Genomic DNA, 576716 nt, shown 5'->3' with positions numbered 1-576716 from the left:
CACACTCAGGATTACCCCGCAATGTTACTCACCTTCCCTGCAATCCCCCCCCCCTCGCTGTCCTCCTCTGCGTCCTCACTGTCTCTCCCTGCTCTGTGCATGGCCAATTGCCGGCACTTGCATTCCAGTTCCCTCCCTGCACGCATTGCGACCCAGGGGGCTGGAACCAGCAGCAAATTCAAAAGTGTAAATACACTAAATGTCATTATACAAAGCTGTGATCCTAACGGATCACACTGTATCATGCCATTTCAGCACAGGATTGCACCTGGATACTTTTCCAGTGCCCTGCCTGTGCTTTTGCAATGCTTTGAGCCTGGAAAATTTTGAACGACCATGGCATCCAAAAAGCATTTTTTTTTTTAGCAAAAGCACTTTTAGACGAACTGGAAAACAGCGACAGTGAAACAGAGTTGCTTGAACTGGGAGATTTCTTCAAGTAACTCAGTTTCACTGTCCCTGTTTTCCAGTTCGTCTAAAAGCGCTTTTGTGCAAAAAGAACCCTTTTTGGATGCCATGGTCGTTCTCAATTTTCCAGGCACAAAGAACTGGAAAAGCACAGACAGGGCACTGGAAAAGTCACCAGATGCAATCCTGTGGTGAAATGGCATGGTACAGTGTAATCCGTTAGGATCACAACTTAGTATCATGTCATTTAGTGTATTTACATTTTTAAAATTGTCGCCGATTCCATCCCCCTGCGTCGCAACGCTCGCAGGGAAGGGAACCAGAAAAGACAGCTGTAGGCATCGGCCGAGCACACAGCAGGAGGACAGCTGGGGATCGCAGGGGAAGGTGAGTTTTAAAATGTAAAACAACAGATTTCCGATTAAAACAATGTATCGCTTTTAGCACAGAAATCTGGACATAATCATACCGCCAGGGAGGTTAATAAAGAGTTTACAGAGAGCACTAGATGATTACCTTTTGTTTTTATACACTGCTGATGGTAATCATGCGGAGAGTGAGCTGAGTGTATACCTGGTGTCATTCCTATCAGAGAACTGCTGGTAACACAGGTCTAAACGTAAGATGAGCAGCCATCTTATCACCGGTGGAGGATTTTATGAGCACTTTCGTATACAATTACTCTATATACACAGAGGTGGAAGCTATATTGAAGGTTTAAACACTATATGTTGAAAGGAGCTGTTGCTCTGAAGCAGCCCATGTTTGTTTAACATTGTTTCATTTATTATTTTTTGGACACTGACTTACTTTTCAGCATTTATTGGACATATTGTTTGTTGTTTAGTCTTTCTTTTTGACACATGTCAATTTTTCTAGGTATCACTTATAATATTGTATTATATAGTTACCAGTTGCGATGCACCATCTATTTAGTTTTGTTGTATTAATAATTGTGAACAGAAACCACTCACCCATTCCCCTCAAACTACTGTTCACACCTATGTGATAATGACTCTAAGTCCACCCTGCGCTAGGCAACAAATAATCAAAAAGAAAATACAATACTGCCGCTGCTGCTCATCACTCAGTGAAAATATTATAACAGAAAAACTCAGCGCTAAAGACAGTGCATAATCTCACAACATGTAACCAAAAATGAACTTAATCCAGTGAATTCCAAACACTGTGCCTCACTTCTCATGAATGAGTGCCATAAAACCCAGTGTGGGCAATGGCGAATAAATTATATTACAATCCCAGTGCTAATAAATAAGTTAATATGAATATATATTACACTAATAAACCAGTGACAGAAAAATATATATAAAATTAAATGAGTATAAATAGATATTCCAGTAAATCAAAAATAGATATATATAAGAGTCTAGTGATCATCCAGTCATTAAACGTGGCTGGTGCTCAAAAAATGGGAACACCCAAGTGACTTCTTGTGGATCGTGGATCCCTTATTCACTCCTCCCCCAACAGGGAATCCACTTACCAGAAGGCGTGGACCTCTAGGCCGTACAGCATAGGGGTGTAAAAGGCTTGGTACTGGTAAGCAATTGTAGGTAGGGACCCCCTTTAAGTATTCTCTCCTCGATATGGGATGACAGATAAAAAAAACTCCAAATAGTGTAATACGTTCCAATATGGTTTTATTGATAAAAACATACAGATGTACACTTACAATGTTGTCAATATTCAGGAGCTCATCATGTATAGCACGGCTAACCTCCAAGGTGTCCGTGAAGCGGTCACAGCATACTGCTCTCGCGGTCTGTGCAGTGACAAGTGGTGTGCGTTCCACCGCGCTTCCGCTTGCGTTCCAACTTACCGGAAGTGACGTATGACATTGCTGACAAGACCGGAATTACGTCAATTACGTAATAAGTAATTTTTTTCATGGTGAAAAAAAATGGGTTCTTGAAATCCGTTGCTAGGAAGCGAAGTATAACGTTGCACAGGTTCTCCAAGGCCATAGGGCTGAGTGAGGGCCATCTTGCCCTCTCTCGACTTCCTGCCTAAGGGGACAGCAGATCGGGAAGCGGCGAGAGGGGGGGCACCTCTCCCGCCGCCCATAAAGGTGATCCCGTGGCGAATCCACCGCTGCGACCACCCTTATGTTAAAGCGGACTGCCCGCAGTTTAAAAAAATATCCGCTGCCATAACACCAGTATTTAACGTCAAAGTACCGACGTAAAACTGTGGCTGGCCGTCCGTAAGTGGTTAAAATGCTGTTTATTCAACTCCCTTCTTTTTTGACAGCTACTTGCTCCTACTTACTTAATTCTTACCTAGGCAAGAATGACATGCGCTTAGCCATACCCCCACCCATGCCTGGAGCTTCCAGGGACAAGTCCCATGCCCCAGAAAACTGCAGGTCCAGTCGTGCAGCATCGTGTGTATGTGCGGTGGGGAGTTGTCCGGGATTCCTCAAATGTCACAGTCAGCTACCATATTTACCATGACAGCTGAAACAAAAACAGAAAAGACTCTTTTAAGTCTAACTCCAAATAACAATTTAGGCAGTTATATCAGTATTTTTTCTTTGGGATAAATGTTTTACAGAAATGAATAAAAGCTGAGCACGTTAAGTACCCCTGTCAGTGTTGAATTGTTTATTTTAACCCTCTAACTTCCACTTTTCACTGACATACTGTGAGCACCTTGGAAGTTACTAATCAGCACATTGGCACTTTTGTCACGGGAGGATTGCAATATTGACTTTACTCAATGAACTTTATTTACATAATTATTCGATATTGGATTATTAATTGTGGTGATTTTTTTATTTATGCATTGCACTTTAATAGCATTTTTTGCTTGATTTTTTTTTTCTTTTTTGCACTTGCACTTTTGTGTATAGAAGATATCTTTGGGATATATACCTGTATATTTATTTTGATCATTTTTTTTTTTTCTTTTCACCGTATCAGATTAACCGTTCACTAGCAAACAGCAAGTTGTGGACTTATGAATGTTTGATATTTATGAATTACTATTTATAGACATATATTATTGCACTGGAATATCGGCACTTTAAGCTAGCACATATTTGCACCAGCACTTTTTTCACATGCTTCACATGAGATTTAAGTTCATAATCACTTAACATCCACGATTTGAAATATTTTTCTTGTATATTATCCGCAAAAATAATTTTAGAAACAGATATTGAGCTTAATTTATTTTCTCACTTTCCACATAGCCTTGCTATGGTTTAGTGGCTGCATCTCTGGTCATTTATTCTTACTTTCACACTTTGTACACAAGTTTCCTAGGCGCTGGTTCCTTCATTAATTCATAACTTCCACTTTTGCTGGACAGCTTGGTCTGTTAAAGGAAGTTGAAAAAAAATTGCAAACTTACTTGCTGGATTACCAGGATAAAATAAAAGGAAATAAAGACTTAAAGTGAATACAGCCACTGCATGTAAAAAATTGGTGGGCAGCAATATAATATGTTTTTGTTTTCGGGTTTATTCCTACTCTAATATCCTTATATTGCAGCTTATGAGTCCTTAGATGTTTTGACAGAATTTTTTTTTGAATCGGTGATCCTGCCAGCAACACTTCCTCTCTTAGATTAAAAGCCTTACTCACTGTACTGTATCCATGGAAGAGCAGGATGTTTTTAGGAGTACAGAACACCTCCATGACAGAGTGGGAGGTGTTTTGTTGTCCCAGACAGTGAACTGTGCAGGGGTGATAAGGTAACTGTTTGCTGTTATGAAATGGACATATTAAGTCGCTTATATAGAGAAACAATAAAGCTGGCTCCTTCAACAAATTGATCTGATTTTTGGCAAACTTTACATAGTTACATAGTTACATAGTAGGTGAGGTTGAATAAAGACAACAGTCCATCCAGTTCAACCTGTGTAGGTGTGTGTGGCTGTAATCATCTCACATACCCCTGAATGTTCTGATCCTTGAGATGTACGTCTAAGAGTCTTTTGAAAGCCACCATACTACCCGCAGAAACCACCTCTTGTGGTAGAGAATTCCACAATCTTGTAGCCCTAACAGTAAAGAACCCTCCACGTTGCCTGAGGTTAAAACGCTTCTCCTCTAATCGCATTGTATGCCCTCTAGTCCTCATGCAATCCCTTCGACTGAACAGCTTTTTTTCTAAGCCGAGATCCCCATTGAGATATTTAAAAATTGCTATAATGTCCCCCCTCAGGCGTCTCTTCTCCAGGGAGAATAAATCAAGCGATTGCAGACGCTCTTCATAATTAAGGTCCTCCAATCCCCTAATCAGTTTAGTTGCCCTTCTCTGGACTCTCCCCAGCTCCAACACATCCCTCCTGAGGACTGGTGACCAGAACTGGACAGAATACTCCAGATGCGGTCGGACCACAGTTTTATAAAGTGGAAGGATTATAGACTTATCTCTGGAATACATCCCTTTCTTTATGCATGCTAATATTCTGCTGGCTTTGGCAGCTGCCGCTTGACATTGCATGCTGTTGCCTAATCTATCATCAACCAAGACTCTCAGATCTTTCTCCATTTTTGATTCCCCCAAGGGTTCCCCTCCTAATGTGTAAAAGCCACCCAGTTAACAAATTTCAGCTGTTTTTTTATGCCCAACTTAAGTTGGGAGGTAGAGATACAGCGATCCACTTTACCCCTCTTACCCCAGAACAGGCCGATGTTTCCCCATCCAGTGTACTTCGATCTAGAACTACGCTAAGACACAAAGGCAATGAGCAGGGGATGGGCATTGGTATGTACAGGGTGACATTCCCAAGCATTTTCTGACTTTCTATGCCCCTTTATCTGATTGACAGCTCCATTCTCCTAGATAGATGAATGTAATCTGTCACTGGTGAAGCCTAGCCTATCCAGCTCTAACAAGTGAAGAGCAGTAAACGGTCTTTAAGATGCAGCAAACTGGTAGTGCAACTGAGCTGTATACATATACAGTGGATAAAATTGTCGGATGTTTTTTTTTTACCATCTGTGTCCCATTGCTGAGATTTTTCTTCACTTCCTGTCCCATAGCCAAACAGGAAATGAGAGGAAATCCCTGCAAATTAAAGGAATCCCTTGGGGCCCCCCCAAGGTCATCAGAACTAGTGTCCTCATTGAAAGATTTCCACTCTTTTACATTTTCTGGGGACAACCCAAAATTTTGGATTTTCTTTTACTTTCAATGATAATGGACCAATAGAGAGGGTGAATCTCCTTAACGGGGCACAGACAGCTTTAAAAACTGACAAGCTTTCTAATCCCTCTCCACTCTATCCAAAATGTTTTGCCTTTAGTTATACTTTAACTCCAATCTTTTTTCTCTGTTTTGGATAGTGTGTCAAAGGTTTAGAACCAGGATTTTCTAGCTGTCAACGTCCCTTATTAGAGAAAGTTCCCCTCACTTCTTAGTTGGGTGAGCAGGAACATCCTCTATGGGGGCCCAAAAACATTTTGGCTGGGTTCACATATATGTGGCCGCAGTTTGCAGTCCGGGGACCGGTGCGTTTCTGTTCACCGGTTTAGGTATGAGTTTTTACTTGAATTTGCAGCCGAACCAGACCCAAAAACACACAAGACCCTTTTCAAATGCAGCCAAACCGCACATGTGTGAACCAGCCCAATTGAAAGCCGGTCACATTTACATGTTATGCGAATTGGTTGTAGTTAAAAATGCATCCAATTTGCATATGTGAACCTAGCCATACAATTGCAGCATCCCACTCAGGACACGTGGGAACTGCAAATGTATTATTTCTTTGTCATTGCTGTATTGCATGTGCATTGCTATACCTGTGGTATCCCTGTTCATAGGCTGGTCAAGTGTGCTTCATACTTCCCACCACAAGATGGGGATAGCACCACTCTGGGATATCTATCCCAGCTCAGGTTTTTCTGTGGTCTGTTGTTCAGTTCAGGAAGTCAGTGTGTGGAGAAAAGCTCCATGTGGAGGTGACAGAAGGTCAGACCAGAGAAGGGACAAATTGGAACTGCTTAAATCAAAGGGTAAAAGCCACCAAACGGCAGCAACTGACCTTTGAGAATAAAGGTGAAGGATTCCTTAGCCACTGGCAACCTCACCAAATTTTCACTGGATTCAAAAGGTACCAGAAGCCAGATCACAAACAAGTAAGCATTATACTGAACCACAGCCTGAGTCCAGCATTACTAAAGCCTATTAACAGTGGATCAGCAGAATTCCTCTATTTACCCAGAGACTGTATTCTATCAGGATGTTTATGCTGCAATCAAAACCAGTCACAGTAAAAGTTGTGAGTTGTATCCTACCACTGTCTACCTCATTCTTCACTATTGCTATCACAACTGGTTGTACCACCATTAACGGTACTGGCGTCACGACAAATACCATCAAGGGACCCAGCCACCACAAGCACTCTAAACACCCCTGTCATCATGGGCACCTCAACCACCATCTTGGCTGGCATTTCCCTATCACAGAGCGTGCCCCGGAGGATTTCGTGCTGTCTTCCTCTTCACTGTGCGACCAGCCCAGGGAGGCTTTCTGCTAACCGTGAGTAAACCGATGAACTGTATTATTGCTGTCTCTCATCGGCCCACCGTGCACCTCACGTGTCGCCCCTGTGGTTCTGGCTCGTCGCATAAAAATTTGGCGTCACAAACAGGATATTAACCCCTGCGCCTTATCTAAAAGACTGTCGCATCAGAATAAGCCCCTTTGCTTTATTGAGAGACTGTTTACTTATTGCACGCTGTGTGGGGCCACAGAACTGTTTAAACTGTTTCAAAGTCGCATGGAATTGTTATCCCAGTTATCAGCATAAAAATCGCAGCATCCAAAGTGAGAAAATCAGACATTTGTGTGTCAACAAAACTGCTTGCTGTATTTGAATTGACTGTTTCTATTCACTTAAAATGGCTGCTGGAGACCTTCTTGTTTAAAAATCTCTGCGCCATCACTGTGGATAAGTTAGTGACACCCCCTGGAGAGCGGAAAATTTTGGTGCCACCCATTTATGCAAAATTGTCCAGCCCGCCTGCCTTACCTTTGCTGTGTCAATCGTCAGAGGAGAGTGTGACAAGCGCACGCCCCAGAAGTCAGGAGACTTCGCATGCGAGCAAAAGAAGAGAAAATAATCGCATTGCTTGCCGTCCGAGCAGTAATCGCAACCTGTCAGCTGCCTCTACTAACTATAGGTAGCACTAATAGCAGGAACACTGCCAGAGACCCAAAATCAACATTGCTGCAGCATTGTATTCAGCTGGAATAAAATTCTTAAAGGGACATACACCTGCAAGACAGCGGTTGCCCATAGCAACACCGCACAAAAAGTGTCTAAAAACGCATTTGACTTACCTAACTAGAATTCACCTGCTGTTACCATGTCTGTGCATGAAGATGACGTGCAACCTGACCTCAGCGGACCCCCTGCATCAGCCGCAGTCAGTACCAGTGCAGCACCAACCACTGCAGCATCAAGCTTAATGCCTTTAACCATGCCTTATTATTTTGGGGCCCCCTGGTTCCCACGATATTCTGGAGAAATTCATACTTTAAGGGACTTTAAAGAAAAAATTATTGCTGTGTTCAGATTGTACCCTGTATCCTCAGAGCAACAGATGGAGATTCTTCTTGCGCAATTGGAAGGAGCTGCACTTAGAGAAGTGAAATCTTGGCCGAGCTCAGAGAGAAAGACCATGGAGCAGATTTTTGCACGTCTCTACACCACCTTTGAACCCAGGACCGTGTCAGAGGTCAAGATGAGGTTCTTCAGCAAGAAACAGCAATCTGGTGAGTCACTCAGAGACTTTGCATTATCTTTGCAGGAAGCCCTTAGAGCTGTTGTCCAAGTAGACCCCCGTGAGGCAGAGAATCAGGACAAAACCCTGAAAGAACAATTTATTGAAGGCATCCATACAGACAATCTAAAGAGCCAACTAAGAATGTTAGCCGCCCAACATCCAGGAGCTACCTTCTTAGATTTTAAAGAATTAGCTATCAACATACTGGGAAAAAGCCCACCAACAGAACCTGTTAGATCTGTTGAAGTGCCTGTATCACAGCTGGTTACCCCTGTAAAGTGTTTACCTATAGTCAGCCAGGCAACCCAAGCTCCAGTTCCTGATGCAGTTGCTGCCTTGACTGAGCAAGTCCATTTAATGACTAAAAGTCTGGAGAAAGTCCATCAAAAGTTGGAACAATGGGAGAAACCATTAATGCTAGAGGATGAGAAACCTGTGTCCAGAAGACTCTTCCCCTCTAATTATAGAGAGACTTATTCCAGAAATTCTGGTGGACGCCCCCCTGACCGCACTAGTACCCCTAAGCGGCCAATCTGCACGTACTGTCACAAACCAGGCCATACAGAAGCAACCTGCTGGCAGTTAAACAGAGAAACCCCCGAGGCCAAGGACCACCCCTCGGGAGGTAAACCAATAGGTCCAGAAGATCCCCACTGGATGCCAAGATACGTTGGATCCCGTCCTGAAGTGGCACTTCAAATAAATGGAGTTCCTTTTGTTGCCCTAGTTGACACCGGATCCCAAGTCACCACTATCCAACAAGCAGCCTTTGAAAAATACTGGGATCAAAATCAGCTTACCCAGCCTCCAGAATCCTGGCTGAGTCTCATAGCCAGTAACGGCAAACCCGTACCAGTCCATGGTTATTGGGAACCTACCATTCAAGTAGGAGGAACTACACTACCTCGACAAGGCCTTATTGTGGTACGAGTCAGAGACAATAACCCTAACCCTCCAATAGTCCTAGGAATGAATGTCCTCAGGAACTGTTATGTTGAGATGCTAGAAGCCTTGCACCAGTTAGTGCCTACTGCCTCTCCTGATTCTAAGAAGGTGATCCAACAAACCATCCGTGTACTAAATGCGCAACAGAGATTCACCAACGAAAAAGGAGAAATTTTCTGTGCCCGTATCCGGGATAAGCAACCTGTGATCCTCAAACCCAACACCAAAACTCTCTTGTGGTGCCGAGCTGTAATCGGAATTCAAGGTCAAGACTACCAAGCCCTGGTAGAGCCTGTTGTTTTGGAAGACTATCCTCTAGTTAGAGCTGCAAGGAGCCTAGTAACCGTCTCTGAAGGTAAAGTGCCTATACGACTCCTAAACTTGAGTGATAGCAGTGTAACACTAACAAAACACCGTCCTATCGCACAACTAATCCAAGTCACTTTTCAAGATGTCATCAGTGTGGCTACAGCTACCACAGAAGAAATTACCAAGAGACAGAACCCACAGGACCATAATGTAAACACATCCTGGTGGAAAGAACTTCATGTGGGAGATGCTTCCACACCAGCAAACCAAATTGAGGGCGTACTAAAAATTGTGAAGGAGCTTTACCGTGCCTTCAGTAAGCATTTCACAGACTATGGAGAAGTGGATATCATCAAGCACTCCATCCCTACAGGTTCACACCCACCGATCAAGGAAAGATATCGGCCTATACCACCAACTATGTACCAATCCGTAAAGCAAATGATCCAAGAGATGAAGGACTCCAATGTCATTAGAGACAGCCATAGTCCATGGGCTGCACCTCTAGTCCTTGTCCGTAAAAAGGATGGTAACATCAGATTCTGTGTGGATTACAGAAAAATTAACCAAATCACCCACAAGGATGCTTACCCTTTACCACGCATAGAGGAATCTTTGACAGCTTTAGGATCTTCAGCCTACTTCTCTACCCTTGATTTAACCAGTGGATACTGGCAAGTACCAATGGCACCTGAAGATCGTGAGAAGACTGCATTTACCACCCCTATGGGCCTATTTGAGTTCAACTGCATGCCTTTTGGACTTTGCAATGCGCCCGGAACTTTTCAAAGATTAATGGAACGTTGTTTAGGACACAAACATTTTGAAACCGTCCTGTTGTACTTAGACGATGTCATCATCTACTCCAAATCTTATGAAGATCACTTGAAACATTTGGCCGAAGTTTTTCAAGTCCTCATTAAACATGGACTCAAAGTCAAACCATCTAAGTGATATCTACTGAAGTCAGAAGTCAAATACTTAGGGCATATTGTAAGCTCTAAAGGTGTTAAACCGGATCCAGAAAAGATAGCCGCAGTCCGAAATTGGCCTACTCCTACTACAGTGAAAGAAGTGAGGAGTTTTCTCAGTTTCGCAGGATACTACAGACGCTTTATTCCTCATTTTGCCCAAATTGCGGGGCCAATATTAGAACTTCTGAGAGGACATCCTAAGAGGTACCAAAAGTCTCCAATACCAGTTGAATGGAACACAGAAAGAGAAATTGCCTTCCAGCTCCTAAAGAAGAAGTTAACAGAACCACCAATCCTAGGCTATCCAGATTACCAGCAGCCATTTCATCTTTACACAGATGCTAGTAAGAAAGGTCTGGGAGCTGTCCTGTCGCAAGTACAAGAAGGAAAAGAAAGAGTTATTTCCTACGCTAGTAGATCTCTTAGAGGTACTGAAAGAAACGACCAAAACTATAGTTCCTTCAAATTGGAATTCCTCGCACTCGTGTGGGCTGTTACAGAAAAATTTAAAGATTACCTTGCAGCAACACCATTTGTGGCCTTCACAGATAACAACCCGCTAGCACATCTTAATACCGCCAAGTTGGGAGCATTGGAACAAAGATGGGCCTCACGCCTAGCTAACTACGATTTCACCATAAAATACAGAACAGGAAAAGCAAATGAAAATGCGGATGCATTATCCCATCTGCCTACCCAAGAAGACCCTACTACACAGGAAGATGTTTGGGAAGAGGTAGAAATGCCAGCTTTTTACAAAAATTTTGCCCAACAAGACATTATCACCATCAAAGGAAGAAAAGTTCTTAACCTTCAACAACAAGTGGATCCAAGATCCCAAGTGGACAAAGAAAAGTGGATCAAGCTGCAAAATGAAAGCAGAGTGTTGGGAGAACTGCAAGATTTCTTCACCAGCGGAAGAACACCTGAAAGAATTCGCAGAAGAAATGCTGATCCAGAATTGTCAAAACTTTGGAGACACAGAAAACATCTCTTCCTACAGAAGGGCCTACTATTAAGAAGAACTTTAGACCCAATTACCTGGGATCGTCTATACCAAATCTTAATACCACGCCGAGATGCAAGAATCATTCTTGAGATGTATCATGATCAATCGGGACACTTTGGCGTGCAGAAGACAGAAGCTACCATCCGTAGAAGATTCTATTGGATTGGGATGAGAGGAGACATTGAACAGTGGTGTCGAGAATGTTCCACCTGTGCTGTTGGAAGAAATGAAAAACATGACCAAAAAGCACCCTTACATCCCATTGTAAGCAGAACACCGCTAGAAATAGTTGCAATTGACCATGTGAAGCTGGAACCAAGTCGCTCAGGTTACACATATGCCATCACCATTATTGATCATTATACCAAATTTGTTGTAGCCATACCTGTCAAGGACTTGACTGCTAAAACAACTGCAGATGCTTTCTGGAAACATTTCCTATTGCCATATGGATGCCCAGAAAGAATCCTTACAGATCAGGGATCTGCCTTTGAGTCGCAACTCTTCAAAGAACTGTGTACACTTCACAATTGCCAAAAAATCAGGACCACAGCCTACCACCCCCAAGGGAATGGACTTTGTGAGAAAATGAACCAAACTTTAATTGAGATGTTAAGAGCAGTACCACCTGCTACAAGAAGTGATTGGCCTACTCTATTGCCTCAATTGATGTACACCTACAATAACACCATTCACTGTTCTACTGGATATACACCTTACTATCTCATGTTTGGCCGACAAAGTAAACTACCTGCTGACCATACTTTGGGCGTACAAGTGCCTGATGCAATCAACCCTCTACCAAAGACTGATTGGGTGAGTGAACACCAAAGACGTCTAATTGATGCACAAGAAATTGTTCAACATCGCATGGAACATGCTCATGAAAAGCAACAAAAAGATTATAACCAATCTGCCAAAGCAGAACCTCTCAAAATTGGTGACCATGTATGGTTAAAAAACGACCATCGCACCAGCAAGTTAGATAGCAAATGGGAGAGAGAACCTTACACCATTACAGCTATTCTCAATCCAGAGACTCATACTTATGAGATCACTAAAGAAAACAAATCACGTGTAGTACATCGCAATCGCCTTAAGTTATGTCTCAAGGAAAGTACTCAAGAAGAAACTCTTCAAGAAGAAGCTGTTCAAGAGGAAACTCAATCTATAGAACCAGAGCCTACAAAATCATCTGTTTCAGAGAATCCACTACAGTCTTTTGGAAAAGCATTATTAGACTCTGATCCTTTACAATGGTTCCTTACACCATGGCTCAATATCTTAGTGCCTGCCAAGACCAATACAACCACACTTCAATCAGAAGAGCTATCTCAAGAAGTGTCTACTACAGATCAAGAGACACCAAGTTCCCTTGAAACAAGACCTGTAGAAACTCAGCCACTACGAAGATCCGACAGGACTACAAGAGGACAACCACCTGTCCGTTTTAAGGATTTCCTACACCAGCAGTCGAGAAGACAACTACCAGCCCTGCCATCTCATTGTTAAATGCATCCTTACATCTTCTGAAGTTCCAGAGTGAGAAGACTGACTTTGTGATGTCATGTTCATTTCCTTTGAAGGACTTTTTAAAAGGACTACCTACCTACTGTTTTGCAACGTTCAAGCCTGCACCCGGAGATAGACTTTCACGTACCTGAGCCTCCGTGATATTCTTCTGTTGACATTTTCCTGTGCCTAGGGAACGGACTCCTACCCTGTGAGCCTCCTGAGATGTTATTTTTGTTTTGTTTTTCCTTTCTCTATCTCATCATGGACTATTCTGGTTTTGCCATACATCACCAGTCTTCAGAGGAAAAACTACACCCCTTTTTGACACATTTCGTTGTTGCCTGAGATATGTTTGCCTAACCCATTTTACTTGCAGATACAAGAAGTACAAGAATGGGGTTATGTTGTTATTTCCTATGCATGCATGCTTTTCCCTTTCTCTTATATCTTACAGGAAGACACAACATCGAGTCAAAAGTGTGTCGAGGTCGACACGCGTTTTACCATGGGGGTATGCAGCATCCCACTCAGGACACGTGGGAACTGCAAATGTATTATTTCTTTGTCATTGCTGTATTGCATGTGCATTGCTATACCTGTGGTATCCCTGTTCATAGGCTGGTCAAGTGTGCTTCATACTTCCCACCACAAGATGGGGATAGCACCACTCTGGGATATCTATCCCAGCTCAGGTTTTTCTGTGGTCTGTTGTTCAGTTCAGGAAGTCAGTGTGTGGAGAAAAGCTCCATGTGGAGGTGACAGAAGGTCAGACCAGAGAAGGGACAAATTGGAACTGCTTAAATCAAAGGGTAAAAGCCACCAAACGGCAGCAACTGACCTTTGAGAATAAAGGTGAAGGATTCCTTAGCCACTAGCAACCTCACCAAATTTTCACTGGATTCAAAAGGTACCAGAAGCCAGATCACAAACAAGTAAGCATTATACTGAACCACAGCCTGAGTCCAGCATTACTAAAGCCTATTAACAGTGGATCAGCAGAATTCCTCTATTTACCCAGAGACTGTATTCTATCAGGATGTTTATGCTGCAATCAAAACCAGTCACAGTAAAAGTTGTGAGTTGTATCCTACCACTGTCTACCTCATTCTTCACTATTGCTATCACAACTGGTTGTACCACCATTAACGGTACTGGCGTCACGACAAATACCATCAAGGGACCCAGCCACCACAAGCACTCTAAACACCCCTGTCATCACGGGCACCTCAACCACCATCTTGGCTGGCGTTTCCCTATCACAGAGCGTGCCCCGGAGGATTTCGTGCTGTCTTCCTCTTCACTGTGCGACCAGCCCAGGGAGGCTTTCTGCTAACCGTGAGTAAACCGATGAACTGTATTATTGCTGTCTCTCATCGGCCCACCGTGCACCTCACGTGTCGCCCCTGTGGTTCTGGCTCGTCGCACAATCTCTCAGAAGGATTTCAACAGGGAGAAAGACCACATTTCCAACCTCAAGAAGTTTCAGTCTTTCCCTGCTAATAAAAACTAAATACAAATAAAACGTTTTACCTTTATTACACTGTAGTAGCCTTTATCACCCAGGTTTCTATGGAATCCCAGAGTTCCTTCAGAGATTGCTAAGGGTTATTTGATGATTGAGCAATTTGTACCTCTCTGAAATGTCATCACTGACACCAATGATATTTTTAGCAATCTATAAGCTGTTCATTCTTGCCACTGACCACAAATGTAAAAAGCTCTTCCCACTGACTGCTAGACTAATGTACTGTGAGTTTTAGTCGATATAGTAACTATTGGCATGAAGTTCCCACGAGACCTAAAAATTATTTCATGTGTTCCACTATGTTAAAAAAAAAAAGAAAAAAAGAAAGAGGAAATGTCAGACTTTACTGGTACCAAAAGAGGAATGGCCGCATTCAGTTTATAGTAAAATATCAATGTTTATTACAAAATTTATATAAAATTGGATCCTTTTTCCTGAAGTTCATTGACGGATGCAGTTTCTGTTCTTCATAACAGCAGGGTTATACTTCTCTCACTAGGCAGAAAAAATGTTCTGGCTATGTCTATGGGCAATCCCAGGGGGTATACCCTCTCTCCCTGCTATAGGATGTCGGTTTTGTATCAAAGCAGAGTCAGAGAAAACAATACCAACCCAACTCAAAATAGAGGGGCGGGTACTGCATCCATCAATAAACTTCAGAGAAACAGTAGGGATGTCCCAAAGCAGTGCCTTAAAGATGAGGGGTGGGAAAAGCAGAAAATTATTCCCCAAGGCTGAAACATAGCCAACCAGGCAACATAGGACTTGTCAGAACAACAAGATGAAACCCACCTGAAAAAAACATTAAACACCCTCAAGGGAGACTAAAAACACCCTTAACCACTTCAATACAGGGCACTTTCACCCCCTTCCTGCCCAGGCCAATTTTTAGCTTTTAGCGCTGTTGCATTTTGAATGACAATTGCGCAGTCATGCAACACTTTACCTAAACCAAATTTATGTAATTTTCCCCCCACAAATAGAGCTTTCTTTTGGTGGTATTTGATCACCGCAAGGTTTTTTCTTTTTTGCTAAACAAATAAAAAAAAGACTGAAAAGTTTGAAAAAAAAAAAAAAAAAAGGTTTTTGTTTATGTTATACGATTTTGTAAATAAATACGTTTTTTCCTGCACTGATGAGCACTGATGAGACTGCACTGATGAGGAGGCACTGATAGGTAGCACTGATATGCAGCATTGGTGGGCACTGATAGGCGGCACTGATGGGCACTAATGGGCACTGATAGGCAGCACTGATGGGCACTAATGGGCTCTGATAGGCGGCACTGGGGGGCAATAATAGGCACTGGTGGGCAGCACTGATAGATGACAATGATGGGCACTGGTGGGCAGCACTGATGGGGAGGGCACTGGCGGGCAACACTGATGGGGAGGGCAATGGGGGGCTTACCAGTGCCGACCCCCCCCCCTGTCAGAGGAGCCGCCGATCGGCACTCCTTTGCTCGTGCCTGTCAGGCACGTACTGAGGAAAACGGAACAATGGCTCTTCCTGTTTACTATGTGACCAGCCGTGATTGGACATGGCTGGTCACATGGTAAAGAGCCTACGTCAGTAGGCTCTTTACCGAGATCGGAGATGCAGGGAGTCAGTGTGACTCCCTGGGGGGGCGCGCAGAGCGCATTATCCTGCCGCCGTCATATGACGTCCGGTCAGGATAATGCAACCACATTCCCGCCGTCATTCTGCTATAGGGCGGGCGGGATGTGGTTAAACGGCAGCCTGCAAAACTTTGCGGCCAAAGAAGGCATCTGCAGATGCCAGCACATCCAACTAATAAACTTTGTAAAGGTCATAGGCGTGCGCACAGGGTGTGCCAGCCTGGGCACACCCTAATCACCTAGTGCCCATTAGCATTATCGCTCTGTGTGGCAGCGGGGAGATGGGAAAGATTTCCCTTTTACCAGCTCTGCCACTTCTCTTTCATTGTGCCAGGGCCATATACTGTTGATATAGACACACACACGCAAGTGTGTTTGAGCTTTGGGGTGCACACGCTAATGCAATAGGCTGCGCACACCTATGGTAAAGGTATGAAAATGACCAGGTAGCCGCTTTACAAACCTGAACCGCAGATGCCTGATGGTGAAAGGCCCAGGAAGCACTAAGCACTCGAGTAGAATTCGCCTTAACAAGGAAAGGTGGAACCTGACCCTTGACAGAATAAGCCTGCATAACTATCTGTCTGATCCATCTGGATATAGTCGCAACAGACGCAGGTAGCCATTTTCTTGGTCCATCTGCGAGTACAAAAAGCGAATCCAACTTCCAAAAAGATTCAGTAGTCGCCAAGTACACGCTGATTGCCCAAACCACATCCAAAGTATATAGTGCAAATTCCTTGGGATGTTGAGGCTTAGGACACAAGGAGGGCTTCACAATGTCCCAATTTAAGTGGAAACTGGAAACGACCTTCAGAAGGAAGGTGAACCACCAGATAGGGAGAACGACAGGACAATGCCGCCAGTTCCGACACCCTGCACGCAGAAGTAATAGCCACCAAGAAGGCCACCTTCTGGGATAAGGTAAGCAGGGGAATCTCCCAAATATTTTCAAACTGGTGCCAATTTTCGCACCCCCTGGATAAAGTTACGCCCCAGGGAATGGGTGGCTAGCAGCCTCTAACAGAAAGAAAATTGCTAAGGCGGAGACCTGACCCTTGATAGTACTCAAGGCCAATTTTTGATCAATTCCCCATTGAAGGAAGGCCAAGATCCGAGCGACCGAGTAAGAGCGAGGGGGAACCTCACTAGACTCACACCACGCAATATACGACTTCCACGTACGATGATAGATCTTTCTAGAAGTTGTTTTTCTCGCTTTAAGCAGAGTGGGAATCACTGAAGCAGACAATCCCCTGTCCTTCAGCACCTGGCTTTCAACAGCCAAGCCATCAAAGCCAGTGACTGTAAAGTAGGATGGAAGGTCGGCCCTTGAGACAGTAGATCCTCCCTGAGAGGAAGTCTCCAAGGAATGTCTGCGACTAGCCTGACCAGGTCGGTGTACCAAGTTCGCGAGGCCAGTCCGGAGCTACAAGGATGACCAGAATCCCTTCCGCCTCGATCCTGCGAAGAAGTCTTGGCAGCAACTTGAGAGGGGGAAAAGCATAAATCAGCTGATACTAACCCCATGGAGCCACCAGTGCATCTGTGGCGTCTGCCAGAGGGTCCCGAGATCGAGCCAAAAACGTCTGTACTTTCCTGTTGATCCAAGACGCCAATAGATCTACTTCTGGAGTGCCCCAACGAAGGCACAACTGCTGGAACACCTCCGGGTGGAGAGACCATTCCCCTGGATCCAAGATCTGCCGACTCCTGGAATGTGAACGGCGGAAAGAGCTGGAACCGAGTGTTCCGCCCATCAAAGGATGCTTGCCCCCTCTAAGGCTGCAAGGACACTCTTGGTGATTGACATAAGCCACAGCCATGGCATTGTCTGATTGAATGCGCACTGGACAGCCTTGAAGGTACTCCGTCCAGTGGACTAGGCTAAGCCTGATCGCTCTCAGCTCCAGAACATTGATCAGTAACCTGGATTCCTTCAGAGACCAGGCCTCATGAGCAGAAAGCTTGCCTAGAACACCTCCCCACCCAGACAGACTGGCATCCGTGGTGATCACTGTCCAATGTAGGGGGAGGAAGGATTTTCCTAGATTGACCAACGGGGACCAAAGCCACCATATCAGGGACCCCTGGTCCCCTGACTCAGCTGGATCTGGTTGTCCAGGGAAGTTGGATCTTTGTTCCATTTGAGGAGGATTTCCTTTTGGAGGATTTTCGTGTTGAATTGAGTGAAAGGGACCACCTCGAAGGACGACACCATCAGTCCCAGAACTCTCATACAAGCCCGGAGGAAGAAACACCCTGGCTGAGGACGAATCCAAAGTCAGGCCCAGATAGTCCAGTCTCATGGAAGGAACCACCTGAATTCACCCGAATTCCTCTAGAGTTCCCATGGTGATCTCTTTGTCACCAGCACCGTGGGAGACTCTGCACGGAGAAGCAGATCGTCCAGGTAACCCAAGACCGATATCCACCGCTGGCATAACAATGCCAGGACTGGAGTCAACACCTTTGTGCAGACCTGAGGAGCAGAGGCGAGACCAAAGGGTAAGGCCATAAACTGATAGTGATCCTCTCCCACAGCAAAACGGAAAAACCATTGATGTCCTGCACATAGGCATTTTTGATATCTATGGAGGCCAGGAAATCCCCCTGATGTAGGGATGCCACCACCGTGCAAATGGATTCCATCTTGAATTTTTGAACTTGCACAAAGCAATTCAGTCCCTTTAGGTCCAGAATTAGACGCACCTTGCCTTCCTTCCTGGAGACCGTAAACAGTTTTGAGTAAAAGCCCTGAAAACGTTCCGAAGACAGAACCAAAACTATTACTCCTTGTTGTAACAGGTCCTGTCCCGCCCTAAAGAGAGCCTGTAAGCGATCCGGGGACAGTCATACCTTGGATGGATAAAACCTTACCGGCGGGACAGATAAAAACTCAGTCTTGTAACCAGACCGTATCACCTCGTGAACCCACTTGTCTTGTATACGGGATAGCCACAGGTCCAGATACGGGTGAGGGTACACCTTCAGGCCGTAGGGGTTTTATCCGCAGGTCTGGAGAAACCAGATTTCTGTTTGCCAGACCAGGGTCGCTTGGAGCCACCCAAGGAGGCCTTGAAGGACTTTGATCCTTTATCACTTGTCCCTGATGGATGAAAAAACATTTTGTGTGCTGAAAAGGAGGGACCCCATGTACGACGAGTCCTCACCCTTGTTAGCCTGTGGGAGAAAGGTACTCTTACCCCCTGTAAGACGTTTGATAATGTCATCAAGGGTAGCCCAAAACAGGCGATCACCTTGAAAAGGTAGATCAGTCAAGGCCTTCTTTGAGATCTGATACGCAGACCAGCATTTCAGCCAAAGTATGCGCCAGAGGACCACTGCCAAAACCCTCAGTCGTGCCAATATTGGAGCCACATCCAGCGAGGCATCGCAAACTAATTGCAGCCCCTGCACCAACTGGTCCGTCATCTCCGCAAATGCAGGGGGGAGTTGTACCCCCTCCAGGTCACGGCGTAGTAACTTAGCCCATTCAGTCAAGGTTTGTGACACAAGGGCAATAGTAAATACCGGTCTTAGTGTAGACCCCGCCAGGGAGTACATATTGTGGGCCACAGACTCCGCCTTTCTATCCGCCAGATCCTTAAAGGACGGGGTATCCATCACTAGGATCATGGTAGCTTTATTCAGTCTGGAGACCGGAGGCACAGTCCACAGTACACTTTTTTAATAAAGGACTCCTCAAAGGGGTAGCATCTAACAATTCGTTTAGGCGTCCCAGGGGGGGGGCGCTTTTGACCATGTTGTCAAAATACGCGGGAAGGGGGAAAGCCTTTGCCACTCTGGATGGCTTGTGAGTGCCAAATGTAACCTGCGCCTCAGTCGCAGTCACAGCTGCGTCCTCCATTTTTAGGGTCCCACGCATGCAAACAACCTGTGCGTCCACGAGCGTCTTTTCTTGCATGGTAGCGGAGGGAGAGGTGTCATCCTCACTATCAGAGGAGACAGGGCAGGAGGTAGTAGACCCGGCAGGGAGATCCACATCTGCGATGGCTGAATCAGATTCAGAATCTGATACATCAGATGAGGCAGGGGTAGGCGGGGGGCGTTTTTTGGCACCTCGCCTCTTACAGGCAACCTCCTCCCGGGACACAAAGGATTCTAAGACCGCTGACAGTGCATCTATGGATAGCTGGGACCCGGAGGGGGTCAAGTGGGGAAGAAAGTTCCACAGGGTCCATGTTGCACCAGGGGAACCCCTCAGCAATAAGAAACATTTTTTTTTTAAGAATGCCCCAACGTGCTATAGCGCCCCCAAGAGGTCAGGCAGAATGCACTGAAGACCCCCAGCAAAGAGAGAGAGAGACCCCCCCAGACTCACCACCCACACCAGAGATGCACCAGGAAGGCCCAGAACGTCTGTACAGCACGTGTCTGCAGCGATCTCCATCTGCAAAGAAAAACCTGAGTGTCAGCACCAGGGTATAGGGAGGGGCTCCCCCACCAAAAAAAAACACACCTCTAGGGACTCCAAGAACATGGCTGCCAGTGATTTTCAAAGGGAATCCACCGCAAAATGGTCACCGGGTGTACCAACATGGCCGCTGATCTTTCTCAGCACATGGGCTACAAGAAAATGCAGAGCTTCTGGGGGCCCTCGAGGGGACCCCCCCAGCCTCCTGGACGGGATCGACAGGAAGGGGGGCCCTGGAAGTGTCAGGTGAATCCCCCCCGCATGATCGATCTTCCAGTCGCCGGTGGCACATACCCCCACCGTCAGCCTTACACCCAGTCCCAGTCCCCAGGGAGTAACTTCAAGCATCCCATTGCCCCAGTAGTGGGGGGAGAGGGGGGGAGTGCGTGACAGGACAGAGGGGAACCCAAGGGTCCGACCATCCTAAGGAGGGGCCCGTGTTCACCCCAAAACCCGCCAGGGGGAGAGGGGGGAATATGTTATTTACCATACCTGGAACAGGTGGGCGCCATCTCCTGACAGAACCCCTCTCCGCTGAAATGGGGGGGCTTTCGGCCAATAGCAACGCTGTGACTAGGACCTAGACCTGGTCGTATGCAACCTGGAGAGACCTTTATATCGCAGGGCCAATCCCAGTCCGGTGGGACTATGTCGCGGCCGACCTAATGTGGAACTGGGGTCTGCACACGCTGGCTGGCCAGCTGGGGTGACCACTGGTTCTATATATCCAGCCCGTCGCCCAGACCCAGCTTAGATGCTTGTAGATCACACAGGAAAAAAAATCTGGTGAAAACTATCTAGAAAAAAAACTTTTGCATGGACCAGAGATCCCAGCAAAGGAACTAGGTCCTCACTCCTGACTAGGCAGATTAAAACTGACATCCTATAGCAGGGAGAGAGGGTATACCCCCTGGGACTGCCCATAGGCGTAGCTAAAACTTTTTTTCTGCCTAGTGTCCTACTCCTGTAGGGGGCAGTATAACTCTACTGTTATGAAGAACAGAAACTGTGTCCGTCAATGAACGATAGAGAAAAAAGTTTTTTCACATTTATAAAAAGAGAGAAAAAAGCTCTCATTAGGTAACATTCACCATGCGATGCAACAATCAATATATCTTTCCTAACTATTTCAAGAGGTCAATGCGTTTCGCATTTATTCGCTTCATCAGGACCTTGATAGCTTGGCAGCAAAGAAATATATTCTGTATGACAGAAAAGTATAATATTCAATATATTTATACATTTAAAAATAGGCAACAGGCTGTATCACTGCATTGACATACATAATACCCTGAGAGCCCCAGCAATGATGGTGGAATGACTGTGGTATAAAGATAGATGCAGAACAATAGTATATCTCTTATGGCAGAGGTAGCAGCATAACAACCCTATATAGAGTCAAAAGAAACGTAGCGTAGTAGGAAAAGAGTCGCACGTGCACATAGCAATGTACACGCTTGCGCAATGGCTAAGGCCACCACATACAGGGGCCAACACCCGCATAAGCTTCAGACTCGAATGGAGCCCAAGACGCATAAACACAACACAGCAACCATGCCCCAACAAATATAGGGCCCAACAAACACCGTATAGAGAACAACTAATAACAATAACCATAGCAATAAAGATGCATTATAAATTTGACACATCACAGAGTACCGCATAAACAGTTGCCCCCACATTTCACCACTGCAACTTCACCACCCTATACCATAAATAAGTTGCGGTGGTGGAACGTGGGGGCCACTATTTATGCGGTACTCTGGGATGAGTCCAATTTATAATGAATCTTTATTGCTATGGTTGTTGTTATGGGGGTGTTGGGCCCTATGTTTGTGGCGGCCTTAGCCATTGCGCATGCGCATCTCTTTCTCTACTACGCATGTGCGCACGGTGGATGGTGATTGGTGCTTGATGCCTGGGCACCGATTGGCTGGGCGGATGCCGGCAGGGGCACCGTTTACAGAGGTGTTTTTGTGTCTTTGCAGGCTCGGCACCTATGGCGGCTCCAGGTGCTGACTGGCAACTTTCGGCCCAGGGGGCAAGTACATTTCAGAGGCCCATGGTACAGCGACTTGGCCCCCTCCTACTCTACCTCTTCCCAGCCTCCTTCTGACCCCCATTCCAGGCTGAAGCTCGGCTCCAGGTACTCTCTACCCACCAGCCGAATCCGGGTTCCCAACCTGGCCAGTAGGGGGTGGTTGGGGGGAGCTGGGACAGCTCAGTTAAGGCTGGCTGAGGGAGAGTCTCCAGTGGGGCATGGAATGGAATTGGCCTCTGCTCAGACACAGTTTACACCAGGGATCCTCAAACTACGGCCCTCCAGCTGTTGCAGAACTACACATCCCATGAGGCATTGTAAAACTCTGACATCCACAGACATGACTAGGCATGATGGGAATTGTAGTTCCTGAACAACTGGAGGGCCATAGTTTGAAGACCCCTGGTTTACACCATCTATACTGGGGGGGGGGGGGTCTGCGCTTTGTCCTTGTCTTCATCCTGCACTCAGTAGGTCAGCAGCCGGGACTTCTTACTTCTCTACACCAGGGATAATTTTTGCATGTCTGTGGCAGAAGCTGTGCAGTCTATTTACAGGGCATCAGAGTGGCCCAGGGGGCACTTGCCCCCCTGCCCCCTGGCCCAGTCCTCCCCTGGGCGGCTCCTTTAGAATGGGCCGTTCATTGCCATGGGCACATAATGGTGAGGTCATACTTTTTTGGCACCAACATGTACATAAAACCGCATACCCAGCATCTGCTAGTTTGCTGATAGTGGAGAACTATTGCTGGTTGAGATCTGGTATGTTTTAGATTTGCTTACTTGCTTTGGACACGGATTGTTGTATATATCAGACATGGGAGTAAGTCACACATGTGCAAGTCACAAGCAAGTCTCAAGTCTTAACCTTCAAGTCTCAAGCAAGTCCCAAGTTACTGTGGCGAAAAGCAAGCAAGTCAAGTCGAGTCCCTGCTAGAAGTCAAGCAAGTCAAGTCATTTATTTTGGTCAAGTCACAAATCAAGTCAAAATACTGATCTACCCCAATTTTCACCTTTAAATCAGTTAAAAAAGTCAGTGGTCGTTAAAGGTTTTGCTTTATTTTCAACATTAACAAAACTGCTTAGTGCTTTTTTCTAGGCATATTAAAGAAACACTTTGAATGGCCAAACAGCTCAAAATCCTTCGTCCGGTCATGTTTCAACACCACAGTCACAAAAAACATGTTAAGTATTTCCATTGTTAAACAGCCAGTGTCCTAAAAATCAGAACACACTGAGGTGTTTTAAGTGACTGTGGTGTCAGAAACATAACAGGCACATTAATTTTGCTTTAACACATCTTGAGAAAATGCAAATATTTAATAACTTAAAAAAGTAAAGTCATTTCGAGTCATATGTCTCAAGTCAAAGTCAAAGTCTCAAGTCATGAATACCAAATCAAAGTCGAATCTTTTATTCATTTTAGTCAAGCAAGTCTCAAGTCCTCAAACTGGTGACTTAAGTCTGGCTTAAGTCAAGTCATGTGACTCGTCCCCCACCTCTGGTATATATACTTTCCTCTTACTTCAGAGGATGTTAATGATTACCCTTTGGTGCTTTTTAGGTGTATTTGGTAATTCTTATGTTGGCAGATGAAGATGTTGCTGCTATCCTAAAATCCTTTTAACTTGATTAATTGATGTTTTCTTGTAGAGTTGGAATGCAATGTCTACAGCCAAGGGTAAATATCCCCTGTTCTGGGGACTATCTATACTTGCTGCATGTATTTATTGATTTTCTGTTTAATGGCCCCCATATTAAGTAAGTAGACAATATTTTGGAGAATTTTCTATATTTATTTTTTTCATTTTGTCGTGTTGCATTTGTATTGGATAACACAACAATCAAACCAAGTGTATAAATTATGTTTCTTTTGACTCTATATAGAGTTGTTATGCTGCTACCTCTGCCATAAGAGATATATGAATGTTCTGCATCTACCTTAATACTGCAGTCATTCTGCCATCGTTGCTGGGGCTCTCAGGGTATTATGGAAGTCAATGCAGTGATAGAGCATATATATATATATATATATATATATATATATATATATATATAGTAAAATGTTTAAATATACTGAATATTTTACTTTTCTGTCATACAGGATACATTTCTTTGCTGTCAAGCTATCAAGGTCCTGATTAAATGCAAAACACATTGACCTCTAAGAATAATTAGCAAAGATATATTAATTGTTGCATCGCATGGTGAATGTTACCTAATGAGAGCTTTTTCTTTTTGAATTTATGAATGTGAAAAACTTTTTAAAATACATTTCGTAATAAACATTGATATTTTTCTATAAACCAAATACGGACATTCCTCTTTACCAGTAAAGTGGGACATTTCCTCTTTCTTTTTTTTCTCTGTTATATATGGATGAGGTACCTTCTGATAGCCTTTCCCCCTTTTTTTTTTTTTTTTTTTTGTAAATAGGTTAAAAAAAAAAAAGTTAAGAAATGCTGCTCTAGTTTTAATAAAGTCCCTTGTGCAGACTAAATTAACATACTAGCTCCCTTGTCACCTCCTGCCATGCTTGACTCCAGGACTTCTCCCATCCTATGGAACACCCTACCCCAATCTGTCTAACTATCTCCTACTCTGTCTATTTTTAGGCGATCCCTGAAAATCCCTCACTTCAGAGAAGCCTCTCCTGCCCATACCCAACAACTGTACTTTTATCTTTTCCAGCAGCTCATACCCCACAGTTATTAACTTTTGTATCACTTGCCCCTTGCTTATAGTTTGTAAGCTCTAAGGAGCAGGGCCCTCTGATTTTGCCTGAATTGGATTGTAACTGTACTGGCAGCCCTCAAGTTGTAAAGAGCTGCACAAACTGTTGGCCCTATATTAATCCTGTATAATAATAATTGCCATAATGACCTCCTACATTGTCAGTTCAGATCAATATATCAAGGTTAGGTTTGCACTTACAAGGAGTAAAATGTCAGTATCCTCCAAAAAAAAAATAAATATATATCTAATGCGACAATCCAGAACATCTGATAACTATGTCCCATTCTACTTATCCCTACCCTTTCCATGTTGTAAAACTGAAAAATGTATATTCTTTTATTTAACAAAGAGCACAAGTGTATATTATAGAGAAGGAAATGTCATGTTCGTTGCTGGATATATAGGGGCTCATGCGTTAAACCCAGATATTTCCATTTAAACACACCAAAAACTCAAATGCATGCATTTGAAAGAAAAATACAAGATTTTACAACAAAAGGTGGTGTTTGACCTGTTTTATCTGTAATCCAAATGCACCCTGATACAAGCTGCTGTGTCCTAAAAAGCACAACACAAAGCAGGTCAAACAAAGCCTCTGAATAGTCAAGATGTCCACCATTCCATTTAATTCAATTAAAATCTGCTGACCTGCATTTGATGTTTTAGGACAACAATGCCTTTGTACACAACTCGTAGTTGTATTTGATACAATTCAGTTCATATGTCATTTTACAGTATCTAAAAAAAAAAAGTAAGTACACCCCTCACATTTTTGTAAATAATTATATCTTTTCATGTGATAACACTGAAGAAATGACACTTTGCTACAATGTAGTGAGTGTACAGCTTGTATAACAGTGTAAAATTGCTGTCCCCTCAAAATAACTCAACACACAGTCATTAATGTCTAAACCACTGGCAACAAAAGTGAGTACACCCCTAAGTGAAAATGTCTAAATTGGGCCAAATTAGCTATTTTCCCTCCACTGTGTCACGTGACTCATTAGTGTTACAAGGTCTCAGGTGTGAATGGGGAGCAGGTGTGGTAAATTTGGTGTTATTGCTCTCACTCTCTCATACTGGTCACTGTAAGTTCAACATGGCACCTCATGGCAAAGATCTCTCTGAGGAGCTGAAAAAAGAACTGTTGCTCTACATAAAGATGGCATAGGCTATAAGAAGATTGCCAAGACCCTGAAACTGAGCTGCTCCATGGTGGCTAACACCATACAGCAGTTTAACAGGACAGGTTCCACTCAGAACAGGCCTCGTCATTGTCAACCAAAGAAATTGAGCGCACATGCTCAGCGTCATATCCAGAGGATGTCTTTGAGAAATAGACGTATGAATGCTGCCAGCATTGATGTAGAGGTAAAAGGGGTGGGGGTCACCTTGTCAGTGCTCAGACCATACACCGCACACTGCATCAAATTGGTATGCATGGCTGTTGTCCCAGAAGGGCGCCTCTTCTAAAGATGATGCACAAGAAAGCCCGCAAACAGTTTGCTGAAGACAAGCAGACTAAGGACATGGATTACTGGAACAATGTCCTGTGACGGGAGTCACTTTGGTTGGGGGGCCTGTGAAACACAGCTTACCTTAGAGAGGTTGGGAAATACCTCTCTCAGCCCCCTAGGCCCCTCTTATGTCTTATTCACCGGTGGCTATGAGAGCTGCATGCGCCCTGCTGGGACAAACTTACAGACTATATGGAACTTTTTTTAAAGGAAGCTGCCATGATGGATTGACTCTTTGGGACTTGTTACCTGACTAACTCAGGCACAGACCTATTGGAGGTCTGGTACCTGGTCCTCTACCTTTGGGGGGGGGGGGGGGATTTGTCGTCACTGGGAGTTAAAGACAGATACTTAATGGTTTGGATTGCTTCAAATGGGTTCCGTGTTTACACTTATGATAATTTGTATTGTACTTCAGTGTCAGAAACAGGCTCTCCCTATTGTTTGTGTATTGAGGTGGGATGTGGATTCTGCTAAGCCTGTCTGTCCCATTGTTGTTAATGAACTCACATATTGTTTCTGTCCTGATGGCTAGATAATTTGTTCAGGTTTATTCTATTTCTGTATACAATTTCATCTGCATATGATAATGTAATCAGTCAACCTCTGACCTGATGGGATAATTTGATCAGGAGGAGGATGACCATGCTGTATATAAACTGTGTGAGAATGTTCAATAAAATGAGAAGGTTCCAAAACTTATACAAGCTAAGTTGTCAGCTAGCTTTGTATGGGGGGCGGCTGGAAAATCTGATATCTATGTTTAAGACTGAAGAAAGCCATATACTGACAGAAGCCCACAAGCACAGTGTGTCGCGGTTCCGTTACATGTCCTATGGTCTGATGAGAAAAACAAACTTATTTGGCTCAGATGGTGTCAAGCGTGTGTAGCAGCAACCAGGTGAGTACAAAGACAAGTGTGTCTTGCCTACAGTCAAGCATGGTGGTGGGAATGTCATGGTCTGGGGCTGCATGAGTGCTGCTGGCAATGGGGAGCTACAGTTTATTGAAAGGAAACATGAATGCCAACATGTACTGTGATATAGATATATTGAAGCAGAGCATAATTCCCCCTCCCTTCGGAGACTGGGCCGCAGGGCAGTATTCCAACATGATAGCGACCCCAAACACACCTCCCAGACAACCACTGCCTTGCTAAAGAAGCTGAGGGTAAAGGTGATGGACTGGCCAAGCATGGCTCCAGACCCAAACCCTATTGAGCCTCTGTGGGGCATCCTCAAACGGAAGATGGAGGAGCACAAGGTCTCTAACATCCACCAGCTCTGTAATGTCGTCATGGAGAAGTAAAGGGGACTCCAGTGGCAACCTGTGAAGCTCTGGTGATTTCCATGCCCAAGAGGGTTAAGGCAGTAATGGAAAATAATGGTGGCCACACAAAACATTGACATTTTGCACTCAATTTAGACATTTTTCACTAAGGGGTATACTCACTTTTGTTGCCAGAGGATTAGACAATAATGGCTGCATGTTGAGTTATTTTGAGGGGACAGCAAATTTACACTGTTATACAAGCTGTACACTCACTAGTTTACATTGTAGCAAAGTGTAATTTCTTCAGTTTTGTCACATAAAAAGATATAATAAAATATTTATAAAAATGTGAGGGGTGTACTCACTTTTGTGAGATACCGTAGGTATCCTTAAAGGCCAGCTCCAGCATGTCAGTAGAACAGAACATGAGGGAAATTCCTCTGTGGGAAAATGAAGCAATAAAATCTTGATATATATATATATATATATATATAATAAATATATACAAAATACACAATATCCAACAAGGTAAACAGGAGCTCAACAAAAAAACAACTGGAGCCCAACCTGAACAACAGACCCTCTAAAACAGGAGCATGCAAAACTTTGCAGCCAAAGAAAGCATCCGCAGATGCCAAAACATCCACTTTATTGAACTTAGTGAAAGAGTGCACCAACGACTAGGTAACCGCCTTGCAAACCTGTGCCACTGACACCGGATTACGGAAGGCCCAAAAAGCACTAAGCACCCGAGTAGAGTGCACCGTTACAGGGAAAGGAGGAACCTGACCCTCTGATCGAATAGGCCTGAGTCACAGTCTGCTTTTTCTGTGACCATTTCCAGATGGATCAGACAGACAGACCTTTTCTTGGCCTGCCCGTGTTTACAGTTAGCCTGACCTCAGAAAAGACCTTGTGGCTGCCAAATACACCCAAATTGCCCTAACCACATCAAAGGCATGCAGAGCAAACTCTTCTTGGGCATGGGACACAGGGAAGGCAACACAATGTCTTCACTCAAATGGAAATCTGAGACTACCTCGGGAAGGAACGGACATGGGCGAAGAACCCCCTAAGCTTTGTGGATCACTTGGCCAAGGGTCAATGAAGAAATACGGCCAAGGCCGACACCTGGCCCTTGATGGTACTCCAGGCCAATTTCTGCTCGACACCCTGTTGAAGGAAGGTCAAAATCCGAGCCACCGAAAAATAAAGAGGGTGAACAACACTCGACTTACACCACAAAATGTACGCTTTCCACATAGGATGGTAGATCTTCCTAGGAGGTAGACTTTCTAGTGCTCAGTAGTGTCGGAATCACCGAGCCAGGCAAACCTCTATCCTTCAGCACCTGGCCCTCAACAGCCAGGCCGTCAAATCCAAAGACTGAAAAGCAGGATGGAAGATTGGCCCTTGGGACAAGAGATCCTCTCTGAGAGGCAGTCTCCAAGGGACGTTGGCAACCAGCCGCACCAGGTCGGCATACCAACAGGGGCGTGGCCAGTCCGGGACCACTAGAATGACCATATTCCCCTCGGCCCTGTGCAAGGGCTGCAGCAGAAATAGAGGGAAAGCATAGATCAGACAATACTGGCCCCACGGGGCCACCAGAGCATCTGTGGCATCCGACAGAGGATCACGTAACTGAGCCACAAACTTTGGTACCTTTCTGCTGAGCCAGGATGCCAACAGATCCACCTCGGGGGTGCCCCACCAGAGAAATATCTGATGAAACCCGTCCAGATGAAGGGACCACTCTCCTTGGGCCAGCGCCTTCCTACTGAGATAGTCCACCTGCCAGTTTTCCACTCATGGAATTTGTACGGCGGAGAGGGCTGGAATGAGTTCTGCCCACCTGAGAATTCTGGCTACTCCTGGGGCTGCCAATACACTCCTTGTTCCACCCTGGTGATTGAATTAAGCCACTGCTGTGGCATTGTCAGACTGAATCTGCACCAGACACCCCCAGGGTCGATCCATCCAGTAATCCAGGCACATCCAGCCTGATCGCCCAGAGTTCCATGACATTGATCAGCAGTCTGGACTCTTCCAGTGTCCAAATACCCTGAGCAGAGCTCAGACCTAGGACACCACCCTACCCAGACAGACTGGCATCCATGGTGACCACTGTTCAATACAAGGGGAGAAAGGATTTGCCCTGCCGAAGAGCCGGAGAGCAAAGCCAGCAGACCAGAGACCTCTTGGTTTCCCAGGTCAGCTGGATCTGATTGTCCAAAGACTTTGGATACTGGTCCCATTTTACCAGGATCTCCCTTGGAAGGGACCTCATATGGAACTGTGCAAATGGAACCACCTCGAAGTTAAATGTCATCAGGCCCAGCACCCGCATGCAAGCCGGGGGGATGACCATTTGCTGGACAGCAGGAGATGCATTGCAGCATGCAACTTCTGGAATTTGTCCAGAAGAAGGAACACTGGCTAGAGCTGGATCCAGGGTCAGACCCAGATAATCCAATCTTCTGTATGGAATAAGAGCAGGATTCTGGTACTTTAGAAGCCAACCAAACTCCTTCTGGGTCTGTATAGTGATCTCCACGTCGTTCATCAGGGCAGCTGAGGACTCCGCTCGCAAGAGGAGATCGTCCAGATAGCCCAGTACCGCAATCCCCAGCTGACGTAGCAAGGCCAGAACCGGGGCTGACACTTTTGTGAAGACCCAAGTAGCAGAGGCACCACAAACTGATAGTGCTCTTCTCCTACAGCAAACTGGAGGAAGCGCTGGTGTCGGGCACATATTGGAATGTGCAGATAAGCATCCTTGATGTTGATAGAGGCAAGAAAATCCCCTTGGTGTAGGGATGCCTCCACCGTTCAAATTTACTCCATTCTGAACTTCTGTACCCGCACAAAGCAGTTCAAGGTCTTTTGGTCCAGAATTGGATGTACCTTGCCCTCTTTCTTTGGGACCATGAACAGGTTTGAATAAAAACCTTGAAACCGTTTGGAGGCTGGAAACAGGACAATCACACCCTGAAGCAGCAGGTCTTGTACCACCCCAAAAAGAGCTTGCAATCGGTCCAGGGAAAAATGCACATTGGAAGGGATGAACCTTTCCAGAGGGCAAGAACGAAACTTGACCTTGTAACCGGACAGTATCAATTCATGGACCCATTTGTCATTTACTAAAGAGGTCCACGAGCCCAGAAACCAGTGAAGATGCCCCCCCCCCTCCCTTTTGAAAACGTCACAGGAAGTGACGAAACACGTCAAGGTTGTGGAACGCACGTCAGCACACTACTCACCACGTGGAACGCAAGCCAGAACACTCCGCTCGCCACTCTGCTAGGAGGTGTTTGTAAGCGGTTTCTTTGCCTGCAAACTTGGAGTTTGAGTCTTTCTTCGCTACGATTTTTATGAATATTTGATGAATAAACATTTAAAACGATAATACACTATCTGGAGCCTCTCTTTTAACCCCATATCCTGAGGATCGAGATCGGGTAAGGAGGAACCTAACCTGTATCCCACCAGGATCATCCACAAAGGGGATCCCCAATCCGGCCTGAACGGCCTCCAAGCGCTGTTGGTCCTAGTGCTATACAGCACATAGGACCCAACAATTTTGGTAAGTCATTTATTTCTACCACAAGCCACAGGAAAAGAGGAATCCATGTCATGGAAGTCACAAACTTTTATTTATTGAGCATGAAGCACTTTGCACCTGATCACCACTTGAAAAGACTTTATTGAATTTTACATTTATTTTATTCACATATATTGATCACCACTGGAAAAAACGTATTTATCTATTTATCAATTCCTTGGAACTTTTTATTAATTATATATTAATTTTCATGTGTTTAATTGATTTGTATTTTCACTTATACTGTAAAGATAAGTTTTCAACATTGTTCACATACATTAAGTTAATTGTTTTTCTGCGGCAAGCGCTGTGTATAGCCTAGGCTATTTTTCTATCAGCCATTTTAAATCTACAGCTGCTGCCACACAATATATATTTTTATATTTTTATCTCACTAATTACACACATTTTTATATTTTTATCTTACACACATTTTTATATTTTTATCTTATATTTAAACAAAACCTTTTCCGAGGCACGAGGAGATACACTAGTATAGTGTTCTCTTTTTTCTATCTTTATATTTGAAGCCTGAAATGTGGCAAAAGGTCGAAAAGTTCAAGGCGGCCGAATACTTTGCAAGGCACTGTACATCCCCTTCTGCAGGAGTAGTACTAAGCAGAAGAAAAAAAAAAAAAAACTTGGCTACGCCCATGGGCCGTCCTTTACCTATAGCAGAGAGGGGGTTATATATTCGTTTTCAGTTTAGTAGCGAGCAGTATTATAAGTATCAAAAACTACTGTGTCCAGTGCTGTGTCCGTCAAAGAGAAATGGATTTTACGGTGAGTAATAAATCAAATTTTCTTTCATTCCTCGACGGGCACAGCGTTCCATAAATCATAACTACAGGGATGTCCAAAAGCAGTGCCAAAAGTAAAATGAGGGGTGGGGAAAACAAAGGCTAAACACAAGAGCCCTAACCAGCTCACAGGAGTCCCATCTGAAATAAAAATTTAAAGAAAAACATCCCTCAAGTGGAAACAGCCCCTCTTAAACAGCAGCCTGCAAAACCTTGCGGCCAAAAGAAGCATCCAGAGATGCCAAAATATCAACTTTGTAGAATTTGGTGAAAGTATGCAAGCGGCCATCTTGCAAACCTGAGATATTGATGCTTGATGACAGAAGGCCCAGGAAGTACTCAGTGCCCGAGTAGAATGCATCATGACAGGGAAAGAAGGAACCTGACCTTTATTGGAATATGCCTGAGTCACCATCTGTCTGATCCATCTAGAGATTGTAGAAGCACCCAGTCCTTTCCATTCGTAACCACAAAAAGCGAGTCTGACCTCTAAAAGGACTCCGTAGCTGCCAGATACACCCAAATCACAACCAAGGTATGCAATGCAAAATCCTTGGGATGAGCCGGCTTGGGACACATGGAAGTCAAAAATGTCCTCATTCATATGGAAATCAGAGACAACTTTGGGCAGGATTGACAGACAGGGACGAAGAACCACTTTATCTCTATGGACCACTAAATATGGAGTATGACAGGATAGTGCCGCCAACTACAATACATTGCAGGCAGAGGTAATAGCCGCGAAGAATGCTACCTTCTGGGACAACGTAGGCAAGGGAACCTCCTGAAAATTCTCAAATGGAGGTTTCTGAAGGATCGGGAACACCATGTTTAATTACCACCGCGGCAAAAGAGACTGTACGGGTGGAGCCACATGTCGAACCCCCTGAATGAAGGTATGAAGAGTGCATGGCTAGGAGTCGCTGAAAGAAGATTGCCAAGGCAGACACCTGGCCCTTGATGGTACTCCAGGCCAACTTCTGCTCCACATCCCGTTGAAGAAAAGCCAAGATCCTAGCCACAGAAAAGGAGCGAGGATGAGCACCAATCGACTCACACCAAGAAATGTACACTTTCTATGTACAACATTATATCTTGCTAGAAGTTGACTTCCTTGCCTTTAACATAGTAGGGATCATTGATCCAGACAAACCTCTATTCCTCAGTACCTGTCTTTCAATAGCCAAGCTATTAAAACCAGTGAATGAAAAGCAGGATGGTAGATCAGAGCTTGGGCCAACTGGTCCTCTCTGAGAGGTAGACCCCAAGGGACGTTTATGGCCACCAGAATGATTGGAAGGCCCTACCCCATGATCCTTTGCAGGAACTGCGGAAGAAGCTGGAGTCAAGGATGATACTGGCCTTACAGTGCCCCTAGGACGTCTGCGGTGTCTACCAGAGAAACCCAAACCTGCTGAAGGAGCTGCATAAAGGACTGTGCAAACAGAACTGTTTTGAAGGTGGACACCACCAGACCCAGAACCTGTATGCAAATCGGGAGAGAAGACTGTCTGTGTGACAGCAGCCGGGGGAATCACGGCCCGTGGTTCCCGAAGTTTGACCAAAAGCAGGACCACCCTGGTCAATATAAAATCCAGAGTCAGACCCAGGTGATTCAATTTCTTGGAAGGGGATAGGGGGGACCTTGGGTAGTTCTGATGTCACCCGAACCTTTGTAGGAATTCTATCCACACAAGGAAAATCAGAGTCTAAAAAACCCGGAACAGACGAACTATGCCCCCCTACTTTGGCATCCCCGAAAGGATCATTTTGTGGATCCGCTTGAACACTCCCAAAGAAGGTCCACAGGGCCGGAAACCAGTGAAGATCTCCCCACCACTCCAGTCATGGGTGAAGGCAAACCTTCATGCTGAAGGTGTCTTGTCTGTGGGTCCGTTGAAGCCAGGTCTAGACTTACCAGACCAAGGTTGCTTGGATCCTTACGGGAAGACTTAAAAGATTTCTCTCTCTTGTCTGTGGCCCCGTAACCACAAAATAATGAGCTGAGAAGGAGGTGCCCATGTTTTCGACGAGGCTTCTCCCCTTTTTCTAGACTGTGGCAGAAAGGTACTCTTCCCCCCCTGTGAGACCCTTAATGCTGTCATCCAGATAGGCCCCAAACAGAGGATTGCCTTGAAAGGGCAGAATGATGGGAGTTTTCTTGGAGGCTTGGTCCGCAGACCAATTCTTAAGCCACAGCACACGCCTAATCACCAGCACTGAAACTGAGAGCTTGGACAGCACAGGAGCTGCATCCAAAGCTGCATAACAGATAAACTGCAGCCCCTGGACAACTGGTCCGCTAAATCAACATAAGCAGCAGGAACCCCAGTCTCTGGCGCAAAAGCTTGGCCCATTCAGTTAGGGTCTGAGAAACCAGGGCCGAGGCCAAGACTGGTTACAATGCTGAACCAGTCATAGTAAACATGCTGCGTGCCACATCCTCCGCTTTCCTGTCAGCCGGGTCTTTAAACGATGGGGATTCCTCTACTGGGATCATGGTTGCTTTATTCAAACCTGGAAACAGGAGGGTCCACCACTGGTGGACTAGTCCCATTTTTAAAAGGGATTCATCAAAGGGGTAAGGCACTGAGAAACGTTTGGGGACCACAGAGTTGCTTTGGTTGCCCCTATTGCTTATGGAAAAATCTGTCAAAATAAGGAAGATAAGGAAACACCTTAGCTGTACGAGGTGACTTGTGTGTACCACAAGGGACGGCCACGTCCGTGGCCACATCCTCCATTTTTAAAGTCTCACGCACCACTGTAATAAGAGTGTCCACCAGTGATTTCTCATTCACTGCTGCAAGGAGTCATCCTCACTATTGGATGGATTGGGGAGTGATATCAAGCCCCATTGGACGGGCCATGTCCACAGTGACACCAGGCTCAGAATCAGATGAGAGAGACTGAGCAGGAGAAGGCGAGGGACACTTCGTCATGGGTCTTTGCACACATGCCACTTCCACCCGGGATATCAAGGACTGTAGGAACGCCGTCAGTGCAACCATGGGGAGCTGGGGTTCCCAAGGGACCTGCCACCTCCATGAGGGGGTCAGTGGGGGGAGATTTGACCCTGAGGCTCCAAAGGATAAGGGAGACCTCACAGCACTATGGATCCCTCTATACTTAGGGCACCTATTAGCAGAGAGAGAATAGGGACCCTCAAGGACTCACCAACTACCAGCCAGAGGAGTGCCGCAATTCAGACCTAGTAACCGCCATAAGTGCCATCCAGCTCATATATCCCAGGAAGAGGAGGAGCCCTGGCATCACCACATAGCTCCAGCGTCACACCGGACTAAGGGAAAATGACCACTGTGACGTCCCGGATTACACAATCCTGGCCGCTGGCTGGAGACCAAGCCAAATCAAGGGAAAATGGCCCCGTGAGGTCACCGGCTTCTCAATCATGGCCCCTGGCCACACTGGACCCTAAGAACAGGCTGTCAGGATCCTCCCTGTGCCCTCTGCACTGGGACCCCCATCTGCACTGTTCTCCATACTGCACATGGCAGGACATACACATAGGGTTCTCTGCTGTGCCCTCTGCACTGGGACCCCCACCAGACCAAAGTACTGCACACCATACTGCCAGGGCAGGACACACACCACCCCAAGGACTGTACAGTGGGGGGATGGAGGGGGAGACACCCAGGGGTCTCCGCTGTGTCCTCTGCCCTGGGACCCCCACCAAACTCCAGGACATACACGGGGGGGGGACAGCTCAACTGAGGAATTTTTAGGATGGGGTGAGGGAACCCGCAAGCAGGCCCGACCATCCCCGGATGGTACCAGAGTCCACCCCAAGCTGCACAAAAGGGGGAGAGGTGGGACGGTACTTACCCCTTCATGATGCGGGTGACGCTCCAGACAGAACTTCTCACCACTGAGGTGGGGGAGCTGTCGGCCAAGGGGGCACTGTGACTTGGACCAGCGCCCACTCGTATATGTTCCTGCGAGCCATTCAACTCGCCGGCCAGCCTCTGTCCATGAGGCTATGTCATGGCTGACCTAGCGCATAGCTGCGGTCTGCACGCACTCGCTGGCTGGAGGGGGGGGGGGAACCACTGGATCTAGATTACAGAGCCTGTCATCCAGCCCGGAAGTTGATTGTAGATCCCCCAGTAGAAAAAGATGTATGGAAGGAGAAAAAAAAAAAGCAAACCTTGCTAGGACCAAAAGATCCCAGCAGGGAGCCTAGGTCTTTACTCCTGACTAGACAGAATAAAACTGAATACCTATTGCAGAGAGGGGGGTTATATACCAACTGAGGATGGCCCATGTTCTGAATAGTACTACTCCTGCAGAAGGGGATATAACCCTGTAGTTACGATTTATGGAGTGCTGTGTCCGTCGATGAAAAAAAAACTTCTTGTAAGCCGAGAAATACGGACCACGCCTGCGACAAGGTTCTTTACCCTTTCCAGCCTGTGGAAGAAAGGTGCTCTTCCCCCGTTAAGATTCTTAATGATGTCATCCAGGGTAGCCCCAACCGGATTCATGGTTTACTTATTCAACCTGGAAACCGGGGGGGTCCACCACCGGTGGAATGGTCCACTTCTTGAGGAGGGACTCCTTAAGGGGGTACCTCACTGCAAAACGTTTAGGAACCACAAAAATAGGAAGGATAAGGAAACACTTTTGCCACGTGACATGGCTTGTAAGTGCCAATGGGGACAGCCACTTCCGCCGCAGCTTCATCCTCCATTTTTAAAGTTTCACACATAAATACAATCAGTGCGTCCACCAGCGCCTTCTCATGCGCAGCCACAGGTGTGGAGGAATCATCCTCACTATCTGATAATTTAGGGAGCATGGCCACAGACCCTACAGGGTGAGCCACGAGTCCGATTAGACAGATAAGGCCCCCCGAACCCAAAAGCCACCTCCACCCCGGGACACAAAGGCTCCAGGACTGCTGTCAGTGCATGAATGGATGGCTGGGACCCCGAGGGACTTTGAGAGTGGGTAAGGTGGGGAAACATGCTCCAGAGGCTCCATCAATAAAGAGGGGGAACCCCAGAAAAAGTATCTAGCACTACAAAGGGACACTGCCACCACCCTGGTAGCACCACCAGTCAAACAGAGGAAAGCCGCTCAAGGTGTAGTGAGGAGCCCGATGCAGGTCAGATCCATTATCTGCAATAGTAAAACATGCAAGATGTAGGACCGCACTCAAGGCAAAATTGAAATCAATGGTATCCTTTATTCCTCATAGATAAATTCGTACAGACAGTGCATGACAGACATGTCTGTCATGCACTGTTTGTACGAATTTATCTATGAGGAATAAAGGATACCATTGATTTCAATTTTGCCTTGAGTGAGGTCCTGCTTCTTGGATGTTTTACTTTTGGTAGCACCACCAGGTTGCTAGCAAACAGAGCACCCCACAACCTGCAGCAGAGAGAGGGAGGGACCCCACCAGACTCACTACCCCACCAGAGTAGCATCGAATGCACCAGGATGCACTTACTCTGCATGCAGCGTCCAAAGGGAAAGAGAAGAACCCAGCACCAGGGGAAAAGGAGAGTTCCCACAGCCTAGATCTCCGCTGTTCTATTAGCATGCCGGACCAATGAAAAATGGCCGCCGGCCATTGAAACACACAGGCTACAACAAAATGGCCACCGATTGCGGCTCCACGAAGTTCCCAGAAGGAATCCCAGTAGCCCAAGCGGTAATCACAAGGAAAAGGGGGAGCGGGCACAAGACCCGCAGAGCAGGCAGAGTCCATCCCCAGCGGATAGCCCAGTTGCCGCTCCCCACCACCAGCACAATACACCAGCTCCAGAAACATCCAAAGCCACCACACTGCCCCAGGGGGAGGGTGTTGGGCCAGATGACCCACGGGGACCATCATACAGGGGGTCTGATTGGAAGGAGTGGAACCCACCGATCCGACTGCCCAGGGACGGGCACGCGTCCACCCCAAAATCCTCCAGGGGGAGAGGGGGGGGACAGCTACTCACCACACCAGGAACTAGGCAGGCACCGCTACAGACAGAACCTCCTCCCCATGGAAATGGGGGGCTGTTTGCCAGGAGGAACGCTGTGACTCAGGCTAAGATTTGGTCGTATGTGACCTCGCAAGGCGTTTAACTCGAATGCCAGCACCCGTCCAGTGGGGTTATGTCACGGCTGACCTAGTGCGAGCTGTGGTCTGCGCGCGCTCATTGGCCAGTCTGGGGTGACCCCTGGATCTAGATTATCCAGCCTGTCGCCCAGTCCGGCAGTTTATTGTCGATCTCGCAGGAAAAAAACCCAGAGAAAAAAAGCCATTTTAAAAAGGGGAAAAAAAAAAATCACCAAAACCAAAGATCCCGGTAGGAAACTCGGTCCTTACTCCTGACTAGGCAGAAAAAGAAAAACTAAAGACCTATAGCAGAGAGGGGGGGGGTATACCATGTAGGACTGCCCATAGGCATAGCCAAGTTCTTTTTTCTGCCTAGTGTCCTACTCCTGTTGGGGGAAATTTATCCCAATGGTTCAGAATACTGGAGAGCTGTGTCCATCAATGAACGAAAGAGCAAATTAGATTTTCGCTGCAAAACTGTAAAATTACTAGAGGTTTGTAGAATTAACAACTTTTCATTTTTTTAACAAATTCAGGTTACATTTTAGGGCACATCTCATTGACTGCTATGGGCAACAAACAGGGGAGCACTGGTGACCTTTTGGGGCCAAATAAAACCAAGTGGCCTTTTTTTGGTAGGAGAGTTGCATGGGGCTAAGGAAAGCTTACTACACAAAGGGGTTGATTTACTAAAAGGCAAATAGACTCTGAAAGTGCAGTTGCTCCAAAGCTTCGTAAATGAGGTAATGCTTAACTTTACAAAGAATACCCAATCACATGCATGGAAAATAAAAACTGCATTTTTGCTTGTCCATAATTGGATGATGGAAGTCAGCAAACCTTCATTTACTAAGCTCTGGAGCAACTGCACTCACAATGTGCACAGTCTAATTGCCTTTACTAAATCAACCCCAAAGTGTGCCGTGCTGCCATACAGATTAGTGGTCATAGTGAAAAGGGTTTCTAAAGGGCATAACTTGTGACACATCCTTACACATCTTTCAAGTTCCTTGGCTGCATTAGTGATGGCCCATGAAGCCAATGCCCCCTGTGCTCCAACCAGATTCTCCTGTGGCATCAAGAAAGTTTCTTCTTCCAAAAGCTTTCACAAATAAAGCTCAGTCATTTGACAAATTATTACACTAAATTTCTTAAATTGTGCCGTTTAGCAAACTACCACAGTTTTAAATAAAACACAATAGACCTTGTAATTGTCAGTTGAAAGATTTATTAGCAAACTATTCTGAAATATGTAAAGGTCCTTTAAATATATAATATATATATACTGCCTATGTACATTGTACCTTCTAGTATACAAATTTACAATATTAAACACATTTAAATAAACTTATAGTCAGAATTGGTAGTTGAACGTACATACAAATGAGAGCACTGACAAACTGTCAGACACCAAATAATGCTGTACATCCTGCCCCTGAGTATCTGCTTTCATATAAAGTTCATGAATGAGACCAGGACAGGAAGAAAAAACTCTGACCTCTAGGTTTTACTTTAACTGGAGGATTAAAAAAAGAAAAAAATAAGCATAGTGTATTCACCATCCTTCTCATTTAAACTACGCAAGAGGATATTTTTCTGATCACACTTGCTAAGCATTACATATTGCATGCTCAAGTCATTGCTTTGGCAACATATCTAAAGCACTAAATGGTCTCAGTCAAGCAATGAGAATGATCTGCCTATATTTAAAAGTATTGTATGGAAAATCTGCAGCTCTGAGCCAAAGGGCTCCAGATCACATGGATGAGGTTATAGATACTTTGTAGCAGGGTTTTACATTTTCACTAATCAAGGACCAATAAGGCTCCATCCAAGAAACATGAATGCTTGGATCACACATTCATGGATGACCCAAATGATGCCTATTTAGTCCTGTTGGGTAAGAAGAGGAACAGTAGGAAGAAATCTCCAACATTGATAATTTTGAGGTAAGCAATTAGCCAGGAAAATCCAACCTAGCCAATATATTTTTCCCTACAAGATGTACTGGCCATTGGACTCTGTAGAAGTCACAGAATCCCTCAGCAAAGATAATTGCTCAATTCTACCATAACCAGTAGATTTGTGACAATGATATGCCTATTTGCACATTAAGTTCAAATGGCTTAAAGTGCCTGAGGTCTGCAACATTATGACTATGCATAGCAGAACTGCGTAGAAGCCACTTCCATTAACACTCGACACTAGCTCATCTATGCTTCAGCTGGACTTAAAACAGGGTTGCCATTAAAAACCTCATCAAAATTCTATTTGCCTTTGTCAGACTGCAGTATTTTCTGAGACAATGACCTGGAACAAGCATGCAGATCAGACAAGTCAAAAAGTCTGAAATCCTGAACCACATGTCTATTCCAGGACATTGATTAGGAAAGTACTGAAACCAGAGACTGGCCTGCAGCTAGTATTTTCAGAAGTCGATAGTGGCAGCCCCCCCATTTTTTCTCTTGACACGTTTTCTTTAAGGGACCGCAGGTAGTCCCAATATACATTCATCTTTTAGACCTGTGTACAATAACTGTAAAAACAGAAAAAAAGATGTAACAAAAATCCCAAGTGACCATCTACAGAGTCAAAAATACTTTGTTAATTACAAAGGACAACAGGAAAGCAAATACTGCCAATGCATTTTGCAGGTCAAAAATTCCCTTTCATTAGGGCTTGGACCATGTGGCAAAATGACATCTACTGGACTCGGAGCAAAAACTCCTGGATAGATCGGACTAGAGAAAGACTTGAGCTATGTTCAGGAGCATTTGCTTTGAGTTCAGGAGATACCTTTTTCTACATTGTGGAAGTCCTGATGACAACAAATGAGTTTTGACTCTGAGAAAATCATTTGGAACCCTCTTTTTTTATTTTCATGTGGCCGTCTCAACTTAGGGGATAGCGGTTTTTTGGGGGACCTCTTGTAGTCAAGCTATTTGGCATTACTCATGATTCCTTGTTACAGGTTAAAAAAAAATCTGTTTCTAGCACCTCACATCCATCTTACTGTGAACTATAACAGTCTGTCAGAGTGAATGTTGGAAGTGCTCATTAACACTCTGTATTACAGATAAAGGATCAGTCTCCTTTCTTCAAAGAAAGGGGAGATCTATTACCACACAAGTCTGCCATATGTTGATTTTATGAATAGGCAAATGCTCCTGCAGTTGCAACAGCACAGGTATTGCTTTTAACCCCTAATACTCCACGATAGATCTGCTCATCTGTGGGTCTAAGGGATGACTAGATCTTTTCAAAATTCCAGGTAGATGCACAGGTCTAGGATTTATAACAATAAAAAAAAAAAAGTAAACTTTCCCTGAATCATGATTTTTGCGACCCTGTAGACTGCATTAATAATGCTTTATATGTCAACGTAATGATCTTGTTTTCCAGTGAGTCTTTGACCTTTTTTGGTAGAAGAAACATGTCTATTTTGTTATTATATCTATAGTCAGAAAGCAGCAATCAGACATAAGGCAACAAGTAAGTCGGAGGAGAAGAGTTTCCTAGGTTGGTCAGTCACCCTTCTCTTCAAATAAAGCAGTGTTAAATATTTGTATTTTCTAAGAAGAAAAAAAATCTACTACTCCAATGGAGTCACTTTATAAAACACGAATGGCGTCAGCCCAGTTTTAGGAGGATGCTAGAATATTTTTTTTTTCTAATTGGCCACTTTTTACTAGTTTGCAAGAATAAGACTCCAAATGCTTAAGTGTACCATAAGTATAAGTCAAGTAAGGCAAAGCATATACAGAAGTCTGGATCAGCACCCTTACAAAAGCACCATAAATGTCCTAGAATCCCATAGTGGTTATAAGAAGATTTATGACTGGCCAAAAGCAATTTCAGGTACTAAAGAGATCTTCAAACATCTTCTCAACCTAGGTAAGGATTTGGTCCTTTGGACAATTCGCACATTGTGCTACATAATTACCATGCCATAAATAATTAAAAAAGCAATATGCAAATTGTATGCAACCCTTTGCAACCAATTTGGAACAGTCTGAGCCATCTGTTGAGACTTCTATTTTATATATTATATATTAAAGTACAAACTTTAGCCAAAACTGTCTTTTTTGTTTTATTTCTATTAACGTTTTGAATGGGGTAGGGAAGGGTTAGAACCTGGTTTCTATTGCTGTCTGACACCGCTGGAGACATTTACTTTGGCTTTATATCACTATGTTAACAGCACAAAAAATGGAACAGAGGTCATGGGGTCAGGCGCACACACAATAAATTAGACCTCACAGAGGTTCTGTCCTTTCACTACTACTATAAAAATGGATGAGTTGTTCTTTCCTTGTGGAGAGATTTCCCTTCACTTCCTGTCCCTCTGACTCCCTGTCACTCGAACGGAAAGTAACGTAATCTCTTCCCAGCAGACATACAAATAAAGCAATAAAAATTCAAGTGTCTAACCCTTGAACGTTAGAGAAAAAATACTGTCTGGCGATGGGCATTAAACCTTACAGGTTGCTGAGAATCAGACTTTTTACATTCATTTTACCAACTTTGTAAATATTTTTTATAATAAGAAGATGTACACGAATGATAAACAAAAACTCTGTACAGTTCCGAGAGTAGCACTTGCTACAAAGACCTTTCATCTACAAAAAAGGAGTTATGACATGTGTAAACATATCTGGGCTGGCTTACACTGAGTGCAGTTGCAGAATTCTAGGAAAAAATTATTATTCATACACGTGAGCTCCACTGTGTTTGGCCAACAGTAAGAGAAATACAAAGAACAGAGTTTTTTTTTCCCTCCGATCAAAGCTTACAGGACAGAAGCCTAGCAGCAGGATTCATGTTAATAAAACAAAAAACAACCACAAAGGACAACAAGGAATAGTTGAAGTGCTCTCAAATAAGATTTAGCATTTAAATATAGTACAGTAACACCTTTCAAATGCAAAATAAATACATGGCACTTTTGTACACTTGTAACTGGATAGCATTGTATGTGAATGCAACATTGTCGTCAATGATTCATCCTCTTGTGTGCTTCCTTGAGAGGTTGTGCCAGTCATTTTATCATCCAGTAAAGCAAGAGACTCCACCCAGCAGAGTCTTTGGAGAATATCCATGCCAGTGGCAGTATGATCAAGTATACTATTAGCTTTAAGCAGCCAACCGTACAATGTCCATGAATAATTTGTACCTTTGGAGGTCAAACACTAACCAGAGTTCCGTTTTACAGCTGAGCAATCATCTTTGAAAGTAGTGCTTTCCAATTACTGCAACCTGTAAAAAGTATCCATCAAGTGGCGTTCCACGAATATCAGATTACACCCAACACAAATTCCTTTATGAGGCTGTATAATTTGTTTGCCACAAAGAGTACCTGGCTATACCAACATTTACCATATTGTTCTTAATATAAAAATTGCTACGACTAATGTGCGCAGCTCGTCAAAATGGGGAACTGAAAAATGTCTTTACCAACTCTCCCAGATGGGGTTGTCATGTTAGTAATGGGAACTTTAAACTAAATTAATCATCTACTTTAGCAGAGGTTTAAGTATTTTACCAAGGGTAGCTTTGCCTGTATCTTTAAGTTTCACAGATGACTTTTCAACAATGCCCTTCTCTTTTTGAATTGTCTCAGGTGTGCCATTTCTAACAGCATCCATGCCTTTCCCAGATGTTCGCATACTACCGGTCCTATTAAATGTAGTCACTCTTCCATTTTCCCTTGTGTTTGCATCCCTAGTTAACGGTTCAGATTTCCCTTTAGACTGACGTATTGATGATGATCTAGTTATTGTTGAAGTCTTTCCTTGGGTTGGAGATGGCTGTTCTGGTTTTGTACGTCTTGAGGATGAAGCAACAGTGTTTCTAGCAAAGTTTGGTGTAGAGGGCAAGGTTTTGGGGCTGGGTATAGGTGTGGTTGGTTGTGGTTTGCTGGTTTCAGTGGATATAGATTCTTTTGGAGATGTCCTGCATATCTTGGTTTCATCAGGCTTTGGTTTAGCAATATTCCTAACTGGTTTTGCTGCTGGTTTTTTTACAGAACTTTTGCGCTGGATTTGGTCCCTTTGAAAACGTGAACTGTTAGCTATAAAACTTGAACCTCTTTGTAGCTTAGGTTCTTCAGCAGATGGACTGGTTATTGGGGAGCTCCTTGGTACATTATCATTTTTGGCTCTTAGGGAGTGTCGAAAAGTCTGTTTTAGTTCATCAGATTTCCCTTCATCTCGCAATGAGCTTCTGAGTTCTGTACGTTTTATACTTCCCGACTTGGGAGTCTTAGAAATGGGGACAACCTTCCGCATTGTCTCATGCTCAGACGCATTCAACATGCGCACAGGTTTTGTTGTAGCAGTATTTGAACGAGCTGTATTTGATTTTAAGAAGCTTGAGGAACTCTCTTTCACAGAATTATTAGGTCTTTTGGGATCTTTACTTTTTTTTGTATTTTCCTTAGTACTGCCAGCATCTCCAGTGCTACGGTCCACATTTTTGTGCTGATCAGGAGATATGTTTACTATTTCACTTTTACTTTGCATTGCAAATGTGTCTCCCTTTTTACTTTTTGCACTTTGTGCTTCAGAATGATCCAAAGATAAGGAGTCTTCAGTAGTATCTTCAACATAGAAAATTGGTTCATGCTCTTTTTCAGAAGTACATGTATTTTGCGACACAGGAGTGCTCGTACTGTTTGAATGTCCTTCAGTCATACTGATGTCCTCATCATATATACTCAAGGTTGCATTGTTGGTACTTTTGCATGACGTAAGAAGTTTGTCTGCAAGGCTAAGGGAATGAATACTTAATTCTTCAAAAGTCTCAAAATCTGTAATGCAAATATCTTCTGTATTTTCATGCACAGATCCATGAAGTTCAAATTTGTGTAACTTTTTAACCAGTTCACGTTCCTGAACAGTGACTGCTAATGGGCTTAAAGGGGCCTTTTTGACTGAAGCATCTCCATTGTCTTGGCAGTTTTGTGAATGGTTGTTGTTGCGATCTATATTGTTCTGATTGTTTTGTTTATTTGCTATGGCAGTGTGGTCATCTCCAAAACTACTAATGTGAACTTTAGGCAAAGGTGAGGAACTTTGAATCGCTTCATTTTTACTTAAGTGCATATTGTCCTCTTCATTTTTGTCTTTTGAATTTATCCATGCAATTGTTGGTCTTGACTGTCGAGTGTGAGTTCTGGGAAGACTATTACATTTGTTTAACTGATCGTCCTGAGGGGCTTCCAAGTACATCAGAAGTTCTCTGTCTGCTGTTACACCCAATGAGTGCCGAGAACGCCTTGTGCTAGAGGTCCTACTCAGTGGACTTTGGGGCCGTTGAAGTAAAAACTCCTCCAGTCCCTTCTTTGTCAGTAGCTCCACATCATTTTCACTGCTACTCCTTCCAAAACCTCCAGCCTCTACGCAGACCCAAGACTGACGTTTTAGCTCTACTTCCTTCAGTCTCTGCTTCTGGCGAATGTCTTGTAATTCTCTCTCCTTATTCTCCTAAGTGAAATAGAAAACAAACAAAATAGATTAGAATACATATGCAACTATGCAGGGTTTATAAAGATTATATTTATTGGAACATTGGCAATACCCTACACAATAAAATCACGAGCATATACAATGGCCATAGCAGCTGAAGGAACTAGCACCAAAACTCTGTGACTGGTCAACCGTTCATTCAAGAAAATCCCAACCCTGAGACCCTCACACAAAAATCCAACAGCTAATTAATGTTGGCCAATTATATTAAAATGCAAAACTGATGGATTCCAATAGAATCTCCAGCTAAAATACATATAAAGAAATTACCCAAGAAATTGGGTAACCAAATCCTGCCACAAGAAACAAAAAATATATAAATTTACATAAAGAAACATTACAAAATATCTGGGAGAACAGTTTATTTCCAGCGCATGTTCCCACTGGACCTAGGACAGGGGATACTCTTTGTACCCTTGGAATTTGGTTAGTAAATTAAGTTACTCTCAAGAATACAACTTATTTTCCTCTACTTTTATAATAGAACTGTTCACTTCTAGGTTCAACCCTACCTTCTATTAAGGTGCATATCATTATAGAGGGGGATCTCTAGCTTATAGGTTTGATTCTGGATGCTCCTGTTTGGGGCTGTTTCCTAGATTTCATTTACCCCTTGTTTATGGTGTGTATTTTCTTATTTTGGGTAAGTCTTATTTTGATTATTTGATTGTTTATATAGATGGTTGGTGTTGGCTCTATATCAGTGTTTCCCAAACTTTTTTCCGTCAAAGCACCCTTTAAAAACTTTGGACAATCTCGAGGCACCCTTTAAAAATTATGGACAGTCTAGAGGCGCCCCATTCTAAAATGTAAAAGCTTTTCTAATCGTTTTACATAATGCAGCAACATCCACAAGTCCAAGTAGGACACCCAACATTAGAGCCAATTACTTCTTTCAAAGCAAATATACTTTTGCAAAATGGTACTGACTAGTATGCCAATGTTTCTGTTCTCCCTCAGTTTTTCTTCATCACTCAGCTAATGTGATGCCATCGCTAATGGAGAGGGGCAGAGGAGGCTCAAACAAGGATGCTATGCAGGCGACTGACATCCTCCTTATCAACTGATGATGCAAACCTTTGACTTAGTGTAACTAAAAGGGCAGACTTCATTCAAACGCTGGCTCATATACAAATTATGGGCAATTTTTAGGCATTTTGCCAAGGCACCCCAGAAGGAACCTCAAGGCACACCAGGATGCCTGGGCACCCTGGTTGAAAAATGCTGCTCTATATATTTTTTATACACAGATATTTACCCTTCTTTTATATATTTTTTCTCTTGGTATATTCTATTTTTGTACATTCAGTCACATATACTCGCATGTTTTTTTAAATTAAATAGCAGCGAATTTGTGGTTGTATATTGTGGTTTCGAGAGACAGAGAGAGAGACAGAGAGAGAGACAGAGACTCATGCCAACTGGCCGGTTTACAAAGAATTGTCCAATTGCATGTAAGTAATTCATTTTTTTCTATTTTCAGGTTTTAGCCGCTGTCTTGCCATGGCCCCATATATGGAGGGCGGGTACATTTCAGGACCCGCCCTCCATTTTCATTCCTTTGGAAATATGTTTTATTAGAAAGGTAAGCCTCACATGATCCCTCCCTTTCCATTTGGCCTGCTGTCCCCCCAATATGCTGACTAAGGGTGGTCCCCCACATTTTTATTTTATTTTTTCATTTGTTTTTTTTTCTCTTCCCGGTTTCTTTTTATTTCCCTTAACTTTGGTATATTAATAATGTCAATAGTAATTGTATACAACAGTATATGTAATATTTGTTTATTTTGCACATAGTGGAAATGGATATTCTCTCTATAATGTTTACTTATTATAAGGTGTATATATATATATATATATATATATATATATATATATATATATATATATATATATTGAAATATCGGATCCAAAAAAAGCTTGCACTGTGGGCCAAACACATCGATCCGCACCCTATGGGATCATCAATATCCAGAAAATTGTATTGTACGGTGACATTTTAGAATATAAAGTAGTTTTATGGGGAACACATGTTCGTTATTTTAATCCTTATTTGTAACAAATAAAAACTCATTGTTTTTAGTCATAATATTTAGTTTTTAATTTTTGAGCACACTCAAAATCCCAATTTTTCAGTGTCTCCCCTCCCCTTTCCCCACTGCTGACCAGCATTATGGAGATAAGCGTTAAGTGCTCTAGAATTTCCTGGCAGAGGGCTGGACCTAATAAAAACACAGTGGACCACCACCAGCAGATGACAGGCCTACGCAAACCATCAATGACTGTGGAAACTTCACACTGGACCTCATGCAACTTGGATTCTGTGCCTCTCCACTCTTCCTCCAGACTCTGGGGAAAATTCAGCACAGCACTCTACCAGGAAATTCTAGAGCACTTCATGCTTCCTTCTGCTGACCAGCTTTATGGAGATGCGGATTTAATTTTCCAGCAGGACTTTGCACCTGCCCACACTGCCAAAATTACCAATACCTGGTTAATCATCATGGTATCACTGTGCTTGATTGGCCAGCAAACTCGCCTGACCTAAACCCCATAGAGAATCGGTGGGGTATTGTCGAGAGCAAGATGAGACACCAGACCCAACAATGCAGATGAGCTGAAGGCCGTTATCAAAGCAACCTGGGCTTCAGGCTGATCGACTCCATGCGATGCAGTAATTCATGCAAAATGAGCCCCCGACCAAGTATTGAGTGCATACTATACTGTACATAGACATACTTTTCAGCAAGCCAACATTTCAGTATTAAAAATACTTTTTTTTTTTTCTATTGGTCTGATGTAATATCCACATTTTCTGAGATACAGAATTTTGGGTTTTCACTGGCTGTAAGCCACAATCATCAATATTAAAATAAAGAAATGCTTGAAATACTGTATTTTCTGGCGTATAAGACTACTTTTGAACCTCAAAAAAATCCCCCAAAAATTGGGGGTCGTCTTATACTTAGGTTACCTTTGAGATATTATACTCGGCGTATAAGACGACTGGGCGTATTAGACGACCCCCCCTAATTTTCATCTACCGGTAATACTTATACTTAGGTTACCTTTGAGATATTATACTCGGCGTATAAGTATTACCGGTAGATGAAAATTAGGGGGGGTCGTCTAATACGCCCAGTCGTCTTATACACCGGAAAATACGGTATATCACTCTGTGTAATGCATATATATATATATATATATATATATATATATATATATAAAACATATGAGCTTCACTTTTTGAATTGAATTACTAAAATAAAGCAATGTTTTGAAGATATTGCGACTTTTATGAGATGCGCGCGTGTGAGATATATAAATATATCTATCTATCTATCTATCTATCTATCTATCTATCTATCTATCTATCTATCTATCTATCTATCTATCTATCTATCTATCTATCTATCTATCTATCTATCTATCTATCTATCTATCTATCTATCTATCTATCTATCTATCTATCTATCTATCTATCTATCTATCTATCTATCTATCTATCTATCTATCTATCTATCTATCTCCCAAGTAAACACAAAAGATCTGTGTCAACTTTCACCCTACTTAAGCTCCACTCTGGAGAATAAAAGATGGTACACCCGTCAATTTAAATTTTGATAAGGTAAGTTGTCTTACTTTTACTGCTTTGTTGAACTTGTCACAGAAATCCCGGAATATCTGAAAACATTCATCAAGTTTCATCTGTTCTTTGTCTTCACAGAAGAAATCAATAAGGGTGTGACCCTCTTTCTGTAACTCCGCTCTCTGTGTCTCCAGTTCTTTCAGCTCCTTCACTGCAACCTGCAATAGAATGACATATTAATACCACCCAAGCACACTACTAGTGAGGTGTAAAAGCCTACTTTTAAAAATGACACTACTAATGTTGCTTTAAAAAGATTGTTCGCTTTTAACAAGCTGCTGCAAGTGATGCCCACTTGTAAAAACAGCATTCGAGTAGCCTGTATGGGTTTGGATGTAGTGGAAATGATAACATTTAGTGTCGTCATGAAAGCTAGGCTAGGAGATGGAAAATATTCCAATGGGGAAAAATGTTCTGGTGACAACTGTGAAGGGGGAACTCCCCTGACTTTGGGGAGATTACCTCTCACTTCCCAGTTGCGTCTCCAAGAGTGCAAGTGGAAGAAAATCCCTCCTGCACGACGAAGACAGAAGGATGACATTATGGAAGTTTTAACCCTTCACTCCTCTATTCAATGCTTAACCACTTAAGCCCCGGAAGATTTTACCCCCTTCCTGACCAGGGGGTATTTTGCGATTCGGCACTGCGTGACTTTAACGGACAATTGCGCGGTCGTGCGACGCTGTACCTAAACTAATTTGACGTCCTTTTTTTCCCACAAACAGAGCTTTCTTTTGGTGGTATTTGATCACCTGTGCGATTTTTTGATCACGAGCTATAAACAAAAAAAGAGCGTCAATTTTGCAAAAATAACAATATTTTTCACATTTTTTATATGAAATTCCCCCAAAAAAAAAGTAAAAATCAAAATTTTTTAAAATTTTCGGCCAATTTGTTTTATGCTACATATGTTTGGTAAAAAAAAAAAAAAAAAATCGCAAAAAGCGTATTTTGATTGGTTTGTGCAAAAGTTATCGCGTTTACTAACAAAGGGAAAGATTTTTGTCATTTTTGTTGTTTTTTTTTTAATGCGTAATGGCGGCGATCTGCGATTTTTTTTGCGGTACTGCGACATTGGGGCGGACAGATCGGACCCTTGACTGACATTTGTGACACTTTTGGGGTTACCAGTGACATTTCTACAGTAATCAGTGCTATACATATGCACTGTTACTGTAAAAATACACTGGTTGTGAAGGGGTTAACTTTATTTGGAAGGGAGGGGCTGTGTGTATCCCTAGGGGCGTGCTTTCTACTGTGATTGGCTGTGGCTTGAGCTGTAAGGACACTGATCAACGGATCTACATACTAGATCCGTTTTATCAGTGTCTTTACAGCGAGGAGAATGACAGGCAGCTTGTTTACACAAGCTGCCTGACATTCTCCCTCTCCCCCGCCGATCGCCGAGTGACCGGCGGACATCGGGTCCGCTGGTCACACGCGCGGGGGGGGGGGGGTCCGTGACCACGCGGGAGCGCGCGCTCCCTCCCTACACCCTCACAAGCTAGTGACGTAGCCCTACGTCACTTTGCCTGTGAGGGGCTGACTGCCGACGTAGATCGGCGTTAGGCAGTCGGCAAGTGGTTAAGAGAAAAAAAAGTTGTGGATATACATAGGCAGGGTTTCTCAACCAGTGCTCTAGGGTTCCTCCAGGTTGCTAGCAGTTCTTTGAGCAATGAGCAATTTCTGCCCTTTTAGATTGTGAGAACTTAAAATCTAAAAAGGACACTATTGATCTATTTAGCTATATGTAAGGGGGTAATTCTTCCCAATGATGACAAGTATAAGAAGGATTCTTCCCGTTGATCATCATACTAATGTATCTTGAGTTGTAGATATAGTAATTTTTAATAGGGGTTCTCCAAACCTGGAAAGTTATCTCAAGGATTCCTCTGTGTTGAAAATGTGGAAAAAGGTTGCTTAAAGTTCCACCTAAGAGTGGAATGCTTTAATATGCTCCCCCCCCCCCCCCCGCGCCACATTTGGCACCTTTCGGGGGGGGGGGGAATAGGGACCCGTTTATGACGACAAGTACCCTTACCCACTTCCAGGAGACCTCCGAAGTTCCGCCCCTCTCCTCCTTCCTCCGTCGCCGGGCAAATTAAAAAGCGCATTAGAAAGGCTTCACTGCCGAGTTCCCTTACTCATACTAAAATCGGCTTTGGTGCCGACATTGCAGGAATCCTGGACAGGTAAGTTCTAATATTTAAAAGTCAGTAGCTACAGTATTTGTAGCTGCTGAGTTTTAATTTTTTTCCTGGGGGGCGGAACTCCTCTTTAAGGTGTTTAAGGAGTTAGGATTGTAGATATAAATGCTGGTGCGTGTTTCTTACACTCGTTTGAATGGAGCAAGCCATTTGGAAGAATTATTAAACTTCTTAAAGCAGAACAGGCAGTCCCTGGGTTACAAACAAGATAGATTCTGTAGAATTGTTCTTAAGCTGAATTTGTATTCAAGTTGGAACCTAGCCAAAAATATAAATGTATTCTGTTTTTTGGCTAGCATAAGGAAGGGTCAACGCCCCTGTAACATTTGTTTTGCTGTCTGGGCCCAGTTACAGAAGATTCCACCTCACTTTCTGTCCCTATGACAGTTAGATTTTGAAAATTTGGGGTTGTTGTGGAAACAAGGATTGGCAATAAAGCTTTAGTGAAGACACCTTTTTTTCCCCATGATAAACTTATACAGGAGTGAATTTCCCTTCCGATGGGTAGATTTCCTCTCACTTCCTGAGGTCTCCCTCCATTTGTATATGCAGGTCGGATGTTTGTAACTCGAGGACTGCCTGTATTAAACCCAAAGCCAAAAGTGTAATATATTGAAGTTTACTAAACAGATGAGTTGGTTTTCTTTTTGTAGGCTTATCCCCCCCCTGTTTGCATTGTCAGTCTGAGGGGGAATTGGGGAGGGGGGATGGCGATAATAGATGTACTACCAAATTTAAATTCAAAGCTAAACTTCAGCTAATACTTTATAAGCAGTCAAAGCAGACAGTTTTTTTTTTAAAATTTTGGGATAAAGGTTTTACATAAGCAAATAAATATGATCATTGTAAGCATCCCTGCCAGTGTTAGAGGATTTGCCAATCCTTGTAACTGCAAGAGAGCTTGTTCTTTTGAACAAAAAAAAAAAAAAAAAAAAAAAACACAGACTTAGTGGCTGGATCACCAGATGAAAATAGAAGAAAGAAAGCCTAAAAAAAGAAAAACTAATGCAGCCATCACATCTAAGAATTGGTAAGCTGCAATATAATACATGTTTGCTTTGAGTTTAATATTGCCTTAAACCATGGGTGTCCAACCTTTTGGCTTCTCTGGACCACATTGAGTATAGAGAAATTTTCTTGGGCCGCATATAAATAATATACTACGGTTAAGGTATACAAGTAATAACTCGCCGCCGCGCCCTACCCGCATGCCCATCCAATGCAGCTTCACCAGTGCGTGCCCAGCCAATGCAGCCTGATCAGTGCCCATCCAATGCAGCCTCACAAGTGCATGCCCATCCAATGCAGCCTGATCAGTGCCCATCCAATGTAGCCTCACCAGTGCGTGCCCATCCAATGCAGCCTGATCAGTGCCCATCCAATGTTGCCTCACCAGTGCGTGCCCATCCAATGCAGTCTGCAATGAAGAGAGAGGAGAGCCGCTGGATTACACAGAGCAGGGATCTCCCGCTTACCCGGTGACCGCTGTCATATGAAGTCCTACCTCCTGGACCGGCTCCTATGATAGACGTCACCAATGTGCTGTCTATCATTGACAGAGGCTCCAAGGCAGCCTCTGCCTACAGTTAGTTGGAAGCCGCTGTGGCCGTGCCCCCGACTCGACTTCCTTCCTCCCCAGCAATAATGATAGTCAGGGGGCAGTGGGCCGCATTGCCTGTGGTTCTGGGCTGCAGGTTGGACATGCCTGCCTTAAACATTACACTTTCAATTGCAATTGAATGTGACAGCGACCAGCCATTAAAGTGTACGCAATTCATTACCTGCAGAAATTCTTCCATTTGTTGCACCAGTTCAGGGTCCTTTTTGATTTGGTCCTTAATAGTTTTTGTTTTTGTAGAGAGTGAATGAAATTCTGTTTCTATACTTTCTGTAGATAACCTTAAAAAAAAAAAAATATAAAAACATTTTTATATAAAATTATTTTAATTATATATACAAAAATGATATAACAATTGAAAGCACGGTACCTCAGACTAAATTTGTAATATTTGATTACATCACCAAACACCTAAATCTCAAACACAGCCTTGCCTCCTTGTCAAAGCAATAGTAAGATAAAGTTGGGTGGAAGCAAGTAACCTCACAAAGCTTTTCCCCAACAATGCAAAACGTTCAAATGACAAACCTTACAGACAGCAGAGATTAATTGGAACAAAAGCCTAACGTCATCAGATACCCAATCATTTCTGTGTTTGCACAATTTGAAGAGCAGTGATGTTTTCGCTTTTTAACAAAAACTTTCCAAATAATTTATTGCATTATCCGTCTGCTGACCCATCACCTGTTTTTTGCAGTCAAACTTAATGGACCAATGCAGTAAGGACACTAATTGCTTGACATATTTCCATTACTAATAACTAGTGAAATAATGGAACAGGTCTGCTTCCTGTTATAATGATGTTATGTTATTGCAGACAAGGGACACCAGATTCCACTCGGCACATCTGGCTCTAGCAAATAGTAATAGATATAAATGGGTTCTGTATGAAATAGATTCTTAATATCAAACCATGATCAAGAAAGGGGGGGGGATGTCACCAGTGGCCACGGCCTAGACAATGTGGATGCTTGTATACATACAGAACAGATGTGTGGGAGAAATGGGATTGATGCTTTTCACCATGTCATCGTACACTCCCTCACTATTCGAAGGACTCTGGTTTGCTCACTGCCAGCGTACAAGCTGGGCTTTTGTGCAAGAATCAGCCTTTTGACCCTGCTTTGTCTGTCATAGTTACAAGTAAAAGCAGCCCCCAGCAAGCAATGTGGGAAAGCCAAGTGCCTGACACCAGAAGGTTAAATTCTGCTCTTTATCCTACAGGAAAAACTCTACGCAGAGAAATCAAAACTAGACAATGACTCTCCTTTTTCATTGAGAAAAAAAAAAAGCAACAAAATAACTATGAGGCTAGTGAATACATATTAGGTTGCAAAAATAAAAAATTGAAACAATTCATAAAAAAAATTAAAAAACTCAGTGATACCTTTGATTTAAGCACTACTACTAATGCAAGTCTACTTAAGATGCATACAACCGAACTTTTCCGTTGTTGCAGCCAGCTCTGTGCCAGTGCAGCATAGGGCCAGGCACAGAATTGTCAGGTGGGTATTCCCATCTGATGGATGTACCCAGGTAGAGATGAACACAGAGAACAATGGCAGTATTTATCTCTAGCTGAGCATATGCACACAATAAAACCATTATTCTCTATAGATGAACCAGGCACATGTGCAACATTTGGAACAGGCTGGGGCTGCTGCAGGGAGATGAACAATGTACAGTAGAAAGGCTAGGCTAAAGAAACTAAGAGTAAATAAGCATATGGCACTGTAGCCTATGGAATGGGCAGAGAGATCACTTTGAAACAGTTGGCCAGCTTGAAGATTTAATGCAAATTATGCAAACCAAGAATCCCTGTATATATGCAAGAGTTGTCTACATATATGCAAGGATTCATTTAAAATCCTCAGCTAGACACTGTCCAGTCCTTGGCTATTTGTATGCATCCAAGACCTGTACTTATACCTTGAGAATTCATTTAAAGTGTAACGTAGAGGTGAAGTTGTAAGCTTTACAAAACACAAAATGCAGCTAAACACAATTCACTTCCTCACAAGTCGAATGAAAGACTAATGAAAGCTAGCTATTCAAAAGCAAGACAAACCACGTACATATTTTTTTAAGTCCATGTCTTCAACATGTAATAAAATACCTGCCTAGCACATGGACAAAAAGTAAAATGTAATATTCTACACCAGAGCCATCCGATGCCTACAAGCACTTTTTAATAAACAAATTTCTGTATTTGGTAGCCATAGAATGCTCAAAAGACTAATGGAAAATGTGTTCCCCAGGGGTGGTAACAAGTGTTCTTCATTGTGGTGAGTGCTGAAAAATATGCATGTTACTTACTGGGCTTATAGGTCACTTTTCAAATTTAGAAAAAGGGAAAAACATATGGAAACCACATGAGCAATGATCGTTGTCTAAATTGTACATAGCCACCTTTAAAATACATGATATATAAAAAATAAAACGGTGCTTAGTATTTTCAAGGTTACATTTCCTAAAATACAGAAGGGTCCAAACTGCACAAACATAGCCCCTCAATGGGGTTTAATACATGTATACACATCTGCTCATACAACCTAATATTAAATGAATGTGAGAACTGTTTAAGGAAGCTATGCCTGCTCAGAGTTTAGTCTTCAGCAAGGTCTTGTGTACAGTATAAACAAGACAATCACATGAAACAAACCTAGGTCTTCTTAGGTGTCAAAGTCACGGGCACAATCAGCCTGTCCCCGTGTGCCTGGGAAGAACTGTCTCTTGTGCACGTTTTAGCACACAAGGACTACACACTGATTTTATTCCAGCTGACGCCTGTCACCACACATGGTAAACAGGAGACTGGTATTTTGCTCTACCATATGTACAAACAATAGAAATCTCATTTCCTCCAGGGCTATGTTGCCATGCACAGACCATGTGAGAGTAGCTCACAGGATGTATTCAGTGCATAGAAATATCACACACAGAATTTCCCTGGGACTGACATTTGGCCTGTTCTCCTTTATATGGCACAAATAGACACGTCAGATATCCCAGTGCGGTGTACTTAGGTTCTCTACATCAATAAGGGTTCCCAAGATGGCCCCCTAGCCATGCTGGGCCCTGCAAGGACTTTCTGACTTAATACAATTTATTAAATTCAGTTTTCTCTTATTACCTGGCTGCTTCATTAACATGTGGCAGCTTCTCTGAGAAAGTCAACAGAGCTGGGTCTTTTCTCTGGGCTTCCTGGAATACATAGAAAACATATTAAAGGGTATTGTCGAATGCTTTACAGCCACAGATAAAGTAATTTATTAGAATTACTAGAAACAATAATTACAGCAATATCCCATGAATGCCCACAGGTGGCTCAGCGGTAACAATTGCTGCTTTGCAGAATTGGGGTTCTGGGTTTGATTCTGGACATGGTGGTGCATGTAGCAAAACACTACATGCGGTTTGCATTTGCAACCAATCAAAAACCATCTTAAAGTGTATGCCCAGCCAAAGCTTTTTTTTTTTTTCACCCCCAATATGCATAGAGCAGGAAAATTTAGAACCCTCTGCCAGGGTTTTACTGGTCTGTTTAGTGATCCGTTAGAAAGCGTTGCACTTATTCATGTTCTGTAAATGAGTGCACCTCTAACAGCAGTAGTGTTTTTAGTGTTTGTATTGATGTCCGTGTCCATTCCAGATTCTCATTTAAAGTATTACTAAACCCAGGACCCTCCATTCACTATATCTGGTCTCCTACAGTACACAGAACATGGAAATTCAACAGTTTTAGTACATATAAGCTGCTAAATATCTTCTCATCAGCAGGATATAACAGTCTTATGACTTCTATCAGTGTCCAGCTAAGAACTGGTTAAAGCTTGTAGGAGGAGTTTTCATTCTCCTCTGACTATTCTATGAGGCTGCATGGCACCTGACCCTCTGTCTGGACAGTGCTGATTGGCCCTGTGCCGATCACATGCACCCTCCAAAAATAAAAACTCTTTAGCAATACACACCAAACAGAGCATGTGCAGAGTTCCCCCAAGGCTCTGTACTATCAGCAGATGGATTGTGGGCTGTGAAAGAAGGGGAGGATATGAGAAGACAGGATCATAAAGCTTTTTTACACAACGCGCAGGATTAAACCCTTAAAAAAAAACATGCTTTGCTGACTAATCTTACTGTTGTGGGTTTAGTAACACTTTACAAGAGATTTATTTTTTTTCCATTTTTTTTTTTTTTTAAGAATTATACTTACCTCGGTGGATGCAGCATCACTCCAACGCTGCATCTGTCCCCCAGCGCCTCTAACACTGAGAACCGAGCGATCGAACACTGCTGATCGCACGGTTCTCATAGCTCAGTGAAAAACGAGCTGCTCACTGTCGATCAGCAAGCTTTCTGCTGGATTATAAAAATGGACTAATGTTAAAAATGGATTTTTGTAAAATCTTACCGTAAAATCCTTTTCTCTTAGCTCATCGACAGACGTAGTCCTCGGTGATACACCACCTTCGGGTTATGTTACCTCCGCAGGAGCAGGACTAGACAGGAAATTAAAAAGCTCTGGCCACACCCTAGGGGCAGTCCCAGAGGGTATATCCTCTCTCTCTCTGCCTCAGCAAATCAGTTATGTGAAAAAGCAGTGCTTAGAGAATTTAACCCAACCCAACTCCAAAACAGAGGGGCGGGGACTACGTCTGTCGATGAGCTAAGAGAAAAGGATTTTACGGTAAGATTTTACAAAAATCCATTTTTCTCTAGCGCTCATCGACAGACGTAGTCCTCGGTGATACACCACCTTCGGGACGTCCCAGAGCAGTATCACAACTGAGGGGTGGGAAAATGGAAATCAAATCCCAATCTAGAAGGCCCAACCGGTGCCAATTAGAGGTTCACAATGCTCATCCTTAATGATGAGACTCAACAAAAAAATTTTTCAAACAGAAAAAAACCCTCGAGGTAGACCACCGGTCTCCTCAAATTGCGGCCTGCAAAACCTTGCGGCCAAATGAGGCATCCGCCGATGCCGTCACATCAATTTTATAGAATTTAGTAAAGGTATGTACCGACGACCAAGTGGCCGCCTTACATACCTGGACCACTGACGCCTGATGGCGAAAGGCCCAGGAAGTACTGAGCGCTCGAGTGGAGTGCGCCCTAACAGGGAACGGAGGACTCTGACCCTTAATAGAATAAGCCTGTACCACCGTTTGTCTAATCCATTTGGCAATGGTCGCGGCAGATGCAGGCAAACCCTTTCTGGGGCCATCCGTGATCACAAAAAGTGAATCCGTCTTACGGAATGATTCCGTAGCTTTCAGGTATACTCTGATTGCCCGAACCACATCTAAGGAATGCAACGCATGTTCCCGATGATGCTTGGGCTGAGGACACAAGGAAGGTAGTACAATATCTTCATTCAGATGAAAATCTGAAACCACCTTAGGAAGAAAAGATGGCTTAGGATGAAGTACTACCTTATCCCTATGAATCACTAGGTATGGGGACTGGCATGATAATGCAGCCAGTTCTGACACCCTGCGAGCAGAAGTAATAGCCACCAAGAAGACCACCTTCTGGGATAAAGTAAGCAAGGGAATCTCCCTGATGTTTTCAAAGGGAGGTTTCTGTAGAACCGACAAAACCAAATTAAGATCCCAGGGCGGTAAGGGCGCGCGGACTGGAGGAGCCAGGTGCCGCACTCCCTGGATGAAATTCCGCACCAAGGATTTGGTAGCTAAAGGTTTCTGAAAGAAGATTGCTAATGCTGAAACTTGACCCTTGATGGTGCTCAAGGCTAGCTTCTGCTCAACCCCTTGTTGCAAAAAGGCCAATATTCGAGACACCGAATAGGTACGTGGAGGAAATCCTAAAGATTCGCACCACGCAATATAAGTCTTCCATGTGTGATAATAGACTTTGCTGGAAGTCGCTTTCCTTGCTTTAATAAGGGTAGGAATGACAGAAGTAGACAAACCTCTGTCCTTCAGTACTTGGGTCTCAATGGCCAGGCCATTAAAACCAGCGACTGTAAAGCACGAAGGTAAATAGGTCCTTGAGACTACAGACACTCCCTGAGACGAAGTTCCCACGGAACGTCTGCGACTAACCTGTCCAAGTCGGCCAGGCCGGCTTGAAGAGGCCAGCCTAGAATTTCTAGGACCACTGGCGCTGATTGGATCTGAACCAGGCGTCCCTAGAGGTATCTGGCCCCGACCATCCGAGAAAGTCTGGTCGTTTTCTGTTCCCACACATTTATCAGATACCTGATAGTTATCAGGCAAGGTGATCTTTTCTGGTTGAACCTCAGGGACCGAAGTCACCCGACTAGAGGCTACTTGGCCTATCTGGTCAATCAGATCCGATTCCTGTGAGGTATCGGGACTAATCTTAGGAAAAGGTAAAGGAAAAGATCTATACAGGGAACGGTAACTACCGCTTCCTGTACTTAAATGTTGGAAGGGAAGAATCGCACCGGTAGTAGTGGTTGATGCTCGATCTAATGTCCTGAATACCGGTGAAAACGTCCCCCCACCCTGAAATTGGGTGGGGGCGCACCTTCAGGCTGTGTACTCCTTTACTTCGGGTTTGGCTGGGTTGGTCCTCTGCTTGTCCGACCAGCCCTTCTTGAACCCTCCTGGAGGAGTCTTGCCTTTCCCGGAAGTACCAGCCGGGCGTCCTTTATGGGCGGTAAAGAAAGGTCCTCGCTTGTTGCGAGGTTCCTTAGCTTTTGCAGCCTGTGGCAAAAAAGTACTCTTGCCCCCGGTGGCATCCTTAATGATTTCATCTAGGTTGGCTCCAAATAGACGATTCCCCTGGAAAGGGAGATTGGTCAAAGTCTTTTTGGAACCTAGGTCAGCTGACCAGCATTTTAACCACAGCACACGTCTGAGGATCACTGCTAACTTAGATGCATGCCCTAACAAGGGAGTAGTGTCCAAGGCTGCGTCACAGATAAACCGTAGCCCTTGTATGATCTGTTCTATCAAATCAGATGTCTCCTGGGGAATATCTTTTCCCCTAAGATCTTGGCGTACCATCTTCGCCCATTCTGTAAGTGTCTGGGAAACTAGACCAATAACAATTACTGGTCTAAATGCTGACCCTATCAGAGAAAAGATAGTGCGGGACTCCGCTTCTATCTTTCGATCCACCGGATCCTTAAAGGACGAAGTGTCCTCCACTGGAATAACCGTGGCTTTATTCAGCCTGGAAATAGGCGGATCCACGACTGGTGGTACCGTCCATTTCTTAATGATGGATTCCTCAAACGGATAGCGTCTAGCAATACGCTTGGAAATAGTAAAGGTACGTTTAGAATGTTCCCATTCTCCTTTAATCTGATTTCCAAAACATTTAGGTACAGGAAAAGCCTTCGCCGTCTTGATGGGCTTATTAGTCCCAAAAGGCCTCTCTGTTTCAGTTGCCTCTGCCGGTAAAGCCTCAAGTTTTAAGGTTTCTTGCACTGCCACAACTAGTGCGTCCACCAATGCTTCTTCCTGAATTATAGCAGGAGAAGAAGCGTCCTCCTCACTGTCTGAGGGGGCTTTACCTGGGATAGCAGCCCTTGCAGAGGAACCTGCAACTGCAGTGACCATCTCTGAATCAGAGTCAGAGGTATCAGATAGTATAGGGGTAGGCGGGGGTCGCTTCCTTGACCCCCGTCCCTGACAGGCCGCCTCCACCCGAGCCACCATAGACTCCAAAATTGCTGTAAATGACTCTATACTCTGTACACCGGCGGGTCCCGAGGCCCCCTCGAGGGAAACAGGTGGGGGAATCTGTGTGACAGGGTCCATAATAACTCCAGTTACTTCCTGGATGATATAATTCAAAGTAAAGAAAAACTTTTTTTTTTTTTTTTTTTTTTTGACCCTCAGCGCCACAAAAAACCCCTTAGTGTTACCTGCTAGGGATCCCTATCGATCGAGAGAGAGAGAGATAGACCCCCAGGCTCACCACTTGATGTTCAGAGTTGAACTGCAACAGCTTACAGCGCTGTCTTAGACAAACAGGAAGTCTTTTGGCTGGCTGCCCAGGAAGAAAGGAGGCGGCTCCGCCCCTCTGTACGCCTTCCGGCGCCTCCCCCAAGCTCCACGAGGTGTAGAATCACCTAAAACATGGCCGCCCCCATGCTGGAGACACGAGGCTACGCCAAAATGGCGGCTCGTGCGATCCAGCAAAAAAAATGGCGGCGGCCTGTGCTGACTAGCGGTGTGCTGCAGGCACACAACACTCTCTCTGCATGGGGATATGGCGTGTCTGGCGGTACCGGCCCTGGCGGACCGCATGGCCGTTCGGGAGGCCTGCTATTAGCTGGAGATCTGACTTGGAAGGCAGTCTACATGTCCATGGCTTCTGACTGGTAGGTAGCTTATACTTAACCCATAAGATTCCCAGAATGCCACAGATTACATCTTTAAAACATGTATACAATAGATTGTTAGCTCCCAAACCAAGCCTCCTGGCTTTTTGCACACATAAAATCACACTCAAAGTAGGAGGATTTGTGACATGTTATAGGATAGAAAGAAACTCTTTCTTACCATACAGAGAGGGGCCCGCGTTCACCACAAAACCCGTCAGGGAAAACAGGGGGAACATACTACTCACCATACCGGAACCAGGCGGGCACCAACTCCTGACAGTACCCCTCTCCACCGGGGCGGGAGGGCTGTCGACCGATACAGACGCCGTGACTCATGGTCTTTGGCGTTTCAGCGAGACGTTTAACTCGCGGGTTCAGTCCTTTAATGGGACTTTGTCGCGGCCGACTCAGCGCGGAGCTATGGCCTGCACGCGCTCGTAGGCTGAACTGGGGTGACCACCGGATCTCAACATCCAGCCCGTCGCCCAGTTCAGCTTTCTTGCTTGAAGATCTCACAGGAACACTGGAGAAAAAAAGCTGTCCAAAAATCCTTTTAGAAAAAAATTTCTTGCCAGGACCTAAGATCCCAGCAAGGTATCTAGGTCCTTACTCCTAACTAGACAGAAAATAACTGATTTGCTGAGGCAGAGAGAGAGAGGATATACCCTCTGGGACTGCCCCTAGGGTGTGGCCAGAGCTTTTTAATTTCCTGTCTAGTCCTGCTCCTGCGGAGGTAACATAACCCGAAGGTGGTGTATCACCGAGGACTACGTCTGTCGATGAGCGCTAGAGAAAATGTGATTTCTGAGGGTTGCTGAATTCCACAATTTGCCCTCCCCCATCTGCTCAGTAAATTTCCCATGGCTGCCTCCTTGCCTTTAGCCTATGAGTACTTGTGGTATCTGTTTAATATTGTGCACATCAGTAAAGATGCACACTGTGTTGGTAGTAGCAGCCTCTCAGCAAACCATATACAAGAGTTTAGGAAGAAACATGAAGACGATGTATACATACCAAAGCCACAAAATGTAACAGATTCATTCCAGGTTTATTTGCCTTTGTGTCTGCAAGCCTGAGCAACGATGACAGTTTAAAGCCAACAGCATTTCCAGCATAACCCCCCTGCAGAACAAAGAAAATGTAAAAAGTCATTAAACTACATTTAAACAGAAGAGATATACTGTGATGTAAGGTGCAGCAGGAGACTTCACCCTTACCGCATTCATAATGTTCCCAGCTTGCAGCACCAAGTACAAAATGGAATGCAGCTGCGCGCATGACACCAGCTCTGAAAAAAAAAAAAAGACAATTTACTATGGAATGCTCAGAACAAGGTCTAAATGCAAAATCTAATTTTCCACACGTATCCAATTCTCATTTCTTAAAACACGGTGTATGCATGGTGCATTGACCCCAACTGAAATACACCAAAGAACAGCACAACACTGTAGTATTAGAAGTGACCAACACTAGATGCATCTGTACAAGCTTGTGTAAAAGAATACCTCTCACTACCGTGGTAACTGTAATATATCCTCTGCTTATTATTCATGAATGAAAGAGCAATACAATGCTTTTTAAAAAAAAGAAAAAAAAAAAAAAGAAAAGAAGGATGCTCTAAAACTCTGTTTAACAACGCTGTAGCTGCGGATGGCATTATTTTACATGTAATCACCTCCTATCGAGTTTCCAATGACAGTTCTCACTAGCAAAAAAAAAAAAAAAAAAGTGAATCCTTTCACTATTCTGTCAAAAACTTTAAACTATAAATTTTAGGTTCAATTCTTTGGCCTGCTTTGTATTACATTTCTGTGAGATGGGTTGGCATGCAAAAGGCAGAGTTGTGCACCTTTTTATACTTGAGAGCATGCTTGAGCAGCTCTGCACTGAAATGCGAAAGACAGCATTCAGTAACACCCTCATACATAAGCAAGTTTTACATACCGACCTAAACCAGCAGGGTCAGCACGAACGACTCCCATGGACTGGCATGTCAGATCCTAAGCACCCCCAGTGCCCAGAAACCCCTAGTGCAGTGATGGCGAACCTTGGCACCCCAGATGTTTTGGAACTACATTTTCCATGATGTTCAACTACACTACAGAGTGCATGAGCATCATGGGAAATGTAGTTCCAAAACATCTGGGGTGCCAAGGTTCACCATCACTGCCCTAGTGCTACTATATACTTACATCCTAGGAGCATCCCCTAGGAAGAAAGGGAATATCAGACCACGTGTGGGCAGAAGCTTGGTCCTATCTCTTTCCATTTTTAAAGCTTCATTATTGTGCCATTATATGACATTCAGTCGGGCAGCCACACTCATTCACAGTGAAGTTTAGGAGATGGATAGTGGTGGGCGCCATGCTCCAAACTTATGAATTCAAGAAGTAAGTGTATATCAGAGCACCTAGGAATACACGCAACTATGGGTGCTTACATTGCAAATAGGTCCAAATAGTGCCAGTTGTGTGCTGACAGAGCAGGATTAGGCAAGTATGTTACACTTTGCGGTCACAAAAAAAAAAAAATAATAAAATGATTGAGTACTTTCAACTGCAGCTGTAACTGATGAGTCCATCCCACCATTCATTTTTCTCCAGTCATCAAAATTCTTAAGCCTTTAATTTGGCTATAAAAATTCTACAACTTCACTTCTCATAATACTCATGAATGTCAGGTCAAGTTATTACTCATCAGAGCAGTCGTGTATTTAACAACGATTAAACCCGAAGGGAGTCCCCATTTTGGCCTCAAAAAGTCTTAAAAACAGAACTGTACAGCTTTACGCTCATTGAAAATACATATAAAAGATCACTTTAAGACAAATATTATTAATGTATGACAATGTATTAAATAATTCATTTTTTGATTTGTCCATGTACAGTACCATAGGGAGCAGCCTTTTCTATCCTAAATAAAAAAAATGCTGTAGTAAAAAGAGTACCCATAGGTCATGTGCACTTGGCTCAGAACAGCATTTTTTTATTTTTTTTTATTCTCCATCCCATTAGAGCCAGCAGGTGGATACTAAGGCCCCTTTCACGCATACAGTTCAGTCACGTCAAAATGTATCAGTTTTTCATCCGTTTTTTTTACATCCACTACCAATGCAAAAAACAGATGAAAAACGGACCGTTTGTCCGTTTACATCCGTTTTTCGTCCGATCTGTTTTTTTGACGGATGAAAAATAGGGCATTCATCCGTTCCTAAAAACGGACATTGACGGAAGCGGATGAAAACAGATGTTACCGGATGATCATCCGCTGTCATCCGTTTTTACATAGAGATGCATTGATGTCCGTTTTTCATCCGTCAACGGATGGATGAAAAACAGACAAACGGACCGTATGTGTGAAAGGGGCCTTAGGCTGCTTTTCAAGGTGTACAGGCTCTTTGCTTGCTTCTTGGGTGAAAAAAAAAACCTGTTTTAAGAAAATCTAAAGGGATCAAAAAATAGTGATTCACACCTTATTGGAGGGCTTAGTCCAAGGTTTATTCCGATGAAAGTGTGCCTCAAAGATGAAAGCAAGCATCTGTTCCATGTTTTTTTTTACCAACTTATAGCACTCTGGGAATTAATAAATAAATTAAAGCTTTCAACATAACTTACTAATGAAAGGCACACTTTAAAAAGTGATTGTAAAGGCTACTTTTTTTTTTTTTAATTTAAATAACAAGTGTATTATACTTACCTACTTTGTGCAATGGTTTTGTAAAAATAAGCCCCGAGTATCCTCCTCTTGTGTCCCCTGTCGGTACGACTGGATTCTCCCCCCTGCAGAGTGTCCCCATACCAAGCCGCCACTTGCAGGGCTCAGCCAACCCCCCACCCTCCCTTCCTCCGCTCCTTTGTCAATAGCAGGGATTGACAGCAGCAGGAGCCAATAGCTCCCCCCGCTGCTGTATTTGAGCCAATGAGAAGGCTCTGCTCTCCTATGCATCGCTTGGTCTAGGTATGGGGTGGGGGGGGGGGGGGGCGCGCGATAGAGCTGCATGCATAGAATGCAGCAAGGTACAAAAAAAAAACCTTCAACATTCACAAACACTTTAAGTTTCTCTGTAAAATGTTTACACACTGCCTTGTCAGGTTTAAAGAAATATAATATATGCCACACTTATTTATAGCATGTAACCTATATAACCAGACGAATGATTCAGTTTTTGTCTATCCTCCAAAATTACACACCCTAACAAAATATGGGACAGGCCCCTTCAATGATCCTAAGTGATCCCTTCAAACGACATGCAGCACCCAGAGCTGTAATTAATGGACACCTTGTACAAAGGGTGTGCTTTAACATTTACAAACAAGAACTAGATCCTTCTGACTAGCCAGGTATTTAGAAGATACTGCACAAAGTGGAGTTAAAAATACATACTCAGGTAACAGGCACCCAAACATTAAAAGCAATAATTCAGATATAAAGTGCTATAAGTAATGTGGTTATTTTGAGGGTGACAATTAAAAGGGTCTAACCTCTCAAAGCTAAAAATTTAGCTATGGGTAGATACTGATGGGCTGAATCACTGGCTTCTTGGATCTCCTAATCTCTTTATCTCATGAATAAAGATGTAGGTAGGTTGAAGTGCCATCCTATCCTGCAGTCTAAATACCATATTCGCTGTATTAGTAGTAAAACTAATGATAAAGATACCCCAGATACCCGACAGCGGAAAGCCTTTACTGTATGTATAGGGAAAACGGTGATCGTGTACAGGCTGAACTTCTGACCCAACTTGGGCAGCCAAATTTATAACAGATTTGGCTATAAATGCCTGATCTGGGAATTTGGCATCCAAGCCAAATTTCTAGACTGTGACTGGAGAAACACAAGTGGTCATATGGAAAACCACACACACATATGCAGACTAGATCTTCATGCTATCACATCAAACAATAATGTATTGGACAACAGAGCCTGATACGCCAGCATAGTCCTGTCTATGGTCATTTGTTGGCAGATTATTCTCCAATCAGTTAATTTACAAGAAGTAAAAAGTCTCTGCTAAGTTACTCATTCACTCACCATTTGTAGCCAGCCTGATAACCATCATGCTTTTACTCAAGGAGGAATAGGAAGGTGAAAATTCTTTTTTAAGCACCATTGCTTCTATTCGCAGAGAATAACTAGAGGACAACAAAAATTAACAATAAATCATTTTATGCATGACAATCAAATAGTAGTTACAAAACAAGCATTGAAAAGCTAATTAGAAAGGAGGTGCACTAAATACAGCAGTGATATGTTCAAAAAATATGAAGTTTAAGTCGTTTTTCTACATGAGCAAGTTCCTTGCATCCTGTGTGTGGTTAGTAATATTCAATCAATAGGGGCCCATCCTTCTGTAATTGCATTGACTGAGTTATTTAGTTGTGTGCAACTATGAACTTTATTGAAATACTCTCCCTCTCCTTCCTAGATACCTCTGCTCTGATGGGAAGCTCTGGACTCTCATACAGCACATGCTCATAAATATATCCTGGGCAGGAGAACATATTGGAGACTTTGTCTCTGCCATAAGACTCCCATTTATGTTTTTTCTGTGTACACATACGCATGGCAGCGTACCCAATTTATTCAGAAGCTATGAATCTACCAGCATCTGTTTAAAATATGAGAGAACATGCAAGCTCCATGCAGAAAGTGTCCTGGCTGGAATTTAAACAGAAGACCCCAGTGCTGCAAGGAAGAAGTCTTGCCACCAAGCCACTGTGCTGCCCTTTTAATGCCAGCATGCAATATCAGTGTCTAAGACGATGGGTGCAGAGTAGTTGGCAGTTGTCATGGGATCTTGTCAGCGTTGCAGGAGGTCAATCCCAGAGTTATAACTGCTGTCAATGCTCCCCATGCTACAGTTTTTTGTAACCACTATCAAAGGGTTTTGATGATAGAAGTCCTAATGGGCCAACCCCTGGACCTGTGATAAATATCAGGAACACCAGCAGCTTTTATTCCCATAGTTGGTAATGCCATGCCAAGCAGTTCCTGACAACCGTAATCACTATTTGTTTGCAGCTCTCCCAGCCAGTGCTAGCCTACTGAATTAATGAGCAGATATTAGAATTTACATTTCCTTATCTGCCCACTCTGATGTCATGGAATACAGAGCTACTGGGTATCTGCGAGACTTCAGAATGTGATCTGATTAAAAGGATTTAGGCAGACGCTAAACGTCAAATATATTTGTGCTGACACATCCATACAGCAAGTGAATTAGGATTTTAAAAGGGATTTAGTTTAAATGCTCATTGCAGTCATTATCTGAAAGTAAATAAATTTATTTTCTTGTTGCACCACAAGCTCAGATTTGAACTTTTTTTCCATGTGTGATTATCCGTATGTGGAACAGTATTCAAAAATAAATAAAATGTGGCTTCATGCAGCAATATGCTAAACTCTTGTAGCTTTTTGCCTTTAATCTCTTATATACACAGCATGTGCTCCTTTGCCTAAGAAGGGAAATTGTGGAAAAGTACTGATGGTCCAGCAACTTAAGAAAATATGGGCAGATCTCTTACAGCCTGTCATGGGGAGGGTTAGAACCTCTGTTCTAAGAAAACCTTTTTCTTTTTTTTAGCTGCAGGGGCAATGGCCAGGGCTGTACACGAGGTGGTGCTTTGCTTCAGAGCCAGAATTATATCCCCTATCGATATAAAAGAGTAGGGCCGCCCTGCAACTGCATGCAATGCACGCAGTTGTGGAGCACTAGTGTGAGGTTTTAAGGGGTTAAAGCAGGCAGTGAGGAGGTGATACAACTCATCCTTGCTGCCTGTCAAATGCTCTTTGCAGAGTGATCTGCATTCATATTGTCAACCAAAGCAAGTGGAAGCCCAAAGACCCAACAGAAAGAAAGGGGAAAAAAATCTTCCTTGACAGGTGTCACCGAAACAAGAGCAGAAACTTCCTGAACACACACGTAAAAACATGGCAGAGGCTCTAACCTTTCCCCATTCCAAGAAAAAAAAAATATATATATATATTTTTTTTTTTTTTTCTTGGAATGGGGAAAGGTTAGAGCCTCTGCCATGTTTTTACGTGTGTGTTCAGGAAGTTTCTGCTCTTGTTTCGGTGACACCTGTCAAGGAAGATTATAAATATATATATATATATATATATATATATATATATATATATATATATATATATATATATATATATTATATGACAGGACACGAACTTTAACTATATTTTTAAAAAAAACAGCAGAGTATAGAGGTAAAAGAAGAATTTTATTCTTTGTAAACTTACTTTGGCACTTGAATCAACAAGTACATAAAGGAATCTGCCAGAGACAGCTTTGTTATTTCTCCAGTAAATGTTTTTAACTTCTTTACCTAGAAAATAATGATAAAAAAAAAAGATTTTAAATATACTATCTTCGACAAGTAGATATTTTCCTCCTGCATACACATGAATGATGCGGCGCGGTATTATCTGACAATACAAACACAAGTGTGAATGATGTCCAGACATTAAAGCCATCAGCCCAATGATATACCAGACGGTTTATTTTATAAAACGGAAAGAGGATACTAGCATTGTTCACACAATGAAAGAACACGCCCAAACTGTACCGTTCACTAATCCGATAATAGCTTTTCAAAATTCCCCCTTTCCAACAAACTTTGAAAAGATTTTATTTATACTTTAAAAAAAAAAAAAACACAACAGCCTTGTAAGGTTATTTGTAATCTCCATTGTAGCCATCGCTGCATGTTAAAACAAGATAAATTATACAAGCAGCAACTATATATAATTGTACATAATCCCTCCCACAGTATGGAGATCACAATGGATCTCAATAATGGGATTTCTTTCAGTCTATTATTAAAGAATTATCCATATAGATACATGTCATATTTGTCATGCAAACCATCTGACAAATAGATGAACAAATGCGATCTACTGCACGCAATCTGCTAAAGAAAAAACTGAATTAAAAAAAAAAAAAGGAAGGAACGGAAATTCAAACACAAACATGCTTTTATGTCACAAAAAATACCAATATGAAAAAAAAATAAAAAAAATAATAAAAGTCACACTGTTTAGTATCAAAGGTCAAGTCAGGAACATAGATAAGATGCATGGCGTGCAGTATGAAACATGAGCTACTTATCTACCATCTCTAGTATTTGCTTAGGAGGTTATTTACAACACTTTCATTTATTTTCTTTTCCTTCTAAATCAGTCCTGCACTGATTTTACAGGCGCACTGTTCCAAAAAAAGGCATTAAATGACTTGTAGCAACAGATTTAAAGTTGTTCTCCAAAGGTCATTATAAAAACAGAAGTACAAAACAGAGGATGATACAATACAAATTTAATGAATCCTAAGGCTACATTCACACCTGAGCGTAGCGTTTTCACGCGTTTTTACAGCGATTTTACCGCGATTTACAGGCGTTTTTTGTGCAGGCGTTTTTAGATTGAATAGAGACCAATGGAAAACGCCTGTAATCTGCCCAAAAAGAAGCTCATGTACTTTTTTGAGCGTTGGGCGTTTTGCAGACAGCGTCAAAACGCTCAGCTGTGAACAGGGGCCATTGAAATGAATAGGATTTGTCTTGTTGGGCGTTTTGAGAGCTGATCCTAGAGCAGAAAAACTCCCCAAAAACGCCCCAAAACGCCTACATGTGAACGGAGCCTAAAATAAAGCATTGCATTCATAACCAACCAAAGACCTCTGTGGGCTCCAGTGACAGGTACTCTTTCACTATAGAAAGGACAAAGATCGGCAATTTTGTACAGATTTTTCATGGTTCCAAAAATGCTTACTTCTTGAGAACCCTGTGTGGTTTATTTTTTACATTCAATGTTTAAAGTCCAAGTTCACATTTAAAGAAAAAAATAATAAATGCACACATTTCTGCAGATATTAAAAAAAAAAAAGTGCATTTATTATTTTTCCTCCAGGCGCCTGCAAAGCATTGCACCCCGGGGATCAGAGGGGCAAGCTTAGGTTCCTGCACTCTACCTCCAGCTTTCTGCTCCTACCTCTATATGGGCTTTCAGTTAGAAAGCTGAAGAAGGAGTGAATGGACTACGAGGATGATGATCAACACAACTGCTCAGATTTTTAAATGTGAAAAAGGTGAACTATAAAGTGTTTTTTCACTGTGGCAGTCTAATTTGACATTACTATGGGGTTGATTTACTAAAACTGCAGAGTGCAAAATCTGGTGCAGCTCTGCATAGAAACCAATCAGCTTCCATGTTTTTTGGTCAATGCTTAATTGAACATGCTGTAGTTAGAAGCTGATTGGCTACCATGCACAGCTGCACCAGATTTTGCATTCTCCCGTTTTAGTAAATTATTGTTATGCGTTTTGTTATGTGTTCCCATTCAAACAACATGCCTTAAAAAATTTTATTTTCAAAATCACACGACTTTTTAGGTCGCACAAGTGTGAAAGGGGCCTAACACATTTTTCAGATGTTTGAGAAGGCCTTGTGGCAGGTTGCAAACATTTCTGAACAATCGTGGTGTCTCTGCGCCCATACAGACTGGAGGGGGAGGGAGAGACACACATAGCTATCCTCCCCATTGAATGAGAAGTTCACTTTTGTAAAAAAAAAAAAAAAAAAGTTATAAATGCACACCTTTTTGCAGGTAAAGAAAAAAAAAGTGCATTTATTTTTTTCTATGAGCATGCAAAGCCTACAATCAGCAGACTGTCAATGTATCTGTCTACTTGTACTTCATACGCGCAATAAGTTACACCCTGACAGGAAGACTGTTGGTATCTGTAGATTCCCATTCACAAAATACTGTGAATAATTGACGCAGCCAGGGAATTTTTTTTTTTTTTTTTAATTGTGACAGCGAGCGGGGGGGCACCATGGAACCACAGCAGTAAGAAGAAAAAAAATGACAGGGAAGACAGCACTGGACTCCAAGCACTGGTAAGTACAGGATTTTTAAAAGTGAGCAAAGTGAGCAGCTACAGTATTAAGTTTAGCATTTAAATTAAACGCTTAAAGAAACTTTTAAATATTTTTATGTTTTGCTTCGTAATAAGAAGATGTGAAAAAATATAAAGTCTGTTATCTCAACATGCAAAAATGGAAATTGACTTTAAAGCAGCCATAACATCTTTTTCCTTATCTTTTTTTATTAAAATAATAAACATACTTACCTGCTGCATAGAGCGGCCCCCGAACCTCCTCTTCTGGGGTCCCCGTCAGCTCTCTGGGCTCCTCCTTTTCTGTGTCTGCCCCCACAGCAAGCTGTTTGCTATGGGGGGGTAGATGTGTGGGCTCGCTCCCAAGCCAGGCTGTGTGTTATCTATAGACCCACATAGCACAGCTCTGCCCCACTACCCACTCCCTAATCCCTGGATTTAAATGACAGTAGGAGTCAACGGAGTAAAGCCAGTGAGACAAGGAAGAGAAGACTTGCAGCAGGGTACAGCACTGGATCAATACAGACTCAGGTAAGTGTTAGCGAGAAGGACACCCACACACAGTGCAAAGTTTTTTACCTTATTGCATAGAATACATTAGGGAGAAAAACCTTTAGTGTTTAAAACTAGTTTAATATTGAGCTATGTGTTGCCATCCTTAGTGGGAATCACAACCTAAAATGTTTAATGTGTCAGAACATTTGGCTGCATCAAGTTGAAGTGCATCCAAACCCCAAAACAAGCATTTAAAAGGCTAAATTCACATTTAAAAATAAATAAATATAAAAATGAGTGTGTGCCCTAACTTCCAATGTAAGAGGACACTATTCCCCTAGGTACGGTCAATATCCAGTTCAAACTCAGCATAGGAGGTTACACACTGGGCAGAATGGCTTTCACACAGTTTTTCACAGGAGCCTGCAAAGCACTGCACCCTCAGTCAGCGGAGGAGTCAATAGTCTACGACAGTGTTTCTCAACCTTTTTTTCAGTCAAGGCACCCTTTACAATTCCGCACAATCTTGAGGCACCCCATTCTAAAATTTAAAAAAACAAAATGAATAATTTTACATAATGCAGGACACCCATATGTGTAGGACACCCAACATTAGTAGTGATGTATTCTTCCAAAAAAAAACACTTTTGCACACTGGTACTGACCAATATTCCAGTGTTTCTCTTCTCCCTCATTTTCTTACCCTCACTCAGCTAATGTGACCCCAGTGCTGATGGACAGGGGCAGGAGAAGGGCAAATAGGAGTATTGTGCAGGTGCCCAATGTCCTTATCAACTGATGATGATAGGACACCGACGACTAGAAGTTTGTAATGGTGCACAATGAAAACCTGTGGCTTTGTGTAATGAATAGGTAGGCTTGAACCACCCGCTGACTTGTATACAATTTTCTGGGCCGTTTCTAGGCATTTTGCCAAGGCACCCCTGAATACATCTGAAAGCACCCCAGTGTGCCTGGGCACCCTAGTTGAAAAAGGCTGGTCTACGAGTAGACAGATTACCATATTTATATTCCACCAAGAACTAGAAGTCCATCTGCTGCAGTGGAAGTTGGGATTTGTACTTTATTCATTCATAGATCTCTGTGAAAGAATGGTGCTGCAGTTTCAAAAGTGACAGCTGCTGCAGGGGGTTATTGAATCTGCAAATATTTAAACTCAGGAACCCACTAAAGCGGTATTAAATCCAAAAACAAAAATATAAAATATATTGCAACTTACCAGTCCTTGGATGTCAGGGCTGCATTAGTTTTAATTTATCAGGCTAACAATATTTTTAGCAAGCACCGAAAACACTAGAGGTGCACCGAATTGAAATTTTGGTGCCGAAATGAAAACACAGGATGCACTTGGCCGAAAACCAAAAATGACAGTTTTTATATTTTTATATACAGTATAATTGTATTATATTCAACCTTTTAATTAATATCATGAATTTAAAATTTTGTCAGCCATTATTGCCACCTTTAGCGCAAGAAAAATGTATCCCTTTAAATTCTATGTATGTATTCACACTGGCCTGTTGGCTTCCGTTGGGATGTTAAAACTCGTGCTTGCTGCGTTTTTGGTTAGTTATAAAAAAAAAAGCGCACAAAAACACACGCCTCCCTGTTGAAATGCATTGAAAACGCAACAACACATCAATAACGCACCAGTGTTAAGTTTTTGGGGTTTTTGAGAGTCACATGACCTATGAAAAACAAACCATAAGATGGTAAAATCGCAGTAAAATCCCCAGGAATGTGCGGCAAAATGGTTAAAAATTTGCAATAAAATTGTGTGCATTTTTGGTGCATTTATTATCGGCACCTTTTTCTCTTATCGCCAAAATGCTGATAACACCATTTTCGGCCGATATGTTTCGGCACATCTCTAAAAAAACACCTAATCTTGCCAAAAATACAGTGTCCTTGTGACTTATTTGTGAAGGTAACTGAAATCAAATGCAATATAGATGGAGAGGAAGATCTACATCTGGAGAACAGCCTACTAACCGCCAAGGCCTCTTCCATAGATACGGTGGACCAAGTGTGCGTTGTCACCCTAGGGAAGGAAATATTTTATTCCCAAGATTACCAGGTGAAAATAAAGTGGAAAACAGCCGGTCTAAGGATCGGTAAGCTGCAATAATATATATTTTGGCCTTTGGGTTTAGATGCACGATAATGTAGAGAAAGAGTACTCTACATTCTACTGTTCTAGTTAGCTTGTTATTTTAGCCCGTCGCTTTCAGCTTAGAGAATAGAAGAGGAGAGGAGATATAAACATGTAAGCGCTGTAGACAAAACATGTTCCTTCAACTATTACACTTGCGTAAAAGGCCAGTCAGCCCTGGAGAATCATCTCCAACAACTCCTAATGTAAGTCCTAAGATATTTATAACTTATTCTAAGAAAAGCTATAGAAGCGAAGGGAAGGATGTTCTCATAAATCACAAAGGTTCTTATTAAGCACTTGCTCAATTGCCCTACTTTACATATGCTGGCTCATTAGGCTGGGGAGGATGAACACAGTCTGATGAAACCTGAAAATGATAGCAGACAAACCTTTAGGATAATGCTGCAACCTGCGTGTGTAGCAAAACAGAAAAAAGTGGAATGATTAGGCTTAGAGAACACCCTATAGGAGGCTGCATCACAGCCTTCATTCCTTTCAGTGTTTGGCTACTTTCACACGGGCTTTCCACCCGGCAGACTCCGTTTCGCTCAGCGGGGATCGATCTGCCGATCCCCGCTGAGCAGGCGGATGACAGATTTGTCTCTGCTTACTTTGCAGAGACAGAGCTGTCAGAGCCCGTTCTACTCAATGGGAGATTGGATGAAAACGGACCGCCTGTCATTTTCATTCGATCCTCCAGATGGGTGGACACCGCTGACATCCGCTGCACCATAGAGGTACATGGAGCCTCCAATCAGGTCCGCCTGAAAAACTGACAGGCGGACCTGATCGGAAAGCCCGTGTGAAAGGGGCCTTATTGAACATATTAACTTTTACCATCTAGAACTGAGCAACTTGCAAATGTATTCCAATATGAAATATACAATCGTCACAAGAAAGGCTGTATCTATTAAAATGGTTATATCTATCTAGGTGGACACAAGCCGTTCTCCTGAGTCTTCTATAGCAGCTTTAGCATTAGACAATCCCCTGTTTTTTTTTTCTCTCCCCATAAACCAAAGGACCATTTGGGAAAGGCTGGTCCAGTTTCCTTTTAAGTAGAATTCCTATCATTTCTAGTTGGTATTTTATTCTAAACTTCATAATGCAGTCATTCGGCACTGGACATCACACAACTATGAAATGTGAATTGATATTCATAAACATGACATATTTCTAGTAATTTCCCCTATGTTTAATACAAAATTATACCTCATTTACACAGGTTTACTTCAGTGTACACCTGTACAAGAACCGTGTTTTCTGTCTGCACTAGCATGGCTGTGCGTGGGGGAATCCATGCACCTGCTGTGTCACAAATGACATGAATGGGACTGCCAGCACGGGGATGCAAAGAACATGTGTTTGCTGTAGTATGGCTGTGTGAACAAGACAATCACCCTCCTAAAGAAGCAAATGTGAAATGCGTAGAGGAAGTCAAATATATTATTATAGACCAGTGTTTCTCAACCTTTTTTCAGTCAGGGCACCCTTTAAAGATGGACAGTCTCAAGGCGCCCCATTCTAAAATGTAAAAACTATTCAAAAAGTCTTACATAATGCAGAAACATCCACAAGTACAAGTAGGCCACCCAACGTTAGAGGTGATTTATTCTTCCTAAGCAAATCCACTTTTGTAAACTGGTACTGACTAGGATTCCAATGTTTCTCTTCTCCCTCAGCTTTTCACTATCATTCAGCTAATGTGAGGGGCAGGGGAGGGTCAAACAAGGATGCTATACATGCGATTGATATCCTCCTTATCAACAGATAATGCCAATGACCGTTAGGGCGCAGGCAGTTAGAAGGTTCTAATTGTGCACAATGAAAACCTTTTTTCGAAAACAATTTTTGGGCAATTTTTAGCCATTTTGCCAAGGCACCCCTGAAGAAACCTCAAGGCACCCCAGGGTGCCTGGACACACTGGTTGAAAAAGGCTGTTATAGACCATGTAAAAGTGAACACTGGATATAGCAAGTTGACTTGAGAGTTAGATCTAAAATGGTCAATGACTGTTAGTTATGGATCTCTAGGTGATGGAGACATTATAATGACTGTGTGATCCCTTAAGAGCCGGTTCACACTACCACTACTAGAAAGTCGCCCCGTGACTTGAAGCAACGTGGAAGAGACGTGGAAGAGACGTGGAAGAGACGTGGAAGAGACGTGGAAGAGACGTGGAAGAGACGTGGAAGAGACGTGGAAGAGACTTGTGCACTACTTTGAAGAGACAGGCGACTTTGTCTGTGGGGAATGCCTGGCTAATCTCTTTCTTCTTCCTGGAAAGTCTGATACCAAGTCGTGTCAATTAAGATAAGGAGGCGACTCCCATTGAAGTATATGGGACAGTCGGATCACAGGTCCCCTCAAAGTAGTACAGGACCCTTTTCTGAAGTCGGAGCAACTTCAGTAGTGCCAATTAAGACGGCACTGATTGATTAACATTGCTTTGGTTATGTCAAGCTACCTGGGGCAACACAAGTTGCCTCACAAGTCGTGCTAGTGTGAATGGGCACTCAATGTTACTAATATACTCTTTTTTTTTTTTTAGAACACTATAAGATGTAGTCTTTGGGTACCCCAAAAGTCAGACTGTTCCCCTTTTGATAACTCTATAAAAAGGTATATGGGATGTTGTACCTATGTTACGGAGTCCACGCGCTTTGGATCTGCAACATCTACACTAATAAGCACTTTATTCCCTGCATTAAAAAAACTGGTACATTGTTCATTGAATATGTCACTTTATACGGCTTGCTGGATCTGAAACTCACTGGGAAAAAATAAAAAAAAAAGGGAGGTAAAACCCAAGTCCCCAGATCCTCCGGAATAGAAGATGAACACTGAGCGAAAGTAGTACAAAATATCACAGGCATTCTTATGGCTTTATACTTGTAAAAAAAGCATTGTGCCTCATTAACAGACACAGTTATTTTTATGAATTTTATTACTTTGCTGTGACTGTCATCTGAATTATCTAGTTGGAGACAGGAAGGGTGTTGAGCAGTAAGTGGAAACACTAACACTGGAATTCAGTGACCTAACAGGATTTGCCTTTTCCAGCTTAAATATTGATTACAGGTTATTTGATGCTTGGACAAAGTAAATGAGCACAAAACAAAGGGACATACAGATCACTTGGAAAAAAAAGTGAAAAGAGCTACACAATTTGGGTCCAGAATGTTTTGGTAATTGAAACTTTACAGCAAAGCTTCAGGGTTTCAAAAAGCGCCTGTGCTGGGTTAAGGTCTGAATAATGCATGTCTTCTACTGAAGCGCTCTGTAACTGTACATACAACAAGTACATTGAATAAAAGGCACAGCCACAGCACAGGGCTCACCTATCAATGAAACAGAATGACGTAAGTAATGAGATCAGAGGCTTTATCACTAACACCTTCACTGCCAAGAACAACCACCTTTCCGCAAAGTCATTGCACAGCTAAAGCACTAATGTAGAATGTCACCACTACATATCTGATCCATTAAAGCTTATCTCAAGGGAAAGAGGGGGGGGGGGGGAACATCAATGCACTATTATCAATTAATATCACTATTATCAATCAGGGGTCTCCAAACGTGTTAGTACAACAGCCACATTGTATGTTTTACCAATATTCACAGGCTGAGAAAAATCTGTTTTATACATGGATAAGTCCCTCCTTACATCAGGATTCCCATCAGAGTGCCCCATTTACATTGGGGACACATCAGGGCATTTTTACAGAGGGGGGGTCGCCCTTGATGAGGCTCTGATGTATATGGGGCACTCTGATGGGGCTGTCCTTGCAGATCCCTCTGGCTGCTTTCTTTCTTTATTGCCTAATGCTTTAAATGTGTTAACACCTGGAAAAAACATTTTCAGAGGAATTATCCATATGCACATGAAAACTAAAGACTGTATCAGGATCTTTAGTGATCTAATTCTAAATGAAAGTTCTCACTATAGTAACAGCTTTCTGGAACAACAAGAATTTGTGAAAAGGGGGGCTTTTAGCCCCCCTTTTCTTATGGGTTGGCGGAAGGGGAGAATTTATCTTTAATTAATCATATTGATTTAATATAGGTTTAGTATTAACCACTTTACCACCGGAGGATTTTGCTGTCTTATGTCCAGGCCACTTTTTGCGATTCGGCACTGTGCGAATTTAACTGACAATTGTGCGGTCAGGCAACGCCGTACCCAAACTAAATTTAAGTCCTTTTTTTCCCCACACACAGAGCTTTCTTTTGGTGCGATTTTTATTTTTTGCGATATTAAAAAAATGAGCGACAATTTAGAAAAAATAACAATATTTTTCACATTTTTTTTTATATGACATTCCCCAAAAAAAAAAAATGTAAAAATCAAAATTTAACATTTTAGGCCAATTTGTTTTCTGCAACATTTTTTTTTTTTTTACCAAAAATATCGCAATAAGCGTATTTTGATTGGTTTGCGCAAAAGTTATCCCAGCTACCAACTACGGGAAATTTATGTCATTTTTATTGTTTTTTTTTTTTTTAAACTAGTAATGGCGGCAATCTGGCGGTGGTCTGCTATTTTTTTGCGGGACTGCGACATTGCGGCGGACAGATTGGACCCTTGACTGACATTTTTGACACTTTTGGGGGTACCAGTGACATTACTACAGTAATCAGTGCTATAAATATGCACTGTTACTGTAAAAATGACACTGGCAGGGAAGGGGTTAACTTTTATTGGTGATCAAGGGGTTAATGTATGCCTGGTGCTTACTAACGTGTGTGGGGGGAGGGGACTATGTGACACAGGCACAGATGGCAGGTTTAGCTATGCTGAATCCTGTAATCTGACCCTGCCTGTCACATAGGAGATCCGCCCGCTTTGTTTAAACAAGCGGGCGGATCTCCACACTCGATTCCCCGACGATTGGGGAAGAGCGGCTGGGACTGAAAACAGCGGGAGCGCGCTGCCCACAAGGGGAGGAGTCCAGCGACGCAGGTCTACGTCGCTGGACGATATCGAGCCACTTTGCCGCAGTATGGTCAACGTGACCGGTTGGCAAGTGGTTAATATATCTTCTTTGAGGCATAAGGTTAACTTGACCTTTTGACTCCTGGTTCTAGCTAGCCCCTCTTCCCGCTTAAAATTCCCGCTCTTTTTCAGTAGCTAGGGAGTTTAGGCCAGGTATCTGGGGAGTTTAGGTATATCTCTAATTTTAAAAACGATCTTTTTTCCTGCCTGAGAAGCCCGCCTAAACCATCATTTAGCCCCGGGTCACACTTATGCATCCGCAGCCTGTTCCCGCATCGCAAACGCACCCCCGGCAGTTCACACTGCCATATGCGATATGCTGGGGGTGTCAATGTAATCTTAACAACACCCCCAGTTTGATCGCATATCGCAGTGCGATCTTGCAGTTCGCACAGGATCGGATCGCACAAGTGTGAACCACTGTGCGATCCGATCCTGATGCGGCTGCAAAAAAGGGTCCTGTGCGAGTTTGCTGCGGGTGCGGTGCGAATTTACCCATACAAAGTGTATGGCTAAACTCGCACCGCACAGCCGATCGCATGTAATGAAGGAGCAGTGCGCTCCGATATTACATGCGAACGCCGCAGCCGCACAAATGTGAACCGGCTCTTAGGGCTATTTAAGCAGGCATCCGTGTCTTCAGGGCTCAAGCTTTTTAAAAAAAAATTTGATCCCAGTGTTCCCTTCCCTCCCTCCCCTTGGTTTGTCGCTGCCATATTATTATGTGGCAAGGTCACCTCTGCATTGCTGAGGCGGACAATGTTATTATATGTATGTTTTGTTGGATAAAATTGTTAAATATGATATGTGGTTTGTACAACCCAAGTGGTTATGACTGGGTTGTTTGAGATGGAAAAATAGTTTGATATGTTTATTTGTTATTTAAACCAGTAATTAACGGCTGCGCTCATTGTCTGATGTGCCTTCATTAGTTTATTTAGTTAATTATTTATAGTGGTTACAGTAATATTCATTCCTTCCTGCCATTCCATAAACTTGTGATGATTCCACTCTGACCTATGGACAAGTAAGTAATCTAGCCAGGCTCTTTGCAAGGCACATTTTACCTATAGAGCATTATTATTCACATAGTGACCTATTGCCTATATTTTCTATTGTATGTTATAATCAGTAGTTCATATTCTTTAACCCCTCATTGACATACATCGGAGGCAGTGGATCCCTATTGGATTAACTCACATCACCCATATCCTATAGGGCAACAATCTGGATTGTTTTTATTTTCATGTTGCATGTATGCTTTTTTGTACTGTTCATCCTTGGAAGGTGGTGGATTTCCATGATTGTGGTGAACTCCACACTCACTTTTTTAATTAAATGTTTTTCATACTATGCTGCTTGGTTAACTGATGTTGCCTACTGCATTACAGTCTGTATGATACAGCTATAAACTTTTATTTTCTTTGTACCCAATTCGGCATCAGTACTACCCTTTATTTTGGGTGAGTCAGTGAGCATAGTAATCCCTCAACTGCCAATTGGCGTATTCTTTTTCTATTTAAATACTCTTTGATGGGGAGCCTGATGTAAGGGATCCTTACCTCAGGGTCCCTTAAGAGTGACCCCTTACAGTGGGGTCTCCAACAAAGCTCCACCTTACATCAGAGTGCCCCTTGTAGTAGCAGGGTGGGAATTGTGAAGCATAGTATGTCTGGATGGAGGACCTTCCTTAGCGGTTCTAGCAACAAATGATGGGGATGATGACAACGCAGTAAGAGGGAACCAGTACAGAAGGCTGGGGGAAAAGGGGGTGGTAGCAGAGACCATAGGCAGCATCTGCTGAAATGAATCCTCAATCTATGCACATTAAGGATAAGCCAATGATCTTAGCTGCAAGACAGGATAAAATCTTGTAGCGAGCTGGATGTGGCTCTTGGACCGAAGTTTAGAGATCCCTGCAATAATTTAAAAAAATAAATAAAAATCTTTTAGCCAATTGCCTCTGTCAACTCCTTTCCGTTTCTACCAGGATTTTTCTTTTTGCACACTTTTTGCAGCATTTACTACACTCTCGGCAAGAGATTTAGAACAGGAGGCGGGATCACGCAACTCCAGCTTACACGTACAGAAGTTCCATTATCAGCGGCCACCCAATGCTTAAACAATTGTCAGTGGTAAAGAAGAGTATGGAGCAGTCGGTGTTGGAGGAGGGCAGACTAAGAGGCAACTCTGTCATGTGCAGGTATGCATACAATACTACTACTATGTGGAATAATGCATAATATACAGTACAGTATAGAATTGTTTTACCTCCTCTGGCTCTGGAGACAGTTTAAGAAGTTCTTGTAGTGCCTCACAGTCATATAAATCACACTGGCCCTTCAGAATATCATCAATGATATGTTCAGCGGACCTGTCAGGAGAAGCATCAAGAACACAATTCTGAGAAAAATATTTTTAAAGTAAATTTAAAGCCTGTTTAGTTTTGGATAAAGTGGTAAGAGGTCAGAATCCTAGTTAGGTCTCTAAAGCCTCGTTTCCACTGAACGGTACGGTTCGGTACAGTTCAGTACGGTACACGTTGATCAGGCTTGCATTTCCACCACCAACAGTACCTAAGTTCAACAGTACCTCAACAGTATTGCTCCACCCTGTTGGTACGGTACTAATGTGCTTGGTACCCCATCGAAAGGGCACCAAAAAAGTAGTACGGTACGGTTCGGAATAAGGGTACCATTTACAACTTTTGACAATGGAAACGGCAAAAATTGAGTACCGTACTGAACCAAACCCGTACCACTCAGTGGAAACGAGGCATACTTGTCCTGGTAGAAAAATGCAAGAGATGTTGGACCCGGCGCTACCACTTTAAAATAGTATTGTGCAAATATGTGCTGTAAACAGTGCATGTGTTGCAATCAAAATCATTAAAATGTCATATACCATACATTTATACAAAGTGCCAAGTGCTGATAAAACCAAGTGCCACGTGTTGTGATCGGTGCTAAAACAATATACAGCTGTCCAGAAAGCTTCGGGAGAGGCAGTACTGAAATTTGAACCCTTCGTTATGCACGTCCAGTGTCGCACCATAGAGGACGCACAACTTCTGCATAGTGTCGCCATAAACTCGGCATTCCGAAATTCTGGCATTACGGTAGGAAAGAAGGGGAAAATCATAATGTGACCAAGAAGTGTCGAGTCAAAGGCTTAAGAGTGCGGTAAGCAGCGGTGCTTTTTCTGGTGGAAACATCCGCCGGCGCCATATATTGTTTTAGCACCGATCACAACACGTGGCACTTGGTTTTATCAGCACTTGGCACTTTGTATAAATGTATGGTATATGACATTTTAATGTGGCACAATGAGCACAGCCCAGGTTAATACCTATTGTTGGTTTTAAACGGCACGTAGCACTTTTTCACTTTGTTGATTGCAACACATGCACTGTTTACAGCACATATTTGCACAATACTATTTTAAAGTGGTAGCGCCGGGTCCAACATCTCTTGCATTTTTCTAACTCTACTACCTCAGAGGTAGGTTGGAGGCAGCTTACACCACAAAAAAATTTGATTTTGTACTGAAACTCCATAGCGCTGGTATATAACCCCCCTCTTTTATAATTGTCCTGGTGACCCTCGTCACCTGGAATGAAAGTGAAGGAAAGTACAACATTTTAATAGGTAACCAGAACAGGAAATAAATCTTTCAATGGAAATTTTTTTCCCGGTGACAACTGCCTGAGTGGTGCTTTTCCTTATCCCAAAGTGATTTCCTCTCAATTCCTGTCTACAGGACAAGAAAAAAAAAAAAAAGAGAAAACTACTTAAAAGAACAGAGATGTAATTAAAAAAAAAAAAAAAAAACACATGTGAGTATGCATATCTCATGCTTAGATCACTCACTGTGGAATGTGACAATCACTATAGTAGTCAGTGCTACTACAGTGATCTCTCCACAATCTTCTGGGTCCTGTACTGAGCATCTTCACTTCAGCATAGTGACCACAGGGGCCACTTGCCCTGAAATGCTGCCATTCACAGAAAGCCTTGTTTTTTTAATACAAGGCATCCTCTGATTGGACAAAATGGAGAGGAGAGGCAGTGAAGTCCCGATCTCCGTCTTGTTCAGAGAGCATGTTTTGTTCATTTAAAAAATGATGCGTCTGTGCCCCAGGAGGGAAATTCATCCTCTTCTATTGTCCATTTTACTGCTATCACTGGGGTGAAAGATAAAGCCCATAAGAGGAATAGAGGGGAAACTTTCCAATGAGGACTATCGTTCTGGTGGCAACCAGGGATTCTTTTACTTCAGAGGGATTACTTCCTTCTTGTTTTGGACAGGAAGTAAAGGGAAATTTTCTCGATAGGATACAGATGGTTAAAAAAAAAAAAAAAAAAGACAGGGGTTATAACCCTTCCTTACTCTATCCAAAAAGAAAAAAACTTTGCACTTTAATGCTGCATGACAAAATGTGAAAACTTCCAAAGGCTTAAATACTTCTTACAGAAACTATAGGGTTAATTTACTAAAACTGGAGTGTGCAAAATCTGTTGCAGCTCTGCATAAAAACAAATCCACTTCCAGTTTTTTTAGTCTATTTGAACAAGCTGAAGTTAGAAGCCGATTGGCTACCATGCACAGCTGCACCACATTTTGCACTCTACGTAAACCAAACTCTATATACCAGTATGTATAGAAATTGTAACTTACTTTTTAAACTGCTTTAAAAATATTCCGATATTCATACTTCTCTTTGAATCCAAAAGAGAAACCTGTAAATGAATTAAAGAACATTTATAATGTTGATCAAGTATAAAAAAAAAAAAAAAAAAAAAAAAAAAAAACATCCATAAGAGACAAAGAAAATCTGTAATATAACTAGGTTTGATCATTCAGACAGAAATCGGATATTATGAATGGGAAGTAGAATCTATGACAGGTACGATTATTACATTTGTCATCCTGTAAGCGGATACACGTACTAAACCAGAATTCTTCTAAAAGTAAACCATCACTACAAAGAGAAGACCTAATCACAGGTCAGGTGATTATCCAGGATAATAGAAGTGGAAAAGCTACGTTTAGGCCTCTAGGTAGTGCCTATAGAGGGTTCTATCTATATCCCCAATGTGCCTGCAGACAGACAGTAGTCACAGCAGGCAGAGCTCTGAGAAAGTGATGATGTACATAATTGGAATGGTGTTTGTTTTCAAAGTGATCAAATCGCAGAACATCAAAAAAAAAGAAGCCATCGGTCATTTCAGCCGTCACGTCATTGTAAATTGCACCCCTCCCATATTATCTACTTCCTGCAGTGTCATCGCTTTCCAGTGTGTAGACTAAGAAGAGTCCACTGAAAACATGACCTTATCTACTGCAGTGGACAGCAAGTCTGTAGCTGTAATATATATGCAGAGCGCACAGGAAGCACCGCCTAATGAAGGCCAAGGTTAGCAAGCAAGCTAAAAACGCAGAAGAGGTTTCTGAAATGATTCCAGCACTAGTACACATCTGAAATCAGCATTATGTGAGGGGGGGGGGGTGGCATCTGAGATAAAGTTCTTTCAATTTTTTTTTTAGATTATTCAGTATATATAGTACTTTGTTCTATCTTCCTTGGTGCCATGTAACACTAGCTGCAATGTTAGGACAGAGGCTCCACCTTTGGTACACAGCCACCCCACACCACAGCTAGCAAAGAGACTGCTGCTTTGCTAGGGAGCGCTTGTCTCTGGTTCCAAGCACTTGCCAAAAGAAAGCACTGGCAAGAGGAATGCAAAAGGGAGGTGATGTGTGTCCACCTTCCATCCTTCTGCATCCCTCTTCTCGATGCTCGGGCAAGGGCTGGGAGTTGGAGATCGGCATTTGCTTGAATGGCAGCTGCCTCCATTGCTAGTTGCCCTATCTAAAATTGCAGCTAGTGTTACAAGGCACCTAAGAAGAGGGGAGAATGTACTACATGCGCTTTGTTCCACCCTAAACTGAAAAATGTTGAAAAAAAAAAAAAGGGAGGGGGGGGGGGGGTAATTCTTGTTTAAACTAAAAGTCCACTTGTTAAACATATGGAGTCCATACTTGACCATTAAATGTCGAATTTGAAAACTTAATAGCATTATCTTTTTTACTACCTGGATTCTAGAGGAAAAAAAAAAAAAACTAAACATTTTTGCCAAGTGCTGGGTCCAGACTAGTTAACTGGAATTCTTAGTATACCATGTCCAGAAGGTTTCTGGGGATGCTAAAATCTTAATTGCAACATGCTGCATACCACTGTCAGGTGTGATCTTCAGGCTCAGCTACTGTAAGTGCCACTGCTCACTCTAACTCTTCCATACAACAACTTTTATTTTTCTCACCGAGTATAAAGCCGGCCCTTCAGAAAGAACTGGCTGATATTCGAACCATGTATGGGCAGTACCCAAGTTGATCGATCGACCAATCAACTTGGGTGCAACCAGACTGCCAGATTTTACTGTGTTCTTCAAGTGGAGATGGCTTCCCCTCCCCTCACCATGAGAACGAAATAGCTCAGTAGGAGGGATTCCCTGCCAACACTGTCTGTGTTGATGGGGGAATCAAGCGAAATTCGTTTAAGTCTATGGTCGGCAATAGGCTCTCTCTGAATAGATGAGGTGGAAACCCTGATGTTCTTCCCACTCCCCTTGTCCATTCAGAGAAAAGAATACAAGATAGTTTTCTATTAAACTGCATGTATATACTTTTTCTGGGCGATGGGGGTTTGGTCAAATGTTATTAGGCTATTTTCTCTCCAGGTCAGATGTTTTTCTTTCATACAGGATAGAGCGAACCAGGAAAACACAGAATTATGGTTACTACAGGGCTCAAAATGTCAAGTCCTGAGCTGCTAGCCAGCCTTAAGGGTTAAAGATAACATATAAAGCAGTGCTAAAGTGTACTGAATAAACAGCAACAAAGATATAATTAATAATCAAATCCATGCAGACAAATTAAAAAAATATATATATCACTATTATTATTAAATAGTGGAAGTCCAATAAGGTGAAGTAATCTTCTGTAAAGTGCAAATGAAGATCCGAATAAGGATCACTGCCACCAGCACCCTTCAACAAACGCTTCTTACCGGATCAATAGGACCATATGGTCAAATAGACTCAAGCAGGCAAATGTGGTGAGGTCTACCTTCCTCACATTATCTTCTACTACGCCCAGGCCACGGACTGGACCAGCACCTTGCCATTCAGAGAGGGGATTGTTTTCACCTGGAGCGGTGTTGCTCTTTCATTAATGTATGCCAGGAGTAGTTGGACAGCAGGCATCTAAGCAGTCCATTGGGGTCATCTGTTCAAGCAGAGGTCTACTTTCGATAATTGTTCATATGAGATCCATCGCCGGTTTCTAACATCTTCACCTTTGATGATCATCAACATCCATTTGCCTGCTTGAGTCTATTTGACTATTATAATCTATGGTCCCATTGATCTGGTAAGAGGCGTGTGTTTAAAGGTGCTGGTGATCCTTATTCTGATCTTCATTTGCACTTTACGGAAGATTGCTTTACCTTATTGGACTTTTACACACACACACATATACACATATTATATATATATATATATATATATATATATATATATATATATATATATATATATATATATATATATATATATATATATATATATATATATATATATATATATATATATATATATATATATATATATTTTTTGTGTGCATGGATTTGATTATCATTTGTATCTTTGCTGCTGTTTATTCAGTACACTTTGCACTGCTTTATTTGTTATTTATAACTGTTGGACTGGTATCACAGTTTAAGTGGCTCCTTTTTACAATATTATTTTCCTGAGAGCGGATATTTTTTAGTTTATTAGGCCTTATGGGTTGCTCGCCACCAGTTGTCTTATCGAACCCCTACCCTGCCCTGCCCCTAATTCCGCCCCTAAACACGCCCTCATAAATTAGCTCATAAAATGATACTGTAAAATGTTTTTGCATGAATGCAAACGTTACAAAATTAAATAACAACTTTATCAGTGCCCACCAGTGCCGCCTCACCTGTGCCCTTCAGTGAAGCCTCACCTGTGCCCTTCAGTGAAGCCTCACCTGTGCAGGGGGAGAGAGGAGAGGAAAAGGAAAACCGGCCGGAAAGTCACAGAGCAGGGATCGCCCCACTATAACAGCTTTCATTTGAATTGCCGGACACTCGCTATGTCGGCCCTTATGATAGACGTCACATGTCCTGGCATTGGACCGGTGTTCCGTCTATCAAAGGAGGCAGTGCTGTGTGTGATGGCGAGTGCCAGGCAATTCAAATGAAAGCTGTTACAGCGGGGGCCGATCCCCGCTCAGTGATGATCTGGCCGGCTTTCCTCTTCCTCTCCACTCTCTTCCCCTGGGCACACTTGCAAAATGCGAGCAGGCGAGTATAAAATTTGAGGGCTTGTTATTAGAAGAAAAACGATGAACATGGGAAATAAATAGGTATTTTCTATGATTGCTAGCTCTATTTAGTGGCCATAATGCAGTATTTTCTTGATCAACTCTTCTATATGAATGAATAACATTCAACCTGGATATAAAATAGCCTCTAACATTGGGTTTTGTTTCCATTGGCACATGAAGAATGTACAGTGGGTACGGAAAGTATTCAGACCCCCTTCAATTTTTCACTCTTTGTTATATTGCAGCCATTTGCTAAAATCATTTAAGTTCATTCTTCTTCCTCATGAATGTACACATAGCACCCCATACTGACAGAAAAACACAGAATTGTTGACATTGTTGCAGATTTATTAAAAAAGAAAAACTGAAATATCACATGGTTCTAAGTATTCAGACCCTTTGCTGTGACACTCATATATTTAACTCAGGTGCTTTCCATTTCTTCTGATCATCCTTGAGATGGTTCTACACCTTCATTTGAGTCCAGCTGTGTTTGATTATACTGATTGAACTTGATTAGGAAAGCCACACACCTGTCTATATAAGACCTTCCAGATCACAATGCATGTCAGAGCAAATGAGAATCATGAGGTCAAAGGAACTGCCTGAAGAGCTCAGAGACAGAATTGTGGCAAGGCACAGATCTGGCCAAGGTTACAAAAAGATTTCTGCTGCACTTAAGGTTCCTAAGAGCACAGTGGCCTCCATAATCCTCAAATGGAAGACGTTTGGGACGACCAGAACCCTTCCTAGAGCTGGCCGTCCGGCCAAACTGAGCTATCGGGGGAGAAGAGCCTTGGTGAGAGAGGTAAAGAAGAACCCAAAGATCACTGTGGCTGAGCTCCAGAGATGCAGTCAGGAGATGGGAGAAAGTTGTAGAAAGTCAACCATCACTGCAGCCCTCCACCAGTGGCCCGATGGAAGCCTCTCCTCAGTGTAAGACACATGAAAGCCCGCATGGAGTTTGCTAAAAAAACACCCGAAGGACTCCAAGATGGTGAGAAATAAGATTCTCTGGTCTGATGACCAAAATAGAACTTTTTGGCCTTAATTCTAAGCGGTATGTGTGGAGAAAACCAGGCACTGCTCATCACCTGTCCAAAACAGTCCCAACAGTGAAGCATGGTGGTGGCAGCATCATGCTGTGGGGGTGTTTTTCAGATGCAGGGACAGGACGACTGGTTGCAATCGAGGGAAAGATGAATGCGGCCAAGTACAGGGATATCCTGGACAAAAACCTTCTCCAGAGTGCTCTGGACTCTCAGACTGGGCCGAAGGTTTACCTTCCAACAAGACAATGACCCTAAGCACACAGCTAAAATAACGAAGGAGGGGCTTCACAACAACTCCGTGACTGTTCTTGAATGGCCCAGCCAGAGCCCTGAGTTAAACCCAATTGAGCATCTCTGGAGAGACCTAAAAATGGCTGTCCACCAATGTTTACCATCCAACCTGACAGAACTGGAGAGGATCTGCAAGGAGGAATGGCAGAGGATCCCCAAATCCAGGTGTGAAAGACTTGTTGCATCTTTCCCAAAAAGACTCCTGGCTGTATTAGATCAAAAGGGGGCTTCTACTAAATACTGAGCAAAGGGTCTGAATACTTAGGACCATGTGATATTTCAGTTTTTCTTTTTTAATAAATCTGCAACAATGTCAACAATTCTGTGTTTTTCTGTCAGTATGGGGTGCCATGTGTACATTCATGAGGAAGAAGAATGAACTTAAATGATTTTAGCAAATGGCTGCAATATAACAAAGAGTGAAAAATTTAAGGGGGTCTGAATACTTTCCGTACCCACTGTATATGCAGTTTTCCAAAACAAAAATGTAAAATTTACATTAGTTTAAAAATACACTCCTAAGAAACATGTCTTTCAAGCAAAAACATACAGTGCCTTGAAAACGTGTCACATAAAACTGTGAAGAGGAAGGAAAAATGATAAATGGTTTTCAAATTTTTTTTTTACAAATAAAAAATATCTGAAAAGTGTGGTGTCCATTTGGAAAGCCCGTGTGAAAGGGCACATAAGGGGGCTGAATACAATCAGGTCCGCCTGTCAGTTTTTCAGACGGACCGGATCAGATGCTCCATGCACCTCTATGGAGCGGCAGATGTCCACAACATTATGTTTTTTGATAATTTAATAAGGATTTAATAAAAAAAAAAATAATAATTTTTAATACTTTAACGTACATCTATTTGACTTGTACCTGTAGGTCGTTCTAGTCCCACCCTGTGGGGAACTTCTTTTCTTCCTTTCTCGTTTACTAGGGATGAGACCTACTGTATAATCCAAACCTATATTCCCCCATTGCCCTCCTTTTTGTAACATGAAAATTTCAAGGGGTATGAATGCTTTAAGGCACAGTACTCAAAGAACCACAGAAGTAGCTATGATACCTCAAGTCCTCTACTTGATGCCACATTGTTAGGAGATGCCCGTTTTTCTAAAATGCCATGCATACAAGGTGCAATGTGGATGGCAAGAACACTAACTACGAGTCTATAAACGTTGTAAAAATCATTAGAACAAACAGCTGGATATCAACTTCCATCTTAAGAATGTTAAGATGATTTGTTATTGGTTGCTATGGGTCACTACTGAACCTCATGCATTGATCGTCTCACATTAGGCAAAATTCCAAACCGAAAAAAGCCAACAAACCAAAGCCTATTGAATAAGGAGTGCACCTTCTATGTTTTAATTATTAAGCTCTAAAGCCAACAATTACAAAAAATAAACAATCACAAATGTATTCAAGTAAACAATAATTCTGAATAACTTTCACTTATCTTTCAGAGATAGCTCTGGGCAAACCAACACTTCATCATCAAGTCACATGGCAATGAGGGATGCCAACGATAACACAATAAACAGTAAACAAACATATAAGGACAGCCATGTCCTGACACCAGCATCTAAAATACAAACTCCTACCTAGGGAGAGGTACACCATGTACAGTAAGTCTCCAGCCTACTGTATACACATTATTAAAAAGTGAACGTCATTGCCCAGAATCTTTGTTAGGCAATAAGATTCAGCTCTTAGAACAGCAATAGAAGGATAAGATGAACACAAAGAAAGAATTACATTGTGTATCAAATTGTGTTTGTATGTTGAGATAATCCGGTGAACGTAGTGACTTTTCCCAGAGACCGCACTCCATAAGCCTTTATGTAATAGAACATGATCTGCGTAAAGATGCCTTTTATTGTTCAATGCAAACAAATATACTGCGAGAAGTGGCTCTCTAAAGTCATTAAAATACTTCTTCAAATATCACCTACTAAATACTCACAGAGGACTTGTGACTTTATAAAATGTATATTCTGCATTTTCCTGGAATGTTCTAAAAAAAGTTAAACCTGCATAAAGAAGAATTCTCAAACAATTTAACCACTTCCCGACCACCCGCTGCCTATTTACTGCGGCAGAGTGGCTCTCCTGCGCAAACCGAGGTAGGTCTACGTCGGTCGTGCGTGGAAAGCTAGGGGGCGGGCGAGCGTGCACCGCCGGTGGCGCGCTCCCGCCCTCACTCGGCAGTGGGGAAGACAATGCACGGGTCACACAGCTCCGATTGCCGCCTGACACCCCCGATTGCTCCCCGCTGAGGGAGAAAGATGGTCGGCTGTTGTAAACACAGCTGACCGCTCTTCTCCCCGAAATGATCACAGAGCTCTAGATCAGAGCTAGGATCACATGTCTCTTTGGTCATTTCACAAGCCACGCCCCCCCCCACAGTTAGAATCACTCCCCTAGGCTCACATTTAACCCATTGATCACCCATAGGGTTAACCGCTTCCCTGCCAGTGTCATTAGTACAATAACAGTGCATATTTTTAGCAAAGATTACTGTAGTAATGTCACTGGTACCCCCAAAAGTGTCAAAAATGTCAGTTAGGGATCCGATCTGTCGGCCACAATGTCGCAGTCCGACAAAAAAAAAAAAAAAAAACAATAAAAATGACATAAACCTTTCCTGTAGTTATTAGACGCGATAACTTTTGCGCAAACCAAATCAAAATATTCTTATTGCTATTTTTTTACCAAAAATATGTAGCAGAAAACAAATTGGCCTGAAATGTTAAAACATTTTGATTTTTTACTTTTTTTTTTTTGAGAATGTCATATAGCAGAATATGAAAAATAGTTTTTTTTTTTTTTTCAAAATTGTCGCCCTTTTCTGTTTATAGTGCAAAAAAGTAAAATCGCACAGGTGATCAAATACCAACAGAAAAAAGCTCTATTTGTGGGAAAAAAAGGATTTTATTTATTTGGGAACAGCATCGTACGACCGAGCATGTGTCCGTTAAAGTAATGCAGTGCCGAATCGCAAAATAGGGCCTGGTCATTAAGGGGGCAAATCCTTCCGGTCTTAAAGTGGTTAAAACTTTTTTTTTTTTTTTACAGCTTTTTAGGGAACCAAGTGCACGGCTATCCTTCCCTAAGCATCATGATCTGACAACTTACCCCCCCATTTTCCGACAACGCTGCTATGAAGGAGACGGATTTGTGAGTGACAGTTTTGATCTGACAGCAGGGGCCGCTCTAGACCGGCATCGCCATTTATAACCGATCACAAAGCCTGTGGCACTGTCTATTTGCCTATATATACACACAGTCCCAGCAAATAGATCTCACACTACTGCAGCACTAAGAGATATTTTACGGTTATGAATGAACACGTAGCACTGCAAGGCTTAATCATACAAGGTACCAACAGCATTGACTGTTCATTCCTCATAGTACAGATGATGTACCATCCAATGCAGTAGTGGTCCCTGCATCAGTCTTCAGGACATCAGAGGACCTTAGACCACAGGAAAGCAGGGAAAAGAGGTTGTGGGAAACGGTCTAGCAGTGCAAAGGAGCCTGCAGAAGTGGAGGTTTGGATAAGTAAAAGTGCTTTACCAAAGTCCCCTAGACCTAAATAAGCAGTTAAAAGTTGCAATGCAGAAGAGAGGACTATTAGGTTTCCTTGAGTTCAGCTTTAACAAGTGAATGTTCCATCTATAAAAAGAGGAAGCATCATGGCTAGGAAGCACTGGAGAAAGTGACCACACACACACGGTAAGACGGTAAAGCACTAATCGGTAAGACAAAAATCCATTTTTTTGCACTATAAACAAAAAAAAAAAAAAAAAAAAAATTTTTCCCATTCTGCTATACCTCATTACCCAAAAAAATAAATAAATAAAATCTAAATTTTGTTTATCCTTTTAGGCCAATTTGCATTCGGTTACATATTTTTGGTAAAAAAAAATCCCAATAAGCGTATTTTGATTGGTTTGCGCAAAAGTTATCACATCTACAAACTAGGGGAAAGATTGGTGTCATTTTTATTTATTTATTTTTACTAGTAATGGCGGCGATCTGAGATTTTGAGCGGGACTGCGACATTGCAGCGGACAGATCAGACCCCTTGAAATTTTTGACACTTTTGGGGGGACCAGTGACGTTACTACAGTAATCAGTGCTAAAAATATGCACGGTTACTGAAATGACATTGGCAAGGAAGGGGTTAACCTAGGGGTGATGAAAGGGTTAAGTGTAAGCCTAGGGGAGTGTTTTCTAACTGGGGGGGGGGGGGGATTGTGAAATGATCACAGAGACCGGTATTCCTATATAGAAGAATCACAGGCGCTCTGTGATAATTTCAGAGAGAACAAAGGTCAGCTGTGTTTACAACAGCTGACCAGTGTTCTCTCTCAGTTGGAAGCGATCGCGGGTGCCCGGCGGCAATCGGTGCCGCTGGTCCAGTGCATCCCCCGCTGCCTAGTGGGGGGCGGGCGCACGCCGACGCACCCCCTACGTCGGTTTGCACAGCCGAGCCAGCCTGCCGCAGTAAATCTGCGGCGGGGCAGTCGGCAAGTAGTTAATCGGATAATAACTTTAAAAAAAAAAAAAAAAAAAAGTGTGGTCTATAACTTAGCTAATATGTAAAGTTTAAAAAAAAAAATGTATTCCTAAATATTTAATTTGCAGTGGTATAAATAACCAACTATATGGTTAGGGAGCAAAATCTCTAATCCACTCAGAGAATTACAGACAGAGGAGATAAATACAGTATATACTCTATTAGGAGCTTTAATCTGGTAAATATCAGACTCCAAGATCACATTTTTTTATTTAAAAGAAAAAAAAAAAAATGAAACACTGTTTTGTCGATTTTCAGATTTTCAGTATTTATGACAGACTGCTTGTCATAGGCCGGTGGCTTGTTAAATGCTCCCTGTGTCTGCTGTCACTTATTCTGGCCACACAAAAACAATGTCTTCCATCAAAAAAAAAAAAAAAAAAAAAAAAAAAAAAACTTTCATTTTAAGAACGTTCGTTTGATTTTCTAATCGTTAGTGGGGTCAAATTGACGTTCGTTTTTGACCTCAGTGACGGGAAAATTGGAAGAAGCAGAATAGAAAACGTCTTGGTAAGAGGAATTTTCAGACAGTGAATGTAGTTTTCCTTCAGAAATTACATTCATTTTAAAGCTGAATGTTAAAAGTGAAATTTTGAAAACAACATCCTTTCATTCAGTGAATGTACAAAGATTTTTCGTATGAATATTCTCACCCGAAAATTGATATGTGTATTGCTAACATAAGGCTTGGTTCACACCCATGCAGTTTGCTTTTGATCCGTTCATTTTTGCCCACGTGATTTTGCTTCGATTTGCATTTTGCATTCTTTATGCTTTTTTTGGGCAAATTTGTTGTTGGGCAGATTAAAAAACGCGAATCACGGCAAAAATGCACTACACACTTTTCTGCAGCTTCTCCGTTGAAGTCCACTGAACCAAAAAAAGCCCCGTTTTGCATTGAAAAAAGTCCTTGACCCTTTCCAAATACGCAGTGGCTGAAAAAAGCATAGATGTGATATATATATATATATATATATATATATATATATATATATATATATATATATATATATATATATATATATACATACATACATATACACACACACATATTTATATATATATATATATATATATATATATATATATATATATATAATAAAAATACACCCAGAAGGAGGATATATGGGCATTTTAACTAGGAGTCAGACATGAAGCTATGTGAAGGGTGGAAGGGAGATATAATAGTAGAAATACTGTTGAACTGAATGGTCTGGTGACAGGGTGTCCTAAAGCAAGAAAAGCACCGAGGGAATGGAGCCACTCACTCAGCTACAGAACACGCTTTTAGATGCTTTTAGATGAATAGAGATGAAAAGCTACAACAGTGGCACCCAGCCTTCCCAGGCCTCACCACAAGACAAGCACATTGACCAGCAAAGAGTTATCTTATTAGCAGTAGCTCACCACGATTGCCAATTTTCTTTGCCACTTGATGACTTTTGCGTTGTGCAACATCTGACTCACAATACAGTCACTCAGCACTCCCAACACATCCCAGAAAATCAGGAGATGTGTGATAAATAAACTATTTTAGTGCAAGTGACGGCACATACTAGAAAATCTCTGACAACAAAGTATAGAATCTGAGAAGCAGCACTGTGCTGAAATGATCACTTGCTGAGATAAACCCACACACATTCACGGTGTTCCTGGGCATGATTTACTAGGATGTGATGGAGAATCAATTCAGGGCTTATACGTCAGCAGACATCTTTAATGAGGGCATGGTGACATTCCACTAATTTATACTATCCCCTAAAGAAAAGCTAAACTTCTTGGTGTAAATGAAACAAAGAGGATGCTACAAACAACCACAGGACTCCCAAGAAGATCCACATCCACTGCCATTTTACCTTATTTTATTGCTCTTTTATGGCACAGCAATGAACAGGGAAGTCTCATGGGGGAGGGGAGTAAACAACCAAGCTGACAGTGCATGTGTGAGGTTCCCTCATTCAATCACCTTAGTAACATTCACAGTGCAAACAGGCTCCTCTAGACAATACGTTTGTAATTACCATCCCACTAGTGTGAACAGAATTGTGTTTATCAGACCAAGATTCAATAGATATGGGTTACTTTGGCATTGCAATAAAAGTAGTAGAGTATCGTACCGCGCTAGCCATTGATGATGCACAAAGTTTGGAGTTAAAGTGATACCCTTTATTACCTACATTTAAGTTATTGAGGATGCAAGCTTTTGGGATTCCTTGGACGCCTTCATGCATAAAAATATATGGTTTGAGGAATCCTTAACATAGGCTATACACACATACACATATATATATACACACACACACACACACATATATATATATATACATATACATATACATATACATATATATATATATATATATATATATATATATATATATATATATACACACACACACACAGATTGTGATCTCTAATGAGCAGGGCTCTCTGATTCCTAATGTATTAAATTGTATTGTAATTGTACAGTCTGCCCTTAGGTTGTAAAGCACTGTGTAAACTGTCAGCGCTATATAAATCTTGTATATTAATAAAAAAATAAATGAGAAAAATGTATAAATAAATATTTTATTCTGCTTTTCTGCTTCCTTCTCTCTTCTCTACCGCCTTTAGACACTTTCATTTTTTTTAGTGGGGGAGCGGGTATCTTGTTTTGGCAGGTACCCGCTCCCATTTCCACTCGGATCGCCCTCTGGTCCCTCTCTTTGCCTACAGCCTTCTGGGAAATGCCACTGGTACCAGAAGGCTGTGGGACCATTCATAAAAGTGAATTGCATCTCACGCATGCGCAGTGGGAAGCCAACTGTGAGGCTACCAATATGCCGATACCAGGGACCTGAATACTGGAGAAGAAACGGTCCAGATGAGGACACCGCTGGATGCCTGGACAGGCAAGTGTCCTTTTATGTAAGAGTCAGCAGCTGCAGTGATTGTACCTGGTAACTTCCTTTTTTTGGGGGGAGGGAGACTGGAACTCCTTTTTAAGTTGGCCAATATTCGGTATCACTTCAACCTCTTCGTATTGAAAAAAAAAATTAAATAAAAAAATCCAGAATACTCATTAATTTTATAATGCTAATATTGCTTTAGGGAACAAGATACCTACATTGTTGTGTCTGAAAGAATGATATATAAAAGGCTACCGACACACAACACATGAAAAAACAAAAAGTTACCATAGATAAACAATTGTCATTTTGAAAAAAATAAAAACCAACAGAACAGATTTACTTGTCTCTTAGTAAAATACAACATATTGCCAAACTCAAAAAGTCCCTAAAATACAAAAGACTTTCCAACTACAGTTGGGAATGATATAACTAGTCGGATGACAGCATGACTTAAATGATATCATCAATAGCAGCAACAATTTCTTCTTGTTTCCGCATAGTGAAATCAAGAACAGGTACTATATATTTAATAAAGAAAAAAAAACTCAATAGAGTTGGGGTACAAAAATGTGCATCCTTCATTAAATAAATAGTTAAGATATTAATGCATTTCTGAATTTTCTAATCTTGATTCGCATGTGTGTGAGCCAAAAAATAATCACACTGCTCCCTCAATTGAAATGAGAGATCTTTACCTATTGAGCACACTGATTACTATTTATTGCACTTCCATGCAGTGAATGTCAAGGTTTTTTTTATATTGGTCTTTTAGGAAGACACAGGTAATGGGTCAACAATAAAAAAAATTAAAATACGACTAAGGCGTTTGTGGTTAGGAAATCTCAGGACACCTATATAATTTGTAGCGCTGTCCCTGCTGAATAGTGACTTGACAGGCTCCCCTGATTACCTGCACATGGTTACCTTGAGATTAGGTCCATGAATCCCTCCTTGCTCCTGATAGCTCCTCACACAAATAAACAGGGGTGTTGGTTTTTTGGTATTTATTTGGAATTGGGATAGGAGAAGGGAAGAGTGGGATACTCCAACTGAACTATTCACATTGGTTGAGGACTTCTATGTCAATTGGAAAAAGCTAGGCTGTAGAATCTACACTGCCACAAGTGTTGGAATAAGAGTTAAGTCTCTTGCTCCCTTTTACTCACTGACAAGACAACTTGATGGATGATAACTTATCTTCAGGACACTCCCACTAGCATCCCCTTCCAATCAACACCCGTCCACTGACTATCCTAGGATCAGGGGTGGCCCCCCTCAGGTCAGGCCCCTTGACACAAGATTCCGTTCTAATTGTGCTGCCGAGACAGATCCTCCAGTGTCTCCTCTCTCAGTCAGCTTCTCTGGACCTCCAGGTTCAGTTCTTCACTGCTACCCCTCAGGACGACCCCCTAAGGGACGCATGGCGCCTCTACAGAGGAGAAGGCAGTCGCCCTCCTCCCTCCGGGACTCTGCTATTCAGATGAAAGACCTCGAGTACATGTGCTCCTGGCATTTATAAAGTATCCCAGCTTGCGCCGAGGCACTTTCCCTCTGCCAATCATCAGGACTGTATCAAATGCACCCATTCGTCTCGTTTCCTCCCACTGTCCAACATGCCTCCATATTGGGCCAGTGTGAAACACTCTCTAGACTGAATGAGTTGCATGCTGAGTACAATGAGCAGACCTCACTAACCGATCCTGCTCTCTGGTAGGCAGAGAACAATATAGATTTACCGGCAACTCTTCGGTAAGCAGAGCTCAAAATTATACTTTGTCACTAGCACCTACCTAGGAGGGTGCTACGTATTTATGGATCTAGATCCTGGTGCCTGGATAGAGAAAACTGTAGAATATAGATGACACAACACATACGTAAGTGTATTTATCAATGTCGGATCTGCATAGTTTTCTATGCACTTTACACACTCCTGTTACAGCAGAAATGATTACTTGAACCTGACAGGCGTACAAACAACATGAAACAAGTCGTTCTATCCCCTGGTGGCTTTGAACCATCTGTTGATGTAACATGCTTCCCTGGGAAATATAAACCAAACACGTGAGTCACCTTGGAGCGCCACATGCAAGAAGCCAGAATAAAATGTTCTTACACCCTGTGCAACGCCTGTTAAGGTCTCCACCTTCTTAAAGTGAATAAATAGCCAAACTTTTTTTTTTTCTTTTTTGATACAGCGGGGATGAATAACATCCTTTGTAAGAATTTTATTGCTGTCTGTGCCCTGCTGTGGAGATTCACCCCAATTGTCCTGGTGACCTTTGTCACCCAGACAGAAAGTGATGGAAAATCCAGCATTTTGGTTATCACTAGAACAAGATTGGGGGAGGGGGATAATTTAAAGGAGACGACTGTTCTGGTGAAAACCATGCTAAATCGGTAATAAACTGGAAGAAAAAAAATTGCATAAACTTATATTTTATTCACAATATAATATAGATAACATATCAAATGTTGAAAGTGAGACATTTTGAAATGCCATGCCAAATATTGGCTCATTTTGGATTTCATGAGAGCTACACATTCCAAAAAAGTTGGGACAGGTAGCAATAAGGAGTCTGGAAAAGTTAAATGTACATATAAAAGGAACAGCTGGAGAACCAATTTGCAACTTATTCGGTCAATTGGCAACATGATTGGGTATAAAAAAGAGCCTCTCAGAGTGGCAGTGTCACTCAGAAGTCAAGATGGGCAGAGGATCTCCAATTCCCCCAATGCTGCGGCGAAATATAGTGGAGCAACATCAGAAAGGAGCTTCTCAGAGAAAAATTGCAAAGAGTTTGAAGTTATCATCATCTACAGTGCATAATATCATCCAAAGATTCAGAGAATCTGGAACAATCTGGGCCAAAAAAAACATACTGGATGCCCGTGATCTTCAGGCCCTTAGACGGCACTGCATCACATACAGGAATGCTACTGTAATGGAAATCACAACATGGGCTCAGGAATACTTCCAGAAAACATTGTCGGTGAACACAATCCAACGTGCCATTCGCCGTTGCTGGCTAAAACTCTATAGGCCAAAAAAGAAGCCAAATCTAAACATGATCCAGAAGCGCAGGCATTTTCTCTGGATCAAGGCTCATTTAAAATGGTCTGTGGCAAAGTGGAAAACTGTTCTGTGGTCAGACTAATCAAAATTTATAGTTTTTTGGAAAACTGGGACACCATGTCATCCGGACTAAAGAGTACAAGGACAACCCAAGTTGTTATCAGCGCTCAGTTCAGAAGCCTGCATCTCTACTGGTATGGGGTTGCATGAGGCATGAGTGCGTGAGGAATGGGCAGCTTACACATCTGGAAAGGCACCATCAATGCTGAAAGGTATATCCAAGTTCTAGAGCAACATATGCTCCCATCCAGACGTCTTCTCTTTCAGGGAAGACCTTGCATTTTCCAACATGACAATGCCAGACCACATACTGCATCAATTACAACATCATGGCTGCATAGAAGAAGGATCAAGGTACTGAAATGGCCAGCCTGCAGTCCAGATCTTTCACCCATAGAAAACATTTGGCGCATGATAAAAAGGGGAAGATGCAACAAAGACAACCTAAGACAGTTGAGCAACTAGAAGCCTGTATTAGACAAGAATGGAACAACATTCATATTCCTAAACTTGGGCAACTTGTCTCCTTGGTCCTCAGACTGTTATAAAAAGAAGAGGGGATGCCACACAGTGGTAAACATGGCCGTGTCCCAACTTTTTTGAGATGTGTTGATGCCATAAAATTTTAAATCAATTTATTTTCCCTTAAAATGATACATTTTCTCAGTTTAAACATTTGATATGTCATCCATGTTGTATTCTGAATAAAATATTGAAATTTGAAGCGTCCACATCATTGCATTCTGTTTTTATTCACAATTTGTACAGTGTCCCAACTTTTTTGGAATTGGGTTTGTACTAGTATGCATCGCACATTATGAGAGACTTAGGCAAACGACACACAAGAGTAGCGCTCTAAACAAAGGAGACTCCTGACAAATCTGAAGTGGAGTCTTTCTGCTGGGTGCACAGGCTTAAGGCTCCATTCACACCTGAGCGTATTGTTTTCTGGCATTTTTTTCCGGCTTTTTGGAGGCAGGCATTGACATCTAACAAAAATGCTGGTAATCAGCCCAAAAAGAAGCTCCTGTACTTTTTTCAGCTACAGGCGTTTTACTTCAGGAGACAAAACGCTCAGATGTGAACAGGGGCCATTGAAATTAATGTGATTTTGATTGTTGGGCGTTTCGGATTTTCACAGATGAGCGTTTTAGGAGCTGAAAAACGCTCAGGTGTGAACAGGGCCTAAAGGATCTCCATCCGTTGTAACAGGGATTCAGAAGAAAGAGTAGCCTGCAACTCCAGAATCCAGTAAAATGAAAAATCTTTATTTCTACATATAGGCGGATAAAAAACAGCTAACATATTTCGGCACAAAGCCTTGACCGCATATTTTTACATATGAAAGACAAACATATATAGACACTACACACTTCATTTGCAGGTGGATACTACAAAAAAACAATTAAATTACAAAAAATCAAGTCTAATCAGTGGACAGAGAAAAAAGCAGCATTAGATAGTAAATCACATGGTATGTGACCCATTCTGGGGAAAGGAAGTACCAAAAAAAGGTAAATTGTTGTCACCCATCTAGAAAACATATTGTATTGTCATCTATCTAAACAACATTCCTTAGTGATACAAAGATGCCTCAAAGGAAAACATTTAGAAAACTATGGCTATAGAGCACATGTCAAACACAAGGCCCGAGGGTCGAATCCAGCCCGCCAGGCCATTTTATGTGGCTCTCGCACCTCTCCTGCAGCTGTGGCACCCCCTTATCTGTGCCCCCCAAACACCTTGCATTAGCAGATGGCAGCAGAGAGGCGGACAGAACTTGTCCACCAGATGCATCCATTCAAAAGGACAGGAATCAAAGCTTCATCAGCATTATGAGAGAGTTACCTGTACATGGAGCGCTCCAACGCTGAGCTCTCACAGCTCCCTGGAACTGCCATCTTCACCCGGTCTTCCTATTGGATTTGTTGGCTCCAGTTGTATGAACGGTTGGGGCCACGATGACGCATGCCCAGGAGAGCCCTTGGCTCCGGCATGGAGCTCTGAAGGCCCGGCACAGTATGCCATCCCTTCAGAGCGCATGCACTGGGTGACGTCACCGGCTGCATGTTGTGTGAATGTCTTCTTCACAATGCAAGTTATCTACAGGTAAGACTTATAATAGGTTCAAAAGTAGAGTTTAATTCCACTTTAAGCCTACCATGTACTGCTTGAATTTTGGCCGCTGGGTGAAAACCTGTCGTCAGCTAAACCGTGACTGCAAACCACTTTTAGAAAAATATTCCAGCTTGCTCCTTCGCATGTTCACATCACTGCAGTTGACAGCACAACAAATAGAAGATCAAACAAAATGTTCTTTAGGGCCCCCTTTCAGACTTGTGACCTAAAAGTTGAAAGATTTTAGCACAATTGTTTTGTTGCGATTTTGACTGGACTTGAGCAATGCCTATGTCTATGGACCTCTAAACGCATTAAAAATCAGCCCAAAGTAGTGCAGGGACTACTTTGAAGTCACACAGATATGAACGGTACTCATTGGAAATTATGGAGTACGACTTGTCATGCGACTTTGCAGTCCCAAGTCGCACAAGTGTGAAAGGGGCCTAAACAAAACATTTCAGTGGAGATGAGGAAGTAGAAGAGGAGAGGTCTGTGTTCTTTGTAATCCATCAAAAATGAAGCAGGCAGGGCTGACACCACGTGTATAGGAATTCAGAACTGTATTGTCATGTCAAAGAGAAAGGTAGGAGAAAACTTAATGTCTTGCACATCCACAATTCGTTTTCTGGACTTTTTTGCATGTATTCCAGAGATGTACCAAATAGTTTTTTTTATATTTTCCTTCAAATACACTTAAATGCGAAAATAAAAAAAAAAAACAAAAAAAAAAAAAAAAAAACACATATTTTAATAACTTGTGGACGCTATTAAATAATCTTTTAGTCCCGGTTCACATTTGTGCGATGTGGGAACACTGCGAATATGCAGCGTGATCCCGCATCGCATCCGCACCCCTGCCATATGCGATACGCAGGGGTGTCAATTAAAAGTTAACGACACCCCCAGTTGCGATCGCACATCTCAGTGCGATCTGCAAGTTCGCACAGAATCGGATCGCACTAGTGTGAACCACCATGCGATCCGATTCTGCTGCGGATAAAAAAAAAAGCCTCATGTGCGTGTTTATTACGGATGCGGTGCGAATTCAGCCATACAAAGTGTATAGCTGAAATTTGCACCGCACATGAGATCGCATGCAATTTAGGAGCGGTGCGCTCCGAATTACATGCGATCTCCGCAATCACACAAATGTGAACCGGCACTTACATTTCTGACTGCTCTACACTAAAAAAAAAAAAAAAAAAAAAAAACAACAAGATCTGATTGGTTGCTTTGGGTAGTTGCAGATCACTGCTACATGTATTTTTCTATCAGCTAAGAGTTTTACAGTGAAGAACACCATTCATAATCGCAATGTTCCTTTCGGGCCATAAAACTGCATAAACGTGACTTGGATTAAGTGACCTCATCTTTGTGCTTGCAGATATTCTCACGTGGGTTCAAGGACAGGAAACCATTGTTTACACACAAAACTTAACTGCCTCCCATTATCAATAACACAAAACATGTCACAGAGAAAGGGACATTCATTAAAGTTATGTAATAGTTCCACTTTTTAGAAAGTGCTACAAATGGGAAAGATCATCATTAATCTTTTGTAGGTACATGATGGTACAAAAGAAGGTAGGGGCTGCAAATGTTAAAAATGCAAGTTGCCTGGCTGTTGCGCAGATGCTTTGGCATCAGACCTAAGAGATTTGGCAAACTAGGAACCAGGGCCGTCTTTAATACGGATTGGACCCTGGGCAAATTTTTCTTTGCCCCCCCCCCCCCCTCCTTCCAGCTTCCTCCCTTCTCCGAGACATACAATAAACAGCAGCTAGACTCAAAATCAGTTTACTGCAGCTGATCAGGCAGCGATTGAGATTGGTTGCCAGAGATTAAAGCATATTATTACAGCTCACTGACTGGATGCTAGAGGTTACAGCACACATTATGAGTCACCAATTAATCACTATAAGTTACAGAACATCATTTCTGCTTGCTGATTGGTTGCTAGAGGTTACTGCACATCCTTACCACTCACTGTTTGGTTGCTAGGGGTTACATGCTTACCGCTCACTCATTGGTTGCTAGAGGTTACTGCACATCATTACCACTTACAGATTGGATGCTATAGACTGCTGTGCATCATTACCACTTGCTTATTATTTGCTAGAGCTTATAGCACATCAATACAGCTCACTGATTGGTTGCTGAAAGTTAAAGCACATCATCTCCCTACTGCCTGCACACAATGGACTGGAGAAGTGAGGGGACCCACCAATAGACAGAAAACCATTAGAACTTGCTATTAGCAATGAGCAGAGCACACATAGCTATGAAAACTGAGTGCAAGTAGAAACAGAGCCCAATGCAAGCAATATCCCAGAGGACAGGCTGCCAGAAATAAATGATTAGTCATGCTGCCTGCCGTAGAGCAGGGTTGAGGGGCGCGCTGCGCACCGAGTGCAGGGTGGAGGTGCTGTATTGATAAGTGACAGTAGTGAGCAGCTCAGCAGCCAACGAAGGATCCCAGAGGTGGCGGAACTCTGGCTGAAAAAAGCCGTTTGGCAGCATGGGCTGCAGAGGCAGCTGCTTTGGGCCCCCCCTACAATGGCTGGTCCCTGGGCAGCTGCCCCATTTGCCCCGTGTTAAAGACCGCCCTGCTAGCAACAGAAGGCCTCATATTTCTCTCAATATTTGTATGTTTTATTGCAAAGCTGGCAGACCTAAGACCTAAAGCAGCCATTTCTCTAAAATGTTAAAAACAACTTCCCCCACCAGATGCCAACAATTTTAATGAAAAACCTTGAACCCGGCTATTTCCATTAATTCCAAAATATCGTAAATTAAAATCGGTTCAAAAAATGGTGAGCCATTAAAAAACCTGCCAGGAGAAAAATATGGGAGCTGCCTTGTAGACTTGTCATTGAAGATGCAAAACACTTTAAACGGCATGCTATTTCCAGGACACAGACTTCCTGTGTATGAAAGGATAAGGTTGGCGGTCTCAGAGCTTACACCTACAAAGACAAGTCAGCAAACTCAGCTCCCATATTCCTATAATAACAAGATTCCTTTAAACCTTTACTCAAACCGACTTAATAGAACACTGCCATATAACCTCACCACTAAGATACTCCTTTGCCAGGGTTCATTGTGAGCTGCAACTCATTCCGTCATCCATGCAAAAATGATTGAACTAAACGTACACCTCTGATTTGTTTAGAAGCTAGAAAGACCATCGGAAACTACACCCATCACACCAAACAATGCAGCTTGCTATGGTAACTAACCAAATATGCTATTGCCTGAACTTTTTGCTAAGGCAGCAGGTGCCCATTCCAGGATCTTCCAGTCCTCTGGCAGGCCAGACTGAACCTGGCATTACAGTTCTAACATGGCAACTAAGTGTAAAAATGTAATGAAACCACCAAGATGGAAACAGAATAACTGCCCCAAAAAAACCACATGCAGGTCACAATAGCCACTGATAAGGGCAACAATATCCAATGCCAAAAAAAGCTTGGAAGCCGGTACTGCTACTAAGCACTAGATCTCTGAAATAAGAACTGTCTGTATATCCAAATTTTCATTCTAAATCTGACATTTTCCAGAGCAGTTTTGCATCAGACCCGTTGCTGTGAAGAAGAACAAACAATTCTTCCAGACACTTTAAGAAGGCCAAATCTTTCTTTTTTTTTCACAACTCTACAGATAGGCCACCAATACAGCTCAAGATTAAGCTAACCATAGAAAAAAAGAAATTAGAATTATAGAAAATTATACCTCATCCTTTGGCTCTCGGAAAGAAGACCTGTTGCTCCCAGTCCTCCGGAAAACACCAGGCTTGGTATCTTCCTGCTGACCAAATAGTTCCTCAATTGTCTTTGCATCAATTTGGTATTGATGCTGCCTAGCAGCCATTGTCCAGATATTGTTTTTTCCCCTAACCTGCTCCTCGGGGATGGTTTTCCAGAAGAAGCTCCGCATGCGTTTCTTCTTGTGACCATGTCCATGACTTCCATTATGCAGAAATGGAGGAGCCCCAGGAGGGGGAGGAGGTGGTGGCACAGATTGAGGCAAAGGTGGTGGAGGAGGTGGTGGTGGTGGCGGCGGAGGTGCCAATGGGTTATCTAGCATTAAGTCTGTGATGACCACACTGCAGTCACCATTATCTTTATCATTTACCAAAGAGACACAGTTCATAACATGCATCTTGGTGCAGGCCTTTCTTCATATGACGCATCACTGAGAGTGGAAGAGTATTCAGCAAAACAGCATCCTAGTCCAAAGTTCGTCTTAGCATTACGTGCAGGTTTTAGACCTAAAAAAAAAAAAAAAAAAATGATCATTAAAATAAAATATGTAAGTTGGAGTTAAGAAATAGTGATAAGAGAGGGCAGATACACCCACACACATTATATATATATATATATATATATATATATATATATATACACACACACACACATACACATACATACATACACACACACACACACCTTTTTTCGGTAGTAATTAAGAAGTTACTGGGGAGAAACATTATAACACATCATGGTGAGAAGGTGAAGAAAATTTACCTGAATCAGTTAAATTGTTCAAATAGTAAAAAACACAGGAACCAATAAGAAAAAAAAAAAAAAATTACCAAAACTTTAGCCTTGAAAACATCAACTATAACACACATTTGTAAGCATTAGTATCTCAAAACTTGAGCTTAGAAGATTAAAAGAATAATATTTCAAGAAAGGGTAGAAAGTTCACCCCTATAAGATACTATGCCTATATTATGGCACCTTTCCACTGCAAGTACCGGCTCGGCTCTACTCGGCCCTGCTTGGCCCGGTTTGCTTTTCCACTGCTGGTACCGCATGGTACGGTGTTGGAACGGTTCGGTACGGTACGGTTTGCTTTTCCACTAAAGTAGTACTAAAGTTACTAAAGTGGGTGGGATAACAATGGGGTGGGTGGGATTCTCTGACCAATCAGTGGCTAGTAGTGACTGCATGCAAAGGATTGTGGGATATGGTACCGGGTATGGTACCTGTTGGAACCACAATCGAGTAGGTAGTGTTTTTGAGAGCCGTACCGTTCTGTTCCATGCAGTGGAAAAGCGCCGCCGTACCGTACCGTTCCTACACTATTCCATGCGGTACCAGCAGTGGAAAAGCACAAAAGCGAGCCGATTCCATGCAGTGGAAAAGCGTCATTAGAAGATTCCAGGTTCCTTTAGAGGAGGTACTGAAAAGGAAAAAAATAAAAAAAAATCAATGGATAGAGGCCGGTTATGCTCCCTATCATGTAATAAAGTTTGCAAAACTTTTTCCTTTCTCTTAAAATTTTACTATTTTGGTTGCATGCTTTTGGGGAGGGGATTCCTCCTTCTGATGACAGTCAGTGACAATGACGGCATGACTTTTTTTTTTTTTTTTTTGCTGTTGGCGTCTTTCTGTTCCTGTGACACCTAGATCCCTCACTGCTTGTTTTTGAATCACTGGGACAGAAAGGGAGGAGGATTTTGCCCAAAAGGGTCACAGACTGCAACAAAACCTGAGAAGTAGTTTTCACCCTTGTCCACTTTGTCTACAATTAACATCTTGGCTGGATCCAAGTTCTAAAAACTGATCACTTTTAGCAGAATGTTAAGTAAAAATGTTGTTTCCTAGCACAGAAAACACTGTAAAGACCTGCGTCAACGGGTTTTTCTTTCCCATAATAAGTCTATGAAAAAGCAAAAGCCACTTGAAGCGAGTCAAATCTTTCAAAAGCCAACTCTCCAATACTAGTACATTTGCTCTTCCAAAATGAAATACAAGAAGGCATTTATGAATAAACATGAGACCCAGCATCTGAAATTGGGAAATGGAATGGAATATTTAACCCTTTTCCCAACAAAGTTGATAAGGAGCGGGAGGTCAATTTGAACGTCTCCAACACAGTAGGTCAGTAATGACACAACCATTCGATAAAATGAATACAAAGGATTCTGCCTGTCAGGCAAGTCCCAAAGTTTTCTGAATGTAGATTTTCCACTACTAGGAAGCCTACAAAGCAAATAGTTACCTGATATAACCCTTCAGCTGCCTAAAAATCCAAGCATTTGCTGTTTTGTTGGTTCTCTAGCAGCATAAAGAATAAAAGGTGACAGGGACACACAAAAGTTGTTTGAAGCCGTTTCTTTTCCATGATGTCAGTCTTTACATTGTTGGAAACAAGAACTGCCACTCCTAGGTAGCACTTACACATCCTGGAAACATACCCACCTCAGTGTTTCCCTATCACTTGCTACAAGCCTTCTAAATACGCAACTGTGCCAAGGCAACACACAGCTATGGGAATGTATTGCAGGGACTACAACGTTATGCTTTCTGTAATAAAATCATACCCATTGCCAACTACTTTCCCCTGAGGATTCTGGTTATGCGTTTTCTTGGTTGAACTTGGACATATGTCTTTTTTTTCCAACTCATAACGCCTAACTACCGAATCTCTTCAACCCTATTGCTGCCTCAATTGTATGTCTTTCACGTGATGTACAGACTTCAACTGTTATTTCACTACATTTTCCATTATTAAAAACATAGTTAGTGAGGTTGGAAAAAAGACATCAGTCCATCCAGTTCAACCTATGATATGTGTGTGTTTGATGTTAACCGTACATTGTATACCCCTGTATGGTGTGGTCTCTAAGGTGCCCATCTAATAATTTTATGAAACCATCGATGCTCCCCACTGATACCACTGCTTGTGGAAGAGAATTCCTCATCCCCACTGCTCTGATAGTAAAGAACTCCCTATGTATTTTAAGGTTAAACCGTTTTTCCTCTAGTTTTAGTGAGTGGCCATGTGTCTTATTGTATTCCCTTTCTCTGAAAAGTTTGTTCCTTATGCTATGGTCATCACCAGTACAGTATTTGTATATTGATATCATATCCCCTCTCAAGCGTCTCTTCTCCAGAGAGAATAAGTTCAATGCAAAAGGATTTGCAACATATCATTTAGTGAAAAAATCCAGCGCAATCATATAGTGAAAATAATAATAAATCACCAAATGGTTGCTAACACTGATACATTGTTTTTTACTACGCACATCGAAAAATAGTACTCCAAATATAAAATGTTGTGCCAGTGAAAGAAATTCTTTATATTAACACTTCTAAATTAAGTGATAAAAAAAAAAAAAAATAAAAGTCCATGTATCACATGTGCCTTTTGACAAATTCAATCAGTGAAACATTCCACCATGCAGTGCAACTAAATGGACAAAAAGTGCTTGTGCTGGAACTAAATCAGTAAAGTGCTGGTGCTCGCCTTCACCTGTACACACAGGCAGCTCATCTTGTAATCTGACCCATGTTACCAGTGGCTCAGATAAAGCAGTTCCCCTCTCAGGATATATTACAGCCGGGATGCCGCTGTCTCCTTAAACACCCTTCAATCGGCTCAGCCGAGCCTCAGTGATACTCCACAGTATACACAGGGAACAAAAAGTAATACCATTTAGTGCTTTCTGCAGAACTTTGTTTATTTGCCAATAAAGTTAAGGGTAAAACTCACAAACATAGCACTTCAGCAGTGCGGGCTGATCAGGCTACACACAAACAATTCCTTCCTCTAGAGAGGGGCGATGTGACATCAGTGCGCAGGGTCCACCCCAATACGCGTTACGTCTGAGCTTAAACTTTGCCAGTAAGGGTGGAGCCTAAACATCACCAAGTCCTATTTAAATTAATGACCCAGACACAGCCAGCCCCCCCCCCCCCCAGGTGAAGCGATCCTCTGCTCACCGTTGTGAGAAGGAAAAAGACGTCACAAAAAGGAAGGGATCACCTGACCTAAAAGGCATTGGGACACAGATCAATCTCAAAAAACAATCCAAATATCTTAACATATCACAATATAAGATGGTGGATAAAGGAGCCACCTAATACCGCCACTCTCCCAGCCATCTTTACACAGAACCATCCAATAGGACTACATAATAAATGCAAACACATCACATTTCTCAAATTGATAAAATAACGTATACTCCAGAAAAATGGTATAAAAACGTAATAATTAAATAAAATAAATAAACAATCAAAAACAAAAAAAAAAAAAAAAAAAAAGAAGAAAAAAACCTAAAATATGTAATATAAAAAAATCTTTCATAAAAAATATCTAAAAATGGACTAAAAAAAAAAAAATGTACCACTCATTTATCGCTGATGCAACAGTTGAGGTCAAAGTCCACATTCAAACCTCTAGGTTAGAGGACCTTTGCCTCGAAAATCCAATAGGATTCTCTTCTGCTTAATTGCCTAATGTAATTCCCTCCCCTCCAGTGTCTCTCTACTTTTTATATCCCCCAAATTTTAAGTGAATTGTGATTTCTATCATGGGCATCTTTAAAGTGCCTGAAGACATTATGTGTAACAACCCTTCCTTAACGTGTTCTGCCACCCTAATGCTCAAGCATCTGGATGTGCATCCTATATATTGGAGCCCACATCCACATATAGATAACGCCCATAGTAGCACAGGTAATCAGATCTTTAATCTTGTACTTCTTACCCGTGCTCCCAGATACAAAATTCTTTTTTCTTTTTAACATTACCTATGGCATGACAAGCTGGGCATCTGCCACACGCATAAAAATCGGTCAGGAAGTTAAATAATGAACTCTTCTTCTGAATAGGGGGAGAATCAATAACCCCTGGAGCCACAATATCTTTCAGAGTCTGGGCTTTTTTTAATATATAAATTTGAGGTTCATAGGCAATGCGGATCCCAGTATCCTATCCTTTTCCCAATGTTTATTCACAATTGTTTCTACTGTCTAAACTGGACATTAAAGTCCACTATAAGCTTAAATTCGAAATCCTTTCCCTCTTGTCGTTTAGTGTCCCGTAGCAGAGATCCCCTGTCCATTTCTAACACTTCCCTTTTTACCTGAATCATAGTTTCTATAGCATACCCTTTTTCTAGAAAGCTATTCGCTAGAGTCTCAGACTGATTTATATAGTCTGACTCCTTGGACCAGTTTCTACGTATTCTAATAAACTGACCTTTGGGGATATTTATAGAGCCATGTTTTAGGATGGCAGCTATCCAAAGATAAGTAGGAATTCCTATCTGTAGGTTTCAAGAAATTCCTTGTGCTCAACCTTCCTTTTTCTTTAAAGATTTCTAGATCCAGAAAAACAGCCTGTTCATCACTGGCTGGTCAGGTCAATTTAATATTTTTCAAATTGCTATTCATTCTGTCCCTAAACCTATTGAAGGAGCCCCTCCAGACTATTACCATGAATGCCAACATGTACTGTGACATACTAAAGCAGAGCATGATCCCCTCGCTTCGGTGACTGGGCCGCAGGGCAGTATTCAAACACACCTCCAAGACAACCACTGCATTGCTAAAGAAGCTGAGGGTAAAGGTGATGGACTGGCCATGCATGTCTCCAGACCTAAACCCTATTGAGAATCTGTGGGGCATCCTCAAACACAAGGTGGAGGAGCACAAGGTCCCTAACATCTATCAGCTCTGTGATGTCGTCATGGATGAGTGGAAGAGGACTCCAGTGGCAAACTGTAAAGCTTTGGTGAACTCCATGCCCAAGAGGGTTAAGGCAGTTCTGGAAAATAATGATGCCCACACAAAATATGGACACTTTGGGCCCAATTTGGACATTTTCACTCACTTTTGTTGCCAGTGGTTTAGACGTTATTGGCTGTGCGTTGAGTTATTTTGAGAGGACAGCAAATTTACATTGTTATACAAGCTGTACACTCACTACTTTACATTGTAGCAAATTGTAATTTCTTTAGTGTTGTCACATGAATAGATATAAAAACATTTACGAAAATGTGAGGGGTGTACTCACTTTTGTGAGATACTGTATCTATACGTATGTATGTAAACACATATAAATAGCCATCTGTGCCTGGATTTTCTAAGAGAGAATCAGCATCTAATTATGTAAACCTGCAGATCACAATGTTTACTTCCTAGATGTAGAATTTACATTTTACAGTGTTAAAGATATTAACGAATAGCACAGACATGCAAAGCAATATGTCCCAAAGGTGTCTCATTCATGGTTTTAGAAACACTGGTCACCTATATTGTAAAAAAATGATCAAGCTCTTAACTTTCTCACCACATGCATATACTGGAAATGAAAATTATTTTTCCCATATTATAAATGGAATTTTGCTGATTAAAACGAGAACACAAGTTGATAGGTGCAGTAAAAGTGCTCAAACTCTACACAATTTACAATACTGGAAGTAGTAAAAATGTCAGATAATGTTGGTTATTTTTCAAATTAATTTAGAAAATTTAAAAAATAGCAGCCGTAAAAAAGGATTAGTTGCTATAAGCCTAACACGTTTCCTACGTTTGACATAGCGCAGTTATTTGATGGCTAATTTGCTGAGGCAGTAGAGTCTATTCACCTAACAAGGTGTATGTGAATAAATAAGGTAATGAATAACCAATCACGAGAAACAAAGTTTGGCTTGCATATGATTGGTGTATTCAAAGCTTTACTACCAACCTTCTCTTTGCAAAGTGAACAACATCTATACCTTCTAACGCAGACATCCCTGTCGCTCTTTTTTGATCCATGATTACATGGATCAAAAAATGCCAATGTTTTCTTTTGGGTGGCAGGATGAAAGTAGACATGCATCCATTTCTGCCACATCCTGGCCCATTCAAGTTATTTAGACCAAACACAATAAGTTTGCATCCAGGTCCACTTTTACTGACCTGACCAGATGGGGGTGGATACTGGAATATGGACATCTACTTATATCCAGCCACCCATAGCGATTACATGGTACAATCTTCCACAAGATGATGGGGACAAGAAAAAAAAAAAAAACAGAATAGACATAAAGCTCACATATGTGACATCCATTTCCATTCTGATTTGACAAGGCTTGATAAAGGTGGAATGCAGGGTGCCCATGTGACAAATCAACCCCCTTGTATTATATTAATGCCATTTTCATTACACATCTTTGGGGGGGGGGGGGCTTTCTGGAATACAGCTTTGAAAACAGACACCAAGAATGGGTCAGTGACTGTATCTTCCTGATAAAAATGCAGCTGCTCAGACACGCACCTATGATTCAGTTTCAGTAGGTTTAGCACATTTTAGTTCTGCCTTGATCTGTGTCAAGTCGATGATGTATGGTTATTGACTGTCCTGGTATCACAGGTGGGAAATTCCTCTTTCAATGAGCAGTATAAACACATTCAACCAAACATCTGGCCATACACGCTTTTATCCTGCAAGTGAACTGTAAATCATAAGATGTCAATCTTAATCATACTTTCTTTGTAAGCGCTCTTCCACTCCATGTGTGGTCACACATTAGGGACTGGTTTTCTTCAGGGACTGACAAATGGAAGTACTATAGGAAATGTAAAACAAGAGTCTACACCCCTGGTGTTGAACCGGCGGCCCATTGCCACTTATTGTTTGGCCTTTTGAACCCCCTGCAGACAGCTGTCTGTTTTGTTGCTTACTCAAGCCGGTAAGGAAAATGCTGTTAAATGGTTTGGTTTATGTCATTCACAATATCTTTATTTTCTGTGCTCTACACCCCTTTTCCTTTATCAAATTTTTCCCTGCGTCTTTGGAAATGGAACTTGTTTAGAAAAATAAATGTTTTTGAAAAGGGGCTGCAGGAGGCACAAACATGGAAGCATTGCGTTTTAATGGGACGGCAATAGCAGTGATCTCTTGCAGTCTCATATAATGTCTACAGTCTATGACCAGTCTCCGATCATCTGACCATTTACTCGTGCATGTCACCAGTTTTTGTCCTTGACCTTCTCGTTTAGCATATCTGTAGGCACTACCATCTACGGATACATGTCTGCAGCCTCTCCTTTACAGTATTACATTCACTGCATTATGTATGTATGTATGTATATATATCGTGTGATGGAAATGAAAATTATCAACCTACAGAGGGCTAAATTCAAAGAAACCCCAAAAATCTAAGTGAAAAAATGATGCAGCAGACTAGTCCATTTTGCTGAAATTACATTACAACTCAAAATGGTACTCAGTAGTTTATATGGCCCCACGTGCTTCTCTGCATGCCTGACAACTTCAGGACATGCTCCTATTGAGACAACGGATGGTGTCCTGGGGTACTTCCTCCCAGATCTGGACCAGGGCATTGCTGAGCTCCTGAGCGGACTGAGGTGCAACCTGGCGGCCTCTCATGGACCGAAACAATGTCCCAGAGGTGTTCTATTGGATTTAGGTCAGACGAGCGTGGGGGCCATTTATTGGTATAAATTCCTTCATCCTCCAGGAACTGGCTGCATTCTCTCGCCACATGAGGCCGAGCATTGTTGTGCACCAGGAGGAACCCAGGACCCACTGCACCATCGTAGGGTCGGATAAAGGGTCCAAGGAGTTCATCCCAATACCCAATGGCAGTCAGGGTGCCATTGTCTAGCTTATAGAAGTCTGTGCTTCCCTCCATGGATATGCCTCCCCAGACCATCACTGACCCACCACCAAACTGGTCAGGCTGAATGATGTTACAAGCAGCATAACGTTCTCGATGGCTACTCCAGACCCTTTTACGTCTGTCACATGTGCTCAGGGTAAACCTGCTCTCATCTGTGAAAAGCAAAGGGCGCCAGTGGCAGACCTGCCAATTCTGGTGTTTAATGGCAAATGCCAATCAAGCTCCACAGTGCCGGGCAGTGAGAACAGGGCCCACTAAAGGAAATCAGGCTCTCAGGTCACCCTAATGAAGTCTATTTCTGATTGTTTGGTTAGAGACATTCACACCAGTGGCCTGCTGGGGCTCATTTTGTAGGGCTCTGGCAGTGCTCATCCTGTTCCTCCTTGCACGAAGGAGCAGATAGCAGTCCTGCTAATGGGTTAAGGACCTTCTACAGCCCTGTCCAGCTCTCCTAGATTGACTGCCTGTCTCCTGGAATATCCTCCATGCTCTTGAGACTGTGCTGGGAGACTCAGCAAACCTTCCAGCAATGGCACGTATTGATGTGCCATTCTGGAAGAGTTGGACTGCCTGTGCTACCTCTATAGGGTCCAGGTATTGCCTCATGCTACCAGTAGTGACACTGACCCTAGCCAAATGCAAAACTAGTGAAAAACAGCCAGAAAAGATGAGTAGGGAAGAAAATAACAGTGGCCTTCACAAATAAACCATTCTGTTTTGGAGGTCATCTCATTGTTGCCCATCGAATGCACCTGTTAATTTAACACCAAAGCACCTGAAACTGATTAACAACCCCCTCTGCTACTCTAACTGACCAAAACAATATCCCAGGAGTTTAATTGACTTGATGCCACACACTAATATATATATATATATATATATATATATATATAAATTATAGTGTGCGTGTATATCTATATATATATATATATATATATATATATATATATATATATATATATATATATATACATACATACACACACACACACACACACACACACACACACATTCCCCCTCATCCACTGTACCCATCATATTTTGACAACTGTCCACACTGGTTGTTATACTAAACAGGGGCTGCATCTGTAGGGATGTCTAGCCAACAATCTCCTGCCAATCTTACATTTTTTGAATAAGGGATGTAAGGCAGGAGATGGCCGATAGGGCCACCCACTGAGCATATTCGAAGGCCAGCTTGAGCAACGGAGATTTCGGCATGGAAACCCAGATAATAAAGTAAGCCAGCAACGATCCATAAACAAACAACCCATCAAAGTTTATGGCTTCTTTAAACAGATATTATCACCCTCCTAGTAACAGCCTTGATTACTTGTATCCTGTTAAAACCCGATGGTCTGTCCATTGTCTTTTAAACGCCTTAATTGCTGATGGGTATCTCTATTTGCCTAATGATGGAATAATCACCACCAGAAAAAAAAAAAAAAAAACAATTCACCTGTTTTTTGTACAAAGCTACAAACACTTTGGATAAGCAAACAGGTGACGTTTCTCCTACTATAAAGTGCAATCCTTTCCTTAGAAAAAGACCTTCCTTCTTATCAAAACAGACATACAAATGAAATGATACATAATTAGCATTGCCTATGGGTCACCAGAGTACAATAAAAGGAGAGAATTCAAAGAGTCTGGCTGAGAGTGGAAATGGGTGGATGTGGTGCCATAAAAGCTTTCTTTTGTCCACTGTGGGATCCTAGGCTTGTCTATTGAATACTGCATGATCAATAACCTCCATGGCTAGATTCCCAGATATGCAGTCAAATGGCATCATGAACTTTACACGGACTCCTAGAGGATTTTTTTTTTCGGTTTTAAATAAAAGGAAGACTCTCGTAGGGAGAGAACGTTAAGAGACAGATTTTGTTTTCTGCAATAGGCCCCAGTTTTTATGATAAAATTACTTTAATAAAAAAAAAAATCTAAATAAACAAAGGTATTTTTGTTGTTAGGCATGTTAAACTCTAGTGCTGTCAGTTTCTCCCTTAGCCAATGAGCATGCATCAGCAGCCAATAAAGATGATCTCATTGGACATGAGATGGCAGATTCTTGGGCTAAGATGTAAAGACAAGTTAAGGAATGCTGAGTCGCCCAAAAATCAAGCTTTGGGTGGCCCTGTCGGCACCATGATGTGACTAGGTAAAACTTAATTTAAAACTCGGTGTAGGGTAAATAAGAGTTGGCCAGACAGTGACTGCATCCATTCAGATGCAGTTACTAATTGGCTATTCAAGCTGCCATGGATTGTGTAGCTTGGATGGAAGAATCTACGGATTTTCTCTTGGTCATCTTACGGGTTGAATTGAAGAAATCTAGGAATATATGGTGAGCTTTAGACACTATGTGAAAAGAGATCAGAGGAGCACTAAAGAGAGGCTGCTTATGGCCCATACACATGATTCAGAAAACCAGACGAAAAATACAGCTTTGACATCATAGGATAATTTGATTGTTATTACCCAGCTTTTGAGAGATGATCATGACAGTTCATCCAATATCTGATGGGACAAGCACAAAAACTTTTCTTGTACGATACCAGATCGTACCATTTTCATGTAATCAGTACAGTTGCCCTTCGAAAATACAATACAAATACATAACACGACATCACTTCCGAATTTTTTAATTCTGTCGAAATTCTTAACTTTAGTAAACTCTTCATTTGATATGAGATTGGCATTAGCAAACAAACTTAACAGCACATTGTGTTGGGTGTGCTCCTATGTGGGACTTTTACTTTTTACATGGCCAACAAGTTGACTTTATGCTTACCAGAGACAGACAAATCCTAAAAGCCAGGTAACTATCTACCGACTTATGTAAGGCAATATTACAGACTTCAGTCATGTTCTTTAAGGAACTAAGACCATCCAGGGAATAAATAAAAATTCCAAAGTATCTTACCAGTTGTAACAGGTCAATAGTGCTTCCAAGGGGGGTTTCTGCTATTTGTTCTGCTTGAAGTGGGTTTCACCAAGCAAGACAGAGTAATCTGTCACTTAGCAAAGGGTGCATATGCATGTTGATACTTCGCATATTTACTCAGTTACTTCTCATAGAGTCATTACTGAATCCCAATGCTTAACAACCAAAGTATCCTTGCTCATGATAGCAGTTTTGTGCAATCCAGAGGAAAGGGTTCACTAAATGTTCATTTAGATGTTTCCCATTTCTCCCCGGAACTCTTAATATCTTGAAATTCTAAGCGTATCAGTAGAACTGAATGTCCCAACCGATTACTGTAAAATTTAGGCTGCCTGTAAGGATTCAAGCTTGAGAGTGGGTGCCAAAAACGTGTTCTTACAGGTGAATGACATAATCAGATGGATCTGGCAATGACTCCCAAAGCTGGCTGGGGGCAATTGAAGCACTGTGCAATGACCACATGTGTTGGCAGAAGCAGTTATTACATGAATTAATATTCAGGCTCACAAATTTGTTATTCATTGCATTGCAAACAGTCAGGAGATTACTAATAAAAAGTTTTCACTAACATTGTACAAATGCTACATCATAATTTGACACGGTTCACACCAGTTTATTGGTAAAACTGTTAATGCAGCATTATCAGAATTAGCACATCTATAGACACATGCATCACAAAATTAATTCAGTTAATTTATATATTTAAAGCAGATGTACAGTCAAAGCTCATTAGGCTGTACTTGTCCTGTGGACCACAGAAGTGCAGGTAGTTCTGCACTCCTGTGACCCGTTTTTAGGAGACAGCGGGTTGAAGCCTGCTGTCAGCTAAACTTCACAGAGCTGGCTAGGGCAAGATGTCAGGATCTGCCCACCTACCTGGACCACTCAGCAGGTTATCATTGGTGAAATCTCCCCTAGCACCAGGCCAATATTGAACAAAATTGGCAGTTTTGTTTTTCATGCCCTCTGCCTGCCTATATAAAGCTGGATTCTGCTGCACCCGCCAGCCACCTGAAAAGGACTTGACCGCGCTCCCGCCCCCCCCCCCTTTTATTTATTTAAATGTATTGTCACTGTGCTATTTAGTGGGGGGTACGTCTTCCAGAATAAGTCTGGGGGAACATGGTGATTGAGATCTGAAAGCTGGTTTTTGGTTAGTTGATGTGTGGCAACGTTGGGTTACCCCTTAAAAAAAATAAAATAAATAAACACAGCAGCCATAATATGACCATTTAAACATATGATTGGTGTGTGCCAGTCTCATTTATTTCAGTATTTGCTACTTTGTACTGTCCCATATTCATAGAATATGTTTCAGCATTGCAATTTCAGTTTACAGCACGCCTGCATAATAAGTACATGAACATTTTGGCAAGAAGCAAATTCAGAAACCACCTTACCCAAGCATTTGCTTGTTTATGCATATCATCGCATCACATATTTAGAAGTAGCTTCGAGCAGTGTTTAGAACCTTATATTTTAGAATATCAGATTGGTATGATACAGAACAGAATCCATGGAGACCATAGGGTATTTCTGGATGGCTAGTTAAGAACAGTTCTGGGCTGCAGACCTTCACAGTGGTAGTCACAATGGTTTGGATGATGTCTCAGTCATTTTACTGAAGGTCTCTTTACAGAAAATTTGCTGGGGACGTCCCTTTGACTGGTATCCCACACCAAGTTCAGAGAAATTCTTAATAACTGGTCTAAAATAAGACTAGTAGTGCAATAATGGCTTGGACAATTTGCTTTTTAAATGAGAAACCACTTAGGCCTAACTCCAGGTAGGGTTTTTATCGCAGTTACATTGGTCCAACATAAGTATACATACTACACTGACATTCCATACCTGAGGGACCACTGTGAAGTGGACCTCCTGTGCCAAGTTGCTGCCCTTTTGCACAGTGAACCCAGGTGATGGGAGAATGGCGGCCATGCCAAGTAAGCGACTCCCTGTGTCCATTGTGCAGAAGGGCAGCCACTTGGCAGCAATAACTACTAAATCGAATCTCCGCTTCCACATAGGTCCCACAGGTACGCAATATGTTTATTTACATTGGTACAACCTGGATCAATTCAACTTTGAATAAAAATTGTACCTGTAAATTTCAAAGGCTTACTTACGCCCAAGGGTATCAATTAGGAAAAGCAAAAGGCACCTGCATGTATGTGGGTGTTAAGGTGCATTCAGGAAGAATATTGTATGCGATTCATTTGAAGAGAAAATTTTACTTACAAAAGACAGTTTGCATAGGTTTAACAGAGACAATGCGGTGGAAGTTTTGTAAGCACAATCCATTTTTTCCTGAATACACCCAAAATCTATTACCTAGTATAAAAATAAGGCTGGCCATCCAATTTTTTCATACAGCACACTGGTTGGAACAAAGAAAACCAAAATCCACACATTCAATTTTCATGGGAAATCCCTACTGCTGTGCTATCGTGTTCTGACAGTGGGGAGCCTTCCCCGCCATCAGAATACAATGATTAGTGCTATCGGCTAAAGTCAGCAGCGCTGATCATTCAGGAAAAACCTGATAGATCAACTTGTATACAACCAGCCTGCCCATACATTGATTCAGCCGGTCCTTTCTGAATTAGCTGCACTTAACCCATAGCATGCACTCCACTTTCAAATTATTACTACTATTAAATTAGGAGCATGAAAGATGATTGGTTGTTAAAGTTAAAGGCATTTTGCATACTCTTCTTTGCCTCATAAAATAAGTCAGAACTAGAGTTGTAATGGATGTAATCCTGAAATTGATGGTTAAAGTGAAATGCCTATCTCAGTTTGTGATGCATACTCTATGTGTATATATGATAGACCTATGGACCTATGATAGATAGCTAACTTTGTTGAAACTGTACATCACAGGGACCAGTCTTGATTTTATCCCCGAGTTAGCCACTGGTACAATGCGTCACACTGCTGGGTTAAAGTTTGTTCCCTTTTTCCATAAAATGGAAAGGATTATTACTTTCCATTTACTGGACAATTCATGCAAATGTTAGTTCCTGCTACGAATGCTCATTTGTCACTTCAGTATTGACTTTACAAAGCCAAACCATCATAAACAATGCTCAAATCTGCTGTATCTTTAAATGGACTTTGTATGGCTACCTTAAAAGACCTCCAAAAATGATAATAGACTGAGCAAAAATGAAGAAAGAAAACAGATGCAAATCCACTCAAGTTTCCTCAATTCCATTTAAAGAGTTGGGGTATAGCCTCTAGGAATTGCAGGTACGTGCTGAAAATAATCAATTGTTCAGGTAAAAAAAAAAAAAAAAAAAGGAATAGTGAAAACGCTCATTCAGGTCCTAAAAGCCAATTATAACATCCTTCCTACAGATAAGAAACAAGTGCAGAGTTAGGGTGTAGACTGGAGAACAAACAATGGAAAAACCATCAAGACGACACTTCACCATGAATTGAAAACAAAGCTAAATCTTTAAAGCCTTGAGATTACACATGGAATCCTGAGAAGAGAACAATGGCACAATCTCCTTCATAAGAGGAAATGAAAGAAATACACTGGGAAAGCGAGTAGACGCTAATAAAATAAAGCCACATATATTAAAGTTTTCGCCTGAGGGGTTCTGATATTTCAGCACATTTTATTATCTCCCTGCCCTTTTATAACCAAACACTAAAGTGTTAAATAAGCGTGGGTTACATAAGAGTGTTTGTCCTTAGAAAAGTACAAGCAGCATTACCTGGAGAGTAAGCAATGGTGGCATGTTATAGCTAGAAACCCTCCTGGGCACCTTTATCGGATGTTGTGTTCTTCATTAAGAAACTTAGTGAAAACTTTTAGCAGTTATGCAAGTATAGAAAATATCTATATTGTATTAAAACATGGCGTCCTGCAGGCCAAAGCCAAGTTTTTTTTTTTTAATTTTGTAAAAAACACCTGTAAACATTGACACAATTGCGTACTGTTCAATATATTACATTGGTAGTAAGAAAGGCAACTCACGTAATGAAACTCAAGCAGAATTAGGTCTGCTAATGCCAAATATTGAACAAAATGTTTTACTAATGCCCCGTACACACGTGCAGATTATCTGCAGACTTTTGTCTGCAGACTTACCTTTTCTATGTAGTGCAAGGGCCTGCCGGATTGCATACAAATTGAAAGCGTTTAGGTTTGACCTCATATTATATGGTTTTGGTAAGTCTGCAGATAATCTGCACGTGTGTATGGGGCATAAGGCTATCTCACAGAAGGGGAAATAATTTCAGAAGTAAAACTGACGCATCCAACAGATTAATGTCAGTAAAGGGGCAAGGGTTTGCTGACGTCATTCCCAAATAACGCCATTACTTGGTCAATGATGGGATTCTAACCAGCAGCTGAATAAGGGCTTGTCTTAGGCTCCCCATCAGGTCGGCCTTCCTTTTGAATGACAGTAGACGGCAGGGGGCAGACACAACCCCCACTATTGCACTAGCCTAGGAGTGTTGGAATCTCTCCATTGTCAATCAGCTGACTAGAAACCAGTTTCTCAGCTTCTCCACCAGGCTCAGCCCACCCTGGCAGGAGGCAATGCCGAGTCAACGTTACTGAGCCTCTATTATGGACATCTTGACTCCCATCATGCCTCCTACGACAGATTCATGCACCCATTGCCATGAATCGGTCACAAGCACGAACATTTGTCGTTCAGTGGCACAACAATTCTAAAGAGGGTCTACTCTTTATGAGTTCCAGGGTTAGTGTTGTGACCCTCCCAACAAAAGATATATAGGAACAGAGTGAACATCAGCAGATGCAGGTATTCTTCTGTACTTGCAGGGACTTTGAAAGGATACAAAATGGAGAAATAAGCATCTGTTGCATACTTTTTTTTTTGTTGCACCAAGCACTACTCAGCCCACCTCACCTGCTACAGCAATGAAAGCTTTATACTAAAGATACTTTGTGGCTCAGTGGTTAGCTCCTTCTACAATGCATTCAAGGAAGATAAACCTCATCTAGCTCCCACTATCAAACTGTCAACTAGTCATCCTTGTGTTTGCTATAGGAAGAGAAAGGATTTATGAGTTGATCTGAAGTGGACGAGCCCTTTAATCAAGTACAGGTGAACTTATTTAAGTGTCAAGGTTAATAATTATCCAGGGTTATCACAGAGGAATACTTCGAATATGACCTGCTTGAGGCGGCCTAAGGCACCACTATGGAAACTATGGCACAGTTCAATAGGAATTCTTAAAGTTGAGCTCTGGGAAAACTGAAAGTTACCTACCTTGCAGCAGTAAGTATGAAGTCATAGCAGTGCTATTATTGTCAAAAAAGCTTCTGAAGCTTGCTGAAGGCTAAAAGTGTGCTGTACAGTTGTGCTGTGCAGTTAGACATACTGAAGTTAAAATGTGTTGCAGCCCCCTGCCGTACCTGCGAAAAAACAATCTGTGCTTTTCAGAAGCGTCTGACAGGTGCTGGGGAGTTGAAATGTCACCTCCTCACTGCCTATTTTAACTCCATTCATTTTAATGGGTCACATACAGAACCGCCCTCCTAATTTAACATGTCATATTTGTTGCTGCAACCACAAAGCAGAGAACTGCAGCGTATGTAAACCTCTGAGAAGCTGTATGCCTTTGTTTTGTTTACTTGGCCAGCTGGTCTCCAAACTGTGGCCTAGGGGCCGAATGTGGCCCTTTGTTTGCTTTTATCTGGCCCTTGGAGCACTATTCTATCCACTGACACCCAACAACTAGCCATGTGACCTTCCAATGACACCAATGAAGGGGTGCAATTCCTCCCAATGACACCAAAAATGAGGAACAATTCTTCCCACTAATGCCTCGTACACACGCATCGATAGTTGGCCGTGAAATTTCGGCCAACGTCCGATCGGCCGATTTTCCGTCAGTCAGTACAGATTTCGGCAGACAAAAATCTGATGAGCAAGACTGGGCATGCTCAGAGAAGAAAAAACACACGGAAAGTAAACCAGAACATGACATCACTTCTGAAGTTGGTTTTTGCTGGCCGAGAAAATTCGTGTGCAGTCTAGGCACATTTCAACCAACACAACAACACTGGACAAAAGACAGCCGGTCGGCCGATAATCGTTGTGTGTGTACGAGGCATAACACCAACGATGGGGCACTACCCTTTCCACTAACACCACCAGTTGGGCATATGTCCTACCGCTGACACAAATGAAGGGGCACAATTCCTCCTAATGACACCAACAATGGGGCACAATTTTTCCCACTAACACCAACGCTGAGGCGCTATTCCTACCACTGACAACAATGATGGTGCATTGTTTACTCCCACTGGCCTCAGTCTGGCCCCCACAAAGTCTGAAGGACAGTATACTGGCCCTTTGTTTAGAAAGTTTGGAGACCCCTGACCTGGGAAGTCAATCCATGGCTCAACTGTCTGCTTTTGACCACCCATGTGAACAATCCTTTAATGTAATACTGTAATTAGAAAAATACAATGACTGCAATTACTCCTCTACTTCCAAAATTGCTAGCTGCCTGGCTGTTACACTGCCTGACCTGAAACAAGTATGCAGACCAGAAACATCGGAAAAGATTAAGACGACTTGATCTGCATACTTGCTCAGGGTGAGAATAAAGCAAGCGTGTTAGACAGCCAGGCAACAAGCATTTTCAGGAAAAGTAAGAAACGGCAGCCTCAATGATTGTCCCTTAACTGGGTTCCTTTAACTGCTATTTTGCATACCCTTGCAGCAGGAAAAGGTGGCAAACAGGTGAGACGCCAAGCCCCATGTAAAACAGCTGGGCTAACAGCCTTGTGTGTGAAGGCCAATGTGCGTGTCAGAGGCTTTCCCTGAAAACAAACAATGACAACGCGGATGAAAATAACACATACCTTACAGAAAAGCCCCCTCACTGTGAGTGTACACAGATACCACCATGTGCCTGCGTTATATCTATACCCAACTATAAACAATAGGCAGGGAAGAAAAACACTGCATTCCTGATGCAAGAATTTCGCTTTAAAGACCTAGATGGATAGATAGTTGCCAGCGGCTTTACTTTTTATTTATTTTTCTCATACGGCCACATACACACAATGCCAGTATCCTGCAATGAAATAATCCCTGTGTAAAGGCTAAACTTAGCCTGTTTTATTAGCGCAGCCGGGACGCGCGTTTCAAAGCACATTTGCCTAGTAATGTTAACCCCCGAAGAGGTAACTCCATCTGTCTGGGCAATGTGATACGGGAAGGAAGAGCAGTGAAGTCACGCCGTATGTAACTAATACTTATTTCGGCAGTGTACTCTTATTATAAGTGACGGTCATATGGAATCCATTGCACCGCCTCATTTAATAAGACGGTGTGAAGCGCAATCCATACCAAGCAGACCTAAGTACTCACACAACACATTCATTACGACAGACAACTAGAAATTAAATTGCACTGCACACCTCCTTTATAAAAGAATAATGGTTGAACAGTAAGGCTGGCCATACATGTTACATTTTCTTGTACAAGTTTCTTTTAGATTTACCAAAAAACATTTAATAGGTTAAAACTAAACAACTTTCTATTGCATCTACATACTTTAAGGTAAATATAAAGAAAAATTGTACAAGGCAACTGAACACATATGGCTGATGTCAGATGGATGATTCTGACACTAGAGACGAACGCCAGCGGCAGGATCGCCAAAGAGATCGCCTGTCCATCCCTATGGAATCGCTCCTCTGTGCATAGATGCTGCTCTGTTGCTGGAGGGAACTCTGTTGAACCTCGATCGCTATCAACATCTCACTGCCTAGATAAAGAGGGAGCCTTTCTATAAGGGCAAACAAGAAACCCATTAGCAAATCTGCCTCTTGCCACTAGAGATTTAGGCATTTGCGGCAGAGTCGCCCATCTGACATCGGCCGCGATGCTCAAATTCTGAACATCCCCTGGACACGTGTGGATAACTATGGGCAGCACAGTAAAGCTGGACATACACTGAACAGATGATTCTGCAGTGTGGGCTATTGTATTATATATATATATCGTATAGTTCATATTCCTATCGCAACAGCGTTTGTAGGCTCGTGTATTTTGAGTGCTGAAGCGATCACCAGTTGGCAACTGGATTAGTTACAAGTAAATACATATTCGCCAGCACACCAAGGATCTTGCAAAAGCAGTCCAAAACTTTTATTCAAATTACGATCACATCAAAAAATAGTGTAACGTTTCGGAGCCGCACAGGACCCCTTCGTCAGGCATGTGATGATTGTATTATTGGCTATTGTATTCTGACAGCTGGTTCCCAAGGCTGTCAGAACACCCACGCAGCGGACGCATCTGATTGGATGGAGGCTGTTTGGCCATTTTTTGCTGGCTACTTTAAAGGACGTTAGGCAGGAGGACATCAACAGGGTCCACCATGGCTTGCATTTTTGCCAGTTCATCAAGAACTATCTGAAATTTGCTCAGGTGTGTTGCCAGCTTTAGTGGTGAGCGTTTCTGCCTTGCAGCACTGGGGTTCTCAGTTCAAATCCTGGTCAGGACACTAACTGCTTGGGTTTTCACTAGGTATTCAGTTTCCTCCCACACACCAGACATGCTGGTAGGTCAACTGGCTCCTGTCTAAATTGGCCCTAGTATGTGTGCATGAGATGTAGGGACCTTAGATTGTAAGCTCCTTGATGGCACGGACTGATGTGAATGCACAGCATGTAAAAGTGCTGCCTAGATTGTCTGGGTTCCACAAATACCTGTAATAAATTATAGGCTATAACAGACCTGCATTCCAAATGACAAGGGACAACATTTGGAAGCAATATATACTTTAAAGAAAACTTATGAGGGGAGAAACAATACAAGCTGCCAATGCTGGTCTTCTGAAAATTCTAGCTGCTTGGCAGACCTCTACTACAATACAAGCATGCAGCAAACAGACTACTGAATCTGTATACATGTTTTAGGCATGCAAGTCAGGCAGTATTGGAGCCCCTTGATCTGGGAGACAGCCAGAAATTCTGCATTTTTAGAGAGAAAGGGCAGCCTAGAGATTTTTAGATTTAAACCCTATTCAGGTATGAGTGACCATGGGACGTACATTTTATCCATGGTGTAAAGAGGGCCTTACAGGTTTATTGACCACTAGCTGCAACCTTCCAGATGTGAGCAGAGATCCAATTCTAAACATCATCTCTGGAGTAGAGACTACTACACCTCTTATCTCCTATGTGGCATTCTCCCTCTCTGGACATTTTTGGAGATCTCTTACATTTTCCTGTATTGGTCCCCAAAGTTTTTTTTTTCGTATTTTAGTAGATTTCTTCCTGATCGTTAAGAAGTGACCATTCCATCTTCCTTTTTTTTTTTTTTTCTTCCTCAACCCACTGGTTGGTGCTGTGCCCCATAGCCAAAACCGGTAGTGAGCTGAGAGCCCTAGTTGTCACCAGAACAAGCGTCCTCTCTATTCCTGTTCTGGTAACAAGCTGAAATTCTGAATTTTCTTTTGCTGTCAGTGATAATGGTAAATAGAGAGGGAGAATCTCACTAAACAGGAGCTCAGACAGCAATAAAAACTAACACCAGGGATCCAATCCTGCTCTACTCCATCCAAAACTTAGAAAAAAAAAGTTTTTCCTTTAGTTCTATTTGAGGTGATTGGTGTCATATTGCCAGTCCCCCCCATGCTGTCCTGATGAAGGTGGTCTGGGCAGAGTGATGGATGTGGGGTGATGTCACCCCCTTTCCAGTGATCCTTATTAGAAGTCTTTTGCCGTCTTCCCATTGATGATCGCCCGGCCTCCCTCCCCCTCCAAGGAAGGCTGGGAGAGGGCACAGGATGGATGGGAAGCATGAATCCGGGACAATCAGCATCTCCGATCAATCACTGACAGCTCAACCACCGGCTGATCTGCACTACACACAGCCCAGTCTGATCAGTGACATCTCCCAACAATCCTTCCTCTCCTACAAACAATTCATACCATACCATGGAAGGATCAGAGTAATGCATGGAGATGGGGGGGGGGGGAATCATCAGAGTAATGCATGGAGATGGGGGGGGGGGGAATCATCAGAGTAATGCATGGAGATGGGGGGGGGGGGAGATCAGAGTAACGCATTGAAGATGGGGGGGGGGAGAATCAGAGTAACGCATTGAAGATGGGGGGGGGGGAATCAGAGTAACACATGGAGAATGGGGGGGGGGGGGGGAGATCAGAGTAATGCATGGAGATGGGGGGGGGGGGGGGAGATCAGAGTAATGCATGGAGATGGGGGGGGGGGATCACAGTAATGCATGGAGATGGGGGGGGGGGGATCAGAGTAACACATGGAGAATGGGGGGGGGGGAATCAGAGTAACACATGGAGATGGGGGGGGGGGGGAGAGTTCAGAGTAATGCATGGAGATGGGGGGGGGGGGAAGAGATCAGAGTAATGCATGGAGATGGGGGGGGGGGGGGGATCAGAATAATGCATGGAGATACAGGGGAAGACAAGTGTATTGCAGAGATGGGGGGGGTCAGAGTAGTGCACAGTGATGGGGGGGGGGGGGGTCAGAGAAATGCATAGATATGGGGGGGGGGGGTCAGAGTAATGTATAGAGCTTGGGGGGGGGAAGATCCGATTAATTTATAGAGATTTTTTTTGGGGGGGGGATCCGAGTAATGTTCAGAGTTTTTTGGGGGGGGTCAGAGTAATGTATAGAGATCGGGGGGGGTCAGAGGAGCTCTCCATCACTCCTCTCCCCCCGGGGCTCAGGTGCAGTGACCCCGCTCATCACCAATGACAGCTCGCTCACCTGCTGACACTCGTCATTCCCGTGCACAGCATCCACGTCCTCCGGATGAGCGCAGTCAATCCCCGGACAGAGCAACCCAAGCCTCCGTCCGTCTCCAGGGAGCCGCTCCTCTACCAATGCTTGCACACTGCCACTGTATAGCATGTGAACACCAACATTGAGCGAGCCGAAGCCCGCACATGCGCAGAGAGCAGAGGAGGCAGGGCCGGCCAGGTACATAGAGGTGAGGAGAGGAGGCGTTGTCAGTCCGGTACCCAGCTCTTCGGTAGGCGTGGCCGGCGAGGTGTCCTTCCCCCTATCAGTACCTGTGTAGCAGCCTTTGGGAAGCCCCGCTGTATGTTTGCTGTGTGATCCTGACTTACCTTCCCAGTGGTTTCTGTGGAGAAGTTTGCACATGGGACTCTATAGTCGGCTTGTCTATGCAGAAGAGTTTACAATGCGCAATTAGAGGACAAAGGGATTTATAAGCACAAAATGTTAATAAAGCAATCATTTTTCTAAAGCTGCACTATATTACCAAAAGTATTGGGACACCTGGCTGTCTTTACACGCACATGAACTTTAATGGCATCCCAGTCTTAGTCCGTAGGGTTCAATATTGAGTTGGCCCACCCTTTGCAGTTATAACAGCTTCAACTCTTCTGGGAAAGCTGTCCACAAGGTTTAGGAGTGTGTCTATGGGAATGTTAGACCATTCTTCCACAATTGCATTTGTGAGGTCAGGCACTGATGTGGATGAGAAGGCCTGGCTCGCAGTCTCCGCTCTAATTCATCCCAAAAGTGTTCTATCGGGTTCAGGGCAGGACTCTGTGCAGGTCAAGTTCCTCCACCCCAAACTCACTCATCCATGTCTTTATGGACCTTGCTTTGGGCACTGGTGCGCAGTCATGATGGAACAGGAAGGGGCCATCCCCAAACTGTTCCCACAAAGCTGGGACCATGACATTGTCCAAAATGTCTTCGTAAGCAGACGCCTTAAAGTAGAACTATGGGAAAAACTTTTTTTTTCATTTTGGATAGAGCAAAGAAGGGTTATAATCCCTGTCAGATTTTTTATTTTTTTGCCATGTGTCCCATTGTGGAGATTTCCTCTCACTTCCTGTCTCATAGCCAAACAGGAAGTGAGAGGAAATCCCTGCAAATTAAGGGAATTTCTTATAGACCACCAGGTCACTAGAACCAGAACACGTGTCCCCATTGGAAGATTTTCCCGCTATTACTTTTCTGGGGACAACCTTCTTTTACTTCACTTTCAATAATAATGGTAAACAGGACAAATAGAGAGGGTAAATCTCTTTAAAGCGGAGTTCCACCCGTTTTTTGAAAGTCCATTTACTGTCCTGCCCATCCTGAATGCTTTAATAAATGGCAATACATTTTTTTTTCTTTGTAAATACCTTTTTATCACTTTTTTTCTGCAGCACCTCCAGCTGCGGCCGCCTAGACGATTACGTCACTAGGCGATTTGCAAGGGCCCCTGGGATAACTGCGTCATGTATCCCAGAAGTCCTTGCGAGTCGCCTAGTGACAAAATCTCATGTCATTTCCAGAACGGAAATGACGCACATGGGAGGACCGGGATGTCATTATTGACAGGTTGCTATAGCAACGGGTCGGGACCTTCTGCTGATGTTGCTATTGCTATGGCAACCTGTCGGGAAGAGAGAGAGAGAGAGACGCTCAGTGGCTTCACTGCGCAGGTGTGAGTTCGGGAGGTCTGAGGAAGAGGCCAAGCCTCGAAACGCATCAGCCGTCATTCGTCAAGGACAGTGGACTGCTCCTGATGATTGTATTTGATATGCTGGTTTATACCATTGTTTGTGAGAAGTCACTTTTTACTTTCTACTAATAAAGCCTGTATTGAGGATAATGCGCTAGGCGGTGCGCCCTCTTTTTGTCTTTTTGTTTGCAGTACCTTCAGACTACCGTGTTCTTATAGGGCAGCAAGGCCTTAGCCATTTGGGATGCCAAGTGCGAGTTCCGTGGAAGGAGTGGTCGGGGTCTCTGGTTCTGAGTGCAGGAGCAAGGTGCTGTTTTGGGCGCGTTTGGGAGGTGTATGCTGGGTAACCAGCTGCACCGAATCCCAGAAATACACAGGAGCGGGCTTCAGATGCCCACATCCTTGATGGCCACTGCCTGATTCCCAGATCAAGTAAGAGATTACAGATTTACAAGTAACAAGTATGAGGACAGTTATGCTAATATCCAAATAATATAGTACAAGTACTGGGAATCACAGGGGTGCTTTTATCAAAAAATTGCTTAGGAGTCTGGAGCTCCACTTTAACAGGGGGCACAGACAGCAATAAGAACAGAAAAGGTGTTTTAATCCCTCTCCATTCTATTCAAAACTAACATTTTTTGCCTTTAGTTATAGAGTTGCGTTCACTGGAACTAAGGGGCCAAACCCAACCCCTAAAAACAATCCCACACCATAATCCCCCCTCCACCAAATGATTTGGACCAATGCACAAAGCAAGGTCCATAAAGACATGGATTAGCCAGTTTGGGGTGGAGGAACTTGACTGGCCTGCACAGTCCTGACGTAAACCGGCATTGGGATGAATAAGAGCGGAGACTGCGAGGCAGGCCTTCACGTCCAACATCAGTGCCTGACCTCACAAATACAATTCTGGAAGAATAGTCAACATAGGCGTGCGCACAGGGTGTGCCTGGGCACACCCTAATCACCCTGAGTGGTGCAGATTCCCCCTATTTAGACCCCTGATATTTTACCTAAGGCCCCTAATGGGGCTCCAAAAACAAAATTGTAAAAAAATAATAAAAACAATAAAAACTACTGACACCAATCTCTGCCCTACTGACACCGTCCATTGCTCTGCTGACAGTCAGTATATATACACACATGCACACACACACACAAATATGTTTGAGCTTTGGGGTGCACACCCTAATGCAATAGGCTGTGCACACCTATGATAGTCAAACATTCCCATAGACACACTCCTAAACCTTGTGGACGGCCTTCCCAGAAGAGCTGAAGCTGTTATAGCTGCAAAGGGTGGGCCAACTCAATATTGAACCCTACAGACTAAGACTAGGATGTCATTAAAGTTCATGTGTGTGTAAAGGCAGGTGTCCCAATACTTTTGGTAATATAGTGTACCTGTACTGTTGACCACAAGATTCACTGCATTTCCCCACATTGCACTGCTTGGCAATTGCACGACCTCCATGCAATCTGCTGGGGTGTCAATGTTAGATTAAAGACACCTCGAAACAGATTGCAAAAATGCAATGAGACTGCCAGAATCGCATCGCATGGATGTAAACACCCATGAAATGTGATTCAGCTGCAGGGAAAAAAGGGTACTGCACCATTTTGGTGCAAATGCAATGCGATTTAAACCATATAAAATGTATGGCTCAAATTGCACCGCACAGATACGCATTTGATGTGCACAGCAATGCGGTGCCATTCCTGTGCGAATCACATGTGGTGTTGAGTACGCAGTAGTGTGAACGGGTGGAGATCCACTTGAACAAAATGAAAGACATTAAAGATCACAGGGGTTCAACTTTTTTTTTTTTTTTAAAGAAATTAACTAACATGGCACAACTAAATAGTAAGAAAAACGAATAAAACAAATGTCACTGTAAAAATATAAAGTTAGTCTAAAAGTGGACAATGTCAGTCAGTAGAGCAGAGGGTGGTGCCAGTAGAGCAGTGCACACTGTCAGTCAGTAGCGCAGTGGGAGTTGGTCGCTTTATTATTTTTTTTTTTTATATTCTTTTTTACAATTTTTTTCTTTTTATACAATATTTTTTAAAACATTTTTGGAGCCCTATTTGGGGGCTTTAGAAAAAAGGAAAGCACACAGGGAGTCCGAGCAGCAGAAAAAGATATGGACAGGAGGGGCAGTGGGGGAGGCATTTACTGAAACTGCTCCCCTGGATATTCCCCCTGCAGCAGCTGAATGCTGGCAGGTGGGAGAGGAGAAGCTGACTTGCAGCTGCTGCAGGAGGAAAATACAGAAGATCGTTGGTAAACAGGTATTTTAAAAACCTGAATCTCCGGCAAGTAGCTGGGGATTCTGATTTTACCCCCCACCCCATCTTGGTGCCCTAAGGCAGCTGCCAAAGCAGCCTTATGCTGGCGCCAGCCCTGACCATAGCAGTGTCCTCTGCTCCCTTGACATCACCCCCACACAGTAATGACCTCTACCCCCTATTGGCAGTGTCCTCTTCCCCCCTTCCCCCCTTCCCCCCCTATAGCAGTGTCCTCTTCTCTCCCTTATCTCCCATAGCAATGTCCTATCCCCTCCCCTTCCCTCTATAGCAGTGTCTTCTTCCCTCCCCTTTCACCCTATATCAGTATCCTCTGCTCCCCCTTTCCCACTATAGCAGTGTCCTCTGCCCCCCCCCCCCCCCTCCAGAGCAGTGTCCTCTGCCCCCACTTCCTCCCTTTAGCAGTGTCCTCTATCTCCCTCTTTCCCCTATAGCAGTGTCCTCTGCCCCTCCTTCCCTCTTATAGCAGTGTCTTCTGCCCCCCTTACCTCCTATAGCAGTGTCCTTTGCCCCCATTACCTCCTATAGCAATGTCCTCTGCCCCCTTACCTCCTATAGCAGTGTCCTTTGCCCCCATTACCTCCTATAGCAATGTCCTCTGCCCCCTTACCTCCTATAGCAGTGTCCTCTGCCCCCTCCCCCTATAGCAGTGTCATCTGCCCCCCTTCCCCCTATAGCAGTGTCCTCTGCCCCCCTTCCCCCTATAGCAGTGTCCTCTGCCCCCTTCCCCCCCTATAGCAGTGTCCTCTATTTCCCGCTTCCATCTTTTAGCAGTGTCCTCTGCCCCCCTTTCCTCTTATACCAGTGTCCTCTGCCTCCCTTACCCCCTATAGCAGTGTCCTCTGCCCCCTTCCTCCCTATAGCAGTGTCCTCTGCCCCCTTCCCCCCTAAAGCAGTGTCCTCTGCCCTACTTCCCCCTATAGCAGTGTCCTCTACCTCCCCCCTTCCCCCTATAGCATTGTCCTCTATCTCCCCCTTCTCCCCTATAGCAGTGTCCTTGGCCCCCCCTTCCCCCTATAGCAGTGTCCTCTGCCCCCTTTCCCCACTATAAAAGTGTCCTCTGCCCCCCTTCCCCCCTATAGCAGTGTCCTCTGCCTCCCTTCCCCCCTATAGCATTGTCCTCTGCCCCCCTTCCGCCTTATAGCAGTGTCCTCTGCCCCTCCTTCCCCCCTATAGCAGTGTCCTCTATCTCCCCCTTCCCCCCCATAGCAGTGTCCTCTGCCCCCCTTCCCCTTTAGCAGTGTCCTCTGGCCCCCTTGCCCCTATAGCAGTGTCCTCTATCTCCCCCTTCCCTCTTATAGCAGTGTCCTCTGCCCCCCTTCCCTCTTATAGCAGTGTCCTCTGCCCCCCTTCCCCCCTATAGCAGTGTCCTCTATCGCCCCCTTCCCCCCTATAGCAGTGTCCTCTGCCCCCCCTTCCCCCTATAGCAATGTCCTCTGTCCCTCTTCCCCGCTATCGCAGTGTCCTCTGCCCTCCCTCCCTTCCTCCCTATAGCAGTGTCCTCTGCCCCACCTTCCCCCCCTATAATAATGTCATCTGCCCCCCCTTCCCCCCTGTAACAGTGTTCTCTGCTTCCCCCTTCCCCCTATAGCAGTGTCCTCTGCCCCCCTCCCCCTATAACAGTGTTCTCTGCCCCCCCTTCCCCCGTTTAGCAGTGTCCTCTGCCCTCCCTCCCTTCCTCCCTATAGCAGTGTCCTCTGCCCCACCTTCCCCCCCTATAATAATGTCATCTGCCCCCCCTTCCCCCCTGTAACAGTGTTCTCTGCTTCCCCCTTCCCCCTATAGCAGTGTCCTCTGCCCCCCTCCCCCTATAACAGTGTTCTCTGCCCCCCCTTCCCCCGTTTAGCAGTGTCCTCTGCCCCCCCCTTCCCCCGTATAGCAGTGTCCTCTGCCCCCCTCCCCCTATAACAGTGTTCTCTGTCTCTGCCCCCCCCTCCCCCGTATAGCAGTGTCCTCTGCCCCCCTCCTTCCCCCGTATAGCAGTATCCTCTGCCCCCTTCCCCCCTATAGCAGTGTCCTCTGCTCCTTCCTTCCTATAGCAGTGTCCTTTGTCCACCCATTTTCCCCTATAGCAATGTGCTCTGCACAAACTTTTTATTGACAAAACTTTACTAACTGTTGACTAAGTTTACTAACAGAGACAATGTTTTTGACAACACTTAAAAAAACAAAAACAAAAACATAAAATTACTATTTTCAGTGAAAATATCAATAATCAAGTTACAAATATGTAGCTAGCTAGTGTGATTAGCAATGTGTTTAAGGAATAAGAAAAACATATTTCTCCATTTACACGAAGGTCAGGTTACTATAACCCCTTTACATCAGAGTCTGCAGGATTCCCCCTTACAGTGCAAGGGGGAAATCTCTGGACCTTGAAGTAAAGGGGAACTCTAAGATACTGTCAGGTGGTCTCTAGTCTCTAGAGACCCCTTACATCAGAATCCACAGCCCCTTTACATCAGAATTCCCACTTACATCAGGGTCTGCAGAGCCCCCCTTGCACTATAAGGGAGAGTGCTGCAGACTCTGATGTAAAAGGGAATTCTAACACTGATTTAAGGGGGAACATTGGGAACTCTTATGTGGGGGGGGACTCTGGTTACCACAGACCACCTTCCACAGAGTGAATACACTAAGGTAAGGGGAGGTTACTGATATAAGAGTGAACTCTTATATCAGTGTCCCCCTTTACCTTACTGTATTTGCCCCCCCCTTACATCAGTGACCCCCCCCCCCCCACTCAGACTGGCCTGTCAACGCTGTCCCTGACCTCCTCTCAGGTGCACCGTGCAGGGCTCAGTCAGATGCTCCTCTCTAAGCTCCAGCATGGTGGCTCTGGTTTCATCCTATATTCTCCTCTCCACAGTTCACATACGTCTGACTCCTTCTGTGACCCCCGTCCTGGTGGCGCTCTCGGTCTTGACTCCTCTTCAGGTACCACCTCCTAGAGTTCAGACATGATAAAAGAGCTGGTCAGAGCATGCGGACATGATACGGTAGATGGTCACAGCATACGGACATGATACAGGAGATGGTCAGAGCATACAGACATGATACGGGAGATGGTCAGAGCATACGGACATGATACAGGGGATGGTCAGAGCATGGTACAGGAGATGGTCAGAGCATGGTACAGGAGATGGTCAGAGCATGGTACAGGGGATGGTCGGAGTATGATACAGAAGATGGTCAGAGCATGCGGACATGATACAGGAGGTGGTCAGAGCATGCGGACATGATACGTCAGATAGTCAGAGCATACGAACATGATACGGGAGATGGTCAGAGCATGCGGACATGATACGGGAGATGGTCAGAGCATACGGACATGATACGGGAGATGGTCAGAGCATACGGACATGATACGGGAGATGGTCAGAGCATACGAACATGATACGGGAGATGGTCAGAGCATGCGGACATGATACGGGAGATGGTCAGAGCATATGGACATGATACGGGAGATGGTCAGAGCATACGGACATGATACGGCAGATGGTCAGAGCATACGGACATGATACGGGAGATGGTCAGAGCATACGGACATGATACGGGAGATGGTCAGAGCATACGGACATGATACGGGAGATGGTCAGAGCATACGGAAATGATACGGGAGATGGTCAGAGCATGCGGACATGATACCGGAGATGGTCAGAGCATACAGACATGATACGGGAGATGGTCAGAGCATGCAGACATGATACAGGAGATGGTCAGAGCATACGGACATGATACGGGAGATGGTCAGAGCATGCAGACATGATACGGGAGATGGTCAGAGCATGCAGACATGATACAGGAGATGGTCAGAGCACACGGACATGATACATGAGATGGTCAGTAGCATACTACAGGAGATGGTCAGAGCATGGTACAGGAGATGGTCAGAGCATGGTACAGGAGATGGTCAGAGCATGTGGACATGATACAGGAGATGGTCAGAGCATGCGGACATGATACAGGGGATGGTCAGAGCATACGGACATGATACAGGGGATGGTCAGAGCATAGTACAGGAGATGGTCAGATCATGGTACAGGAGATGGTCAGAGCATGGTACAGGAGATGGTCAGAGCATGGTACAGGAGATGGTCAGAGCATGGTACAGGAGATGGTCGGAGCATGATACAGAAGATGGTCAGAGCATGCGGACATGATACAGGAGATGGTCAGAGCATGCGGACATGATACAGGAGGTGGTCAGTGCATGCGGACATGATACAGGAGATGGTCAGAGAATGCGGAAATGATACAGGAGATGGTCAGAGAATGCGGACATGATACAGGAGGTGGTCAGAGCATGCGGACATGATACAGGAGATGGTCAGAGAATGCGGACATGATACAGGAGATGGTCAGAGGCTGCGGACATGATACAGGGGATGGTCAGAGAATGCAGACATGATACAGAAGGTGGTCAGAGCATGCGGACATGATACAGGAGATGGTCAGAGCATACAGACATGATACAGGAGTGAGTGCAACTTACTGTGTTTAATAAAGTGCTTGCTTTTCAGTACTACACTGTGGTGGCCCTTGCGCCTGTTGTTTCTTTCTCCCCTTGTGTGCATCCTAGATGGAGTATCCCCCTCCTGATTTGCGGGCTGCAGCACCCACCTGTCAGTGCAGCATTTATTAGTTTAGTGTGGGCTCCCCACTCAACAGATTCCATTTGTGTATTACCTATACTGTATATTGATTTTTGTTATCACATTTCCTTTTTGAGACTATTAAGTGGTATACTGCTACTATGTATACATCACACATTAACCATTTTACCGCTTTTTTCCTCACCTAACCATTTAGGGTTGCTTTGAAAAATAATTATTAGTGGACACAAACATACAGTAACAGAGAACTTGTGTGAATTATCCATTTTTAACTGTTTTTTACATAAAAATTAAAAAAACTTTTAATGTTAAACATTTTTTACAATTATTTTATTTTACAATTTTTTAAAATGATTTATAACAATGTTTATTTTTTCTTTTTTTTCTTTTCAATGTGTTATTTTTTTACAGGACAGGGAAGCCTGCGGTGCTGTAGGAGGGGGGGGGCACAGTAAAAGGGGGGCACATGGGGAGGGGGGGATTTGGCAGAACAGGGAGGGGAATCAGTGTCGGAGAAGTAATTAGGGGAATGATGCCCCGTGTCTCTCACTGCAGCAGCTGAAAGCTGGCAGGAGGGGGAGAAACCGGCTTTCAGCTGCTGCAGAGAGCAGCACAGGGCTTCCTTCTGTAATTGTCCCTCCCCCCGATTCCCTGTGCTGTTGAGGCCCCCCTGTGTGTCCGGGCCCCCTACAGGAGGACTGGTGGTCCCCCCTATCAGCGGCCCTGAGTGCAGGCACAGCCCCACTACAAGGGAGGGTTTTTAGGTTTCCAGGATTTCAACAGCAGCATTGCACAGAAGGGGAAAGCCAGGTAAGATGTTTCAGCAAGTAAAAAGGTAACAGGCAATATGTAAACTTTATTTTCCATTATGCTATATGAATTAGAACATATACACATAATAAATATAAGGTAAGTGTTGTCCCAGTTTGGCTGCAGAAGTGGAATATACATTAAAGTTTCCAGTCATGGGACTGAATAATTTTTAGCCAACAATGGGAGTTCTATTATATCCTATCAATTACAGAGAAACAACTGCTCCTGATTTAAATCCTTTTCTAATGATTGGTTAATGCCATTGTCCAGGACAGGTAACTGTCAGTGCAGAAGCACTAATTAATGGCAGATTTACATGCTCATGTTCACATGCAGTAATGATGAGCTTACTTATGCTGATAAACGGAAACTTCTCTGAATGAAACGCGATCTATGAATGGAGGGGGTGAACCTTTCAATCATGTGCCTGTTCTCCATTCATAGAAACTGTAGTGCGGCTTCTGTGAATGGAGGAGCTGGGCAAAAAGAGCTGGCATAGTTGGGCACTATTGATGAGTGAAAATGACAGCTCTCTCAGTACTATTAACCCCCATGGCATCGGAAGATTACACCCTTGTGGGGGGGGGGGGGGTTAATGGAGGAAAATTTCAAGGTGACCAGGAGCCAACAGCACATGGGACACAAGTCCCTTGTACAGATTTTTGTGTTTTTTTTTTTTTTATTCCTGACTACACTTAAGCTTCAAATACAGAGACAGGAGGAAATCAATGACAACCTACATTGCCCTTTGTGCATGTTTCCTTTAAGCTCATTCACACCAACATATGTATGTTGCTGCACCCCTAATGCCCATTGGACTTTGCACACATTCATTGTGCATGCATTTTGAGGGCGCATCCATTAATTTCCAGTGGGCCTCCAATGTGAACAATGCACATAATCCTTAGAACCAAACAACACATACTGCTAGTGGCCTGTGCTGCATTGGGTCTTAAAGAAAGTTGCAGAAAGTTGCAGTTGTTAGAGTGTATTTTAGTTCATAAATGAGCATTGAGAGCTCAAAAGAAATGGATGGCCAGCTTGTGTCAATGCATTATGTAAATCGTGACAACGCATGTTGTAATTTGCATGTATAGATGTAAATATGTTTAATGTGCATTAACACTTGTTTTTGTTCTTGCATGATGTAAAGTTAAAAACAGATACTCGCATAAACAGGTGATATATGCATTCTGCACCCTACCCAGAACACAGCACATTCTATTTTTTAAAGACGCACATAGATGTGATCTACTGGAATAAATGTGATCTCCACATGTAATGTATATATATATATATATATAAATATATATATACACAGTGTAGTAATATAGTTATACAATATATACATATATATTTATATTGTAATGTAAGCACAGATGTGAATAACTCTTGATGTTTTTTTTTCCACTGCTTCTAATAGGTAGGTACCATTTATACCCATACACATGTTGTTAGAGTAGTATTAAACCCTCAGTGTTAATTTGCTGTTTAGAATACACTCCGTCCAACTAGCAGCCATCATATTGTTGTTTTCTTTGTAGCGTCTTAAATGTTTACTTTTTTAGTTGCAATTAATTCACTTTTTCTGTATCCCTGGGTCAGGACACAACCGAGATCGAAATCTTTTGGACTACATGTCCCCTGATTCCTTGTGCACTGTCCATACTGCATAATGCAAACACTGCGCCAGAGCACAGTACAAGCAGCAGAACGTAAAGCACATACACCAGCAGAACGCAGCATGGCCTGTACTGTGCATGCATCTTCCATGCAGCACCAAGCAGCGGGTGTAGGTTCAGTCCTGGCTAGGAGAACGCACATAAGGGCGACCCCAGGGAGAACCTGTAAGTCAAAAGAACCACCCTCTAGGCAGAAATCCCCCACACCAAACTTTCAGAATCTCTTTATGCTCTACAGACAGCACAATAAAGGGGACAAGAAACAATGCTTATGTAAGAGATGCAGCTACATTTCCTTCTTTTTTTTTTTTTATGGAGGGTTTTATAGGTTACATGGAGGGTGTAATTAGTTACAGTGTAACTAATGCATGCAAGTCTTTCTATACTGAACAAAATTATAAATGCAACACTTGTTTTTGCCTCCATTTTCATGAGCTGAACTTAAAGATCTAAGAAAACCGGGATTCATCCATGAAGAGAACACCTCTCCAAAGTGCCAGACGCCACCGATGATGTGATGATGAACTGCAGTCAGGTTGAGTCCCTGATGAGGACGATGAGCATGCAGATGAGCTTCCCTCATTGTGCAGAAATCCTTTGGTTATGCAAACCGATTGTTGCAGCAGCTGTCCGGGTGGCTGGTCTCAGACGATCTTGGAGGTGAAGATGCTGGATATGGAGATCCTGGGCTGGTGTGGCTACACGTGGTCTGCGTTTGTGAGGCTGGTTGGATGTACTGCCAATTTCTCTGAAACGCATTTGGAGACGGCTTTTGGTAGAGAAATTAACTTTCAATTCACGGGAAACAGCTCTGGTGGACATTCCTGCAGTCAGCATGCCAATTGCACGCTCCCTCAAAACGTGCGACATCTGTGGCATTGTGCTGTGTGATAAAACTGCACATTTTAGAGTGGCCTTTTATTGTGGCCAGCCTAAGGCACACCTGTGCAATAATCATGCTGTCTAATCAGCATCTGGATATGCCACACCTGTGAGGTGGAAGGATTATCTCGACAAAGGAGAAGCGCTCACTAATGCTGACCATACACTATACGAAACATCAGCCGAAATTCGGTCTTTCGTTTTTTGGCCAGTTAATGGGCACGAATCGGTAATCAGTTGTGACTTTTTTTTTTTTTTTATATATATAATCTTTATTTATTATTATTACATCCAGAAATAAACATTAAAAAAAAGAAACATTCACAGGGAAAAACATTGGTTCCACATTTATCGTGAACCACGAATATTTAAACCGTTTCACTGTCAAACTAGTATCTAATATGCTGAAGAGAATAAAGCTCCAGTTTGCTTTATTGAAAAGGTCTTGACCCAATGGGGGCAGCACAGCCTCGACCCCGCCGCTTGACTGCAGAAGTGGCAGCGAGACCTGTAGCTCCCCAACCATGGCGACTGGCCATAAATTGTGCCCACAAAGTCGCCACGAGGGGGCTGCCCCATTGATGATGCCTTGTCCAAACCACGTAACGTATCAGGAGCATAAATATTGACAATCCTCTCATCCCATAGGAGAGGTTGGGTATACATTCCCCATACTCACAGGATGTGGAGAACAGGGCGACTAATTTTAGCAGATACAATAACACTCGGTGTCCAATGAGGTCAATATTTAGTTCCCATCGTGTCTGTGTCAGGCAACTCGAAGGCTCCCCCAGCAAGGAAACACATAATGCCCGAAAGGAAGGAAGAATATAATAAAGAAAAATGTAACAACAAAAAGGGGGTAAGGATCTATGGTTCTTCTGGACAAGTTGTGGAAACAAGGGGTTTGCGAGCGCAAGCAGTGCGATATCTAGACTGGAAGTAACTGAGTGTATCCCTGCTACAAACTGCTTCCATGGTGCCCATACGAGTTCGAAGTGGTCACTTCGGCTTTTACAGGTGGCTATCCACTCCTCAGTTTCCATGATTGCGGTCACTTTCTTGACCCATTCCCCAAAACTGGGCACCTGCGCTTTCTTCCAGTATATCGGTATAAGACGTCTAGCCGCATTGAGTAAATGAGGAAGGGCGCTGCATTTGTATTTTGACATGGGTATCGTGGGGACATGAAGCAAGAAGTGAGTCGGCAACACTGGAAGGTCAATCCCCAGGACATCTTGTATAGTATCCCTAACCTCTTTCCAAAGGGGTCTAATCAAGGGGCATTCCCACCAAATATGTAGCATAGAGCCTTGTTGGCCACATCCTCGCCAGCAGAGATCAGAGGCCGAGAGGACATCCAAGCCAGATTCACGGGTACTCTGTACCATCTGGTCAGTAGCTTATAGTTGTTTTCTTGTGTTTTAGTCTCTAAAGAGCTGTTATGGGTCAGTTGGTCTAGGTGGGACACCTGCTCCTCTGTAAACTCACACTGTAGGTCTCGTTCCCACTCCCTGATGTATCTGGGCTTGCGTTGAGGTGTGGTAGAGAGCAGCAACTGATACAGGACTGAGATCATATGTGGTGCGGGTTCTTTAGCCACCAATAGGCGTTCCAATGCTGTTAAAGTAGACCTGGTCTGGAGAGATTGTTTTTGTGCGAGAAAGAAGTTGCGGAGTTGGCGATATCCCAAAAAATCAATAGCGTTCCCTCAAGGTGTCCAAGGGTATTAGGTCACCATTGACCATAAATTTGTCTATGCTGACGATCCCATCCGTCACCCAAGTGCCCAGCTCAGTCAGCCTATCTCCGGGGAGAAACCAAGGGAACCCCCTGATTGGTGCCAGGAGCAACAGTGTTGGCGCCAGGGAGAGGGAATCATTCAATTTGTCCCACACCTTGAGGGTATGCACAGTTAGGGGTGAGACCCAGTCTGAAAGGCCCCTGTCTTTTGCACTGACCCAAGTGGCGTAAGGTAGATTACGGCCAGCTACTGTCTCCTCCAAGGGGACCCACAATTTGGAAGAAGTATAGAATCGCCAGTTCAGAATCCTCTGAAGAGCTACTGCTTAGTAGTAATTTTTGATGTCTGGAATACCGATACCTCCCAACCTTTTAGGTCTAGTCAGCATCTTCATGGCTACCCATGGTCTCTTGTCCCCCCAGACATATTGTATAAACAAACTTTGAAGCTCAAGAAAGACGCGGCTAGGTAGAGAAATAGGCACCATCTGCAAGAGAAACAGGATCCTAGGTAAAATGGTCATCTTAAGTACAGTATATTAGTACGTCCCAGCCAAGGAAATGATGCCCTGGACCGTGACTGTAGGTCAGATCGAATTGTGGAGAGTAGGGGGACATAATTGATCACGTAAAGGGATTCATAATGGTTAGAGAGCTGTATCCCTAAGTATGTCAGAAAAGCCGCTGCCCAGGTGAAGGGAAAAGATCCAGGACCGCGAGAGGTCGGGCGGTATGGCGATTGTCAAGATCTCTGACTTCGTGTAATTTATCTTGAAGTTTAATACCGGGCTAAAGGCCTTCAGTTCTTCCATCAGGTTCGGCAGCAAGACTAAAGGGTTCGTAACATGAAACAGAATATCACCCGCGTATGCGGAGAGTTTGTGTGCTACTGAGCCCACCCTGACGCCTCCAATATTCGGATCGGCTCTCACTCTTTGGAGGAAAGGCTCCACAGTGACCCCGAACAGGAGGGGCGACAGGGGCATCCCTGTCTCGTGCCATTTTGGATAGGCAACCTAGTGGATAGAGTGCCATTCACCTTGACCTGAACAGCAGGCGATGAGTATAATGATGCAATCCATTGGCGCATGTGGGGGCCGAGCACCAACCTCTCCAGGACCGCAGAAAGAAAGCGCCAATCTACCCGATCAAACGCCTTCTCTACATCGTTAGAGAGTATCAGGTAAGGAGATTTGTGGTGATGGGTTTGTACCCAATGGATAAGCTGAATAACAGAATTGTCTCTAGCCTCGCTCCCCATTATAAACTAGTCCGGGTGGATCAGCAAGGGGAGCAAGTGTTTTAGTCGATTGGCCAGGATTTTAGAGAATATCTTTAAATCTGTGTAGATTAGGGATATCGGGTGATTGTTTTGGGGCAGGGAGTGGTCCTTTCCCTCTTTCGGGAGGACGGTGATGTGTGCTAAGAGGGCCCCAGGTGGAATCCTTCCTCCGGTAGCCAGAGAGTCAAAGTACCGACACATGTGTGGTTGAAGTATGGTGAAGAATTTCAGATGATAAGCTTTCGTGTAGCCATCAGGCCCTGGACTTTTACTGCTAGGAAGAGATTTCACTGTGGACAGCAATTCCTTGGGTGTGATTGGTGACTCCAGGGTGTCCCTCTGTTTTCCGACGAGAGGTATGGAAGCCTCGAGGAGGCCAAATAGGTATGTATATGGGAAAGCCTAGAGTCTAAGTCAGTGGGAGGACAGACAGAGTCCAGATCATACAACGCAGCATAATAGTCTCAAAATAGCAACGTGATTTTAGAGGTGTGCACCTCCGCAGTCCCCCAAGGGTTTTGAAGTTTATGTACCCAAGAGGAGGCGCGGTGTTTACGCAAGGTCCTAGCTAACATTCTGCCGCATTTGTTGCCGAGCTCATAATACTTATGAGATACATACCGCATCCATCGGTTAATCCGCTGATCAAGGAGCCTTGCGAAAATCCCACAGAGCTCAGTGAGCTTCTGCAGGGCCTCTGGGATTGTGTGGTGTTTATGATGTAATTCCGCTCGCTGTAAGGCGGACAGGACCCTGTTGAAGTCTGCCTGTCTCTCCCTTGAGTTTGGTACCCGACGCGAAAAGCACCCTACGCACCGCAGCCTTATGACTTTCCCAGAGGATACCATCTCCGATCTCCTCTGTAGAGTTCTCTGAGAAGAAATGTGTAAGAGATTCTGTCATCTTTGTAACCACAAGGACCTCGTCTAGGAGGTTCCCATTTAGTCTCCAGGACCTGACCAGGTCCTAGATATCGACCCCCGCAGCAGGAGAGAAACCGTAATGGGAGCATGACCGGAAATTATAATCTGTTCTATAGTGGAGTCTGTCAGGTCATCTAGGGTGTTGTGGTCTACCAATAGCAGGTCAATTCTGGTGTAGGTATCATGTACTTTCGAGTAGTAACTAAAGTCCCTTTCAGAAGCGTGCATAACCCTCCAGCTATCTTTTAGAAGATTTGATTGTAGAGCCTTACGGAAATGTTTCAAGAAAGCATAGGAGTGCGTAGGGCATTTGTGGGAAACATCTAAGGAAGGATCAGGTCTAACATTAAAGTCACCCCCCCAGTATAATTTTACCCTACCAGAAGTCTGCTAGGCGTTCCAGGGTAGAGTCAAGAAAAGTAAGTTGGCATTAATTCGGTGCGTAAAGGGTAGAAAAGGTATATTTTTGTCCTTGGATGGTGCCTATCAGAAAGACATATCTACCTAGGGGTGTTCTTCTGGTTCAAAAGGGCAATTCTTATGGGAGGGGAGTTTAGGGACAGAGGTGTGTGTAAAATGTGTTTCTTGTAGAAATACAACCTGTGCCCCTAGCCGCTTGAGCTCCAACCACAGACCACGTACATTGTATGACACTACCTTAACCGCAACCATGGCATCTAATGCATGGATTGTCCAGACGACCGAACCAGGACCCCCAATTGGGACACAATGGGAAGAAAGCAGGCTGCCTAAAATAATAAAAACAAAATAAGTAACGCCAACAGAACATAGAAAAGTCAACTATCAAACTTTCAAAAAATATATACGGTTCAAGACCCTTGAGAAACTGCATGAGCAGCCCCGAGGACCGATCATGGAAGGTCGGACCACCGGGGGTGAGCAAGGTGCCCATAATAGGGCGGTCCCCTCTATGGGGAAGACCTATGTGGGGAATGCGATCCGGCATGTAGGGCAGGGCCGAGCTCCTACACCGCCTAACATAATAAAGAGCACATTCGTATACGCATATATATATCGGGGGTGCTATAGATTTAGCCCTTCGCAGCATCCGGGATCCCCAGAAAGAAAAAATATATATATAATCAGAATAAATTAAATAAGCAGGTGATCTATCGTGAGTTCAGGGGTATCCAAGACCCGCGTCCAGGCCTATGGGGTCACAAGGCTTTAGGAGGGGGGGAGAGAATGAAGGGGGGGGAAAGGGGGGGGAGGTGAATAAAAGGAAAAGGGCCCCTCTAGATTAAGCTACTGTATATCAAGCGTCTAGTCAATATTGTCCCCAAACATATGAGGCCGATAATACGGACGTCCATAAGCTGTTGTGTGACAAGTTGGAAAGTAGTGTGAATAAGCGTCACCTAGTTGCCTGCCAAAGATGGCGGGGTGGCGGCAGACGATTGCCTATTGTGACCTCTGGAGCGCCTCTTGGATCAAGCTGGCAGCCAAGGAGGAATAGCCGCAGGTAGGTGAACATCCTTCAAAAGGCGCCAGTCCGGAAAATCCACAGGACCAAGGCCTGGCTGTGTAAGAAAATGTGACAAGTCATCCTTAGTGTATAGTGTAATGAACAGTCCATCCTTCTTTGCCTGGAGGCTAAAGGGGAATCCCCACGTGTAGGTAACTCCTGCTTTGGTTAGCTCTTCAAGAAGTGGGCGCAGTGCCCTGCATTGCATTAGCGTGCGTCTAGAAAGATCCTGAAAAAAGAAGAGGTGCGCTCCATCAAATCATAGAAGGGCTTTTTCTGCATAAGCTGCATATTCCTCTCCTTAAGGGTATATTTGTGTAACTTGCAAATTATGTCTCTGGGTCTTGCGATGGAAGGCAAAGCGCTCTGTGAGCTCTATCAATTTCCATCGGGTCTGTGGCGGAAAGTCCCTGTATGTCTCTGAATACGCCTTGCAAGGTTGGGACTATATCTTTGGGTGCAGTGGCTTCTGGTAGCCCCCTAATCCGTATGTTAGCCCTGCGACTGCGATTGTCATAATCATCCAAATGACATAGCAAAGAGTTAATCCTGGTAATCCTGGTGATATGCACTTATCCTTGTGAATGGCCAAGTATAGTATCTTCAAATTTCTGTTCTATGGACTCCAATCTGTTGCCTAATTGGGATCTGTCTGCTTTAAGTTGTCTTGCTGAAAGGCCTTTTCCACTCTGCTAGCAAAATGCTCTAGGTCTTCTTTAGTGGGGAGAGACCATATGTGCTGTTTAAGGTCTCTATCCCCTATAATGTCTGACACATCAGATCCCAAGTCCTGGGAGGTGTGGGATCGGGGGGATTTAGGGGGAGCTGCATCACTCACCAACCTGGGAGAGGGGATCGTGAGGCCACTATCTGCTGTAGAGGCAGGGCTGCCGCCGTGGATGTCTCATCCCTCCCCCGTTTCGGCTCCATCTTGCCGGCTCCTCCACGTGTCCGTCCGACCTCGAGGAAGAAGGAGTCTATGCCACCCCGGGTCGGTGTTGCGGTCCCCCGAGGCTGTGAGGAAGCTCTCCGGTGTTGGGACATGGCAGGGCCTCCGTTCCTGCTGCATTTGGCCCCGATTTAGTGCTGAATGTGGCGGTGTAGGGATGGAGCTCTCATGTCCTGCTGCCTCACTCCTCCATGCCCAGGCCATGCCCGGTTGTGACTTTTTTGTGCCGAAAAAACAAAGGACAAGTTTGGAAATTTTCTGCCGAAAGAACGATAAATTGAAAGGTTAATGTGTTTCTCGTCCAAACTGTTTGCACTAGGTATATGTGAAAAAATTAACAAAAAACTGATTCATTTATGTCCATCACATGATGGCACGATCGTTTACTCTCATGGCCGAGTGTTTCATTTTTCTAAAAATGAGTTTGAACGATTTTTCATATAGTGTATGGCCACCATAACACAGATTTATCCAGATTTGTGAACAACATTTGAGAAAAATAGGCCTTGTGTACATAGAAAAAGTTTTAGCTTTTTAAGTTCAGCTCATAAAAAATAGGGGCAAAAACAATAGTGTTGCGTTTACAATTTTGTTCGGTGTAGTTGTCAGGGCTGCACCTCACCTATTGCAGCAGGTTCACAAAATGACTTGTTGTTGGTGTCTTGCTGACCCAGTAGTATTACTGACAGGAGGTGGGAAGGGATTTTTCCTACTCGAAGGATGAACTTACACTTGCAGGTGGGGGCAGTAAAAACAGGCAATAGAGCTGTGTTTTTACTGTCCCCCTAAAGCCTCGTACACACGCGTCGAAATTCGGCCGGGAATTTTCGTCCGACAACCAATCTGCTGATTTTCGGCTTGTTAGTATGGTGCTCTCAACAACCGACTCCGACTTTTCGGCCGAAAAAATTCTGGTGTGCAGGCTATAAATGTTTTGTCCACCATCAAAACACGTCCGATTTTTGTGCACTCAGTACAGATTTCGACAGGGAAAAAGAGACTAGGCATGCTCAGAGATGAAAGAACACAAAGAAAGCAATCCAACACATGACATCACTTCTGAAGTATAATTCTGTCGGACGACAAAATTTGTGTGCAGTCTAGAGCACATTCCAGCCAACAGACACCACTCTGGACAAAAGACAGACGACCAGTCGGCGGAAATTCGTTGCGTGTGTACGAGGCTTTAAGCTGCAAAGGCAAATAGACAGGGTTGTATACTGCACAAATTATACCCCTGGCCTGTCGCATGCTGCAACTATGTGTAATGGTACAGACTTTTAGGGTTAAAAGAGGCAGTGGGGGGCAACATATTATCAGCCCAACTGTGGATCACACTTCAGACCGCAATGCTAATGTAATTAAGCCCTTAACATGTATGTAGGTTACCCTATTAGTGTCAGTTCACACATGCGCAAATCACATGCAGTTCTGTGCGGTGAAGTTTTAACCTATTCATTTTACAAGGGCTAAAATCAAACTGCACTGCACCAAAGTTGTGCATGCACTACTTTTTAAAATGCACTGTAACCGGATTGCAAGGTACAAAAGTACCATGCGATCTTGTGTGGGTAGGTCCAGACAAACACACTGCATTTGCAACCTGCATTTGAGGTGTCGTTAACTTTCTATTGACACTTGCTGCAGATCGCAAATAGAGTGCATTTTGCATGCAGTCTAAATTGCATAGGAACGCACAGCATGTTCCTGTGCGAGCATGGTTTGAACCGGCCCTTAGACCTGCTATGACAGAGGAGGTGGGTTTTTGTGAATGAAGCAAAGTTTTCTGATGTGACAAGTTTACAATATTTCAGAAATGTTCCCAGATGATTCAGATGTGCTGAACTAGAGCAGTAAAGAGGTAGTGACTCGTACGGTGTGTCTGCATATTGGCAGGCACTCTCTGTACTAAAGGTTAGAGTCATAAGCCTGGAAACTTTCACATGTTAGCACTATAGTAGTCTTACATCTATTCAAAGAGTATCTGTAGGATTTCAAATTGTAGTTTTCTTATGCATTTTCCACATATTTAGGATTCAATAAAGATACAGTAATTGCAGTTTTACAAAGACTTAGGTACCCCAAAGATATGAGATGGTGGTGATCTGATATCTATTGGTTAAAGAAAGGAAATGTCCCAGCAATGACAAACTACTATACTATTTATAAGAGTGCAAGCCAGCAAGGGAGTGTCAAGGGAGGACAGTCATGCTTGGGCACGGCGCAAGATACCCATGCCCAGTGTGAGTTGTCTCTTTACTTAGGAATTATAGCAGCAGTGAGCACTTTAGCTCAGACTATAGTCTTCTCCTGAAATGGCAGTAACCTGAGGTCATCTACTGCCTTTACTGCCATTTTTACATATTGACACTTTTGCCATTCCAATTGTTGCCTGAATCTGACATTGCAGGTATTACACAGAAAGTAAAACTATGAATACTTCTTATAACTTGGTCCAATGGTTTTGGAATCTGTGCCTTATACCATGTTTTTCCCTAGCATTATAGTATGCCACAGCATTCCATTCCTAAAGGGACTCTTTGGCCTGTAAAAAAAAAAGGCCCGTACACACGATAAAAAAATTGGAAGTAAAATTTTGTCCGACAAACGATCTGCTGATTTTCGGATAGTTAGTATGGTGCTTTTGACAGCCGATTACGACTTTTCAGACAACAAAAACAATGTGCAGGTTATACAATTTTTATCGTGATGCCCCATACACACGTGCAGATTATCTGCAGACTTTTGTCTGCAGACTTACCAAAACCATATAATATGAGGTCAAACCTAAACACTTTCAATTTGTATGCAATCCGGCAGGCCCTTGCACTACATAGAAAAGGTAAGTCTGCAGACAAAAGTCTGCAGATAATCTGCACGTGTGTATGGGGCATAAGTGAACACAATGTCCAATTTACGTTTATTTAGTACAGCTTTAATTCGAAAAAAATTGTAGGAGCAAGACTACGCATGCTCGGAAACAAAAGAATACATACAGTACAAAACAATTCAACACATGACATCCCTTCTAAAATGAGTTCTGTCATACGAGAATTTTCTTATGAAAGTTACCTCTTCCCTTGTGGTTGCAACATTGTATTCCTACTGAAAAACCCTTGTCAAGTGTAAAACAAAAAATACAACAGGAATTTAGGAGACAGCACTATCGCCTCCTAAATGCCTGTCCCACTCTCTGCAAAGAGATCCACTGTGGTTTACTTTTCAGACAGCAATACAGGTGAGTTTAGCTACAAATGTTCGGAGGTAATCAAAACGGAAAAACTACTTAAAGCGGAGTTCCAGCCTAACACACTCACCTGTCCAACGGTCCAGCGATGCGGCCGCCCGAAGCCTCGCTCTTCTTTCTCTCTGCTCTCCGGCGCCGGCATCACTGGTGTGGGCACCCGGCTGTGACAGTTTGCGGCTTCACAGCCGGGTACACACTGCGCATGCGCGAGTTGCGCTACGCGCCGTGATTGGCCGGCAATCTTCTGGGACCTCTGACATGTCCCAGAAGATTGCAGGGAGGGGGAGAGGAGAACTTCCGCTCAGGGCGCCGTGGCGCTCCGAGCGGAAGTGGGAGCAGGTACCTGTCAAAACTAGGTACCCGCTCCTCCCCCCCCCCCCCCCCCCCCCAAAAAATGACATGCCAAATGTGGCATGTCAGGGGGTTAGCACTGCCTAAAGCGGAAGTTCCACTTTTGGGTGGAACTGCGCTTTAAATTGCCCCTCTAACCTCGCAGCACTGGGTGAGACATAGGGTGAGATTTACTAAAATGGGAGTACACAGAATCTGGGGCAGCTGTGCATAGTAACTAATCAACTTCTAGGTTTTATTGTCAGAGCTTAATTAAACAAGCTGAAGTTAGACGCTGATTGGCTACTATGTACAGATGCACCAGATTCTGTGTGCACCAGTTTTAGTAAATCGCCCCCATAGAGTACTGCTTTGCAGCTTCTATCCACCAGACTAAAGACTTTAATTTGAAAGTCAGAGAGGTTGATTATACTCTGACATTGAAATATTTCTGGATACGAAAGTAATAATCCATTCTATTTTTGGAAAAGTAGACTCATAACCTGATCTGTAGCTATAGTGTCCGGATCACAGCTGCAATTATAACACACTCACCTAATTGAGTATTTAGAGGAAAGCCCCACCAATAGTATCCAAAGTCTCTGTACTTAATAATGTAATATTCCTATTTTCTAAGCAGTCATAATAAGGACAGGAAAAGTGTCAGAAATGATTCTTAGAAGAACACTACTGAATAGTCAGATTGTTGTTGTTGTTGGTATTGATACTGTAGCTGTTATATGCTGGCTTGTCTAGGTTTTAAGAAGAACTCCAGGAGTTGCAGCACTAGAAAATGTGCTGGCTTTTAAGGGGTTAAGTCCAACGAGGTGTATGCCATTATCGGTTTTATTAACAGTTAACATTTTACTGAGTTCTGGGAGTACAGCTATCACTTTACTTCTGGCACTTCGAGACTGGACTCTCAGGTCTCTAATCCTGCAGCTGCTTTGCCCAATCACGGAAGGCTTTGTACTATGTGTTCCTATTTACAAAATACAAAGTATTCTGTGAATGGACAGTGGAAGGGAGGGGGTTCTTTGCAGCAGAGCACATCTCTCCTATCAGAGCTATTGCTATACTAAACACCAAATGTCAAAAATAGGCCTAGGCAAGTGGCTAGGATGCATAATGGTGCTCCTTGGATGTTGGGCCCCTCTATATGGCTAGGCTGTGAAAAAGTCTCACACATGTGGTATTGCCATGTTTACATTCCTTGTAATAGAAATAAAAATGATCAATTTTTTTTTTTTTAAAAAAACGGTGTAAAAATAAAAAATAGTAAATAAAATAAATAGTAAAAAAAAACAAAAAACAAAATTAAAGCGCCCTGTCCCCGTGAGCTTGCGCGCAGAAGCGAACGCACACGGAAACCCCGCCCACATATGTAAACGGTGTTCAATCCACACATGTGAGGTATCGCCGCGATCGTTAGAGCAAGAGGAATAAGGAGCCCTAGACGTCCTCTGTAACTCTAAGATGGCAACTTGTATAAATTTTTAAAATGTCGCCTATGGGGATTTTTACGTACCAAAGTTTGTCACCATTCCATGAGCGTGCGCAATTTTGAAGCATGACATGTTGGATATATATTTACTCGGCGTAACATTATCTTTCACATTATGGAAAACAATTGGGCTAACTTTACTGGTTTCTTATTTTTTAATTAAAAAAAGTGAATTTTTTCCAAAAAAATTGCGTTTGGAAGACCGCTGCGCAAATACGGTGTGATAAAAAATATTGCAATTATCTCCATTTTATTCTCTAGGGTCTCTGCTAAAAAAATATATATAATGTTTGGGGGTTCTAAGTAGTTTTCTAGCAAAAACAACAGATTTTAGCTTGTAAACACCAAATGTCAAAAATAGGCCTAGGCAAGTGGCTAGGATGCATAATGGTGCTCCTTGGATGTTGGGCCCCTCTATATGGCTAGGCTGTGAAAAAGTCTCACACATGTGGTATTGCCATACTCAGGAGGAGTGCCAGAATGTATTTTGGGGTGTCATTTTTTGCTGTGTACATGCTATGTGTTAGGAATATCCTATAAATTGACAACTTTGTGTAAAAAAAAAAAAAAGTTTTCATTTTTTTCCCACATATTCCAAAAACTTGTGGAAAAAAATGAAATGTTCAAACGACCCATAATTCCTCATAGAATATACGTTGGAGTGTTTACTTTCCAAAATGGGGTTATTTTGTGGACTTTTCCATTGTATTGGTGCTCTAGGGCCTTCAAAAGTGTGATAGGTAGTAAGAAAGTTTTATGTGTATTTATGCTCCTAGAACGCCTGAAGGTGCTACTTGGATGTGGAGTCTCTTTTTGTGGCCAGGCTGTGGTATCACCATACTCAAAAGGAGTAGCAGAATGTATTTTGGGGTGTCATTTTTGCTGTGTACATGCTATGTGTTAGAAATGGCTTATAAATTGACAACTTTGTGGGAAAAAAAAGAAAAAAAATGTATTCTTAATTTTTCCCAAGAATTTGGGGAAAAAATTATAACTTCAAAAAACTCACCACGCCTCTTACTAAATACCTTGGACTGTCTACCTTACAAAAAGGGGTCATTTGGGGGGTATTTGTACTGTCCTGACATTTCAGGGCCGCAAGAAAGGAGATAGGCTGTCAGTACATCTGGTGTGATCAATTTTCAGCAATTGGTACCATAGCTTCTAGACTCAATAACTTTCACACAGACTAAATAATATACACTAATTTGGGTTAATTTTACCAGAGATATGAAGCAGTATAAATTTTGGCCCAAATGTATGAAAAAAAATATTTTTTTGCAAAATTTTATAATAGAAACTAAAAAAAAGTGTTTTTTGTTTTTTTCAAAATTTTTGCTCTTTTTTGCTTATATCACAAAAAGAAAAAACCCCAGTTGTGATCAAATACCACCAAAAGAAAGCTATATTTGTGTGAAAAAATGATAACATTTTTGTTTGGTTACAGTGTAGCATGACTGAGCAATTGTCATTCATTCAAAGCGTGAGAGTGCTGAAAGCTGAAAATTGGTCTGGGCAGGAAGGGGGTTTAACTGCTCTGTATGGAAGTGGTTAAGTACATGAACACTAATATGTGTGCTGAATGGTCAGGACCACCAATAGAGGGGTACAACCAGCCCTCCTATACCAGACCTAGGCCCCAGAAACAAAGTTTTAGATGTCACTGGCAGATTGATATACAGGAAACAAGGAAGCATAACTGGATATTGAAGGTTTTAATGTGTGATGTGGGTGTCTAAGCCTGGGACACAGTCAGTGCTAATGCCGGGGGAAGGTTTTTAGTAAAAACCCTCCCTGAGGTAGCAATAACAATTTCCCCTCAGGAAACAAAAGTAAGTTATTTTTGCTTTCTGGGGGGAATTGAGGGTTGATTATTACTGCTGTCCTCCCTGCATAGACTATATGCATTTCATAGAACTATAGGGATTAATGGGAAATCCCATTGCACCCATGCACTATGCACATCAACACACCTTACCACTACTCTACTCTGTGTTTCTCACTCCTGACACTGCACTATGTACATCACATACTTCTGACCCCTGTATTCTGTGGGTAGGCTCATGTTTTAAGCCTCTCCCACTATTTGCGTACATTTACCATACCTACTGTGCGTGCTGCTCATTCTTCTCCTATGGATGCCTTGGGGTGAGGGCCTTGTCTGATAAGATGTATGAGGCCCCATAATTTATAATGATGGCTGTGAATAGTCATGCGGGGCGTTTATTTACTAAGGCTGGAGAGTACAAAAGGTTTTATGTCAAAGCTTATATCGAAGTTCCACCCAAAAGTGGAAGCTCCGCTTATCTGCTTCGTACCCACTCCCATTTTTGTGTAAGGACGCCACGGCAACCTACGTCATTCGCAACCCCCCCCCCCCCCCGTTGCCTTCTAGAAGACACACACAGGTCCCAGAAGACAGCGGGACCATTCAGAAAGTGCTGTGTGACTCACGCATGCGCAGTAGGAAACAGGCTATGAAGCCACAAGGCTTCACTTCCTGTTTCCCTTAGTAAGGATGTCAACGCCTGCTCCCGGAGCCAATGAACAGGTCAGCTTCGGGTGCCGACATCACAGGTCAATGTCCTTATAATAAAAGTAGAGTACTACAGTATTTGTAGCTGCTGCCTTTTAAGTTTTTTGTTAATACAGGCTGGAATTCCACTTTAAAAGTGAATTTAAAGTCTCGTTATTAAAAAAAACGACAAAAACAAACATGTTATACCCCCCTGCTCCGTGCAGTTGGTTTCCACAGAGAAGCCCCAATCCTCTTCTCGGGTCCCTCTTCTGTGCTCCTGGCCCCTCCCTCCTGTTGAATGCCCCCAAAGCAAGCAGCTTGCTATGGGGGCACCTGAGCCGAGTCACAGCTCCCTGTGTCCATTCAGACACAGAGCTGTGACCCAGCCCTGCCTCCTCTCTCTCCTGATTGGCTGACTGACTTTGATTGACAGCAGCGAAGCCAATTGTGCCACGCTGCTATCTTAGTCAGTGAAGAGGGGGGTCTTGGGCAGCTGAGACACTCCTGCAACATTGCTGGATAAAGAGGGGCTCAGGAAAGTATTAGGGGGGCTGATACACACAGAAGGATTTTTATCCTAATGCATATAATGAATTAAGATTAAAAAAATAAATCTGCCTTTACAATTCCTTTAATTGAACAAGCTGATGTTAGAAGCTGATTGGTTTCTATGCAGAAGTGAGACTTATTTTGCACTCTCTAGCTTTGGTAAATAAACCCCTTAGTGCCGGTCCACACTGTTCCGACTTGTCAGGCGACTTGGTCGCCTGACTAGTCGTGCTCCATTCTGTGCAATTGGAACCATTCTAATAGGAGCGACTCAAGTCGCTCCGACTTAGAAAAAGGTTCCTGCACTACTTTTGGGTGAAGTCGGAGCGATTTGCATTGACTTCCATTATGTGAAGTCGGTGCAAGCCGCGCCGAAGTCGCCGTGCACGGCGACTTTATTAAGTCGCCCCGAAGTCGTGTCACCATAGTGTGAACCGACACTGAGTGACTAGTCCCAGCTGCAGTTCACCCCTTTCTGTGCTTTCTGCAGAAACATTAAACAATTGTTCCTTATGGAACATCACTGAAATATGGAATGAAGGAACAATGACAGCTAGAGAGACGTGGTAATTGATATTTTATAGGCACAATTAGGAATGTTGGAGCACTGTAACACCAATTTAACATTGTAAAGGCTTGTCTTCCAGCTTGTGGATAATAAAATCCAATCCATTACATCTAATCAATAGTTTTTTTAAAGGATTGCGGATGCCCATTAGCAGCGATATCCATAAGATAACCCGTTATCTGCAGATAAGGTACAGTATTGTGAAAGCAGTATTATTCGGTGGCATATGTTGGCTAAAAGGTCTAGTTACTTTTAGCTGTAAGATGACTACTAAATGCAGATTTGATGATGGTCAAGGCAAAGCCTTGTTTCTCCCAGTCCCCAGGTGTATGTTTTTTTTTTGTACCACCACAAAATCTTCCCCCGGAGGCTTAGTGTACCGCGTTTGTTTGTACTGTCAAAAGTCATTTATTTGAAAAACTGTCAAAAAGAATCACCACTTTCATGTAGACTCAAAGTAGCTGTTTCCAATTACCTTCATTTAGAAGCAACCAATCTTAGAACTTTTCTTTGGTATGAAATAAAGTTTGACAGCCAATGCTGTGTTTAATTGTGTGTACGAGATTTGCCCCTGCCAATTTCTGGCTGATTATTGGTTTTTGTTACAAACCTTTGGGATCTCATTCACACCTTTGCAGTTCAGTGAACTAATGTAGAATTAGTGCAATATCACTCTGATGCACACGAATTACAGCGCACCACAATGCATGGTAACAAAATAACGTGTGTTGTGGTGAACTGCATCACAAAAATCCTGCAGCCATTCAGTTATATGTGAGTAAAATAAATAAATACATTTAGTATAAATTGGTGACTATGTTTTGTTCTTATACCTGTGTTTGACTTGATAGAAAATAAGATATGATGGGAAGATATTTAAAAAGCAGAAGTCTTAGTAATCGGTTTGTCTTTATCATACAATTCTAACAATTGCTAACTAAAGGCAAAACTTTTTATTTTTTTATTTTGGGTAGAGGGGAGAGGGATAAGAACGCTTGTTAGTTTTTTTTTGCTGTCTGTGCCCCCGTTATGGAGATTCACCCTCTCTGTTTGTCCTGTTTACCATATCATTGAAAGTGAAAGAAAACCCAAATTTTGGGTTGTCTCCAGAAAAATCTTCCAATGGGGACACTAGTTCTGGTGACCTGGGGGTCCCCAAGGAATTCCCTTACTTTGCAGACATTTCGACTTCTTGTTTGGCTATGGGACATGAAGTGAAGGGAAATCTCCACAATGGGACATAGATGGCAAAAAAAAAAAAAAAAAATCTGAAAAGGGACTATAACGCTCCCCTTGCTATATCCAAAATGAAAAAAAAAAAAAAAAATGTTCCCTTTAAAGTTGAAGAACTGTAAGGTATCTGTCTGTTTATACATATGCAGTGATCTTAAAGAGGAACTATAGTCTGCTCACATAATTTGTAATAAATATTTTATTACATATTTGCCATTCTGAAGCTTTCCTCCAACCACTTTGCATAATATTTTATATATACTCGGATACTGTACTTGCCAAATATGCTGCAGAAATCTTCCTCCACTAAGTCTGGCTGCAGCCATTTTAACTGTGGGCAGCTGAAGCTGCTGCCTGTTCACTTTCTGGATTTACACAGACACACATACACATATATACAGACACAGACACACATATATACAGACACACTGAAACCATTACTTGCCTGCCTATTTCTCCTCTCTTGATGAATACACATGGATCTCAGCAGTCTCCTGTTATCTCCACCCTTATCCAGCCACCTCCAGCTCTGCAGCTCCCCTTTGTTCTCCAGTGATTTATTCCTCCTCCACTTTCCTGCCTCCACCCCCCCTCCCCCCCTGCTGCCAAACTCTCACGAGAGAGAGAGAGAGAGAGAGTGCTGTGCATGATGTCATTCGCCTAGGCTGATTACCAGACAAGAAAGAGGAAGTGGGCTGCATAAAGTATTTAGTGGCAGAAAAAAAATGTTTTACTATCTAAAGTAAAAACAACAGGGGCAGAGGATTTATTAGATGGAAAGATAAAAAAAATGAGACACTTTAACCACTTGCCGACAGCTCCACGCAGATTTACTGCGGGAGGGCGCCTCGGCTGTGCATAATCACGTGCATTGGCAACGCTCACCCGCCGCCGGAGTCACGCTCCCGCTATAAGCAGCGGAAGGCAGACCGCAGGAGGAGTGGGCTTGATCGCCGCCGCCCTCCCGCTATCTTCAGCAAAACTGACAGGAGAGCCGTCTGGAATGTAAACAATGTAAGACGGCTCTCCTGTCAGAGAGGCAGGGAAAGATTGTGTGATTCAGGTAAGCTGAATCACTGATCTCTCTCTGCCTCTGTTCAATCCACCCCCCCACAGTTAGTAAGCACATCTAGGAAACACATTTAGCCCCTTGATTACCCCCAGTGTTAACCCCTTCCGTACCAGGCCAGTGTTGTTTATACAGTAACAGTGCAAATTATTTAGCACTGATCATTGTATTAATGTGTAAGATTCTGGTACCTCCGGTACCCTTAATCACCACTTTCCTCTGTAATGCGTCCCACCTTTCTCTTCAGGTACCTTTAAGAACGATGATGTCCCTGCTGAGCGCCGCAGAGCGGCTATTTCAACCGCCGGCGGTCTCACTCACATTGTTCGTTCAACCTGCCTTGTTACCCACATGCTTTCAAGCCTGTCTCTCGATCGGAACCTCCAGCCATTCCCTTTACCTGGAGCAGACCGGAACCTCGCTACAGATCCCTGTATCTCGCTACCGGATCATTCCTCATCTACTGGACCACCTCTCTAACCTACTAACATTACAAGTGATAAGTACCCCGCAGGGGAACCCTCCATAACCTTATTGCACTATCTACCTATGCACATTAAGGACTGTTACCACCTATCTATACTATCCTATCATCTGCACTGTTACATAGATTGCTAGCTCTTCAGCCTACTACCATCTATCATCTGCACTGCTGCATAGATTGCTGGCTCTCCTGTCTACTACTATCTATCCTTGCACTGGGTTAGTCTATCCTGTATTTGTCATCTGCTGTCCTCACCACCTGTTAGCATACTCGATACTAACCTATCTGCATTCCTAATACCATCTTGAACTCTCCTATACAAACCCTATCAAGTGATTACCATCCTTGTCACTGTTCACACCTGTCCCTTCAGCACATCACCTTCATACTATCATATACATACTATCACTCCAGGAACATCTCATTGAGTGTGTATATATCTGTATGTTGAAGCTGACAGGCCCACGGTGATGAGTCCTGGAGAGTTGGATCTGGTATTCAACACATCTCTACATGACTACTGAGTGGAGATTTTGCAGCTGCAAATCCAGCCTATACTAAAAACGCAGGAGCGTTACATAATGTCGCTGGTCCCCAAAAAGTGTCACTTAGTATCAGATTTGTCTGCCGCAATGTCGCAGTCCTGATAGAAATTGCTGTTCGCCGCCATTACTAATGGAAAAAAAAAAAGTCCATAAATCTCTTCCGTAGTTTGTAAACGCTATAACTTTTGAGCAAACCAATTATTATCTGCTTTTTGGGATTTGTTTTACCAAAAATATGTAGCAAAATACAAATTGGCCTAAACTGATAAAAAAAATTAGATTTTTTTTGTTTATAGCGCAAAAACGAAAAACCGCAGAGGTGATCAAATACAACCAAAAGAAAGCTCTATTTGTGGGAAACAAAGGACATCAATTATATTTTGGTACAGCATTGCACGACCACGCAATTGTCAGTTAAAGCAACGCAGTGCCAAATTGCAATAAATGGCCTGGTCATTAAGAGGGTAAAACCTTCCAGGACTGAAGTGGTTAATTATTTCTGGTATTTTTATGGTTGGTAAGAAATTTCTATAACACACCACATTCCAATGATGACCAATACTTAAACTAAAATTGCATAATAGGGACTTTTAAGATATCAAAATGATTGTTCTTGATAAAATTATTAATGATTACTTTACATACAGTATACAGTATACAGGCCATGGCTAAGTATATGACATGATATATAAGAATCAATGGGATACATGGATTGTAACAGAGGGGGGTCTTTTTGTATAGTTCTTGTATATATTTTTATATATACCACCAACCACTTGTGTAGCAATGTAACAACTGTCAGGGATTGTGTATGCTGTAACAGTGGCTAAGAAGTTAATACAATTTTGGATACCTGTGATGTTGGATCCAGAGGATGAATCTTTATATTTTATCTTCCTCTTTTACTACATGTATAATAATAATTGTTTTATCAAGAATTTACTGTAGTAGTATCTGTACAAAAATGTTGATACCTTAAAGCGGTTGTAAACCCAAAAACACAAACAAAAAAAAAAAAACCTGCAAGACAAAGGCATAATGAGCTAGTATGCATCGCATACTAGCTCATTATGTATTACTTACCTTAGAACGAAGCCCCGACATGGACCCCCGGACGTCGCTGCGGGCGCTGCCATGATCCCTCGGCGTCTCTTCCGGGTTCAGCAGCTCCGGCGCTGTGATTGGCCGGAGCCGCGATGCGCGTGGGAGTGATTTTCCGGCAAGCTCCCGTCAAGCAAAACTGAAGGTCCCCCCGGACCTGCAGAGCGCATGCGCATGCGCCGCTTGCGTGAGCGGCTGCATGCACTGCAAATATCTCCTAAACCGTGCCGTGCTTTAAACATCTCTATTGTGGGATTTGGGTAATGTATTAGTGGAAAATAAAGTACTCATGGGTAAAATAGGTAGCCAGGTGGGCAGCTCAGTGACGTAGTGGTTAACCTATTTTTCTTCCAGCATTAGGGTCCGTGGTTAAAAATCCCAGTCAGTACACTGCATGGCATGGATTTTTTATCTGTGCTTGTGTGGGTTTCCTCTGCGTACCCCAGTTTTCTAAAGCAAAGTCCATAAAGACATGGATGAGCGAGTTTGGGGTGGAGGAACCTGACTGGCCTGCACAGAGTCCTGACCTCAACCCAATAGAACACTTTGGGGATGAATAAGAGCGCAGACTGTGAGCCAGGCCTTTTTGTCCAATATCAATGCCTGACCTCACAAATGCGCTTCTAGAAGAATGGTCAAACATTCCTATATACACCCTCCTAAGCCTTGTGGACAGCCTTCCCAGAAGAGTTGAAGCTGTTACAGCTGCAAAGGGTGGGCAACTCAATATTGAACCCTACAGACTAAGAATGGGATGCCATTAAAGTTCATGTGTGTGTAAAGGCAGGCGTCCCAATACTTTTGGTAATATAGTGTATCTTGTCTAAATTGGCCCTGGTACTGGCATGTATGTATGTGAGACAGGGGCTGTGGATTGTAAGCTCCTTCAGAACACATTCTGGTGTGAATGTACAATATGTAAAATGCTATGTAAATTGTCAGTGCTTTATAAATGCCTGGAATAAAAATAACTACTTTACAGATCACGGCCCTTCTGTCACTTTTCATTTAGGAGTAACCCTTGTAAACATGGTATAGTGGTGTTGTCACCAACTATGATTTATTTGATGTTGCAGCACAGTATTTCCTGGGAATTAGTCTTATACCAGCTTGTCTTTGGGATTTTGGTGTTTGCTCAGCAAACATGGCAGTGGCTGGCCTCTGATGGGTTATAGAGCGGGTTGCACAGATGGAAGAAGGACAATGACAGTCTTCAGCCCTTTTCTTCATTCATGTTTAGACAACTCCTTAAGAAAGCAGAGCAAGCAAAGGACAACAATTCCCCTGATGGCCAAAGAGTACATGTAATACTAGTGAATTGGAGTGATTATGGGCACACATAGTTCCCTGTTTTAGAAGTAAGTAAAAAGTAAAAACTAGATAACATTTAAAGGTACAGTATCTCACAAAAGTGAGTACACCCCTACATTTTTGTAATTTTTTTATTATATCTTTTCATTTGACAACACTGAAGAAATGACACTTTGCTACAATCAACTCAACACACAGTCATTAATGTCTAAACCGCTGGATATAAAAGTGAGTACACCCCTAAGTGAAAATGTCCAAATTGGGCCAAATTAGCCATTTTCCCTCCCTGGTGTCATGTGACTCGTTAGTGTTACAAGGTCTCAGGTGTTAATGGAGAGCAAGTGTGTTAAATTTGGTGTTATCGCTCTCACTCTCTCATACTGGTCACTGGAAGTACAACATGGCAGCTCATGGCAAAGAACTCTCTGAGGATCTGAAAAAAAGAATTGTTGCTCTACATATAGATGGCCTAGGCTATAAGATTGCCAAGACCCTGAAACTGAGCTGCAGCACAGTGGCCAAGACCATACAGCGGTTTAACAGGACAGGTTCCACTCAGAACAGGCCTCGCCATGGTCAACCAAAGAGAGAGAGAGAGCACATGCTCAGTGTCATATCCAGAGGTTTATTTTTGGGAAACAGATGTATGAGTGAAGCCAGCATTGCTGCAGAGGTTGAAGGGCTGGGGGTTCAGCCCGCCAGTGCTCAGACCATACACCGCACACTGCATCAAATTGATCTGCATAGCTGTCACCCCAGAAGGAAGCCTCTTCTAAAGATGATGCACAGAAAAGCCTGCAAATAGTTTGCTGAAGACAAGCAGGCTAAAGACATGGATTACTGGAACCATGTCCTGTGGTCTGATGAGACCAAGATAAACCTATCTGGTTCAGATGGTGTCAAGCGTGGGTGGCGGCAACCAGGTGAGGAGTACAAAGACAAGTGTGTCTTGCCTACAGTCAAGCATGGTTGTGGGAGTGTCATGATCTGGGGCTGCATAAGTGCTGCTGGCACTGGAGAGCTACAAGTCATTGAGGGAACTATGAATGCCAACATGTATTGTGACATACTGAAGCAGAGCATGATCCTCTCCCTTCGGAGACTGGGCCGCAGGGCAGTATTCCAACATGATAACGACCCCAAACACACCTCCAAGATGACCACCGCCTTGCTAAAGAACCTGAGGGTAAAGGTGATGGACTGGCCAAGCATGTCTCCAGACCTAAACCCTATTGAGCATCTGTGGGACATCCTTAAACGGAAGGTTGAGGAGCACAAAGTCTCTAACATCCACCAGCTCCGTGATGTCATCACGGAGGGGGGGAAGAGGACTCCAGTGGCAACATGTGAGGCTATGGTGAACTCCATGTCCAAGAGGGTTAAGGCAGTGCTGGAAAATAATGGTGGCCACACAAAATATTGACACTTTGGGCCCATATTGGACATTTAACTTAGGGGTGTACTCCCTTTTGTTGCCAGAGGTTTAGACATTAATGGCTGTGTGTTGGGTTATTTTGAGGGGACAGCAAATTTACATTGTTATACACGCTGTACACTCACCACTTTACATTGTAACAAAGTGTAATTTCTTCAGTGTGGTCACATGAAAAGATATAATAAAATGTTTACAAAAATGTGAGGGGTGTACTCACTTTCGTGAGATACTGTATATATGAGGAAATATATCATTTATAAAGAGTGCAGTAATTTTTGACAAACAATAGTAGAAAGGATTTCTTTAAACAGGGATATATGTTAATCCATGTGTCCCAAGTCACATTATAATGTACAGTATGTTTCTGAAAGGCATGCTATCACACTGTACATGTGTGTTGCAATGCACAGTTAACTGCATGGCAACTCACCTGCATTATTACGCACTGTAGCGCACAGATTCATTTGCTCTATGAGTTGCCTTGAAATGAAAAAATAATCTTGAATCCAGTTTTTCATCCTTTGACAGCCAATCCATTCTAAACTAGCTCCCTTGCACAATGTGCTTTAACCAGAAAGCAAAGAAAAGCAGTGCTGGTCAAAAAATCCCTCTGTGTCCGACCCCTAAATTCTTTTTCAGAATTGGTGAACTAATAAATCAATTAGCAAATAATATATTGTGTGTATCAAAACACCATGAGTTATGTAAATGTGATGTTACATACAAACAATCCAATATTAAGGCTCCATTCCCACCTGGGCGTTTTTGAGTGTTTTTCAGCTCCAAAAACGCTAAAAAAAAAACGTTCCAAAACGCCCAACAAGTAAAACCCCATTCATTTAAATGGCCCCTGTTCACATCTGAGCGTTTTGCAAAACGCCTGTAGCGGAAAAAAGTACATGAGCTCCTTTTTGGGCTGATTACCAGCGTTTTTGATAGATGTCAATGAAAAACGCCTGAAAAAATCTCGGTAAAAATCGCGGTAAAAATCGCGGGAAATCGCGGTAAAAAACGCTACGCTCAAGTAAGAATGCAGCCTAAAGTGTATCATTGTGCAAATTTGCATCAATGATAAAGTGCAAAGTGCCCAGCAAAATATAGTGCAAAATATATAGACAAATTAATAAGGAAATTAGGTGCAAAAAAGTCCAAAAAGTGAACTGGAAGGAAACCTCAAAATTGCCAGACTTCAAAAGTTGATAATTTCCTTTAAAGGTGATTTTTATGCCTTTAGGTGTGACACCCAATGTGATCTTCCACCATTAATACTAAATTAACTCACCAGAGTTAATGGCTGTTAATGTTATAAACCAGCAAATGCGCCTCTGAACAATCTTTTTGATAGATCTACGAAAATGACTCCACTGTAAATTCTCCCACTAAGCCTCTCAAACCGGTCCCAGTTACACATAGATACAAAATAGGAGAAGAATGACTGCCATATTGTAATACCATTTAAAAAGGCTTTACTTTAAAAATGGATAAAACGCTGGCAATTTCATAGTGTCTGACCCGACACTAGGGAAGCAATGCTCAATCGTATTGCCAATCGTCTTCGGCCGCTGATTCAAACCATGAGTATGATCCTGGCTTCCGTGGATGTCAGCGTCCTTGCCCCCACCCTATGCATTTCGTCATGTGACGTCTTCTCGGAGAGGCAGAGCAAGGATGCGGATGTCACCATGCAAGCCAGGATTGTACTCGCAGCTTGAAACAGCGGCCAGAGACGATACCTTTGGTATAGTGTTCCAGGCACAGTCCCAGGAACAAACATGCTATAGTGTCAGAACTACTTACCCCTATAAGTTAGCAACTGAGACAGCATTAAACTCAAAGCATCAGAATGACCAGGGAAGTAGAATTCACTAAGTTCAGTAATAGCAGCCTCCATTAATCTCTCATCTCTCAATGGAATAAATGGACTGTCCTAATGCACCACACATCAATTTACAAATAAAAAGGGTGTGAGTATGGCTTATAGAGATATTATTCATAAGCCATCTCTGGTTATCATCTATGGCTGTACACATACATAAGGCACACCACAAAAGCTTTCTGCAGACATCAAGTTAATTGATATTAACTTTAGTCTCACTCTCCTCTGATAGTTATAACTGCATATCTGTTTCAAGCTTACCAAAGTATAAATGTTAATTTCACAGCAAGTTTTTTGTTTGCTGATGGGTGAACAACATGTGTGGTTAACATCAAAAGAACTGTAAGGTATGTACGTAAACCCCAAACTAAAAATATAATAAATTGCAACTTTCTATCGTTTTTAGTTTTTTTGCACTTTTACATGGGGATCCCGCCAATAACACACTTCCCAAGGTGATAATGCTCATACACTGCACTGTATCCATGGAAGAGCAGCGCTGTCACCCTTGGACAAGGCTACAGAACACTTCCTCTTCCACTCTACCCTATTTAATACAAGGAAATTGCTTTGTAGTTTAGATGAAAAAGCTGAACACATTGTTGAGTTTTCAGTGCAGTCCACAGTACGTTAAAATGAAATGATTTCTCACAAAATCAACAGGTATTTTTTTGGACTTGCATAAATTGTAAAACTAATGTAGCCACTACAAAACTGGCAAGGCATACATTTCTGAGCTCCGATGCAGATCTTTCTGTTTTGATTTTATAGATCTGAACACAATGCATGTCTTTATGCATTGTGCATGGGCCTACAGAAAACAAAAGAACTGCATTCAGATCTATAAATAGAACAATGCAGTTTTTAGAACTAAATGCATACACCTTTATAAATTGAATGTAAAATGCCATTGCAGTATGGGGTATTCCTATCAAGATTCTGAGGTTTGTGAACACAGAAAACTGCAGCTTGTTTAAAAAGGCCTCTAGGTCATGCAGACTGAATAGATTTTGCATACCTGAAAAATCAAATAATTCTTTATAGGTAATGTACTTTTCTTTGATATGGAAAAGTACTTTACAGCGTCAAGTTGGATGCTTTAAATATCATTACACAACACAGGTTATACCTAATGCAGACTATCTGGAGTCTAATGAATGGGCAGACTTCTTAACTTTGTGTGTGTATTTGAATAGCCCACATCATTTATTTTGAACTTGAACAAACAGCAAATCCAGAAAAGTACACTGCCACTAATGACAATAGGACGCCATGCAATGCTTGCTGTATGACTGTACAAACACACAGTTTGCATTAAGCTAGCTAGCCATGCAGTGCAGACCAGGAGGCACTTATAGATTATATACAGTTCATTTGCTGTGAGACCTTGTATAAAGGGCATACAGAAGCCACCCCCTGGAAGTATTTAACCTCCTTATTTCACAGTTAATCACTTTACACAATTTGATTTAAAAAAATACTTTGAACTGAATGACTGCAGCTTTAAAAATCAGACATTATTGTATTTTAGAGTATATAAACCTAACCGAACACCAGTCTTTTATGCACTTTCACAGTTAGTAAATGTACGGGAGCCCATAGTAGACTGTAGCCACAGCTCCATGTCCTTGCTGGATGCCCTGCAGACCTGGCTAAATAATTAAATCCTGCCCTATCAACGATTACCACTGGTTCAAGGTTATTCAATGTCATTCATTTTTCATTACATGTTGTCTAGTTATTGTGAAAACGTAACAATTAAAGTGTCACTAAACCCACTAAACTATATCTGGTCTCCCACTGAACACAGAACAAAATTTAATTATTTTTGTAACTATAAACTGCTAAATACCTTTTCTCCTGAGCAGTATATAGCAGTCTTGTGACTTCTATAAGTTCCTGTTTAAAGCTTGTAGGAGGAGTTTTCATACTGCACTGAGCTGTCCTATCAGGATCAAGGACCCCTGAACCTTTGGACAGTGCTGATTGGCCCTGTGCTGATCACATGCACCCTCCCATGAAAAAAAACTCTCTAGCATAAGGTGACCAGACGTCCCCAGTTTCCAGGGACAGTCTCCGGACTAAAGACACTGTCCCCGGACCAAGTCTGTCCCCGCTTTTGTCCCTGGATAGGGTTGCCACCTGTCTGGTATTGCCCTAGACAGTCCAAGTTTAGACACTTGTGCCTGGGTTTCTGTCAACCTGTGACCCGGACACAATATACTTTCAGTCCCATCCATCCATCCAGTATATATGTCCTGGGGAATGGAGCTAGTGCCGGACCAAGTTCTGGCACTGCACTATATTCAATGAGATTCCTGTCGACTGCACCTCTCTTCCTCCCCTGCCCGATGCCTCTCTCTCTTTGGTTGCAGTAGCTCTTGGGTCCCGCTGGTAAGGTAATCTGAATGGATCAGTTAAAGAGGGCAGGGGGCACTGATATAAGGGGGGGGGGTCCTCTCTGATCTTTGGGGGTTTCTAAGAAAGGGGGAGGGGGCACTGATATAAGTGTAGCACCCTCCTAGGTAGGTGCTAGTGAGAAAGTATAGTTTTTGAGCTCTTTCTGCTTACCAGAGGGACTGCAGGTAAATCTATATTCTTCTCTGCCTACCACATAGCAGGCTCTATTAGTGAAGTCTGCTCATTGTGCTCAGTATGCAACTCATTCTGTCTAGAGAGTGTTTCACACTGGTTTAATAGGGAGGCATGTTGGACAGTGGGAGGAAACCAGATGAATGGGTGCATGGGCTTTTGATACAGTCCTGACGATTGGCCGGGAAATTGGAGGGAAAGTCACCTCGATAAATGTTGGGATACTCAAGGTCTTTCATTGGGGAGCAGAGTCCCGGAGGGAGGGGGTGGCTGCCTCCTTCACTGTAGAGGTGCCATGCGGCCTCAGGGTGTCGTCCTGAGGGCCGGAAGAGTATCAGTGAGGAGCTGAACCCGGATATCCAGGGAAGCTGACTGAGAGGGAAGACACTGAAGGATCTGTCTCTGCAGCACTGTGAGTACAGAAACTCATGTCAAGGGGCCTGACCTGAGGGGGGCCACCCCTGCTCCTAGGATAGTCAGTGGACAGGTGTCATCGGGAAGAGGATGCTAGTGAGTGTGTCCTGAAGATAGATTATCTTGTTAGAGAGCGAAGAGAGCAAGAGAATTAATCCCATCCACACTAGTGGCAGTATGGCTGTTCCATATTTCCAAGCAGAGTTCTGAAGATAGAAGTCCTGAAACAATGTGAATAGTTCAACTGGAGTATCCCACTATCCCCTTCTCCCATCCCAAATTATCAATACACAACAAAACAAACAACACCCCTAGACTGTTCATTCATATGTCAAGCCATTGGGAACAAGGAGGGATTCAGGGACTTGTTCAAGTAAATGTGTGCTGGTAACCAGGGAAGCCCGTAAAGACAATATTCAGCAGTTCCTGCGGGGGCAGTGCTACACAAGGGGACTGTGAGCAAATGGGGGTCCTGACTGCTAATCTAATTGTTGGTGATCAACCATTAGATCAGCCTCACCCCCCTTAGAGACCCCCATTAGTTCACAGTCCCCTTGTATTAGTGCTCCCCCTTCCTTATCAGTAATGCCTGTCAGTGCCATCTATCAGTGCCCATCATTGCCGCCTTTCAGTGCTGCCTACCAGTGCCCATTATTGCCACATATCAGTGCCTATCATTCCGGCATATCAGGGCTGCCTATTAGTGCTGATCATTGCTGTCCATCAGTGCCTATTATTGACACATATCAGTGCCCATCTTTGTTACATATCAGTGCTCCCTATAAGTGCCCATCATTGCCGCCTATCAGTGTTGCCTATCGGTGCCCTTCATTGCTGCCTATCAATGCCTATCATTGCCTATCAATGCCGCATTTCAGTGTTGCATGTCAGTGCCCATCATTGCTGTTTTAATCATCTTACAAGGATTCAACGTGTCTTTTAAGTGTTGCTAATGACATAAGTGCCTAAACACTATGCGGTATATTTACTATAGCAAAACCGAAGCAGTTCTGAAGCAATTAGCAGAAGCATTACGTTCTAAAACAATAGCTTAAAATTTAGCACTTTGTCTCCACATTGCTCCAGTTTTAGTTTGATAAATTTGGCCAATTGGGGATTTGTATTAAGGTAACTTCTGGTGCAAAACACTTTGCCCCAAAACTGCTCTTTATGCATTTGACCTATTGTATATAACCACACTGCTCCACTTTAAGTTCTATATGTAATTATCCTATGATCTAATCACAAATAGATCTTCAGCTTTTAGCTTTAACTGGTCCCATAAAAATGGCATGTGCTTGGAATATTAAAGGAACACTCCAGGCACCAAAACAACTTAAGCCCCGTACACACGTAGCGATTGTCGGCCGTAAATATTCGGGCGCCGAACGATCGGCCGATTGTCGGCCTGTTAGTATGATGCTTCCGACAACCGACAGCGACTTTTCGGGCCAAACGGAATCGGGTGTGCAGGCATTAAAATTAAAATTTTTGTTGGCCAACACCAGAACGGCCGATTGTTCGTCAGTCAGTACAGAATTCGGTCGACAATCAGCAGTGATTCCGGGCATGCAGCATTCTGGGCATGCTCAGAAAAGAAAAAACACACGGAAAGTTAACCATCACATGACATCACTTCTGCAGTCGGCTGTTGTTGGCCGACAAAATTCATGTGCAGTCTTTTGCAGTTTTCAGCCGACAGGACAGCACCGGACAAAAGACGGCCGATCGTTCGGCCGACATTCGGTACGTGTGTACGGGGCTTTAATCTAAATTATGTTTTATGGTGCCAGGATGTCCCTGGCACTGGCTCACCATTCTCAAATAGTTTAACCCCAAAGTCTGTGTTCCAGCACTAATCTCCCAGCATCCTGACTCTTTGGGTTTAGAAATCTCTCTAAAAAGGCTCCTGCAGCGCTGGGCAGCGGCACCTCTGATTGGCTGAGAGCGGTTAACTGACACTCTAAGCCACATGTGTCAGACACAAGGCCCGTGAGCCGAATCAGGCCCTTCAGGCAATTTCATGTGGCCCTTATACCCAAGGGGGAGGTGGAACAGCCTGTGAAATAAAGCTAAACCCTGCACACTGTGCAAAGCACACCCTTAAACCCTGCACTCTATATGTAGAGCACTCCTCAACCCTGCACTCTGTATACAGTGTAACCCTGCACCTTGCAGTCAATATATAATGCACCCCTGAACTCTTCTCTCTGTACGTAGTGCATCCCTGAACTCTACACATAACGGATTCCTGGTATATATCACCCTATTAAGATCTTCCTACTGTTAGTGCAATTTGGCTACACCCACCGTTTATTGCGGTTCATCTGTGGTCGAGTTCCTGCACTTATTCTCTGAGGAAAAAAACCCTGCATAAATTTATATAGTCTTACAGATATACCGGCCCTTTGGCAACAACCATAATGCTGTGGCCCACAATGAAATTGAGTTTGACACCCCTGCTCTAATCCATTCAGTGACTCCCATTCATAAAACTGGCTTGAAAGCCAGTTTAATTAATGGAGGTCCCTGGTTGGCTGAGAGTGTCAGCTGACTGCTTTCAACCAATCAGAGACGCCCCTGGGAGATTCAAGAACGGTTTAATTCCATAATATTCGCTATTCCCATGAATATTCGCTATTGTCACACGGATTCTCCTCCTGACCAATCAGGAAGCGGGCCGAAAGGAGAAGCCATCCTATTGGCGAAGGAGGAGGGAGGAGACGCAGGGGGAGCCTGACCAACGAAGGGGGACACGGAGGAGTCTGGTGGGGAAGCTGCCGCCGCCTCCACAAATCCACATATCAGTCCAGGGGCAGCACAGGGTGAGTGAGCCGGCGATCGGGGGGGGGGGGTTATGGTGTGTGGTGCAGGCTGGAGCTGGTGTGGTCCGTGGTCAGGTCCGTCTGCCGCCCCCCGACTCATGGAGCACCAGCCGCCACTGTAACACAGCACTCAGGGACCTCCTGATGCCATAAAAACTTAAAGCGGAGTTCCACCCTGGTTATACATTTTTTTACAAAAATACCCCCGGGACAGTCAGGGCTAGCACATTCCACAATGGCTAGCCTCTGATCTGTCCCGGGTTGCACTTACCTTTCAGGAGAAATACTTACCTTGAAATTGTCTTCTCCAGCGCTGCCATCTCAGGTGTGGGCAGCTTGAAGCCAGCACGATCCTCTTCCGCGTCCTCTTCGGTCCTCTTCCTCCTTCTTCGGTCCCACGATGCACTGCACCGGCCCCGACGTCACTTCCGGGTCGCGCGCGTCATCCCTCCACAGCTTCTGGGCATGCCCAGAAGCTGTTTAGAAGGGAATGACGCGCGCGCCCCGGAACTGACGTCGGGGCCGGTGCAGGCGCAATGATTCCTGGGAGCGATGACGTTCAGCTCCCAGGAATCATTGCAAAAGCCAGGAAGTGACGAATCGCCGTGGCCGCCGAGGGGAGGAAGAAGGAAGTAAGGTGAGTATATTTTCTCTAAAAGGTAAGTGAAAAAAAAAAAAAAATTGCGATTATCCATTTGTTTTTCAGGTGACCGGGAGCGAGAAGATGGAGGTAAGTATAAATTTCGGGTGGAACTCCGCTTTAATTTCGATGAAGTGTCTAACTGTTCCTTTAACATTTGGAGTCTTATAACAGTTAGCTATTAATATTTGATTATTTATGTTCAAAGGTATCCTACGTTTTGTTACCATGCAATCTTATACTGTTTGAATTGTTAATTTATATTGTTATTGTTGAACCAAAATTTTTTGGTAAGAATAAAATGCAAAATATGCAATGAAAAGATTTTTCTTTACCTTATCTTCTTAACATTTGGTAGTCTTATCCCAAAAAATTCTAAGAAATAACGTATATAATATATATCATACAATCATTCCATAAACACATACCACATACACTGTATGTATTTTTGAGGAAAATATGATTTAAAAAAATATGTCCCCCGCATTTCATTTTAAAAATCTGGTCACCTTACTTTAGCAATACACACCAAACTGGACATGTGCAGCTTGACTCCACTAACTTGGTCTTATACGGACATGTTTTGGAGTCAGTAGAAGAAGAGGAGGATCTGTGCATAGAGGATCAAACAGCCTTTTTAACCCCTTCGGTTCCACATTGAGTATAACAAGCATGCTTTACTGCATATACACACTGATTTTATTGTTGTGGGTATAGTAACACTAATGGTGGCCTATAGGAAACTTGTCATAAGAGGAAAAATGTGTGCTGCCATTGACTGCCTTCAAAAAATACAAGCTGCAAGATCAGAGATCTTAAGGTTTCATGCATGTAGTCATATTAAGTTATTTCTATAAATGCTGGAGCTTTCTGCCAGGACCTGGAAAAACAATTGAGCATTTACAAATGCTCGTTTTGGTACATAATTATGCATCGTTTTGGTACATAACTATGCATGTCTATGGGCATGGCTTTTTTTTCTCAGAAAATAGGTGCAGGAACTCAACTGCAACCCACACACACACACACACACACACACACACACCCCCAAACCGCATCAAATACTGGTTTGGTCAAATTTCCCTAAGAGTAGGAGGGTCTTTAACCACTTTACCACCGGAGGATTTTGCTGTCTTCCGTCCAGGCCACTTTTTGCGATTCGGCGCTGTGCGACTTCAACTGACAATTGCGCGGTCGTGCGACGCCGTACCCAAACGAAATTTACGTCCTTTTTTTCCCACAAACAGAGCTTTCTTTTGGTGGTATTTGATCACCTGTGCGATTTTTACTTTTTGCGCTATAAACAAAAAAAGAGCGTTTATTTTGAAAAAATAACAATATTTTTAACATTTTTTTATATGAAATTCCCCCCAAAAAAGATGTAAAAACCAATTTTTTTAAAAATTTTTGGCCAATTTGTTTTATGCTACCTATGTTTGGTAAATTAAAATCGCAATAAGCGTATTTTGATTGGTTTGCGCAAAAGTTATTGCGTTTACTAACAAAGGGAAAGATTTCTGTCATTTTTGGTGTTTTTTTTTTAACGCGTAATGGCGGCGATCTGCGATTTTTTTTGCGGGACTGCGACATTGCGGCGGACAGACCGGACCCCTGACTGACATTTTTGACACTTTTGGGGGTACCAGTGACATTACTGCAGTAATCAGTGCTATAAATATGCACTGTTACTGTAAAAATGACACTGGCAGGGAAGGGGTTAATTTTATTGGAGAGGGAGGGGTTAATGTATGCCTGGTGCTTACTGACGTGTAGGGGGGGAGGTGACTATGTGATTCATGGACAGATCGGATGTCCAGCTATGCTGAACAGTCCGATCTGTCACTCCCTGTCACTATGGAGATCCGCCCGCTGTGTTTACACACAGCGGGCGGATCTCCAGACTCGATCCCCGACGATCGGGTAAGAGCAGCGGCGATCGCCGCTGCTCCTCCCCTGGCCCGACTCCCGCTGTGAATGAAAACAGCGGGAGCGAGCCTCCGGTGGCGCGCAAGCGCCGCCCAGAAGGGGGAGTGTCCAGTCACGTTAATACTACGTGGCTGGACGATAACGAACCACTCTGCCGCAGTAGTATTACTGTGAGCGGTTGCAGAGTGGTTAAGGAGCAATAAATACCAGGAGTGCATTACGTACAGAGTGCAGAGTTCAGGGGTGTGCTGTATACAGTTAAGCCTTCTTCCACAGCTGCTAACCTCTGCATCCCCCATCCACGTCTCACCTTCACCCCTCCACTGCCTCCATCCCCCCCTCCCCCCCACCTCAAAAGCTCCACCATCTTCCACATGTTTTACTATTGTTGTTGTATTAAGCTGAAGCACCCAGCCGGCTCTAGTACCTCCCTGCACACTGGAGGTGGCTCCGCCTTTTTCACTTGCAGTGAGATCATCCAGTGGTGCACCAAATTCCAGCTGAAAAAAAGCCCTGTCTATGGGCATATGGTATTTAGAAGAGTATGCCTGTAAACTCACTATATGGGCTAGAATATTCATTTATTCTGGCCACTGGAATGAATTTCTGTGCATATGTTTATGTGGGTATGTGCATAAATTATCCACTTGTGGACCACCTACCACAGACTTATGGCAGCAGAGCGGCCAGCTGTGCTGGATCACGTACATGTACATGATCCAGCTCTTATGGGTAGGGACACACCCCAACCCCGGCTGTGCTGTCATTCGCTACAGCACGAGCCAATCAGCAGCTTCTGGCCCATGATTTATGTCCAGAGTCGGCTGAGCGAATAACAGAAAAGAGCTTTTTGTATGTAAACACAGGACTCTCTACATATCGCAACCGCAGACTTGCAAAGCAAGGAGTAAAAACTGGCACATTGCTCAGTAAAAACAGAACACAGAGTAAACATTGTAGGGACGCAGTTAACCCCTTGATTGTTCCTAAATGTTAACCCCTTCCCAGCCAGTGTCATTAGCACAGTGACAGTGTATGCTATTAGTACTGATCACTGTATTATCAATTCCCCCCAACGTCAGTTATTGTCAGATTTCCAGCCACACTATCACCGCCATTATTAGTATTAAAAAAATAAAAATAAAAAAATAACTAAAAATTCCAGTTTTTATTTTATAGTTTGGAGACGATATAATTTTCATGCAAACTTATCAATACACCCTTCCGGAGCTGAAGTGGTTAAGCAAGCTCCTCTCTGAATGCAAGTTTGGGCCTTTTGTTTTTATGCCCCTTAATTCTGGTCCAAAATATGAACCTAAATGTCACAAAGTGCATGGACACATTGGCTGCAAAAAAGTTGCGTTTAAAAGCATAAAAAATGATAAATGCCCCTAAAAGCCCATGTGCATGAGGCCTAAAATGCACATTGCAAGTCTATGATTGCTGATGTAAAGCAAGACTTTATAAAGGAAAAATGCAACCTGAAATGGCTCTCTAGGCAGAATATATACAGCATATCGTGACACAAATTATTGCAGCTCTGTATTAATAAATCAGTATATGTATTTTTTTATTTTTAATGCATCCTGAGTATGACTTGATATCAGCCTCTTGCAATCCCCTATACAGCAGCACTCAGACTGGGAAAGGAAGGGCCAATCAAGTGTTCTGCATGCAAATGTGTTGACAAGATGAAGTATGACCTCATGCATCTCTGGCTGCTCTTTCACTGTCTAGGCACCAAGATGGGCTCTCATCCACCTGTGTTGGGAAAATAAAGTGGAACTAAAGGTTTAAAAAAAAAAAACTCACCTATGCAACTGGTCTTCAGCTGTCTGGATGGGCTGATGTGGGATTACGTCAGTTCCACACATACATGGGACTGTATGTGTGCATTCATTCTTGCACACTAGCACTGTGCTGCACATATATTCTGCAAAAAAATTGCAAAGAGGCAGGTAACACATTATTATATTGCAGAATCATTGCATATCAGGATCAAGAAAAACTTGCAGGGATATACAAGTTGAACTCCTAGGTAAGGGCAGAGGTGGCTCTTTATTTAGGCAAATTAGGTGGTTGCCTAAGGCCTCACGGCTACCTAATATGTGTAGTTAAAGAGCCGCTTCTGAGGCTCCAGCAGGGATCTCTCTCTGCCATCAGCACAGTGCCAAATCCCAGCCGGTCTGTAAGCTGTACAATCTGCTTCGATTCGGGGCTGTGGTCAGGACCAATTCACCATGGGAAGGGAGTTCCCTGACAGCTCAGGATCACAGCCAGATAGAGGGGAGAGAGCTGCTTCTGCTCTTCCTCCTCCTCCGCCAGTCCTCTCTTTGCCCACACTCCCTGGCAGTGTTCTGCCTCAGAGAAGGGGATGTGTGGGTGGGAAATTTGAAGCCAGCAGTCCAGAAGAGGAAAGATCCAGCCTGATCCATCCATCCACTCCCTCCCACCTCCCAGTAAGTATTAGGATGCAGAGGCGTAACTAGAACCTTCAGGGCCCCGATGCAAGAAACCATGAAGGGCCCCCCAGTCCCCTGGCCAGGGCCCTTCCCTTCAAGCCCGGGGCTCTTCCCACTAATCCTAAAGCTCTTTACTATCGTTGCATGGCCTTTTATTATGGTCCCGCAGCAGGATCCTTTCACAAGTTCTGCAGTGGGCCCCCTTCCTGCAATCTTGGGGCCTCCCCACAGTGGTGCAATGCCAGGGCCCGGTCGCAAGTGTGACCTTTGAGATCCTGGAAGTTCACCCACTGGTTTGCTACCGGGCCCCCTGGAGCATGGGGCCCGGTAGCAATTGCAACCCCTGCAACCCCTGTAGTTACGCCCCTGTTAGGATGTAATGGGCACCCTTCCTCAATCCCTCTTTCTTTCATTCTTTCTTTCCTTTCTCTATCCCTCTCTTTTTTCTTTCTCCTTCCCTTCATCTTTCTCCCTTCCTCCCTTCCTCCCTTCATCCCTCTTTCTTTCTCCCTCAATCCCCTTTTCTTTCTTTTCTTTCTCCCTCCCTATTTTTCCTTATCCTTTCCTCCTGATTTATTTCTCCCTCCCTCCCCCTCTCCATCCCTTTCTCATTCTCACTCCCTCCCACTTTCTTTCTCTATCACTCTTTCTTTCTTCATCCCTCTCTCTCTCTTTCTCCCTCCTCCTTTCATTTTTTCTCCATCTGTCTCGCTTTCTCCCTCCCTCCATCCCTCTCTACTTCATTCCTTCCCTGCCAGCTAGCCAATTTGCTTGAATTATACTATGGCTATTCCTTACGAGGCAACAGTATTCCCCACTCCCCCTTTCCAGTCCTCTTGACACCCAACTATCTGCTACCCCCCCTCATACCAGCACAAATCCTCCACCTTTTTTTATTTTATGCCCATACAGACCAGGATCCCCCAGTTTCACTCCAGCTCTCCTCTACCCATCCCTCATCTCCTACCCACTTCCCCCTTTTTACCCCCTCCTCCTCCTCCCCTACCCCATGGTTCCAAGTCCCATCCCCATTTTTCAGGGGCTAAGGAAAAACCATGAGGCGGTGCATCTTATTACTACTGCTGCCTCTGTGGGTGGGTTGTGCACTGTGCCAATCTCTGCTGACCCTTCTTTCCTATTCCTCCCATGAGATTGGCGCAGCACACATCCCACCCACACAAGCAGCAGCAGAAAAAAGATGCTCCACCTTGGGGTTCTTCCTTACCTCTGCAAAGTGTCAGAAGAGAGCCAGAAACTGTGGATGGGAAGGTAGAGGAGGAGTTGTCAATCCAGTTGTAGATTTAACCCAGTAACAGCCTGCTTGAATAGGTGGAATCTGTGGGAGCAGCTTCCCTGAACAGCTCTGTCTAAGGAGACCATATCTGTATTATACCCTCCTGCCCCCTGTACTGTACCCAGCGCTGCTGATAAAAATCATGGGGGCCCCATACAGCCTTCCTGACAGGGCCCCCCTACAGAAAATATTAAAGAGATATTTTGCTAAAAATACACTAAAACCATTATTAGCTGACACAAAACACAACTTAATTTACACAATTTCTACTAAATATAAAACTGTATTGAGGTAATAAATAAAGCTGTATGTGTAAATGAGGTCTGGGGCCTCATTCACATGAGCCATGTGGCCTGTACAGTATTAATCTGTGGATTGTTTATGTGGCTGGAGCCACCTGGAGTTGTGTGCAGGCAGCCTATGTTACACTGGGGGGGGGGGGGGGGGGTTCACAGTGGCTGTTTGAACACATTTGAAGGTCCTAATTTGAAAGGTGTATGGGTTCAGGTGTACAGCCCCCAACACAAAAAGTGGGCATTTGGGGCCACTCACCCACACCTGCCAAAAACTTGCAGCTGTTTTCATACAGCGCTGCATCTCTAGTAGTTAGCTCCAGTCGCATAAGTAAATCACTCATTAACATGGCCAGAGAACCTGTGAAGTGTGAATGATCCTTTTATTTTTTTTTTTTAATTTTTAAAATGTTATTATTTTTTTTACTATAAAAATACATTTTCAAACAACCCTGTTGGGCAGATAAATGATCAGGAAGTGCTCTGAAAATAAGCTCTTTGTTCATTCACAAACTGAAGAATAGTAAACATAGTTTACTATGCTTCAGTTATCAATGAGCCTGGTGAGTGAAAGGTAGCCTATCATTTACTATGTTCATTGGGGAAAAGGAAAGGAAGGGGTTGGTAAATATGACAAATTTACCAATCCCCACCCCTATCCTGAAACGATCCCGCTGTGTTGGGAGAAGAGAGCAAGCTAATGCTGGAGGGGGGTATAGGGGGATCAGAATACTGGAGGAGGGGAATTGATCCTGGACAGGGAGAATGATCATAGCGGATCCCCCTGCAGCAGCTGAAAGCTGGTGGAAGAAAAAGGAGTAGCCACCTGTGCTGCAGGGGTAGCCATAGGGGGGTTAGTTTTGGGGATAATCCCCCACAGATTAACAATTAATAAATATTTATAGAAATTTTTGTAAATAAAAAAAAAAAAAAAAAAAATATATATATATATATATATATATATATATATAGTAAAATGATTAAGGGTTATCATAGGTAAGGGAATGGGACTGACCTGGAGTTATGGATGCAAGTGACCTAGTGCTGAGACTCAATTAGGAATCCTGTAATGATAGATCTAAGCTATAGGTATTAGGAAATGGGGCATTATTAACTAGAACGGTTAGTAAAGGGTTAAATAGAAGTTGTTGAGCAGCGATACATAGATTTGTAGAAGGGAACTGAGTGTGTAAAGTGTGATGATAGGGGTAGAAGAAGTTACATTGCATGGGGAATGAGAGATTTGTGACAGTGAGCTGTGGGGGAACCAGACTAGGAGAACGGATTGCATAGTTGCCAACGTTCCCAAAAAAATAATAGGGACACTTTTTTTTATGCCTGTGGGCGGAGTATTATTTTAGTTAGGGGGTGGGGCATTCATTTTTATGCGTGGTCTAGATGTAGTAGAAAAACTGCAATGTGCGTAGCGCGCCACAGTTAAAAATGGGCGTGAGGTGTGGTTAAATAGTGTTTGACATGAAAGAGAGATGAAGGGAAAGAGAGTGAGAGAGAAAGGAAGAGGGAGGGGGAGAGGGAGAGGAAGAGAGGGGGGAGAGGAGGAGAGGGAGAGGAAGAGAGGGGGGGAGAGGAGGAGAGGGAGAGGAGGAGAGAGAGTGGGGGGGGGGAGGGAGAGAGGGGGGGAGAGGGAGAGAGGGGGGGGAGAGAGGGGGGAGGGGGAGGGGGAGAGGGAGAGAGAGAGAAAGAGAGAGGGGAGAGAGAAAGAGAGAGGGGAGAGGGAGAGAGAGGGAGAGGGGGGAGAGGGAGAAGGGGGAGAGAGAGAGAGGCGGTGAGAGAGAGAGAGAGGGGGTGAGGGAAAGAGAGAGGGGAAGAGAGTAATAGAGGGAGGGGGATGGGGAGAGAGGCAGAGAGGGAGGGGCAGTGGGGAGAGAGGGAGAGGGAGGGAGTAACCGAGGGAGAGAGAGGGAGGGGGAGGACGAGGAAGAGAGGGAGCGGGAGTGGGAGGGGGAGAGGGAGAGAGAGAGCGAGGGAGGGAGGGGGAGAGAGAGAAGGAGGGAGGGGGAGAGAGAGAAGGAGCAAGGGGGAGAAAGAGAGTGAGTGGGGGAGAGGACATGATGCAAGAGATGGTCAGAGACTGTGGACATGATGCAAGAGATGGTCAGAGACTGTGGACATGATGCAAGAGATGGTCAGAGACTGCGGACATGCTACAACAGATGGGGTCAGAGACTAAGGACACAGCTGATAGCAGAGGCTTCTCACATGGCCATGAATGTGTACAATGTTCTGTATATGGTGGAGGGATGTCAGTGAGCTAACTACACTAGTCAGTGAAGTTTGCTCAGGTGTGTGTGTGTGTGTGTGTGTGTGTGTGTGTGTGTGGGGGGGTGTGTGTGTGTGGGGGGGTGTGTGTGTGTGGGGGTGTGTGTGTGTGTGTGGGGGTGTGTGTGTGTGTGTGTGTGTGTGTGTGTGGGGGTGTGTGTGTGTGTGTGTAAACCTGCTGCTCACCCTCCCTCACAAAAAAAACAGACAAAGAGCCCACCTATTGTGTGGATTTCCACAGACATTCAGCTGCAGAGAGAGCCCAAACTACAGGGTACAAACAAACCTCTGCTTGGATGCACACATGCTGCAGTTGAGCTCAGGTCAGCCTGTCTTGTTCCCGTTCACTTCTCGGAGGCTGGCCACTCCTCCTCTCTGAGTCCCGGCCAATCACTGAGAGGTAAGCGCCACTTGACTTCCCTGCATGCTAATTAATTGGAGAGAAGGAGGCAGGGAGAGGATCTGAGAAATCTTTCTGTTTAACCCGTGTGTTAGCCCAGCACTGCAGCTGGGTTTTGTGATGCAGAGTCTAGGCTGGCTGCTGCCCGGGACATAGGGGTGTTGCTAGGTAGGAAAAAGACCAGGGGCTTGAGCCCGAAGGTAAATTTGATCCCACGATGTCCCTTTCCAACATAAGAAGGGGGCGTAAAGATCAGCACCAGGGAGCTTTGCCCGCCACTAGATTAAGGTGAATGTAACACCAATTAGAGCATTTTGCAAGGTTCAGGAGTGAGGTGCAAGGTGCAAGGTTCAGGAGTGCAAGGTTCAGGAGTGAGTTGTACGGGGTGCAAGGTTCAGGAATACAGGAACCGAGGGAAGAATGGCGGCATCAAATGGAACATAAATGAGTGCAACAGAGCAGAACATACAGCAGTGTAACATCTATCCAACACAGCCAGTGATTGGTGGGCAAGTCAGGGGCGGCCGCAATGAGAGTGATTGGAGCTGTCAAATTAAAGCACTGATGTCGGAGATGGGCGGGTCGATATGCGGGGCTCTGTCCCTTTGTATAATACATAGACAAACAGCTGGCAGTGGCGGCGTGTATACATTGCTGGCCGGGGAGGAAGGTGGCAGGGGGTGGGACCAATTGTAACTACTGTATGTTTACCCACATCAGTGTATAATTTAGGTGTATTATACATCGCTGTTGATGCACATACAGTAGTTACAAATGGTCACGCCCCCTGCCAACTTTCTCCTCGGCCAGCGGCTGTTTGTCTATGAACTGGACAAAGGGGCAGGGCCCCACATATCGGCTCTACCCACCCCGACATCAGCACTTAATTTTGACAGCTCCACTCTCATTGCGGCTGCCCCTGACTTGCCCACCAATCACTGGATGCAGGATAAATGTTATATTGTTATAATGTTATATTGCTGAAGGTATGTAGCCCCGAGTTCCCGGGCCAACCCCAGGCCTTGGGACTCTGAGCTAATAGTTGTTCATTTTTTGAGATTCTCCCTGGGATAAAGACGGGACAAAGACTCCCCGGGACATCAGTCAGTTTCCCGTGAATGTCCCGGGAAATACGAGTGTTGGCAACTATGGGATTGGGAAGCCCAACTACATAAACACTGAGCCAGGCTGGATAAGATAAAAGACATCTATGGCTGTAACGGTGTCAGGGAGGCAGAGCTGGGGGGGGTCAGAGTAGAAAAGGACATACAAGCTGGGCAGTTGGAGGAACAGGATGGACTGTGACTCAGGACAGATCACATGGGAGAAGGAGTGACTGCAGAATCAACTTTCAACTGAGAAGGGAGTAAGATAAAAACGTAATTGCAGGGATGGGGTGGGCGATATATGACAGGGACAGTGAGCAGGGCAAGACTCTGGAGTGGTGGGAGGGCTGAAAAACAAACTTACCCAGGTAGATAGAGAGTAATGCAGGAAGCAGAGCTAAAATCAGAGCAATGAGGTGTGCAGGGAGAGAATGACTGGAGACTGTGGATCGGCTGAGAGAGGGAGAGAGCTGCTTATCAGCTGCCGGGCCCTCTGGTAAACTGAAGGAGCGCGGGCCCGGTACAGAAGGGGGCGGTGGTACCCTCTTATCAGTGGCCCTGACTGTACCCTCCTTATACAGTTAATTTTGATTGTTTGAATTATTTTTCTTATTGTGGGCGTGAGTGGGGCCCCATGTCTACATTTTGTCGAAGGCCTCACAAAGCCTAGAGCTGCCTCTGGTTAAGGGTACCTCAGTGTCTGATTGCACCATCCATCGCTTTTTGAGGAACAGTGGGCTTAAAGGAAGCAGACCCAGAAGGGCTACACTATTGAAAGAAACACATGGAAAATCCAGACTGAAATTTGCTAAATGCCCCAATGCTTTTGGAAGAATGTCCTTTGGACAGACTGAGTAGAAAGAGGACAGATGAGTAGAAAGAGGAATTTCGACTTACACATACATTTTATATCTTGGAGTATAGTACAGAACACAGGAAAAGCATTCATAGATCCTCGGTTTAGGCTCATATCTTCGGGTAATTTGATACTGGCAAGTTTTTGAGGACTCACTGAGTGGGGTAGACTTATAGGGGAGTCACCCAGTAGGTGTGTCCTCAAAAACTTGCCAGTATCCAATTACCTGAAGATATGAGCCTAAACCGAGGTAATGCAATGGGGGTGGCCCATGCCCTTTATTGTACTCTAAGATATGAAATTTACAGCAAAGACAATATTCCTAATATGTCCCCAAGTAATAAATGAAAAGGGTGGGCAACAACTAGGGAAACAGACCCGTAACAACAGAAGACATTTTCCATCAAAATGTGAGCTCTAGCGATCAGATTTATAATCCATTTCACAATGGTGGATGTGGACAGGACAATAAGGAATCCATCTGTCTGATTGAAGTAGACTCTAATGGCTCTTTGCCCAGCCAACGAAAAAAAGATTGTCTTTGGATGCTTTGGAGCTGGGCATAAGGATGTTATGCTTTGGAGCTGGGCATAAGGATGTTAGCACTATGGCCTCATTGAGGTGAAAGTCTGATAGCACCTGTGGAAGAAAAATTGTAGGCATAAGACAACCTTGTCTTTCTGAAGTATGAGTAACAGCTCCTTACAAGAGAAAGCTGCCAACTCAGAGAAACGTCTGAGCAACCAAAAAGGGCACGCAGCAGGAGAGGTCATCTAAGGGAATATCCTTGATGTGTTCAGAGAAACAAGATATACCTTTGCTCAAATCCCAATAGCTTGTACATTTATATAATCTATCAGGTGCTAAAGGGGTGTGACCACATGTTAACAGTAGAAATTATGGATAAATCCTCTGCACACTACTATATACTCTTTCTATCAAACTTTAAAATGAAAAAACATATATAAATTGAATATCTTGTTTATGTTGTATCATAGGTCAGTGACCAGACCTGAACCTTGTAGCTCTTCCCCACTTTGTGTCTGTTTTCCTCATGTGGGCATTGTGTCATCCTTAGCATTTGCATTGGCAAAGCAAAGTAGGATTGACCATAAGAGGGATTACTGTGACACAGTTGGCCAGCTCAAAAATGAACTGCAATGTGTGAACCAAAAATCCCAGTTTTTCATTGCAAAGTTTGCTAGAAATCTTTTTAGACCTGGGCTTCAACAGCCATTACTGTGTACTGGGTTTTTCTGGGCCAGTTTGGTGCAATTACAATCACCATTTTTCTCTTTGCATTACTTTTTGAGCAGATGAGGCAGAATTTGCACTGGAGGCTAGGCATAGGTTAGTCTGAACTGAGACCAGGGAATTATTAGAGCATCCAAGGCTATAACTAAAGGATTCTTGGTCCTGGCTGAGACAGAGGTAGTTTGCCCAGAAGGCACTAAGCACCTGAGTAGAGTGCGCCTTGACAGGGAAAGGAGGAACCTGACCCCTGAAGGAATAGGCCTGAACCACCGTCTGTCTGATCCATCTGAAAATGGTCGCAGAGGAAAGCAGACAACCCTTTACAAGGTCCATCCATGAGCACAAATAGAGAGTCTGACGTCCTGAAAGACTCCGTAGCTGCCAGGTACACCCTAATTACCTGAGCCGACAGTTCCGACACCCTGAGTGCAGAGGTGATAGCCACCAAAAAGGCCACCTTCTGGGACAGCGTAAGCAGGGAATCTCCTGAATATTTGCAACGAGAGGCTTCTGTACAGCTGAAAGCACTAAATTAAGATCCCAAGGCGGCAAAGGAGCCCACATGTCGGACAGCCTGAAGAAAAGTACGCACCAGGGAGTGTGTGGCCAAGAGTCATTGGAGAAAGACCGCCAAGGCTGATACCTGGCCCTTGATGGTACTCAAGGCCAATATCTGTTCAACCCCCCATTGAGGGAAGGTTAAGATCCAAGTTACCGAGAAGAAGCGAGGATGCACCCCCAAATTACTCACACCACGCAATGTACGTCTTCCACGTCCAATGGTAGATCTTCCTCAAAGTAGATTTCGTAGCTTAACAACGTAGGAATCACCGATTCAGACAAACCCCTATCCTTTAGCACCTGGCTTTCAACAGCCAAGCCATCAAAGCCAGCGACTGTAAAGCAGGATGGAAGATTGGTCCTTGGAACAGCAGATCCTCTGAGAGGAAGCTTCCAAGGAACGTCAACAACCGGCCATACAAGATTGGCATATCAAGCCTGGCGAGGCCAGTCTGGGACCACTAAGATGACTGGAATTCCTTCTGCCTCAATCCAGCATGGAGTCTGGGCAGAAGCTTGAGAGGAGGGAAGGCGCAAATCAGACAATACTGACCCCACTGGGCCACCAGCACGTGTGAGGTGTCTGCCAGCGGATCCCTTGACCGAGCCACAAATCTCTGCACCTTTCTGTTGAGCCGAGACACCAACAGATCCACCTTGGGAGTGTCCTACCGGAGACACAGCTGATGAAACACCTCCAGATGAAGGAACCACTTCCCTATGGTCCAACGCCTGCTGACTGAGGTAGTCCGCCTGCTAATTTTCCACCCCGGGAATATATACAGTGGAGAGGGCTGAAACGAACTGTTCTGCCCACCTTCGAATGCTGGCTACCGCCAGGGCACTTCTTGTACCCCCTTGGTGCTTGACATAAGCCACGGCCGTGGCATTCTCCAATTGAATATGCAGAGCTTCCCTTAAGACGATCCGTCCAGTGATCCAGACACAGTCTGATCGTTCGGAGTTCCAGGACATTGCTTGCCGAGGACAACTCCCCAGCTGGACAGGCTGGCATCTGTGGTGACCACTGTCCAATACAAGGGGAGGAAGGATTTTGCCAGCCGAAGCACCAGGGAGCGAAGCCACCATGTCAGGTGACTGCTTTGTTCCTCCGACTCAGTCGGATCCAATTGTCCAGAGACTGCAAAGTCTTGTCCCATTTGGTTAGAATCTCCCTTTGCAGGGACCTCTTATGGAACTGCACAAACAGAACTGCCTCAAAGGTGGATACCATCAGGCCCAGCAGCTGCATGCAAGTCTGGAGGGGTGGCCACTTGTTGGACAGCAGGAGACGAATTTAAGCCTGCAATTTCTGAAGTTTGTCCAGAGAAAGGAGCACTCTGGCTACGGCCGAGTCCAGAGCCAGATTCAAATAATCCAGCTTTCTGGACGGAATTCACCTTTGCTTTTTTGAAAAATTCACCTTTGACCACACTTAGAAAATTAGAAAGATTTATTCTTGTACGAGGAGACAAGTACAGGAGACTGTCAGATATTCACCCACTGGTTCTAGCCTTCTGTGACCCATGGAATAGGGCTCCATACACAGTAGCTAGCCTAGTTGGCTCCTATCTGAGACTTGTCTGCTTTTTTAAGATTGTCTATATCTTATATACAGTTAAAACATCCTGACCTAACCCTTCCCCTCGCACAATGATTGGTAGGCCTTTTATTGTATCATTTCCTAAAAAGGGTATGTGGGTTTTAGTCTTACAGGCTTTAGTCTGAACAATAGAAACTTGACATTATTACCATATATAGTATGAAGCAGTTAAAACCAGTTAGGTTGCGAGTCAAACAGTTAAACTATAGCAAAATAAAATGGAGTCACAGGGTGTGACCCTTTCAGTCTTATACATAAATGATTATAAAAACATTCTTAATTTCTCTAACACAGATGGAAACTCCGCTCGCAGAAGGAGATCATCCAAATAGCCCAGTACCATGATGCTGGTGTAGCAAAGCTAGCACCGGAGCCAAAAACTTTTGCGACGACTTGAGGAGCGCAGGTGAGACCAGAGGGTAACGCCACAAACTGATAATGCTCCTCTCCCACAGCAAAGCAGAAAGAATATTGGTGACTGGCACATATTGGAATGTGAAGGTAAGCATCCTTGATGTCGATAGAGGCAAGAAAATCCCCCTGACGTTGGGATACCACCACCGTTGGAATGGACTTTATTATGAACTTCTGTACTTGCACCAAGCAGTTTAGCGCCTTGAGGTCCAGGATTGGACGCACTTTGCCTTCCTTCCTGGGGACTGTGAACAGGTTTGAGTATAAACCCTAAAAACGTTCTGCAGTCGGAACCGGGACAATAACCCCTTGAAGGAACAGGTCTTGTACGTCCCCAAACAGACCCTGTAATTGGTCTGCGGGCAGGTGCAGATAGGAAGGAAAGAACCTTGCGGGGAGACAAGAGCGAAACTCGATCTTGTAACCGGATCAAATAACTTTGTGGACCTACTTGTCTTGCACCAGGGAAGTCCATGGATTCAGGAAACCAGCGTAGCCATCCCCCCACCCCAGATACGGGTAAGGACGCACCTTCATGCTGAAGGAGCCTTGTCTGTGGGTCTGGAGAAGCCCGCTCTCGGCTTGCCAACCAGATTTGTTTGGAGCCGCCAGAGGCCCTGAAAGGCTTCGAGCCCTTGTAAAGTCGACCCTAAGGGACGAAAAAAAAAAATGTCTTATGAGCCGAGAAGGAAGGCCCGCAACTATGACGAGGTTTCTAACCCTTAGTAGCCTGTGGAAGAAAGGTACTTTTCCCCCGTGTGAGACCGTTAATGACGTCATCCAGGGTAGCTCCAGATGATCTTCTTAAAAGTGAAGATCAGTTAAGGCCTTCTTAGAAGTCTGGTCCGCAGACCAGCATTTAAGCCAAAAGACACTCGAATGACCACCGCCAAAGCAGAGAGGTGAGCCATCAGGGGAGCCGCATCCAAGAAGGCATCACAAATAAACTGCAACCCCTGGACCAGCTGGGTCGGCAGCTCAGCAAAGGCAGGACGAAGGGGTTCACTTTGCAGGGCATGACATAGGAGCTTAGCCCACTAGGTCAGAGTTTGCAACACTAGGGCAATGGTAAATACCAGCCTCATTGCAAAGCCCGCTAATGTGTACATAATGCGGGCCACAGCCTCCCCCTTCTGGTCATCAGGATCCTTAAGGCCGGGGACACTTCCACTGGAATCATGGTTGCCTTGTTTAATCGGGACTACTCATAGGTGTAACGCCTAGTAAAGCGCTTAGGAACCCCACGGGGAGGCTTTGGTCGTCCCCACTCTTTAGCGACAATTCTGTCAAATTAGGCGGGAAAAGGAAACACCTATGTTGTTCTGGATGGCTTGTGAGTGCCAAAGGGTACCTGCGCCTCCGTCGCAGTTTCAGCTGTGTCCTCCATCTACCAGAGCCTTTTTGTGCGTGGTCGCAGACGTGGAGGAATCATCCTCACTATCAGAGGATTCCTGGCGTGTATTCGCAGACCCAGCGGGGTAACCCACGTCCGCGATGGCCGAGTCAGATTCAGGATCTGATGAGACAGATGAGCCAGGGGGAGGTGGGGGGGTGCTTTTTGCTAGCCTGTCGCCCGCAAGCCGCCTCCACCTGAGACACAAGGGACTCCAGGACCGTCGTCAGTGCATGGATGGATGGTTGGGACCCAGGGGGGCTCAGAGAGCGGATCATGTGGGGAAAACATGCTCCTAGGACTCCATGATTTACCAGGGGGACCACACAAAAAGTGTAACACACTGCTAAGGGACAACCCCCACCACACTGGCAGCACCACCCGGTTGCCAAGCACAAGGCACAGAGCAATCCTCAGCAGAGAGGGAGAGGGCCCCACCAGACTCACCACCCACCGACACAGGCACCTGCAAGCACCCATAAATTCTGTACTACACGTGTGGCGATCAGGAAGCTAAATGATTCAGGAGTCAGCACCAGGGGATAAGGAGGGGCTCCCACTGCTGAAATTGCCGCCCACAGGGCTTCACTGTTAGGGCCACCGCTATTTGCAAAAAGGTAAGCCACAAGAAAATGGCTGCAGGACTACACAAATATGGCCACCGTATATAGGAAACACACACGCTGCAACAAAATAGCAGACTGGCGTGGCACCACGAGGCATACAGGGACCCAGAATGGGGGGACCAGGCCCCAGGACCGATCCAGGCAGGATGGGGGGCCCTGGCAGGAGCCCCCACCAGGTACAACCCCCCTGCACAATTGATTGTCCGGCTGCTGGCGCACCCCCCCAGCCCCCCATCGCCATAAGTGCCCTGTCCCCACCCCAGGAAGGTGGCCAGACCACCCAAAAAAATACATCCCCAGTGTATGTGGAGGGGGGCAGGATGAGGAACTTGACAAGGAGGGGTGCCTGCGGGAAGGAGGAAAAACCGGGGGGCCGACCGTCCCAAGGAGGGGCCCACGTCCACCACAAAACCCTCCAAGGGTGGACAGCTACTCACTATACCAGGAACAAGTGGGCACCGCTCCAGACAGATCCTCCTCTACATCGAAATGGAGGGCTGACCGCCAGGAGGAATGCTGCAACTCAGGCTGAAGCCAGGTCGTATGCAAACTAGCAAGACTTAACTCGCAGACTCCGTCCAGTCTCTCACCAGACCCCGTCCAGTGCGGCTATGTCGCAGCCAACCTAGCACGGAGCTGAGGTCTACATGCGCTCGCTGGCTAGACTGGGGTGACCACTGGATCTAGATCAGGGTTTCTCAACTTCGGTTCTCAGGGCACACTAACAGGCCAGGTTTGCAAGAAAACAAATACATCACAGGTGATATAATTTGCTGCTCAGTGATTGCAGTATTCTAGTCTGCATCTCGCCAAGGTAATACTTAAAATCTGGCCTGTTAGTGTGCTCTAAAGACCGGAGTTGAGAAACACTGATCTAGATTACCCAGTCCGGCAGTTGGTATTAGATCTCACAGGAAAAATTCAGGAGGAAAAAAATGCTATCTAAAAAATGTTGCCAGGACTAAAGATCCCAGAAAGGAACTAGGTTCTTACTTAGGACTAGGCAGAAATATAACTGAGTGACTATAGCAGGGAGAGGGAGTATACCAAATAAATTATTTGGCAGCATATCAGGTGTTGAGGTACCCGGTCCTAATGGACGGAGCGTTGATGTGCTTTGAATATTACACCATTCCCCTTATGTGGAGGGTTTGAATGGACTGAGGACCCTGTGTACTTTTATTAGTTAGAGGGAGTATACCCACTGGCACTGCCCAGAGGTGTAGCCAGAAGTTTTTTTTGCCTAGTGTCCTACTCCTAGTGAGGGCAGCATAACCCAATGATCAAGAATGACAGGAGCTATGTCCCTCAATTAACGAAAGAGAAAAGAGGTTTGAGCTTGTCTTCTCTGATCCTCCCCTTCTTCCACTGTCCCCAATCCATATCCTAATAAAACAGAGCTTTGCAGTCACGCTGCACATGCTCAGTTTGGTGTGTATTGCTACAGAGTTTTTTTTTTTTATTGGGAGGGTGTGTGTGTGTGATCAGCACAGGGCCAATCAGCACTGTCCAGAGGGTCAGAGTTCTTGCAGCCTCATAGGAAATGTCAGAGTAGAATGGAAACTCCTCCTACAAGCTTTAGCCAGACACTGATAAAAGTCACAAGGCTGCGATAAACTGCTAATGAGAAAAGGTATTTAGCCGTTTATATGTATTAACATAATTGAATTTCCATGTTCTGTACTGTGGGAAACCAGATCTAGTAAATGCAGGATCCTGGGTTTAGTAACACTAAGTCCAATGAGGTGCATGCCACCTCCTGGACTTATCCCGAATATTTACACCCGACAGCTTTATCAAGCTCCCCGAAAGTCAGCCATTACTATAGTTCTGGGAGCTCCGATGCTGTACCTTCTGGTCTCATTTAACTGCTCTGCCTGCACTTCCACAATCACAGAAGCCTTTGTATTATGCAAAGTAATTCACAAAACACATAGGCTTTTGTGAATGGGCAGAAGAGGGGAAAGGGCGGGCAGAGCTGCTGTGCGTGCTTCTCTTCTCTTGGAGCCCAGAGTGTCTCCTGAAGGAGCGCCATAAACCTGACAGGTGTAAGTAATAGAGATAAGTCCTGCACCTTATTGGACTTCACTCATAGTATGCCTGCACATTTTGCAAAGTGGCTGAATTCCTGGAATTCAGCTTTAAACTCCATCTTTACTATAGCAGCAATCTGGAGAAGAGAAATCTTCTGCAACTTCCTCAAATACTGCTTCAGTATCCTCTTCATTCCCTTCTGTATCTGCTTAGCCTAGGGCAGACATATTTAGATGCGACTTAGGTAGAGAAAAACGAGTAGGAGAAGAAGCATGAAGTTTTTGATTCCTGGGCAAAGATGTCTGATTAAGGCTGCTTTTTGTCAGAGGAATTGTGAAATAGAAGCAGTCAATTTTGCTTTTCTTAAACAGGTGGCTTGTTGCATGCATGAAATAGACCTAGAATTGGATGTATAGATTAGTGTTAGGGCCGTCTCTTCTGCTGGTACAAGGTCACTCTGAGATTGAACTGAGTGTTGTATGGGACTTGGAGTGAATGTTTGCCTGTGGTTTTGCAAAGGCCCAACTAAGCCTGGTCTCTGCCATAAGCAACATATGAGGGTAATCCCCTGTGGGGTACTCACAGAGAAGGGTGTATACTAGAAGGTAAGCATGTCCAGAAGGAGAACACAGCAACCTGGGTGTAGATGGTCCTGTAGAGAATCCTCATGGGTAAAGGAAGCTCTTGGAGTACCATATAAAGGCTCTAGGTGAAGTGGCAGTAAAATGTGAGACCTATGGTGTGATAGTATACGTGGTCATCCATCTGAGACTAAGCACTGAGTGGTTGAGTTTTGGCACCAAATTAGAAATGTTTACACTGTAGTGAATACAATTAAAATTTTACCCCAATTTTTTACAGCACAGTCACAAATGAACAGGGCAACCATATCTTACTGGTACATGATGCTGGACTGTATATGAACTCCAGATTTTGTCTTCTTAGTGGGCATGCCCCCAAAGAGGTCTGCAGGAACTTGGTTTCATAGGGATGCACCATGGCCCTGTATAACATCCTGTAGCTGCCTACTTGCATTGAATTAAGTGTTAAGGTGAGTGCCCAAGCAGCATTATGGATTGTCCCCACGTTCCTGTGAAACATGAAGGCGGCCTAGTTATTTTTTTCTGCAGCCTTCTTGCATTGGGCACAGGGTGACGTGAATCTGTGCAGGGCACAATAAGAGTGCAAGACGATCAGAGAATTCTGGAGCAAAATGTACTACATGGTGTCAGAAATTTCTTTCTTAGTCAGAGGTCCTCCAACAGAATGAGCCAAAACACACAGCTAAAAGAACTCTAAAATGGCAAAGTACAAAATACTGGACTATTCTGAAGTTGCCTTCTATGATCTCTGATCCAAATTCAAAAGAACATCTATGGAGCTGAAACATGCAGTCTGGAGAAGGCACCCTTCAAACCTGGGACAGCTGCTGAAGAAGAGTGGGCCAAATCTGTTGGCAGGTGCAGAAGTCTCACTGAAAGTTACAGAAATTGCTTGTTTACAGTGACCCAACATTTTTTTCAAGGCCATATTGGTTTGCTTTATTAAAAAAAAAATTGTCTCAAATCAAAATTAAAAGCAAAGTCTGAATGATGGATGCCAATTACTTTAGTCGGGCTCAAAGTATTTCAGAGAAAAGTGTGGAATTTTTTTTTTTCATGGAAGGGTACCAAAAATGTGTCCATGTTTCTTTATTGCTTTTGTGCCTTTATACGAGTCAACAATAATGTGTTTTTGCTTTGTTTTTTTGCTGGTCCATGTTTAATATAACTGTTTTTTTTTTCTTCCTTCATCTTAGAGCTCACTTTTTTTTATACAAAATTTTATTGAATTTTTAGAAAAGCAAGGACAGCATAGACTATGTTAGAGCTCATTTTAGGTAAAACATTTGGAGTTCAATCCCAATTTTCACATAAATACATCATTGAATGAAGCTGTCCCCATAAAGAAATACTAGTTTCACTGGGAAAAGCTTTTAAACCTATTTGCAGTTATAACTTTTATGGCACTTCTTTACTGTTTCTCCTAAGATACAACACTTTACTATCTAATTTATGCATAGCACTTTGTGATTATCTAAACACATGGACATGGATAAGAGGTGCTCAACAGTCTTCAAGTTAGGCTGTCCATATACAAGAGAAACTGAACCGTCAATTGCCCAATGATCAGACACTTGACAGATAGTTCCAACTTTTTTTTGTTCAGCTGGCAGACCAGCTTGATCCCTCTATCCACACCATGGATGAATCTCCTGCTGTAGCTATTGTTTTTTGACAGCAAGTCCCACATTTTGTCCTGTCTGACTCCTTTGATTTTTTTTTCACTCAAGGGATATCGGGGTGAAAGGTGGCCAGCAGGGCCACCCACTAAGTGTATTTTGGTTGTGTTTTTTTTTGAGGAACTTGCTAAAATATGCTTTAGGCTGTATGTATAGATTGTGTGGGCACTGCAAATGCACATCTTATGCTTGTCTACAGATACAACTACACTGATCTAAAGTTGGACATATGTAGCTCGAGTTTTGGTTACCTCCTTCTTGACAAATTTTTCAATCCACTTTTGTCGAAGGAGCGAATTAAAAAATTCTCACCTGAACAGCACTTGCATCCAATTAGATGCAAGCAATGTTTATGTATGACAAAAGCACTGCCGTATACATGGGTACAGCAGCATACAACCAATGATGTCACTGGCAGGCTCTTCACTGCACCATGGCTAAGGAAATACATTCGTAACTACTCTGAACAGGTGCTACCAGCTATATGCAAGAGCCCTTTTATCTATCTTCTCAGATGTGAAATTTATCTGAGTGGCACAAAGACATTTGCATTGTTGAGCGCTCATATTAAGCCCTAAAACTTTACACACTTTTTAAAACACCAGTCAAACTATGGTAGGTCCACATTTGAAGCACTTCTTTTTTGGTGCATTTTTAAGACTCTTTTTGCCACTAAAGAAACAGAGAACAGGGCATTAGTCCAGCCTCTTGATTGTTAGAGGTTGTGATATTTGTATCTTATCCACTGTGTAATTGTTGCAAAACTGCATGGTCATCCATGTAGTGCAACAATTTCACAAATTAGTTTTTTCTGACGTGTACAACCAATAATGCATAATATCCACTTTCTTATGTACAGAGAATGCAGTGAAAGACTTGGATTTTGCATGATCCACTCAAAAAACCGTATTCATGGGGATTTAAAGTAAAATGAATTCATATTACTCAACTGCAGTCGGTTGGATTCAAATTTTCATTCTGCTACGTTTTCACTACAGGTTTAAATCCCATCTAATCTTAGACTTGCTGCTACACTAGGGGCTCATTCTTGTGTAAAATGAAAGCTCTATTAACACCTTGTTCAACTTTTTTTTTTTTAACATACTATAGGTATAGTTATAGTAATCATTGTGGGAAGATGGTTCCAACTGCAGCTTCTTACAAGTAATATATACGATAATATATCCATCTACTTTAATACACTGTAGAACATGTAGAGAGCTCATGCATCAAACAGAAAACCACATGAAAGGTTCACTATGTTGATACTAAAACTAGAATTAATGCAGACGTTTCTGGACAGAATGTATAACATCTACTGTACCTTGGGATACCACAGTTCTCACTAGTTCCTCCTGCAGACCTTTATATCACTACTGTATCCTGTAAAGCCCTGGTCCCCCAACCCTGGTCCTCAGGGCCCACTAACAGGCCAGGTTTGCAAGATAACTGAAATACATTCCAGGTGATATCATTTGCTGCTCAGTGATTGCATCTCCCCAAGGTAATACTTAAAATCTGGCCTGTTAGTGGGCCCTGAGGACCGGAGTTTAGGACCACTGCTGTAAAGAATGGAGGCAAGTGGGAGGAAGTGAGATCTGTGGTGGACACACAGGATCAACACTCCTGAAGGTGTTTTTTTTTTTTTTTTTGAGAGAGAGCTTCTGCAGCAACAGGGCCAGCAAGAAATGCAAGTAGTCAGATGACTTTTACTGGAGTGGAGCTGGATTTAGGACATTATAGCAACAGGGTTGTTTCAAGATAGAAAACCAAACACATAGGAAACACTCCAGCTTCTTAAATATTTTCTGGTGACGCTTTTTAGCAAAAGAGCTTTCATATGAATAATGTGTTTAGGAGAATAACTGTCCGGAGTCAACATTGTCCATTCCCCATACCTCTATGTGTTTACAGGTATATTGTGCAATGGTCAAAAATATCGGCAATACAAAGCTAAATAAAAGATTAAACATGTTGTAGCCAATGTCATAAAAAGTTCACACAGGAGGAACAATCACAGGTTTGACAGTAATCTATTATTACAGAAACAGTATTCAAGAATAGAAAAAGTTTGTAAGACAAGAAAGGGTATGCGTGTACATTGATGTAACTGAATTCTAACAACCAGATCAAATAATACATTGTAACATTATTGAACATATGATACAGGAATCACACATCTTATTTCAGACTAAATACTGTAAATTAATTTCTCATAAGATACATTAACATAAAATAAACACAAAGAATTGCAGCATTTACAATCTTTAGAGATAATAAAAGGAATACACATTTTCAGTTTAAACATAAGTGGAAATTGCCATCAAAGTGGGAGTAACGGTACAATTTAGAGGTCAATACCAGCTGAAAACTGATATTGTATAGCTCTGCGTGATGTACTGGCTTTCACATTTGGGAGACTTCAGTGGTGACATTTCCCCCCTTTCTCAACAAAATTCCCAGTATACGATCTCTAAGATTAACGATAAATAATTGAAGCCTAAAATGGATGCAGCTGGCCTTCAAATTAATCGAGTGGATATTGAAAGTTTTGGTTCCTACAGACTGGTAACATTCAACTGATTAGAGGTTCAGATGGTATTAGACCCCTAGCTCTGTCCATTACTCCTCCTCAGAAAGTCTGTTTGCTTTTTTCACTGAACATGGATAAAACCTTTTAAATAGAGAAAAAGGATTAACCAAAACCACACTGTATAAGTATTTAATAAACCAATATTTACCAAAATTTAACACATGGATAAGCTACAACAACTTAAGCAATTTACTGGTAGTGTAGAAATAAACTGGACTGGACAGGAACACACAACAGCAGTGTTGAAATATACCGCTTCATGCTCAAAATGGAAAGTAAAAAAGGAAAAAAAAAAATCAAGTGTAAAAGTCCAGTTGAGAACAACTTGGTCACATCTTGTAAAAAGGCACATGAATTTGATTTAAGGCTAATATTGTTACATCTAAACACAATTCTCATTCTCCCAATCAATCTTTAACAGAGGCACATATTTGTTTCTCTGAAAAAAAAGGGAGGCTACAAGTACTAAAGTGCCATTCCTTGGAGTGATTACTGGTGTGCAACGTGGAGCCTTAAGGCACAGGGACCCCTGTTTTCTCTAGTTATAGAGTCCACAAATAAACAGCAGACAATAACATGCTTCTCATCATAACTGCAATCCTAGAACTGTAGCTTTATTAAAATTATAATTTTTGTGTGATGGGGTAGAGGCACAAAAACTATACAGCTTCTGTAGTTTTAATGTTGGTCTTGAATGAATTCTACTATACAGCAGTGGCCACATATATTTTTCTTGCTGTGCAACATTTACAGCCTGGCCTACGTGAAGCACAGATTACAAAGTATTGTTTCCAATGACAACATCAGTTTAGACAATTCTCTACAAGAGTAAATTGACTCAATTAAATTGTATATTACTCCTTCAAACTATTAAAAAGTCTACATATCCCTTTAAATACAGTGGCAGGTGTATTGTAATTGCCTCCACATTCCTGTTCTGCAAGTTTTAAGTCTCATACTGTGCGACCAATAAAGCAATATCTTTCACCAAGTAGGAAAATAAAACAATGGGTTTTGTTTGCATTGAGCAACTCCTGCATTTTTTTATGCAGAGGCGCTTAGGTGATGAACAGACCCCAGGAAGGTTTGGGGCTCAATCAGGTGCACAGAGGTTAAGTGAAATCTATATCATCACCCCTTATAATGAAAGTGGTTATAGCTAACTTTTAAATATAAATTCTAGTAATAAAGTAAAAGGGACAAAAGCACAAAGAAAAGTAAACAAATGTGATATATAGCTAATGTAACTTATACACACAGATATTGTTAGAACAGTACAAAGCTCATAAGAACAATGCTGCCCTCTTATTAGGAAATAGAATGAGTTGCTGTGTGAGCAATAATCACTTTAGAAATATTAAACATGCCCTTTAGGAAACAAACGAAGATCCATTGTAAAAGGGAGCAAAGATGTCAATAATAAAAAGGACCCGATCACCCATTTCTTCTTAAGCATTGTATTGCTCAGGAAAGTTCAATAAACATAAGTTTCGCAATGGGCATTTCTGCACCTCGGTTTTAATGCTGCAGTGCATTCAACACAGAGTGACAGGGGTTCTCCTAGGATGCTCATCCCCACACTGAAAAACGTACTTTGTAAACTGTGCATTTTTCTTTTTCAGTGCAAAAGTCTTAATAGGCCTTCATTCTGGAGACAGAAAGATATATGTCATTTCAAAAGAGATCTTGGACATGCTGCAGTTCAAAACTAGTTAAAAACTTCACAGTCTGTCACTGTCCAGATTTAAAACTGCATTGAAATTTAATCTGTGAATATTCTGCAGCTTGATGATTTTCCACTACTGTTACTCAGCAATTGCAGCAAGCTGTTAAAAAGTAATGTCCACATTTTTTTTTATCTTGCTTAGAATGTGACAAATACACCTAATGAAAAGAGTTGTTGTCAAAGCAAGGAAAGCCAACAGTCTTAGCAGCTCATAATAGAATATTCTAAATAGACTTTCTATTTACGAGATGTAAAACTCATCACTTCACAAAACCGCACTTTTTTTTTTTCGAGAACACATCTTTAACATTTAAAGTATTTTTTTTGAAGATGTTTAATAGTTCGAAATATTAAAAAAAAATCTGATATAGGTGCAATTCATGGAAAGCACCATTTGGAATTGCCACAATTGGCCAAGTATTATGCCAATTCATTTTTTTTTTGACAGTGCAAAAGTACAAATTTTACATACTATAGGAACAGACTGCCTTTGCCATACAGACATAAATGAGTCCTTTAAGAAACAGATATGAACGTTATATATATAGTAAAGTCTTGTTTCACTGTTAATAACTTCATTTTAGAGTATTAAAAGGAAAAAATAAAAGTGGTCTGTGTACAAATCATTAGGATAATCATTTGATCCCAGCCCCTCTTCTCCAATTAAGTGTACTGGTCCTGATCAGAGGTCGTTGTTTGGGTTTGCGTGTGGATTACTGTTCTTCCAGCCAGGATGGAGCATCTACTCCTGGGGTTTTCAACTTCACATGGAATTGTTTCAAGGTTTGTTCAAGCTGTTTCTGGTTTCCAGCAAAGTAGGCCGCTATTGCATTATGAAACAGGACAAGCTGATTGTGAAGAACTTTTACCTAGGAAGTAAGATGAAAATAAGTAAGCTACATCCTTCATTAAAATATGAGAAGAGAGGTTTTGTTTGCACACTAAATGTTAATTGCCCCAAGTTCACCATAAAAAAATAAAAAAAACAACCTCAGGTTGTTGTTCAGACTGTGGAAAATGCATAACCCAGGAGGTGCTACAACAGTTGCTGAGCCACTGGTTGTGGAAACACGGATATAGGCTGTACCTTTTAAAGGAACTATAGTGATTGGTGTGGTTAGGGGGTGCACCCTGCTACTGAACTATCCTGCCATGCACTTAAAATCACAAATACAAAGATGATGTAAGATGATTTCCTGAATTCACTAACTTGAATGGTATCAATGAAGGGTTATGTCTGCTAACTAGTGGTGATTCAAAGTAAGGTTTTTATTTTGTATCAATTGCACATTTGTCATTAGTGGCAGATACAGTTGCATGCAATATCAAGGTAATTGTGTATGTGAGATACCGCGCCCTGCCCTTATAATTTTATACTAGCTTTGCGTAATTTCGCCGTCAATTTAAGTGTATGCTTAAATTCAGAATTGGAGTATAGTGAGGCGCTATTACCCTTATTTTACACTACTTAATGAATAAAAATAATCCGTATTTAAAGTGCAGTTGTACAATTTGAAGTGCAATCAAGGAATGTGCAAAAAATATGTGATAGATTGATGGATCCCAAAGTGCATATAATGTGTTGAAAAAGCATGTTACTCAAATGTTCAGTTAAAGTGGATATGTGCATACAATCAATCATATATATTACAATATATTGTGCATTTATTAGGTGCAAAGATGCAATATATTCTGAATGCTCAAGTGACAAAGGTTCAAAATATTTTAAAAAATGCTCAATAATCGGATATTTGTAAGATCTTACCGTAAAATCCTTTTCTCTTAAGCTCATTGACAGACGTAGTCTTCTTGATTCACAAGAACTGGGTTATGTTGTCTCCGCAGGAGCAGGACTAGGCAGAAAGAAAAAACGTTCTGGCTCCACCTTAGGGGCAGTCCCTGAGGGTATATCCTCCCTCTCTCTGCTACAAGGCATCAGTTCTGTCACAAAGCAGCAACAGAGAATTTAACCCAACCCAACTCAATGATAGAGGGGCGGGTACTACGTCTGTCAATGAGCTTAAGAGAAAAGGATTTTACGGTAAGATCTTACAAAAATCCGATTTTCTCTGTCGCTCATTGACAGACGTAGTCTTCTTGATTCACAAGAACTGGGACATCCAGAAGCAGTGCCACAAATGAGGGGTGGGATTGACCGAAATCAAAATCCAATCTAGAAGGCCCAACCGGTGCCAAACTAGAAGTTTTAAAGGCTCGTTATAAACAAAGAATGAGACTCAAATGAAAATTTCCAACGGAAAAAAACCCTCGAGGCAGACCACTGGTCTCCTCAAATGGCGGCCTGCAAAACCTTGCGGCCAAACGAGGCATCAGACGATGCCATTACATCAACTTTATAATGTTTTGTAAAGGTATGCACCGACGACCAGGTAGCCGCCTTGCACACCTGGACCACTGACGCCTGATGGCGAAAGGCCCATGACGCACTAAGTGCCCGAGTGGAGTGCGCCTTAACAGGGAACGGGGGCTCCCGACCCTTAATAGAATAAGCCTGTACCACCGTCTGTCTGATCCATTTGGAAATAGTCGCGGCAGATGCAGGCAACCCCTTTTTGGGTCCATCCGGGATCACAAAAAGTGAATCCGTCTTGCGAAACGAGTCTGTCGTTTTCAAGTATACCCTGATCGCCCGGACCACATCCAAGGAGTGTAAAGCAAACTCCCGAGGATGACTGGGCTTAGGACACAAGGAAGGTAATACAATTTCTTCATTCAGATGAAATTCTGAAACCACTTTTGGTAGGAAGGATGGATTCGGACGAAGAACCACCTTATCTCTATGAACCACCAGATATGGGGAACGACAAGATAAAGCGGCCAGTTCTGACACCCTGCGTGCAGAAGTGATAGCCACCAAGAAAGCCACCTTCTGGGACAACGTAGGTAGAGGAATCTCCCTAATATCTTCAAAGGGAGGTTTCTAAAGAACCGACAATACTAAATTAAGATCCCAGGGTGGTAACGGCGCGCGCACTGGCGGAGCCAGATGTCGCACCCCCTGGATGAAATTCCGCACCAAGGAATGAGTAGCCAAAGGCTTCTGAAAGAAGATAGCTAATGCTGAGACCTGACCCTTGATAGTGCTCAAGGCCAGTTTCTGCTCAACCCCTTGTTGCAGAAAAGCTAATATTCGGCTAACCGAATAAGACCGTGGACGGAACCCCAGAGGTTCACACCATGCAATGTAGGAATTCCATGTACGATGATAAATCTTTCTGGAAGTCGCTTTCCTTGCTTTAACTAGAGTAGGAATAACTGAAGCTGACAATCCCTTGTCCTTCAGCACCTGGGTCTCAATAGCCAGGCCGTTAAAGCCAGCGATCGTAAAGCAGGATGGAAGATCGGTCCCTGAGACAGTAGGTCCTCCCTGAGAGAAGTCTCCACGGGACGTCCGCCACCAGTCTGACCACGTCGGCGTACCAAGCTCGGCGAGGCCAGTCCGGAGCTACCAGGATTACTGGAATTCCTTCCTCCTCTATCCTGCGAAGAAGTCTTGGCAGTAACCCGAGAGGAGGGAAGGCATACATTAGCTGGTATTGCCCCCACGGGGCGATCAGTGCGTCTGCGGTCTCTGCTAGAGGATCGCAGGAGCGAGTCACGAATCTCTGTACTTTCCTGTTGAATCGTGATGCCAACAGATCCACATCCGGGGTGCCCCACCGTAGGCACAACTGGTGGAAAACTTCTGGATGGAGGGACCATTCCCCCTGATCCAGGGTCTGACGGCTGAGATAATCTGCCTGCCAATTCTCCACCCCCGGAATGAACACCGCAGAGATAGCTGGAACAAATCGTTCCGCCCAGCGAAGAATGCAAGCCACTTCTTTGGCCGCTCGGACACTCTTGGTGCCCCCCTGGTAATTGACATAAGCCACGGCCGTGGCGTTGTCCGACTGGATCCGAACCGGGCTGCCCTGGAGCTGCTCGGTCCAGTGAATCAGACAAAGTTTGATCGCTCTCAGTTCCAATACATTTATCGGCAACCTGGATTCTTCCAGGGACCAAAGTCCCTGGACAGATAACTGACCGAGAATTCCTCCCCATCCGGATAGACTGGCATCCGTGGTCACTATCGTCCAATATATTGGCAGAAATGACTTTCCCTGGCTGAGCATCGGAGACCGAAGCCACCAGACCAGAGACTCTCTGGTCTGTTTGCTCAATCGGATCCGATTGTCCAGGGATTCCGGATTCCGATTCCATCTGAGAAGAATCTCTTGCTGAAGAATTCGGGTATGGGACTGGGCAAATGGGACTGCTTCGAAGGAAGCCACCATCAATCCCAGAATCCTCATGCAAGTTCGAAGAGAAGACCAGCTGTTGGATAGTAACAACTGGACTGCTGATTGAATCTTTCGGAGTTTCCCTACCGGAAGGAAAACTCTTGACCTGACTGTGTCTAGAATTAGACCCAGATATTCGAGCCTCTGGGGGGGAACCAGAAATGACTTTTGCTGGTTCACCAGCCACCCGAATTCCTGTAAAGAAATTATAGTAATTTCTATATTCTGTAGCAGGGTCTGAGGAGACTCTGCATGAAGCAGGAGATCGTCTAGGTAACCTAGAATCGATATGCCTCTTTGGCGCAGTAGTGCCAACATTGGGGCCAACACCTTCGTGAAGACCTGAGGAGCCGTGGCGAGACCGAAAGGTAACGCCACAAACTGATAGTGGTTCTCTTCTACGGAAAAGCGTAGAAACCGCTGATGTCCTGCGAAAATGGGAATGTGAAGATAGGCGTCCTTGATGTCTATGGACGCTAGGACATCCCCTGGATGCAGGAAGGCTGCTACTGTGCGAATGGATTCCATCTTGAATTTCCTTATGTTGAGAAAGGAATTGAGTGCCCTTAAGTCCAGAATTGGACGCACTTTGCCCTCTTTCCTGGGTATTGTAAATAGGTTTGAATAAAACCCTTGAAAACGTTCTGTCCAAGGAACGTGGACTACCACTCCTTGTTGTAGTAAATCCGTGACTGCTCTCCGCAGATCTTCTAAACGATCCGGGGATAGTCTGATATTGGAAGGGAAGAATCGCGCCGGTGGGAGAGATCGAAACTCGATCTTGTACCCTGACCTTATGACTTCGCAAACCCACTTGTCCGGGATTCTGGAAAGCCATGGATCCGGGAACCGGCGAAGACGTCCCCCCCACCCCAATTATGGGTGGGGGCGCACCTTCAGGCTTTGGACGATTTATCTTCAGGTCTGGAGGGGGCGGGCTTTTGCTTGCCCGACCAACGTCCCCTGAAGCCTCCTGAAGGAGCTTTGGAGGACTTAATTTTTTCACCCGCGGGACGAAAAAACTTTTTGTGAGCAGAGAAAGAAGGCCCTCGTCTTTGACGAGTTCCTTTACCCTTAACATTTTGCGGTAAAAAGGTGCTCTTTCCACCCGTGAGATCCTTAATGATCTCATCTAAGTTGGCTCCAAATAGACGCTCTCCTAAAAAGGGGATATTAGCTAATGCTTTTTTGGAACCTTGGTCGGCTAACCAACCTTTTAGCCACAGTGTACGCCTGAGAACCACTGCTGAAACTGATGCTCGCGCCAATAATGGAGTGGCGTCTAACGCCGCATCACACACAAACTGTAACCCCTGTATCATTTGTTCCAACAAATCTGATACCGCCTGAGGGACCTCTTCTAAGTCCCGGCGTAACCACTTGGTCCATTCAGTTACAGTCTGCGAAACCAGACCAATAGCAATTATTGGTCTGAAAGCTGATCCAATCAAGGAAAACATGGTGCGAGACATAGCTTCTATCTTGCGATCCACTGGATCTTTAAAAGACGGAGCGTCTTCTAAAGGAATAACCGTGGCTTTATTCAATCTAGCAATTGGTGAATCCACCACAGGTGGTTCTGTCCATTTCTTAATAAGGGTTTCCTCAAACGGATAACGCCTGTTAATGCGTTTAGAAATAGCAGAGGTGCGTTTTGGCAGACTCCATTCTTCTTTGATTGGATTGCCAAAACATTTGGGCAATGGAAAAACCTTCGCCACTTTCATGCGTTTTTTAGTCCCAAAAGGGATTTCAGTTTCAGCTATTTCCGACGGAATACCCTGTAATCTTAAGGTTTCTTGAACAGATACAATGAGTGCGTTTACCAACGCTTCCTCTCGGGCTATGGCTGATGCCGAAACATCCTCCTCAGTGTCTGAAGAGACAGTACCCGAGACACCAATCCCAGATGAAGTACCTGCAACTGCAGAAATAGGCTCAGAGTCTGAATCCGAAGTTTCAGATAATAAGGGGTTAGGCGGGGGTCGCTTTCTTGCGCCCTGTCCCTGACAAGCCACTTCCACCCGGGACACAAAAGTTTCCATAATAGCTGACAATGATTCAACTGTCAGTGGGGTGCTGGAGGATCCTGCAGACACCTCGAGGGGATCCGGTGGAGATACATGAGTGGCAGGGTCCATGTTAATTCAGGACACCTCTGCCAGAAAAAACAAAAAACTTTTCTTTTTTTTTTAAATCAAAAAAATACCTCTTTTTTTTTTTTATGTGTCTCCCCCTAGCGCAATAGCGCCCCTCAGAGTACCTGCTTCTCGATCCCCACAGAGAGAGAGAGGGACCCCCAAGGCTCACCACCCGATGCAGAGAAGTTTCCAACCAACTGCAGTCAGCGTCTGTCTTTTACAGACTGGAAAGAGCTGTGTTCGTTTTCCCGGGTAGAAGGACGTGGCTCCGCCCCCTGTGTACGCCTTCCGGCGTTCCCAGCTCTCCACGAGGTAGCTGGGCTCATCAAACATGGCCGCCCCCATACAGGAGACAATAGACTCCAAAAACATGGCGGCCGGCGTGACCTGAGGACATACATGCACCCGGTCTACGGCAAAATGGCGGCGGACCGCCGAAATCGTTTTTCCCAGCACATCCACCTGCATCTCTGCTAAGTGGCGGCTCTGGTTCCTGGCGTCCAAGCGAGACTTTTAACTCGCAAGGTCAGTCCCTCCAATGGGACTCCGTCGCGGCCGACCCAGCGCGGAGCTCTGGTCTGCACGCGCTCGTAGGCAGAAACCGGGGTGACCACTGGATCTCAACATCCAGCCCGTCGCCCGGCCCCGCATACTTACTTGAATGTGTCGCGGCCGACCAAGCGCAATGCAATGGTCTGCGCGCACTCGTAGGCCGGCTGGGGTGACCACTAGTGTCGCCCAGTCCGGCGTATTTGCTTGAAGATCTCACAGGAAAAAAACACTGGAGAAAACTACCTAAAAAATATTTTTTCTAAAGAAAAAATCTTGCCAGGACCAAAAAGATCCCAGCAAGGAACTTAGGTCCTTACTCCTGACTAGACAGAAAAAAACTGATGCCTTGTAGCAGAGAGAGGGAGGATATACCCTCAGGGACTGCCCCTAAGGTGGAGCCAGAACGTTTTTTCTTTCTGCCTAGTCCTGCTCCTGCGGAGACAACATAACCCAGTTCTTGTGAATCAAGAAGACTACGTCTGTCAATGAGCGACAGAGAAATATAGTTTTTAGGTTGCGTAAATACAAAATAGTTAGGTAATATTTAACAACACAGCAAAAAATCGCTGTGTGCACTGTGGCAGTTGACATTTGGTACATTTATTAATTTTAGCAGTCAGCCTGAATTCAGTAAAGACTTTATAAGAAATTGCATATTGTTGCTGAAATGTGAATTCTACAAGATAGCAGGCTGATACTGAGGTATGGGCCCACAGAGATGACAATCACTGAAGAGAGAATAACGAAAAAAAAAAAAAAAAAGGAACAATCTATTTATACCCCACAAGGTAAGTATATACAATATACAGTATCTACAACAGAGAAAATAATCAAGTAACTTTGCAGAGGAGCTCATAATTGATATGTCGATGGAAAGATACAGCTCAATATTAAAAAAAAATACTCAAAACTGCTTGTAAGTATTGATCAGTTTATGGCTTCAAAAGACTAATGAAAAAGTTTATCTACCTAATGACCAGTACTGATGTCAAGAATGTTTTGAGCACAGGGTTGTAACTAGTGGAATGTGCCTAATACACCCCAAATGAGGTGCAACCATATTAGGTTATTCTTCTATTAATAGGGTTCTATACTGAAAAATATGTGTTACATAACTATTGCAAACAAATAACTATGGTCCTGAGACAACACAAAGGGTGGGCATCTCTGCAATAGACCAACTTTTAGAGGGCACAAGTTCCTGCTCAAGAAAGCAATGAAATGATTTTTACAGTTTAGGCCTCAGTTCTGTTTTCTGCAGTCTACCTATACGCATTATACTTTTTGCAGAATAGATAGGGCTTTGCTACTCATTTATTAGCAGATTTGGATAAATATATTTTTTCCTAAAGCTGGAATTCAGAATACTTTGGCAAAATAGATTTTAACCACTCCATGCATGTAGGACGTCATATGACGTCCTGGATTTTGAGTGGAGATATCTGAATGATGCCTGCAGCTGCGGAGGAAACGCACACATTTGTACGTTGCACCCGCTAATATAAATGGTGTTAAAGCCACATATGTGAGGTATCGCTGCAAACGTTAGAGAGAGAGCAATAATTCTAGCACAAGACCTCCTCTGTAACTCTAAGCAGGTAACCTGTTAAAAAGTTTTTTTGAAGCGTAGCCTATGGAGATTTAAGTACCGAAGTTTGCCACCATTCCAGGAATTTGACATTATACAAAAAAAAAAAAAAAAAAAAAAAAAAAAACCACAGGCTAAGGTTTTTTTTTTCCCTCTAAAAAAATAAATAAATTATGTTTGAAAAGTTGCTGCGCAAATACCGTGACATAAAAAGTTGCAACAACCACCATTTTATTCCCTAGGTTCTCTGCTAAAAAAGTGTCAGAATTGTTTTGGGCTGGAACTGGTTAAGAACACAACATTGTACTAAATAGATTTCTGTAGCAGAATTGGAAGCCCTGGACCAAACAGTTTCAGCTATAATTAGAGCTTTACCTACACTCATTAAAAAGCTGGCATTTATGGTACCAACTACCCTCGAAACCCACAGGTGCTGAAATGTGGCACAATTTTGAAAAAGTTTTAAAGTTTTGTGGTAACTTTTAAACTTAAAGCGGAGTTCCACTCGAATTTTGAACTTTACTGATTTCAGCAGTGATATGTTTTGTAAAAATGAATTGGGCTATATAATATTTTTTTTTTTTTTTCCGGGTCCGTTACCTTATTTTAGAGGATAGTTTGTTCTACTTCCTGCTTCTGCGGCCGCGGCCACGGACGTCACTTCCGGCTTTGCATTGCTTCCTGGGAGATGTGTGTCATCAATCCAAGGAGGCAATGGGCATCGCCGGCTGGTAGCATCATGTTATTTCCAAATAGGAAATGACGCGATGCAAGGCAGCGATATGCACAGAATCCCGGAAGAGAGACACAGCGGCTTCACATGCCCACACTCTAGATGGCTACAGCAGTGGTCCTCAGGGCCCACTAACAAGGCCAGGTTTGCAAGATAACTGAAATACATCCCAGGTGATATAATTTGCTGCTCAGTGATTGCAGTACTCTAGTCTGCAACTCCAAGGTAATACTTGGCCTGTTAGTGGGCCCTGAGGACCGGAGTTGAGGACCACTGCTCTACAGTACATTAAAAAAGTAAGTTCTAAATGCTGCACAAAAACAAATCAGAGGACAGTTTAGAAGAGTGTTAAATATTAAAGCAAAAGCGGTGACTATTCCAGGGATACTTTTATTTAAAAAAACAAAACACGGCCGAAACTCTGCTTTTAACCCTTACATGGAGGAAAAAAAAAATGTTGTAGAGATACATACACACATTTTATTGACCTGTGTATTTCTCTTCCCTTCAAAAGAAGTTGTAAAAAATGTAATTTACTAAATGTACAATTCAGAAGACCAACATTAGGCTGGTACCTTTTGCAGGTATAGCTATGTAAAACATTAAAAGTATAAGTGCTTATACAGTTTAAAATCCAGTAATACATTGTCTCACCCTGCTCTGCACATGCTCAGTTGCTCTCCATTTTTAATCACTGTTGGGCTTGTAGAGGCCTTAAAACAGATCTAAACCCTCCTATCCTTTACAGCCAAGGAAGACGCTTCATTTTGATCTGTAACTGCCATGGTGCTGCACATGTGACCAGTTAGGACACCAGCCATGTGACAGCTTGGTTGAAGACACAAGCAAATGTGACAGTTAGCAATCAAGGCATTCCAGGAATGTAACTGTTTTTTGAAACTCTTAAATCGAGGGGTTTAGTTACATTTTATGATTTACATCTGCTCAGGCGCTCTGGGTTTCAGCAAAATGTCAGCCTCCAGCAAGAAGAAAGTGGTTATGGGTAAAGTTCAGCTTTAATAAATAGCAGCTATAAATAAGTTAGTATCAGACTGAAAGGCAGTTCAGGAGTTTAGTGCCAAGCATAATGAATCAAGGGTGAACAAACTAAACAGCTGTGGCTACAAGTGAATAGAAATGACCAAAAGAAGAGCATAAAAGTTAGAAGTTCTTTTCTAACTAATCATTATAGATATCAATTACTGGTTAACTAGATCAAAATAATTGTGGCCTTTCCCAGCCCAGCAACCAGGAAAGAAATTTGTTTTATGTTGTATTTGGGTAAAACAAGGAGCAGGTGGTTTAATATAACTAGGGATTGACCGATTATCAGGGGCTATATTTAACAAACTTGCCGATATGGCTTCAAGTGGTTGTACCGGAGTAATGCCTGCAGCTACAGGCATCACCCCGGTACCATTTTTTAGAGCCAACAGTCAGCTTTCTTGTAATAATAATTAATGAGGCAAATCAGCTACTCGGCAGTTATTACAAGCAGCGGAAGGGAATGTGTCCCCCCACCCCCTCCAGTCGCTCTGCCCGGGTCTGGAATCGGCTCTGATCAGGTCACTGATGTGGTAACCGGAAGCAATGTCATGACATCATTTCCAGTTACTGATGCATTAAAGGTGCCAGATTTTAAAAAAATGACAGTTTTTAAAAATAGCCAAACCTGGTATTTTGAATGCTTTTGGTTTGGGGTCTTCTAGACCCCAGACCCTCCATAAAGAGTACCTGTCACAAGAGATGTTTACATTCCTTTTGACAGCAATAAAAGTGAAAAAAATCGAATTTTTGACTTACTGTAAAATCCATCTCTCTGATGTTCATTGACGGACACAGCATTTTCTTGACCATAGGGTCCCCTACAGGAGTAGGACACTAGGCAGAGAAAAAGCTTGAGCACGCCTGTGGGGCAGTCCCTGGGAGTATACTCCCACTTCCTGCTATAGGTCTACAGTTTTGTAACAAGCAGTGTCAGAAGAAACAAACCCAACTCCACAGAGGTGCGGGTGCTGTGTCAGTCAATGAACATCAGTGAAATGGATTTTATGGTAAGTCAATAATCCCATTTTCGCTTTCGTTCATTGACAGACACAGCACTTCATCTTCTTGACCATAGGGACGTCAAAAAGCAGTGTCAAACATGAGGAGTGGGAACAGCAGAACAAAACAACTTCCCCAAGGCTAAACCTAGCCAACCAGGTAACTTGGAGCTCAAATGTCAACTGGAGCTCACCTGAAAAAAAACACCCTCAAAGAGGACAAATCCTCTAAATAGCAGCCTGCAAAAACTTTGCGGCCAAAAGAAGCATCTGCAGATGCCAACAGCCACTTTATAAAACTTTGTGAATATGTGTACAGATGACCAAGTGGCCGCCTTGGAAACCTGCATCATTGACGCATGGTGACAGGAGTAGAGTGCGCCTTGACAGGAAAACGAGGAACCTGACCCTTAAATAGAATATGCCTGAACCACAGTCTGTCTGATCCATCAGGAAATGGTTGCAGCAGAGGAAGCCAGCCCTTTGCCAGGTCCATCCATGAGGACAATAGTGTGTCTGACTTCTGAAAAGACTCCATAGCTGCCAGATACACCCATAAGGAGTGGCGGAGTTAGTAGTAGAGCAGACTCACCTAGAGGCGGCACGGTGCTCTCTCCACACATATGAACTACTGCATGGGGACGACAGGCTGAGGAAACAGCTTCTACCATCCATGTGACCTGTACAGTGGATACTCGGCGTGAGAGAACGTGAACAGTATTAGCCCCCAAGGGATCATCAGCCCGGTCATCACAGAGGGAACCCGTAACAGAGGGAAGAGGAACCCCAGACAGGGAACCTACACAGGCTTTACTGCTTGGGCCTTCTGGAAAGAGAGACACCCACCCCCCCCCCCTTTTCTTTAGAGGTGTGGGAAGATATCCTTATATCTCCCTCTTTTGCATGAGAATTCTATTCTGGATGAGGCTGTCTTATACGCCCTTTCATATCTTCCTGCTGGTAAGAAGCAAACTCACACAGGTGGTGGGATACCAGACAATCAGATCTGTCTTCTGGCTGTTACCTGGAACACTCTTCTGATTTCTCCACAAGTACCAGTTGGCAATTCACAAACTTTTGTCACCAATTTTTTATGGACTTTGATTATTTCATTTGGATGTTATATCATTGTTCACCTATATGCTTCGTTTATTTATGGTTTTCAACACTTGCACATTTGTTCATACATTTATATATGCACCATTAGTTTGATGTACCTTTGATAGTATTTAAGTGTTTTTTCACCTTGAGAAAGAACATAACGTTTAGCGCACCAGAATTTACTTTCACACCCATATTGCCTTAACTACATCCAAGGAGTGCAAGCAACTTTCTTAGGACGCTTAGGCTTCTGAATCAGAGTCACCGTAAAGGAACGAGGATGAACTCAAGAGGGATTCACACAACGCAATGTACGTCTTCCACATACGATGGTAGATCTTCCCAAAAGTAGATTTTCTAGCTTTTAACAGTGTAGGAATCACTGAATCACACAACCCCATAACCTTCAATACATGGCTTTTAATAGTCAAGCTGTCAAAGCCAGCAACTGTAAAGCAGGATGGAAGATTGGCCCTTGGGACAGCAGATCTTCCTGGAGAGGAAGTCTATAAGGAGCATTGGTGACCAGCCGTACTAGATCGATGTACCAAGACCGGCGAGGCCAGTCTGGAGCCACTAGAATGATTGGAATTCCCTTCTGCCTTCATCCTGCATAGGAGTCTTAGCAGAAGCTGAAGAGGAGGAAAGGCTTAAATTAGATGATACAGATTCCAAGGAGCCACTAGCGCATCTGTAGCATCGGCTAGATGATCCGGAGACCATGCCACAAACCTCTGAACTTTTCTGTTGAGCTGAGAGGCCAACAGATCCACAACTTATGGAACAACTCCAGATGAAGTGACCGTTCTCACTGGTCTAATGCCTGTCGACAGATAATCCGCTTGCCAATTTTCCACTCCTGGAATGTGTACAGCAGAGAGGGCTGGAACAACTTCTACCCACCTTAGATGTCGGCTACTTCCCGAGCTGCCAGGACACTTTTTGTGCCCCCTTGGTGATTGACATAGGCCACAGCCATGGCACTGTCCGATTGAATCCGTACAGGACACTCCTGGAGATGACGTGTCCAATGATCCAGACGAAACCTGATCACTCGGAGCTCCTGTACATTGATTGGTAGCCTGGACTCCGCCAGAGACCAGACCCCCTGGGCACACTCCGTGCAGATGCCTCCACAGCCAGATAGCCTGGCATCTGTGGTGAAAACCGTCCAGTAAAGGAGGAGGAATTATTTTCCCTGATGAAGTGCAAGAGAATGAAGCCACCAAACCAGGGACCCTCTCTGTACTCTGGCTCAACAGGATCAGATTGTCCAGAGACTGAGGACCCTTGTTCCATTTTAACAGAATCTCCTTTTGCAGAGATCTTGTATGGAACTGTGCAAACGGAACCGCCTCGAAGGGAGACCCCATTAGGGCCAGCACCCGCATGCAAGTCTGAAGAGACGACCATCTGCCGAATAGCAGAAGCCGAATTACCTCCTGCAGCTTTTGAAGTTTCTCCAGAGGAAGAAACCCTCTGGCTGAGGACGAATCCAGAGTCAGGCCCTGGTAGTCCAGGCTTGTGGACAGAACCAGAGCAGACTTCTGAAGATTCAGAATCCAACCTAACTCACCCAGCATTTGCAGAGTAAACTCCAAGTTGTCCAACAAGGCAGTCTAAGACCCTGCTCGTAAGAGCAGATCGTCCAGGTACCTCAGTACCGCGATCCCCCACTGACACAGTAATGCTAGAACCGTGAAGACCCGAGGAGAGACCAAAGGGTAACGCCATGAATTGAGAATGCTCCTCGCCCATGGCAAAGCGCTGATGGGCGACACATATTGGGATGTGAAGGTAAGCACCCATGATATTGATGGAGGCGAGAAAGTCCCCCTGATGTAAGGATGCCACCACCATGTGAATTGGCTCCATTCAGAACTTCTGTACCCATACAAGACAGTTTAGCACCTTGAGGTCTAGTATTGGATGCACCTTGGTCTCCTTCCTGGGGACTGCAAACAGGTTTGAGTAAAAACCTTGAAAACGTTCCGACTATGGAACCAGAACATTTACCCCGTGAATTAACAAGTCTTGCACTTCGCCATAGAGATCCTTTAAGCGATCTGGGGACAGGCGCAGGTTGGAATGGAAGAACCTTTCCAGAGGATATGATCGAAACTCGATCTTTTAGCCGGAGCAAATTACTTTGCGGAACCACTTGTCCTGGATCAGGGAGGTCCACGGATCCAGAAAACAGCAAAGACACCCCACCACCCCAGATACTGGTGAAGGCGCCCCTTCATGCAGAGGCATGTTTTTCCACAGGTCTAGCAGAACCCGCTCGTGGATTGCTCGACCAATACTTCCTTACCCTTGGAAGCCTGAGGAAGAAGAGTTCTCTTTCCCCCTGTGAGGTGTTTTCCAAACAGGGATCCTGCATGAATGGAAGATCAGACAAGGCCTTTTTAGAAGTCTGGTTGGCAGACCGGAATTTCAACCAGATAATGTGTAGATTCTCACAGGAACAAAATAATAAAAAGATGAAAAAATTCCATAAAAAAAAAATAATAATAATTACCAGGACCAGAGATCCCAGAAAGGAGCTAGGTCCTTACTCCTGACTAGGCAGAAAAAACTGAAGACCTATAGCAGGAAGTGGGAGTATACTCCAAGGGACTGCCCCATATGCGTGCTCAAGCTTTTTCTCTGCCTAGTGTCCTACTCCTGTAGGGGGCAGTATAACCCTATAATCAAGAAGATGAAGTGCTGTGTCGGTCAATGAACGAAAGAGGAAAAAAAAATGAAAAAGGACAGAGAAAAAAAATAAATAAAATTTTAAATGTACAGAATATTGGCACCTAATATCGGCTATCGGCCTGAAGGGTGGCCGGAAAATCGGTATCGGCCCTGAAAAAACTATATCGCTCAGTCTCTAATTAATACATATTTTGAGATCAGAAAATCGACTTGAGATATCCTGTTAATAAAGCTGTAGTACTGAATCAAAACTACTAGCCCATGGATTGGGTTGACCATATGTAAAGCCCACCTGTTAATACCATCAAAAATTAGAAGAAATGGTTAAAAAAACAAAAAACACAACAACAAAGCAGGAGCATGAACTATGCCATTGGTATTCTGTTGCTGGCTGCTATGGCAGGAGGTATTCATCAAGATCTTGGTTGGTGAGCTAACAAAATGAATTCGGAGCAATCAGTTCTCTGTTCTGCCATGTTTATACAACACATAACAGGAAAGCTAGTGCTGCATGCTCTGGTCTCTGCCTCTCAGGCCTGCGCTTATTGAGATTTTTTTTTTTTTTTTTTTTTTTTAAGTAGCAGAATACAATTTGGTCTAAATGAATTACGAAATTTTACTTTAATTTTTTTTATTGGATGTGATTTATAGCAGAAAGTAAATAATATTCTGTTTGTCAGAATTGCCAGTCTTTTTGTTGATAGTGCAAAAAAGAAAACCCCAGTGGTAATCAAATACCACCAAAAGAAAGCTCTATTTGTGGGTAAAAAAATAATTCTTTTTACATTTATTTCATGTACAGCATTGCATGATCATGCAATTGTCAGTTAAAATAATGCAGTGCTGCATAGTTTTAAATACCACTATTCTCCAGTGCCTTTGCTTTCTGAAAATATAGAATGTTTGGGGTTTTTAAAGTAATAATCTAGTTTAAAAAAAATGCTGATTTTTACATGTTTGTGAGGAGTGTCAGAACTGGCATGGGGGTCAAGTGGTTAATATTTATTTCTACTAATATTTCACTGTCTCGGCTTTTATATATCATTAAGATTCGAGGTTGCTGTACTAATACAAATAATATTGGGGAGAGAGGATAATCCGGTCATGTATCTCGGTGCATTGGAGGATTTATATTCTTTCAATAAAACATTCATAGGGGCCCAGCTATATAAAGCCTTTAAAGTGGCCAGAAGTTTTGGTCCAAAGCCAAATCTTTGAAGAACAAAAAGTAAATAATCCCGTGATAGAGAATCAAAGACGTTATTCAAGTCCAGGGAAAGGAGCATACTGTTTCTCTCCCCTTTTATCCCAATTAAATTGAATGGACAAGATCAGGTCAATAATTCTCAACTTCTGGTGGGAGGCCAGTCTACGTGGAAAGAAACCAACTTCAGTATCTCACAAAAGTGAGTACAACCCTCACATTTTTGTAAATATTTTATTATATCTTTTCATGTGACAACTCTGAAGAAATAGCACTTTGCTACAATGTAAAGTAGTGAGTGTACAGCTTGTAGAACAGTGTAAATTTGCGGTCCCCTCAAAATAACTCAACCCACAGCCATTAATGTCTAAACCGCAGGCAACAAGAGTGAATACACCCCTGAGTGGAAATGTCCAAATTGGGCCCAAAGTGTCAATAATTTGTGTGGCAACCATTATTTTCCAGCACTCCCTTAATGCTCTTGGGCATGGAGTTCATCAGAGCTTCACAGGTTGTCACTGGAGTCCTCTTCTACTCCTCCATGACGACATCCCGGATTGGTGGATGTTAGAGACCTTGCGCTCCTTCACCTTCTGTCTGAGAATGCCCCACAGATGCTCAATAGGGTTTAGGTCTGGCGACATGCTTGATCAGTCCATCACTTTTACCCTCAGCTTCTTTAGCAAGGCAGTGGTCATCTTAGAGGTGTGTTTGGGGTTGTTATGTTGAAATACTGCCCCCTGGACCACTGAAGGGGGGGGGGGGATCATGTTCTGTTTCAGTATGTCACAGTACATGCTGCCATTCATGGTTCCCTCAATGAACTGTAGCTCCCCAGTGGTGGCAGCACTCATGCAGCCCCAGACCATGACACTCCCATCACCATGCTTGACTGTAGGCAAGACACACTTGTCTTTGTACTCCTCACCTGGTTGCTGCCACACATGCTTGACACCATCTGAACCAAAGAAGTTTAAATTGGTCTCATCAGACCACAGGATATGGTTCCAGTAATCCATGTCCTTAGTTTGCTTGTCTTCAGCAAACTGTTTGTGGGCTTTCTTGTGCATCTATAGAAGAGGATTCCTTCTAGGACGACAGACATGCAGACCAATTTGATGCAGTGTGCGGCGTATGGTCTGAGCAATGACAGGCTAACCCCCCACCCCTTTAACCTCTGCAGCAATGCTGGCAGCACTCATACGTCTATTTCCCAAAGACAAACTCTGGATAGGACGCTAAACACATGCACTCAACTCCTTTGGTCGACCATGGCAAAGCCTGTTCCGAGTGGAACCTGTGCTGTTAAACCACTGTATGTTCTTGGCCACTGTGGTGCAGCTCAGTTTCAGGGTCTTGGCTATCTTCTTATAGCCTAGGCGTTTTTATGTAGAGCAACAAATCTTTTTTTTTTAAGATCCTCAGAGAGTTCTTTGCCATGAGGTGCCATGTTGAACATTTAGTGACCAGTATGAGAGAGTGAGTGAGAACGATAAACACCAAGTTTAACACACCTGCTCCCCATTCACACCTGAGACCTTGTAACACTAACGAGTCACATGACACCGGGGAGGGAAAATGGCTAACTGGGCCCAATTTGGACATTTTCACTTAGGGGTGTACTCACTTTTGTTACTCACTTTTGTTGTCAGCGGTTTAGACATTAATGGCTGTGTGTTGCGTTATTTTGAGGGGACAGCACATTTACACTGTTATACAAGCTGTACACTCACTACTTTACATTGTAGCAAAGTGTAATTTCTTCAGAGTGGTCACATGAAAAGGTATAATAAAATATTTATAAAAATGTGAGGGGTGTACTCACTTTTGTAAGATACTGTAGGTTCAAACATATATAGGAGGCTAAAAAGTTTTTAAAGTAATAAACCAGAAGGTGAATATGAAACATTTTTTTATAAGCAAGCAACTGTTTTTTTTTTTTTCATTACTAACGTATACCAATAGCATTAAAAAACTGTAGTAAAAAAAAAAAAAAAAAAAAAAAAAAAAAGGTGTTTTAATAAATATTTAACACTTGACTCCAGCCAAGCAGTTCAATTTTACAGTAAGTCCCCTACTTATGAACGAGTTCCATTCTGGAACATAGTTCCTACTGCCAGCAAAGATCAGGACTTGAAAACAAAGGCTTCAAGCGCTAATCAGTATGTTCTGGCGGGACAAAGGCACACACCATTGGTGATTGCTGCACCAACATTGCTTGTGTTGGTATGGCGATCTCTCAGTTTATTTTTGTTCAGCCCGCTGGGTTAAAAAAAAGAAAAAAAATTTTTAAAAAGGATTGGACATGTTCGTATCTGTGAAAGTTTGTAAGTAGAATGTTAGTATGTAGGGGACTTGCTGTATCCTGAACTTTCAAAAGCTAAAAGATTTTTAATTTTGTACAGCCAGTTTTGTGGCCCAGGTAGCATTACCAGGCCGTATTCATTATTGGCCTGATGGGTTTCTCTTGCTGGACCTCCCTCTCCCAGTGCTGCTTTGCAAGGGATTAGAAGAAGCAATTCAGGTAAACTAGTTTTATTAAAATATACATTTTATGAGGTTTTTATGTGGATGCAAATCCATACAGACAATAAATGATCTATGAAAGAGTCCTGGCACCTTGTTAATAAGTTCTGTTTTGTTAAAAGCTTCCTTCGTTTGGGCAGAATCAAAGCTCTGGTTGTTTACTTTTTAACTTCATAAAAAATCCAATATAAACGATAATAATTTTATGTAATCGGATTTTAGCAAATACAGAAGGCAAACAACACTTTCCCATAACTTAATTAGACTGCTTAACCATGTTTAACTGACAGCTAAGCTCTTCAAAAAGTTCAGTGTGGCCTCACACCACAGAGCTCCTCTGCACTAATATTCATCAAGCAGCAGAAGAATGCTTTGTTCTGTCCGAGTCCGTACCCACTCCTTTGTGTGCGTTCAGCAGCATGATGTCACCTCCTCACTACCATCTATTTAAAGATCAGCTCAATTATTTGCTCAAAAGAAAAAAAAAGAAAAATATCGTATATATATATATATATATATATATATATATATATATATATATATATATATATATATATATATATATATATATATATATAAAAAATTGGTATTCTGAATCATGAGCCATTCGAAATTTTGTGTTCTGCAAATGACATACCAAAGAGGCATTTTTTTTTTTTTAGAGTAAAAATGTGGAAAAAAAACTCTACAGGCTGAAGAAAGTGTGGACCATAATGCTGATTAGAGCACAACACAAAACTAAACAGAAAAAGAAAAAAAGCTGGAAAAATTTCACAGAAGTACTTCGAATGCAAAACTTGCAGAACAAAATTGTTATCAAAAGGACATACATGACAGATAAATCTGGGCTAAACTACCTACAAACTTCCACCATCCATGGCCAGTTCAATTATAAGTAGTTACCAAAAGCAACCAAATTAGTTTTTGTCACCTAAATCATTCAGGTTTGATTTCATACAAAGTAAGCAAAACAAAGTATTTTTGGTGCCAGCAAGCACCATTACTTTAAAGTGTTAATAAACCCACAACAATAAAATCAGTATGTATTTGCAGTAAAGCATGCTGGTTATACTCACTGTGGAACCTAAGGGGTTAATCCTCTGCATTGTGTATAAAGGCTGTTTGATCTTCTAGGCACAGATCCTCCTTATTTAACTGAATCTAACCTATCTCCTGATAAAACAGAGCATTAGGAGTCAGGCTGCACGTGATCAGTTTGGTGTGCATTGCTAGAGTTTTTTTTTTTTTTTCTTGGGAGAGTGCATGTGATCAGCACAGGGCCAATCAGCACTGTCCAGACAGAGGATCAGGGGAGAACCAAAACTCCTACAAGCATTAACCAGACACTGATAGTATCAGTCACAAGACTGCTATATGATGTTGATGAGAAAAGGTATTTAGCAGTTTATATTTACTAAAATAATTGCATTTCCATGTTCTGTGGGAAGTCAGATATTGTGAATGCAGAGTTCTGACTTTACTAACACTAAGGCCCGTTTACTTGTATGTTGCTGCAATGCAATGTCTCACTGTGAATGGTACCCCGACAAAACATACAGTAGATTGCAATGCGCCACAATTCTCATGTTGTGGTACACTTATTTTTTTCCTATTTTTTTTAATAATCCGTTGCAATGCCTCAGCAGCAATGGCCTGAGGCAGAAAAAAACGCCTTTTGCGTATTTGCGCATATTTATGCACATATTTGTATATGTATATATAAAAAATATATATACATAAAATATATACATACACACACATTTATGCCCCTGAGCACTGCACACAAATATGCACATAAATGCCTGCATGTGCTTGGCCATATTAGATAACATACAGCTGCATTCAAAGGCATTAAAAAAAAAAAAAAAACATGTTAGACAGCCCTAGCTGCGACAATTCTTCTACCTGTGTACATGAACCCTAATGAATGGTCTGCCTTAATGCAGTACACACTAAATATGCAACATAATGCACAACAATAAAATGCTTAAAGTGGAAATCTAGTCTATATCTAACTAGGCCTAAAACTGTTCCCACTCCCTTCTATTTCCAATTCTTACTACCCTGTAGAAGAAAGATGCTTATACTTACCTATGCTCAGGGCGCTCCAGTCCGGTCATATTATCTCGCCAGTGACTGACAATGAATGGAACGCCGAATAACGTCAACCATGGGCTTACTATGGGGCATCTGTTGTTGGCTGTTCCTCATCTCCCCTGGAGCACCCTGAGAATAGGCAAGTATCAACATCTCCCTTCAACAGGGTAGTTAAAATAGGAGTTAGGAGGTGAGAGCAGGTTTAAGTGGGGTACACATTATATGAAAATCAGGCGAACGATCGTCCGATTTTTCGCATTGTTTCGCAGCAAATCGGAACCGATGAGCATAAATTTCCACGAAAATTCTTGTTCGACATAGGCTTTTTTTTGTTTATTGTTTCTAAAAATGCGCAGTCTTTTTGATTTTTCTTGTACAAAAATCTTACAAAAACGGTACACATTAAAACGAAAATTAATTTTTTTTACATACAAAAATTCGGAATCAGCTGTTGAAAGTTGTGTACACACTATAGGAAAATCGTACGAAAATTCTTTGGAGGAAAATGTTAGCTATATTTTCTTATAGTGTGTACTAGCCTTAAGGCTTAGTAAGATATAGACTAAGTAAATCCAACGACCATATCTTCCTCAAATGGAAACATTTTAGCAATGCAAATATTCCTACTGACTTTAGATAAAGAGACAGGCCCCAGAATTTAAAAATGAACTCTAAAGCTACATTCACACCGTTTTTTACCGCAATTTTACCGCGATTTACAGGCATTTTTACAGGCATTTTTTGTGCAGGCGTTTTTAGATTGAATAGAAACCAATGGAAAACGCCTGTAATCTGCCCAAAAAGAAGCTCATGTACTTTTTTGAGCGTTGGACGTTTTGCTTTCAGCGTCAAAACGCTCAGATGTGAACAGGGGCCATTGAAATGAATAGGATTTGTCTTGTTGGGCGTTTTGAGAGCTGATCCTAGAGCAGAAAAACTCCCCAAAAACGCCCAAAAACGCCTAGATGTGAACGGAGCCTAAAGAGGTGGGGTTGCAATTTTCTAACACAAAACAGTTGAGAATGGATCTGAACTTTTGTTAATGACTCCCAGGCTACAACACCATTTTTTGTCAGATTCTTTTAATAGCATGATGTATTTATAACTCTACTCACGGCCTATGAGGAAAATGTGTCTGCATTGCTAGGATTTACCAAAGACTTTGTGCAGCATGGAGCCATAAATGGCTTATCTCTGCATTTAACTGCTACAGATATAGGTGACACCATGACCTCTTGGTCTATTGCACTATTGATGCCTTAATTAGGACACTACAAAGAATGTGTCCAGTCCCCAATTCAGTGGGATATAAAGGGAATTCATTCCTTACTGACTAAGTAATTATTATACCCAATCCCCCCCCAGAAGTAAAAGCCTATAAAGCGGGCAAAAGGTATTATGCCAAAATAACATTTTACACACACTAGATCAGGGTTTCTCAACCTTTTTTCAGTCAAGGCACCCTTAAAAAATGAGGGGCAATCTCGAGACACCCTTTAAAAAATATTGACAGTCTTAAGGCACCCCATTCTAAAATGTAAAATCTATTCTAAAAGTTTTGCATAATGCAGAAACATGCACACAAGTAGGACATCCAATTTTAGAGGCGATTTATTCTTCCAAAGCAAATACACTTTTGCACACTGGTACTTCTTAGTATTTCAAGGTTTCTCTTCTCCCTCAGTTTTTCCTCCATCACTCAGCTAAGGTGCCCTCAATGCTGATGGAGAGGAGCAGGGGAGGGTCAAACAAGGATGCTATGCAGGTGACTGACATCCTCATCAACTGGTGATGCCATTGTCATTAGGACGCCGGCGGCTAGAAGGTTGTAATGGTGCACAATAAAAACCTGTGGCGTTGTGTAAAAAAAAGGCAGGCTTTATGCACCTGCTGGCTTGTACACAATTTTGGGAAATTTTCAGGCATTTTACAAAGGCACCCCTGAAGAAACCCCAGGGCACCCTGGTTAAAGGCTGCACTAGAGAAATATGCCTGTGGTCAGAAAGCATATCCATAGAATGACAAAGCAGGTTACCCAATATAAAGGCATTGCACATTTTTGAATGTTTTAAAAAGGTATTCATGTAGTTATATTCCCTGAGTCGTTTGTTTACCTTACCTTGCAATGATGTACATGCATGTTGTGGCTGCAGTTTGTAGAATCATGGCAGATCAATCCCCCTATATTGATGCATTAATGCACCTAACTTGTCCCTAGTCACTAGAGGGACTCTGGTCCAACCGCATCTGGAGTATTCTGTCCAGTTCTGGTCGCCAGACCTCAGGAGGGATGTGTTGGAGCTGGAGAGAGTCCAGAGAAGGGCAACTAAACTGATTAGGGGGTTGGAGGACCTTAACTATGAAGAGCGGCTGCAATCGCTCGATTTATTCTCCCTGGAGAAGAGACGCCTGAGGGGGGACATGATAGCAATTTATAAATATCTTAATGGGGATCTCAGCTTAGAAAAAAAGCTGTTCATTCGAAGGAATTGCATGAGGACTCGAGGACATACAGTGCGATTAGAGGATAAGCGTTTTAACCTCAGGCAACGAGAAGGGTTCTTTACTGTTAGGGCTACAAGATTGTGGAATTGTCTACCACAAGAGGTGGTTTCTGCGGGTAGTATGGTGGCTTTCAAAAGACTCAGACTTACATCTCAAGGATCAGGACATTAAGGGCTATGTGAGATGATTACAGCCACACACACCTACACAGGTTGAACTGGATGGACTATTGTCTTTATTCAACCTCACCTACTATGTAACTATGTAACAATGTCTTAAACCAGGTCATGCAGAACTTGCCATGTCTCAGTGCTGCATCACAAATGTGTGAGTGTAATGTGATGAAATTTCTCTTTCAGCATGGTAATCTGTTAAATTCTCTCACCTGCAGAGCACTAGACTAACACCCCCAGAGATTCTGGGATATGACGTTTTATCACAGGAAAATGTAGTTCTCGCATTAGACAGAGGTCATGCATTAATCCGTGCAGTGCCATGCAGCATGCCTCATTTTTTAAACAAACATTTTTGACACTGGAATGTGAATTATGCTATAGGCTGTCCATACAGGACAACAAATGACACCAAGGAACCACATGATCACTGCACATCTTATACTGGGGAAAAATACAAGGGTCAGGTAGGAAAGTTTATAATGTCCTTAAAAGTGACAACCTGCCCTATAGTAGTTGCTGCAGCAGTTGTCAGCACTGTATTAACTGTATGTAATGTCATCTGTCCATCTCTCTACCTCAGCCTAAAGCCTTGTATTTATCAAGAACTATCTTCAGTGTAAAGAACAAAGAGTCCTGAATCTGATGGTTTAGACCCCCAGAGAGCCCTGATCTCAACAGCGAGTTTGGTTTTCATCAAGAGACAGAAGGATTTGAAGCAGCCAAATCTGTGGTTAGTTCTCCAAGATGTTTGAAACAACCTGTCTAGTTCCTTCGAAAACTGTGTGCAAGTGTACCGAGAAGAATTGATGCTATTTTGAAGGCAAAGGGTGGTCACACCAAGCATTGATTTGATTTGGATTTCTCTTCTGTTCATTTACTTTCTATTTTGTTAATTGATAAAAATAAACACTTCTATTTCTGAACACATTCTTAATTTACAGCATTTTTTCACGCCAGCCAAAAATGTTTGCAAAGTACTGTAGGTGGTGATGCTGCATCCATCTGTATAGAAACTGCGATCTCTCTGTGCCTGTCACAGAACCATCCCCCCCACACAGTGAGTAAGCAATTTAGGCATACATTTAACCCCTTTGATCACCCCCAGTATTAACCCCTTCCCTGCCAGTGTCCTTTATACAGTATAAAAAGATATAAACAGCGCTAGATCCTCCCACTTAGTATACACATATCACTATATATAAATGTTCAACTGTGTAAATCATCCAATTTGTATCTGTGCAAAATAGCTTTAAATCAACAATGCTTCAATTAGGTAATAATTTAAAGTGCTTATAATAGTGCCAACAACCAATGTGAATTGTGCTTATTATGTGCAATATAACGTGCAAAAAATGACAATATATAAAGTGCAATGTGTGGCAACAATAGATGCCATTCAAAAAATGAAAAAAATGCTTAAGTCCAAATCATATAAATTTCAAACTTAAGTCCGTGGCAGTAGAGACAATATTTAGTGCATAAAAACGCGAGTCCTTGGTGCAATGAAACTGGATCAGCCGGATCAGGTGACTGTGCATATATGTGAACAGTGATGGTGGCTCCCTCCACTTCACCGCCAAAATGTGGTAAGATTGCGCACTTACCAGATGATGTTGATCCAAGCTGGCATACGCCAGCTAAGGATCAAAGTAAGCTTAGGGGTCTCCTCTCACTGGCAGACCGGAATCCCAAGGGATGGGTGGATGGGTGTCCTTAGGCTTCTCCTGTTTAAGCTCGTGGAGGAAAAAAAATGAAGAGGGCTCCTCATAGTGCAGTATTGTAAAAACACTCCATCTTTATTAAAAATACTGCAGACACTATAAGAAGATTTCTCGCAAACGCTGTTTAAAATGCTTAAAAAAACATGGTGCCCTTACTTTGCTACCCTGTGAACCCAGTACCTTGCGGTAGTCTGTCTCAACTATCCTGGAAGCCGCACCGTTCTCCGAAGTGGGGCAGTCGGCGTGCGGTTCACAGTGGGGCCCAGAGCGAGGCAGCGTGCGTTGCAGCTTGACGCGTTCCGTCCCTGTAGTGACGTCATCGGAACCTCATTTATACAGTAACAGTGCATATTATTTAGCACAGATTCCTGTATTAGTGTCACTGGTCCCCAAAAAGTGTCAAAAATGTCAGTTAGGGGTCTGATCTGTCCACTGAAATGTCGCAGTCCTGCCATTACTATTAAAAAAAATAAATAAATAAAAAGTGCACGAATCTATCCCGTAGTTTGTAAATGCTATAACTTTTGCGCAAACCAAATAAAATACGCTTTTTGGGATTTTTTTTTACCAAAAATATGTAGCAGAATACAAATTGGCCTAAACTGATAAAAAAAAATGTAATTTTAAATTTTTTTTTTATTGGGAATGTTTTATAGCAGAAAGTAAAAAAAAAAATGGCGTTTTTTTTCAAAAATGTCGCTCTTTTTTTGTTTATAGTGCAAAATCTAAAAACTGCAGAGGTGATCAAATGCCACCAAAAGAAAGCTCTATTTGTGGGAAAAAATGACATCAATTGTATTTGGGTACAGCGTCGCACGACCGTGCAATTTACCGTTAAAGTACGCAATGCCGAATCGCAAAAAATGGCCTGGTCATTAAGGGGGTAAAACCTTCCGGGGCTGAAGTGGTTAAGGGAACTTAGCCTTTAGCAGAATAAGTTTAATGTAATAGCTGCATTTATGAAGAAATGCAAGAATTCTACTTTCTTTGCAACAGCTGAGATGCTTACATAAAGACAAGTGCCCAATCCTCACACATATGATTAGAGATTGAGGACCCTTCATGCAGCCTGCACACTAGATGGCAGTGTACACGGAGAGCACACCTTTGAGGGCTTTATCAATCCAGGCACAGGGAAACACAAGAAACAAGGATCTGGGAAAGCACAGATTATTGAACTCACAGTAACGGAGGAGTATAGTTAAGTTGCGGTCCTCTTGACTCACCCAAGCAGGCAGCTACTGGGAACCAAGGGCCGATAAGCATGTAAAATTCCCCCAAAGCACTGAGTTGCTGGGACCACAAATCAAATAAGTAGTACAGGCCAAAGTGGAAGGAGTGCACAGAAAAAACAGAAGCACTGGAAACAGGTAGAAGTGCATAGAGACAAACAGAACCAGTAGGAGTGGGTAGTAAAGCAAAGAGACCAAAAGGAATCACTAGATGCAGGCAGAAGTGCACAGGGACACAGGGCAAGAAACAGACTAGGAATAAATTAGAGACAATAAAGCAGGCTGCAGACAAAGGTGCTGATACCCACAGGGGATGACGGAGGTGCAGAAGGTTTGAAAAAAGAAAGATACAAAAAGGCAAGCAGCGGCATATGTACGCTGGAAAGCTCAGAGTATACAAGTCCTGGAATAAATGTTATAGGCAGGCACACACACACACACACACACACACACACACACTGGGAGTAGGCTGGATGACACTGGGGACACCGGGGGGGGGGGTACAGAGATCACAATGGAAGGCTCTGGAAACTTTTGCAAATTCACTAGTGACAAGGGGGGCACTAGGAATGTAGGGGTCACTCAAACTTTTCTTGGAAAGGTAAACATTGAGATACACGGCAGGACCTTGCACTAGAAACGCTAGCTGTTGCTCAGGCAATGCCTAAGGGAATGAGCCCAGCCTAAATAGAAAGAGTGATGGATTGGCTGGGCTGGGCATGTAGCTAAGGGAATCAACAGAAGCTGAATACCAATCTTAAACCCAACTCCTGTGGGATAACAGATACGTAACAGCAGAACCTTGCAAGTTAAAGCTATGGAGCTAAATGTACCACCATGCCTGCTGATCTTTGGGAACTGAGGTGACAGATCAGCAGCAAAGCTCTGGATCTGTGACATCAATACCTTTCGTATACCATAAAGCATACCTATAAATCTCACAACATGTGGCGGAGTCTCAAACCCAAAGTAAAAGACTTCATCTACTATTCCCTCTCACATAACAAGTCATGTACAATTAACTACTTCTTCCTGTCACAGCGCGACTTGTGGTACATACAAAGTGAATCCATAGAACTGATGTTTCTTTCCAATGATCATCCTATTGCCCTCACTTTGCTTTCCACAATGGAAATGGTATAGCACACACAAATATTTAGGGCAAATGCCTCCCTATTAAGTGACCCAATAAAGCTACAAACAATTCAAACACTCCTCCGTGAATATTTTTCCCCAAAAACACATCCAACAAATTCCCCATAACCCATTGAGACAGACAACAGTGTGGTGCAGGACAAATTTCAAACTCTGTTCGCCAGACTAAAACAAACTTATCAAATGAGCTAATCCACAAACAAACCCAAGAGGCAGACACCCTTGCAGAGCTCACAAAATCCCACCAATAATTACCAGAGAAGTTGGATGCAAAACGAAAAACGATGCCGGACCTTCAGCAAAAAATTTATTTTATGAACACGGTAACATTAGGTAGACTCTTGGCCAGAAATTTTAGATCAAAACGATCACTCAACATGGTAGAGGCCATCCCAGGTACATTACACTGCAAAACCTGCAATACTGCAAAACAATTCCAGAAGAACTACAAACAATTATATCGTTTGTAGGAAGCAAATGGCATTACAATTTCAATGATACGGAATCATAGACTTTAATCACTTGACCTCAGGAAGATTTACCCTCTTTCATAACCAGGCAATTTTTTGCAATACAGCACCAAGTTGCTTTAATGGACAATGGCGCAGTCATGCAACGCTGTAACCAAATAAAATTTATGTATTTTTTTTCCCACAAATAGAGCTCTCTTTTGGTGGTATTTGATCACCACATGTGTGTTTTATTTTTCACGCTATAAACAAGAAAAACTTAAATTTTGAAAAAAAAAGAAAAACCACATTTTACCTTCTGTAATAAAACTAACATAATAAAAAAATAACTGAAAAAAAAAAAATCGAAATTCTTTTATAAATTTAGGCCAATATGTATTCTGTTACATATATTTGGTAAAAATAAAAAAAATCCCAATAAGTTTGGTTTGCGCAAAAGTTATAGCATTTACAATCTATGGTATATACCGGAATTTTTGTTTATTTATTTTTATATTATTAATGGTGGCGATCAGTTATTTATAGGACTGCGATATTGTGGCAGACAAATCAGACACTGACACTTTGCGGGAACCAGTAACACTAATGCAGTGATCAGTGCTAAATAATATGCAGCCACTGTACTAATGATACTGGCTGGGAAGGGGTTAAACATCTAGGGCAATCAAAGGGTTAACTGTGCGCCTAGCCAGTGTTTTTGTGTAAACTGTTTTCTGCTTTTACTAAGAAAGTGATGGATTTTATTTCCTGGTTCCAGGGACACAAAATCCATCACTTCACCCGTCAGAATGGAGCCTTGTTTACATAGAGGTCCAGTCTGTGTCTGTGCCTGGCGATACGCAGGTGCCAGCGGACATCAATTTCTCAGCACCCGCAGATTGGCTTCTGCTGCGAGTAATCTCAGCAGAAGCGGCCCACCAGCGGCGTGCATGCCCTCCCCCCTTGGCGGATGTGCAGGGTCATGTATATGAACAGGATTATGCACAAGAGGGCCGCGTTCTGTAGCAGAATATCTGCTATAGGGCCGTCCTTAAGCAGTTAATATTTTATCCCAGAATCCACAGCAGAGATGCCCAACACCTTGAATCTCTAAGCAAAAGGAGGAGCTCCTCCTCTGTGAATAAAACCCTTCAGTTCCACAATCTTCTCCCATGAGGTACCTTTCTCACAGTGCTTACTACCCATCCATCCTTTTGCAAGTTTCGTATTCCTTTCACCATCCCCATATATATCAAGCACTGTTACCTGTCCTCCGACTCATAAGAGATAGTAACAGCCATCAGCTCCAGAACTCAGATGTGGCGTCAGAACACTTGCTGAGCTTTTTTTCTTGGTAAAGTGTTCGATCATCATCTCGTGCTGTCAGTTTGGAATAGGTTTATAAAAAAAATCAATGTTATGAAACTAAAATAGGGTCCTTTCACACAGTCAGTTCAGTTTTTGTATCCGTTCAGTCACTTTTTTTTTTTTTTTTAAATGGACATGGATGCACTTTTGCAGGGTCCGTTCCGTATGTCCGTTTGCGGATGAAAAACAGACATAATGTATGTCTGTGGGATTGCGGACGTTAGCGGATGACATCTGCTGACATCTGTTTTTGCGTCCGTTCCGTTTTTTAAACGGAAGAAAAATAGAGTTTTCTTCCATCTCAAAAGACAGGAACTGAACAGGGTGGACGAAAAACGGATGTCAGTGGATGGTCATCCGCTAACGTCCACAATCCCATAGACATACATCATGTCAGTTTTTCAGCCGCAAAACGGATGGGAGGAAAAACAGACATACGGAACGCCCGTGTGAATGGACCCATACTGACAGTATCCATATCTATACATCTCTGTACTCTAAACATTTATGGTAAAATCAAATTTTAGTACTGCTCTCCTTTCTTAATGTATTACTTTCTGGTTTGTATTTTCTGTTGTAGGTGGAGCCAATCATCTCAAGTAACTGTCCTGAATGATGATTTGGGAAAAATGTATTGCGGAAAAAAAAAAAAAAGAAGCCTGCTCCAAAAGCTGATTTTAGGTTACAACGTAACTTGCTCTACAGGAGGACCAGTTCTTTTCAAGTGCGCACATAAAAGTTTAGAAAGGCTCTCGTTCCCCCCAGGGCAGACCCAGAATGCACAGATCTTCAGACAAGCTAGCATGATGTAGGCGAACTGTCACTTAGTTTGCATTCCACACAAAGACTTCAAAAAACCAACAACCTGTTTTGCTTTCTGCAAAGCATGGTATATTTATTTTCAAGGAGTCTGTGTTCGATCCGCCATACATTTGGATGATAAATAAAATGGTTCTATGCCTTGGAGTTATTTGGTAATTTTTAAATAGCAACTGCATTGCATCAATGAGAAGACCGACCCAAATTAGAAGCAGTGGTGTCTTAAATCACTGCAAGTCAGTTTCACCATCTCTATAATCATTACCCAAATTTAAAACTAAACAAAAATATACAGATAATATTCCATAAAAACATTGGATTGCTATCCTTTCATTGAATAAGTAAATACAGGACACTTTTACCCCATTCCTGCCCAGACCAATTTTCATCACTGTCACACTTTGAATGACAACTGCACAGTTATGCAACACTGTAACCATAAACAAATGTTATAATTTTTTTTTTTTTTTTTTTTACACAAATAGGAGCTTTCTTTTGGTGGTATTAAGAGCCGGTTCACATAGGCGCGACCCGACTTGCCGGGGCGACCTGTAAAGTCGCGGTGCGCAGCTCGCACCGCAACCTCGGAGCGGCATGCACGGACTTCATATAATTGATTAGGGAAAAGATCCGCGCTTAGGCTAGAGGAGGGTAGTAGAGTAAGAGCACTAGAAAAAGGTCAATCGGCTGCAGCCCACTTCGGAATATAATCCCAAAGGATTATACACAAATATGTGGGAAAAAGGGGAAAGTGTTTGGCGCTGCCAATATGTGTGTGATAAATAAAGTGGTTAATAAATTATTGTGCCTGATGTATTGCTTATTGTTGTTAAAAGTGCAGTAGTGTAACGTGATATCACATAAAACTCATAATCATGTAAAACTCTTAATCGTGTAAAACAGCATAGGTTAGATATAAATAATAAATGATGCTATAACTGGTAAAATAAGTACAAATTAGTGCCTCTCAAGTGCAGGTGAGAACAGTGATGTTGTGATATGTGCAGTACGAGTGGTAAGCACCACCCAAACTTAAAAGAAAAGAAAAAAGTGCCCACAATGATAAAGCTTTAAAATTACATATATAGAGTGAGCCAGAATAGATAAATAAATAAATGTGGTGTATAAAATCACTAAACCGTGATGTAAGAAAAATTGTAAGAAAAAGATATTAAAACCTCCAGGAGTATACTCAATTTAATGAGTGTGATAACAGATATTGGAACCTGGCTGAGTGAATAACGTGAACCGTGACAAGAAGTGATCAACAAAAAATATATCAGCCTTAAAAAGGTCCCAAAAAACCGTAAAGAAAAGTGGTCAAGAAATATTTAGTGAGCCAATAAAAAATATTAAAAAAATACAGAATTCAAAGTGTAGATATATATATATATATAAATATAAATGCCTTAAAAGGAGTATATTGCCAAATAAAAGTATAAGTCCTCAGAGCCAAAAATAGTAAAAATAGTCCAAAATAGTGATAATAAGTGCCATAAAATTCTAGTGCCACGGGGTGGGTGGTGGTGTGGATTAATCAGGTGCTCCCCTAAGCCGTGGGTCTGGTGCTCCCCTTTCTAGTAAATACCGAGCTTACCAGAAAGATTTCTCCACACAGGGGTGGAATGCAGGTCGATACTTATGGGGATCGCTCCCAAGGAAGGGGGGTCCGGTCGCCTGGTTCACTTAACACCTGGTCCACTCTGCAAACACCGCTTATAGCTACACCGCCAAAGAGGACCTTGCGGCTCCTATTGCATATGATTGTATACTTCTGCTGCTATTTATGTGAGTACCTGCTTTTACTTGAATAGAATAAAGATTGTTAAAAACGTTACTTCACTATTGGAGGCATTTTTCTTTGCATATGTCCTGGGATGGCCATTATGAAGCAATAAGGTTGGGATACCCATAATACATATACCACTTATTCTGGACACGGGAGACGTGACTGAGCAGAGTGGACCAGGTGTTAAGTGAACCAGGCGACCGGACCCCCCTTCCTTGGGAGCGATCCCCATAAGTATCGACCTGCATTCCACCCCTGTGTGGAGAAATCTTTCTGGTAAGCTCGGTATTTACTAGAAAGGGGAGCACCGGACCCACGGCTTAGGGGAGCACCTGATTAATCCACACCACCACCCACCCCGTGGCACTAGAATTTTATGGCACTTATCACTATTTTGGACTATTTTTACTATTTTTGGCTCTGAGGACTTATATTTATATTTTTATTTGGCAATATACTCCTTTTAAGGCATTTATATTTATATATATATCTACACTTTGAATTCTGTATTTTTTAATATTTTTTATTGGCTCACTAAATATTTCTTGACCACTTTTCTTTACGGTTTTTTGGGACCTTTTTAAGGCTGATATATTTTTTGTTGATCACTTCTTGTCACGGTTCACGTTATTCACTCAGCCAGGTTCCAATATCTGTTATCACACTCATTAAATTGAGTATACTCCTGGAGGTTGTAATACCTTTTTCTTACAATTTTCTTACATCACGGTTTAGTGATTTTATACACCACATTTATTTATTTATTTATTCTGGCTCACTCTATATATGTAATTTTAAAGCTTTATCATTGTGGGCACCTTTTTCTTTTCTTTTAAGTTTGGGTGGTGCTTACCACTCATACTGCACATATCACAACATCACTGTTCTCACCTGCACTTGAGAGGCACTAATTTGTACTTATTTTACCAGTTATAGCATAATTTATTATTTATATCTAACCTATGCTGTTTTACACGATTAAGAGTTTTACATGATTATGAGTTTTATGTGATATCACGTTACACTACTGCACTTTTAACAACAATAAGCAATACATCAGGCACAATAATTTATTAACCACTTTATTTATCACACACATATTGGCAACGCCAAACACTTCCCCCTTTTTCCCACTTCCTTCATATAATTGAAGTCAATGCAGGTCGCCCCAAAGTAGTACAGGACCCTTTTTCTAAGTCGGAGCGACTTGTGTCGCTCCTATTAGAACGGGTCCTGTGCTAATCTATGGCAGGCGACCCACGGCGACTTGTCAGGCAACCAGGTCGCCTGACAAGTCGCCCCAGTGTGAACCGGCTCTTAATCCCCACTGGGTTTTTTCTGTTTGCTAAATAAACGAAAACAGACCGAAAATTGTGGGGGAAAAAATTGTTTTTGTTTGTTTTGGTTATAAAGTTTTGCTAATAATCTTTCTTCATAAATTTAGGTCAAAATGTAGACTGCTCCATTTCTTTGGTAAATATAACCCAAATCAGTGTCTATCATTTAGTCTGTAGGAAAGTTAAAGAGTCCACAAACTATGCTGTATAGATCTGAAAATGAATCAATTCTGATGTACTGACATCCCATTTCTTGAGGCCCGAAAATGCCAAGACAGTGTAAATATTCCCAAATGACCCCTTTCTGGAAAGCAGACAGGCCAAGGTATTCAGTAAGAGGCAAGGTACGTTTTTTTAAGTTATAATTTTTTGTCAATTATTTGGAAAATGAATTAAAGAAAAAAAAGTTTCACAATTTTACATACTGTCAACGGTGCAGTATAGCGTTATCATATAACTGGTGTAGTGGTGATCAGGGAAAATGAATGGTGATGGTATGAATAAAAAAAAAAAAAAAATTGTTTTTTCTTTTTAATGATTTTTATTTTCCAACACTGTGACCAGAGCAATGGTGTTAATATAGTAACACTGTACTACTCTGGGGAAGTGATCAGAATTCTTTTTTTTTTTTTTTTTTTTTACACATGATTGCTTATACCAATGAAATTCAGTTATACTGAATGAGACTGCTTCATTCAGTGTCTTTTGTTGTGATTAGCCAAAGCTTAATCACATGGTACAGATGGTCTGTGATTGGCCCTATCTGTACCATGTGATCACTGTGACCAATAACAGCTAGCAACACAATTGTATACAATGGATGGAATGAAAGAAAGCCATCCATTGATTACAATTGTCATGTAATCTGCAGTGACTGTCCGGTGGACATAGCCAGTGACAGAATGCACCACTGCGCAGCCCAACGAGAGGCGCGTTCTGGGAGGACATCATATGACGGCCTCCCAAAACAACAGGGCTTCCGCCCGTCATTTTACTATAGGTTGGTCGGGAAGGTGTTCAAGCACAAGCACAGGATTCTACTGCATCTGATAATATCGCATATTTGCGCTCAGGTGTGTGTTACCCTGACGTAAATACACAAAAATGTGTACATGCGCTACAATACAAAGCTCAGATGTGAACACAAACTGGTGTAATATATTGCCGAAAAATAGTACAGCCCAGATAGCAAGGATAACTTGCCACAATTTTGTGGCAATATGGAATTGTATGCAAGTTAACTTGATGCACATTTTCAATGGCAAGTTGTATACTTGCAGAGCACTTTAAGCACAAGTTCAAATTGACACTGTTCCAATTTGTAGCAAATTTGCGTGGCAAGTGTTTGGAGGAAGAAAAATGCTGATTATTACCCTAAGAACACCATCCCTACAGTCAAGCACAGAGGTGGAAACAATGCTTTGGGGCTGTTTCTCCGCTAAAAGTACAGACAGGCTTTGCTGCATTGAGAGGTCCAATGGATGAGGCCATGTATTGTAAAATATTGGATGAAAACCTTCTTACCTCAGCCAGAACACTGAAGATGGGTCATGGATGGGTCTTCCAGCATGAGAATGAGCCAAAACTTACCGCCAAGGCATCAAAGGAGTGGTTCAAAAAGAAGCACATTAAGGTCAAGGAGTGAGCTAGTCAGTCTTCAGACCTTAATCCTAAAGAAAATGTATTGAGGGAGCTGAAACTTCGAGTTGTCAAGTGATAGCCAAAAAACCTTAAGGATTTAGAGAAGATCTGTACAGAAGAGTGGACCAAAATACCTCCTGAGAGGTGTGAAAACCTGGTCACCAACTACAAGAAACATCTTATCTCTGCTTGCCAACAAGGGTTTCTCCAAGTACTAAGTCATGTTTTGCTTGGGGATCAAATACTTATTTTACTCACTGAACTGCAACTTAATATAAAGCACTTGTTTTATGTGTGTTTTCTGGATTTTTGGTTGATATTCCATCTCTATTATTTAAAATTCACCCATAAGAATCATAGACCATTTCTTTGTAAGTAGGCAAACTTAAAAAAAACTGCGGGGGGTCAAATACTAATTTCCCCCACTGTATGCTATCACAGGTGGTATACTCTTTAGAACTGATAGTTATTCTGATTGTGCATTCTTCCTTTGTTAGTGGTGGACTTTAAGAGTTAAGTATAAATTGGCACCCTTACTGTAAAGCTGGCTACACACTTTACAATTTTTTATACAATTTCCTTTAGATTTACCAAAACCATATAATATGAGGTCAGACCCAAACACTTTCAATTTGTATGCAATCAGGCAGGCCCCATGCACTTCATAGTTGAAGGTAAATCTAAAGGAAATTGAACAACAAAAATTGCATAATGTGTATCCTGCCTAATGCCCCATACACACGTGCAGATTATCTGCAGACTTTTGTCTGCAGACTTACCAAAACCAGATAATATGAGGTCAAACCTAAACACTTTCAATTTGTATGCAATCCGGCAGGCCCTTGCACTACATAGAAAAGGTAAGTCTGCAGACAAAAGTCTGCAGATAATCTGCACGTGTGTATGGGGCATAACTCTACATTCCATAAAACTAGACAATACCTGAAAAGCTTTTTTCCTGTTCGCTCGCACACAATATCAGCAACTCTCATATAATTCATAATAATTCTCTGACGACTGTTTCATATATCCAGGGGCTAATTCCTTACTCACAATTCTTCTGATCCAGATTACCCAGATGTTTTCACTTTGCATGGTATAGTTAAACATGACTGTGCATCCCTCACCACTGATGTGTCAAGCGCAATGAAACCCAGGCTTTGAAGATCTGAGATTTTCACAGAAATGTCTGCTTTGCATGGTTTAGCTTCAAATACACAATGTAAATATCTTCCTCCACAGCAGACTTACATCTGTTACTTCATATTCACTCCAAGTATTTACATGTCAGGAATATGGAGGCAGACAGCAGCACTACATTACAGCTGTAAACTACAATATGTGAGCAAAGATTGGCTTATGCTTTTTTCAGAGAAGCATATACTATATAAACACGAGTAAGTGTGTCTAAATTTGTACTGATTATATCCCCATATGTAAAGATATCAGATGACTTCTAGAAAACAGTTGAGATTAGAACTATGCATCTTAAAGATAAAGATTTTGTTTACGGATAAATAGATCTACAATCTTCTATATAGAATAACCAGTAACTTTAGCTTACACGTTGTAAACATAACTGCAGAAAGTTTATTTTTTTTTCAGCATGTTAGCTGTTCAAAAAAAGGCTTCAAAACACTAAATTTAGTTTATAAACTCACAATAAGATGTTATGACAGCTACTGTTCCCGTTTTGAGGGGTCTGTCCACCCCATCCATCCACCACCCCCCCCCCCAAAAAAAAAAAAATGGCATCACGAGCATCCCGGCAGCCCACAGTAAATGCATAATGCAGATGACCACTGAGCTACTGTTCTGCGCAATCATTCATCCAGATTCCACTTTTGTTTCTCTTGCCTTTGTAAAGCGCTTTGTGAAGCTACCTTTAAGTGCCGGGTCACACTTCTGCGATACGGGAAGGCTGCGAATTCGCAGACTGTTCCCGCATCGCAAACGCACATCTGGCAGTTCACACTGCCATATGCGATACGCTGGGGGTGTCAATGAAATGTTAACGCCACCCCCAGTTTGATCGCATATCGCAGTGCGATCTGACAGTTCGCACCGGATCGGATCGCACAAGTGTGAACCACTGTGCGATCCGATCCTGATGCGGCTGAAAAAATGCCTCATGTGCGACTTTTGTGCGGGTGCAGTGTGAATTTAGCCATACAAAGTGTATGGCTGAATTCGCACTGCACATCCGATCGCATGTAATGAAGGAGCAGATCGCCGCACACGCGGAAGTGTGAACCGGCACTAAAGTGGAACTGTCCCTTTAACAACTTTTTTAAAAAAGAATGTTATTTAGCAAAGAAAATGCATTTCACATTAATAATTATGCTACCACATTTAGTGTCGGCTGTAAATTGCCTCCAGTATTACTCCCGTTTCTTATTGTTGGAGGCTGCCAGTTTCCTGAAGCCCAGAGCCCCTGAACAGCAGTAAATCAAAATGGAACTAAAGCCAATAATTTAATGGTTTCAAAAACCAGTTACATTCCTGGAATGCTGGGATTGCTGTCAAATTTGCTTGGGTCCTCAATCAAACTGGCTGGTGTCATAGCTGAGCACATGTGCAGCACCATGGCAGTTGCAGATCAAACAAACAGAAGCAGCTTCCTTGGCTGTAAAGGATAGGAAGGTTTAATTCCCTTTAAGGCTGTCAGCAGATTGGCCTCTACAAACTCAGCAGTGCCTAAAATAGCCTAAAAATGGAAAGCAACTGAGCATGTGTAGAGCAGGGTGAGACGGTGTATTACTGGATTTTAAAAACAGTATAGACACTCACTTTTTTCTAATGTTTTATACAGCTATATCTGCAAAATGGGTCAGCCTGAAGTGATCTAGCAGGACTTAATTGTCTGACTAAAGTTTCAGGTTTAAAGGCACTATAAAAAAAATGGGATTTTTTGACTTCTCGAAAAATCCATTTCTCTGCTTTCGATTGACGGAGACAGCTTCAGATCTTCATAACCCTTGGGTTATAATGCCCACTACAGGAGTAGGACACTAGGCAAAAAAAAAGTCTGGCTACGCCCACGGGCAGTCCCAGGTGGCACTTAGTTTAATTACAAGCAGTGTCAGAAGAATTAAAACTCCACAGAGGGGTGGGTGCCGTGTCTATCAATGAACATCAGAGAAATGGATTTTAAGGCAAGTCAAAAATCCCATTTTCTCTTTCGTTCATTGACGGACACAGCTTCAGATCTTCATAACCGTTGCGATGTCCCAAAGCAGTGTTAAACATGAGGTGAGGGAACAGCAAAAAAATTCCCAAGGCTAAACAGTAGCCAACCAGGCAACACGAGCTCAACCAAAACTGGAGCCCACCTGAAAAAAACAAACAATACACCCTCAGTGTAGATCAGGTCCTCTCAACAGCAGCCTGCAAAACTTTGCGACCAAAAGAAGCATTCGCTGATGCCAACACATACACTTTATAAGACTTTGTGAAAGTGTGCACCGAAGACCAAGTGGCCGTCTTGCAAACCTGTTTCACTGGCGCCTGATCACGGAAAGCCCAGGAGGCACTAAGCACCTGAGTACAGTGTACCTTGACAGGGAAAGGAGGAACCTGACCCTTGATGGAATAGGCCTGAATCACTGTCTGATCCATCTGGAAATGGTCGCAGAGGAAGCAGACAACCCTTTAAGAGGCCCATCTGTGAGCACTCAGCACAGAGTCTGACTTCCTAAAAGACTCCGTAGATGCCAGGTACACCCTAATTGCCTGGACCACACCCATAGCAGGCAAGGCAATTTCCTTTGGATGTTTAGGCCTGGGACACAGGGAAGGCAACACAATGTCTTCATTCAAATGAAAATCAGAGACAAACTTTGGAAGGAACGAGGGACCGGGGCAAAGAACAATCTTATCTCTGTGAATAAACAGGTAAGGTTAACGACAGGATAACGCCGCACCAGATCAGCGTACCCAGCCTGGCGAGGCCAGTCCGCAGCCACTAATGCCTCGTTTCCACTGAGCGGAACGGTTCGGGTCGGTACAGTTTGGAAGGATTAGAACGGTCCGGTCTATTCAGGTGAGCGTTTCCACTGCAAGTCGGGCCACCAGGGACCATGCGGGTTTACACCAAATGAGGTGTTTGTTTTGCTCTTTCATTTGACGTGAGCATTGAAGTCTTCCTGTCCGCCAATCAGTGGAATCTATCGTGTGACGCCAGTAACTCCGCCCTAACCGTACCGTACCATTTCCTATGGCCCTACATCTGAAGCAGGACCAGATGTAGGGCCATAGGATGGTGCGGTTTGGTTCGGTTGTATGGGCCACTTTCATAATGGAAACACTCAAAATAGCGTACTGTACCGAACCGACCCGAACCGATCCGCTCAGTGGAAACGAGGCATAAGATGACCGGAATCCCTTCTGCCTTGATCCTGCGTAGAATTCTTGGCAGAAGTTTGAGAGGAGGGAAGGCATAAATCAGACGAAACTGACCCCACGGGGCCACCAGCGCATCTGTGGCGTCCGCCAGAGGATCCCTTGACCGAGTCACAAACCTATGCACCTTTCTGTTGAGCAGAGATGCCAACAGATCCACTGTGGGGGTACCCCACCGGAGACACAACTGATGAACCCGCTCCGGATGAAGGGGCGAACCCTTTTGCCCACAAAAGACGGCTACCTCCAGAGCCGTCAGGACACTTCTTTTGCCCCCTTGGTGATGGACATAAGCCATGGCTTTAGTATTGTCCGATTGAATGCGCACTGGACAACCCTGAAGATGATCCATCCAATGGTCAAGACACAGTCTGATCACTCGGAGTTCCAAGACATTGATCAGTAGTCTGGACTCTTCAAGCGTCCAGATCCCCTGAGCAGAATGCTTGCCGAGGACGCCTCCCCAGTCGGACCGGCTGGCATCCGTGGTGACCACAGTCTAATACAAGGGGAGGAAGGATTTGCCCAGCCGAAGCGTCTGAGAACTAAGCCACCATATCAGGGACTCCTTCGTTCCCCGACTCAGCAGGAATAAATTGTCCAGAGACTGCGGAGTCTTGTCTCATTTGGTCAGAATTTCTCTTTGCAGGGACCTCGTATGGAACTTTTCAAACGGAACTGCCTCGAAGGTAGACATCATCAGGCCCAGCACCCGCATGCAAGTCCAGAGGGATGACCATGAGATGGACAACAGGAGACGAATTGCAACCTGCAATTTCTGAAGTTTGTTCAGAGGAAGGAGCACTCTTGCTAAGGCCGAGTCCAGAGTCAGGCCCAGATAGTCCAGCTGTGTGGACAGGACCAGGGCAGACTTCTGAAAATTCAGAATCTATCCAAACTCCCACAGAGTTCGTATTGTGATCTCCAGGTTTTCCACCAGAGCAGAAGGAGATTGTGCAAATAGCCCAGTACCGCGACCCCCCGTTGATATAGCAAAGCTAGCACCAGGGCTAACACTTTTGTGAAGACCTGAGGAGCAGAGGCGAGACCAAAGGGTAATGCCGCAAACTGATAATGCTCCTTTCCCACGTCAAAGCATCGAAAGCGCTGGTGACTGGCACATTTTGGAATGTGAAGGTAAGCATCCTTGAGGTCGATAGAGGCGAGGAAATCCCCCCTGACGCAGGGATGCCACCACTGTGCGAATGGACTCCATTCTGAACTTCTGCACCCACACAAATCAGTTCAGTGCCTTGAGGCCCAGGATTGGACGCACTTTGCCTTCCTTCCCGGGAACCGTAAACAGGTTTGAGTGAAACCCCTGAAAACGTTCCGAAGTTGGAAGTTGGAATTGGGACAATCACCCCTTGATGTAACATGGCTTCTACCGCCCCAAACAGACCCTCGGTCCGGGACAGGCGCAGGTTCGAAGGAAATAGCCTTGCCGGAGGACAAGAGCGAAAATTTTTCTTCTAGCCGGACCAAATGACTTTGTGGACCCACTTGTCTTGTACCAGAGCCGTCCATGGGTTCGGAAACCAGCGAAGGTGCCCCCCCACCCTAGATACAGATGAGAGCGCACCTTCATGCCTTAGGAGCCTTGTCCGTGGGTCTGGAGAAGCCAGACCAGGTTCGTATGGATCCTCCAGAGGAGGCCCTGCAAGGCTTCCTTCTCAGTCGACCCTGAGGGACGAAAAACTTCTTATGAGCCGAAAAAGGAAGGCCCACGTCTACGATGGAGGTTCCTTGCCCTTAGTAGCCTGCGGAAGAAAGGTACTCCCTCCCCGTGAGACATTTTATGATATCATCCAGGGTAGCTCCAAACAGGCGATCTCCTTGAAAGGGAAGATCAGTCAAGGCCTTTTTAGAAGTCTGGTGTGCAGACCAGCATTTGAGCCAAAAGAAACGCCGAAGGACCACTGCCAAAACAGAGAGCCGAGCCACTAGGGAAGCCGCATCCAAAGAGGCATCACAGATAAACTGCAGCCCCTGGACCAGCTGATCGGTCAGCTCACCAAAGGCAGGGGGGGAGCTGTTCTCCCTCCAGGTCACGGCATAAAAGCTTAGCCCACTCGGTCAGAGTTTGCGACAGCCAGGCAATGGTGAATACCGGCCTCTGTGCACCTCGTTGTACATATTGCGGGCCACAGCCTCCATCTTCTTGTCAGCCGGATCCTTTAAAGCCGGGGACTCTTCAACCAGAATCATGGTTGCCTTGTTCACCCTGGAAACTGAAGGGTCCACCACTGGTGGAACAGTCCACTTCTTTAGAAGAAACTCCTCATAGGGGTAACGCCTAGTTAAGCGCTTAGGAACCCCACAGGGACGCTTTGGCGGGGAAAGGAAACACCTTTGCCACTCTTGATTGCTTGTGAGTGCCATAGGGTCACCAGGTGGAGCCCACAAAAAAGTGTAAAACACTGCAAGGGACAACTCTCCCCGCGCTAGCAGCAAAACTCGGTCGCCAGGCACAAGCACCAAGCGATCCACAGCAGAGCGGGAGAGAACCCCACCAGACACCACTCAGCAGAAACAGCCACCAGCATAATTTGCACTCCACGCGCGACGATCAGGAAGTGAAAGGATCCAGGAGTCAGCACCAGGGGATGAGGAGGTGCTCCCACCGCCAAAACTTGCCGCCCACAGGGCTCCACTGCCATGGCCGCCGCTATTTTCAATGGCAAACCACTGTCGGACTACACAGACATAGCTGCCATGTGTAGAGAAACACACAGGTTACAACAAAATGATGGCCCTGCGCGGCACCACAAGGCCTTCAGGCACCCAGACCTCAAGGACAGACCCAAGGAGCCCCCACCAGGTACAACCCCCCCCGCACAGTCGATCACCTGGTCGCCGGCCCCCATCGCCAGTATAGCGCCCTGCCCCCACCCCAGGAGGTTGACCAGACCCCCCAAACAGCCCCAACCTATGTGGAGAGGAAAGGGAGGGGTAGGATTGGGGACAAATGACAAGGGGGATGCCTGACAGGAAGGAGGGGAACCCGGAGCTTCAACTGTCCAAAGGAGGGGCCCATGTCCACCCCAAAACCCTCAAGGGGAGACAGCTAGTCATCACACCAGGAATCAGGCGGGCACCGTTCCAGACAGAACCACTCTCCATCGAAATGGGGGGCTGTCGGCCAGGAGGAACTCTGCGACTAGGGCCCAGACTGGGTCGTATGTGACCTTCCGAGGCGTTTAACTCGCAGGCCAGACCCCATCCAGGGGGCTATGTCGCAGCCAACCTAACGTGGAGCTACGGTCTGCTTGCGCACTCGCGGGCCAGACTGGGGTGACCACTGGATCTAGATTTTCCAGCTCGCCGCCCAGTCCGGTAGTATATTGTAGATCTCACAGGAAGAAAAAAATTTCTATCTAAAAAGAAAAAATTGCCAGGGCCAAAAATCCCAGCAAGGAACTAGGTCCTTACTCCTGACTAGGCAGAGAGAGGAAGTATACCCCCTGGGATTGCCCATGGGCGTAGCCAGACTTTTTTTCTGTCTAGTGTCCTACTGCTGTAGGGATTAGTACAACCCAACAATTAAGATCTGAAGCTGTGTCCGTCAATGAACCAAAGAGAAATAAAGTTTACTATTAATATTATTATGGGTGGCATCCTTGCTGGTCACACACATGTGCCGGTTCCAGCGACCCCATTTTGGAAAAAGGATGGCTGATCACTAAATGGGCACCTGAGCAGTGCAATGTTCACTGTAGGTTGCCAGGATCTGTTGAGCTAGCATACGTGCAGCGCAATGTTTACACTACATGACCGCAGCGACAGCCGGGGAGAATGCCTTGGGATGCTTGCATGAATTATACTGTACATAAAAATCTTGGCAAAGAGAAAGAGGAAGGAATGAATGCCAGACTTCAGGAAAGCCATGGGCCACCACCAAGCTAAAGAGCAAAGTAGATCAAAAAGTTATGTTGCAGCTACATTTATTATCTGGCATTCTGGGTTTTACTTGCTTTTAAACTTTGCAATCTGTGTTCTATACACTCTCAACCTCTGCAACCTGTACATTATACATGCCTGACCTCTGCACCCTGTACATTATACATGGTCGCCCTCCGCACCCTATACATTATACATGGCCGCCCTCCGCACCCTGTACATTATACATGGCCGACCTCCGCACCCTGTACATAACACATGCCTGATCCCTGTATGTTCTAAACGTATGACCTTGGACACCCTGTGCGGTGCATTACACACGCCTCACCCCTGCACTTTGTATTTTAGACGCTCTTCATTTCTGCATTAAATATGTTACACACGTCTGACCTCGGCGCACTTTGTACATCACATACACAAATAGAAAGGAGGCCAAAGTTTTATTTAAAGCGGAAGTACAGCCTAAAACCTCTTAAATTCTCCCCTAAAATCATTAATGTGAGTTCAGCCTTGTGTGTCAAAATGAAAAAGAAAAAAAAAACAAAACAGTTTTTCTACCTTTATTTTGCCATTTTCAATGCTGTCACATGACTTAATTTCCTCCACCTGCTGAGTGCAAGAGCAGCGAGTGGGTGTGGTTACTGAAAGCTAGTGACATCACTTTCAGGGAGGGGCCCTGTTCCTGTGTAGCCAGTGGGCGTAAACAGAATGGGAGTAGCTGATCAAAGGTTCCCGCTTAGTGTTCTCTCATCAGTAAGGATGCATTGTACATCCTAAATCATGAGAAAATGAGGTAATAATTCACACCGGACACAGGAGGGGCGGGGTGGGAGGGAGATACACATATACAGTATAATGTGCTGTGTTGTGCTTTGGAGGGAGCTGGATCCAGAGAGTGTAAAGTTGGATCAAAGCTGCACTCAAAGTCGCATCAAAGTCACACTCCAAAGTTGCACTCTAGCCTAGTGGCTTCGTTTCCACTAGTGAGAATCTTAAGTAGTGCGATTTAGAGAGCAAATTTGAGTGCAGCTTTGATCCTTTACACTTTCTGGATCAAGTCGCTTCAAAAGTAGTGCAAGCCCCTTTTCAAAGTCCCTGAATTTCAAAGTTTCATAGATGGGAATGGGTGCCATTGAAATCAATGGGCTGTGACTTGTCATGTGACTTTATGTGTCCAAAGTCGCATAACAAGTCACACTAGTGGAAATGGAGCCTAATACTTATTACTCACATGTAATTAGCAATAGAAATTGATCTGTAGTCTCCTAAACTTTCAAAAATGTTCCTTCGTACCGTATTTTTTTTCATATATTGCACGTGACCCCCCTTTCTTTCCCCCTCTCTCTGGAGAAGCTGCTAGCCTAAACAAGGCTATGAAGACAGGAGGAGATCATGGTGAAGGATAGGAGGTATGGGGGTGGAGCTGGGCAGGTCTAGGCATGCCTAAGGCAGACCGACAACCTTTTCAGGAAGTGAAAGGCAGCTTAGCAAATTCAGATAATTCAGATAAAGGGAGATAGTGTTGTCGGTGAAGAACAGGAAGACGCTGTTTGTAAAGTTTAGATAAGACTTTCTAAGGTACACCAGCAGTTAGCCAGAAAATTTATAATATCAAAAGATAAAGACATTCAATATACTATTATATGGAAAAAATTCATTTTTGACTGGAGTTTTCCTTTAACTTTAACTTTACACTTTAAAGCCCCTCTCACCGTTAAACCCAAAATATTGGCATGTTAAATATGGATGTGTAACTTGTGGGTGTTGCTACAAATGAAGGCATGGTTTTGTAGGTGTTTAAAAGTGTAAGTAGTCAGTACAGGGGGGTCATGCGAATTTAATTTTGAAAATCGGATGACATTTCATACACAGTGACTTTCAGCCTACAAGAATCAATGGACCTAGGGCATGTGTGCTCAGTAGGAGGAATAGCTGGCTGAGATGAGGCTTCATGGCTGTGTAGCACCAGGCAGGGATTGAATGAATAGGGAGGGATCAGTATTTTCCAGATGGGCTGCACTAAGGGATGGGGATACTTTTAGGACAACTTCACTTTTAGTGAAAATGACAAACTAGGCTATACTAATACAATTAAGGACAGACAGTGTGTGTGTATGTGTGTACTGCGCCAAGCCACACTCTGTGTGCGAATGGACAGTGTCCAATCAGGAGAGCAGCTCGGAAGCGAGCCTCCAAAAGCAAGAAACTTGCTATTGGGAGCACTTAATACGGGAGAGGAGCCAGGACGGCATGCAGGGGAACCAGTAAGAAGAGGGTCAGGCCTGCTCTGTACAAAACCATAGCACAGAGCAAGTAAGTACAACAGGATTGTTATTTGAAAAAGAAAAATACACCTTTTTGAATTAGCTTTAATGCTGTAGTACAGAATTAGAATTTTTTTTAAACAGATAAAAGGTTTGCTTAAAAAAAAAAAAAATAAATAAAAAATGTCTAATGAGCAAAACAGCTGTTTTTTACTGTAGGTAACAAGTACATTGAATACAAATGTACACGTTTAACTAGTACTGCATGTTCAGTTTGCCCAGAGTTCCAAGTTGTATTAATTATAAGTCTAAACCCACAAACCACCCATTTTCCCGAGGCCATTTAGGTTTGTACAGAAAATTCAATTTATAGCCATTGCACACACCCCTCTTATGTCCTTTACTCAGGGAATTTGGCAAGCACAATTTTAAAAGCATGAATTATTTTCTTGTAAATGAACAGTACACAAAAAAAAAAAAAACTGGAGTAGAGTTTTCCAGCTAGTCAATCAAACAAGAGGGCCAGGGAAGATGGAATTTTATTATTACTTAACTAGTTAAGCTCCAGAGCCATTTTTACATTTCAGCCATAGACCTGTTATTTACCAAGAACCTCAGTAACATTTATGACAACACAATGATACTATTATGGAGCCAAACAAGACTATTTCAAGTAGAAGATAAATAAAAAGAGAAAAACAAAATAAAAAAAATAAAAAAACAATATGCGGTTTCCAGGGCTGAAGTATTAATTTTATTCTGCAATGTGCCAATTATATGATGACATGAAAATTAAGATACGTGTACAGAATATTTCTGATTGCAATTAAAATGGCATTAAGCCCAAAACCAAAAATGTAATATATTGCAGCTTACCAAATCAGTAGATCTGATGGCTGCATTTATTTTTATTTAGGATTTTGCCCTCTGTTTGCTCCTGGTGATGTGGCCAGTAACACACCTCCTGTATTACAGAGGCACCACTCTGGATGAAGTAGTACAGGTGACAACTGTTTCTTGTTTGTCCCATTCACACTGGAATGAAAGCCGAAGCTGCACTGCAGCGTGTTGCATTTTTCACAGAACTGCATGGTACTGCTCTACAGCATTATAAATTGTACTTTAGTCCACTTCACATATAGCTTGTAAAAAAAAAAAACCCAACCGAATCTCAAAAGCTGAAATCGCATAACACACAGCCCCCTACCGCAGTCAGGAATGGACAGCTGCCAGAGAGGTACAGCACTCTGGCAACTGTCTGTTCCTGTGTGAATAGAAATTTCAGGCTTAATTACCCTCTTGCCGACCGCATAGGTGGCTCAGCTGCGCCAGATCATGTGCCTAGTATGTGATCTGACACCTCTAGGTAAAGGGCACGCGTGCACACCGCCAGCGACCTGGCCATGCTGTGATTAAACATGGCAGATGTTGATCACCGGATGCGACCAATGGATTGAATCATGAATTTACCCAGGACTGGTCAGGTCATTTATTTACACAGGACAGGTCTCTGCCTATGTAAACAAAGCAGAGCCCTGTCCTGTGAGTGGCGAAGTAAAAGATTTTCTTTCCCCACAAAGCAGGGAATAAAATCTATTACTTCCCCTAGTAAAAGCACAAAGTACACAAAAACTGGCTAGGCACACATTTAACCCTTTGATTTCCCTAGATGTTAACCCCTTCCCAGCCACTGTCAGTACAGTGACAGCAGCCCCCCCAAAGGGTCCTTTCACGCAGGCGCTCCGATCAGATCCGCCTGTCAAGTTTTTTAGGCAGATCTGATTGGATCCTCCATGCATCCTTATGGGGCAGTGGATGTCAGTGGAGACATGTCCGCTGACATCTGAATCCGATCCGGTCTGTGAAATCCGGACTGATGGAAATCCTATTTTCCATCCGTCCAGGAGATCGGATCAGATGAGAGCGGACAGGTGGTCCGCTCTCATCCGATTCCCCCATAGAGATGCACGGGGCTCTGACAGCTCCCTCTCCGCACACAGAGCGGAGAGGGAGCTGTCACCTTCCTGCTCAGCGGGGATCTGTGTTTACGATCCCCCACTGAGCAGCACGGATCCGCCTGCACTGCACATACAGACTAATTTTACTGTTGTGGGTTTAGTAACACTTTAACACTAATAATGCATTGATTTTCGAGAATTATTATGGCAAACAATTACCTTGTTCTCCTCAAGGAACTTTAGTTTGATGGAGACATCACTTCGCATTTTGTCGTACTTTTCCTTGTGCATTTGGAAAAGTTGCTGTGATTGCTCAATTTTGGGCAAGGTAATGGCATCACGTGGCCCCAGGTTTAGCTCCTCTAAATCTGTACGGTATGCATCGTACTCAATCCTGTTAAAATTACCACAAAAAACATTATTAAAACTTAAGTGGAATAAAAAAATGTTAATGCATACATCATGTTCATCAAAAATATGTCAAAGCACCAACAACAAATTATGGTTACCTTTACGGTCTATACAGCAATGATGAAACAAGCGAAACCAGTGTCTGTAATGCTAGCAATAACTGAGTAGGGCTGGCCATACACAAGTCAATTTTTTTCCTTCAAACAGCGAGTTGAGCGGAAGAAAAGGAGTCAATTCCCCATCCATACACTCCATGTGGATGGGAGAATTCCTACTTTTAAGCCCTTGTATTCCAGAAGAGGGGACACTTCCCCACTGTCAGGGAGAATATTTTCCAACAGGCTCGTTGTAAACAAGTTGACTTGAAACCTCAAGTTGTGTACAACCAGCCTGCCCATACAAGGATCAAAATTCAGCTGATCCCTGCTGAACTGGCCAAATTTCGATCCATGTATGGCCGGCTTAATACAGGTCACATGGAGCAACTAACTTTAGGTGCAAAGATCTTTAATCATGGTTGAAAACATGCATCAAAAAGGAAAGCTAGAGCATATACACAGGGTAAAATAAGTATTGAACACATCATAGTTTTTCTAGTTAAATAGATTTCTAAAAGGTGCTGCTGACATTAAATTTTCCCCAGGTGTCGGTAACAACCCATGAAATCCATACAAAGAAACCAAAACAACTCCGTTCAGAAATTAGGTTATGTGTAATAAAATGAAAAGACACAGGGAAAAAGTATTAAACATGCTAACTGAAATGTACTACTTCATAAAAAATCCTGTTGGTAATGACAGTTTTAAGATGCCTCCTGTATGTAGAAACTAGTCGCATGCATTGCTCAGGTTTTTTTGGCCCATTCTTCCACACAGTCTTCAAATCTTGAAGGTTCCATGGGCCTCTTCTATGAGCTCTGATGTTTAGTTCTTTCCATACATTTAGTTCTTTCCATACATTTTCTATTCGATTCAAGTCAGGTGATTGGCTGGGCCATTCTAGTAGCTTTATTTTCTTTGAAACTATTTTTGAGAGTTTCCTCGGCTTTGTGTTTGGGATCATAGCCTTGCTGAAATGTCCACCCTTGTTTCATCTTAAAAATCTCCTGCCATCTACCAGGATGATTATCAAGAACATCTTGGTACATTTTTCTATTTATCCTTCCTTCAATGACATGAAGTTTGCCAGTATCACAAGCTTGTCTACATATTGTGCAGCAAACTTTAAACGAGCTTCAACATGCTTTTTATTCACCAATGGAGTTTTGTGTGGTGAGTGTGCATACAGGCCATGGCTGTTGAGTTTAAGGCCTCATGCACACAGGGCGTCAGAAAAAACGAGCTGCAGAGCCACTTCTAAACGCCAGGAAAAAGCAGCTGTAAAAATGTGCTTTTAGTAGCTTTTTCCATTGGTGTTATTGCACGTTTGGCCATGTCCATTTTAGCAGCGTTTTTTCTCCCTCCATTCAAAATCAATGGTTCCCTATGGATGCCTATTGATTTGAATGGAAGGCGCACCGCAAGTCGGATCAGGATGATCCGACTTGCGCTGTGAGAGTCTTGAGGGGGAACTCCACGCCTAAATGGGGAAAAAAAACAACGTGGGAGGTCCCCCCCCCAGGTTCCAAACCAGGCCCTTCGGGTCTGGTATGGAATTTGAGGGTAGCCCCACGCTGAAAAAACGGCGTGGGGCCCCCCACTCAAAATCCATACCAAACCCTTATCCGAGCATGCAGCCCGGCAGGCCAGGAAAGGGGAGGGGACGAGCGAGCGGCCCCACCCCCCCTGGACCATACCAGGCCACACGCCCTCAACATAGGGGGTGTGGGTGCTTTGGGGCAGGGGGGGCTCTGCACCCCTCCACCCCAAAGCACCTTGCCCCCATGTTGATGAGGACAAGGGCCTCTTCCCGACAACCCTGGCCGGTGGTTGTGGGGGTCTGAGGGCAGGGGGCTCATCGGAATCTGGAAGCCCCCTTTAACAAGGGGGCCCCCCAGATCCCGGACCCCATCCCTATGTGAATGGGTATGGGGTACATTGTACCCCTACCCATTCACCCCATAAGAGGCAGTGTATGTAAATAATGACAGGATACGTTTTATAAAGTTTATTAAAAATCTTCATCCGGTCTTCTCCTCTCCGCTCTTCTGGTCTTTTCCCCTCCGCTCTTCTGCCCTCCGCTCTTCTGCTCTTTTGCCTCCTCTGGTCTTCTTCCTTTCGGTCCTCCTCCGACGCTGTCCCCGGTGATTATGCCGGTCTCTGCAGCTTATTAAATTGCAATTGGGGGCGTGGCCTCCCAGTGAGGTCATAGGGAGGCCCGCCCCCTTATGTCACAGGTCTCCGCTTGAAGAGATCTTGTGTGAAACTGAGCAAATGGGATTGCCTCGAAAGCCGACACCATCAAGCCCAGGGACCGCATGCAGGTCCGAAGCGAGGAATACTCGTTGTCCCTGAGGGACCGGACCTCGTCCTGCAGGATCCGGAGCTTGTCCTCCGGAAGAAAGACCTTTGCTTGGGCGGAGTCCAGAACCATCCCCAGGTAAGGGAGACGAACAGAAGGGGACAAGGCCGACTTCTGAAAATTGATGGTCCACCCGAAATCTTGAAGCGTCTGAACCGTGATTAACATATCGCACGACAGAGTAGCACTGGAACTCGACCTTAATAGCAGATCGTCCAGGTAACCGAGGATGGCAATCCCCTGCACCCTTAACAGGGCTAGAACAGGAGCCAACACTTTGGTATAAACCCTTGGAGCCGAAGCGAGGCCGAAAGGCAACGCCACAAACTGATAATGCTCCTCCGCGATTGCGAAGCGGAGGTACCTCTGATGACCCTCGTAGATAGGGATGTGTAGATGCGCATCCTTGAGGTAGATGGAAGCCAAGAAATCCCCTGGACTCAGGGATGCCACCACCGACCGGAGAGACTCCATCCGAAACTTCTGAACCCGTACAAAGCGGTTTAGAAACTTCAAGTCCAGAATCGGACACACCTTGCCCTCCTTTCTGGGCACTGTGAACAGATTGGAGTAAAAACCCCAAAACCTGTCCCGCTGTGGAACGGGGACGACTACCTCTTGGGCGAGGAGACCCTGAACCGCCCCGGTGGAGATCCCGGAACCGATCGGGAGTTAAATGAAGATTTGAGGAAAAGAATCTGTCTGAGGAGCGAGACCGAAATTCGATCTTGTACCCTGAACGAATGAGTTCTTGAACCCACCTGTCCCAAATCTTGGACAGCCAGGGCTCTGGAAAAAAACGCAGACGTCCCCCCACCCCTGAAACGGGTGAGGACGTCCATTCAGGACGAGGCGGACTGAGTCGCTTTGCCAGCGTGGCCGGCTTTGGACTTACCCGCCCAAGGCTTCTTCTGGCCACTAGAGGCCTTCAAGGATTCCCTTTGTCCTGTGCCCTGAAGGCACGAAAGGACCCCTGGTTAGATTTAAAGGAGGGACCCCGCTTGATGCGGGACGATTTACCCCTAGCCACCTGGGGCAAAAGAGTGCTCTTGCCCCCAGTGAGCCCCCGAAAAGACGACTCCCCGCATAAGGGATGTCAGTCACTGTCTTTTTGGAAGACTGGTTGGCCGACCAGCTTTTTAACCAAGTGATGCGGCGGATCGCAACCGCGACCGCTGACAGCCGTGCGACTAAAGGGGCCTCATCCAAGGCCGCGTCACATAGGTACAGCACGGCCTGGCCCATTTGATCCACCATCTCCAGCGCAGCAGGAGAGGCGGAGTCAGCAATTAGAGTGCGCCTAAGCGTCTTGGCCCATTCTACAACAGCCTGAGAGACCATTACCGAAGCGAACACATGCTTCAGCAAGGAACCCGCAACCAGATAGATGTGGCGGAAAAGTGTCTCAACCCGCCTGTCTGCCGGGTCTTTAAACACCGGGGAATCCTCCACGGGCATTAAAGTGGCTTTATTTAATCTGGACACAGTGTGGTCCACCTTAGGAGCCACAGTCCAGCGAGAGTCCACCGGATGCGCAAAGGGATAACGGTACTGAAATCTCTTGGGCACCACAAAATTATGTTTGATACAGCGCAATTGGTCGTTCACTGTCTCGTGAAACTCCCCGGGACAAGGAAAAACCAGACCCAATTTTTGGGCTTTACGGGTCCCAAGGGAAACCTTCTTACCCGACGGGGGGCTCATCATCCAAATTTAACGTGTCCTTAACAGAGCTGATAAGCGCGTCCACCGCAGCGCGGTCCCGCGCCGACCCAGAGGAAGAATGCTCCTCCTACACATTATTATTTCAGGTACTTGTATAGCGCTGTCAATTTATGCAGCACTTTACATATACATTGCACCTTCACATCAGTCCCTGCCCTCAAGGAGCTTACAATCTAAGGTCCATACATACACAGTAGGGCCAATTTTATACAGGATCCAATTAACCTACCAGCATGTCTTTGGAGTGTGGGAGGAAACCGGAGTACCTGGAGGAAACCCACACAGGCACAGGGAGAACATGCAAACTCCAGGCAGGTAGTGTCGTGGTTGGGATTCGAACCAGTGACCCTCTTGCTGCTGGGTTAAATTACTAACCACTACACCACTGTGCCGCCCATCCGACTGAGAGGACAGGGACCCCTCAGGGGGGGCATTGTCCGTGGCAACCATATCTGGCTCTGAATCAGAAGACAGAGGGTATAGGCCGTTTTTTTAGAAATCCGGTCAGACATCAGCAAATCCACTTTTGACGCTAAAGTCGCAAGTGTAGCAGATAGAGAGGCCATAGAAGTGGATTCAGGGGAACCTGAACCACCCACCAAGTCTGTGGGGAATTTGCTATCCTGGGACTCCATAATAGCAATACACAATTTAAGTAAAAGCTGGCCCTTTAAATCGGCGATTCCCACGGCCCACACCGCAAATGGAGACCTAGTCCCTTGCTACAGGAATCTATAAAAATGAGTGCTAGCAGGAATCCAGGCCAGAGAAAAGAGTAAAATGCCCCCCACAGTGTGTTATGCTTGCCCGCGCTGCTGAGGATCTGAAGGGAAGAAGGAGGAAGTGACCCCACGCCCCCAGAAGTAAAGCCAGCCCTGAGCCACAAGAAAATGGTTGCCAATATAAGGCTATGGGATAAAAGCCCTGGGAAAATGGCCGCTGCCCACAAAGCATATCAAGCCCACACTAAAGATGGCGCCTGATCGGCGCCATAAGGATGACAGAAAATGGCTGCTGCCCACACTCTGAGGCCGAACAGCCTGCCCACATCCAAAATGGCGACCGGGCGGATTAAGGATATTTTCGACCCCAAAACACCAGGCACTGGCACCCACAGAGCACCACAAGCACCCCTGGGACGTTGGAGACCCCCGCACCCCGCCACACCGCGGTCAAACCGTGACAGCGCCCCCGAAGAAACACACAGGAGCCGCACCTACAGCCATGAGGGGGATATCACAGAACCCTTACCTGAACTGTCATCCCCAAACAGAGGGCCCACATACACACCCCCGACAAACATGTTTTAAAAGACAGAGGGGTAGTCATGGTACTCACCGGTCCAGCGAACGTGGGCACCGCTCTGCGACGGGAAACCTCCCACTCTGAGTGGGGGTGCCGTCAGCCGAAGGGGATGCTAGCAACACGTGGGCGTACCGCAGCTGAGACATCCCAGCGAAGATAGCAACTTCCCAGGCTCATCCTTGACACCAGGGACACTGTCGTTTGCGAGGCCTGGGCGTACCAATAACCTGCTAATGCTCGATGGCAGGCTGGGAGTCCGAAAGGTTCTAGGATAACCAGTGCGAGGCCCAGCTCTGCAAACGCTATAGTCTTCTAAAGTCCGACTAACTAAGCGAAGGAGAAAATAAAAAGCTATCTTTTAAAAGAAAAAACACTTTTTTTAGAGAGAAACCTAAAAAGAAGAAAAAAGCTGAGACCGAAGTCACAGCCAGGGAAACCCAGCCTACTCCTGAGCTAGGCAGCAGAAAAACTGAATTGGGAATGAGGCTAGCTGGGGGTATTGACCAGAAGGACAGCCCCCTGTAGGTGTGTCTATACAAAGGTTTTGTGATTATTGTTAAAATCTTTTGCCTAGCTTACTCCTGTGGAGAAGGCCAATAACCAGACGTGCAGACTGAATGAGTGAGCGGCGACTGTCAGAGGACGTAAGAGAAATATCCCAAGCTTTGAACTTCTCTTGGTCTATCACATAAAATCCCAATAAAATACTTTTATGTTTTTGGTTGTAACATGACAAAATGTGGAAGATTTCAAGGGGTGTGAATACTTTTTCAAGGCACTGTATATTGTTGGCAACCAAAAAATACACATGTATTGTTGGTAGCCAAGGAGTTGGGAAGCCCATCAAATAAAGATCCAAATGGAAATAGAAATGTGGAACGCCTTCTTGTGAATTGGGAATGTTGCGGAGGATAAAGAAATCAACTGCAGCAGTAGCATGGATGAAACAGGGACAACATATGAAATCTGTGGTCAAGAGGAGGCATTGCAAAAGCAAATAGGTTTGAAATCGCAGTGAATAGAAAAATATGTCTCCCTCACACAGATTTGTTCACAGTGTATGCATTTCGACTGCTGTTATGTGAATGTATGAGCTCACAGGCATAAAAAGTCATAAAGTGGTGGAAAACAAAGTGTAGATTAGATACTCTAAAGGACAAGGCTGCATCCACTTCTGTGATTAGTGTTCAAATCTCCTTCACATAGATCGATGTTCAACAATAAACTTGTTCACAATATATGCAACTCCACGGCTGGTGCCCAAGGATGCAAGTTCTCAAGCATAGAGATCATAAAGTAGTTTAAAAGCACACAGTGTAGACTTAATGTTCCAAAGGAACAGCTCCAACCACTCTTGTGATTGATATTTAAGTCTCCTTTATTCCAATAGATAACCCATTCATGTAATCCCTCATTCCATGATATGGATGCAGGACATAGTACATAGTCTATAAAGAGATACAGTAAGCAATACTCATCATTTGGAGAGAAAGAAACTAGTCCATAGATCCATGCATGCAATCCCACATTTCCTATATGATTATGTCCATGAGAGACTCACATGTAGTCTCTGAAAGGGTGAAATGGATATATCCATTCATCACAGTCCTTGTTTTGGAGACCAAGCCCACTGTTCATCTTAAAGTTTAATAAGAATCCATCACTCTCATAATATGAGAATACAACATAGCATATAGTCTCTTAGGAAAAAATGTGGTAAATACTCATCATCTGGTGAAGAGAGAATGATTTTCTCAATCCCATTCATTTGAGAAAAAAGGTTCCACAGAGAGTTCCATAAACTTTCAAGGGCTAAACTTTGTTTCAGGAGTTGTGAACAAACAAAGCTTTTGGAAGTTTATGGATCTATGGACTAGTTTATTCCTCTCCAAATGATGAGCATTGTTTACTATATCTCTTTATAGATTATGTACTATGTCCTGCATGCATATCATGGAATGAGGGATTACATGAATGGATTATCTATTGGAGTAAAGGAGACTCAAATATCAATCCCAGGAGTGGTAGCAGCGGTTTCCTTTGGAACATTAAGTCTACACTGTGTGCTTTTAAAATACTTTATGGATTTCTATGCTTGTGAATTTACATCCTTAGGCACTAGCAGTGGAGTTTTTCTTTTTAAAATGTTTAGTATGCGGTTGTCTTTTTATGTATTTTTAACCCTATGCAATTAAAGGTTTATCAACTCAAATATGTGGCCCTGAATCAGTTGCATCAAAGTATATATATATATATATATATATATATATATATACACAGTAATCCCCCGCTCCATCGCGGTTCAGTTTTTGCGGTCCCGGTAATTCGCGTTTTTTTTTGTAATATTTTACTATATAAATCATTAAAAATGAAATATTTTTGTGTTTTCCATAGCTCTTGCTATGTCTCTTAGTATCTTTTATGTGTTTAAATGAGTTTCTATTGTTTTAAAAGTGTGTTTAAAGACCTTAAAATGCTTTTACACGTACAGTGACAGTAAAATAAACATGCCTACAATGCATTTTAATAGGGTTTTTCTATTTTGCGGAATTTAACTTTTCACGGCTGGGTCCGGAACGTAACCCCCGCAATGGAGGGGGGTTTACTATATATATATATATATATATATATATATATATATATATATATACACACACACACACACACACACACACACACACACACACACACACACACATACTGGTTACTGAGACATCCATTTGGGTTTTAGATGTTTGCTTTTGGATATGCACACATGTAAGGTTTGAGCTTCAATCCTTGTAATGACAGCCGAGCGGCTCCTTAGCCGCATCGGTTGTCATTACACGAAAGCCGACCGTCGGCTCTAAACAACAGTATCGGGGTGATGCCTCTAGCTGCAGGCATCACTCAGGTACAGCCCCCTTAAGCTGAAGCTGCAAATTTGCGTTCCGTCAGCACTAAGGGGTTAAACTGACAATGTGTTATATATAGCTAGATCTACTCAAGGTTTACTTAATGAAAGCTTCAAAAGAACAGAACAATTCACGAATGGGCAAGTGCAATCCTGTAGAGACAAGCAGTATAAAATAAATCACCAGTTATAAGCTCCTAATAAAATTTCACAAATATGCAATTAGATGGTTCTTCCCCAGGAACAATGCCATCAATAACAGTGTATATTGTTTGCTGGATTAAATACACATGACCTCACGGATATGGAACACAATAAAAGTATACAAACAATAAATCATTGTGCTTTACGAAAAACATGTGACATCCACATATTTCTGATTAGAGGGAAGAAAAGAAAGTCTAGACAAGGAAAGCCCCTTTAGGCCTGGTTCACATATATATATACACATGTGTGTTTGCTTGCGCACTTCACAGGTAGAGCAGCCATTCATTTCAATGGGCTGCCTTACCCAAGAGAAATGCAGAGAAAAGTCCTGTGCCCTTATTTTAATTTGCACCACACCAAACTCAACTGCATTGTGCTTCAGCACTGTGCGGTTTGGCACACGTGAAAACATGCTGCGGGTGTTGATGCTTGGTAGTCCCACTGAGAATAAAACCCCTGAACGTCTGCTAAAATGCAGTGCGTTTCCCCACGGGTCCTGCAGAGATGGGAACCTAGCCTAAGCCTAGTACACACAGGCCGAATGTTGGGCGGCATCAGCTGGTTCGATAGAAAATGGCCGACATTCGGCCCGTGTGTAGTGCAGTCGGTCTGACAGAAGCCGGTTCTCGAAGGGCCATGACCGAAAAAGGTCTGCCGATCGGCTTCGGACAGTGTTCTTAGTCAATGTCAGAACACAATAGCATAGCAGGGGAGATCGCTGTAGTAAAATCGGATAGTTGGTACAGTGGCTCCTCCTGAGCGGTCAGTTTTTTTCGTTCAGCCATGCTGGGTTTAACGAAAAATTACTAGTGTGTACTAGGCTTGAAAGAGCAGCCTACAAATCTGACACGAACAAAGATTTGCAGTGATATTACTGATGTCCGGAGGGACTGCACGATTGTAAATAGCATGGCTTCAACTATCGGAGGCATCCTTTTGGTATGCAGTAATTGGGGAGGCTATGATTGTTGGTCATTTTGTAAAAGATAATGTAACTAAATTAGAAGAGTCAACACTATGCATTTAATTAAGAATACATTTTTTTTTTTACCTGGCTGTTTCATACTGTTTCACAGTAATCAGTGTGTCCTCAATTGTCTTGTTCACTAGTGTGTTTACACTTGAAATAAAAAAATTGATGGCTCCAAGTAGTGTTTCTCCGTTCTTGGCAAGCAGCTTCTGAGTATCTGCATTGTAACCAAATTCCTCCTAAAGTGTAACAAACACAAAACTCAGTTAATGGCAAAACAGCACTGCTCCACTCAACCTTGAAAATAAAAGTAACCCCACTATGAAAAACATTGCATTCATAAAAGTAAAACATTTACAGTGTAACATTTAGCATGAATTCCATTTTTTTTTTTGTTTTTACTACAGGCTTTTTCATTTTCTAAACATTTAAATGCAATTGCAACAGTGACAGGGTCTGAACAAGCTCAAACAACTTTGAGCAATTGAAGCAATTGTATGTTTTTCTTAGAGCAAGTCACAAATTGATAGCCAGATAGATACTGTAGCGCTAACATACTGTATTTTCAAAGTCCTACCTCTGCTTTTTGTTATAGCAGTTGTGCAGTGTCTAAATAGGACTGTGCCAATAAAAGACTGCAGAGTTAGGCCCAGTGCTTACAATACTCAGACTCCATAACAGACTTGATCAGAAACTCCTCTTCCTTTTATGATACAGGTTTATGTAAGGACACTAACTAGGATTGCAGAGGAGCTTGAGTGTCCTCAGAACTCCTCTCTAGCCAAACTCCAAACACACACTCAGGGCCGCATATATATATAAAAAAAAAAAAAAAATAGGCAGGAATGCTGGTGACACCCATCATTCACCTAATATGGCTACATGCCATATTTGGTCAAGGACCTTGTCCAAATATGGGCATGTGCCAAATCAGGCCAATGATGTCCCAGCATACCCCCCTCTTTGTTACGTGTGGCTGCAGGCAGAGGAATTCCATGGTCGCTGCTGATATAGGGGTACAGCTATGGTGTAGCAGCCTGCTGTCAATGTAACAATTACCCGCAGGTCTGGGTAAAACGAAGTCCGTCCCAAACTAAAATTCATCTCTATTCATCATTCTTTTCTGCCTCTTTAGACACTGTAGAGGGACAATAACCTTTAGGGCTCCTTCATGCAGGCATCAGCCATTCAGTCAAGTTTCTTCTTACATCAGTTTCAGTTCACATTAGATGTTTTTACATGCGCCCACCAGCGTCCTTAACCATGACTCATCCCTGCTATCAGTGGGGTATAAACAAAAGAGCAGATCTTTTTTTAAAAAAACGGCATGCAGTTTGCCCCCCTAATCCATATCAGGCTCTTCAAGTCTGGTATGGATTTTGGGGGGGGGGGGGGGGGCCTCACACACACAAAAAAAGGCCACCCAAAATAACAGACCCTTATCCAAGGAAAGGGGAAAAGGAACAGGGGCCTGCCCCCCAAACCATACCAGGCCACACCCCCCCTTGTTTATTTTAGCAGTGGGGGAAGCGGAGCTGCCATTCAGCGCAGGCAAATGGTAGGAGCGTTGGTGGGCTTTTCTTTCTGTGCGGGTTAGTGGCTGTTGTTCATTGTGACTGACGTGGACCTACATCACTGCATCACTGGACAACATATTAACAATGGACATTTTTTTTATATATAAAAGGACTTGAGTTTATTTTATTTGACTTTTCTTGGTGAACGAGTATGGGTACTATGTACTGTAGCATTCACAGGGGGGGGGGTTCGGGGTTTCCAGATTCTGATACGTTACCCCCTGCACCCCCACAACCACCATGCCAAGGTTGTGGGGAAGAGGCCCTCGTTGCTTTGCCAGGGGGGTCGCCCTACAATGCACCCCCTCAATTTTCAGGGCATGATATGGTTCAGGGGGAAGAGCACTCATGTTCCTGGCCTGAGGTCACCCCCAAAATCCATACCAGACCCAAGACCCTGCTTCTAACAGCAGTGATGGTTGTTAGGATGTTGGCGAGTGCAAGCTCCTAAAAAATGCAAAAATGGACGCAAACATAGTTCGTTGTCTGTTTACATCCATTTAGGTACTTTTCCATTTTTCTAACTGGGACAAAAATATATACGTGTTGCGTTTTTAAAATACAAACCTGAACAGATGCGGATGTAAAAAAACGGTCATCTGTTTATATCCGATTGCCCATAGGAATGCAATGCTGTACATTTTCATCCGTCAATGGACAGATAAAAAAATGGACAGATGGAATGCCATGTGAAAGGGGCATAAGGGTTATTTTGACTTTTCTGTGGACAGGGGAAAATCTAAAATCTCATCTACACAAGGATCTTGGTCGGTCTTTTTTTCCTTCTGTTTTCCTTAACAGTCATTCAAATGTATTTTTTCTTACCATTGTCTACTGGTGGTATAATGCTTTAAGAGGTTGCACAAAAGGTGATACATTTTTATGCTGGCCTGCGGCAAAAGATTGTCAGTTCCACTATTTCCTGATGTAAGAATTGAAAACTATTGCACTAACTGGACTGAAGTAGATGCTACTTTGTACTTTTGTCACTATATGTGATTGCTAAAAAAAAATAAAAATCTGTTCACTGATTAGAGTTACCTTCCTCTTGTGTGGGCTTCTGGCTGAAATCTGCCATCTGGCACCAGATGTGGCATTAGCGGACTTGAGAGGTAAAGCATGTCTCAGGGGCCAAATACAGTAAAAAAAAAAACAAAAAAAAACGCCCACCCATTTTACACAGAAAGCAGCGTCAGCAATATTACTAAAAAAGGGCAAAAGAAAACTCATTGGCTTGTATAACAGATCTGTTTTCATAAGTAAAGTACTAGTTCCAATTTATCTGTAATAAATCAGTAATGGATGCAAACATGGACAGTAAAATATTTACATATACAGACTTGCAATTTTTACTACATACTACCCCAATTACTAAAACTATTTGCAAGATATGGACTAAGATGGTCTTCCTAAAGATCAGTCTATATTTGATTTAAAAAAAAAAAAAAAACTGACCAGCACCGAAACATGTCACACCACTGTTGCAAGATTTCGATGGAAAGATTGAGATGAGGTCAAGAACACCATAAGATCCCAAAACACTTAAAGGAAACCTTTGCTTAAACATGTATTCTGCCATTGCCAATATCCTGTTAAATGTGGTTTGCTTGGCAGTCTATTTTTCCTGTTTCTGAGTGGCTGACCCAGAATTTCTGATCTGCAATTTTGATCATGTCCTACTTCCTTGGAAATCACTTATCAGACATCATCTAAATTAAAGAATGTTCCTGAATAGACTGTAAAAATATATTTTTATTGCAGCTGGCAAAACTAAAATCCCAAGAAGCTCCACTGAAATCCACCAGCCCAGTTCAAGCTGTAACAATAGCTACAACAAACAGAATAAAATGGTGGCAGTCTCAACCTGGCATTTTCAGATCTGCTTCAGAAAACAATCACTATCTGAGTAGAGCAAAATAGTCTAAACATGGGAGACGGCCTGAATCAGATCTCTTCCTCCTCCATGTACAAATCTGCCACATCAAATGTTATTTTTATACATGTTTGAAGAATAAAAATGTGCATATTCTCAATTCCAGGTTTTGTAGTTGGACAGCATTTCAAATGCCAGGAATAGACATTTAAACATTGTATAAACAAAAAGGAAAGTTACTATTTATTAAAGGCTTCACATTTGGCCAAAAATAGAAACATGAAGCAGATCATGTACACGCTGAGCTATTTGTTTCATAAAAGCTAGATCACAGACACTGAAGTCATCAATGCAGTGATACAGAGACGAATAACAAGAGGTGGGCTGGCAGGCAATTATACATGATCAAAGTACAGCTCAAATGACATATAAACCATCTTTTGAAGGGTGAGCAAAACAAGTGTGATGGGAAAAGCTGCAGGTGCAAGAGAAACGATGACCCACAACACCAGTGTAAAGCACTGACTAAACCATGGCAACCTGTAAGGCCACTAAAACAGGACAAGTACAACAGGACACAAATGGGTCAGGACAACCAGCTAACAGAAGATAATGGTTACATTAGTAAACTATGTGGGCGTATAGAAAATAATAATATATTAAGCAATATCTCACTTAGCAGCAAAGCACACAGGTAAATGTAGCAAACACATTTACTTGACTAATTGGGCCACATAACTAACATACCAAAACATTACAGTGTCACCAATAACTTTGCTGCACAGAACTGTACTGGTACGTGGCAAAACACATTAAAAAATGCACCGAAACACATCTAAATGTATCAAAAATGCATTACAGCAAAAAAGAAAGGGGGGAAAAAATGCATTGAGAATGCATCATTGCATCCGCACCGATTTGAACCTGCCCTAAATTCTTTTTTTTTTTTCTCATTAATCTACATTCAGAACCCCATAAATTAATTTTTGGCTTACCATGAAACGCATTTCTCTGATGATCATTGACGGACACAGCTCCTGATCTCAACCATTGGGTTATACTGCCCCCTACAGGAGTAGGACACCAGGCGGAAAAAAGTCTGGCTACGCCTATGTGCAGTCCCAGGGGATAAACTACCTCTCTCCACTATAGGTACTCAGTTTTGTTACAAGCAGTGTCAGAAGAATTACAACTCCACAGAGGGGTGGGTGCTGTGTCCGTCAATATCAGAGAAATCGATTTTACAGTAAGTCAAAAATCCAATTTTCCCTTTCGTTCATTGACCGACACAGCTCCTGATCTTGTTAACCATTGAGAAGTCCCAAAGCAGTGTTAGACATGAGGGGTGGGAACAGCAAAAAAGAAAATTCCCAAGGCTAACTATAGCAAACCAGGTAAACAGGAGCAAACCTGTTTCAACCAAAACAACTGGAACTCACCTGAAAAAAGCAATATACCCTCAAAAGAGGACCAGGTTCTCTAAACATCAGCCTGTAAAACCTTGCGGCCAAAGGAAGCATCCACAGATGCCAACACATCTACTTATAGAACTTTGTGAAAGAGTGCAATGATGACCAGGTGGCCGCCTTGCAAACATGCGTCACTGACACCTTATGACGGAAGGCCAAGGAGGCAGTGATGCCCGAGTAGAGCGCGCCTCGACAGGGAAAGGAGGAACCTGACCCTTGATGTAATAGGCCTGAATCATAGTCTGTCTGATCCATCTGGAAATGGTCGCTGAGGAAATGGACAACACTTTCGGAGGCCCATCCTAAAAATAGTTAGTCTGATTTCCTAAAAGACTCCGTAGCTGCCAAGTACACCACATCCATAGCATGCAAGGCAATTTCCTTTGGATGTTTTCGCCTGGGACACAGGGAAGGCAACACAATGTCTTCATTAAAATGAGACTCAGAGACAACCTGAGGAAGGAATAACGGACAGAGGCTAAGAACCACCTTATCACTGTGAACCACCAAGTATGGTGAACGACAGGGTAATTCTGACACCCTGCTCACAGAGGTGAAAGTCCCCAAAAACTCCACCTTCAGGGACAGCGTAAGCACGGGAATCTCCCGACAGCAACAGAGACCGCACTGGAGGTGTCAAGTGCTTAACTCCCTGGATGAGTATGTGGCCAAGGGCCATTAAAAGAAGACCACTAAGGTGGACACCTGACCCTTGATGGTACTCAAAGCCAGTTTCTGCTTAACCCCCCCCATTGAAGGTCAAGATCCGAGCCACCAAAAAAAGATTGAGGATGAACTCCAAGACACTTAAAGCACACAATGTAAGTCCTGCACGTACAATGGTAGATCTTCCTAGAAGTAGATTCCCTAGCTTTTAACAGTGTTGGAATCACCGACTCAGACAAACCTCTATCCATCGGCACCTGGAGTTCAACAGCTAAGCTGTCAAAGCCAGTGGCTGTAAAGCCGGATGGAAGATTGCTACTTGGGACAGCAGATCCTCCCTGAGAGGAGGCATCCAAGGAACCTCGGCAACCAGCCGCACCAAAATCGGCGTGCCAAGTGAGGCCAGTCTGGAGCCACCAAGATGACCGGAATCCCTTCTGCCTTGATGCTGCGTAGAAGTCGTGGCAGAAGCTTGAGAGGAGGGAAGGCGCAAATCAGATGATACTGACCCCATGGGACCACCAGCGCATCCGTGGCACCGGACAAAGGATCACGTGACCGAGTCACAAACCTCTCCACCGTTCTGTCGAGCCGGGACACCAACAGATCCATCTCGGGGATGCCCCACCGAAGACACAACTGATGAAACACCTCCAGATAAAGGGACCGCTCCCCTTGGTCCAACGCCTGCCGACTGAGGTAATCTGCCTGCCAGTTTTCCATCCTGGGAATGTGTACGGCGGAGAGGGCTGGAAGGAACCGTTCTGCCCACCTTAGAATGCTGGCTACTTCCAGAGCTGCCAAGACACTTCACTGGACATTCCTGAAGACGATCCATCCAATGTTCCAGGCACAGTCTGATCACTCAAAGTCTGGACTCTTCCAGTGTCCAAACCCCTGAGCAGAAATGTTGCTGAGGACACCTCCCAATACAAGGGGAGGAAGGATTTGCCAAGCCGAAGCACAAAGCCACCATGTCAGTGACTCTTTCATTCCCCCGGCTCAGCCAGATCTGATTGTCCAGAAACTGCAGATTCTTGTCCCTTTGGCCAGAATCTCCCTGCGGGGACCTTGTATAAAACTATGCAAACGGAACCGCCTCGAAGGTAGACAACATCATTACCATCTGCTGGACAGCAGGAGATGAATTACAGCCTGCTGTTTCTGGAGTTTGTCCAGAGAAAGGAGCACTCTGGCTAAGGCCAAGTCCAGAGTCAGACCCAGATAGTCCAGCTTTGTGGACGGAACCAGAGCAGACTTCTAAAAATTCAGAAACCAGCCAATTACCCTCAAGCTCATATGGTGATTTTGAGGTTTTCCACCAGAGCAGTAGGAGACACCGCTCGCAGAAGGAGTTCGTCCAAGTAGCCCAGGACCGGGATCCCCCATTGACGTAACAATGCTAGCACCGGGGCTAACACTTTTGTAAAGACCCAAGGAGCAGAAGCGAGACCAAAGGGTAACGCCACAAACTGACAACGCTCCCCTCCCATGGCAAAGTGGAGGAAGCGCTGGAGACTGACACATATTGGAATGTGAAGGTAAGCGTCTTCTGTTCTACATGCTGTTGATACTTAATAAAAAATAAAAAGCAACTTCTTCGCCCTGCACACACCTACAAAAGCAAACACATGCACAGGATGTGAACATGTATGTAAACAGCAATTGAGCCACAGGTTATATACTGCATTAAATGTCGGAGAGAAAGCAATAAGTCTAGGTCCACCCATTTATGGTTTACTCTAAACTGCTGAGCTGTAAAAGGTATTTAAATCATCACCTATTGATAATTTTGGGTACCATAATTTAACGCCATTTTCAGACGCACGCAGCTTTGAGGCTTGACACATTTGGTATCTATTTACTTTAAACAAACTCATCTTTTATTTTGTACAGCATCACTGGGGATGAAATTGTGTTTGTGTGCAATATAATTCAAGTATATTTTTTTTTGAAAATTTAGATTTGATAAACCATTGTGAAAATATTGTGCAACATAAAAAATTGCAATCACTATATTTTAATTCTACAGGGACTCAGGAAATCTAGAATATTCTGGGGCTCTAAGGGCTACGTTCACCTCTCAAGTATGTTGCATGTTCCACCCGTACATGGAGTGGAACCAGTAATATTTTCCAGCTCCCACCCCCTCTCCCGACGATCCCCTGCTCCGTGTGACAGCGGGCGGGGAATCTTTTCTCAACACCTGCGGTCACAATTTGAAAACAGCATGGCATTGATTTGCAGAATTCTGTGAATGAATTAACTACAACTGCGGTTGACCACCACGCCCAATGGCTTGTAGTGCTCAATGAACTGTGAGGGTACTGGCGAGTGCTCTCATAGTCCGTTGATTCTTCCTGCAATTCCATAACTGCCTGCATTGGAGATACAGGCATGCAGTGTACTGGGACTGTGGAGGATCTTGCCACTGCACCCTCAATTTGCTGATCGTGGGTGCAATGCTTTACAGGCTCCAGTGTAAAACATAAACAAATAAATAAATACACATTTTTTACCAGCAAAAAGATGTGCATTTATTTTTATTTATTTTTTATAAAAGGGAACTCCTTTTTATTAACTTTAAAGTCAAAAACACAGGCTGGCTCGCACAGTGCTGGATTTCATGTTGTGCTGTAGTTTGCCCATTTGTGCCTCAGGCGGTAACTCCTACTTTGTATGATTAGTTTTATACCAGTTACTGCACAGCTCAGCTCCTGTCCCGGAAGCTTTCTGTGCTGTACTCTTGCATAAGTACTTTCCCCTACCTGCAATGGGACGTGAGCACAGAACGGTATTAAAATGGACACATGATCAGAAGTATGCCAAGTCCATGCATGAAAAGTAATGTGCAAGGTATTTACTACCTTTCACAGATCACATCTCCCCCTCATTGTATCAGGGTGCCTTTTTCTGTAGAAGGATTGACAAACTCTAGTATAGAGATAACATAATCATGAAAATCCTGGTCACAAGCTACACATAAATAAATGTGTAGTGCTACCTCTTTAAGAATAGTGAATGCTATACAGACAAATTCAGTGCGAAATCCAAACATAATCAGCAAGGCATGTGTTTGAAGGAGTCCTTAAAGAAAAACAATAGGCAAAATGTTTTTTCCATTTTAGATAAAGTAAGGGAGGGTTCTAACCATCTGTATCCCATTGTGGAGATTTCCCTTCACTTCTTATTTCATAGCCAAACAGGAAGTGAGAGGCAATCCCTGCAAATTAATTGAATCCCTGGGAGATCCCCCAGGTCACCAGAACTAGTGTCCCCATTGGAAGATTTTCCCTTTATTACTTTTCTGGGGACAACCCATAATTTGGGGTTTTCTTTGACTTTCACTTTCAATGATAATGGTAAACAAGACAAATAGAGAGGGTGAATCTCTCTAATGTGGGCACAGACAGCAATAAAAAACTGAAATGTGTTCGAATCCCTCTACACTACAAAAAAAAAAAAAAAAAAAAAAAAAAAAATTTTCCTTTAGTTATACTTTAAGTTTTTAGGTCTTCAATACACGATTATTGCAATTGTTGTCAATCAGTGGTAAGGAGGCTATGACTGTAACAGTAAGGAAAAAACAACCATGTTAAAGAAAGTATAGAGCCTTGAAAAAGTATTCATATCCCTTGAAGTTTTTCACATTTTGTCATGTTACAACCAAAAATGAAAATGTATTTTATTGGGATTTTATGTGATAGGCCAACACAAAGTGGCACATAACTGTGAAGTGGAAGGAAAATGTTAAATGGTTTTCAATTCAACAAATAAATATGTGAAAAGTGTGGCGTGCATTTTTATTCAGTCCCCCGAGTCAATATATTGTAGAACCACCTTTCGCTGCAATTACAGCTGCAAGTCATTTTGGGTATGTCTCTGCAAGCTTTGCACATCTAGAGAGTGACATTTTTGCTCCTTCTTTGCAAAATAGCTCAAGCTCTGTCAGATTGGATGAAGAGTGTCTGAACAGCAATTTCAAGTCTTGCCACAGATTCTCAATTGGATTTAGGTCTGGACTTTGACTGGGCTATTCTAACACATGAATATGCTTTGATCTAAACTATTCCATTGTAGCTCTTGCAATAGGGTTTAGGGTTGTTGTCCTGCTGTAAGGTGAACCTCCGCCTCAGTCTCAAGTCTTTTGCAGAATCTAAAATGTTTTCTTCTAAGATTTACCTGTATTTGGCTCCATCCATCTTCCCATCAACTCTGACCAGTTTCCCTGTCCCTGCTGAACAAAAAACATCCCCACAACATGCTGCTGCCACCAATATCTTTCACGGAGGGGATGGGGTGTTCAGGGTGATGTGCAGTGTTAGTTTTCCCGCCATACATAGCGTTTTGCTTTTAGGCCAAAAAGCCAGAGCACCTTCTTCCACATGTTTGCTGTGTCCCCCACATGGTTTCTCGCAAACTGCCAACAGGACTTTTTATGGCTTTTTTCAACAATAGCTTTATTTTTGCCACTCTTCCATAAAGGCCAGATTTGTGGAGTGCATGACTAATAGTGGTCCTGTGGACAGATTCTCCCACATGAGCTGTTGATCTCTGCAGGTTGCAATGTTACAATGGGCCTCTTGGCTGTTTCTTTGATTAATGCTTTCCTTGCCCTGCCTGTCCGTTTAGGTGGATGGCCATGTCTTGGTAGGTTTGCAGTTGTGCCATACTCTTTTCATTTTCGGATGATGGATTGAACAGTGCTCTGTGAAAATGTTCAAAGCTCGGGATATTTTTTTTTTTTTATAACCTAACCCTGCTTTTAACTTCTCCATAACTTTATCCCCAACCTGTTATGATGCTGTTCACTAAGGTTCCTTAAAGAGGAAGTATACTCTGCTTTTAAAACCTGCACGGTTTAGGAGATATTCACCCTGCATGCAGCCGCTGACACCAGCGGCGCTTGCGCTCTGAAGGTCCAGGGTATCTTGCCGGACCTTCAGAGCTCCTTGCCTAAGAGTGAACTTCCACGTGCATACGCGGGAGTGACATCGTGGCTCCAGCCATTCACTGCGCCGGAGCCGTCGAACCCGGAAGAGATGCAGAGGGAACATGTCAGCTCCTTCAGCGGTGTCCAGGGGACCATGTGGGGGCTTCTTTCTAAGTTAAGTATTTCATAATGCGCTAGTATGCGATGCATAAAAGCACATTATGCCATTGTCCTGCAGGTTTTTTTTTTGTTTTTTTTTACACAGGGGATACAACCACTTTAACAAACCTCTTCACAGAACAGCTGTATTTATATTGAGATTAAAAAACAAACAGGTGGACTCTATTTACTAATTAGGTGACTTCTGAGGGCAATCGGACACACTAGATATTAGGTAGGGGTATCAGAGCAAAGGGGGCAGAATACAAATGCATGCCACACTTTTCATATATTTATAAAAAATTTGGAAAACCATTTAGGATTTTTCTTCCACTTCACAATTATGTGCCACTTTGCATTTGTCTATCACATAAAATCCCAATAAAAACCATTTACGTTTTTGATTGCAACATCACAAAATTTGAAAAAATTTCAAGGGTTATTAATACTTTTTCAAGGCACTCTATTGTATATCCTACCTGGAAGCTTAGTGGTGGTTTCACAGTTAGAAGGGCTTGTTCACACAATAAATAAAAAAAAAAATTTATGAAAAATGATGAAATATGCATCACACGGTCTCTCCCCCACCCCGGGCTCACTGCTGCTGAAAACTGACAACTGCCCGCATGCTAAAAGAGAGCTTTTAACGTGCGGGCAGTGTGAATGAAGACTAGCTCTATACGTTAATACATTTTGTAAAAAAAAAAAAAAAGACACCGTTTATTAAGCAAAGTGTTAACTCATAAAACAACTTTCAAACTTGTTCAGCAGGCAATCATTCATCTTTTATAATTGCTTTCAAGGAAAGGAACTAAAATCTAGAAAAACAAGATTGGAGCACTAAGGGATAGGCAGTTTCTTTCAAAAGTACAGTACAAACAGATCTCAAACAGTAACAAACTGTACTAACAAATTATGCAACTAAATTACATAATGAAGATGCAAAAATACAGTGATAGCTACAAGCATTGGACAGATGTATGCAAGTTGCCTAAAGCTGTATTTATTAGTGTAAATTACAAGAGGATGGGAAGAGTTTTTTACTGAAAGTACAGTACAAACAGATCTCAAACAGTAACAAATTACACAACAAAATTACATAATTAGGACCTAATAATACAGTTAAACGAACAAGTATTGGATGTAAGCTAGTTGCCTAAAGCTGCATTTATCAACAAATTACAATTTAGCTGACTCCATTTTATATGTTTAAAAGGAAAAATAATACATTAACAGCTGAAAACTGGTCATTCTGAAAAGGATGATGGATAGATCCTGCAAAAACTGCTGTGCTAGTATTAGTATTCCAGTATTCTAGTATTTTCTAGGACCTTAAACCATCACAATCATTAAAAAAATCCTTGCGCCTATCATTCCGGAATTGCCATATGCAATTATGCCAAGGGTTTACATTACTTACTGCTTTATTCATTCCATCACAGACACATTGACACTACAGAAACAAGGAGACTTTTGTGCAGTAACAGCCAGGGAGAAGATCACTGCTGACAATATGTGACAGCCAGTACTGATAAAAGAATTTTCACATTAACCTCAAATTCATTTTACACCCCAGACCCCGCCTCCCCAGCCCCCCTCGCTACACTTTCTCAACAAATTCTTATATTTACCTGTCTACACTTCTGCTAGATCAAAACTATGTGGCACATCTGCCATCACTTCACTATTTCTGCATGAAAAAAAAAAAAAAAAAAAACATTCACTTCTATGGAGACACAGTGTATAATGCATTTTACCATTTGTGCCTTAAAAGCCCAATAGGCAGCACAATAGCTACGTGGTTAGCACTTCTGCCTAGCAGCACTGCACTAGGGTTGTCCGTTCAAATCCCAACCACGGCGCTACCTGCCAGGAGTTTGCATATTCTCCCTCTGCCTGTGTGGGTTTCCTCTGGGTACTCTTGTTTCCTTCTACACTCCAAAACATGCTGGTAGGTAAATTGTCCCCTGACTAATAATGGCCCTAGTATGTTCATGTATGCATGCGAGTTAGGGACCTTATATTGTAAGCTCCTTGAGGGCAAGGACTGATGTGACTCAGAATATAGATGTAAAGTGCTGCGTAAATTGAGGTTTTAGAAGTACCTGTAATAAATTATTTCTAAAGAAAGAGTATCATGCATCCCAATTGGTGAGTCACAGATCTTACAGGACCGTGGAGAGGTGAGCTTTGGACGATGTAGGGGGTGCTGGTGGAGTCGAAACTAAAGGGCAACTTTATAAAAAGGAAAAGTTGTCCTTAATCAGGTTTTTGGAAATACCCAACTAATGTTTTTACATATATTTCACCATCTTCAAAAAGCCAAGGGAGCAATGTAGAGACCATTAGAATGTCTGTTCTCATGAAGGGTTTACTTTAAAGCAGGGGTGTCTAACCTATTGACCTTCCTGGGCCACATTGGCAATTGTCTTGGGCTACACATAAAATGCATTCATAAGGATAGCTGATGAGCAGAAAAAGTAGGGTAGATCCAAGTTAAGAATCACTGGTCTAGATAATGTCCCTGAATAATAAAATTTAATTTTATTTGTAAAAAATGTTTTATTATAAAAGGTAAAAAAGGGCAACATAAAACTAGTGGAGGGGTTGATGAATTTGCTTTGAATCTAGGAGCCAGCTTTTTGACTGGCAGGACTTTATCAGCGACAGAGGTGGTCAACCGTTGATCTCTAAAGGGGGTCACTGATAAAAGGGGACTCTGTTATAATGGGGGGGGCGGGGAAGGGGTCTCTAATGCGGTGCGAATATGAATGGACTAATCTAATGGGGGGAAGTCTCACAGGGGGGTGCTGATCTAATGGGGGGGGGTCTCAGTATAAAGGGACTCTGCTCTACCGGGGGTGCCAACAAAGGGACACCTATTGCTGGGACAATGTGGTCAGAGTTTTACAGTCCGCCCACACAGTGCCCCCCCCCCCTCGCCCATACACTCCTTTCACAGTGTCCCCCCTCCTTTTACACTGTGGGTGGGGCCCCTGGGGTGTCTCCTCTCACCTGAGTAGAGTACTGCCAGGTCCCGGGCTGCACTCCCTGCAGGGCTTGGCCAGGTCACTCTCAGCCATCGGGCAGAGCCATGGCTGACGGCTCCTCCGCGCATCGTCCTTGTCCCAGCCAGCTAATCTCAGAAGCCATCGTCCCCAGCTCGCCTCCTGATTGGAGGAGCCTAAAAGAGGGTGGAAATCTCCAGCTAATGGAGATGGGAGAAGCCGACAGGCTGCCCAATCACCGCCTTCCAACGCAAGGGAAGAAATAAGGCGAGGAGCTCAGTGGGCGGCAGCCCAAGGAATTGCTTGTGTCTAATGCCACTGGCGGTGGTGGATGGGCTGGCCGGAGCCTGGGTGCCGAGGCCTGATTTCTGGTCACCATGGCGACCTGGCGCCTAGGCTTTGTCAAGCCCTGAACTATTGCAATATTTGTCATTGTTTCTGATAAACGCATCAATATCTGGTTCAATGGATGTAGTAGCAATTCTAAATTAATTCTCAAGATGCTCATTCGATATTTTGGTTCTAATTTTGCCCTTCGTATGCTTCATCCTTAAAAATTGTTGCTCACAGATATAGGTACTGCAGAAAACTGAGGACATGAATACGGCGCGATTGTGAAGTGCAAGATATTCTTCTTTGGGAAGATAAAAACATATAAAAAGTCCAATCAAAGAGACACCGTCAAATTTATCTCTGCCAAGTGTAAACTCCCCTTTACACAAAATAAAAATAAAAAAAATAGTATATAATAAACATTATTAAACACCCTTACGATTTTAGAGCATTCAAACTATTTTTTAATCTGGACAGTTACTGGTCGACCTTTTTTTATTTTATGGAAACACCGGGAGAAAATTTGTGTATGCAATCCCAGACCTCAGGCCAGGGGAAGTAGAGCAAGACTACACTGCAAAGATCTCTAAATCAAAGTCTCTGAGTAATATTCAAAGATAGTGTGCCATATAAAATACTAGTTTTAGGTGGACTAAACCTTTAACATAGATCTTTTATACCTAGTATAACAAGGAACTCATCTGAAGCAAGCATCAGATATACAAGCACTGGTCAACATAATCAGAAGTGGGGAAAAATAGCACAAGATCTGGACACAGGCAAAAATAAGACTAACATAGGTTCAACCCCTTCTTTGTTGTCGAGTCCTTGTCTGAGGGAGATTTCCCTCAGCAAACCATTCTGTGCGAAATATAGTATCTGATGGGAAGTAAAACAATAACAATTAACCGCTTGCCGACTGCCGTCAGTAGATTTACTGCGGCAGTCAGCCCCTCACAGGCAAAGTGACGTTAATTAACGTCACTAGCCTGGGAGGGTCTGGGGAGCGCCCGCGCGCCCACGGAGGCGCGCTCCCGCGTGGTCACGGTCACGGCCCCCCCCGCGCGTGTGACCGGCGGATCCGATGTCCGCCGGTCACTCGGCGATCGTCGGGGGAGAGGGAGAAAGTCAGGCGGCTTGTGTAAACAAGCTGCCTGTCATTCTCCTCGGTGTAAAAACACTGATCACACGGTTCTACTATGTAGAACCGTTGATCAGTGTCCTTACCCCTCAAGTCACAGCCAATCACAGTAAGAATCACGCCCCTAGGGACACACACAGCCCCTCCCTCTCAAATAAAGTTAACCCCTTCACTTCCAGTGTATTTTTACAGCAACCGTGCATATGTATAGCACTGATTACTGTAGAAATGTCACTGGTAACCCCAAAAGTGTCAAAAATGTCAGTCAAGGGTCCGATCTGTCCGCTGCAATGTCGCAGTACCGCAAAAAAAAAAAAAAAAAAAAAATCGCAGATCGCCGCCATTACGCATTAAAAAAAAAAAACAACAAAAATGACAAAAATCTTTCCCTTTGTTAGTAAACGCGAAAACTTTTGCGCAAACCAATAAAAATATGCTTTTTGCGATTTTTTTTACCAAACATATGTAGCATAAAACAAATTGGCCGAAAATGTTAAATTTTGATTTTTACATTTTTTTTTGGGGGAATTTCATATAAAAAAAATGTGAAAAATATTATTTTTGCAAAATTTACGCTCTTTTTTTGTTTATATCGCAAAAAGTAAAAAGCGCACAGGTGATCAAATACCACCAAAAGAAAGCTCTGTTTGTGGGAAAAAAAGGACGTCAAATTTGTTTAGGTACAGTGTCGCACGGCCGCGCAATTGTCCATTAAAGTCACGCAGTGCCTTATCGCAAAATACCCCCTGGTCGTTTAGCAGCCAAATCCTCCGGGGCTTAAGTGGTTAAACAAAGCCTATAACACGACCTCTCTTATCAAGAACGTAAAAGTTGGGCTTGGAGCGAGGCAGTAAAAACCAGGCATCCTGGAGACCAAAAATTCCCACTAAGATCTGCCCATCATGACAGCCGTATTGGCAGTTATTCATAGTTTGTATGCCAGCTACTCACTGTTTCTGATGGACACTGGCAGGATCAATCAAACACTGGCTTGTCCTTTAAAGTGAAAGAAAAAAAGAAAAGAAAAGAGGAAATGGGGGAAGAAAGACAGAAAGAGAGATAGATTAAGAAAAATAAAGAAAGGTTAAGGAAAGACTGCAAGAGAGACAGAGAGAAAATGCACCAACTTTTGATTTTCCGAAGTGTGATGTTCTGATAAAAAAAATAGCATGCTTATACTTACATGCAACTCCAGAGACTTTAAACTAAGGTCAGCAAAAGCATCTCCCAGCTGCCTCTGGGTCTGCACCATCTGATAGAGCTGTGAAGAGAGTGTCTGTGCCAGTTTCAGTATATGTTCATACTTCTTTTTATTATCTCTCAGGATTTCGATTTGTGCTTCTAGTTCCAGATCTACAGTTCTTGAGCCACGGCCTAGCCTCTCAGAGATGATCTGGCGTGTACACTGCATGGGGAAATAGGTCAAATTAGCATACATACCTGTGATTAGACAGATATGACAAAATGTTGATTATACTTCACATTTGTTTACACCAAGTACAAACTAAGTACATGTTGCATATGCATTAAACAGATTCCTAGCTGCTATTTACACGTGAGTATTCATCAGCTGGTTTCTCTTTTCCCAATTACACCTGACTATGCTGACCGTGCAAGAACCCCATTCATTCTAACTGTCCCTGTTCACACTTGTACGGTCAATTGCCATATGCTCAAAAAAGTATAACGTTTTTTGGGCCCCATAGACAAGAGTGAAAAAGAAAAAATGTCAGCGCATGTTTGTATTCCTCTCTTAATGGCTAAACCATATGCTCTATGCGTTTAAAGTGCTGATACATCACAGGTTTTTAAATTCACATAAACAATGTATTAAAAAATATATAAAATCCTACACAAAAAAAAAGTGCTAAGTGCCTTATATTCTGTGTAAAAAGAAAAAGTGCTAGTGCAAAAATGGCTATCAAAGATCTTGGTGCAAAACAATGAGACCAAAAAAAAAAAAAACACTTTAAAAATTCATATAAAAACAGTTGTTCCATCGATAAATTCATATAGTGATAAAAATGTATAATAATCCTAAAAAACAAACAGTCTGTAAATAGAACCCCAAGTGATATAAAAAGTGCCAAAATAAAAAAATAGAAGATGTATTTATCAATTGATACAATTTCTTCTGTGACAACGCGTGCAAAACACCCAACGTTCGCCTTCCACCGTATCACCCAAACTGACTCACCAGATGAGAAGCTGGTCAATTTATAAACCAGCAATTGCACTTTAGATAGTGTAAATAATTTCCAGCAGGTTGGAGTAAAAGTGAAATTCATATAGTAATAAAAATGTATAATAATCCTAAAAAGTCTGTAAATCGAGTCCCAAGTGATATAAAAAGTGCCAAAATTAAAAAATAGAAGATGTATTTATAATTGATACAATTTCTTTTGTGACAATGCGTGCAAAACACCCAACGTACTCCTTCCACCGTATCACCTAAACTGACTCACCAGATGAGAAGCTGGTCAAATGATAAACCAGCAATTGCGCTTTAGATAGTGTACATAATTTCCAGCAGGTTGGTCATAAATCCAAAAGTTGGTCTTCCCAAACTATCCAAAGACGTCTATTCTCAGGGACAGGCAAGGTTAGGGATTTAAAGAGAAAAGGAAGAATCCCAATAGCGTAATCCTGTAAAAAACGTCACTTATTTATTAAAACATATAATACACTCACATTTCTAAGTGTCTGCCCGACACTGAGGATTAAAGCGTGTAAGTCCTTCACTCCGGCTGCCTCTCCCAGCCGAGAGTGTAAGGTAGCTATGCGGTGTTGATCTGTGCCCTGGCTCCACCCTACTAGTTTCTTCACACTACGCTCTCACGGAGTGGTCCTAGCTGGGAGAGGCAGCCGGAGTGAAGGACTTACACGCTTTAATTCTCAGTGTCGGGCAGACACTTAGAAAAGTGAGTGTATTATATAGGTTTTAATAAATAAGTGAAGGTTTTTTTTACAGAATCATGCTATTGGGATTCTTCCTTTTCTCTTTAAATCCTAACCTTGCCTATCCCTAAGAATAAACGTCTTTGGATAGTTTGGGAAGACCAACTTTTGGATTTATGACCAACCTGCTGGAAATTATGTACACTATCTAAAGCACAATTGCTGGTTTATAATTTGACCAACTTCTCATCTGGTGAGTCAGTTTGGGTGATATGGTGGAAGGAGCACATTGGGTGTTTTGCACGAATTGTCACAAAAGAAATTGTATCAATTATAAATACATCTTCTATTTTCTAATTTTGGCACTTTTTATATCACTTGGGACTTGATTTACAGACATTTTAGGATTATAGTAAAAAAAAAGGGGGGTGATAACAGCGCTAAAGGTGACAAAGAAATTGTGGAGCAGCGACTTCAAGTGTGACCACACCCTTAAACAATATAAATACAATAAGTCGCGCTAAATGATATAGAACAAAATAAATGTCCAACAAACAAAAAATGTCCCAAGTTGTGAACGTGGATAAATAAAATAATGTTGAGAAATAGTGTTGAGAATCTTGATCAGCACACACAGCAATCAAAGTCCCTTAGGAAATGTGCTTACCAGACAGGCACTTAAAAATTGCGGAATTCATATGCCAAGGTGAAATTCACATGCCAAGGAGATTGCGTGGAGTTTCTGCGTTGGATACTCGATGCAAAGTGTCATATATCATATGAAAAAGAAAAACACTCCATAGCGTGATACCGTACAGTAAATCTTTGAAATATTCAAAATCAATTCCACCACATAAAGTGTGAGTATCCTTCACCAATTTTGAGGCTGCTTACCAGAAAAAATTTGAATATCTATCCCAGTGATAGGAAAGGAGGAGGAACCACCACCGAACGTACAGCCTCTTACCAGATTGAGATTAAGATCAGCAGAGTTCAGTACATCTATTACCAGCGAGACACCCAAAGACACCTTAAGCCTCTTACCAGACCACAGATAAGATGCACAAATGTAGTCACTCTATGACGTCATCCCCGGAAGCATATTGGAGGGAGCGGATGCGCTTTGCCGTCCGGCCGGCGGCTCCACATCCCTTTCGTGACTGTTCAATTACTTGCTTGTAAGTGCATTTCTTTTATTAATAAAGTGGTGTTTGAAGATTTTACACTATTGGCGCCTTTCTCTTTGTCCGGGCTGGTCTGTTGGCAATACCCTGGTTACTGAGATCCTATAGTGGCTATATCCATCGGCATCATTGGGTCCCTGAGGCTACCTATCTACACGTTGGGGGAGCGCATAGAGTGACTACATTTGTGCATCTTATCTGTGGTCTGGTAAGAGGCTTAAGGTGTCTTTAGGTGTCTCGCTGGTAATAGATGTACTGAACTCTGCTGATCTTAATCTCAATCTGGTAAGAGGCTGTACGTTCGGTGGTGGTTCCTCCTCCTTTCCTATCACTGGGATAGATATTCAAATTTTTTCTGGTAAGCAGCCTCAAAATTGGTGAAGGATACTCACACTTTATGTGGTGGAATTGATTTTGAATATTTCAAAGATGTACTGTACGGTATCATGCTATGGAGTGTTTTTCTTTTTCATATGATATATGACACTTTGCATCGAGTATCCAACGCAGAAACTCCACGCAATCTCCTTGGCATGTGAATTTCACCTTGGCATATGAATTCCGCAATTTTTAAGTGCCTGTCTGGTAAGCACATTTCCTAAGGGACTTTGATTGCTGTGTGTGCTGATCAAGATTCTCAACACTATTTCTCAACATTATTTTATTTATCCACGTTCACAACTTGGGTCATTTTTTGTTTGTTGGACATTTATTTTGTTCTATATCATTTAGCGTGACTTATTGTATTTATATTATTTTAGGATTATTATACATTTTTATCACTATATGAATTTCACTTTGTTTACTTTAACAGACGTGACCTGGTGATATAATTTGGTGCAAGAGAAGCAGTGGCATTGGACATGTCTCAGCGGCCATTGTTCATTGCGATTGATGTGGACCTAAATTGCTGGACAACAATGTGTTTGACAATGATCTACGTTGTGGAACATTTTTAATTTTTTTTTTAACTAACTGGTCAAACGTTTAGGTGTATTTTTTTTTTTTTAATGAATGAGAGAGGGTAGTATGTACGCGCCTGTGCTTTGTGTGTATTACAAACGTTCCACGATGAAGTAAAACATTACTAATACCGTGTTTCCCCGAAAAGAAGACCGGGTCAATTAATTTTTGTTACAAAAAACACACTAGGGCATATTCTCCAGGGATGTCTTATTTATGGTATGTACAAAAACGTCAGCTCAGGAGTCAGCATTGTGAAATTCTGTAACCCCAAAAATAAACCTTAAAGACCTTGTAAAATCATGTAATCCGTTCTGTAAATATATAGAATATATAATGTGCAGTGTGTTTCCTCGTGTAACTTTATTGTGGAAAATACCTTATTTACAGCGCTGCTGGGCACTCATGTGACCCGCAGGAGCTCTTCCTCCCTGCTACAAATAGTGCAGAGAGAGGGGCCAAGATCCTAGCTAATGTCAACGTGTTTCGAGCGCTGCCGAGGGAGGGGCTGTTGACGTCAGCCGGGAGGAGAAGAGAAGAGCTCCAGCTGATCTCGTGAGTGCCCAGCGGAGCTGTATATAGGATTTTTGTACTCACCGTAAACCCCTGTTCTCTGAGTTCATTAACAAACACAGCTCCATATTCTATACCAGAGGGACATCCCAAAGCAGTGCCAAACTAGGGAACAAACCCAAGGCTAAACACACGCCAATCCATGTAATAGTAACAACTAGAACAGGAGCCTAACCTGAAATACACCCTCAAGAGGGAAAAACAGACCCTCTAAACCGCAGCCTGCAAAACTTTGTAGGCAAAAGAGGCATCCGCAGATGCTAAAACATCCACTTCGAAAGTACGCACCGACGACCAAGCGGCCGCCATGCACACCTGCACCACTGATGCCTGATGTCGGAAGAACCAGGAAGCACTAAGTGCTTCAGTAGAATGTGCTGTCACAGGGAAGGGTGGAACACGACTCTTAAGTAAATAAGCCTGGGTCACAGTCTGTCTGATCCATATGGAAATGGAAGCAGAGGAAGCAGGAAGCCCCTTCCGTGGCCCGCCCATAATTGCAAAGAGCAAGTTTGACCTCCAAAAGGACTCAGTGGCTGCCAAATATGCCCGAATTGCTCGAACATGCAGAGTATGCAAGGCAAATTCCCTGGGATAAGCTGGCCTGGGACCCAAGGGTGGCAGCACAATGTCCTCATTCAAATGGAAATCGGAGACAACCTTCGGGAAGAACGACGGCCGTGGTCACAAGACCACCTTATCCCTGTGAACCACCAGATAGGGAGAACAACAACACGTCGCCAACTTCGACATCCTGCGAGCAGAGGTGATACCCACCAAAAAAGCCACCTTTTGTGATGGCTTAAGTAAAGGGATCTCCTGTATGTTTTCAAAGGGAGGTTTTTTAAGAACCGACAGAGCCAGGTTCAAATCCCACGGTGGCAGAGGAGAGCGTACAGAGTAAAATGATGAACCCCTTGAAGGTATGTACGCACCAATGAATGGGAAGCCAAAAAATCTTTCAAAAAAGACTGCCAAGGCAGACACCTGGCCTTACACGGTGCCAGTTTCTGATCAACACCCTGTTGAAGAAAGGCCAGAATCTGAGCCACCAAAAAGGAAGGAGGATGAACCTTACACCAGGAAATGTATGGCTTCCATGGCCAATGATAAAGCTTGAGATGTAGATTTCCTCGCCTTCAACATGGTCGCAATCACCGAACCAGACAAGCCCCTGTCCTTCAGCACCTGACTCTCAACAGCCAGGCCGTCAAAGCCAGCAACAGTAAGAAAAGGAAGGAAGATTGGCCCCTGAGACAACAGAAAGTCCCTGAGAGGAAGCCTCCAGGGTACGCCAGCAGTCACATCAGATCGGCGTACCAAGACAGGCGAGGCCAGTCCAAAGCCACAAGAATGATCGGAATTGCTTCGGCCTTGATCGGGTGTAGAATTCAAAGTTGCGGAAGAAGCTGGAGCGGAGGAAAGGCGTAAATCAGATGGTACCGGCTTCATGGAGCCACCAGAGCATCCATGGCATCTGCCAGAGGATCTCCCAATTTGGCTATGAACCTCTGCACCTTTTGAGCCAAGACGTCAACAGACCCACTGGTCCAATGCCCGATGACTGAGGTAACCTACCTGCCAATTTTCCATAGTGGAAATGTACACAGCAGAGCGGGCCGGAATTAACCTTTCTGTCCACCAGAGAATGGTCGACACCTCCAGGGCCGCTAACACACTTTTGTGGCGTTGTCCAAATAAATCCTCACCAGGATCTCCTGGAGCTGCTCGGTCCAATGATCCATGCAAAGCCTGATTGCTTGAAATTCCAAGACATTGATGGGCAATCTGGACTCTTTCAACGTCCAACAGCCCTGGGCCAAGGTCAGGTCCAGGACCCCTCCCTACCCGGACAGGCTGGCATCTGTCGTGACCACTGTCTAGTACAAGGGGAGAAAAAAATTTGCCCTGTAGCAAGGGCGGGGAGCGTGACTCAGAAAAATAACATTGTCCAGCGACTTGGGACATTTGTCCCATTTTACCAGAATCTCCTTTTGAAGGAGTGTTGTGAAGAACTGTGCAAATGGAACCGCTTTGAAGGTGGACACCATCAGGCCCAACACTCGCATGCACATGGAAGGGACGTCTGCTTGTGGGCTAGCAACCGTTGAATCGCAGAATGCAACTTCTGCAACTTTCCAGAGGAAGGAACATTTCTGGGTAGAGCTAAATCCAGAGTCAGCCGCAGATAATCCAATCTCCTGGTCGGAACCAGGGCAGACTTAGGAAAATTCAGAAGCCACATGATCTGTCGCAAAGTCTGGAGAGTAATTTCCACATCAGCCATCAGAGCCGACAGACTCTGCTCAAAAGAGGTCGTCCAGGTACCCCAGCACAGCAAACCCCCGCTGACGCGGCAACGTTAAGACCGGGGTCAACACTTTTGTTAAGAACCGAGGAGTGGAGGTTAGACCAAAGAGCAAAGCCACAAACGGATAGTGCTCTTTTCTCAACCACACCCTAGGAAAACAAGTCCTGCCCTGCCCACAACAGAGCTTGCAGCTGATCTGGGGGCAGGTGCACATTGGAAAGAACGAACCTTTCTGGAGGACAATAATGGAATTCTATCTTGGAACTGGATACAATCACCTCGTGGACCCACTGGTCGCTGACCTGGGAGGTCTACGGGCCTGGAACCAGCAAAGATGTTCCCCCCCACCCCAGATATGGATGGGGGCAAACCTTCATGCCAAAGGGGCCTTGTCATCAGGTTTAGAGAAGCCTGCTCTGATTGCCAGACCAAGGCTGCCAGAAACCTCCGGAAGAGGCTTTGAACCTATTTCTGAAGTCCCTTAATGACGAAAAAACTTCTTGTGGGCTGAAAAGCAAGTCCCACGCCACAAGCGAGGCACTTTCCCCTTCCCAGACTGTGAAAGTAAGGTACTCTTACCCCCCCCATCAGACTCCTAACGTCATCCAGGGTGGCCACAACAGGCTGAAAAGACAATTCAGTCAGGGCCTTCTTGGAGGTTTGATCCGCAGACCAACACTTCAGCCACAAAATACACCTAAGCACCACTACTGAGACAGATAGCTTAGAGACTCAAGGGAACCGCATCCAAAGATGCATTGCAAAGAAACTGCAGACCCTGGACCAACTGATCCGCCAGTGCCCCATAGGCGGGGGAAACTGGCGCCCCCCCCCCCCCATTGCCAGATGCAAAAGCGTTGCCCACACTGTCAGTGTCTAAAACACCAAAGCGGAGGCAAAATCAGCCCGCAATAAGGCATCAGCCATAGTAAACATGGAATGGACCTTAGAGATTCTGCCCGCCTGTCAGCCGGATTCCACCACTGGTAACATGGTTGCATTAGTCAACCTGGAAATAGGGGAACCCACCGCCAGTGGGACTGTCCACTTCCTCAGAAGCGACTCTTCAAAGGATACAAAACAGCAAAGCGTCTTGGGACCTTCGAGGGTCATATTGGACGCACCCAGCACTTAGACACAATTGTCAAAATAACCTGGATAAGAGAACACCATAACTGCATGGGACAGCTTGTGGGTGACAAACTGAAAAGATAGGTCTGCCTCGGCTGCATCCTTCCCATGGAGGAATCAACCTCACTGCCTGTGCCTGACGGGTCAGGGAAACTTGGACTGCGACCCCGTAGGGTGGTCCTATCTGCAGCGACCTAGCTAGATGCAGGATCTGATTAGACAGGAGAGGGCGGGGGGGGGGTCGCATGGTACTCTGACCCGTGGATACCGGACCACCCACCCCACCAGGCCCACCAGCTGTCCCAAGCGGACCCAAAAAGGCCACGCACCCCAAAGCAGGCCCACCAAGGGCGATAGAGGGACAGCGCACCTGCAGATACCAAGGCCAGGGGCACCCACAGCCTGGACACAAGCCACCCCCCCCCCCCATAAGCACGGGCAGACAAGCCAGCCTAATGCCGCCCAGGAAGGGGGAAGGGAGGAGGGGAGAGAACCCTGGAGGGACCGACTGCCCCAGGGAGTACACGTGCCACACATCGCATCCAGGGAAGGAAAGGATGTGGCCCTTACTTACCGATCCAGCGAAGAAAGCGGGTAGCACTCCCAAGACAGGAACGTGTCAGCCAGAAGGAATGCTGCGACCTTGCGAGATGCTTAACTCGCAGGCCAGCCCCAGTCCAGTGGGGCTATGTCGTGGCTGACCGAGCGTGGAGCTACAGTCAGTGCGCGCTCACTGGCTGGGCTGAGGGGACCACTGGACTTCAAACGTCCAGCCCGTCACTCAGCCCGGCAGTTGCTAGAAGATCTCCACAGAAAAGAAACCGGAAGAAATCCAAAAACAAAAAATTGACAAAAATACGAGGACCTAGGGCCCGGCAGGGAGACTAGGTCCTACTCCTGAACTAGGCAAAAAAAAACTGAGTATCTCTAAGCAGAGAGGGGGATAATGCAAGCTGATCCGGGGGGCGTAGCCAAGCTTTTGTGTGGTCCTACTGTAGAGGGTAGCATAACCCTATGGTAAAGAATATTGAGCTAGGTCTGTCAATGAACGGAACAGAAAAGGTATTTTCCATAATAAAATTTACACAAGGAGACACACTGCACATTATCTGGTTGCCAGGCAGAGTGACGTATGGATACGTCAGTCGCCTGTCACTGACTTGAGAGCCAATTGCGGGCAGGCGCGCGCCCGCCGCGGCTCGTTCACAGACAAGTCAGTGCGTGTGACCGGCGGACTCGATGTCCGTCGGTCACACTATGATCGCTCCGGTGAAGGGAGAAAGGCGGAGCGGCTTATGTAAACAAGCCGCCCGTCATTTTCCCTGGTGTAAAAATGAAGATCAGACGGTTCTACTATGTAGGACCGTTGATCTTTGTTTTTACACCAATAGCAATGCCCCTATACAGTTAGAATCATGCCCCTAGGACACACTTAACCCCTCCCTCTCCAATAATGTTAACCCCTTCCCTGCCAGTGTCATTTTTGCAGTAACAGTGCATATGTATAGCACTGATTACTGCAGTAATGTCACTGGTAACCCCAAAAGTGTAAAAAATGTCAGTCAAGGGTCCGATCTGTCCGCCGCAATGTCGCAGTACCGCAAAAAAAAAAATCGCAGATCGCCGCCATTAAGCGTTTAAAAAAAAAAACACCAAAAATGACAAAAATCTTTCCCTTTGTTAGTAAACGTGATAACTTTTGCGCAAACCAATCAAAATACGCTTTTTGCGATTTTTTTTACCAAACATATGTAGCATAAAACAAATTGGCCGAAAATGTTAAAAAATTTTGATTTTTACATTTTTTTTTTGGGGAATTTCATATAAAAAAATGTGAAAAATATTGTTATTTTTGCAAAATGGACGCTCTTTTTTTGTTTATAGCGCATGATCAAAAAAAAAAAAAAAAATCGCACAGGTGATCAAATACCACCAAAAGAAAGCTCTGTGGGAAAAAAAAGGACGTCAAATTTGTTTAGGTACAACGTCGCACGACCGCGCAATTGTCCGTTAAAGTCACGCAGTAAAAAAAAATCGCAAAAAAAACCCTGGTCTTTTAGCAGCCAAATCCTCCGGGGCTTAAGTGGTTATACAGTGCCTTGCAAAAGTATTCACCCCTTTGGCATTTTTTTTTTCTTTTGTTTTGTTGGCTCACAACCTGGAATGAACATGGATTGTTTGAGGATTTGCATCATTTCATTTACAGTACATTCCCACAACAAAATAACAGAAAAATTGTTAATGTCAATATGCATAACTATTCGCCCCCCTAAAGTCAATACTTTGTAGAGCCACCTTTTGCGGCAATCACAGCTCCAAGTAGCTTTGGATAAGTCTCTATGAGCTTGCCACATCTTACCACTGGGATTTTTGCATTTTTGCCCATTCCTGCAAAACTGCTCCAGCTCCTTCAAGTTGGATAGTTTGCGCTTGTGAACAGCAATCTAAGTCTGACCACATATTTTATAATAGATTGAGGTCTGGGCTTTGACAAGGCCATTCCAACACATTTACATATTTCCCCTTAAACCACTCAAGTGTTGCTTTAGCAGTGTGTTTGGGGTCATTGTCCTGCTGGAAGGTGAACGTCCATCCTAACCTCAAATCACGCACAGAGTGGTACAGGTTTTGCTCAAGAATATCCCTGTATTTAGGACCATCCATCTTTCCCTCAACTCTGACCAGTTTCCCAGTCCCGGCTGCTGAAAAAACATCCCCACAGCACGACGCTGCCACCACCATGTTTCACTGTGGGGATGGTGTTCTTTGGGTGATGTGATGTGTTGGGTGTGCGCCAGACATAGCATTTTCTTTGATGGCCAAAAAGTTCAATTTTAGTCTCATCAGACCAGAGCACCTTCCTCCATACATTTTGGGAGTCTCCCACATGCCTTTTTGCAAACTCAAAACATGCCATTTTGTTTTTTGCTGAAAGTTATTATTATTATTATTATTATTATATAGTATTTGTATAGCGCCGACAGTTTACGCAGCGCTTTACAACTTGAGGGCAGACAGTACAAATACAATACACTTTAATACAGTAGGAATTAGAGGGACGGTCAAAAGATACAAGAGGTGATAACTGTGGGGGATGGGCTGATGGATAAAATAAGAGTACAGTTGTTAGGTGGTTGCCAGATAGGTTTCTCTGAAGAGATGTGTTTTCAGGGATCGTCTGAAAGTAGTCAAAGTTGGAGATAGTCGTACAGATGGGGGTAGAGCATTCCAGAGGATGGGAGAAGCTCGGGAGAAGTCCTGGAGGCGAGCATGGAAAGTGGTTACAAGGGAGCTAGAGAGCAGGAGGTCCTGGGAGGAGCGAAGAGAACGAGTTGGTCGGTATTTTGAGACCAGATTAGTGATGTAGCTGGGCGTCAAGTTATGGATGGCTTTGTAGGTTATGGTTAGTAGCTTGAATTAAATTTGTTGGTTGAGTGGCAGCCAATGGAGGGATTGGCAAAGAGGGGTAGCAGACACAGAGCGGTTTGCAAGGTGTAATAATGGCTTTCTTCTGGCCCCTTTGCCATAAAGCCCAACTCTATGGAGCGGAGCGTATGGCTTATTGTCGTCCTATGTACAGATACTCCAGTCTCTGCTAGGGAACTCTGCAGCTCCTCCAGGGTTACCTTAGGTCTTTGTGCTGCGTCTCTGATTAATGCCCTCCTTGCCCGGTCGGTGAGTTTTGGTGGGCGGCCGTCTCTTGGCAGGTTTGCTGTTGTGTCATGTTCTTTCCATTTGGTTATGATAGATTTGATGGTGCTCCTGGGGATCATCAAAGATTTGGATATTTTTTTATAACCTAACCCTGACTTGTACTTAACAACATTCCCTTACTTGTTTGGAGAGTTCCTTGGTCTTCATGGCAGTGCTTGGTTAGTGGTGCCTCGTGCTTAGGTGTTGCAGCCTCTGGGGCCTTTCAAAAAAGGTGTGTATATGTAATGACAGATCATGTGACACTTAGATTGCACACAGGTGGACATCATTTCACCAATCATGTGACTTCTGAAGGCAATTGGTTGCACCAGAGCTTTTATGGGCTTCATAACAAAGGGAGTGAATACATACAGCACATGCCAAATTTCTGTTTTCTATTTCTAAAAAAGAGTTTTATGTATATATTTTTCTCATTTCACTTCACCAACTTAGACTATTGTGTTCGGATCCATCACATAAAATTCAGATTAACAAAACATTGAACTTAAGGCTGTAATGTAACAAAATAGGTAAAAAGTCAAGGGGGTGAATACTTTTGCAAGGCACTGTATACTTTTTTTTACAGAACAGATTACATGATTTTACAAGGACTTTATCTAGGGCCTATTTTTAGGGTAGGGCTCATATTGCAGCCATCCCAGAAACTCATGCTCGGTCTTATTTTCGGGGAAACGCGGTACTGTCGACAGGCCAATTTCAAAATTTGTCAGTCAAGCTGGGCATACAGGTGCCAATTTTAATCAATCGTCCAGTGGGCTGATGGAAAAAACAAAACAGATTCCCTATCTACACAAGCGAGGTAGATAGAGGAATCCTCCCCTACTGGGTTATTGTATTCTGACAATTTTCCAACAAAACCATTTGTGAGAAGCTGATCATTAGAATGATTTCTCACTAACGGAAGCGGCCACAAATGGTTCGAAATTCAGCTGGTCCCTGCTGAACCAGAAGAAATTCAATCTGTGGCCATCTTTAGGTTAGTACTAGAAGTACTCCTGGATAATAATCCTATTATTACTACTATATGGATTCTTGCTGTGGAACAAATCAATCCAATACCCGTGTTTACTTCTGCAGATCTAATCTCCAGGTGGTGGCAGTTTCATCAAGCCTTTGTCAGGATTCTTTTGTTAGCAATTAAATGTAGAAGATATGCAGTATGGTCCCTAGAGTAATGAACTGAATAGAAGTGCTTATTAGAGCCATAGTGAGAAAGTTGTTCTATGACTTTTCTCTGCAGTTCCCAAATAATCCAAGTAGTTATAACTTGAAACAGACATTTGCTGTTAACTTGTAAATGATTATCTAAGCCAACCATTTTACCAGAGGACCCATTGAAAGAGACAGGCTAGGAAAACCCTGCTAAAAATATTTAGCACTCACAATACATTACCTTGTATGTAGATATAATAAAAATGGATTTTTGTAAAATCTTACCGTAAAATCCTTTTCTCTTAGCTCATTGACAGACGTAGTCCTCGGTGATACAGCACCTTCGGGAAGTCCCAGAGCAGTATCACAAATGAGGGGTGGGAAAATGGAAATCAAATCCAAATCTAGAAGGCCCAACCGGTGCCAACTAGAAGTTTACAATGCTCATCCTTAATGATGAGACTCAACAAAAAAATTTTCAAACAGAAAAAAACCCTCGAGGTAGACCTCCGGTCTCCTCAAATTGCGGCCTGCAAAACCTTGCGGCCAAATGAGGCATCCGCCGATGCCATCACATCAATTTTATAAAATTTTGTAAAGGTATGTACCGACGACCAGGTGGCCGCTTTACATACCTGGACCACTGACGCCTGATGGCGAAAGGCCCAGGAAGTACTGAGCGGTCGAGTGAAGTGCGCCCTAACAGGGAACGGAGGATTCCGACCCTTAATAGAATAAGCCTGTACCACCGTCTGACTGATCCATGTAGATATGGTCGCGGCAGACACAGGCAACCCCCTTCAAGGGCTATCCGTGATCACAAAAAGTGAGTCCGTCTTACGAAAACCACTTTAGGAAGGAAGGATGGATTCGGAAGAAGAACCACCTTATCCCTATGAACCACCAGATCTGGGGAACGACAGGATAATGCGGCCAGTTCTGACACCCTGCGTAGAGAAGTAATGGCCACCAAGAAGGCCACCTTCTGGGAATGTAAGCAAGGGAATCTCCCTAATATCTTCAAAGAGAAGTTTCTGAAGAACAGACCACACTAAATTAAGATACCAGGCGGTAAGGGTGCGCGCACTGGCGGAGCCAGATGTCGCACCCCCTGGATGAAATTCCGCACCAAGGAATGATTAGCCAAAGGTTTCTTGAAAGAAGATTGCTAACGCCGAAAACCTGACCCTTGATCATGCTCAAGGATAGTTTCTGCTCAACCCCTTGCTGCAGACAGACCAAAATTCGGGTCACCGAATAGGTATGTGGGGAAAATCCAATAGATTCACACCATGCAATCTAAGACTTCCATGTGCTGAAAGTCGCTTTCCTTGCTTTAACTGGAGGTAGGAATAACTGAAGCCGACAATCCCTTGTCCTTCAGTACCTGGGTCTCAATGGCCAGGCCATTAAGCCAGCGACTGTAAAGCAAGATGGAAGATCGGTCCCTGAGACCGCAAATCCTCCCTGAGAGGAAGTCTCCAAGGAGCGTCCGCGACTAGCCTCGCCAAGTCGGCGTACCAGGCTTGACGAGGTCAATCCAGAATTTCCAGAATAACTGGAATTCCCTCCACCTCTATCCTGCGAAGAAGTTCCCGCAGCAACTTGAGAGGATGGAAGGCATGCCGTAGCTGATACTGCCCCCACGGGGCGATCAGCGTTTCTGCTGCGTCCGCTAGAGGATCGTGGCGCGAGCTACAAACCTCCGCACCTTCCTGTTAGGCCAAGGTGCCAACAGATCCACATCCGGGATGTCCCAATGAAGGGACAGCTAGGGAAAAAACCTCTGGATGAAGAGGCCATATGCGATTGGATCCGAATCGGGCTGCTCTAGAGCTGCTCGATCCAGTAAATCAGACAAAATCTGATCGCTCTCAATTCCGATACCCTTATTGGTAATCTGGATACTATCGGAAGAAATGACTTCCCCTGGTTGAGCATCGGAGACTTCCTGGTCCGCTCGCTCAACCGGATCCGATTGTCCAGGGAATCGGAATTCTGATTCCATTAAAAAAGAATCTCCTTCAGGAGAATTCGGGTATGAGACTGGGTATACGGTACTGCCTCTAAGAAGGCCACCATCAGTCCCAGCCAATTGACGGACAGCAACATCCGAATCATTGACTGAACCTTCTGGAGTTTCCCAGCAAGGAGAAACTCTCTTGCCCAGGATGTATCCAACCTTAGGCCCAGATAGTTCAGTCTCCTGGTGGGAACCAGGGATGATCTTTGGGAAAGCGAAAAAGCGCCGATGTCCTGCGATGATGGGGATATAAAGATAGGCATCCTATATGTCTATGGACGCAGGAAATCTCTTTTATGCAGGGAGGCCACCACTGTACGGATGGACTCTATTTCTTCCCAAGTCCAGATTTGGACGCACCTTGCCCTTTTTCCTGGGCATTGTGAATAGGTTTGAATAGAACCCCTGAAACCGTTCAATGTTAGAAGGGCAGAATCGCACCGGTGGAAGTGATCGAAACTCGATCCTGTGTCCTCCAGAAACCGGTGAAGACATCCCCCCCCCACCCCAGAGATGGGTAGGGGCGCATCAGGCTATATTCTTCAGGCTTGGCTGAGCCGGACTCTTTGTTTACCCGACCAGCGCCCTTTGAAACCCCTCTAAAGGGGCTTTGGAGGGTTTCGCCTTATCGCCCGCCCTCGCGGAACGAACAACTCTATATGAGCAGAAAAGGAAGGTCCTCGTTAGTTACGAGGTCTTTTTATCCTAACAGTCTGTGGCAAGACAGCAGGTGGTACCGTCTATCCTATAAAGAGGAATTCCTCAAACGGATAGCACCTAGCCATGCGTTTGGAAATAACAGGGGTTCGTTTCAAAACGACCCCATTTGGGTAAAGGAAAATCCTTCGCCCTTTTGGTAGGCTAACAAGTACCAAAAAGGAATCTCAGTCTCAGCTACCTCTGCCGGTGTAACCTCAAGACTAAAGGTTTCCCGGACGGACACAACTAGTGCATCCACCACTCTTGTGCTATGGCGGAGGCAGAAACGTGCTCCTCACTGCTGAGGAGATATTACCTGAGACAACAGCCCCCTAAGAGGGACCTGCAACTGCATTGACCAGTTCCGAATCCATATCTGAAGTATCTGATAAACAATAGGGGTAGGCGGGGGTCGCTACTTGACCCCCGTCCCTGACAGGCCACCTCCACCCGGGATACCAAAGACTCCAAAATTGCCGATAATGCATTAAAAACAAGTGGGGTACTGGAGGGTCCTGCGGCCACCTTGAGGGGATCAGGTGGGGATACCTATGCGGCAGGGTCAATGATTATACAAGACACTTGCCAGCGACAAAAAATGACAAAGTAAAAAAAAAAAAAACTTTTTTTTTTTTTTTGTGTCCCCCAGTCGCAACAGCGCCCCTCAGTGTTACCTGCCTTTTTGGACCCCACAGAGAGAGAGACAGACCCCAAGGCTCATCCCTGATGCACAGAAGTTTTCATCAGCTTGCTCAGTGCTTGTCTTGTTACAGACAGGAAGTCTTTGGCCCTATTTCCTGGGTAAAAGAGGCGGCTCTGCCCCTTAACACGCCTGCCGGCTCCTCCCCCTGGCTCCATGAGGTGTTTGAGTCACCTCAAACATGGCCGCCCCCATGCTGGAGACACGAGGCTACACCAAAATGGCGGCCTCGTGCGATCTACCAGACAATGGCGGCGGCCTGCACAGAATAGCGGCATGTCTGCAGAAGGATCTCGGCCTCACAACCCTTCACCCTCATGGTGGTCAGCGTGGTCGGAGGTACCGGACCCTAGCGGGCCGTATGCGGTCCGCTGCTTAGCTGGAGGAATGATCTGGAATGCAGTATACATGTATAGACATCGCCCTGTGGCTACTGACAGGTAGGATACCTTATACTATCACAGTAAAGTTCTAGTACTGCCACTGACTACAATCATTTACACATCTTTACAATTAGATTGTCAGCTCCCAAACCAAGCCTCCTGGCTTCTTGTACACAAAAATCACACTCAATTAGGGGGATCTGTGACATGTTATAGGATAGAGGGGAACCCATCCTTACCATTACAGAGAGGGGCCCACGTTCACCACAAGACCCGTCAGGGGGAAAGGGGGAACATACTACTCACCATACCGGAACCAGGCGGGCGCCAACTCCTGACAGTACCCCTCTCCACCGGGGTGGGAGGGCTGTCGACCAATACGGGCGCCGTGACTCATGGTCTTTGGCGTTTCAGCGAGACGTTTAACTCGCAGGGTCAGTCCCCGTCCAGTGGGACTATGTCGCGGCCGACCCAGCGCGGAGCTAGGGCCTGCACGCGCTCGTAGGCTGAACTGGGGTGACCACTGTATCTCAACATCCAGCCCGTCGCCCAGTTCAGCTTTCTTGCTTGAAGATCTCACAGGAACACTGGAGAAAAAAAAGCTGTCTTAAAAAATTCTTTTCTAAGAAAAAAATCCTGCCAGGACCGAAGATCCCAGCAAGGTATCTAGGTCCTTACTCCTGACTAGACAGAAAAAAACTGATTTGCTGAGGCAGAGAGAGAGAGGATATACCCTCTGGGACTGCCCCTAGGGTGTGGCCAGAGCATTTTATTTCCTGTCTAGTCCTACTCCTGTGGAGACAACATAAATCGAAGGTGCTGTATCACCGAGGACTACGTCTGTCAATGAGCGATAGAGAAATGAAAGATTTATAGATCTAATAGGAGCTTTAAATAAAGTAAATAAATAGCATGGCATACCTAGTGTATTTTACACACAGTGAATCATTTTGTAAAACACTTCTGCTTTCTAAGACAAAACAAGACCCGGAAGACAGACGGGCAAAGATGGATGCGGCCGGCAGCGGGGACAACGCGGGCTTCGTTGCAGGTAAGTGTCACATAATGTGCTAGTATGCAATGCATACTAGCACATTATGCATTCACTTTGCAGGGGGAAAAAAAAAAAGCATTTACTTCCTCTTTAATTACATTTTTAAATACATTTTTTTACATAGCTTATTTTAGCCCCAGTGATATTATCTCTGGATCTTTATGCATCTCAATGCAAAGCTGGCAGATTATGACTGGCTAGAGGGACTGGCAAGCTGCAGTACTGAAAACAACAACCTACCTCAGAACTCCTTACAACAGTCCTTATGCCTGAGGACTTCTTTAATGGGTGGATGTCATTCTGGAGTAACAACTCAGCAGACTAAAGTCGTCTATACACGGATAGTAATTTGTCAAATTCAGTAGGGACCGGCTGAAATTCTAACCATGTATAGGCTAGCTGGTTGTACATAATTTGATTGATAGATCGACTTGTGTACAACCAGCCTGGAGGGTTTTTCCTGAAGGATTAGTGCTGCAGGCTATAACAGGCAACACTGATCATTTTATTCTGCTGGCAGAGAAGGCTCTCTGCCGGCAAAATACAATAGGTCGGTGGAGAGATTGCCCCATTCACATTGAATGTGTGGATGGGGGAATGGATTCATTTTTTTTTTTTTTCATTCAACCTGCTGTTTGTGAGAGAAATGTGCTAACGGGCCTTAAAGGCAGATGACATGGTTGCTCTGTAGCTGCACTAGAGCAGGCTTTGTGTAGGCTGTAGTGACTACATAGCACCTGCACACCCTTCACTGTCCTAGTCCCTGCCAGCTTACTAAAAGTACTACAAAAATGAAAGAAAACAATTCCAGAGCAAATACGATCATTCTGTAGCAAAAAGGGGATCCAAAATCTTCCCGCTGCTGACCCAGCCATTGAAAGAATGCATTCCGGCTGTGGTAGGGCACTCGACTTTTTGTTTTTTTGTGTGCGGAAACAAAAAGGTATTCAAAACATGTTTTAGTAAAATAGAAAGCTGTAGTTTGAAGTACAAAAGAGGGTCTACTTCCAGGAGAGTTTCTTTTTACAGTGAAACTGGACTATAGCTTTAAGCTGTCAGTGAAACTAAACAGTGTCCGCAAAGAACAAAAGACAATTACCATTTGCTTGTAGCCTGAGAGTAGTCAGCTAAATAAAAAAGCTAAAAAATTGGGTCCTGTCTAAATTGGCCTGCGTATGTATGAATGTGAGTTTTGGACCTTAGATTGTAAGCTCCTTGAGGTCAGGGACTGATGTAAATGTACAATATATATTTAAAGAGCTGTCTAAATTGATGACACTATACAGAACAAGTATCTGAAATAAATATTTTTGACCAGCGTGCACTTTATGAACCTATAATATAACCTAGATTACACTAAAATGTCTAACACGCACCTTGTAGGTATTTAAACTCCATCTTCTTACAAGCTCAAATTTTTCAATAGCTGTATTCCTTGGTTCTTCCGAAAGGACAACAGGGCCGCTTCTCAGTTCTGCTCTTTGTCTATCACCTACAGAAACAAAAACAAAATGTAACTTTCATTAGGAAAAACAAAATAAGCAAACATCTATCAATTATTTCCAGTAATATTTATCTGCAACAATAGCACTGTGCTAAAGGGAAAGATACTTGGAAGACAATTATCCACAGAAAAGCCAGTAAGATAAATTGATAAGAAAACAATAATTAGGCATCAAGACCAATATATTACTACTGATGTACACTGGTAGTGTTTTCTAAAACAACATCACCCTGGTCAATTCAAAACACAGATATAAACAAAATATTCTGTATGCAAGTTAGAAATAAAAGAAGCTCAAAGGAGATGTTACTAGCATAAATTGAAATTTGATTGGATGCTCTGTGATTCCACAACATCCATCTGAATTGCTTTTGTGAAAAAAGTCCACGTTCTGATTGGACCGATTTGACATGTCAAATCTGAGCCAGTTGCCGGCAATCTGAATTGTACGATGCTGACTTAGCGGCGCCGCACTGATTCACAAAAGTAGCTCTCAGGTGTGAATGGGGAGCAGGTGTGTTAAACTTGGTGTCAGCGCTCCTCATTCTCTCATACTGGTCACTGGAAGTTCAACATAGCACTTCATGGCAAAGAACTCTGAGGATCTGAAAAAAAATAAAAATAAAAAAATTGTTTCTCTACATAAAGATGGCAAGACCCTGAACCTGAGCTGCAGCACGGTAGCCAAGACCATACAGAGGTTTAACCACTTAAGCCCCGGAGGATTTGGCTGCTAAAAGACCAGGGGTTTTTTGCGATTTTTTACTGCGTGACTTTAACGGACAATTGCGCGGTCGCGCGACGCTGTACCTAAACGAATTTGACGTCCTTTTTTTCCCACAAACAGAGCTTTCTTTTGGTGGTATTTGATCACCTGTGCGATTTTTTGATCATGCGTTATAAACAAAAAAAGAGCGTAAATTTTGCAAAAATAACAATATTTTTCACATTTTTTTATATGAAATTCCCCAAAAAAAAAATGTAAAAATCAAAATTTTTTAACATTTTCGGCCAATTTGTTTTATGCTACATATGTTTGGTAAAAAAAAAAAAAAAAAAAAAAAAAAAAAAAAAACGCAAAAAGCGTATTTTGATTGGTTTGAGCAAAAGTTATCGAGTTTACTAACAAAGGGAAAGATTGTCATTTTTGGTGGGTTTTTTTTTTTTTAACGCGTAATGGTGGCGATCTGCGATTTTTTTTTTGGTACTGCGACATTGCGGCGGACAGATCGGACCCTTGACTGACATTTTTGACACTTTTGGGGTTACCAGTGACATTACTGCAGTAATCAGTGCAATACATATGCACTGTTACTGCAAAAATGACACTGGCAGGGAAGGGGTTAACTGTATTGGAGAGGGAGGGGTTAAGTGTGTCCTAGGGGCGTGATTCTAACTGTACAGGGACACGGTTATTGGTGTAAAAACAAAGATCAACGGTCCTACATAGTAGAACCGTCTGATCTTCATTTTTACACCAGGGAGAATGACGCAATACGCTCCAAAGAAGCTCTTGTACTTTTTTGGAGCGTATTGCGTCCCGCGATTTTGTTTGCACGATGTTGCCGCGATTCGGCGGGCGTAAATCGCGGCAACATCGCTCGGCGTTTGGGGGGCTATTGCAAATCAACGGGCAACGCTAGGCGTCACGCGATTTGCAATAAATCTCTGAATCGCGGGCGGAACCGCGGCGGTTCTGCCCGCGATCATACGCTGACATGTGAATGCAGCCTAAAAGTACCCCCCCACACAGCCCCCACCTTCCCAGCTCCCCTCTCCTTTCATACCACTATCAAATCAGTCCTCCTCAAACTGACAACTGATGCAGAGGCATTTTTCCTTCCAGTAACACCACCGAAGCAGGGGCAGCTTTAGCACCTTCTCCCTGGACACTGGATTACCTTGTCCTTGCACTGATGTTACATGTAAAGTACAATGTCAGAGCCATTGTTTCAAAAGTAATCCTCACGTATGTTGATCAATCTTACATTCAACGTGATTTGTGCTATGGAGTTTGAAGAGAGAAAGAACATTCTGAAAATGTTGCAGAGAGCTGTATTGTGCCGTAATCCATATACACACACATCACAGCATCTTCAGCAGCTTAGAGCACTTATGATGAAAACAGATGGACTAGCTGCTACTGATTACTGCACATTTCACTTTGCCAAACAAGTGCTTTGTCAGACACTTAAGATAAACATATAGAGTGCACATTTTGAATACAGGGTGATGTTGTTTTTGAACCAGGAGAAAGGTTAAGGTGCTTTTGCGTTAATTGGCACATGATTAATTCTCAGCAGGGCAGGAATAAAGCACACTCCTATGATTCAGAGATAATCAGGAAATAATAAGGAAAAATAAAGAGGTTAGTGCAGCACCAGCAGTTCCTGCGGAGTTATCCAGCATCTGCAATACCTGACGGAGCAATTAAATCATCTCCTTGTCCAGCCAGTCTGCTAGCTGCTGTGCTGCTAGGGGAAATTACTGGAGACCTGGGTGTGGAGAAGGAACCTAAGAAAAGTATATATTGCACAAATATTACAATAGGAATACAAACACTAGTAAATTATTAGGGGATAGCGTTAGACCAGAAGATTATAGAACAAAACGATATTTCAGCTGAAAAATGCCAACAAAGGGTATACTTTCATTAGAGTTGTAGGATCATGTGTAAACTCCAGGTTACCAAACAAATGTTAATTTATGGACACATATATTGCAGGGATAGATAGTACAGTTGGATTAGGATGCCTCTTCACTTTAACGCCATTTATTTGGCAGTTGCTCCAACACACTTCCGCTCTTTTGTTTCCTCCCCCTCTCTGGTGCCACATTTGACACCATTCAGGGGGGGAGGGGGGGAACGGGTACCTGTTTTTGACATGTACCCTTCCCCACTTCCGGGATTTGGCGCCACGGCGCCGTCCCTCGGAAGTTCGGCCCCCTCCTTCCTCCGGCGCGCCTACAAGAATGTGCATTCACAGAAGGGACGCGCTCGTAAAGCCGCAAGGCTTCACTGACGGGCTCCCTTACGGGCAATGGCGGCGGCAGCACCCGACAGCCAATGGAAATATCGGCTGCGGTGCAGACATTGCTAGACTCCAGGACAGGTAAGAAAGCGTCCTAATATTAAAAGTCAGCAGCTAAGGTATGTGTATTTGGAGGGGGAGGCGGAACTCCACTTTAAGAAATACATATCTGAAACTATAGTAGGTATAAAATATTGATTCGGTTTAAATTGAAAGGCTGAGTTGAGAGCTGCAGCAGATCCTGTTTTCTACACTTATTTTTTGCAATATACATCTCTGTTATCAAGTGATAGCGCAGGGGCCACTCCTAATTATTATTCATATCTGAAACTGTTTCAATAAGCAGGTTACACAATCAAAAATCCAACAATTATTATTAGCAGCCTTGAACATATGTGCTGTTGATATTGTTTTTAAGGCATTTTAGATACCTGCAACCTGGCATATGTTCAGCATGTACAAAGATATACATTTAAAGCAAACCTTTCCTAAGCAAAACATGACTGCTGTCATTGTCAATCTCCTTTTTAAAAAAAATGTTGGTTGCCTGGCAGTTATACTCGTCTGCTGACTTCAATACCAACTGAGGTACTGAGCTGTAACAAGCATGCAGATAAGGGAAATCACAAGTCCTTATGTGCATAATTGAAACATATTGAAGCCAAAAAGTCAGTGGCATACCCAACGAATCAAAACAAGAAGTTCTAAAAAGATGTTTCTTCCACTCGAAGCTTCTCTTTTAGAAAAGGTCCCTTTTTTAATATTAGGCGTATTTATATACCTGCGCTAACAATTTATGCAATCGCTTTACATTTATAATGTACATTCACATCGTCCCTGCCCTCAAGGAGCTTAAAGTCCAAGCAGAGATGTGCAAATCGCATCGCCCAACAACCGGGACATACAGTTCTGGGCACTGGGGCGGTGTTTTTTTTTCTTCTTCTTTACATTTAGCCCTGCTGTGGCCAAGCAGCAAGGTTTACTTTATGAGGTGCGATCTTCATTCCAGCTTTCAGTGCGATTGTCAAAGGTCAAGGTTACACGATTTAGATGAGATTCTGATATGATTCAGGTATGCGATTGTGAATACCTTTTTGTTCAATGCGAATTTAGTACTGCTGCAATTTTCAATCTTTCTTCATATGCTAAAAATTCCTTCCATCCACTTCTATGTAAATTTGTCTTCTAGCCAACTCTATGCAAAACTGCCTTCCAGCCATTTCTATGCAAACCCAGCTGTAAATCCCATTCTATGTTACACGGTTATCTTAGAATGGCACTATACTCTGTGCAAGTTTGGAACACAACGCTCCAAATTTGCACAGGACCCTTTTTTTTTTTTTTTAAAACCAGACCCAAAGAAAAAAATATTGCACCGCGTAGATGTGAACATTCTTCATAGAAAACCATGTATTTTCAGATGCCATGCAAATAGTTACCATTCGGATCGCATCTGATCCACGTCAGTGTTTACCAGTACTAAGGCTTCATTCACACCTGGGCCTTTTGGAATTTCCAAACGCACTACAATCACAAAATTTAGGTTCAGTTATTATTTTAAATGGCACCTAAAATGCTACGATTTTCGCATGGCAATGGTGGCAACTCTAATTGCGTGAAACTCGACGCTAAAAAAGGAGCTTCTTTTGGGCAACAAGTTTCACACAAATGCGATTTACCGAGATTGCCGTGCGAAAAATTGTGCATCAAAGCCACACTGCGTTTTAGGCACCTTTGAAAATAATGGCACCTAAACCTGCATTTTGTGATGGTAGTGCGTTTTTAGATTGTGGGCACAATGGCAGGTGTGAATGAAGCCTCACCTAGTGGACACAAGGGCTTGATTTGACTGCTCAGCATGCGCTTGTACTGAGCACCCAAGTGCAACTGTGTGCGAGAATAAACTGAAGGAATACATTTTTTGGCTCAAATTTTGTCCGGCGCCTCATTTACTCACTCAGCAGATGCGCTTTTGCTGAGCACTGAGAGCCCCTTTCCTGACGAGCAGCCAATCGGTGCTGGTCACACTGCAAGGTCTCGCCCATCCTTGCTAAGCCCCGGGTGTGGTGCTAGAAACAGGTAGAGAGGTGAATAGGAAATAAACAGCGCAATGTTAAAACCTTATTTAAGTATGTTTTTTTGTAAAAACTGGATTTTTGACTTACCATAAAATCCTTTTCTCTTAAGTTCATTGACGGACGCAGACTGTGATGCATATCAGTAGGGTTATGCTGCCCCCTACAGGAGTAGGACACTAGACAGAAAAAAAATTCTGGCTACGCTTATGAGCAGTACCAGGGGGTACACCCTCTCTCTTCCTGCATAGGATGTCAGCTTTGTAACAAAGCAGTGTCAGAGAAGTAATACTAACCCAACCCAAAATAGAGGGGCGGGTATTGCGTCTGTCAATGAACTTAAGAGAAAAGGATTTTATGCCAAGTCAAAAATCAAGTTTTCTCGATCGTTCATTGACGGACACAGTCTCTGATGCATATCAGAAGGGACAGTGCAAAGCAGTGCCATGAAATGAGGGGTGGGAACAGCAGAAAGTCAAGTCCCCAAGGTTAAAACATAGCCAACAGGCAACACAGGACTCATCAAAATAAAAGATGAGGCCCACCTGAAAAAAACATGAAACACCCTCAAGTAAGGCTAAGAAGCCCCCTTGAACAGCAGCCTGCAAAACTTTGCGGCCTAAAAGAGGCATCTGCAGATGCCAGCACATTAACCTTATAAAATTTTGTGAAGGTATGAACAGACGACCAGGTAGCCGCTTTGCAAACCTGAACCACAGATGGCAGATGGCTAAAAGCCCAGGAAGCACTAAAAGCCAGAGTAGAATGCGCCTGACCCTTAATTGACCCTGACACTTAATTGAAGAAGCCTGTACCACTGTCTGTCTGATGCATCTGGCAACAGTCGCAGCAGACGCAGGCAGCCCTTTCTTTGGACCATCCGTGAGTACAAAGAGCAAAGCAGACTTCCGAAAAGACTCAGTAGTCTCCAAGTACACCCTGATTGCCCGAACCACATCCAGAGTATACAGTGCAAATTCCTTAGGATGTTTTGGCTTAGGACACAAAGAGGGTAACAGGATGTCCTCATTTAAGTGAAAACTGGAAACCACCTTCGGAAGGAAGGACGGATTCGGACAAAGAACCACTTTATCCCGGTGAAGCACCAGATAGGGAGAACGACAGGACAACGCCGACAGTTCCGACACCCAGCGCGCAGAAGTAATAGCCATCAAGAAGACCACCTTCTGGGATAAGGTCAGCAGGGGAATCCCCTGAATACTTGCAAAATGAGGTTTCTGAAGAATCGACAGTACCAAAGTAAGGTCTCAAGGTGGTAACGGAGGTCGCACCTGAGGAGCCAAATGTCGCACCCCCTGGATGAAGTTACGCACTAGGGAATGGGTTGCTAATGGCTTTGGAAGAAAATTGCCAAGGCCGAAAACCTGACCCTTGATAGTACTCAAGGCTAACTTTTGATCAACTCCCCATTGAAGGAAAGCCAAGACCCGAGCCACCGAGTATAAGTGAGGGGGAGCCCCAAGAGACCCACACCACGCAAAATACGACTTCCATGTACGATAAATCTTCCGAAAAGTCACATTCCTCACTTTAAGCAGAGTGGGAATCACTGAAGCAGACAGAAAATCCCCTGTCCTTCAGCACCTGGCTTTCAACAGCCAAGCTGTCAAAGCCAGCAAATATAAAGCAGGATGGAAGATTGGCCCCTTGAGACAGTAAATCCTCCCTGAGTTGAAGTCTCCAATCCCTTCCGCCTCGATCCTGGGAAGAAGTCTTGGCAGCAACTTGAGAGGAGGAAAGGCATACATCAGCTGATACTGACCCCATGGGGCCATCAGCGTGTCTGCGGCGTCTGCCAGAGGGTCCCAGGAGTGGGCCACAAACCTGTACTTTTCTGTTGACCCGAGACGGCAACATATCTACATCTGGAGTGCCCCAACGAAGGCACAACTGCTGGAACACCTCTGGACGGAGAGACCATTCCCCTGCATCCAAGGTCTGTCGGCTGAGGTAATCCACCTGACAATTTTTAACTCCTGGAGTGTGAACAGCGGAGAGAGCTGGAACAAAGAGTTTGGCCCACCGAAGGATGCCTGCCACTTCCAAATCCCCAAGGACACTTTTGGTGCCCCCTTGGTGATTGACATAAGCCACAGGCGTGGCATTGTCTGATTGAATGCGCACCGGACAAACCCGCAGGTGCTCGGTCCAGTGGACTAGGCAAAGCCTGATCGCTCTCAGCTCCAGAACATTGATCTGTAACCTGGACTCTTTCAGGGACCAGACTCCCTGAGCAGAGAACCTGCCGAGAACCCCTCCCCACCTGGACAGATCCGTGGTGACAATCGTCCAATACATAGGGAGGAAGGAAGAATTTTCCTAGCTTGAGCATCGGGGACCGAAGCCACCATACTAAGGACTCCCTGGTCACCTGGCTCAGCTGGATCTGGTTATCCAGGGAACTTCGATTCTTGTTCCATTTGAGAAGGATTTCCTTCTAGAGGATCCTCGCGTTTGTTTAATGGAGCGAAGGAGACCACCTCAAAGGATGACAGATCAGATCAGTCCCAGAACTCTCATACAGGTCCGAATGGACGACCATTTGCCGGACAGCAAAAGCTGAACCGCGGTCTGGAGTTTTTAAAGTTTTTCTGGAGGAAGAAACACCCTGGCTGAGGACGAGTCAAAAGTCAGGCCCAGATAGTCCAGTCTCATGGAAGAGACCAAGGATGACTTCTGAAGGTTCAGAATCCACCCGAACTCCTCCAGAGTTCTCATGGTGATCTCCAAAATGTATTTCCAGCACTGTAGGCAATTCCCCACGTAGAAGCAGATCGTCCAGGTAACCCAGGTATGATATCCCCCACTGCCGCAAAAGCACTAGGACCGGAGCCACTGTTGTGGAGACCCGAGGAGCAGAGGCGAGACCAAAGGGTAATGCCACAAACTCTCCCACGGCAAAAAAGGGAAACCGTTGGTGTCCTGCACATATTGGGATGTGAAGGTAGGCATCTTTGATGTCTATGGAGGCCAGGAAATCTCCCTGATGTAGGGAAGCCACCACCGTACAAACTAATTCCATCTTTTGAATTCACACAAAGCAATTCAGTGCTTTTGGGTCCAGGATCGGACGCATCTTGCCTTCCTTCCTGGGGACCGTAAATAGGTTTGAATAAAAACCCTGAAAACATTCCACGCACGGAACCAGAACTATTACACCCTGTTATACCAGGTCCTGAATTGCCCCAAAGAGAGCCTGTAAGCGATCCGGGGACAGTCGCACATTGGAAGGGAAAAACGTTACCAGCGGTACGGATCAAAACTATCTTGTAACCGGACCGTATGACAACCTGAACACATTTGTCTTGTGGTGGCCTTGTCGCCCGGTCTGGAGAAACTAGATTGTTTTCCAGACCAGGGTCGATTGGAGCCACCCGAGGGAGTCTTGAAGGGATTCGCCTTACCAACTGACCCTGAGGGACGAAAAAACTTCTTGTGTGCTGAGAAGGAGGGACCCTGTCTGCGACAAGGGTCCTTACCCTTGTTAGCCTGCGGGAGGGAGGTACTCTTACCCTTTTTATAATGTCAACCAGAGTAGCCCCAAACAGGCGATCACCTGGAAAATGTAGATCAGTCAAGGCATTCTTTGAGATCTGATCCACAGACCAGTACTTCAGCCATAGTATACGGTCATAGGAGACAGGGCGTAAAGTAGCAGACCTGGCAAGGGGACCTGCATCTGCGGTGGCTGAGTCAGACTCAGAATCTGAGACATCAGATGAGGCAGGGGTAGGCGGAGGTAATTTTTTAGCACCTCGCCCTTTAAAGGCCACCTCCACTCAGGACACAAACAATTCCAGGACCGCCGAAATGGCATCTATAGACAGCTGGGGTACTGGAAAGCGCTGCGGCCTCCTTGAGGGGGTCAGATGGGGACAAATGATCTGTAGGGTCCATGTTGCACCAGGGAAACCCGTCAGCAAAAGTTGAAGTTTTTTTAAAAAAAAACAAAAAAACGTTCCCACCGCGCCACAGCGCCCCCCCCCCAGAGGTCAGGCAAAGTGCACTGGAAACCCCCAGCAGAGAGAGAGACCCAGACTCATTGTACCAAAGATGCACCAGGAGGCCCAGAATGTCTGCACAGCACGTGTCAGCAGCAATCTCGATCCAAAAGAGGGAGGATCTGAAGAGCAGCCCAGGGTATAGAGAGGGGCTCCGCTAAAAAAAAAAAAAAAACGCCTCCAGGAACTCCCATCCTCATTTTTATTAGAAAACGCCACCACAAAATGGCCATGCCGGGTGTACCAAGATGGCCACTGATCTCCTCAGCACGTGAGGCTACAAGAAAATGGTGGCCCCCGCGCGGCCTGCAGAGCAACTGAGGACCCTCGTGCGGACCCCCCAGACTCCAGAACAGGATCGATTGGAAGGTGGGCCCTGAAGTGATAGGTAGAGACCCCACCCCGCATGATCGTTTGTCAGTCACCGGCGGCACCCCCACATGCGGCCTGCAGCGTGGTCCAAGCCCCCGGGAGTAGGCCCAATAGCCCCCAGCAGTGATGGGGGCAGGTAGGTGGGGGTGCATGACAGGACAGAGGGGAACCCAGGTTTGTTAGGGTCCGATCGTCCCAGGGAAGGGCCCGCATCCACCCCAAAATCCGCCAGGGGAAGAGGGGGGAACATTTACTCACCATACCAGAACAGACGGGTGCCATTTCCTGACAGAACCCCTCTCCGCCGAAGTGGGGGGCTGTCCGCCAAAAAGGACCACTGACTCCGGCCTAGACTCAGTCGTGTGCAACCTGTGGAGACGTTTAACTCGTGGGGCCAGTCCCCGTCCACTGGGACTATGCCGCGGCCGACCAAGCGCAGAGCTAAGGCCTGCGCACGCTCGTTGGCCGGCTGAGGCGACCACTGGATCTATACATCCAGCCCGTCGCTCAGATCCGGCATAGTTGCTTGTAGATTTCACAGGGAAAAAATCCGGAGAAAAGTCAACTAAAAAAAAAAATAAAATTATCTAGGAAAAAAAAAAAAAAATAAACTTTGCCAGGACCAGAGATCCCAGCAGGGAACTAGGTCCTTACTCCTGGCTAGACCGAATAAAACGGACATCCTATGCAGGAAGAGAGAGGGTGTACCCCCTGGGACTGCCCATAGGCGTAGCCAGAATTGTTTTTTCTGTTTAGTGTCCTACTCCTGTAGGGGGCAGTATAGCCCTACTGATATGCATCAGAAACTGCATCCGTCAATGAACGAAAGAGAAAGTATTTTTCTTTTATCAGGACAAGTAGATTGTCATGACATATAAGTAGATTGGGATCCCAATTGATTTCCTTGGACAAGTAGTTATTTTTTTATATTTTTTTTAATTTTTACATCCCGTATAAAGTCCCCAACTCACATTCAAACATACACATACTAGAGTGAATTTAGTCAGGAGCCAATTATCCGACCACCATGTCTGAGTGAGGAAGGAAACCCACACAGGCACAGGGAGAACATGCAAACTCTTGAACATTAATGGGTCAAGGCAGCTGTACGCAGCTATGCGCTGCTAATAAGTAAAGTAGTGCATGCAAACAGATGCAATGCCCTGAATGCACACTACCTGCACTCAGGACATGTAGTGATGGGCACCAGAAGGACAGGATTCTTTTATTTTGCACAAGCAAATATTCCACTGAGCATGAAGCCTTAATGGACCCTTCCTACACCACAAGTTAAAAAAAAAAACAAAAAAAAAAAAACACTGAAATGTGATAAAGGTTCCAGAGGGCAGTTTATGAAGACTCCAAGCTAGCCAAGAGCTGTGTCTTCTGCTGTTCTAGGAAAAAAAGGAGAAACTTCTCTTCCACCATCACAGCCAGGCAATGACTTGTGTAAGCATTCAATGACCAACGTTCCACTCTAAGCTCTGTAGTTGTATACTGGCTGGTCTCCAGTTCCTAACTGAAAGGGTTCAGCCCGGAGTCAAACACACAAAGAGACCTCATACAAGCAATTTCCATTAACTTTACATCTAGAAATATATGTACATTAATATTCAGTGTCTTTTACTGGCCTATTCATTCAAAATTAATAAGCATAAGCCTAAAACATTCATTGTAATTCAGTTTTAATGCAGTGAAAAGCCTGATTTAAACTAAATCTGTTAACACTAGATGTACTTTTTACAGATACAGTGGTATATTTGATCACAGTCACACTAATGATATCCCTGTCCTGAACCCACTTGTTTCTGAAATCAATACGGATTAAATTTAGATCCGACTTTTTTGGTCCCGATCTTTTGCTTTGTGAAATCGCCGATCCCGAGTCCGATTCGGAAGTACTTTTTTGTGAGCTTATAACAAAATAATACTTCCAGATCGGTATCGGTAGATACCTTATAACATTGTGCATTTAAGAGGTTAAGTGCCGGTTCACACTTGTGCGATGCGGGAAGGCTGCGAATTCGCAGCCTGTTACCGCATCGCATCCGCACATCTGGCAGTTCACACAGCCATATGCGATACGCAGGGGGTGTCAATTAAATGTTAACGACACCCCCAGTTTGATCGCATATCGCAGTGCGATCTGACAGTTCGCACAGGATCGGATCACACAAGTGTGAACCACTGTGCGATCCGATCCTGATGCGGCTGAAAAAAGGGTCATGTGCGAGTTTGGTGCGGATACAGTGCGAATTCAGCCATACAAAGTGTATGGCTGAATTCGCATCCGCACATCCGATCGCATGTAATGAAGGAGCAGTGCGCTCCGAATTACATGTGATCGCCGCAACCGCAATGTGAACCGGCACTAAACTTCCCTCCTCTGGCAGAGGGAACGAAAAGACATTGTATGAATTGTGTTTACTTAACTGACAGGCATTTGCAGGAGGCTCTTTTTTTTTTTTATTGACAGGCATTTGCAGGAGGCTCTTTTTTTTTTTTTTTCTTTGACAGCTGTTCTCTGCTCCCTCACAGCTATGTAAAGAGCAAAACCGGATTGGCCCGTGGATCTGTTAATTTTACCAATCCCCCATCCAGCTATTATGGCCATATCTGCGCCGATATCCGATCCTAATATCGGATCAGTGCATCCCTAATTAAATTGTTCCAAATATTTACCGAGAATTTCAACGCATAACAAAAGACATGATTGCATGCTCTGCCTCATACAATGTGAAACAGTTCACAAAAAAGGCGACCGCGGCTATCTACAATATTCCATTTTAATAAGACCAGGAATCCATCCAACAAGATTAAATCCACCGGTTTTCAATTTTTTTAACTTTAAGGAAAAACAAATATCCTCACATAATTTTTTTTGTCTGCAGAAATATCTACACGTTTATTCTATGGACATTAAGGGAAAATATCATACATACACTGTATAGATTCCTTTCCTCAACTAGAATTGGTATATTTTTTTAAACCTGAAATCAAAAATTAGGGCTAATGTCTAAAACCAAAATACACACAACAAAGAAAAGTACAAATGCTGAAGTCTCTGAATACTAGAACCCATCCTGAGACCTAAGGGTCATACACACGGGCCAAATATCAAACTGCATCATCTGGTTCAATAGAAATAGTAAGACCAAACCTGGCTGTTCAGCCAGCTTCTGTCGAAGAGGCACGAACGAAAAAGGTCTGCCAATCAGCATCCGATCAGCGCTTTCAGCCAATGGCTGGGAGTGCTAACCGATGTGTTCTGGCGAGGGGGCCGTCCCCCTGTCAGAACACAATAGCTCAGCAGGGGAGAATGCTGTACTAACATTGCACAGTTTGTACAACAAGCCACTATTAAATCCATGCATATGTAAATCAGATAAAATAAAAGCATATCTTAAAGTGATTGTAAACAATCACCTTGTAAAACAAGCTATTCAGTTTATAATAGAAAGGCAAAACATTTGTATTATAGATCTAAAGAAAACATTACAAAATAGGATTTTTGACTTACCATAAAATCCATTTCTCTGATGTTCATTGACAGACACAGCTCCTGATGGTCTTAACCATTGGGTTATACTGTCACCTACAGGAGTAGGAAGCTAGGCAGAAAAAGTCTGGCTACACCTATAGGCAGTCCCAGGGGGTACACTCCCTCTCTCTGCTATAGGGTACTCAGTTTTGTTACAAGCAGTGTCAGAAGAGTTACAACTCTGCAGAGGGCTGGGTGCTGTATCTGTCAATGAACATCAGAGAAATGGATTTCACGGTAAGTCAAAAATCCCATTTTCTCTTTTGTTCATAGACAGACATAGCTCCTGATCTTCTTAACCATTGGTACGTCCCAAAGCAGTATTTAATATGAGGGATGGGAACAGCGAAAAAATAAATTGCCAAGGCTAAACTATAGCGAACCAGGTAAACAGGAGCTCAACCAAAACAACTGGAGCCCACCTGAAAAAAAAAAAAAACAATACAACCTCAAAGAGGACCAGGTCCTCAAAACAGCAGCCTGCAAAACCTTACGGCCAAACGAAGCATCTGCAGATGCCAACACATCCACTTTATAGAACCTTGTGAAAGTGTGCACTGACGACCAGGTGGCCGCCCTGCAAACCCGCATCACTGACGCCTGATGACGGAAGGTCCAGGAGGCACTAAGCGCCCGACTAGAGCACGCCATGACAGGGAAAAGAGGAACCTGACCCCTGATGGATTAGGCCTGAATCACCGTCTGTATGATGCATCTGGAAATGGTTGCAGAGGAAGCAGACATATAGTGAGTCTAACTTCCTAAAAGACTCCGTAGCTGCCAGGTACACCCTAATTGCCCAGACCACATCCAAGGCATGCATAGCAATTTCCTTTGAATAGTTCGAGCTTCAGCCGCGTCCTCCCTCTTTAACCACTTCCTTATGGATGGACGTCAAATGACGTCCTGGGCTTTAAGTTTGGATATCTGAATGATGTCTGCAGCTGCAGGCATCATTCAGATATATTTTTTTTCCGCCGGCGAGTCCCTTCACTATAAGAACAATCATAGCGCGGCTGTTCAGCCACTTGATCGTTCTTACAGACGGTGGGAGGGGACATCACCCCCCCCCCCCCTCCCGTCGTCCTTCGGTGCTTCTACCGGCTCGCCTGTGCGATCGGTAAGCCAGAGAAGGAATCGGCCGACACCGAAAGTTTACCATAGACTGCGAGGACCAGATGGTCCCCGGCAGTCTCTTTGACTCTTGGAGGCATGGGCGCGACGTGAGGCCCTGGCAGTTTTCAATACTGCACTGATCTCGGCATTCAGCTGAGATGTTTTTTTTTTTTTTTTTCAGGCTTTCTAGCCTGTAGGAGAGATCTGAGGTCTTATTGACCCCAGATCTCGCTATAAAGCGGACCTGTCATTCACTATTCCTATCAAAAAGGGATGTTGACAATCCTTGCAATAGGAATAAAAGTGATCAAAAAAAATGTAAAAAGATAAAGTGTAAAAAAAAAAGTAAAGTGCCCCTGTCCCCGCACGCAGAAGCAAACGCATGAGTATGTTGCGGCCACATATGTAAACTAAAACTACGTTCAATCCATACATGTGAGGTATCGCCGTGAACGTTAGAGCAAGAGCAACAATTCTAGATCAATACCTCCACTGTAACTCTAAACTGGTAACCTGTAAAAAACATTTAAAGCGTCACCTACAGAGATTTTTAAATACCGAAGTTTGCGCCATTCCACGAGTGTGCGCAATTTTAAAGCGTGACATGTTAGGTATCTATTTACTCGGCGTAACATCATCTTTTAAATTATACAAAAAAATTGGGCTAACTTTAGTGTTTTTTTTTTTTTTTAATTCCCCCCCCCCCCCCCCCCAAAAAAAAAAAAAGCGATTGAAGAATTTCTGCACAAATACCGTGTGACATAAAAAGTTGCAATGACCGCCATTTTATTCCCTACTGCTCCGGCAGCACCACCCAGTTGCCAGTAACAGAGCACCAACCGATCCTCAGCAGAGAGGGATAGGATCCGACCAGACTCACCACCTGGCAGAAACAGGTACTTGCAGCCACCAGGATAATCTGAACTCCATGTGCAGGAATCAGGAAATAAAATAATCCAGGAGTTAGCACCAGGGGATGAAGAGGGGCTCCGACCACTGAAATCGCTGCCCAAAGGGCTCCACTGCCATAGTCACCGCTATTTTTAATGGCAAACCACCACAAAATAACCGCCGGACTAAGCCAACTTGGTGCTGTGCATTAAGCACAAAGGCCACAGCAAAATGGCAGCCCCACAGGAGGGATCCCTAGGCCTCCAAAAACGGCGCAGGCAGGAAAAGGGGCCCTGACAGGAGCCCCTACCAGGTAGAGCCCCCCCCTCCCCTCTTACCATACCAGGAATCAGGCAGGCACCGCTCCAGACAGAACCTCCTCTTCATCAAAACGGGAAGCTGTCGGTCAGGAGGAATGCTGCGACTCGGGCCGTGACCACTGGATCTAGATTATCCAGCCCATCACCCAGTCCGGCAGTTGATTGTAGATTTCACAGGGAAAAAAAAAATGGATAAAAATCTATCCAAAAGAAAAAATTGCCAGGACCAAAGATCCCACCAAGGAACTAGGTCTTTACTCCTAACTAGGCAGGAAAAAACTGAGTACCTATAGAAGAGAGCGGGAATATACCCCCTGGGACTGCCCATAGGCGTAGCCAGACTATTTCTGCCTAGTTTCCTAATCCTGTAGGGGCAGTATAAGCCAATGGTAAGAAGATCAGGAGCTGTGTCCGTGAGCGAACGAAAGTGACATACATTTTTTCCCTTCTTTTGGAAGTGATCACATAATCTTGGTTCTAAGCTGCATAAGAACTGGGGGGAGGAGAAGCAACAGTACATTGATCGTCCCAGTGAATGGCTGTGCAGTGGGGGCGTTAGTACAAGTCTGATCATTGAAGGAGAGCACACTGAGTTCCCAGCTGAGAACTGACAACTGTGTGCTCTCCTGCTTACTGTGGTCAGTTTTTAATAGGAAAGCAGAGGGACTTGCAGGGACACCAGGGATATTACACAAATAAAGCAATACAAAGAGAACAGGATACTTTTCCATACATGTACAGGGTATAGCAAAAACATATCAGGAATATAAAATGTTGGGGTAACACACTTTACCCAAAATAGGAGAAAAAAATTTTAGCTTAAAGAAAAGGAGAGTTAAAACGGCTATCAGGATTTTTTTAGGGGTTTTTTTGCCACCTGTGTCCTTTGCCCTTAGGGAGATTTTACATGACGGTCTGTACTGTACAATTAACAGTATGTGAGACGGTTACCACAGGGACTGGTGTCTCCATTGAAAGATTACACTAGTCCTGTTCTGGTGGCAAATCAAAATTTATTATTTACCTTCACATTCATTTCTGAAGACATTGGTGATTAGGGCAATCGGTGAGAGTGAATGTCTCTAAAACGTGACACAGTCAGCAATACAAACCAGAGGTTCTTAAAGCAGAATTAAACCCAAAAGCAAACATATTGCAGCTTAATTTTTAGATGTGGTAGCTGCATTCGTTTTTTTAGGCTTGCTTTACTTTATTTTTACCTGGTGATATGGTCAGTAAGTGTTTCCTGCAAATGTAGCGGTTAGAGTTTTGAGACAAACCATTTACTACTGACAAGGATACCAATGATCAGCTTTTATATATTCATGCAAAACCTTTATCCTAGAGCTGCACGATTTCTGCACAAATACCGTGTGACATAAAAAGTTGCAATGACCGCCATTTTATTCCCTACTGCTCCGGCAGCACCACCCAGTCGCCAGTAACAGAGCACCAATCGATCCTCAGCAGAGGGGGAAGAGGATCCCACCAGACTCACCACCTGGCAGAAACAGGCACTTGCAGCCACCAGGATAATCTGCACTCCACATGCAGGGATCAGGAAATAAAATAATCCAGGAGTTAGCACCAGGGGATGAAGAGGGGCTCTAACCACTGAAATCGCTGCCCAGAGGGCTCCACTGAATTTGCACCGCAATCGCACCCAACACGCACAGGACCCTTTTTTGGTCCACAGCAGAATCGGATTGCATGGTGGTTCACACTAGTGCGATTGATTCTGTGCGAACATTCAGATCGCACTGTGATATGCGATCTGATCTAGGGGTATCAACTTTTAATTGACACTCCCAGCGTATCGCATTTAGCAGTTTGAACTGCCAGGGGTGTGGACGCTATGCGGGAACACGCTGTATATTCGCAGCAATTCCACATCGCAGAAATGTGAACTGGGACTTAAACATTTAAAAAAATAAATAATAAAATACGGTAAATTGCAATTTCGATTCCCTCCCCCCTTCATGATTCTAAAACGGCATGTCCGATTCATAACTATAAACACAATGCTCTACAATGTATCTTTTCGTTCTTTCTTTCCTGATTTTTCTTGTACAAAAATCGTACTAAAACAGTACACATAAGGCCCCTTTCCCACTTCTGCGACTTCAAAGTCGCGTGATTTTACTGCGATTTTGACACGACTTTTTGCCACGATTTTGACGCGAGTTTGACTGGGCTTATAATGTTTTTTACTACTTTGAAGTCGGTGCGACTTCAAGTCGCACAGATATGAATGGGGCTCATTGGAAATCATGGAGAACGACTTGTCATTCGATTTTGCAGTCCCAAATCGCATGACAAGTCGCACAAGTGTGAAAGGGGCCTTAAAATGAAAATAGTTTGTTTTTTCCGTAGGAGAAGAATTTTGGAGTTTATCCCTTTGAGAATTTTCGTACGAAAATTCAGAATCGGCTGTGGAAAGTTGGACACCACACGAAAATTCTTTGGAAGAAAATGTTCGCCTGGTTTTCTTATAGTGTGTACTAGCCTTAAGGCTCCATTCACACCTTAGCGTATCATTTTCAGGCGTTTTTTGCAGGCGTTTGACATCTAACAAAAAACCTTGTCATCTGTCAAAAAAGAAGCTTATGTACTTTTTTGAGCTTCAGGCGACAAAGCTCTCAGATGTCAACAGGGGCCATGGAAATGAATGGCATTTTGCTTGTTGAGCGTTTTGAGACTTCAGACATGAGAGTTTTACGAGCTGAAAAATGCGCAGGTGTGAACAGGGCCTTAGCCTTTCTCTGACACTTGTTGCTTACAAGTTAAAATAAGTATTTGATTTGATATGCTAGAAAATTAATTACTTAGAATCCCCAAAAATGATATACTTTTTTTTTTTTATCAGAGACCATAGAGAATAAAATGGTGATCGTTGCAATCTTTTACTGTATGTCACACTGTATTTGCGTAGAAGTCTTTTAAATGCAGTTTTTTGGGGAAAAAATACACTTTAATGAATTAAAAAAAAAAAAACAAACCGTAAAGTTAGCCCAATTTTTTTATATAAAATGTAAAAGAAAATGTTACGCGGAGAATCGTGATCTTTATTCTAAGCAAAAAAATGGTGATTTTCATTTTATCCAGAATTGTGCAGCTCTACTTTATCCCAAAAGAAAAAAAAACTGTTGTTGTAACTGCAGTGTTAGCTATTAAACACTCCCCTCCCTACAGACTGACAAAGCTGCTGTCCAAAGTTGCCCCTGTGCTCCCTCATTCAGAGTGGGGTCACTAATACAGGAGGATGTGTTTCTAGCCAGATCACAAGGTGAAAATAGGAAAAAAATCCTAAAATATATTATATATATATATATATATATATATATATATATATATATATATATATATATATATATATATATATATATATACACATACACACACACACACACACATACACACAGTGCCTTGCGAAAGTATTCGGCCCCCTTGAACTTTGCGACCTATTGCCACATTTCAGGCTTCAAACTTAAAGATATAAAACTGTAATTTTTTTGTGAAGAATCAACAACAAGTGGGACACAATCATGAAGTGGAACGAAATGTATTGGATATTTCAAACTTTGTTAACAAATAAAAAACTGAAAAATTGGGCGTGCAAAATTATTCAGCCCCTTTACTTTCAGTGCAGCAAACTCTCTCCAGAAGTTCAGTGAGGATCTCTGAATGATCCAATGTTGACCTAAATGACTAATGATGATAAATAGAATCCACCTGTGTGTAATCAAGTCTCCGTATAAATGCACCTGCACTGTGATAGTCTCAGAGGTCCGTTTAAAGCGCAGAGAGCATCATGAAGAACAAGGAACACACCAGGCAGGTCCGAGATACTGTTGTGGAGAAGTTTAAAGCCGGATTTGGATACAAAAAGATTTCCCAAGCTTTAAACATCCCAAGGAGCACTGTGCAAGCGATAATATTGAAATGGAAGGAGTATTAGACCACTGCAAATCTACGAAGACCTGGCGTCCCTCTAAACTTTCAGCTCATACAAGGAGAAGACTGATCAGAGATGCAGCCAAGAGGCCCATGATCACTCTGGATGAACTGCAGAGATCTACAGCTGTGGGAGACTCTGTCCATAGGACAACAATCAGTCGTATACTGCACAAATCTGGCCTTTATGGAAGAGTGGCAAGAAGAAAGCCATTTCTTAAAGATATCCATAAAAAAATGGATTTTTGTAAGAACTTACCGTAAAATCCTTTTCTCTTAAGCTCATTGACAGACGTAGTCTTCTTGATTCTCAAGAGCTGGGTTATGTTGTCTCCGCAGGAGTAGGACTAGGCAGAATGACAAAACGTTCTGGCTCCACCTTAGGGGCAGTCCCTGAGGGTATATCCTCCCTCTCTCTGCTACAGGGAATCAGTTCTGTTTAAAGCAGTACAGAGAATTTAACCCAACCCAACTCAATGATAGAGGGGCGGGTACTACGTCTGTCAATGAGCTTAAGAGAAAAGGATTTTACGGTAAGTTCTTACAAAAATCCATTTTTCTCTATCGCTCATTGACAGACGTAGTCTTCTTGATTCTCAAGAGCTGGGACATCCAGAAGCAGTGCCACAAATGAGGGGTGGGATTGACAAAATCAAATCCAATCTAGAAGGCCCAACCGGTGCCAAACTAGAAGTTTTAAAGGCTCATTATAAACAAAGAATGAGACTAAAGAAAGATTTTCCAACGGAAAAAAACCCTCAAGGTAGACCACTGGTCTCCTCAAATTGCGGCCTGCAAAACCTTGCGGCCAAATGAGGCATCAGACGATGCCATTACATCAACTTTATAATGTTTAGAAAAGGTATGCACCGACGACCAGGTAGCCGCCTTGCACACCTGGACCACTGACGCCTGATGGCGAAAGGCCCAAGACGCACTAAGTGCCCGAGTGGAGTGCGCCTTAACAGGGAACGGGGGCTCCCGACCCTTAATAGAATAAGCCTGCACTACCGTCTGTCTGATCCATCTGGAAATGGTCGCGGCAGATGCAGGCAACCCCTTTTTGGGTCCATCTGGGATCACAAAAAGTGAATCCGTCTTGCGAAACGAGTCTGTCGTTTTCAAGTATACCCTGATCGCCCGGACCACATCCAAGGAGTGTAAAGCAAACTCCCGAGGATGACTGGGCTTAGGACACAGGGAAGGTAATACAATTTCTTCATTCAGATGAAATTCTGAAACCACTTTTGGTAGGAAGGATGGATTCGGACGAAGAACCACCTTATCTCTATGAACCACCAGATATGGTGAACGACAAGATAATGCGGCCAGTTCTGACACCCTGCGTGCAGAAGTAATAGCCACCAAGAAGGCCACCTTCTGGGACAACGTGGGTAGAGGAATCTCCCTAATATCTTCAAAGGGAGGTTTCTGAAGAACCGACAACACTAAATTAAGATCCCAGGGGGGTAACGGCGCGTGCACTGGCGGAGCCAGATGTCGCACACCCTGGATGAAATTCCGCACCAAGGAATGAGTAGCCAAAGGCTTCTGAAAGAAGATGGCTAATGCTGAGACCTGACCCTTGATAGTACTCAAGGCCAGTTTCTGCTCAACCCCTTGTTGCAGAAAAGCCAATATTCGACTAATCGAATAAGACCGAGGGCGGAACCCCAAAGGTTCACACCATGCAATGTAGGACTTCCATGTGCGATGATAAATCTTTCTGGAAGTCGCTTTCCTTGCTTCAACTAGAGTAGGAATAACTGAAGCTGACAAACCTTTGTCCTTCAGCACCTGGGTCTCAATAGCCAGGCCGTTAAAGCCAGCGATCGTAAAGCAGGATGGAAGATCGGTCCCTGAGACAGTAGATCCTCCCTGAGAGGAAGTCTCCACGGGACGTCCGCCACCAGTCTGACCATGTCGGCGTACCAAGCTCGACGAGGCCAGTCCGGAGCTACCAGGATTACTGGGATTCCTTCCTCCTCTATTCTGCGAAGAAGTCTTGGCAGTAACGTGAGAGGAGGGAAGGCATATATTAGCTGGTATTGCCCCCACGGGGCGATCAGTGCGTCTGCGGTTTCTGCTAGAGGATCGCGGGAGCGAGCCACGAATCTCTGAACTTTCCTGTTGAATCGTGATGCCAACAGATCCACATCCGGGGTGCCCCACCGTAGGCACAACTGGTGGAAAACGTCTGGATGGAGGGACCATTCCCCCTGATCCAGGGTCTGACGGCTGAGATAATCTGCCTGCCAATTCTCCACCCCCGGAATGAACACCGCAGAGATTGCTGGAACAAATCGTTCCGCCCAGCGAAAAATGCAAGCCACTTCTTTGGCCGCTCGGACACTCTTGGTGCCCCCCTGGTGATTGACATAAGCCACGGCCGTGGCATTGTCCGACTGGATCCGAACCGAGCTGCCCTGGAGCTGCTCGGTCCAGTGAATCAGACAAAGTCTGAACGCTCTCAGTTCCAATACATTTATCGGTAACCTGGATTCTTCCGGGGATCAAAGTCCCTGGACAGATAACTGACCGAGAATTCCTCCCCATCCGGATAGACTGGCATCCGTGGTCACTGTCGTCCAATATATTGGCAGAAATGACTTTCCCTGGCTGAGCATCGGAGACCGAAGCCACCATACCAGAGACTCTCTGGTCTGTTTGCTCAATCGGATCTGATTGTCCAGGGATTCCGGATTCCGATTCCATCTGAGAAGAATCTCTTGCTGAAGAATTCGGGTATGGGACTGGGCAAATGGGACTGCTTCGAACGAAGCCACCATCAACCCCAGAACCCTCATGCAAGTCCGAAGGGAAGACCAGCTGTTGGACAGTAACAACTGGACTGCAGATTGAATCTTTCGGAGTTTCCCTACCGGAAGAAAAACTCTTGTCCTGACTGTGTCTAGAATTAGACCCAGATATTCGAGCCTCTGGGTGGGAACCAGAAATGACTTTTGCTGGTTCACCAGCCACCCGAATTCCTGTAAAGAAATCATAGTAATTTCTATGTTTTGTAGCAAGGTCTGAGGAGACTCTGCATGAAGATCGTCTAGGTAACCTAGAATCGATATACCTCTTTGGCGCAGAAGTGCCAACATTGGGGCCAACACCTTTGTGAAGACCCGCGGAGCCGTGGCGAGACCGAAAGGTAACGCCACAAACTGATAGTGGTTCTCCTCTACAGAAAAGCGTAGAAAACGCTGATGTCCTGCGAAAATGGGAATGTGAAGATAGGCGTCCTTGATGTCTATGGACGCTAGGACATCCCCTGGATGCAGGAAGGCTGCTACCGTGCGAATGGACTCCATTCTGAATCTTCTTATGTTGACGAAAGAATTGAGTGCTCTTAAGTCCAGAATTGGACGCACTTTGCCCTCTTTCCTGGGTATTGTAAACCGGTTTGAATAAAACCCTTGAAACCGTTCTGTCCAAGGAACGTGGACTACCACTCCTTGTTGTAGTAAATCTGTGACTGCTCTCCGCAGATCTTCTAAACGATCTGCGGATAGTCGGATATTGGAAGGGAAGAATCGCGCCGGTGGGAGAGATCGAAACTCGATCTTGTATCCTGACCTTATGACTTCGCAAACCCATTTGTCCGGGATTCTGGAAAGCCATGGATCCGGGAACCGGCGAAGACGTCCCCCCACCCCAGTTATGGGTGGGGGCGCACCTTCAGGCTTTGGATGGTTTATCTTCAGGTCTGGAGGGGGCGGGCTTTTGCTTGCCCGACCAATGACCCCTGACGCCTCCTGCAGGAGCTTTGGAGGACTTCGTTTTTTCACCCGCTGGACGAAAAAACCTCTTGTGAGCAGAAAAAGAAGGCCCTCGTCTTTGACGAGTTCCTCTACCTTTAAAATTTTGCGGTAAAAAGGTGCTTTTTCCACCGGTGAGATCCTTAATGATCTCATCTAAGTTGGCTCCAAATAGACGCTCTCCTGAAAAGGGGATATTAGCCAATGCTTTTTTGGAACCTTGGTCGGCTAACCAACCTTTTAGCCACAGTGTACGCCTGAGAACCACTGCTGAGACTGATGCTCGCGCCATTAATGGAGTCTAACGCCGCATCACATACAAACTGTAACCCCTGTATCATTTGTTCCAACAAATCTGATACCGCCTGAGGGACTTCTTCTAAGTCCCGGCGTAACCACTTGGTCCATTCAGTTACAGCCTGCGAAACCAGACCAATAGCAATTATTGGTCTGAAAGCTGATCCAATCAAGGAAAACATGGTGCGAGACATAGCTTCTATCTTGCGATCCACTGGATCTTTAAAAGACGGAGCGTCTTCTAAAGGAATAACCGTGGCTTTATTCAATCTAGCAATAGGTGAATCCACCACAGGTGGTTCTGTCCATTTCTTAATAAGGGTTTCCTCAAACGGATAACGCCTGTCAATGCGTTTAGAAATATTAAAAGTGCGTTTTGGCAGACGCCATTCTTCTTCGATTGGATTGCCAAAACATTTGGGCAATGGAAAAACCTTCGCCACTTTGATGCGCTTTTTAGTCCCAAAAGGGATCTCAGTTTCAGCTATTTCTGATGGAATACCCTGTAACCTTAAAGTCTCTTGAACAGATATAATGAGTGCGTTTACCAACGCTTCCTCTCGGGCTATGGCGGATGCCGAAACATCCTCCTCACTGTCTGAAGAGACAGGACCCGAGACACCAATACCAGATGAAGTACCTGCAACTGCAGAAATAGGCTCAGAGTCTGAATCCGAGGTTTCAGATAATAAGGGGTTAGGCGGGGGTCGCTTTCTTGCGCCCTGTCCCTGACAAGCCACTTCCACCCGGGACACAAAAGTTTCCATAATAGCTGACAAAGATTCAATTGTCAATGGGGTGCTGGAGGATCCCGCAGACCCCTCGAGGGGATCCGGAGGAGATACATGAGTGGCAGGGTCCATGTTAATACAGGACACCTTTGCCAGCAAAACAAAAAAACTTTTTTTTTTTTTTTTTTTTGTGTGTCTCCCCCTAGCGCAATAGCGCCCCTCAGAGTACCTGCTTCTCGATCCCAGAGAGAGAGAGAGGGACCCCCAAGGCTCACCAACCGATGCAGTGCAGTTTCCAACAAACTGCAGTCAGCGTCTGTCTTACACAGACTGGAAGGAGCTGTTTGCTTTTTCCCGGGCAGAAGGCGTGGCTCCGCCCCCTGTGTACGCCTTCTGGCGTTCCCAGCCCTCCACGAGGTAGCTGGGCTCACAAAACATGGCCGCCCCCATAGAAGAGACATAAGACTCCAAAAACATGGCGGCCGGCGTGACCTGAGGACATACATGCATTCGGTCTACGGCAAAATGGCGGCGGACCGCCGATATCGTCTTCCCAGCACATCCACCTGCACTCTGCTAAGAGGTGACATATGGATCTACAGAGATACACTGCACATAAGGTAGGATTATACCTCCTATGTCTGCTGTAATGTTACAGTCTGCTGGGTAGAGTGTTAGCTCTTGAACCAAGTCCACTTCCCACAAACACATGCTGTATTACAAGGGGGACTTGTAAGTATCAGATATATACTGACCATATATGGAGGGGCCCATAATATATACTGCCTCATAATGAGGAAAAAAGGGAACGTTTACTCACCATACCGAACCGACAGGCACCCTCTCTTCACAATACCCTCTCCACCGGGGTGGGGGTTTGTGGACGCCTCGACTCTCTGGTACCTGGCGTCCAAGCGAGACTTTTAACTCGCAAGGTCAGTCCCTTCACTGGGACTCCGTCGCGGCCGACCCAGCGCACTGGTCTGCACGCGCTCGTAGGCAGAAACCGGGGTGACCACTGGATCTCAACATCCAGCCCGTCGCCCGGCCCCGCATACTTACTTGAATATGTCGCGGCCGACCAAGCGCAATGCCATGGTCTGCGCGCGCTCGTAGGCCGGCTGGGGTGACCACAAGTGTCGCCCAGTCCGGCATTTTTGCTTGAAGATCTCACAGGAAAAAAACACTGGAGAAAACTACCTAAAAAATGTCTTTTTCTTAAAGAAAAAAAGTCTTGCCAGGACCAAAAGATCCCAGCAAGGAACTTAGGTCCTTACTCCTGACTAGACAGAAAAAAACTGATTCCCTGTAGCAGAGAGAGGGAGGATATACCCTCAGGGACTGCCCCTAAGGTGGAGCCAGAACGTTTTGTCATTCTGCCTAGTCCTACTCCTGCGGAGACAACATAACCCAGCTCTTGAGAATCAAGAAGACTACGTCTGTCAATGAGCGATAGAGAAAGTGTTGTTTAAAGTTTGCCACAAGCCACCTGGGAGACACACCAAACATGTGGAAGAAGGTGCTCTGGTCAGATGAAACCAAAATCTAACTTTTTGGCAACAATGCAAAACGTTAGGTTTGGCGTAAAAGCAACACAGCTCATCACCCTGAACACACCATCCCCACTGTCAAACATGGTGGTGGCAGCATCATGGTTTGGGCCTGCTTTTCTTCAGCAGGGACAGGGAAGATGGTTTAAATTGATGGGAAGATGGATGGAGCCAAATACAGGACCATTCTGGAAGAAAACCTGATGGAGTCTGCAAAAGACCTGAGACTGGGACGGAGATTTGTCTGCCAAGAAGACAATGATCCAAAACACAAAGCAAAATCTACAATGGAATGCTTCACAAATAAACATATCCAGGTGTTAGAATGGCCAAGTCAAAGTCCAGATCTGAATCCAATCGAGAATCTGTGGAAAGAACTTAAAACTGCTGTTTACAAACGCTCTCCATCTGTTTTGCAAGGAGGATTGGGCAAAAATTTCAGTCTCTCGATGTGCAAAACTGATAGAGACATACCCCAAGCGTCAAGGTGGAAAAGTTCAAGCGGGCCGAATACTCGCAAGGCACTGTGTGTGTATGTATATTATATATATAAATAAATAAATCTACCACATCTAATCATTGTTAAGCTGCAATATATTACATTTTTGGTTTTGGGTTTAATACCGCCCTAATAGTTTTTCCTTTAGTTATACATGGCCAATATAACTTCCTTACTTTGACTGTTCTGTTTTTATATTTGTTTCCTGTAGGCCCATGCGCATCAGGACAATAGAACTATGGAAAGCAACTTGGACTTGATCAAGTTGTTCAGTTTAATTCCAAAGGAGGTACTGCTACACTGTCTGGCTGAAACAGAACACCACATTTTGGCAGGTACCACAGTTTATATATCTGTATCTGAGCTGTATGCCTGGTGATCTGATTTACACTATGACAAGCTTTTGGCTCCAGGGTATGATCAGTTTAGATGGCCATCGAAATACGAATATTCTAGTTATGTTATCTGTCTAATTTTTTTTTATATCTTTCTGAACTCATTAAAAAAATTGGATTTTTGTCTTATTGTAAAATCCTCTTCCCTTAAAGCGGAGTTCCGCCTCCCCCTCCAAAAATTAAAAGTCAGCAGCAACACATACTGTAGCTGCTGACTTTTAATAGGACACTTACCTGTCCTGGAGTCCAGCGATGTCTGCACCGCAGCCGATGTTTCCATTAGCTGTCGGGTGCTGCCGCTGCCGGTAAGGTAACCCAGCAGTGAAGCATTGCGGCTTCACGGGCGGGTCCCTACTGCACATTCCTACTGGCTCAGCGGCGGAGGAGGGGGGCCGAGCTTCCAAGGGACGGTGCCGCATCCCAGAAGTGGGGAAGGGTAGCTGTCAAAAACAGGTACCCGTTCCCCCCCCCCTCCCCCCTGCAAGGTGCTAAATGTGGCACAGGAGGAGGGGTGGAAATGAAAAGGGCGGTAGTTCCACTTTTGGGTGGAACTTTACTTTAAGTTAACTGATGGACGCAGTCTTATCTTGATATCAGTAGGGTTATGCTGCCCCCTACAGGAGTAGGACACTAGGCAGAAAAAAGTTCTGCCTACGCCTATGGGCAGTCCCAGGGGGTATACCCTCTCTCTCCCTGCTATAGGATGTCAGTTTGGTATCAAAGCAGTGTCAGAGAAAATAATATCAACCCAACTCAAAAATAGAGGGGCGGGTACTGCGTCCGTCAATGAACTTAAGAGAAAATGATTTTACGGTAAGACAAAAATCCAATTTTCTCTACCGTTCATTGAAGGACGCAGTCTTCTTATCCTGATATCAGTAGGGACGTCCCAAAGCAGTGCCATAAAATGAGGGGTGGGACAGTAGAAAAATAGGTCCCCAAGACTAAACCATAGCCAACCAGGCAACCTAGGACTCATCAGAAAAACAAGATGAGACTCACCTGAAAAACCATAAAAACCCTCAAGGGAGACTAAGAGCCCCCTTAAACAGCAGCCTGAAAAACTTTGTGGCCAAAAGAAACATCTGCAGATGCCAACACATTCACCTTATAAAATGTTGTCAAGATATGAACAGACGACCAGGTAGCTGCCTTGCAAACCTGAAGCACAGATGCCTGATGGCGAAAAGCCCAGGAAGCACTAAGCGCCCGAGTAGAGTGCGCCTTAACAAGGAAAGGAGGAAACTGACCCTTAATCGAATAAGCCAGCACCACTGTTTGTCTGATCCATCTGGAAATAGTCGCAGCAGACGCAAGGCAGCCCTTTCTTAGGGCCATCCGTAATCACAAAGAGCGAATCTGACTTCCGAAAAGACTCAGTAGTTGCCAAGTACACCCTGATTGCCTGAACCACATCCAAAGTATGCAGTGCAAATTCCTTAGGATGTTTTGGCTTAGGACACAGAGGGTAACACGATGTCTTCATTCAAGTGAAAACTGGAAACCACCTTCGGAAGGAAGGACTGATCCGGATGAGTAACCACTTTATCCCTATGAACCACCAGATAGGGGGAATGACAGGACAATACCGCCAGTTCCGACACCCTGCGTGCAGAAGTAATAGCCATCAAGAAGGCCACCTTCTGGGATAGGGTAAGTAAGGGAACCTTCCGAATACTTTCAAAGGGAGGTTTCTGGAGAACCGACAGCACCAAATTAAGGTCCCAATTTGGCAACGGAGGTTGCACCAGAGGTACCAGGTGTCGCACCCCCTGGATGAAGTTATGCACCAGAGAATCGGTGGCTAAAGGCCTTTGGAAAAAAATTGCCAAGGCCGAGACCTGACCCTTGATAGTACTCAAGGCCAACTTTTGATCAACTCACCGTTGAAGAAAAGCCAAGATCCGAGCCACCGAGTAATAAAGAGGGGGAGCCCCAAGAGACCCACACCACGCAATATACGCCTTCCACGTCCGATGATTGATCTTTCTAGAAGTCGCTTTCCTAGCTTTAAGCAGAGTAGGAATCACTGAAGCAGACAACCCCCTGTCCTTCAGTACCTGGCTTTTAACAGCCAAGCCGTGAAAGCAGGATGGAAGATTGGCCCGAGAAAGCAAGTCCTCCCTGAGGGAAGTCTCCAAGAAGTGTCCGCGACTAGCCTGACCAGGTCGATGTACCAAGCTCGGCGAGGCCAGTCCAGAGCCACAAGAATGACCGGAATGCCTTCCGCCTCTATCCTGCGAAGAAATTTCGACAGCAGCTTGAGAGGAGGAAAGGCATACATTATCTGATACTGACCCCACGGGGCAACCAGTGCGTCTGCGGCGTCTGCCAGAGGATCTGAGGAATGGGCCACAAATCTCTGCACTTTCCTGTTGATCCGAGACGCCAACAGATCTACATCTGGGAGTGCCCCAACAAAGGCACAACTGCTGAAATACCTCCGGATGGAGAGACCATTCCCCTGCATCCAAGGCCTGTCAACCAATCCTGCCGAGAGCCCCTCCCCACCCAGACTGGCATCCATGGTGACAATCGTCCAAAATAAAGGGAGGAAGGATTTCCCTTGCTTGAGCATCGGGGACCGAAGCCACCCTATCAGGGACTCCCTGGACACCTGGCTCAGCTGGATTTGATTGTCCAGGGAATTCGGATTCTTGTTCCTTTGGAGAAGGATTTCCTTCTAGAGGATCCTCGTGTGGAATTGAGCGAAGGGGACCACCTCGAAGAACGACACCATCAGTCCCAGAATTCTCATACAGGTCCGAAGGGACGACCATTTGCTGGACAGCAACAGCTGTACCGCGGTCTGGAGTTTTTTTGGAGTTTTTCCTGGAGGAAGAAACACCCTGGCTTAGGACGAGTCCAAAGTCAGGCCCAGATAGTCCAGTCTCATGGAAGAGAGCAAGGACGACTTCTGAAAGTTCAGAATCCACCCAAAGTCCTCCAGAGTTCTGATGGTAATTTCCAAATATGTTTCCAGAACCGTGGGAGACTCCGCACGTAGAAGCAGATCGTCCAGGTAACCCAGGACCGATATCCCCCACTGCCGCAACAGCACCAGGACCAGAGCCAACACCTTTTTGAAGACTCGAGGAGCAGAGGCGAGACCAAAGGGTAATGCCACAAACTGATAGTGATCCTCTCCCACGGCAAAACAGAGAAACCGTTGGTGTCCTGCACATATCGGGATGTGAAGGTAGGCATCTTGATGTCTATGGAGACCAGGAAATCCCCCTGATGTATGGAAGCCACCACTGTGCGAACTGATTCCATCTTGAATTTTTGAACTCGCACAAAGCAATTCAGAGCCTTCAGGTCCAGGATTGGACACACCTTGCCTTCCTTCCTGGGAACCGTAAACAGGTTTGAATAAAAACCCTAAAAACATTCTGCACACGGAATCGGAACGATTACTCCCTGTTGTACCAGGTCCAGAACTGAGAGAGCCTGTAAGTGGTCCGGGGACAGTCGCACATTAGAAAAGAAAAACCTTACCGGCGGGACGGATCGAAACTCAATCTTGTAACCGGACCGTATGAAGTGGCCTTGTCCTCAGGCCTGGAGAAACTAGATTTTTGTTTGCCAGACCAGGGTCGCTTGGAACCACCCAAGGGGCCCTTGAAGAACTTTGCCTTTTCGACTGACCCTGAGGAACGAAAAAACTTCTTGTGTGATGAAAAGGAGGGACCCCGTCTGCGACGAGGGTCCTTACCCCTTGTTAGCCTGTGGGAGAGAGGTACTCTTATCGCCCTGTGAGACCTTTGATAATGTCATCCAGGGTAACCCCAAACATGCGATCTCCTTGAAAAGGTAGATCAGTTAAGGCCTTCTTTGAAGTCTGATCTGCGGACCAGCACTTTAACCAAAAAATAAGTCAGAGGACCACTGCCGAAACCGACAGTCGGCCCAATATGGGAGCAATATTCAGCACGGCATCACAAACAAATTGCAGCCCCTGTACCAACTGGTCCAACAGCTTCATAAAGGCAGGGGGGACTTGTCCCTCCTCCAGGTTACGGCGTACTAACTCAGCCAATTCAGTCAATGTTTGCGAGACAAGGGCAACTGTAACGCTGGTCTTAGTGCAGACCCTGCCAGGGAGTACATATTGCGGGTCACAGACTCCACCTTTCTATCCACCGGATCCTTAAAAGGACGGAAAATCCTCCACTGGGATCATGGTAGCTTTATTAAGTCTTGAGACCGGAGGGTCCACCATAGGTGGCACAGTCCACTTCCTACTCAGGGACTACACAAAAGGGTAGCGTCTAGCAATCCGCTTAGGCACCACAGGGGAATGCTTCTTTTTTGAGCATGCTGTCAAAATACGCGGGAAAAGGAAAAACCTTTGCTGCTCTGGATGGCTTGCGAGTGCCAAACATAACCTGCACCTCAGTCGCAGCTGCGTCCTCCATATTAAGGGTCTCATGCACAGATACAACCAGTGCGTCCACCAATGCCTTGTCTTGCGCGGCACTGGAGGTAGAAATGTCATCCTCGCTATCGGAGGAGACAGGGAGCGAGGTAGAAGGCCCGGCAGGGAGTCCCGAATCAGACTCAGAATCTGAGACATCAGATGAGGCAGGGGTAGGCGGAGGGCGTTTAGCACCTCGCTCTTTAAAGGCCACCTCCACCTGGGACACAAAGGATTCCAGGACCACCGAAAGTGCATCTATTGACAGCTGGGATCCGGAGGGCCCTGCGGCCTCCGAGAGGGGGTCAGGTGGGGACACATGTTCTGCAGGGTCCATGTTGCACCAGGGGAACCCGTAAGCAAAAAATAAAAAATAATTTTCCTTTTAAAAAACGTCCCACCGCGCCACAGCACCCCCAAGAGAACAGACAGAGCACACTGGAGACCCCCAGCAGAGAGAGACCCCGCAGAAACCACCCTACAGTAAAGCTGCACCAGGAGGCCTAGAATACCTGCACACACGAATCAGCAGCAATCTCGATCCCAGAAGAAAGATCTGGAGATCAGCACCAGGGTATAGGGAGGGGGCTCCACTCACAAAAACACCTCCAGGAACTCCCATTCAGTGATTCCTATGAGAAATCCACCAAAAAATGGAGCTGGGTGTACCAAAATGGCCGCCGCATGCCGAGCTACTGGGGAACCTCCCAGCATACTGAACAGAATCAATCGGAAGGTGGGCCCTGGAGTGACAGGTGGAAACCCCTCCCCCGATCGTTCGTCCGTCGCCTGACCCCCCCTATCAGCATCCACCCCAAAATCCACCAGAGGAAGAGAGGGGAACATTTCCTCACCATACCGGAACAGGCGGGCGCCATCTCCTGACAGAACCCCTCTCCGCCCAAGTGGGGGGGGGGGGGTTTATGTCAGCCAAATAGGAACGTTGCGACTCGGGCCTAGACCCGCGAGACGTTTCACTTCCAGTGGGACTATGTTGAGGAGCTAAGGTCTGCGCGTGCTTGTTGGCCGGCTGGGGTGACCACTGGATCTATACACCCAGCCCATCGCCCAGATCTAGCATAGTTTCTTGTAGATCTCACAGGAAAAAAATTCAGAGAAAAAGCAAAACTAAAAATAAAAAAACTATCTAGAAATTTTTTTTTGCCAGGACCAGAGACCCCAGCAAGGAACTAGGTCCTTACTCCTGACTAGGCAGATTTAAACTGACATCCTATAGCAGGGAGAGAGAGGGTATACCCCCTGGGACTGGCCATAGGCGTAGTAAGAACTTTTTTTTGCTTAGTGTCCTACTCCTGTAGGGGGGCAGCATAACCCTACTGATTATTATATTTATTATACTTATACAGTCTGTTACCCTTATAGATATATGCTCCTATGGTGAGTGGAGGCTTAGTGATCCCCTATTGGAGAGCCTCATTACACATTTTTGCTTCCCTGTGCCCGCCTGATGCAGGCGGGCTCTGCTCCCTCAGTTCCCAGGCTGGACATACCCCCGGATGATTTGCTACCCCAAAAACAGTTCATACCCCATTGCAAGTTACATCTTTGAGGCTATTAAGGCTTTTGTGCCTTGGATATATGGTTGCTCATGTATGTATATCTCTTCCAGATATTTGAATTATGCCCACTCCTGATGAAGTGAAATTTTTTTTCACGAAACGCGTTGAGTTCAATACAGGCAACTATTACTACAAGCGATTTTCTGTTTTTTGACCCCATTATTATGTACTTTATCAATAATTACCATGATAACATTGTACTACTGTGTATCATTGCTATGATATTATACCATTTGTATTCATATTTGTGTCATTCATGTTTATTCCCATTTTTTGGGTTACGTGTTTTTATTGAATATATTAGTCTAAGGATCTTCATTATTGGTCTATAGATTTAATAAACATATCTATAGATTTAATAAACATACCATCTTACCATTTATTTGTTTTTTCCTCATCTTTGTATCATTTATACTCAACACTAGCTGGTCACACCTCATATAAAGTCCCAATTTTGTGTTTGTTCTTTTGCTTTATGGCATATAGGGATGGAGACTCTGTTGGTCACGAGTCTCATATAAAGTCCCAAATACCCCCCCTCCCCCGGTGTTCTACTATAACCCTACTGATATCAAGATAAGACGACTGCGTCTGTCAATGAACGATCGAGAAATCTAGACTTTATAATTAAATTAGAATAGGCTTTGATAGCAATGAACAAGACCCAACAGAGTTAAAAAAAACAATGTTCTAGAATCTAGTGCATTAGGGAACCTGCCTACACTGGGATTTCCTTGATTTGCAAATCTTCCTATATTCTACCTATGATCGGTGCTATGAAAAGAGAAGAGGCAAGATGCAACAGCGCGAAGTGACCCGGAGCCTTTAGCCTTTGTATGCCAAGTTACAAGCACAATTACCCTAAAATGTTGTATGTGCTTTTTCGTGGACTCCATTCATATTTAAGTGTGCTGAAGTGACACCACTTTTTTTTTTTAGCTTTTTTTGTGGCGCATTTTTGGAGAAGCACCATTCATTTGAATGAACATCCCTCTGCTCCAAAAACACGCCAAAGAAGCATTTAGCAAATTTTCGCACAGAGCCAGGCGCATTTGGGGTTGCGATTACTGCCACAATTTTAGCGTTTTGTCACTTGACAATCGTGACTAAATCGCACCGTGTTTGGGGTGACATTAAGAAATGACATTGCAAATGCGGCCTGTGTTTTGCCACGATTCCAGTATGCTCAGGTGTGAATGGAGCCTTGTGGATATAGATGGACACATTTACTTTTTCTGCACAGGATTCAAACTGCAAGGAAAATTCTTGATTCCATAAAAAGTCATGAGAGGTTAGTTACAGTCTACTTTTGAAGCTGATCCAAACAAGCCAAATAAATGTCTCACCCGGATAAGGTGTGGCTTCGATGATTCCTTCTTTACTGTCATCAAAGCCATGAATAATTCGAGTTTCAGAAAGGCCAAGTCCTGCTGGCACTGATCGTTTTAGTTCCTTGAAAGAAGAAAAAAAAAAAAAAAGAACAAAGTTGGTTTTTAGGACAGTACATGGAGCATTTATATAGGAGTAGTGTGTGAATCAAAAGACAAAAAACACATCTAAACCTAAGCTTCCTAAAAAGGATTTTCAACTCTGCTTCCACCGTCCACTAACCTCACAAGTACTGCAGTCACAAAACAATCAGCAATAATAAGAAACACACACACAACCATTATTCAACAACTTCACCATTTTAAAGCATTTGCATTCATCTTCCATTTTAGCCCTGCTAGGAGAGATATGGGACACCCCAATAAATCTAAAGTATGTAATGTGAACAATAATAATAATAATAATAATAAACATTCACGCTTTAAAAAGCATTTATTTAAAAGGACAGCAAGACTGAAAGGTTCATTAGTGAAACTAATCCTAAAATAAAATTGGTAAAGATTGTTATGCTTTATACGATGTATAGCCAATGTATGCAGTGCTTTGTGCTCTATAACAATACAAAACACTTTCATTTACAAACAAGTCAGTGAAACAGCTTTCATATAATTACATGCATGTCTAGATTTATGAGATTAGAGAGAATGGATATTCAGCATTCTTTCATCCGGTTCTTTTTGCAACATCTCATCATTAGCAGGTGTGGTAGAACAATAGAATGTCAATAGCTGCATCCAGTAGAGCCAACATCCACATCAAAAATCAGACAGGAATTTCAGAAAAAGTGATTATTTCTGAAGCAAGAAAATGCAACATAACATACAGGGTGGTTCATAAGACAAATTCACTACTAATTCAACTGATCTAAACTATATTCTATTAACAAAATGTATATATGAATAATAGAACATGAATGGAGAGAAAGTCAGCCAGTACAATACATTTGTTTTTTTTTTTTATTCAATGAATATGAAAAAAAAAAAAAAAACTGAACGGATTCCGCCATCCACACTTTTGAGGTGGATGGGGGAATTCTCCCTATGAACTATTGTGTTCCGACAACGGGGGGACTTCAAAATTCAACAGGGTGATTGTATAGAGGTCAATTAGTAGTAGATTTAAAATTTCAATTTATGTATGGTGAGCTTAACCTCTTCATGACTGCGCTATAGCCGAATGACTGCTAAAGCGCGGTTGCATTGCCGGGAGTGCGTCATATGACGTACTCCCATGATCGAGCTTCTCACGCTCACCCCATGGCATGCATCTGAAGGCATCTGTGATCGCTGTGTCCTTGGGACACAGCTGATCACAGATCATGGTAAAGAGCCAATCACAGCGGCTCTTTACCAAATGAACAGCTGTGTCCAATCACAGCTGAACACAGTGTAAACAGTATTTGCCGATTATTGGTATTCCTCTCCTCCGGGATAACCGAAAAAATCCACATGGAGACATCTACATTGATAATCAGGGAATTGGGGCATTGATCATGAGTGCAGATTATCAGTGCGGCCCCAACAGTGCCCACCATTGCGCTAGTCAGTGTCCACCAGCAGTGCCGGCACAAGGTCATCCAGCGCCCAGGGCAAGGATGCCAAACTGCACCCCCCCTTCCCTTTGGGTTGCATCCCCCCCATCCCTGCAAAAAACCATTGTGCCCAGGGCAACCGCCCCTCCTGCCCAGTCCACCAGTGCTGCCAGCCTCATCGGCGCCCATCAGTGCAGCCTCATCAGCACACATTAGTGAAGGAGAAAATGTATTTTACAAATCTGAAAAACTTTAAGATTGTTTAGCAAACAAAAAAGCCAGTGGTGATTAAATATCACTAAAAGAAAGCTCTGTCTCAAAAAAATATATATAAAAATGTTGTTTGGGTACAGTGTTGCATGACCGTATAATTGTCATTCAAAGTAAGACAGCACTGAATGCTGAAAATTGGCCTCAGTAGGAAGGGGTTAAAAGTGCCCAGTAAGCAAGTGGTTGAGCAAAACACATTCATAAACATCTGAAATGTAGTAAGACCTATAGGAGAAGAACTGTTGAATTTTGTGACCCTTATTTATTATGTCCTGGGAGTAGGCACTGCTGTGTCACAGAATTCCAAGAACTTGCCTTCTGAACTACAAAGGTGCTGAGAGGAGGGAGTTGCAGGAGGCAGAGTCAGTGTAGTAAATCGCTGCTTATAGGCCGTAAGGTACCATGGAATATAAAGGAGATGAGAAGCTGCAAAGCATGCAAGGAATCAAGAAAGTTGCGGAAGGCTAGATTAATATTTGTACATTGCGCCAATGCATGCAAAATCATGTGCTCTCCTGCAACACATAACCCTTTAGCAGACGTGCATCAGCACTATTAATTCCATTAATTAAAGGCACACCCACACAATTTGCTAATGCGTGCATGCCAAAACCAGGTCTTTTGGCATGGCACGATTTTTTACAAGGGTCATGCATTTCCACACATAGCAAAGCCCACTGAAATAAATAGACTGCACTAAACACGACCTGTGGTGTGAATAGAGCCAAAAGAGAAGGTCAGCGCACAGGCAGCACTCCTAACATGAAAGGAGATTTTTCAAGTAAAGCTTATATTGTAAAAATACCTATCGTTTGTACTGCCATTACAATACTGGTGTTCTATGTATGCTGTGTGACCATAGATCTCCTTTTAAGAGTAACTGTCATGTTTCACGTGCTTTGTGATAAGTCTTTAAATGTTATATGTATTCTCCTGCCCCTGGTTCCTCCCCTCCCCTTAGCTCAGTTTATCCTGTATAGATAGCTCCACCCCTTTGTTAAATTTTCCCAGTAATGCATCTCAGCCTCAGGTCTCATGGAGTGGATCACATTATGATCTTTTGACCTATCCGATGTTCATTGTTGTAAGATCCTCACAGTTTATGGATTAAACTTCACAAGATCTTCATGGTGTCGTCTGGATCGAGTCACGGTCTGGTAATTCAGCTAAGAGTGAGGGCTATCGCTATCTCATCACAGCTTTTAAGTTACAGAAGTCCCACTTTCAATGCTTAGACTGGAGAGGCAGAACAGTAACTCCACGTTGTTGTGGAAATTTTATTAGGATGAGTGTGGACATTTTTCTGGTTGTGTTTTATTTAGCTTGTCATTATGGCTACTATTGTCGGTTTTTCTTGCAATACGCTCATTAGAGCGTGTACAGGTGAACTGAATATGAGGAAAGACTACTGGCAGTGAAAACCTTCCCTTAGATGTGTAGGCGCGTTAACTCTACACAGACATCTCCGTCAGCGAACACTCCATGTGCGGGTCTATTTGCCGGTATAGACCTATGTGTATTGCGTTGCGGAGTCAATATCGTTTTGATATCTGCCTATATGAAGGGATACACACTAATGTCTTTCTACTGTGTCTGATCACCATAGTGGAAACAGCATGGCTCTTTCCCTGCAGATAGCATCACGTCTATGGGAACAGTAGTATAATCCTATTAGGCATTGTTCTCTAAGTTTTGCTGAATGTGATTCATGCCAGTAATAGTAGCAGGAATACATGCACAAGTTTGATCAGAGCATCGTTCACGGTTCTACACGTTGGTTTCATTGTGTAGTATTAGGCAGGAAGACACGCACGCTGTTCTGCTCATTCACGATCGTGTACTCCACCTTTCTATTGTATATTTGAATGTATACAAGTTGGTCATTGGCTGATTTCTATGCGAGTAACTTGTGTCATGTGACTGTGGAACTGATTGGCTGATGTTGAATAGCCATCACTTTCTGCTGTTTCCTCTTTTGTTGTCCCATAAATAGAGCTCTGTGCCTTAACCAGGACATTTCTATTGAGCATCCAATGTGATACCATCCTGTGTGTCTGTATTACTGGGCACTGCTGAGCGTGCTCAATTATCTTATACAAAATAGCTGAGAACTGTGCTTTTTAGCACAACGGGATTGATTGCGATTGGCGTATATTAATATCCAAAAGTGAACTTATTAACGCAACCGAGTTATTTGTGCATCAAGCGTATATTAATTTCCAAGACAAATGGCAAGCCTAGGTAATTTAAGGAGCCAACGGAATTTTCTTTACAGCTGGGTCCAAAACAACAAAACCTCCGGCTGTTTGATAAGACCCACTTTATTTCAGCTTTTGACATTTTTTGTTGCCTTGAGACCAGGATTCATTTTCTCTGTCCGCTGTGTAAGGAAAACTCCACTCAGCAAAAGAACTTTGCTTCTCCTCTTTTGTATAACTGCAGGGTTTATTTTGTGTTTTTATCATTTGTAATTTGGGGTGGGTATATTGATTAGGGGAAAAAAAACTATACTGTCGTCCTCTGTAGGTTCCCAGTCAATATAACCTAAAGGGTTTTTGTTTTTTTGTATGGGGCTGCAGTATATGTTAAAAGTTTTTGTCAGTGTTTTAGGTTTTATATGGAGCAATGTTAGTTTCCTAATAATAGAATATCGGTCCATGTAGATTTTGGTGCTATAGTAGTATACCGGACGGAAATATTCTATTGTTAGACTGAGATTCATCCCGAGTGGAAATGGTTCCAATTTTGGGTTGAAAATCAGTGTGTATAGCAAAATTGATCCAGTTTTGTTTTTTTTGCACTGAAATTTAGTTTTGGTACAGATATCCTGGTTTTGTGCTGAATTTCGGTTCTAAGTGGCGTTATTCCACTATTGGATTGAAGTTCATTATTCAATGAAGATATCTTGTTGTCTACACTGAATTTCAATTCCAGCTGACCATTTTTTGTTTTTGCGGTTTTTAAGAGCCACCATTTTGTTTTTTGTTCTGCCACCATTTTGCTTTTGAAGTACATTTATAACAATTTTTGTACCGAAAGGCAACTTTTAGTACGATTGCGGGGTTTTTTTTGTACTGAATTTCCGTTTTGGTAGAGTTATTCCACTTTTAACTGAAAGCCCGTATTTAGGGATATTAATATTGGTTTGCGGCAGTTTTTGGCAGGAAATCCAGTTTTCGGTAGAACAGATTAATTTATAATTGAATTTCAGTGCTTAGTGAAACCTGTTTTTGTGTTTAATTTTTGTAAAGCGTTTTCTGTTTTTTGTTTTATATGACTCATTTGTCTTTGCAGTGGAATTCAGAGTTAAGTGTAACTAATACGTTTTTACACTGGATTCAGTTTTTTGGGTAGAATAATTTTATTCTTGTGAGTATTTGCGCTTATTTTGTGAAGATAGTACTTTCTGTACTGGAATTTAGGTTTTGGGTAGAGACATTGTAAATTCTTTGAGTGGACGGTAACTGGCATCCCCATAAGTTGGAATACATACATCTAGGAATAGATAGAAGTCACAAAGGTTTGAATACAGAAGGATTTCATGCTACTCTTGGGGTTGTTTGGCAACACAGAGTAGGTTAAAACGAATGTGAGCACTTTGGTTTGGACCGAGTGAAACGGGAGATTGCAACAAGTCTGTTTTAGCATACAACGTGAAGGAGTAGATTCTAAACCCACCCACGTATAGCTGTGTAAAATAATTGGGGTGTGTGGTAACTATGGTGCTGTATAACTATAAACATATCACCGGGTTGTAGTTTCTAGTTGACCGGCATATAGCCATGTAAAATAATCTGAATCTGGAAGCAAGCCGGTACCGTGAGTATAGTCACCGGGCGGCACAGTGGTTTCTAAAAAGTTGGTGCAAGGGTGCCCCTGGATGCAGGGCCACTGTATTAAAAGCCGATTCAAGTCATCATGGGCAATGGTCTGTCCATGTTAGGGAGGGAAAAAGAGCCATTCCACCCTGGCAAACAGCTTTGCAGTACATGAGGTCTGCGGGCTCGGGCCATGGGACCCCTTAAAGATTGGCAAAAGGTACCTTTGATACCTGGAGATGGTAGAAACTTCTCACCGAGTTTAGAGCCAGGCCAGGTAATGAAGACGTTGGATGTAGCGTAATTGTAGCTTTAATGGTCTATAATTGTAAAACAGAAGACAGTTTCAATCCGGAAAAACCGCATTATGTATACTTGGCCCGAGGGGATATCGGAGTTTGCTGATCCGGGAAGGGAAGCGGAGGAAGCTCTCTCTGGGCTTACTCTGCTGAGACAAGCCAGATCAGCTAATACTGTAACTACCACTGTCTCTCCTGAATCTCCTACTATCGATGATTCCACTATCGCTACTCCTCTTTCTCCAGCTTCTTCTTCTAACAGCACAAACATTGAATTGGTTCTACTAACATATATAAGGAAAAGTGTGTGTGGGGGGGGGGGGGGGGTGGTAATAGGGAAAAAGTTCTACTAATAATACATCTCCTCGCACCGTTTCTTTCCCTCAATGAATAGTTAGCTAAAGCAAGAAAGACGTCAGTTTATGGAGGAACTGAAAGAGCTAAAAATGGAGATGGCTTCATAACACTTATAGGGTTAAATGTGTGATACGTGTTTGTCTGGTTAATGTTTTTTGGCATGAATTAAGATTTAGCCATTGCTCTCAGAGGTTTGGCACATTATGGAGGACCTTGATGTATTTTTAGGTTTTCAAGGAAAAGCCTTTATGATTTAGTAAATTTAATTTTTATTTTTTTTAAAGGTGGAAAAATAAGATTTTTGGAAGATCTTACCATAAAATCTTTTTCTCTGATGTCCATCGACAGATGCAGCCTCATCTCCATGCGCTGAGAGGGTTATGCTGCCACCTGCAGGAGTAGTCTAGGCAGAACATTAGTACAAAACTTTTAACATGTACATGCACACGGGGCTGTCCCTCCAGGCATAACCCCCACTGCCACAGCCCAGCACATCAGTTTAGTTGCAAGCAGTGAAGACAAAGAACCATCCTCATACAGAGGGGTGGGTGCTGCGTCTGTCGATGGACATAAGGGAAAAAGATTTTACGGTGAGATGTTCCAAAAATCGTATTTTCTCTATCGTCCATCGACAGCTACAGCCTCATCTCCATGAGCTGAGTGGGACGTCCCAAAGCAGTATAGGCATGAGGGGTGGGAAAAACTCAACCAGACAGCAAAATCCACTCTAAGAGACTAAACCTCATCAACCAGGCAACATGGAGCTCAACCAAACAACAGGAACTCACCCAGGTAAAAGACCCCCAAGAGAATAACAAAAAAAAACATTCTCTAATGAAACAGCAGCCTGCAAAACCTTGCAGCTTAAAGAGGCATCCGAAGATGCCAACAAATCCACCTTGTAAAATTTTGTAAAGGTGTGCACAGACGATCAAGTCGCTGCCTTGCAAACTTGTACAACAGAGGCCTGATGGCGAAAAGCCCAAGAGGCACTCAGCACTCTTGTAGAATGCGCCTTCACAGGAAAGGGAGGAACCGGACCCTTGATTGAATAAGCCTGAACAACCGTCTGCCTGATACATCTCGCAGCCAAACCTTTGCGAGGATCGTCCGGAAAGGACAAAGAGTCCGACTTCCTGAAAGATTTAGTAACCGTCAGATAAAACCTTTATCGCCCGAACCACATCCAGAGAGAGCAAGGCAACTTCTTTATGATGTTTAGGCTTAGGACATAAAGGAAGGCAACAATGTCTTCATTCAGATGAAAATCTGACACCACCTTAGGAAGAAAGGACAGATTAGGTCGGAGGATTATTTTATCCCTGTGGACCACCAAATAAGGCGGACAGGACAACACCGCCAACTCAGAGACTCTGCGGGCAGAAGTGATAGCCACTAGGAAGGCAACCTTCTGCGACAAAGAAAGCAGAGAAATCTCCCTAAGAATGTCAAAAGGAGGCTTTTGAAGAACAGACAGAACCAGATGAAGATCATGCGGCAGTAACGCAGATCTCCACGGAGGAGCCAGATGATGCACCCCCTGAATGAAAGTGCGAATCAAACTATGAGTAGCCAACGGACATTGGAAGTAAATAGCCAAGGCCGACACCTGGCCCTTGATAGTGCCCAATGCCAAGTGCTGCTCAACCCCCTTTTTTTTTTTTTTTTAAAAAAAAAAGGCCAAAACCCTAGCTATAGAGAACAAGCGAGGGTGCAGCTGCAGCGATTCACACCATGCAATGTACGATTTCCACGTACGATGATAGATCTTCCTCGATGTTGACTTCCTGGCCTTCAAAAAAGGGTAGGAATCACCGAATCAGAGAGACCTCTATCCCTCAACACCTTGCTTTCAACAGCCAAGCCGTTAAAGGCAGTGACCGTAAAGCAGGATGGAAAAAAACGGTCCCCGAGATAGTAAATTGGTCCCTGAGATAGAAGATCTTCCCGCAGAGGAAGACTCCATGGAGGATCCACAACCGTTTTTACCAGTTCTGCGTACTAGGACCGCCGAGGTCAGTCTGGTGCCACCAGAATGACTGGAATGCCCTCCATCGCTACCCGGCGAAGAAACCTCAGCAGGAGAACAAGCGGAGGGAAGGCATAGATCAGGCCATACTGATTCCAAGGAGCCACCAGAGTGCCTGTGGCGTCGGCCAGAGGATCCCAAGACCTGGCCACAAACCTCTGAACCTTCCTGTTGAGGCGAGATGCAAACAGATCCACCTCTGGAGTCCCCCACCGGGCACAAAGGAGATAAAACCGCTCCGGATGAAGGGCCCATTCCCCGATCCAACACCTGACTCCTCAGGAAATCCGCCTGCCAATTCTACACACCCGGGATGTGGACTGCGGAGAGAGCTGGAACATTGTGTTCCGCCCACACCAGAATCTCGGCCACCTCCTTGTCCGCCAGGGCACTCCTGGTGCCCCCTTGGTGGTTGATGTAAGCCACGGCCGTGCCATCGTCCGACTGAACCCGAACCAGAGAGCTGCGTAGCCAACTCGTCCAGTGAAGCAGGCAGGAGCTTAATCGATCTCAGCTACAGAATATTGATCAGCAAGGAAGACTCTTCCGTGGTCAAAGTCCCCTGGGCACAGAGCTTCCCCAAAACTCCACCCCAGCCTGACAGGCTGGTGTCCGTGGTGACCACCTTCAAAAAAAAACGGCAGGAAGGACTTGCCTTGGAACAGGACAGGTGACTGAAGCCACCAGAGAGAGCCAACTTCATGAGATGGCTCAACCGAATCTTCAGGTCCAAGGACCGAGGATCTCTGTTCCATTTTGCCAGAATCTCTTTCTGCAACTGTCTCGTGTGAGACTGCGCAAACGGGACCGCTTCGAAGGTCGAGACCATCAGACCCAGGGCCCCCATGCAAGCCTTCAATGAGGACTGATCAAACTCCAGCAGCAACCGGACCACCCTTTGCAACTTCTGAAGTTTGTCCAAGGGAAGGAAGACCTTCGCCAGAGCAGAGTCGAGGATCAGCCCCAGATAAGTGACCCGCACGGACGGTGTCAGGGCAGATTTACAGAAATTGATCTTCTACCCGAATTCCTGAAGGGTCGGAATTGTGATGGAAACATTGTCCAGCAGATCCAAATGGGAGATCTTCCAGATATCCCTCAATGGAGATACCCCGTCGACTTAACAAGGCCAGCACAGGGGCTAAGACTTTGGTAAAATCTTTGGGAGCAGAGGCGAGACCAAATGGGAAAGCTACAAACTGAAAGTGCTCCTGTGCTACCGCAAAGCGGAGGAATCACTGGTGTCTCTCGAATATGGGGACGTGGAGATGCGCATCTTTGAGATCGATGGACACCATAAAATCCCCTAATTCAAAGATGCCACCACCGACCGAATGGACTCCATTGGAAACTTCTGCACCCGCACAAAGTGGTTCAGAGCCTTGAGGTCCAGGATTGGATGCACTTTGCCCTTCTTTCCGGGCACCGTGAACAGGTTTGAATAGAAACCTTGAGAGGGTTCCTGTGGAGGAACCAGCACAATCACCCCTTGAGCCAGGAGATCTTGCACAGCTTCCTGCAGATCCTTCAAACGCTCCGGAGACAGGTGCAGATTTGAACTGAAAGAACATGTTCCCTGGCCGGGACCAGAATTCGACCTTGTACCCGGAGCAAATCAGTTTGCAAACCCAATTGTCCTGAATAAAGGAAGTCCAGGGTTCCTGAAAGAAGCGCAGATGTCCCCCCACCATGCTGAAGAGGACTTGTCTGCAGCCCCGGACTGACCGGCCTTGGGCTTGCCCCAAGGCTCCTTAGTTCCTCCAGAAATTCTGAACAGCTTATTTTTTTTGCGCCCCGGAGGCACGAAAAAAAATGTTTGAGCAGAAAAAGGAGGTACCCCGCTTAGTACGGGGCATCTTATCCTTGCAGGATTGAGGAAGAAGAGTACTCTTCCCGCCAGTCAGGCCCTTTATTAACTCATCCAATGAGTCGCCAAACAACCGTTCCCCCAGAAAGGGGAGATCAGCCCGGGCTTTCTTAGAAGCTTGGTCAGCCGACCAGTTTTTCAACCAAACCATGCGTCTTAAAACAATGCCCACGGCCGAAACCCTGGCCACCAGGGGAGCCGCATCAATGGATGCATCACACAGGAACACCAGAGCCTGGAACAGCTGGTCCAACAGTTCCAGCTGTTTCTGAGGGACAGTCTCAGGGTTCAAAGACTGCCGCAAACCCCTAATCCATTCCGTCACCGTCTGAGACTAATAGACACAAAAACCGGTTTCAAAATGGAACCTGCCAGCACGCTAAGATGGCGGGGATTCCACCCGCCTGTCCAATGGATCCGTAAAAACTGGAGAATCCTCCACAGAAACAAGGGTAGATTTCTTTAATCTGTAAACAGGATAGTCCACCTTAGGCGGCACCGTCCAATGGTTGGAAACCTTCTCAGCAAAAGCATACCGGCATTTAAAGCGTTTTGGCACCACTAGCACGTGCTTAATGCGCTGCCATAGTCATTCACAATATTGTGAAAAGTGTCGAGACAAGGGAAAAACCTGTCAGCTTTTGGAGACTTCTGAGAGCCAAAAGCCACCTGCATCCCTGCCGGCATGGGCTCATCAGGCAATTTTAAAGTATCCCGTACAAAATTAATCAGGTCTTCCACTAACGCGCATTGCCGTGCTGCAGCTGAAGGCGACAGGCCCTCTTCACCATCTAACTGCAAGGACATCGACCCCTCTGGTAGGAGGGTGTCCAGGGCGACCCAGTCAGCCTCTGAATCAGAAGAAAACTCCATAGATGGAGAAGGCAGTGGCTGTTTTCGGCTATTAACCTTTTTCAAGACTAAATCAACTTTGTCGCCGGGCTTTCCAGGGCTGCTGAAATCGCGGCCAGTAACTGCAACCTGGACTGACCGGGAGTCACACAGAGTGGGTCTGAGGGTGATTACACAGTTTGGGACTCCATATTGCAATTTGTAAAAAAGAGTTCTGTCGCTTTAAGAGCGTTAATCGCGGTATCCACCACCGATCGCAGTGATCTGCAGGGAACCCCTTCAAACTAAACTGACAGCAGAAAGTTCAGGAATAAGGCCGCAGGGACCCCAAGTACTGTACCACCTCAGACAAGCCATCCCCCTGAATCTTCCAGCAGCATGGAGAGAGACAGGAAGTGACCTCTGGCCAGTAGCAGGAAACAAATGGACAGGAAACGATGTGCCTGAGGAAGGTCACACTGCTCAGCATAGTACAAGGGCTACACAAAGATGGATGCCCATACATATCAATAGGAAGCTACAGGGAAAATGGCTGCCATATAAAAGTCTATTCACATTGCCCACACTTAAAATGGTGGTGTGCACAGCGAACCATGTGGCTAGGGACTGACACATGAAGGTCTTAGGAACCACAACAGAAACCAGCAAGCCCAAGGCACAATTGTCACCCCCCGGGGTGCCAGGCGCTCCAGACACACAGCCACTGCAGGGACAGGGAAGCGGGCAGGTAGGACACACAGACCGGGCATCAGGCAGGCCAGGGGGATCTTTTGGGAGGCAAAAATCCCATTATCCCCAGGAGAGGGCTCACATCCTCCCAAGGCCAGCAGGGGCAAAGGGGGCATATTTACTCACCATACCATGGATCGGGTGGACTCCGCTCCGGGCAGACTGCCTCCCACCCAAAGTCAGGATGCTGCCTGCCGAGGGATACACTGCGTGTCAGGGAGTTCAGGTCGTTGTGTCCCGGCGAGGCTTCCGCTCGCAGGCTCGTCCCCATCCCAAAAAAGGGCACCGTCGTGGCTAGGCTCAGGTCAGGACTATAACCTGCTAACGCTCGTAGGCCAGACTGGGGGGACCATAAGGATCTAGATTATACAGTGCGAAGCCCCAGCCGGCGTCTTTGCTTGTAGATCACCAGGAAAATTCTTCCCTGAACACTAGCTAGCGAGTAAAGAGAAAAAAAGTAAAAAGAAAATATTCTGAAAAGAACAAAAAACTGAGACCAGAGTCCCAGCAGGAAACCTAGGTCCTACTCCTTCTCTAGGCAGAAACAAACTGATGTGCATGGCTGTGGCAGTGGGGGTTATGCCTGGAGGGACAGCCCGTGGGTGTGTACATAAAAGTTTTGTACTAACGTACTGCCTAGACTACTCCTGCAGGTGGCAGCGTAACTCACTCAGCTCATGGAGATAAGGCTGCTTCAGTCGATGGACGATAGAGAAATAAATTCAAAATTCTTTTTATAGTGTGTATAGTGTTAACCCATCTTAAAGAGCGTTGCTTGGTAAACCCTAAACTAGCAACTGAAAACTATTTTTGTTTTTACTTAGAGTTGCCATTGACATGATAATGTCAAGGGAGGGGGACTGCTAGCAGTGCCACCCAAAGGTGTAAAGAAAAAAGGGAACCGGTTAGTCAACATTGAGTGTGGTTTGAGCAATGTTTGGGGCCTTGTTTTTTTTTTTCATATTTTTATTATCAGGTTAAATTGGCAACATATTTAATTGATTAAACAGACTGCATGCTCCGTGCTTTTCCTGATTAAGATAGAAGAAAGAAGTTGAAGAGTGAAAGCAGCATTCAGTCTGGTTTTTGTTTTTTAGTAAGTAACATAACATTTCAGAAGGATCTTTGCTTAAATAAGTGTTTTTGAAACATGTTGCCAGTGGCTAAAAAGACAGCTAAAGGCCAGGAAACAACATACCAATTGGTACATGATTTAAGGGCTCTGAACAAGAACATTACAATTCTGCAATCAACCATGTTGGTTCTAGTGCGCTTGGACCCTTCAGCTTCTGGGTCAGTGAAAAGTGTATGAAAAAAGTGCGCTGATTATAAGTGTAGGTAAGCTGCTACCTTAGAGCAGTAAATAATGTGATGAGTAAATAAAAATCAGGTGCGCTAACCAAAAAAACAATCATATACATCAAAGCATAAATAATAAAGTCCGTGATGTGACAATAAATGGATGCTGGTGCCAAGGTGTAAAATGTACAATTACGGAACAAGGGTAAATCAATACATTTGAACAGAAGAAACACCCGTGTATATCAAACAATAATGTCCATCCAGGTAAGTGTCAAAAACAGTCCAATTGAAATGTGAACGGTGAATCAAAAATCTAAATCCAAAACAATCCGGTGAAGAGACAATAAAACTGAAATTGTGCAGACCACGTGAATGAAAGTTCAGCGTCCCACCACCAGCTTTTTTTTTTTTTTTTTTACAGTTAAATTTTTATTTTATTGTTAAACATATAAACAACACAAATATTCCAATACAATACATTACTCTGTACAAAACATAATATTATCCATACATAGAAACACACACACAAGAAAAAAAATTTTTTATCACCTAATTAGTTATTAAGTACCTACTTATGTCATTATGGAACAGGTGACATTGGCACACCTACTGCGTCAATCCAGGCTGACCAGACTTTATCAAATTTTTTTGGGCAATTCCTACTACCGTATGTGAAACGGTAGAATGGAAGTGTCTTAGTAACGGCAGCTATCCAGGATAATCGGGTAGGAGGTTCGGGTAACTTCCATCGCAGAAGGATTTCTCTCCTGGCATAGAACAGGGTATATGTAATGCACTTTTTAGCATATTTGTCCCCTGCCAGTTCTGTAAGGTTACTCAATAAAGTTACCTTTGGGTCCAAAGGGATCATAATGTCAAAGATTTCGCCAATAGTGTCCGTCACTTCTTTCCAAAAGGTTGCCAGGTCGGGACACGACCAAACAACATGTAAGAATGTACCTATTCCATGCCCACATCTAATGCACAAGGGATCTTTCATGGGATATATCCTAGCAAGACGTTGCGGCGTATAATATGCTCTATGTAAGAATTTAGGTTGTATAAATCTGTCCCTGGCCGCTATCATTGAGGGAATATAATTATTCACCGAGTCCTCCCACTCTTCAATAGTCAGATCTGGAATGTCCTCCTTCCATTTATTATAGGTTTTCTCAGAGGATTGACTATGATCTGTTAAGAGTATGGAATATATAGCAGAAAGAGTTTTCCCTATTACCTTAAAAGTTAACATTTTCTCCAAGGGGTCTGATTCCAGGACAACAAGACCTTGGAACTGAGCCCGCATAGCATGACTAAGCTGGCGGTAACGAAACCCCATGGTGGGAGGTAATGAATGGGTAGACTGAAGAACATTAAAGCCCTGAAGTCTTCCATCTTTAATAACATGTTTCATAGTCAAAATCCCTCTAGCAGCCCATACCTGTGGATCAGGGAGATGATATAGATGTTTTAAATTAGGATTACCCCACAACGGAGTGTGGGGGGATATGTGCAATGGTGTGTTATATATCACCCGCGCCCGAGTCCATATCCGCAGCACAGTCTTCATCAGACTGGTTATTTGAGGATGTGCCTGTTCACCCCGAAAAACAAGATTACTAAGGGCCGCATATGAACCCAGTAGTGCTGCTTCTAGTGTAACTGCGGAGTTAGTTTTGGGCTGGGAGAACCACCACCGGACCGTCACCAGAACAGCCGCCCAAAAATACAATTTAAAGTTAGGAAGCGCTAAACCTCCTCTTGCAAGAGGAAGATATAGCGTGCGTCTTGCGACTCGTGGAGTTCGCCCAGCCCATACAAAAGTTGTTACAATACTATCTAATCTCGAAAAAAAGGTTCTAGTCATATCAATGGGGGAATTACGAAAAAAATACAAAAATTTCGGAAGATAATTCATTTTTATTAAATGAATTCTGCCAACGGGGGACAAGGGAAGCATGCGCCAAGACGCACACTTTTTATTTAATTGTAAAACTAAAGGGTCAATGTTATTTTGTTGGTACACCTCCAATGTTGGGCCCACTTTGATGCCTAAGTACAATATATCCTGTACCCATTTCAACGGTGTCTGAGTATCGATTAAAGGTATCGATGGGTGTAGTGGAAAGAGGACGGACTTAGACCAATTAATACTTATACCTGAAAAACGACCAAAGATGTCAAATAATTGTAAGGCCCTATGTAATGATGTGGAAGCATCCGCCAAATATATCAAGGTGTCGTCTGCATATAAAGACAACTTCTCTTCAATGACTCCCACCTTAATGCCTCGGACTTGTGGGTCCGCTCGCAACATAATCGCGAGCGGCTCCAAAGCCAAGGCGAACAAGGCTGGGGATAACGGACATCCCTGTCGGGTACCCCTCATTAGAGGGAATTTATCCGACAGAGATGTATTAGTGCGTACTCTAGCCGTAGGGTTCTCATAGAGAAGCTTAATCCATGAGACAAAATTTGGGCCAAACCCGAAGCTAGCTAGGATCCTCCAAAGAAATGGCCACTCAACAGAATCGAATGCTTTCTCGGCGTCGAGGGAGGCGACCACCCCTGCTCCCTCCCCCGACGCCAAGGCCATATGTGTAAACAATCTCCGGATATTGATATCAGTGCCCCGTTCAGGTATAAATCCAGTTTGGTCTGGATGAATCAAGCCTGTAATAACACTATTAAGTCGAGTGGCCAAGACTTTTGAAAGGATCTTCCCATCAACATTTAATAAAGAGATAGGTCTGTATGATGAACATAATGATGGGTCCTTCCCTGGTTTAGGGATCACAACAATAATCGCTTCGCTCATTGTTTTAGGGAGTTCCCCATCATTTAGAGATCCTAGAAGAGTGGCTAATAAATGTGGGCCCAAAAGGTCCATATGGGCCTTATAGAATTCAACAGGAATTCCATCCGGTCCTGGTGTCTTATCGGGTTGTAGGGAGGCCACCACTTCCTGGATCTCCAAAAGAGTAATAGGGGCGTCTAATTTGGCCCTATCTCTACCAGTTAAAACTGGAAAGTCCACTGCCTGTAGATAATGATCGAGTTCATCTCCTGAATAATTAACCCTAGTATTATATAGGGCCCGATAATAATCAGTGAAGTTATGATTAATAGTTTCTGGATTGGAGTGAAGAGTACCTGATTGATCCTGTATATGTGCTATACTATACCCACTTGTCTGTTCCCTAGAAATTTGCGCCAGCATTTTACCGTTATACTCTCCATGTACGAAAATATGTTGAGATTGAGAAAGCAGTTTTTTCTGTGTAAGGGCTGTGCGTATTGCCATTACCTCCCTAGTCAAGGATTGAAATTGTGTATAGTGAGTGGGGTCTCTAGTTTGTATGTATAGATTTTCCATATCTCTAGCTTCCTTTTCTTTTTGCAGTAGATTTGTTCGCCTATATCGTTGGATCTTCCCAATAGCTGTCTGATAATACCCCCGGGTGCAAACCTTAAAAGCGTCCCAGACCATAGCCACTGATGACGTGCCCGGATTTATCTCCCAAAAGGCCGCTATCTGGGGTTCGACTAAAGGGTTTATATCAGAATCAGAGATCCAATATCTGGATAAACGCCATAGTCTATGAGAGGGGTTACCAGATAATTCCATATTTAAGAGAAGTGGAGCATGGTCAGAGATCCCACGAGGAAGAACCCGAATCTCCCGCACCCGAGATAGTAATGACCCACCTGCAAACATTAAGTCAATTCGAGAAAAGGATTTATAAGTGGCGGAGTGGCAGGTATATTCCCTAGCATGGGGATGGTGCCAACGCCATAGGTCTGTCAACCCATAGGTCTCAGCCCATACAGCAAGATCCGATCTGGTGGAAGAATCTCCAGTCATTCTATCCATGTTCGGGTCTGGAACCATATTAAAATCACCCACAATAAGTATGTTATCATTCTCATATTTTGCAATTTCTTTAAAAATTTTATATAACAGCCTGACTGAAGCCGGCGGAGGTATATATAAGCCTACCAGCAATAAAGTAAAAGATGATATCTGCAGATTGAGCAAAACAAATCGTCCATCCGGGTCCAGGGAAAGACCCATTAGTCTAAACGGGAGAGACTTGTGGATAAGAACGCTGACTCCACGAGCATACGTAGAAAACGTAGAGTGGTAATGATGCCCAACCCATGGTTTCTTAAGAGCCAGCGTTCGGGTACCCAACAAGTGGGTCTCCTGCAGAACACATATGTGAGGATTAAACGTTATTAAATATTGAAATACTAAAGAGCGTTTCTGCGGGGAATTCAAACCTCTAGTGTTCCAAGAAATCACCCTTAAAGATTCCATATCCGCTCATAAAACAGTGTATACAACATATATATATATAATAATATATATTTGTGTGCCAATGTCCAAAAAAAAAAAAAAAAAAAAAAAAAAAAAAAAAAAGGGAAAACCGAAAAATACAATAAATACCATAACAGAGTAATGATTCAAACATCCCCATCCCCCCCACCCCACCCATCTCCCCAAATTGGAGAGGGTTTGTATCCCACCCACCGCGGACCTCATAGTCCACCCTAGGGGGTAAGTGTCAAAAAAGAGGCGCTATATTACCCCCCCCCCCTTAGAAAAAAAAAAAAAAAAAAAAAAGGGAGGGGAAGGGAGAAGACTCTGGCGTTCAAAAAAGGGATAAGAAAAGAGAAAAAAAAAAAAAAACTTGTATCTTAATTCACCCAACTGTCGTGTGAAATTTGGGAAAGCAAACTGTGAGAGGCCAAAAGGAAGGGAAAAAAAAAAAAAAAGGGTTCAGTTTCAGTCCTACTTGTATGTCTCAAGCCAGGATAACACCTCTTTTGGGGAGGAAAAGAGACGCACATGTTCACCATCTTGTACCCGCAATTTAGCTGGGAACAGAGTACTATATTTCAACCCCTTTTCTCTTAACTTAGAACGGGCTTGATCAAATGACTTCCTCTGACGCTGTGTTTCAACAGAATAATCTGGAAAAATAAAAAGTTTACCACCCTCGTATTTCACTTCACCCTGAGAGCGGGCTGCTCGTAAAACAGTGTCCCGGTCACCATAGTGAAGAAACCTCAGAATAAAGGTGCGTGGAGGAGAGCCGGGAGGCCCTCGCTTCCCTGGTATCCGATGTGCACGTACCACTGAAAAAAAAGGAGAGAATTTAGCTTCTGGAAGGATGGTCGGAAGTAAGTGCTCAATAAAGGTCACCGGGTTTGCACCCTCGGACCCCTCCGGGAGACCTATAATCCGTAAGTTATTCCTACGATTGCGGTTTTCTGCATCTTCTGCTCTTATTTCCAGCTGCTTAACCCTGGCTTTGAGCAGCTGAACATCCGAGTTATAACCTGTGTGTCTTCTACTTCTGAAACCCGCATTTCCATCTCGGTAACTCTATCTCGGAAATTGTCCATATCTTTACGGATAAGTCCAATATCTGATTGTACACAATCAATTTTAGAGGTCAGGGCCGCCTTACAGTCTACTATGGCATGCATGAGCGTCTCTAAACTTGCAGGCGGTTCTACTTCCCTGATCACTGTTGTCTGTTCGGTCTGAGACGCCATAGTTACCGTAGATTTAGACGGTGATGTCACGACTGCACGGCGTGTCTGTACACCCCCTGTATTCAAGCGTCCCAGTCCTTTTCCTTTCCCCCTCCTCTCCCCTTCCTTAATATAATATAGCTGGAAAAATTCGGGAGGTTTTAGGCCCATCCAATCTGCACCACCAGCTTTACTTCTTACCGAAAAGTTAGCGTTTAAAGGGCGTAAAGAGAAAACTCTGCTCCAGAGATCATGCAGCAAAGGGGAAAGCTCCAAGTGAATCAGGCTGACACTGTTCCCCAAAGAGAGTAGCTAGACTCTTACCAGAAGGGATATTAACTTGAGCCTTGAGCAATCTTATAGTCCTGTCCTCCTCTGCTGCCACTTCCAGCGATGTCTCCTCTCTTCTGTGTGCCACATGGAACTTCCTTTATCTAGCATACTACCTTAATACTCTGTCACATTAGACAATATAATTCATATTTATACTGCTAATACTTTTTTATGACAGATATGGAAGGTACACTTTTTCATCCTACACACCTATCACTCACCTTCTATATGCCTCCACGTTGGTTCTCGTCCGCTTGGACCCTTCAGCTCCTGGGTCAGACCTAGCCCACCACCACAGAATAGAAGCCTATCTTTTCACTCCAGCCCAACCGATTTGTAAGTATTGGGTCCTCTATGGAGTTCCCTATCATTTACAGAATTTTTTCCATCATTTTTAGTCTGTACTCCAATATTGATGTTTTTTCTCTTTAGACATGCTTCCTATGCATCCACTCTTGAAGAAGTGAGCGTTCGCTCACGAAACACGTCGAGACCAAAATGCATTATACTATTATGTATAGATTTATGTAACTCATCAGTATCGTGTACTGCAATACCACTAAATCGGTTTGACATATTCATGTGTTTCATGAGGTTATTATTTATTCCCAACAAACTGTAATAAAAAGGTTGAAAATACATTTTATATCTACATTCATTCTTTATTACTGGCCACATGTGCTCACGTCATCTAAAGTGCCGGGCCAATTTGTTAGTTTTATATATTCTGCAAAGAGAAGGTTAGATTGCACATCTCAGTGTACCCGACGTCTAAGCACCCAGAGAGTAGAGACCTTGAAAGACATCCAGAAACCTCGGAACACTCTGCAATTGAGAGCCATTCTCGGACTTGTCAATTATTGCAGAGACTGGGTCACTAATATATCACCCAAACTGGGACCCCTTTAGGAATTAACATCACAAATACCTTTCTGCTGCTAGACTGACTAAGTACGAAGTGGCTCTCCTAACACTTACTAACCTGACTCAGATAATGGTGTGAAAAATGTCAATTTTCAAAACTTTCAAACTAATCGAACTAATCTCTTTACCGCTTACCAATTTTCCAACCTAGTAGGACAACCGATTGAGGAATAACTGTCAGTGCGGTGAAGGAGACTCCCATCCCAGACACAAAGAACATTTTGGTCGATTGTTCCAGGTATTTCGCCCCGGATGGTAAGCCACACACAGGTTACGCAGTGACTACAACCAGTGAAGTTGTGGAGAAGGGTTCATTGAGTTTCCATATGTCTGTCTACACAAGAAGCTGAGCTGTGGGCACTAGCAAGGGCCTGTGAGATCCATAAAGATCAGAGGCTCAACATATATACAGACTCAAGGTATGCTTTTGGGGTGGCACATGATTTTGGTCCCATCTGGAAGGCAAGAAGGTTCTTGACTAATTCGGGGAAGTCGGCGAAACATGCAGAGTTGATACACCTGCTAAAAAAGGTGCTCTGAACCCTGTGGTTTAGACCCTGATGCTGGCCATCCCCTCTGATGTGTCTCTAGAAGTTTAAGAAACTTCAGTCACAGGCAGAAATGCCGGAAGAGAGGAAATGGGTGGCTTTGGGGGGTTACACAGGGTCCAAATGACATCTGGGGTCTTGGTGGTAAATGTTGTTTACCAAGATCACTTTTTCCAATGATGGCCCATTCGGTTCATTATCCAGGTCATCAGCAAAAAGGATTGTGTGCGCCCAGGTAGAGGAACATTGGATTGCCCCTGGATTCACTACCGCAGCCGCTAACTTGACCGCTACCTGCCGGGTTTGTGCACTGCACAACTCAAGTAAGACCGTGGCAGTACCGAAACGGCATTCTCCCAAACCGGAGTATCCCGCATACAGATAGATAAGATTACATTTACATTGCCAAAGAATGGGCCGCACATGAGCATGCTTTAGTCTGTGTGGATATGTTTTCCAGGTGGCCGGAGGCGGTCACTACACTTTTGGTGGAGTCTGGTGTTTATCCGAATTTATCTACTACCTTTTTGGGATCCTTCACGGCTTGTGTGATACACTATACGCTCACTTTCTTTTACGTTTGTAAGTGCTTTTCCTCTATTGCGCTAATATTAGTTTTACGCTATGGGACCATTTATCTTTTTTCATATGTATGCGGTCTGATGTTGGATGATCCCAGTATATGATCTTAGTCCAAGTCCTGGAGGTGTAGTGGAGCATCTGCCTTTGGAGTGCCTTGCCATTTGGAGACCTTGGGTGTTAAATCCCCCTGTTTGTTTGGCTTGCATAAAATTACATTCTGGTAAGCAGTTTGTACTACTGGTGGCGGTCAATATACACCTAGTGAAGTTTGGCAAATATCAGAATCTTCATGACCTTTTGGGATTCTCCTGATTAAGAGGAGAGTATATGAACTTTTTTCTATTGTATTTGTTATACAATTTCACTTTTTTTCACTCAATATTGGGCAATATATTTTTTATATAGTATAATCACAATTTTTGATTTCTTGTTTTTTCATAATTCAAGTTTGTTTATGATTTATTGATATCACATGTGTTTGAGCGACACCTCTTCACTTAAATAGCGCAGCTTGTCTAATTATACTACTTATTGGGTGTTGTCACACTTGAAGCTGCAGCTTCTTTTTCACTTAGCGCGGTTACTCTTCTTCTTTATGTTGCTGGGGTCTGCCTGAAACGATTGAGTCGGATTGCGGCTCCCACTTCACCGGTCAGATATTGTGAAGAGCCTTACATACCTCTGCAATCAACCAGGGATTACAAATCCCTTATCATGCCCAAAGTAGCTATAAAGTTGAACGGTTAAATAGGATCATTGAGAACAGAATATCAAAAATGATGGCCGATACTGGAAAATCATGGCCCGAATGTCTCCCCATAGCTCTCTACACCATCAGGAATGCCCTTAGACAACCCCATGGGTTATCACCCTACGAGGTATTGTTTGGAAGTCAACCCATGACTGGATTGTACTTTCCTCAGCAGCTGTCATCTTTACATTTTCAGCTGATGGGGTATGTACAGTCCCTACAAAGGGAGCTCCAAAAAGGTCCATCATGGGGTTCGGTAGTCTCTCCTGGACCCTGACAATTACCGGTGTACATTCTATTTAACCAGGTGACTAGGTCGTTGTGAGGAAGCATCAAAGGACGGGACTAGAACCGAGATACGCCAGGCCATTCCAGGTTCAACTGACAACACTGACTTCCTTAACGCTTGAGGGACGCAATAAATGGGTGCACACCAGCCAGTGCAAGAAGCTGCTCAATTACACCAAAGAATGAGGGAGTATCGCTTTTATTTAGATTCTTCGCTTCGTGTATTTTAGCAAGGGTAACTAACAATGAAAAAAGTTTTACAACCTATTGTTGAAAATGCATCTCCAACTAGCCAAGACGGCGAACAGGACCAATTGCTGGGTTTGCTCTAAAGCCCCAATGAGCCATTACACCGCAGCAATAGCAGCAGTTCATGCTATATACAGCGTTCGTATAGTTCTGAAGAAATATGAAAAACTTGCAAAAACGACCAGGAGACACTTGTCTACAGAACTTAATGACACATTCATAGAGGGTAACATCGAGGGAAACATGGGAGCATATGACAAAGAGGAGAGGCTGCTGTGGAAATTTTTTAGGACTAGTGGACATTGGGTTTACAGACAATCAAAAGATTCCTAGACGAACGGGGCCCCCAAGCGAAACCCCATAACCAATTCATTTTGGATGGGCTGGCACATATTTTGGAAAATAATGTGTTCACATTTGACGGTTCCCATTTCATCCAGGTGCAGGGCGTGGCCATGGGCACATGTTGTGCTCCGGCCTACGCCAACCTGCACCTGGGTGGGTGGGAACAAAATATTTTCAATGATGAGGCCCTCTCTATGTACCTGGGCCATGTGGTTACATGGCTCAGGTACATTGATGATGTCCTCATCATTTGGGACGGGGATATTGAGTTATTTGAGACCTTTTTTCAACGATTACAAATTAACTCTTTTAATTTGAAATTCACCATGTGTTGGAGCAGACAACAGATTGATTTCCTTGATACCACTCTCTATTTTGAAGAAGATGGAAGTGTTGGATCAACCTTGTTCCGCAAACCAACAGCAGGAAATACAATACTACACTCTGAAAGCTCCCATCCTAAAGCCCTAATCAGGAGTATTCCATACTCCCAATATCTAAGATTGAGACGAAATTGCTCCAAGGATATAAATTTTAAAAGGGAAGCAGATAAATTAAGAGCACGTCTGCTACAGAGAGGGTATAGTAGGACAATCCTGAGAAAAGCATACAATAAAGCGAAAGCAAATACGAGACATGACCTGCTTTTTAAAGGAAAAACTAAAAAAACAGACGATAAGGTTAGATTCATCTCCACTTACTCCATGCAGCATAAGGAAGTACGCAAAATCCTACAAAAAAACTGGGAAATTTTGATAAGTGACCCAATACTTAAAAAGTACCTAGATGATCACCCAAACATTACATACAAAAGAGCTAAATCTATAAGGGATGGGTTAGTTACTAGCCACTATCGAAGACCCAATGAAACATTACACGCCAAAGGCCTCTACAAATGTGGGAGGTGTGATTTTTGCCCTTATATTCTTGAGGGCGAGTCCTTTGTAATGCCTAATGGTCATAGAAGGTACATTAACCAGTTCATCACATGCCAAACAAAGGCGGTAGTATACATAATGCTGTGCCCATGTGGGGCTTTCTATGTGGGTAAAACCATAAGACCCCTTTGGAAGAGAATTTCAGATCATATCTCGTACATTAATAATGGCCAAATTAATACTCCTATAGGTGGCCATGTTGGACTAAAACATAAATTTGACCGACACATTGTTAAGTTTACTGTGTTAGATGTTATCCCGGAGGACACAAGAGGTGGAGACACTGATAAGAAAGTTCTAGCACGAGAGGCCAGGTGGATATACGATTTGAGGGCTACCGTATATCCAGGCTTGAATGATGTAATTAGCTACAAACCATTCTTATAGTAGCCCTATTGACCATTCTACCTTATAATTCTATGGGTCTTCCTTCCCCTTCTCTCTCCTCTTTTCTCCCCCATGAGGAATCCCCCTTTTTCACACTAGGATGAAGAACAGATGAAGATATCCTATATTATAGGGACTACTAGTCTCAAATACAATATAGAAGTACAATGAGATGTGCAAATTTATGTGAAATTAATGTGTATATATGATGACTCTGCCTATGTGCAGTAGATTAACATATATATGTATTCTCTTTTCTGTATTTAACAGATGACCAGTGAGACGACAGGGTTTTAATAGATGCTGCTGGAAAATAATTGCTGACATCATAATATCCCCTATATATGCTCTATAATTTTAAGTGTGTATGTATAATTTGATCACTGCACGTTTGGATTGGATTGTTGTTCCCTTGTGGGATCCCGATAGGTCGGGCTGTGTCTCAAAGTAATCCTGCATAGGTGCCTTTAGAGGGAGCATAACAAAAGAACGCCCAGCCTACAGTGTGGATCGCACCCAATGGGATGCTGTATTCCGCGAACTGGAGGGTGGGGCGAGATACGGCTAAGGAGGCTTTCTATAATCTTTCTATAATGGTGTCCTCACTTCCGGCGCGACCGGAAGTGACGCGGAAAAGCGGAGACGCCGCAGATCGATGCCTGAGCGGTGGGAGGACTGTCCTCACTTCCGGAGCGACCAGAAGTGATGCGGTCAGGCGGCGCCGCCGCCGACCGCAATTATGTATACACACAGCCGACCGCAATTATGTATACACACAGCCCCAGCTGAATGCAATGATTTGGGGCGATAAACTGGAACGACGAGGGCGGTCTTCACCTCACACATCCCTTATATATAATTCATCCTGGACAGGAGCAGGTAGGCAGGTTGTTGCTGTATACTGACCACGGAGGTAAGTGAAGCCATTCCTATACTAGGTGAAAGGACAAGGCTATTAGGGCTGCACTTTCTACAGCACAGACTGGGGTGCTGTATATAACATAATTAACCCTTGAATTATTCTCTTCTAGGGCTTAGGTAGCCCAGGACCGATTGTTCCCCATAATTGAATATATATATGCATATATGCCCCCCTTCCCTGCCTGAAGTACTTCACATACTAAGGAGAGGTAGGTTTACTCTTTGCTAAGCCTTATTATTTCCCCAACACTACAGGCCCTCCTCCCTATCTCTTTCCTTTCTCCCCTCTTTTTTTCTCCTCCCCTTCATTCCATTCCCCCCTCCTCCCTCTTCTCCCCCTCTTTTCCCCTCCTCCCTTCCCCTTTCCTCTCCCCCCCCCCCGGTTTTTCCCCCCTTGTTTCCTCCTCCACCCTCCCTCTCCCTGAACGAGTATAGTTCCGGGTTATAGCTATATAGCACTTCTCATGTGTTCTTTCAAAATACTGGTCCTTTCTCCAGGTTATCCCCTGCTACCAACCAGAGTACAGAGGTTGGAAATTTAATATTCCAAGGAACACACAGGAAAGGCTGCTTCTCGTCCTACTCTAAGCCACTTCTATATAACATTAGGTGGGTGCTAATATTCAGCTCCGGGTTTAGATATGCCTAAAGGCACCACTGTGTTTCTAGCAGTCGTCTCTAGTAGGTCTGTCCTAGCTCCATTGAATTAATATTAACCCTTCTCAGCCCTACTTTCCTCTTCTATATATGGTATCTTACTATCTTTCCCTCTGATAGTTGTACTTTACCATCTGTATTAGCCGGCAGAATATCTATCTGCATGTGCTTCTATTACTCATGGTTTACTACCTATATATATACATAGATTGTTATGAGAGGTGAGTAACCTATGTGTTCATATTTATAGATCCATCATAGTTATGGTGTAATATATACACATATAATTTAAAAAGATACCTAAGAGAGGACCCTTACCTTTTCTGGCTGCGATCCCTATTGAGGAGGCTACATTAAGGGTAAACCTTGAAGGTGGGTCATTATGCTAAAAATGTGCTCAAAATCTTTATGGGCTATAGAATGGACACGGAGATATATATCCCTGTTGGTGCTTTGATTCACAGCCTTCCTTCTGGGGACACATTTGGGACTTAAAGTATCGGATCCAGTGCAATAGATATGTTTATGACGTCTGTAAAGAACTTATATTTTCGGAAGAAACATCTTCCAAGCAGCATCTAGTATCGCTACAACCTTGTCGTCTAGCATGAGTCACTACCAAGAAGGGTCAGTACAAAACCAGAACCAAATATGACTGAAACATAATAAGACCATGTATGATGTATTATGAAATGTATGACTGATCAATACTCATTTGGCTATGTCTTTATATTATTATAGAAATACCGGTCTGTTATGGTCTCTCAGGCCCTGAGGAAGCCTTGAGCGAAACGCGTCGGCTTGCTGGGGACCTACCTTGACCGAATCCAGCTTGAGACCCACTTTCCACCCTACACAGGCTTTTTTTCTGGTCATATCCCCCTAAGGGATTTGTTTCTATATTGCTAGTGACTCTCTATGTTTGATTTTAGTATTATATGTTAGTCTGTTGTTTTTGAGTATACATGGTTGTCCATGTGTAGTTTTATCCTGCAACCATTAATAAAATGTATTTTGGTTTTATATAAATTGGTTTTGTGTCTGATCCTTCTACTCCCACTGGCCTGTAAAGCCCCATCTTTTTCTATCCTATTTTTTGTTAGTGGACATTTTTCAGGATGTTTTTTTTAGATTTTGATTATGGCTCCTGTTAACGGTTTGCTTGCAATATGCTCAGAGCGTGTACGGGCGAACCGGCATTACGGAAAGACTACTTGCAGTGAAAACCTTCCCTTAGATGTGTAGACACGTTTGCTCTACATTGACATCTCAGCCGGCGAACACTCCATGCTAGGGTCTGATTGCCAGTATAGATCTAGGTTTGCTGCGGTGCGGAGTGCATATCATTTTGATATCTGCCTTTATGAAGGGATACATGCTCATGCCTTTCTAGTAATCCTGATCACCATAGTGGAAACCACATGGCTCTTTCCCTGCAGATAGCCTCACGTCTATGGGAACAGTAGTATAATCCTAAATAATAAATCGGAATAATCAGTCCAGAAATCCTGTCATTGTCCTTCCACCAAAAGGAGAATTTCTTCCACACTTTATAATAGATTCAATTTGCCAATTTTTTACTACTGTTCAAGATCGTGTCGATTACTTTTTCTGACAATCCCTTTTTTTTTTTTTTTTTTAACAGGTGCTGCTCAGGAGCCAGAGAAAGACGGCTTACCTGCAGGTAGCATAAATATCCCTGGACCAGTAAATCAATCCTCTCTGGCAGCCTCCAGGGTGTTGCTATTGACAGTTTCTTTAGTGCAGCAAACCATGACCTTTTTGGCCAAGCTGGAGCTATCAGAATCACTTTAGTTCTTGAGGATTTGACTTTCAGAATCACCTTTGGTATGAGCCTGAACGGAGGGAAGGCGTACAGGAGATCCTCTGACCATGAAAATGCAAAAGCATCCAGACTGACTGTAAGGGTCTCTGAATTGAGAAAAAAAAATTCTACTTTTGCATTTTTGGATGAGGCAAACAGGTATATTAGAGGACGAACCCACATCTCGATTTGACTCAAACACTTCAAGATTTAAGCTCCATTCCGTGTGATAAATCTTTTCTCTGCTCAAGAAATCTGCTAGAGAATTCAGCTCCCCTTTGAGGTAAATGACTGCCGGAGAGAGGGTGTTTTCTTCCACCCCTGTAAGGATCAGTTTTGCCACCTCCATGAGGGAGGGAGCCCACATAACCCCCTTGGTTTATTCATGTAGAATACTGCCGCCACATTGTCTGATAGAATCAAAATATGTCTTCATTTTATGGTGGGTCCGAAGGAGAGAAAAGCTTTCCATACTGCCTTTAGTTCCATACGTTCCATCTGAGCTCTTCAACCCCACGCATCCATTGTTATCCAGACCGAATTTTCCTGCGTCCAAGATCTTCCTTTCGACAAGTTGTCTTCCTGTAGCCACCAATGCAGAGACTTTACTTGATTTGGCAGGGTTACTCAATCGTTCAAGGTACTCCGTTGCCTGTTCCACACAGACAGAAAAATTCTGCAGTATTCCCATGCGTGCTTGAGCCCAGGAGATCGCTGGGATAGATGCCATCATTAGGCCCAAAAGCCTTATTTCCCTGATGGATACTGCCTGTCTCAGGAGGAGATTGGAGGTTTTCATCTTCAACAGATGTTTCTTCTCTTCCAGTAAACATATTTTTGCTTCCACCGAGTCATGTATGCATAGGAAGACCACTTTCTGCGATGGTTGCAAATTTGACTTTTCTGAGTTCATGATCCACCCCAGTGATTGCAGATGGTTTATCGTGTAGGTTAGGTTTTTCTCCAGCTCTGTGGATGACACTGCAAAAAACAGCAGATCACCCAGGTAGGGTATTATCTGGATACCTGAAGTCCTTAGCCCCTGTAAGGCTTCTGGGCTTCTGCCAGGGCCTTTGTGAAGCTCCTGGGAGCAGATGCCAACCCGAACAGGAGGGAGTTGAGCTGGAAAAAGATGGTCTGACCTGGTCCTTTCATTGCAAACCCGAAGAAGGGTTTGGAGCAGCCTCTGATCGGAATATGCAGGTATGCATCTTTCAGATCAATCATTGCCAAGAAAGCTGAAGAATAGCTTTGTGAAAATCGTGTCCATCTTGAATTTTTTGTTCACCACACTTTTGTTGACTTCCTTCAAATTCAGGATCAATCTGTATTTCCCTGAAGGTTTTCTTCTGATGAACATATGGGAATAGAACCCCCCATAACCTTGCTCACGAGGGATGGGACAAATGACTCCCTGATCCAGAAACTCCAGGATTAGATGCATCATGGCAGCTGTCATGTCTGAGTCTTTTGGATGTGGAGTCACCACAAAACGGCTTGGGGTGTATGATGGAATTCTATCCTGTAACCGTTGCAGGATGAACTCGTTGATTGTAATCCTTGGCCCCCAACTGCCCTCCTACCCTGCAAAGGGAGTCAATGGCTTTTGTTTTTGGTTTGGGAGGGATTAAACAGAAATCCCCTTCTGCCTTTACTCTTCTTTTGTTGCCTGGGTCTATTTTGGTCCTTCTTGCCTGCGTCCTTCTGACATTTTCCTGAAAGGACGAAAATGCTTTTTGGACTGTTGCCTCTGGATTTGTAAAGCCTTTTTTTTTTTTTTTATCAGCAGATCTCTCCAAAACCTAATCCAGGTCTTAACCAAATATTAAGCCACCCTTGAACAGTAATAAGCATAAATTTGCTTTAGATGCTGCATCTCCCGCCCAGGCTTTAAGCCAGATCGCCCATCTGGCCTAGTTTATGAGCGCTGTACATCTAGCTGAAAACCTGATGGCCTCTGTGGAGACGTCCGCAATATAAACCACAGCCTTGTTGAGGATGGGGGGGGGGGGGGGGTGTTGAGTCCGAAATCTACTCTTTAGGAGAGTATTGTTCTAGGAGGATCTTCAACTGCTTCAACCAGAGATCCAATGTCCTTGGCTACACTGGTGGATGCAATGGCTGGTTGAAAGTTAGCAGCACCTGCATCCCATGCCTTCTTTAAATAACCTTTCGTCTTTCTATCCATGGCATTTTTAAGCGCCCCTGCTTCCTCAAAAGATAGATATGATTTTCTGGCCATTTTGGACAGAGCTGCATCCAGCTTTGGACATTTCTATCTTAACGCAGCATCTTCCTCCTTAAAAAGGAAACCTTTTCAAATTTCTGGGGAGAAAAGACTTTCGTTTCTGGCTCCCTCAATTCCTGCAGTATATCTTTCAAAGCAGCGTGTACCGGGAATGTTTTCCTGTTTTGATTGCAAACCTGCATAGAGTTTATCGTGTACTGACAAACTTTGTCTCTCTTTTTCTTCTAACTCCAAAGTGTCGCATATAATGTTCAATAAATCATCTGTCTCAGAGGGGAACAGAAATTTTTGCACCCGACTTTTTTTCTACCCTTACTTTTTCTGCTTGGTAGCACGGATGCATGGGCCTGAGGTGCTGTGCTAGCATATGACGTACTTGGTTGAGATGCGTCCCAAGGACCTGGCACTTGCAGAGAAGATCTTGACGACTTTAAAGTTTTAACCATCTCTACATTCATGGAGTCTAGCAATTTTTAAACATAGAGCTAGATTCTTTTTTTTAGAATTAGAGCGTCAATGCAGTCTTGGCAAAGCACTTTTTTCCAGGTGGATGACAGCTTTTGTTTGCACGAGGCACATTTCTTTTTAGGGACATCTCTCTGCACAGCTCCCTCTTTTTCCAGCTCTAGCCCTGCGAGGCACAAGCGAACATTGAGCGGTAAAGAAAATAGCCAGGTGTAACAACAAAAAAACACCAGTGAGAGAGGAAGACCACCGGAGACTTCCACACTTTGCAAACTATTCTGTGTACATAACCACTACCACCCCTCCACTAGTGTAAAAGTAACCATGCTGATGAGCCTACATCACGCTTACCTTAGGGCCAGGATCTGCGTGCGTCCCCTGATCCACCTAGTCTGCAGCAGCCGCCTCCATTGCAATGCAGGATTGCAGCTTCCTTATGTGCACCGCCCAAATGAGCACCGCCCTTGCACTGCACGGCCCTCTGAAGGCCCCGGACTGGATGCGGTGGATTGGGATGCCGGTCCATGGTGCAGCGCTGTTATTCTCCAAGTTATCCTTCCATTCTAGGATAGTGCGGGACACCCGCAGCACATATTCAAGATGGCCGCCACAACACTTCCACGCCGCCCAGAGGATACTGGCAGGTAATTACGCGTCCTCTGCATTCCTGGCTCCACGAGAGTGACTGTACTCCCTCTAACGGTCATGCTAGGAACAAGGGAGGCACCAGTCCCCTGCTGCCCACCAGGTAATGCAGACTCTGCGATGCCTGCAAGGACCGGGTAAGTCTCCACTGTAGCTCCCCCCCAACTGGACACAAAAATGGGAAGGAGTCCCCCAATCCCCCCCCCCCAACCAAAGGTATCAGGGGGGTTCCCCAGCTAACCATTCCCAGGGACACTGCCCCAGTTAAGGAGAGGCCAGGGTCGGGAGGCTCCTGCAACCTAGCAGGGAGGCCTGACAGCAGGACATTTTCTTGAAGTGATCCTGTCTTGCCAAGGAAATACAAAGTACTGAGGGTCCCTGGCTCTCACCTGTATTTAAATAATGTTGATTGTGTATCCGGTGTTGGTAGGAGCCTATCTCTCATTAAGCTATCTAGGAAGATGACTGGGGGAAAAAAAAAAAAAAAAAAGACTCCTCTATAGCCAGTTTTCGTGTAATACGTTAAAACTACAGTGCAGAGAGCTGGGGTGAGCAGCAACTCATGACAACTAGCAGACTAGGAGATACAAAACATTTACTGCGATTTGTGCTACCGTAGCATATAAGACTATCCGTGAACATCTACAAATGAAATTGTATTTAAGCAGTACTTTGCAAAATGTGCCTTTTTTTCTTGAATTCCTATTGAAACATAGCAATGCAAGCCCTGTGCCTACAGTCTCATAGCCATATATCTGCAATGTTAGATTTTAAAGCCTCATACACACCACTAGTTTTTTTCCCAGCGGGTTGAACAAAAAAAAAAAAAAAAAATTGACAGAAAATGAGATTTATTGATGTCACTGTTGTGCTGCTCACTGCTCGCCTTGCTGGAGAGAGTCAGTGCTTAAATCTCCCTGCTTTATTCATTCTATGGATCTGTCCATTTTGGATGTCAAAGCTGTTTTATTAGTCTTTCACCAATCAACCTATCACCTGTAATCAGTGGGCAGCTATGACATGAGAAAGAAAAATCCTAGGTCTACCAAGATGGCTACCTCCACACAGAGACAAAGGCACAGAAGGTGTCAGAAGTGGGGAAAAAAAAAAAAAAAAAACAACTAGCCGCAGGCAGCCTACATACAACATTGGTAACTGATTTTTTGTCCCCTGCTTGACGTTTTTTGAGCGCACACAGCTTGTACAGTTCAGATTCTCTTTGAACGTCACAAAGACTTTTCCCAGAGTAGCCCATTCAGTTTGCATGCAGAAAACTTTTTTAAACCTACAATTAACAATAAAAACACAAGGAAGACTAATTAATTTCCTTCAACAAATACTACAAAGGAAATTTGTTTTTTTTGCAGTTCTCTCCTTCCCAGGAGAATAAAAGAGGTCACTATTCTGGGATACAGGAGAATAAATGTCATCTGACATCTGTGCATTCATGCTACACACCAAAGCTCAGTTCGGATTCTAGCAAAAAGAAATGTAATGTCACATAATGAGCTAATGCAAGTCTCCACTGTACTAAAAGTGAGCATGAAAAGAAAATGTGGGATAGACAAGTTAGATGTGTAAAAGTGCTTTTTTTTGGCACTGCAGAATGTTAGCAGGCATGGTATTTCTAGGCCTACCAAGTGCCAATCTACTGTAAAAAAAACATCTGGGATAAGCAGCCATTGCAGCTTAAAGAAGCTGAAATGAATAAAACTTGCAGCTACTATCCAGCTTTAATTTATTTTTAAGTATCTAATTTTTCACCCTTGCTTTGGCCTCTAATTACTGATGATGTAACTAGAAGTGAAAGTATCACAGCCCTAAACAAATTATTTTTATTCCATCAAGTAAATTAAAAATCAGAATATTGCATTAAAATGACACACAACAGTGCATGGACCTGAAAAAAAGATGGCTTACGTACCAAGCTCTATTTCTCAGGATAAAAAAGTGTATGCTCTAGGCTAAAAGGCTAAACAGTAGCCAACAAGGCAACAGGAGCTCAACCAAAACAACTGGAGCCCACCTGAAAAAAAAAAAAAAAAAAAACAATACACCCTCAAAGAGGACCAGGTCCTCAAAACAGCAGCCTGCAAAACCTTGCGGCCAAAAGAAGCATCCGTAGATGCCAACACATCCGCTTTATAGAACTTTGTGAAAGTGTGCACCGACGACCAGGTAGCCACCTTGCAAACCTGCATCACGGATGCCTTAGGATCGAAGGCCCAGGAGGCACTGAGCGCCTTAGTAGACTGTGTCTTGACAGGGAAAGGAGGAACCTGACCCCTGATTGAAAAGGCCTGAATCATCATCTGTCTGATCCAACTGGAAATAGTCACAGAGGAAGCGGACAACCCTTTCCAAGGTCCATCTGTAAGCACAAATAGGGAGTCCGATTTCCTAAAAGACCCTGTAGCTGCCAGGTACACCCTAATCGCCTGGATAAATATCCAAGGCATGCAAAGCAAATTCCTTAGGATGTTTCCTAGAAGTAGATTTCCTAGCTTTTAACAGAGTTGGAATCACTGATTCAGACAAACCACTTCTGCACCTGGCTTTCAACAGCCAAACCGTCAAAGCCAGCAACTGTAAAGCAGGATGGAAGATTCACCCTTGAGACAGCAGATCCTCCCTGAGAAGAGGCTTCCAAGGAACGTCGGCGACCAGCTGCACCAGAACGGCGTACCAGGCCTGGCGAGGCCAGTCCAGGGCCACTAAGATGGCCGGAATCCCTTCTGCCTCGATCCTGCGTAGAAGTCTTGGCAGAAGCTTGAGAGGAGGGAAGGCGTAAATCAGACAATACTGACCGCACGGGGGCCACCAGCGCGTCTGTGGCGTCTGCCAGAGGATCCCGTGATCATGCCATGAACCTCTGCACCTTTCTGTTAAGCTGAGACACCAACAGATGTACCTCAGGGGTGCCCCACCGGAGAAACAACCGATGAAACACCTCCGAATGAAGAGACCATTCCCCCTGGTCAACGCCTGCCGACTGAGGGAATCCGCCTGCCAGTTTTCCACTCCGGGAATGGTATGGCAGAAAGGGCTAGAACAAAATGTTCTTCCCACCTGAAAATGCCATCTACCTCCAGAGCCGACAGGACACTTCTTGAGGCCCCCTGGTGATTGACATAAGCCACAGCTGTGGCATTGTCTGATTGAATGCACACTGGACATCCTTGGGAACGATCCATGGTGACCACTGTTCCATACAAGGGGAGGAAGGATTTGCCATGCCGGAGCGCCGGAGGACGGAGCTATCAGAGATCGGGGACCCTTTAGTACCCCGGCTCAGCTGTATTTAGTTGTCCAGGGACTGCATTCTTGTCCTATTAAATCAAAATCTCCCATTGCAGGGACCTCGTATGGAACTGTGCAAACGGGACAGCCTTGAAAGTCAACACCATCAGGCCCAGCACCCACATGCAGGTCCGGAGGGATGACCATCTGCTGGACAGCAGGGGACAAATTGCAGCCTGCAGTTTCTGGAGTTTGTCCAGAGGAAGGAGTACTCTGGCTAAGACCGGATCCAGAGTCAGACCCAGATAGTCAAGCTTCGTGGAAGGAACCAAGGCAGACTTCTGAATAAATCCAGCCAAACTCCTTCAGGGTCCGTATGGTGATTTCCAGGTTTTCCATCAGCGCAGTAGGAGCTCTGCTCTCAGAAGAAGGTCGTCCAAGTAGCCCAGGACCACGATCCCCCGCCGACATAACAATGCTAGCACCGGGGCCAACACTTTCGTGAAGACCCGAGGAGCAGAGGCAAGACCAAAGGGTAACGCCACAAACTTATAATGCTCCTCTCCCACGGCAAAGCAGAGGTAGCGCTGGTGACCAACACATATTGGAATGTGAAGGTAAGCGTCCCTGATGTCTAGGGAGGCAAGAAAATCCCCCTGATGCAGGGGAAGCCATCACCGTGCAAACAGACTTTATTCTCAACTTCTGCACCCGCACAAAGCAGATCAGCGCCTTGAGGTCCAGAACTGGATGCACCTTGCTCTCCTTCCTGGGGACTGTAAACCGGTTTGAGTAAAACCCCTCTAAACATTCCAAAGTCGGAACCAGGACAATCACCCCTTGAAGTAAAAGTCTTGCATCGCCCCAAAAAAAGCCTGCAAGCGGACCAGGGACAGTCGCACGTTGGAAGGAAGAACCTTACCAGAGGGTAAGAACAAAAGACGGTCTTGTAGCTGGACCATATGACCTAGTCAACTCACTTGTCTTGTACCAGGGAAGTCCACGGGTCCGGGAACCAGCGAAGAGGTCCCTCCACCCAAGATACGGGTAAGGGTGCACCTTCATGCTGAAGGGGCCTTATCCGTGGGTCTGGAGAAGCCGCTCTTGACTTGCCAGACCAAATTCGTGTGGATCCTCCAGAGGGAGGGACGAAAAAACGTATGAGCTGAGGAGGAGGGCCCACGTCTACGATGTTTCTTCCCTCCTTAGTAGCCTGCGGACAGAAAGGTGCTCTTCCCCCTCTGGGAGACCTTTAATGATGTCATCAGGGTAGCACCAAACAGGCGATCTCTTTGAAAGGGAAGATCAGTCAAGGCCTTTTTAGAAGTCTAGTCCACAGACCAGCATTTGAGCCAAAAGACACGTCTAAGGACCATTGCTAAAACAGAGAGAAGAGCCACTAGGGGAGCCGCACCCAAAGGGGCATCACAGATAAACTGCAGCCCTTGGACCCTCCAGGTCATGGCGCAAAACTTAGCCCATTCGGTCAGTGTCTGCGACACCAGGGCCATGGTGAATAATCAGCCTCAATGCAGAACCAGCCAGGGTGTACATAATGCGGGCAACAGGCTCCACCTTCCTGTCAGCTGGATCCTCAAAGGCAGGGGACTCTTCAACCAGAATCATGGTTGCCTTGTTCAATCTGGAAACCGGAGGGTCCACTACCGGTGAACAGTTCACTTCTTAATAAGGGACTCCTCACAGGGGTATCGCCTAGCAAATTACTTAGGGACTCCAAGGTGATGCTTTGGTCGTCCCCACGCTTTAGTGACAATTCTGTCAAAATAGGAGGGAAAAGGGAACACCTTTGCTGCTCTGGACGGCTTGTGGATGGAAAAGAGAACCTTCGCCTCCATCGCAGCTGCATCCTCCATCTGCAAGGTCTCATGTACAGATACAATCAGTGCATCCACCAGCCCCTTTTCGCACGCCATTGCAGAAGTGGAGGAATCCTCTTCACTAGTGACTATCTATCACTTTCCTCTTCATAAGGTCGTGTGTATCCTCGCAAGGTGTTTTACTCGCCGGCCTGCCCCCGTCCAGTGGAGCTAGGTCGCGGCCGACCTGCACGCATGAGCTGGCCATAAGACCGTAAGGATCTAGGATATCCAGTGCCACCCAGTACGTCAGTTGGTTGTAGTTTTCACTGGAACAGACTTGATTGTAGAAAGAAAAACAAAATTAAAAAAGTTCCGTTTAAAAAAGGGAAAAAATGCAAGGACCAAAGATCCCAGCAGGGAGCTAGGTCCTTACTCCTGACTAGGCAGAAAAAAAAAACTGAAGAGCTAGAGCAGGAAGAGGGAGTATACCCTCTGGTACTGCCCTATGGGCGTAGTCAAACTCTTAACCCTTTTCTGCCTAGTGTCCTCCTAATGAGAGCAGCATAACCCAAGGGTCAAAGAAGATATGGAGCTGAGAGCGTCAATGAACATAAGAGAAAAATGGTTTTATACAAGTTATGTAACAGCAAAATATTTTGTAAAGATGGCTTACATTTGTATGTGGTTTTAGATTTCCTATAGCCTAAAGGGGTTAACTATAATGCCTAAGAACCTGCAAAGATGGGCACATTTTTGGAGATGCAATGCAGCCAATGTGTACTGTCAGGTGCAGTCAAATAGTATGATGTCACTTTGGCTCACTGTGTAATTTAGATTTATTAGGCAGTTCCCCTTCTTCAATGACAACAAAATTTTAACAGAATCCAGTGGGTAAGGGAAGCCTTTGCCACCTGACAAATAGAAAACCCCTTGTAAAAACCAGAACAAAGAATATAGGAAAGTACCACTATCAGGAAACAAAGTTCAAGTTCACCTTGGGAAACATGTTGCATGTTCCACCGGTTTTTTTTAGGGTGGAACACGTGACATGTTCCAAATCCTGCAGCCACTCAGTGATCCCCACATTCCCTGTGACAGCAGTACAGGGAGAAAAGTAGCTGTCACTTTTTAAAACAAGTTCTTTGAATAGATGAACTACAACTACTGACAGCCTTTTAGGCTGCTGGCTTGTAGCTCTTAATGAACTACCACGGTGCTGTTGAGCGCTGTGGTAGTTCATTGAATGTTCCTGACAGTCTGCAGGAGACCTGCAAAGCTCCAGCGATCTGTTTATATCTGGTGCAGTGCTTTACAGGCTCCTAAAAAAAATTAAGGCGCCTGTAAAGCATTGCACCCAGTGATCAGTAGATTGCTGGAGCCATGCAGGTCTCCTGCAGACTGTCAGTGTAAACGGCCTTTCCGTACAATTAACGGGCAGGCAGTTTTACACTGAAGACTCAATGAACAACCACAGCACTCAACAGTGCCATGGTAGTTTATTGAGAACGACAAGCCGACGATGTTGGGGCTTAGGCTAGGTTCATATATATGCGAACTGGATGCCGGTTTCAGTGCATCCAATTCGTATGCTAGGCAAGTGTGACTGGCTCTCAATGAAGCCAGTTCACACAGATCCAGGACAGCTGCGTTCCGGATTGCAGAAGATCCTGTGCATCAGGTTCAGGTGCGAATTCAGGCAAAAATTCAGACCTGAATCACACCTGAACCTGTGAACAGACTCACTGGACCCCAGGCATGAACCTAGCCTTCTAGTTCATTCAGTCACAGAACTCTGAATGAATGACGTGGCAATGTGAGCAGAGCCCTGCATGGCCACGTTGTTCTCAAAAAGTGACAGCTAGTACCGGGGAACTTCTCCCTATACTGCTGTCACAGGGAGAGAAAAAGCAGCGGGGAGCGGCTGCAGCAGAGGGAACAAGTTACAAGTTCTACCCTAAAAACGGGTGTAACATGCAACATGTTCCGAAAGGTGAATTTATCCTTTAAGGCCAGATCTATAAGCGAATTATTAAATCTAGCTCATTCTGAGCTCAGTCCCCACCCTACAGATTCAACTCTTCTGGGAAGTTTGTCCACAAGGTTTAGGAGTGTGTCTATGGGAATGTTTGACCATCCTTATAGAAACGCATTTGTGAGGTCAGGCACTGATGTTCGACAAGAAGGCCTGGTTCGCAGTCTCAGCTCTACATCATCCCAAAGGTGTTCTATCGGGTTGAGGTCAGGCCAGTCAAGTTCCTCCACCCACAACGTGCTCATCCATGTCTTTATGGAACTTGCTTTGTGCACTGGTCCAAATCATTTGCTGGAGGGGGAGGGGGGATAGGTTTGAGGCTGTTTTTCAGGGGTTGGGCAAGGCCCCTTAGTTCTAGTGAAGGGAACTCTTAAAGCGGAGTTCCACCCGAAATTTATACTTACCTCCATCTTCTCGCTCCCGGTCACCTGAAAAACAAATGGATAAATCGCAATTTTTTTTTTTTCACTTACCTTTTAGAGAAAATATACTCACCTTACTTCCTTCTTCCTCCCCTCGGCGGCCACGGCGATTCGTCACTTCCTGGCTTTTGCAATGATTCCTGGGAGCTGAACGTCATCGCTCCCAGGAATCATTGCGCCTGCACCGGCCCCGACGTCAGTTCCGGGGCGCGCGCGTCATTCCCTTCTAAACAGCTTCTGGGCATGCCCAGAAGCTGTGGAGGGATGACGCGCGCGACCCGGAAGTGACGTCGGGGCCGGTGCAGTGCATCGTGGGACCGAAGAAGGAAGAGGACCGAAGAGGACGCGGAAGAAGATTGCGCTGGCTTCAAGCTGCCCACACCTGAGATGGCAGCGCTGGACAAGACAATTTCAAGGTAAGTATTTCTCCTGAAAGGTAAGTGCAACCCGGGACAGATCAGAGGCTAGCCATTGTGGAATGTGCTAGCCCTGACTGTCCCGGGGGTATTTTTATAAAAAAATGTATAACTAGGGTGGAACTCCGCTTTAAGACGTCAGCATACCAAGACATTTTGGACAATGTCATGCTCCCAACTTTGTGGGAACAGTTTGGGGATGGCCCCTTCCTGTTCCAACATCACTGAGCACCAGTGCACAAAGAAAGGTCCATAAAGACATGGATGAGCGAGTTTGGGGTGGAGGAACTTGACTGGCCTGCACAGAATCCCGACCGCAACCAGATAGAACACTTTTGGGATGAATTAGAGAGAAAACTGCAAGCCAGCCCTTCTCATCCACATCAGTGCCTGACCATACAAATGCGCTTTTGGAAGAATGGTCAGACATTCCTATAAAAACACTCCTAAACCATGTGGACCACCTTCCCAGAAGAGTTGAAGCGGTTATAGCTGCAAAAGGTGGGCCAACTCAATGATAAACCCTACAGACTAAGACAGGGATGCCATTAAAGTTCATGTGTGTAAAGCAAGGTGTCCCAATACTTTGACAATATAGTGTAGTTTGTAACCTAAAGTCAGCCATATATGGATCGAAAGTCGCCTGGTTTAGAAGGAAATTTTGATCCATCTATGGGCAGGCTTGTTGTACAGAAGTCTATCTATTGATAGAGATCAGTACAACAAAGATGTCAAGTTTTCGCCATACGATAGCCGGCAGTAGTAATCATTGTATTACAACAATGCTATCAAAAAAGACAACAGCGCAGCGGGAGGGATTCCCCCATCAGCACTGACTCTGTTGAAGTGTGGAATTGGGCAATGTTCTTTCTTCAACCCATAGTTGAAGGAAAGAAAATTGCATAATGTATGGCCAGCCTAAAGGGCCATACACACTATAAGATTTTCTGAAGACTTTTTCCTTCAGATTTACCTTTTCTATGTAGTGCAAGGGCCTGCCAGATTGCATACAAATTGAAAGGGTTTAGGTTTGACCTCATATTATATGGTTTTGGTAAATCTAAAGGAAAAAAAGTCTTCAGAAAATCTTATAGTGTGTATGACGCTGCAAGGACAGAGTGGCTGGCAATACCATTGACATTTTAGCAGCCCTCTCCAGGTTATTATGAAATTGCCTGGAAACCAGTAGGACCAACAAGTAGATTGTAAGTCAATATACATACATCCGTTGCAAATGACACTTACAGCTTTACTACACGTTGATCTTTATGCCTAATAAATCCAAAAACATTTTTTTTTTTTGTATTTGGAAATGCTTGACTGCTTGCCTTCCCTCTTGCTCCTTTCCCTGGTAAACGTCAAGCAGACACATCCAAGAGCATAGATGTCATGACAGGAAACAAAGCTGTATATGGCTCTCTATGGTGAATGATGCTGGAGTTCAGTTTGGTGATTCCAGAGCGTATGCAATGGAGCAAGCATCTTGAGCAAATGGCACTCTTGCACAGCTTTTGAGTCCCATAAATACAGTAGGGAGAAGTCTTGTGCATTGTGGTTGTATACTGTATTGGGGCCTTATACAGACCTAGGGCAAGATGCATGTAAATGGCAAAATCTTTTGGTGATTTAGTGCTTTTACATAAGAATAGTGCTTGCACTGGACAACGATTATGGTAACCTTGCTTAACAGATTCAATTTTTTTTTTTTTTCTGGAAAGATACTTATTTGTTATTTATGGAACAATGTGACTTGCTCAATCGTAATGCAATTTTTCCCTAAAATAGCACTTATTTCAACTCCACCACTATGTAGTGTTTTCAGTAATAAAGGCAATGCAAAAAAATATAGTATACTGTATATAGTGATTTTTATTTTTTGCTAGTTTTTTTTTTTTATACTAAATCATACAAAGATTTTCAGTGCAGTTATTAAACTGGGATAACTCCTCTTTTTCTGGTTTAGTAAATAAAAGTTTATTTTCTACCTCTAGGATTTAACAGCTACAGACAAAACACGTTGTGGGCATGCAATTTCCAAAAGGGCAGAAGCACCATAAATAAAGATAGTAGATTGGCTGACAAATAAGAAGTTGCACTGGAAAAACATAATATCAGGTGAGAAATTACCCCTTGAGGCTGATTAAGCATTTGAATAAAATGAGAGGTGATGGCTATTGCATCACTGCCAAATTTGCTGCACCTATTATACATCAGCCCCTCCCTGCTACCTATAAAAAATAAACCTGTTGCTATACATTTATCATATAAAACCCTGCTTATATGAAAGATTTATCCCTGTAGATTTTATTTTGCTTCTTAGTGATTGACGGCAAACTGTTTACGCGATGAAGTGAAATATGAGTACTTAATTATCCGATGTGGAGTCTTAAAGTCTGAAAAAGGGAGAAGCACCGAGGCTGCAAACAGGATTAGTGGGAGTTACATAGAACCTTCATCCCTCTGCATGTACCCTCACTTGTACAGTATGTGCAAGAGGACATGTCATTCTAGGCCAAACCATAGTGCCATTAAAGCTACTTTATTTACCACAATCTTGGAACAAAATATACAAAGCAAGAACAGAGCCAATACAATTGGAGTGATTATGCAACGTCTACAGTGACACAAGCAGGCGACCGCTTCATGAGATAATAGAAAAATGTTCATATAACTTAATCTGATTACATCAACAGCATACATATACTGTACTTGCATCTACATGCCACAAGGTATGTAAATATGGATGAGAAGTAAAGGAAAAATACAGAGTGGAACTGAAAATAGCAGGAACACCAAAAGACCCCTGGAAAGCTCGGCAGTTTGGCAATGGTGACTCTTGATTATCAACTCAGATGGTAACAAAATAACATTCTTCTCTCTGTAAAGAGCAGCCCCCATTTAAAACAAACAGGTTTTTCTTCTGTTGTTATTCAAAAATGTATTAGGCCTAATGTACAGGTTTATCACATATACAAGTACCATGCCACTGAGTATGAGAAAAACTGCAGGAGGTAGGAGTCAAATACAGTTAAAGTGACAATTTATATCATGTCACTGTATTTTTTTTTTTCATCCTTTCATTAGCCTATTCCTGCAGCACTGTTGTGTGGTCAAATGATCTTTCCCTGTTCTTTGGCATCTGTAGGAAACGATCTTTGGGAGGGGCATGTATTACTCTGCTGCTGTAGACATGTAAGGCCAGCCATACATGCATGGTTTGAATCTTGGCTAATTCAGCAGGAACTGACTGAGATTCGAACTGGTAATGGGCAGGCTTAATGTACCAAGCTGATAAATCAACTTGGGTACAACTAGCCTGCCGAATTCTCTTGCAACTGTCGATAGCAGCTGCTAAAACAGCTAGCGATAATCAATGTCTTCTCCCAAAGGGGGAGGGAGGAAGGATATGGAGGGGGAGGGAGGGAGGGAGGGAGGAAGGATATGGAGGGGGAGGGAGGAAGGGAGGGAGGAAGGATATGGAGAGGGAGGGAGGGAGGGAGGGAGGAAGGATATGGAGAGGGAGGGAGGGAGGAAGGATATGGAGAGGGAGGGAGGAAGGATATGGAGAGGGAGGGAGGGAGGAAGGAAGGAAGGATATGGAGGGGGAGGGAGGGAGGGAGGAAGGATATGGAGAGGCAGGGAGGAAGGACAGACATGGAGGGGGAGGGAGGAAGGACAGACATGGAGGGGAGGGAGGGAGGGAGGGAGGAAGGACAGACATGGAGGGGAGGGAGGGAGGGAGGGAGGAAGGACAGACATGGAGGGGAGGGAGGGAGGGAGGGAGGAAGGACAGACATGGAGGGGAGGGAGGGAGGGAGGGAGGAAGGACAGACATGGAGGGGAGGGAGGGAGGGAGGGAGGGAGGAAGGACAGACATGGAGGGGAGGGAGGGAGGGAGGGAGGAAGGACAGACATGGAGGGGAGGGAGGGAGGGAGGGAGGAAGGACAGACATGGAGGGGAGGGAGGGAGGGAGGGAGGGAGGGAGGGAGGAAGGAAGGACAGACATGGAGGGGAGGGAGGGAGGGAGGGAGGGAGGGAGGGAGGGAGGGAGGGAGGACAGACATGGAGGGGAGGGAGGGAGGGAGGGAGGGAGGGAGGGAGGAAGGACAGACATGGAGGGGAGGGAGGGAGGGAGGAAGGACAGACATGGAGGGGAGGGAGGGAGGGAGGGAGGGAGGGAGGGAGGGAGGAAGGACAGACATGGAGGGGAGGGAGGGAGGGAGGGAGGGAGGGAGGAAGGACAGACATGGAGGGGGAGGGAGGAAGGACAGACATGGAGGGGGAGGGAGGAAGGACAGACATGGAGGGGGAGGGAGGAAGGACAGACATGGAGGGGGAGGGAGGAAGGACAGACATGGAGGGGGAGGGATGGAGAGAAAGAGAGAGGGAGGGATGGAGAGAAAGAGAGAGGGAGGGATGGAGAGAAAGAGAGAGGGAGGGATGGAGAGAGGGGGAGAGGGAGGGGGAGAGGGAGAGGGAGAGGGAGAGGGAGAGGGAGAGAGAGAGAGAGAAGAGAGAAGAGAGAGAGAAGAGAGAGAGAGGGATGGAGAGAGAGAGAGGGATGGAGAGAGAGGGAGGGATGGAGAGAGAGGGAGGGATGGAGAGAGAGGGAGGGATGGAGAGAGAGGGAGGGAGGGACGGACATGGAGAGGGAGGGACGGACATGGAGAGGGAGGGAGGACGGACATGGAGGGGGAGGGAGGGAGGACGGACATGTTTCTGCAGTAGTGATGGTTCTGGCTGTCTCCTCTAGTGAAAACAGGCAAAACACAATGTACGCAGGCTACTGACAACTAAAAACAAACATTCTTGTTGCCCTCGCAGTGACAGATTGGCTCCTTTCACGCGAACAATCCGATCAGATCCGCCTGTCAGTATTTTAGGCGGATCTGATCGGATCCTCCATGCATTCCTATGGGGCAGCGGATGAAAGCGGAGACATGTCCTGCTGCCATCCACATCCGATCCTGTCCTTGAAATCCGGATGGATGGAAAACCTATTTTCCATCCGTCCAGGGGATCGGATCGGATGAGAGCGGACAGGCCTGTCCACTCTCATCCGATTCCCCATAGAGAGCAGCAGGGCTCTGACACCTCCCTCTCCGCACACTGTGCGGAGACGGAGCTGTCATCCACTGGCTCAGCGGGGATCGGCGGATCGATCCCCGCTGAGCAGAGAACGGACCGCAGCACGCAGCGGACCGTGTGAAAGAAGCCCTCTTTTATTAAAAACCCTCCAAAAGTGTCCTGGTAATTAAAAAAAACTGCAACATGATCTTAGAGCAGGCACCTACAGGTGAAATTTGCAACAGCTCCTTTGGTGCCCTAAAAGCAGGACTCTTGCTCCTACGATTCCTGCAGTCTAACTCAGCCCACTCAATAACTATTTACTAATCATCAGTGAGAAAACCCATTAAACTATATAAATTAGATTTGAATCCCTATTAGTGTTTGGCTGCCCTTAAGTATTAGGGTTTAGGCCCCTTTCACACTTGCGTGACTTGTCCTGCGATTTGGGACTGCAAAGTCACATGACAAGTCGTACTCCATGATTTCCAATGAGTCCTGTTCATATCTGTGCGACTTCAAATTGCAGCGATCTCAAAAGTACTCCCTACACTACTTTGGTCTGGCTTTGATGCGTTTTGAGGTCCACAGACACAGGCATTGCCTCAAATCCAGTCAAAACCGCACTACTTTTAGGTCGCACAAGTGTGAAAGGAGCCTTAATCTTGAAATAATGCTTGCGGTGTGGGGACTGGGGGTTTGTTTATAACCATTACAATTAATAAAACAGTAAGTAGTCACACACGGTAGGAGAGTTCAATTCTAGGAATTCTCTTTACAGTCATAAGTGAAAAGCTTTAAAATTGTGACAAGTAAACTTTAAATAGCAAGCGTGAATGGAAAAACTATATTTACCAGATTAAAGCTGTGCTCTGAAGTGTCATCAATGTCTCCATTGCTTGTTACAGGTATTTCAGCAGCTGTGCTTCTTGGCAAATCTTGAGCCATTTCAAGCTCCTAGAGTGAAAAAAAACAAATGGTATGTAAATGCTGCTGAAATCATTCTGAAGTCATAGATCTGCCCTCTACTCCGCTCTCTACTGTTGTCTAAATAAAGTACCAATTTTTTCTGACTGTCAGGTTTAGAAAATCTGTTCAACTCCAGGCCAGCAGTCCTTCCAGATTCAGAAACCTCTAAAATAGCTCTGACATTAGGAACTACAGAAAGGTATTTTGTTGAGATTTTTTTTTTTTTGGGACATGGTCCAAAATCAGAAATACAAAAAAAAAAAAAAAAAAAAAAGAAAAAAAGGAATGTACGCTATTAAAAGAACCCTTAAATATTAACAATAAATCATAAAATACGGATTATGTTTTGGTAAACCTAAAATATTACATGCAAGAAAAAAAACAAACAAACATTACATCTTACAAAAGGAGATGGCCAACACATTGGGTATATTTCAAGTGTTATCTATAGTTTACAGGGAACAATGCAACCTGAGACACAGCAGAATTTTTTTTAAAAAGTTATCAGAATTAAAAGTTTTGCTTAAATAAACGGATGTGCATCCTTAGAGCATTTGCCATTCGCTTTTATTGTCCTACAACCATTCAGATCAGTAGTTGCACGTCACTATTATTTTAAGCACACATTTACCATTCTAACAGTGACCTCTGCTGGCAACCTTTGGCAGATACATCTAAAATGTATTTGTAGCCCTAAAGTGAAACTACAACAACATTGAAGACACTTTTTTGTATAAAAACTACATTATTCTTCTTCAGAATTTATAACTAGAAGAGATTATTTTTTTATGGTCAATACTGGCACAATAAAAATTCCATTAGACTTTTTTTTTTTTTTTTTTTTTTTTTACAGTGCGACTGTCCTATTGGGGAAAAAGAAACTGATGGGATTTAAAATCTTTCCCTACACTATGCAAAACTTACATTTAAAAAAAGAAACATGCCACTGTTTAGAAAAAAAGACAGGTGGTATCATGTAAAGGCTATGTAAGGCAGGCCATACATGGTGCAAATTTATTTCCTGCAACCACAGGAAGCCATCCCTGCTGGGAGAAGACAGTGATTATTGCTACCGGCTAGTAAGTAAAATCCGTCAGGCTGGTTGTACCCAAGCTGATCATTCAACTTGGTACATTCAGCCTGCCCATAACACAGCTCGAATCTCAGCGGGTTCCTGCTGAACCACCCAAGATTTGATCCGTCAATGGCCGGCATAAGTCATTCCAGGGACTCTAGTGATATTCCCCCTTTTGGATTCCCAGAAAAAAAACTGAAGGCGTCAGCCAAAAGTATAATAATTAATGCAGGCCATACATGGGTCCAATTACGATTTGTCGATCAAAAATGTGTGCGTTTTGTAGTCCGATGTTTCCACCATCAATTTCGAAATTCGACCAACCAAGCCTTCAAGTTTCACGTTGTTTTACGGAAAAGAAAATTCGTGGCTGGGAATCTTCTCATCTTTCCAGGTCACAGTTTATGCATATTTCTTTTTTTATTATATTTCTCGCACGATTCTCCCATCCTTGATAAGAAATTTGTTCATTTTTTTTTTTTTAAATTCCAACATGCTTGATCACTCAAATTTGATGGCCACACAAAAATCGGCCGTTGCTGTGGCCCCACTAATGGTCGAAAATCTAACGATTTTTCAAAGGTGCGATTTTAAAACGAAAAATGGTTCAGAATATGACACGTGTTTTGCTCGTTTAAACTGATTGCATTTCTCTATCAAATGAAAGGAATAAAATTAGTAAACCCACCTGGTGTTTATGTATTGTATGTTATGCATATTGTGGGTTACACGTCTGATAAAAGTTCACCTAGCAGCAGAAATTTTTTAAAAATGCATACATGCTACGTGTGTGTTGTAAAACAGTCCTAAGCCTTATTGACACTGGCACTCCTATGTTTCACTTTACTAAACGTCATGTGGGAAGTATTACTTTTACGCTTCCAAAATGACGCTTTCCTGTATGTAGAGGTTCCTGCTTTAAGCAGTTTAGCTTCATTTAGATGCATTTAGTCAGGCATGTTTAGTGTCTAATCTGATCCTAAAAAGCACAAAATTCTATTCTCTCTTAACGCAGCTCAACTGACTGCGCCTAAATGCAGGTAAATACAGTGTGACGCGGCTAAACAATGTACACACTTTTACAAGCATCAGGCATTTTTTTTTTTTTTTTGCCAAATGTTGCTGCCATGTTATACTTACCTCTTCTGTGCAGTTGGCTATGCACAGAGCAGCCCCGAATACTCCTCTTCTCAGGTCCCTCCCTATCGAGTGCCCCCACAGCAAGCAGCTTGCTATGGGGGCACCCGAGCCAAGCCACAGCTTCGTGTGTCCATTCAGACATGGAACTGCCGTTTGGCCCCGCCCCCATCTCTCCTGATTGGCTCACTAACTTTGATTGACAGACGCAGGAGCCAATGGTGCCCCAGCTGTATCTCAGCCAATCAGAGTGGAGAGTACCAGAACAGCCAATGGACTCGTGGACATCGCTGGACAGAAAAGGGGCACTAGTAAGTATTTGGTGTGTTGGGGGGGGGGGGGGCTGCTACACACATAAGGCTTTTGATCTTAATGCATAGAATGCATTAAGAAAAAAAAAAGCCTTCCTGACTTTACCCACCAAGAGCTATTTAATGGGGGAGGGGCGAGTGTCAGGCAGTGTGCAGTACATCAGACAACAAGTATATTTGCACAGACCTTTGTGAAGTATGCAAAAAGAACTGCCCAACAGAAGTGACAAGTTTTTTTCCCTGCTCTAGCAGGTTTGTTTTTATGATACTTATGAATTTATTGATGCAGATCTATAAAAGTTATATATAGATTTTACCACATTTGAACACCTAAATCAACTGAAAGACATTTTCTTAGAAACCACAAGTGCACATGACAAACATTTATCTGCTGCATTACATCAAAAGCATACATGGCAAAAGGTAATGAGAATTACATAAGCAGCCATTGATTACACGGTGATACAAAAAAAAAAAAAAAAGATTATATAGAGAGATAGAGAGATAGAGAGATAGAGAGATAGAGAGATAGAGAGATAGAGAGATAGAGAGATAGAGAGATAGAGAGATAGAGAGATAGAGAGATAGAGAGATAGAGAGATAGAGAGATAGAGAGATAGATAGATAGATAGATAGATAGATAGATAGATAGATCTAAAGATGTAGCACCCTCCTAGGTAGGTGCTAGGCAGAGAAAATATAGTTGCTCTGTCTGCTTATCAGGGAAGCCCGATTAGTACTTAGTTATGCCTGTTGCATGTGTCAAGGGTGTGATTCATCTGGGCTGAGGGAGTATCCCCACTGTATCCAATAGGGGAGCCTGTTGGACAGTGGAGGAAACCCAGTCAGTGACACACAGGCTTTTCTAACTATCCCAGTGGGTTGGCACAAACAGTGGTGCATCCTTATAAAAGCGTCAGGGGGTCTTTGGGCGGGAAGCCTGGTCCCAGGAGGAGGGTGATGGCTGTCTCTCCTTCTGTTTGCTGTGGATGGTGGTCACAGGCAGTCGGCCTAGTGGACTAGAAAGTGTGGCTGAACCCAGAGGTCCAGTGGAAGCTGACGGTGGAGGTAAAGGCAGAGCAACTGTGAAAAACCAGTGTCTGTAACTACAGGGGAGCTTGCCAAAGGGTCTGCCCAGGAAGGGTACCACTCCAGTGGCTAGAGTCAGCGGACGGGTGTCAGCACACAGTTTGTGGGAGTAAAGGGGGTGCCAAGTTATTAACCCTGAAGAGAGTCTTCAAGCAGGAAAAGTAATCTTCACTTCAGTGGCAAGGTGAAGCAGCGGCCTTGCCACATTCTACAGTCAGTTGTCCTCAGAATTGTGCATAGTTACTAGTTGGAGTATCCCACTCATCCCTTCTCCTATCCCAGGTCTAAAAATACAAAACCAACATCCCCTGGACTGATCATTGACCGAGCCAAGAACTTTTAATGCCGTTTATCTATTGTCAGTTGATGGTAACCAAGGGGACCCAAGGAGTGTAATTCTCAGCAATCTTCTAGGGGAAGTGCTACATAAGAAAGTCTAAAGTAGCTATTTGCAATTACTTCACACACAATGCAAGTCTATGAGTTGACTAAAAATCTCACTTTTATGGCTGATAGTAGAGGCTTGCTCAAAAGAAAAAAGGTGAGAATTGTGAATCTGTAGGTTAGACTGCAGCAAAGAGACTGCTGCTATCAGAGTACAGTGGGCAGTCCCTGCAGCAACATTGTATGGATTTTGTTTTCTAACACAAGGGGTGATTAAAAAAAAAAAAAAAAAAAGACAAAAAAAACACAAAGACATATCATCTATCAGCTAAAACATCATGGTGACCCACCTATTACTGAGTAGGTCTACCTTTGGTGGCCAAAACAACCCTGACCCATCATGACACAACAAGACCTCTGAAGATACGCTGTGGTATATTGCACCAAGCCATCAGTAGCAGATTATTGAAGTGCTGTAAACTGCCAGGAGAGGTTTTCATGGTTCGGACTTGGTTTTTCCAGCACATCCCACAGATGATCAATATATTGAGATCTGGAGAGTTTGGAGGCCAAATCAACATTTCAAACTCGTTGTGTTCCTCAGACCATTTTTGAACCATTTTTGCAGTTTGGCAGGGTTGATTATCCTGCTGAAAGAGACTACTGCCATCAGGGAATACCTTTTCTATTAAGGGTACTTTGACAGCATAAATGTTTTATATAAAAAAAAAAAAAAATGGTACGAATCACATTCACAAGGTTTCCCAGCAGAACATTGCTCAAAGCATCAAACTACCTCCACTGGCTTGCCTTCCTCCCGTACTGCATCCCGGTGCCATCTCTTTCCCAGGTAAGCGACGTATATGCACACGGCCATGCTCATTGTGTAAAAGAAAAAAATATTCATGCATTCATCATACCAGGTTATCTTTTTCCTTTCCTTTTTTTTGTGGTCCAGTTTTGATGCTTACATGCCCATTGTAGGGGCACCCAGACTGATCAGCAGCTACACAGCCCCATACACAAAAAACTGCTATACCCATTTTTTCTGCTTTCAGCACATCTACATCATGGAAACTTGCTTTCTAAGTCCCGGTTCACACTTCCGCGTGTGCGGCGATCGCATGTAATATCGGAGCGCACTGCTCCTTCATTACATGCGATCGGATGTGCAGTGCGAATTCAGCCATACACTTTGTATGGCTAAATTCGCACTACACCCGCACAAAAGTCACACATGAGGCATTTTTTCAGCCGCATCAGGATCGGATTGCACAGTGGTTCACACTTGTGCGATCCGAGGCGAACTGTCAGATCGCACAGCGATATGCGATCAAACTGGGGGTGTCGTTAACATTTCATTGACACCCCCAGCGTATCGCATATGGCAGTGTGAACTGCCAGATGTGCGTTTGCGATGCGGGAACAGGCTGCGAATTCGCGGCCTTCCCGCATCGCACAAGTGTGACCCGGCACTTACTGCCGAATATATCCCACCCACTTTCAGATGCCACTGTAGCGAGATAATATCTGTAAATAATCTTAATATTTAGGTTTATCGGTGTATTTGTAAATATAAGAAATGCTACACTGCTGCGTTAAAGGCAACTCTGTAAATGGTCCACAACTCAAAAGTATCTGACCTACCAACTATGGTAGATACATAGAAATGCATACATTGAGAACAGGCTACTAGGATTTGATTTTTAGCTTTTACTTTGAGAACTGGTTGTCACTAGGTGTAAGTGTGGGTGGGTACGTGAACGCAGCTTCACGTTGCTCGACTATGGGGCTTTTCCACTGCATGGAACCGAACGGTTAGGCTCGCTTTTGTGCTTTTCCACTGCCGGTACTGCATGGTATGGTGTTGGAACGGTTCGGTACGGCGGCGTTTTTCCACAACATGGAACCAAATGGTACGGCTCTCTAATGGCACTTTTCCACTGCAAGTACCGGCTTGGCTCTACTCGGCACTGCTTGGCCCGATTTGGTTTTCCACTGCATGGTACGGTGTTGGAACGGTTCGGTACAGTTTGGTATGGTTTGCTTTTCCACTAAAGTAGTACTGAAGTAAGTAGGTGGGATAACAACGATTCTCTGACCAATCAGTGGCTAGTAGTGACTGCATGCAAAGGATTGTGGGATATGGTACTGGTATGGTACCTCTTGGAACCACAATCGAGGTGGTACTGTTTTAGAGAGCCGTACCGTTCGGTTCCATGTAGTGGAAAAGCACCGCCGTACCGTACCGTACCGTAATGAACCGTTCCTACACCATACCATGCGGTACCAGCAGTGGAAAAGCACAAAAGCGAGCAGAACCGTTTGGTTCCATGCAGTGGAAAAGCCCCATAAAACAGTACCACCTCAATTGTGGTTCCAAGAGGTACCATATCCACAATCCTTTGCATGCAGTCACTACTAGTCACTGATTGGTCAGAGAATCGTTGTTATCCCACCCACTTACTTTAGTACTACTTTAGTGGAAAAGCAAAGCATACCAAACCGTACCGAACCGTTCCAACACGGTACCATGCAGTGGAAAACCAAACCGGCCCAAGCAGGGCCGAGTAGAGCCGAGCCAGTACTTGCAGTGGAAAAGTGCCATATGAATGGGACCAGAGGAGTAAAACAAAGCTCTGGCTTTTATTATAGAAGTGAAAAAAGGAAAATGTAAAAGAAAAAGAAAAAAAGGAAGGAAACTATTTCTGTTTAAAAGTTTTTATGAATACATTTTTGTTACACTGTAATATTACAGTCATGTCATTCTTTGGGATGGGTTTAATGAAACTATTTATTCAAGCTGAGCAGTTCTGTTACAGCAGCACAGAGGATTTATTTCAAAAGGTCATTGTTTATTTAGCAGCAGTTTTATGCTGTAGAATCCACACAATGGAAAGCAGAGGGACCCCTCCCAGCATGTATGTCTCAGATCTCATTTAAAAAGCATACCAAGATTTTCCACATCTAATCAAATGATACCATCACTGGTAGTATGCTTATTTTCTAGGTGTCAAATGAATGCTAGCCAAAACAAAGCTGAAGTTTCTATTTCAAACTTGTAAACCTAGAATAGATTTAAAAATAAAAAAAATAAAAAAATTAGCACAAATTAGAAAAAGAGTATTTAAGACTCATGCAATGGGTTGTTATTTGGCCAAAGCAAGCTAAACAGAAAAAATAAAATAAAAGATTCCTCTATCCATACACAACGAGGTGGATGGAAAAATCCCCCCCCCACCCCACCCCCCATTTACCCAGTATACTCATCAACTAGAGACAAGATTCAGTGAGAAAACAATTTTTGTAAAATCTTACCGTAAAATCCTTTTCTCTTAAGCTCATTGACAGACGTAGTCCTCCTTGATTAATATCAACTTGGGTTATACTGCCCTCTACAGGAGTAGGACTAGACAGGAAAGAAAACGTTCTGGCCACACCCTAGGGGCAGTCCCAGAGGGTATATCCTCTCACTTCCTGCTACAGCAAATCAGTTATGTCCCAAAGCAGTGTTTAGAGAATTTAACCCAACCCAACTCAAAAACAGAGGGGCGGGTACTAAGTCTGTCAATGAGCTTAAGGGAAAAGGATTTTACGGTAAGATTTTACAAAAATCCATTTTTCTCTGTCGCTCATTGACAGACGTAGTCCTCCTTGATTAATATCAACTCGGGACGTCCCAAAGCAGTGCCACAAATGAGGGGTGGGAAAATGGAAATCAAAATCCAATCTAGAAGGCCCAACCGGTGCCAACTAGAAGTTTTAAAGGCTCATCAATCACACGATGTTACTCAACTGAAATTCCAACGGAAAAAAACCCTCAAGGTAGACCTCCGGTCTCCTCAAATTGCGGCCTGCAAAACCTTGCAGCCAAATGAGGCATCCGCCGATGCCATCACATCAACTTTATAAAATTTTGTAAAGGTATGAACCGACGACCAGGTAGCCGCCTTGCACACCTGGACCACTGACGCCTGATGGCGGTAGGCCCAGGAAGTACTGAGCGCTCGAATGGAGTGCGCCTTAACAGGGAACGGAGGATTCCGACCCTTAATAGAATAAGCCTGTACCACCGTCTGTCTAATCCATTTGGAGATAGTCGCGGCAGATGCAGGCAACCGTCTTACGGAACGATTCCGTAGTCTTCAGGTATACCCTGATTGCCCGAACCACATCCAAGGAATGCAACGCATATTCCTGAGGATGATTGGGCTTAGGACACAAGGACGGTAGCACAATATCTTCATTCAGATGAAAATCTGAAACCACCTTAGGAAGAAAGGATGGCTTCAGGAGAAGAACTACCTTATCCCTTTGAACCACTAGATATGGGGAATGGCATGATAATGCAGCCAGTTCTGACACCCTGCGTGCAGAAGTGATAGCCACCAAGAAGGCCACCTTCTGGGATAATGTAAGCAAGGGAATCTCCCTGATATTTTCAAAGGGAGGTTTCTGAAGAACCGACAAACACCAAATTAAGATCCCAGGGCGGTAAGGGCGCGCGCACTGGCGGAGCCAAGTGCCGCACCCCCTGGACACCAAGGAATGAGTAGCCCAAGGCTTCTGAAAGAAGATTGCTAATGCTGAAACTAAGATTCTGGTACCTTCGGTACCCTTCCAGCCCATTTCTTCTGCATTGCGTCCCACCTTTTCAGCTAGGTGGAACGCATATAGCTACCTGTCCCTTTAAATCTCATGACGTCATCACTAGGCGCCGCTCTGAGCGGCTATTTCAATCGCCGGCTTTCACTCACAAGGGGTTCGTGCAAGCCACCTGTAATGCAGCCATACCTGACGCTACTTGATCTTCCTCCAGCTATTTTCCCAATATCTGGATAGACCGGAGTCTCGCTACTTGATCCTGTATCTTGCTACTTGGACCTGTATCTCGCTACTGATCCTGTATCTCGCTACATGATCCTTATCTCATTACCGGAACCCTCACCTCTCTAAACCAACTAAGTGATAAGTACCCCGCAGGGGATTCCTTCCTATCAACTTACACTATCTACTCTTGCATACTAAAGACTGTTGCTATCTATACATTATTGTTTCTATCATCTGCACTGTTACATAGATTGCTAGCTCTCGAGTCTACTACCATCTATATCCTAGTCTCGCTACTTGATCCTGTATCTCGCTACTTGATCCTGTATCTCGCTACTTGATCCTGTATCTCGCTACATGATCCTTATCTCATTACCGGACCCCTCATCTCTCTAAACCAACTAGTGATAAGTACCCCACAGGGGATTCCTTCCTATCAACTTACACTATCTACTCTTGCATACTAAAGACTGTTGCTATCTATGCATTACTATTTCTATCATCTGCACTGTTACATAGATTGCTAGCTCTTAAGTCTACTACCATCTATATCCTTACACTAAGTTAGCAATTCCTGTACACTTCATCTGCTGTCCCCTACCACCTGTTACTTGTACATGATTGCTAACCTATCTGCATACTATCTATCTATCACCATCTGCTAACACTCCTGAACATTATTATTGAGTGCCTATCATTGCTATCACTACTCACGCCTGTCCTTTCAGCACATCACCTCTATACTATCGTATACAACCTATCACTCCATGAACATCTTATCTGAGCGTCTGTATATTTGCATGCTGAGGCAGGCTGGGCCACAATGAGGAGTCTGGAGAGTTGGATATGGTGATTCAACACATCTCTACATGACTACTGAGTGGAAATTCTGCAGCTGCAAATCCAGTTCACTCAACAAACGCAGGAGCGTTACAGAAACCTGACCTTTGATAGTGCTCAAGGATAGTTTCTGCTCAACCCCCTTTTGCAGAAAAGCCAAGATTCGGGTCACCGAATAGGTACGTGGGGGAAATTCCAAAGATTCACACCACGCGATATAAGTCTTCCATGTGCGATAATAGACTTAGCTGGAAGTCGCTTTCCTTGCTTTAATTAGAGTAGGAATAACTGAAGCTGACAACCCTCTGTCCTTCAGTACCTGGGTCTCAATAGCCAGGCCATTAAAACCAGCGACTGTAAAGCACGATGGAAGATCGGTCCTTGAGACCGCAGATCCTCCCTGAGAGGAAGTCTCCAAGGAGCGTCCGCGACTAGCCTGTCCAAGTCGGCGTACCCGGCTTGACGAGGCCAGCTCGGAATTTCCAGGATAACTGGAGTTCCCTCCACCTCTATCCTGCGGAGAAATCTCAGTAGCAATTTGAGAGGGGGGGAAGACATATAGTAGCTGATACTGCCTTTACAGGCCGTTCAGCGCGTCTGCTGCGTCCGCTAGAGGATCGCGGGTGCGAGCCCTGTTGAGCCAACCTACCAACAGATCCATATCCGGGGTGCCCCAATGAAGGGACAGCTGGTGAAATTCCTCTGGATGAAGAGACTATTCCTCTTGATCCAGAATCTGACGGCTGAAATAATCTGCCTGTCCAGCCAACCTACCAACAGATCCATATCCGGGGTGCCCCAATGAAGGGACAGCTGGTGAAATTCCTCTGGATGAAGAGACTATTCCTCTTGATCCAGAATCTGACGGCTGAAATAATCTGCCTGTCCACCCCCGTGATAAATATCGCGGAGAGAACTGGAACAACTGCTCCCCCAATAAGAATGTTGGCCACTTCTATGGCCGCCAGGGCACTCTTGGTGCCCCGTGGTGATCGACCTAAGTCATGACCGTGGCATAGTCCGATTGGATCCGAACCGGGCTGCCCTGGAGCTGCTCGGTCCAGTAAATCAGACAAAGTCTGATCGCTCTCAGCTCCAACACATTTATCGGTAACCTGGAATTTATCAGAAGAAATGACTTCCCCTGGCTGAGCATCGGAGACCGAAGCCACCAGACCAGAGCCTCCCTGGTCCGCTCACTCAATCGGATCCGATTGTCCAGGGAATCGGGATTCCGATTCCATATGAGAAGAATCTCCTCTTTGGAGAATTCGGGTATGAGACTGGGCAAACGGTACTGCCTCTAAGGAGGCAACCATCAATCCCAGCCAGTTGACGGACAGCAACATCCGAATCATTGGCTGAATCTTCTGGAGTTTCTCCGCATGGAGAAACACTCTTGCCAAGCATGTATCCAAAATTAGGCCCAGATAGTTTAGTCTCCTGGTGGGAACCAGGGATGATCTTTGGGAAAAGCAACGAAAACGCTGATGTCCTGCGAAGATGGGGATATAAGGATAGGCATCCTAAATGTCTATGGACGCCAGGAAATCCCCCTGATGCAGGGAGGCCACCACTGTATGGATGGACTCCATCTCTTCCAAGACCAGAATTGGACGCACCTAGCCCTTTTTCTTGGGCATTGTGAACAAGTTCGACTAGAACTCCTCCAAGGAATGGGAACTACCACTGCTTGTTGTATCAAGCTGTCCCCCGCAAAGCTTTTAAGCGACCCGGGGATGTCGACTATTGGAAGGGAAGAATCGCACCGGTGGAAGTGATCGAAACTCGATCTTGTATCCCGACCATATGACCTTGCGAACCCCTTTATCCGGGATTCTGGAAAGCCCTGGATCCGGAAACCGGTGAAGACGTCCCCCCACCCTAGAGATGGGTAGGGCCCATTCTGTCAATCCAACGGGATAACAGTGGCTTTATTTAGTCTGGAAATCGGTGAGTCCACTATTGGTGGTACCGTCCATCTTTGTAATGAGGGATTCCTCAAAATGATAGCGCCTAGCCATGCGTTTGGAAATAGCAGGGCTCATTTACGGACGACCCTATTTGGGCAAGGGAAACCCTTCACCATTTTGGTAGGCTTGCTAGTACCAAAAAAGGAATATGAGTCTCAGCTACCTCTGCCGGTGTAACCTCAAGATTTAAGGTTTCCCGGACAGACACAACTAGTGCTTCCACCAACGCTTCTTGTGCTATGGCGGAGGCAGAAGCGTCCTCCTTACTGTCTGAGGAGACCATACCTGAGACAACAACCCCAGAAAAGGGACTGCAATGACCAGCTCAGAATCCGTATCTGAGGTATCAGATGACATAGGGGTAGGCGGGGGTCGCTCTTCTTGACCCCCGTCCCTGACAGGCTACCTCCACCCAGGATACCAAAGACTCCAAAACTGCTGATAATGCATCATCACAAGTGGGGTACTGGAGGGTCCTGCGGCCACCCTGAGGGGATCAGGTGGGGATACATGTGTGGCAGGGTTCATGTAACAAGACACTTGCCAGCAAACACAAAAAAATTAATTGCAAGAAAAAAACCTTTTTTTTTTTTTTTTAACTTAGTCCCCCAGCGCAGTAGCGCCCCTCAGTCTACCTGCTTGGACCCCTCAGAAAGAGAGAGAGAGAGAGACCCCAAGGCTCACCTGATGCACAGAAGTTTCTTATCAACCTGCTTTCCAGACAGGAAGTCTTTGGCTTGCTTTCCCTGGGCCAAGGAGGCGGCTCCGCCCCTTTACACGCCTTCCGGCGCCTCCCAATTACTCCACGAGGTGTTTGGTCACCTCAAACATGGCTGCCCCCATGCTGGAGACACGAGGCTACGCCAATATGGCGGCCTCGTGCGATCTGCAGGAAAATGGCGGCGGCCTGTGAAGGATAGCGGCGGCTTGCAAGTTAGCAGTGGCCTGCGGGATGTGTGCATTCGGCCTGTGCGGCCTGCGGAAGTGCCTCGGCCTGTGGGAGGTGTCCTCGGCCTGCGGGAGGCTGTGCAGCCTGTGGAAGTGACCGGCTTTCTGGAGGGATGGCGATCTGTGGCTGCAGCAACTCAGGCATAGGCATCGGCCTGTGTACACACTAGACAGGTAGGATACCTCTATACCTCAATAGTAATGCCTTTTAGTAGTCTGCCACTGACTTCAGTCACCCTTACAGTCATATAGTGACTTTAGATAGTAAGCTCCCAAACCAAGCCTCCTGGTTTCTATTAACAAAAATCACACTCAAATTGGGGGATCTGTGACCTGTTATAGGATAGAGGGGAGACCCAGAAAACCGAGTGTTCGACCATCCCAGAGAGGGGCAAGCGTCCACCAACAAACCCGACAGGGGGAGAGGGGGAACATTCTACTCACCATACCGGAACCAGGCGGGCGCCAACTCCTGACAGAACCCCTCTCCACCGGGGTGGGGGGGCTGTCGACCAATACGGACGCCGTGACTCTGTTGGTCATTGGCGTCCAGGCGAGATATTTAACTCGCAGGGTCAGTCCCCGTCCAGTGGGACTATGTCGCGGCCGACCCAGCGCGGAGCTATGGCCTGCACGCGCTCGTAGGCTGAACTGGGGTGACCACTGGATCTCAACATCCAGCCCGTCGCCCAGTTTCAGCGTACTTGCTTTTAGATCTCACAGGAACACTGGAGAAAAAAAGCTGTCTAAAAAAAGTATTTCTAAAAAAATCCTGCCAGGACCGAAGATCCTAGCAAGGAATCTAGGTCCTTACTCCTAACTAGACAGAAAAAAACTGATTTGCTGTAGCAGGAAGTGAGAGGATATACCCTCTGGGACTGCCCCTAGGGTGTGGCCAGAACATTTTCTTTCCTGTCTAGTCCTACTCCTGTAGAGGGCAGTATAACCCGAGTTGATATTAATCAAGGAGGACTACGTCTGTCAATGAGCGACAGAGAAATTCAGTTTTATCTTACGTCCTCCAACAGTCGCCGCCCCTCATAAGTCATCACTATTGGGATGTCCCAAAGCAGTGTAGACATGAGGGGTGGGAGACGCAACCGTATAAAAAGGCAACGCAGTACCCACATCAGAGAAAGGAACCTTACACACACAGTAAGAGAACCGTCTGGGCAACGGAAAAGGCTCAATAGGAGCAACAGCCCAGGAAAGCAAATAACCCAGGGTATAAACAACCCCAACAAAAACCCACAAAAAAAACAATGGTCCCCTATGGCACTGCCGCACTGAGAACTTTGCGGCCAAAGGAGGCATCAGCTGATGCCAGAACATCCACCTTATAGAATTTGGAAAAGGTGTGCACCGATGACTAAGTCGCAGCCTTGCACACCTGGGCCACCGAGGCCTGATGCCGGTAGGCCCAGGACGTTCTCAATGATCTGGTAGAGTGCGCCTTACCAGGGAAGGGTGGAACCCGTTCCTTTAAAGCATAGGCCTGTTCAATGGTCTGTCTGATCCATTTGGCAATGGTCGCCGCAGACGCAGCCATGCCCTTCCGAGGTCCCTCAGGAAGGACAAAGAGGGAATCCGATTTTCGAAAGGATTCAGTGGACGACAGGTATACCCAATCGCCCTGACAACATATAAGGAATGCAATGCAACCTCCGTAGGATGCTTAGGCTTCGCACAGAGCGAAGGTAAAACAATGTCCCCATTAAGGTGAAAATCAGAGACCACCTTAGGGAGAAAAGACGAATGAGGTTGCAAGACCACCTTATCCTTGTGAACCACCAAATAAGGAGAGCGGCAAGACAACGTCGCCAACTCCGACACCCTGCGAGCCGAAGTGATTGCCACCAGAAAGGCAACCTTTTTAGACAGCAGAGGTAACGATATCTCCCGGATGTTTTTTAAGGGAGAACGCTGTTAACACGGACAGAACCAAGTTCAAGTCCCATGGAGGTAAAGGCTCCCTCCGAGGAGGGACCAAATGTCGCACACCTTGAATGAAGGTGCGAATTAAGGAATGAGACGCCACAGGGCGTTGAAAAAGAACAGCCAGTGCAGAAACCTGGCCCTTTATCGTGGCCAGCGCCAGGCGCTGGTCCACACCAGTCTGAAGGAAAGCCAACACTCTCGTCACCGAGTATGAGCGAGGAGAAAACCCCCTGGACTCACACCAGGCAAAATAGGCTTTCTAGGTGCGGTAATAAATTTTACCAGACAAGGCTTTTCTAGCCTTGATTAAAGTAGGTATGACCTCTGGGGAGAGACCCCTGTCTCTCAGGACCTGGTTTTCAACAGCCAGGCCGTTAAAGCCAGCGACTGTAAAGCAGGATGGAAGATCGGTCCCTGAGACAGTAGATCTTCCCGCAGTGACAGCCGCCAAGGAGGCTCGACCGCCAAGTGAATAACGTCGGCGTACCAGGACCGGCGCGGCCAGTCCGGCGCCACCAGGATCACCAAGTGCGGTTCCGACGCTAGCCTGCGAAGGAACTTGGACAACAACTGAATCGGAGGAAAGGCATACATCAGACGATACTGATGCCAAGGGGCCACCAACGCATCTGAGGCGTCCGCCCGCGGATCGCGCGTTCTTGCCACGAACCTTTCCACCTTGTGGTTTAGCCGAGACGCGAACAGATCCACGTCCGGGGATCCCCACTTCGCACACAGCATTTGGAAGACCTCCGGGTGTAGGGACCATTCCCCCTGGTCCAGGGTCTGGCGGCTCAGATAGTCGGCCTGCCAATTCTCCACACCCGGAATGTGAACTGCCGATATTGCCGGGACATTAGTCTCGGCCCAAGACAGAATGTCGGTCACCTCCCGGGTATGCTCCATGTACTTATTTGTATGTACCAGGATAACAATGTTAATACCATGTACTTCTGTCTTGGACCATGTATACTCACCTTTGTTTCATTTAGGTGTACCCCATTACCATGGGCTACACGTTTTCAGTTAACATTTGGTTTTACCAGTATCTGGTGTATAGACCGCCAATAAACATACGATTATACATTATCCTTTGGTCCCTTTTATTAGTATACATGTTTATCTGGGTCTGGTCCCACCTCATGTAAAGTCCCAACTTCGCTTTTGTCTTTTTTGCTTTCATGCAAACAGGGATGGAGACTCCGGTGGTCAGGGGTCTCAATTAAAGTCCCGAACTCCTTTCCCCCATAACCATTGATTCAGGGATGGAGGTGTGGTTTACCAGCGCGATTTTCATTTTTTATCACAACAATTTTTGATTGCTGCATGCATATCTTTTATAATCTGGTCCTACAATCTGGTCTTTTTATACATATGTTTTGCTAAGTTCATCTTTCCCTTTATGAATTTATCATTGTGGTGATTATGCCTTGTACAAGTCTTCTGGGTTTGCGTATTGTTCCGGGGCTGTGTCCTTCCTTGGAACTGCGATGAGCTCCGTCTGCTTCCTTCCCCCCCCCCCCCCCGACTCTGTTGGGCGGGGTCTAGGTTGGGGGGCTGGGTGGCGGCCGCAGCGCATCGGCGCCACGCATTCCCGTGCGGGATGTGACGTCACTTTGTGATGCTCACGTCCTGTCACGTGGCTGATCATCTCGTGCACAAATGCGGAGGCTCCACTGACGGTTCTGTCGGTTTGGCGGCTCCATATATTTGTGCAGCAGTGTGACGATGGGTACGATCCCTGCTTTTGCGCCCGCACAGGTACATACTACTTTCTCTGGCTTGTTATACTTATCATTCTGCACACCCTGTTTGGCATGTCCTTTTGGTCATGCCAATTCACATTCTCACATATATATGTTTGATGGCTTTTCTCTGGATATTTCTTTCTCACTATTTTTTCACCTGCATATACCTCTCTCTTATTACACCATTCAATATCTGGTGGCTTACTATGATATACATTATCCTTCACACCATAATCGGTTTACTTATATATTCTTCCGTTACCTGGTGGACTTCTGCATCACTTTACCATCACTACGGGTTATACTTTCTTTGTTTCCCTGGTTCTTCTGGATCCCACTAATAGCTCCACTTGTACAATTATTATCATTATTTTATGATTATTCTTATACATCTATAATAACCCTATTCATCCTACAGATGCATACTCTATCATCAGTGGAGGCTATATGTGACCCTTTCTGGAGATCCTCACCTCACTTATCACTTTATTGCTGTGACTGTGCGGCACACGCAGGCCTCGCCCCCTCAGTTCCCAGGCAGGACCAATTCCCTGGACTTCACGCCACCTCAGTGTAAGCTGTACCCCCCATATGGCTGTGGGGTTATACTTGCTTATCATAATCTATGTATATATATTTTTTTAGACCTTGCAACATGCCTACTCCTGATGAAGTGATATTTTCACAAAACGTGTTGAGTTCAACACAGGCTATGTCAGCTTTTATTAGTTGTTGTCATCATACTTTGTGATTTATGACCTTATTTATGCTCCATGGCTCCATGTACTTATTTGTATGTACCAGGATAACAATGTTAATACCATGTACTTCTGTCTTGGACCATGTATACTCACCTTTGTTTCATTTAGGTGTACCCCATTACCATGGGCTACACGTTTTCAGTGAACATTTGGTTTTACCAGTATCTGGTCTATAGACCGCCAATAAACATACGATTATACATTATCCTTTGGTCCCTTTTATTAGTATATATGTTTATCTGGGTCTGGTCCCACCTCATGTAAAGTCCCAACTACGCTTTTGTCTTTTTTGCTTTCATGCAAACAGGGATGGAGACTCTGGTGGTCAGGGGTCTCAAAGTCCCGAACTCCTTTCCCCCATAACCGCGGTAGCATTGTCCGTCTGTACCCGAACAGGACGGCCCCGAAGTCGATCCAACCACTGGAAGAGACAGAGCTTGATCGCTCTCAATTACAATAGGTTGATCGGAAGGGAGGATTCCTCCTCCGACCAAGTGCCCTGGGCAGACAGGTTGCCCAGGACTCCACCCCAGCCTGACAGGCTGGCATCCGTGGTAATCACCGTAAACCGGAACGGATGGAAGGATTTTCCTTCTGAGACAGCCGGGGACTGAAGCCACCACAGAAGATCCATTCTGGTCTGGCAACTCAACAAAACCCTCAGGTCCAAGGACTGAGGAAGTCTGTCCCACCTGGCCAGGATCTCTGCTTTAAGAGACCGAGTGTGAAACTGAGCAAATGGGATAGACTCGAAGGCTGATACCATCAACCCCAGGCACCGCATACAGGTCCTGAGCGACGAGGACTGGTTGTCCCTGAGGGACCTGACCTCGTTTTGAAGGGTCCGGAGCTTGTCCTCCGGCAGAAAAACCTTCCCTTGAGCAGAGTCCAGAACCATTCCCAGATAGGGAAGACAAACCGAAGGAGACGTCGACTTCTGAACGTTGATGGTCCAACCGAACTCCTTTAGCGTCTGTACCGTAGGTGACAGATCGCACGTCAGGCTCTGACTGGCACTCGATCTTAACAGGAGATCGTCCAGATATCATAAAGACCGCAATGCCCTGTGCCCTCAACAGGCCCAGAGCAGGCGCCAGCACTTTGGTAAAGACCCTTGGAGCCGAAGCGAGACCGAAAGGTAAGACCCTTGGAGCCGAAGCGAGACCGAAAGGTAACGCTACAAACTGATAATGGTCCTCCGCAATGGCGAACCGAAGGTACCTCTGATGACCCTCGAAAATGGGGATGTGCAGATACGCATCCTTCAGGTCGATAGAGGCCAGGAATTCCCCTGGACTCAGGGAGGCCACCACTGAGCGGAGGGATTCCATGCGGAACTTCCGAACAAGCACGAATCGATTCAGAGCTTTCAAGTCCATGTAACCGCCCTGGGGTCAACTGAAAATTTGAGGGAAAAAATATGTCCACCGGCCGTGAAAGGAATTCGATCTTGTATCCTGATCGAATGATTTCCTGAACCCACCTGTCCGGAATACGGAGCAGCCAAGGTTGGAGGAAACCGCGCAAACGTCCCCCCACCCCTGAAACGGGTGAGGGCGTCCCTTCAGGCAGAGGCGGGCTGAGCCGTCGTGCCGGCATGGCCGGACTTTTGCTTACCCGCCCAGGGCTTCTTCTGGCCACCTTGGCCCTTGAAAGGCTTGCCCTTGAATTGTGACTTAAAGGCACGAAAGGACCCCTGAGTGGGTTTAAAGGCGGGACCCCGCTTGCCGCGAAAGGACTTTTGCTTCGGATCCTGGGGCAGCAGAGTGCTTTTGCCCCCAGTGACTCCTTTCACTAAAGTATCCAAAGCCTCGCCAAAAAGGGGAGACCCAGCATAAGTTAAGTCAGCCACTGTTTTCCATGACGTCTGGTCAGCCGACCAGCTCTTCAGCCAGATCAGTCGACGGTTAAGCACCGCGACACTAGACAGGCGTGCAGCTAAAGGGGCCTCATTTAAGGCGGCATTGCACAAAAACATGACCCCTTGATGAATCTGGTCCACCATTTCCAGCGTAGCAGGTGGGGCAGAATGAGTCACGAGAGTGCGTCTAAGCACCATAGTCCAATCCGCCACCGCCTGAGCCACCATGACAGAAGAGAAAATAGGTTTGAGCATAGAGCCCGCCACCATATAGGCATGGCAGGCAAGAGACTCCAACCTCCTGTCCGTAGGATCCCGGAACACCGGGGTATCCTCAGTGGGAACCAGAGTAGCCTTGTTTAACACGGCCACAGCGTGATCCACCTTGGGGGCCACGCACCAGCGCGCATCCGTAGAAGGCGCAAAGGGGTACAGCAGTTTACACTGACTAGGCACCGTGAAGGGGCATATTAAACTGCGCCATTGTTCATTCATTGTGTGATGAAACTCAGCGGGGCAGGGAAAAACCTGCGCCGACTTGCAGGCCCTATGTGTACCAAATGAGGACACAATAGCTGGAGGAGTGGGCTCATCCTCCAAATGTAGTGTTTCTTTCACAGAAGAAATCAAATCATCCATGTATGCGCGTTCTTCAGGCGACCCCGGGGAAGAATCACCAACCCCCTCCACCTCCCCCTCAGACCCCAGAGGGTCCAGGGACGAGCGAGACCCTGAAAAGGGCACGCCAGCCACATCACCATCTGAATCAGAGAAGAAAGATAATCTGGGCCTTTTCCTAGCAGCACGTTCAGCCATCAGCACCTCCATTTTTGACACCAAAGACGCCACCACAGCGGCCAAATTAGGCATAACGGGGGTTCAGTAGAACTGGGGTCCCCCACCAAGGCTGGGGGGAATTTGCTGTCCTGAGAATCCATTGCCCAAAACAATGAGTAAAAGTACTGGCCCTTTAAAAGCGCTGCGGATAGCGCAGCCCACAGCTATAATCACTGTGTACACAGACCCCCCAAAAGGAACAAAACTGAGCCAGGAAGGAGAGAACAGAGAGATATGGAAGAGACAGTCTGCAGAGCCCCACAGAGTGTTACCACATCACTGCTCCAGAGGAAAAGGAAGTGAGGTCACCAGAAGCTGAACTATATGCTGTAAGGCCCAGGGAAAATGGCTGCCCATAGAAGTGAATGGAAGGCTTCGGCAAGATGGCCGCCGACATGTGCTCGGAACGATCGTTCTGCCACACACAAGATGGCACCGGATGGCTCCAAAAACACTAGCAAGCTACTGTAAAAGCCCATAGTGAAGCCAGTCATGCTGCCCACATCCAAAATGGCGGGCCGCGCGGTTTTTAGCCGCAGCGGTCGCCTCAAACACTAAAAGTGACACAGGAGAGGAGCCCCCACACCACACAGTGCCAGCAGTGTAATAAATAACAACCCCGCAGGGATCCCATCAGGGAGCCCCACAAACACAGACATGAGGGGACACATAGCAACACAGGACTGCCACCCCAGACAGAGGTCCCCACACAAAGTACTTACCTGTACCGGATGGCGTGGGGTGCCTCTATGAACGGAAAGCCTCTGTCCTCAGATGACAGGGAATGCCGCCAGCCAAAAAACGCAGGACACTGCAGCACAGGACCGCAGATGTGTCCAGTGATGTAGCCACCTCACAGGCTGCGTCCCTGCCGCGAGCAGGGATGGGTCGTTCATAACGCCAGGGCGAACCATAGCCGAACGCTCGATGGCGGGCTGGGGATCCATCTGACCCTCTGCCCTGGAGAGCCAGGGTGGCCAGTCCGATTCCCAGCTCCGCATGATCCATCTTCATCCGAAGATCCGACTAAACTAAAGCTGACAAAATAAACAGCTAGTAAAGCAAAGAAAAAACTGACATTTTGCAAATAAAAATCAAAGAAAAGATTAGAAAGGCTAAAACTGAAGCCCCAGCACAGGGAAGCCTGACTACTCCTGACGCTAGGCAGAGAAAAACTGAGTTGGGAGGGATTACTGCAGGGGGGCATTGACCAGTGGGACAGCCCCCATGGGTGTGTCTATGCTAAATGCTTTTGTCTTTTAAGTAAGTCTTATGCCTAGCTACTCCTGCGGAGCGGAAGTCAATACCCAATAGTGATGACTTATGAGGGGCGGCGACTGTCTGAGGACATAAGAGAAATGACACCCCATGACCAGAAAGCTAAACCTAACAGGTCAAAGTATTCATTTATGAACAGGTCAGGCTTTATTTCCTAATTCCGGCGAGTTTAACCATTTCCCGCCCGCCCTATTACAAATTGACGGCGGGAATGTGGTTGAGTTATCCTGACCGGACGTCATATGACGGCGGCAGGATAACACCGCTCTGGGCGCCCCCCGGGGGCGCGCAGAGCGGCGATCGGTGATGCGGGGTGTCAGTCTGACACCCTGCATCTCCGATCTCGGTAAAGAGCCTCTGACGGAGGCTCTTTACCATGTGATCAGCCGTGTCCAATCACGGCTGGTCACATAGTAAAACAGGAACAGCCGTTGATCGGCTTTCCTTAGTTCGTGCCTGATAGGCACGAGTAAAGGAGCGCCGATCGGCGGCTCCCCTGACAGGGGGGGGGGGGGGGGGGTCGGCACTGGTAATCAGATCATTGATTACCAGTGCAGACCCTCGGGGGGGGGGGGATGCCACTGGATCCACCAGGGATGCCCACTATGACCCCAGGGATGCCCACTATGACCCCAGGGATGCCCACTATGGCCACCAGGGATGGCTTTCAGGGCTCAGGGAGCCCCCCATTGCCCTCCCCATCAGTGATGCCCACTAGTGTCCTCCCTATCAGTGCTGCCCACAAGTGCCCATCATTGCCATCCTTTAGTGTCACCCACCAGTGCCCATTATTGCCCACCAGTGCCGCCTATCAGTGCCCATTAGTGCCCATCAGTGCCGCCCGTCAGTGCCGATCAGTGCCGCCCATCAGTGCCCACCAGTGCTGCCTATCAGTGCCCATTAGTGTTCGTCAGTGCCGCCTATCAGTGCCCAGCAGTGTCGCCTATAAGTGCCCACCAATGCTGCACATCAGTGCTACCTATCAGTGCTACCTATCAGTGCTACCTATCAGTGCCACCTATCAGTGCCACCTATCAGTGCCACCTATCAGTGCCACCTATCAGTGCCTATCAGTGTCGCCTCATCAGTGCCACCCCATCAGTGCCACCCCATCAGTGCCACCCCATCAGTGCCACCCCATCAGTGCCACCCCATCAGTGCCACCCCATCAGTGCCACCCCATCAGTGCCACCCCATCAGTGCAGTCTCATCAGTGCTCATCAGTGCAGGAAAAAACTTATTTACAAAATTGTATAACATAAACAAAAAAAATTTTTTTTTTTTCAAACTTTTCTGTCTTTTTTTATTTGTTTAGCAAAAAGTAAAAATCGCACAGGTGATCAAATACCACCAAAAGAAAGCTCTATTTGTGGGGGGAAAATGATATAAATTTGGTGTAAGTACAGTGTTGCATGACCGCGCAATTGTCATTCAAAATGCAACAGCGCTAAAAGGGGAAAATTGGCCTGGGCGGGAAGGGAGGGAAGTGCCCTGTATTAAAGTGGTTAAATAGCATTTTTAGTTTATGGTGCTCAGATAGAGATTAGTTCCCCTTTAAAGTGGCTGTACACCTTCGCGATGAAAAATGCACAGTGGAACTGTGTGCGGTCAGATAACCATACCCTGCCTGATAGAGCTGAGAAAAACTATTTGATCTGTGTTGTTTTAGTAAGCTCTACATAAGACTGCAGATAAACAGGTATAACTTACATAGGAGAATTTGTTTGATCTCTCTATCATCTGAGGCCACTTTAACCCCCTTCCTCCCAAGGATGGATAAAAATCGATAATTTTTTTCAAATAAATCTTTTTTTTTTTTTATATAAAATCGTTTTTTTAAATCAAATTTATTCCAATAAACTGCTTTTGGAGGAAAAATCTATCTAAAGATAGTTTTCTATTTAAGATACAATAATTTAGTTTATTTAGCATAAAACGGAGCTTAGTTATGAAGCATATATGCATATTCTGCAATACATACATTTATCGTAAACTCATTCAATGAATCCAAGCTCTGCAAGTTGAGATAGCATGCATTGCATTGATTCATTCACTAAATTTTACACTAACTACCAGCTAGAATGAGTTCTTACATTTAAAGAGCACCTATCATTTCAGACTCCTCTGCAGTCACGTCCTTCACCTTATTATGTCACTGCCGCATCACCAGCTGTTCCATTTAGGCTGCATTCACACCTGAGCGTATTGTTTTCAGGCGTTTTTTGGGTGTTTTTGTAGGAGTTTTTCGAGCATTTTTTGGGCACTTCTCTAGAGTTTTTTTTAAAAAATGGGTGTTTTAAAAGGGGTGGAGACCACCTGTGTGTTTGAAAAACGCCTGTGAAATGCCGATAACGGCATTTTAATGCATTCCTATGGGACCAGAACAGCTCTTGATCAGCCCAAAAAGAAGCTCCTGTACTATTTTGACCTACGGGCGTTTTGCTTCAGGGGACACAGTGCTCAGATGTGAACAGGGGCCATTGAAATGAATTTGATTTTGATTGTTGGGCATTTTGGATTTTCACAAATGAGCGTTTTATGGGCTGAAAAACGCTCAGGTGTGAACAGGGCCAAAAGGGAATGAGGCGATCAGTGAGTCAACAGCGGGTCAGAGGAGGAGCCGCTGCGGAACAGAGATGACAGTTGCTCTTTAAAATTTATGATATAAATCGAGTTATTTTAAATCAAACCTTTTTACTTGCGATTTAAATTCACTTGATTTAAATCAAATCCACCCTGTTCCTGCCCAAGCCATGTTATGGATTTCACCACTGTCACACTGTACGGTGATATTTAATCACCACTGTTTTTGTTTTTTCCTGCTGTATGAAATAATTTAAAAAAAAAGTTTGTTATAACAGGTTTCAAAATAAATCATCTTTCTTCATAAATTTTGGTAAAAATGTATTCTGCTACATTTCTTTGGTATAAATACTGCAAATCAGTGTTTATTATTTAGTATCAGTGCAGTTGAAGAGTATACATCTACAAACTATGGTATATAGATTAAAAAACATTCTTCAATACTGATGTACTGGGGTTTGCTTTTTTCCCCCACATAGTTATTTCTCACTAAGGGCTCGATTACACTTGCTTCAGAACATGGCATCAGACAGGCTTTTTTAAAGCTCTCTGAACGTCAGTCCAAGCACCTAATTAAATAGTTAGCTTACAGTCCTTTTTCACCTTGCGTTTGCTTTGCTTGAAAAATAATACCCCATGTCACTTTAGTGGTGCCTCAAAGCCTCCATAGAAGTCTATAACAAAGCTCGCTTGAAGCACCTGAAGCTTTTGAGAGGCTTTCATTCAGCTTTAGCTTCACTTTGTGCATCTCATACCTGCAATCATGTACAACTCATACCCCCCCCCACACACACACACACACACACACACACACACATTAAATTGAGCTCTGGAAGGTTTAACCCCCTTCATAACCAGGCCATTTTTTACGATATGGCAGTGCACTTTAACTGTCAATTGCGCAGTCTTGCGACATTATACCCAAAGAAATTTTATGTCCTTTTTTCCCTACAAATAGAGCTTTCTTTTGTTGGTATTTGATCACCTCTGTGATTTTTATTTGTTGCGCTATAAAACAAAAAAAGAGCGACAATTCTAAAAAAAAAAAAAAAAAATGCCCGCGCTATAGCCGAAAGACCTAAATTGTCGGGAGGGCGTACATTGACGTCCTCCAGTGCCCGAGCGACCTGCACACTCTCTGTGACCCTGCCCCCTTACCACGTGATCAGCTGTCAGCCAATGACAGCTGATCATGTGAAATAATCAACTGTTTTTTTTTCCTCACACAGTCAGTGTGAGGAGAAAAACAAAACGATCGCCGGCTGCTGTCAGAGGGACATAGGTCCCGAAGAGGAGAGGACAAATTGTGCCCACCAGTGCCCACAAGTGTTGCACCAATGCCCACCAGCACCACCTACCATTGCCACCTATCAGTGCCAGCCAGTGTCCCATAAGTGTCACCTACCAGTGCCTATCATTGCCCATCAGTGCCACCCATCAGTGCCCTTCAGCGCCACCTACCAGTGCCACCCTTCAGCGCCACCTACCAGTGCCACCTTATCAGTGCCCACCAGTTCCGTCTCATCAGCGCACATCAATGAAGGAGAAAAATTACCTGTTTGCAAATTTTTTTTTTTTTTTTATGCAAAACTTTATAACAAACTATAAAAACAGTTTTTTTTTTTCAAAATTTTCAGCTTTATTTTGTTTGTTTAGCAAAAAATAAAAACCCCAGTAGTGATTAAATACCACCAAAAGAAAGCTCTATTTGTATGAAAAAAAAAATAAAAATGTAATTTAGGCACAGTGTTGCATGACCGCGCAATTGTCACTCAAAGTGCGACCACGCTGATAGCTGAAAATTGGCCTGGGCAGGAGGGGGTTTAAGTGCCCAGTAGGCAAGTGGTTAAATTATATTCAATTAAAAAAAACAATCGAATTTAGCCCAATATGTATCCTGCTATATATTTTTAGTAAAAAGAAATTGTGATTGTGATTGGTTTGCACAAAAGTTATGGTGTCTACAAACTATGGGATAATTTTTTTTTTTTTTTTACTAGTAATGGCGGCAATCAGCGGGACTGCGCCAGTGCAGGTGGACACATCGTATAAGTGACACTTTTTTGGGGACCAGTGACATGGATAGAGTGATCAGTGCTAAAAAACATGCATGGTCACTGTACTAATGCCACTGGCAGGAAAGGGGCATTCAAAGGGTAAATGTGTTCCTAGCTAACTGTGGGGGATATGCTTGTACTGTGGGAAGGCAGAGATCCGTGTTCCTGCTTAGCAGACACACAGGATCAGTACCTTCCCTTCTCACAGAATGGCGATCTGCCTTGTTTACATCAGCAGACCGCCATTCTGCTTCTCTCAGGAATGATTGGTGGATCCCAGAGGACAGAGTCCACTTCCTGTTTTCCTTAGTGAAGGATGGAGGCGCCTGTACCTGGAGCTGAGGGACAGATCAACTTGGGGTGCCTGGGCAGGTAGGTGTCCTCATATTAAAAGTCAACAGCTACAGAATTTGTAGCTGCGGACTTTTATTTTTTTTACAGGCTTGAACTCCTCTTTAAGAATGCAATTTGCAACATGCCACAAAGATGCAGCACAGCACGCGTGTGTCCTGATTATTATGCATGTCTTTAATCTACAGATACTACAGCCAGATTTAATCTCTAATGATTTCTAGCTTATATTTATCTTAATAACAGACCTCGGGGTCAGAAACAACCTCTTCAGAACCTGGTAACGTTGCATCATTAGATGTTGTATCATCTGTGTTCTCAGACATATCTGAAAGTAAAATAAACATGATCAGCGTGCATTGCATTTACGTATATTTACTACTAAAGTACCACGTTTACTATGTAAAAATAAAAGCACTCTTCTCTATATCCCCACAGACAAACCAAATGATTTTTATCTGCAAAGCTATGATCATTAAGCTTGCCTCCTTATGGGTTATTTTTTTAATGCTCCGTTCACATGTAGGCGTTTTTGGGGAGTTTTTCTGCTCTAGGATCAGCTCTCAAAACGCCCAACAAGACAAATCCTATTCATTTCAATGGCCCCTGTTCACATCTGAGTGTTTTGACGCTGTATACAAAACGCCCAACGCTCAAAAAAGTACATGAGATTCTTTTTGGGCAGATTACAGGCGTTTTCCATTGGTATCTATTCAATCAAAAAACGCCTGCACAAAAAACGCCTGTAAATCGCGGTAAAAATCGCTGTAAAAAAACTCGCGAAAACGCTACGCTCAGGTGTGAATGTAGCCTAAGGCTCCGTTCACATTATAGCGTATGGATCACGGGCAGAACCACCGCGGTTCCGCCCGCGATCGGGAGATTATTGGAAATCGCGGGACGCCTGTGCGTTGCCCGTTGATTTGCAATAGACCCCCAAACGCTGAGCGATGTTGCCGCGATTTCCGCCTGCCGAATCGCGGTAACATCGTGCAAAAAAAAAAATCGCGGGACGCAATACGACCAAAAAAGTACAAGAGCTTCTTTGGATCGTATTGCGTCCCGCGATTTTTTTGGAGCGATGTTACCGCGATTCGGCAGGCGGAAATCGCGGCAACATCGCTCAGCGTTTGGGGGTCTATTGCAAATCAACGGCGACGCACAGGCGTCCCGCGATTTGCAATAATCTCCCAATCGCGGGCGGAACCGCAGCGGTTCTGCCCGTGATCCATACGCTATAATGTGAACGGAGCCTTAAGGGTAACTTTATTGTACACAAACAATGTACACAACATTTTTATCACAACACAAAAAGGTGAAAGATGTCCATTCATTACATGTGGGCCATGAACTAAGGTACCAAACATATCACAGATCTTTCTACAGGTGTAAAATAAATACCATCTGTAGAAAAATGTATATTGATACAATAGTCAGGCAGAATGAAAAAGAGATTAAACAAGAACACTCATATCCCCAAGCGCTGTCCTACATACTGGGTGATGTAGTGTGATCAGAATTTACCCATACAACCCAGACTTTTATGAAATTTACGAGGACAGCCTCTGGCTTCATATGTCAACTTGTATAACCACTTCTGGACCGGAAGGTTTTACCCTCTTAATGACCAGGCCACTTTTCGCGATACGGCACTGCATTAATTTAACTGACAATTGTGCAGTCATGCGACGCTGTACCCAAATAAAATTGATGTCCTTTTTTCCCCTATAGATAGAGCTTTCTTTTGGTGGTATTTGATCACCTCTGATATTTATTTTTTGAGCTATAAACAAAAAAATAGCGACAATTTTGAAAAAAGATAAAATAAATAATAATAATATTTTCTACTTTCTGCTATATAACATATAACCAATAAAAAAATAACACTTTTACATAATTTTACTCGGTTTCATATTTTTGGTAAAAAAAAAATCCTAATAAGTGTATATAGATTGCTTTGCGCAAAAGTTATCGCGTCTAAAATCTAGGGGAAGATTTATGTAATTTTTATTTTTACTAATAATGGCGGCGTTTAGCGATTTTTAGCAGGACTGTGATATTGCAGCGGACAGATCGGACACCTAACTGACATTTTTGACACTTTTGGGGGGACCAGTGACATTACTACAGTAATCAGCGCTAAAAATATGCACTGTTACTGTACTAATGACACTGGCAGGGGTTACACCAAGGGCGATCAAAGGGTTAAATATGTCCAATGTGTCCCTAGGAGGTGCTTTCTAACTGTTTGGGGGTTGTACTCACTTAATAAAACACAGAGATCTGTGTTCCTAAATAAGAACAACACAGGATGCCTGTGTTCATTACTGACAAAACAGCGGTCTGCCATGTTTACAATGGCAGACTGCGGATCCCCTGTGGTCAATCGGCGCGTGCACGCCCCCACTAGCTGTCCCACGAAGTGAAGTACAGTTACCCAGTTTTGCAGGACAGAGCAGACCTGCCACAGTATATGTACTGCTGGCAGTCGGCAAGTGGTTAACGGGAGTGCTTAATTAATAAGAGTAAGCCAGACAGCTGTAGTAGGAAGGGCTGCGGACTTCCATTGCAAAGTAATAGATTTCTTACCATAAAATAAAGCTAAACGTGGAAAAAGTTGGGTGTTTTTAGAGAGGAATTTATCATCAATATAACAAAGAAGGCATAGTAAGAGGTTAGGTATTAAAGAAATTGAGCAGATAAAAGCGGTGACTTCCGACCAAAAAAAATAATGATTGGCAGGCACTCCCAAAGCATATGATAAAATGTACGATCTAGAGCACACCGCAGATAGTATACTATGCTATCGAAAAAGGAGACAAGGGGTGTAATACGCCCTGTATAGAAACTTAGTTTAAATATCCTTGTCTATAGAGGAGATCATTGTAGGGACTTGTAAATTGGAGAATTTTCTGTCAGTTTGCCACCTAGTGGGTAATTTATTATTCCTATGTTCGATGTTGTTAGATGTAGTTACACGGTGCCATGTCTCAAGGGACCAACACTCATGATCTAAAGAAAAACCACCAAAATTGTTAACCTGTTAAAAGCCAAAATGATTACTGTCACATTGAACCCAGCTGAAAATTCTTAGAAAAGTTGAATTATTCTAACTGTAGCTTGTAAGATAGGGCAGTGAAGTTGACAACATTTTTATATTACAATTAAACTTGACTTTACCTTTAGGTGGTTGTAATGGCATGAAACAAACAAAGCATATCCCTCTATAGTGTGTACTTCTCTTGATAGTACAGAGCACTAAGTGCCATTTCTGCCTGCTGTCTCTCTCCTCTGCTATTAGCACGAGTCACTTCTGACACCAAGAGGTAAAAAAGTCACAGGGGATGGAGCTCACGCACACAGCCTTTGATTGAAAGCCTCAGGTCTATTGCCATCTACTGCCTTGTCCAGCAGACGGGGTACACAAGCGCAACAGAAATCTATAGGATTGTACTGTGCAGGCACAGACAAGAGATGGAGCCTTTCACTGATCTATGTAAGAGAGGCTGTGGCCATCGGTAAGTATGCATCTGTGACAAAGGGAAGGTAGAATCATTTAGGTCACCAAAAAAAAAAAAATACTGCACTTTGAACATGAACTTATTCTATAGGGACCAAGATCAACACCAAGAGTCCTATACACTTTTCAGTCCAGTTCAGATGTGATATCAAGTAAAAAATTTTCACCTGAAAAACGGTGAACTAAACTGCACCAGACTCCTTTTAAAAATCGCAATGAAACCACGGTCGAACACATGTGAACCGAGCCTGAAAGCGGAGTTCTACCCAAAAATTTTACTTCCCCACTTTAAGGCCTCCTGACCCCCCTGACATGCCACATTTGGCATGTAATTTTTTTTTGGGGGGGGGGGGGGGGGGGGGGGGGGAGTGGGTACCTAGATTTGACACCCCCACTTCTGCTCGGGACGCCTATCTTGTGGGACTGCCTGTCCACTCAAGATGCGTAGCGCGACTCGCACATGCACAGTGCGCACCCGGCTGTGAAGCCGCAAGTGGTCACAGCCGGGTGCCTACACTAGAGATGCCGGTGCTGCAGGGAGAAGAGGGAACAGAACTGAGGCTCCTGCCAGCTGCATCGCTGGACCATGGGACAGGTGAGTGTATGTTTATTAAAAGTCAGCAGCTACACTTTTTGTAGGAACTGGCTTTCAATAAACACAAAAACAGCTTGAACTCCATTTGAAAGTATATATCAAGCAAAAAAAATAAAAAAAAAATAGAATTTTTGTAATAACTTACCGTAAAAATGTTTTCTGAGTCCTCTGACAGTCGCCGCCCACTCATTCATTCTGCACGTCTGGGTATTGGCCTTCTCCGCAGGAGTAAGTTAGGCAGAATATTTTGTTAGAATAATCACAAAACCTTTGTATAGACACACCTACAGGGGGCTGTCCTTCTTGTCAATACCCCCAGCTAGCCTTATTCCCAATTCAGTTTGCAGTATAGAGATCCATGAACCCCAAAAGAGGGGTGGGGGGCGGCGACTGTCAGAGGACTCAGAGAAAATAATTTTACAGTAAGTTCATACAAAAATTCTGTTTTCTCTTACGTCCTCTGACAGTCGCCGCCCACTCATTCATTCTGCACGTCTGGGACGTCCCAAAGCAGTGTAGATGTGTGGGGTGGGAAAACGCAACCGTCAAACGCAGCACCCAGGTCAGAGAAAAGAATCTTTTCTGATCCAGAAAAAACTGGGCAACAAAAAGCTCAACAGGAGCGAACCCAGGAAAACAAACAAGAAAGAAAACCCCAACAGGAGGAGACAGGCAAAAAACTACCCCGTCTCCCCTAAGGCACTGCCGCACTTAAAACTTTGCGGCCAAAAGAGGCATCCGCTGATGCCAATACATCAAGTTTGTGAAACTTTGTAAAGGTATGCACGGACAGCCAGGTCGCCGCTTTGCACACCTGAGTCACCGGAAAGGCGGAACCTGATCCCTAATCAAATAGGCCTGCACAATCGTTTGTCTGATACATTTTGAAATGGTTGCCGCAGACGCAGCCGTACCATTCCGGGGTCCCTCGGGAAGGACAAAAAGACAATCCGACTTCCTGAAGGATTCAGTAGACGACAGGTAGACCCTGATCGCCCGGACCACATCCAAGGAATGCAAAGCAAACTCCTTACAGAAAAAGATGAAAAAAGCTGAGACCTAAGTCTCAGCCAAGGAAACCCAGCCTACTTTCTGCTAGGCAGCAGAAAACGGAATTGGGAATGAAGCTAGCTGGGGGTATTGACCAGAAGGACAGCCCCCTGTAGATGTGTCTATACAAAGGTTTTGTGATTTTTCTAACAAAATCTTCTGCCTAGCTTACTCCTGCAGAGAAGGCCAATACCCAGACGTGCAGAATGAATGAGTGGGTGGCAACTGTCAGAGGACGTAAGAGAAAAGTCATTCTACTTGTGGGTTTTTACTGCTTTCTGGGGCCTTGTTACCAAGACCCTTCACTTCCTGTAGTACTGACAACAATATCACCAGAAAGTGAAAATTCTAACACACAGACAGAAGTAGAAATTTGACAGGGGTTGTATACAGCCTTTCCTAGAATTTACTAAAGAGAAGCATATTTAGTTCTGTCTGTATTGCTGTTAGAGGAACATTAATATCCTGTCCTGGCCAGCAGGACAGGAAGTGAGGGTAAATCCATCCAGCACAAAACCCATATGCCACAATGTTGAGGTGCCTAGTTTATGAGGACACAGTATTTTAGCTTAATTTTAACAGCCAGCCACCAGCACACTGTTCATGTACTTCAAAAATGCGTGGAGGCCAAAATGCAAAAAAATGGTCACAAAAAGGTGAAGAGAGCGCAAAGCATCAATCAACGCTCTCTTTACCTTTTTCGGAACCATTTCTGTGTTTTGATTTCAATACATTTTTGAAATACATAGAAGGTACGCAGGCTATTTCTTAAAACAGAGCAGGAAAAACATGACAGGAGTTCAAATCTTGATCCACTTCATCCAAAACTAAGAAAAAAATTGCACTACAAAACACACTTTAAGGGTAAGCTAATGCAATACTTGCCATTTCCTTTACAGCTTGCTTTTTACATAGTGAGCATACAGTAAAATTAAGGTGGTTCTAAAAAAGGCAAAGTTTTTTTACCTTAAGAAGCTTCCCCCCGAGCCCACCGTTATACTTACCTGAGCCCCATCTCAATCCAGCGATGTGCATGAGAGCACCGGCTCTGTGGGGTCTCTTTGCTTATTGGCTCCTGCTGCTGTCAATCACAGCCAGTGAATCAATGAACACAGAAAAGGAGGCAAGACCGAGCTACGCTCTGTGTGAAGCAAGAGACTTGCTATTAGGGGTAGTCGGCAGGAAGGAAAAGACAGGTTGTGGACCCAAAACGAAGCAGATCGGGGCTTCTCTGTGCAAAACTATTGCGCAGAGCAGGTAAGAACACATTTGTTTAGTTTTTTCACATTTTACCCTTTAGAATCACTTTAAAAAGACTATGTCAGGGTAAAGAAGATCTAAAACCACAAATAGTCATCTGCTCAGCAATGATCCCATATCTGTGAGCTCCATTGTGCTCACTGAATTCACCTCCCAGGCATCTTATTGTTGCCAGGTCTTCACAGTTTTGATTGACCGACATGAAACTGATTAATCCCACCATAAAAAGGTACCATGCCGAGAATGTACCCTGTATTGTGCGTGTACAATTGTGCTTTTGCATTGTCACATCTCTGGGGACAGCTTCAAAGAGCTGTGACAACATACAGTGAGCAGGTATTGTCCACAGTTGACACAATTTGTATACAGGTGGCAGCCGGGCAGAGAATGCCTCAGCCGCTTAGGATTTCCTGTCCACGGTGACAGCTTCATGGCGGGATAGCCCATGTGGGTCCGGGCTCCTGTCTGAACATGCCTAAGCTAATCCTTAATCAGCTGCACCAAAATGTAACAAAAAGATGACAAAAAAGGTGAAAACTGTATTAGAGAAAAAACGGCAATGGTTTTGTACTTTAGCAAACCAAGTGTGATCCAGCTGGAGCTTAGATATACTTTAAATGGTGAAATATTAGATCTTTGTGTAAAAATCTTATCAAAGTATGCTAAAGAGAGACTGTCAACTTAAAAACATGTTTCTATGTGAATTTTAATTATAATTTGTGCATAGGGGCAGCCATATTTCTCATGACATATGCAGACTCTGCTTTCTACTCCACAGTTCTACAAAGCACTTGTTCTTTACTGCACCACTTCGCAAACCAAGTCAGCAGACCCATTGACAACTAAGCATTTCCTATATATCTCAACAGCTACATTGCTAAAAATACAGAGATCCATCTGGTTGCAAATACACACATTGTTTATTTTAATATATTTTAGGTGAGAATGCATTTACGTCAGGGGCTGCAACATTTGGCTGAAAAAAAAAATTGAAAATGACAAGATATAGTTAGTATAAAAAAATAAAAAAAAGGGTTAAAAAAAAAAAAAAAGAGAATAGCTTTGTTTCCCCCCCCCCCCCCCCCCACCCCAGGCACATACTTACCTAGGTGGATACTGCATCGTCCCCTAGCTCCTCTGTACTGAGAAATGACCGATCAAACTTTGCAGATCGTTCGATTCTGACAGCTCCCCGAGCAGGGTGCTGCTGAATGTCAGTGACCAACTCTCCGCTCTTACCCCTGCTCGCTCACTGGAGCGCTGGGCTGTGAAGGGGGGCGGAGCGGCCGGCTCAGGCTCTCAGTGGCTCGAATAACGATTTGCATCTCTGTAACCCCTAGGAGAAGTACAGCCAAACGAGCTTTGACTATACTTCTCCTATAACCACTTCAATACTGGGGTACTTTTACCCCCTTCCAAACTAGTGGGTCACTATTCAGGAAGCAAAGGTGGAGAAAGTACAAATGGACAGAATGAAAGAAGTAGAAAGATCACAAATGGACAGAACGATAGAATTAGAAAGATCACTACATTTCAGGCACTCCGATATATCTTTCTTTCCAGCAAAGACAAGAGTAAGCAGCAGAAGAACCAAATCACCAGAACTCACTACAAATATTGTTAAGAGTTTGGAAGGTTGATTGTTTTGTTCTTTAAAACTATTTAAAAAAGAATTGAGCCCTCCAGCAGATTTAAGTCATAATTAAGTATTAATGTATGCACCACATAATAGCATATTATAAACAGACTTGCCTGGACACAAAGCCCTCCAGAGCAGTGTTGTCACGGCTCCCTGGCGCTTCCATCTTCACATGGTCTTCGTTCCAAGTTTGCGGACTCCAGCTATATGAAAAGCCAGGGGCTGCGGCACAGAGCTGTGAAGGTACGGCATGGGTATGCCATCCCTTCAGGGCGCACGCACTGGTGATGTCACAAGCTGTGTGACTATCTCCTAAGCAGTGCAAGTTTAGGAGATATTCATTGTACCTACAGGTAAGCCTTATTATAGGCTTACCTGTAGGTACAAATAAAAAGTGGACAGCTAGGGTAAACAGACTCCGCTGTCCGTTAACATCAGGGTACTTCCAATCTGCCACGTCCGCAAAAATGGAGCAGTCTTTTTTTTGTTTTTTACAGACCCATCCAGCCTGGATGGACTCAGAGGTAGACACACTCACCAATCAATAGGGCTGCATGGGGTTTCGGATCAGACTCTTCTGGTTTAAAAAAAAAAAAAAAAAAAGGAAAGTGGCTTCAGATCTTACACTGCAGATATACAGATGTGACAGTCAAGGAGTAGCACCAAGAACTGAAAAGTACACTGTAAATTATTTTCAAGGATAAGTTCACCTTTAGTAACAAGTTACATGTTGCACTCGTTTTTAGGTTTATGGTTTATGTTACTGTCACCACGGCAGATGGCTTGTACTTTTTAATGGACTGCAAGGGTGCTGATCAGCAATAGATTTAGCGGTCATGAATAACCATTCACAAACAGCTTGCTTAAGCTTGTGATCTGTGATTGGCTAAGCAAATCAACAAGATACAGGTAGCCAGCCAGGTACCGTGAGATTGCCTTGGGTTTATCACAGAGATCACAACAGTATGGAAGCTGTTCATGAATGGAAAGCCATTCATGATAGGTTATATACACTTATCATGTGATCGCTTTGACCAATCATAGCGATCAGATGATACCAGGTTATCAGATACCAGTAACAGTGATTTGCTGTGTACAATAAACACAGTGTTAACAGGAGCGTGCTGCGTGCCCAAGTGAGAAGGCTGCACACTCCTAACCCAGAACAGGCTCAATCATGTAAATATACACGTGACTGAGCCGTCCCATAGATAATACAGCTGCCAAAGCAAAATTAAACTTAAATTAAAAAAGGTTAAATTGTAATTTTTTAAAAATTACCAAACCTGTTATACTTGCGTGCTCTGGGCAATGAATCTGCAAAAAGAGCAGCCCCGATCCCCCTCTTCTGGGGTCCCTGCTGGCACTTATGGCTACTGCCCCCTCTCCCCCCAGCAAGCCGCTTGCTAGGCGGGTACTCCTGCAGGCTCGATCCCCGATCTGCATGGTGTACATCTATTGACACACACCCATTGAGGCTCGGCCCCCCATTGCCTCATCACTGGATTTGATTGGCAGCAGCAGAGGCCAATGGCTCTTGGTGCTTTCACTGAATCCAGTCAGGAGAGAGAGCAGTGCCTCTTCTCTCAAAACACAGCACTGGACCGAGATAGTCTCAGCTAAGTATAGCCCCGTACACACGTACCGATCGTCGGCCGACCGATCGGCCGTCTTTTGTCCCCGGGCTGTCCTGTCCGCTGAAAAGTGCAAAAGACTGCACACGAATTTTGTCCGCCGACTGCAGAAGTGATGTCATGTGATGGTTAACTTTCCCTGTGTTTTTTCTTTTCTGAGCATGCCCAGTCTTGCAAATCTGCTGTCTGACGGCCGAATTCTCTACTGACTGGCGAACAATCGGCCGTTCTGGTGTCAGCATACAAAAATTTTAATGCTTGTACGACAGATTCTGTTCGGCTGAAAGTGCGCAGTCGGCTGTCGGAAGCATCATACTAACAAGCCGAAAATCGGACGATCGTTCGGCGGCCGAACAGTTTCGGCCGACAATCGGTATGTGTGTACGGGCCTTAAGTACGGGAGAAGAGCTGCACTAAATAGGTTTTTTAACTGCACAGAATGCAATATAGTAAAAACCTTTAACCTTTACAATTACCATATTAGATGTACCCTATAAGCTAGAATTTTTTTATCTTGAGGTCTTTAAAATCTTACATTTGTACTTTACAATCTACATTTTAACATATAGCTTGCAACAGTTCATGAAGTGGACATGTAATGGATGTATTGAAGGTGTCAGTTTAACACTAGAGCCTATTTAAAGTAGTATTCTGTGACAGGAGAGTTAATCAGTAATTGTTCCGTCAATGATTATTAAGTGCTGGCAGCTGCCGGCTGGCAGCTCAATTACTGTAGCTGTGACAAGCTCCAGCACATACACAAGAACTCAGTTCGAATCCAAGGTTGGAAATTTATTTGTAGTTATAACTGAAGGTCTTTTATTCACTCTGACTGTCTTACCTGATCATGCATTAGCATGGGAAAAGACAGATTAAGGCCCCTTTCACACATACGGTCCGTTCAGTTCATCAGTTCAGTCACGTCAAATGTATCAGTTTTTCATCCGTTTTTCATCAGTTTTTCATCCGTTTTTCGTCAGTTGTCATCAGTTTTTCATCCGTTTTTCGTCAGTTGTTATCCGTTTTTCATCCGTTTTTCATCAGTTGTTATCCGTTTTTCATCCGTTTTTCATCCGTTGTCATCAGTTGACATCAGTTGACATCAGTTTTTCATCCGTTGTCATCCGTTGTCATCAGTTGACATCAGTTGACATCCGTTGTCATCCGTTGTCATCAGTTGACATCCGTTTTTCATCCGTTGTCATCCGTTTTTCGTCCGATCCGTTTTTTTGACGGATGAAAAATAGGGCATTCATCCGTTCAAAAAAACGGACATTGACGGAAGTGGATGAAAACGGATGTTAACTGATGATCATCAGTTGTCATCCGTTTTTACATAGAGATGCATTGATGTCCGTTTTTCATCCGTCAACGGATGGATGAAAAACGGACAAACGGACAGCATGTGTGAAAGGGGCCTTATTAGGTTGTGAAGAGTTTAATTAAAAAAAAGAAAGTCGTATTGTAATAGGTAGGCAAGTTTGAGGCAATAACTGACAGATACTAATGAATTGCAGGTGACAAAAAAAAAAAAAAAAAAAGAAAAAGAAAAAAAAAGCACTGCTGCATTTGACTCAACACAGCAAGAAATAATAGAGAGGGTAGTGGCCGTTATTTGGCTTCTCTGCAAATGTATGACAAAGATATCTAGCATATCCTGTACCTTCTCTATAAGGATTTGGTAATACCATAAGTTACATATTAAAAGCAACTTAAGTTCTGCAAAAAATTCAAGTAGAACAAAAAGGCAAAGCTTTTTATCTTGGATAGAGGGAGGGTTATAACCTGTGAGACTTATTTTCGCCATCTGTCTCATTGGGGAGATTTCCCTTCATTTAGTCCACGTTCAAATTGGGCCGATTTGAGATGTCAAACCGCATGTCAAATCGGAGCCTATTGCCGGCATTGGCACCGTCTGAATCGATGCGACTCCGACTTTGCGGTGATGCACCGATTCCCAAAAGTAGTTTCTGCACTACCTTTGGGGACTTCGGAGGGGCGATTTCAATAGACATCTGTGCAGGAACCCACAGAGATGTCAGTGAAATCACCCCCTAAGTTGGACTGGAAACCGGTTTGAAATTGCGCAAGTTCAGCTGAACTCACATGATTTCAAACCCACCTCCGTGTGAACCCAAGCTAAATGTACCATAGCCAAAAAAAGGAGTGAGAAAATCTCTCCGAAGTGAGGGAATCCTTTGTCACCATTGGAAGATTTCCCCTCTATTACTGTTTAGGGACATCCCGTTGGGGATTTTCTTTTACTTCCCCTTTGGGTAATAATGGTAAACTGGACAAATAAAGAGGGTAAATCTCTTTAACAGGGGAACAAGAACAAGCCCTCTCTATCTAACCAAAAAATAAAACTAGATTTTTGACTTACCGTAAAATCCTTTTCTCTTAAGTTCATTGATGGACGCAGTCCTCTGATCCATATCAGTAGGGACGTCCCAAAGCAGTGCCAAAAAATGAGGGGTGGGAACAGCAGAAAAGAACAAGTACCCAAGGTTAAACATAGCCAACCAGGCAACATAGGACTCCTCAGAACAAAAGATGAGGCACACCTGAAACCGTAAACACCCTCAAGGAAGGCCGAAAGCCCTCCAGACAGCAGCCAGCAAATCTTTGCGGCCAAAAGAGGCATCTGTAGATGCCAGCACATCCACCTTATAAAATTTGTTAAAGGTGTGAACAGATGACCAGGTAGCCATCTTGCAACCTGAAGTACAGACGCCTCTATGGCGAAAAGCCCAGGAAGCACTAGGCGCCCGAGTAGAAGGCGCTGAAACTACGAAAGGTAAGACCTGACCCTTAATTGAATAAGCCTGCACCACGTCTGTCCGATCCATCTGGAAACAGTCGCAGCAGATGCAGGCAGCCCTGTTCTAGGGCCATCTGTGAGTACAGAGAGCGAACCTGACTCACGAAAAGACTCAGCAGTCACCAAGTAAACCTCGAGTGCCCAAACTATATCCAGAGTATGCAATGTACATTCCTCAGGATGTTTGGGCTTAGGACACAAAGACGGTAATAAAATGTTCACCTGCAAGTGAACACTAGAAACCACCTTCGGAGGGAAGGACGGATCCGTACGAAGTACCACTTGTCTCCATGAACCAACATATAGGGAGGACGACAGGACAATGTCGCCAGTGCCGACACCCTGCGCGCAGAGTGACAGCAACCAAGGAGGCCACCTTCAGTACCAAGGTAGGCAGGGGATACCCCCGAATACTTGCAAAAGGAGGTTCTTGAGGAACCAACTGCACCAAATCAAGGTCCCCAGTTGTAGACGGAGGTCGCACCGGAAGTACCAAAGTGACGCACCCCCTGGAAGAAGTTATGGACCAGGGAAAATTGCCAAAGCCGAAAACCTGACCCTTGATAGTACTCAAGGCCAACTTTCAATCAACTCCCTGTTGAAAGAAAGCCAAGATCTGGGCCACAGAGTAGAGCGAGGGGGAGCCAAAGAGACTCGCACCACGCAATATACGACTTTCTTGCACGATGAAAAATCATCCTAGAAGTCGCTACACACGCTTTAAGCAGGGTGGGAATCACTGAAGCAGACCTTCAGAACGTGGCTTTCAACAACCAACATGATAAAGCCAGCGACCGTAAAGCAGGATGGAAAATTGGCCCCCGGAGACAATAAATCCTCCCCGAGAGGATGCCCCCAAGGAGCGCCTGCGGCTAGCCTGACCAGGTCGGCGTACCAAGCTCCGCGAGGCCAGTCTGGAGCCACGAGAATGACCGGAATCCTTTCCGCCTCAATCCTGCAAAGAAGTCTTGGCAGCAACTTGAGAGGAGGAAAGACATCAGCTGATACTGACCTTGGCCATCCGTGACCGCTCACACACGACAATGCCGGCGTCATCCTTGCGTAAGTGACCATGCTAAACTTCTCAGCATTGTTTATGTTGAACTTAGCATATGCTCTCGCATACGACAGAACCATGGTGCCACAAGTGCACCTGCCAGAGGGTTCCGGGAGCGGGCCACAACCACTGCACTATCCTGCAGATGTGACGCCAACATATCCACGGCTGGAGTGCCCCAACAAAGGCACAACTGCTGGAACACCTCCGGATGAAGGGACCATTCCCCTGCATCCAAGGCCCGAGGCAAGCCGCCTGCCAATTTTCCACACCTGGAAGGGAACAGCGGAGAGAGCTGAAAAAAAGGGCTCAGCCCAACTAAGAATGTCTGTCACTTCCAAGACCACAAGGACACCCTTAAAGCCCCCTTGGTGAAAGACATAAGCCACGGTCGTGGCGTAGTCCGATTGAATGCACACTGGACAGCTCAGGTCAGGGGACCAGACAAAGCCGAATCGCTCTAAGCTCCAGGACATTGATCGGTAACCTGGATCCTCCAGGGACCATGCTCCCTAAGCAGAGAACCTGCCGAGGACTCCAGCGCATTCAGACAGGCTTGCATCCGCAGTGACAATTGTCCAGTAAAAAGGGGAGGAAGGATTCCAGATCAAGACTCCCTCGTCACCCGGCTCAGCCCGAACCGAATGTCCAGAGAGTTTGGACTCCAGTCCCATTTGAGAAGGATTGCCTTCTGGGGGATCCTTGAGAGAAAAGGACTGGCTCGAAATACGACACCATCAGTCCCAGCACTTGCATGCTGGTCCAAAGGGATGACCCTGTGCTGGACAGTAACAGTTGACCGCAGTCTGAATTTCCAAGAGTTATTTCCCCGGAAGGAGAAGCACCCTGACTGAGGACGAGTCTACAGTCAGGCCCAGATAGTCCAGTCTTATGGAAGGGACCAGGGAAGACTAATGTAAGTTGGAAGTCACCATGTGAACTCCTCCAGAGTTCACATGGTGACTTCCAAATTCCTCGTCAGCACCGTAGGGGACGCCACACAGGGAAGCAGATGGGCCAGTAACCCAGGACCGATACACCCCACTGCTGCAACAGCGCCAGGACCAAAGAAAACAACGTTGTGAAGACCCAAGGAGCAGAAGCGAGACCAAGGGGTAACGCCACAAACCGATATAGACCCACGGCAAAAACGGAGAACCCGTTGGTGTCCTGCACATAACAGGTAGTGAAGGTAGGCATCCTTGATGTCTATGGAGGCCAAGAATCCCCCTGATGTAGAGAAACCACCATAGTGAAAACTGATACCATCTTGAATTTTTGATCTGCACGGAACCATCAAGGGCCAGCAGGTCCACCCTTTTTGAAACAGAGAATGAACTGCCCCCATAGAGCGCCTGCAGGCGATCCGGGGACAGCCGTACATTGGAAGAGAAAACCTTACCGGAAAAAGCGGATCCAAACACGATCTTGCAACTGGACCGCATGACCTCCTGAACCCAGCCTGGGATCCGGGCCAGCCGCAGGTCTGAGAACCAGCAAAGACGTCCCCCTACCCCGTATATGGGTGAGGACACACCTTCAGGCCGATTAGGCCTTGTCCGCAGGTCTGGAAAAAACGATCTCATGTTTGCCCGACTAGGGCGTTTGGAGCCACCTGAGGAAGCCTCGAAGGACTTCGCCACAACGACTGCCCCCCGAGGGATGAAGAAACTGTTTGTGAGCCGAAAGGGAGGGGCCCCGTCCGCGACTAAGGCCCTTACCCTTTTTTCAGGCGACCCCCCTGAAAAGGGAGAATCATTAAGGCCTTCATAGAAGTTTGATCTGCAGTCAAGTATACGTCGGATAAACACCGCCGAAAACCGACAGGTGACCCAATAAAGGAGATGTGCCCAGCGCGGCATCGCAAACAAGTGCAATCCCCGCGTCAGCTGGTCCAACAGCTCCCCCAGGCCAGAAGGGACTTGCTCCTCACCAAGTCACGGCGTGGGAACTCCACCCATCAGGCAGAGTCTGTGTGGCAAAGGCAATCATAAACACGGTCGCCAGTGCAGACCCCGCAGCCCGCGCCATCCTATCCCCCAGGTCCTTAAAGGACAGGGATTACTCCACCGCAACAACGGTAGTCCCATGCAGCCTAGAGACCAGTAGGTCCACATTAGGCAGTACAGGCCACTTTACCAGAGACTCCTCAAAGGGGCAACGTCTAGCAGCCGCTTAGATACCCCAGGGGAACATTGCAGACGGTCCCATGCTTCATAAGAATACTAGAAAATTAAGCTGCTCCGGAAGACATGTCAATGCCAGATGCAACCTGCGCCCCAGGAGCAGCCATCCTCCAATTGCAGGGTGTCACGCACCGAAGCAACCAGTGCATCCACCAGCTCCTGTATCATGCGCGGCAGGGGAGGTAGAAATGTCATCCTCATTATCCCAGGAGACAGGGTGCGAGGTAACAGACCTGGGCAGGGAGGCCCACGTCTGCGGCGGCTGAGTCAGACTCAGAATCCGAGACATCAGGTGAGGCAGGGGCAGGTGGAGAAACGTTTCAGCGCACCTCACTCTCTCAAGGCCACCTCCACCCGGGACCCAAATGCTTCCAGAACCACAGAAAATGGATTGATGGACAGTGGAGGTCCGGAAGGCTCTGCGTCCTCCATGAGTGGGTCAGGTGGGGACACATGGTCTGCAGGGTCCATACTGAACCAGAAGAACCCGCCAGCAAAAAAAAAAAAAAAACACAGTCCCACCGCGCTACAGCGCCACCCCGAAGGTCAGGCAAGCCCTGAAGACCCCCAACAGTGAGAGAGAGAGAGAGAAAGAGAAATGAGCGAGAGACCCCAGAACCCACTGTCCCAATATGCAATCCCAGGACTGCACGTGCAACAAGAAAGCTCTCCTATAAGGGAGTGAGCAAAGGAAACTGCCCAGGGTGGAGGGAGGGGCTCCACCCCCCCCCCCCCCCGGAAAAATGGGCGAAAACAGGTGTACCGAGACAGCCGCCGTCATAATAGCAGACGATGCTACAAGAAAATGGCGGGCCAGCGAGGCAACAAGGCCCACAGGAAGACCCCCCCCCCCCCTCCCAGCCAGCCCTTCTACACCATTCTGCAGCAGGAAGCCTTGAACTGACCGAGGCCCTTCCCCGTACGATCGACTGAGCGCAGTTCCCAATGTGGGAAGGGGAGGAGGGGGGGGGGGTTGCACAACAGGACAGAGGGAAAGCCCAAGAGTGTGAGGGACCAACCATCCCAGGGAGAGGCCCGCGTCCTCCCCAAAATCCGTCAGGGAAGGGAGGGTAAGTTTACTCACCGTACCGGGAACACAGGCGGGCGCCATCTCCTGACAGGACCCCTCTGCGCCGAAGTAGGGGGGCTGTCTGCCAAATAGAAATGCTGTGACATAGGCCTAGATGTTTAACTCGTGGGGCCAGTCCCCGTCCAGTGGAACTATGTCGCGGCCGACCCGGCGCGGAGCTAAGGTCTTCACGCACTCGCTGGCCAGCTGGGGTGACCACTGGATCTAGATTATCTAGCCCGTCGCCCAGATCCGGCATAGTTGCTTAAAGATCTCACAGGAAAAAAATCCAGAGAAAAAGCTAGCTAATAAAAAACCATCTACATAAAAAAATACTTTTTATGCCAGGATCAAAGATCCCAGTAAGCAACTAGGTCCTTACTCCTGACTAGGCAGATTAAAACTGACATCCTATGCAGGAAGAGAGGGGGTGTACCCTCCGGGACTGCCCATAGGCGTAGCCAGAACTTTTTTTCTGCCTAGTGTCCAACTCCTGTAGGGGGCAGTATAACCCTACTGATATAGATCAGAGGACTACGTCTGTCAAACGATAGAGAAATAAAGATTTTGCCTTTGGTTGTACTTTAAAGCTTCTCCTAAAAGCCTTCACATGCATTTTCTGGATTGATGTACTGAAGAATAAAGATGCAACAAACAGACCCCTTGGAGAGCGAGAGCCCCCGTAGTCCCTCCCCTACCTCCAACACTGGCAGCCGGAGTGGCTACGCTATCTCCCTTGCCCTGCCATATTATTGTCTCCATCCTGTGAGCAGCCATCTTCTTAGTGGGCTCCAGCCTTACTACACACCACACTGATGTGTGCATTTCCTGCAGGACACCAAAAGCTGATGTCAGCAAGCCTTCTGGCTAGTAAGTGAACCTTGAGCCTGTTTTCATCACAAATGCTGGGCCCTCCATTTAGTGTTTGAGGTTGGATAAGGTTGGATTGGTGTTTTTACCATTCAAATTAGACTGTGTCGTTCACACGACTGTTTTTATCTGGACTGTGTGCTTTATCTATGGCCACACAATAAAAATGTTACTTCATAGTTTATATGAAGTAGAGCTGCATGATTAATCGTTAAAAAACATTGCGATCTCGATTCACCCCCATCACGATTTTAAAATGGCATTTCCTCGATTCATACACAGCGGTTCTCTGCTCAATCACAGCTGTCCAAAAAAAAAAAAAAAAAAGCCTCCAGCAAATGTTTATCAAGATTGTTAAGGCTGATAGACAGCTATAAAAACAATGTATCATTTTGTTCTTTTAGAATAGATCAAAGGAATGAACTTCCATCTCTAAAGTACGGAAGTTTAACCTCCTAAAGGCCAAGCCATATATATATATATATATATATATATATATATATATATATATATATATATATATATATATATATATATATATATATATATATTATTGCAGAGACCCTAGAGCAGTGATGGCGAACCTTGGCACCCCAGATATTTTGGAACTACATTTCCCATGATGCTCCTGCACTTTGCAGTGTAGTTAAGCATCATGGGAAATGTAGTTCCAAAACATCTGGGGTGCCAAGGTTTGCCATCACTGCCCTAGAGAATAAAATGGTGATCATTGCAATCTTTTATATCGCACTGTATTTGCGCAGAAGTCTTTCAAACGCAGTTTTTTTGGGAAAAAATACACTTTCATTAATTAAAAAAAAAAAAACTCAACAGTAAAAAGTTAACCCAATTTTTTGTATAATGTAAAAGATTATGTTACGACGATAATCGTGATCTTTATTCCAAGCTAAAAAAAAATTGTGATTCTCATTTTGTCCAGAATCGTGCAGCTCTAGAAGCAAGTTTTTATTAGTTTTTCATCATTCTCCAGTTTGGTTTCTCAAGGATACCTTGATTTTACCAGTGCGTAGCATATAGCCTGTGTATGTACTGAAGTATATCTAAAGCCAAACTTTTCTTCATTATGGATGACATAGGGAATGGATACAAGTACAAGATTTTGTTGCCATCTGTGGCAGTTGATTAAATTTCCCTTAACTTCCTATCCTGTAGAAATCTCTCTAAACTGAGTTAAATACCTTCTAAGGCTAGGATCACACTAGTGCAATGCGATTTTGATCTGATTTTCAATGTGATTTTGTAGTGCACCTGCAGTGTGACTTGGTGTTTTGAGAAGTTTTCCATGCGTGTTTTACTACCACGACTCATCCCTGCTCTCAGCCAGCAGAGATGTCACTGGTTGTTAGGACGCCAGCAGGTACTGTCTACTTAACAACCATGAGTAATCCCTGCTGTTAGGAATCACTTGCTGACAGTAGGGGATGGTTCATCAATGTTAGGAAGCTGACCGGTTCCATCTCCTTAACATTCAATTATATCAGGGATAAGTCACTGGTTGTTAGGATTAGGGATCGACCGATTATCGGCAAAGCCGATATATCGAGGGCCGTTATGCACTTTTCCTGATATATTGGAATTGGCCCCGGAGGTTACCGATATTGCCAATATTTTGGGAAAGTGCATGTACCGGAGTGATGCCTGCAGCTAGAGGCAACACCCTGGTACCGGCGTCCAAAGCCGATGGTCGGCTGTCTTGTAGTGACAACCGATGTGGCTGAGAAGCCGCTCGGCTGTCATTACAAGAAGCGGGAGGGGACGCCCCCTCCTGCAGCTCGCCCGGGTCTCCCGTCCTACCGGGAGACCCGGGCAACCAGCCTGCACGGCTGCCGAAGACACGATCTAAGCTGCATTTGGCTCTGATCGGGTCTCCATGCAAAAACCTGGAAGTGATGTCATGAGTGACATCACGTCCGGGTACTGTCTGGCGCCAGATTAAAAAAAAAAAAAGACAAAAAAAAGACACAATGTTAATGTAAGGCAGGGAGGTGAGATAGCCAAGTTGGTAATTAGTATTCCCTACTTATCTTGTTTCATTATACCTCAACAAACCGATGAATAATTCATCAGTCTCAACAGAAAATATTCACTTTTAGCTTGCTGCCATGCAGGAGCTGCAGACTGTGGAACACTTTTTGCACCTGCAAACATTCAAATGGAAAGTCTAAGCAATTACAGACAGCATGGCTACCAGCTAAGGTGAGCATTTCTCACTTGGCACATCTGATTGTTTAACTGCAAGTACAGGATATACAAGGGTTAAAGATAATACACCGGTAATGAATAAAAAATAAATCTTCCAACCATACATTTCAATATCCCAGACATCCTGCCTAAGCAGAGTTTTTGCAGTCTCTGATAGCTTATCTTTGCCTTGGCTGTTAGTAAAACATTCTAAGCAAAAACAGTTATTTGGTATTGCCACCGCACAACTTATTGATTTAGGAGGAAGAATTTTAAGGATAGATCACATTTTACACTGCGTCAGCATTGCATAGATTTGTACAAGTAAAGCACCCCATTCTTGTGAAATATAAAATTTGGTTAATATAAAATACTTGTACAAAAAATTTACTCATAGGAGTAGGGCTAGGTTCACATCTAGGCGTTGCTTTTACAGACGTTTTTTAGGTTGACAAGTGACCAATGGAAAAAAAAAAAAAAAGCCTGTTCTGCCAAAAAAGAAGCTTGTGTACTTTGAGTGACGGGCAATTTGCTTAAGGCGGCAGAACGCTCAGATGTGAACAGGGACCATAAAAATGAATGAGATTTGTCTTGTTGGGTGTTTTTAGAGCTGAGGCTAAGAGCAGAAAATCGCCCAAAAACGCCTAGATGTGAACGGAGCCTGAAGGAATGAATTGCTTGTAAAGTCCACAGCCAGGTTATAATGGGAACAATCAAGCGAGTATCATAACATCTTTACATTTTTCAAATCGATCACCACAGCCAGCAGCACATAAAGCAGTATGTGCCAACATGGTTCCAGGGCCATAGCCCTTCATCAGATCCTATCGGGTAGACCTCATATGAAGGCCATTCCCACATATGTGCAAACACAAATTGGAAGCCAGCTTACAGTTTGCCCTGCAAAAAAAAAAAAAACAAATGCCTACATGGATTAGCAGTTGCCAGGATACCTAGGCACTGCTGTGTCTATTAGCTAAGAGCATGTAGAGATCACATACTCCTAGGAGGAGGCCCAGCACCTGGAGAACTGGTGATGCTTTCACCCATAGCCTTCTCCGATTCCCTTCCTTATGTTAGTACTCCTGATTTCAGGTCTTGTAATTTGAGACTATAGAAATCAGCAGAGGAAGCAAGTTATTGGGTTTATGTATGCTCTCCTTTAACCTATGAGAAACAACCCATGAGAAACTAAAACTTCTCTGGTTTGATAAAACATATATTGAATTATTTGGCCTAAATGGCCAGTATTATCTCTGGAGCAAACCAGGCACCACTCACCGCCTGGCCAATACCATTACTAAAGTGAAGCACGGTGGTTGCACCATCATGCTTTGGGGAAGTTTTTCAGTGGCAGGAATTGGGAGACTAGTTAGGAGCGAAGGAAAAATTATTGCAGAAATGCACAGACATATCCTTGATAAAAACCTGCTCCAGAGCGCTCTGGATCTCAGACTGGGGCGAAGGTTCATCTTCCAACAGGACAACGATCCCAAGCACACAGCCAAGATAACAAATGCATGGCTACGGGCCAACTCTGAATGTCCTTGAGTGGTCCAGTCAGAGCCTAGACTTGAAATGGATTGAACGACTCTGGAGAGATCTGAAAATAGCTGTGCACCGATGCTCCCTATCCAACCTGATGGTGCATGAGAGGTCCTGCAAAGAAGAATGGGAGAAACTGCTCAAAAATAGGTGTGCCAAGCTTGTAGCATCATACTTAAAAAGACTTGAGTCTGTAATTGGTGCCAAAGGTGCTTCAACAAAGTATTGAGCAAAGGCTGTAAATACTTATGTACATGGGATTTTTTTTTTTATTAATACATTTGCAAAGATTACAAACAAGTTTCAAGTTGTCATTACGGTGTATGGTTTTTAGAATTTTGAGAATCCATTTTGGAATAAGGCTGTAACAACAAGATGTGGAAAAAGTGAAACACTTAATTCTTTCTGCATGCACTGTATTTAGATATACACATTACTCAAAACATTTAAAGGAACACTTCTTACTAAGTGTAGCATCATGTAAATTAAACTCCTGGAATACTGATCTGGTCTGTTAAGTAGCAGAGGGGGTTGTTAATCAGTTTCAGCTGCTTTGGTGTTAGTTAAATTAACAGGTGCACTAGATGGGCAACAAAGACGACCTCCAAAACAGGAATGGTTTACAGGTGAAGGTGACTGACATTTTTTTACCTACTCATCTTTTCTGATTTTATTTTTTTCACTAGTTTTGCATTTGGCTAGTGTCAGTGTCACTACTGGTAATGAGGCAATACCTGGACCCTATAGAAGTTGCACAGGCAGGCCAACTCCTCCAGAATGGCACATCAATACGTGTCATTGCCAGAAGAAGTCTCAAGAGCATGGAAGAGATTCCAGAAGACAGGCAGTTGCTCTAGGAGAGCTGAACAGGGCAATAGAAGGTCCTTAACCCCCTAAGAAGGAACAGTATTCTGCTTCTTTGTACAAGGAGGAAAAAGGATGAGCATTGCCAGAGCTCTACAAAATGACCTCCAGCAGGCCACTGGTGAGAATGTCTCTGACCAAACAATCAGAAACCGACTTCTTGAGGGTGGCCTGAGAGCCTGACGTCCGTTAGTGGGCCCTGTGCTCACTGCCCGACACTGTGGAGCTTGATTGGCATTTGCCATTGAACACCAGAACTAGCAGGTCTGCCACTGGCGACCTTTTCTTTTCACAGACAAGAGCAGGTTCTCCCTGCCTCATTTATGGGGTTGAATACAACTATACTTACAGATGTGTAGGCTTAGAGCTTATTTACATGCATAGAGCACCCAAAGAGTGTAAAGAGGCATGCAATTTCATGGACACAGGGCTCCTGGGAATGTTTGGTGTTTGAGCACAGTGGCTTGCACAAATCAATGACGGTACGGGGGGGCGTCAGGGACAGGTGCCCGGGGCGGCACAATATAGTATCTCCGCTGACAGGGAAGTAAAGGGCTCACTTCGTTACAGCTATTAGCTGCCGCTCGCACGCCCGGTGGGTTAGTTCACACATAGTCACGTAGTGACATCACTGAGAGGATGGCCGCCGGTCAGAGGCGGGATATTAAAAGGACCCAAGAGGAGCAGAGATTTCCCTCCCTAAGCTGTGACATGGAGGAGCCGATGTGCGTGAAAAGCCATAATTAACTCTTTGGGATGGGGGGGGCTGAGGCAAGGTTAATTACAATCGTATTTGTATTATACAGCATGAGGGGGTTAATGTATTGCCACTGATCACTGATGCATTAGTGACTGACCAGTGGCAGTTAATTAACCCCTTTGTGATGCGTTAATTAACACTGGTTGCACTGACACTGGTGTCACCAATGCAGCACAAAGGGGTTAATTAACTGCCACTGGTCAGTCACTAATGCATCAGTGACCAGTGGCAATACATTAACCCCCTCATGCTGCATAATACAAATACCATTGGCAATTAACCACTTGCCAACCAGTCACAATACATATACTGCGACAGGGTGGCAGATACAGGTGTACGTCGCTGCCTGTTTCTGGCATTTTCTGGCGTATGCCCCTGTTCTATCAGAATAACGCCACCTATCAGATTCTGCAACCGGAAGTGACGCTCGGACGAGAACAACTTACTGCGCATGTGCCATGCATTCCAACATGACCGCTATGCGTTCCAATAGCTTTCCTAATGTGACAGAACACGAAGCAGCTGTGGACATCTTCTTACACACACGCAAGTCATGAATTTTACATTTATTTTAGCAGTAAACTCACCTTATATACTGAAATATTTCACCGCGACCGAGTGAAATAGTCTATTTCACTATATAATCATTTTGCTGCTGAGCAGTGCGGGGTGTACCAAGATGGCTGTCGCCACCTTCTACCTGCAGGTTTCTCACTAGAATACTGTGATTCAGTATATAAGGGGAGTTTACTGCTAGAATAAATGTATAATTCAAGACTTGCGTGGGTATAAGAAGATGTTCGCCACTGCTTTGTGTTCTGTCACATTAGGAAACCTATTGGAATGCATAGCGGCGCATGCGCAGCAAGTTGTTTTTGACCAAACGTCACTTCCGGTTGCAGAATCTGATAGGTCTGTCCAACAGAAGTCAGACCAGCATGCTGGAAAACCAGCAGTCGACTGACTCCCATTCAGCTCTCTTAGCCAATGGTGGAGATCACTGATTGGAGTGTTCTGGTAGGGGCAGCATCCCACTTTCAGAACACAACAGCTCAGCAGGGGAGACCTGAGGGGGGGGGGCAGTTTGCCATCTTCGACCTGGACACCAGATGACCTTGTCCCTGCACTGCCTGCAAGGGTTAACTGCTCATTTAATTTAGGTGAGAGTTTTTGCACTTTAACTTACTTGATCCTCCCCAGCAGATGTGGGGGCGGGGGGGGGGGGGGGGGTAGTGCTGCTGGAACTAATCTAGCAATGCGCAGGAGCAGAAGATCGAGTAAAAAGAGAAGAGACTTACAAAATGTGTTCTACCTGTAAGGGCACATTCACGCCACTGAGCTGTGGCAACATGTGTCATGCACGTTGGTACAATGCAGTGCCAATTATTCTGAACCACCATGAAATAACTTTGCTGATGGATGGACGAGTGTTGCAAGTGCAGCATGAGAAAACACACTAAAGGTGGATTGCCAAAAATGCTAATGTTTTTTTATTTAATTGAACAGTAGGGTGAATGGTCCCTTTTTTTAGGCACCTTAGCCATCTTTAACCTAGGATTTCCAGAAAAAGAAAAAAAAAAAAAAAGGTGTCCCTCTTATTCAAAAATCAATTATTTCAGGTGCATTTAATTTGAATTCAACATCCTGTTTTCCAATGATGTGCCAAGTTGGGCCCACCCTTATATCTTACATAACTAAAATTAAAACTGAGCCAGGAGCTAATAATCCAGGTGTAAGGATTTAATTAACATTGCTGGCTTAGTCACTATCTAAAATTAGTGTTTTTCCAAGAAAAATCACAAACGAGAAGCCAAAATGGAGTACAGCTGGTATAAAATTTTAAATCACATCCTGTAAACAATGCCAACTGCCAAACAAAATTGACCTTGTCTGCCATCACAGAACACCACACCATTTTCACTGCAATACATGTACATACAGGAGCCTATCTATCAAGTATTAAATGTGAACGCCACCTTTATTAGATGGAATACAATTCTAGTGATCACCAGCACTGCAACTGGAAACCCACACAGGGGTATAGTCAGGGAGCTGGAGGAAGAGTTTTCAGGAGCCTGGCATTGCACCGCTGATCCACTAAATCGCAGGTGCAATTCTTTGCAGCTCAGGTAGTCTTCTAGATTCTGTGCCAAGTGAGTGACCCTATGTAAACTCTAAAGAAAGGCAGCTGCTTCCTTGGCACAGCCACCATTCACGAAACACCTAGTAAGTTTTTCAATGAACAAAAGGCATTTTCTGATTGGACAAGGTGGAGACGGTGACATCAACACTCCGCCTCTCCACTACATCCAAAAACATAAATAGGTATTCATTGAAAAAAATATATAAAAATACAAGCCGTTCTGTGAATGGTAGCCATGACACAAACGATCAACCCCTGGGCTCACTCTACAGAAGAGCAGCTACACTGTAGAAGCAGCAACTACTACAGTGATTCTCTGCTTCCATACCAGTCCAGCAGTTATGAGATATCCATCCTCCTAATGGAAGTATTAAATTAAAACAGTACATGGAGCTCCGCTTTAAAGGTTAACTCCACTTTTGTGGTAAAAATATTAGCAAATAAAAATCAAATATTATAGCATAGACAATTGCGACGTTGCAACACAAACCATAATTTTAAATTTAATTTTATTAAAAATAACCTTTCCTTTTCAGTCTGCAGCACTATAAATCTTCTGTAAAATGCTATGCAATATGGCTACCTAAAGATGTTCTGTACATAGATGGTGTACAGAACACTGTAAAAGAAAAAAGGTTCCTGCACTACTTGGGGGAGACTTCAGAGCGACTTGCATTAACTTCTGTTAAAGAAGTCCTTTACAGGCTTCAAAGTTGGGCGACTGAAGCCGCGCTAGTGTGAACCGAGACTTAACATACCGGCTCTATATTTCCTAGTGCAAACACAGAAATGTACAGACAAAGCTTCTCATAGCTACAGAGGTCAGAAGAATACTGCAACCCCTAGGATGGCATCACAAAGGCTATAAAGATTTTTTTCCACTCTGGACAAGGCACACGTGTATTTAAAGGGTAACTCCACTTTCGTGGGGGGGGGGGGGGGAATCAGTAAATAAAGAAAAAAACAATAAAGGGTATATAATTGTGACACATCATATAGTAATTTAACCACTTCCCGCCCGCCCTATAACAGAATGACGGCGGGAATGTGGTTGTGATATCCTGACCGGACAACATATGACGGCGGCAGGATAACACAGCTCTGGGCGCCCCCCTGACACCCTGCACCTCCGATCTCGGTAAAGAGACTACGGACGTAGCTCTTTACCATGTGATCAGCCGTGTCCAATCACGGCTGGTCACATCGTAAACAGGAACAGCCGTTGATCGGCTTTCCTTAGTTCGTGCCTGACAGGCACGAGTAAAGGAGCGCCGATTGGCGGCTCCCCTGACGGGGGGGGGGGGGGGGGGTCGTCACTGGTAATCAGATCATTGATTACCAGTGCAGACCCTCGGGGGGGGGGATGCCACTAGATCCACCAGGGATGCCCACTATGACCCCAGGGATGCCCACTATGACCCAAGGGATGCCCACTATAGCCACCAGGGATGGCAATCAGGGCTCAGGCAGCCCCCCATTGCCCTCCCCATCAGTGATGCCCACCAGTGTCCTCCCTATCAGTGCTGCCCACAAGTGCCCATCATTGCCATCCTTCAGTGTCGCCCACCAGTGTCCATTATTGCCCACCAGTGCCGCCTATCAGTGCCAATTAGTGCCGCCCGTCAGTGCCGATCAGTGCCGCCTATCAGTGCCACCTATCCGTGTCCATCAATGCCGCCTATCAGTGCCCAGCAGTGCCGCCTATCATTGCCCACCAATGCTGCATATCTGTGCTACCTATCAGTGCCACATATCAGTGCCTATCAGTGCCGCCCCAACAGTGCCCGTCAGTGCGGTCTTATCAGTGCTCATCAGTGCAGGAAAAAAACTTATTTACAAAATTGTATAACAAACAAAAAAACTTTTTTTTTTTCAAACTTTTCGGTCTTTTAAAAATCGCACAGGTGACCAAATACCACCAAAAGAAAGCTCTATTTGTGGGGGGAAAATGACATAAATTTGGTGTAGGTACAGTGTTGCATGACCGCGCAATTGTCATTCAAAATGCAACAGTGCTGAAAGGGGAAAATTGGCCTGGGCAGGAAGGGAGGGAAGTGCCCTGTATTTAAGTGGTTAAATTTTATTAAGAATTACCTTTCCTTTTCAATCTGCAGCTGTTGCATTTTTCTGAAAATGCATTATGGCTACCTGGAGCGGTTCTGTACACAGAATGAGTACTGGCCACACACCAGAAACAATTTCTTGCTTGTGTGATTGGCTCACCAAAGTTTTCCCAGAAGTCTGGCTTAGATGCAAGTCAGATATCAGGCATCCTCTGCAACAAAAATGTCATTTTTGGTGAGATACTCCCAATAGGAACATCTAAAGGGATGCAGACCCAGCAGATTTCCTCATTAGAGCCCTGCAGGTGCCAGAGCTGATGGATAATTAAGAAACCACTCCCATTTGACCCACTCAGCACAGAGGCACAGAGAAACAATGATTTCTTTAGAATACCAAAAAGGTAAGAATCTGCAACAAAGTTTGTTAGATTCCCTGCAATGTAAATAGATCACTCAGAGGGGAATGTTTTTTTCTCAACAAAAGTGGAATACGCTTTAAGGCTCCATTCATACCTGAGCGTATCATTTTCAGGCGTTTTTGGGGTTTTTAGGCGTTTTTTTGCAGGTGTTTGGAGGCAAGCATTGACATTAACAAAAACGCTTGTAATCTGCCAAAAAAAGAAGCTTATGTACTTTGAGCTTCAGGCGACAGAACGCTCACATGTGAACAGGGGCCATTTAAATGAATAGGATTTTGCTTGTTGGGTGTTTTGAGACTTTGGAGATGAGCGTTTTACGAGCTGAAAAATGCTGAGGTGTGAGCAAGGCCTAAAGCTGGATACACACTATACAACTTTTGTTGGTAGATTTCCATTAGATTTACCTTTAACTATGTAGTTCAAGGGCCTGCCTGATTGCATACAAATTGAAAGTGTTTTTTAGGTCTGACCTCATACATTATATGGTTTTGTTAAGTCTAAAGGAAAAAATCCAAAGAAAATTCTATAGTCCGTATCCAGCTTAAAGCTCTGAGGGCATTTAGAAACGGGGGAGGTGAGGACAATGGGGGGGGGGGGGGGGGGAGAGACATATTTTGCCTCCAGATGAACTCTGCAACATGAACTGTACAACACAATCAAAGGAAAAAAAATGATGGTATACGGAGGATAACCAGACAGCGATTTTAATACATTGTTTGAAACATTTTGCTAGGATGAGCTAGCACAGCTAAAATGACAAATTATCCGCAGCAGAGTTTTAAGATTCAAAAAAATAAAAATGATACACGAGGGAGGAAGTAAAGCATATTTCAGCTCCCTGCTTTCTCCACCTTTTTTTTTTTTTTCCTTTGTGTGCCTTTTATTACAGGCAACCTCCCCTGATAGCTATTCCTCCCTCCTTGCTCAGTCACTGGTATGCCTGGGATGGGTGTGCTGGACACGTACACGGCAGTGAGAATGAAGCTGCTTATGTGTCACTGAGCTCTCAATCCCACCCAACTGCCTGTCACACTCCACCATACAATCATCCATCCAATGAAACCATGCGCAAAACTAATGACCAACACTAATGCAAAGACTATGTACTTGCACAGCTGTGTCCGTGGGGCTGCCTCACAAAACTCAGCAGCTGGTAAAAGCTGTCAGCAAGGAAAAAAAAAAATGGAGTTTTACCTGCTGCACTCTTGTTGCATTTCCCTAGATTTACCGTACTTTCTTATGCTTTGTGGCTTATTTTAAACAAGTCCCTAATTGTTTACTGCATACAAGTTTGTGATATCAGCAAATGAAGATTTATAAAGCCTATATGTTCTATATATTATATTATATATATATATATATATATATATATATATAAATAAATCAAAATCAAACTAAAAAAAGTCCATGTAAAGTCCATCAGCTTAAATATAAAAAAAAAAATAAATAAATAACTGTGCGTTTCAATCCAGAGGTCTTGATGGGCGTGATATTACACAGGGTCACCCCACACTCCACCACCACCGTGCCGGGAGTAAAGTAGAATTCAACACTCACCAAAAAGAGATGCTTATTCACTCTCATGAACAAGCTCACCACACATGAAATGCAAAGGCTTCAATGGCATCACTTTTCAGTCTCCCAAAGTACCAAGCAGGTGTAACTCCGGTACATGTGAAAAGTAAATGAAATAGCCTCCACTAGTGCAATAGCGTATAAACTCCTTTATTATGGTAAAAATACAAATAATGCACTCACTTGTATTGCTGATAAAACGCACATCAATGTGATAGGGAAAATAGAACACCCATTGGACCCGAGCTCATGGCTCCACGCCAGACCAGGTTCCGCCGGATGCTCTCTCACAGTTGTTGTGGTTGCTGAGAACGCTGTCTGGTCACGCCCCGACTTCGTCATTGGGGGCGTTATATTTATATTATATACACACACACACATACATATACACATATATACATATATACATACATACACACCTCAAATTTTCCACTTCGCATTTTACGAGTGAAAAATGATTGAGGGCGAGTGTGGGGCTGCCTCAGGAGCCTTTCTCCCAGCGATCACCCAGGGGAGGAGAGTTGGAGGCAAGCTGGCCAGATCATCGCAGAGCGGGGATCGCCCCCCGCTGTAACAGCTCATTTGAATTGCCGAGTGTGTCACACACAGCACCGCCTCCTGGCCCGGCCCCTTTGATAGACACAACACTGGTCCAATGCCAGGACGTGTGACGTCCATCATAGGAGCCGATCAAAGAGGCGGGACTGTGTGTGACGGTGAGAGCTTAGCAATTCAAGTGAAAGCTGTTACAGCGGGGCGATCCCCGCTCTGTGATTATCCGGCCGGCTTTCCTCTTCTCCTGCACTGGTCAGGCGGCACTGACGGGCACAAGTGAGGCGTCATTCATGGGCACTGATCAGCTTTAATGATGAGGCTGTACTGATGGGCATTGATAAAGGTATAAATATTTTTGTAACTTCTGCATTCATGCAAAAACATTTAACAGTGTCATTTTATGAGATAATTAATGAGGGCATGTTTAGAAGCGGAATTAGGGGAGGGGCAGGGTAGGGGTTGGGTGGGGCAACTGGTGGAGAGTAACCCTTAAGGCCTGGCTAGTGGCTCAGGACTTAAAATGTTGAGGATAGATAGAATAGATAGATAGATATCTCAATGCAGCACGTCCACTGATAAAGAATAAATGCAGGGCTAAGGATCCTAGGACGGGTATCATATTATAAGGCACATGCCTTTAAATTAAAATCAATGAAAACTTATGAAAAAAAAAAAACAAACACACGTCAATGTACACTTTTAGTATTACCATTGATTTCAACATAAAGCACACATGCCGAAAACCGAAACAGATGCAGCCCGAAGCAGACAGACAATGTGACATTTTTATGCAAAGAAGATACAGAGCTGAAAAGTGTCTGATCAGAAAACAACCTGGAAGTAAAAGACTGACAGAGTAATTCATCACAGAAAAGATTCAAAACAGGTCTTTCAAGCCACAAAGGAGCTAAAAACTGACATTTTGACAGAATCAGTAAATGAGCGAAATTCACAGCTGTTTTTTTAATGCTTGCCAATAGCTGCCAGAGCTGCCTCTAGATCATGGGTGTCCAACCTTTTGGCTTCTTTGGGCCACATTGAGTGTAGAGAAATTTTCTCGGGCCGCATATAAAATATATACTATAGTTAAGGTATTTAAGTAATTAAACGTCACCGTGCCCTTCTTGTGCCGCCGCACCCCATCCCCCAGCACTAAATTTAACATAACTAGAGTATGATCAAATGAAATGGAATCAGTATACAGAGGTTTACTTCTTCTGAGAGGTATTAAAGGAACACTCTAACCACCATGACCACTTCAGTGATTTGAAGTGGTGATGTTGGGAAGAGTCAGAAGCACTGCACATGCTGGGATATTTACAGTTATGTGCTGGGGGATAGTTGCACCCCTAGCACATGTGACTTAGGCAGCCAGAAAATGTCATGTCCTTATTCATGCATGTATGAACAAGGACATGAAATGACAAAACACAAGTTATTAAAAAAAAAAATTGCAACAATTTACAAACGCTAATGCACATACCTTTTCTATTTATTTTGCAAACTGCTGGCGGTTACTGCTGGCGGGGACTGCTGGAGGAAGCACCGGCTGCAGTAGAGAGCAGAGCCATTGCTTCCTGTATGGCTCCTGTCACAGGTGGGGTGCATTTCCTATCACTCCGCCTGTGACAGAGCCAGAACTATACAGAAAGCAGCGGCTCTGTCACTGACTGCAGACATCCTAAGTCTCCCGCAGCAGCCGAAAATCGCATGGCACTTGCAGCCTAGTGCATGCCCATCCAATGCAGCCTGATCAGTGCCCATCCAATGTAGCCTCACCAGTGCATGTCCATCCAATGCAGTCTGCAATGAAGAGAGAGGAGAGCCGCTGAATTCCTATGATAGACGTCACCAATGTGCTGTCTTTTATAGGAGCTGGTCCAGGAGGCGGGGTTTCGTATGACAGCGGCCGCCGGGTAAGCGGGAGAACTCGCTCTGTTTGTAATCTGGTAGCGCTTGCCTCCCCCCCTCCTCCCCTCCCCTCCAAGGCAGCCTCTGTCTACAGTTAGTTGGAAGCCGCCGTGGCCGTTCCCCCCCGACTCGACTTCCTTCCTGCCCAGCAAAAAAATAAAGAAAAATTGGCAGGGGGAAGTGGGCCGCATTGCCTGCGGCTCCGGGCCGCAGGTTGGACATGCCTGCTCTAGATAAAGAAATAGACACATTTATATGGTGAACTCTAGGTAGGGCTATAATGGTAACCAACTATGTACGAGGCAATTAATTAATTAGTCCATAAGGTACATAACCCATAAACTGTTAAAAAGATAGCTGTCCTTAGTGGCTGCCAGCTTGGAATGGAGCTAGAAGGAATTCTGAACCATAGGAGTAGACAGAAAGCAACACCATCTAAGTGTAGCAAAAAGGTTTTTTATCATAAAAACATAAGGATTACACTCACAAAAGAAGGTAAAAACCAGCATTGGATAGTATATGGATCATCTGTTCTGCCCCAGGAGAAGAGTTCTGCCCAAGGGCTGATCAAGGAGCATGCATGTTCCAAACACATGCCACGCCTGCTGACCCTGCACCCGGTAGTGACGTCACCCATGCTCCCGAGCATCTCCCAGCACAGCCGATTGCCGCTGAGTCTCCAGGAAGCGCTAGGAGCCACAAGCACGGCAGGACCTGAGGCAGCCCTTACAGCCTTGATGCGCAGCACTTCTCTTGGGGCAGAGCAGATTATCCATATACAATCCAACACTGGTTTTTACCTTTTTTTGAGAGAGTATTTCTTATGTTTTTTTGATGAAATACCTTATTGCTACACATAGATGGTGCTGCTTTTTGTCTCCTACTAGATAAAGAAATATCTATACCACTAAATACAGCAAAAAAGAATTAGACATGACTTAGTTTATGCAAGAGCCTCCATTCATCATTAATAGTCTTGCCAATAAAAATAAATGCCCAAGCGCTTGGCGCACCTAAACATGTTTGAAAAAAACGCAGCTTAGGTCCAGCCAGTTTCCAGGCTATTTAGTCAGCCCCAGTCCATTAGTTATCCCAACAGTCTATCAGGTGTGAGCTTGTTTGGTTTCTGTTGTGAATATCTTTTGGAATATTCAGGGAAGAATTTGTACATCCCTGACCACTGTGACACCGTCACCTTCTTGGATGTTTGCCCGTTTGCCTGTCTGGCTGGTCCCCTCCCCCCTCCACAGCCCCCGAGGAAAACTACATAGACCATTCAAGGATCTTTTTCTGTTTTCCTTCAACTTCATCTCCAATGGGGAGTCCTATGGGAACCATGAATCTACTTGACTGTTTACCCTGGTTTGGAAGTTCGTTAGGACTATTATACACAATTGAATGTATGCATCTTCTGAGGAAGCAAGCATTGTCTCGGGAAATGCGTAGAGAAATTTATCATATATACATTTATACCTTGGATTGTCAATCATATTTTGATTTACATAACTATGGAAACCCATGCATATATGTATGTACCCGTGTCTATCAGGATCATGTTTAATTGTATATACCAAAGTGTTTAAAATTTGCTGCACCTGCGGATAAGTTTGAAAGCAGCCCTTTAACCACTGCAGAACAGGTATGCCCATATATACACTGGTATTTTAGTATAAAACTGTCATTAAAAAAGGTCAGTCTTCCATTCAGATATTGGCAGCTGTTGCTGTCCCAGGCAGAGTGCATTTGGTATCACTTCTGTGACAAGAGGCAGCACTATACAGGAAGCATAGGTTTAAGCGGCTCTGCTCCACGGCCCCTTGCTTCCTCTACTGCCAGCTTAAGTCACAACACTGATTCTCTGGGAAGGCGGATTGGCGACCTAGGCTTGTCAACCAACCATCCCAGAGCAGAAGGCCACAGCAGAGCACTGGTGTGAACCGGGGGGGGGGATAAAGGCTAAGTTCACCTTTTGGGAAAAAATAATAAATGCACATATTTCAGCAGAAAAAAAACAAAAAAAATCCAAGTTAGACTTAGCGGTAATTTGTTTTCCAGGAGTCTTTCAGGGCAGCACCTGAGAGAAGGGTCCTCACACTTGCCAACAGGAAACACCACTTCCACTAAACTTTAAAAAAGGAGGCTTCTCCCCACAGCTCATCAGTTGTAGAAGAGTACCTCCAGCCCAGGCTGGAACACAATCAAAATATGGTTAATAACAGCAAAAAAAACAAGGGCGAGTCGCTGCTGTCCTGAAAGACTCCTGGAAAACAAGTTACTGGGAAGTCTAACTTGGATTTTCTCTTAACCTCTTTCCAGACAGCACCTGAGAGGATATAGACTTACCAACTAGAGAGGGACAACAGCCTGAAAGACTTTTCTGCCAAATACCTGTTAACCTGCTGACAGAAGGTCGAGTCTGTAATGACGGACAAACGTTAAATAATTTGACCACGTAGACACCTAACAAAATTTGATTTGGGGTGGCACCAGCTTTTTCTGCTCATGTAGTGGCAAGAGCTCTAGTAAAGTGTGCTTGAATTCCCAGCGGGGAGAGAATTCCATCTGGGAGTAAGCCTCCAAAAAATGCTGATTTAGGCCACCTAGCAATTGAGCCTTTCAATGCCTGGTGGCCCTTTTTGTTGGCCAAAAAAAAAAAAAAAAAAACAAAGAGTCAGAAGATCTGAAGTCCCTTGTTACCTCCAGGTAATGTAATAAGATTCTTCTCACATCTAGATTGTGAAAACGTCTCTCCTTAACCTCTAAAGGGTTAGAACAAAAAGTTGGCAGGGTAATATCTTATAATTGGTTTTGAACAGACGCTACCTTTCCTACCTTTGGCAAAAAACCTGGATCAAATGGAGTAGAATTCTATCTGGGTAGATGGACAAGAAAGGCTCGTTCACTGATGGTGCATGCAGTTCACGGATTCTTCTTGCGGATATAATCGCAACTAAAAATATCGTCTTGAGGGTTCGATTCTTCAAAGAACTATATTCTAAAGGCTCAAAAGGCTTCTTTGTGAAGGCTTGTAGAAGCACTGACAAATCCCACTTAGGAAAGTGTTTAGCAGGCCCTGGTCTGGAAAGAGTTAAGTGCCCTAAAAGATCTCTTACGACCAAGGTTCCTGAAGAAATTGGTCTCTCCATGAATACTCCCAAGATGGCCACTTGCACCTCAAGAGTACCAACTTCCAGACCTTTGTCTGCACCATTCTGTAGGAATTCCAATACTGACACAATATCTTCCAAGGTTCGATTTGTTGAATCACACCAGGCATTATAGACCTTCCAAACCTTAGCATAAATAGCTCTAGTTACTTTTTTCCTACTAGAAGTCAAAGTGGTTACTAGAGGTTCTGTGAATCCATTACTCTTTAATAGCTGCTCTTCAAATACCAGGCGGTGAGGCTTAGCCTGGCTACATCCAGGTGACATACTGGGCATTGAAGTAGTAAACCCTGTTTGAGAGGAAGCTACCAGAATGGTTTGACTGCCATTTGTAGAATAGTGGAGAACCAGGCTCTCTTTGGTCAGAATGGAGTAATCAAGATTACTGATACTCTCTTTTCTGTATCTTCCTTAATACCAGTGGAATTAGCTGAAAAGGGGGAAAAGCATAACCCAGGTGAAAGTCCCAAGGATGCACTAGGGCATCTATCCCCAGAGAACAGTTGTCTCAGTGGAGAGGAAAGAATAAAGGGAGCCATGCGTTCTCTCTTGATGCAAACCGGTCCACCTGTGGATGCCCCCAAGTCCTGGAGATTAATGCAAAGATTTCTCAATTCAAGCTCCAATCTGCTTCCTGAATTTGCCGTCTGCTCAAAAAAATCTGCCTGTCACAGTCTGGAGTCAGGCTCAGAGGCCAGTAGCTATAGCAGAAGAAGCTCACACGGGAACTAGCAGGATAGGAACACAGGTAGGTCACCTTTGCAGATAACGCAGGCTCACCTGAGGTGAAGAATCTAAGTACTAACCGGTGTTAACCAGAGGTCCTGATGGGGGAGATGGATTTTGTGGTGTGTTAGCACCAGGTCGTGGTCCTCAGGATCGCCGCACCAGGTCGTGGTCCTCAGGATCGACCCACCAGGTGAGCAAGCCAGGGTCCAGTAGCAGATATAGCAGATAGAGATCAAGCAGAAGCGTAGTCAAGGAGTAGCCAAAAGGTCGGTAACGAGTAGTTGCAGGTTGGGATTAAGCAGAAGCGTAGTAGAGGAACAAGCCAAATGCCGATAACGAATGATAGCGAAGATACGGACGGCAGCAGGAGAGACAAGCAAGATATTGGTAGGTGAAGGCACAATATTCTGGCAACCAGGAAGTGCAGAAACATGGCTTAAATCAGGAAGTTCATGGGGAGAAGCAAAGGGTTCAAGGTTAAAAGGCAATTAAGATTTATAGCAGGATCATTCAAGGACTTAGCCAGGGAACTGTCCAGCATTCCAGGTGGCTCAGCAAGTCATTGCCAGACACAGCAGAGGTCCCAGGTTCAAGTTTGGGTTCTGACACTGCCACACCATTTAACGTGCCTTTGAGATGGACCGCCGATAAGGAAAGTAAGTGACTTTCTTCCCAACTCCAGGATTTTTGACAGCAACTGAAGGGCCTTGCTTCTTGTTCCCCCTTGTTTGTGTAAGTAAGCCACAGCAGTGACGTTGTCTGATAAAATCTTCTCATGGGACCCCTGGAGGTTTGGAGAGAAGGCAGCCAAAGCGACTGCCTTTAACTTTCTCCAGTTTGGAGGACTTCATTGCCTCGGCTCTAGACCAAACTCCTTGTGCCAGATTCTGATCCCAGTGCCACCCCCCCATCCCCACATGCTGACATCTTTTGTCACTCTTTCGATCGAGATCGAGATGTCCACCAAGGTCCTTTTGACCTTGGTGGACATCTTTACCTTTGTTTCTAGGGTTTCTGGACTGTGATCCCCTACCTTAAGTAGGAAACTCTCGAGTGGCCTGAAACTGAGCCTTGCCCATTGAATGGCTGGCATAGTTGAGGTTAGGGTCCCTGGGGCTGACATAACCTGACCGACATCTTCTGATTTGTCTTTAGTATAGCTACTACATTCTGGATTTTGTTTTTCTTCTCTTCTGGAAGAAAGATTATTTGCTCTACTGAATTTATCTGGTAACCTGGGAACTGTACTAGCTGAGCTGGAGTTAAGTAAAGCCCCGTACACACGTACCGATGGTCGGCTTACAAATGTTCCTCTTTTCTCCCCGGGATGTCGGTGTCTGCTGAAAAGTGCAAAGACAGCACAAGGACAGCACAAGAATTTTGTCCGCCGACTGCAGAAGTGATGTCATGTAATGGTTAACTTTCCCTGTGTTTTCTATTTTCTGAGCATGCCCAGTCTTGCAAATCTGCGGTCTGTCGGCCGAATTGTGTACTGACAGGCGAACAATCGTCCGTTCTGGTGTCGGCATACAAATATTTTCATGTTTGCACGAAAGACTTTTGTCCGCGGATTGTGCGCAGACATCTGTCGGAGGCACCATACTAACACGCGTACAATCGGCAGATCCTTCGTCCACCGACGTTTGTATGCCGACGATCGGTACGTGTGTACGGGCCTTAAGGCTTCAACTTCGTTTAGTTGGCCGATTATTGTTTCGATTAATCAATTAATCGGATAATAAAAAAAAAAAAAACCTCAAAGTGTGGCTTATAATTTAGTTATGTAAAGTTTAAAAAAAAAAAAAAAATTTATTCTTTATGCTAAAGGGGTGTGACCACATATTAACACTACAAATTCTGGATGAACCATATCTGAACTAAATATCCCTGTTTTTCATTGTATAGTTTGCTGGATAGGGTGCTCCAATACTAAAACCGATACCTTTTTTTGCGATTCCATTGACTTGCATTGAGTTCTGTTAAATGAAGTCGCAAGCCGCAATGAAATCAGGAGGTGGTGCAAATTGCACTGATCTGCGGCTTTGAAATCACACTAAAGTAGTGCAATTTCAAAACCACAGAAGAACCGTTCATAATTATAAAGAAACAGTAATAAATTTTTCATTAGTTTAAAAAAAAAAAAAAAAAAAAAAAAAAAACACTGTCACGACAGAAATAGGTATCGGTAAATGATATCAGGGAGTACTTGAGAAAAAGCATCGGTACTTGTACTTCATCTTCTAGCGTGCCCTGTCAGCGCTTCTTGCTCCTCTTGTCTTAAGAGTGCCCCTATAGCAAGCCACAAAGTATAATATAGAGTTCCCCTATAGCAAGGTAAAAAAAAACTGCCTTAAGAATCATTTCAAATCAATTCCTTCTCCTTGCCAGGACTACATGTCCCATAAGGCATTGCTCCTCACACATTCACAAGCTTACTGACATGTATGGAGGGTGTACTGACATGTATGGAGGGTAGGAATGGGCTTGGGCGTGTTCAGGATCCCGCCAGGAGGCCGACATTGCAAACGGCTAATCACAGGCAGTGAGACATTTCCCAATCCGCAGCTGCACAGGTCGGGAAAATGTCTCACTGCCTGTGATTAGCCGTGTGCAGTGTCGGCTTCCTGGCAGGATCGGGCAGGTGGGATCCCCAACATGCCCATCTCCAATGGAGGTGCGCTACACTGTGTAAACTGACATGCATCTACTGAGCTGTAGGTGCACTGCACTGTGTATACTGACATGCATGGAGGGTGTACTGAGCTGTATGTGTGCTGCACTGTGTATACTGACATGTATGGAGGGTGTAGAGAGCTGTATGTGTGCTGCATTGTGTATATTGACATGTATGGACAGTGTACTGAGCTGTATGTGTCCTGCACTGTATTTTCTGATATGTAAAACACATAATTGCATTCTGTATGCAGGCCAACTAATCGGCTGACCAACTAATCGATTATAAAAACAGTTGACAACTATTTTCATAATCAATTAGTTGTCGATTAATTGATGAGTTGTTTCAGCCCTAGAGAAGTTTGACTTTTGAAGGTTTACAATCCAACCCAGGGTTTCCAAGTGACTGCAGGCCTTGCCCAGGTCTTCTTGCAATCTTTCCCTGGAAGGAGCAAAGAAGAGAAGGTCGTCCAGATATGGGATTATTGGGACTCCTTTAAGGCGGAGGGGAGCAAGGCCTTCTGCCATTACCTTTGTAAAAATCTATGGAGATAATAGGCCGAAAGGAAGGGCTTTGAACTGTAGATGCAGGACTTCCTTGCCCATATCCACCGCCAACCTCGAGAATTTTTGGGACTGAGGGGCTATAGATGTAGGTAAGCATCTCTTAAGTCAATCAATGCCATGAAGCATTCTTCGGTAAACAGATTCCTGACAGTGAACATAGAGTCCATACGAAATCTTCTGTATAGGACTGACCTGTTCAGCGGCTTTAAGTTGAGGAGACGAAAACTCCCAGATGGCTTCCTTACAAGATATGGGAATAGAATACCTGATGCAGTTCCTCTGGTGACACTTGACTCACAACCCTGTTGCATCAGGTCCTTTAACAGGTTCTTCATAGCCAGGGCTTTTGTTTTGTCTTTTGGAAGGTTTGTGACAAAATAGCTTTCTGGAGGAGGATTCAAAAATTTTATTTGGTATCCCTGGGACAGCATGGCTAGAATAACGGAATTTTTGTAAAATCTTACCGTAAAATTCCTTTCTCTGAGTCCTCCGACAGTCACCGCCACTTCATAATCTTCACTAATGGGGTAATTGACCTTTGCTCCGCAGGAGTAGCTAGGCAACAAGATTTGTTAATATCAAAGCTTTTAGCATATCACACCCCTAGGGGGTGGTCCCCTCAGTCAATACCTCCCTGCTTCCAGCATTCTCAACTCAGTTTCAGTAGCATAGCAGTAGAGTACATAAACAAAACCCCAAAAGAGGGGCGGGGGCGGCGACAGTCGGAGGACTCAGAGAAAGGAATTTTACGGTAAGATTTTACAAAAATCCAGTTTTCTCTTACGTCCTCCGACAGTCGCCGCCACTTCATAATCTTCACTAATGAGGACGTCCCAAAGCAGTGTAGACATGAGGGGTGGGAAAAAACGCAGCAGCGCATAAAGCAACGCAGTACCCACATCAGAGAAAGGAACCTTACCAAAGTAAGAGAACCAACCTGGCAACAGGTGCTCAACAGGAGCAACAACCCAGGAAGAACAAGTAACCCAGGGGTAAAAACACCCCAACAGCCAAGGGCCCAAACAAGGGACCCTAAGGTACTGCCGCACTAAAAACTTTACGGCCAAAGGAAGCATCTGCCGATGCCTGAACATCCACTCTGTAAAATTTTGAGAAGGTGTGAACGGACGACCAAGTCGCCGCCTTACACACCTGGGCCACAGAAGCCTGATGACGATAAGCCCAAGACGTACTCAGAGATCTGGTGGAGTGCGCCTTTACAGGGAAAGGAGGAACCTTCCCCCTCAAAGCATAGGCTTGCACAATCGTCTTTTTCCCGAATAGGCTTTTCTAGCCTTGATCAAAGTGGGAATGACCTCAGGGGAGAGACCCCTATCCTTCAGGACCCAGGTTTCAACAGCCAGGCCGTTAAAGCCAGCGACTGTAAAGCAGGATGGAATATCGGCCCTTGAGACAGAAGGTCGTCCCGAAGCGGCAGACGCCACGAGCGTCGACTGCCAGATTTACGAGGTCTGCGTACTAAGACCGGCGAGGCAAGTCCGGTGCCACCAGAATCACTGCGTGCGGTTCCGAGGCCAATCTGCGAAGCAGCCTGGACAGCAGCGGAATCGGTGGAAAGGCATACATTAGACGATACTGATGCCAGGGCGCCACTAACGCGTCTGAGGCGTCTGCCCGAGGATCGCGCGTCCTTGCCACGAACCTTTCCACCTTGTTGTTCAGACGAGACGCGAACAGGTCCACATCCGGAAGACCCCACTTCGCGCGCAACATCTGGAAGACATCCGGGTGAAGGGACCATTCCCCCTGGTCCAGGGTCTGGCGACTCAGTCCGCCTGCCAGTTCTCCACCCCCGGAATGTGTACAGCCGTTATCGCCGGGACGTGCGTCTCGGCCCACGACAGAATGCTGTTTACTTCCTGAGCAGCACGGGCACTCCTGGTGCCCCCTTGATGGTTGATGTAGGCCACCGCTGTGGCACTGTCCGTCTGAACCCGAACCGGACGGCCCTGACGCCGTTCCGACCAATGCAGAAGGCAAAGTTTTATCGCTCGCAATTCCAGAATGTTGATCGGAAGAGAGGATTCCTCCTCCGACCAAGTTCCCTGGGCGGACAGAACGCCCAGAACACCACTCCAGCCCGACAGGCTGGCATCCGTGGTGATTACCGTCCACGACAAGGGACGAAAGGACTTGCCCCCCCGACACCGCCGGGGACTGGAGCCACCACAAAAGACCCCTTCGGGTGTGGCGGCTCAACGAAAGCTGCCGATCCAGAGATTGTGGACGCCCGTCCCACTTGGCCAAGATCTCTGCCTGAAGACCCCGCGTGTGAAACTGGGCGAAGGGAATCACCTCGAAAGCAGAGACCATTAGACCTAGACATCTCATACATGTCCGGAGGGACGAGCACTGAGTGTCCCTGAGGGACCTGACCTCGTCCTGAAGTGTCCAGAGCTTGTCTTCCGGTAGGAAGACCTTCGCTTGAGCAGAGTCCAGGATCATCCCCAGGTAGGGAAGACGAACCGACGGACACAACGTTGATTTTGGAAAATGTATCGTCCAACCAAACTCCTGCAGAGTCTGCATCGTGGTGGACAGGTCGTTCACCAGGCCCTGACTGGTCGCAGACCGAAGCAAGATATCGTCCAGATATCCCAAGACAGAGACGCCCTGGGCTCTCAAAGCCAGGACCGGCGCAAGCACCTTGGTGAAAACCCGCGGAGCCGAAGCGAGACCGAAGGGTAACGCCACGAATTGGTAATGATCCTCCGCAATGGCGAATCGAAGGTACCTCTGGTGACCCTCGAAAATCGGGATGTGAAGGTACGCATCCTTCAGATCGATGGAGGCCATGAATTCCCCCGGACTCAGGGCAGCCACCACTGAGCGCAGGGATTCCATGCGGAACTTGCGAACCCGCACAAAGCGGTTCAGAGCTTAAGTCAAGAATCGGACGCACTTTGCCCCCCTTTCTGGGCACAGTGAACAGATTGGAGTAGAACCCCCGAAATCTGTCCCGATGAGGCACCGGAACCACCACTCCCTGGGCCCGCAGATCCCGCACCGCCAGGTGCAGATCCTGCAAACGCTCCGGAGACAGCTGAAGATTTGAGGGAAAAAATCTGTTCGCCGGCCGAGAGAGAAACTCGATCTTGTATCCAGATCGAACGATTTCCTGAACCCACCTGTCCCGAATGCGGGCCAGCCAAGGTTGAAGAAAACCGAGCAAACGTCCCCCCACCCCAGAACCGGGTGAGGGCGCCCCTTCAGGCCGTATTGTTATGGGCAGCGGACCCAGACTGGCCGGACTTCTGCTTACCTGCCCACGGCTTCTTCTGGGAGCCTTGGCCCTTGAAGGGCTTGCCCTTGTATTGCGACCGAAAGGCACAAAAGGACCCCTGAGAGGGCCTAAACGAGGCATGCTTCTTACCGCGAACAAACTTATTCTTGTGAGTTTGGGGTAAGAGTGCTCTTACCCCCGGAAATTCCCTTTATCAGAGAATCCAAAGACTCGCCAAAAAGGCGAGATCCCGCGTAGGGAAGATTAGCTAGAGTCTTGCGAGAAGATTGGTCAACCGACCAACATTTCAGCCATATCAGGCGACGGTTCAACACCGCTACACTGGAGAGGCGTGCAGCGAAAGGGACTAAATCCAAGTCCGCATCGCACAAATACATGACACCCTAATGAATTTGATCTACCATAGCCAATGTTGTTGGCGGAGCAGAGTCAGCCACCAGGGTGCGCCTGAGCACCTGCGTCCAATCCACAATAGCTTGGGCTGCCATAATGGAAGCAAAAATAGGCTTCAGCATAGAACCAGCAAACGTATAAGTATGACGGGCCAGAGACTCCACAATCTCCTGTCTGTAGGGTCCCGGAACACCGGGGTATCCTCAGCAGGAATCGCAGTAGATTTATTCAAAACTGCAACCGCGTGATCCACCTGAGGCGGCACACACCAACGCTCATCAGTGGTGGGTGTAAACGGATAACGCAGCTTGAACTTACTTGGCACAGTAAAAGGCTACTTTAAAATTACGCCATTGCTCATCAACAGCACGCTGAAATTCCGCAGGGCAGGGAAAAACCTGCACGGATTTGCGTTTCCTTTTCGTCCCATAAGAGGACATCAAAGCAGGAGGACATGGTTCATCCTGCAGATGCAGTGTTTCCTTGATAGAAGTAATCAGCTCATCCATGAGTGCAAGCTCTTCAGGCGAGCCAGGGGGAGAAGTATCAACTCCTACCTCAGCCTCCCCCTCAGACTCCACAAGGTCCAGAGATGAACGAGACCCTGAGAAGGGCACTCCAGCCATAGCAGCCCCATCGCCCTCTGAATCAGAGGAAATAGATAATCTGGGCCGTTTTGCGGATCGATCAGCCATTAGCATCTGCACCTGAGAAGCCAAGGTTGCTACAACAGCAGCCAGATCAGCCCCTTCGGGGGATGCAGCAGCCCCTTGGCCCCCCACTAGGGTGGGAGGAAACTTGCAATCCTGAGAATCCATGCCCCAGTATCAACTGAAATAAAGGACTGCCCCTTTAAGACCGCGGCGAGCGCAGCCCACCGCACACTACTGTATGTACCGACCCCCGCAGGGATGAGGAGCACTGAGCAAGGAAATACAGGATAAGGAAGGTAAAAACCTGGAGAGACCACACAGGCTGCTGCCACCGATCGCTGTTCCAGAGCAAAAGGAAGTGATGCAATGACTGACCGCCCTATATAGCCTATGAGGCTTCACAAACATGGCCGCTCGGCTGAGGGAATCAAGGCAATAAGAAAATGGCGCCGACATGTGCTCGCAGGATCGATCGCCGCCAAAATGGCGGCGTTTGGCGCCAAAACACCGCGCTGTACCACACAGGGCCGGTCACCACAGTTTGCCGAGAAAAAATGGCGGGCCGCATCAGCGGTCACCGCACAGCATGTCTGAGCCCAGTCTGCCCCATACATCACCCACAGCAGAGCGGAAGAGCCCCCCCCCCCCCGCAGCCCACAGAAAGGCAGCTATTCCACACAGGAATCTGACAGGGAGCTCAGCACATACACAGACATGCAGGGTCACACAGCCACAAACTGACACCCAAACAGACAGGTCCCCACATAGAAATTTACTTACCAGTCCGGATGGCGTGGGGAGCCCTCTATAGCGACCAAACCGCTGTACTGAGGACAGGGAGTGTCGCAGCCAGGACGCAGTGGACTGCGGTGCGAAACCGCAAATGGCGTCCGGTGAGGTAGCCACCTCACAGCCAGCATCCCTGCAGCGAACAGGGATGGGTCGTTCAATATGCCAGGAAAACCTGAGCTGAACGCTCGATGGCAGGCTGGGGGAAACCCCTGGCCCTCAGCCCTGGGATCCAGGGTGGCCAGACTGAGACCCAGCTCCGCATGATCATCTTCATCCGAAGAAAACTAAACTAATGCTGAGAAAAAAATAGCTAAGTAAAAGAAAGAGAAAAATACTTGAAATAAAATCAAAAAGAGGATAGAAGGCTGAGACTGAAAACCCCAGCACAGGAACAGCCAGCTACTCCTAAGCTAGGCAATTGAAAACTGAGTTGAGAATGCTGGAAGCAGGGAGGTATTGACTGAGGGGACCACCCCCTAGGGGTGTGATATGCTAAAAGCTTTGATATTAACAAATCTTGTTGCCTAGCTACTCCTGCGGAGCAAAGGTCAATTACCCCATTAGTGAAGATTATGAAGTGGCGGCGACTGTCGGAGGACGCAAGAGAAATATAGATTTTCTATCACGCCTGCCCAGTGGGGGAATTTTTGAAGTCTTCCTCCCACTGGTAAAAATCATCATTGTGTTTTGTTGGTTGATGCAGGAGGAATGAAAAGGACGCTTCCTCTGCCTCTTGCTTTTCCCCTGGGGCTTGCTATCTTGTTCCTGAGTCCTTTGAGGTCGAAAAAGCCGTTTAGCTGGTTGTTTTTCTTCTTAATAGGGAATGATCTCTTTGTCGGCTGTTTTGTCTAGAACCAAGTCTAAAATCTGGACCGAATAGTTGAGCCCCCAAAAATGGAATACCACAAAGCTTGCTGTTGGATGGCGCATCCTCTTGTCAGGTCTTCAACCACAGAGATTTTCTGGCTGAGCTAGCTAGGGCTGCAGATCTTTGGGTAACCCTTACAGATTCTGCTGATGTATCCGCAATGTAGGCTACAGAGGTTGACAGAGTTGAAAAAGAATCAAGGATTTTTTAGGTTGTTGATCCATCCTTCTGTCCATGGGCTCTTTTAGTTTTCCCATGTCCTTAAATGCCAGGTCAGTTGATCCAGAAACTTGGGAAAAGGCCGCATCGAGCTTAGGTACTGTATTCCAAAGTGCCTCTGGGTCTTCATCAAAAGGAAAACACCTTTTATGGGCCTTTGAGTAAAAGAGATTTCTCTGGTTCTGCCCATTCTTTTTTTTTTCCAAATCTTTTTTTATTTGGTTTTAAACAGAAATAACAATAACACAGTTGAATGAACTATAGAAACAGTGGAATACACATCATAATGAATGATAAGGTTACAGAAACAGTATGCATAAAGGAAATGTCAACTCAATTGAAGACAATCAGGCTGGACTTAAAGTCAAATATGTGTCATATATGGGGATATCAAGTAAAAGGGAAGAAAGATCCAGAGCATGGGTAAATAGTACAGACAGTATAAGTATGCAAGCGCCAACTACTCCCCTCGGGACCTCTTTACGTCCCAAGGGGGGAGCCGGCCTTGCCAAATCACCGCCGCCAGGCCACCCAGGGGCACACCACTAAGACTTCTCATCCATAAAAAGTTCCCACTGCCCATTCTTTTTTAATGGTCTCAGATTACTGAATGTACTAGAAATATGCGACCTTTAGGCTCACTCAGACCTTCATACATGCAGAGATGAGAAAAAATAATTTTCTCCTAAGCTCAAAGTAACACACTACCTTAAACTATCAACTTGATCTAAAGACAACCTGTATTTTGAGTGTACGTCTTCTACCCCTTCCTCCACCTAACCTATGGAATGATAGGGGGGGGGGGGGATATTCCTCTTGGGTAGGAGGACCTACTTCAACCTCCACCGCATGGATTAGCTATGAGCCCTGAGAGGATGGTGAGGCTGACTTAAGGATGGGTTTGTTAGCGAAGAGAAAAAATGACTGAATGGTAACCTCCAGCTCTTTAACAGATGCATTTAAGTCGCTGCCTGCAGTATAAGCTTCCTCTTTAAACAGGGAGTCAATGCATGTCTGACAGTGTTTTTCTTCCAACCATCAGGTAACGTTGCTTTGCATGAAGGGCATTCCTTTTTAACCGCCAGGTCAGAGCTCTTCGCCTGCCATAATGAGAAATAAAAACACAAGAAAAACAATCCCAGTGAGTCGACCCATTTCTCATCAGGGTCACCCCAGGTGCACAGGAAGCATAAATAAAACTCCATGTGCCTAGACAGGCCCCAACCACCGGGGGGGGGGAGAAAGGAAAGAGACCCCACAGTAAATCATAACGAGGTGACCAATCAACCCCTTACCTGGGCCTTGCTGGTGCCTGTGCCTGTCCCACTTCCTGCCGCGACCGTGTCCATAGCGGTATTGCAATGTCCACATGTGGCTAGGAACGCCAGTTCCGGACTCCAATAGTGCCGCTGCGCCGGACCAGAATTAGTCACCAGATCTGCTCCTGCCCTCTCCTCCTGCACTTTTTCCTACGGAAGTGACGCTGCATGCCTGCTCCATGAGTGCTGCTCCTCGCCGGATACCTCATTCCCAGCAGGGCGAGTCATCACTCAGCAACCGAAAAAATGGCGGCAGAACCTGGGCAAACAGACCAGAGGAGGGACCAGGAAGATAAAAAAAAAAAAAAAAAAATGTCCACTGCTGATCTCTGTTGCCGCCGCCTAGCAGCAGCACCCATGAGCAGTACATGCTCTCCCCAAGCAACTTAGAGGGAGAGGGAGCCCATCCTTGAAACCGTTCATGCAGTATGGGAGGAATGGACTCCCTAAAGAAAAACAGGTGTGGTGGAGCAGGAAGCCTGGTCTCTCAGGACAGCATCTAAAAGCTCCTGACTCCCCACTAGGTGTTCCTCTGCTGGAAGAAACCAAAAAACTGATGAGCTGTGGAGAGAAGACTCCTTTAAAGGTTGGTGTTAGTGGCGGTTCCTGTTGGCAAGTGGGAGGAGCAATATTTTAAGTGTGGTCATGAAAGACGTTAAGGGAAAGAGTACATTCATAAATTGTTCTCTCAGGAGCCTGCAAATCATTGTATCCATTATCAGTGGTTCACGATTGTAAATGTCAGGCTCCTACAGACAAACTGTCCAGCTTACAGCCCGTTTCACTGTACTGGTTGTCAGTTTGAAACATGCAGGCCTTGTAAATGAACTTCAAGTGTGCTCCTAAGTGCCCAAGCAGTTTATGCATTACTACAAGTCATATGCCGTTGTGGCAGACAGGACTTGCAGTTCTCTCATTCACAGATTCCTGTGAATGAATGACATGACTGTGCAGGTGAAGCTCTGCACAGTTGCACCCTGGGTGCGGAGAGAGGATAAAAATCTATTGCCCTCAGCTGCTTACTTATACGTGTAAGGCCATACACAAAGCCATGGAGGAGAAGAAGTGGCATTTTGTAACCCAATCAGGATTTACTACACTGTGAGCTGGCTAATGAAGAGGAGACCTAGCACTGACCTTACTGTGTTGCTGCCTCTTTTATGGACAGGACCAGGTTGAGGCTGTCCTTGACCAAGCTGTATTGACAGCAGGAGAAAAAGGATATCAAAACCTTTGTGTGCTGTCTGACAAGAGGTCTGGATTAGAAAACTAGTTGAACAGATTTTTTTAACCGGTAAGTCAGCTCACACCTTTGTATTTCAGCTATGCTTTTAAAGTAGATGAAAACTATGTGGATGACATTTAGCTTTGTCAAAACACCATGTATGATCGGCTTTTTTCCTTTTAATAAATAGCTAGAAGTTGTCAGAATCAACAGGACTTGTTCTGAAGACTGAAGACATTTTGCAAGCCAAATCTTAAAGTCTAATGAGTGTCAGAAAGACACCCCAACATTTATATCTACACAGGTAGCACAGACCTCTTAATCTTATCTCCATGGACAGGAGGTGTGAAAGTTATGGGAAATACCCTATTCTAGCTACATAATCCCAACCTATGTTTCAGAACGCCTGCATAGTGTTCATTCCTCTATTTATATGACTAAAGCTGTGAATTGTTGTCAAATCACCAGGGTAGAGATATTGGGGGACAGCTGTTTAAATTTTACACAGATGGACTCTTTTACACCTCTTGCAAACCAGTTGTCATCCTTCAAGGATGTGCACCTCACTGTCTTGGAAAGAGGACCATCACATAGTGGTTCCACAACTCCCATCCTGCTTTTGGACAATCAACATCTATACCTTCCAAGGTGATTGGATTAAAGAGGAATTTTACTCCCCTTCTCTTACAAATACTCACAAGCCCAGCATTGTCATGGGCTGATACCTCCTTAGGTATCCAATATGAATAGAACTAAGAAGGTTGCTGGAGCAAAATAAATCTCATACTCCCCTTGGTTAGAGTAAAGGCAGGGGGTGAGCCAGAGTAAGTATTAACCACTTCTGGACCGGAAGGACTTGCCCCCTTAATGACCAGGCTATTTTTTTTTTTGATTTGGCACTGCGTTACTTTAACGGACAACTGCGCGGTCGTGCGACACTGTACCTAAATAAAATTTATGTCCTTTTTTCCCCACAAATAGAGCTTTCTTTTGGTAGTATTTGATCACCTGTGCAATTTTGTGTTAACAAACAAAAACAGAGTGACAATTCTGAAAAAAAAAAAATATATATATATATATATTTCACATTCTGCTATACAACATTCCCAAAAAAAAAAAAAAAAAAAAAAATCAAAATTTTAACATTTTAGGCCAATTTGTTGTCTGCTACATATTTTTGGTAAAAAAACCAAACCAAAAAAAAGGCGCAATACGCGTATTTTGATTGGTTTGCACAAAAGTTATCGCGTCCACAAACTACGGGATGTCATTTTTATTTATTTATTTTTTTTTACTAGTAATGGCAGCGATCTGTGATTTTTAGCGGGACTGCAACATTGCGGCGGACAGATCGGACCCTTGACATTTTTGACACTTTTGGGGGGGGACATTACTACAGTAATCAGTGATAAAAATATGCACTGTTACTGTAATAATGACACTGGCAGGGAAGGAGTTACCACAGTGGGTGATCAAGGGGTTAAATGTAAGCCTAGGGGAGTGATTCTAACTGTATGGGGGTTGGGCTTTTAAAATGATCACAGAGACCTGCGATCCTACATAGAAGGATCACAGACGCTCTGTGATCATTCCAGAGAGAACGGTCAGCTGCGTTTACAAAAGCTGACCGTCCTCTCTCAGTGGAGAGCGATCACGGGTAGAGCTGGATTCGGAGCCGCCTGCATCGGAGTCACGATACCCAACATGCCATGCTTTAAAATTGCGCACATTCGTGGAATGGCGACAAACTACGGTACTTAATCTCCATAGGCAGCACTTTAAAAATGTTTACAGGTTACCTGTTTAGAGAGTTACAGAGGAAGTCTTGCGCTAGAATTATTGCTCTCGCTCGAACGTATGTGGCGATACCTCACATGTGTGGTTTGAACACGGTTTACATATGCTTGCGTGACCCATGTATGCGTTCACTTCTGTGTGCGAGCACAGAGGGAAGGGGTGCTTTAAATTTAATTTTTTCATAATATATATATATATATATATATATATATATATATATATATATATATATATATATATATATATATATAAATAAATAAACTTTTATTCCTATTAATTAGAATCTAAACATCCCTTGAAATAGAAATAAGGATGATATGTCCTCTATATGGAGAGATCTGGGGTCAAAAAGACCCCAAATCTCTCAATTACCTTTAAAAGGAAAAGATACAAAAAAAAAAAAAAATCTATATATATATATATATATATATATATATATATATATATACACATTATCTCTCCATTTATCTATCTATATCTCTCACATTCACACAGTCAGGTCCATAAATATTGGGACAGCGACAATTCTAATCTTTTTGGCTCTATACACCACCACAATGGATTTTAAATGAAACAAATAAGATGTGCTTTAACTGCAGACTTTCAGCTTTAATTTGAGGGTATTTACATGCAAATCAAGTGAAAGGTGTAGGAATTACAACAGTTTATATATGTGCCTCCCACTTTTTAAAGGGACCAAAAGTAATGGGACAATTGGCTGCTCAGCTGTTCCATGGCCAGGTGTGTGTTAGTCCCTCATTATCCCATTTACAAGGAGCAGATAAAAGGTCCATAGTTAATTTCAAGTGTGCTATTTGCATTTGGAATCTGTTGCTGTCACCTCTCAATATGAGATCCAAAGAGCTGTCACTATCAGTGAAGCAAGCCATCATTAGGCTGAAAAAATAAAAACAAACCCATCAGAAAGATAGCAAAAACATTAAGTGTGGCCCACTCAAAAGTGGGAGGCACATATACAAACTGTTGTAATTCCTACACCTTTCACCTGATTTGGATGTAAATACCCTCAAATTAAAGCTTAAAGTCTGCAATTAAAGCACGTCTTGTTTGTTTAACCACTTAAGCCCCGGATGATTTGGCTGCTAAACGACCAGGGGGTATTTTGCGATTCGGCACTGCGTGACTTTAACGGACAATTGCGCGGTCATGCGACGCTGTACCTAAACGAATTTGGTGTCCTTTTTTTCCCACAAACAGAGCTTTCTTTTGGTGGTATTTGATCACCTGTGCGATTTTTTGATCATGCGCTATAAACTAAAAAAGAAGCGTCAATTTTGCAAAAATAGCAATATTTTTCACATTTTTTATATGAAATTCCCCCCCAAAAAAATGTAAAAATCAAAATTTAACATTTTCAGCCAATTTGTTTTATGCTACCTATGTTTGGTAAAAAAAAAAAAAAATAAAAAAAAATCGCAAAAAGCGTATTTTGATTGGTTTGCGCAAAAGTTATTGCGTTTACTAACAAAGGGAAAGATTTTTGTCATTTTTGTTTTTTTTTTAACGCGTAATGGCGGCGATCTGCGATTTTGTTTGCGGTACTGCGACATAGGGGCGGACAGATCGGACCCTTGACTGACATTTTTGACACTTTTAGGGTTACCAGTGACATTTCTACAGTAATCAGTGCTATACATATGCACTGTTACTGTAAAAATACACTGGTAGTGAAGGGGTTAACTTTATTTGGGAGGGAGGGGCTGTGTGTGTCCCTAGGGGCGTGCTTTCTACTGTGATTGGCTGTGGCTTGAGCTGTAAGGACACTGATCAACGGATCTACATAGTAGATCCGTGTGATCAGTGTCTTTACACTGAGGAGAATGACAGGCAGCTTGTTTACATAAGCTGCCTGACTTTCTCCCTCTCCCCCGCCGATCGCAGAGTGGCCGGCGGACATCGGGTCCGCCGGTCACACGCGGGGGGGGGGGGGGTCCATGACCGTGCGGGAGCGCGCCGCCGGCGGCGCGCGCTCGCTCCCCAGACCCTCCCAGGCTAGTGACGTACCGATACGTCACTCTGCCTGTGAGGGGCTGACCGCCGCAGTACATAGTCGTGCGGCGGTCGGCAAGCGGTTAATTTCAAATCCATTGTGGTGGTGTATAGAGCCAAAAAGATTAGAATTGTGTCGATGTCCCAATATTTATGGACCTGACTGTATATATATTTATTATATATTACTATGGCCCAAGAAGCGGAAGTGACATCAGACATCGCTCATGTCCTCCAAGGGCATAGAGACAAGTGGTAGCCATCTTGGCCTCACTTTTCCAGCTACCGGGCTTGACAGATGGTCAGATGAATCCACTTTTATCGGAAACAGAATCACCTATAGTAAAAGAACACGTCACAACAAATTACATTTTTTAATTTGTTCCAGGGTGGAACAAGTAACATGTTCCCACTGCTGCAGCCGCTGCCTGCTGCTCGTCCTCCCTGTGGAAGCAGCATGGAGAGATGTTTTCCGTACTAAGTGTCACTTTTTTAAAACTGCACGGCAGTGCAAGGCTTCACCCACACGTCCATGTCATTCATACACAGAGCTCTGTGTATGAGTGAACTACAAGTCCTGACAGCCTTTGCGTCTGTTGGCTGTGGTAGTTCATTGATTCTTCCTGTCAGCATGCATCGGCTTACTCGTAAGAGGTACGAGTAAGCAGATACACTGACAGTCTACAGGAGACCTACATGGCATCAGCAATTTGCACTGGTGCAATGTTTTACAGACTCCTGCAACAATAAATAAATGCACATCTTAGTACCTGCCAGAAAAAGTTGTAAGAACTTTATCATGCAGATTGTAGAGAAATGAGGCAGCAGACTGAAATTACACTACGTGCCCTGGATTGAGGCAAGCACAACACTAGAGGGATATGCTTTGTTCATATTTAATGCCTCAGGTTTACAAACACTAACTTTTTATCAGGCTCTCTGCCGAGTGGACAGTAAATCCAACAATGTTACTTCTAAATGAATCAAGTGTCCATTTTTAAGTGGTATGGCGGTTGTCTTAAAGAACCCAACTGCTGTTTAGCAAAGATTACAAAATGAGTTTTCACAAATAGGAAATTGTAGATTTAATATTTTAGTCACTTTCAATGAAACTGATAAAACAATGTTGACCCCCCAAAACATATGAAATATTTATTGAGTAGAAGATGGTCAACTTTCTAATCATCTGCTTTAAATTTTTTACTAGTTAAGAAACAATTAGGACATTTGCTTTTGCCACACTTCTGGATTTTCTATTATCCAACAGCAATTATTTTAGTAAATATAAAACAACCTAATACCCGTTATCAGCAGTATATAGCAGTGTCTGGCAGAGCACTGGTTAAAGCTTGTAGGAGTTTTAATTCTACTCTGGGGCTGGGTTTACATAAAACATGACGTTTGCAAGGGGGGCACGTTTGCTGTAAAGCCCCGTACACACGTACCGATTGTCGGCCGTAAAGATTCGGCCGACGACCGATCGGCCGATTGTAGGCTTGTTAGTATGATGCTTCCGACAGCCGACAGCGCATTTTCGGCCGAACAGAATCTGTCGTGCAAGCATTACAATTTTTGATGGCCAACACCAGAACGGCCGATTGTTCGCCAGTCAGTACAGATTTCGGCCGACAGACAGCAGATTAGCAAGACTGGGCATGCTCAAAAAAGAAAAAAAGACAAGGAAAGTTAACCATCACATGACATCACTTCTGCAGTCGGCTGTTGTTGGCCGACAAAATTTGTGTGCAGTCTTTTGCGCTTTTCAACAGACAAGACAGCCCTCGGACAAAAGACGGCCGAGCGTTCGGCCGACGATCGGTACGTGTGTACGAGGCTTTAGGGCTGTTTCTCAAAGTGGGACAATTTCTATAAGTGGGAGAACTTCTGACTCAGCACTTCAGCGAATGCACAAAGTAAATGAACAAAAGGAAAGGCTGAGATAAACACCACACAGACTACAGGTGACCTTATTTACCCCTTCAGCTCTTTCTCCTTGTAACATTCACACTCTACCACTTCTGACAGCCGTGTCCTCCATTCTTAAAATATATATATATATATATATATATATATATATATATATATATATATATATATATATATATATATATATATATATATTTCCCTTACTTCTGTCCTCTCCTTATTACTGCACTCACCATCTCCTGCTATTTCTAAATCCACATGCACACAAAACCTCAAGGACACTGGGGCATGTCCTTTCATATAAATCACACTCCCATATTACCACCCTCACCTTTCTGCTTCTCCTAACCTCTGGCGACATATCCCCAAACCCTGGGCCTCCATCATTTTACCTGTGCTCATTACCCTACACCCTCTGGCTGCAGCCGCAATCAGCACAATTTAGTTCCCATCTCTCTTCTTCCCAAGATCAGACTCCCTTTCTCTTGCGCCCTTTGGAATGCCCACTCTGTCTGTAATAAAAACTCACCTCTCTCCATGACCTTTTCATTGCCAACTCATTTAATCTACTCACCATTACCGAAACCTGGCTTCACGAATCTGACACTACGTCTTCTGCTGCCCTATCCCAAGGTGGCCTTCTCTGGACTCACTCCCCCAGACCCAGTGGACGCAAGGGAGGGGGTGTTGGGATCCTTCTAGCCCCACATAGCACCTTTCAGGTACTTCACCCACCTCCCTCTCCTCATTTGAAGGTACACTGCATTCGTCTTTTCTCCCGTTTCTCTAAGGATAGCTGTGATCTACAGCTCCCCTAGACCAAAATCGACCTTTGACGACTTCTCTGCCTGGCTACCTTACTTTCTCTCTTCTGAAATCCCCACAATCATTCTCGGTGATTTCAACATCCCTATTAATACTAACACTCAAGCCACTTCAAAACTTCTCAGTCTAACCTCCTCCTTTGACCTGAAGCAATGGATACATGATTCTACTCACTCTGAAGGCAACATCCTTGAAATGTGAATGTGACCGGCTCTCAATGGAGGCCAGTTAACACAGGTCCGGGGTGGACACAGAACAGATTGCAAAAGGATCCTTTGTGTGTTTTCGTACCTGAACCAGACACATTCAGGCAAAAATTCGGACCTGAATCGCACCTAAACCAGTGAACAGACACGCACTAGACCCCAAGCACGAATCCACGTCAGCACATATGTGAACCAGGTCTTACTGTCTTCTGAAGCTGCATGACCCCTGACTCTCTCTCTCTGCACAGTGCTGATTTACCCTGTGCTAATCGCTTGCACCCTTCCAAAAAACACACTTTCTAGCAATACATATCAAACTGAGCATGTGCAGAGTTGTCCTGATGGCTCTGTACGATCAGAAGATGGATTAGGGACTTTAGAAGAAGGGAATCAGAAGACAGGATCAAAAAATAATAAAAGTGTTTTTGTGTGTTTATGTGAGCCAAAATTAATTTAAGTGCATCTTTTCCAGGGAAAAAAAATGTATTTGATTAAAAGCTGCACAAATAAGGTGCAACAAAAAAAAAATTAATCTACCACCTTTTTAATCACAGGCCTTGGCTTTCAGAAAATATAGAATTGTTTGGGTCTTAAGAAACTTTCTTGTAAAAAATACCAAGATTTTCACGCATGTGCAAAAATTAAACATTTGCTAGGATAGGGAAAGTAGTTAATATCATACAACATGCTGAAACAAGCTGTTCACACAGATCACCTCATAGTGGGAAAAATAGTCAATGTAATCTTTGTTTTATTTCTGTTATATTCACTTATGGATGTAGCTTAATTGTCAAATCCTCCTCCAGAATGAAATTCCATAGCTATCATGCCTTGAAAGAGCGCAGAGCAAAAAACTTTCAGTTCTTCAGGAAACAAGACTTGGCAGTTATCGGTCACAGAAGACCTGGAAGTTGAGCGGGAGCCGCATTTGTGTTAGGTTAGCAGATAAAAGGCAAAAGTTTTATTAAAAAGAGAACCAGCAAAGGTTCAGAATGTGCAAATATGCAGTTGTAGCCAGTTCTCATTAGGTACAGTATCTCACAAAAGTGAGTACACCCCTCACATTTTTGTAAATATTTGATTAGATCTTTTCATGTTACAACACTGAAGAAATGACACTTTGCTACAATGTAAAGTAGTGAGTGTACAGCTTGTATAACAGTGTCAATTTGTTGTTCCCTCAAAATAACTCAACACACTGCCATTAATGTCTAAACTGCTGGCAAAAAAAGTGAGAACACCCCTAAGTGAACATGTCCAAATTGGGCCCAATTAGCAATTTTCTCTCCCGGTGTCATGTGACTCATTAGTGTTACAAGGTCTCAGGTGTGAATGGGGGAGCAGGTGTGTTAACGCTCTCAGTCTCTCATACTGGTCACTGGAAGTTCAACATGGCACCTCATGGCAAAGAACTCTGAGGATCTTAAAAAAAGAATTGTTGCTCTATAGTAAGATGGCCTAGGCTATAAGAAGACTGCCAAGACCCTGAAACGGAGCTGCAGCACAGTGGCCAGGACCATACAGCAGTTAAACAGGACAGGTTCCACTAAGAACAGGCCTTGCCATGGTCGACCAAAGAAGTTGAGTGCACGTGCTTAGCGTCATATGCAGAGATTGTCTTTGGGAAATAGACGTATGAGTGCTGCCAGCATTGCTGCAGAGGTTTAAGGGGCGGGGGTCAGTGCTCAGACCATACAATACACACTACATCAAATTGGTCTGCATTGCTGCTGTCCCAGAAGGAATGCCTCTTCTAAATATGATGTACAAGAAAGCCCGCAAACAGTTTGCTGAAGACAAGAAGACTAAGGACATGGATAACTGGAACCATGTCCTGTGGTCTGATGAGACCAAGATAAACTTATTTGGTTCAGATGGTGTCAAGCGTGTGTTGCGGCAACCAGGTGAGGAGTACAAAGACAAGTGTGTCTTGTCTACATTCAAGCATGGTGGTGGGAGTCTCATGGTCCAGCACTGGGGAGCTACAGTTTGAGGGAACCATGAATGCCAACATGTACTGTGACATTTTGAAGCAGAGCATGATCCCCTTCCCTTTGGAGACTAGGCTGTAGGGCAGTATTCCAACCGGATAACGACCCCAAACACACCTTCAAGATGACCACCACCTTGCTAAAGAAGCTGAGGGTAAAGGTGATGGGACTGGCCAAGCATGTCTCCAGACCTAAACCCTATTGAGCATCTGTGGGACATCCTCAAATAGAAGATGGAGGAGCGCAAGGTCTCTAACATCCACCAGCTTCGTGATGACGTCATGGAGGAGTGTAGGAGGACTCCAGTGGCAACCTGTGAAGCTCTGGTGGTGAACTCCATGCCCATGAGGGTTAAGGCAGTGCTGGAAAATAATGGTGGCCACACAAAATACTGACACTTTTGGCCCAATTTGGACATTTCCACTTAAGGGTGTACTCACTTTTGTTGCCCCTGGTTTACATATTAATGGCTGTGTGTTGAGTTATTTTGAGGGGACAGCAAATTTACACTGTTATACAAGCTGTACACTCACTAATTTACATTGTAGCAAAGTGTAATTTGTTCGGTGAGGTCACATGAAAAGATATAATAAAATAATTACAAAAATGTGAGGGGTGTACTCACTTTTGTGAGATACTGTATCATCATTTCTCTATTTATCTCTATTCATTATTTGTGCAGAAACATAGTATTTAAATCACAATATATAATAATTGTAAAAAAAATACAGTGCAAAAAAACGTGTATATACAATAAGTCCTTTAAAGTGCTGGTTATCTTATTCTTCCAGTGTCAGTATGTTCCAACAAGTACCGTTGTGCTCCCCTCCTTATGTGCCTCTTACTCACCGACTAGTGATGGGTTAAACGCCTGTGTTTTAAAAATAATCCTCCAGTGGCAAAGAATGTTTTTTCTTTCTTTTATGACTCCGGCAGGTAGGTAAAATAACTTCACGTGAGTGTAGGGAGATAGAACCAGGAGAAATCCATAGTGTAATTCAGTTTTTATTATTTAAAAAAAACAAAAAACACACAACATATAAAAGTCAATTGCGCCCTTACAAAACTCTGCTCTTCCATGTGAGCATGTAATGATGGCGTTCTTGAACTCAAAAGTCGCGGTTTGCGTCCTAAAGAGTGGACGTGACATAACCAGAAGTATCCACCTGCTTAAATGCATTTAACTCTGCCCAAGAAGCGGTGGGAAACGCATTGCACACACTACACAATTTTAACATAATTTTTCTAACTGGCTTGATTTAGAACTATTTATTAACAGTACAATGATATTCACCATGGCACAGAACTAATCAGCAAACTATTAACAGTAACTTAGACAGGGCTAACTAAACAAGCTAATGTCAGACAGTGAGCTATGGATTACTATACAATTGTGCTCATAAGTTTACATACCCTGGCACAATTTAGGATTTCTTGGCCATTTTTCAGAGAATATGAATGATAACACAAAAACTTTTCTTTCAGGAAAATTTGCATTCATCAGCCCAGAAGCTGCGCATGGGACGTATTTGGACATTCCAACATGACAAAGATCCTAAACACAAAACCAAGTCGACCTGTCATTGGCTACAGCAGAATAAAGTGAAGGTTCTGGAGTGGCCATCTCATTCTCCTGACCTCAATATCATTGAGCCACTCTGGGGAGATCTCAGACATGCAGTTCATGCAAGACAGCCCAAGAATTTACAGGAACTGGAGGCTTTTTGCCAGGAAGAAAGGGCAGCTTTACCATCTGAGAAGATAAAGAGCCTCATCCACAAATACCACAAAAGACTTCAAGCTGTCATTGATGTTAAAGGGGCAATACACAGTGTTAAGAACTGGGATATGTAAACTTTTGATCAGGGTCATTTGGGTTTTTTTCTGTTGTCAATATGATTTAAAAAGCGTAAACAGGGTTGATTGATAATAAATGGCTTCAGCCAAACACTAATCATATGTGAAAGAAAAGTTTTTGTGTTATTCATATTCTCTGAAAAATGCCCAAGAAATCATAAATTCTGCCAGGGCATGTAAACTTATGAGCACAACTGTACACCGTCGCCCTTATTACTAATGTATAAAAAATACCCATCTGTAATAACCTAATCAGCAACCCCTGGTACTGTACATGGTCAGAGAGGAAATGTCTCTCCATTTATATACAGCAAACAGACATTCAGATCTGCCCTGGAATTGACAGCAGGGGAGTAAAAAGAGGAACCTGATCTATTGCTAAATGAAAACACAAAGAATGCTTTCATTTCATACAGTTTAAAGAATAAAATGGTCTGTCAATGAAAATAAGAAATAATCAATTATGAGCACACCCCATTGAGCAATGATTTACCCAATGGTGCACTGAATACAAACACACAGAGTACATTCCTAAAGGTCTCAGAAAAAATATAAGGTTAGGTTTAGAATTTCCACAGCAGACAAAAATGATTTGAACAATACAGCAGAAAGAGCAGTGTTGATATGCTAAAAGCATGGAACACTTCTCCAAGCACTGCCTTACTGTGTTCCGAGTGCAAGCATTGTATCCGGGTTCTTTCACACTTACTTCCTTTTCCTTATCTCTACTGCACTATAAAGCAAAGATATAGCCAATTACGTACAAAGGTGTAATTATTTATCAACCTATTAATTATTGCTCTAAAAGAATACATTAAGGTGTTTATGGATTGGTCTGCTCGATCATTGTATAATACAATATACAAAAATCCGAAGAAAAAAAAAAAAAAAAACACAAAAAAAAAAAAAAAAAAAAAAAAAGGGTGAGAAACAAGAAAAATGACTTAACTGTAAAAACATCACAGAGTGTTTGCACATGAATGATAAAATAACTGAGGATAAGTGGATTATGGGTGGTGGCCTGTAAAGGCTAAGGTGACTGCTTACATAAAGCCTCGTACTACTACTAGTGTATTCGATGTTAGTACAGTCATCTCCCCTGCTGTTCTATTGTGTTCTGACAGGGGGACGGCCACCCCACCAGAACATTGGCTGAGAGCGTTGACTGGGAGCCAGTCTGCAGACCTTTTACGGTAATCATCCCTTGCCTGATAAGGGCCTTGCGTGGCTCCGCAACGCTGCTATATATTTATCATGTGACCACGGAATAAAGCTTTGGACCGTTTTTGCAGTCTTCACTTTGAACCATATACAATTAGCGTAACATGTGGGCCAGAATGGCTTTCAATGGAGCCAGTTCACATATCTGCCAGCCGGTTGCAGTGCGAATTTTAAAAGGGTCCTGTGCGTTTTTTAGTCAGGTTCAGCTGCGATTTCAGTGTCAAATTTGCACCTGAATTGCTGAATGGAAAAACGGCACCAGACTCTGCACCAAAATCAGACTTCCATATATGTGAACACAGCCCCCAGGTACTCCAGTTTCCTCCCACACTTCAAAGACATGCTGGTAGAGTAGAGAGGAATTCAATCCCCCTTTTTTCTATTTTTTGCTCCCCCACTTACCTGATGCTGCGCTGGCCACACTTCAGACACTCACCTACACAGAGGATCCAGCATTGTCCTGCCGAGATACTCTGTTCTGCAGCCACCGCCACATCCCGTGCAGCCATGTTCATCTGTGACATCAGGAGGCTGTGTCAGCCTATCAATGATGCACCATTAGGCCTGCCCCCTCCTCCATAGAGAATGGGGCACCGTGCAGGGCTAATGGACATCACATATCTTAGGAGGTGCCAAGGGCACTGACATCATGCACCTTGGCAAATGACGGAGAATGGGGCAGGTGGGCCGAAACGTAATAAAAAAAGTGGAGGGTGGTAGTGATGCAGAGGAGCCAAGTAAATGAAATGGGTGAGGATCTTCTTTAAACTGACCCTAATATGTATGTAAAACAGCCCATCAATGGATCAAAATTCCAAATGGGCTTGATGGAAAATTCTGCTTCGATCAGCACTGATCTGTGTATTCTAATAAATGCGAGGTCCCCACTGTAAACATACAAAAGTGCAGCGGGGGAGGATTCTTCCATCTCAAATGCACGGATAAAGGAATCAGGAAAAAAACGGCCCTTCGGTCTTTTTGAATTTTGAAGGTAACCCCCACACCAAATTTTTTTTTTTGTTAAAATGGCATGGGGTCCCTCCAAAATTCATACCAGACCCTTATGCGAGCATGCAGCGAGCGCTCCACCCCCTCTCCTGAACCATGCCAGGCCCCATGCCCTAAACATGGGGGTGCCCTGCCCCCTAGAAATTTAACAACTGTCAGGCAGCAGAGGAAAAATGTCTAATGGCTTTTTTTATACTACACATTTTGTTTTGGTGAACGAGTATGGGGTATGTACCAACTACTCATTCACATGGGGGGTGGGATCTGGGGGGCCCCCTTGTTAAAGGAGGCCTCCAAATTCCCATAAGTCCCCCAAATGAAGACACCCATAGCCATTGGCCAGGTTGTGGAAAAGAGGCCCTTCTCCCCATCAACACCCCCCCCCCCCCACGTCGAGGGCATGTGGCCTGGCATGGTTAAGGGCAGGAGGGCGCTCACTCATCCCCTCCCTTTCCTGACCTGCCAGGCTGCACACTCAGCTAAGGGTTCGGTATGGACTTGGGGGGGGAATCAACACCATGTTTTTTACATTTTGGTGTGGGGGTTCCCTTTAAAATGTATACCAGACAGGAAGGGCCTGTTATCATCAATTGAGGGGGGGGGGGCATGCCATTTTTTCAAATTTTTTAATTGCTGACAATTTTTTTTTTTTTCTTTAATTTCAGCTGTCAGTGGGGAACGCCGCTTACAGCTGATGACTCATCAGTTGTTAAGGACGCGGTGGCCACCTGCTCCTTAACAACCATGTTGTTTAGTGGTTGTTAAGGACTTGGGCGGCCGTCTACTCCTAAACAACACTTATTATTTTAGGTTAATAAATACGCCGGTTACCATCAGGCGTTAAATTACCGCATGTGTTCACTACTGAAATACTGCATGACTTCATAAAATAACTCATGTGGTCATTTAGTAGCATTTTTGATAAACGCTGTGCGGCGTTTTACCGCATACTCTGAGGCGGTAAGATACTGCTTTGTGAATGGAAGGGAAGTTAAGCCCTAAGTCAGAAATGAATTTTCGATTGTCAGGGATTCAATCGTTTAATTCAAATCACACATCCCCTGGGTAATAAAATCTAAAGTTTGTATGCCCATCATAAAGTGCCAGAAGTAAAACAGTATTTACCATGTAAATGTAATAAATAAATGCTGTGCAGAAAGGAAATGTCACAAAATGGGAAAAAAAAAAAAAAAGAGAAACCACGTGACTGCTGCTTAAAGTTGAGAAGAGTTTACAGTGACACATGTACTGGGGGGTCACACAAGCAATGCACAGCAAAGGGCCCCCCACCCCGCTCAGCAAGGGCCACTGTCCCCCTCAGGTGTCTATGCAGACACTAGTGCCCCGCCTACCTGTTGCTTCACTCAGTGTGTTCATCCACAGCACCATACAATGTACAGAGCCCCCTCACCTGCTAATGACAGCCGTCTCTTTCCTGGACAGTTCTGTACACCGCTCTCCCCGAACTCCTACACTCCGTCTCTGACCGGCTACCAAAAATGACAACTCTGGGACAAACTCCTCCAGTAGCACCCGGAAGTAGAGCCGCTGTCTGAGCCTCTCTTGCCGCCGGTTTTCTCTCTCTATGATCCGGAACACTGTTGGAAAAAAGGGAGGAGAGAAACACGTCATCTCCCTCCAACGCGTCCTAGTCGGCGGTCTGGCTCACATGGATGCTCGCCCTCTGTTGGCTGGAGTGCATACTGCATACAGGAAAATACAGTCATTTCGAGGGGTCAGGCATGCAGGCATTATTCTAACTTTCCATCATTGTGCTTGGATTTATTTTTTAACTGTTTTTCACTTCTATAATGAAAATGTATTTCTGTCCATCAATTGTCTTTATTAATAATAACATAAAAACTTTGCTCAGTGTCAGACAACATAAAATTGTAACAAAAATATAACAGCAGCATTCTCTGGTGTTAAAATACGAAAACATAGCTCCCAACTGTCCCCGATTTCGAGGGACTGTCCCCGATTTGCAACAAAATCCCTCTTTCCCCCTCATTTTGGTCTGATCTATATAGTTGTATATAAAATGCACTTTTTATCTTTCAAAAAGTGTTTCACAGTGATAAACCTTTAATCCAATTTCTAAATTGCTGCATTTGTACATTTTAACCACTTAAGCCCCGGAAGATTTTACCCCCTTCCTGACCAGGGCCTATTTTGCGATTCTGCACTGCGTGATTTTAACGGACAATTGCGCGGTCGTGCGACGCTGTACCCAAACGAAATTGACGTCCTTTTTTCCCCACAAACAGAGCTTTCTTTTGGCGGTATTTGATCACCTGTGCGATTTTTTGATCATGCGCTATAAACAAAAAAAGAGCGTCAATTTTGCAAAAATAACAATATTTTTCAAATTTTTTTATATGAAATTCCCCCCCAAAAAAATGTAAAAATCAAAATCTTTTAACATTTTCGGCCAATTTGTTTTATGCTACATATGTTTGGTAAAAAGAAAAATCGCAAAAAGCGCATTTTGATTGGTTTGCGCAAAAGTTATCGCGTTTACTGACAAAGGGAAAGATTTTTGTCTTTTTTTTTAACGCGTAATGGCGGCGATCTGCGATTTTTTTTGCGGTACTGCGACATTGCGGCGGACAGATCGGACTCTTGACTGACATTTTTGACACTTTTGGGGTTACCAGTGACATTTCTACAGTAATCAGTGCTATACATATGCACTGTTACTGTAAAATTACACTGGCAGTGAAGGGGCTAACTTTTTTTGAGAGGGAGGGGTTATGTGTGTCCCTAGGGGCGTGATTCCAACTGTGATTGGCTGTGGCTTGAGGTGTAGGAACAGTGATCAACGGTCCTACATAGTAGAACCGTATGATCACTGTTTCTACACAGGGGAGAATGACAGGCGGCTTGTTTACATCAGCCTTTCTCCCTCTGCACCGACGATCGCCGAGTGACCGGCGGACATCGGGTCCGCCGGTCACATGCGCGGGGGGGTTCGTGACCGCGCTGGAGCGCGCCTCCGGGGGCACGTGCTCGCTCCCTAGACCCTCACAGGCTAGCGTGGTACTACGTCGCTCTGCCTGTGAGGGGCTGACTGCCGACGTAAATAGTCGTGCGGCAGTCGGCAAGTGGTTAAAAGGCAGCATAAAGAAATAGTAGTGGTTAAAAAAATCACTTGTGGGTTTAACTAATGTTTTTTTTATATATATAATTCTCCTTTAAGGGGGCGTGGCAGGGGTGTGTCCTATGATTACATACTTTTGCTAATAAGTGTCCCTCGCTCAAAAAGTGGCAATTTAGAATGACATCATAAATGTGTTGCACTGAGAACTGTTTTGTGTTGGTGCTTCAAAAAAGTAGTTGATATGTGAAACTACTCCTTTTGAAACCAATGTGAGTGTGCATCACTGGAGCGCATGGCGCTGAAGCGGAGAGATGGCAGAGGAAGCTCAGACCCGGCTAATGAATGTGGTGCATGGGATGGTAAAGAATCTGGAGAGGGAGAACATCAGGAAAATGCAGGGGGAAATGTTTAGGTGTAGCGCTGAGTAGTGCTGTGATAATGAAACTGCTTCTATTCAGAAAGTGCACACCTTAATTGAGTGCTGCCACATGCCACTTGCTCAGGCACAAAGTGTGGTCACCAATGAAGTGGTGAAGTTTCAGGATTGCCTTGGTTGGTGCACCATGCACTGCTATGATAAAGCTAAGAAACTCCCTTGATTCCGGCAATAAAGAAGCGAAAGTGAGGGCTCAGTTGGAGAGCTGTGTGATAAAGTGAGCAGAAGAACACATGAACCTCATCCCCAATATGGCCAAGAAACTAAAGGAGGATTTAATTGAAGCTAACAAGAAAACATCTTAGGATCTGTAAATGTTTGTTCCAGCCATCCTTCCTGCTGGATTGGGCAGCGACAACAATGTTCTGAGACAGCTGAGGAACACAGAAAAAAAGATGGGGACTAAGACCTCTTTCATCTAATAGGAAACAGGATGCTGTCAAGCCAGAATACAGCAGCATCATCCCTCCAGCTCAGGGACCAAGCTAACAGCCAGTCTGTTATGGATTTTACAGTTTACAAAGTTTTATAAAGTTTATATGCATAACTCTGGGTGTGCTGACATATTTTTAGAAATGATAAAAGCTCAGAGTATTCAAAGTAATCGCCCCAGAAAAGCTTAAATACCAATGATGTGAGTGCGACAGCAAAAAAGCAAAAGAAATTCATAATTTGGAGTTGCGATGAATGCATTGTGTGATGTAATGTAAAGTATAGGAAAAAAATATCATATGCAGTGGAAGAAATACATTATATGCCCTATCGAGAAAAAAAAAAAAGAGTGTGCATAGTGCATCACTAAATCATTTTAAAGTGATTGTGAACGATCACCTTGTAAAACAATCGATTCAGTTTGAAATAGAAATGAAAGGCAGAAAATTTGTGTGCTGTGTAGATATATACGTAGATATGAAAAAAAAAAAAAAAAATTATAAATACCTTTTTTCCTTTTTTTTATAAGTGATCACATTCCCTCTATTCTCAGCTGCATAAGAGCTGAGGGAGGAGAAGCAACAGTACACTGAGCTTCAGGGCCATCTTACTGAATGGGCACGCTGGGCAGTTGCCCGGGGGCCCCACTTGCCCGGGGGCCCCAGCTGCACAGCGATCCAGCCCCAGCCAAGCATTAGTCCCAATTCCCATGTGCATCCCGCCGCCAAACTTAACTGGTGGCAAGCGCCTGTTGGCCTTGCGCTCCCCTGTAGGGGGAGCCCATAACTGCAGTAATGCCTGTCTGCCTCCACGGGAACAGGCACACACAGGACAGTCGAGTCTGACTCCCATCCATGTGCATGTTCACCAGACCCAGCCGCCGAAATTGGAAGCTGTCATTAGCCTGGCACTGCTGTACCAATAAATATTGCCTTATTGATCATTCGCATTTTTATTCTCATGGGTGATTGTGTAGGCAGGGCCCCAGTGCATTGCATTGCCCAGGTCCCTTTAATGCCCTTAAGATGGCACTGCTGAGCTTTCCAGTGATTTGGGGGGGGGGGGGGGCTGTCAGGACAAGTCTGATCATTTAAGGAGGACAGGCTGAGTACCCAGCATTGCTAGAGAACTGACCACTATGTGTTCTCCTGCTTTGTGTGGTCAGTGTTTAATAGAAAAGCAGAGGGACTGACAGGATCACCAGGGATTTCACACAAAGGAAGCAATACAAAGCATTGCCAAATTGCAGCCTATTGCAAGGTCTGAATCGGCGCGCTGCCGACTTTGCGGCACCGCACCTATTTCCAAAATGAGTTCCTGCACTACTTTTAGCAACTTCGGGGGTGATTTCAATAGATATCTGTGCAGTGAAGCTGCACAGATGTCTTTTAAATCAGCCTCAAACTCGCAATGAAATGCGGGATTGAAATTGTGCGAGTTCAGTTTTCAACCTGCCTCCAATGTGAACGAGGGCTAAGTGTCATTTCTGTCCACTGCCCTGTTCCTCTGCTATCACCATGAATTACTTCTGACAAAGTTTTCCTGACACCAAGTACTAAAAAGGTGACAAGAAAGGAAGCTCCAGCACACAGCCTGTGATTGAAACCCTCAGCTCTGTTCCTGTGTGCTGTGTCAAGGGGTGTGTGTCCATTCTCTCCAATCAGCTCTCAGAGCTCTCCTCACTGAGCTCTGCAGTATGTAACTTCAGCTCTCCCCCTTCTTTTTTCTGACAGCTCGACAAGCTTTATAAATTCTGGACTTTGAATGGATTTAGAGAAGAGAAGACTGCAGATACACAGGTACAACTTTTGTAGGAAGATTTGTTTTATTTTGGAGTATCACCTAAAGACAGTCTCCTCAGTGGGTATGTGTAAGGATTTACCACCACTTTACAAAAATGATCTAAACATCAAATACACAAAGCCTAGGAATTATATACCCAATACAACAATCAGTAAAAATATGCAAAAAGTCCCATCCAAACAATGTTCATGCCACTTTTCCCAATAAGCAATGATCCTCCACCACATATAGATAAGCCTGTTACCAAAAAATCAGACTACAGGATAATGGAGATCAACTTGCGCTCTTTTCTCCATCATGCACCAGACTGGCATAAATGGACAAAGCTGTTTCCACATAGACGCTATAAGAATAAATCCTAGCCAGTGCTCTGGTTAAAACAGTTCCACATATATACACAGGAAAGAAAGAAAGACAGGGCAGAGGTATCCATAGTGTGGCATAAATTAACTTGTTTTATTTATATAAAGGAAAGGTTCTCACAAGTGTAAATAAAAGCAGATATACAAACGCCACGTCACTCTGACAACCTGGCGGGCGTGATGATGTCACCACTGAGACTGGTCTTCACAGGGCATGGGCCCTGTTGCTGGCTGCATTTCCTCTGGTAAAAATCCACTGATGTGGTGGCAATCATGAACACTATTGATGGCTGATCTGGTCTGGCAACACTGGTACTGGTGTGGAAGCAATCAGAAAGACTTTTGCTAACTTACACTGATCTAGTAACACTGGGACTGGTGTGACAGTGATTACAAACACTGTTGCTGGCTGCTCTATTCTGGTAACACTGGTACTGGTAGCAGAAATCAGGAACACTGTTGGTGGCTTACACTGCTCTGGCGACAGTGTGACTGGTGTGGCAGCAATAAGAAATACCAATGTTGGCTTTCACTGGTCTGGTGATACTGAGACTGGTGTGGCGCCAATCAGAAACACTGTTGCTGGCTGTACCGGTCTGGTGACACGTTGACTCATGGAATGTGATTATAAACACTGTCACTGGCTGCACTGGTCTGGTTACCCTGGAACTGGTGTGGCAGTGTCAAGACCCAGATCTGAAGTGGAAATTCTGCAGTCTGGCTGTGGCTTTTTTCACTGTGCCACCTGAAATGCTGGACAACTGTTTGCTTGATTCCTTGGACAACCCTGCTTAACCACGTTACCACCGGAGGATTTTGCTGTCTTACGTCCAGGCCACTTTTTGCGATTCGGCACTGTGCGACTTTAACTGACAATTGCCCGGTCATGCAACACCGTACCCAAACAAAATTTACGTCCTTTTTTCCCACAAACAGAGCTTTCTTTTGGTGGTATTTGATCACCTGTGCGATTTTAATTTTTTGTGATATTAATTAAAAAAAGCGACAATTTTGAAAAAATAACAATATTTTTCTACTTTGACAGTTAAAAAATATCCAATATATTCAATTTTTGTCATATATTTATGCCAAAATGTATTTAGTTACATGTCTTTGACAAAAAAATTCTCAATGAGCGGATTTTTAACCACTTTAAGACCGGAAGATTTTACCCCATTCCTGACCAGGCTATATTTTAATGGACAATTGAACGGTCATGCAACGCTGTACCTAAATTAAATATATGTCCTTTTTTTCCCCACAAATAGAGCTTTCTTTTGGTTGTATTTGATCACCTGTGCGATTTTTACTTTTTGCGTTATAAACAAAAAAAGAGCGACAATTTAAAAAAAAATAACAATATTTTTCACATTTGTTTATATGAAATTCCCCCCCAAAAAAAATGTAAAAATCTAAATTTTTTATCATTTTATGCCAATTTGTTTTCTGCTACATATTTTTGGTTAAAAAAAAATGCAATAAGCGTATTTTGATTGGTTTGCGCAAAAGTTATTGCGTTTACTAACTAAGGGAAAGATTTCTGTAATTTTTGGTGTTTTTTTTTTAAAGAGTAATGGCGGCAATCTTCGATTTTGTTTGCGGGACTGCGACATTGCGGCGGACAGATTGGACCCTTGACTGACATTTTTGACACTTTTGGGGGTACCAGTGACATTATTACAGTAATCAGTGCTATACATATGCACCGCTACTGTAAAAATGACACTGGCAGGGAAGGGGTTAATTTTTATTGGAGAGGGAGGGGTTAATGTATGCCTGGTGCTTACTAACGTGTGGGGGGGGGAGGTGACTGAGTGACACAGGGACAGATCGCAGGTTCAGCTATGCTGAACCCTGCAATCTGTCCCTGCCTGTCACTTAGGAGATACGCCCGCTTTGTTTACACAAGCGGGCGGATTTCCACACTAAATCCCCGACGATCGGTGAAAAGCAGCGGTGATTACCGCCACTCCTCCCCTGGCCCGACTCCCGCTGTAACTGAATACAGCGGGAGCGAGGCTCCAGCGGCGCGCGCGCCGCCGAGAGAGGGGAATGTCTGGTGACGTGGGTCTATGTCGCCAGACGATAACAAGCCACTTTGCCGCAGTACAGTCAACGTGACCGGTCGGCAAGTGGTTAATATCTTGTGGTGAACCTTGAACTCTTTGCTCCTCCCATAAACTTCCTATTTAGGATATGTCTCTACACTTCCTGTTTGGCAAATTATTTTGCTCTCCCCAGCTCCTTTGCATACCTGGGGCTGTCCTTATCTTCAATACCACATGTTGTCATCCTTGCCTTGTTCATTGATTACACTTCTGCCTGATCCCATCCAGCTACTACTTCTTACTAAACTTTTGGCTTATTATTTGACTATGCTTCTTCTTGTTCCCTAACTGTTTCATTTGCTATCTGAGCCCCACTTGCTCTCTTCCTGCTGGGGCAATCTAGAGAGCTGCAATCTGGCATTAGCTGGCATTGAAACCCATCTCCACCAACAGGAGCTCTGCTGAAAACCGTCTAGTGCTTGGACCCTGTGTCTTGGGTAAGCCTGCATCATCAGTTAGAGGGATCTGCCTGTGTATTCATCCCATTGACTACTCCATGAATATTTCTACTGCTACAGCCACTGGCCTCGGAGCCAAATCCCAAACAGTGGCAGCTGGTGATCAGGAACACTGTTACTGCCTTACACTGGTCTGGTGACACTTTGGCCTGTGTGGCAGTGATCAGAAACACTGTTGCTGACTTGTAGGCAGGTTGCCTGCGGGTATGTTGGTTTAGGCAGTGGCTGGCCCAAGCTGGGGTAAAGAGTTAAATTGTGTGCTAAGACGGCCGCACTCCAATGCAATTCACGTTTATTGAAGTGGATAAGATTCATACAGCATGCTGAGGTACAGGAACAAAAACAACTGACGCGTTTCGCACTTGTGTCAGTGCTTAGTCATAGCTTTAGTGTGCATAACCAAACTCAAGATATATATAGATGTAAAAGCCCAAATGGTATACATAATTATCTTGAGCCATGATTTTGTAATAACAATATGTTTGTGTATTAATACAGGATAGGGCTTGCAAATAGCAAAATGATTTGAGATGTGTCAATGAACCTACTTTAAGGGTTAAAGTTGATCACCATTGATTGCTTTGGCAGCCCAATTTATTGTTCGTTTGGAGTGCACCTGATGTAGCTCAAGATAATTATGTATACCATTTGGTCTTTTACATCTATATTTAGCTTGAGCTTGGTCATGCACACTATAGCTATGACTAAGCACTGACACAAGTGCGAAACGCGTTAGTGTTTTTGTTCCTGTACCCCTGCTTGCTGTATGAATTTTATCAACTTCAATTAAAGTGAATTGCATTGTAGTGCGGCCGTCCAGACCTCTTTTGTTTCTACATGTTTTGCTAACTGGAGGAATTCTCACCTTGAGCGGTATCTTTTTCATTAACCACTTTACGACCGGCGCACGACGATCTACGTCGGCACTCAGCCCCGGCCAGGCAAACTGACGTAGGCCTACGTCAGCACAATTTGCCGGCCCTGTGCGCGCTCCCGCGCGTCCCCGCCGCCGATGATGACTCGATTGGGTTCAGAACCGATCAGTCATCAGGTCCAGGCCAATCATTTTTGGTCTGGACCTGTTGATCGGTCCTGCCCAATCAGATCATCCTCTAAGCCTGTGAAATGTAAACACAGGCTTAGAGGAGATGTGCCCTCCCCCCACAACGGTCTTTTCGGATCCAGCGTGAGAGGAGAGCACATCTTACTGTGAGTACTGCACCAAGCACACCCACACACAGTTAGATAGGCACATTTCACCCCCGATCGCCCCCCCCAATTAACCCCTACAGCACCTGACACAACACACACTATATACAGCATATAGCATATACCTATATACCTGTATAAGTGTGATTTGTGAACAGGTGTAGCCCTTGCGACCCCCCCTTTTCCACTCAAATTACCCCCCACCCCCCCCTAATAAAGATTTAACCCACTGATCCCCCCTGAACCCCCCCTGATCACCGCCGTTAACCCCTACACCCTCTGTCACATCAGCACTAATACAAACGCAATATACGGTGTTATTGTATTTTTGTATTAGTGTCATTGTGATCAGAATTAGCGCAGGCGACTAAGTTTCTGTCCCAAGAAGGTTTAGGGTCCCCGCCACCCGCCCAATAAAGATTTAAGCCCCTGACCCCCCCCTGATCACCCCTACACCCCCTGCCATAACACACACCGTATACAGTATATAGCATTTTGCTATATACCCGTATAAGTGTGATTTGTGGTCAGGTCTAGCGCTTGCGACCCCCCTTTTTCCACTTGAATTACCCGCCACCCCCCCCTAATAAAGATTTAAGCCCCTGATCCCACCTGATCCCCCCCTGATCACCGCTAGTTAACCCCTACACCCTCTGTCACATCAGCACTAATACAAACGTAATATACTGTGTTTTTGTATTTTTGTATTAGTGTCATTGTGATCAGAATTAGCGCAGGCGACTAAGTTTGTGTCCCAAGCAGGTTTAGGGTCCCCCCCACCCGCCCAATAAAGATTTAATCCCCTGATCCCCTCCTGATCACCCCTACACCCCCTGCCACAACGCACACTGTATACAGTATATAGCATTTTCTATATACCCGTATAAGTGTGACTTGTGACCAGGTTTAGCGCTTGCCACCGTTCCTTTTATCCTTAGGATACCCGCCAGTCCCTTCCAATAAAGATTTAAACCCCTGATCCCCCCCTGATCACATCCCGTTAACCCCTACACCCTCTGTCACATTAGCACTAATACACACATAATATACTGTTTTTACTGTATTTTGTATTGGTGTCATTGTGACTTGAGGTTGCGCTAGCTAGCTAGTTTCTTTCCCAAAGGAGGTTTAGGGTCCCCGCCACCCCCCCCAGATCCCCAGCGCATAGTTTAGAAGTAACCCCTTGATTGCCACACACGCACGCACGCACGCACGCACGCACCTACACTTCCATTTCTAGTATAGTGTTTGAACAGATCAATATCTGATCTGATCAGAACTATACTAGCGCCCCCATAGTTTAGGGTTCCCAAAACGCGGTGTTTGCACGATCAGTACTGATTCCGGCCAGCACCTGCGTTTAACCCTTTCACCCAGGCAAGTGTAGTAATCAATAGATTACTGTCACTTGCAAAAAAACACAAGACACAAAACCGCTGTGTTAGCAGAGTCAGGCCTGATCCCTGCTAGCATTAGCAGTTTTTTTTGTAGCGCTTGAAATAGTCTTCGACAACCAGGTGCTTTTATTACCTGTGAGTCGCATCACTGTACGAGTAAATTTAGTTGCCAAAATGACCAAACGTTCGTACAGGGATGAAGAGCTTCTCAGTTATATGCTGACCGAGTCATCTGATAGCGAAGGGGAAGCTACAATGACCGAATTAGTGTCAGTATATGAACCTGATGACGGCAGCGGCTCCCTGACAGATAGCTCCGACGACAGATGGGTCCCTGTTAGACCCAGGCGTACCCGACCCCATTCTGAAGTTGTTGTGATGCAGGAATCGCAGGGTGCTCGTATGGAGCAGAGTGTGGGTACTAGTGCCGCTCATCCTTCTGGCGACCTGGCAAGCGCCAGCGGCCTAGTACAACCTGGACCTAGTACAACCAGCACTGCAGTAAGACCTGGTGACGTGGCGAGTCCCCTAAGTGCAGTTGAAGCTGGTGCGGTGGCTAGCACAAGTAGTGGCCCGCAGCCACCGCGTATTCGAAGACAGGCCCGTAGAGCCCATAGTGCCCTCCCTGATGCGCTGGCATTTCCTAATTGGCAACCCACCGATACTACAGCGCCAGTACTTCCCCCATTCACCGCCCAACCTGGAATCCACGTGGAGACAGCTGGTTTTACGCCCCTGAACTTTTTTGAGCTGTTCTTCACGGAAGATCTTTACAGATCTATTGTGGATCAATCAAATTTGTATGCACAACAGTTCATCGCCGCCAACCCAAATTCACACCTTGCCAGACAATTCGGCTGGAAACCTATAACGGTTTCCGAATTTAAGATCTTTCTGGGCCTTTCCCTCCACATGGGCATAACTAAACAGAGTGAATTGCGGCTATATTGGTCCACTAGCCCAATTCACCATATGCGCATGTACTCTGCCTCTATGTCCAGGACGAGATACGAGCAAATTCTGCGATTTATGCATTTCAGCGACAATGAACTCTGTCGTCCTCGGGGAGACCCTGCATACGATCGGCTCCACAAAATTCGGCCCCTCATAGACCACTTCAATCAGCGGTTTGCAGCCTTGTTTACCCCCGAACAAGTTGTCTGCGTTGACGAGTCCCTGATTAAATTTACTGGCCGCCTTGCTATGAAACAGTACCTCCCCAGCAAGCGTGCCAAGTACGGGGTCAAACTGTATAAATTGTGTGACAGGGCCACAGGCTATACAGTTAGTTTCCGGGTCTATGAGGGAAAAGATAGCTGTGTGGAGCCCCCCAACTGCCCAGACTACATAGGGAGCAGCGGTAAGATCGTTTGGGACTTGGTGTCACCCTTATCCGGAAAGGGGTACCATTTGTACGTGGACAACTTTTATACAAGCGTGCCACTATTTAGTCACCTTCTTGATTTACAAATTGGCGCATGTGGCACCGTGCGACCTAATCGCCGGGGCTTCCCCCAACGGCTTGTAGATTCCCGTCTTAGTCGGGGGGCGAGAGCCTGCTTGAAAACGGACAAATTACTTGCGGTGAAGTGGAAGGATACACGGGATGTTTATGTTCTGTCCTCCCTTCACCCAGACACGACGATCCAAATTCCTACGGCAACTGGCGTTGTGGAGAAACCCCTCTGTGTCCACGAATATAACCTTAACATGGGAGGGGTGGACCTTAACGACCAGCTTTTGGCGCCGTATTTAGTTGCCCGTAAAGCCAGACGCTGGTACAAAAAAGTGTCTGTTTACCTATACCAATTGGCTATGCTGAACGCCTTTGTCCTATACAGGGCGTCAGGACGAACTGGATCTTTCCGGGAATTCCAGGAAGAGATCATCCTTGCCTACCTGTACCCAGGAGGCATGCCTGCCCAACTTCCCCTTCCAGATGCAGTGAGCCGGCTGCATGAGAGGCATTTTTCACATGTCCTCCCGAGTACCCCTACCCAAAGATGGCCCCAAAGAAGATGTCGTGTCTGTAGCAAGCGCGGATTTAGGCGTGACACCCGTTATTATTGTCCCAAATGTCCTGACCAACCTGGTCTCTGCATCGGGGAATGTTTCGAGCGCTACCATACACTAGTGGATTATTAGCGTAGGGTACAGCACGACACAGTGTAGGGCACATAAACACAGGGTCTCGAAGGATGTTGGATGTCCATCGACATTTTGAGAGACCCAAGCTGGAAGAGAAGATCGCAGATGATCGCAGTCCCTCCCAAATCAAGAAGTAAAGGAACAGTTAGAAAGAAAAATAAAAGGATCCAAAAACTGTTGTGGTGTCAGTAATTTTATATGTCCTTCTACTCCTTCCTACTATACTTTTTTTCAATGTCCTTTGTTTGTTTTTTCATTCTTTTGTGACCTGTTTCTCTTGCAGGTCCCTCGTCGGCTACCACGCATTGATTTTATATATTCTGACACAAACAGCGTTTGCGCTCAGCATATATGGATACCTTTGCTGATAGCAGCTGTGGTGATTTTCTGATTTCAGCACTGCAGTTAAAATCCTATTTTGGTATACGTGGATAGCGCCGTGTATACCCATCATTAAATTCAGTGGGTGGTTGTTTGGGCGGTTAATGATGAAAATCCAAAAACTGTTGTTGTCAGTCATTTTATATGTCCTTCTACTCCTTCCTACTATACTTTTTTTCAATGTCCTTTGTTTGTTTTTTCATTCTTTTGTGACCTGTTTCTCTTGCAGGTCCCTCGTCGGCTACCACGCATTGATTTTATATATTCTGACACAAACAGCGTTTGCGCTCAGCATATATGGATACCTTTGCTGATAGCAGCTGTGGTGATTTTCTGATTTCAGCACTGCAGTTAAAATCCTATTTTGGTATACGTGGATAGCGCCGTGTATACCCATCATTAAATTCAGTGGGTGGTTGTTTGGGCGGTTAATGATGAAAATCCAAAAACTGTTGTTGTCAGTCATTTTATATGTCCTTCTACTCCTTCCTACTATACTTTTTTTCAATGTCCTTTGTTTGTTTTTTCATTCTTTTGTGACCTGTTTCTCTTGCAGGTCCCTCGTCGGCTACCACGCATTGATTTTATATATTCTGACACAAACAGCGTTTGCGCTCAGCATATATGGATACCTTTGCTGATAGCAGCTGTGGTGATTTTCTGATTTCAGCACTGCAGTTAAAATCCTATTTTGGTATACGTGGATAGTGTCGTGTATACCCATCATTAAATTCAGTGGGTGGTTGTTTGGGCGGTTAATGATGAGTAATACTACGCATTATTCCTGTGCTGATTTCTGATAGGTTCTCTTTTTTTCCGTTCAGCCCACAGGCTGCATGAAAAAAAAAAAAACCTATATGCCAAACAAGGACCAGCAATGTACTGGTACGTTGCTGGACTTTGAGTGGTTATACCAGGATGATGCCTGCAGATTTAGGCATCATCTTGGTATCGTTTTTTACAGCCAGCGGTCGGCTTACATGTAAAAGCAATTCTAGCAGGTAATTGGCCGCTAGACTGCTTTTACATGCAGTGGGAGGGGCCTCCCCCCCCCCCCACCGCCGCCTTCCGCAGCCTTCCATGGTTTTTCTCTGGCTCTCCTGTCCCACCGGTTAACCCGAGAGTGCAGCCGGTGGTTCAATTATCTAACCATAGAGCTAATTGGAGATGAGAATGGCTCCAATCATCTCTATGGCCTAAGATGCCGGAGGCTACGAGCATTTTATGACTTCTGTTTCGCCAGAAATAAACAGGGCCATTGGGAAATTGGGAAAGTATTTTATCACACCAATTTTGGTGTGGTCAGATGCGTTAAGGTCAGAGGAGAGATCTAGAGTCTAAAAGACCCCAATTTTTTTTAAAAAGAGTACCTGTCACTACAGATTGCTATCATAGGGGATATTTAAATTCACTATGATAACAATAAAAATGATTTAAAAAAAAAAAAATTAAAGGAAAGGTGTCAAAATAACATAAAAAAGCAAAAGAAAAAAAAAAAAAAAAAAAAAATTGAGCCCCCCCCCTTACCCCCGGTGCTTGCGCGCAATGGCGCACGCAAGCGGTGGTCTAGTGTCATATGTAAACCACAATTGCAGCATGCATGTGAGGTATCGCCGCGATCGCCAGATCGAGTGCAGTAATTCTTGCAGTAGACCTCCTCTGTAAGTCTAAAGTGGTAACCTGTAGAGACTTTTAAAGGTTTTCAAAAATGTACATACGTTTTTGTCGCTGCGCAGGCATGCGCAATTTTTAAAGCATGTCATGTTAGGTGTCTATGAACTCGGCATAAGATCATCTTTTAAATTTTACCAAAAAAATTGGAATTATATAGTGTATTTGTGCAATAAATTAAAAAAAAATGTATTTTTTTCGCAAAAATTGCGTTTGGAAAATCTGTGCGCAAATACCGTGTGACAAAAAAATTTGCAACATCCACCATTTTATTCTATAGGGCCTCTGCTTTAAAAAAATATATAATGTTTGGGGGTTCAAAGTAATTTTCTAGTAAAAAAAAAATATTTTTTCATGTAAACAAAAAGGCACAGAAAAGGCTTGGTTTTCAAGTGGTTAGAAGAGTGGGTGATGTGTGGATAAGATTGAGTATAAAATGCCGGAACTGTTCAAACACCCCCCTAATGACCCCTTTTTGAAAAGTAGACACCCAAAGCTTTTTTCTGAGAGGCATGGTGAGTCCATGGAGTATTTTATATTTTGCCACAAGTTTCGGGAAAATTATTATTTTTTTTTTTTTTGTTGTTTTTTTACAGAAAGTTGTCACTAAATGATATATTGCTCATGCATGCCATGGGAATATGTGAAATGACACCCCAAAATACATTCTTTTGCTTCTCCTGAGTACAGGGATACCACATGTGTGAGACTTTTTGGGAGCCTAGCTGTGTACGCGCCCCCCAAAACCAATCCACATCTTCAGGTTTTCTAATGGCGTAAATTGCTGATTTTACCCCTGACTACCTGTCACAGTTTCAGAGGCCCTGAAATTTCAAGATGGCACAAAACCCCCCCAAATGACCCCATTTTGCAAAGTAGACACTCCAAGCTACTGGCTGAGAAGTATGGTGAGTCCATGGAATAGTTTATATTTTGCCACAAGTTTCGAGGAAAAAAATTTTTTTTATTTTTTTTTATTTTTTTACACAAAGTTGTCAGTAAATGATATATTGCTCACACAGGCCATGGGTATATGTGAAATGACACCCCAAAATACATTCTGCTGCTTCTCCTGAGTACAATGATACCCCATGTGTGAGACTTTTTGCCAGTCTAGCCGCGTACAGGACCCGGAAAACCAATGCGCACCTTTAGGCTTTCTAAGGGCGTAAATTGTTGATCTCACTCCTTACTACCTATCACAGTTTTGAAGTCCATAAAAAGCCAAGATTGCACAAACCCCCCCCAAATGACCCCATTTTGCAAAGTAGACACTCCAATCTATTTGCTGAGAGGCATGGTGAGTATTTTGCAGCTCTAATTTTTTTTGGAAAATGAAGAAAAAACAGGAAAATGCATTTTTTTTCCTCTTTTTTCAATTTCCAAAACTTTGTGACAAAAAGTGAGATCTGCAAAACACTCAACATGCCTCTCTGCAAATAGCTCAGGGTGTCTACTTTCCGAAAAGGGGTCATTTGGGGGGGGGTTGTGCTGTCTTGGCATTTCATGGCCTCCAAAACTGTGATAGGTAGTCAGGAGTGAAATCAACAATTTACGCCCTTGGAAAGCCTGAAGGCGATGATTGGTTTTCGGGGTCCTGTACTCGGCTAGACTGCAAAAAAGTCTCACACATGGGGTATCCCTATACTCAGGAGAAGCAGCAGAATGTATTTTGGGGTGTCAGTTCACATATACCCATGGCATGTGTGAGCAATATATCATTTACTGACAACTTTGTGTAAAAAAAAAAAAAAAATATATATATATATATATTTCCCGGAACTTGTGGCAAAATATAAAATATTCCATGGACTCACCATGCCTCTCAGCAAATAGCTTGGGGTGTCTACTTTCCAAAATGGGGTCATTTGGGGGGGTTTTGTGCTATCTTGGAATTTTAGGGCCTCCGAAACTGTGATAGGTAGTCAGGAGTGAAATCAACAATTTACGCCCTTGGAAAGCCTGAAAGTGGGGACTGGTTTTCGGGGACCTGTACTCGGCTAGACTGCAAAAAAGTCTCACACATGGGGTATCCCTGTACTCAGGAGAAGCAGCAGAATGTATTTTGGGGTGTCATTTCACATATACCCATGGCATGTGTGAGCAATATTTCATTTACTGACAACTTTGTGAAAAAAAAAAAAAATATATATATATATATATATTTCCCGGAACTTGTGGCAAAATATAAAATATTCCATGGACTCACCATGCCTCTCAGCAAATAGCTTGGGGTGTCTACTTTCCAAAATGGGGTCATTTGGGGGGGTTTTGTGCTATCTTGGAATTTTAGGGCCTCCGAAACTGTGATAGGTAGTCAGGAGTGAAATCAACAATTTACGCCCTTGGAAAGCCTGAAAGCGGGGACTGGTTTTCGGGGACCTGTACTCGGCTAGACTGCAAAAAAGTCTCACACATGGGGTATCCCTGTACTCAGGAGAAGCAGCAGAATGTATTTTGGGGTGTCATTTCACATATACCCATGGCATGTGTGAGCAATATTTCATTTACTGACAACTTTGTGAAAAAAAAAAAAAAAAATATATATATATATGTATTTCCGGGAACTTGTGGCAGAATATAAAATATTCCATGGACTCACCATGCCTCTCAGCAAATAGCTTGGGGTGTCTACTTTCCAAAATGGGGTCATTTGGGGGGGGTTTGTGCTATCTTGGAATTTTAGGGCCTCCGAAACTGTGACAGGTAGTGCAGAGGTGACATGCACAATTTACGCCATTAGAAAACCTGGGAGTGTTGATTGGTTTTCGCGGTCCTGTACACAGCTAGGCTCCCAAAAAGTCTCACACATGGGGCATCCCCATACTCAGGAGAAGTGGCAGAATGTATTTTGGGGTGTAATTCCACATATACCCATGTCATGTGTGAGAATTTTATCTTTTAGTGACAACGTTGTGTAAAAAAAAAAAATAAAAAAAAAAAATAGTAATATTCCCAAAACTTGTGGTAAAATATAAAATATTCCATGGACTCACCATGCCTCTTAGCAAACAGCTTGGGGTGTCTACTTTCCAAAATGGGGTCATTTGGGGGGGTTTTGTGGTATCTTGACATTTCAGGGCCTCCTAAACCGTTAGAGGTAGTGAGAAAATGCAATGAAAAATGTACGCCCTTTGAAATTCTGATGGTGGGGATTTGTTTTTGTGGTCCCGTACACAGCTAGGCTCCCAAAAAGTCCCACATATGTGGTATCCCTGTACTCAGGAGAAGCAGCAGAATATATTTTGGGGTGTAATTACACATATACCCATGGCATGTGTGAGCAATATATCATTTCAATGACAACTTTGTGTAAAAAAAAAAAAAAAAAAAAATTTTTAGTCATTTTTCAAACACCTGTGACAAAAAAATGAAATATTCAATGAGCTCAACATGCCTCTCAGAACATTCCTTAGGATGTCTACTTTCCAAAAAGTGGTAGTTTGGGGGGGTTTTGTACTGCCCTGCCATTTTAGCACTTCATGAAATGAGATAGGCAGTCAAAAATTAAAGCTGCGTAAATTTCTGTATTTACACCATAGTTTGTAGACGCTATAACTTTTGCGCAAACCAATAAAAATACGCTCATTGAATTTTTTTTTGTCAAAGACATGTAGCTAAATATATTTTGGCCAAAAAAAAATACATAAATTGAGTATATTGGATATTTTTTAAAAGACAAAGTTGAAAATGTCATTTTTTTGCAAAATTTTCGCTCTTTTTTTATTAATATCGCAAAAAATAAAAAGCGCAGAGGTGATCAAATACCACCAAAAGAAAGCTCTGTTTGTGGGAAAAAAAGGACGTAAATTTCGTTTGGGTACCACATTGCATGACCGCACAATTGTCAGTTAAAGTCACGCAGTGCCGAGTCGTAAAATACCCCCTGGTCGGAATGGGGGTAAAATCTTCCGGGGCTTAAGTGGTTAAATTGTATGCTGCTGTTCCTGGGCTTTTTGGATCCAGCCTGCCCACCTGAGATATAGAAAGGGTGATGGTTGGGGGCTCAGGGGAGCGCACAGGTTTTTCTTAGTGGGACTTTGGACTCTGAACAGACATGCTATAGGACTGCTGCGCTTGGGGCCTGTTTAACCACTTCCCGTCCAACAATGACATAAGAGGTCGTGGACTTTGAGTGGGGATATCTGAATGATGCCTGCATGTAGCTGCTCGCACGCAGAAGCAAACACATACGTATGTCACGTGAAGATTGGTACCGGCGCTACCTTTATATGTGACTGTAAAACAAACCACGTGGTGTACAGTACAAATTAAAAGGTGAAAGTGTATGACGGTGTGACCCAAAATTAATTATTGGTGTGATCTTGTGAATTTAAAATATTACCATAAATATTGCTAACAAAAATAATATTGTTTTATTAGAACAGTGCAAATATAGACAAAGAAAAAACTGTGGTTTTGAGTGAAACACTCCAAGTGAATCCTGAGGGATAATGACTCCTCCCACCAGGGGTGGAAAAGAGTGATAACAGCCGATGTGAAAATTGACTTATAGGAATCAAAACCTGGGTTTATATACAAAAAACTCAGTTATTATTATCCAATGCTGGTGAACACCACAAAGTGTAAAATTAAATAAGGTGTGTGTGCTCATCCAAATATGCCACTAGGTGTAATGTTCCGGTACCTTTGGTACCCTAAATTACTCTTTTCACAAGTGTATGCGCCCCACCATTCTCTTTTGGAAAGGTGCGCATACACCTTTAAGACTGAAGCTGTCATCACTCAGCGCCGGACTAGATGGCTATTTAAAGCACCGGTTCTCACTCACATGTGTTCGTTCAAACACCCTTACCTGGATGCTACCTTGGCTTGAAGCTTTCGTGCTTGCAAGCATACCTCGCTGACGGAACCTCGCTGCGCTGATCCCTGCATCCCGCTTCCGGATCATCCGCTCCTCCTGAACCAACCTTCGGCTGTATTGCTATTAGTGCTAAGTACCCCGCAGGGGAACCCTCTATAAACTTATACTAAGCTTACATTATCTAGCTCTGCATAGTAAAGACTATTTATCACATCTGCATATCTAGATTGCTAGCTCTTAAGACTACTGCTACTTATTCCTGCACTGGGTTGATCACTCTTGTATGTCCACCTGCTACTCTGTCATCTGCTACCATACATGATTGCTAAACCTACCTGCATCCATCTGCTACTGTCTTACCTTCAAGTGTCTGTCACCTACCACCTCCACTCAACCTGTCTCTTAAATCTTCATCACTGTGTTACTACATACATTAAGTCACTCTAGGAACCAGCTTGTTGAGTGTGTGTATTTACTAGCTGAATTAAGACCTTCCACACATGATGAGTCATTGAGGTTGGGAATGGTATCTCAGCATCTCTCTTACATGACTACTGAAGTGGAATATTTCTGCAGCTGAAAATCCAAACCATACATGAAACGCAGGAGCGTTACACTAGGTGGCGTGCTGGTAATACGACCTGTGTGTGGTCCCCACTGCTTGTGTGGTTCTGGGGTCCGCTTCTGGAGGACTGTAAGCCGATGGTCTTGCTCTAGATACTCCAACAGAGATGAAACCCCATAATGTACAAATTGCCAATACAGTAGTGTAGAATGATGATATGCACTCACTCGTTAGCTGATCAGGATCAGAGAAAAGCTCGCGCCGAGAAGCTTCCGCGTTCCACGGCCCTCGGCTCCGTACCCGGAAGTGACGTATGACGTTCAGACTCCGCCCTACGCGTTTCGTCAGAAGGAAGTCTACTGGAGCGGTGTCAACTGACTCCCGGTCATAAAAAAACTGTGATGCTCTTCTGTACAGATGCCCTTTAATGATACAACATGTTCTTGATATCTGCAGCCGTCTTGCCCGTCTCCCCCCCAGCCTCTCTCTCCCTGCTCTCTGACAGCGGGCAGACTCTGAGCGAGGACAGCGGAGTGGACGCAGGAGAAGTTGGTGGAGGCAGCAAAGACAGCAGTCCTCAGCCACAGAAATCTAGCAACTCTTGTAACAGCTGAATCTCCTCAGGCTCTCAGACGATTCAGCTGTTACAAGAGTTGCTAGATTTCTGTGGCTGAGGACTGCTGTCTTTGCTGCCTCCACCAACTGGATGAGCACACACACTTTATTTAATTTTACACTTTGTGGTGTTTACCAGCATTGGATAATAATACATTTTTTGTATATAAACCCAGGTTTTGACTCCTATAAGTCAATTTTCACATCGGCTGTTATCACTCTTTTCCACCCCTGGTGGGAGGAGTCATTATCCCTCAGGATTCACTTGGAGTGTTTCACTCATAACCACAGTTTTTTCTTTGTCTATATTTGCACTGTTCTAATAAAACAATATTATTTTTGTTAGCAATATTTATGGTAATCTTTTTATTCACAAGATCACACCAATAATTTATTTTGGGTCACACCGTCATACACTTTCACCTTTTAATTTGTACTGTACACCACGTGGTTTGTTTTACAGTCACATATAAAGGTAGCGCCGGTACCAATCTTCACGCACTATCACTATATTCTCACCCTTGCACCCCGAGGGTTGATTGGTGGCAGCTTACACCTATTTCTTTGAAAAATTCACATCCTCTATGTGTAGGATTCCATAGCGCTGGTGACTCTCTTATAAAATAATACATACGTATGTCACGCCCGCATATGTAAACGGCGTTCAAACCACACATGTGAGGTATAGCAGTGGATTTTAGTGTGAGAGCAATAATTCTAGTCCAAGACCTCCTCTGTAACACTAAACTGGTAACCTGTAAAAATTTATAAAGCGTCGCCTATGGAGATTTTTAAGTAGCAAAGTTTGGCGCCATTCCACGAGTGTGCACAATTTTAAAGCGTGACATGTTAGGTATCTATTTACTTGGTGTAACATCATTTTTTACATTATGTAGAAAAATCTGGCTAACTTTAGTGTTTTTTTTATTAATGAAACTGTTTTTTTTACACGTAGGAGAGAAGTGTCAAAATTGGCCTGAGTGGCAAGTGGTTAAGACACCAGGGATCCGGAGGACAACCAGGACATGGAACACGCCAATTATGGATTATCACCTGTAGAGGTATGCCTGGGGAGCCAAATAGTTGTAGCTAGGGTTAGGCTATGGATGTTATTTATGCTGAAATGTAATGGCAAGATTCTTTAAAATAGAACTATAGGCAGCATTTCTTTCTTCATTTTGGATAGAGTAAGGAAAGGTTATAACCCCTGTCAGACTATTTTTCGCCATCTCTTTCCCATTGCGGAGATTTTTCTTCACTTCCTGTCTCATAGCCAAACAGGAAATGAGAGGAAATCCCTGCAAAAATAAAGAGAATTCCTTTAGGACCCCCAGGTCACCAGAACTAGTGTCCCCATGGGAAGATTTACCCTCTATTACTTTTTTGGGACAACCCAAAATTTTGGATTTTCTTTTACTTTCAAATAAAGGGGGTGAATGTCCATAACAGAAATTACAGACCGCAATAAAAAAAAACGGATGTAGCAAGTTTTCCAGGCATTGGGCCTGATGTGGGTCTGCCATTGTTACCGGTGACACCTTCAGCCCATTTAAGCTGAATACCCAAGTGTGAGATTTGAGGCAATGACCATTCCGGCATCTTTGGTTTGTTTTGTTTATTTAACCACTTGCCGACCGCCACACGACTATTTACTGCGGCGGTCAGCCCCTCACAGGCAAAGCGACGTAGTACTACGTCACTAGCCTGTGAGGGTCTCGGGAGTGAACGCGCGCCGCCGGAGGCGCGCTCCCGCGCGGTCACAGACCCCCCCGCGCGTGTGACCGGCGGACCCCGATCGTCCGCCGGTCACTCGCGATCGTCGGTGGAGAGGGAGAAAGTCAGGCGGCTGATGTAACAAGCCTCCTGTCATTCTCCCCTGTGTAGGAATAGTGATCATACGGTTCTACTATGTAGATCACTGTTCCTACACCTCAAGCCACAGCCAATCACAGTTAGAAGCACGCCCCTAGGGACACACATAACCCCTCCCTCTCAAAAAAAAGTTAACCCCTTCACTGCCAGTGTAATTTTACAGTAACAGTGCATATGTATAGCACTGATTACTGTAGAAATGTCACTGGTAACCCCAAAAGTGTCAAAAATGTCAGTCAAGGGTCCGATCTGTCCGCCGCAATGTCGCAGTACCGCAAAAAAAATCGCAGATCGCCGCCATTACTCGTTAAAAAAAACCCAACAAAAATGACAAAAATCTTTCCCTTTGTTAGTAAACGCGATAACTTTTGCGCAAACCAATAAAAATACGCTTTTTGCGATTTTTTTTTTACCAAACATATGTAGCATAAAACAAATTGGCCGAAAATGTTAAAAAATTTTGATTTTTACATTTTTTTGGGGGAATTTCATATAAAAAAAATTTGAAAAATATTGTTATTTTTGCAAAATTGACGCTCTTTTTTTGTTTATAGCGCATGATCAAAAAATCGCACAGGTGATCAAATACCACCAAAAGAAAGCTCTGTTTGTGGGGAAAAAAAGGATGTCAAATTCGTTTAGGTACAGTGTCGCACGACCGAGCAATTGTCCGTTAAAGTCACGCAGTGCTGAATCGCAAAATAGGCCCTGGTCAGGAAGGGGGTAAAATCTTCCGGGGCTTAAGTGGTTAATAATGGGGATGGGAGAAGGGAATGAGTGGGATACTCCTCTGGCTCAACTAGGTTCAATTGGGACATTTTGCAGAAAAATGCCTGACGCCAGCCGGATACCGACCAACGCTTCCTGGTGCTTGAAAAATACTTTTTTGCTGAACTGTACTAGAATTTGACTTTAACTTTTTGGTTAACTCCAAAAAGATCCTGGACTGTAGTAAGACTGGACTCTTGACACTCTGGTTAGCTCAAAGTCCTGTGCACAGCTCCCTCCAGCCCTTCACTGACTGAGGTAGCTCTTTGTAACTGCTTGTGCTGCTGCAACTCTCAACACTGTACACTGCACACTGCACGCTGTACACTTTAACTCTTCAGGGCCCAACCGCTGGCGCCCCCTCTACACTTCAGGGTCCTCTCACTAGGCACCCCCTCTACACTTCAGGGTCCTCTCACTAGGCACCCCCTCTACACTTCAGGGTCCTCTTACTAGGCACCCCCTCTGACACTTGAGGCCAACACTGGCATCCCCTTTACCTCTAGCTAGCTTCTGGATCCCTTGGACCTTCAACGGAGTGGTCTCCTCTCAGCTAGGCAGACCCCCAGGAGCAGTTACAGTACTCACAAACTGGGAATGCTTTCCTGGAACTGGACCCCCCTCAACTCCGCTGGTCCTCAGCACACCGGATCCTCTCTGCAGCTCAGCTCAGCTCACTCTGCCCCCTCAGGCAAGCCGCCCGGGACACCCGATCCTGTTGACAGGAGGAGAGACAGCCATACTCTCCCTCCTGGGACTCTACTTCCCGCCAAAGATGCTGCGCCATGCGCTCCCCTCAAACTTATACCCACTCCCAGAATCCTCTGTGGCAGAATCTGCCTTTCTGGGGTAGATAAAGGCCTGAATGTGCCACTGATTGTGTTTCCTCCACTGCCCAATGAGAACCCTCTCATGGAGCCAGTGGGGAGACTCTCCAGCCTCAGTAGCCACACCTGGGAGACATGACAGCCCAGCTGAAAATCATGGCCCTGCTGTTAGGCAGCCAAGGCCCACTATACTTTGCCTAGCACCTACCTTGTAGGGTGCTACACTGACAAGCATTCTAATCCCTCTTCACTCAATCCAAAATTTAAAAAAAAAAAAGTTTTGCCTTTAGTTTTACCTTAAGTAAAGTTGCATCAACTGTTCTAAGCCTGGTCTGAAGTTATTGAAAGGGGTGTATGATGATTCTGACGTATGAAAGAACTCAGGTCAGTAAAGCACATGTGGGGTATAAAGGAAAGCCACTACAAAGGTCTACTCAGCAAGTATAGCAAGAGGAGTAACGCAGTTGCTATGGGTAACAAAGTTCTAGTGCAAAATACATTGCAGCCGGTAATAAAGCATGGTACCTGGTGCAGGTAATGGGTCCTCCAGTAGTGGGGGGGGGGGGGGGGGGCGGTGATTTGACTCCTTGCCCAGTGGTCGGTCTCCTGTTGCAACCAGGAACGAACTCGCGTTATGGAGACCCTTGGCCTGGCAGCATGGTATGAAAAGGAAGGAGTTAACAAGTGCACGCATGAGGTTCGCTCTATGTGCACAGCGGGACCCTATTCTTTTACTGGTAATGAGTTAACAGAGGTACACTGGACTGGTGGAGAGGGTGTGGGCTTAGCAGTTTCCCTCCTAATTGCAACATACACCAAGTACAGTAAAAGTGGGTAGTGACACGGGACTGCACTTTTAGAGGAACTCTGTACTTTAATACTGCACACAGTGTTGCGGCTCATCTCCAAGTCATGGAACTGCCTAAATTTTTGATTCTCACATGAATGCAGTCCTTGCCTGGTCCTGACATTTATCAGGGCGTGCACTGAGAAAGGTACTTACATGTGCAGGATGAGTGGCCCTGCCCACAGACTGCACTGGCAGTAATCAGGGACACTGTTGCTGGCTGCACTGGTCTGGTGACACCCAGACTGGTATGGTAGGGGTTAGAAACACTGTTGTTGGATGCTGGTGTGGCGGCGACTGAGAACACTGTTGCTGGATGCTGGTGTGGCTGAGATTGGGAACACAGTTGCTGTGGTACACTGGTCTAGTGACACTGGCACTGGTGTGGCAGTGATCAGGAACTTTGCTGCTGGCATAAACTGGTCTGATGACACTGGCACTAGTGTGGTGGTTATCAGGAACACTGTTGCTGGCTTACAATCGTCTAGCAACAGCGGGGCTCATGTGGCTTTGATCAGGAATGTTGTTGCTGGCTGCACTGGTCTGGTGAAATAGGAACTGGTGTGGTAGTGATCAGGAACACTGTTGCTGGCTTACAATAGTCTGGCAACAGCGGGGCTCGTGTGGCAGTGATCAGGAAGGTTGTTGCTGGCAGCACTGGTCTGGTGAAATAGGAATGGGTGTGGTAGTGATCAGGAACACTGCTGCTGACCTACTCTAGTCTGGCAACACATTGGGACTGGTATGGCAGCGATCAGGGACACTGTGATACTGTTACCTCTGGTTACTCATTGAGGCCCCGTTCACATTGCCGCGATCTGACTTGGGGGGGGGGGGGGGGCGATCCACTGCCAATCACAATTTACATGGCCAGCGACCCATCGAAAGGAAATATGCCAAATATGCGTGGATTTAAATGACAGCTCCGGATCAATTGCTTGTTATACACACAGTTGCTGGGAGCAGCCTGATATCATTGACCAAATACGATCAGGACCATATTTGCTCGATGCTGCCACCGGGGTTGGCCACCAGCTTGTGTACAATTTATTCCAAACGGGCAGGCAGCAGAGCAGAATAGTGGTTAATAAGCCACCAGCAGATGCTGGCCTCCTAGCAACCAACGACCAACAGCGGGAAGTTGTCATTTATTAGTAGTAGTATTACCATCATATAACTTTGCGTGCATTAAATAACTTGTAAACCCAGATATTACCTTGTAAAAGTAGCAGAGCTGTGGGAGGGGCCCTTTAGGCTCCACCCACTACAAGCTGTCTGCAGAAAGCTACAGGAGGAAGGAGACCAGACCAGTCACACTGCACAATTAGTGAGCAGCAGTGATTGTTCTTTATTACAGGAAGTTCCCGCACAGGTAATGTTTTACACTGGATTACTGCATAGATCTGGAAGAAATACACAAAGCACACCAAGATTCATGGAATAACACATATGTCTAGTTAGATAATATTTACTTATCTCGGAATTCAGCTTTAAGACTTCCTGTTGCACTAGCACCTGTAGGTTTCAGCAAACAAACAGCCCAGATAGTTCACCTAGTCCATAAAACAGGAACAGGCAAGGATTTGTGCAAAATCTGCACTGCCGTAAACCCAAACCCCATCCCTACTGCTGAAAACCACATAACTACTGTATGCTGTAATATGTAGGGATTAAAGCAGTTGTAAACTTTTTTTTTTTACCTGCAAGGCAAAGGCTTAATGTGCTAGTATGCATTGCATACTAGCACATTATGTTAAACTCACCTGAAAAAGAAGCGTTCCTGCGATGCAATGCCATCACTGGAGGCAGCGTCCATCTCTACCCAGAAATTTCTTCCGGGTTCGCGGCTCAGGCTCTGTGATTGGCCGGAGCCGCAATGATGTCACTCCCGCGCATGCCTGAGGGAGCCGGCTGTCACGGCACACTGCTCTGAAGAAACAGCACGAGTGGCTGTTCCTTCAGAGCGCATGTGCCAGTGATGTAACTGGCTGCTAGCTCTGTAAATATCTCCTAAAAGGTGCATGTTTAGGAGATATTTACACTACCTATAGGTAAGCCTTAATATAGGTGTGGCACCCTACAAGGTAGATGCTAGGCAAAGTATAGTGGGCCTTGGCTGCCTAACAGCAGGGCCATGATTTTCAGCTGGGCTGTCATGTCTCCCAGGTGTAGCTGTTGAGACTGGGGAGTCTCCCCACTGTGCTCCATGAGTGGGTGCTCATTGGGCAGTGTAGGAAACCCAGCCAATGGCACACTCAGGCCTGTATCTACCCCAGAAAGGCAGATTCTGATGCACAGGATTCCGGGAGTTGGTATAACTTTGAGGGGAGCGCATGACGCAGCATCTTTGGTGGGAAGCAGAGTCCCAGGAGGGAGAGAATGACTGTCTCTCCTCCTGTCAGCAGGATCGGGTGTCCCGGGCGGCTTGCCTGAGGGGACGGAGTGAGCTGAGCTGAGCTGCAGAGAGGATCCGGTGTGCTGAGGACCAGCGGTGTAGAGGGGGTCCAGTTTCAGGAAAGCATTCCCAGTTTGTGAGTACTGTAAACTGCACCTGGGGGTCTGCCTAGCAGAGGGGACCACTCCGGTGAAGATCCAAGGGATCCAGGAGCCAGCTAGCAGTAAAGGGGGTGCCAGTGTTGACCCTGAAGTGTAGAGGGGGTGCCTAATGAGAGGACCCTGAAGTGTAGAGGGGGTGCCTAGTGAGAGGACCCTGAAGTGTAGAGGGGGTGCCTAGTGAGAGGACCCTAAAGTGTAAAGGGGGCGCCAGCAGTTGGGCTCTGAAGAGTTAAAGTGTACAGCGTGCAGTGTGCAGTGTACAGTGTTGAGAGTTGCAGCAGCACAAGCAGTTACAAGGAGCTACCTCAGTCAGTGGAGGGCTGGAGGGAGCTGTGCACAGGACTTTTGGGCTAACCAGAGTGTCAAGAGTCAAGTCTCAGTATAGTCCAGGACTTTTGAGCTAATCAGAGTGTCAAAGGTCAAGTTCAAGCACAAGTTCAGCAAGTCAGTATTTTTCAAACGCCAGCAAGCCTTGGTCGGCATTCAACTGGCATCAAGACAGCGCTAACAGGCATTTTTCTGTACAGTGTCCCAGTTGAACCTAGTTGAGCCAGAGGAGTATCCCACTCATTCCCTTCTCCCATCCCCATTATCAAATAAACAAAACAAACCAATGATACCAGAATGGTCATTGTCTCCAATCTCACACTTTGGCATTCAGCTTAAATGGGCTGAAGGTGTCACCGGTAACAATGGCAGACCCACATCAGGCCCAATTCCTGGAAAACCTTCTACATAGGCTTACCTATAGGTAAAACTTAAAGATGGAAGTTTACTTCCACCTTAGGGGAATGGAACAAGTGACATGATTTCCACTGGCAGGCCTGAGGATGGTGAAAACACTCACAAGATGCCACCTACCTTTGCCGTTTCATGAGTCTGTGAAAGTTTGCCAATTCAAGGAGATTGCAGACAGGTTGGAGCTGTGAAGCTCGCAACAATGAAGCAGAAGTGTCAACTGCCCAAGCCTGGTGCATGAATAAGTTAATGCATTCTCATTCAGTGCCCTAGATTTTTAAAAGGTTACTGAGTTTGACTTGCATTTTTTGTTGCTATTATGATAAAATTATCTAAAAGATGGGTGTCAGATGTTTGGATGGGGTTCAATTTCAGAGCATGCCATAGGTGCTATTTCCCGTAGATACAGCCCTGTAAAAAGTGCATATATGGCTACATTTAGAGTTGTGTTTAAACCTCCTCACCTCTGAAAAGTGATCTACGTTCAGATTGCATTTCCGAGCCGTTTAACAGGTAGTGAGAAGGTAGTGTGACACCACTTCACTGCTTGTTTTAACCTACCGAATACTGCACCAATGTGCTGCAATCATCTATATCAGGGATGTCAAGTTTAATATCATTGTGTGCCGCATCAGCATTATGGTTGTCCTCAAAGGACCAGTTGTATCTGTAAGACTATATACATTTATGTAGGAATTTTGTTATCAGAGAATAGGGGCAGGAACTCGCCCCTCACCAAACTGCATCAAACTATGGGTGTGGCCAAATTGTAAACAGTGGGTGAATCTTGAAGGGATATGAAATACCAGGAGTGCGGTTTGTGTGGAGTTAAGAGATGCACTACGTACAGAGTGCAGTGTTGAGGAGTGCGCCACAGAGTGCAGGGTTTAGGGGTTTGCTATGCAGTGTTCAGGAATTAGCTCTCTTTCACAGGCTGTTTACATCTCACTTCCACCCCTCCCTTTGGGTGTAAGGGCCACATGAAATAGCCTGGAGAGCCAGATTCAGCCCACGGGCCTTGTGTTTGACACATGTGGTCTACATGGTAATATCAATATTCCCACTGCACGTGTTCCTGAATGTGGGCTTGTCAGTAGAGTTTGCTGCAGCAACTACCTGGAAACAACTCATCACAGATCTAAGTACATATTCGCTAGCACACCATGAATCGTCAAATAACATCCGAAGCTTTCATTGCAGAAAGATCACAGCACAAAGGAACAAGTGCAACGTTTCGGAGCCGCGCAAGACCCCTTCATCAGGCATGTGCCAAAGGGGTCCTGCGTGGCCCTGAAACGTTGCATTTGGTCCTTTGTGATAGGATCTTTTTGCAATAAAAGCTTCAGATGATATTTAACGATCTATAGTGCGCTGTCGAATATGTGCATTGCAACTGGGTTTATTGCACGCTGTTCCAGATCTGTGCAATGATCCAGTGTGACACTTTACCCCTTTGCAGGAGCTTCCTGTAATAAAGTCTGCTCACTGCTGCTTTCTCTCCTTGGCAGGGGGACTGGTCTTGTCTATACCGCTCCTGTGGTTTTCAACAGGCAGTCTGTAGTAGGTGGTGCCTGCTGGGCTCCTCCCACAGCCCTGCTCTCTGCACAAGCCATGTACAGCATAGTGAAGATGTCACAGCTACATTTACAAGATGTTATCTTGGTTTGCAAAGACATTCGGTACACACAAAATGAATTTACCAGTATATCCTTTGTGGCTATTGAGAAGTATTCTTAAAGGAGAAGCTTAGCCTAGCACTAAAATCACTACATCTGTAGACATCCATGATCTAACACCCTGTAAAGAAGAAATCAGCATACATACCCTTTTTGAAGCCGCTCTGGTCCGGTCTCCAGTGGTGAAAGCTCTGCAGAGGACACAGCCGAAGTGACGTCACCCATAGACTTACTATGTATGAGGCTTCTGTTGTCAGGATTTGTCCTCTGCATCCACCTCCACAGTGAAGCTGCGGCTGACAGCTCAGCGTGGGATCGAGTCAGATTGGCTTCAGAAAAGGTAAGTACGTTTTTTTTTGGTGGTATTTATCATCATTGGGTTTTTTTATTTTTAGGCTATAAATGAAAAAAGACCGAAAATTTTGTAGAAAAATGCATTTTTCTTCGTTTCGGTTTTAAAATTTTGCAAATTTAGTAATTTTTCTTCATAAATTTTAGCCAAAATTTATAATGCTACATATCTTTAGTAAAAACAACCCAAATAAGTATAATTTTTTGGTCTTTGGGAAGGTTATAGAGTCTACAAGCTATGGTGCCAATCATTGAAAATTGATCACACCTGATGTACTGACGGCCTATCTCATTTCTTAAAACCCTAACAAGCCAGTAAAGTACAAATACCCCCCAATGACCCCTTTTTGCAAAGTAGACATTCCAAGGTAAATAGTAAGAGGTATGGTGAATTTTTTGAAGTTTTAATTTTTTTCCACGATTTTTTGCAATATTAAGATTATTTTTTTTTTCACAAAATGGTCATATTACAAATTTATTTCTCACACACTTTATTGGCATACTTGCAACTACACCCCAAAATACATTCTGCTACTCCTCCTGAGTATGGCGATACCACATGTGTGGGACTTTTCCACAGCCTTTCCACATACAGAGGTCCGACATCCAAGTAGCACCTTCAGGTGTTCTAGAAGCAAAAATTACACATATAATTTCCTGACAACCTATCACACTTTTGAAGGCCCTGGAGCACCAAGACAATGGAAACGCCCACAAAATTACCCCATTTTGGAAAACAAACCCCCCAAAATATAATCTAGGAGGCGTAATGTGCCTTTTGAACATGTCATTTTGTTCAACAAGTTTTTGGAAAATGTGGAAAGAAAATGAAAACGCATTTTATTTTACACAAAGTTGTCCATTTATAAGATATTTCTAACATATAGCATGTACATAGCTAAAATTACACCCCAAAATACATTCTGCTACTCCTCCTGAGTATGGCGATACCACATGTGTGACACTTTTACACAGCCTGACCACATACAGAGGCCCAACATGCAGGGAGCACCGTCATTTCCTGACTTCCCATTACAATTTTGTGAGGCACTGTAGGGCACTGATAAGCACTCTAGTGGCACTGATGTGGCATGGATGAGCAATGATGTGCCATAGATGTGGCACAAATGAGCACTGATGTGGTATGGATGAGCACTGACGTGGTATGGATGTGGCACGGATGAGCACTGATGTGGCATGAGTGTGGCACAGATGAGCACTTACGTGGCATGGATGTAGCACGGATGAGCACTGACATGGCATGGATGTGGCACAGATGAGCACTGATGTGGTATGGATGAGCACTGATGTGGCATTGATGTGGCAGCTGTCAACGACTGTGAAATTAATAGGAAGTGACGTCACCCATATACTTACTATGAGGCTTCTGTTGTCAGATGTGTCCTCTGCACCCACCTCCACAGCAAAGCCGCGGCTGACAGCTCAGCATGGGATCGAGTCAGATCGGCTTCAGAAAAGGTAAGTATACCGATTTCTTCTTTACAGGGCTAGATAGGTTAGAGTAAAGCCCTGTACACACGAGTAGAAATTCGGCCAGGAAATTTCGTCCGACGACCGATTTTTGGCTTGTTAGTATGGTGCTTCCGACAACCGACTCCGACTTTTCGGCCGAAAAAATCCTGGTGTGCAGGCAATATAATTTTTGTCGACCGTCAAAACACGTCCGATTTTCGTCTCATTGGTACAGATTTCGAGCAAGACTAGGCATGCTCAGAGATGAAAGAACACAAAGAAAGCAATCCAACACATGACATCACTTCTGAAGTAGAATTCTGTCGTGCGGGAAAATTCGTGTGCAGTCTAGAGCACATTCCAACCAACAGACACCACTCTGGACAAAAGACGGACGACCGGTCGGCGGAAATTCGTTGCGTGTGTACGAGGCTTTAGATTGTGGATGTCTATAGATGTAACAATTTTAGTGTTAGGCTGAACTTCTCCTTTAACCACTTACCCACTGGGCACGTAAACCCCCTTCCTAACCAGACCAATTTTTAGCTTTCACTGCTCTCACATTTTAAATGACAATTACTCAGTCATGCAACACTGTACCCATATGAAATTTTCGTCCTTTTTTCACACAAAAGGAGCTTTTTTTTTGGTGGTATTTAATAATTTTCTGCTGGGAGTTCAGCTTTAATTTCATTTTTATTTTTTGTGCTTTAGCGTTTTAAAGGAGAAGTACAGCCAAAGCTCATTTGGCTTTATTTCTCCTGTGGATTAAAGGAGTGCAGTTTGTTCTGCATTCCTGTGACCCGTTTTCAGTAGACAGCGGGCTGAAGCCTGCTGTAGGCTGACGTCACAGGCCGATCCAGGCTCGGTCAAGATCGCAATCATATGGTCAGGATCTGCCCACATGCCTGGACCAACACCCGGCTCAGCCTTTCAACGAGCTGCTGAGAGCCTGAGCCGGCCGCTCCCGTCCCATCCAAAGCCCAGCGATCCAGTGATCACGGCTGGGCAAAGCAGACAGTCACCAGCTCTCTGAACAGGGAGCTGTGAGAACCGAACGATCGGCGGTGTTTGATCGTTCGGTTCTCAGTGTTAAAGCTGACGGGGGACCGATGCTGCATCCCCCTAGGTAAGTATTATTTAAAAAAATAAATGATTCCCATACTTCTCTTTTAAAAGCAAGTATTTTAGTTTAAATTTCAAATATATTGAAAGCATTTTTTCTAAGAACATATCCATACCGCAGAGCACCCAGGCATGTTGTAGGTTACTGATCCTAGAGTGCAAGCAAAACAAAAGAAAGAAAAGTCTATTCAAAAAAGAAAACCTTCAAGTTCCTCTGACCAGTGGGTGATCCAGGTGCTAGTCTGAACCTTTTTCTTGTTGGTATGTAGCTGTTTCAACAAGCCTGGAGTGAATTACATCACTTCCTAAACACACACTTCAACATATCTCCTTAGCTGTGTGATGAGAAAATGTTCACAGATACATTGAAAGGAAACAGGAAATGTTGAAGTTCCTTTGAGAAAGAGTTGCAGAATAATTAAAGAAGTGCAGAAGATCAGAGAACAGGATACAAAATTGATATGAGGTCAAACATCTGTGCTTTTTGCAGACTCTTACTTTTTGTTGGATTTTTCAATCATGGTAAGTACTTGTACAGTTCCATGTATATGTCTGAGGGTTGACAGTATGATTAAGTGTTGTGTGTTTAACTTGCCAGGCAATGCCCGTACATGTGGAATAATGCTTTAGAATATTTTCTGACAGCAGTCATATTTTGAAATACGTACAATCAGGACATAAAGTGCCCAGACCACCAGCTGTAACCTACAAATTCATAGCTGAGGGAAGGGGCAAGAATACTCTGTTTTAGTGGAAGGAGTAAATTGGTAGCCCATATTCATGATGGTAAGAGGAATTTTCATCAGTTAAAGCGGTATTTAACCCAAAAACAAATTAAAACAAAAATGAAATTAGGCAAATATTAAAACAAAAATGTATTGCATTGCAGTTTAACAATCCTTATATGTGCAAGCCTAGTAAAAAGTGCTTCAGCATGTGTACAGCCCCATCCCACTGCTACAATTTAGGTGGGGTGCATGTGGATGGTAAAACCACTGCCGCCCAACTGTCCATGTGAAAGAGCCTATTATTTTTCAACTTGCTTTAACAGACCAAGCTGTTCAGCAGAAGTAGAGGTAGGAGGTTTGAGACAAACTATTTACCACTGACAGAGGTGCTTACAATGGTCAGCTTTTTTTCATTTATAAAAAAAACTTTATCCTAAAAGGAAAAAAAAAAATACATTTTTATAACTTCTTAACCACTTCTGGACTGGAAGGATTTGCCCCTTTAATGGCCAGGCCCTATTTTGCGATTCGGCACTGCGTTACTTTAACGGACAATTGCGCGGTCATGTGACACTGAACCCAAATGAAATTGACGTCCTTTTTTTCCCACAAACAGAGCTTTCTTTTGGTGGTATTTGATCACCTGTGCAATTTTTACTTTTTGCGCTATAAACAAAATACGAGCATCAATTTTGAAAAATTAACAATATTTTTCACATTTATTTATATGAAATTCCCCCCAAAAAAATGAAAAAATCAAAAATTTTTAACATTTTAGGCCAATTTGTTTTCTGCTACATATTTTTGGTAAAATAAAAACGCAATGGGCGTATTTTGATTGGTTTGCGCAAAAGTTATTGCGTTTACTAACTAAGTGAAAGATTTATGTCATTTTTATTGTTTTTTTATAACTAGTAATGGTGCGATTTTTTTGCGGGACTGCGACATTGCAGCGGACAGATCAGACCCCTGACTAACATTTTTGACACTTTTGGGAGTACCAGTGACATTACTACAGTAATCAGTGCTATACATAGGCACTGTTACTGTAAAAATGACACTGGCAGGGAAGGGGTTAACTTTATTAGAGATCAAGGGGTTAAGTGTGTCCCTAGGGGCGTGCTTCTAACTGTAGAGGGGCGTGGCTTTTGATGTAACCACAGAGACATACGATCCTACTTAGCAGGATCGTATGATCTCTGCTGTTACACCAGGGAGAATGACAGGCGGCTTTGTTTACATCAGCCGCCTGCCTTTCTCCCTCTCCAGCGGGAGATCCCGAGTGGCCGGCGGACATAAAAAAAAAATAGCAATAAGCGTATTTTCATTGGTTTGCGCAAAAGTTATCACGTCTACTAACTATGGGAAAGATTTATGTCATTTTTATTGGTTTTTTTTTTTTTTTTTTACTAGTAATAGCGGCAATCTGCGTTTTTTTTTTTTTTTTTTTTGCGGGACTGCGACATTGCGGATCAGATCAGATCAGAAGCCTAACTGACATTTTTTACACTTTTGGGTGTACCAGTGACATTACTACAGTAATCAGTGCTAAAAAATATGCACTTTTACTGTAATAATGACACTGGCAGGGAAGGGGTTAACCCTATGGGTGATCAATGGGTTAAATGTGAGCCTAGGGGAGTGATTCTAACTGTGGGGGGGGGCGTGGCTTGTGAAATTACCATAGAGACATGTGATCCTATATAGAAGGATCACAAGAGCTCTGTGATCATTTCAGGGAGAAGGACAGTTGGCTGTGTTTACAACAAAAAAAAAAAAACTGAGGAGCTCAGGAGGAGCCACTGTACTAACTGTCCAATTTTAGTACAGCAATTTCCCCTGCTGAGCTATTGTGTTCTGACAGGGGGACGGCCCTCCTGCCAGAACACTCCGGTCAGCATTCACAGCCATTGGCTGCCAGTGACAATCAGATGCTGGCTTTCCAGCATGCCCATTCAACAGAAGTCAGCCATACAGTATGTACAGGCTGGTGTACACATGAGCTGAATATCACCGGTTTCTGTTGAACTGGCCACATGTACCAGGCTTCCAACTCTGCTAATGCATCTACGCTATCCACTCCCCAGACCGATGATGCTGCTGTCTAATTCTGTTGCTCTTTCAACCAAAGTGGAGACACCCTAACTAGAAGTTTGTTCATGGCTGGATCACCAGGTGAGAATAAAAGGGGGGAAAAAAAGCATTAAAAAAATGAATGCAGCCACCACTAGGAATGGGCTAAGGTGTGTTCGGGATCCCACCTGCCCGATTCCGCCAGGAATTCGACACTGCTCATGGCTAATCACAGGCAGTGAGACATTTCCCTGTCCTCAGTTGCACAGATTGAGAAATGTCTCTCCACCTGTGATTAGCTATGTGCAAAGTCGGCTTCCTGGCGGGATCGGGCACGTGGGATCCCGAACACTCCCGAGCCCATCTCTAGCCACCACATCTAAGAATTGGTAAGCAGCAATATATTGCTTTTTTGTTTTTGGGTTTAATGCTGCTTAAAAGTTTAATGCAGATGAAAAGTTAAAAATAAAAGTTAAATACATATTCAGGTAAAATACTTACATTTACTTTTTAAAATTCCTCATTGGATCTTTATACTGGCCTCCTGTACCTAATTGCACATCATCATTTAGACTTGAAAAAAAAAGGAGGTAATAGTAATGTTAGCTAATCGGATTTAGCCTAACTTCACACTAGAATGCAGGTCGCAATACATTAACCTGCACCCGATATTGTACAAAACGACATGCGTTCTGGTTGCAATGCAGTTCCAAAATTTGTGCATTCAGTACTTTGGTATGATGTGGTGCGATTTGGTCCCATTAAAAATAAATGGGCCCAAATCGCACCGCAGTGAATCGAATGTGAATTGAACAGGAACGCAGTTCCATTTCTGTGTGATTCATATGTGTTCCATAGAGTGAATTAAGGCTAACTGTATTGCACAATTCTGTGAATTTAACGAATGATGCTTGACCTAAATATTGCCTAATAACCTAATTATTGAGTTGCTGCTACTTCACTATTCAATCACAGCCTTGTCATTACAGTGGAAAAAGTTAACAGTCGGGATCTAGCTGGAACTGGCGGGAGGTGATTGGATTTAAAAATATATTCAAACACTAGGTTTACTTCACAAAGCCAAAGCAAATTTTCACTCAAGGCATTAAGGACCTCTTAATGTTGGTATTCATGGCAGTGGTCCCTTACACTGGTGGTCGGGGGGGGGGGCTACCTTACATTGGGGGTCAGTGGGAAGAATTCCCCTTCCTATGGTGTACAGTGGAAAAAATGTCACCGTTACATACAGCTGGTGTCAGTGGTTACTTATAAGAGAGGAGAGACTCCACTGGTCCCACACCGCTGACACTCTGTGAGGTTGGCCCCACACTGAAAAGATCGATTTGCCACTGCTCACTACTCACAGAACTCTTTGTTAGGATTTTATTGTTGTTTACGTCCTTACTTGGGAGACCCATTCTCACAATTTGTCCTGATGACCACTGTCACCATGGCAGAACATCAGCAGGAAATACAACATTTTAGTTTAAAGAGAAATCTTCTAATGGGGATGCACATCAAAGGTGAGATGTCCTCGTATTTCATTCCATTCCTTAGGACATTAAATAAAGGAAAATCTTTTCAAAGGGCAAAGAGACAGTGAAAGAACCCTTACTAGCTCTATCCAAAACTAAGAAAATTGTTTAGGGTGTAATCAATCCATGTATATGATTTGCAAATGTATCACAGTATTTTTGAAAACACTTGAGCCACTTCTGGGCCATTGAGCCTGAGATACAAATTGCTTAAAATAAGTACATAATAAAAATTGCACCGCTAAATAAGTGAAGTTCAAAGTAAATCATTAAAAAATAGTAGATTAAGGCCCCTTTCACACAGGCGGACCGTTCAGATCCACCTGTTCGTTTTTTTGGCGGATCTGAACGGTCCCCCCATGCATCTCTATGGGGATCGAATGTCAGCGGAGACATGTCCACTGACATCCGATCCGATCCGTCAAATCTGGATGGATGGAAACCCTATTTTACGGTTCCCATCCGATTTCCCCCATAGAGATGCATGGGGAACTGACAGCTGTTTCTCCACACACAGCGCAGAGACACAGCTGTTATCCTCGAGCTGCCGATCCCCCGCTGAGAAAAACGGAATCTGTCCGACGGACGGATAGTGTGAAAGGGGCCTTATAGTGCTTGAACAATTCAGACCCAAGCTCTGTGGCACAGCAGGAGATCCCCCGCTGTGTGTGAAGTACACAACAAGGAAGAGAAGGAAGGGGAGCACTCTGGCACTTCGGTGCCCCCCCTCGCCTCAGCTTGCGGTGCCTGGACGCGGGGCACTTTGTCCACCCCCCCAGGATCGGCCCTGCCGCTGCAGCCACAGCTCTAAGGGGCCCCAGGGCAGACAACCTACCCAGAAATTTCCCAGTATCTCGGTAGGTCAGATCCTGATCCTGGTGAACCAGTCTTGCAGGCCGTTTGTAACTGGTCCGCGGGCCGTAAACGGTACTTTGAAACACCTGTTTTACATAGTTTCATGTAAGTATTTATGCTCCATACTTGTGGGATCTTTGTGGAAGTTGGAAATCGCTGTACTAGACCAGATTTTTCAACCAGGATCACCAGGCACCCTGGGATGCCTTGATGTTTTTTCAGGTGTGCCTTGCAAAATGCCTAAAAATTGCCCAAAAATTGTATACAAGCCAGCAAATGGATTAAAGCTGTGTTTTAGTTACAATAAATCACAGGTTTTCATTGTGCACCATATTTCAACCTTCTAGCTGCCAGAGTCCTAACGACCAATGGCGTCATCAGTTGATAAGGAGGATGTCAGTCTCCTGCATAGCATTCTTGTTTGACCCTCCTCGGCCCCTCGCCAATCCGTGATGGGGTTACATTAGCTGGAGTGAAGGAGAAACATTGGAATACTAGTCAGTACCAGTTTGCAAAAGTGTATTTGCTTAGGAAGAATAAATCATTATGTAAAACTATTAGAATAGTTTTTACATTTTAGAATGGGGGGCCTTGAGACTGTCCATCATTTTAAAAGGGAGCCTCAAGATTGTGCATAATTTTTAAAGGGTGCCTTGACTGAAAAGAGGTTGAGAAACACTGTACTAGACATTGCTGCCTCAGTGATCTGCACTAGGTTTTGGGTCCCGTGAACAATGTGGATAGGCAGGACAGTGACATCATGATCCCATCCAATTGAAGAACAATTTGCATTCATTGATAAAATGCAAAGTATTCGTTGAATGGCGCCGGCACAGAGCAAGCAACCTCGTGTGTACAGTAAGCAGTAGAGCAGCTGCTCAGCATGGGATCTAGAAGGTACTGGAGATCACTGGAGAAGTGGTGCCTACTAAAATGATGTCCATGGGGATCCCACTGGTATGACACATACATACTTACATTGGTCCAAGTAGGAGCAATATAACCATGTAAAAAGTGCCACTTAAACTTCAGTTTTAACATGTTCCTTTTGACTGCCTTCCTTGTAGTGGCTGATCCACCCCCACATGCAGTGTTATTTAGTGGAACTAATAAACAGGAAGTAAAATATTATCTTCACACAATCGCAACTTTATCTTAGATCGACCTAATTGCGACAAACTCCCTTGAAAATTTTCCTTCAATAATTTATTATTAGGTTACTGTGGCACAAATAGCGTTTGCAGCTTGTTGTGTTATTCTGTTGCCATGAGATCCTGTCTATAGTTTTCTATAGCCCTGATGCACTGATAGATAGATAGAACTCTAAATTGAAAAAAACACCCTGACATTTGATATTTACAGGGCTCCGCAGCTCTCGTTTACAGTAATCTTTAGGTAATGCTAGAATGTTTGCACAGACTCCAGTGTGCTATGGATGTCCACATTTCCAAATTGGCAATAAAAACATTGTAAACTTTTTAGCACTAGGGATACTTCACGCCAGTGTTGGAAAATTAGGAACAAGATGGGTTAAAAAAAAAAATTTGACCCTACCTTATAATACTGTAGCAAATTGCCTAAACAATGAAGAAAGCAAAGTTAGAGCTGAAAAATGCATCATATGCTGGTAAGCAGTGCTTTAAGTGGCCCAAAAGAGGTGCCGGTACTCTATTATAGCCTATAAATTCCCCCCCCCACCCCACATCAGGGTCCCCACAGAGCACCCCCGCCTGGCCTGGGCTGGGCTGGGACTCCGGAGCAGGGGGACTCACTGGTGGTATAAACAGTAACTCACCCTAGCTCCACCGCACTGTGGGAAAATAAAGAGCTAAGTGTCAGTGCTCAGGCTGAACGTCCAAACCAAATGTTATATGAATAAAGCCAGCACACGAAAAGTCTTCTTCCAAGTAAAATGCTTTATTCCAACATGGATAGCGGTGACAACATGACAGATGATGACGTGTTTCGGCTTTACGCCTTCCTCATAGCATCACTGGTGGTGACTGGTCTGGCTCTGGAGTGGGAAATATTCTTGAGGGGGGGCAATTGAGGGCGCAGATGTCCAAACTGAGCGTACTGGTATGCTAAGGCGCATGGAGAGGTGGTGGTATGCTCAAGAGCCATATTTGGAAGTGGCGGTACTGAGTACCAGTGCATACCGGCCCACTTAAAGCACTGCTGGTAAGCGATAACCAGAATTGTATCTGTCTTGTTCAACCAAAACAAGCTAAACAAAGAGAACAATATACCTCTTGTGGGAATCCTCAAATATATTCTTAAAGAAGAAGTAAAGTCTTTTTCTTTACTTGCACCCACAGCCTGGCAAGCCTATAACAAGGCTTACCTGTAGGTACTGTGAATATCTCCTAAATTTTTCCACAGTTTAGAAGATATTCTGAGTGCATGCAGCCGATGACATCATCAGCGCATGCACTCTGAAGGTCCAGCTTACCATGCCGGACCTTCAGAGTTGCGCCGTAAATTGCGGCTTTGGCGCGCATGCGCGGGAGTGACGTCATCGCGGCTCCGGCCATTCACAGCGGAGCCGCAAACCCGGAAGAAACCCTGGGGAAGATGTCAGCCATCTCAGTGGTGTGCAGGCGCCGCTAAGACAGCTTCGTTCTAAGGTAAATATTTCAAAATGTAGCTCATTATGCCTTTGTCTTACAGGTTTTTTGGGGGGGAGGGGTTTTCACAAGGTTTACGACCTCTTTAAATTATGTGACATGCCATTCAGTGTTATCCCCCATGTCATTTAGAGGGACTTTGTTAGTCGCTTAAAGCGTAACTCCACTTTTGTTGAGAAAAAAAACATTCCCCTCTGGGTGATCTCTGTACATTGCAAGGATTTTAACAAACTTTGTTGCAGATTCCTACCTTTTTGTTATTCTGAAGAAATCATTTTTTTTTCCTCTGTGCCTCTGTGCTGAGTGGGTCAAATGGGAGTGGTTTCATAATGGTTTCATAATTATCTATCAGCTGTGGCAGCTGCAGGGCTCTAATGAGGAAAGCTGCTGGGTCTGCATCCCTTTAGACGTGTTCCTATTGGGATTATCTCACCAAAAATTATATTTTTGTTGCAGGGGATGCCAGAAATCTATCCTGTATCTTAGGCAGACTTCTGGGAAATATGGTGAGCCAATCACACAAGCAGGAAATTATGTTTCTGGGGTGTGGTCAGTAGTCATTCTGTGTACAGAACACCTCCAGGTAGCCATATTGCATTGCATTTTCAGAAAATTACAACAGCTGCAGATTGAAAAGGAAAGGTCATTTTTAATAACATTCAATTGCAATATGATTTGTGTCACAATTGTATACGCTATTTGTATTTTCTTTGTTTGCTGATTTTTTTTCTCCCTGCAAAAGTGGAGTTACCCTTTAAACATATCTACTGTTCAGTCCCTGCAATAGAAGTGCTAATATACTCACTTTTCCAGCAGACGGTTTCTCCTATCCCTGTGCTCAAACACTGTCTTCAGTATTCAACACATCCAGCCACATGCTTGTTTCATCCTCCAACCAAGTTGTCGTTACAGGACACAGCAGTGTCATAGGAATTGAAGGATATAGCCACAACACAGAGTGGAGGACACAGGCATCCGACACTATCGGAAGTGTCAAATGCTGAAGAGTCTGACCAAGGCTGCAGCACTTCACCATAAGGGAGGCATTAGTAATGGGCTGCCACAGAGATATGTATGATAGCTCTTCTTTTGCAGGGACCTGCCAGTTAGTTTTGTTTAGGAGATAGACAGTGTCACTTTAATCCTTCTGTCTAATAGGTCTGATAATATAGGGTAATGTGTTGTAACGAATCACAGTCTCCCCCTAGGCAAGCTGAACCCTTTATGCAGCCTCTATTCCACCACTATGAATGAACAGTTAGTTTAAAGCAGGGATCTCCAAACTTTCTAAACAAAGGGCCAGTTTACTGTCCTTCAGGCTTTAGAGGGGCCAGACTGTGGCCAGTGGGAGTAGAAAATGCCCTGGCATCAGTGGGTGTAACCAATGTTACCAATATTAATGGTTTTAGTGGGAAGAATAGTACCCCATTGTTGGTGTCAGTGGGAGGAATAGTGACTGGTCATTGGTATTCAAAGGAGGAATGGCGCCCCATCGTTGGTGTCAATGGGAGGAATGGTTCCATATCTTTGGTGTCAGTGGGAGCAAAAGTCCCCCATCATTGATGTCAGTGGGAGGAACGCTGTCACATCATTACTGTCACTGGGAGGAATAGTGCCCCATCATTGGTGTCAGTGGATAGAGTGGGGTCCCAAGGGCTTGATAAAGGTGAGCAAAGGGCTATGTCCAGTTTGGAGACCACTGGTTTAGAGATTAGCAACAAGAGCCAAGTCCTCCACAGGCATTCCTTATGCCCCTCCAGTAAAGCAGGGGGATAGCACATTTGGTCTAATCCCTATATATGTGAATCCAAAGGATGTTGGTGGGGATGGGAGCTGCTATCTAGCCTAGGGCCCATTCTGCCAAAGTTGACAGAATCGAGGAAGAGCTCTACCCTAGACATCATCAGGAAAGGTTGGGAGGATAGGTTAAAAGGAAGTCCTGTTATTGGATGACTATGTGCCATGCTATATTAGGCTGTTCTTCATATGTTCTATGAGATACTTTTATTAGTCAAGATATGTAACTTTTTTGAAGATCCTTTATTTGTGGAAGGTTCCCATTACCTGTTCTCCTTCTGGGTCACAGCTTGAACCCATTTAGGAGGGAGGACACGGACACGCTATTGCTATTATTGCAACCCCATTGACTTCCACTTCTACTTTATTTATTATACTTATTAACTTTTCATTATCGCTCATTGACTCTCTCTATATCTTGTATACCATTTGCCCATTCTATATTTGGACTCTATGTTCTTTACATTTTTGTTGTATCCTTTTTACACTTCTGTTGTATCTATTGTATGTACGTAACTCTAATAAAATACTTTGACCAAGAAAAGGAAGTCCTGTTATGGTTAAGGATAAAATGTGACCCGTGCAGATTGTAGGTAGCAGTAAAGGGTTTCCCAGCAGCAAACTGAAGGGGAAGAAAGTCAAAGGGAGTCCATGACACATGCTGTAAGGAGTTGTTCCTTCTGTTAATAAACTGTTCAAATTGGGGTTCCGGCTACAAATAAATGAGCAGTAGACAACAATCCCCACATAGAAATTAGAATTACATTTTTTAAAAGACCAACTCCAGGAAACCTAAAAGCCCTTCTTTGCAGTAGGATGACCACCCCCCCCCCCCCCCACCTCCCCATCCCACACCGCATAATCCATGCTTAGCTGAAGTTGATTATGGATATTGCCACTGTGTTTTCATCTGATCAGCCTGTTCTTTAATATTCTGAAAGCATAAAAATATACAAAAACAGCAAGTACGAATCAACTCTAGATGTAATATACTAAATTAGACAGCTTATCTGACCACCAACTTTGGGTTACACGATCAAGCTAAATTTTCTCTTGCTTAATAATCTACCACATTTTTCCTAGTAAAACCATGCTTACACATGTAGGGAACAAACCTTCTGAATCATCTTCCTATATTCTACAGGGAGGTCCACAGATGAAGATTACCAAACAAACACACTGGTTTACGAAACAGATATGAAGAGCACAGAAGTTCCCTCTACGCCAAGTGCAGGGTCAACTGTATTTCATACTGTGTATGGAAGTACAAATGGTACAAATGACACAGATGTTGAAGAGCCTGGCCCATCTGAGAGTCCATTAGAACTCACCACTATCCTGATATGTGCATCTCCTTTTCTAATATTGCTTCTTCTATTACCTCTTATTTTTTGTATTATCATGCGCAAAAGAAGGAAAAAGCTTGAAAAAGGTATACTCTACAGTTTATTCAAATGTGTAAATTGTATTTGGCTTGATAGCACTGGTTAATGAAGCACTACATGTCATCAAAGAGAATCATTAAGGCTGGGTCTTCTAAAAAGAATCTGAATATTCAGTCTTACAAAATGATCACTGTGTAGGCTTGCTAATTAAATATGTATAATCCTTTAAACTAGCATTACTGATCCTAGGCTCTCTTATCTGATACTGGTATACTCCCTCAGCTGTTGGGAGACAATAGCTTCATTCACTAAGCTACAGAATAGCATATGAGTTATTGCCATAATATGCATTATATTTAGCCATAGGACTGTTACTTTCAGCACTCATTGACTCTTGTTGCTTAATATAACACTCATTGTTGCAAATAATGATTGTTATAGCTTAGTGTAGTGATCCTAATGTAATGCCAGTTAGTTCAAAGAGCCATATTTGTTAGATCTCTAGTAATTTCTCACTTCTGATTTATTTTTGCATAAGCCCAGTCCTTAGCTAGCTAAAGACTGAGGACATACCTTGTTGATCCTAGAGCAGTGGTTCTTAACCTGGGTTCGATGGAACCCCAGGGGTTCGGTGAGTCAGTCTCAGGGGTTCGGCAGGGCGGCAAAGGGGCAATTGCTCCCCCCGAGAAAATATTACTGATTGTGAGGCCAACCCCCCCGGGAAATCAGAGCTGCGATCGGGATGACTCACAGCCATTACACATAGACACTTGACGCTCTGCCCCCTGTACCTCCCCCAGCAGGTTTCCAGCCTATCTCCTGCAGGCTGCTTGCTGCTTGAGTGGGCGGGATGGGGATGTACCTGACCATGGAGATCGCGCCCGCCTGGAAGAGGGAAGTGTGAGCAGCTGAGCAGAGGGAGCCGAGTGAATGTTCCTGGAGGTAGGCTTAGCTAACTGTACATGGTGGATTAGTTTGCAAGCACCTCTATGCTAAGTCTGCTGAGTTACTGCAGCTTAGCATAGAGGTGCTGTTAGCTGACAAATGGAAATGCATGTCCTTTTCATTTAGCTCAATAAAGCATTGTGAATGCCCCCTGATGTGTGCCCTCCTGATACCCCATGGTATGCCCTCCCAACACCTCCCCCCCAGTGTGTGTCCTCCTGACACCCCATGGTATGCCCTCCCAACCCCCCCCCCTGGTGTGTGCCCCCCTGACACCCCATGGTATGCCCTCCCAACACCTCCCCCCAGTGTGTTCCCTCTTGACACCCCATGGTATGTCCTCCCACCCCCCCCCAGTGTGTGCCCTCCTGATACCCCATGGTATGCCCTCCCAACACCTCCCCCTAGTGTGTGCCCTCCTGACACCCCATGGTATGCCCCCCCAACCCCCCCAAGTGTGTGCCCCCCTGACACCCCATGGTATGCCCTCCCAACCCCCCCCCCCCCAGTGTGTCCTCCTGACACCCCATGGTATGACCTCCCACCCCCCCCCCCCAGTGTGTGCCCTCCTGATACCCCATGGTATGCCTTCCCACCCCCCCCCCCAGTGTGTGCCCTCCTGGCTCCCCCAGTGTGTGCCCTCCCAACCACTGATGTGTGCCCTCCTGACACCCAGTGTGTGGCCTCCTGACTCTCCACTGGTGTGTGCCCTCACTACCCTCCCCCACAGTGTGTGTCCTCCTGACCCTCCCCCCAGTGTATGCCCTTCTAACCTCCTGGTGTGTGCCCTCATAACCCCCCGGTGTGTGCCCTCCTGACCCTCCCCTGGTGTGTGCCCTCCCAGCCCCCTGGTGTGTGGCTTTACTGATCCCTGTACACTGTCCTATCCTCTGTCCTGTCAACTCCTGTCCTCTGCCCTATTCTCTGTACACCGTCCTACAGCCTACTGACCACTCTATCCTGCCCTACAACCAACTGACCCCTATACACTGCCCTACATGCTACTGGCCTCTGTACACTGCCCTACATCCTACTGACCCCTTTACACTGCCCTACATGCTACTGACCTCACTACACTGCCCTACAAACTACTCACTACTGCACACTGCCCTACAGCCTACTGACCTCTGTATGCTGGCCTACAGCCTACTGACCTCTGTACACTGCCCTACAGCCTACTGACCTCTGTACACTGCCCTACAGCCTACTGACCTCTGTACGCTGCCCTACAGCCTACTGACCTCTGTACGCTGCCCTACAGCCTACTGACCTCTGTACGCTGCCCTACAGCCTACTGACCTCTGTACGCTGCCCTACATACTACTGACCTCTGTACGCTGCCCTACATACTACTGACCTCTGTACATTCTACTTTGTATGATACGTTTAATTCAGTTCTGTAAACAACACCTTATTTTCTGGCAGTGCCCCTCCCGAGACTAGACTCATAAAATCATATTTTATTTTTCCAATTAAGAAGGGTTCGGTGAATGCGCATATGAAGCTGGTGGGGTTCAGTACCTCCAACAAGGTTAAGAACCACTGTCCTAGAATTTTTTGCACCTGGACAGATACCCTCAGGTATAACTCTTAGGACCTGCTGTCAGCAGCTAAAAAAGCCCATTTCTGGGCAAAAAAAAGTTTTTGTGCCTGCGCTGCACATGTTCACTGCTGTTTTTTTTCTAGGGGAGAGGAGAAGGGAGATAGACTTCCCTAATCCTCCTCACACAGGCAGGCTCCATAGACAAGGAACAGTCCACTGCTGGACCGCGGGGGAGCACCGGTTTCCGATGGAACAAAGGATCAGGTAAGTATAAGCTTTCTCTTCAGCCCTAGACAAAAATGAGCAGTTAAACCATGCAGTGGAAGCACAGCTCCACTGCCTGGGAATTGTTTTTTTTTGTCCAGAGTTGGGCTTTAATGGCACTAATTGGCCTCCAGAGCTGTAAAATAGAAATAGAAAATCTTACGTATGAATACAGTCATTTACATGTCTATACACAAGTTTTTGTGCGTATATATACATGCAGGGACGAAACTGGGGGGGCAGAAGGGACGTGGCCCTGGGCACCAACTTGAGAGGAGTGCCACTGGCCCAGGAGCCAAATTGAAAGGGCTGCAGTGCTGTCAAGGGTGCTGACATTAGCTAGGGACTTGGGAGGTTGGATCAGGCTGGACTGTCACTGACCTGAGCTGCATTTACAGGGAGCTGAGCTCACACACCATCGGCCTCTCGGGGGGCAGGATCTGGACCCCGGCTGGGGATTTGGCCTAGCTCAGTTGCTCAGTGTGAGCCTGCACTGTCTGTCACCCTCTTCGCAGGGGGGAGCCAGGATCTGGTCCTCGGCCAGAGATGCAGCCTGCTGCGCTGCCTTGAAGAGATCCAGTGGGGAGTCTGAGTCAGTTTTGAAGAAGGGATCCAGACTCCAGTATTACCGGGGGGGAGGGGGGATCCGCTGCCCAGGGAGATCAGCTCTTCAAGAATCTGGAGCTTATGATACACAGCCTAGGGGGGATCAGCTGGTGGGTGGGCAGCTCTGTAGGAATCTTAAAGGTAGGATCGGTGTGAAATTAATGTGATGTGATTTTCTGACTGATAATGATCCATGTTCCTGGCTGGTGTCCCTGTTACTGTTGATTATCGGGGAATGTATGTTCTATAGCGGGCTATCAGATCTCCAGTCTATCAGAACCAAATTACATTATATGGGTGACATATAAATGCATAGAAATGGCTAGAGGTGGTGATTTCAACCACAGAAGGAGCGGATCTATATCCCGTACATGATGTATACAGGGTAATGATCAATGTCAGTGGTCAATAAGGATGATATTATCGAGGTGGTACTGGTACTACAGGACTGTTCAACTCCCAGCCCAGATAGGCACACAGGCCAAACACTAAGCGCAGATTGTTCTTTTTTTATTGGCATGAAACTAGGGGGGCTGACATGTGCTCCAGGTGTCACATTCAGAGGGGTGCTGCCACTAAGGTTGCCACCTGTCTAGGTTTTCACTGGAACCTTCCAGAGATTAGCCGTCCTGGCAAATCTGTCCTGAATCCTGGAGCCCAGTGCCAGGGATGAGTTCCAGCACTGACCTCCAGTAATTGACCTCACAGGGGTGCGCGGCTCCTTCCTTTTCTGAGTGAACACAGTAAGTGATCGGTACCAACCACTCACTGTGTCAAATTATAACTGAAGAATAGTAAACTGTGCTTACTATGCTTAAATTTTTGAATAAGCAGGAAGCTGTTTAGCACAGAGCAATTTGGCCACACCTGCTGTTCACTGCATCACGCTAAGCGCACCGCATTACTACTCTCCTAGGGGCACTCAAAGCTGTCCTAGGTCTTTTACGATCCTATAGTATATACTACTGTAGCACTACCCCCATGGGAGCTGCTGGCTACGGATTCCCCTGGGTTACCCATAGCAACAACTTGACAATATAGCATATTCTAAGTGCTTGGCTCAGTCAGAAAACAGTCCAGGGGTTTTGGGATAGGAGAAGGGAAGAGTGGGATGCTCCAACTGAATAACTATGCACAATTTGCTGGGACTTCTGTTTAACACTGGATGCGCCAAGGCCGCTGCTTCATCTTGCCACTTCAGTGAAGAAGAATTAACTGAACTGTACTGTACTGTGAATCACTCTTCAGGGTCCTACTTGGCACCCCCTTTGTCCCTACTCTTCAGGGCTCTATACGGCACCTTCTTTACTCTGACACTCTGTGTGAGCTGGCCCCTTGATCCTCTGACCTCACTGGGCAGATCCTTTGGCAAGTCCCCTGGTACTCACGGACACTGTTTTTCCCGGAAGACTCTGCCAGCAGCTCCACTGTCAGCTCTACTGGATCCTCTGCAGCTCCACACCTGGTTCACTACGGCGACTTCGTAAGACCACTTTCCTCATGCTACAGGAGGACAGACAAGCTGTCAGCCTCCTCCCGGGACTCTTCTTCCCACCAACGACGCCCTGTCACATGTTCCCCCGGCCTTTATGAGCAATCCCAGGATGCACTGCAAGAGTGCCCTCCCACTGGGACTCTCACAAAAGCCAATGTGTCACTGGCTAGGTTTCCTCCACTGTTCAACAGGCTCCCCTATTGGATGCAGTGGGGACACTCCCTTAGACCCAGTGATCTACACCTGGGAACATGCAACAGGCAACCTAATAGATCAGGCTCCCCTGATAAGCAGAAGGAGCCCAGAAGATGGTCTTTAATAATTCACTTTCCTGGCTGCACCCCCCTTCTAATCCGCACCAGAGGTGAGGCTTGAAACCGCCTCACTCAAACCTTACCTATGCGGTGATTGCCAGGAGTCTCCCAGGAGGAAGTAGAGAGGAGACATTGCTGGAAGGGGCAGCAGAGGAGGAATTGATCTTTCCATGGCACTGTCTCTTTTTCCTCTTGGAAGTTATTGAGGTTTATATGGAACATCCCATTGTTTGGTGAGGCTTTCTCATTCACTTGAGTAGCCATGGCGCTCTGGTAAGCTGCTCCTTATACCTGTGCACAGTGGTGTCCCCATTCTACACACTTCCTTGGGTGTCACAAGAAGGATTGCTTCATGTTATTTCAGTTTGGATATTTTTCACACTTTTTTTGGACTTTCACAATCATTTCCATTGCCTTTTGGGACTTTATTCACTGTATTTTCCTTATTGGCATCTCCTGAGCCACCGCAGCCATAAGGGTCTCCCATCCCGGCACTTGCCAGCCATTACCTTCTGCCTATCACCTAACATCATCTGGTAAGGTTGTTTAGGACATATGGTGTTGCAGTTATAGCATGTTTGGGATCCTCTTACTTTTTATGGGCATTTTGGATATAACTATCTGGTAAGCTGCAGTCCTGTCGGTGGAGGGATATCACAACATATTCATGTTTTTCAATTTTCACTTCTGGTAAGGAATACCTGCTGGATTTGTTGGTGGAGGTTTTTATTCTTTCACCCATTTTTTCATTTTTGGCACTGTGGTGACTCATATCTTGAGATAGTGCTATTTATTATTACTTTTTACTACCCCATTATTGTTTTTTGGTTTTACGCTATGGCGTTTTCATTTTTATCCCGCATATAAACATCATCGAGGGGGATTGATCTGGACCACGAGATCATCTTGGAGTGTCCTTTTTGAAAGCGTCAGGATTTGTGTTTTCATTTGGCACGTATTTTTTGGTTTCTGGTAAGCCTCCCATTCATTTGGATACGTCGCAAGTCACCTTTTAATATCTGGTTTCATGGACTCTATGGACATTTAATTTTTAATCTGATCCAATTTGAACATTGTCTGATCATTTCTAGCGTGACTTTTTAAAATTATTTAATCTTTGGGGTGTTAGTCACACTTGAAGTTGCTGCTCACATACATTTTGTTAGGATTAGCGCAGTTGTTTCTTTTTATTTTTACTTTTTTATTGTTGTTGTATTTTGATCACTGTCCGTTGGTCTTGTGGTAGCTGCTTTTCGCTTTCAAACCCCCCTTTATCATATATTGATTATCACTTTTTAGCGCAGAAATACCCCTCTTTTTTTCAATGTAATATACAGACATTCTCCAACGTAAGGCAGGCCATACATTATACATCTTATACATCTTTTTTTTGTTCAACCAGCAGGTTGAATGAAAAAGAAAAGCTTTGATTCCCCCCACACAAAATGTGCCGATTGCACGCACATATTCAATGTGGATAGGGGGTAGGGATGGGCTCAGGCATTTTTGGATCATACCCGCCAGTAAGCCATTACTGCATACCGCCAATTATAGGCAGTGAGGCAAAATCCACAAAGGTGATCAAATACCACCAAAAGGAAGCTCTATTTGTGGGGGAAATAAAGGATATCAATTTTATTTGGGTACAGAGTCAGTTAATCACTTAAGCCCCAGAAGATTTTACCCCCTTCCTGACCAGGGCCTATTTTGCGATTCGGCACTGCGTGAATTTAACGGACAATTTCGCAGTCATGCGACGCTGTACCTAAACGAATTTGGCGTCCTTTTTTTCCCACAAACAGAGCTTTCTTTTGGTGGTATTTGATCACCTGTGCGATTTTTTGATCATGCGCCATAAACAAAAAAAGAGCGTCAATTTTGCAAAAATAACAATATTTTTCACATTTTTTTAGATGAAATTCCCCAAAAAAAATGTAAAAATCAAAATTTTTTAACATTTTAGGCCAATTTTTTTTTACCATATGTTTGGTAAAAAAAATCACAAAAAGCGTATTTTGATTGGTTTGCGCAAAAGTTATTGCGTTTACTAACAAAGGGAAAGATTTTTGTCATTTTTCTTGTTTTTTTTTTTAACGAGTAATGGCGGCGATCTGCAATTTTTTTTTTTTTTTTTTTTGCGGGGCTGCCACATTGGGGCGGACAGATCGGACCCTTGACTGAAATTTTTGACACTTTTGGGGTTACCAGTGACATTACTACAGTAATCAGTGCTATACATATGCACTGTTACTGTAAAAATGACACTGGCAGTGAAGGGGTTAACTTTATTGGTAAACAGTGGGTTAAGTGTATCCCTAGGGGCGTGATTCTAACTGTGGGGGAGCATGGTTTGTGTGTTAACTGTATTGGAGAGGGAGGGGTTAAGTGTGTCCTAGGGGCGTGTTTCTAACTGTGATTGGCTGTGGCTTGATGTGTAAGAACAGTGATCAACGGTCCTACATAGTAGAACCGTTTGATCACCATTCTTACACAGGGGAGACTGACAGGTGGCTTTGTTTACACTAGCCGCCTGCCTTTCTCCCGCTGTCATGGACGATCGCGAGTGCCCGGCGGACATCGGGTCCGCCGGGCACACGCGCGCGGGGGGGTCCGTGACCGAGCGGGAGCACGCATCCGACGGCGCGTGCTCGCTCCCAAAACCCTTACAGGCTAGCGACATAGCCCTACGTCGCTTTGCCTGTGAGGGGCTGACTGCCAACATAAATAGCCGTGCGGCAGTCGGCAAGTGGTTAAAGTAACACAGTGCCGTATCACAAAAAAATGGCCTGGTCATTAAGGGGGTTAAATCTTCCAGTCCTTAAGTGGTTAAAGGTCAGCAGCTACACTTTTTGTAGCTGGTGACTTTTAATAAACACAGAAACGGCTGGAACTGTGCTTTAAAAAAGAGTTCCAGCCTGGGGGGGGATGAAGTCAGCAGCTACAAATACTGTAGTTGCTGACTTTTGTTAGAAGGACACTTACCTGTCAAGGGAAACCTTGCGGCTTTTACAGCCTGGTTCCTACTGCGCATGCCCGAGTCGCACTGTTCTTTCTGAATGGTCCAAAAAGGCAGCGGGGGGAAGGAGGAGGGTCTGTAAATTGCGTAGATCGGTAGTGCTATGACCTGAATAGAGTAAATTTCACGAATCTCGCTCTGAAAAATAAATGGTTATAGCGGAGCTCTACCCATGTAGGGAAGCTCCGCTTGTTCGCTTTCTCCCCCCCCCCCCCTCCATCGGCTGCCACATTTGGCACCCTTCGGGGGGGAGCGGATACCTGTCAAAACCAGGTACCCCTCCTCCCGAAAAGGTACCAAATGTGGCAGCAGAAGGGGGAGGGAGCAAACAAGTGGAGCTTCCCCTTCGCTATAACAATTTATTTTTCAAGGCAAGATTCGTGAAATTTTCTCTGTTCATCGGGTCATGGCAGTAATGAAATACAGGGTCAATAGAAATGAGGCAGAAAGTAAGAATAGTCTTCAAAAAAGGGGTCAGCAAATTTTTTCACATAAAGCTACATTTTTGCAAGCATCAGATAACTGATGTGCCAATGGACAAAAGCACACTGTAGGCTCATAGTTGCACTACTAATGGAAAGTTTAACGCATTAACTGCTATAATTTAATAAATAGTGAGTTTACCGTGCCAATAGCAGAACAGCTACGAGTGCAAAATTTGATTACCTTGTGCATGCACCTTCAGACCAGCCCCAAATGATGCACCCTCAGACCTTAAATCAGCCCCAGTACATGCATGCACTTCAAATTAGCCCTCAAGTCAGTTTTAATGTGTCCTTAGTCCTCAGAACAGCCCCAATACACTTCAGACCCCAGATCTGTTTGCTTGTGTCCTTAGTCCTCAGATCAGCCCCAATGCACTGCCGACCTCAAATCAGCCCCAAAGCACTGCAGACCTCAAATCAGCCCCAATGCATGCATGAACTTACATGATCCTTGCACACTTCAGACCTAAAATTATTACTTAGATTAGTTTGCATGTGTCACTAACCCACCATTTCACACAGCTGACAAAGCCATTTTATATGGCCAAGATGTGTTGATATCGGACATAATTTTTTCTTATGGGAGTGCACAGGAAGCTTATAAATAACCACTGAAAAAAATTTCAATATTATCATTACTATAATCATGGTACCACTGTAGGTGTACAGGCAGCAGATGGTCTTCAACTTTTTTGTTCCCCTCCTTATACCTATTTTTCACACTATCTTTCTTTATCAGCCACTTTGCACTCTCCTTTTAGGGAGATTCACACTCTCTATTTGCCCTGTTTACCAATATTCCTGAAAGGGAAAGTAAAAGAATATCCTAAATTATGAATTATCCCCAAAACAGAAATAGTGGGGAAATCTTCCAATGGGGACACTAGTCTTATGATCCTGGTGACAACAAGGGATTGCCTCACTTTAGAGGGTTTCTCGCTTGCTTCCTGTTTTGACTATGGGACAGAGATTGCAAAAATAAACCTTACAGGGGTCATAACCCTCTCATATTTATCAAATTTTTTTTTTTTTTTTTTAAAGTCTACTTTAAACTTTATGCATAAGATATGTAATAACATGATTTTCTTATTTGTCAGGAAGTGTCAGCATCGACTGATAGAAGTGTTCTGTGGCCACCAGGATTATAGTACCAAAGTCTGCAACCTTAACTTAAGTTCAGTTCTCATTTCCCCTGAGACCAATTTTAGAGATGTGCTTGAGAGATCTGTTTGATTGGACTTCTGCTTTTAACTACTTCAATACGGGCACTTTCACCCCCTTCCTACCCAGGCCAATTTTCGGCTTTCATTGCTGTCGCACTTTGAATGGCAATTGTGCATTTTTACACCACTATACAAATATGAAATTTTTATCATTTTTATGAGAAAGATAGAGCTTTCTTTTGTTGGTATAAAATTACGGCTTGAGTTTTTTTTTTTTTTTGCTAAAAAAAGACTGAAAATTTTGAAAAGGAAAAAAAGATGTTTTTTCTTAGTTTCTGTAATAAAATTTTGCAAATAAGTAATTTTTCTTCTTCATTGATGTGCACTGATGGGCACAAGTGGGCGCTGATGAGGCTGCCCTGATGAGGCGGTGTCACTGGCTCCTGCTATTTACTAGAAGCTCTTTCTTTTAGTGCACAGAGGCTGCTCAGCTGTCTGTTAATTACCAGCTGTTCATTGTTTCCACAGTGAATCACCTGGTTACCATTATCTGCCTTATTAGTCCAGCCCAGTGGCGGCTGGTGCTCAAAATTTTTTTTGGGGGGGGCTGACTTCTCTTCTGATTCCTGCTCCTGACAACGCTGACTTCTGGTTCTCTGATCTTGGCTCGGCTGATTACCTGCTCTGGCTTCCAAACCCTGGCTTCTGTTTTTGACTATGTTCCTGAATTGTTGTTATTTTTGGTACTACATTAAAAGTGTGATTTATAACTGCATTTTCTGTCTCTGCCTGGTTTAGGGTTCCTGACAGGCAGCACTGAGGGGCACTGATAAGCAGCACTGATGGGCACTGATGGAGCTGCACTGTTCTGTGATCACCTATGTCCAAAGAACACAGCGGTCATGGAGTATGCCCCGGGGGCACACAGGAGGCAGGGTTCTGGGAGGACCACTCCATAGCCATCTTTTGGGCTTTGTGTGGTCGGGAAGTGATTAAATATGTATAGTAATATGGAAAATTGCAGTATTTTACAGCAGTCAGTCAACAGTAAATTAATAAAAACAGGCTTTGCACAAACATAGATCTATACTCAGACAAAAAGGTAAAACAAAAAATAAAATAGACAGAAAAAAAAATAGGGCAGCCTTGATGAGCCACTTGGTTATGTTTCTGCCATCACTATTCTATGTTTCTGATTTTTTTGGATGTTATCTTTTTAAAAAAAATGTTTTTCTATTTCCAGATGACCCACCAAAAGAAGATGTTAAAAGGTGAATATGACTTGTATGTTATGTGTTGGAAGGTTTGGCTCTCTTTAAATGCTCTCCCTGTGTATTATGTCCTCCACCCTTTCATATTCTACAAGACCGAACAGGAATTGTTCCTTTGCCCAAAGGTTTTGTGTCAGGTTCCAGTCATGCTCAGCATAGCCTCTCCCTTCTGTTGTACTTTGTTGATGGTGTGTGACTTGCATACCTTGCAAATTATTGTTTTACCAACACTGGACTGCTCCACGCGTCCAGGATTTTTGTGTATTCTGAAGTGGACATTTCATGTGTGTTTCATGCATTTACTTTTTACTAGGGATTGGGTTTTATGTTCGAGTCGAACTTAAGTTCGACTCGAACATCAGCTGTTCGTGAGTTTGCTGAACACACAAACAAATTGGGCGCTCGGCAGGAAAGTTTGCCCGCCGATAAGCACCCCATAATGCGCTGTTGCAGTGCATTGATTGCTGATGATTGGCCAAAGCATGCACCTGACCTGTATGCTTTGACCAATCACAGCACAATGTCCTGTCAGAGCCATGATTGGCCAAAGGCAGGATGCCTTTAGCCAATCATGACTCAGGGGCTAAGTCCACGCCCCACACTATATAAGGCTGCTGTTGACATGGCAGCTGTGTATAGTGTGTTTATAATAGACATTAGGCAGGTAGTTAGTGGATAGTGTGTTGAGTCAGTTTAGTGCAGTCAGTGTAGTGTACAGGCATACCCCGCTTTTAAAATGTATGGATATGTGGTAGTCCTGGGTCCCCACTCGGTTTTCCCCAAGTTTTGTGTCCCTGTAACTTATAATTCATGAGCAGTGCCATGCCAAGCTGACCAAGACTTCCCAAAGATGTCAATGTTAACCACCTCCCACTCGGCGACTGTACATACACGGCCGGGTGGGAGCTTCCTCCTTCTGAGTGGACGTTCCGGATGAGCGGCGCGATCCCGATGTGTCTGTGTCCCTAGGACACAGAGCATCTCCGCTCGGCAGGAGGGCTCTCTGATTGGCCCTCCTGATCACATGACGGCTGTGTCCAATCACAGCTGTCATGTGATGTCAACAAAGCCGTTCTAACGGTGATCAGCTTTGCTTCTCCTCTGACAGAGGCTGTCAGTGAGGAGAAGGAGAGCAGATCTCAGCTGCCAGTCAGGGATCAGTGAGTATACAGCATTTTTACTGCTTTTTACTCACTTATCTGGGTAACCAGTGAGTAAAAAAGCAGAAAAAGTGCTGTATACAAACTGATCCCTGGCTGCCAGCTAAGATCTGCTCTCCTTCTCCTCACTGACAGCATCTGTCAGAGGAGGAGTGGATCGGATTGCTGTCCCCAGTGTCCTGCAGTAAAATCATCTGTCCCACACATGTCCCACATCTGTCCCACACATGTCCCACATCTGTCCCACACATGTCCCACATCTGTCCCAATGAAATATTCTATCCCAGTAAACATCTTCCACATCAACTGGTGCACACCTGGCGCACATCATCTGACACATCTGTCCGTGATCCTCTGCCGCACATCTGTCGCACATCAGTCCTTGATCTGGCACACATCATTTACCACATCTGGCGCACATCTGCCACATCTGTCTGCGATCATATGGTGCACATCTGTAACATCTGTCCGTGATCATCTGGCCCACATCTGCCACATCTGGTGCACATCTGGCCGGGATCATCTGCCACATCTGGCGCACATCTGCCACTTCTGTCCGTGATCACCCGGCGCACATCTACCACATCTTTCATCCCAGTGATCAACATCTGGCACATCTGTCCATGATCATCTGACACATTTTTCAGTAATCATCTGTCACACATTATCTGCCACATCTGGCGCACATCTGTCTGTAATCTAGTGCACATCTGGTGCACATCTGCCACATCTGTCATCCCAGTGATCAACATCTGTCACACATCTGTCCCAGGAATCATTTGCACACATCTGTCTACGTGGCTAAAAAATGATCCAGGGCCTTCAAAAATGTGATAGGTACTCAGGAAATGAAATGTGTAATTTATGCTCCTAGAACGTCTGACAAAGCTCCCTGCATGTTGGACCTCTGTATGTGGCCGGGCTACGTAAATGTCTCACACATGTGGTATCGCCATACTCAGGAGGAGTAGCAGAATGCATTTTGGGGTGTCATTTTTTCTATGTACATGCTATATGTTATAAATATCTTATAAATTGACAACTTTGTGTAAAAAAAAAAAAAAAAACTAAGTTTTCATTTTCTTTCAACGTTTTCCATAAACTTGTGGAAAATAATGACATGTTCAAAAGACTCAATATGCCTTGTAGAATATACGTTGGAGTGTTTTCTTTCCAAAATGGGGTAATTTTTTGGGTAATTCCATTGTCCTGGTGTTACAGGACCTTCAAAAATGTGCTAGGTACTCAGGAAATGAAATGTGTAATTTATGCCTTTAAAACACCTGACGGTGCTCCCTGCATTTTGGACCTCTGTGTGTGGCCAGGCTGTGGAAAAGTCCCACACACGTGATATCGCCATACTCAGGAGAAGTAGCAGAATATATTTTGGGGTGTAATTGTTTAATCTAAAAAAAAAAAAGGTTTATCTATGCCATTTGAAAGAAATAACTTGTTAATATGACAATTTTGTAGGAAAAAAAAAAGGTTTCATTACCCAAACTATTGTGGGCAAAAAAAATTGCAACTTCAAAAAACTCACTATGCCTCTTACTAAATACCTTGGACTGTCATCTTTACAAAAAGGGGTCATTTGGGGGGTATTTGTACTGTCCTGACATTTTAGGGCCTCAAGAAATGAGAGGTAGTTAGTACATCAGGATTGATCAATTTTCAATGATACGTAGCCTAGCTTGTAGGCTCTATACCTTTCACACAAACCTATTATCATACACTTATTGGGATTTTTTTACCAAAGACATGTAGCAGAATACATTCTGGCCTAATTTTATGACAAAATTAGATTTTATTGGAAAAGTAGAAAGTAATGAAAGTAGAAAATATTGTTTTTTTTTTCAAAATGTTCGTTATTTTTTCGCTTATATCGCAAAAAATAAAAAACCCAGCAGTGAATAAATACCACCAAAAGAAAGCTCTATGTGCAACCAACGTGCCAAAGAAGCTAACTTTTCAGGTGTAGAGCTTCACACATTTTTTACCGCACATTTTTAGTGCGAAAAACACGTTTCTGCTGGCCGCAGTTGGGGTGCCATTAAGAATTAATGGCACTGCAAACATGAGACATGTATTTCATGTGTTTTTCACATGTCCCAGGAACATGCAAAGAAATATACATTTCTGCGTGTTACAGCGCATGTTCCCAGAATGCGCGGATGTGAATAGGGTCTTAAAGCTGAACTCAACCTTATCTTCAGTTTTGCACAGTTGTACAGTCTCCTCTCCTGTACTGATTACTCTGATTTTACTGCACACTGTTAGCTTGTCACAGTGTGCATAAGTAGTTGTAGCAAGTCATATAGAGCCTTCTTCATTTCCTGACCAATAGATGTAAAACATCAGCTAATACTTTCTTCCCCAGTCCTAGGCTGCATTTACACTATAGTATTACATGAATGCACGCAAAAACACAATTTTGTGGGTGCTTACAAAAACGCACAAAATACGTGTTGCTATTCGTTGTTAATTGCACCCCAACCGGGGCAAGCAGCTGCGTGGGTTTTTTGCATGACAAACACAACAAAATGTGCTGCTAAAGCCTAAAAAGGAGCATGAGCTATTTTGCTGCGTTTGTTGTGCATGGGGTAACTCATTGAAATGAATGGGCTGCCTTATATGTGTAGGGCAACAAAATTCTAATATGCCAAATGCCTGCTATCCTATGTCATGTAGCAGGTTTTCCAGGCCTGTGGCCTGATGTGGGTCTGCCATTGTTACCGGTTACCCCTCCAGCCCTTGTGAGCTGCGACCCTGGGTGTGAGAACTGAAACATTGACAACTCCGGCATCTGGTTTTGTGGTTTTATTGTAGATAAAGGGGATGGGAGAAGGGAATGAGTGGGATACTCCTTTAGGCTTAACTAAATACAATTCGGGACTATCCAGAAAATGTCTGTTAACACTGCCTTGACGCCAGCCGATGCTAGCCAGCGCTCACTAATGCTTAGAACACACTTTATCTTGACTGAAGTGCTGAATCCTTGACTCTAGGTCCAAAAGACTCAGTGGAGCATAGAACTACTGACATTGCTGCACTGCAACATCACTGACCACCCTCTCCAGCCTGGCACAGGCTTGAGGTAGCATGCTGTGAAGCACTGTATAGCTGCAACTCTCAACTGGCACTCTGCACAATTCGGGGCCCAAACCGCAGGCGCCCCCTTTACACTTTTAGCTCATCGGGGTCCACTGACTATGTACCCCCTTTTTTACTTCAGGGTCCTCAACCTAAGTACCCTCTTTACAGCTAGCTGACACTGGATCCCAGAACCTCCTCCGGAGTGGTCTTCTCTAACACTTCAGACAGACCCCCAGAGGCATTCCTCAGTACTCACGACCTGTGTAGGTTTTCCTGGGACTGAACCCCTCTCGCTCTCCGCTGGTTCTCGGCACACCGGATCCCCTCAGCTCAACTCGGCACACTCTGGACTCCCGAGCGACACCTCGAGACATCCTCTTCTTCAGACAGGAGGAGGAGTTCTCTCTCTCCTGGGACTCTGCTCCCGCCAAAGATGACGGGTCACAAGCTTCCCCCAAACTTATACCCACTCCCAGAATCCTTTGCAGCATAATCTTCCTTCTGGGGTAGTTACAAGCCTGAATGTGTCCCCTGACTTGGCTTCCTCCACTACCCTATGAGAAGCCTCTCACAGGAGCCAGTGGGGAGACTTCCCCGTCAGCAGGCACACCTGGAAACCATGACACCCTAACCAAAGAAATCATGGCCATGCTGTTAGGCAGACAAGGCCCACTATGCATTTACCTAGCACCTACCTGTAGGGTGCTACATTCATATTATGAATGGGGCCTTACTCTCCCTGGCCCACCCCTTTAATTTATTAAATTTCAGTTCTTTCAGTCTTGGAGGCTCAGCATACCATGTGGGCGTAACCTAGTGTAGTCAAAATGCAAAAACAGCCTGCCTAGGATTACTTACTCCTCCAGACTGGCATCCACCCATCAAGGCGTTATGATATCTGCAAAACTCTTCCGAAGAGCCAGCCCACTGCTTGTATCAGGGATGAGGGCTCTTTAGAGGTATACTGAGGCAGGGTGCTGTGATGTTTTCAGGAAGCTAGCCCCACCCAACACCCATGATCTGCTTGCATTACATAGAGAAACACAGGGATCTAGTGACAACATCATTGGGACTAAAAAAAGGATGTAATGAAAACATAGCACGTAGATGAGGGGGGAAAGGAGAAACCAGGGAAGGCAAAATACAAGCAGATTAAACATTGGCTTGAAATCAGGCCCTGGATGACTATGGCTGAGGACCATTGAAATCAATTTCTTTACAGTTTCTTCAGAGAAAAGCTTTATCTTTAGTATAGTACATTTTGTAAATGCAGAAATGCAACTTTTTATAAAACAATCCTCTGACAGATAATTGTGACAGTATTAAACAATTAGAAAAAAAAGTTTGTCGAGACAAACTTTAAGTTGGCTTGAGAAAGCCTGACCAGAAAGTTTGAAAAGTTTAGATAGATAGATAGATAGACAGATAGATAGATAGATAGATAGATAGATAGATAGATAGATAGATAGATAGATAGATAGATAGATAGATAGATAGATAGATAGATAGATAATCTCTCATTATATTATCGGATGTTACATTGCTATCTCTCATTATATTATTTGATGTTACATTGTTATCTCTCAGTATATTATGGGATGTTACATTGTTATCTATCATTATATTATGGGATGTTACATTGTTATCTCTCATTATCTTATAGGATGTTACATTGTTATCTCTCAGTATATTATCAGATGTTACATTGTTATCTCTCATTATAATATGGGATGTTACATTGTTATCTCTCATTATATTATGGGATGTTACATTGTTATCTCTCATTATATTATCGGATGTTACATTGTTATCTCTCAGTATATTATCGGATGTTACATTGTTATCTCTCAGTATATTATCGGATGTTACATTGTTATCTCTCAGTATATTATCGGATGTTACATTGTTATCTCTCATTATATTATCAGATGTTACATTGTTATCTCAGTATATTATCAGGTGTTACATTGTTATCTCTCAGTATATTATAGGATGTTACATTGTTATCTCTCATTATATTATCAGATGTTACATTGTTATCTCTCAGTATATTATAGGATGTTACATTGTTATCACTCATTATATGGGATGTTACATTGTTATCTCTCATTATATTATGGGATGTTACATTGTTATCTCTCAGTATATTATGGGATGTTACATTATCTATCATTATATTATGGGATGTTACATTGTTATCTCTCATTATCTTATAGGATGTTACATTGTTATCTCTCAGTATATTATCAGATGTTACATTGTTATCTCTCATTATAATATGGGATGTTACATTGTTATCTCTCATTATATTATGGGATGTTACATTGTTATCTCTCATTATATTATCGGATGTTACATTGTTATCTCTCAGTATATTATCGGATGTTACATTGTTATCTCTCAGTATATTATCGGATGTTACATTGTTATCTCTCATTATATTATCAGATGTTACATTGTTATCTCAGTATATTATCAGGTGTTACATTGTTATCTCTCAGTATATTATAGGATGTTACATTGTTATCTCTCATTATATTCTGGGATGTTACATTGTTATCTCTCAGTAAATTATCAGATGTTACATTGTTATCTCTCATTATATTATAGGATGTTACATTGTTATCTCTCAGTATATTATCGGATGTTACATTGTTATCTCTCATTATATGGGATGTTACATTGTTATCTCTCATTATATTATGGGATGTTACATTGTTATCTCTCATTATATTATCAGATGTTACATTGTTATCTCTCAGTATATTATCGGATGTTACATTGTTATCTCTCAGTATATTATCAGATGTTACATTGTTATCTCTCAGTATATTATCGGATGTTACATTGTTATCTCTCAGTATATTATCGGATGTTACATTGTTATCTCTCATTATATTATCAGATGTTACATTGTTATCTCAGTATATTATCAGGTGTTACATTGTTATCTCTCAGTATATTATAGGATGTTACATTGTTATCTCTCATTATATTCTGGGATGTTACATTGTTATCTCTCAGTATATTATCAGATGTTACATTGTTATCTCTCATTATATTATAGGATGTTACATTGTTATCTCTCAGTATATTATCGGATGTTACATTGTTATCACTCATTGTATGGGATGTTACATTGTTATCTCTCATTATATTATGGGATGTTACATTGTTATCTCTCAGTATATTATCGGATGTTACATTGTTATCTCTCAGTATATTTTCAGATGTTACTTTGTTATCTCTCATTATATTATAGGATGTTACATTGTTATCTCTCAGTATATTATCGGATGTTACATTGTTATCTCTCATTATATGGGATGTTACATTGTTATCTCTCATTATATTATGGGATGTTACATTGTTATCTCTCAGTATATTATCAGATGTTACATTGTTATCTCTCAGTATATTATCAGATGTTACATTGTTATCTCTCAGTATATTATCGGATGTTACATTGTTATCTCTCAGTATATTATCGGATGTTACATTGTTATCTCTCATTATATGGGATGTTACATTGTTATCTCTCATTATATTATGGGATGTTACATTGTTATCTCTCATTATATTATGGGATGTTACATTGTTATCTCTCATTATATTATCGGATGTTACATTGTTATCTCTCAGTATATTATCAGATGTTACATTGTTATCTCTCAGTATATTATCAGATGTTACATTGTTATCTCTCAGTATATTATCGGATGTTACATTGTTATCTCTCAGTATATTATCAGATGTTACATTGTTATCTCTCATTATATTATAGGATGTTACATTGTTATCTCTCAGTATATTATCGGATGTTACATTGTTATCTCTCATTATATGGGATGTTACATTGTTATCTCTCATTATATTCCGGGATGTTACATTGTTATCTCTCAGTATATTATCAGATGTTACATTGTTATCTCTCATTATATTATAGGATGTTACATTGTTATCTCTCAGTATATTATCGGATGTTACATTGTTATCACTCATTATATGGGATGTTACATTGTTATCTCTCATTATATTATGGGATGTTACATTGTTATCTCTCATTATATTATCGGATGTTACATTGTTATCTATCATTATATTATGGGATGTTACATTGTTATCTCTCATTATATTATGGGATGTTACATTGTTATCTCTCATTATATTATCAGATGTTACATTGTTATCTATCATTATATTATGGGATGTTACATTGTTATCTCTCATTATATTATAGGATGTTACATTGTTATCTCTCATTATCTTATAGGATGTTACATTGTTATCTCTCAGTATATTATAGGATGTTACATTGTTATCTCTCAGTATATTATGAGATGTTACATTGTTATCTCTCATTATATTATAGGATGTTACATTGTTCTCTCTCAGTATGTTATCAGATGTTACATTGTTATCTCTCATTATATTATGGGATGTTACATTGTTATCTCTCAGTATAAGGTTTGAAGATTGATCGATCGATCGAAAAGGTTTAAAGATCGATCGTTCGATAGAAGAGGTTTGAAGATCGATCGATCGATCGAAAAGGTTTGAAGATCGATCGATCGATCGAAAAGGTTTGAAGATCGATCGATCAAAAAGGTTTTGAGATCAATCGATCGATCGAAAAGGTTTGAAGATCGATCGAAAAGTTTTGAAGATCGATCGAAAAGGTTTAAAGATCGATCGATCGAAAAGGTTTGAAGATCGATCGATAGATAGAAAAGGTTTGAAGATCGATCGATAGATAGAAAAGGTTTGAAGATCGATCAATCAAAAAGGTTTGAAGATCGATCGATCGATAAGGTTTGAAGATCGATCGAAAAGGTTTGAAGATTGATCGATCGAAAAGGTTTGAAGATCGATATATCGATAGAAAAGGTTTGAAGATCGATCGATCGAAAATGTTTGAAGATCGATCGATTGATAGAAAAGGTTTGAAGATCGATCGAAAAGGTTTGAAGATCGATCGATCGAAAAGGTTTGAAGATCGATCGATCGAAAAGGATTGCGATCGAAAAGGTTTGAAGATCGATCGATCGATCGAAAAGGTTTGAAGATCGATCGATAGATAGATAGATTAGATGAGTTTGAATGAGTTTACATTGATTAGCATCAAAGCTTGATTGAGTCTAATGGGATTTGGAGCTTGGGTCATCTGAACATCCTGTCAATGAAAGTCTATGGGCATTTTTTGGGTTTTTAATTTTAATTTTTAGGAAAACCGTAACTCAAACCAGTCTGAAAAGATATAGCGCACCGAGTCAGAACAGTATGAAGGTCTGTGCCGAGTTTGGAGTATGTAGCTTGAACGGTCTAGGAGGAGTTAGTGTCCAAAAATTTTGCGGCCATAAAAATAAAAGAGAAGAAGAATAACTAGAAAAAAAAGTTCGTCGAGACAAACTTTAAGTTGGCTTGAGAAAGCCTGACCAGAAAGTTTGAAAAGTTTAGATCGATCGATCGATAGAAAAGGTTTGAAGATCGATAGATAGATAGAAAAGGTTTGAAGATAGATAGATAGATAGATAGATAGATAGAAAAGGTTTGAAATTTTTTATACCGCCCCCCACCCGCGGTCTGTCTGTCTGTCTGGCTGCCTTGCGACAGCAATATAAGTCATCGGATTTGTTTTTGTTTTTTTAAAGACAAGCTAAATAGAAAAAAAAAAAAATTTTTTACCGCCCCCCCACCCGCGGTCTGTCTGCCTGTCTGTCTGGCTGCCTTGCGACAGCAATAGAAGTCATCGGATTTGTTTTTGTTTTTTTAAATACAAGCTAAATAGAAAAAACAAAAAAAAAATAAAATTTTTACCGCCCCCCCACCCACAGTCTGTCTGTCTGTCTCTCTGTCTGGCTGCCTTGCGACAGCAATAGAAGTCATCGAATTTGTTTTTGTTTTTTTAAAGACAAGCTAAATAGAAAAAACAAAAAAAAAAAAAAAAAATTTTACCGCCCCCCCCACCCGCGGTCTGTCTGTCTGTCTCTCTGTCTGCCTTGCGACAGCAATATAAGTCATCGGATTTGTTTTTGTTTTTTTAAAGACAAGCTAAATAGAAAAAACAAAAAAAAAATTTTACCGCCCCCCCACCCGCGGTCTGTCTGTCTGTCTGGCTGGCTGCCTTGCGACAGCAATAGAAGTCATCGGATTTGTTTTTGTTTTTTTAAATACAAGCTAAATAGAAAAAAAAAAAAAAAATTTTACCGCCCCCCACCCGCGGTCTGTCTGTCTGTCTGCCTGTCTGTCTGCCTTGCGACAGCAATAGAAGTCATCGGATTTGTTTTTGTTTTTTTAAAGACAAGCATGATTATCAAAGTTACTAGCATGTTGATTGAGTCTAATGGGATTTGGAGCTTGGGTCATCTGAACATCCTGTCAATGAAAGTCTATGGGCATTTTTTGGGTTTTTAATTTTAATTTTTAGGAAAACCGTAACTCAAACCAGTCTAAAAAGATATAGCACACCGAGTCAGAACAGTATGAAGGTCTGTGCCGAGTTTGGAGTATGTAGCTTGAACGGTCTAGGAGGAGTTAGTGTCCAAAAATTTACCGGCCAGAAAAATAAAAGAGAAGAAGAAGAAGAAGAAGAAGAAGAAGAAGAAGAAGAATAACTAGAAAAAAAAGTTCGTCGAGACAAACTTTAAGTTGGCTTGAGAAAGCCTGACCAGAAAGTTTGAAAAGTTTAGATCGATCGATCGATAGATAGAAAAGGTTTGATGATCGATAGATAGATAGATAAGGTTTGAAGATCGATAGATAGATAGAAAAGGTTTGAAGATCGATAGATAGATAGATAGATAGATAGATAGATAGATAGATAGATAGATAGATAGATAGATAGATAGATAGATAGATAGATAGATAGATAGATAGATAGATAGATAGATAGATAGATAGATAGATAGAGTTTGAAGATAGATAGATAGATAGATAGATAGATAGATAGATAGATAGATAGATAGATAGATAGATAGATAGATAGATAGATAGATAGATAGATAGATAGATAGATAGATAGATAGATAGATAGATAGATAGATAGATAGATAGATAGATAGATAGATAGATAGATAAGGTTTGAAGATAGATAGATAGATAGATAGATAGATAGATAGATAGATAGATAGATAGATAGATAGATAGATAGATAGATAGATAGATAGATAGATAGATAGATAGATAGATAGAAAAGGTTTGAATTTTTTTTTACCGCCCCCACCCGCGGTCTGTCTGCCTGTCTGTCTGCCTTGCGACAGCAATAGAAGTCATCGGATTTGTTTTTGTTTTTTTAAATACAAGCTAAATAGAAAAAAAAATAAAAATTTTACCGCCCCCCACCCGCGGTCTGTCTGTCTGTCTCTCTGTCTGGCTGCCTTGCGACAGCAATATAAGTCATCGAATTTGTTTTTGTTTTTTTAAAGACAAGCTAAATAAAAAAAAATTTTTTACCGCCCCCCACCCGCGGTCTGTCTGTCTGCCTGTCTGTCTGCCTTGCGACAGCAATATAAGTCATCGGATTTGTTTTTGTTTATTTAAAGACAAGCTAAATAGAAAAAAAAAATAAAAATTTTACCGCCCCCCCACCCGCGGTCTGTCTGTATGTCTGTCTGTCTGTCTGTCTGGCTGCCTTGCGACAGCAATAGAAGTCATCGAATTTGTTTTTGTTTTTTTAAAGACAAGCTAAATTGAAAAAACAAAAAAAAAAAAAAATTTTACCGCCCCCCACCCGCGGTCTGTCTGTCTATCTGCCTGTCTGTCTGCCTTGCGACAGCAATAGAAGTCATGGGATTTGTTTTTGTTTTTTTAAAGACAAGCATGATTATCAAAGTTACTAGCATGTTGATTGAGTCTAATGGGATTTGGAGCTTGGGTCATCTGAACATCCTGTCAATGAAAGTCTATGGGCATTTTTTGGGTTTTTAATTTTAATTTTTAGGAAAACCGTAACTCAAACCAGTCTGAAAAGATATAGCGCACCGAGTCAGAACAGTATGAAGGTCTGTGCCGAGTTTGGAGTATGTAGCTTAAACGGTCTAGGAGGAGATAGTGTCCAAAAATTTACCGGCCAGAAAAATAATAAGAAGAAGAAGAATAATAATAAGTTTAAATACAATATCAGTAAGTTGGCTGTTCCAAGCCAACTTAATAATAAGTTTAAATACAATATCAGTAAGTTGGCTGTTCCAAGCCAACTTAATAATAAGTTTAAATACAATATCAGTAAGTTGGCTTTTTCAAGCCAACTTAATTATTATACTGTATGACCCAATATGAACAATCATGTTTCAGTGTTCATCAGATGCAAGTCATTTTTAAAAAAACATTTTTTATTCAAGTTTTAAACATAGTAAAAACATGACCCTTGTAAAATGACAACACAGAGTCATACAACAACACAAGTGGCCATCATGGCCCTGACTAGTAGTAGAGGACTATCTCAGGAGAAAAGCCAACTACATTTCCACATAAGGTCTCGTGCACACAGGGCATTTTTACAACTGCTTTTAGGAGCTTCAGGCGTTTTTTTTTTTTGCAGCCTAAAAACGCCCCTCCATGTTATTTCATGGCCTCATGCACACATGGGCTTTTAGGAGCTGTAAGTGGCATAGGCATTTTTAAGCTGTAAAAAAACCCAGGGCCAGTGCGTTCTGGAGCAGCAGCGTTAAGCTGTAAAAACGCCTAACGCTGCTAAAGGCTGCATACAGCGTTAGGCCACAGACGTTTTTAAGCTGTAGTAGTTGGATTTGATGTTGGAAAATAGAAGAGAAAATAGAAGAAGTAAGGCTGCTTAACACGAACGCTGCTTAACGTGGCTAAAACATATATTAACGCCAATACAAAACGCTTTTAAAAGCATGTTTTTATAGGTACTTTTTCCTGGCTTTGCAGCTCGTTTTTTCCAACGCCCTGTGTGCATGAGGCCTAAAAACGTATTTTCTTTTCATAACAGTATTATATGCATCCAACGATGGCATCCAGATATATGATCAACTCTTCACAGATAAATCCCACATATATTACTGACTGATACCTATCCCCAATCAATTTATAAACCTGAAGCACTACATGCACTTTTATGGCATTGATAAACACTTGAACCGCATATGCAAAGAGAGACAGCTTTCACTCTGATGCAGTAGATGCATCACTCACCCAGTCTCCCCATACTTTGTCAAATGTAGCCAGTACACCTCTACTGGCATATGTAGCTTTATAAAGAGATAGGGACAAAAGTATATGAGGAAGGCAGCTCATGAATCACACTGGGATGCAATGGATTAAGAAGTCAGGTGAACATCCAGTATAGAAAGGGTGAACAGTTAAACTAACTTTTATGCTTACTTTTTAAGCTAACTTTTTATGCATAGACCCCTAAAAAAAAAAAAAAAAAATAATAATAATAATAATAATATATATATATATATATATATATATATATATATATATATATATATATCCAATAACAAAAATATATTGCAGATTAGCAATCCTTAGATGTGGTGACTGCATTCATTTTTTTTCCTTTTCAGTCTTTTTTCTTTATTTTCACCCGATGCTCTTGCCAGTAGCAATGACACTCAATCACTGTACTATATCTACAGTGGAGCAGCTTTGTTAGACTGTGTTAGGACTACAGAACACCTCCTCCTCTACTCATTCATATTACCTAGGAAGGAGGCTTTTTGTAGATCACAAAAAGTAAGTGGGAAAGTTGATACCATTGCTTAGGATAACAGTTCATTGCACAGGCAGTTCCAGGCACATTTAAATTTAGGCAAGGTCCACAAGCATTTTCCATACTTGCTGAAAATGTTTTTAGCCTAAGAAAGAAAACTTGCTTTCAATTATACTTAAGAATCAGAAACAATCTGAATAGCTAACATTGGGACATAAAACATAGATGTAATAATAATCATCCAAGCTGGAATTCTCTCTCCAACTCCCCAAATCTTTTCTGTGCGAGAAAGAAGTCAGAATTATGGTCCATAGCCTGTGAGGAGCTCATGTGATATTCTAGGCGTGCGCCAGGGTGTGCCAGGTGTGCCCAGGCACACCCTGATCACCCTGTGCAGCACAGATTCCCCCTACTGCCCTGGCTCCCATCCCTCTTACCCCCACAGCTCTTCCGGCTTCCCTCCTCTCCTCTCCTCTCCTCTCCTCTCCAGCCGGCTGTTGCTTTGGGGATGTTTTAGGATGAGTGGGGAAAGGGGCCGGTAAATATATAATTTGCCGGCCTCCTCCCTTTCTGAATGAACATCGTGAGTGATCGGTAGTGTGTGTTTGAGCTTTGGTGTGCACACCCTAATGCATTAGGCTGCGCACACCTATGTGTGATATGCACTAAATAATAAGTACATCCCTTGAAACATGACTTTGTATGCCATTACAGTACCACATGGATTTTGTAGATTCACGAAAAGGTCATATCTTTATATAGCTTCACATGTACAGCTAAATGTTCTTCTCTTGTAGTTCTTGTATGAGCATCTTTTCCTCTGCTTGATGCAGCATTTACAGTTGATAAGACATAGAACTAAATCATTTCAAGACCCCTGTAGATTTCTATATGAATTATTCAGAATAAACACATTTTTTATTTATTTTCATGTCCTAGCCCTATCTTTGAAGACGATACCCCATCAGTAATGGAAATCGAGATGGAAGATCTTGACAAATGGATGAACAACATAAAGAAAAATAGTATGTCTTACATTTCAACCACTTTTCATGTCCTCTCAGAGTGCTCTATTTCTCTCACCCTCTACATTGATTCCTATGGATTCATTATTTTCATTTTGGTTCTTAGGTATGTGCTTTTATACTGTTTATCTCTACAGAGACCTATAATTCTGCTTTGTCAGATAATAAGATAACATGGTGTGCTGCAGGTACTTTGCTTTATGGCAAGTTATTGCTCATAGAACTTTAGCACTTAGTATCTCCTGTTGATTCATAACCTGAATCTCTAAGAAGAAAAAACAAGAAAAAAAAAAAAAAACACACAAAGCACATTTCCAATATATCTATCTAGTAAATGAATGTTCATACACATTACTATGATGTCAGGAGTAATTAAAGTACACCTGTCATCTGCACACAAAACATTAAGCTTATTAAATTATGCAGTTTATCACATTTGTGCTACACTGGATGCAGACTACAGCTAGGTATTTCTTTTTTTATTTACCAATTTCTTCATGAAATTCTACCATATAGACCAGGAGTCTCCAAATCCTTCAGCATATCAACCCCTTCATGAAGTTTTAGGTTGTTCTAAAGGATACTGTCCTTATTTTCTGTTATCCATTATGGTTTGGTACAATGCAGAATTTTTAGTAAATGAAAAACAATGAGTTCTTTGACCCCAACTCAACAGTGTTTGAGGTAGAAGTACTCAGTGGCTCTCCAACAGAGTTTGAAGTGGATGTGCCCATTGGCTCTCCAACAGAGTTTGAGGTGGATGTGCCCATTGGCTCTCCAACAGAGTTTGAGGTGGATGTACTCATTGATTCTCCCACAGAGTTCGAGGTGGATGTGCCCATTGGCTCTCCAACAGAGTTTGAGGTGGATGTACTCATTGGCTCACCAACAGAGTTTGAGGTGGATGTAATCATTGATTCTCCCACAGAGTTTGAGGTGGATGTGCCCATTGGCTCTCCAACAGAGTTTGAGGTGGATGTGCAAATTGATTCTCCCACATAGGTTTGAGGTGGATGTGCCCATTGGCTCTCCCAACAGAGTTTGAGGTGGATGTACTCATTGGCTCTCCAACAGTGTTTGAGGTGGTTGTACTCATTGACTCTCCAACATTGTTTGAAGTGGGTGTACTCACTGGCTCTCCAGAAGAGTTTGAGGTTGATCTCCAGAAGAGTTTGAGGTTGATGAACTTAGAAAATAGAGCTAGTTATTAAAGTTCTATACTTGTGTATCACACAAATCCTTGAACACAAAAACAACTGCTGCACTCACAAATACCTTAACACCTTGGTACAAAATAAATAGAATTCCTTTTAAGTGTGTTGCACTATTGCATCCCCATAAGGACAATCTTATAAATTCAATAAATTATAAGACCATAAAAAGTGATAATGCACATATCCATTTGTGAGCTATATATCCAATGGTGCATCAACCTTCACATGCTTCCAAAAACTTGTGCTGTTAACACCTCCACCATTAATTTGCGTTTTCCAGATTAACAGAGCCCACTGTACGAAGGTCAAATCACGGCACTCAAATAATCCTCAAGGCTGGTGGCTCAGAAGAACCTTGCTGTGTTTGGAAAACACCAACTTTCATACAAAAGAGGACTGCTGTCACGACGAGGCAAACTCCTCTATGTCACCATATGCCACTCTGTCAGGACCTGTGTCATTACTTGGGTCACCTGCTGGTGGCACTGTTGTTCCTGGAATTGAAGGGCGTAGTTCTGGTGGCCACCAGCGGGTGTCTTCCAGCAGCTAGACCAGGGGGTCAAACTTTCATTTTGGGCCACATCAGCATTATGGTTACATGTACTGGTTGCATCTGTAAGTTTATATAAGTTTGTGCAGGGCTTTTTTTTTCAGAGAATAGGTGCAGGATCTCAACTACGCCGTGGGAGGATCTTAAAGGGGCAATAAAAACCAGGGGTACGGTTTGTGTGGAGTTCAGGAGAGCACTACATACAGAGTCCAGGGGTGCGCTACATAGAGAGTGCAGTGTTGAGGAGTGCAGGGTTTGGGGGCTTACTATGCAGAAGCTACAGGAATAAGCTGTCTTTCACAGGCTGTTCCCATCTCACTTCCTCTGGGTGCAAGGGCCACATGAAATGGCCTGGAGGGCCAGATTCAGCCTGCCAGCCTTGTGTTTGACACATGTGAGCTAGAGGGAATTAGGCTGCACCTACCTGATGTGGACTGCTGGGGGTATATAAGCCCGACCATAACTGAGGCTCAGGGGTTCAGTATTCCTTCCTGCAAGCCGCTTCCCCACCTGACCCTGATCCGTTCCTCATTCTTGTACCCTGATCCTAAGACCTGCTCCCTCTACCCTGCTTCCTTCTCCCAGTACCTGGCTTCATGCTCCCCTTGTCTCCTGTCCCTGTCCTGTCTTGTTCATGAGTGCTCCCTCCATTTTGTATATAGTAAGTTAGGTTATTATTTTGGGTTTTGCACTGTCACGTTTATTTTTCACTTACTTTGTTTATGGTTTACTGTTGTTGGTATTAGGAGTGTGTCATTTGGCTTAATAAACTTTTTTTAACCTTATTTAATCTGGGTCCTGATTCCTTAAAGTGCAGCCAACTGTTCTGATCACTCTTGCTGGTTACCTGCATGTGCTAACCCTGACACAATCAGTAAAAGGAAAGACAAAAGAGCCCCTTGGTGTAGTAAAATCAGATCTGTTTAAATTTTTAAATAATTAAAAATATACCCACAATTTGTATGAGCATAAAAGCATTAGGCGCAAAGATGCCAAACCTTGCCCGTGTCATGACGTCACTGCTACTAACCCTGCACTGACATGTTTCGTTCCATAGAATGTCTTCGGAGGGTTGCCAGAGTAGCTGGCTATTCCGGCAACCCTCCGCAGATGCTCTATAGAATGAAACATGCTCTCTTCCTTTCCCTTTTACTGAGTGGCATATGGTGAATACTGGAAACATAGAAGATTTTGCCTCGTCATGACAGCAGTCCTCCTTCGTATAAAAGTTGTCATTTTCCAAATGCAGCAAAGTTCTTCTGAGCCACCAACCTTCAGGATTTATTAGATTAATGTGATTTGACCTTTGTACAGCAGGGTCAGTTAATCTGGTAAGAGTATATTGATGGTGGAGATATTCACAGCACAAGTTGGTGGAAGCATGTAAAGGTTGACGCACCTTTGGATCTATAATTCACAGATATGTGCACTATTGTCACTTTTTATGGACTTATGATTTATTGAATTTATATGATTTTCATTATGAAGATGCAATAGTGCAACACACTAAGTGATATTAAAGGCTTTCATATTTTTTTTAATATAACAAACATGTGATACTTACCTGCTCTGGGCTGGTTCTGCACAGAGCAGCCCCGATCCTCCTCTTCTCCATTCCCTCACCGGCACTCCTGGCAAGGAATGCATGAAGGTAAAAAACATTGAGCCTTTAGAACCACTTTAAAAGGAATTCTATTTGATGTACTCATTAGCTCTTCAACAGAGTTTGAGGTGAGTGTACTTGATGGCTTTCCAACAGAGTTTGAGGTGAGTGTACTTGATGGCTTTCCAACAGAGTTTGAGGTGAGTGTACTCGATGGCTTTCCAACAGAGTTTGAGGTGAGTGTACTCGATGGCTTTCCAACAGAGTTTGAGGTGAGTTCACTAATTGGCTCTTGGACATAATTTGAGGTGGTTATAGTCATTTGCTCGTCAACAGACTTTGAAGTTTGTGTACTCAATGGCTATCCTGTGTACTCACTGGGTCTCCAACAGAGTTTGAGGGGGTATACTCACATGCTCTCCAACAGAGTTTAAGGGGGTATACTCACATGCTCTCCAACAGAGTTTGAGGGGGTATACTCACATGCTCTCCAACAGAGTTTGAGGGGGTATACTCACATGCTCTCCAACAGAGTTTGAGGTGGATGAACTCACTGGGTCTTTAACAGAGTTTGAGCTGGGTGTACTCATTGGCTCTCCAACAAAGTTAGGTCTTCTCACTGACTCTCTAACACATATGTATATCTTTCCCAGTAGGGCAGCCATGAACGGTAACAGACACTCAACACAAAGCAGTTGGTTAAAAAGTCTAGTAATACCACAGCTAAAAGAGACAACTCATATTAGCTCTCACTGAGAGTTGACCATTTACCCCTGGATAAAATTGTGTCACAACTAGCCACTTTTCAAGATTAGGGATTGGTGTGGTGCTTTACAGAGACCTCAAAAGATTATTTGACACCAATTACCTTCCATCATTTATTGACCACCTATTAACCACCAGGCATTTACTGCTTTTCTGTACAAGCAGAGGTACTTCACGGTTGCAGGTTAATTCTACTATAATCTGTCCTTCTAAACAGTAGATGCACTTTCATACAAAGTACTATTTTCCCCTCCACCTTAGTCATCATACAAGAGATGCATGCACAGACCTCAGACAAATCCAACTTTTTGCAACCTGTTCAAACCGGGCAGTGTGTATATCTTAGCATAATCTGAAACAATTTTACATGGAGAAAGTTTACATTCTGGAAACATGTGCCAAGCTAGAAACAGAGTTGGCCATTGTTCTTTATGGCTGATCCCTGGCTGATCTGGTATATGAACAGCAATATCAAAAGACACTTGCATTTTCGTTCCAAAATCTGATAAGCAGGGCAAGAGGAGGGGTTTGGTAAATGGTTTTGTATGAATATAACTCACCCAACTTACTTTGATTACATGCAGTCCCTTCCATCCCCTTCCATCTAAAATTTGCTTTTTAAAGCATTTCTGATAAATATGAGCATAGAAATGTCCTCTTGAATGTCAGTAAATAAACCTTCACATTACTGTAGGCACCTCTGTGATAGGATGTTGAGTGAAGCTATTAGTGCCCAATAACAGCCTGCAAAATTGTAGAATTCAAATTACTGAGTATGTATGGTAGGAAAGCAGAAGCAGGATCTCAAAGTTTTGATCCTGGCTTCTCTGGCCCGGACATTTCAGTGTATCGTATGTGCAAAAACTAGATGCAATTCTTGTTAACTAACTGTATATTTTAGTTTGTTTCATTCACAAATTTGAGTATGAGGAATCTCTATGCCTGGAGCATACTTAGCCTATTTCTAATTCTCTGTATATGGGTGTTTACATTTTTTAAATTTAATTACAGAACACCGCTTGTCCACATTAGAAGAGGAAAATAAGCTCAACACAAGGTAAGATGCATTTACAATTGTCTACCACAAGATGGCTATGTCTAGACAGACATGTCATGGAATTAATTTGAGATGAAGATATCTTTGAAGGTTATGGCCCATTAGGATCCCTTTAAATGTGCATGTATATCTAAAAGCTTGTTCAGAATGACTGCCAGATGTCACATAGGTTGCCCACAGCCAATCAGTCTTTAGCAATGCCTCCTTTTGCAGCTTCTGTCCTGTCTGTTTACTCTTTTATCTACATTTTACGTTATAGGGCTCTCAAATTTAGAGGGACTAAATCAGTAAGGTGTTAGGTTGCCATTGGGAACAAGCTAGGATCCTAGCCTGAACCCACCTGACTAAACTAGGTTCTTAACTCATCCTTGCCACATTATATTTAATTTCTTTTTCATCTATAATCTTTATTCATTAGACAACAGTGGATAAAATAAACATTATACTTGAATACTATGGTTCAGTTTCTGTTTGTCAAAAATAGCTTTAATACAAATCAAAGATATCTACTTTGCACTAGCTACAAATTATTGTTATTTTATGGAATAAAGTGGTTGTAAAGGCTGAAGGTTTTTTTTTTTTTTTTTTTTACCTTCATGCATTCTAGGCATGAAAATAAAAAAACTTCTGTGTGCAGCACAGCCCCCCCCCCTAATACTTACCTGAGCCCAATCCCAGGTCAGCATTGTGCATGGGTCTCTCCCTCCTCATTGGCTGAGTCAGCAGCAGTAGCCATTGGCTCCCGCTACTGTCAATCACAGCCAGTGAGCGAATGAGGAGAGAGCGGTGGCAGGGCTGAGCTGCGCTCTGTGGTTGAGTGGACACACAGAGCAGCGGCTCCAGAGCCAACCTGCTTGGGTGCCCCCATAGCAAGCTTTTTTAAGCAAAAACAAATTTCCCTTTTTATCCCTTTAATTTATGAATAAAATTACTTAAAAAAATTACAGCTAATTAACACAACTTTAAATCAAATGACTACCTGATGACATGTGATAGGTACATTTTACTGGATTTGATACCTAGGTCAGCACAAAGTTATGTTTTGCAAAGTGTGGTTACCTTTATCTTTATTTTTCCCAAGTCTAACTGCCTGTAGACTGTTATAGTTAATTGCAGCAAAATAACTATAATGGGAAGGTTGTGCAAAAGCTGTTGAGAGAGGGCACAAGACATTTTGTAGCTCAGGAAGCATAACACAATATCCCTTTTATTAAGTGTGCATGTAAAGCAGACAGAATAATGCCTCTAGTAATCCAGCATTACATTCTTGTTTCGTTTTTTTTCACGATTAACCATGTGACGAAAAGGGCGGGACTTGCACAAAGTGAGAAATCAGTCATGTGTTCCTTGGGTAGTGTGTTGTCTAAGTATGACTACAGTTTATAAGTTAAAATGGAAACATTAAAGGAAAGCCAGTGGAGTGCAAACTACAGAACATTATTTGACAGAGTAATATAGTTGTCTATCATCTCATTTTATTTTAAAGGGGTACTGTCTTGGAGCTGTCCAAGGGTGGCTCAGTTCTGGATAAAGGTGTTTGAGGTAGTTAACTTCTGTCTACAGCTGACCCTCCCTTTCCTGGCCCACCTCACGTCAGCACACAAGGGGTTAACACCTCCTTTAGAGCCCATAGGACCACCTCTTCCTAGCTAAAAAAAAGACAGCCCCTCCCCCATGGAACTGTTCTTTTTTTTTTTTTGGTCATGCTCTAGGCCACTTGTAGATTGCAGTTGGTACATACTTTGGTTGCTGCAAGTATATCCCCCCCTGCCGAACCTACTCCTCCATGTTCAGCCTCTCATGGAGTTGGAAGACTCTGAATATTGGATGGTAAACCCTCCTGAAACTGGGTGCCCTTTGTGCCGGGTCGCGGGCAATGTTGCTTAACCACTTGCCGACTGCCGCACAACTATTTACGTCGGCAGTCAGCCCCTCACAGGCAGAGTGACGTAGATCTACGTCGCTAGCCTGTGAGGGTCTAGGGAGCGAGCGCGCGCCCCCGGAGGCGCGCTCCCGCGTGGTCACCGACCCCCCCCCCCCGCGCGTGTGAGCGGCGGACTCGATGTCCGCCGGTCACTCGGCGATCGTTGGTGCAGAGTGAGAAAGGCAGGCGGCTGATGTAACCAAGCCGCCTGTCATTCTCCCCTGTGTAGAAACAGTGATCATACGGTTCTACTATGTAGGACCGTTGATCACTGTACCTACAGCTCAAGCCACAGCCAATCACAGTTAGAATCACGCCCCTAGGGACACACACCACCCCTCCCTCTCAAAAAAGTTAACCCCTTCACTGCCAGTATAATTTCCGAGTAACAGTGCATATGTATAGCACTGATTACTGTAGAAATGTCACTGGTAACCCCAAAAGTGTCAAAAATGTCAGTCAAGGGTCCGATCTGTCCGACCCAATGTCGCAGTACCGCAAAAAAAATCGCAGATCGCCGCCATTACGCGTTAAAAAAAAAACAACAAAAATGACAAAAATCTTTCCCTTTGTTAGTAAACGCAATAACTTTTGCGCAAACCAATCAAAATACGCTTTTTGCGATTTTTTTTTTTTTTACCAAACATATGTAGCATAAAACAAATTGGCCGAAAATGTTAAAAAATTTTGATTTTTACATTTTTTTTTTTGGGAATTTCATATAAAAATTTTGAAAAATATTGTTATTTTTGCAAAATTGACGCTCTTTTTTTGTTTATAGCGCATGATCAAAAAATCGCACAGGTGATCAAATACCACCAAAAGAAAGCTCTATTTGTGAGGAAAAAAAGGACATCAAATTCGTTTAGGTATAGCGTCACATGACCACGCAATCATCCGTTAAAGTCACGCAGTGCCGAATCGCAAAATAGGCCCTGGTCAGGAAGGGGGTAAAATCTTCCAGGGCTTAAGTGGTTAAATAGCACAAATATTCTACAGGTGTGGTATTCGTAAGCTCTGCAATGTCACCATTGGGGGTTTTCCTTTCTTGTATAGACAGCGTGCCACACTGCTCACCTGCCTTTGTCTTTGGTCTGAGAGCGACAGTGGATGATGTCACAGGGGGCGGGGAGACATGGTGGCGCAGGGTAGTGACTGCCAGTCACCAAGCAGCAGCTTACACTGTCATGAAGCCAGCAGAGGAACTGGTTTCTCTCCTCTCTCTGCAGTGCTGCCAGTTTTCTGTGAGATAAAGACTTGTTGCTGTTTACTCCCCTGCTGTACTGTACTGTGTCCCTGGGGGTTACACAGCCAGACTGGTTTTGTCTCAGATTCTGTGTCTCCTGTCTGCCTCTGGAAGGGCTGCCTGGCCTCACCTACTGCTGCTTCTGAAGTAAGTAGATGAAAGCAGATGTGTCTAAAAGGTACAGGGTGCCTGTTTTTTCTTGGTGAGAGAATTATGATTTTTTTTTTTCCATATTACTTTTTTGCATGAGCTCCCCACACCTGTCAGTGGCACAGAAGACTAGCAAAGGTAGGAGGGGGCAGCGTGAGACATATTTTTAAAAGAATACTCAAGGAATGCAAAGTATGGTGTTTTGCATTATTTTAGACGCAAAGGCCCTAAACGCAAACACTCCAGAAAACATATAACCCACCACTGGTCATCTCCCTTCCCTCCCTTCCCTCAAGTTCTGTAAAGTTTGGGACGAGACATATAAATTATTTTTGTCTTTGGCAGATTTTCTTGGATTGTCTTGGAATGTTTATTTTCATGTGTTCTCTCCCAGCCATTTATTCACCTAGTTATATCCCATTGTGTGCTGACGTGAGGTGGGCCAGGAATATGGAAAATTCTTATAAAATACTTACCTTAATTTCCTTTTCCTGGCCTATCCTCACATCAGCACAGGACTCCCTCCCTAGTGGCCTGTCGCAGGCTAGGTTATCGAACACTTCAGTGGGGGCTTTTTTTTTCTATTTAGCTAGGAAGAGGTGGTCCTGTGGGCTCCAGAGGAGGTGTTAACCCATTGTGTGCTGACGTGAGGATAGGCCAGGAAAAGAAAATGCCGGTAAGTATTTGATAACAATTTTCCATAATCTCCCTTGCTCGGGCGCTGTTGGTTATCTTGGATGACGAGCAATGACCCAGATATACAAAAATATTAATCTCTTATCTTTTATATTATGTCAAGAGGGAAGTTATTTTGAAGTGGAACACCCTCCCCCCACTCCCCAGTGGTCTCGTTGGAAAATTCCATCTATGCGGTTCTTGCACTGTATAAGTTAATGTATATAGTTTGGAATTGCCCTAAAAAGTTTGACAGAGTGTAGCAGCCTTGGACGGCTGATTCTGGCTGACCTGGCTGATCCACCTTGTCTGGCTTATCTTACTATAACTGCTGGGGGAAAGCCTTCACTGGCCCTTGTGTAGGAAGGAGTTACCTTTTGTCTATTATTCTCGTGTATTTTGTACTTGTACTTTTGTTATCTATGTACTTTTTCATGCTGTGGTGTGTATGTGACATTGTTCCATGCCAATGTTTTTATTAAAGGAACAGTTTGACAGTTTGAAAAGGGGTACTGTCAGAGAATGCCCAAGAGACGTTTGACTTGCAAAAATGCGCATGCACGCAGAATTATTAACAGAATAGTTACTAGGCGCACTCATGCGCACGGCACACACATAGTGCATGTTGGCACCAGACGGGCTATTTAAGGATGCTTCTACTCATGATTAAATGCTGACTGGTCCTTCAGCTGTTCTCTGCATTTTGCGTTCTTCCTGTGTGTTTCTCTCGTTGCTGACCTGCCTTTCCCCTGACCTGATCTTGGATCCTGCTTTAATCCTGATTTGTTGCTTTATCCCTGACCCTGGCTCTGTTCCTGACTTGGGCTCTGTTTATGATTTGGTACCTCGCTGCCCACCTGTTGATGCCCCTGGCTATTCCTGTGACCATGCTTCTACTTCCGATCCTGGCTGTCCTTCCTACTTGAGTGCTCGTCTGGCTGTCCACTGCACCTGCTCTGCATTCACTGAGAGTTCTGACAAGTCATGTGTCCTGAACCTACAGCACAAGTGGAGTGCCCCTTTAATCTCTGCTGGTTTCCTAAGCTAAGCTACTGTTCCTATCCTGATGGTCCACCTGCTTCCCAGGATCTCCTACTCCAGCTGCAAGTTCTCCTATCAACATCTGGTGGCACTCTAGTTCCTCCTGTCCTCGGTACCCTCTGTTCCACTCTTAGTGAGGCCAGGGCTGGAGAAATGAGAGGTCAACCTCATCATATCAGTCTCCTATCAGGTACGTGACAGGGATCTTGCTATTTCTCTGGCATGTCTTAGCACCTTTAGACATGATGCCTGGGGCCATAACATACCCATAAACCCAATCAATATTTAAAAATACTTTTCCAAGGCAATGCTAAAACAATATATGTAAACTAGTTACTGAGGCTGTCTAGAAGTACCATAGTACCATACAATTCATGGCATTCTTATTTTTATGTGAAGCTTAAATATTGTTCTTTAAAAATAATAATTTTAGTGCAGGTCTAGGAATAATCGATCTCTGGACTGTTTGTATGTTGGAAATTTAGTGAAATAAATTATACTTACCTCTGTGCTGCCAAATCTAGAGAACTTCAAAGTGCCATTCATGGCACCTGTGCTCCCTTGTCTGCTGCTTTACGATGACCCGGCTATCAGTGAAATCCCCATAGACATCTATGGAGTTGACATGTAATTATCTGCCGGTAAAGGGCAGTAGATTTGGGAGCACAGCTGACAGGGAAATGCACTTTGTAGAAGAAATCTCTGGAAAGGGAACATGGAGGTATGTGTCATTTACTACACTATACCTCAAAATGTTTTCTTCCTCAACTTATTCTTAGACAAGATGTATATGGCAAAGGTAATGAATAAATGTAATGTATACAAACAGGATTTTATTATAAATGTGATCAGTTAGAAATGTCATGTCTAGAGGCAAAAATCAGGTCCATTCTACAGATGAGACATTGGCCATTGTGTGCTGTAATGCAAAAAGTAAAGTTTTTTTGTTTGGAGGTAGTTGTTTTCCATTTTTTATGAGAGTACATGGTCAAAAAAAAATATATAGATTTCATACTTATGGGCGTTAGAAAAAAAAAGTTTTTTTGAAGCTGGTCAATCCCCATATGGTTTAAACAAGCATTTTATGCTATTCTGATGGCAGCGGAATGGCTGGGCCAGCCAAGCAGAAGGCTAGGAATATCACAGTTAACATGGACGAAACACCTCGTGGGTGTTAGCATTCTCATTAACTTGTTGCAGCGGATGTTTTCATTAAGGTAAAGATAAAAATACTCACACAGGCATTTTTTTAAGCTGTGACAAAGCTCCAAAATTTCAGTGAGGTAGCACAATGTCTAGACAATGTGGGCTATGTGGGACTTTAAATGAGACACCGGCAGGTATGCCCAGTGTCTCCATCCCTGTATCGGAAAAAACGAATTGAAAAGGATTAAAAGAGGTGCATGGAAGCCAGCCAGCCCCCAGTCTGATGTACTCACCCTCCAGTCTGCCACCAACCAGGTAGACCTGTCTCAATATACATAAAGAACAGGGGTTTAGTTGACATGCATTTGCAAACGCATATGTAAGCTGCAGAGCCACGACACGGCACCCTGTTATATCTGCAGTCCCTAACACTTTTAAATGTAAGTGTCTCCACTCTGGGAGCACATGGTTGCCAATGGGTGGATAGGAAGCAGGTGGGAGGGAGCAGCCCAAACTTCCCCCACCCACTTCCATCCACGACTGGTATGGTATCTCAATGCTCTAATAGCAATGTTCTTAAGATGGTACAAACTGAAAACGACCAGCTGAGAAGCATACACCTCCAATCCCTTGACGGATGCAGTGTAAAACACAGATTGGGACTTTATATGAGGCAGTTTGCCTGTATAGCTCAGTGCCTCCATCCCTAATTTCATTAAGTATTTGGGACTTTACATGAGACAAGCAGGTCATGCTATGGTCTCCATTCCTGTATATGAAAAAACTGGGGTCAAATTAGACTGCATCCACCAAAAACGCATGAAAATCGCACGGTGGGACTTTAAATGAAGCACCAGCCTGTAGGCGAGGTGCCTCCATCCCTAGTTGCATAGACAATGTGGGCTATGTGGGACTTTAAATGAGACACCGGCAGGTATGCCCAGCGTCTCCATCCCTGTATCGGAAAAAACGAATTGAAAAGGATTAAAAGAGGTGCATGGAAGCCAGCCAGCCCCCAGTCTGATGTACTCACCCTCCAGTCTGCCACCAACCAGGTAGACCTGTCTCAATATACATAAAGAACAGGGGTTTAGTTGACACGCATTTGCAAACGCATATGTAAGCTGCAGAGCCACGACACGGCACCCTCTTATAGCTGCAGTCCCTAACACTTTTAAATGTAAGTGTCTCCACTCTGGGAGCACATGGTTGCCAATGGGTGGATAGGAAGCAGGTGGGAGGGAGCAGCCCAAACTTCCCCCACCCACTTCCATCCACGACTGGTATGGTATCTCAATGCTCTAATAGCAATGTTCTTAAGATGGTACAAACTGAAAACGACCAGCTGAGAAGCATACACCTCCAATCCCTTGGCGGATGCAGTGTAAAACACAGATTGGGACTTTATATGAGGCAGTTTGCCTGTATAGCTCAGTGCCTCCATCCCTAATTTCATAAAGTATTTGGGACTTTACATGAGACAAGCAGGTCATGCTATGGTCTCCATCCCTGTATATGAAAAAACTGGGGTCAAATTAGACTGCATCCACCAAAAACGCACGAAAATCGTGCGATTTACTTCACTAATCACCACCTCCTACCTCCCCAAATCTGCCCCCCTAGAACACTTCTGCCCCCTACCGCCCCCCAATTTCCCCTTTTTAACACAAATGCCCTCAACCCCCAAGCCCCTTGTGGTGCCCCCCTCACCTCCCATGATACCACAGTGCCCAGGGCAGCCGCCCCTCCTGCCTACCACTTGTCCCGGCCCTGGTTGTCTGATGGGGGCACACCATGTAATGAATTACTCTGGTAGGGGCACCTGATGTTAGGGGGAACACTACTAGGGACATTACATTTACAGAGTATTACCAGAGTGTGTGGAGAAAACCAGTAAGAAAACCAGTTTGTGCCAAAAAAAGAAAGTAAATGTGTACAATCTTTCATGGCACAGATTTGGGATCTGGACCTCGGCCAGGAAAACATTTTAGTGACTGCACCTCCTTGAATTTTAATTCACTACCCCTGAACTATACTAAAACTTGTACTGGGCTCTATGTCCTAAAGTACTCTATCTATATCTTGTAACTTTAGAATCCTGACTTTGAAACTCTGAAATCTGACAGTTAATCTCAGAATTCTGTCTTTAAAACTCACAATTCTTTTTGTTTTTTTTTCCAAATTAAAACTCACAATTCTAACTTTTATTTATATCATTCTGACCAAGTTTGAAATTCAGAATTCTGAGTTTCAAAGTTAGAATTCTGAGTTTTAAAGTTAGAATTCTGACTTCTAATCTCACAATTCTAAATTTTAATATCAGATTTCTGCGTTTTAATTTCAGAATGCTGACCTTAAAACTCCCAGTCTGATATGGCTGACAGGCATTCAGGAAGTAATACTACCACTTCTGAATGCCTGTGTGGTTTTAAGACAACCGAAAGGTCTTTTTCAGTAGGGATAGCATTTGGCTCGCAGTTGCGGTGTGGCATGATTTACTTGAATGGGTTCTGTTCACGGAGGTACTGCCCACAGAACTTGACAGGAGAATATTTTATGCTGCATGTGAACATCCCCGTCCGGCTGCCTTCACAGCTGAAGGGGAGGGGCAGTAGGGGAGTTATTATTCTGACTCTAACTGTTGTAATAGTAACGTATCCCTTGCTGAGATCTATTTCTGGCCTGTATAAGCAGATGCAATCACTGCGGACAATTGTTATCAGATAGCTGAACTCACCAGACACCATTTTTTTCCCATCCACAAAGGTTTTATTGTAAGCAGTAGGTATAGCAAACAACAAAATGTGGCAGATGATTGAAGGATGGTATCTGCAGGTCAAAACATGGTAATGTCTTCCCGGATTCGAGCAGATTGTATGAAGGCCTAGACAGATGTGGCCATCTCTATTCCCACAAGCATAAAGAAACAGGTGCAGGAAATACATCATCAATGGGAGGGGACAGGAAGGAACACAGAAGGGAAAAACAGAATGACAAGTGCAACAACCGAAATAACCACAACACGGCAGTATAATGACCAACTATATAGACATTACCATAACTATGCATTATATTATATCTTACATATTGGTGTAACACCACACTCCTTGTTTGGTTTTGTAAATACCACTATGTTAATCATAACAGTAGTTATGCAAATGTAAATAAAAAATGGTGCAATTTGCGGTTGTCTTGAACACCTAAAAGACAAAAGAAAAACATGCATATATATGCAACAATAACTAAAAAGTCCAAGGCACATTCTTCTTGTGTCAGAAACTGGATCCAACAAACCCAGCAGGGAAGTTCAGTCTCCAAAAGGCAAGAGAAAAACAAGTTCTGTAATGGGTCTGAGGAAAGTCTTTACAGTTTCTTGTCTGGCAATCTTTACCTCTACCTTGCGTACCATACTATCATCGCTAGGCATGGTCCTTACAATGAGTCCCATGGGCAATTCAATTCTTTCAGCTTGCTGGTCCTTGAGAAGAACAAGATCTCCAACTTGCAGGTTAGGGTTCATATTTTGCCATTTTCTGCATCCTTGCAGAGGAAAAAGATACTCCATCTTCCAACAATTCCAGAAGCAGTTGGCAAGGTGTCGTACTCGCTTCCATTGCTCACGGTAAAAGTTCCCTGCTTTTAGGTCTCCAGGTGGAACAGGAACAGACCCAAGCTTCTGGGTAAGAAGAGTAGCTGGAGTAAGAATGGTTGGGGACTCTGGATCTTTGTCAGGATCTAAAAGACTGAAGACTTCAGCTGAAGTTTCTTCTGTATGATCCAGCAGGAATTCAGGTCCTGTTAACCAAGAAGTATTTTCAAAGACACTTGCAGACATTGGTCTGGTGGCATGATCTGCAGGATTAAACTCTGATGGAACATGAGAGTTGTTCAGGCCTTGAGGATTTTCTGATTCTTTCTACACGGTTACTGACATAGACAAAGAAACGTTTTGTCCGATTGTATATATAGCCCAAAACAACCTTGCTGTCTGTGTAGAATTTGATGTCCTCTGTCTGAATGTCTAATTCACGCAGTATAAAATCTGCAACTTCTACGGCTAGCACAGTCCCACAACGTTCAAGCCTGGGAATTGTGTGTTTAGGCTTAGGTGCTAACTTAGCTTTGCCAAACAGAATCCCTACATGGGTTTGATTGTGAGATTCTCTTAACTTGAGGTAGGCTACAGCTGCTATGGCCTCAGTGGATGCATCTGAGAAGACGTGAGTCTCATTTCTCTGACTTGCAGCAAGGGAAGTTGAAGCGTAGTAGTGTGGTATGTCAATTCCATCTAAGGCATGTAGAGGATTGCTTCCAGAACTCCCGCTTTGAATATTTGTCTGTTGGTAGTGGAGCATCCCGATCTTGAATAGTCTTTGATAGCTGTCCTAATAGGGATTTACCTTGTATGGTGATGAGAGCCACAAATCCAAGTGGATCATATATAGACTGTTGACCAATGACAAAACACCACGTTTGGTGAATGGCTTGTCTGCAGTGCTGACTTGAGCCGAAAGTGTCTTTTAATAAGTTCCACCATGAGCCCAGTCTTCTATGAACAGGAGGCATGTCCTTTTCCAGATTTAAATACCTAAATCCTGTGGCATGATCACCAGGCTGAAAGGCTTTCATCACAGCAGCACTGTTTGAGGCAATCTTATGGAGTCTAAAGTTAGCCTCAGAAAGCATACTTTGAGTCATGTAGAGCAGGTCTATGGCTTCTTCATCTGTGGGTAAGGATTGGAGTCCATCGTACACGTAGAAGTCTCTCTCAACAAAGTGTCGAGCATCTGCGCCATACTCCTTTTCACCAGCAAGAGCAGTCCTCCGTAGACCATATGTTGCAACAGCAGGCGAGTTTTTTCATGCGGTATTCCATCACGTCATTGTTTATGTTGTTGTCACGGTGCCACAGAAACCTTAAGAAGTTCCTATGGTCTTCTCTTACTATGAAGCAATGGAACATTTGTTCAATGTCAGCAGTTATGGCAACCAGCTCTCTTCTGAACCTCATAAGTATTCCTACAAGGTTGTTGGTTAGGTTACAACCAGTGAAGAGAACATCATTCAGGAATACGCCTTGATGCTTGGCACTGGAGTCAAACAATTCCCTGATTTGCTTTGTATGATACACTCCAAAGAAAGGCAGGTACCAGCACTCATCATGTTCTAGAAGAGGTGGAGCTGACTCAGCCTGATCAATGTCAAGGATGTTTTCATAAAGGCAATGGCGTTGTCCTTCATTTCAGACCTGTTCTTTAGTGTTCGCTGAAGTGAGTTGAATCTGGATAAAGCTTGTTTTCGATTGGAAGTCTAGCTCTTGCAGCACGAAGAGGTAATGGTGCAACACAGCTGTTAGATTCATCCTTGAAGAATTCACTGTCCATTATTGTGATGAACTCTCTATTTTCTGTTGACAAGGCTATTCTGTTGTCATCACGTGTAGTACAAAACACTGTGCTACCTAAGTTGTCATCACAAGGAATGGGAATAACATCAGATACCTGGATGATGTCAAGCGGTTTCTCCTTTACTTTATAATAATGAGGGCATTGTCTGAAGTGAGATACACGCCCATTTCTTACCACATGAGTCTTAAAGGAGTTCATCTCAGATAGCATGCGCATTCTATTCAAGCATACATCACACACTATCACCCAGACCAGATCAAGTCTTTGTGCATATAGGTCATTGTCACATCCACAGGCTGGCATACTTTATGTACTCTGAGAATGGCTCTTCCCAGCAAGACTAAGATTTTGGCATCCATGTTCATTGGAGGAATCTCGGTAACCAGGTGTTTTAAGTGGGGATGGTGATATGTAGCTTCTGGAGTAGGAATCTCTTCCCTGTTGTCTGGTATTTGGTCACACTCAACTAATGTTGGTAAGGGTATGCCCTTCTTCGCCTTTATATGGGAGACCATGAACCCATCGGCTCTTCTGCCAGAGGTTTATACACGACCAGAACAAGTGTTGAGAGTATTATGGTGTTGCATGTCCCTTTATGCCAAAGATCTCAAATAATTTAGGTTTAAGCAGGGATCTGTTGCTCTGCCCGTCTATTATACATCCTGGTAGCTTTCTCAGGTTGATCCTTTGGATATATTTTGGCTAGACATACCTTGGCACAGCATTTGTGGCTTGATCCTTCTCCACAGACTTCAGTACATGAAGTTGAAACATTTGTTGTGGCAGTAGCACATCAATCGCATAATCAATCAGAGGGGGGTGTTCACCGTTCGGGTATCGCATCCAGACTCCACGCCGTGGACTGCAAGCCTTCCGGGTGCCCACGCGTGACCTGACGGCGTCATTATACTATCCTGTACGAGGAGGGGCTGGGCACCCGGAAGGCTTGCGGTCCATGGCGTTGAGTCTGGATGCGATACCCGAACGGTGAACACCCCCCTCTGATTGATTATGCGATTGATGTGCTACTGGAATGTGAGTGCAATATCATTTATGTAGATGTGAATAAAAGTATTTTAGACGTTATCACACTAGTGGAGCTTATTTTTCTTCCACATGATTTGGAGCACTGTGGAATCACCCATCATTGTGGATATCCATGATCCTTCCAGGTGGATGTGAATGTTATCTGGCTTGTTTGCTTGGTCACGAGAGTGGCTAAGCCAGTAGTGTCGGTGAGTTTGCATTTTTACTCCCCCTCTAAGCACGGTGGTGGAATGAAATGGTGATCCATTACTACATCTGCACATCTAGCTATCATCCCAGAATTTTCTAGCAGTTACGGACTCATGTGTTAATTCTGCTGTCTTGGTGGATTTTATATGGACTTCATATTTTTGATACTTTGATTTTATTTAGTGATAAGTCCTGTCCATATGATAGACTTATGTGGGCAGGCTTTGTTATAGACTGATATTATTTACACATATGTGTGTATATTTTGTTGATGGTGAGAGGTTACCACCATCCCTGCGCTACTGGAAATATTATATGCTTTTGATATTTTATTCCGTTATGTATATGTAATTTGTTTAAGTAGCAGCACTCTATATTATTATACCATTATCCTCGTTTGAGCGCTTGGGGTTGCTTGCTTAGTTTCTGCGGTCTGTGAGCATCGTTTTGTACAAAACTGACAGATGACTGGAGAACTCTTCTCTTGTGGTTTCATAGTTTTCTCTAAGTTCCTGTGTTGGTATTTTTGTGCGTTTGGGTCTTACACTTTGCTTTGTGATATCTGCAGTATCTTCTCCATGTACAGCTGTGTGATCAGAGGTAGGATGTATCTGTATTGATTCAGGGATAAAAGAGTGCTCGGAACCTTGTGTAGACATTTTTTTAAAGTTTTGCAAAAGATGGTTACTGTTTCTTAAGGAAGACTAACAGCAGCTTAGACAGGTGGGATAACACAGTACAATGCAGAGAAATCATTTTCAACATTCACAGATGACCTACAGTAAGCTTGTGCGACCATGTGCTTTCACAAGATGGTGGATGGCACTGAACTTGATTTCAGATTAAACATGCACATCTACACAGCAGGCTGTAGGAATTCTACCACGTGTTTTGACTATTCTGACTCCAATTGTTTTAATAGTGACTTAGCCCTTCTTGAGACCTATTCCTGGCCGGAATAAGGCAGATGCAATCACTGCAGACAATCGTTATCAAATGGCTGAACTCACCAGACACTGTTTCTTTCCATCCACAAATGTTTTAGCGCAAGCAGTAGGTATAGCAGACAACAAAATGTGGCAGATGACTGAAGGATGGTATCTGCAAGTCAAAACATGGTAATGTGTTCCCGGATGCGAGCAGATTGTATGAAGGCCTAGACAGATGTGGCCATCTCTATTCTCACAAGCATAAAGAAACAAGAACAGGAAATACATCATCAATGGGAGAGGACAGGAAGGAACACAGAAGGGAAAAACAGAATGGCAAGTGCAACAACTGAAATAACCACAAGATGGCAATATTACCAATTATATAGACATTACCATAACTGTGCATTATATTATATCTTACATATTGGTGTAACAGCACAGTTATAAAGAAGCGGCTCAACTGACTATTTTTACCGCTCTACAAATGCAAGCTATATAGTTTCTTTTGTCCAACTTTTTTCCCTTTTGGTGATTTTCTTTAATTTGTCTGCTTGGGTGTGTCTCCTACTGATGTATACACTTTTTTGACTGCATTAGTTTGATGCAGCAGGCAAGTCTTTTGTTAGCTGCATGGTGGTAGGTCTTTTTTGTCTTATTTTTGTTGAGCCTTTTTTTGTGAGCTTCTGCACACCATGTTTGCTGAGGTGTGTCTTTCTGCACACCACCTTACGTGTATGGTGCGAACAGAGCACAAACAATACAAATGTGCTCTAATCACACCTTGCATGTGTGGTAAAGTGCAGCTCTTAGAACATGTTGTGAACAAGCCTTCATATTTGACCAGTGTTTGGCCCTAAAGGCATGTGGTTAGAGATTCTCAATCCATAAAGCATGTTCCATAAGCTAGAATGCTATTAACCTTCTTTTTTTTCTTGTTTTTACCTGAGATTGGGTTTCATAATGCCACTCACTGTCATACTTTGCAGTGTAGTTGATGGTGTCTATTGTGGGGCCACAAAACAGCTAGGCTACAGCTAAAGTCTGTTCTTTCACAGAGTCTTCAGCTCCTATTTAGGGTAAAGTATAATGTTCACATATTATATGTGACAGCTTTAGTACTATTATTGTGAAGTTCAGTGTATATGCATTTGTTATATGTATAGTATTTGAATGTGTTTGATTTAGATCATGTCTTTCAGCTGTATCAACAGTGCATACTAATTACCTCATTAATTAGCTCTCGGCCTTCTGTCATTGCATATATGTGTAGATAGGTAATGTATATGGGATTACTTAATGTCTACATTACAGTTCAGGCTGATTTAACACTTTGTAGCTATAAAACTAGGTCTACAGTTTTTTAATGCACTTCAAACTCTGCATGGTGGCACAGCTTTTTAACTTGACATGAAAAGTATGGAAATAGGCCTTCAAAATGAGCGCTTTGAATATCCTCCGCTGGGTTTACCCTAGTATTCAACATGTTTACTCAGGAGTACTTGGATGGTACAGTACTGCTTGAGAATCCGATTCTGAAGCAGCCAAAATACAACATACTTTGCTAGGTAGGTATTCAAAAAAAAAAAAAAAAAAAAAAAACATAAGCGAAACACTTTGAATTGGATGTTCCTAGCTACCCTGTTTCCCCCGAAAATAAGCCCTACCCCTGATTTTTGGGGATAGCTGCAATATAAGCCCTAGTAAAAATCCTTGTAAAAACATGTAACCTGTTGTAAAAAGAATATATAATGTGCAGTGTGTCTCCTTTTGTAACTTTATTGTGGAAAATACCTTATTTACACCGCCTCTTACAAATGGAGACTCACTGGATATTATATAATCTTTTTGCAACACAGATCACATAATTTTATGACTTTAACCAAGGTTTATTTTTGGGATTACAGAATGTCATAATGCTAACTCCTGAGCTGACAGGGGAGAGGAGAAGAGAAGAGAAGACAGGGGACACAAAAATCTTTTTAAAAATATTTTATTGTTTTATTCTAGGTTTTTTTAAAAACATAGAGAGGGGGGGCGTGGCTTGGACATGACCGAGTGAGGACGCACTGCTCTTCGGCTCCCGCAGCCCGCCGCTTTTATAGCCTTAAACCGGACGAACAGCCTGCTCCAACTTCTCCTGAACCCCCATGTCACATCGCAGGAGAGCCCAGTCCCAGCCTCGGGGCTCGGCGAGATCGTCCAAGACCTCCATCAGCTCCTTTTTTACGGAGGATCGGGGCCAGCGTGCAAGCCCCTCCAAGATGGCGCCGGACCGCGACTCGCGGGAAGCCACTGCTCCTATGGCTGACGGCTGCTCCCAACCCGAAGCGTCTCCTATTCCTTCGCCCGTGCTGGTGAGTGACACTGCACCCCCACCCTCCCCGGGATCCTCCGCTTCCCCTGACCGGGGCTCTGACGTTCCAGACCTCCTTGGGGATAGGGATCTGCGCCAGCACATTTGGGCCCTCCCGACTAAGGCTGATCTTGACCGCTTTGCTAGCCGGGTGGAGACGGCCTTCAAGCAGGACATTGAGCAGCTGAAGACCGACACAGCCCATTTGGGTTCCCGGTTGGAATCCCTAGAGCAGAAGGTTGAAGACTCCCTTCCTGTGCTGACACAGTTCCAGGAGCGGTTTAGGGCACAGGATCAGCGCATTGAGGCTCTCCTTTGCCAAATGGATGATCAGGAGAACCGCAGCCGCAGATCTAATATCAGGATCAGAGGGATGCCGGAGGCGACTGCTGCCAAAGACATTGTTCCCACCTTACAGGATATCTTCCGGGAGATCCTGGATTTGCCTGCGGCGGCCCCTATGGAGATCGACAGGGCCCACCGGGCGCTCCGTCCGCCATCGCAAGACGCTGACAATCCCAGGGACATCATTTGTAAACTCCACCATTATGTTATTAAGGAGCAGATCATGCAGAAGATGCGCAGACGCCCTTTATTTGAATTTGATGGAGCCCGCTTGTTTTTCTATCAGGATCTCTCTAGACGCACCCTTATGCAAAGACGCTCTCTCCAGCCTCTATTGGAATCCCTGAGGGCCGCAGGAGCTACGTATCGTTGGGGCTTTCCTTTTAGCCTCCAAGCGGAGCACAATGGTAAATCTGCAATACTGCGCACGAAAGATGATCTCCCTGGCTTTCTATCCCGCCTGGATTTGGGCCCTGTGGACTTTGTGGACTGGCGTCAAGACCTCAATGTGGCTGTCCCACAGCAGAATGGTCCCTGGCTCCCTGCTCGGGCTCGGAAGGGCTCTCGGGGTCGCAAGCGCCGATCGGGCGGGGCTTCCCCTGGCCCGGCTCCCCGGGGTGACCAGGCCTAAACTCCTATCCTAGTGACTGTCTGCCCCCGCTCCCCTCTCTGCCTCTCGTTTGGGTGGGCCTCCTCCTAAGGCTTTCCTGTGACTGCTGCTGGAATTGGTTTGCTTGGGGGAGGGGGTGGGGGGGTTTATTTCCCTTTGTGGGGTTCGTTATTCATTTCATGATTCCCGGTTTATTTTTTTGCACTGTTTTTGCGGGGGCTGTACAGGCTCCTGCTCCTCGTGTCTGACTGCACTTCTCCTGTAGGCCATATCCCTGTCCCTACGGGGCCATGGGAGTTTGCCCTATTTTGGGCACCATGGCTGGCTCAGGCGCCCCCCCCCCCCAGTGGGGGGTCCGCAGGGGGCAGCCATGTTACTGGACATGGGCCCGGGGGTGGGCTCCGCGCCCTCCTCCGACCCCATCGCCTGGCGTACTGCCCAGGTGGCCGTGTTTTTCATGGCCTTGTTGTTCATTGAATGTATGTTTATTTGTTCATGGTTTTTTCCTTTTTTTGGTTCTATAACTGTCTCTCTCTGCCTCCCTTTCCTCTCCCTTTTTCCTCTCCATCCCCCTCCCCCTTCTTTTTCTTCCTCTCCCCTAGGTTCCGGTTTTTCCGCGCCTGGCTCCCTGTGTCCGCAGCAGCGCCCCTGGTGATCATGCGTCTGACATCATGGCTGAGGTTAAGGTAGTGTCCTACAATGTTCGTGGTCTCTGCTCCCCCAACAAACGCAGCCGTCTGTGGCTGGAACTGAAGCGACTTAAGGCGCAGGTGGTTTTTCTGCAGGAGACTCATTTCACGGCCGCATCTGCCCCCAAACTCCCGACCCACCTGTACCCCCAGTGGTTCTTGAGCCACTCCCCGGTACCTAAATCCCGGGGTACGGCTATTGCAATCCACAAGACCTGCCCCTTTCAGCCTACCGCTCACCTGACCGACCCACAGGGCCGTTTTGTGTTTCTTAAGGGAACCATCGGGGGCCAGACTTACACCTTCGCTACGTTGTATGCCCCTAACACCCAGCAGATTTCCTTTATTGATAGGGTGCTGGAGCTATTGTCTGGTTTTCGCGAGGGTCGTCTGGTCCTTGGGGGGGACTTTAACGTGTCCCCGGCGCATTCCTACGCTTTCTTACGGCACTTTCGCAAATCCTTCCAGGAGCACGCGTTGGTCGATAGCTGGCGTGTGCTCAACGCCTCCGCTCGCGATTATAGCTACTATTCCGCTGTCCACGATGTCTACACCTGGATCGACTTGCTGTTTGTCGATCAGGGTGCCTTAGACTCGCTCCTGGACTCCACGGTTGAGCAGATCACGATCTCTGACCACGCCCCCATTACCTTGCGCATAGCTCTGGCCCCGGTATCCGCGAAGCTCTGGTCCTGGAAACTCAATGAGAACCTACTGGATGACCCTCGGGTCTCCTCAGGGGTCGAGGAGACGCTCGCCCACTATTTTTCCGAAAACGCATCAGGGGAAGTTAGCGAAGGCATGGTGTGGGAGGGGCACAATGCCGTGGTCCGGGGTTCCCTCATTGCCTGGGGTTCCAAGCTTAAGAAGGAAAGGCAGCTGGACTTTCAGCGGGTCCTCTCTGCTTTGCAGCGTGCGGAACTGTCCCACAAGCGCACCTCTGACCCTGCAGCTCTGGCGGAACTGACTGAGCTCCGTGCCACTTTTGCAAAACTGTTGGATCGCCAGATTACCCGTCGGCTTAGGTACATGGCACATCGGTACTACGAGTTCGGTAACAAATGCGGCAGGATGTTGGCCAGAGCGCTCCGGAAGCGCCGGCTCCCGGTCCATGTCGCCAAGCTGCACACACCAACGGGCACCCCGGTCTTTCACAGCTCTAGAATGGCGTCGATATTTCGGGACTACTATGCGGCCCTGTATGACCTCTCTCCTGGCGGGGATGCGTCATCTTTGGCGCGTAGGCGCCGGGAGATAGATGAATACCTGTCGTCCGTGGGTTTGCCGGGTGTTTCCTCGGCCCAACGTGAGGTCTTGGAGGCCCCCATCACGGTAGACGAGTTACTAACCACGGTGCGGTCTCTTCCGGACGGGAAGGCTCCCGGTCCGGACGGCTTCACCAAAGCGTATTATATCAGATATTTCCCCCTACTCCACAAGCACATGTGCGCCTTTTTCAACAAACTGGCTGAGGGGGGTAGCCTTCCTCGGGACATGTCCTTGGCGCACATTACGGTCCTACCCAAGGACGGCCGGGATCACACTGTACCCCAAAATTACCGCCCCATCTCGCTTTTGAACACGGACCTGAAGCTTTTTGCCAAAGTCCTGGCGAATAGGATGAAGTCTCTGATTCCCGACATCGTGCACCCGGATCAAACAGGGTTTGTGCTGGGGTGGGAGGCGAGGGACAACTTTGTCCGCGCCCTCCATCTTATTCACTGGGTCCGCACCCGGTCTCCCCAGCCCCCCTATCTACTGCTGTCGACGGATGCGGAGAAGGCTTTCGATCGAGTGGATTGCAGCTTTCTCACGGCCGTCCTACAGCGATTGGATATAGGTCCCCGTATGCTGAGTTGGATCTCTGCCTTGTATCAATCCCCAATGGCCCAGGTTAGGGTCAATGGCAACCTCTCCGAGCCGTTCCCCATCCGAAATGGCACGCGACAGGGCTGCCCCTTGTCGCCCCTGCTATTTGCCCTGACCCTGGAGCCTTTGCTTTACAGGGTGCGGGCGAATGTGAACATTAAGGGGGACACGGTGGGCTCTTCGGAGCATAAGCTTTCCGCTTACGCGGACGATGTCCTGTTCCACGTGACGGATCCGGTCACCTCGCTGCCCAATCTGATGGCGGAACTCTCGGAGTATGGTAAAGTGTCCAACTTTCAGGTAAACTATTCTAAGTCAGAGATCCTACCCATCTCTATACCCCCGTCTATGGCGTCGGCGTTACGGTCCTCCTTCCCGTTTTCGTGGACGGTATCCACCATGAAATATTTGGGTGTCCATCTCACCCCCTCCCTGGACTCCCTATACGCTTCTAACTACGTCCCCTTGTTACGGCGGATTCGTGAAGATCTCGAGTCCTGGAATAAATCCTCCTTTACGTGGGTCGGCCGCACTAATATCCTTAAGATGGCGGTTCTCCCTAGAGTGTTATTTCTCCTGCAGATGCTCCCTGTGCCGCTTCCCCGGCGCTTCTTCGCCGAATTGAAGAGCTTGTTTATTAACTTTGTTTGGGGGGGCAAGAGACCTCGGATAGCTGTTGCTTTGTTGCAGAGGACCAAAAGAGAGGGGGGCCTCGGCCTTATAGAGCTGTGGCTCTCCAACGCCTGTTGGATTGGCGGTTTCAGACCTCCACTAAACTGTGGGTCTCCTTAGAGAAAACGGTGGCCGGCAGAAACTTGGCATACGCCCCGTGGGTGCCAGCGGAGGACAGGGGATTGTCGCATTGGGCATCCCCCCTGACGACCCACTCACTTCGGGTGTGGGATAGGTTGAATGGGGCCTTGGCTCTGGCCCCTTCCACTTCTCCGCTGGCTCCGGTGGGGGGATTTCCTTGGTTCTCCCCGGGTGAGCGGCTATCGTTTCTGGGCTCCTGGGCCAGCGACGGTGAGGTCAGCTTGGCTCGTTTCTGATCGGATGGGCAGTTGGTCCCCCTGGGGACACTACGTGATCGCTATGGGAGCTTTCCATTTGATTTTTGGAGGCACCGACAGCTGTCCCATTTCGTGGCCTCGCTTTGTCAGCGGGCGCAGATCAGGACCGAGCTTACTGGCTTTGAGCGTCTATGGGCGGCCCGTGACCCCCAGCCGCATCTAATTTCCTTTCTGTATAAGTTGTTGGAGTCGGCCAGGCCCCCCTCAAAGCCTTACTTCATCCGGGCATGGGAGAGGGACTTGGATCTGGAGTTCTCCCCCGAACAACTCCATAGAATGTACCGCATGACCCATTCTAGCTCGGTAGACTCAAAAACGCAAGAGAATAACTACAAACTGCTTACTAGGTGGTATAGGGTCCCAGCCACTCTGGCCAGGTTTTGCCCCGGGGTTTCGGATGGCTGCTGGAGGGGCTGTGGGCAGAGGGGGACGCTCCTCCACGTCTGGTGGTCGTGCCCCTTGCTCCGCCCGTTCTGGGATATGGTTCGGCAACACATTCGGGCTGGCACCGGTGTGGACCTGCCGGACTCCCCGGGTCTTTTTCTCCTGCATGCCCCTCTGGTGCCCATTCCGAAATACAAACGAAGCGCTCTTCCACATTTGCTCAATGCGGCTAAACGCCTTATCCCGATCCATTGGAAGACCTCCAGGGTCCCTAGTGAAGCAGACTGGCTTCGTAAGGTGAAGGAGATTATGGAGGCTGAGGAGTGGCTGGCGACTTGTAGGGGTGCTAAGGAACAATTTGATGCTGCCTGGTCCCAGTGGCGTTTTTACGCCTCGAATTCTTTTCCTGTGTCCTCCAGTCTGGACGTGGCCCTCTTAGCGCTGGCTGATCCTGAGTTCCGCCGACGAGTCCAACAGGCCTCGGAGGTTCCTACTACCTAGCTACATTTCTCACCTTGTCGGTGGTGTGAGTTGTGGGCGCCAGGCGCGGACCTCCCTGTTCCCTTTCTCCCCTCCCTCTTCCCCCCCCCTTCCCCCTTTTTTTTTTTTCTTTCTTTTCTCTCCTTCCTTTTTTCTTCTCTCTCTTTCTTTTTCTTTGTTTCTGGCTGGCGAAGCTTCCTCCCCCCCCTTCTCTGATGCTCTGGATGGGGATCCTCGATGCTGGAGTGGTGGGCCATAGTGTGTAGATTGGTTTGGTGGTCCGGGGCTCTCTCTTCCCCTGCCCCCTCCGGGGTTTGGGGTTGGGCCAACTGGGGCCGAATGCCCAGACCTGGGAGGGCCCCGGCCCCGTCAGTTTTTGGTTACTTAGCGGCCGGACCCCGGCCGAGGGTCTTCGATCCCACTCAGCAGCTCCTCTGATGTGAGCTGGGGTTTGAGGTGAGTCGCCTCGATGTTATGTTGTGTCCTTTTTTCTATATGCTTGTGCCAGTACTCCGCCCATCCATCCTGTATACTTTTGTTCTTGTATTTTTGTCGATTGTTATTGCACTTTTATTTTCAATAAAAATTGATTATACAAAAAAAAAAAACATAGAGAGGGGCAAATGATACAGCCCTCTGCTGTCTATCATGCTTTAAAGGATCAGGATATTTTTATTTTTTTTAGGGTTACAACCACTTTAGGATTGTCCTTGTACATACCGTAATTAAATAAGAGATCCCCTGAAAATAAGCCCTAGTGTGTTTTTTGTAGCCAAATTTATTATAAGACCCGGTCTTATTTTTGGGGAAACACTGTATAGCATTGTTACAAAGCAGAAGAAATACATATGTTGGAGTTGAATTTCTTTCTCTAGCAAAGCTTCTAAGAATGATTTAAGGATTCGAAAAGACTGAAGTTGATTAGCCAGAATACTCACTTTAACACATAATTTCCCCTTACACCCATTTCATGGCAAATAGATGTTTTTTTTAATACAGACTTACCTGTAAAATCCATTTCTTGAAGTACATACTGGGACACAGAGCCATAAATCATAACGTATGGGTTATATACCCACCTTTAGGTGAAGGACACTGGCAACCAATCCGAATTGATGCCCCCCTATATAACCACTCCCACACAGGAAGTAACTCAGTTCTGTAGCAAGCAATAAAGACCCCATAAATGAGGGGAGGGACCTCTGTGTCCCATGATGTAATTCAAGAAATGGATTTTACAGGTAAGTCTGTATTAAAAAATCCATCTTTCTTTTCGTACATCGCGGGGCACAGAGCCATAAATCATAACGTATGGGATGTCCCAAAGCAATGCTTGGAGGGGGACACCAAAAAATACCGCCATCTGACCCCAAAAAGGATTACACCGCTGCCTGCAGAACACTGCAGCCAAATGCATATTCTTCCTGGGTCCCAAGATCCACTCGATAGAAACGAGTGAACATATGCACAGGTCGTGGCCTTGCAAATCTGAGCCATAGAAGCTGAATGGTGAAGTGCCCAAGAGGCACCTACTCCTCTGGTAGAATGTGCCTTTACAGGAAAAGGTGGAACCTTCCCTACTAAACCAAACGCATGGGTAATAACCTAGCAAATCCAATAAGAAATCGTAGACTTAGATGCTACCATCTCCTTTCTGGGCCCTTCTGGCAGCACAAACAAGCTCTCCACCTTACGGATCCGAACTGATTTATCTAAGTAAAACTTAAGTGCATGCATTACATCAAGAGAATGTAATAATTTTCCTCCTCTGAGTGAGGATCTGGAAAAAAGGAAGGTAGTATAATGTCCTGATTCAATGAAAGGTGGACACCACCTTGGGCAAAAAAATCTGGGTGTGGACGTAGAAGTACTCTATCTTGATGAAATATCAAGAATGGCTCTTTACAAGAAAGAGCTGCTAGTTCCGATACCCTTCTAGCTGAAGTTATTGCAACCTAAAAGACCACTTTTCTGGTCAAAAGAACCAGGGGAACTTGCCCCAGAGCCTCAAAAGGCTGTTTTGCAAAACTGCCAATACCAAATCAAGTCCTAAGGACACAATGGTGGCTTCACAGGCAGAAGCAAACGTAACATTTCCCAGACGAAGGTCTGAACCAACGAAAGGGAAGCGATCGGTTCCTGGAAGAAAAAGGATAAGGCTGGATTCTGCCCCTTGATAGTGCTCAAGGCTAACTTCATATCTACTTCTGCTTGAAGGAAAGCTAGAATTCTCCCGAAAATATATTTGCGGGAATGCCATTTCCTGGCTTCACACCAGGCAATGTAGGATTTCCAGACTCTGTAATAAATGTTTCTAGAGACTGGTTTCCTAGCATTTATCAGTGTATGAACTGCAGTGCCAGATAAACTGCAGTGCCAGATACACCCCGCTCCTTCAAGATTATAGCTTCAATAGCCAAGCCGTCAAATTTAGAGACTGTACAGCAAGGTGGAATATCGGACCTTGAGAGAGTAGGTCCAGACAAAGTGGAAGAGCCCTAGGCTTCCTCACTGTTAACCTCTGGATTTGTGCAAACCAAACCCTCCTCAGCCATGCCAGAGCTACCAGAATTACTGGTTTCCCTTCTAGCTGGATTCTGTGCAACAGACGCAGTATCAGCTGCACCGGAGGAAAGGCATAAATCAGGGAATACTCCTCCCAAGGAGTAACCAAAGCATCCACTCCAACTGCGAGTGGATCCATGGTCCTGGACACAAATCTATTTTTAACTTGTTGTTGAAGCTGGATGCCCACAGATCTACGTCTGGGACCCCCCAGCGTTGGCAGATTGATTGAAAAATCTCGGGGTGTAAGGACGTTCCAATTTTAGATTTCAGGGAGTACAAACGTATTAAGAAAAAACGATAGGAATGAGAAAGGATAACAATGCCTGAAAACCCGTTATAAACAAGCACATTATATAGAACATGTAAGATTGTATAGTATATAAAAATGCGGGTGTAAATTATTGAGCAGGTGGAATGCAAAAATGTATCCAAAAGTTGCATCTCAAAACTTAAGGAGATAAAAGAGTATATAGAATAAGCTCCGAAATTGTTGATGTGGGACAATGACATAGGAGGGCGTACTAACGAAGGCACGTCTATTTTGTCCCATATATGAAGGGGACTACAGCAGGTGAGATTGTTTGTTTGTTTGTAGCGATGTATTGTTGCAAAGGTGCAAGGGATTGGTAAATTGGTAAAAGTAGAAGGGGTAGGTGAATAGAGGGGTGAGAGAGGAAAGGTAAGGCAAAGGAACATAAAAGAGGGGGTGAGATGCTAAAGAGGGGGAATAGAGGGAGAGAGAAAAAAAACATTTTCTTTCCCTTTTTTTTTTTTTCCTTCCTTCCCTCCTTTCCTTTTTGTGTATTCAGTCATCAGAATTGTAAGGTTTCCTGACATAATGTCTGATTACCTCATTATGAATTTAAAGTCTGAGAGCAAGGATGGTAAGGAAATTAAATCACTAAGGTGGACACATTGCAGAACAGAAATCATCTGTTGATTGGAAATGGATCCAAGTGGCCCATGTGGAGATAGATTTGGATGTGGTATCTTTAGCTGTTGCTATTAATTGTTCCATCTCAGCGATTTTATTTACACGTTTGAACCATGCTTTAAGTAAGGGGGTTGGGTTGTGCCCCTTAATACCAGGATGCACATTCTGGCCGCATTGATCAACATTTTAGAGATTTCGCATGAGATCTCACCGGAGTTGGAGGGTAGTGTATGAGGTATAATTCAGGTTTGAATTCTAGGTCGTGGGTGGTGATCTGAACTATTCTTTTGCGCACTTTCAACCAGAAGGGCTGAAGGCTGGACATTCCCAGAAAATCTGTATCAAGGTTCCAGTCGCGTGGTTGCAGCGCCAGCATTGATCAGAGATGTAAAGGGAGTATTTAATTTCTTAGTAAACTTTTCCTCCATATGATATGTAGCAGGATTTCCAGGCATTGGGCCTGATGTGGGTCTGCCATGGTTACCGTTAACACCAACAGCACATTTAAGCTGATTACCCAAGTGTGAGCTCTGAGACAATGAACAGTCCGGCATCTTTGGTTTGTTTTACTTATTTTATATGGGGATGGGAGAAGGGAATGAGTGGGATACTCCTCTGGCTCAACTAGGTACAAATCGGGACACTTTGAAGAAAAATGCCTTTCAGCTATGTCTTGACGCAGGCTGAATGCCGACCAATGCTTGCTGGCACTTGAAATCACTGACTTGCTGTACTGTAATGAAAGCTGACTTCTGACTCTCTCTGGTTAGCTCAAAAGTCCTTGACACTGCTTCCTCCAGTCCTTCCTGACTGAGATAGCCTCTTGTAAATACTGCTGCAACTCTCAACATTGTAACACTGTACACTTCAGAGCCCAACCGCTGGCATCCCCTTTACTCTTCAGGGTTAAACTCTGGCACCCCCTTTTACTCTATTTCTCCATCAGCTAGCTAGCTCCTGGATCCTTCTGACCTTCTCCGGAGCGGTCCCCACTGACTAGGCAGACCCCCCAGGGACAGTTCACAGTACTCACTCACTTTCTTGCTCCAGGAGCGGATGTATGGGAAACTTCTGAGGGCTATGAGTAGGATGCAATGAGCCTAGAGAGGAAGAAGAGACTTCAGCTGTCTCTAGGGGAGGAAATTTGTATCCAGGCCAGACCATTTTAGTAAGAGACTGAATAAACAATCTCTGAGCCTGAGAGGTAGATAGAGACTCCTCTGACCCGGACTCCCCAGAAGTGGAAACCTCAGCTTGAACTTCCATAAGGTCACCATCAGCTACTTCTTCCACATCATCTGCCCAATCCTGAACTGATTCAGGGGGTGGCTCAGGTGAGGGAGATCTATCACTTTTTCTCCTTTAAGATGCTGCAATGATACCAGCAATCCCACCCTCAAGGCTGGCCAATGCAATAGCCAAATCGTCCTTAGTGATGTAGGTTGTGGCAGAAGTACTAGGAGTAAATGCTATGCCTAACAAACGTCATGGCTCAGTTTGGCAAGATGCCTCTGGCTCTTCGGGGAGGAGTAGACACAGTGGAAACACAACTAGGACCTTCAAGGCCTGACAGTGGCATCACAGTGCCTTTTCCAACTGTGCCCCCTCTGCCTTTTTTCGGGCAGACATTGCTTTAAAGCAAGACAAACTTTAGGTACTATCTTTAGGTGTACTCAAGGCTTTTGCCAAGCTTACAGCCTAATGCACACAGCACTGATTACCCCAAGATACAGGACCCTGTGCCAGTAACATACACCCACAGTGACTCACGCAACCCAGCTACTACTGCTCTGTGTCACCTTCAGCCTGTGACAGAGGCTAGTGTGTCAAACAGTTCCTTGCAGAATGCGCGCCCATTTATGCTGTATCGCGCATGTGTGGCATGGTACACGGTGTTCACGTGCATGCTACTGCGTAAAACACAATGTGATAACAATAGGCAAATAAATAATGATTTAAATCAAGCTTTGCAACAATCCTACAACTGCCTCAACAAGATGTAACTTGCAAGCATAACATCCATAGTCCCATGGAGGGATACATATGGCACATGGTCTCTGTTAACTTATTAAAAGGAACATTGCATAAAATATTTACAATTTTGCAATTATACCAGCAATTTTTACCTTCAAGGTTTGCTGAATAAGTAAATATTTTAAATTGGACTCACCAGTCCAGCCAAAGGATTCTGTTTGAAACAGAATCCAATCTTCACCCATCACGGTGAGCTTTGTCTTGGCGACCTTCAAGGACTGGGTCCCCTTATTTTAGAAGGGCCACAGCCTTGGACCTGTAGAGCACCCTCCATGGAGCGCCTTTGGGATTTGGTATTCCAAGGGTCTGGATCTCAGGGTCCAGCGCCTAAAAAGGACAGCATTATACTTACCTGGCAGGGGAGATACCATGATCATGAAGGTGGTTCTCCCAGGGCGAGGCTCATCCATTGCACTCCGGGTCTGCTGACCCCTGCGATTTCCCCAAATGCGGGAAACTAGACTGCATAATTTGTGGTAGTGGGGGACTGCGTTCGCGCTTTCCCCTGGAAAAAAAAAGGACAGCATTACAGGAAAAACTTTGTATCTGCTTCCCGAGGCTCAGGTACCACCTTTTTAGTCCATTGACTGTTTAGGATGGATCTGATAGCTAACTCCCTTAGATTCCATGATCTTTGATCAGGGTAAACAGCATATCTTCTGTCTTCATTTGAAGAAAAAATAAGAAAAATGAGGAGACACTCTCAACAGTGACCATCACCTTTAGACACTGGCAAAAAACTAAGGTACTTCCTGTGTGGGAAGGGTTATATAGGGAGGAATCAATTCTTATTGGTTGCCAGTGTCCTTCACCTAAAGGTGGCTATATAACTCATATGCTATGATTTATGGCTCTGTGTCCCGTGATGTACGAAAATAAATATATATATATATATATATATATATATATATATATATATAAAGTGATCGACCAATATCGTTTTTTTGTTTTTTTTTTCTTTGACAGGTACTCGTGTGGAGGGATCTGGGGGTCTAAAAGAATCCAAACCCCTCCTCTGCACTTAAAAGCATTCAAAACACCAAGTTTGGCTGTTTTGAATGCTGTAATTCTTTTGAATTTGGCTTCCAGGTTTTTACATGGAGACCCAATCAGAGCCAAATGCGGCTTTGATTGGGTCTTCTCTTTGGCAGGCGTGCAGGCTGGTTGCCCGGGATATCTGCAATATCGGTAACCTCAGGGGTAGATTTCGATATATCAGGGAAAGTGCATATCGGCTCCCAATATATCGGCTTTCCCTAATATATATATACACACACACACAAAGTCAACAGACAGTGTTGACAGGGGAATCCCTCCCACGAGCAACTGTATTCTTCCAGCAGAGGGGGGGGGGGGGCTGGTTGGGTTAGGGGAGCTGTCCCCACTGGGAGAGCACAGTGATTGTTAGCGGCTATACTAGCTGCTAGTGATAATCGCATGTAAAATTTGGCAGGCTAGGCTATCTTGGGTACATTTGGCTTGCCCAAGGTTCCTGCTGAACCTGTCAAGATGCCAACCATCTTAAAAAATATTAAAAATAGTGGTTTTTATTCTGGTAATCATAACATTAAATAAAAAAAATAAAGTATAAGCTCTTAATTAGAGTTCTGTATCTTACAACTCTGAAGGACATTTCAGTGTATGCCACCTTGTTAAGCCTAAAGTATCTTCAAATTTAAAAGACTGAGAAGTATTTATTTATTTTACTTTTTTCAGAACCCTGCTTGTGATTTGCAGGAGAAAGTTTTTTTTCAGATGTATGAGGTTACAGCCTGACCTGCTTGTTCACTAGACAAGAACTGTTGGATCTGTTAATCAACCTGAACATGTCCTTTGGGCACAAAGTACAAAAATCAGCTGTGGACCTACCCTGAAGGACTTATAGCTAGGTCTCGGTTGTCATGGAGGAGGCCCTGTCATCACTAATTGGCTCAACTAAATTTGACTGAAAAATTAAAGGAGCCCTGTGGAATATTGTTGGCCGAACAGTGACTGCATTCAATCAGGTGCTGTGGATGTCCAAATACAGGGGAGATTGCTCCATCCACGCTGTGTAACTAAACGCATGAATCTATTTGATTATATATGGTCAAAGAAATGTTTGTGTCTATGGCTAGGTTTACTGGTAATCTTGTTTCCTTGACTCCTCCACGAGAGCCAGTATCCAGCTCAGTATCATAAGTAAAGTATCTCACAAAACTGAGTACACTCCTCACATTTTTGTAAATATTTTATTATATCTTTCATGTGACAACACTGAAAAAATGACACTTTGCTACAATGTAAAAATAACTCAACACACAGCCATTCATGTCTAAACCGCTGTCAACAAAAGTGAGTACACCCCTAAGTAAAAAAAGTCCAAATGGGCCCAATTAGCCATTTTCCCTCCCCGGTGTCATGTGACTCATTAGTATTACAAGGTCTCAGGTGTGAATGAGGAGAAGGTGTGTTAAATTTGGTGTTATCGCTCTCACTCTCTCATACTGGTTACTGGAAGTTCAACATGGCAACTCATGCCAAAGAACTCACTGAAGAGCTGAAAAAAAAGAATTGTTGCTCTACATAAAGATGGCCTAGACTTTAGGAAGATTGCCAAGACCCTGAAACTGAGCTGCAGCACAATGGCCAAGATCATACAGTGGTTTAAACAGGACAGGTTCCACTCAGAACCGGCCTCGCCATGGTCGACCAAAGAAATTGAATGCACGCGCTTAGCGTCATATCCAGAGGTTGTCTTTGGGAAATAGAAGTATGAGTGCTGCCAGCATTGCTGCAGAGGTTGAAGGGGTGAGGATTCAGCCTGTCAGTGCTCAGACCATACGCTGCAAACTGATTCAAATTGGTCTGCATGACTGTCGTTCCAGAAGGAAGCCTCTTCTAAAGATGATGCACAAGAAAGCCTGCAAACAGTTTGCTGAAGACAAGCAGTCTAAGGACATGGATTACTGGAACCATGTCCTGAGGTCTGATGAGACAAAGATAAACTTATTTGGTTCAGATGGCATAGAGTGCGTGTGGCAGCAACCACATGAGGAGTACAAAGACAAGTGTGTCTTGCCTACAGTCAAGCATGGTGGTGGGAGTTTCATGGTTTGGTGCTGCATAAGTGTTGCCAGAACTTGGGAGCTACAGTTCATTGAGGGACCCATGAATGCCAACATGTACTATGACATACTAAAGCAGAGCATGCTCCCCTCCCTTTGGAGACTGGGCCACAGGGCAGTATTCCAACATAATAACGACCCCAAACACACCTCCAAGACGACCACTGGTTTGCTAAAGAAGCTGAGAGTAAACGTGATGGACTGGCCAAGCATGTCTCCAAACCTAAACACTATTGAGCATCTGTAAGCATCCTCAAACGGAATGTGGAGGAGCGCAAGGTTCCTAACATTCACCAGCTCCATGATGTCATCATGGATGAGTGGAAGAGGACTCCAGTGGCAACCTGCGAAGCTCTGGTGAACTCCATGCCCAAGAGGGTCAAGGCGGTGCTAGAAATAATAGGGGCAACACAAAATATTTACACTTTGGGTCCAATTTGGACATTTCCACTGAGGGGTGTACTCACTTTTGTTGCCAGGGGTTTATTCATTAATGGCTGTGTTGAGTTATTTTGAGGGGACAGCAAATGTACACTGTTATACAAGCTGTGCACTCACTACTTTACATTGTAGCAAAGTGTAATTTCTTCAGTGTTGTCAAATGAAAAGATATAAAAAAATATTTACAAAAATGTGAGGGGTGTACTCACTTTTGTGAGATACTGTAGGTTATGTTCAGACACTGAAGAGGTGATGTTGGGGCTTTTGATCTTCTCTGTGTGTTTCCTTTCCCAATCAGGTGGGTGGAGCAGTCACAGTAGGCTGCCATAGAAACAAGAATACCAGTGAAGGTGAGCCTGATTTTTTCTAATACCTGGGAGGAGTCCTATTTATGACCTGACATCTCAGTCTACTATTTTGGCTATTATTTGTTTCAGTAAAAATTAAATGCAACAAATTAAATGCAACAATTTTTATATCACCTTAAAAAAATTCAGATATCATACAGGACCTTGATATGTGACTGTGAAAACGGCAACGAGAGAGGCTGGCACCCTCATTATATTTCCAGACAATTTTCAAACCTCCTGCCTCCTCCATGGGATTCATTAAGGACAGAATCAATCCTTCCATCTAGAGCGCACCCCTGTTGCTAAGCAATTATTTTATAAAGATTGCTGGAGCACAGGCTGGTGCAGAGTCAATTGCATCCTGTATAGCATCTTTCCATTAGCATTGTGCTGCTGTCTCTGGACCAGACAGAAATGCCAATAAGAACATGGCGTCTCTAGTACTTGCAATGTGTAGGGTATATTTTTTACCATTATTCAGAAAAGCTAAAATACAAATAATATATACTGTATCTTATTACATCAACATTAAAGCCAGCACCATCAGCACTATATCATAAGTAGGCGGGTAGACATTCCACAATAGACAATTCCCTTACAGAGATTTAAAGCATCGAGTATCTTCCAAGGAGATCTGCAGCCAGATGAAGCTCGGTTATTTTCAGTATAATCAATTTACTAATAAAAGCATCTGATTTATGTGTTGGAACAATCTCTGTGCTCATCCAAGACAACATTACAGAAATATAGATTCGTTAGTATGAGAATGAAAACTATAAGGTGGAAAAAGGCCATCTGTATTAGAACTAGGAGAGGGATATTTTTAACCCTTCTGCTGCCAGACCTTGATCTACATTTTAAACCTCAGGTGGCCAGACTATTTTTGCAAATTTTCACTTTTTTATCAATTTTAAATTACAATTTTCAGAGTAAGGCTGGGTTCACACTTATGTGAATTGAATGCGGGTTTTCCCGCACCCAATTCGCAAGACAGGAGGAAACTGCCACTGCATATGTGAACTCAGACTAAAACTCCTGCAAACATTCTCCTCTGGTGCTACTGATTTATTGTGTTGTGTGATAGTTGCACAAATGTTCATCAAAACTATTTTTTAGATAAAAATAAACTAAATTCATCATTAGTTTACAGAAACAACATAACTTACAAAATTCCTTCTAAATTTAAAGCATAACACTTAATAGAGGTAATACATAACAAATATTTGTACATTTCAAATTTGTGTTTTTTTTTTTGCGAAAGAGTAAATATCACTATGTGTAATTTATGTGTAAATAAATATGCTTTTTTTTTTAAACTTAGCTTTACCAGGGGTTGATAAGCCCTTTGGTGACAGTATGTATAGCAATTGTGCTTCTCTGGAGAAATGTCCATGGTCTAAACTGAACATGAAACTATGCTAAATATGCTATAATACTAGTGCTATTTCACAAATTGAAGGACATCAATAAACATAAGAAGCGTGTTTGCCAACATCTCACCACTCAAAATCCTGAATAGAAAAGCAAGCAATAATACTGATATGGTGCCAGGACACTGGTCTCATTGCCAGTAAGGGCTAGGGAAGGTGAGGGGAAATCCAACAGCTGATGGGCACACAAAGACTGGGGAGAGTGGCACTGCGGGGAGTGATGACAGAGACAGCTGAAGGAGGGGACAACAGAGACAGAGGAACTATAGCACATGTAGGCGGTGGCTATTAAATTTTTTTTATGAATGCTTGATCACAGCTTGTTATAAATCAGCATAGTCTAAGGCAGTGGTTCACAAACATTGGGTAGTGGACCACTGCTGGTCTCTGGCCTCCTTTCTCCCTGGCCTCTGGATAGCTGCAGATTCTCTAAATTGTGCCTCCCAGCTTCCACAGTGCCTCCCAGCTTCCATAGGGCCACCCAACCTCCTTTAGTGGTCCTTAGTCCCCACCAACCTCTCACATTGTATGCTCATTATAATATCAGCAACTATTATTGTCCTAGTCTACAGAGCTGCTAGTGAGTGAAAGTTCTCTGTAACTTTGCTACAAATGGAAAATCCAGAGAGAAGTCAGATTAGACTGAACTGATTTTGTTTCCGCTATTCTGATTGACTGTGATCAATTTCAAAATAAAACAGAAGGGAGACCCCCAGGAAAGAAAAATAAAACTGTATAGTGCTCAAACACTGTCCACTTTATTTATTCACAGTGCATCATACCATATTAAGAGCTAAATCATGATAAGCAGGGCCTTTTTCTGTCCGAAAAGCCGTTCTGCCACCTCCAGTCATAGCCCATTACCCGCCGTTTACTGCTGTCACTTCCACACACAGAAGCCCAACTGTGTGTACAGGTGACAACGCTCCCTCCCGGCGGTGCGCACAGCCCCCCCGGCCTTGCAGTATTTCTATGAGAGAGGGAGGGGGTGGAGGGGGTGCACTGCAGCTCTTATGTCTCAGCGGCAGCTCTTTCTAAAGCCCGCACCAGCAGGCTGCACACTGTAACAATGAGAAAAAGGTAAGAGAGCCAGCTAAGTACAGTAACCTGGTAAAAACTTTAATATCAATGGATAAAAAAAACACACACAAGAGGTAGAAGATACACAGACTGATCTGGTGCAGAGTTTGTAAGTGTAGGTTCCTCCCTGATCTGACCTGCAGGACCGCTGTGGGATGTTCCAGCTGCTAGGAGATGAAGATGGCCCACTCAGGAGCCTGGAGGAGCCCCGGGAAGCCATGCTAACCAGCGTGGAACGCACACTGGAAATTACGTCACTAGAGGACCACATGAGAGGGCAGGGCTACATGCTCTAAGCATCTAGCTCCTTCAACAGGCCTCTATACACTGTAACAGTTGTAGCTGCTGATTGGCAGCAGCCCCTATCTCCGGGTGAGGATTTATAGATAGGCAACTCCTATCCTCATATTGATTAGTGGTTCCAAATCAATAATAACTACTGCAGTAGGGAACAGACACAAAAAGATACACTCTGCATCTTTCCAAAATAACTGTTCTGTTTTATTTGACACAGGTTTTTTTACGCATAATTACGTAGGTATCACATTAATATTACAATTGTACTTTTATGGTAACAAGGGGCGTAACAAAGGCAGGCTAATTCTAATCAAGACTCGAAAGAATGCAAACATGTAATTAAATCATTATTCTTGCCGTGTGCACAATGAGTGCAGTGTGCAATACATTCAAAATTTAATACAATAATAGACAGGATGTACAAATTCCCTTTACAGTGGTGACTATACCTACTGAATGAAAAATAGGGAATCGTATTTCTCCTAAGTTCTCCTAATAATTGTTAGTGACTTGACGGTAACTAAATTGACATTTGTTTTATCGTTCCGTAGTCCATACTAACACTAAAAAAATTTTGTGTGCTAAAAATGTCTACAAAGGCTTAAAAAAAAAAACTCATTCAAGTCACTGTGTGTTATTTTTTGCTAATACATTTTATGCTAAGTAAGTTGGAAGGCTGGAGGCGCTGTCTTATATTGATTAAATAAATAGTTGGTATTGCTGTCTTGATCAATAGTATAGATTACCTAACAGTATTGAAATGGACCATGCTGCATAATGCTGATATTGTATTTTCAGTATTTATACCCACTAGATAGGGCATGTCCACGGACCTCTGCTCTAAACCCACAATTGTGTCAGTTTGAAATTCAGGAAGGTGCTTCAATATTATTTATTCAAACTTGAAAAAGAGGAAATCTTATCTCTGTCCCTATACTATACATACATGCTAACGAGAATTAGCCCATTCTAATGTGTGTGCATGTATGTATGTCAGATAGTGACTTTAGATTGTAGGATCCTCAAAGACAGGGACTGATCTCAATGTACAGTATGCAGTATTGACATAGCTAAATAAATGGCTGTAATAAATAAATAGGAGGACTGATATTAAAACAGGTAAATCTGCAGGTAACATGACAAGAGTGGAGATGAATGCTGCAGCAAGAGCTGCATTTTTACTGTTGCAATGGGTGGACCATACGCTCCTACATCTTTTAGCACACAGCAAAAGACACATTCCTGCCACAGCCTGGTGGACAATGGATATGAACAATAAAGATCTAATCAGGGCTTGAGTCCTGCAGGAATGCATGGGAACTGCATTTCTGTACCTTTTCCACAGCAGGAACGCCATTCCCATTAGCAGCAGCTTCCTGCAGGACTGGCAGGGGCGGACTGGGCCGGGGGTCAGCCAATTTCTGCATAAGTCGGCTACCATAAGGTCTGCACCGCATGCAGGATTTGCATTCTAGTTGCTCCTAAACTCTGAACTTTGAGCTCGCTAAGGTTTTATCCTGGCCCGCTCACATAGTAAGCTGGCTGGGCTGGGAGTCAGCTACCTATTAGCTTAAGTGGTAACAGGAGGGGGCTGCACTGCCACCTTCTATTGCCTCACAGCCAATGGGTGCACAGTGCACTGTCCATTACTTTCCATGGGCTTCCTGTGGTGTTGTGGCATGGATCTGCTCTGCAAACTGATTGGGGTGAGGAAGGAGAAGGTGTGTTATGGCCCAACCAGGGCCATAGATACATTTTTGTTCGGGGGGGGGGGGGTTAAGCAGTAGCTACTAAGTAAAAGTCTTTTTAAAATAACAAATTGCGCCAAATTAAAAAAAGCTGGAAAAAGGAAAAAACTATGTGTTGCTTATAGTAAGCAATCACATTCTTAATTCTATTTTCTCAGATCCTCTTGAAAATTGAGCCTGAGTTCTGTTTTGCCTTCTTCCAATTCTTATGAACATTGCCCAGTTAGATTTGCTATTGTTCAGCCTAAAGCTGGGTACTGGCTGAAAGAAAAAAACTGACAGATCACTGTACTAAAACTCGCTGTGTTAGTACAGCGATCTCCCCAGCTGTGCTATTGTGTTCCCCCCCTCACCAGAACAAAGTGTACAGTGCCCTCAGTCATTGGACTGCCCACAGGGTGGTGCACTTTATTAGCCAATCTTACTGGGCAGGTGCAAAGGGGACCATCTTGTGGAAGGAAGCACTCACTGATTTTTTTTTGTTAACCTGGCATATCAGACAAGAGAAGCGGCACTGTGCATTGTTCATACATACAAAACATACTGTACCTCACAACTTCTGAGCTTCTGAGAATGAGTGACATGACAGGGAGGAAGTGACTTGTGGCGCTCTATGTAGCAATTTGGGATCTTTACTGGGCAGATGCAAAGGACGCCATCTTGTGGAAGGAAGCAGCAAAGCACACACTGATTTTTTGTTAAACAGGCATACAGGACAGGAGAAGTGGTACTTTGCAGACACCTCAGAGTCCATACATAGAGAAAAAGAGAAGATACTTAGAATGAGGTGCACCTGGGAAACACAACAGTATCACAACAGCAATGGAAGACTCAGCCCAGCCTTAGTCAATGTCATTAAGGCCCTGTTCACATTTAGTGATTTGGGATTACGGGCTGGCAGTACCCCCGGGAATCTGCCTGCAGTTCCAAATTACACTATAATGCTGGCAAAACGCAGCACGTGTGTTTGTGTTCCATTCATTTTTAGTGGCACCAAAACATGGTGTGGTTTTGGATCCTTGTGTGATATATCACTCAATCACAGCAAAACCACACCACATTTGGGTGTCACTAAAAATGAATAGAACACAAACACACGTGCTGCATTTTGCCAGCATTGCCGTGCGATTTGGATTGTATTCTGGGTGTGGCGGTGGGCGGAATCACAGGGATATTCTGCCCACAATCCCAAATTGCTACATGTGAACAGTCAGGGCCTAACAGACTAAACACAACAGCAATTATAGAAGACTCAGCACCCAGCACCTCAATCAACAAACTTTGCCAGCAGTTCCCACAGTCTCAGATACCTAGTTATAGTATAAATCAATGACTGGAAGAAATTCTGCACTGCAGTTTTAGGAGCACACAAGGGGAAGATGCACACACACATATATATAATAATCCAAAATTTGATACTGCGCTTGGAAAACATCATTATTAAAACCACAACTAATTGGTGATATAAGCAGCGACTGCTCTGCTGTGAGATAATTAACACAGAATACATTCAAAACAGCCACGCAAAAATAAAGTGATAATAAAAATAATGTGATAATAATAATATATGCGATGCATACTAGCACAGGGAGAAGATTTTTTGAGGTTTACTACCACTTTAAGCTAAGACCAGTAGGCTTAGCATTGCATAGAAAGGGTCAACAACTTCCTCAGCAAGACTACAATGTAGCAGGCTAGCAGCATACATTTAAATAGGGATTAATAACCTTCAGGGCAGCATTCAAATATAGTAGCACAGAACTCCATACAGCTAAGGGTAAGTCTCAGAATGTTCCCACCGTTATGTGAATATGCAGATAGCACACACATGGGGAGAGAGAGCCTGTTCATTTGTAGGTCTCCTTCCTTTTTTGCAGAGCCAATCTTTGTCATAAAATAAATAACGCAAGAACAAAAAAAAATCTATCCTGCCCACTGTGCTTATATTCAGAATGGCAGGATTGGCTTTTGTAAGAGATCATCAACCTTACACCTATTTTACACTCTAATGTTGAGACTGAGGTATGCATTGCAAGCATGAAATAAGAGGAGGATAAGAAGAGATATTATGAAAGAGTTTATAAAATAACAGAAGAAAAAAAACTGAACTCCAACTGTTCTAGCGGCCCTGAGCTTGATCTATGGTTGAAGTTCAGATCTAGAACACAGCACACACAGAGAGACAAACCTGGTGGGTGTTGGTGACCTGTCCTCCTGGAGTTAAGGTCCAGACTCCAGCATAGCACAGCAGCACTTCAGAGAAAATTGAGATGATCCTTCCACGTGGTACTGGCAAGCAGGCAGGTAGGCTCAGCTGAGCTAACAGCACTCAGGCTCAGGCAGCTCCTTCTCCAAGCGACAGCCCTCTTTCTTTCTATCTATCTCTCCATCCCTCTTTCTTTCTCTCTCTCTCCATCCTTCCCCCTCTCTCTCCCTCTTTCTTTTTCTCTTTCTCTCTACCTCTATCCCTCTTTCTTTCTTTCTTTCTCTCTGTCTCTCCCTACATCCCTTTTTATTTCTCTCTCACCCTCTATCCCTCTTAGTTTCTCTATCTCCCTCTATCCCTCTTTATTTCTCTCTCTCTCTCCATCCCTCCTTCTCCCTCCATCCCTCTTTCTTTCTCGCTCTCTCCCTCACTCTCTCCCTCCATCCCTCTTTTTTCCCCCTTTCTCTCTCCCTCCAACCCTCTTTCTTTTTTCTTTCTCTCTTTCTCTCTCTCTCTATCTCTCCATCCCTCTACCTTTCTCTATTTCTTTCTCTCTCTATCCCCCTTTTTTTCTCTCTCTCTGTCTATCCCCCTTTCTTTCTCCCTCTCTCTCCATCCCGCTTTCATTTCTCTCTATCTCTCCATCCCTCTTTCTTTCTCTCTCTCTCTCTCCATCCCTCTTTCTTTCTCTCTCTCCCTCCATCCCTCTTTCTTTCTCTCTCCCTCCATCGCTCTTTCTTCTTTATCTCTCTCTCTCTCCCTCCCTCTCCATCCCTAGTTCTTTCTCTCTCTCTCCCTCTTCCTTTCTCCCTCCCCCTATCTCTTTCTTTCTCTCTCACCCTCTATCCCTCTTTGTTTCTCTCTCTCCCTCTATCCCTCGTTCTTTCTCTCTCCATCCCTCTTTCTTTCTCTCTCTCTCTCTCTCTCTCCATCCCTCTTTCTCTCTCTCTCTCTCTCTCTCTCCCTCCATCCCTCTTTCTTTCTCTCTCCCTCCATCACTCTTTCCTTCTTTCTTTCTTTCTCTCTTTCTTTATTTCTTTCTTTCTTTCTCTCTCTCTCTCTGTCCCTCTTTCTCTCTCTCTCCGTCCCTCTTTCTCTCTCTCTCTCTCTCTCTCTCCATCCCTCTTTCTCTCTCTCTCTCACCACCCCTCGTTCTCTCTCTCTCTCCATCCCTCGTTCTTTCTCTCTCTCTCCATCCCTCGTTCTTTCTCTCTCTCTCCATCCCTCTTATTTTATCTTTCCCTCCATCCCTTTTTCTCTCTCCATCCCTCTTTATTTCTCTCTTCCTCCCTCTTTCTTTTTTTCTTTCTTTCTTCCCATCCCTTTTTCTTTCTCTCTCCCTCCATCCCTATTTATTTCTCTCTCCCTCCATCCCTCTTCCTTTCTTTTTCTCTTGTTCTCTCTCCGTCCCTCTTTCTTTCTTTCTCTCCATCCCTCTTTCTTTCTCTCTCCCTCCATCCCTCTTTCTTTCTCTCTCCCTCCATCCCTCTTTCTTTCTCTCTCTCTCTTTCCCTCCATCCCTCTTTCTTTATCTCTCTCTTTCTTTCTCTCTCTCTCTCTCTCCCTCCATCCCTCTTTCTTTCTCTCTCTCGCTCTCTCTCTTTCTCCCTCCATCCCTCTCTCTCCCTCTCCCTCCATCCCTCTCTCTCCCTCTCCTTCAATCCCTCTCTCTCCATCCCTCTCTCTCCCTCTCCCTCCATCCCTCTCTCTCTCTCCGTCCCTCTTTCTTCCTCTCTCTCCATCCCTCCATCTCTCTTTCCTTCTCTATCTCTCCATCTCTCTTTCCTTCTCTATCCCTCCATCTCTATTTCTTGATTGAAATTAGGCCAGATCAGGAGGAACTGGACAAATTTCAATCCATCTATCGGTAGACTGGTTGTACTGAAGTCAATTTTGCACTTTATTTGTTAAAAAAGGAATCTGTATTATATACACTCTCACACACTTTTTTTTATTTTTAAGGTGTGGGGGGGATCTTGGGTGAGTTCCCACACTTTTTTCCCAGGACTTGACCCCTGGATCTAATATGTAGAAAATGCCTAAACCAGTGGGTTGGGTTTTTCACATATATATTGGCTTTTAACACTAACAAAAGTAGTAATATAGATGTTAGAAAATATTTAGTGTTGCATAACAATTTTGGTAGTTAAATAGTAAATTTTGTATGAAAATGTACACATCAGACCAAATGGAGGGACAAATAAGGCTGTATGAGGCACAGGGAGATTTGATCTCAAAAGAGGGTCAGTTAGGAGTTATGGTGGACTACCAATTTTTTTTTTTTTTTTTTAACAAACGTGACCACCTATTTTTTTTAAAAGGCTAGCTAAAAGTATCTTAAGCAACCTAAAATATTTAGCCATTGGGTATTCTGGTATTCAAATTGATCACCAACTTAGAGATCACACTTTTATTTGTTGTATTTGTCACACATCATTTTTTGTTTAGTTTTTAATAATGTTCTAAGTACAGTTTAAATCATTCTTTGCTCCCAAGATATTATTGGTCCCTGTTAAAAAAAAATCCTTATTAAAACTTTAATCAGTTGTACATTCTTGAGTGACCACTCTTTACTACAGGAAATATACATGCCTTTATTAAACGGAAGCTAAAGTAGCAATATACTGTAAATCTATCTCCACCTCCCTCATTTACAGGCTTGTGTGAGGTTAATTTGGTTTATTTGTTTCTTAAGGTTCCTAAACTATGATAAGATAAAACACCTTGTTTCAGTGCTTAAGGCTCCATTCACACTTACGCGACTTGTAATGCAACTTTGGAAATCAAAGTCGCGTGGCAAGTCATTCCCCATGTTTTCCAATGATGATCATTCATATATGTGCGACTTAAAGTTGCAGCAACTTCAAAGTAGTTCATGCACTACTTTGGTCTGACTTTCATGCAACTTGAGAGCCATATACTTCCATGTTAACTCTCAAAAGTTGCATGAAGTTCTACCTGAAAGTAATACACTGCAACAGCTGTCCATTATCACCATTCAAAGTCTTATCTAAGTTGCACCCATTAAGAGTCGGTTCACACTGGGGCGACACGACTCTGTACTACTTTGGGGGCGACTTGTGCATTACCATGCACCACGACTTCGGAGTGACTTGCATGGACTTCACATAATGGAAGTCTATACAAGTCGCTCGGAGGTCGCCCCGAAGTAGTACAGGACCCTTTTTCTAAGTCGGAGCGACTTGTGTCGCTCCTATTAGAACGGGTCCTGTAGCGGTCAGTGGACCGCGAGGGAGCGCGACTTGTCAGGCTGACAAGTCGCCTGACAAGTCGCGCTAGTGTGGACCGGCTCTTAAAGTTGCGTCATAGTTGCATTAAAGTTGCACTCCAAAAAAGGCGAAACTTTGGAGTCATACAACTGTGAATGGAGCCTTAGATTTACCAAAAACCATATAATACAAGGTCAACCAAAACAGCTTTCAATTGTTTTCAATTAGGCAGGGCCTTGAACTACATAGTTTAAGGTAGGCACCAGGAAAGAAAAATTACAGAAAGATAAGTATTCAATTTTCCATTTTCCTTGTGCCTTCATGGCAGCATATGCATATGCATGAATATGCTGCCATGGATAGGCACCAGGAAAGTAAAATTACTGAAAGGTAAGTATTAGATTTTCAGTTGTATAGAGAGGTGAGAGAAGGGACAGAGTAGCTGCATCAGCACAGACAGTAATTAGACATTTCCAGAAGAGAAGGGGCTTATGACATGCAAAGAGGGAGAACACTATGTTAGGGAAATTACACTTTCTGAAAAAAGCACATTGCAGGTTAATAAAAACGAAATCATGGAAAATAAAAATTCTGCGATTAAGCATTTGTAATATTTGCGACAAGGTCCCTTTATTGCGCTCTTTAAAACATGTACTGAGTGTTTACTGAAAATAGATCTAAATATATTATGTATTTTGTTTTGTTTTGTAGTATTGAATCCTGATGAGTGCTCAAGCGGAATGGTTCTTCTATTTCACAAAAGAAAACATATCAACAAGCCAAATCTCAAGTTACAAAACACCTGCAAAATAATTTTTTCTATGTTTTTACCTATTTTAATATGTTTTTATAAATGTTGGAAACCATAATGAAGACATTTTGGACGATTTCAATATTATGTTTGAACACATGTGCTGCACAAATCATTGGGCCCAGTGTGATTTTTTTTTTTAACTCTCTGACAGCAGAACGCAGTATTAATGGAGAAAAAGTTGCTTAATGAAAAACGCTTTTTATACCTCGGGAGTAACCACACAGCCTGACTCTCAAATGGGTCTCATTAGCACAAATTAGCTGCTCATTGGATTTCCTAGAATGAAAATGACATACTGGTAACATGTAAGGCTCTACAGAGTTGGGTTTAATTTAGTCTTATAATTATACAATAATAGTTTAAATATCTAAAGAATTAACATGAATGGTTATATTGCTTGAACATATGTGTTTATACTCTGGTCCTGGGCCAGGGGTCTCCAAACTATGGCCCTCCAGTTGTTCAGGAACTACAATTCCCATCATGCCTAGTCATGTCTGTGAATGTCAGAGTTTTACAATGCCTCATGGGATGTGTAGTTCCACAACAGCTGGAGGGCCGTAGTTTGGAGATCCCTGCTCTAGGCAGACACCCCAGGCACTGACTGCCTTGAATTAACCAAAAAATCAATACTGCGCAATTAATTTTCCCCCGTCCAGATCAGCCGAGATGCCCATGAACACTGACCTGCTCTGAAATCTACTGGTTTGGGTGATAAAAGAATGTTTATATGCATCGTTGTGCTCGAAGAGTATTTCTAGATCATGTTTGGCCAGGTTTGTGAGTCTACAGCATTTTATCTTTATTAGGGACACATACTACCAGTGCATTATATTTTGTCAATAAAAAAGTAGGAAGCTAAAATTTGGCTCGTTATTGCAAAAAGAAAATGTTCCAATCCTAAAGTTTAATACAAACAAATTACTGTCACTTAGGCTCCTTTCACACAGTGTGTTTGTCAAACAGACTCCGCTTTTCTCAGCGGGGGATCGATCCACCGATCCCCCGCTGAGCAGGAGAATGACAGCTGTTGTCCGCACTGTGTGCGGAGACACAGCTGTCACAGCCCCATAGATCTCTATGGGGGAATCGGATGGGAACGGACCATCGGTCCGTTCTCATCCGATCCGATCCGCTGGACGGATGGAAAATAGGGTTTCCATCCGTCCAGATTTGACGGATCGGATCGGGTGTCAGCGGACATGTCTCCGCTGACATCCGATGCCCCATAGGAATGCATGGGGGGACCGTTCAGATCCGCCAAAAAAAACGGACAGGCGGATCTGAACGGCCCGCCTGTGTGAAAGGGGCCTAAAACTAAACTAAAACTTATACTAACCCCTAAAACATTTACTAGTCCCCCATTCTTGTTCCTCAATTTCAGTTAACTCCTAAACCTATAGTTAAAGTAACGGTTATCCCCTAAAACTCACCCTGGTCCCAACTATTAACCTAATTCTTAAAGTGATTGTAAAGTCTCATTTTTTTGGAGCCTAAACATAACAAATATGTTATACTGTACTTACCTGCTCTGTACAGTGGTATTGCACATAGCAGCCCCGATCCTCCTCTTCTTGGCTTCCTCTTTGGCCCCCCTGGCCTCTACCTCCTGCCCCCACAGCAAGCAGCTTGCTATGGGGGCTCCCAAGCCAAGTCGCAGCTCCGTGTGTCCATTTAGACATGGAGCCATGGCCCAACCCCACCTCCTCTCTCTCCTCATTGGCTCACTGATTTTGATTGACAGCAGTGGGAGCCAATATATATATAATGTATGCCCAGCTTGAGCTTTTACTTATCATCTGCAAGGGTAAAATTATTATTACCATGAAAACTGCACTATCATGCTGATAATAACATCAAAATAATATTTAAAAATGCCAGAACAGAATCCTCCAAATACTCTATGCCCAAAATCCAGCACCCAAATTATAAAGCAAAAAACTGCTGAAATTATAAAATAAACTCATATTATTAAATAATTTTAAATATTTATTTAGTTTACCAAACTCCAGAAGTGGTACCTGGATGGAAGACATATCGACTAAAGCTTGGTTCAGACCTATGTGGCTGTGTAGGGCAGCCCATTTCTTGAAAAGGACTGCCCTACACAGAAAAAAAGTCCCCGACCCTTTTTTTAATCGCCATTTATAAAAGGAATTAATGGCACCCCCATGCGCCTGCTAAAGTGCCGCGCATTTCTCTCAGGAATGCACAGATATGTGAACCTAGCCTAACCAATTGTATTGTACTATAACAAAAAGTTTTGTACTACTGTGTACCTGAAGGAAATATTCCCAGAAGGTACACACACAGCAAATAAAAGCCTAAGAACAGTTCTAACCCCTCTCTAATCAAATAGAAAAAGAAATATCTGTCTGCATGATCTGGTAAAAAGTGTGTTAAATGGCGCAAAAAAACCAAAGACAATTGCATCCTGCTGTGCCAGAGCTAAGACTGACATCATGACTCAGATCTATCTCATTACAGTATTATGACTTGACAAATTAGGTGGAAAATGTATTTGGCTCATTCCTTCAGCATTGTCATTGACAAATGACATCCCATATACTGTAGATCTGTTCAAGTCATCTTTTTAAGGTATGATCTATTGCTCCGTTGACAGAATGTACAACTTTCCTTTTTCCCAGGTTACTGTTAATGTGTTTGTTTATATCCACAAAATAGCAAAAACTGATAAATGCATCTGCCAAACCTACATCTATGCTTCTCATCTCATCTGATAATTTTGTCTGCTAAAAAAATAAATTTGTTGTTTTATAGTACACGGTTGTAGAATAATGTATTCATTACAGGAAGATACAGGTAAAAAATAACAGGTTAAAGTTCTCTCTTCCTGTCAAGTTTGAAAGTACAAGTCAGGATGGCTAAATAATTAACTTTAACTTTAATTAATATAGCGTTGATTTACTCTGGGGCTTTCCTTTCTTTGTATGGACATTCAAAGTATCCATTAGAACATACAAAACATAGGTGTTCTCCCTTGTGAAACAACATGATAATTTTTTTTTTTTACTGGGCTTAATAGATTTTTTGAACAGCATGGATAATAAATACTATTTATAAATCTGGATGGCATCACTACCCTGGCTTATAATATTACAGCACCAAGGGTTTGAGGTATACTTTGAAAATCAGGCAACAGGATCCTGTTGGAGATGCTCTAGTGACCCTGCTGGATTTGCCCTCAGATTAGTAGCTACTGGCGGGAAGTGATCCCGTTTATGTCTACCCTAACTACTATAGAGGTCCCTGTAAAAGTTGGCATTTGCCTCCTGGGGTTAGTTGACTTTCTGGCTGTTATTAGGGCGATGCGTACTCTCTTGGATCTCTTATTATTTTATGCCTGGAAGGCGATAGTGCTCAAGTGCAAATCAGACATAGCCCCTAATCTGCCCTTCTGGAAGCGTTTAATCAATAAGGTTGTACCCCTATACAAAACTACTTATATGTCCTGGGGGTTGCCCTAGGAAATTTCGGAAGGTCTGGCACTTGTGGACGGCTTCGAAGTGTACAACAGATGATCAGGAGTCCACAGACTGAATTCATTCCCCCCTGATAGGGTTTTGTTTATGATATGAACAAATTTATTATTTTGCAGGGACTCACATTACATTTGCTCAGGTAGGATTCTAAACGCAAGGTAATATTCTTCCGATACATTATCCTGATGGTTGAGAGGGAACAGGAATTTTATAAGAGAATGACAGTGAGTGAGGTGTATGGAAGGTGTGTTGTTTCTTTCCCCCTTTTTTGGGGGGTTCTATAATAGGAGGTGTTATTAGTAGTTCAATGTTTTATGTATTAGCCGGGGAATGCCCGAAGGCTATATTTTGTACCCATGTATCTCAATTTTGCAATAAAAATACATTTTCGAAAAAAGAAAAGCAGGCAACAGGGAAAATCAATCAGTGATCTACTAATGCGATCCATGAAACAACAGCTGTAAAGTCCGACAAGCCTCTCAGTTTATGCTAATCTGAGTTCTATTTAATCCCCTGAAAGCAGATGTGTTTCTGGGTGCAACTGCAGCTCCAACTCATGTTTCTATGTTGTTTAACTTCACTTGTGCACTCAATCTAGGAAGTGATTACAAAAATGACCACGGTAAGAAAATACCATTTTGTTTCTGGATTTATACTTATAGTTAACCTGGCATGAACAAAAACATAGAACATTAAAGTGGACCTTTCAGTAACTTTACTGCACATACATTTCTAACAAAATATAGTAATAATATAATTTTTCAAAAGCTCCACCTTTTATGTGGCGAACTGAGCTAGAAGTGGGAGGAGGTACCTGTCAAAAACAGGTACCCGCTCGCCCCTCTTCCCAAAAGGTGTCAAATGTGGCAGCGGAAGTGGGGGAGGAGGAGGTGGAAGACAAGCGGAGCTTCCCCTTTTGGGTAAAAAAAATATAAGAGCCTAAGTCTGCTTTAGCATAACTTCCTAAAGGTACCTGAAGCTGATAGCTGTCAGGGAAATGTATTGTGCACATCCTGCAGGTCTTGAGTTTGGCATGACTTCTTATCTAATGATGCAGGTCATACACCTAAATAATAAGTACTGAAGGTGCCCATGTTGCCCTGTGGAATAATCAGGGAGGTTAGCTAAAGATTTGATTAGGAGCACTAGACAGGGACTGCATACAATGTACACACAGGTTCAGGGTCTCCTTTGACCATGTGTGAAACGTGTCTACCTGTACCTATTTGTGGCAGTACTCACCGTCACTGGGAGTGAAAGACAGATACTTAATGGACACAGAATATGGTTTGGATTACTCAAATGGGACAGTAATTATTGTCAACAATATATCTCAAGGAATATTTGAAGACTCTGGGACTCTAGGCCTAGCTGCCTATTGCCAATAAGGCTTCACACAGTCAGACTCCTAGTAGATGCG

General features: G+C 43.9%; 3 protein-coding genes across 6 annotated transcripts; 1 reads left to right on the top strand and 2 right to left on the bottom strand.

Annotated features, from left to right (window-relative positions):
• Positions 1-43125: 43125 nt before the first annotated feature.
• Positions 43126-128178, bottom strand: FHDC1 (FH2 domain containing 1). Its single transcript, XM_082243156.1, has 12 exons — positions 128066-128178; positions 105665-106202; positions 84133-84194; positions 81727-81829; positions 69134-69219; positions 66911-67011; positions 63097-63167; positions 62894-63001; positions 56687-56757; positions 53717-53834; positions 49722-49886; positions 43126-46037 (listed from the first exon to the last, which is right to left on the bottom strand). Exons 2-12 carry the CDS (start codon positions 106091-106093, stop codon positions 44067-44069), a joined length of 3285 nt encoding a protein of 1094 aa, XP_082099282.1. The 5' UTR covers positions 106094-106202; positions 128066-128178; the 3' UTR covers positions 43126-44066.
• A 67370-nt stretch (positions 128179-195548) lies between these two features.
• ARFIP1 (ARF interacting protein 1) lies at positions 195549-455593 on the bottom strand. Of its 3 annotated transcripts, XM_082244069.1 has the most exons (10): positions 455417-455593; positions 393805-393884; positions 367442-367543; positions 322842-322947; positions 291358-291453; positions 288812-288927; positions 269834-270055; positions 253573-253730; positions 243740-243914; positions 195549-196683 (listed from the first exon to the last, which is right to left on the bottom strand). In XM_082244069.1, exons 2-10 carry the CDS (start codon positions 393880-393882, stop codon positions 196528-196530), a joined length of 1209 nt encoding a protein of 402 aa, XP_082100195.1. In that variant the 5' UTR covers positions 393883-393884; positions 455417-455593; the 3' UTR covers positions 195549-196527. The 3 variants fall into 3 exon arrangements, with proteins under 3 accessions (XP_082100195.1, XP_082100197.1, XP_082100196.1); XM_082244071.1 differs by lacking the exon at positions 291358-291453; XM_082244070.1 differs by lacking the exon at positions 393805-393884.
• Positions 455594-488073: 32480 nt separating this feature from the next.
• TMEM154 (transmembrane protein 154) lies at positions 488074-571883 on the top strand. 2 transcript variants are annotated; one of them, XM_082244072.1, is made up of 6 exons: positions 488083-488270; positions 498508-498795; positions 509823-509850; positions 524722-524807; positions 529951-529996; positions 571691-571883. In XM_082244072.1, exons 1-6 carry the CDS (start codon positions 488210-488212, stop codon positions 571701-571703), a joined length of 522 nt encoding a protein of 173 aa, XP_082100198.1. In that variant the 5' UTR covers positions 488083-488209; the 3' UTR covers positions 571704-571883. The 2 variants fall into 2 exon arrangements, with proteins under 2 accessions (XP_082100199.1, XP_082100198.1); XM_082244073.1 differs by lacking the exon at positions 498508-498795 and having other exon boundaries at positions 488074-488270.
• Positions 571884-576716: the final 4833 nt, after the last annotated feature.

The sequence above is a fragment of the Pelophylax lessonae genome (assembly GCF_965119305.1).
Source record: "Pelophylax lessonae genome assembly, chromosome: 1".
In the NCBI taxonomy this organism is placed as follows: domain Eukaryota; kingdom Metazoa; phylum Chordata; class Amphibia; order Anura; family Ranidae; genus Pelophylax; species Pelophylax lessonae.
Note: the sequence above shows the minus strand (reverse complement) of the source record. Positions and strands in the feature narration are given on the sequence as shown.

Bases quoted from the DNA above. Each gene is read 5' to 3' on its own strand.
- TMEM154 (XM_082244072.1), top strand. From the start codon at position 488,210: ATGAGGTCAAACATCTGTGCTTTTTGCAGACTCTTACTTTTTGTTGGA. The intron at 488,271-498,507 runs GTAAGTACTTGT...TATATTCTACAG, and splicing joins TGTTGGATTTTTCAATCATG to GGAGGTCCACAGATGAAGAT. The intron at 498,796-509,822 runs GTATACTCTACA...TTCTATTTCCAG, and splicing joins AAGGAAAAAGCTTGAAAAAG to ATGACCCACCAAAAGAAGAT.
- ARFIP1 (XM_082244069.1), bottom strand. From the start codon at position 393,882: ATGTCTGAGAACACAGATGATACAACATCTAATGATGCAACGTTACCA. The intron at 253,731-269,833 runs GTAAGTATAAGC...GTTACACTTTAG, and splicing joins TAAAGTCTCTGGAGTTGCAT to GAGGAATTTGGTTACAATGC. The intron at 196,684-243,739 runs GTAATTGTTTGC...CTTACTTCCTAG, and splicing joins AGTTCCTTGAGGAGAACAAG to GTAAAAGTTCTTCACAATCA.
- FHDC1 (XM_082243156.1), bottom strand. From the start codon at position 106,093: ATGCATGTTATGAACTGTGTCTCTTTGGTAAATGATAAAGATAATGGT. The intron at 84,195-105,664 runs GTATAATTTTCT...ATTCATTTACAG, and splicing joins TCCGAGAGCCAAAGGATGAG to GTTTCTCTTTTGGATTCAAA. The intron at 63,168-66,910 runs GTGAGTGAATGA...TTTTTTTTTCAG, and splicing joins TATCAGGCTGGCTACAAATG to AGCTGGTGTCATGCGCGCAG.